Here is a 560,235-nt window from a genome sequence, read left to right on the forward strand (position 1 = left end):
GCGACTAATATAAAAGTTACATCTATGTATGGGCACAGTAATAATTGAATGTTTGGGCCCACGAAGGCAAAGGTTCGCTCTCTGTCGAGGCTTGTACACAGTTCACGCCTATCCTGCGACGCGTGACATGGAGGTTACCTCAACTCATCAATAATAATAGTAGCTTTAGCTAGTTGTGTAGCAGGAGTTCATGCTTGTCCTGCGGCGCGTAGTAGTGCGCGGCGAGGTCGAGCAGCTCGCGGCGGAGCGCGAGCGCGCGCGCCCGCAGCGCCTGCTCGCGCGCGCGGAGCGCGCCGTACTGCTCCTCGCGCTGCTCCGTCGACTGCGGGATCGACCAGCGCAGGTACAGTTCTGTACACCAAATATATCATTGAGGCTATCAAATATCAACATTTATTCAGCAAATAGGCCACAAGGGCACTTTTACACGTCAATATGGAATTTACATACAGCAAAAAAAAACACATCAATAATTATAAAATACAACTAAGCCGTAAATATCAAATCAAACTAACATAGAGATGTATAAAGCCTCTAAATGTCGAATTACAAAAAACGCAATAACAATAGTATTGAATGAAAAAAAAAACAAAGATACAAAAACTATAATCTAAAATTATTTAGAGATGTAAATGTCTCTAAGTGTCATCATAACTAAATCATAAACAGATCGACATAAGCCGGTTTTCATTAAGAGCCAACAGGAGTGGTCATTTCTCCATACAAACGTACTCGACTGTTACCTCCGTGGGTTTTGAAGCTAGAGCAATGACTTTTTCAACACAGATTAATATTGTCAATATCTGTGTCGGGCCGTTTTGCTTTTTTTGATTTGTGTTTTTTAAGGCGCTAGAGCCCTTCAAAAATGGCCAAAATGGCCTAATTGACTATGCCGCAATGAGAGGCGTGGTATTCAAAACTGATATCAATTAGCCAAAAAAGCAAAACGGTCCGACATACATAATTTCATTAAAATTTAGATCTCAAAATTTCGTCACATTTGGTTAAGTTTTGGGGGAGGAAACAGTCGAGTACGAAACCTCGTTTTTTGAGATTATTATGCGGGGTTTTTCGCCTTGTCCTTATCGCACTAGTTTTAGGAGCCGCTTCCATTAGCGAGACGGGTATGTTTACCTAAAATATTTAAATCTCAGCTCCCGTATCCTCTTAAATATGTTGTCCTCACCCTCCCATATGACGAAGCTCATGGGCGCCACGGAGGGCCAGATGACGGAAGGCGTGGGGTCGTAGAGCGGGTTGATGTAGGCGCAGAGCTCGTCCGGCTGGTTGACCCACGACCACACGCTGGTCGTCTGCTCGCTCACGCCGCGGTAATCGCGCTCCTGCTCACTGTCGCATAGGAAGGTCCCTGTAACGTAACGCCACAATAGGGATGATGACACAAGTTCAATTTTATAACAAAATCTAGTAAAATAGATATAGCAAATGAGCAATTTATCACAATATTGTGGATATTAAAAAAATATATGGAAATAATACAACAATACGGCACCTGAAAGTTGCAAAATTTAAGTTTCTTTATTAACTTCCAATAACGAAATAAGTAAGGATACCATTCGATTTCTCACATTTTATCCAAAAAAAGATCGTATGGCAACTATATACATAAACGCAATAATTCACCGACAAAATCGCAGTTTTCTTGTTTTATTCATACTTCAAGATGGACTCTGACGTCACGGTCACATATCGTTTTGTTCGGGGCGTTTCGCGAGTGAAGTACGACAGTCGGACTTTGACTATAATTTCTGACTTTTGTATTGCTTTATGCAATGGGTCCCATATACATATTGATACCATAAATGAGAATTAGTCTGTCTATCATATGAATAACCCACGGGGGTTCATCGCTTTAAATTAAGCGGAATAAGTAAACAAATCATTTTTTACTCTTAACTCCAGAGTGCTCGCACTATGAGCATGTCTGCCTGTGATTACTTGAACACTGTACATTTGTCGTAGTGGTTTCTTTACTAATTGGTACTTTATATTTTTTACTTATTTTATACCATAAAAACAGGCCAAGTGCGAGTCGGACTTGCCCACGTACACACGTACAAATTTACCTTCTTTGAAATTTAATTAATTTATAGTTTTTAGGTTAATCCCTGTACTTGTAGTGTAAGAGAATTATACTGTTATTCAAGTTAATCTACTTTTCTTTTTTTTTGATATTTATTTACATCATTACATCATTACATCATTATTATCATCATAATTATTTTAATACATTATAAAGAGGATATTCACAGCCATTTAGTATAAAATTTGGAATAATCCATTCAGTCATTTTAAATTCAGAGTATTTTCTAATCATTTGTTAGATCAAGTAGTGAAAATGTTATAGTACGGCTCTTCTGAGGTGAACTTTTCGCTTCAAACCGTAATCTTTCAAACAAAAGCCATTGTCTCTATTATCGCAAAAGCGCTTGCTCCCGACTTGGCAATTTTTAACACCACACTAAGTATCAAAATAATATGAGTGCCGTATCGCTTCGGGGCGGTCTATCGTCCTACACTACCAAAACGTAATATATGGAATATCAGTGACATTAAATTTGAACCTTAATACTATGACGATACCGGTTGTTTTTCAATATGAATGTTGTACTGGCACGTGCCAAGCCGGGAGCAAGCGCTTTTGCGATAATAGAGACAATGGCCTTTGTTTGAAAGATTACGGTTTGAAGCGAAAAGTTCACCTCAGAAGTGCCGTACTATATATATGTATTTGTAATCTACTCACAAACCCTTTTTATTGCATATCCGACATAGTAGGTTTGTTTAAAAGAAAATAATAATAAAAACTTTGTACCGTCGACTTTATGTCGTCACGGTTACTACCTCCACCATGTTTGCACTTATTATCTCATATATTTGTGTTCAGGACATCATATTGAATATACCTATATCCGAGTTGGCTAAGTAAGCCAAAACCTGATTTGCTTCCCTACTATAAGGGCTTAGTGTAAGGGTCGGTTGCACTAAGGCCCTTCTCTCACGAGACTATTTAAAAGCTACGCGACTGAGACGCAAACCATGATCGCCTACTGGTATGCTACTCATTTCCGCACACGGTGCTACACAAATGAGACTATTTTGTATCATTTGCGGAACAACATTCGTACGACGATGTCTAGTGACTCCAGCGATGAAGACAATCTTCTTCTCTATTCTCAATTCTTTATTCGTCCAATTGTTGTGTATACATTTAATTGCATTAATTGAAATAAAAATATAATTCCTGACCTGTCAAATTGATTTTTTTCCAATCTCAAGCCACGCCTTTTCTGTCACATCTTTTCTTACATAATCACTATAATCAGGCAGCTTATAATTATATAAACATGGATACTTTTCCACCTCTTGAACGAAATTTATATTAAAAACTTGTTCCGCCGCCATCTTGAGTATACAACGCGTATACGACTCGAGTCGCGTGCGACCAGCAAGACAGTAGCGTGCGACTGTTCGCTACATTTTATTGTGATCAGTCCATAAATTGTGTTTGGTGCAAATGGCCTTCATTCAATTAATTGCATAACTTAACAATCCGTTCCTTAGGTTAAGAGGTCGGTCTTTAGGAAACGAGGTGGCTCTTACCGCGCGGTCACGTGCAGTTAGCTTCAGTAGGACACTCACCGAACTGACTCGCGTACGAGTGCTCGAACAGCGTGATGAGGAAGGACTGGCGGTACTCGAAGCTGCAGGGGTACTGCTCGAGGAACTGGCGCACGCAGTCGAGCAGCAGCAGGAAGGTGGGCGCGGCGCGGGGCGCGGCCGAGTAGGGCCCGCAGCGGTGGCGCGCGCCGAACGGGTGCCCCGCCGCCAGCCACTCGCGCTCCACCAGCGCCTGCAAACTATACCACACGGTGGATTTCATGGCTCTTGGGTTACGCGCTAGCGGCACAAAATAGATACAGTACAGAAGTCAATCACATGTATGTACTTCACTTTTCATACCTACGCTCGGCGGTCGCTCTAGGGTTGTCAACTATGATTTATGCACAAAAAACTATCGTAGTAACGTGATAGTGGCACTCGTATCTAGTAGTGGCCGGGGCGGGGTGCATAGGTACCTACCTACCTAACTGTTCTGTTTAACGTTAAAACGAACCATCCAAATACAAGCAGATACTTACTTACTTACGTCGCTGAAGAAATTTTGAAGACAAATGTGGCGGCATGTACAGAAATCTTCAAATTTTCATATGTCACTCCGAACACTGTTCTTAAGACTTTTAGGTCATTAAATTTAAAGAAAACAGAAGATCTTTGGGGCCTGTCAGTCAAAGTATTACATTCCATTATTGAATCGATTACACCATACTTGGCTGAGATTTTCAACAGATGCATTGATGCTGGTATTTTTCCAGATATTATGAAACATAGTAAAATCATCCCGCTGTTTAAATCAGGAACGAAAACAGATCCAGCGAACTTTAGACCAATTTCAATACTACCGGCATTAAGCAAAGTGTTCGAGAAACTTATTCTGAATCAACTATTGTCACATTTCAACAGAAATAAACTGCTGGATAGCAATCAATTTGGTTTTACCAGAGGTCGATCTACTACTGACGCCGGTGCGGTACTTCTAAAACACATCTTTGACGCTTGGGAAAAAGCTCAAGATGCTGTGGGAATTTTCTGTGATCTGTCAAAGGCATTTGATTGCGTTGATCACGAAAATTTAAAGAGAAAATTAAGCCGCTATGGGATAAAGGCTAGTGCCCTTGACCTAGTCTCATCGTACCTTTCGGATAGAACTCAGCGAGTAGTTATTAATGGAGCTCAATCAGCGGGGTCCCCGGTAGCCCTCGGAGTGCCTCAAGGTTCAATTCTTGGTCCCTTCCTGTTTTTGGTATACATTAATGATTTACCAAAAGTTGTGCAAGATAGACATGATATAGTGTTATTCGCAGATGACACTTCCCTTATATTTAAAGTGGACAGAAAGGAAAATAGCTTCGATAGCATTAATGAAGCGCTATCTACCGTAGTAAACTGGTTTACGGCAAACAATTTGCTTTTGAACGCCAAGAAAACCAAATGCATCAAGTTTACGCTACCTAACGTCAAGCAGGTAACTAACAGCAAGATTAAAATAAAAGGTGATACGCTGGAATTTGAAGATCGAACTGTTTTCCTGGGAGTCACTTTAGACTCAAAACTGCAATGGCATGCACATATAGCCACTCTAGCCGGCAAACTCAGTTCAGCAGCCTATGCAGTGAGGAGAATCAGACAGCTAACAAACGTAGAGACGGCCAGGCTGGTATACTTTAGTTATTTCCATAGTGTTATGTCGTATGGAATTCTGTTGTGGGGAAAAGCGGCAGACATTCAGACAATATTTGTGCTGCAAAAACGAGCTGTACGTTCCATCTATGGACTGGGCGCTCGAGTATCTCTGAGAGAGAAATTCAAAGAGGTTAACATTCTTACCATTGCATCTCAATACATACTTGAGAATATTATGTATGTTCGGAAAAACATCCACGAATTCAAGCTTAACAGTGACATCCATAACTATAACACTAGAAACAAACATAAACTTGCTGTGCCCGCCCACCGCCTCCGTAAGGTTAGTACGTCTTTCGTCGGGAACTGTACACGTTTTTATAACAAAGTCCCTACTGACATAGCGAATTTACCACTTACCAAATTTAAGTCACACATTAAGCGCTCCTTGTTAAGTAAGGCGTACTACACTGTAAATGATTTTATACACGATAGAGATGCCTTTAAGCCTGTAGCTTGATTTCGATAGTATGATAAGAGTTCAATAAATATTGTTTTTTCATTGTAAATTAAATATGCTAGTGTCCAGTAGAATTGACACATGAGACAATCATGTTCTCGCTTGATTATATTGTTTAATTTAATTTTAGTTTTGGACACTTGGAGACCATATACATCTCTAAGTAATTATTTATTTTATTTTTAATGATTCTGACACTTGGAGACCTTTACATCCCTAAGTATTTATTCATTTTATTATTTTTATTTTATTGTACATACTTATATTTTTAATGATTCGGACACTTAGAGACCTTTACATCTCTAAGTCAATTTAGGCTAGTAATTATGTGAAGCTATACCGTCTTTTATGTAACATACGAGCACAAAATGCTGTGTCTCACAGCTAAGTGTTATCACTATTTTAATATTAATATAGGCCGGTAGCTTGAACATGTCATGCTCGCTTAAAAGTCTTTGCTTACGGTGGCGTCGTTGATCGGGTCGCCACTTTCCCGAATGAAGGTTGAGGGAGGCGATGGCTGAGATACGCGTCGTACTCGTGAACGGGTGCTGTTTGTGGAGACGGGTCTGTTTAAGCTAACACGAATATATTTAGTAACTTTATTTTTTAATTTAATTGCAGTGAGACGCCTCATTCGGTTCTCGTATGTTTTTTTTTTTTCTCGTAATGTGTTAATCATACAGGATTGTGACTCTTGGAGACCCTATACATCTCTAAGGATAATTTGATAAACTATGTTATTTTTTAGTTCTGACACTTAGAGACATTTACACCTCTAAATAAGTTTAGATTTTTTTTCCATGTATCTGTTTTGTTTTTATTTTAATATTATTATTATAGTTTTTTTATGTAATTCGACATTAAGAGACCTTATACATCTCTAAGTAATTGTATTACGTTAGTTTGATTTGGTAGTTGTAGTTGTATTTAATAATTGTTGATGTATAATTATTATTATTTTGCTTTTATGTAAATTCAATGTTGACGTGTAAAAGTGCCCTTGTGGCCTATTTGCTGAATAAATGTTGAAGTTGAAGTTGAAGTTGAAGTTACCTCTCTGAAACCACTGGTAGCTTAAAAAACGACAATTCATCGTTTTATGTTGAATTCAAACAACCGTCCACTGAACAGTTATAATAACTTTTGTTTGTTTCTCCATTATTGCACAAAAAAGTTCACGGACGCGTGTCTCAAGCGGATGGCACTCGCGCTCGCACTGGTCCCAACCGGTCCGAGATATCGTGTCCGTGAGCAGTGTCTATGTGTGCGTTGCTCGAGCGCACTTTGTATGTAGATTGATTTCTGTACTGTATCTATTTTGTGCTAGCGGCGACATTGCGCGACTAATGCTCTATAAGACTTTCCGGTCGGTGCTACATCTATTGTCAAGTAGCAGTAGTGATAATTCCGCTACTCGATGCTAGATGTCGACACTGATAATAGTAGTCTTTTTGGTACCAAAACTGATGTATGGAGTGAGCACTCTTGTCTTACTATATTTCTTTATGCTTCGGCTAAGGCGACAACCATAGGTTGGAGGGAGACACAGCGATCGGACCTTTCGTTCCCACCTATGGTTTCCGCCTTAGCCGAAGCCAGTCGCGCAATGTCATGGCCAGGCCGTTAGGAAACTTAGGAAGCAAAGGCACCATAATGTCTATACAAATGTAGTCCTCATTTTCCTCCCTGGATATTAACATTTCAGTAAATCTTTTTTCTGCCCTCTGGCCCGAAAACGTCAACATTCGGCCCGCTGCGCTAAACGAAGTTGCCGGCTCCGTCGAGCAGAAAAATTGTACACCTACAAACACAGTACCTACAGAAAGACATTTCTTACTTTACGGAATTTGATTATCGCTCCCTTTGAAGGATTATGGGGACAATCACAGGCGCACTCTAAAGAGCTGTCATTGGTACCAGTAGCTAAAGAACCAGGACACACAAGAAAACATAACAGATTTTTTAATTATTTTAAAATCGGAGTACATCTCTGAGCACTCCAAAACATTGAAAACGTCACTTATTATATCATTGGCACTGCTAGAGGTCTGTGCAAATTAACGACAAAGAACCATCAGTTAAATTTAACGTTTCAAAATAATTACATCTTCATATAACAGTTTTCATAGCGCAATTTACAATCAGCACTTCAGTGGGCTGTTGACCTCGAGCTTGACCATTTCAATTTATTTTAAAACTGAATCACCAAAAAGTATCAATATAATTTACAAACCTGCTCTAAAATTACACGAGAGCCGGTTTAGAAACGCGAGCTGGCCGGCTAGCTGATTATTGCTCAGGCTTGAACGGAGACGCTTCACTCTCGGTGTTTCTGTAGTGACTAGTCCCTGGTATTACGTACCCGCGTATAGTCCTGCAGTCGGGATTAAGTATAATCTGCACTAGTGAGCAGACGAGCAGCGTGGCGTCCTCGCCGCGCGTGCCGTGCACCAGCACCGGCTCTGCCTTCTGTTCACGACATAACACTACATTACTACAAAGGGAATAGGGAAGTGCCGTGCCGCATAGCGGGCGAGCAAGCTAGGCTAGGCTGGCATTCCTACTACAACTGAGGGATATTCAGGAAGACCATTAACCTTTGTTTATCTTTACCTGCTTCTTCGACTATTTCAACCTGATTTTAATAGCTGTATTGATAAGAAACTTTGCATGTTTAATACAGATCGCAATATAATCATTTTCGAGCTGATCTAATAATGGAGTCAGAAGAAGGATAGTAGAACTTTTCGGTGGCTACTAGCAAACCCATCGAGATTGAGCTTATAGAGCGTTTTGATAAGTCCGACACTTTGGGGCTATAAAGTCAATAAAAATTAAATTATTTTCAGAAACTTGTTATTGCGCAAGTAGGGCACAATAGTAAGGCTGCCTTTCTACTGACGCGGGGTTGAACGAAGATGAGAGGAGGCGTGCGTGTTCAACCAAATAGCATTGATTGTAATCCAGCAGAGCGGAGATGAGATGTGAATTACAATCAATGCTATTGACTGATTCCCATACGTCTCGTCTCATCTCCGGCTCTGTGTAACAGGCACCCTTAGTAAATACAACCTGGTGTATGTGCTGCGCGACGATGCAGGCGGTGTGCAGCGCGTTGCGGACGCTCTCCGGCCAGCCGCACGACTCCAGCCGCGATATCCACTTGTCGCTCGATATCTCGCGGTCGTTACACGCTGCCAAATTATAAACAATCATTCAAGTAATCAACATCCCTCAGAAAACAGTGTAAAATACCACTTCATCAACAGGAACGGTCACACACGTTGAATTTTATAACAAATTCTAGTTAAATATACAGAAATGAGCAATTTAAAAAATATACGATCTCAGTTTTCATTTTTTTAGCTTCCAGAATAATCTAAAAATGGTACCATTATAAATAAGTACGAACGACAAATTTGCTATTTTATTTCACCATCAAAATAGCAATTTTCTCGTTCGTACTTATATGTATACATATTTCAAGACGGCTTCGTCATGATAGTGATCGTAATCACGTTTAGTAAGGGCCGTTTTGTGCGTTGTGTACGATTGTCAAAATTTGATTGTCGTTTCCGAATTTTGAATTGCTTTAATGCAATGGAATATACCTTTGCTCCTCAAAACAAACTGGAGCGACCGATACCATAAAAAAAACTTGTCATGTAGCATCTTGCCTTGTGTTTCAAAATAATCAATATCTTATCACCTTCAATAAGTTTGGCGTAACTATCCAGGAGCTGTTGCTGGTTGTCGACGTCGTCCATCGACCTGTTGTAGATCTTCCACTGGGAGTAGTTGGAGTTGCTCTCAGTGCCGCCGCCTGAACACAAATTAAAAACACATATCAAAGAAATTATCATTATTTATAATTTACTTTTTTTGTGGGATTTGTTATTAAAATGAAGCATGAACTGCGGTATTTTCGGACCGTTACGACCTTTAAACATTCAAGAAAATTATGTACTCCCATCTTAGATGCCAGCAGCACTTACACTCCCTCTGGTGTTGCGGGTCTCTATAGGTGAAGGTAATTACTTAGTATCAGACTTTTCGTCTGCTTATTTGCCTCCTATATTATTTAAAAAAATGGCGACAGTTGCCTGCAAGGACTTGACAACATTTGCTTTAGATAAATTCATTGCGCACATGGAACGAATTTATGACATTTTGTATTAAGTGTCACTTGACTCTACGAACGTATAATTGCCGGTATCAAATAGTTAATATATGTCTAAGAATAAAGCGCTGTAACGTGCCATATTTGTTGTAGATACTAAATTGTCAAACATCCATGTTTGAGGCATCATTACTACGTACATTACAACACCTGACAAATTCCGAAGGAGAGATTGGCCTTAGATTATTTTACAAAATTGGTCACAATCACATATTATACAGATCAACCTAGCCCCAAACTGAGCAAAGCAGGAATCTTTGCCAGTATTTTAGTACTTGTACCCCGACTACTATTGCCTATAATCCGTTGTGTGATTTGTGACCTTTACTCTGCTGCTGTGAAATGGCATTGTTGCTCCTCAGATCGTAGATGATGCCCTTCATGCCCGGGCCCACGACCGCGTTGAGGATGGCCTCGTCGGGCCGGCAGCGCCGGTGCTTCGGCCCGTACAGCGGCTGCCCTGCCCGCACCAACACTGCCTGAAACATATACGAGCCATACTTAAACTCCTAAATTCCATAAGGTAGGGTTCCGTTTTTGAATTTGAAACCTTAAAACTCAATAAAAATTCAGAACTAAATTTACAGTATAGCTTTTTTATACCAAGTCGGTGGCAAACAAGCATACGGTCCACCTGATGGTAAGCAGTCACCGTAGCCTATGAACGCCTGCAACACCTGATGTTACATGCGCGTTGCCGACCATCAGGAAAACCTCGGCAGGGAGCTCATTCCGCGGGAGGAAATTCCTCTTAAGCCGCACAGTACGCGACCAATTATGTTCTAGAGTGTGTGGATGAACACCCTGCCGACGGCGAGCGGTGCGGTGATAGAAAGCGGCCGTCGGCATCATGTCAAACAATTATTCATAGCACAGCCCATTGTATAAGCGATAGAGGAGGCAAAGTCTAATACAATAGGTATAATAATGTACACAGAGTCTGGACTGATAAGTTTAAACAAAGCAAACCAATATATGTGTATTCATTATTCATATGGAGTGATAATAGTGTTCAGTAGGAATTTACACTTTAAAACATATCGGCTAGGGTACCTACGTCAAAATGTATGTATGTTTAGAAAAATATGTTAAGTTGGCTTTAACGCAGGAACAGATAGATGTCACTTGTTCAGTTCATTTCGCATTGCAAGCTTTGATAGGCTGACTCATTACTATAATTGCAATACAAAATAAAAGGCGGCGGCGGCGGTGCGGAGTCGGCGCGGAGGCGGTGCGGTGTCGGCGCGGAGGCGGGCTTTACGCGTCTCGTGTACATTAACGCGGAGGTGCGGCGGCGGTGCGGTGTCGGCGCGGAGGCGGCACCGTGTACTCGCGCCCTAATAATAATCTACAAGGCAGAGCTTTTTATGTGCCAAATTTTATTACAATCAGTTCAGCAAATTAGCTGTGCAACAGACAATATTACGTTCGCATTTATATCATCAAGTGTAAGTAATATTAGTGTAATAAATTGATGCACTTCCAATGATTTGTTAGCTGGACGTCCAATACGCAGTTCGTCCAAATCGCATTTCGTCCATTCGTCTACTACGCAGTTTGTCCATAAGTGATGCGTCCATTTCGTGATTCGTCAATACGCAGTTCGTCCATTTCGCGATTCATCATTACGGAGTTCGTCCATTTCGTGATTCGTCTATTAAGAGGATATGGGAAATGAGAAAATGGTCAATAATATCAGCTACGCCGATGATATGGTACTACTGGAACCCACTGTCGGTGCCGTTAAAATCGAGTTGTTAGGGCCCGGCCACATATCCACGGTGCGGCGCCGGCCACCGTGTAACGGCACGGCGCCGTGCGGCGGCACGGTGCCGCCACACCGGCGGACGGCGCACCGCTCGGTAGTTATTGTTTTGCTGTTATTGTTTAGCCAGCCGTGTGTTCCAAGTTGATTGGAAGAACTTCGCTTCGCTCGCTCGTTCTACAATCAATGAATCTTTGTTTCCATTCCAATAACCCCTTCTAAATACGTCAACTGACGCGTGTGGCTACAGCCCAAAGCCCAATGTCAACCTTCGTGCCTTCCTACAAGGTTCACGAAAACGCGCCCCTCACGCACAGGCGTACGTAATAACTCAGACAAACGGTGGCTGCAGTAATGAGAGACGCATAATTATATATTACTTGACGAGACTTCTACATTGGACGGAATGCCTACTGGACAAAATGTGTGTTGGACTAAATCCATGTTGGACGACATGTTGTTGGACGAAATACGTGTTGACATAATACGCGTTGGGCGAAATGCTGTTGGACGAAATGCATGTTGGACCAAATACGTGTTGGACGAAATGCGAATTGAAATAACATTTGGACGAACTGCGTATTGGACGTACAGCTAACAAATCCTTCCAATACATATAAAACAATTAAATCTGGGCTGGATTGTTAGTCATTCGTGACTCACATCATAACAATTGTGGCACTTAGCTGCTATACACAGTGCTATACAGTATTATCTCAATGTCTGCCAGATAATGTAATAATCGCTCCACTCGTGTTACATATACCAGGTATATATGTATATATTATACAGATATACATTGCAATGCAACATTCTCATCGCGTGCGCAAAAAAATAATGATAAAATATAGCGTGGTGCACTTTCACTCCAGCTTCTTCCTGAGTACTAATAAAATAGGTTTTAGCGATGTCAGTGTGCCTAATGCCTATCTCAAATAGTGAAATAAATAGGTTTAGTAAAGCACCAGACCCAGACCAAATTCATATAAGGCATAAATTATACACAGACGCAATATGAACTTAGACAAGAAATAATAAATTAATATAGCTCAACTACTGCAAAGCACCTTCTGAGATGACATACCAATATAGTGTGATGTTATTTATTATAAAATTCCTTTTTTTTTTTTTTTTTTTTATCTAATTTTTATTGAGGCTTTGAACACTCTAGGTGAACATGTCAGCCTCATGGGTGCTTACATAGTTCCCTACTCAAGGGAGAGATCAATAAAGTGGTATACACTGATTGCTTTGTCAGATAAAGGCTCTGCCAACCAACAATTGATGTGTCCATTGTGCATGGAGCCCAAACTACCAAAAAATCTTTTTCTCAAGTCCGTGTTCCGGACGCACTCCAACAACACGTGATACACGTCATCAGTCTTCTGGCAGTCTAGACACAGTGGTGACGGTTTAACACCCATCGTACACAGAAACTTGTTTGTAGGAATGTGTCCGGACCGGACTCGGAAAGCCGAGACTAACACTTTTCTAGCAAGGTTGGCAGAATCAAACCAGGGTATCCACAAGGGCCTAGCTTGGATTGTTCTGTACCAGATTCCTACACCCCTTGATAAAGCTTTTTCTCCGAAATGGTATTCCCATTTTTGTAAACATCTTTTTTTAATTCTGGGAATTACTTCACTCGAATATGGTATAGAATCTACTACAGAGCCATCCATTACAGCGGTTTTGGCAAGCTTATCTACTGCCTCGTTTCCTGCCAACCCTACGTGGGAAGGAACCCACTGTATTTTGACAACCTTTTCATCACAAATAAACTCATGAATCAACTGGAGAGCTTCATATGCGACAGGCATGCCTCTTTGTCCATAAACACAACTATTAAGGTGTTGAAGTGCACTCTTTGAGTCAGATAATATTACAACTGGAGCATTATTAGCTAGATTCTTTGCATAACACAAAGCTTCTTTAATAGCTACAAGTTCAGCTCGCATAACGCACGCGTTATCATGCAGCTTCCACATGAGTGAAACATTGCACTGAGGATCAAACAGAGCTGCTCCAACACCTTGTACACTCTTCGAACCATCAGTGTATAATTTATAAAATTGGATATACTGCTCAGTAAGCACTCTCAATGTAGAATTTCTCAACGCCTCATTCTGTTGATGCCGCTTAGGGACATCAATATATTCAATGCTATCCAATATACATGACCTGGTGTCGACTGAGGACACCCAAGTGTTCAAAGAGTACATATCCAATTTGTCACAGTGATGCACAGGTAAATCTTTCCATTCATCATAAATGTTAGCTAACAAAGGAAAATTTTTATCAGAAAATAGATTACGCTTAGCCAAAATGCTCTGTAACGCGGAAACAATGGGGCTGTTTGATCTTGATCTTACTCTTAGTAAAAATCTACAACCCAGCCAATAACGACGCACAACCAGAGGAGGAATGGAGAGTTCACTTTCCATAGCTATAACAGGAGTGCTGCGTATGAAGCCTCCGCACACACGCAGAGCTCTATTTTGTAAAATATCTAATTTCTTTAAATGAGAAATAGCACAACTTCCATAAATAAAACTACCATAGTCCAGGCGACTTCTTAAGAGAGATATATAGAGGCGCCTGAGATGTTTAGGATGAACTCCCCAAGACCTTCCCGCTAGAACCTTTAAAATATTAATATGTTTGTAATTTCTTTCACACAGCTCTTTTATATGGAGCCCCCATATCAAGGATGAATCCAACCATAATCCTAAATACTTAACTCTACGAACCACCTCGAGAGACTTGCCACTAACAACTATATTAACATTAACATCTTTTCGTGATCTTTTAAAAACACATACTTTTGATTTATTCTCGGACAGATACAAGCCAACTCTCTCTAGACATCCAATCAAACAGTCAATAGAGAGTTGAAGATCACTAACTGTATCTGAAGTGCGCCCTCTTTCCACAGTTTTATACAACACGAAATCATCGGCATATTGTGAGATACAAACATTATTAATACTATTACCTATTTCCAAGGTTGCGATATTAAATAAAAGAGGAGAAATGGGATCTCCTTGGGCTAATCCTCGGTGTGTATGTCTAATTAAAGGGTTACCTCCACCATTCAGAATAATTCTACAACGCCTATTAGAAAGGAAATTCCATAGATATTTACATATCTTATTACCTATGCTTATGTTTTGTAAAATGTTGATTAATGAGCTAATATTTATGTTATTATATGCATTATCGATGTCAAGAAAACAAGCCACAGTAGGTTGTTTTTTACCAAATCCTTGCTGAATATCAGATGTAAGTAAAGCTAAATTATCCAAACAAGACTGACAACGTCTGAAGCCAGTCGATGAGCTGGGAAGGAGACCCCGACTTTCCACAAACCATTCAATTCTCTTCATAAGAATCAAGTGTAGAATTTTACATGGACAAGACATTAAAGAAATCGGACGTAAAGAAGATGGTAAGCCGGGGTCCCTCCCCGGCTTAAGTATAGGAACTATTTGGACATCTCTCCACTGATCCGGAACAACCCCGGTCTGAATTATCAGATTAAATATTTTTAACAGCATTAATTTACCATTGTTTGAAAGATTAAAAATCATAGAGTAAGATATATTATCAACTCCTGGAGAAGTATCCTTCTTTTTTAAACAATTAAGTAATTCAGGGAGAGTAATTGGGATTTCTAACACAGAAGATTGTACACTAGAAAAGGACGGGTCCGGTTCAGCAACACTATCCGGGGTCAACGAGTGAAGCAGACTCCTGGCGTTGTCGGGATCAACTCCAGCACGCCCTCCCGAGGTTCCCTTCATCCATCTCATTTTCCTCCACATGATAGTAGCTGATGACTCATGGTCAATACTCGTACAGAAATCTTTCCACGCTTTCGAGCTAGCCCTTTTTATTAGTTCATTTGCTTTTGACACCCTGGTTTGCCAGCAAGAAAGGTTTGATGGAGTAGGATTACGTCGCACCTTTGCCAGGGCTAGACGTCTTTCTGCTACAGCTTTGGATATTTCTGAATTCCAATAATGTTTAGGTCGAAATTTTGATGCAGGGTCTTCACTTGTTTTGATCCAGGGGATGTGTTTATCAGCTAATGATTGGATGTTTTTCATAAATATATCATAACTAGTTTGAACGTCCACGTCATCACTCACTGAAACATCAAACACTGTATCTGCTTCTTTATTGTACTCTGCCCAGTTAGCCTCTTTATAATTCCTCTTCTTGGTAAACATTTTAGATCGAATATAACCACAGTTCATTTTTACTATCACATGGTCACTACCTAAATTTTCATTACAAGCCTGCCAGCTAACATTGGTAGCAATGTCCGTTGAAGCGAATGAGATGTCAGGTGAAGATGTCTGCAGGCTGCCATTAACCCATTTAATGCGTGTGTGTGAACCATCGTTTAGACACACGAAATCATTTTCAAACATAGCCTTGTACACCGCCTCTCCTCTCCGACCGGATTTACATGACCATAGGGCGTGATGAGCATTCATATCACCTAATATTAGACACTCTAATTTAACAGAACTGAAGATTGAGTCCCAATCATGCTGATTAGTGGTTACGGAGGGAGGGCAATATATCGATATAATATGTTTAAGGCCAGGAATATTAAATATTTCTATAATCATAACTTGCATTTGAGAATTAGTCACATTGTAAGGTCTATGTGAAAATTTTATTGATCTGTGTATGATGGCGCACAGGCCACCATAAGAATCGGACCTGTCTGCTCTTACTACGTTATATCCATTAAATTTATGAGTAGTTTCAGTAGACAGCCAAGTCTCACTCACAAATGCCATATGGATTTTATCTTGTAGTAATAATAGTTCAAAGTTTCGAGCTTTAGGTTTTAAACTGTTTGCATTCCATTGGTAGATACTTATCAAATCCTTTTTTATTGTGTTACTGTCCATTATTGTAATTTCCAAATAGCTTTAACAACATCTCCATAGTAAAATATTTCTGAACAAAATTCTTAACCTCACTCCAGATAAATTCCATAAATACCTTAATTTTATTTTCAAGATCTCCCTCGCATGACATTGCTTCCTTTATCTTGTCTAAAAACCTATCTATTAAGGACTTTCTTTCTTGACGAGTTCTTCGAGATTGCTGAACGGGGACTACTTCAATTGGAGGACCTGGAGGACGGGTACTTTCTGTTTCGGATGATTCATCGGCACTCATATTATGTTTCTTTCTTCTCCTCGATTCTCGGCGCCTTTTGTCACTTTGCTTTTTATTTTTGCTTGCCATATTTTTAGTTTGAGGTTCACTTTCTTCTAATTCGCTTTCAGGATGCTGTTCTTGGGTATTAAAATTACTAACTGAAGCTCCAACACATATATCTCTATAAGCAGGCTTCGAGGTTTCCCCGGTTGACAATACTGGAGGATTCGGATTCAGTAGCAGAGTTTCTCTCGCCTGGAAGCCACTGCTTACATCAATATTCTGTTTTTTTTCGTCATTAATTTTCTTTAATGCTACTTTATATGTGCAATTATTTTGCCCCATGAATATGCGAATGGATCTCTCTTTTAGAAACGCGGGACATAAACTTTTCATCAAGGATAAATGGTTCCCTTTGCAGTTCACGCATTGGAATTTCTTTGTTTCACAATTTTCATGTTTTTCTCCGCATTTAGGACAGATTTGTACCTTGGATGGACAAAAATTACTGACATGGCCAAATCGCCAACATTTCGAACATTGCGTGACTGGGTACTTATACGATTCTACCGCCATACGACATCCATACGCCTTTACATAATTGGGCATGATTGACCCTCGAAAACAAATACGTACGGTTTCACACTTTACCCACTTACCCTGCTCATCTCTTTTGTTTAAACGTTTGACGGATAAAATCTCTGTATCTGTATCACACACAAAAATTTCTTTTAGGTCCTTTTCATCAACATCAAAATCTATATCTCTGACTACCCCGTAACAGAATGGCAACTCGTTAGTATTTCTACAAATCCACTCATATTTCTTCACAACTTCACTGTCCAAGAAACTGTTTGCGTTAGTATTGGTATTAAATCTGATCAGTAATTTGAAAGGACTCCTATATTTTACTCTTAAGACGCCCTGCACATTATGACTCAACAATATCTTTGCAAATCCCAATTGTTTTGGAAGAACGTTTTTGGAGCTAACTGAAACCTCATAGATAATTTCGTCAAAATCGTCAGACTTCGGTAGAGGACTAGTCGAAGGGGGGGAGGGACGTACATCTCTACGTTTATGCCTATTTACGACCGTAAACCCATCATCATCAACAGCTTCCTCCCCCTCTAACCGTCGCTTATCGCCTCGTTGCTCGTCTAGCTCGGGCTCCGCGACGCGTTGTTTACCGACATTCATATCTCCGTCATCCCATTGCAAGTCCATTGCACCTTCTTCTTGAGGAGAGGAGCCCTCGGAGCCCATGATAACCTTCCTAATTGATTCTGGGGACATCTCGGGACCCGAGGCCGGCTGCGGGGCCGACTCCTCACCCGAATCACTCATAATCACAAATTGAGGGTAGATCGACAAAACCACTTATTTGTGTTTACTCGAAGAAACTAATAATTAACTTAGTTTTCCACGTATTATCACTACTAAAGTCATTATAATCAGTTTAAACACACTCCAAATTATAATCCTCTCAGCAAAACACAAAAAATCGGTATTACAAAAATGTAAACAAAGGAACGCGTCTTAACGTAACCGTTGCGCACGCCAGACTGTATAAAATTCCTTTGTAAACCGTTTCACACATATTATAGAAATGTAACATTATACTTCGGTAACTGGGAAGAGAGAAACAAAAGAATAAGCATTGCTGCATTGCAGAAAGAAGTTTACTTAGGCCAAAGAGAAATAAGTACCTCAGCTTAGAGTGCGTAATCCACACATGGTTAAAAATCCACTTATAATATGTTTTAAACAAACTGCGCAAACTTGTGTAGGTATAGTAAAATTTAAGTGTATTAACATAAGCGTCACTTGCATCATTCCACGAACCCTGGGTTAACCAGTTAAACCTGGAGTTACCATGGTTACCAGTATTGAGTTAACGTTAGTGGGATGGTGCAAGTGGCCCTAAGAATTTAAAACTTATTCATAGGTTTACATTACCTCCCACACATCTTATTATTTTATATGTAAGGGTAGCCATGTATAGAGTGAAATGCTTAGGCTATCTTTGATTGTTACAAAAATACAAATTTCAACTTACCCCATTGTTGTGCCTATAGGAGAGCACAGGGAATCGGCCACCTTGTCTGAATGTTGCAGCCAGAGCTAACATGTCGTCATCTACACTTTTGGGGACCACCACTGCCTTCGGGTACGCCGGGCACACAGTGTAGTTTTGGTTCACTCGAGATATCCTCCACTCCTCTGTTGCCAACACTTTTGTGAATTCACCCTCTATACTGGAAAAAATATATGTAAATAAAGCCTTTTTGTTGCCTACTATTGATTGCAGATTATCTATGAGTACTTAAGACACATATGTTTAGACATCAAATGTCATAGGCTTTATTCAATGAATAAATTATATTGAAAATAGATATTGATTAAAATACAAAGATATGGAATATTAGCTTTAAATGTTGCTTCTCTTTCAGGTAAGAGTTTTAGTTATTATTATTTCAGTCTGTATTATTATTTAAATATCATTGTTTGTAATAAATTTTCCTCTTTCAGAGCAACACAATTTAGTTTTTATTTCGTCGTGTCCCAACGGACACTATAACATATTATATATATAATAAATATAAATATGTACTAATAATATTATTTAAAAAAATTACATTTAGAACTTTTTCTGTTAAAAATGAGTAAATCAACTTACCACACTTGATGCCACTCTTAAAAACCTGAATTTATGGTAATAAAAATTTGGTAACCAGGAAACATGCATTTTTTTAAATAGTTATAACTGTTATAAGCCCTTTCCACAATAGAACACCTACTAATCATGTACAGATGTAAATAGTGCATAATTGTTCTCCATCGTATTTTCTCGGAAACGTTCGTATTAGTCATGCTCCATCAGTCTACCTCAGTATTTTTGTACCGAGACTGACTGAAATAGCAAGACACGTTCGTACGTTTCCGTGAAAATACGATGGAAAATAATTATATGCATTACATCTGTAGTAGAATGTGGTATAACCAGTTTTTTCTAAAAAACTCCTTTTGTCCCCAATCCGATGTACGCCTTGTGTAAAACATTTTGCACAGTCAGCATAACAGCACAGTACAAATATGTGTGCAGGAGTGATAAGCTAATTAATAGTATACGTAAAATAATATTTAGTTAAATAATAGAAGCTTCCTAAAAACAAAAGTTTTGCTTCTGGATGTCAGCTCAAACATCCTCCCTAATGCAATAAAATTATTATGATTATTTAAATAAAACTAATTTTGAAGCAGACAGTATACTGATGATTAATGGGAGGACGACGGATGCAATATATGTCAAAGTCATGTTGTCTTATTTAAACCAATTTTAATTACGTATATCGATTGACATGATTTTGACGTATATTGCATCCGTCGTCCGCCCATTACTGATGATGGTTGTTAATAAAACAGCTTACCTATATAATGTATGCCCATTTTCCATAATTGGGTGCATATGTCTATAAAAAAATGGATAGAAGAGGCTGGGATCTTGTAGTCCAGAGAGGTTTTCCAGGGTTTGAGCCAGCATGTTCAACTCTGCGCTGGAGCTGATGTCGAGCTGGAATATCCGCAGGTCTTTGCACTTCAAGAACAAGGAACCACCCTGCATGACGCCATTGACTGGCTTGTTTTCTTTCTTCTCAATGCTATCTATGTTTCTATGAAGAAGCTGGAAAACCAATAGTCTGTTCCATTAATCCAGGGAAAAGTTGATATAAGAAATATAAAACAATAGCCTCTGCCCGCGACTTTGTCTGCGTGGAATGATGATGATGATGATGATTAATAAAAAATATTATATGTCCTTTCCCGAGCCTCAAACTATATCCTTACCAAATTTCATCTAAATTGGCTCGGCGGATTAAGCATAAAGAGGTAACAGACAGACGTCAGTTGCTTTCACATTTATAATATTAGTAGGGATATTAAGGAGGCCACTCCTTTAAAGTAGTGTTGAAATTATAAACACAATAATCATTATGGATAAACATTAGTTCTACGGGGAGCTTCATCCATAAGGAATAGTAGCACTTATAAATACCATACTCGTAATTAAATGAGTTTTTTAAAGCAAAAGATAACTTATTGTCATTTGTCAATAATGTAATAAATAATGCTATAAAAATTATCCTTATCAATCACTAACAACTGGTTCTCCTTGTAACTTCATTATGTACTAGCTTTTGCCCGCGACTTCGTCTGTGTGGAATTAGTTCCAGCAGTTACAGTAAGTATAACGCCTGGTTAAAACTAATGGCAATATTTTGGAGCATAATATGCTTAATTGCTTACACCAATTAACAGGCATTTCATTGATTTTCTCATTTCCACCTTCTTTAGGGATGACTTCTGACATAAATACTATCCTATGTCCTTCCCCGGGATTCACACTATCTCTATGCCAAATTTAAACTAAATCCGTTCAGCGGTTTAAGCGTGAAGAGGTAACAGACAGACAGGCAGACACACTTTCGCATTTATAATATTAAGTATGGATAATGTCCATTATGTTCAATAAAATAATGGCCGCTACTGTAGTATGTACCTAAAAAGAGTTTATATTGGAGCTTAGCACCATATTGTAGTGCTGTAATCTGCATATACTTGTAATATGAACTTACCCATAGTTCGCGAACGTCTTGTTTTCGTGAACTCAAAATGAGGTGATGTCCAGTAATACACACCGTTCCGTCAACGTTATCCTGGTGAGGATATTTTAAAATAACACCATCCAGTTTATTTATTAATATAAGCTCTATAAATTCCATTATACTATAACAAAAACTTGTTGAACTCGCTTTGTTAAAGTCGTTAACGATCGGCACTTTGTGACGGCAATAGGTAATACTATAGAACCCCTAAAAGTGATTAAAACTAATTATAAAACTAGATTAAAATTTGTATTTGTTTGCTTTTAACTACGATAAAAAAAAGGCTTAATCGATTATCTTATCTTATTCCATTTTGACGTATTTGAGTATTTGACGTGATTTTGACAAATTTGACAGTGCGTAGAGCGAAAATCGAAGTATTCGAATGGGTAAACGTTCAAAAATCACCACAAGTTGCGTCGCTCAATTTATATTTAAAGCCATAACAGACTGCCGATCGAAGAGATATCTCTTTCACGCTCTCACTTATGGGTACGGCGCACCAAAGTTGCGGTGCGGTAGTTTGTTATGGCTTTTATACCAAAAACAACCTATATTTAGTTGGTCAAACCAAATTGTCAGTAAATAAGAACAAGAAAAACTATTGTCATCCTTTTCTTTCGGGTGCTAGTACTAGTGTAAGACAAAGATAGTATGATTCTCTGTGTCTACCGTTTGTCCGTTTTGCTTACTTAGGACTTTTTTTAAAGTAGGCAAATTTGAAAAGTAAGACTATGACAAGGACAAACAATAACAGAGCTTTCCCTGCTCCTATTGAGAATTCCATAAGTCCATCTCGTTCGGTCATCTCCCCTCCCCTGTTACGTTTAAAGTATAATATCTGGGTGACCGAGCTTCGCTCGGAAAACATATAAAAACTCGAAAATGCGCGTTTTCCCAGAGATAAGACCTAGCTAGATCGATTTTTCGCCCCCAAAAACCCCCGTATAGCAAATTTCATCGAAATCGTTAGAGCCGTTTTCGAGATCCCCGAAATATATATATATATATATAGCTGGTCAACCAAATCTTGTCAGTAAAAAAAGGCGCGAAATTCAAATTTTCTATGGGACGATATCCCTTTGCGCCTACACTTTTCAAATTTGCCGCCTTTTTCTACTGACAAGATCTGGTTGACCAAGTATATATAAATAAATAAATAAACAAGAATTGCTCGTTTAAAGGTATTAGATAGATAGATAGATTAGATAGATTAGATAGATAGATAGATTAGATAGATAGATTAGATAGATAGATAGATTAGATAGATAGATAGATAGATAGATAGATAGATTAGATAGATAGATAGATGGTCAACCAAATCTTGTCAATAAAAAAAGGCGCGAAATTCAAATTTTCTATGGGACGACATCCCTTCGCCCCTACATTTTTCAAATTTGCCGCCTTTTTCTACTGTCAAGATCTGGTTGACCAAGTATAATATCTATATATATATAAATAAATAAATAAACAAGAATTGCTCGTTTAAATGTATTAGATAGATTAGATAGATAGATAGATTAGATAGATAGATAGATTAGATAGATAGATAGATAGATACATTAGATAGATAGATAGATTAGATAGATAGATAGATTAGATAGATAGATAGATGGTCAACCACATCTTGTCAGTAAAAAAAGGCGCGAAATTCAAATTTTCTATGGGACGACATCCCTTCGCCCCTACATTTTTCAAATTTGCCGCCTTTTTCTACTGTCAAGATCTGGTTGACCAAGTATAGAGTCTGTGCGGAAAGAGAAGAGTCGTGGATTGTATTGGGCCCCATACATTCCACGACTCTTCTCTTTCCGCACAGACTCTAGTATCTATTGTTCCTCTGACACTGGGATGGACGATGGATTTAAGTTTAAGTAGTTTTCAGCAAAGTTTGAGCAAATCCTGAAAATAAACCATGTATACTTGGTCAAGCAGATCTTGTCACTAGAAAAAGGCGGCAAAAAATGTAGGCGCGAAGGGATATCGTCTCATAGAAAATTTGAATTTCGCACCTTTTTTACTAAGTAGTAAAGACCGCCTCCTAGCCTAGTCGTTAGAGACAATAGAGACCCTGCTTACGAGGTAGGAGGTCCCGGGTTCAAATCCTGGTAAGAACATAGAATAGGTATATCTAATCACAGACTAACAGAAGATATTTACTTCTACTCTTCATACGTATAGCATAGCATAATACGTACATATGCTGGTCAACCAAATCTTGTCAGTAAAAAAAGGCGCGAAATTCAAATTTTCTATGGGACGATATCCCTTCGCTACTTTTTTCAAATTTGCCGCCTTTTTCTACTGTCAAGATCTGGTTGACCAAGTATAGCAACCATGTCACGAGTTATCATTAAAACCAAGTCGAATTCGCTCCGTACCTACTGACTAATGGTTAAAGTCTTCATCGTGTTGGGTTGTGCTTGTGCAGAGCTTGCCAAGGAGTGAGGGGGCGCGGTACGCGGGGCGCGGCAGGGGCAGCGCCCGCACAGCGTAATGATGCGGTTGTTGTGATGGAGACGCTTTATTCGTTTTTCCCATAGTTGCAGTTATAATATGTACATATATACTTACATCAGTTACTGCGACCACTTTCACTCCATTTGTTAATAAATTGTGTGGACTGTTGGCATCATTTCTCACATAACATTTAATATACTTACTTATAAAATTATCACCGTACTGCTAGCATGTGGAGTTACATAATTATAGGAATAGGAGCTCATTTTGTTCAAAATGTAAAAGAAGACGAAAAACATCGAATAGGTACGAATTATTTAATAATCTTAGGTACATCTCGTTACTAAACCGTCGTTGTCGGAAAACTTCGTAGAAAAAATCCTGGAAAATCGCAAAATTCTGGGTTTCAAAGAACCACCAATATTTAGTATTCTTCGGGAAACTAGAAGTCCCGCTCAAGAGCCGCCTGCGGCTCATCTTTCATCTCTGCTTAACGCTTTAAACTTAGATACGCTTAGGCCCAACTTAGGGCCAGAAGATGCGTCTTCGTAGGCCGCTTTGAAAATTTAATATTTCATTTCCCCTATTTTTCTTTATTATACGAGTATGTAATGTATGTACCGAACATTTTTATATTTACCAATTTAAGAACCTATACTAGAAACAACTAACAGTGGTTAATGGTACTTATCACGCACCTTCTATGGTTTAAAAATGAAAGGATTTTCAATTCCAACGGTATTTCAACGGAAGTCAAAGTTCGCAGGCACCGTCTGTCTAAATTGTAAGTATTAAGTACTTAGATACATGAGATCTAGCGGAGCGCGGTGAACTGGCTGCGTATTGTTATTTATACTGGAGCACAGGCGAGACGAACGTCTATATACACCAGGATACTTGTAGCCGTGCGATCCAAAACATCTATGTGATACCGGAGTGCTCACTTGTATTGGTTACCCTCAACTTTCGATTTGCCTGACCTCGGTAAGTTGTGTAAATCACACCCCTGAACGTCATTGAGCCACAAGCAATGCTTTCTCCACGAGAAGGCAGCACGATCAAGGCGTAAGGAACTATTTTGTGCACGACTGTCTGCCCCAATTACTGGTGTTATGATCGGTTTGCCATCGCAATGTAAAAGTATGGTAAAAGTATAGGTAGGTAGGTACTAGATAGAGACGCAGCTGTGACGGGCGTATCTATAATGCTGCCCGATATCGGATCGGACACGGATACATGTCTGTATACTGTATGCTTAGATCTTTAAAACTACGCAAAGGATTTTTATGCGGTTTTTTTAAATAAATAGAGTGATTCAAGAGGAAGGTTTGTGTATAATTTGTTAACCCGTGCGAAGCCGGGGCGGGTCGCTAGTTATTTATAATTTAAAACGTAGTGTTTATGTATTCTCTTTGCAAGGTAGGTAATAGTTTATGAAAAACGTATTCTAAGTTCTGAAACCTACCGACCTATTGAAATTACAATATTGTACATATATATTATCATCAATCAGCCCGCAGTGTCAATCGAGCAGCATATGTATAGTAATTTAATTAAAGAATACTCAATCGCACGGAGCGCGACCACCGGCGCAGCTTCTCGTATTGCACTCATCAGATTTCGCGAACATCCCAAAATACGATATAGCGATTTCGAAATCAACTCCGGTTACAAACTCCTGCAGGAAAAGTATGAATTGTGCTAATATAAATGAGATAAGTACTTAATTTTATCAAGAAATTTAGAACTAATTCCGTAACAAACGTACCTACTTACCTAAACTGCCAAAAAATGTATTACTTAAGAAATAAATTCTAGCACACTTGCTCGAAAAAGATCTTATTTCATGCAGGTGTAGGGTGTAGGTACCTACTAAAGGACAAAGACCTATAATGTTCCCGCGGGAGTTATGGATTACGAAAAAAAGGAGAGTCCCCTAGAGTTTTTTTTTTAATTATGTCATTAATTCATACGAAAAAGTAGGTATTCATATGAGAAAAACAAAATAACATTTGTTTGAGGCGAGGCCTATGAGGGTGACGCTGACGGTTAATAGATCTTGATGTAAGTACCTAAGCTTGTAAATTCTTCATTTTATTGCATGTGAGATAATCTGATTTATTAGCGATGCTCATCAAAGGGATGATCGCGTGACAACATAAAGCTGTCAGGCGAGCTCAAGAAATTTGAGCCCATCACTCGCGTCCATTCGATTCGTATTTAACGTTCAAGTAATGTAACAAAATAAAGAGAGGGGTCATTGCCCCAAGGAAGACGCAAACGCAGTACAACCACGCCAGTTCACCGCACAAAAGAAATAGTTAATATTAGAGCTCGCTGCTACGAGAGCCATTAAGTACGTAGCAGCTCAAAGCTTCGGAGTCATTCCACGCTCTTACTATTTGTCAGTAGGCAAAAAGTGCCTTGTCCACAATAATTACGGGACCGGCTTTCGAGAGCGCTTATAATTCGTCATTTTCTGGTCGGCCGCGTCGTTACTGAACGCATCCATAATTTGACGTTTCCCCCTAGTGGTCATGTCATGTCATGTCATGGACGAACCATCAAGCGCGGGAAAATCTCAGGTTTCCACTCGTTGTAGAAACAATTCCAGAGTATTTTGGTCTAACAATCTTAGCAGCAGCACTAGAATGACTCGGTTCTATTTAGATTTAAAGACTGTGACTGACTGTGATCAACTGATCACTGATCAAGGTTTCGGCGGTGTCTGCGCCGGTCCGTCACCGTAAACGCAAGCTCCTGATGACACTTCTCGGTACGAAGTGAAACATGTCGAGCGTTTTTCGACTTAAAATACGTGAGTGACCCGTTTTTAATATATTTACTATGTCTTTGTCTCACGGAAGTTTTGTTATTAAAATTTCGGCGGTAGAATAAATCGGTCGCCATTTAGTAGTGAACCAAGGAAGAAGGGTTCACTAACCGCTATCCCAGCCTGGTTTTGTGAAGTCAATATCTGGGAGACCAAGCTTTACCCAGTCAGAAAACATAAAAACTCAAAAATGCGTGTTTTTCCGGAGATAAGAACTAGCTAGATCGATTTTTCGCCGCCTTTTCTGAGATTCCTGAAATATAATATACAGGCTGGCCCATTTAGATCGGTCAGTATGGGAAAGTCTGAAACTATAAGACATACGAAGATCTGTTCTTAGGAACCATGTCATCGATAATAACAACAAAAAAAATTGCATTCATACATAAAAAAACCTGTACTCTAAATAATAAAAAGGCGGTGGTCATTTCGAACACTTACTAAAATAAATTTAAGAATATGAAAACAATGCATTTTAATCATTTTAGACATCATGTTTCATAGTAAAATTTACTGCTTAAGACCTACACAATCGATATCTAAATAGAAATAGTTTTAGTTTTATTTTTCAAAACGTCCGGGTTCGATTCCCGAGCTGAGTACAGGTTTTTTTTAATGTATGAATGCAGTTTTTCTTGTATTAAAATCGATGACATGGTTCCTAAGAACAGATCTTCGTATGTCTTATAGTTTTAGACTTTCCCATACTGACCGATTTAAATGGGCCACCCGTACCTATCTATATCCATATATGTGCGTATACAACATATACAAGAATTGCTCGTTTAAAGGTAGGTATAAGATGTAGCTTGTACATTGTCCTTTTGGTACGAGTATGAGAACTAGGCGTCTATAAAATTCTGAATCACAAAGTACAAGTTCACTAAAATGGCTATAACGATTTCAATGTAGAAGCTTACGACCACTTACTACCGAAGAAGAATGAACGACAAAAATTTTTGCTCTATTTTTGCGCAAAAAACCCGACAGCAATACTTATTTTAAACACGATATGTACCTACGTCGAACTTCTAGATTTAATTTATTCGACAGTAAAAATAAATAGGTATCTGGGGGCACGGCAGTGCCCCCGCCAAGTCGAGCAAAACAAAGAGGCACGGCCGTACCATCCTTTTCTGGAAGCGATTCAGGCCATTTTCGACGTCCTGTAATTTTGTGCTGGCTGAAGCTAGAACCCTGAATTTTCAGTGACATATACAGTCACGTTTTAAAGATCTAAGAACTGCATAAGTAAGTTTGTAATCCTATATAAATATATGATATTACAAAGTTACTGTTGCAGTTCCTACAAATAGTAGGTAAAGGTACACAACGATGTACGATGTGAGTATGAATGAAGATGTGTTTAAATATGATATGTGTATACATAGTATAGGTATGAGTACCCGAAAAGAAGGACTATCTACAAAAAGAGATGACGCGAGCGTAGCGACTTGCGTGCGGTGTAGTGCAGACGTGTTACAATTTTGTGCAAAGAATTAATATAATACACCGTTGTTATATTGTGGACCTTATCACGAACAACTTAAAACTTAAATCACAGTTACTAACAGTGCATTCCTTATCGCGTCCAAGCCGCGTAGTCTGCACTTTGATCGCTCAAGCGCCACGGAGCTATAATTTTTATTTTTTATTATTTTTGTTTTATTAAATCTGTTTATTTCAGATAATAATAGAATTACAATTTCTAAAACCTAGTTACAATCTTTAATATTTAAGATTTTATTAACTAGGTAGAGCGGGGACTTATTCCCTAGTCTTAAGTTCTAATAATATTTATTATAATTATGTATTTATATATGTTTATGTGTATATGTATTATATCTATGTGCTTACTTATTTATTAATTATTCTACACTACTAATGTCTACACTACAATCATCAAATGGAGGCGGTATTAGTGGCACCCGTGAACTCAGCGGATCACAACCAAACCTCGCAGCAGGTGCTGAACCAGACTTACAAAGACCGAGTTTTCGTAACAAACGTAAACTGTCTGATTCTTCTAGTGACATTTTAACGGAAATGGCAGATTTAAAAAAGCAGATGGCTGAAATGATGACCCTACTAAAATCTTCAAATTTATATTTATGGGTTGTTTATAAACCTGAGCGCACCAACTCTGCTCAATTCCTTGAAGAATACTCCAGGCAACTACAGAAAAGAGACAGGATTCTGGTCTTTGGCGAACTACGACCTGATAAAGCCAAATTCGGTCACCAAAGAATACAAGCAAACACTTAAGGAGAATGGTATAAGGATACTAAATAAAATTGACCCAGCGTACTCCACTCGTCAGACTTCAACAACCAATACCATCTTGGACCACGTTTGTTCCAATATAAAACAGAATGATTTTTACCTCGCTATTATCGACTCTGAACTCTCTGATCACAAGCAAATATATTGTGAGGTCAAGAATTACCAACCAGCCACAAGAAGAAAAATAGAATACACAGCTACAGACTATACTAAATTCTATAAAAATGTTGAGGAAAGTAAAGATGAGAACGATGACTACGAGCGCCTTGCAACGAGACTTACCAAATGCCTTATAAACAGTAGAATCACTAAATATAAAATACTTAACTCACCCAAACAGGAGTGGATAAATAAAGAAATTATAAAAGATATAGATAAGAGAAACAAACTTTGGCAAGACCTAAAATCCATCAATGAGGATCCAAAACTTAACGAGGAATTTGTTACCCAAAAAAAACTGGTGTCCACGAATATACAGCAAGCAAAGAAAGCCTATTACTACAAATGTTTTAAAGAATGCATGAAGAAACCGCAAAAAATGTGGTCGCTAATTAATGACCTCACAAACAACAAAACTAAGGACATGGCACCACTGGCGAAACTGGAAATCAATTCTACTACTTACACTGATACGACGGAGATCTGCGAGCAATTCAACGCCTATTTTTCTACAATTGGATCGTCACTAGCTGAAAAAATTCAACCAGTCCACCAAAACTCGGCTACTACCTGCGCTTCACTAGCTGAATCACATTCATACGAGAATCTAAGTCAGTTGAAACCCGTGACTACCGACGAAATAAATAAAATCATAATAGAGTTGAAATCAAACACTAGTTCTGGCTTGGATGGTCTTACCGCGAAATTACTAAAATCTGTAAAAAATGTCATAACTAACGAACTAAAACTATGTATTAATAAATGCATGGAGCAAGGTGTCTTTCCCGACAGCTTGAAAACTGCTAAGGTAACGCCTATATATAAATCAGGATGCAAAACAGATCCCGGAAATTACCGTCCAATTTCAGTGCTCCCTATAGTCTCTAAAATTTTCGAAAAAGTCATACATGATCGCATAAACAAATTTTTAACGCTTAACAATATTTTATCAGACAAACAATACGGTTTTTGACAAAAATGTAACACTCTATCAGCCACAGTTGACCTAGTCACAACACTTAAAGTTAAAATTGACCAAAAACAGATAGCGGTAGGGATCTTTATTGACCTCAAGAAGGCGTTCGATACAGTCAGTCACGAGAACTTACTAAATAAATTACAGCACATAGGGATAACGGGAAAAGCGCACGAAATGCTTAAATCTTATTTACATAACCGACACCAAGCGGTGAAAGTTGACAAATGCCAGAGTAGCCAAAGAATTATCACATATGGCGTGCCACAAGGTTCAATTCTTGGGCCGCTTCTTTTCCTCGTTTATACTAACGATATCAAAGACTTAGGGCTCAAGGGTGAACTGACACTCTATGCCGACAATACATGCCTCTTTTACTATGACCGTAAAATCGATCATATTCTCATAGATATCCAAACAGATCTCGATCTTCTAAACACATGGCTCCGACTAAACTTGCTAACCATAAATATTGATAAAACTAATTACGTCATTTTCGCGGCAATAAATAAAAAAATTGAAAGTTACACGCCACCATCAATAAACAATAAAAATATAAATTTGAAAACTAGTGAAAAGTACCTAGGCTTAATCATTGACAGCCACTTAACCTGGAAACCTCACATACAAAAAATTAAATCAAAACTTATCTCTCTCACGGGCGCTATTCACGCTGCTTCCACAAGAAGTAAAATATCTAATATATAATTCCTTGATAAAACCGCACATTGATTATCTAGTTGAAATATGGGGAGCAGCAGCTATTAGTAATCTAACGGACCTTCAAAGAGCGCAAAACAAGCTAATAAAAACATTATTTAACTACAGTTAGGGTAACAGCACCAGTGGCCAGCCAGGTACCAGTAGTCAGCCCTTTGAGGGCTTTGAGTCGTTTATTGGTCATAAATATCTGGTATATTCGTTTAAACAAATCACGAGTACTCAAATAGGATCTTTGATTCCTTATTGGTTAATACGTCACACGACAGGTGCGGTGAGGGAACGGGGGGAAAAAATATACTCGTTCATACAGGTGCTGTTTGTCGACGAGTGCAATAGTGTCATGTTCGCCATATTTTTTTACTGCACGTGGTGTTCTCTTAACAGGCAAGAAAAACTATGTTTTAATGTTAAAAGTTATTGTTTTTGTTAATGATTGGATTATTTATTAGTTTATCTATTAAATTGCATTATATTTGAATGAAAATATCGATATTTCACTTATAAATTGAGGGGGCTGGCCACTGGATAACACTTTTTTCCAAAGAATCCAGTGCCCAGCCCCCCACGGCTGACCTTTGGGTTATTCGTTTATTTTATTATTTTCGAGCCAATCTGACCGTTAGGACCGTTAAATTTACATTTTCAAATTTAGTTAGGCATGCCCTAGTCAATTTAAAGTAAAACCCAGTAGTCAGCCGCATTTGAAATAACGTTTTAATGCGGCTGACCACTGGGTTTCGCTGATCCAGTACTCAGCCATTGACCTTGCTTGGTACGTCGCCGCCAAAAATATGTCCACATTTTAAAACCCTATCTCATTGAAATAAGGTTCAAAAGTGTATACATATTTTTGACGTTAACTATACATAACTATCATTTTGCTTTTTCCTGGTCGGTATAATATGACTTTGTTTATTAATGATAAAATAATAATTACATCTGAATAGACTCGTTTAATTATTTTTTACCGAATACCTACTAGGAACATAGTTATATATGTATTAGGATTTACCTCGTTAATTTTTGACGGATTAATTAATAGAAAATAAATATTGCGATTCTTAGTTTGCAAGAATAGTGTTAGTTAAATAGGTACCTATGGCCAACAAATTTCGTGTCATAACTCATAAGAATTGTATGTACCTATAAGAACTTTTTTTTTATTAAATAAGTAAACAAGTAAGTAATACATATAAGCAAAAAAATAATAAACTAAAATTAAAAACTACAACTAACTACAATAACAATAACTAAAATTATAAATAAAAAATAGATATTATAACATCGTTGATTTTGATACATGCAAAAAGTTATAAACTAAAATTAAAAACTACAACTAACTACAATAACAATAACAAAAATTATAAAGAATTATTATGAATAGTTTATATAGGCTGAGTACTGGGTACACAGAGGCTGCTTACTGGATTTTGGAGGCTGACTACTGGAGAAAAGTGCCACTTTTTGTTTAAACTTAATTAGAGATATTATAAAGAGGATTGTTATTTTTTTAAATATTTTGTTTTAAAACTACGATAAACAATTGATCTAACCATGTCATTTGTTTAATTATCCGACTAATCCTGTAGAAATGCCGAACGTTCAAACTTAAAAAAGTCGTTATAAGGCTGACTACTGGTGCCTTTACCCTATTTAACACCAACTCGAAAGATCTATAAAGACCTAAAAATACTGAATATTACTCAATCATATGTGTATTATACGTGTCTATTGGTCCGCAAAATTCTTCATAAGACTATACACTCACATATAGGCTTTACACAAAAACATCACGTACAAAGAATTAAATTACGAAACGCTGATCACCTAATCTTACGGCCAGCAAGGACAAAATATGGTAAAAGAAGTATAATTTATGAAGGTGCCCAACTTTATAACAAGTTACCAAAAGATATCAAGGAATCTAAATCCATAGCTAGCTTTAAAAAACATCTAAAATTCTATGTAATAAATAATGTAATAATTAAATAAGTTTGTGCATGAATATTTGTTAAGCAAATAATATGCACGTATAATCAAATTAAATGAAATTCGATCAAAACAAAAAAAATATTTGCTAAAATTTAAATATTTTGAAATGTACAATATGTATCCGTAAAAAAAAAATCACGCACGTAATCTTAATATCTAATAAACTATAATTATTGCATAAAACAACCAAATCTTATTATGTATGTCTAATAAACTTATAATTGCAAAATATTCATAGTTAATACTAATACAAACTATACTACTAAACAATATACCAAAATAAACATAAAGAACAATAAACTAAAATTTTAAATGCGATAATCTTATTTACTTATTTTTTTTTGCATAACAACATATCAAAATAAATATAAATAACAACAAACTAAAATTATAAATGCAATAACCTTAATCTCTGATTTGTTAATTGCATAAAATTTTATAAAAATAATCTACATACTTATATCAATAAAAGAACAATGTATAAAAAAATATATAAATGTATTTACATATAAATAAAATAAAATAATAATTAAAAACGATAATAAATAAAATATTGCAAATAATTGTAATCTGTTAAGCTATTTCTAACAAATACTAATACTCTGTGACTTGCGCCCAATTGACTTCTCCACGCCAATTGCTTCGTAGCTCGCCGACATTCTTCAGGCGACGAGTTCCCTTTGACCCGTTGACGGACGCATGATTGGTAAACCAGTATAAAGCGACTCACTATTCCGAATAATTGCGCTAAATCGGAAGTCACACTTATATTTGATGGCGTAAACTCGCATGCGCTTGGTAAGCGTCGGGAATGCACCATATTTAACTGCACGAGTTAAGCTATCCGAGCCGGTTAGTAACGTATTTCTACCCACTTTGTAACGAATGTTTTGTACTTAATGATTACTTATTTATTTGACTTTGTCTGCACGTTAGTCCTAAGATATATTATAAAATTGTATTCTCAAGTAAGCGAATTTTGTAAATTCTTTTTGAGAATAAAGTTCTTAAACCATAAACCAAGTCGGTTATTTTAATCAGTGCCAGGGGGTGTTAAAACCATGGACCTAGAATATTATAGGTTCATGGTTAAAACCGTATCAATAAGATATCTTTAATTTGTAATACATATAATGACTTGGCAATCGCACATAATGCTTTACTCGTACCGTACTCGTAAATATGTGTAATGCTCAAACTGCAATTAGCGCTAGCGTTATGTTCAATTAGAATTATTTTTAATAGGTGTCGATGATCCTTATGTCATTATGCAGCCGTGCGATGGCCAAGTCATTATACGTAATACGTATTACAAATTAAAGATATCTTATTGATACGGTTTTAACACCCCCTGGCATTGATTAAAATAACCGACTTGGTTTCACATTATATCTCAAAACTTTGTAGTAAAAGCGGTGCGAGACTGGCACCTTTTTACATGTAATGTTTTTGATGGGATATATTGTACGAGCTGGTGTTGGGACGTTGGGAGAAATCTATCTCATTCATATTAAACTTATAGAAATCTAGAGCAATGGGGGTTTTCGCCCCAAATAAACGAGTTAGGGGTTGATAGCGTGTCCGTGAGTGAGTACGATGTTTTCGTATAAAGCGAATACCCGCAGATATCGTCACGTGCCGCCATGCGGGCCGGCGCTTGCGCACGCGTTCACTTCATTCAGCCCTAATTAATCAATAAAGCATCTACTAAGTACTTTTTGTAATCAGTCTTCTAATAGGTAGGTACACTAGGTAAGTACAGCCTGACAACCAGACAACAGAATTGAACAGCCAGAGAACAGAATAAGTAAATTTGGAGTAGACGTACTCATCAAGAAAAGACTTGCCCTAAAATTGCAGTTTCAGTAACTCTAGTAGGTACCTAACCTAATAAGGTAGGTACATACATCCCACATGAATACTAAAATGACAATTTGACTGTCCTAATGTCTCTTAGTAACCGTAGCCAATTTCAGACCATTTCTATAATTTTAATCGTACCTACGTGGTACCTACGTATGATAAACTTTAAGTGGTATATATTTGTAGGCTTAACTCTTTCTATTAATAACTGAATTAGTTGGATCAACCTAAAATTATCAGCAAACATTTTATGCGCATAAAATTAAATAACATTACATAATAACGACCTTGAAAGGTCGATTAAAAAACAGTGAAACGACCAAAAACCGTATTGCGACTATTGCAAAGCATTATGTTTAGCGGTGGCGCTGAATGCTTAACTAATAAAAAGTGATTTAGTATCTTGTTCTACTCTACACATCAGCAAACCGGACCACAACTCTGCGTAAAAACAAGCAAATGAATATGTTAAACCAAATTATGAAGAGCTTCGGATATATGTGGGCATTGTGTTCGAACGTGATTCTACGAGGAGATGGAGCTCCCAGGCGGGGTCGCTTTAATTCGGTTAGTTTGCTGCGATGGAAAATAGACGAAGACGAACTATGGTATCTGCACGTGGAGCTCGGTAGGTACTGCGGGCTATCACAGAACCGGTTCTGTAGTAACTTACCCGGCGTAGGGCACTCGCTGCTTTTACGTTGAGGTACCTACGTAATTTACTTTGGTAAATAGTTTATGTATAAACTCATTTGCAGTGTTTTAATTTAAAACTCTTAAAATATTTAGATCAATTTATGCGTAGGTACAGGCATAAAAAATAATTTAGAATAATATATTATTAACTTATAACATAAGAAGCATAACAATCCATAGTGATCGAGTCCTTCTGATTCTTTTATTGAAATGCTATATTTATTACGTGAAGCAATATTAATTTTTCATTTTTACTAAAGTTACCTACAAATCGACGTCGATGCAACAATGAAAGAGCAGAGGAATCCGTTAAGTCACGCCAGGTACTACTACTCGTAGACCCTCGCAGTAACAACCGAAAACATCCGTAGCAAATCATTTACCAATTAAAAAAAAATATATAGATACCAACGTAACCAACGATAGGAGCTTTTCAAATTCTCTCCAGATTAAAAATAATAAATAGTAATGGACATAGGTATTAGCAAAGATAATTAAATCACTACGTTGGTTACATAAATACAATACATAGTTACATAAAACCGGCCAAGTGCGAGTCGGACTTGCGCACGGAGGGTTCCGCACCATCAACAAAAAATAGAGCAAAACAAGCAAAAAACGGTCACCCATCCAAGTACTGACCCCGCCCGACGTTGCTTAACTTCGGTCAAAAATCACGTTTGTTGTATGGGAGCCCCACTTAAATATTTATTTTATTTTATTTTTAGTATTTGTTGTTATAGCGGCAACAGAGATACATCAATTGTGAAAATTTCAACTGTCTAGCTATCGCGGTTCATGAGATACAGCCTGGTGACAGACGGACGGACGGACGGACGGACGGACGGACGGACAGTGAAGTCTTAGTAATAGGGTCCCGTTTTTTACCCTTTGGGTACGGAACCCTAAAAAGCCGTTACAAGTTTGCACGCGACTGGCTCATACGAAATTTGGCAACGCAACGCTACCCGGATCTGTGCGCAGGACGTGCCTAAAAACTTACGAGCAGCTAAGATCATTTTCTTATTATCACTCTATACTTGGTGTCTAGTTATCAATTCACGGGATTTAGGCCTAGCTACCTATGTCTAACCTAACCTAATGTTCGCAAATTTCTTGAGGGCGGTTAAATAGTTGAAAAAACATGACAATTCATGGGGTCAAGATTTTGCAGTGGGACCCTGGAGAAATGAATTAACGTTTCAAAACGAAAGCGACCAAATCAATTGCGTAATTCGGGTATATTTTATATTTTATCTACTTACCTAGTTACTTATAGATAATTAAAAACATAATTTACTACAGTGGAAGTAGTGGAACTGCTGATTGTAGACTAGAAACCGCTATTTTGTTACTTATCTGTAATGTAAGGGGAGGTTACGATACCGAATGTGCCTATAACTGGAATATTAATTTGATCAAGTACACACAGTAGACAGGCGGGTAGGCAGGTATCGATTGAGCCCGCACCGATGCACCGCGCGCGCACCCTCCACACGACGTTTGTACCGTTTCAATATTTGGTAGTAGAAATTTATGTTGTGAACTGATTACCTACACACTACTTGTACATACGAGTATTATTATTATTCAGGCTTCCCTGATTCTCATATTTGACCGACCTAAACTAAAACAGGAGAGGTCTGCTTTATTGGTTATGTGACATGAATGTCAGGTACATATATACATTTTATGTATATAATGTTCTGTTAGGTAATAAGCTCAAAATAAACTACTTAAAACGCAAGTAAAAATAATAATGATTTGTTAATGCATTTGTTATAACGTTTTTGGGTGTAGTCTGTACTTGAAGGCCTTGCATTAATTAATTTGGAAGACTAACATTTAAAAGTAACGTACTTACTTCGTAGTGGTTGCGTTTTTGGCTCAATTAAATAAAAGCAGCAATTGAAACACCAGCCAACGACTCTACGTCATGTGTTATGATGTGACCAAATATTTTCCATCTCACTTTTGGCCATCAATATTAGATTCTCATGAACCAAAAACTATGGTAATTTATTTTGTACTTCCTTAAAAGAAGCGGATTAACGTTCGTTACTTTTGTCGTAAATACAAATATGAGTAAAATACCAAGGCACTACCTAATAGGCTAATTAGCTTCTTTTTTCCGACTCTGCAGTAAATATTGGTTGAATACCGGGGCAGTTTTCTCGTATACCTCCTAGTTTCTTGCGACCGATTCTGCTGTAATGTGGGTAGATTACTCAGCAGTTTTCTCTCGCACCTACTTGCTTCTTTTTTTTAGGAAAACTAACGACCAATCCCGCGTAGGTAGTAGGTACAAACAAATTTATAATCTGGCACAATTTCGTCTCGACTAGTCTCGAGAGCCCTTAAAACAGTATAAGGACAATATTAATTACAAACGATAAGAACTCGGTTATATCGTATAGTTGATCGTAATCACGTAGCGGATGGATATAATGCGAAGTTCTTGTGTGTTTTCTTAAGGCTGCTGCGATCTATCAAGTGGAGGCCGGATGCAAAATAGTTAACTGAGCTGGACTAGTCTGCGGCCGGTTTTTGTTGCTGGCGATGGCTTAACCATTTCCTGTCATCAGTGTACAATGCACCTACGTATCTATACCTCCTACTTAGGAATACATCGTTTAAATAAATCATTTGATTGAATAGCTGGGAACCATTAGAATAGCTACATTTGCAAATAGTTAAGTTGGCAGGAAATATGTACAAATGGTAGGTACGAGCAGGGCCGGATTAAGCATGTCTGGGCCCCTAGGCAGTGCAATGCTCGGGGCCCCCTTACAGTTAATTCTGCATACATAAGTTCAGTTGTTCAGTACAGGGAAGTAAGTTTGCGGTTTTAATTTCAATCTTCATGTGTCGGTGGAGCCGATCCGAACATGCCGAGCGATGTCTTTTTCGCTCTTGCGTGGACAAAGGTTTTTTATATTAGTTTTTGCCGATTCCTCCCTGCATCCAGTGTGGGGAGAGCTCTTTTTTTCTCAATAAGTAGTTAAATATTTTGCGAGGCTGAACAGCGATTGTCCGACCATACGAGTCACATAATTAAAATTAACCTAATAATAAATATTTTACATGTGTTTAAATGACTATTCATTAACCAGTGAAACTAGCATGTAAGTACAAGGTAAACCGGAAAAGTAATAAAAATCGCGAGCGCAGCGAGCGCGAAATTGTTTGTAAAAAAATTGCGAAAGCGTGTTAAAAAGGCCTAAAAATCCGAAGTTACCAAGTGAGGCGAGCTTTCATGCAATGTCAAAGCCGTGCTTCAGGATAAGCTCAGCTAGATCACAGACGCCAACCAATGTCCATTGTATTAAAAAGCGAGACCGCAGGCCGAGCTTGGCGCAGCGAGGCCAAAAAGGCTAAGCTGAAGAAGAGATTTGGTAGACGAATCAAAAATTAAGGTAAAAAGTGAGGCACATACTTAACAAGCCCGAAGCGTACTTATAACCAGCGAGGTGAGGTTTTCATGCAAGGCAAAAGGATAAGCTTCTGAAATCAATGTTTATATTTGTTAAAAAGCGACGCCGAAGATCGAGTTGTAAGAAAGCAGCGCTCTGATACGAACCAATCGTCAAATGTTACTGAACAATAATATATGTATCATACAAGAGTTACTTGGGGGGCCGAAGTTTCATTAATGAGGTTTTAGGCCCTTGGGAGCCTGAAATTCGAGCTCGATTTACAGACTTTAAAAGCTATAAAATAACATAATTTACATAATCATTTGATGATTGTGTGTCTGAGAAACTGATATTGGACATTAGGTATAAGTAGATACGATAAAAAAATATTTATGAATTTTGGCCATATGAAACACATTTTTTTTGGCGCGCGCGGGGCCGCCGGGGCCCCCTAGCCGAGGCGGGGCCCATAGGCAGTTGCCTACTCTGCCTTAGGGTTAATCCGGCCCTGGGTACGAGGGTAATTTGAGAAGTAACTTGTTTCGCCTACGTATAGATGGCGTTGGCGTCAACTCTGTATGTATTGATTTAGTTTAGTAATTAAACATATTTAATATGTGGCGTCATGTCATTTTTGGCAGGAATTTGACATTTGACAGTAGTTCAAACAAAACTGGTCTGAGTTACGCGGGAAAATGGAGAAAATTGGAATTCGTGGAGTTTTTCAGTTCTTTTTTTGGAAGGCAAAACTGTGAAACAAATCAATAAAAGGATTTTACCTACGTTGGGTAGTTCGTCTCCTTCCTAGGGAACGATTTGACTTTGCGTAAATGAGTTTAAGCGAGGCAGGACATGCATTAAAGATGCACCTCGCCCTGGAGTCCCGAAAACAGCACTTTTACCCGAAATCATCGATAAAATCCACGATTTAGTTTTAGCCGACCGAAGATTGAAAATACGCGAATTAGCTGAAGCCACAAACATCTCTTCTGAGCGGGTGCATTTTATTTTACACGACGATTTGCACAAGAAAAAGCTTTGTGTAAGGTAAGTGCCGCGATTACTGACTCCAGAACAAATGCGTATTCGCATGTGAACATCTGATGAAGATTTGCAGGTGTTTAAAAAAAATCCAACAGATTTTATTCGCCGTTTTGTTACTATGGATGGAACCTGGATCCATCACTACATCCCGGAGGCGAAACATCAGTCGAAACAATGGGCTGGTCATGGTGAGCCAACTCCAAAGAAAGCCATATGCATTCCGTCTGCTGGAAAGATGATGGCGTCTGTGTTTTGGGACGCAAAGGGATAGGGCGATTCTCAGAGATGACGTTCGGTGCCTGACTTCGGTGCCGAATTTTATTTTCTACTTATTTGATACACGACTTCATTTCCTAAAATCTAGCCTTAATATAAAAAATATTGGTAGTGGAGGCCTCCATTAGAACCTTATAGTTTTTTTGATATTTGAGATTTAAAAAACACCGAAATCATGTGCAGGCACTGAAATCAATTAGCCTCACCGAATTCAAAAATGCTTACACAGAAATCACACTTTAATTTTATATCTAAATTATATTATAATCTATTCATATTTTTCATTATTATTTGATGATAAGTGATGTAGCGAGGCTAATGATATCGCATAGCTTACATAAATTTAATAGATAGTACCTTTGTTTACTCCAGATTTTAAAATAACCAAGTTGCGGCTTATGAAACAACATCTCTAGAAGATATCCCACACTAATTGACTATCCTCATACAATAGGGCGAAGTAAGTATGGTCCCGAAACGAGTTCCAGACATGTCGACCACAAATTCGCACATACTTAAGTGCCATGAAGAAGAAAATGTTTGTTTCACACAATCCAACGGCACACTCATCAAAAAGAAACTTATGTTACCTACACCCGATAAACAAGATACTTTTGAGTGGTGTTCAATGCTCAAAAATATTTAATGCACTTATAAAACAATGTAAACAATACGGAAAACAAGTATTATTCTAGACCTTAAAATATGTAGTATTTTTGAATGACAGAGTTTTAAAGCGTGTATTCCCTCAATTTAAAACTATCTGAAGTTGTTGACTAATGCTTAAAGATCTAAAATCACCTATTCATTATGATCTCCTGCACCCTCAAACACTTGAGCTAAATTGTAACTCCGATATTTAGACATAAATACATCAGACATTGAGGATTGTTAAAACATTGGCTATGTTGAATTTGTGTTCATGGCTATGCTTTAGAAATATTTATCAGTAGGTACGTTCAGTGCCTTTGAAGCGATCTCGACATTAGAAGGTCACTTTACTTTTAATCCCTTGTTTTGTGGGTGCACCTTGCATAGTATGTAAATACACAAGTTATTTTAAACGAAGTGGGATCTAATTAACTACATTTATTTAAATTTGCTCAAGTTCAAGGTATCGTGGTGTAGGAGGGCCTCAAGTGATACAGAGGACAAGTTCACATAATATACTCCATTGGTTTGAAGAGAAATCAAGACAACAGCGGATAGAGAGAAAGAGACATTGGGTCTACGATTTTCAACATACGTCTTGTGAAAAAAAAAACTACTCATTGTAAACTAGTGATTTTGTTTACCTATACTATGACTTAATCTACGTACAAGCATAGTTTTACGTTTATCAAACGTATCTTGTACTTTTTAGGTGTGATAAGTTGGAAAATAAAGTACAACAAACTAGTTTACAAAGCAGAATTTGAATTCGGTGATCACTTTCTTGATGTCGGTGGTCAAAAAATCCACTGAAACCAAGGAAATCAACACCAGTGATGTCAAAATTAATCGCTTTTTAGCAATTACAGAAATAGTATGAATGATACAGAGGAGATGTAATAATGATGGGTTTACGTACTTTTGAGGCTTTCTTAATCACTTGCATAACGATAAGGACACTAAAACTGTGGGAGAAAATTGCACCACCGATCTCAAAAAAACATAGAACCAAACCCACCGAATGACAGAGAAACATTTAAAAAACTACCTTAGTATACTGTGACTGCACCTCTACTTTATTCAACGGTTAAGGCACAACTAAAGCATACTTTGTTTGAGCCACTGAGTTCCTGGTCTACAACTTTGTAAGAGTACCGACATGGTTTGTAAATTACACCGAAATCAGTCAGTAGCCCGGGACACATCGTAAATTTGGTTTTATTCAATGTGTTGAGCTAACACATTATTTTGATATAAAGAATATGATCAGTTAACTAATACCTTATGCGTGAATACCGATAATAACTCCGATATAATGCCCCATCTTGAGTAATAATTTTTTGTTTCAAAAAATCTGGGCGCGGGACACGCCCACCGAACATCATTTTTCGCATTTAGATATTTTTTTCATGTATTATATAAATAATAAATAATTAGTTTGATAGTGTCCCAGACAGAATATATGCTGAAGATCATGCCTGAATTAATTCAGATTTATTGAACAGTAAATTCAATAACTTTTTGTCCCGGACACGTAAAAATGGCCCTTCTGAGAAATGCCCGATACTTTTAATTGCCTACCTGGCCAAGGGAAAAACTATAACTGGAGCATACTACGCATCACTTTTGGATCAGTTACAGGTGGCAATAGCTGAAAAAGTCCAGGTTTGGCAAAAAATAATGTGATTTTTCACCATGACTACGCTCCGGTGCATTCAAGTCGTGTCGCTGCACAAAAATTGTCGGAGTTACGATTGGAACTTCTTCCACACCCTACTTATTCACCAGATTTGGCTTCGTCGGACTATCACCTCTTCCCGAAACTGAAAACATTTCTCTTAGGGCGAAATCTTAAGTCCGATGAGGAGGTTATATGGGAGGTCAATGCGTATTTTGAGGCCCTTGAAGAAACGCACTTCCGTGAAGGCATAGAGAAGTTGCAGACTCGTTGGGACCTACCCTGGTGCAGTTGGAGGAGAAAGAAAGAAAGGTGTCGATAAGTTGTTTGGGATATACTTAGTTAGAGAAGTCGGTTTTTTTCTATTAAAGATTATTAAGAATACATTTTAAATTTAAATAACCCCATAGATTTAAAAGTAAAAAGTACGAGTATGTACCACAACTCTTTTGTCAGTACCGTAAAACGGGGTGAGTAGGTTTCGCGGGGAGAGGTGGGTTATGAATGGGGAGAGAAGGTTTGAGAGGAGGGTGAGAAGGGATTTTAAGGCTATATACTGCTACAAAAATAATGTATTCCAATTTAAAATGGAGATATAGTAATACGCATAATAAAAAAAATCGATCCAACAATCTTCCAAAATCACCTTTGTATGAAAACCCCTCTCACCCCAAATACGAGGGACTACGGGGTGAGTTGGGTTTTCCTCTTTATCGTCAAAGTTATGAAATGGAACTACCCAAAATAAAATAAAAACTAAAATACAAACGTCCGGAACACTTATTATATACACCATTCAGTTTTCATATGTAAAAATAAAATGTTATCGAGGTTTGAATTTCAGTTTTGACCCTACTCACCCCATTTTACGGTATGACTCTTGTCAGCCTAAATCTAGTCAACTTAGCAAAAGAAAAGTATTTCCAAGCGTATCTAACGCCAAAAAGTTTCCTCAAACTCGTTTAGTTTTGGGTACCGTGGCAAGGCCGATTCGTCAGGGACAAGGGTTTTAACTTAGGGTCAGTTGCACCAACCACATTTAGTGGACTGATAAACGTCACTTAGCAGTGAACTTTGAAACTTACCGTTTCCCGTAGGTACCTATATACCATAAATTAACTTAGCGAATGCTTTAACGTTTTTTACACAGTTTGGTGCAACTGACCCGTAGTGTTGTCATTGTACTTACCTAATCATTGATTGAGTCTTGGTGCGAGACAGGAGGTTTTAATTAGGTAGCGTTTGATTTCTGTTGAGCACCGTAGTCCGTGAGGAACTGCGACTGCAGGTCTGTTACGCCTTACGCCGCGAGTAAACCCCTGAGGAGGGGTTAGCGAATGCAATCTTATTATCTTATTACTTGTACCTACTACGTACGTGCCGCTGCACGTAAATCTCGAGAGGAGTACCTTTTCACCGTCGTAGTAAATCCGCCATGATAGGTGCTGCCTGTAGATGGCGAATAGTTGACTAAATACCTCTGCATACATTTAAAAATCCCAGATGATATAAAATAGCGTCATCTACTGGCATTGAAACGTATCAAAGAACCATATTAGCTGGTGTTTACAAATCAGTCACATCACACCAAACTAAATCGGTCAGTATCCACTCTGGTTCGTTCCGTACTGAATCAAAAGGGTAGGTAGCATTTTATAAACCTGCGAGTCATATAATGTTACAGTTGTTTGCCTCTGAAAGGAACGAAAACAACTTTAATATGTAGTACCTAGGTACCTACCTATATCCAACAATAAGTAGTACCTTTTCCCGTTTTATTTCAAGTTGAGATGAAGGTATAGGTAGGTATGGGAATAAGTTAGTTAACCCAAAACAATGTTTTAAAATCTGAGTCTATATAAATGGAAGTGTTCTCAGAGGGATGGAGCGAGCGAGCGAGGCTATTTCTGATTCGCCGTAGTCAGGCTTATTATGGTGAGTCATGAAGAGCGTTGAACCTGCGCGTCCGCTGCTCCAACGTGCGGCTGCGGTGCCTTGCTAGGCAAAAAGGCTAAATAATATATACCTACAAAATAATAAACCTACTTTAAATACTTTTTCTAGATTTTGATGAAACCAGGCCAGTTTTAAGTAGATGGGTCATTCTCAGTTTAAGCATTCTCAGTTTGATTCTCAGACTAAATGCCACAATCCTTTTGACGTCTTGGTTATTTTTAAACAATTTGACCGAAAACGAAATTAATACAAATCAATAATCAATTCATAAAATAGTAAAAGCGGAACTATAGTTATTTTGAAATTGAATTGAAATTGTTTTTTTTTATTCCAGACATAATATCGTCCATATTATTGGTTAGTAACAAAAATCAAAACAAAACAAAGCAATTAAAAATAATGTTAGTATTACTTACGGCTAAAATACAAACTAATACCTAACTAAAAATAACTTACAACTACGCAGTTTTGCCCGCTGTCACCGGACATGTAATTTCAACCAGTGGTATTGGAACGGGCAATCCAGCCTGCTGGCCACCACACGTAGGAGGCTGTTGGGGCTGGCGCACACGCGTCGCATCAGGGATGCCGCACGTTTACGCATAATGGCGTGAAAGCCATCTGTCCTAGCCTCCGCGAACATACCCGAAGCACTGCAGTAGCGCGGCAGCCCCATCAGCATCCTAAATGCATTATTATATTGTACCCTCAGTGTATTGAGGGTACTAATAGAATGCCTCACCCACAGGCTGTACGTGTAGAAACTCTGACAATATGCCTTAAAAGAGTGACTTTTACCTGCTTCGTACATCGTGCAAACCTGCGGGCGAGCATGTTACAGCGTACCGCCATAATGGATCTCCTTTCTCTCTCTATATCCACGCCGTCTGACAGGTCTTCCGTCATCCAGTGCCCCAGGTATTTAAACTGCGAGGTTCGTTTAAGTTCCGTTCCATACAGGTACACCGTTGGAACCGTACCCACGGTGCCCCCCTTTGGCTTGAATACTAGGAACTCGCTTTTCTGTACATTATACCTGAGGCCATGGGTGACCGCATACCCTTCACAAATCCCGAGCAGCTTCCTAAGTGCACTAACTGATGGACTCAACAAGACCATATCGTCTGCGTAACTTGTACTATTGATAAAAGTACCATCAATCGAGCACCCAACTTTGGTCTTGCCGAGTTCACCAATCAGGCCATTACCGTAGAGACTGACAGCTTAGGCGATGTCAGCCCCCCCTGTCGCACCCCGCAATTCAGCCTAGGTATACGCATCAGAGCACTTACCTGCCCATCTCACGCTATTTGACTGGTTGTCATACCAATATTTAAAGGGTTACTTCATCCGGGAGATCCGTCTCACAACGCAACTTATGCCAAACATGTCGTATGAGACCATATCGAAGGCCTTCGTTAAGTCAAGAAAACACGCATAGACTGATGTTTTCCTGTCGGTATAGGTAGTACCGAACCGCATGCTTGAGGCATAACACAGCAGAACTGGGTATCATGGATGCTAATGTGTTTAGCTAATAGGCCATCAAGCACACCGTCCAGCACCTTTGCCACTACCGTGGCCAACGATATGGGTCTATAATGGCTTTTATTAGACACATTGACTTATTTGACTTATTTGGAACAACATTTCACGGTTGCGGATATTAGAAAATTGCCGCAGCCCTTTTTATTTCTTGGTTATTTTTAAGCAATTTTAGACCTTATAATACAGGTAGGTACCCTACATTAATGAAGAACAATTATCCAGACATTATAATCACATTACAAAACGCAATGGAAATATGTTATTGTAGGTTTTGAAAAAACTCTTCGTACGGTATACGTACGTAGTTATAGTTACAGTAGAGGCTCGCCAATCCGGTGATCACCGTAATCCGGCCGGACGGTCTCGATCTCGAGCTGAAGAAGGGGATCTTATTATATCTAGTCACGAAATTGTGAACGTTCGAAATAAAGTGCGAAAATGTAAACCACAAGGGTAGTGCTAGTCTTATACCTTAGCCTTAGTTTCATCCACGTTTCATCAAAGTAATAAGTTAATAATTTACATAACTTATTCTTTTTTTATTAAGTCATTTTTATAACACAGACAATAGGGATGTTGACAATTTTTTAGAACTATATTCATTTTATAGATAGACACGTAATTATTACAAAAAAAATATTTAAAATTTTTATTCATTGATTTTAAATACAAAATAAAGCTTAATTATAGTGTTTAAAGTTCGAGCCTAAACGCTCCAAGTTGTCACGTGATCTTGATGACGTCATAACAAACAAATATATACTTTTTTTACTCCCGTACTTTTATTTGTCATTTAATGGGTCGTGCACACACCTTTAAACCCCTACCTTATAGTTGTCAAGACAAGTCTTTAGTCTATTCCCCAAAAAAGAATTTGTGCATACACGCAGTATCTTTTTGGCGATTTTACGATACTTCGTGTAATGACCACTTAAAAAATATTGAATGAAATACAGTGTTGCCAACCTTATTTTAAATGTCATCTCTGACAAATAAGTGAACCATAGACATTTATTTTTTATTTCATTCATTCTTTTCCCGCCCGTGTCCTCCATTTTTGCTACTTCTTGAATTAAAAATATTTGTTAAATTCAAAATTTTATTTCAAAGTAAGTGCTTGGTCGTAGAAAAAGTATTGTATACAACGTTGTTTAACTGAGTCAAAAAATACTCGTGGCGTCTTTATTAACAATTTTCGGCATCGCCTCAAATTGTTACTCACGCCACTCGCCTTTTTTGACCTCTTTTAAACAACGGTTTCATAAAATACTATTATATCATGTATTAATATTTTTTGTACGTAATAAATGTCTAATGTCGAAATATAAAATATATACCTACAGAACATCCAAACTCTTTGGTGGTGTCGTATGGATTACGGTCAGGTTTGACGACTTGTCTATGGTGATTCCGATAATATGACGTCACGCGCTCCGATTGGCGTTTGTAGTCACGTGATACTGGGCATTATTTTAAATACTTTTGATTATTTTTAATTAATTTATTACGCATATTTACACTTGCAAAATATGATTTTCCGCGTTCTAATATTTCCTGCTATGGTAAAAAACATAGCATATTATATGTATATTCGTGATTCATGTCAACATCCCTATTGCAGACTATAATAAAATTAGGAAACCTCTGTAATGTAGTTGCAGAGTATGAGACGAGCACGTCAACCAGGTGTGCGCCGGCGCAGCGAGGTGACGCGGAAGCGGCGCGGCGGTTCCCACACGACACGTGATCATTAGCAGTTCCAAGGAAGAGCGGGCTAATGGGAACAAGGAAACACTCTTTATTGACACTAACTGTTCTGCACACTAGCAGTGCGTACATGGCTTAAGGCCCCGTAGGTTCATGTTCTTCTCTCACTCTCCCTGCCTGAGCATAAGCGTGAGCGAGAAATGGATGTGCACGCGATGGATTTAGATGATAATCTAATTTGGTGTTTTCTTGGCACTGTCCGTTAAAAGTAAAATTTAAAAAACTTTCAAAAATATTTAATTTAGTTTTTTGCTTGCATATTTCTCTTAATTAGTCTTAAATAAAACTCACGGTTTAATTTTAAAAATCCAAACATTTATTCCCTAATTAGAGACTACGGATTGCAATGACACACGAAAACGTAGGGTACGTAGTTATGGTTGGCCAGGATTATAAATAGATACAGGTACCTATGCGCAACATGTTCTGATAAAGATTGACCATGGCAGCTATATAACTTTGTGACTCTCGTCCGGTTTAAGTAGGTACACCGGGTCAACTAGTCGGCTATATTTTATATGCGTATGCTTGTTACAGTTTTTCCTCTATCATACGATATCAGATTTTTTTTATCTTTAGTCCAAACTTTCAGGAATAGTTCATTTCCCATAATTTCTCATCTGGGTTCCGATAATTTTAGTTTCCCTGATATTCCAGTTAAGATACTCGCTTCACTTCTGGCCCACCACGAAACAAACCGTAACAGACTTCCGAAAACCAGGGACCGCCCCTTTGCCCGATAAAACCCTTTCATTTTGCTTTTAAAGCGCTAATCCATACGATTAAGCGGTATCCACCCTTACAAAACCCTTATCATCCTCTCACCAATATAAGTTAAGCATATTATATGTATATGGTACCCTTTTAGCATATAAGCGTGCTAATTCAAACTATAGGTATTTGCCTTGTTCATAAAGCACACATTACTTCGCACTCGATAGCGAACGATCGTCTACTACCTATATGACGTACTCGGAATTCTTAGTGTCTATTTTACTAGTACCTAGTCCCTGGCGCACACGACAAAAAAGTGCGATTTACGGCAAATGATGATGATGGAATTTCCTTTTGCAGAGTTGCTCCTTTTGACTCACAGATTGATTTAGGAAGGGGAGCCAATCGAATTTTTGATGCAAATTTTTGACTTCAAGGGGGGTGCCCCCCGAAATTTGTAAAAAATAAAGTTTTGCTATTTGGTCAAGTTTGGTATCATTTTCGTGTAACTCAAGGATGCTAAATTCATTTCTGATATTTAATTTATATGGTTTCATATAAATAATTTGAAAAAAAATAAAAATAAAAATTTGCTATTTTATTTTTTTCCGAATAAATGCCAAAATTTTTCTGCAAAAGGAAATTCCATCATCATCATTTGCCGTATAATTAAGTCTGCACCAGGGACTATAGAGATTGTAAAAGGTTTCATATGACTGTATAAACTGTCAATCAATACTGGCCACTAAAATTATAAGGGAAAGTTAGGTATTTATTGTTTGGTAAGTTTTTTGGTCAGAGATATATTTGACTATAGTCATATGAATGGGCTAGCAGTTTGAACTAGTATATCTTTTTCTGGGTTAGACGTCTTAAAGGGACCATTGAAAGGCTTTTATCTGGGGAAAACCCGTTTAAATTTTTCGTGTTTAATTAATTGTGAATAAAAACGGTAAACCACTGAATGATTTTTTCCAATGACTGTTAGGGCCGGTACGGTACCTAGTGGGTACCTAATACAGAGGGGTTTGCATTGCAACCCGACAGCAATTTGTATGGTAGTCCGGTGGCCGGCTGCATTAAACACCTGACAAAAAAAACAAGTTTCATTCTATTTTTCGATGAGGTTTTATTGATTAATTTTTGTACAACTTTTTTGCCATTTGTACAAAATTTGCCAAGTTAAGCCGCAGCCGACCAAGAGCAGTGGAAGCTACTAAATATCAGCTACGTACACAGGGTAGGTATTTTCTATTTTTTTTAATCAGGTGTGTTTCATGCAGCCGGCCACCGGACTATGGGAACTGCACGCCAACTGCAACGTCGGCGTCACAGTTCCCATACAAATTGCAGTAGGTAGGGTTGCAGTCCGTCTATATCGGACCTTACTATTATTATGCGTGCCGGTTATCACGAAAAAGTTTAATTCTCGGTCGTGTATGGTATTGAAATTTTCAATTGTAGTTTATTTTATTTTAAGTCTAAAGTATAAATATTAACCTTATCTTATAGTTAGTGTATTCGTTCAGTTGTTCATTGTAAATAACTTAATTATTCGGCGGGTTTATTAGTTTTCTTCAAGGCTTGTAGTGCTTAGTCTCACTGTGGCCTTGGACCACTATAAGATATAATGATGTTATACGAGGTCATGATTGTTGAGCGGGATCCTGATCCGTCTACGATCTATAGGTAGGTACCATCCTTCGAATAACCTTGATGTCGTCGCGGTGTCTGTTTCTAAACAAAAACAGACGTGTTTCTTAGGTCATCGTCATAGTGTCCAAGTTCTGAACTGAATGCAATAAGTAAAATGCTTGCTCACAATAAAATAATGCTGAGCAAAATTCCGACATCATCATTAGATAACTAAACTAAGTGCCTGTGTAACATAATAAATAAAACGATTTCGCTGATTTTGTCGGTCGCTCCGGCGCCATGCCATGCCTCATCGCAGTTTTTGTTTGATTACAGAATCGGCTATACATACAACCAACCCTGCATGCATGACTGCTATTTTAAAAAAGCGGCCAAGTGCGAGTCGGACTCGCCCATGAAGGGTTCCGTATTTAGGCGATTTTGACGAATAAAAAAAAACTACTTACTAGATCTCGTTCAAACCAATTTTCGGTGGAAGTTTACATGGTAATGTACATCATATTTTTTTTTTTAGTTTTATCATTCTCTTATTTTAGAAGTTACGGGGGGGGGGGACACACATTTTACCACTTTGGAAGTGTCTCTCGCGCAAACTATTCAGTTTAAAAAAAATGATATTAGAAACCTCAATATCATTTTGTGAAGACCTATCCATAGATACCCCACACGTATGGGTTTGATGAAAAAAAAAATTTTGAGTTTCAGTTCGAAGTATGGGGAACCCCAAAAATTTATTGTTTTTTTTTCTATTTTTGTGTGAAACTCTTAATGCGGTTCACAGAATACATCTACTTACCAAGTTTCAACAGTATAGTTCTTATAGTTTCCGAGAAAAGTGGCTGTGACATACGGACGGACAGACAGACGGACAGACAGACAAACAGACAGACAGACAGACATGACGAATCTATAAGGGTTCCGTTTTTTGCCATTTGGCTACGGAACCCTAAAAACAGCTGAGCCGTTTTCCAAAAAAATGTACATTGTATTGTATTGTATTGTATTGTATTTATTTATTGCAATTCACATGTACATTACAGGTTTTCCAAGTACTTAAGAGTATAGGTAGGTACACAAATGACACATGAAACCCTGTTGGGCGCAGCAATCAGGTAGATATGTAAACAATACTAGTCGTTTCGAGCATAATTTCATCAATTGCAGGGTGGTTGAATAGTAAATATTCTAGAATTATACAAATAAGGTATGTAAATTTTTCTTTCGCACCGAGACCGTGGTACACACAAGTACGATTATGTAAAATGGATCAGCTATATTTACTCGCAAGTAGGTATCTAGAAGTTAGACCAGCGTACCTAATATTTATTTGCTGTTTACTCATTTTCATTAAAATACTCCTGTAAGCTGTAATGACATTTTTTGATTAAGTATTGTTTTAAAGTTTTATTAAATATTTTTTCCAATTCGATGTCTTTTATTTCGTTAGGTAAATTGTTATAAATTTTTATGGCCATATTTTGTGGGCTTGTGCTATGTAGTTTCAGATTTGAGTTTGTTGTCTGTATAAGGTTATTTTTATATCTCGATTCGTATCGTCTAGGTTGGTCAGCAATTTTTTTAAATAGAGACATTTCATTAATGTCTTCAAAATAATGACTTCTTGGGCTCATTTTACTCAGAATCATTTGTACATTGACGCCTCATACATGAAAACATACGAGTTCCGTACGAGTACCTACATACAATACAAAAAGCCATACAGGCAAATGACCGTATCTTCGGGGCACTTACGTCGTTTTAATAAAAAGATCAGTTTTTATAACTCCTTAATGGCTCAACCGATCATATTATTATCGAACGAGCGAGCGAAGCGAAGCGAAGTTCTTACATTCGACTTTGAACACGCGGCTGGCTAGCGGCACGTCTCGGCATTTCGATGTTTTTAAGCTGAACTGTCAGAAGATAGTTTGATACTCAATAACTTAAGTAAATTTGTTCTAATTTAAATGAAATTGGGTAAACGTGTAGTCGAGGGCATTATATTTTAGTCATTAAATTATGAGCAGGCCCGATCAAGAGGTTATTGAGCTAGAAGAGCTTAGAAGGCCAAAAAGCTGTTTGTGAGAGGTCTTGCTATTCTGGTCATTTTTTTGCAAGAAACATGGTCGAGTTTAGTATCAAATGAAAGTGCTCGACTTACACTTTTATAATATCGTTTTTAAATTTACCATTTTGAAATAATTAGCAACATAAAGATAAAATAGAATAAACATAATATATGTATTTGACATTTGACAGGAAATATTTCGGCTTAGCACAGATACAGTTTATTTTAATCTCTATGGTGGTGACTTAAATCCAGGGGAGGGGCAGCCGTATACGAAGCCCTTTATTCGAAAAAATAGCGCCATCTATATTACTTAACGCTAAACTTGTAAATGGCGCTTCAAAATTGATGCAAAAAAGCAAATCTTGTCAGTAGAAAAAGGCGCGAAACTCAAATTTTCTATGAGAGCATATCCCTTCGCGCCTAAATTTTTTCTACTGACAAGATCTGCTTGGCCAACTATATTATACATACTACTCTTTGCTTAAATCAATCAGTTAAAGGCTCCACAGACCTTGCAATAAATCCATCTTTGATCCATTGCCGCCTATAGAGCGACATAAAATAGTAGAAATTAAATAAAATGGAACTCAAAAATGTCCATACTAAATTGTTGCCATGTGTAATATGGTGGAGCGTCGTTGTATGGGAAAAAATAAAAATTTGATTATCAATGTGGAACCGGTACAAAAAGTTGCAGTTTGTCATGTAGATTATAGTGATTATATCAAGTTTCAAAATAAACACTACTTTTAGCCCTCTATCCAGCCGCTAAAGAAATTAATAAAGGTAAATTTTCATCAATTTATTTAAATATACTAATTTCACTAATATGTGTACATTTTATTGAAATTATATAATACTTAATAAGCGTATAATAAGTTATTACCAAAATTTTTGTGCCTTTTTCAATATTTATGAAATAATAAAATTTCAAACTTTCATATTAAACAGCAATTTCATGCAAAACAAGGAAAATGCTACAGTGTAAAAAAAATATATGAGTTATTTTTTTTAGACGTTCTTGTGGCAAAGTAACGGTGTTATTGATTACGAAAAGTATCATTTTACTGCAAAAATGGGTTATTTATATGTTTAAATGAGCGTTAAATTTTGCCCTTCGGCGTCGCTTACGCCCTTTTTGGGTCATGTTCACATGTATGTTAGGCATATATTTACTTTTACTAGTAGTATTTTTATTATCTTATCACGTTCAAAATAGTTTTCACGGTTCTGTAATTAGTTGTAAACTCCAATTTGTGCACAGTATCCGGGTTAAAGGGCCTTTTCCATAAAACCTCGATTTACATGGTTTTACCGTGTCATAAAAATATACGTTATAAACAAAAATAAGTATAGGAATCGAGTATATCTGTAACAAAAAGATGTTATTTAATGAATGATGTTGTTATAAAAAAAATAAGCATCAATTAAATTAATTAAAAATATGCATATATTGCTATATATAATCGAATAGTAGAGGGTTAAAAGTATATACCAATATTTTTTTTATTTTTTTTCCCTTAAATAATAAAAAATTAGACATCCTTTTAGAGGGGTTCCATTGCTATATTCAAGAATTTTGGATTTCGCTCCACCCTAATGTGTAAGCATTTTACGTCACAAATGTGACAGTTACGTAGAAAGTGGCGCCCTCATTTATTTTCTATTATTTTATGTCGCACTATACGAGTACCTAAGTAGGTTCAACAAAGTCAATAGCTATATAATTTTTGGTTAACCGCGAGTTCTCAGTTCGGGGCGAACTACTAGTTTAAATAATTTTCGTAAAAAGTATTTTTTAAGCTTTATTTTCGGGGTACCTGCTGCTGCCTAATAGGTACTTCCTTACGAGGCCGCGTTGATGTCGTTTGTTTCATGACTCTAATTGTGAATGATAATTGTATAATGAATGCTGAGGAGTAGTATAATGAAATATTCAGTTTTCAGTTAGTAGTCAATTGAGTAGGTATAATTTGATCTATAAAGCCTTACTTCATGGATTAAAATAGAAGATTTTTAAATTCTGTCCCTGAATAGATTCACACCTTTTTAACTCCTCCAATTTAATTATCAGTGTGGTGACAAATACATTATTGAATAGTGTTAGACATTTAATTCAGTTATGTCCTTCATATGTATTCACCACGCAAGGGAATTATATGAATAAACTTTATTCGATAGGTATTGTCTATTGGAGTGTCTCACGGGCGGGGATGTAATAAATACAATGTATTTGTCCAGACAGCGAATAACATTGAACAGTCTAGTTTATTTCATTTTATGGATAACACACAACTATACATACTGTGTGGCCTATAACGCGGCTACTCCTCAAACAATAAAACTTTTGTTCGACACGTTTTTGAAATTATGCAGTCTTAAAATTGTCCCTTTTTCAAACAAACTAAATAATATTTTCAATGTACTTTAAATTCCGTCTAATTGACATTGCCCGTCAGTCTTGTCACCGTACAGGCATAATCAATTTCGTAATACATTGCGTGTTCGATTAAATTTTAAAGTGTTTTAAAATACAAACCACAAGTTATTTTTAAAAGTCGCTGAACAAACATTGTCTAGTTTGAGGAGTAGAATCTACGTTTTAATTTTTCGCCCGCGTTATAGGCCACACACTGTATATAGTATAATGTTAACTACATTTCGTCGACCATTTAATATTAATATACTTATGCGTAGGTACGTAATAACCAATGACAGTATCCACGAATAGCCGTAATTCGATATAATAAAAAAACAGCCAAGAGCATGTCGGGCCATGCTTAGTGTAGGATTCCGTATTAGTTACTATATTGTCAAATAATGTAGTAGGTACCTAAGTGTCATGTACATTGTACATATTACCAGCATAAGGGCATCCCTTTATGCAGCGCTTTGTTCTTTTTACTAAGAAGAGAAGATTTTTTTCAATAACTCAAAAACGACTGGACCGATCATGTTTCCTATAGTTTTCATTGCAAGTATTTATTAAGCTTTTGTTTCACGATTTTTTCATATTTTTAGACCCATGGTATATTTTCTTTCCTTCGGAGCGAATATTTACGAAAATATTAATTTTATAAAAAAAATGGTTTTGGAGACTCTTATTTGTTTTGAAAGACCTAATCCAACGATACCCCGTCTATTGGGACAAAACAAAAAAATAAAATTAAAAAAACTATATTTTTGTACCTACCCTAATTTTTTTTAAAATAGGTACCTAGTTTTTATAAAACCAATGCATGCAATGCAAACGCAATGCATGATTATGCATCCATGCCAAATTGCAGCTTTCTAGCACTAACGATCACGGAGCAAAACCTCGGACAGACAGACAGACGGACATGGCGAAACTATATAAGGGTTTCTTTCTAGGTGACTACGAAACCCTTAAAATAATATACGAAGTGAAATAGCCTACGCCTTAAATAACGCGTTCGTAATTATTTAAGTTAGGTAGGTATTTATGTGCATTCATGCTGAGACATTATTTTTAATTCTAGACGGAGATACAAATGAAAACTTAAACTTAACATAGGTTGAATGTTTTAAAACCTAAACCATATTTTCAATTCAATTAGGGTTTTTAATAGAATCTAAAATTTAAAGAGATTAATCCAGCTTCGTGTAATATAAACATCAGTCAAAGGAAATGAAAATTTGGGGCCGGCTATAACTTTAAATAGTGTAATTATATTGAATTCTTTTATTATTAATTCTTCTGCATTACTTGACATTACTTCAAAATGAACCTATAGGTACTTAAATAGTATGAGAAGTAAAAAAATAATAGGTAATCACGAAAACCGGCCATAATCAACGTTATTATGTTGAAACCGGCTTTTTCAACAACAACTCACTCTACAAACTAGTAATAACAAAGAAGAGCAAAATCATGCTAATACTGTCATTCGATCCGAGCAAGCGAAAGATTCCAAAATTGAACCACAAGCGTAGCGAGTGGTTCGAAAAGTGGAATCTGGTTCGAAGAGTGTTGCGAGGCTCGAGAGTTAAACAAACTTTGCTCCCGAGTGAAACACAAAACTTTTCACCACATCAAAGCGAGGAAAATACTACCTTAACTACCTACCTAACTAGGCTCGAGAGTTAAACAAACTTTGCTCCCGAGTGAAACACAAAACTTTTCACCACATCAAAGCGAGGAAAATACTACCTTAACTACCTACCTAACTGTAAAACATTACATATCAAGTCCAAATGAACGTTACGATACATACTCATAACACAACATGAGCAAACTACTCAAAATTTGCATTAGATTAGGTACCTACTTTACCACACATGCGGATAAAATGTAACTTTCTTATCTGTTTTTGAAGTACGAGTAAATAAATCCTATACTAGATGCTCTCTGCAATAGTTCATTCTAAGGTGTAAGAAGACGGACAAAATGAAACATTATACATAGTAGTATAGTAGGTATTAGTATTCTAAATGTACGAGTACCGATTAAGTTTAGATGTCTCCATGATATAAATCCATATAAAATGCAAGCACATGGGCGCTTAATAGCGCCGGCTTTCATTGCGTACCGGTAGTATTATTCGCCTGCCAGCCTATTATGGATAGCTTTATCCATCTTTATCCACGTGATAAAATAACTGTCACTGTTTAACACCGTGGGAAAGAAAGTGACGGACACCGTTTTATCACGCTGTCACGTAGACAAGAACGACCATCATATCCGTACTGGCTTATTTTCCTTATCACTGTCACAATAAACATCGCCAGTAAAGTGAGTGAGTGGTTGTCGGTTCGCTTGCTCTCGTTCATCGACCTCTCGTGGCCTTGCCCTTGGCGGCCTCGCTGTATAAAGCCATTCTTCATACTGGCCCACCCGGCCGCTGACAGATGCGACCGTCTCCAACAGATTTACTGCCGGCGTAAGCCTCTGCAACTTGGCCGCGTTCGAACCATAATACTACGTAGCCATGAAATGCTACCAAACACCAAACTAACTGTGCCATAACTGACAATACCTTTTGTTTGGACCAACACTAACCAGTTCTTTTTGGGTTAAAAATTGTAAAATACTAAAAGGAAATTTAAGTTTAATTTATTTATCTAACTACACTTGTAATATTTCTACGACTTTTATATCTCATTGTAATTACATACCTACATACTCGTATTCGCACTCGGGTGTAGGTAGGTAATGTATTTTGCGTCATTTTACCGTTCATTCAATTTTGAGAAAAAATTCTATGACATAAGAAACACTTTCTTGAATGATAACATTGATAACGTAAAGCGCCATTAATTTATTCGTTTTATTATGGAGACGATTATTGTCAGTTTAACGTTAATTTTACTATGCCTCGCTGTATACTGTATTCATATGTATTATATGAATAAATAGTATTTTTGTTACCGGTTAAGTAATAAACAAGCCAGATCGCACTTTGAAAATCCACCCAACTAAGGCAAGGCGTGTACCTACGACTCGTAGGCTACGAGTATGCTAGTATATACTACTACACGTATACCTGGGCAGGTATACCTGACAGGTTTAAAATTACAGTGTTGTGTATGTCCACTTAATGTTTTCTCGATATTACTTCCAATGACAGTTGGCAAGCTAGAGAAATGATTGAAAATTCTCTTCCAAGAAGCGTGAAATGAGAGGAGGGTTGGTTAAGCCGCTCGGCGCCGATCGGGCGCGAGTGCAGCCAGCCCGTTGCATTGCAGAGCAATCATTCCCTCGCTAGTAACCGAGCGCATCTACAACCAGTGTCAACGTGATCTTGAGATCTTTTAACGACTATGCACGATGCGTAAGAAGAACTGAGTGACACATCGATGCTTCCTGCTGTTCCACCACCACCTGTGGAAGTGTGGACTTCCTCCTAAAACCTAAATGTTTGCAGTTTCAGAGGAAACACTCTGCAAAGTACTGAAAGGTCGCACATGTCACACACCTCTGCTATGCCAGTTTTTTTTTTCTTGCCAAAAGCCACAAAATGGTATTGGCAATATCGTAAATCATAAATTACCTAATACCTATTACAATTCATATTTTTAAACAGGAGTTATACCGAAACTAAATCTACGTAATGGATCGCAAGCGGCCCACGAACCCCATGTTGAGTCTAGAAGAACCTACCGCTTACCCCCAACCCCTAGGAAAGGTAGACAGGTTCACAATTAGACTGGTCCATCAGAGGCGACCCGCGAGGAGCGTTGGCAGCAAGAGCCCAGCATTCCTTTCAACCGCAGCCTGTGTTTAGAGCCACCGGCACCACTCGCTCCCGACTACTATTACCCACTATCCACATCTACATTGCCCCGAAATGAGATACTTAAAATATGCGAACATAATATTTACGCTGTATAATTTAAACTAAGGTAAGTAAGTAAGGTAGTAGTAGATGTGACAATACATAAACAAATGGTGTTTATGTCAACTACCATAAAACGGGGTGAGTAGATTTCGAGGGGAGAGGTGGGTTATGAATGGGGAGAGAAGGTTTGAGAGGGGGGTGAGAAGGGAATTTAAGGCTACTGTTACAAAAATAATGTATTCCAATTTAAAATGGAGCTATAGTAATACGCATAATAAAAAAAAATATTCAACAATCTTCCAAAATCACCTTTGTATGAAAATTGAAAACCCCTCTTACCCCAAATACGAGGCACTACAGGGTGAGGTGGGTTTTCCTCTTTATCGTCAAAGTTATGAAATGGAACTACCCAAAATAAAATAAAAACTAAAATACAAACGTCCGGAACACTTATTATATACACCATTCAGTTTTGATATGTAAAAATAAAATGTTATCGAGGTTTGAATTTCAGTTTTGACCCTACTCACCCCATTTTACGGTATTCGAAAAAAATCTTAAATTCCGATTTGGGTTCCTTGCGCTACTAACTCGTTCTCAACAGACTGCGTCCTCGGCACCTCTGGCAACCCTACATACATAGTTAGTACCTATGTACTTACGTTAGATACTTACTAGTAGTAGTACGTCTCGTCTAGTGCCTGTGTAATAACGGTATCGGCATCGAATTATTGAATGGTAAGTAGGTATCGAATTTTCAAATCCGGCAGACGGCAGCTTTCCCTAAATTACCGTCACTATAAAAGTGACATCAGTATCAGTATTGACTCAAGGCAAGGAAAACACCAATAAGTATAAATACATGATGGAGGACTTAAGGTAAGGACTGTACTTATGCTTATTCGCTTCTGACTTGTACGAGATATGTACATATTACATGATTTCGAATCTTTACTAGTTATTTGTACCTAGTATTTCTTTCATTATTTTTCCCAAGCCACAGCTAGATTAGCTTACTCACTCGTAATCAAATGACAACTAATTACAATGAATGAACGTCGCGGCACAGTCACAGGAAACCGGGCAGAAGTTGGACACACGCTATTACAATTAAAGTGGCCGACCACTCGCACAAGACACCGATCGCTACTGTAATTACCGTCACGCAACGCAACTGTGAACCGCCGCCCGGCCGTCCACCACGTTCGCTTCGTCATTTGTCCCACGAACCATGTTTTGATGAACCAACCCTTTGATGATTCTGTATCGCCGTATGATTGTAAGTGATTAGAGGCGTTCTTGCACATTTTATAACACCGGTCTTACTTATAGCGTTTCAACAGCAGTGAAATGCCAAATACTTCGTCACTTTGGGTAAATTAAACATCAAAATTTCATAGTTTTAAGTAGGTAGGTATGTATTCCGAAAATAAATTTGCTTACTTCGCGGTAGACATAAAAGCCTGGGGCCTTATTCGACAAGCGATGTTTGACGTATCGTGTTGAACTTCCGTTGGTTGAATCTGAACCACGGATTTAGAGTTAATAAACTGGATCGAGTACATTGACCAAAAAGTGTGTCCACATGAGAAGTCAAACTAGAGCCCTGCATCTCGTTCTAATTAGGGTGACCATAAGACATCTGTATGTGGGATATTAGGATAACATGAAATATATCAGTAGGGTGTGTCATTTTCTAAATAAAGTGAAATTTTAAGTAGTCGGGTTTTTTCTTTCATTTGTAGTCGGCCTCTTTAGGGAGCGTTCAAGTATTACGTAACGAATTTGGGGGGAGGGGGGGGTCTTGTAAAACGTTACGAGGCGTAACAGGGGAGGGGGGGCTGGGGGGTTTGAACTACGCGTTACGTAATATTGTTTTTTAACCTTTCAGAACTTTTCGCCACTTTACGGTAAGTACTTTACGCCACATAATTGTGGCCTTTAGGTAAAAAAATGGTCACTTGGTGGTTACGTAACGTTTTACTAGGGGGGAGGGGGGGTACAGAAAAACGTTACGGCGCGTTACATGGGGGGGAGGTGTCCAAAAATTGCGTTACATAATACTTGAACACTCCCTTAGCACTCACTCATGGTATGTTCATAAAGGTAGGCTTCCCTTTTGTCCACTTCAGCTTTTTTTAAGTGTAAGCGTCATTGAAGATCTGTTTAGCAAATATGACGTTTTTTTTAAAGTTGGTGCCTTTTTTCTATTGACGGAAATGTGTCCTACCTATAAAGAATCGATTGCATATATATAAACAGTTTGACACACCTTTTCCGTAACAAAATATTATGTATAAATGAGAGTCTGTAATGTTTAAGGAGTTAAGCACTTTGGTTTTTAATTTTGGCAATTGAAGGGATGTTTACAAAAACAACATAACTGACTACACTGGTTGACACCTGAAACGATTAACATATTCTTAAAAAAATGACAACCGCTCTAAGCAGTTATGTTGTTTTTGTAAACATTCCTTCAATTAGGTATTCTATAACAAATCTTAAATTAAACATGCCGAAATAAAGACATACCTATTAAGTTAAACTTACTTTTACATTACCTACGTTAATAATAAGAATTCTGTGAGACCGATTCACAACGTGCCGACATCATAGTCACCCTAATGAGTTTGACAATGTTGTCTTGTATTTTTATAGTAAAATGTAATCATTGTGGCTTTCTTGTGAAACAATATTCCACAATTAGCAATTATTTCACTCCAACAACCTTTAACACAACATTTCTTCACAATTTTTAAGAAATTTCGCATTCACGTGTTTTGAAGAAATGTCATCAAATTGGGGATACCAATTAATATTTAAAGTTAAAACAAATCCTACCATACTAAAATTTAGGTTTTTTTTGCTGTGTATGCGCTTGGTTTAATCAGTTAATAATATTGGCATCATAATTATTTACAAATTACTTAAAATATATCAGAACTGTAATCTGAATATAGCACTAAAATTGTATAAGAAGGTAATTAAATTCAGTAGTTTAATGATATAATTTCTACCACAGTGGTATCTTTTTAACATTGGCAACATGTGCGAGTGAGACACAGGGCTCGGGTTTTTCTATCTCAAGTGGACCGTTTTCTCTAGTCTGGTACGAACAACTTTCTGTCTCGGTGATAAGGTTCAAATTAGTATGGCAAAAAAAGTGACAACTCGCTCCAGTTTAAAAAATATAACTTCATGATCTGAACAATCCTGTGTCAAAATTTGACATTAGCAATCAACAGTTAGGTGACAACCAGACCAAACCATTATAAACCTTAAAGTAGTAATAAAACAAAGTTGATATTTGTTGCATTGTATAAGAAGTGTTGTATGTTGCATGTTCTACCAATAGTTATTAACCGCCTTCAAAAAAAAGGAGGTTATCAGTTTGACCCGTATGTATGTATGTATGTATGTATGTATATTTGTTCGCGATTATCACGCGTTTGGCTAAACCGATTTTAATGAGGTTTTAAGAAAAGTGTTTATTACATTCTGGAGAAGGTTTTAGTATACATAGATCTGAGCTGATGCTGAACCCTGGCTGTACCTAGTGGAACTCAGGTTTGGTGCAACATAGGCACACGCTGTTTTGGTCATCCATCACATCTTGATGAGCATTTGGGAGAGCAGTACCCAAGATAGAGCTGATGCTGAACCCTGGATGTACCTAGTGGAACTCAGGATGTACTTAGTGGAACTCAGGTTTGGTGCAACATAGGTACACGCTATTTTGGTCATCCGTCATATCTTGATGAGCACTTGGGAGAGCAGTACCCAAGATAAAGCTGATGCTGAACCCTGGCTGTACATAGTGGAACTCAGGTTTGGTGCAACATAGGCCCACGCTATTTTGGAAATCCGTCACATCTTGATGAGCACTTGGGAGAGCAGTACCCAAGATAGAGCTGATGCTGAACCCTGGCTGTACCTAGTGGAACTCAGGTTTGGTGCTACATAGGCCCACGCTATTTTGGAAATCCGTCACATCTTGATGAGCACTTGGGAGAGCAGTACCCAAGATAGAGCTGATGCTGAACCCTGGCTGTACCTAGTGGAACTCAGGTTTGGTGCAACATAGGCCCACGCTATTTTGGAAATCCGTCACATCTTGATGTGCACTTGGGAGAGCAGTACCCAAGATAGAGCTGATGCTGAACCCTGGCTGTACATAGTGGAACTCAGGTTTGGTGCAACATAGGCCCACGCTATTTTGGAAATCCGTCACATCTTGATGAGCACTTGGGAGAGCAGTACCCAAGATAGAGCTGATGCTGAACCCTGGCTGTACCTAGTGGAACTCAGGTTTGGTGCTACATAGGCCTACGCTATTTTGGAAATCCGTCACATCTTGATGAGCACTTGGGAGAGCAGTACCCAAGATAGAGCTGATGCTGAACCCTGGCTGTACCTAGTGGAACTCAGGTTTGGTGCAACATAGGCCCACGCTATTTTGGAAATCCGTCACATCTTGATGTGCACTTGGGAGAGCAGTACCCAAGATAGAGCTGATGCTGAACCCTGGCTGTACATAGTGGAACTCAGGTTTGGTGCAACATAGGCCCACGCTATTTTGGTCATCCGTCACATCTTGATGAGCACTTGGGAGAGCAGTACCCAAGATAGAGCTGATGCTGAACCCTGGCTGTACCTAGTGGAACTCAGGTTTGGTGCGACATAGGCACACTTTGTTTTCGTTAACCGACTTGTCGTCGTGTGCCTATGTTGCAGAGTTCCACTAGGTGGATCGATCAACTTTTTTCTAACCGCCTTTAAAAAAAGGAGGTTCTCAGTTTGACCCGTATGTTTGTTCGTGATTATCTCGCGTATGGCTGAACCGATTTTGATGCGGTTTTCAGAAGAGTGTTTGTTACATTCTGGAGAAGGTTTTAGTGTACAGTACATGGATTGTTTGAAAAACTAATTGGACCCGGTAGGTGGCGATGCTATCGGTATACCTACCTACCATGAAATTTAAGTTGCTGAAACTGATTTAGATAAAATAGTGGTGGGAGTCGGAGTCTGACTCGGACTGGGAATGGGAGTGGGACTGGGACTGGAAGTGGGAGTGGCAGTGGGAGTGGGAGCAATATAAATACAAATCGTTTAGCAACGAAACGTCATATTATGTTTTGTCACGATTATCATCGAGTTAGGCCATCACGAACATTAGTAGTTACTAGCCCAAAACTAAATGGAGAGCCTAACAAACTAGTATTTTACTTTACCCCAAAACCTAAAATAAATGAATTACCTATCACTAAATAGTAAAAAATAAAATAAAATGAATAAAAAAGAATAAAAAAATTAAAAATAAACAAATATAAAACCAAAACAAAATAACTTAATATAATTTCTTTTTGAAAAAAAGGGAACCGCCTTCAAAAAACCAACCCACTGAAAAACACAAAATAATTTTTATATGGCACCCCTATACGTGTCCAGTCCCTATCCCGTCTTAAAGCAAATTTCTACCAAAAAGTAATTAATACCTAATAATAAGAAAATTAATAATCATCCGGGTAATGACTTAGTTTTTGAAGGCGGTGCCAAACCAAAAAAAAATCTTTGCTGCCAATCAGAATGTCTTTTTTATGCAAGTAAGTACAGCGTTCTTCGTTGGCTAAAATATCGGTTCTCTAAAATTTGGTTTGGCACCGACTTCAAAAACTAAGTAATTACCCGGATGATTATTAATTTTCTTATTATTAGGTATTAATTACTTTTTGGTAGAAATTAGCTTTACGACGGGATAGGGACTGGACACGTATAGGGGTGCCATATAAAAATTATTTTGTGTTTTTCAGTGGGTTGGTTTTTTGAAGGCGGTTCCCTTTTTTTCAAAAAGGAATTATATTAAGTTATTTTGTTTTGGTTTTCTATTTGTTTATTTTTAATTTTTTTATTCTTTTTTATTCATTTTATTTTGTACAACAAGTGATCAAAGTTTGATATTTCTTCGAGTGCTTATTTTGAGTCCCGTGCAAGCGAAAGATTCTATAATAGATTCACGAGCGTATCGAATTTAGAATCTTGAGCGTAGTAAGGGACTCAAAAGCGCACGAGATGTAAATAACTTTGATCTCGTGTACATTTTTCACCGGAGCAGTGAGAACATACCTATTAGACAACTTGAAAAATGTAATCCTTCTTCATCACTTAATACCTGCACTCATGTTTTCTTAAGATATACAAACAATTAAGTTTAATTACCGCAATGGAACACAAAAACAAAACGTAATAATAAATTCCAGTAAAATAATATAGAAATAACAAACATTAACTGACACTTCAATCGACAACTTTTTTGTAAAAAAAATCTTTGTAAGATACGGTCCGAATTGCGGATACGTACTATTTGTCAACTATGGTAGAAATTCTTAAGAGTAAAATAATTAATTTTGCGTGAAGATCTGTATATTTTTTAGTTCATTATTTTAATTGTACAATAAAATACCTAAAATATAGTATTTTATCAGTTTTTATCAAATCTTAAACTTTATTTTTATTAATTAATTATTAAGAATTCATACTCGTACGTGGTTTGGAACGATGCGGTCTGAAGTTTTTCGGGGGTCTATTATAAACCGTGAATATACCGTTGAATGTCGTTTTAACTTTTTCTGTCTGTTTCTTTTTGCTAACAGTGTGAAAGGGACAGAGATAATAGAACCCAAGTATTTCGAACTTTTATTAGACCCCGCACGTTGAAATGCCATTTGACTATAAAGGTCACTTGAATGTCATTTTGTCTCACTCGGTGAGCAAAATGCGATTCTGCTCACTATTTTTAAGAATCAAAGTACCCTTGTTCGAGCTGCTGAGGTGAAAATGATATTATCCGCACTTGATGAACATGCGATTCATTCATCTGTTTAATTGAAGTGGACGCGAAATCTGACAGTTGTACATGTCGAATAGGGACCCTGGTATTATACTCACTATTCTAATTAACCTGTAAATTTGAATGCAACTAACTCCAGAGTTTGACAGAGTTGGACCATAATGGTATACATATATAGAGTAAGTACCGTAAAATGGGGTGAGTAGGGTCAAAACTGAAATTCAACCCTCGATAACATTTTATTTTTACATATAAAAACTGAATGGTGTATATAATAAGTGTTCCGGACGTTTGTATTTTAGTTTTTATTTTATTTTGGGTAGTTCCATTTCATAACTTTGACGATAAAGAGGAAAACCCACCTCACCCCGTAGTGCCTCGTATTTGGGGTGAGAGGGGTTTTCATAGAAAGGTGATTTTGGAAGATTGTTGGATCGTTTTTTTTTTATTATGCGTATTACTATAGCTCCATTTTAAATTGGAATACATTATTTTTGTAGCAGTAGCCTTAAAATCCCTTCTCACCCCCCTCTCAAACCTTCTCTCCCCATTCATAACCCACCTCTCCCCTCGAAACCTACTCACCCCGTTTTACGGTACCTTAGTAATATTTAAAGTTCCGGTTGTCATGCTTCGGGTAAGTAAACCTAGGTATACGTTTTTCCTATACTTACGCATATATATATGTATAGGTACAGCACCCAATCAATAGGTACCGTAAAGTACCACAACCTAATCTCAACCTGAATTTAGTTATCAATACTTACACACTAGTTTGGTAATTAATAGTAGGGTATTATAAATAGTTACCGGTCAAGTTATTTGCCTACTTTGTTTGACTATGCTCCACAAGTAGGTACATATCTAAGTACACACATGACTTAAAATGGCAGAGGTCTGTCTGATGATTGATTTGCGAGGTAGGTACTGTAGGTAGGGTAGGCGGATCGGCGGCGCAGCTGTGACGAGGTTCGCAATAAATAACTATCCTCGATTCTCGGAATTATCTGGTGCGCAATCACGGCGCTCTCCTCACAAATCGGTCGCGAATGACGCGATGTGTTTGTATGTGACGTATGCCATCCAGCACCCCGCGTGACGCTTGCTCTAGGGTAATACCTACCCTACCCCAGGTATGTAACTTCATACTTACACGTAGGTACTTAGTTTAAGTAATGTTTATATTTATTGGTACTCACTTCTGCACGCGACTTCTTGATTGATAAAAATAAATACTACTTACCCCTACGTCCTTCCCCGGGCCTTAATCTATCTCCAATCTATTGATCTAAATCTGTTCAGTGATGGTTTGAGCGTGAAAGGTAACAGAGACAGACAGAGTTACTTTCGCATTTATAATTATAATATACTATATTCTGCCCTCGACTTCGTCCTTTCCCGGGCCTTTTGGTTTTTGTGAAATTGAAAGTTGAAACACGGGTAACTACGGAATCCTACACTGATGAGCATGGTCCGACATACTCTTCGGGCGGTTTTTTAAGCTACATGCTTCAAAGTAAACTAATTATTACCATTAAATACCCTCGCGTTGAAATTAAACTTCACTATAGTAATCTTTAATGCAATAAATACTTGCTATGAGCATTTGTGAAGGTAGAGAGTGCTATAGAGACAAAAGCGCGCGTATTGCCCTCGAAACTAATAACGGATTGTGGGAGATCACACGCTCTAAAATAAATAACCAATCTCTTATTTAATCTAATTTTGTGGTTAAAGAATTTTATTGATCTCAAAAGAAATTTACATTTCACTTAATGAGATACATGCACTAATTTATTATATTATTCTATGTTAGTTTGCGCCCGTGAGCGACAATTTGATTCAATTTACAAAGTATATACAAGTATCGGAAGTAACAATAACAAATTACCAAAAGTTGTGTTAAGTCACAGTTCAGAGGGTAGAAGTAAGTTAAAATACATACTTAAGTTAAATTCATACGCGCACCGCTGCCCAACTGCACTGAGTTAGTGGTCAGCGGTAACTCGCCAGGGCCGTATTTAGGTTTGGATTATAGGGATGTTATTCACAATATAAGTTTTTAGGTTAGTTTTAAAAATGCTCATGGTGTGAGATTCTTTTATATGTTTTGGTATCTTATTATAGATCCGTGCCCCTTCAAACTTTATATTTTTGGTGCCAAAATTTTTAGTGCGGGGAAACTGTATATACTAGATGGTCTGCGTTGCGAAGTCTACATCGTCCTTTTTCTCTGTTAGTGAAAAATACAGTTTCACAGTGAATCTGTTTTTTAATTATCTTTCTTATTAACATGCATGTCTTAAAGTTATATATTTGATTAAGAGATAGGATCTTAGTTTCCGCATATACTTGTTTAGTAGGTGTCAGGAAATCGTAGTGGAAAAGTACCTTAATAATCTTATTTTGTATCACTTGAAGATCCTTTAGAGTCGTTCTCGCAGCGTGTCACCATAATTCAATTAAATGATCCAGATGAGATTTGACAAGTGAATTATAAATATTATATCTAATTTGGCGCGGAAGACATTTTACAATACCACGAAGTGATCCCAATAGGGATGATAACTTTGATCGCATTTTAGCAATGTGAGGTTTCCATGTGAGATTACTATCCAAAATCAATCCTAGATATTTTTCTTCAGAAGAATAATTTTGCCTTATTGTAATATATAGTTAGCCTGCATAGTGCCAAACAAGGTTCATATTCGGTAGGCATCGTATAAAAAGATGGGAGTGTATATGTATAAATGTATCAAAGCTAAGGTGTCACTGTCATACCAAATTATGCTTGTAGAGCTTGGGCGAGTTGATTACTTGGATGAACCTGATAAAGAAGTTTTGCTATCACGAGCGTGGTTTTACTGGTTTAAGGTTCACGTAGTCGGCTAAGAACTCAAGTCGCCTTTCGTTTGCAAAACCATTGATAATAAGAGTAGGTACATCAGGGGCTAAAGCTGAGGCAGGCGGCGGCGGGTTGACGTCCTCCGTCCGGCTGAATGAAACGCCGTGAACACGACAACGGCGATACGCACCATGGTTCGCAATTTATTGCCAACCCGCCGGTTCGGTTACGCAACGATAAAATTGTCGCTTATATGACTGCGATTACACGCCAGCCACTATATATCTACAGCCTGCCATTATATTGCGTTATAACAATTTCCTGAGATTTTACTGCATTGTGAAAACTTAGTCAGTCCTCCAGCACTCTTTGGTTAGGCATACCTTCCTTAAGTATTCTTTATAATGCATACGAATCTTCCACCAACTCTTACCTAGTTTAAAAAAAACAGGAAACATTAATATAACATAATTTACTTACCCAGAGAGAGGTAGCTATTAGTGCAGTTTTTAGAACATGAGTCAAAAAATTCTAAATATAATACAAGGCTAGAAAAAAAATTGATGTTTAAAATTTGTACTAAGTACATTACAAATTTAAACAGCCCTCTCTTCTTCACTGATCATTGATATTGTAATGTGTTCTTCTTGTGCTCTCCAAAATTCCAATGTTATATTCCAAATCATATTACTCCATCACATTGCAATCGAATTAAGGATCCAATTCATTTTGTAAATCATGCACTTGGGTATTACGTTGCACTAATACGTAGGTACGCAGTCAGTTACACGTGTTCACACACAATTACGTACCTACTGCATGTGCATGTAGCTGTACGTACTCCACTCTGTGTCTACCAATTAATCCGTTCAATTGAATACGTCAACCAATCGGCCTTTAACGCTTGTTCGATTAAAAATTAAGGACAACCGCTTTTAAAGGTATTTCAGTCAGTATAATTCTCGTTTAGACTGCTAGAGCGACAGACGTGCGCTAAATGCCTTTAGCATGGCTGATATGCTAAGATTGTGAATGTACTTGGGTGCCATACATTTGTTATAGGTAGTTACATATAAAAAAAACGCCACTAATCAATTAATACACTAAAATAGGCTCTCTCCCGCGGCATGGTACCGTAGAGATCTAGAGATGGAGATGTTGGCAGTCCCACTGTATTGCAATACGAGTTGAGACTGGAGCATGGCAACTTCCAGAAAGAAAACTCAAACTTTGGCTTTAAGAAGGATAGGTCCTTAAACTTTACTTTACTAAAGTATATTCATCAGTTACCAAAATCTGTTATCTCTCAAAACCAAAATAAGAAAGTAAATCTGAAAGTTAATATCAAACGTTAACTTCAGCGACCACAAACTTAATTGAGATCTAAATGAATGTCAAATACCTAGGTATATAGGCAGTTTTTCCTCGCTGCTGCGGGTCTAACTATGTTTAGATATTATAGATACGGAACGTGTGAGAAACACATCAGAAATATTATGTACAGTCATACGACTGAAGCAGAAGCACAATTTATTGACTCTAGCAGGAATTTATATTCTAGAAATACGTAAGTTCATTAGAAAAAATATTAGTATGATTAAAAAACGAGAAAAGGTTTTGTCTAGAGCTCACTCAGTTAGACACAGAATTCACAGAAACATGCTTATGCTGCCCTCATCAAATTTGAAAATGCATTAAAAAAGCACATACGTCATGGCAATAAAATTTTTCAATAAATTACCAGACGTACTTAGAAACGAAGAACTAGACTTTACCTTCATAAGACGTCTAAAACAATTACTTGTCTCAAAATGTTATTATACCATAACTGAGTATTTTGATGATAATTTAACAAACTATAACTGTAACGACTTGACATTTAACTATAGGTGAACCAGGATCTATTGAGGGTGCGCCATGTTGCGGAATTTCACTGGAACTATTTTTTTCATACTACACTGAATTGTCACCCTATACATGAGAATAACAGCGCCCTCTTGACAATTATCATATATTACTGGTCAGGCTATAATTTTATTATTATAATCTGGGGGCACGGCAGTGCCCCCGCCAAGTCGAGCGCAAAGCAAACACTGCCGTACCATCCTTTACTGGAACCATTTCGCCGCATTTTCAGGCCCCTATTTGAGAACCTCTGCATAAGACCAGAACGCAGAAATTTTCGTCATCCAGTAAGCTATAATCACATACTTAAAATCCAAAATTTCAAGTCTGTAGGTCATTTACCTAGTTCCGAAGTTAAGCGAAAGCAAAGTTTCGCATTTATGACACTCACTCACTCATGATCATCAGAATAGAACTAGTACTTCCCATAAACTCAGAGAGCTGAAATTTGGTACAGAGTTAGGGATTAATGGCCACATAAAGGGAAAACCTAAAAATATTGCAATATCAGTCACGTTTTAAAGATCTAAGAACTGCATAAGTAAGTTTGTAATCCCATATAAATATATGATATTACAAAGTTACTGTTGCAGTTCCTACAAATAGTAGGTAAATAAAGGTACACTACGATGTACGATGTGAGTATGAATGAAGATATGTTTAGTTATGATATGTGTATACATAGTATGGGTATGAGTACCCGAAAAGAAAGACTGCCTACAAAAAGAGATGAGATCCGATCAAAAACATTACATGTAAAAAGGTGCAAGTCTCGCAACGCTTTTACTACAAAAAAGTTTTGAGATGTAATGTGAAACCAAGTCGGTTATTTTAATCAGTGCCAGGGGGTGTTAAAACCGTATCAATAAGATATCTTTAATTTGTAATACATATAATGACTTGGCAATCGCACATAATGCTTTACTCGTACCGTACTCGTAAATATGTGTAATGCTCAAACTGCAATTAGCGCTAGTGTTATGTTCAATTAGAATTATTTTTAATAGACGAACACAAATAAGGAAAATATATTTGTTTTGTTATTTTTTTAGTGACGATGATCCTTTTGACATTATGCAACCGTGCGATGGCCAAGTCATTATACATATTACAAATAAAAGATATCTTATTGATACGGTTTTAACACCCCCTGTCACTGATTAAAATAACCGACTTGGTTTCACATTACATCTCAAAACTTTTTTGTAGTAAAAGCGTTGCGAGACTTGCACCTTTTTACATGTAATGTTTTTGATCGGATTCTAATCTACTATAATTATTTCTTGACGATAAATCACCAATATTCTATATTTATTATGAATTGTTTATTATTGTTATATTTCTACTACAACTACCAATTTTAAAAATGGTCGTGTTTTGTAGGTATAATTAAATTTCTTAGTTTTAAACTAGTTTTTAAGACAGTGCTACGCCCTTGCAGGGCGACCATGTACCAAATGTTTATGTAACACCTTATTATAACCATGGTTTTTGCATAAAATAAATGAAATGAAAGTTAGAAGAAACATTGAAACCGAACGGGTACGGGGGAATTGTGGTGCGTGTCGTGTTGCATTGCAACATCACAAGCTTTCTTCTAACGCTTTGAGAATAGAGGCGTGTTCAGATATTTGCGAACACTGTGTCCGCTCCGATATATCTGATGGCGAATGCAAATATTGTTCCTAGCTCTATTGCTAGGTCGCGTCATTGCATAAAAACGTTTGATGACAGTGGTTAGTTATTGCTTAAAGCAAAAAATGTTTTCCATTGCTATGACTCGTCTTGACCAAGGTCAATAAAAATTAGGCGGTTTGTTTTGAATAAAATCAGATTTAAAGTACTTACCTGCTCAAAGTGTTTTACTGCGAGCTGCAGAACGCGTACCTACTCGTATGATGCAGACAGGCTCGGGTTCGCCGTGCGCGCAGCGCGCAACGACCGGCCCGGGTAATAATGACAGCTCCGCCGCCATTAGCTCTCATTACCTCAGAGTCACGTACCGCAGAAATGGATTTGTCTTTGCAAAAATAATGATTGTAGATTGCAGACCGCCTTCAAAGAAAATTGGATTCGTATACGTGTAAACAGGATCCGAGATAGGTAGGTCTCGCTTCGCTCCTTCGGGGTGAAGGCGTTGCACTATTGCTGGGCGGCTCTTGAAATTCTTTGATTTGCTGACGCCGAACGGACACAGCAAATCTAAGTAATCAAGATGCTTGAATACGAGTATGTACCTATTTTCATTTCGCCGTTAAGGGGGTTCAGGCGGGGCTGGGTTCATCGCCAGAATCTGCAAGAGGGTAGCTGATGCATATTATTACAAACCGAACATACCTCTAGATACCCAGGACGGAACGGGTGGTCGTTGTAGGAACGCTTATTAGGGTCCGACTGAAAACCAGCGTTGCAGTTAATTTTACTGCAACATCATGCTGAGTCGAGCCCCTTTTTAACATCACGTTAAATTGTTTTGTTTATATGTAAACATAAACTTAATTTGTTTTTAAAAGTGTGGTACTATACAGCACGTCCACGGATGATTTTATTATTTCTTTTGCGGTACATATTCATGAAAAGAAATGTACTTTTATGTACTTATGTTTTTAAAAAATGTACTCGCACGGTTTTGGCATAGCGACATACAGGTCGTGGTCGTGCTGAGTAGATACTCCCTGGCACAACCACACTATATTTATGGTTAATTTAATGGTCAAATGAATACAAAACAAATGTACTCAAATTGTACTATCTACAAGCACATCAAAATGTGACAGTGGTACTGCAAAAATCGCTGTCATGATTAAAAAAGGTGAACCTAAGGGCTGATTTAGACGGCGCGCGAACTCGCATGCGACTTTCATTACATTGCGGGTTTTGATCGGCTGGTTGAAATGCACGTAACCAACAGTTCGCAATGTAACTAAAATCGCATGAGAGTTCGCGCGCGCGTGATGTCTAAATGTGGGATCACCTATGTAAAGGGACCTTATTGTCGATGGCGTTTACGCCGCACTGCGATGCGCAGCGTTGTATTGGTATCTGAGCATCGTTTATAATGGCGGAAGCGCCATCGACATTAAGGTCCCTTTTCATAGATAACGTCACAATTACAAAAGATTTGGGCGTTTCAAATCGTACTTTTATTGTTCATTACGATTGTTGTGCATTGTGCACATCAATAAAAGTACGATTTCAGCAGTGCGGCGTAAACGCCATCGACAATAAGGTCCCTTTACATAGATGATCCCACATTTAGACATCACGCGCGCGCGAACTCTCATGCGATTTTAGTTACATTGCGAACTGTTGGTTACGTGCATTTCAACCAGCCGATCAAAACCCGCAATGTAATGAAAGTCGCATGCGAGTTCGCGCGCCGTCTAAATCAGCCCTTAGGTTCACCTTTTTTAATCATGACAGCGATTTTTGCAGTACCACTGTCACATTTTGATGTGCTCGTAGATAGTACAATTTGAGTACATTTGTTTTGTATTAATTTGACCATTAAATTAACCATAAATATAGTGTGGTCGTGCCAGGGAGTATCTACTCAGCACGACCACGACCTGTATGTCGCTATGCCAAAACCGTGCGAGTACATTTTTTTAAAACATAAGTACATAAAAGTACATTTCTTTTAATGAATATGTACCGCAAAAGAAATAATAAAATCATCCGTGGACGTGCTGTATAGTACCACACTTTTAAAAGTGTCTAAGATTTTATGTTCAAATGCTTAGACTAAATAACATTATTAGATCTAAGTATGTTCAAATGTAGGTACCATATGTGATGTTAACTAAAGTTTTTCTATGCTTATGTCTATGTATGCTTGTATTGTACGCTTGTTACAAGAATAAAAGAAATAAAAATTATGTACTTTATTTTACATACTTAAATATGAATAAAAATAGAAAAGTTGTACCTAATCAGAAATTAGACAAACAAGGAACAAGGAACAATTAGAGAAACAAGGAATTACACTAGAATATAGGTAAATAATAAGCACTCACTGACATAAATCTATGGGTACTTAATAGATATTAAAACACAAGTAACAACAATATGATATAGGTTACCAAATACTGATGTAGATTTGGATTTTTTATAAACTAATACCTCCCATTTTGGACTATTATAGTGAATATTAGTCTTGAAAACTATCTACCTTACTGACCTCAATTAGAAATACCTACATGCAAGTCATTAAAACACGAGATTATAGGTACATTGCAATGTTAACTCGTAGGCGGAGTTATCTAAATGCTTTTGGAAGGCTGTTATCGCTGGTCCATGCGTATTGCCAGGACTTAGTAATTGAGTATACAATACCCATTTTAAATTATACTCCAACGGAAAATGCTGGGCGCCGCGATAGTTATACAAGGGGGCAAAATTGTTATTTAACCGCTCGTGCTAATATTGATACCCGAGCAAACGAAAGATTTCAATATTTAACCACGTACTTAGGGAGTGGTTTAAAAATTGGAATGTTGAGCGTTACAAGGGTTAAAAAAAATTGTGGCGGAGAATTCTAAGGGCATACTTACAGTAAATAAATACTAATTCTTTAATACAGAATTACCTAGATGAATAATGTTGAAAATACAATAGGCCTATCGATTTCTGCAATAACACTAGTACAATAATGCTACAAAGTGTACGATGTATGAATAGATATCTATCAACATACGATATCTACCTACACTAGAAATAAAACAAACTATGTAGCTATATGTTGAGTCAGTTAGTAAATCGTAATCGCACTCAATAGTCATCAATATAAAACCTGTGGTCGTCGGTAAAGGCCCGGCCTCGAAAGTTTTCACACATAAATCATGTTAACGCAGTCACAATCCAGCGCGGCTGTTCGAGCACAATTACAGCAGCGTTACCCGACCGCGGCCGGCGCAAGCGCAGGGTCGTTATTACAACTAATTGGCGACAATCAGCTACTGCCGTTGTATTGCAGAATTTTCTCGTAGCTACGCAATATTTTCAAAATAAAGTCGTGATGTTGTACGGCAATGTAGCGGTGTAATACCTACTGTTCGCTCGGTTTTTAATAAACAAAGGGAGGAGGTTACTCGGCTGATTGTTTTTTATGCCCTCTTTACATCGGAACTCTCGACATAATTTTAAACCGATTAAAAAAAATAGTTTAATAAAAAATACGAAGAAGTTGTCTTATTACAATGCTCCTGTTTTAATCAATTTTCAGTAGGTACTGATGACGGAATCCATGAGAAATCGATTGAAGTTCCAAGTCCCATAATTCATACAATCTTATAATATTGTATTTATATAAATATGTATATACTCACAATGTATGTCTCTTTGACCTGTTCCAGGTTCTGATCTGGGTGTTGGGCGCTGGGTCGAACTTCCATAAATATTATTTGGTGACTTTAAATGACTCTAACCTCCGTAGGTTAGGGTCATTTCTACGCATGCAAAGTAAGTAGTATAAATTAATATAAAATGTCGGACTACCCTCTTAAGTGTAAGTATATCATCACAGACATCTCACAAACAAATGCGCGTCTGAAAATGGGTGTCTGTTCTTTTTACATGCCACGACGCGCCGTTTCTTTAGGGTTCGATAATTATTTATTAAAACGCATTAGAATCCGTTAACGCATGCGGGTGCAGTCACGCGGTGGGAATGGGAGAGAAATGCTACTATAAAACAAAAGAAATTTACCATAGGTCGGCTGGTTCCCTCGACCCTCGGTTCGCACGGCCCAACGCGGAAACGCCCTGTTTACACGTTATGACAAAAAAGCGAAAATCATGCAGGCGCACGAGCATACAATACAATAGGTACCTACCTAATGTATGTAGCTACCTGGGAACGGTGGCCTCACTTACTTCTATTAAAACGTTTTACCAGGCAGATAACAATGTTATGAATTCTCATAAAGGGTAACCAGGTGACCGCTCACGTTTTGCTTTTGATTAATTTTAAAATAAACTGGATACCTAATAGTTAGATAGTTACCTAGCTGTAATAAGTCGTTAACTGTACCTACCTGCGTGGAGGGCCCTAAAAGGACGTGACTAGAGTGTAGAATTTATTTAGCGTGATATTATCGCTATCCAGAGCATCCAGAGGTACATTTTAAAATGCGAGTACTTAATACTTATTACCTGCTCCAACCGCCAAAACGTAAAATAGTCGTTGGTCAACTACCCACCTAAGTGTATTCATGCTCAGTAACATTATAATATTACGTGCATTTATGATTACCTAAAACACATTTAGGCACAGCTATATTATCACAAACCATGTAAAACATGACAGAAATGGCTGTTAACTTCACGGTTTGGGATTATTAAGCATTCCATGAATGCTATAAACACGTAATAAAATTTAACGCTAATTAGGAACCTAACACACACTTTGTTTCAGATATCTTTATTAATTCTTGAATGAGTAAGGAATGTATTACCTACCTAGGTTTTTTGACCTATATTTAGATGTTTTTTTCGTTAAGCTCAATAAAACAATAAACACTACATAACGTCGCGTTAAACAATGCTTTTCCTCTTTTCAAGTTTTGTACCTGGTACTTAGGTACCTGTTCCACTAAACCCACTACCCGGAACACTATTAAACTACTCTACGAGGCATAAAAAACGTGTAGAAATAACACACCGCCGTCTCTTGATGGACAGCACTTAATACTTATAATTTATTCTCGAGTCTTTTGTGATATTGCCGTGGTATTTTACTTGATTATACATTATACCTAGACATAATATTTAAAATTAATTAGAAAAATATAGGTAAAAATACATTTATGAAGTAAAATGTAGCTTTAACTTTTAAAGTAAAAAAGTACATAACATATTAATAGTTATTTGTTCTACAAGGGGGCAATCACGACTAACAGTTTGTCGAATAAAGGTATATATATAATATATGACCCGATTTTGTGGTCGTATAAAGGTCGAATATACCTTTATGCGACGCGATTTGGGCGTAAAAGGGTTGAGTAATGGTCGTATTCTACCTATTTAGTTGCAAAGTCGTCGCATATGCGTCGCCGATTCGAACCTTAGTCGTATAAATAGTTACTACAACGACACGTATTCGAGAGGAAGAGTAGTGGTGCGATGCGAAATACGATATTTATACAACTTTAAGTTGAGTTATCGACGCATAAAAGTCGTATAAATAGCTTATTTCTTCAACGCAAGTTCCACTTCATCGCGTGCGGTCAGAGGGCCTAAGTTGCGGGGTTCTTTCTCTTTTACTCCAATGAAGGCGTAATTAGAGTGACACAGAAAGATGCCCGCCATTTGCTGACTTCGAATTTATAGCCCAGGATCAAATTAATAACAGCAATATAAAAATGACAGAAGTGGTGTGAAATCGTTAGAGATGACATAGTTTTTGAAAGAAGGCAAGTTGCCATGAAATTGAAGCAGACAAAAGTGTAGTATCTATCTAAGTATCTAATCTAATACCTTTAAACGAGCAATTCTTGCATATTTATTTATTTATATATATACATACCTATATATATCGGGGATCTCGGAAAAGGCTCTAACGATTTCGATGAAATTTGGTATATTGGGGTTTTCGGGGGCAAAAAATCGATCTAGGTCGAAGTTAGGCTAAGTATTATCTCTGGACAAACGGTAATTTTTGAGATTTTATATGTTTTCTCCCAGATATTTTTTATTTATATCTGTAAACTACTGCGCAGTCAAACTTACTGATTATTGCTATCTAAGTTTATAGGTAAGTAATATTTAATGAGCTTTTAAAATTCTTAAGTACTTATTCAATTATTTAGAATATTTAGATCAACAAATTATTAAGCGGTTGTCTTATATGACCGTTATTCAACTTAAGGTTCTATAATATATATATACCTAATTATACATAGTAGATTGTTAACCAAGTAACGAAAGGCACTCACTGCTGCCGAGGTAGTTTATTGGCGCTCGAACGCAGTGAGAGCGCCAATACTCAGAGGCTGAAAGGATGCCTTTCACCCGAGTTAAAACTCTACTTTTCATTTCGAATACGAGGAAAGTAAAATGCATGTTTTTTTTAAACATAACTAAGTATAAAATGTTATATGTAGTAATTCTTGAAGGTACTTTCAATTAACAATGTAGGCAAAAGTTTCGTTATTTATGGAATGTGGATATGGTGTTAAATATCAAAATGGAAACTGTATATAACAAATCCATTTAAACCCAAATTTCAGTTGCTTATCGTAAAAAAATCATAAAATCATACTTGGAACGTAAAATGCTCTTTGATTTTCGAAATTATGCTACGTACCATTAAATTTGTATTACCTATTCAAAATCGTCACTTATTAGGGTTCCGTACAAAAAAGGTACAAAAGGAACCCTAATGGTGCGACTCTGTCAGTCTGTCACATTGCTAAATATCTCGAGGATTACTGAATGAAGCTAATTGATTTGAGATTTGGAATAGCTGTGAACATTGCTAACCCAACCACATTGGAATTGGATTTATTTTATTTTCTTTTTATTATTTATGGAAAATGCCCAATATAAAGAGGGGGCAAAATTTCAAAGTCTAATTACTAGGTCGAGTGGGATATCATTTGAAAGAGCTCGAATTGAACATTACAAAACCATTTTTAGTTTTTTCATACAGAAAAAAATCGACTTCTGAAAGAAAATTAACCTTACCTATGAACAATTATGAAATTTTTACATAAGAACTTTATCATAAATATTACAGGTAAAAATATAATCACACCTCTATCTTGAAAACTTATTTATTTATCAAAATAACATTTTCTAATTTTATTTGCAATTTAAGCCCCTTTGAGGCTGTTATTATACTTGAAATTGTTGAAATCGGTTCACACGATAAAGAATTATCACTGAAAAACCAACATACATACATACATACAAGTCGCGCAAAGTAGTTAGTCAATTTGCCGATAGATGACGCTGTACACAATTAGGTACGCTTAGTTTACTTCTCGTCAAAAGTCTTGCGTGATTATAGTTACATGGGAAAATTTAAACATACAGAACCCCCATTGCGCGAGTTAAACGAACTCGCACTTGACCGGTTTGTTATTAAATTAATTATACCAGCCAACATGAGTAATTAGGGTGACCCATCTGTCCAATTTCTTTGTCCAATGTGTATTTGCATTTCACATTTTGCTTAATGAGAGTGAGACGCAATGCACATTTGACAAACAAATTGGACAGGTGGAATACCAAGCAACTTAAAATTTGTATCAAATTACTTTCTTTTGCCACTCTTGTAGATAAAACGCAACTTTCTCATCAGTTTTTGAAGAATAAGAAGAGTTTTTACAAGCTGGTCTGGTGAAAAATACAGTATGTAACAGATCGAAAAGCAATTAAGTACCTACTCAAACCCGTTAATGTTTAGGCCATTCTGAGTAACTTTTACTATGGGATCAACCCCAACCCCGAAAGCGCGGAATTTTTTTTGGATGTTTCATACATTTTGCTGGTCTGATGTTGAAATTTCCTATGGGGGAGTCAATTTTTTTTTCGCGAATTCGAGGTTGGTCTCATAGTAAAAGTTGCTTAGTATGACCTAAACACTAACGGGTTTGAGTAATTGCTTTTCGTTCAGTTACATACTGTACGCTAATTATGGTAGGTACTTATGTTATGTGGCAGGTAGGTACCATAATGCGCGAGAGCGCAGTAGCTTTAGTTCTCCATCCTTGACTGTAGGCCTCTAAAACAATGACATTTCGCTAAAGAAGCATAGAAAAAGCATAAATGTACAGAACACACAAACACAGGAAAGCAGATGTATGTAGTACGGTACGGTCGAAGCGAGTCGGGGAGGGCTGAAGGTGGCGCCCCGGGTCGTGACCCCTGCACCGGCCGGCGCAGCGAACCCCGACGGACTTTCTCAAAAGAAGCGGGCAGACGTTACCGTAGTATGCGAAGAATCGCACCCTTCGCGCGGCGAGGCGCCGGGTGCGAGCAGCCATTTAGCTAAACTCTTCTCGTTCTCTTACAAACTCTTCGCTAAATACACAATTTATACAATGAACATCAACATACAAATAGTTTCTAAATGAACATAGCATGAGTCAATAAAAAGAGAAGAAAAAAACGTTCGTCTTCCGCAGCATCATAAAAAGTACAGCAAAAACCCAATAGGCTAGAAATAAACAACAGCTTAGCGTTGCGAAGCGTATCTAAAGGTGAATTTTGGGCGGCACGTCGCCGCCGCCAGGTAAGCGCGGCGTTACCTCCGGCGGCGTACCTGCCGATGACGGGTCTTCTTCGCAGGATCCGCCGCGCTACAGGCTCCCGACCCACTCTTCTTTCTTCGCTCTTTATAAGACGAATATCGCAACTTCCATTGATGAGTGTGGATCTAGTCATGATGTGAAAAAACATGCACTAAACCTCCACTCATCGAAAGAAATTTACTTCTTCAATAACCGCCGTAGTTTCGTTGCCGACGTCGAAGCACTTCACGCACTTTTCGTTAGCGAAGTCACGTAGTATCACCAAACCGAATGGAAATGAGCCGCAGCACGTTGCAAAGTATTTAACGAGACTTGTGACCCGACCCGCTCCCGGTAAGTGGCTGCGTCCGCACGCTCCGGTGACTCGATACGAAATAAACGGTCGAGATTTGAAATCTGAGAATCTAGACGCTGCGCGTCCGCCGCGAGTGGGGAAGCGGCGACCGCTGGGGACCAATAGCGTGCGAGCCCGCGCAAACTGGCCCGTAGGGGGGGCGCCCTGCTTCCCTCCACCACCGCACCGTGCACCGCCAGCGCGGCACCCGGGCTCCGCCAACTGCCGCCTGATATTATCTTTTCCATAACAACAAGAACATTATTTTCTTTCCTCCATACAACTGCCCATAAAATTAACATGGATTTAAAACCGTTGTTTCAAACACTAAATCTATTAGATACCTAGTCTACAACTCTACATTTAGTTGTTACTCACCTATCTGCCAATTTCGCAGATCTTAAATCAATTTGATATCTACCATTGAACGGAAAATATGTGCACTTGCATAAAACAAAGTAAAACTTCAAGTGATATAATAGAAAATGTATTTACATATTTGTGAGAATGATTTGCTCGATTCCATTTACACAGGTACAAGATTTAAACAATAGCCATCTAACACATTTCCGGGAGAACCCACCATGGACATTGATTAGAGATTACCTGCAACCGGCCGTAGTATAACTCGGATATAGCCGGTGTGTTGCACCTGTCTGATAATTACTAGTTATTGCTATAAGGCAAGCAACAACTATAACGGACTTATTTTGAAAGTAAAACCTTTAATATTAAACTACCCACTTGTCCCATTTATTCCAGAGTTTAATTGCAGTTCTATGCATTCAATTCACATTTAAATAGCGCTCGATTGCATTAACAAAGAGGTATTAATATTAGGTAATTTATAAAATAAATAGTATTTAACAACTTAATTACCACAACATCGAAAAATACGTTGTATAAGTTATTCGTATACCCACGTGGACTCCGGCCCCGTTATTCTCGTCATGAGCGAGAAAAAGTTTGTGATAGATGCCAAGTGTGTTGACATTTTCTATTATTTAATGTTTCCTGTTTGCTCCGGTACAATTTTTGGTGGTCAAACCCAATTATCAGAAGCAAAAGTGACAACTATTATATTGAACTACCCAAGTACCCGCTCGATTTGAAAGTAGGAATTTACAGAATGGTGATTCGTAACACAACTCATCCTTTTACATTAACAAGACCTTAAGTCCTCCAGTAATAAATATCACAACTCGAACAATATACCACACTTCTTCCTGTAAGTGTAACGAACTTATTTTTAAAGAGACAATAATTTTATGAAACTACCCACTTCTCATTTGCATTAGGAACGAATAGTCATGGGATTCAATTATTTCAAATAATATTTTTTAACAATAAAAGTACCGACTTCAGAAAAGAGTATCATCAGTTGAACACATTATGAAACCACTTTTAACTATTAGTTTTAGCAGGAGTTCTCAGTAAGATCTAGGTCCTAGTTTATCTATTTAAATGCTCTCTCTCCTCTTAGACATGTATTCGTTAAGAATGTTCATGTCGTATTAAAAAACCGGCCAAAGTGCGAGTCGGACTCGCGCACGGAGGGTTCCGCACCATCAACAAAAATAGAGCAAAAAAATCGTGTTTGTTGTATGGGAGCCCCCCTTAAATATTTATTTTATTTTATTTTTAGTATTTGTTGTTATAGCGGCAACAGAGATACATCATTTGTGAAAATTTCAACTGTCTAGCTATCGCGGTTCATGAGATACAGCCTGGTGACAGACGGACGGACGGACAGCGAAGTCTTAGTAATAGGGTCCCGTTTTTTACCCTTTGGGTACGGAACACTAAAAATTAAACAGCTGGTGCAGACGAGATAACCTTTGAAGATACTCCGACGGCGACGGAGTTCGTTAGTTGATGGTAATCCTCATTCAATTGACGGACACCCTAGAAATCAAGTTATTAAACCTACGGCAATGTGTACGTCACGGGTTAGGCTATTAATGATACAAACATTGACATATATCTCAGGACTGGCCTTACGTGCACTAAAAATGGTACTAGTTCAGCGGTGTTACTCACGAATTCGAGCCAATTGTGTAGTCTAACGCAACTAGTTGCGACCAATCGCGCGGCCGCGCGCGCGTAATGTGAACTCATCCACCAATCACGTTACAGCGTTTTCATATCGCTGTACTGGCCCCATTCATGCTCCATTCTTATTGCCCATAAGGCTAGGAAAATACTTAGCACAAATGAAAATTAGCCTGCCTGCTAGGCCTTTGTTTTTGAGTCATAATATACAATATCTGGGAGACCGAGCTTTGCTCGGAAACCATATAAAAACTCAAAAATTAGCGTTTTCCCAGAGATAAGACCTAGCTAGATCAATGTTTCGCCCCCGAAAACCCCCATATACCTAGCAAATTTCATCGAAATCGTTAGAGCCGTTTCCGAGGTCCCCGAAATATATATACATATATATATACAAATAAATAAATAAACAAGAATTGCTCGTTTTCCAATTTATTTCTCACATAGTAAACAGACATTCTTAAAGACGATAATTAGGTTGGCGTTTAGTTCATGTTGTTTAAAACAAAAGATAGGTAACTAATTAATCAATATTATGTATAACATGATACAGCACTGTCATTTGTCACGATTTTGACTATTCAGTTGCGGTGTTGGATCGCACGATATTATGAACCTTAATATTTAAAATATTTGTTGTTATAGCGGCAGTGTTTAGAAATACACAATACACATTGTTAAAATTTAAACCGTCTACCAAATTCATGAGACGTATGCCATAGTCAGATAGATCGTAGATAGAGAATATAGAGACTAACTTCTTGTGTAGAGGTAAAATAATAATAATAATATTAGTATACAGACATCACCCATATGTTTATATGCCAGAATTACATTCATATACGTCACGGCGATTATCGGCTGATTAGTTTATTTCTTTCGAGCTACATAATTTTGATGACATTTTTTTTGCATTCTTACGTGATTTAGGTTGTCATATTTATTTTGAAATATTGATTGATTTTGAGATAAGGATTTTGTGTAAGTATATCGCTAATAATTAAAATACACTTTTAACTTAAACATAACAAGTAATGATTTAAAAACTCATAGGTAACGCAAGAATAACTGCAGCGTAAATGTTTGTGTTTTGGCATCGTTAGAGTCCGTCTAAGCAAACTTTGTTCCAACAAAGTGTTTGAATAGATCAAAGTGAGGGAGTGTCATAATAAGCGTTATATTTTCTTATAAAACTTTGACATTAACGAAGACATTGCCACACTTTCTCATTACCAATGCCATGCAGCTAACTATAGATTCCTGTCTGTTGCTATACTACCTGTATCATATACATATAAAATATAACATTATTCGTGTCGCATATCAAGAATTTTCAAACCGACGCAAAACGGTATCTGAATTTCATTTATGGCCACAAAACACACGTCACAATCAATGTAACAAATATTATGGCTTTAGGTAGTTCGGCAATGTCAATAACCGCTAGGCATAAGTTTACAATAAGCTTCAAATGTACCTTAATTCATTCCGACCCGTATTAAGAGATATATTATAAAGAAATAGTCGAGACGGTTATAGAGTATGAATGAGTGGAGCGCACGACGGGCGCATGCGCATCAGGGGTCGCTGTTGGCCATGATGATGGCGCAGCCCAGGTCGGCGAGCTGCCAATAAGCTTCAAATGTACCTTAATTCATTCCGACCCGTATTAAGAGATATAAAAGAAATAGTCGAGACGGTTACAGAGTATGAATGAGTGGAGCGCACGGGGGGCGCATGCGCATCAGGGGTCGCTGTTGGCCATGATGATGGCGCAGCCCAGGTCGGCGAGCTGCCAATAAGCTTCAAATGTACCTTAATTCATTCCGACCCGTATTAAGAGATATAAAAGAAATAGTCGAGACGGTTACAGAGTATGAATGAGTGGAGCGCACGGGGGGCGCATGCGCATCAGGGGTCGTTGTTGGCCATGATGATGGCGCAGCCCAGGTCGGTGAGCTGCCAATAAGCTTCAAATGTACCTTAATTCATTCCGACCCGTATTAAGAGATATAAAAGAAATAGTCGAGACGGTTACAGAGTATGAATGAGTGGAGCGCACGACGGGCGCATGCGCATCAGGGGTCGTTGTTGGCCATGATGATGGCGCAGCCCAGGTCGGTGAGCTGCATGGCCTCGGCGCCGCCGTCCTGCAGGCGGTGCGCGCACCCCGCCAGCTTCTCGCTGATGCGCACCTTCTGCCGGTTGGTCAGGTGCCCGGCGCACACCACCGCCGCCGACGCCTGCTCGAGCAGCTGCGACGCCGAATACGCTTCCATTAGGAAACTGAAAAACATACATACAATCAGTACCTGTATAATCACAAGCAGCCTACGTCACACTGGGAAATACACCACGGGCCCACGTGGCGTATAATCCCACTGGGTCTGGGACACTTGGGTTTAGGCAAGAACCTTAACACACTTCGAAATTCTGATTCGTGTACTTCGAAATACTATTAGATATGAATTTCCGTCATGAGTCCTAAGTATCTAGGTTTGGACCTACTACATATTATACCTCAGCATTGGATTATGTTTTATAAGTAAAGTATTGCAACTATAACCCTAACATTATAAAGTGTTTTTTAAATGTTCGTTTATTAAATATGGAAAAGGAGCTGAAGATACTTTGCTACATTTTGGCACATAGATAGATTACAAACTTGATTAGATCACCCCTAAGGAGGTGGAATGGAACCTAAAGTTAGTGAGACAGTGTGGAAGGTAAGGGCGGGGTTACAGTCTTATCGCGGGCAGAGGCTAGTCATTTCATAAATAGAAGTGTGAATTGAAGACAAAATGACGGTTACTAACTTGTCAACAAACTGTTCCAGTTCCCCGTAGTTCTTGATAGCCAGGTACTCGTTGACTAGTTTCTCCGGTACCAAACCAGTCACCTGAAACAAGTAAAGTCACGTTATTTAGAAAGCAAAATCCATATAAAAACAAATTAACTGCCCTAAACTTAAGTCACAGTATAAACTTCAAAGTAGAATAATTGTGCCATTTTCAACCAAAAGGGTACTTTTAGTCGATTGTCGATAATTTGCTATTGTATTGTATTGTATTTCCACATAGCTTAAATTTTAAATCAACCTTATCGACATCGGACAATGTGGAACCTTTTGGTTAAACATGTCACAATTGGGTTAAATAAATCATACCTGACGTTTTTTAATAACACGCATTAACCAAAAACACCACGCCCTGGCATTTATAAACAGATTATTGCAAACATTTTATCGCTCTTGAGCCTTAAACTATTTATAGTTGAGGTACCTGGCGTGGCGTCTTCATAATAACAATGACATAATCTCAATTTGCTAGAACACCATAAAGTAATGCCTTAAGTGAATGAGTAATGCATAGTGGTTTTGTTGTGACATATTTATTATCATCACAAATAAATTATTCTCAGAGGACTACAAATAAGCTGTAATACATGAATAACCTTAGTATTTGTATAGAATTCATAAAGATTACACATTATTATGTGCATGTGTTAATTTCCACAGAACAAGACTTAAATAGAAATCAGTAGATAAGAACATTTCTATTGTTGAATTCTAGCAATACCATTATTAAATTGCAACAATAGAATGTGTTTAACTCAACCTAATGACTCGCATAATACCTATAATAGTTATGCGTTCTAAGATTTCTAGCTACCTAATTATATGACGATTGATGACTCACAATCTTTAAACGACGCACCACAACAATTACATGAGAAAATTGAATAATAAAATACATACTATTCATTAAAAAAATAATGTTAAATGATCTTGCTCGACGGTTGCTACTAGTGTAAAATAGACAAGCATTTACCAAAACGACATTATGTCAAATTTTGAGTTTTTGAGGTGATCTACCCCAAATGAACAGGATCCAAACTAGTGAGTGTGAAGTGAACTCACGAATGATTTAGGCAGGAATCAGTAAAAACCGGCTACCGCAGAACTGGTGGTCACCGTGAGAAAGGGCCCTTAACTGACCGCTGAAACGTTGTTGCGACAAATGGCTACTGAAAGTGATGGTCAGTCGTTGGTGTAAGTACCTCGACGAGCCCCTCGGCAGTGACCTCCCCGAGCAGGCGCTGGCAGCACTGCAGCGCGGTGAGCGCGCGGCGCAGGTCGCCCTCGCACGTGCCCACCGCCTGCTCCAGCACCGACCCGTCCCCGATCTCCACGCCCTCCGACGAGCAGATCTCTCGCAGCCTGGAACACCACATACATTACACTTACATACATTACGTCAAATCGGACTAGCCACACTATTTGTTACAGTTATACCGGAAAATTCGAATTCCCAATTTCCCATCCTCACAACCTTTTAGGGTTATTTGAGCATCGGCGTCTAGTCAGCGCTATGGAAAATAGCGTCGCTGCGCAGTTGCCCGAACGTTGCGTCGAGCAGCAGCCGTAGAGTTGACTAGACGCCGACGCTCGGCAGACGCTAGTGTGGGGTGGCCCTAACATAGAAGGAAATAAAGAACACAAGTTTCGAATAAATAATTTGTGTGATGAAGTGTAACCTAACAATTTTGACTATACGAGTATAGCTACCTCATTAAAACATTTTCTCTCGCCAGTGGCTTAAATCGGAACTTGGAGCAGCGACTCGTGATCGGCGGGATGATACGTGACACGTAGTTGCAGATTAGACAGAAGCGAGTAGTGCGCGTCTCGCGCTCCATGGTGCGGCGGAGCGCCGCCTGCGCCGCCGTGGTCATGGAGTCCGCCTCGTCCAGTATCACCAGCTTGTATGGAGGGCACGGCCTTCCACTGGAAAATCAAAACAAATTATCAACATAGCAGACACATGGCCGGTTGCAACAGATCTTCTATTGTACAGGTAATTGTTAGATCACTGCGAAATGAGTGCGAAACATGTCAGTCTGTTGATAGGGCTTGGTGACTCAAGATCTAATTCTGAGTCATGTCTACATGGTCATTATCCTTTTGCTAATTCAAAATAGATGATGAGATGACCGGTGTTGTATTGGATCCAACATAAAACCAAAATACAATGGTGTGTTGAAAAATGGTATATTAAGGGGTAAGCGAGTAATACACTTCCCTATTCCATCAATAACATTTCCGGTAATATGGTACCAATAAAAAAAATACTTTTTCTACATGTAAAGACTGGGGGAAGTTGGAACGGAAGTGGCAGGATAAGACCGATATAGTTTATAAAACCGTGTAACTGTATAATATACAGTTTAATGTATAATTTACACATTTACAGTTATATAATATGCAGTGTATATGAATGAAGTACGTTTTTGTTGATCAACAATAGATTAAATAGTGACTAATAATCATTAGTTGACCATTCAAACGATATTAACTCGAAATTGGTTGCCTTGTAAGACCTCCTTAAAATAAAGGAGATATTTAAAAAAATAAGTTACCCCAACACACTTTGTCATTATGCAAAGTCATTATGTTAACAAATTAAGCCCTAATACTTACAACTGTTGCAAAGATAAGAATCGAAAATTTGTTAACTAGTGCACCCAAGAGTATTTTTTACACTTGGGTTACATGTTATATATTAATCACTAAGAGTCAAGCCCCAGTCCCAAAAATATGCCCAAACGTCTGATGGATATTCAACTAACGATTTATTTTAAGTAAAAGCTTAGAATTAGATAAGATCTAGATCAGGGATCACCAATTACTATCTAAAATTATAGAAAACTAGCTTTTGCCCGCGGCTTCGCACGCGCAGGAGAGTTTTTTTAATTTTGGACCCCCATTTCACCCCTTTAGGGGATGAATTTTGAAAAATCCTTTTTAGTGGACCCCTAGACTTTATAAGGAACCTACTTGCCAAATTTGGACTTTCTAGTCCCAGAGGTTTGGTCTGTGCGTTGATTTAAGTCAGTCAGTCAGGTCATTCACGTTTATATATATAGATTATTTATATCAGAAGTCGTCTGTTACTTTTCTACATGTATACAAATCACGGAGCTAAAAGCATGGTTTTTGAGGGCTCAGGATTAATGTGGCCATGCCCAGGGTACCAAACAGGTACAATTGGTGTAAATTTTTGTCTGTTCTAATGTGTTAAGATATAATATAAGCAGCTTTGACTTAATCACAGTATGTTTCAGATAATAGTTGCTATAACTCGCCCAAATTTTAACTATCTATGTCAAACATCATTGGTAAATAAGCTTGCATCCAATTTACAATATTAAAGTGATCCCATAAGCGCACCATGGACAAAGCTTTGTATGGAGCACTAAAAATGATGAGAAATAACCAAACAAACAAACTGGATCATACACAGATTTTAAAACAGAAGTTGTTACTACTTTGAACATTAACTCCATGTTATCTTACAATCACTCATTTATACCCCTTTTCTTGGCATATTGTTTACTTTAAGTGTAGTAAGTAGGATATGAGATTGATACATTACAATGATATGTAAAAGCTATGTGTGCATACTAGAAACAATTTTCTTAATTACTGTGGATACCACCTTACATACTTAATATTTCAAATAATCCTTACTCTGGCCGGGTGCCGCTGACTGTGAGTTGTGCAAATGACTTGACCTTGTCCCGGATGACCTGTATGCCGCGCTCGTCGGACGCGTTCAGCTCCAGGACGCGGTCGCGCGAGATGTCGCCGAACAGCTGCCGCGCCGCCGCCAGGATGGCGCTCGTCTTGCCCGTGCCCGGCGGCCCGTAGAAGAGCAGGTGCGGCAGATCACCGCCCGACAAGCATTCTCTCAACACTTGAACTACCTCGCCCTGATCTACGATGTCCTCAATAGTTTTTGGACGGCTGAAGAAATACAAAATATTAGCATGTAGCAAATATCATAACAAATGGGCAGCACATTTTACTGTACATAGAGAAAACATTACTATTTCTCGACCCATGGTGCCGGCGGTTTCTTCTTTGTTGGTTTGGTGCCCGACGGCGTCGGCTTAGCTGATGCTGATATTTTCCCAGTTTTGAGAAAGGCCTGCATTTTTCTGTCAGATTGTTTTAGCAAATTATATTAAGATACTATAGCAAAACAACACAATCAAGAAAACGCGGCACTTTGCTTCACTTTACCGGGATTCAGTTGAAAACTTTGACACTGACAGTGACAGCTGTCAGTTGAAGGTATTATTTGATATGGCAATACTATAAGTTGGACAGGTTTTATTGCACAAAGTGCATTCGTTTGTCCATGTTTAAACTTTAGACCAACTTTAGACGCGAGCTACATGCACGAACGGGATTGCATTTTATAAAAAACTTGTATATAACTTGTTCCGGATCGCTCGTACTGACAAACCGCTGAATTCACAAACTTCTTTATTAGGATTATGTATTTACATGATGCATATAAAGGCCCCAGTACACAATGGGCCATCGCCGGCCACTCCAAGGAACGCATTTATGCGTTAGAGGGAGCAAGTGATATTGCTATCTCATTCTACCGCATGGCTGCGTCCCTTGGAGTGGCCGGCGATGGCCCATTGTGTACTGGGGCCTTTACGTGTGCAAGTCGGGCGCATTTTCTATGGCCCGGTATAAAGTCCCCTCCACACTCGTGCGCGAATTGCGGCACGAGGCCGCGAACGCAGAAACGATTTTCGCAGACGTTTTGAGTACTTCCGGTGGCACGTATTTTGAATTATCGAGCAGACGTTGCTATAGTTACTTAGTTTAATCTGGAAATTCAGAAACATTAGATTTGCTTATCGTTAAAACATAGAGTAACTCATATCAAATACTTAGTTTATTAATTCAAGTATACAAAGTAAAATCTATAAATATAAATAAAACTTTGCAAGATGGTTGAGAAGGATCCTCAGCTTAGTGCTTTAGAAATAGGCGAACTAGATATGTTCATTGACAGTATCGAACCATCCCGCATCGATAGCATAGGGAATCAAGTGTAAGTGTGTGTAATGCCATAGCGATAATTCGGATTGATTGACTAAATCACTTTATATAATAAATAAGCACCCAAGTTTCAATTCTTTCCACCCTTATGTATATCCTTGTTGAAACTTTAAGGTGGATCGACTGGCATATCCGACTTCAGAAACTCAACCAGCAAGCAGTGTTAGAAGCAACATCTATGCAAGAAGAACTTACTAAAGAGACATTGATTTCCTCTGGGAAGGTGTGCAGAGTTATTTGGATATTATACCTACCTTATTCAAAATCCCAGTCTTAGAAATTAAAATGAAATATATTAACAAATTTGTAATGTGGAATAACTAACCGATACATGACCGATACTTGAACATTTCAGCTACCAATTCTAGTCCACGAAGCGATTTGTATCCAAGTATGGCGGTATAAAGTTTACCCTCAAATACTGAAACTGGAACCAGCACCCTCGAGTACGTTTGGAATTTACATGGTGGTAAGTTATCAGGTTATCACTGCACTATAGTAACGTAGAATATTAAAGACTTCATCCGCATAGAAGTACACTCCCTCCCTCTTAGTACCTACTTAATAGTAAACCCTATATATTGCGCCCGGCCCACTTCGGGATAAAAAGTATCTACTTACGTTACAAATTGTCCAGCGGGAACTCCCGCAAATTGATATACCGCAGGTGACAACCATATTAATAGCTAAATAAGGTATATATATTTTTTGTATTTAGTGAGTTTTGGTTGTCACCTAACGATAATGATGTAAGAATGTAAAAACATGTGTATTTTGACTCCTGTTCTGGTGTAGCTGTACCATGAAGCAGCGTCCGTTGGGCTCCTAGAGACGGTGCTGTACCACGAGGACGGCGCCCGGTGCCTGAGCGACGTCATCGTCGACCTGCTGGGGTACGCCGTGGAGCAACTCACGGCGTTGCTGGCGCTACTCAAGTAAGACTTGTGACCGATTGATATGTATAGGTACTTCAAATAATAAGTGAGTCACCACTCACTAATATAGATCACAGGTGTGGTGGGTGGAATGATGATCGTTTAATATTACAAAAGGCGGCCAGGCCTTATGCTTGCAATTATCCAGTTCGAAATAAGTTTCAATAAAGAAGTAAGAAAACTATCAATAAATAACATGATACTAGTTATTTGTACAACAAGAGATCAAAGTTTGATATTTCTTCGAGTGCTTATTTTGAGTCCCGTGCAAGCGAAAGATCCTATAGTAGCTAAGTAATTTAGAATCTTGAGCGTAGTAAAAGGGACTCAAAAGCGCACCTGATTTAAATAAACTTGATCTCGTGTAGTACGAGTGTACGAGTACACACAACTTTTCACCTCAGCAGTGAGAACATATATTATTAGACAACCTGAAAAATATTTTTTTTTTATATTTTGACGAGCAAGTGAAAAGTTTTTGGCTCCACAGTAACGGATATTTGAAGCCCCAGAGCGCGAAGGAGCTGGAATGCGAAACTGCGCCGGAAGAGCTCGAGCGAAGGCAGCGGGACCTGCAGTTTGACATCAGCATGCGGTGCATCACTATCGTGCGGTCAGTGCCTAAAATGCCATATCATTGATATCATGTAGTAAACCATGTGTAGCGATGTACTAACCCATTACCCATCAGAATCTAGGTACCTACTTTAAATTTTAATACAAATTGTCACGACCTAAAACCGAGCCTAAAATTGAAATACAAATGTCAAAAACTCTCAAGTTACGTTTAAAGTAGCTAGTTGCCGATGGAATCGTTAACCTTTGGCAGTGCAAATTACTAATTTGAAATTAGGCACCGGTAGGTAGTGGTATGTATATCGGTATAAGAAACTGAAAGGATTACCTGGTAATGATAATGAACCTTTCACAAATAGAAGCACGACGCACGGCACGGCTAGCACCGTACCGTACGCCATAACAACTATTTATTCTTGCCGCTTTGTGCACCATTGCCCACAACGACTGTTGTTCTTGGCGTTCTAATAGCTCCTGTTAGGTTTGACTAGAAAATGTACGCATACCAGCACTCGCTGCATGTATTTACTTATTTAGTACATACATCATACCGTCGTTTTTACTCGTGGTTCTTGTAGATACATAGCAGAACACATGGAGGGAGCCGGAATAGGCGCCTCGATCGCGACGGGCCTCTACATGACCAACGACGTGCCCTCAATTCTAGCCCACTTGCTGCAGGAGGAACCGTGGCGCAAGACCACTGAGGCCGGCGAGCTTCAGACCTTTAACTGTAACTACTCTACATTATTTCAATTCGCTTAGGAAGCTATGTTTTTAGGGTTCCGTACTCTACTAGGGACTCTTATAGTTTCGCCATGTCCGTCTGTCCGCGGCTTTGCTCCGTGATCGTTAGTACTAGAAAGCTGCAATTTGGCATGGATACATGTCATGCATGGCGACAGAATGGTAAAATAAAAAGTACGACAAAAGAAGTTTTTTTTTTAATTTATCCACTTTAACCCAAAAAAATCTTTTCTTACTAAAAAGATGTACCTATAAAGTGCGACGAAGGTGCTCACTTATGCGTGTAAATTGTAATGTAAATACATATATGATACTAAAATAGGCAAAATAGCCGCGTTGAGCCCATTCTGGCAGAATGGTAACTACGGAACACTTCACTGAGCATGGCCCGCCATGCTCTTGGCCGATTATTTTTTGTTTTTGCCAATTTTTATATTGTAATCATGGCAGTTGAAAAAAAAAACAACGGGTTGCACTCCGGGAGTGCCGACAGAAGTGAAAACTCAATGACTAGTCCAAAATGTCTGCAGCACTATGTATAATTTACCCATCCTCCTATCTATTGAAAAACTTTAGTTCCGAAATTGCTGGTCAGTGAGCTTGTTTAAAATTCGAAATTCAAATTTGAAGCGTTAATTGTTTAAAATTCGAATAGAAATTGTAAAGTTACCTAGCAGACCTCGCATCTATAGTTATTTTCACCTCAGCAGCTCGAACAAGGGTACTTTGCTACTTAAAAACAGTGAGCAAAATCGCATTTTGCTCACGTGCACTCGAAGAAATATCAAACTTTGATCTCTTGTTGTACAATAGTTATTTGTACAAATAACTATTGTACAACAAGAGATCAAAGTTTGATATTTCTTCGAGTGCTTATTTTGAGTCCCGTGCAAGCGAAGGATTCTATACTAATTTAGAATCTTGAGCGTAGTAAGGGACTCAAAAGCGCACGAGATGTAAATAACTTTGATCTCGTGTAGTTCACAAAACTTTTCACCTCAGCAGTGAGAACATATTAGAGAACCCGAAAAATGTATTCCTTCTTCATTACTTACCTATTCACTCATGTTTTCTTAAGATATGCCAACAATTAAGTTTTCACCTCAGCAGCTCGAACAAGGGTACTTTGCTACTTAAAAACAGTGAGCAATATCGCATTTTGCTCACTGAGTGAGCAATGACATTCAAGTGACCTTAATATTCAAATGTCATTTCAACATGCGGGGTCTAATACAAATTCGAAATACTTGGATTTTATTATCTCTGTCCCTTTCACGTCGTTAGCAAAAAGAAAGAGACAAAAAAATTTTCAAACGACATTCAACGGTATATTGACGGTTTATAATAGACCCCCGAAAACCGTCAGAACGCATCGTTCCAAAACACATACAAGTATGAATTCTTAATATGTAATTAATGAAAATAAAGTTTCAGATTTGATAAAAACTGATAAAAACACTATATTTTACGTAATTTATTGTACGATTAAAATAATGAACTCAAAAAATACACAGTATATCACGTAAAATAAATAATTATACTTTTAAGGATCTCTACAATAGTTTACAAGTAGTAAGTATCCGTAATTCGGACCGTATCTTACAATGTTTTTTTTTTACAAAAAAAAGTTGCCGATTCAAATGTCAATCAATTGATGGTCGTTGTTTTCATATATTACCTATTTTACTGAAATTTACTACGTTTGTTTGTTTGTTATTGTGTTTGATTGTGGTAATTATACTTAATTGTTAGTATGTCTTAAGAAACATGACTAAATAGGTAAGTGATGAAGAAGGATTACATTTTTCGGGTTGTCTAAATGTTCTTACTGCTGAGGTGAAAAGTTTTATGAACTACACGAGATCAAAGTTATTTACATCTCGTGCGCTTTTGAGTCCCTTACTACGCTCAAGATTCTAAATTAGATTCACTCGCTACGCTCGTGAATCTACTATAGAATCTTTCGCTTGCACGGGACTCAAAATAAGCACTCGAAGAAATATCAAACTTTGATCTCTTGTTGTACAAATAACTATTGGTCATGATATTTTGAGTTTTATTCACCCGTACTAGAATTCACTTTTATTAGCGATTTCATCAAGATGTAGCTTTATTGAATTATGTCATTGAGTTTTTCTTTATTGATGGCATTTAGCCATCTAAATGAGTGGCCATCTAAACCTTACGGTCTCGTGATCGCCTTACGCTGTCTCGAGTTTATAATTTTTTCCCCACCTCAAAAAGTGCCCAGCGCCGCTAAAGAAGTTTTCACTTCGAAAACGTGAACCAACATCGGGCAGCGCGATGAGATTTTAAAAATGCCTTTTTCAGTCGGTCGCTGGGCAAAGCCGTCCAATGATGAGCGACTGCAGATGCACCGCACCGAGGTGCAGCTCTGGCTGTGCCTGCGCCAGCTGCTGCTGGAGCCACGGCTGGCGCACCAGTACCCCATCGACGAGTGCCGCCGCACCGCCTTCTGCCGGGTGAGACGGCTGACGGCGTGCTGCCTGCACAAGTGTTTAATATTTAAATTAATTTCTATTTCAATCAGAAACCGGAAAATGGGATAAATGTAACTTTCAATATATATTTATTTATTAGTACCCTACAGATAAACAAGGTCATACGAAAATAAATGAAGGCTTAGGTAAAATAGCAAGATTTAACTTATTAAGATTGCCTATGTGAGAATTCAGAGAACCGAGTATAATTAGTTTATTTTAACTTATTCTATCTTCCAGCTACAAGCTCGACTCACTGAGAATATGTTAGACCAAGTGCCGCCGCTGGGCGATCTCAAGCAGTTCCTGTGTCGTCTCTCCGTGGGCGATTACTCGAACATTAACGGCCGCACTAACGTGAAGAATCCGGGCTGCACGCTCATCGAGGTTGTGCCACAGGTATGATCTTAACTTAATAGGCAGTACTTAATTAAGACCTTTAAGACTGCGACCAAAATTGTTAAACTAAACGCCATACTTATTGCTCAATGTTATACCAGTGTCACTTATTGCCGCAATATTCGAACTCCGTCTCTTGATACGAGTAGGTATTATTATTTATTAGCACGGATACAATAGATGAATAGAGCAATGTTTTTGACACCTGTACTATGTATCAGTGGCGGCGCGTCAAAAATACCCATAGGCAAGTCGGGGCTAATTTGGCTTACATATTTTCTTTTACAACTCTACTCAAACGTCCAAAAACAGGCAAGCCGATGGGAATCGGCTTTTATGGACGCGCCGCCACTGCTATGTATAGCGGTGGCCCTGGCCCCGAACATTATTGTGATGGCAGGGATCTCCTTTTTATAAAAGGCGTTTCACATGCATCATGCATAGTGCAAATGTCTGACTATGGCTCTCATTTCTATTATTCCATGTGATCTTGAAAAAAATATTATAATTTCTAATGTCACGGTAGGATTTCAGCAGACATGTAAGATTACCTATGTCCTATTCATCTTTTTTCTTTTCCAGATAAAAGATTCATACGTGCGCCAAGTGCATAAACGCACCAAAACGCTAGCTAAGCAGCAGCTCCGTCTCTTCGACTTGGACGGCAGCGACGAGTCGCGCAAAATGGCCAAGCAACTCCTGGAGTCGTATACCAGCGACGCGGCACTGGCCATGGACGGCGGCGGCGCCAAATGTGCCAAGTGCGGTGAGGCCGCCAGCAAGAAGTGCTCGCGGTGCAAGACCGAGTGGTACTGCGGCCGGTAACTAATATCTATCCCTTTGAGGCGATATTTATTTAATTATTTATATAAATATCAGCTATTCATAAAGATTTTACACTAACACAATTCAATAAAAATAATCATAAGTTGCAAATGAAATTCTTGATACTGGGACCAGTACTACATGCCCTATACCTACAACATACATAGGGAATAGGGCGTACTTATACGGTGAAAATGGATGTATATATAGACGCATTTTTGTTATGAATAAGTATGCTTGTACCGCAGTGGTGGAATCCCGCCTTTAGGAAACTTATAACCTGTCAAGTACCTGAAGTACCTATTTGAAACTTGGGCTTAGGTACTTGTTTATTTATTTATACATTTTCTAGACACCAAATATTTGGTAATAGGTTAAACTCTTATTTTCCAGGGAATGTCAGGTGCAACAGTGGCCGAAGCACAAGGAGTTATGTGATCAATTCGCCAAATTGTGCATGTAGAGATGAAGTGTTTCCGAAGTTTAACTTATTTAATTGTATAGGTACATATGTGTGAACTTTCTTAATTTAATAAAGGGAATACAAATATTACGTTTGGATTTCTTGTATCATGTAGTTCGGCAGCTGACATCGGATTCTAGAATGTTAGGTATGTGCATGAGGTGTTGGTCGGCGGACTTTAGAGAAGCAGCTCAGCAAAGGGGTAGTAAAATCAATTGAAACATTAATTACCAGTCTCCAGTTACTTTAAGCACAATAAAAACAAACTAAAAATGTTATTTTTTTATTCAGTTATCGCAAGCTACTTTTTAGTAAAAAATGCTGATAGGGTTTTCGTACCACTCGCAGCTTTCTGTCGAGCCTTTTCTTTCGCAGTTAAGGGTTTCTGTTTGGTGACATTATTTGAAAGTGGTGATAGAGCAGTCACTATCTTACTTTCTTCAGTGTTTTCGCATTTTGCTCTTTTATTGTTACTTTCTACAACTTCGGATTTTCGCTTTTGTCCCAAAGATTCAATCATGTCAGGTTTAAAATCAAACTTCTTTTCCAATAATTCCACAAGGTCCTCTTCAAGATATTCAGCTATTATGCCTAGAGCATACTTCAAGAAAAAGTCTGAAACATTGACAGTTTAACAGTATGTTATTATAACCATTAGATAACTATCAACACTCAGAAACACACTCTTTATTTTTTGAAATCAGTGGACAATGTTACATTTATCCTCTAGAGTGCAAAATATTTTTTAGCTATCCGTATGGACTTGGAGGTGATGGTTTTGAATGATAGATATTAAATAGCATTAATTTGGATTAGATTTGTAATTTAGGTCCAATTTAATTTTGTAATTTAGATTAGTAATACTTTACACCATTTACTCGTACACCTATATATGGCTAGCATTTTCCTTGTGTTGGTGTGGTAAACAATTTGGTGTTTTGTACTCAATGATTAACATTTATAATAGCTGCAGTCTTTTTCTGGGAGTGATAATAAAGTCGCCGTCAGATATTGGAGCAGCCAAGGTGCTCAAAAATATCTGAACAAGCTCTTCAATGCCATAATTGACAATAGAGGCACATGATATCTGGTGGCGACTGTACTAGCATAAGAAAATAATATCTGTTGGGCAAATTTACATACCTTCATCCACAGTATCATCATTGGCAGTACTGGCTACAAATGTGGCCGAGGCAGCACCTGACCTAACGTGAATCCTCTTTACTCTCAATACTTTTGCTAATTTCTTCACCTTGTTTTCAAGCCATGTCAAAGTCTTACTTTCATTATACTTATAAGCTTTTAAATCATCAGGGCCCTGTCAACAAACAAAATAAAGATATACAGGCTGTTACATTTAAATCGGTCAGCATGGGAAAGTCTGAAACTATAAGACATACAAAGATCTGTTCTTAGGAACCATGTCATCGATTTTAGTAACAAGGAAAACAGCATTCATACATTTAAAAATAAACTTGTACTCAGCTCGGGAATTGATCCCATACGTTTGGAAAAATCGTCCTGGGCTAAAACAAGAGGTTCTATTACACTGGGTAGAATTCGTGGATCGTAAATTCATGGGGCAGGAAATCTGTTAAAAAAAAACCGGCCACGTGCGAGTCGGACTCGCGCACGAAGAGTTCCGTACCATTACGGAAAAGGGGGAAAAATCACTTTTGTTGTACGAGAGCCCCACTTATAGTTCGTTTTTTTTAGCATTAGAAATAAGGTAAACAATCTTGATGTGTCTTTTAATTGAAAAACACAATTTAAAAATAAGTTACGGCAAATATGTAACAACTATATATCTAATACGATCATTTATATTCTTCTGCTTTCATAAGTAATAGTTATTGATTTTTAAAAAGCGTTTTTCAATTAAAAGACATGTCAAGATCGCTTACCTTCTTGCAAGTTCTTTCTAATGCTAAAAAAACGAACTATAGTATTTGTTCTTATTGCGGAAACAGAAATAGATTATCTGTGAAAATTTCCACTGTCTAGCCTAACTATCACGGTTCATGAGATACAGCCTGGTGACAGACGGACGGACAGCGAAGTTTTTACCCTTTGGGTACGGAATCCTAAAAAGGGCAAGCCTATGTCATATCAAGAAACAAAAGTTGTAGTTATTCAGTCAAATAGACTTGTAGTGCATAATTGTTTTCCATCGTATTTTATCGGAAACGTTCGTAGTTGTCATGCTACTTCAGTCAACCTTTTGTACCGAGACTGACTGAAATAGCAAGACAGCTAGACACGTTCGTACGTTTCCGTAAAAACACGATGGAAAAATATTAAGCACTCCATCTGTACCTGCTACCAACTCAAGTATGTGGAAACAAAACAAAACTATCATAGTAATCAAATCAACATTGATTACTCAGTTTTTCAACAGGGTATAGTCCTGGGGCCCGTTTCTCAAAAGCTGGTAACTTGTAATACAAGCGGATGTCACTTTTTGACAGCTTTTGTTAGAAAGGGACTTCCACTTGTATTACAAGTTACAATCTTTTGAGAAACGGGCCCCTGGTACATACTAGGTATTAAATAAAGAAAACCTTTAGATCTGCAATATTGTCAACACCAGCAATGAAGTGGACGAGCTTGCTCAAGCCCTTTTCTGACAGCAAATCTTCAATGGGTATCGCTTTACTCTGGCATGTCTCCTTTATGTGAGGCAAGACTGCAAATAATATTTTTTATTGGAAATAACATAGTTGGTTTGTTTAACTTTACTATTAAGCTAAGTATAAAAAAAATTGTACATCACCATACAAGTGCGAAAAATAGTAAATTCGGAACGAGTGGTGATAAATTAAAACACAACCAAAGGGAGTGTTTAAATCAACATGAGTTGCGAATTATCTATTCGCACATGTATCGCACAACGTTTTACTGTACATATGGCATTTTAAATTTTCTAAATAGTTACATAATGTGCTTACTGTTGCACTAGTGCGGTTAAGTAGCACCAAGTAGCACCATATGTACCTATTGTAAAAGTAGGTATACAAAAATATTTTTGTTCCCTTAAAAAGTTTGTTTATTTATTTATTGTACCAGTATCAGGAAATGTCATGTCTCCGTAATAATTCATCAATATATGTGACATTTACAAGTAAAAAGCACCATCTCTGCACTACTTTGAAAATATCTTGAATCACACACTGCTAGTCAGAAAGGCAGTAACTCTGTATGCATCCCATACTATACGTATCTATGCCAAATTTTTCTTTGGATTGACAGAAGATGAGTTTTTTTTTTTCAAAGTAGTTCTGATATTGTTGTTTGCCATAAGGATGCTCTGACAGGTTATTTGTATAAAGATACAAGCAAATTTCGTTCTTACGGTAAGCAACAACTTTTGCTTGAAAACATCACATGTCACATATGGTCTCAAGTAAACACAGGATCATTCTTACTGTTGAGTCAATATCATAACTATGAGAAATACTTGATGGAAAAATATAATGGAATTAAATTTAAATCTTACCTAAAAATGTAGGATTTATGGGAGTCAACATAAACATGCTAGCATCAGACTTAACAGTTTGCCCTGTGAACCAACACCTATGGGGCTCACTAAATGTAACAACTTCATATACTTTCTTGTTATTTTCGTCCAAACAATACTTGCTAGGCTTCCTGCTTGCTGGGTTGGGAAGAGTTATGACAACAAACTCAGAATTCTGTAGTAATGAATCTGAAAAATACACGACAAGCTATTATAGCAGATACAGTGATCTAAACTAGGCCAAAACCCGTAACTCATTTTTACGTCAGTAGTTATTACATAAATATTTCGCAAATGGTACACTATCATGTTTGTTTGAGTCCCTACAATTACTAAACAATTCAGTTTTGTTCCCTAAAATGTATGCAGTTCCATAAAATGCATAGGTACAGTTTTTGTTCAATGGAAGTATGTATTGGCGATCATTCAAAAAAACATTTTATAAGTTTCCGATAGTTTATTTGCAATTACTAAGCTGTTTTGTTTTTAGATAATAGAAGCTTACCTTGAGCTAGCAGTAACCAGGAGTTTTCTACACGTTTTTTAGTTGACTGATTGTTAAAATCATCGGTAGTACTCGACGTGCTGTTTTTCTTCTGAGATCGTGTCATATTGAATGGTCGATTTGAGAAAACAAAAGTATTTTATGTCTTGCAAATGCGTTATTGAATTTATTTAATTAACAATCCCAGTCTTCCTTCAGCTTCCCGCTTCCTTCCCGCCGCCTATTGACGGCTGACGCAGGCAGCCGCAGCCCCAAAATCATAGAAGGTAGCATCCTATAGAAGTGGTCTACCCGTGCCTCCGTGAGGGACAAAACATATAAATTCGACCAATCATAGCGTCGCATTGCGCTGCTATGATTGGTCGAATTTATTTGTTATGGTGGGTAACAAATGAATTCGACCAATCACGATGGTCAATTTACGGTGGGGAATTAAACAAGATGTGAGACTGTGACAAGGACAAACAATAATAGCGCTTTCGCTGCTACTCCTACTGAAAGATACATAAGACTATCCCGTTCTGTCAGTTATCCCCACCACTCATGCCCAATCCAGTTATACTAGATTCATGCCCATAATTATCATGATTTTGACATTGACATTGCAATGGAATCCTGTAGTTTGGCCATATTATACTACTCTAAGTTTCGCTCGAAAAATTAATGGTGCTTACACACGGTGCCAGTCGCCAGATCACATGGGATCCATGCAAAGATTAAAGTATAGGCACAGTCGGGCATACTAAAATATTATTCTAGGCAACACTAACTCGGCGGCCATTGCTAATTGCCCATCCGCTGGATGCCTGAATCCGCTTTCCGGAATCCAAACCATCGTTAGGATTTTATTTTTACAGACAATATAAGCTCGTTATTGACTCTTGAGCACTTCAGGCTCTGTGTAGTGAAACTCATGTGATTTATTTTGATATTGTTGTGAGGAAAGACTACATAAGTGCTCGAAATAAGTAAAATCGTGGCCAATGTCAGCAGGCGTGTCAGATCAGGTATTTAGCGTTACGATATTTTCTCATTTAATTATTTACCACAATCATTATTAACATACTTATGTTTGTACATATCTTTTGTTTCATGTTACTCGTGTATAAAGCGGATGAAAGGCCAAGGGAATCAAGGTAAAGATAGTATCAGTATGACGTTGCATCTGTTTTCTCCGTAGGAGTCTCTCACACCGGTCGGCTTTGTGTCCGGTGTTCGTCATTGTGATCACGTCATTCGCGTCGTCATTTTGAGCTTTCACCTTATTTATTTGCAATTATATTTCATTATAATACATTATCATTCAGTACCTACTCAAAAATAGTGATTTTCTCCGTCATTGAAGACGTGTTGAAGACATACGGTATAAAAATCCAAATAATATTTTTATGTAACAATTTAACTACATAATCGTTGAAACTCTACATGCGATTTTCATGGTATTTATTAACCATCTAATATTGAAACTTCAGTACTTATTCAGTGCAGTTTGGTAGCCACTGAAATGCTGCATCTTTTTCCCTTTGCAATACTCAGAATGTTTTCAACACTTTGCCATATGAAATTAATTAAAATTAATAATAAATTAAATAATAATAATTAATTAAAGTATTTGAATAGTGATTACAAGTGTTTATTGTTATTTAAATTAAGGGGTAAAGTTAAGCTCTGTTGCTGATTAGAAATGACCATCAATTTTATAAGTCTCTAAAGGGCTTGTTTGACAGTACATATAATGTGTTAAAGACATTCTCTTCAAGACAGTAATGTATAAACTCATAAACTCTGTTCCTGGTGGATTGATATCTTACTCATTCTAGGTTAAAGCCAAAGCATAAAAATGCCATTGAGCATGTAGTAATGTAGGTAACACTAATACATACTCTCTAGCATTATCCTTAGTTTAGCTTAGTTCTTAGGTATATTAACCCGTGGAGCGCCCCAGAATTACCATAGTATGGAACTCCTATACTAGTTACCAGCACACGTGTCTTGGTAGGGCGCTCCACGGGTTAAATGTTGCTAGTTTTAACAACTATTTATTACTGCTATATTATTGTTTGTTTGTTTCAAGGCTTCAATGTTTACTTTCTATATTTAAGCATGCTAGGCATTGGCATCCAAAGCTCTCATTAGCGGTGTAGTAAGAAGTAGTTCTTTATGTCTTGCTATAATAGTGAGGAAAATACTAACTGTAAAACATTACAAATTCAATTCAAATTAAATCCTTTAAATATGTATTACCAAAATCATCACTTGAAAGTGAAACCTACTAAGTAATGTGAATAAACACTTTGCTCTCTTGTGGATACATAGCCATTTTGCCTACTGTTAAATAAAGAGAGTTTTGCTGGGCAAGACAGCTAATTAAAAAAGCATAAAACCTGTAGCATACAGTTGCATTATTGTCACAAATTAGACAAGCCAGTACAGGTCAAGTTCTATAGCTGTACTGCTGTTACTGCTAATTCAGTTTTTGTTAATCAGACTAACAAAGTAAATGATCGTGATGAATTATATCCATCAAATGTTTTAAACAAAAATATCAAAATAAAATAAACTTTTTCCGTTGTGGGTGACATAAACTGATCAATTTAAAAGTGGCATAAACTGAACAATATAAGTTGCTGAAAGGTATACTTTGGTGGTTGAATTTTCTAAGAGTTATTAATTGATGCATGAGAATCTACTTACCTGCTAGAACTAGTATGCTGCTGCCTGCTTATTGTCTAAAATTTTGTATGAAAAAATATTTTTCCAGTGCGTCACGTTCATACAAATAAAAAAAATATTCATACAAAAATGTGACGAACTGGAAACGAAATCTTGGGACACATTTTTTCATGTATGAGGTGTGAATGTACAAATGATTCTGAGTAAAATGAGCCCAAGAAGTCAATATTTTGAAGACTTGAATGAAATGTACATTTCTTTTGGAAAACGCTCAATTACTTATAAGTAATAATACAAAAGTACAAAAGTAGTAAATTTATATGCTGCATGAAGATGCAGTAAAGCTTGTAAAGAATGTAATATTATATTAGTGCTGTTGCGAATGTACATTAGGGTATAGGTTTTGGATTCTAAATTTTTGTAGGGGATAATAACCACAATAAATTTAGTACTCAGTCTTATTGAAGTACAGGATATACAGGTAGGCAAACAAATGGTCAGGTAGAGGTTATGCAATGCAACAGAAAATAAATATATTTGATGTAACAGTTACTGAATGTGAATATATTATTAATCCTTATTTTCTTGTGACTCTTGTGAGGTATAGGTATGGACACGAGAGTTGAAGTCATGCACACAACAATAGTTATTTGTTTTACAAGGGGGCAAAGTTGTTGTTTAACCGGTGCTAATATTGATGCCCGAGCAAGCGAAAGATTCCAAAATTGAACCACGAGCGTAGCGAGTGGTTCGAAAAATGGAATCTTAAGCATTGCGAGGGTTTCAAAGCACGAGGGTTAAACAAAATTTGCCCCTGAGTGAAACACAAAATTTTTCACCACACCAACCCGAAGCAAATATTAAATGTAAAATATCAAACAAAATCAAACCAAATCAAATTCAAATGAATGTTATTAAATATTTATCATCCAAAATCATCATTTAAAAGTCAGTTCTACCAGCAAACATAAGAAAACAACTCAAGATTAGCATTTGATTACTTTGCGTCACATGTGAATAAAATGCAACTTTGCTATCAGTTTTTGAAGTGCAAAGTAAGCCTTTCCGAGCTGGTGTGGTTAAAACTCATGTAATGCCAGATTTTGAAATCAGTCTTCTTTTTTCGTACCAATAGCAAGTTGAACCACCAACAGCAACATGGACGCAAAATAAATCAAGGGTTTTTTTGAGCTTATTGTGCGCCACATTTTGTCATTCATTCATTCAGAAAATTCTGTGTTTGTGATTAGTACTCTGTGTGCATCATTCACCTCAAATCTCCTGGCGATACCTATATGATTCATTTAAAAAATGATTGTTATTGTTTCTATAGTTCGTTTTTTTAGCATTAGAAAGAAGGTAAGCGATCTTGACATATCTTTTAATTAAAAAACGCTGTTTTAAAATCAGTAACTATTACTTATGAAAGCAGAAGAATATCAATGATCGTATTAGATTCATAATTGTTACATATTTGCCGTGACTTATTTTTAATACGTGTTTTTCTATAAAAAGACATCAAGATTGTTTACCTTATTTCAAATGCTAAAAAAAACGAACTATAGTATGAAAAAATTGGGTAGCTAAAGTTAGTCAAACCAAACTTTAATCAATAATTTTTTCATGTATCAGATTGATGCATAGATGAAGTTTAACTAACGATTAGGTTTCTGCTAGGCCCTGTTTCCTTCAATTATAACTTAGAAGCACTGACTTAATATAAAAGAAATAGACACACAAAGCAGAACAAAAACGTCAAGAAATGTGGATCCCAATGACGTTTCGCACCATTTGCATTGATGATAAAAACGCTTACGTAAATTTTGAGTCAAGATAAATGTTTCGTACAGAAAAGAGCTTAATGTCGTAAGCATTAAGTGTCAAATTTGCAAACATAAGTACCAACACTGTTAAAAAATTTAGTCCGATGGCACTAAACGTAACGTATTTACGTCAAACAACGTCAAACGAGAATAATGAACGAATGGAGTCACTTTGGTACACTTTAATATGTATTACTGTACAGGAAAATATTAAAATTGAAGTAATAAATAAAACAAATTTAATTTAATCGGGAGCTCAAATAAAATTAATTCGTGGTTCAAATTCAAACAAATTAAATTTTTAATTCGTAAGTATACGTCTTTAAATACTAATTTCCTTGAAATAAATTCTACTTATTAAATAACTTTGTATTTCAGATCTACATTTACTCATAGCACGGGTGCACGGGGACATTTAGATACTGATTGGATTTTTTTTTATAAAGTCTACCTATACTTTATAAAAAAAAATCCTGTGGTTGTCACTGTGTTCCGACAGGTTTAGCATTTACAGTTAGTTGATATAAGCCCTTATTGGTGGTGTATATGTCGGAAACAGGGAAATGGGCCAAACACACAAGTGCCGTTTTGCCTTGTTTAAAACTGCATCACCCCTATCTCTTGCTATAATTAAATAGCAGTCCACTTTGCACGTCGCATAGGTTTTCTTGGAAATCTTCAATTTAAACATAATATTATTTCTTATGAATTCCATATAAAAATATAAAAAAATATTGACCTCCATCGACTCAATAGAATTTTGTTCCTTGACATCCCTTCTTTGGTATTAACAAATTAATTTATTCAAAACCATAAAATTACCACCAGATTACATAAATTATGCAATGCTATCCAAAGAACTAACCGAAAGAAATACATTCCATCCTTTTTCCTTGTTTTATCATTGTTATTTTTACATATTTTAACGGCACATTTCGTAATTGTTGACAACTTCACATTTGAGCGTTTCAAACAAGACTAAACGAAAAAGTAATGCATGATCTGTTTTGACATCACTTTTGTGGGGCCATTTTTGGCGGCTGATTGGGTATCCAGTTCTTTATACTATATCAATGCTTAGAAGTATTTATTGTATTGATTGATACTATATTTTGCTATCTTTATTTTAGACACACCATGTTGGCAAATGCCAAGTTCACTTATTTTGGCAAAAGCGATTACTTAAACCTTAAACTAGCACAAAATTACAAATTATTCACTAGCTAAGTTAAGCCATTAAGTTCACTATTTTTATGTTTTCATTGGTGATGAAAGTTTGTATAAGTATGTTGTGTATTGCCAAGGTATTAAACATCGACACAGAAAAGTGCTAAAATATATACCTACAGAATACCTTAATCACCTTAATGTATGGTATGGGCAATTGGGCAATAAAGAGGAGAATAATAATAATCATTATTATTTATTTATTTACAAAACATTATATTACAGTGATCCAGTCACTGGATTGCTTTAAAAACTAGACACTCTGCTTCCGAAATAGGTATAACCTGTACTTTAGGGTAAACAGCGCTTTCCCCAGAATTTTAGTTGCAGGAGATGTTTTTTTTATACTATGGTTGTGTATATGTATGTACATGTTTTTGGCAATTGGTCCGTGTAGACATTTAATACCTTTACTGTCCTCAAAACTTCCTCTGGTTGTTGCATTACTTAATGCAAATCGTTTAACGTTATAGTGACAAATGCACCGAAAGAGCAACAGTTAGAATCTGGCGGCGACGAGCTGGCGGAGGTGTCATGGCGCCATCAGCAACAACCATCCTACGCACCACCCATCTCGTCAGCGGCCGACCACTACAGCGCGGCAGGTAGGTACATACTTTAATGCTATTAAGTCTTTTTATGCTACTTGCATATCTCTTTAAGGGTGAGCATGCATTACGATTGAGGGAGTGCAGCAGTTCATGAAGAAAATAAACGAATAGAAAAGTGCACATCAATGGGATCTTTGCACCATTTCATAACTTCGCACAACTCTCGTGGATGCTCACCGTAAGCCCTCAGTGATGGAGACGTAACGTCACAGTACTCACAGTTCCATGACTTATATGAAATCAGAACCTTAGGTTAAGCTGGCGTCCACTCCATAAAAATCATTGATGAGTATAATCCAAAAATGTTTTTGACCATTATCGGCGAAAGTGAACGGTAGATTGGGATAGGGAACTTAACAAAAAAAATCAAGCTGCAATCCTCTTAAAATTGATATTGAACGACCGTCTGGTTGAAGTCTCCTTAATAGCGGCTTTTACGTGGACTCTTTTTATTGCAAAATCGGCTTTTATTTACTGAGTTTATCTGTAGCATATAATTTTTAAGCCAAGGGATATCGATGTAATAGTAAATTGGCTTTCATTTCATCCAAAATTTCAATAATCTTAACTTCATAAAATTTCAATCGACATTTAGTATTGGTACATTTGACCATAAGCTGAAAAAAATTTCGCTTAGGTGCGAGCATAGAGAAATATGTAGGTAAGCATAGAGTGCTTACTACATACATCAGTTTTGGTACCAAAATGCTTATTATTTTCGTAGTCGACATCACGTCCGTCAAGTAGCGGATTTATCTGTACTGCTACTTGACAATAGATGTCACGACAAACGAAAAGTCTAATTCTCAACAATTTCAGCTACTATTACGAGATAACCGGATTAACCGGAACTCTATTTTCAACTCCTGCTTGTAATATTATTTTCGTTAGTCGCGATACTCGTGACATCTAGTGTCAAGCAGAGGTACTAATAAATCCGCTACTTGACGCTAGATGTCGACTACAAAAAATTTAAGCGTTTGGTAACAAAACTGATGTATGGAGTGAGCACTTGCTGATTTGTCTATGGTGCCAGTGACCATTGTGACCAATTTGACGCTTACAATAAAGGCTTCGTCACACAGGCGCGTTTTCCGGGCGCGGCGTGAGCGGGGCGCGCCGCTTTTACATATAAAATGCTCACGCCCCGCTCACGCCGCGCCCGGAAAACGCGCCTGTGTGACGAAGCCTTAAATGAATAGTTTACGACGCTCGTTATAATAGAAATTAACAGTAAAGTTGCTAAATTGATGTTAAACTAAAAATAAAATAATAATTTTTATTCGTAACAAGAAGAGATTATCCAAACTATGCACTTACAGGATGGAAAGTTATGGTTGTTACAGTCAGCTCCTGGTTGTCACTATGCACTAGTATCATTAGAAACTTTTTAAGCTACTTGAATATTTGCTGCTTTTATTGACCTATTTTAATTTTCCACCCTGTAAACATAGACTAGGTACTCAATCGACTAGAAACTCGGGTGGAGTGCTGAAATGACTTTTGTTATTTTCAGGTTATTATGGTACAACAGCTCTTCCTTATCAAGCTTTTGGAGTCGGGGATGGGACATGGTCTACCAATGGAACAGAACCGATGACTTTTCTTGGAGGATACAATCCTCACGATTCTTATGGAATGGATGGTAGCTAGTACCTATTCGATTTAGTCACCACTTAACATACATTATCATTTAAGTAGCATGTTTCAAAGCACCACTCTCATAATCATAATTGTCCCAATCCACAAGGTGTGTTAAAATAAAACATCTTGGCTATATACAGGGTGGTCCAAACCTTGACGTCCAAAAATTTTTTTTAGGTTCCTCTAGTCGTGGGCTATCAGAATATACCCCATGTATATTAGCCGATTTTTTGTAGTTTTCGAGTTATGAATTTTTGAAGTTTTTTTTGGTGAAAATTTTGGGGGTGAAGTAATTTACTCATTAAAAAAAACTATTAGATTTTTTTTAAATGTTTCTTCTTGTAACATACTCCTTAATAAATGACGTAATTATTAAAAAAAAATCAGCGACCTCACGTAGATACAAGTTGTAAAAAAACATGACAGAAATAATTTTTTTACGCTCAGGCATGTCAAGCTTAGATTTTGCGCTTAAATAAAAAAAAATACAAGCTGTTACAAGGACTTCTGCTGATTTTAAAAACTGATAGACCCTAAGTGTTTTAGAAAAAGGTAAAAAAAAGTGACACTTAATAGTCGAAATTTGTCAGAATCGGCACTCAAAGGAGCTGAGGTCGAAAGTTCCCAAATTAGTGAATCACAAAAAAATACGGTTTTATTATTCCTAACTTTAATAAAACACAGAAATGACCACGATGAGTCAATGTTGTGACATGCGATAAGCGAATCATCATTTGGGTAAGCTTAATCATTATCTTAACTGAACCCGTGTCGCGGCGGGTTGTTATCTACAAAGGGTTCATTTTTACCTGCTCCCACCCCGCCGACTACTGTCTCCATACACACTATTGTTTAATAAGTTCACTTCTTTACACACCCACACTCATACACACACCCACCCACCCACACACACACACACGTGCACGCATTAAAGTGTGTGTGTGTGTGTGTGTGTGGGTGTGTGTGGGTGTGGGTGTGTGTGGGTGTGTAAAGATTTGAAATTATTAAAGAATAGTGTGTATGGAGACAGTAGTCGGCGGGGTGGGAGTAGGTAAAAATGAACCCTTTGTAGATAACAACCCGCCGCGACACGGGTCCAGTTAAGATAATGATTAAGCTTACCCAAATGATGATTCGCTTATCGCATGTCACAACATTGACTCATGGTGGTCATTTCTGTGTTTTATTAAAGTTAGGAATAATAAAACCGTATTTTTTTGTGATTCACTAATTTGGGAACTTTCGACCTCAGCTCCTTTGAGTGCCGATTCTGACAAATTTCGACTATTAAGTGTCACTTTTTTTTACCTTTTTCTAAAACACTTAGGGTCTATCAGTTTTTAAAATCAGCAGAAGTCCTTGTAACAGCTTGTATTTTTTTTTATTTAAGCGCAAAATCTAAGCTTGACATGCCTGAGCGTAAAAAAATTATTTGTCATGTTTTTTTACAACTTGTATCAACGTGAGGACGCTGATTTTTTTTTTAAATAATTACGTCATTTATTAAGGAGTATGTTACAAGAAGAAACATTTTAAAAAAATCTAATAGGTTTTTTTTATGAGTAAATTACTTCACCCCCAAAATTTTTACCAAAAAAAACTTCAAAAAATCATAACTCGAAAACTACAAAAAATCGGCTAATATACATGGGGTATATTCTGATAGCCCACGACTAGAGGAATCTAAAAAAAATTTTTGGACGTCAAGGTTTGGACCACCCTGTATATAATAATATTCCTTAGTGCCACTTGCACCATTCACTAACCCGGGGTTAACCGGTTAAACTTAGAGTTACCATGGTTGCCAGTACAATTTGACACTGAGTTAACGGTTTAACCGCTTAACCCCGGGTTAGTGGGATGGCGCAAGTAGCGCTTAGTCTCAGCCTTGTCTACTCTGCAACGTAAATTTCAAACATAGGAACTAAATTATTTACTCGTTCTACCTCAAATCGTAGTTTAATTTTACATGGATTAATAATTATTTTGTAACCTATTGAACGCCAAAGTTGTTTAATCCTGCACATTTAGATGTCAACGTCGCATCACTTGTTTAACGCTTGCCGTTCAAAAGGTTAGCTAACTTATCTACAAATTTTACGGATATTTGTGTACAATTTCAGGCGTGTTTGGGCCCTCAACAACGCCATTCTCCACGGCTGCGTTCGGACAGCCCGCTTCCTCATTTAACTACTTTCATGGTAATGGTGATTACTCTACTTGGGGCCAAATAGGTCGTGCTAAACAATATGACGACTACTACAGAGCTGACGGCCTTTACGTGCCAGATGGCGTCAAGGCGGTGGAGTCGGGCGTGCAGACGCTGTCGCTCGGCGAGCACAAGGGGGACAAGGAGCGCGGGGTCGAGCTCAAGGACACGTCTGGAGGATCGCAACCCAAAAAGATGACATGGGCTTCAATCGCTAGCCAACCGGCTAAGCCTGCTCCGACTTCCCAGACCACGGGCCTCAAGAAGAAGGGCCCCGGTATGCCCCCACCGCCGATCATACCCGGCAAACACAACATGGACATTGGAACCTGGGATGCGGGCAAAACCGCCTCGGTCGTGACGGCACCGCCACCGCCGCCGCAGCAGGCGCCGGCTGGTCCTCCGTCGATGCCGATGCCGATGCCGGTGCCAGTGCCTGCGGTGCCCGCGGTCGCGCCTGCTCCGTCGTCGGCGCCCGCTCCGGTACCGGCCGCGGCGCCACTACAGCGGGGCCCCCCGCCCCAGCACCAGCCGCCGCCGGCGTGGGCACAGGCGCCCCGCGGCCCACCGCCGCCGCAGCACCAGGCTAGGCCCGCGATGTCTGTGCCTCCGGCCGCGCCTCCCGCTGCGCCTCAGACTGCGGTGATCCCGCATCCGGTTCTTGATGAGCTAAAGGTCAAGAATGACTACAATCCGAAGGAATTCGATCTGAGCGCACCTCAAGCCAGGTTTTTCGTAATTAAATCTTATTCGGAAGACGATATTCATCGCAGCATCAAATATGAGATATGGTGTAGTACGGAGCATGGCAACAAGCGCCTGGATTCTGCGTTCCGCGAGCGCGAACGGGAGGGTGGTACAGTGTACTTGTTTTTCTCGGTGAATGGTAGCGGTCATTTTTGTGGCATGGCGCGCATGATAAGCGCAGTCGACTATAATTCCAATTCTAACGTGTGGTCTCAAGACAAGTGGAAGGGGCAGTTTCGTGTCAGGTGGGTCTATGTTAAAGACGTTCCAAACGTGCAACTTCGGCATATCAAATTAGAAAATAATGAGAACAAGCCCGTGACGAACTCTCGCGACACCCAAGAGGTGCCTCACGCGAAAGGCTTGCAAGTACTGAGAATAATGCATAGCTATTGCCATTCGACGTCTATTTTTGATGACTTCATTCACTATGAAAGACGCCAAGAGGAAGAAGACTCGCGAAAGGTGCCGCTCCATCATAACAACCAAGAGAACACGCGCGATGAGCAAGAGGTCACCCGTGGGTTCCGCAGCTACCGCGAGTATGGCAGAGACGGTCGCGATCCTCGCGACGGACGTGACGGCCGAGAGGTTCGCGACCAAAGAGAAGTGCGCGACCATCGCGACCAGCGCGATCATCGAGAGCAACGCGATCCTCGCGATCATCGTGACCCGCGGGACCACCGCGATCATCGAGATCAACGCGATCACCGTGATCAGCGCGATCACCGGGATCATCGCGATCACCGTGATCACCGTGATCATCGCGATCACCGCGATCATCGCGAACCGAGGGATGACCGCGATGGAAGAGACAGTCGTGATCATGGTTTTCGTGACCGTGACGCGAACAATTACAGACCTCATCACAAGGTACGTTATAGTGTAGATATTCATACACATGTACTCGCATGTTACAGTCAATAGAGTGCGTGTTTAAGAGGGGGCGTGTTCCGTACTCCTCCTGTCATACCCTAACTCAGAACTGCAGACCGAGCCTGACCTGGCCAGGAGGGGGGTTGGGTCTTGTGTGTGTGTTTTCTGCACACGAAACGTTATTTCTTTTTACATATTGCCGAATAAAAAACAATTACGTTTTCGAACAGATTAATTTTGCGACTTTGCTTTAAAACTTAATGTAATTTTATCATTATATTATATAACATCTTCATACTCTTACTTCTCATACTCACAATCACCATAGTTCACCCTAGTGTACCTTTAAAGCCCCGTCTCCATATCGCGCGGCAAACTATCGAACATTGGCTCGCCGCCAATGCCAATGCCAAGCCAATGTTCGATAGCTTGCCGCGCGATATGGAAACGGGGCTTAATAGTAAGCACTGCAATAGTAACTTTATAATCGCTTATAATAATATATATTTCTACAGAATTTGTATAGGATTTCAAACCCACTTTTGCGTGCGAGTGAGTGCCATACGTAATTTGCTAGATCGTCTGGCAGGTAGAAAGTCCCACTAAAATGATGTCTGTTTGAGGATATGTTTTTAATATTGTAAATAATACTGGTCAAATAATTTGGCAAGCTCCAAGACATTTTTTTGCGCAAAAAAATGTCTTGGAGCAATCTTATTATCTTGGAGTCATTTATAATAAGTTAAAAAAGAATACCTATCTAGAGTCTAATACCAAATCATTAATCGACGCGTGCAAAGTTGTTTTGCAAAAATCCACAAAAATGTAGGTAATAGAGCCACTATTACCTACATTTTTGTGGATTTTTGCAAAACAACTTTGCACGCGTCTGGCAAGGTTAACGATTTGACCCGATTAATGATTTGGCATTAGACTCTAGATAGGTATTATTTTTTAACTTATTATAAATTACTCCAAGACAATAAGATTGCTCCAAGACATTTACTTGCGCAAAAAAATGTACGCCTTTAAATATATAAGGGTTGATTTAGACCCGCTACCCCACAGGCTAACCTGCAGTTCCGGTTAGGGTATGATAGGAGATGAGATGTACCAGACAAATTTTCAGCTGGCCTCTAATACTCGTAGCTACTCGAAAATGTCTGCCAGCTCTCGGTTCAATATCACGACCGCGCGGGTTTCAACGTTATACCACAATAACTCTGAAAGTATAATTCTGTTATCTACATACATATCATAAACCCTCAAATACGTTTTCAGAATCCACAAATAATAGTCTTTAAGGCAACAGACTCTAAGGAACTGATCCAGTTAAATAGAGTTGATCACGATAAGTCTGCAACGGGTTTGATAGCACACGCAGTCTAAGTGTTATACTGTGTTTCGCCATGTCCGTCTGTCTGTCCGAGGCTTTGCTCCGTGGTCGTCGATGCTAGAAAGCTGCAATTTGGCATGGTTGTGTAAAACAAAAAATCCGAAAAGGTCGTACGATTAAATCTAGTTTTTTTTATTAGGGTACCTCCACTACACGTAAAGTGGGGGTGATTTTTTTTTCGCTTGAACCCTACAGTGTGGGGTGTCGTTATATCTAACGATAACCTCTCGCGTCTTTCAAAACAAATAGGGGTCTAAATTTTTTAGTTTTCAAGTGAATATTAACTGATATAATCGCTCAGAAAGAAAAAAAAATGGTCCCCCCCTCTAACTTTTGAACCATGAGTCCAAAAAATATGAAAAAAGTATAAATAGAGCTTAAGAAAGACATCATCATCTTTCTCGCGTTGTCCCGGCATTTTGCCACGGCCCATGGGATCCTGGGGTCCGCTTGGCAACTAATCCCAGGAATTGACGTGGTCACTGGGCACTAGTTTTAACGAAAGCGACTGCTCTGACCTTTCAACCCAGAGGGTAAACTAGGCCCTTATTGGGATTAATCCGGTTTCCTCACGATGTTTTCCTTCACCGAAAAGCGACTGGTAAATATTAAATGATATTTCGTACACAAGCTCCGAAAAACTCATTGGTACGAGCCGGGGTTTGAACACTTTGAACCCGCGACCTACGGATTGCAAGTCGCACGCTCTTACCGCTAGGCCACCAGCGCTTCAGCTCAAGAAAGACATTAAATGAAAACTATAGCGAACATGATCACTTTAAGGCTTGGCCAAACACACGGCGCGACGCAGCGCCGCGTCCGCGCCGCGTGATGCCGATGCGATGCCTGTTCAAAGAGGGCGCGCGCGGATCGCGCCGGCCTCACGCTCTCAACACATCCTCATCGCGCGCGGGTGTTTGTTGTTCGAAACGACGCTACTATACGACAATGTCGAGTGAATCGGACGACTCTAACATTGAGGACACTCTTTTGTTACTGGCGGCCGCTTCTAGAAAGCGTACAAGAAAGTGGGTTCATCCAATTAATACTCATATATAACTTTATGATCTCTTACGAGATTAATTATTTTTTCTATATCCATAATTACAATCACAGAATAACTAATATTGCTACGCTCGCACTACGCACCGCTCGCTGCCTAACGTCCGATCCGACTGATGTGACCCAGCGCGACGCGGCGGGGCGCCGCGTCCGCGCGGCGTAGCGCTGCGCACGCGCCGCGTGGACGCAAGGGGCCGCGCGGCGCGGGGCGCGACAGAAGCGGGGCGTGATACCGGCAGGACGCAGTCTGTTTGACGTCGGTAACCTGTTAGCATGTGCCGCGGTCGCGCGGCGCGCCGTGTGTTTGGCCAGGCCTTTAGCCTTTGAGTTAGGTATTACAAAAAGTCTTCTCTTAATAGTACAAACCGCTGCGAAAGTACTTCCTTTGCTTGCTCAGTATTTACACGCCATAAATTCATAGAAGTTTGACGTTTAAAATGACACTTGCACTGCGTGGGCCATCAAAATCGCTGCACACTTTTCTCGGTCTGACTCTATGATGGTAACTACGGAACCCTACACTGAGCATGGGCCGACATGTTCTTGGCCAATTTTTTTACCCAAAGGGTAAAAACGGGACCCTATTACTAAGACTCCGCTGTCCGTCCGTCCGTCCGTCTGTCACCAGGCTGTATCTCACGAACCGTGATAGCTAGACAGTTGAAATTTTCACAGATGATGTATTTCTGTTGCCGCTATAACAACAAATACTAAAAACAGAATAAAATAAAGATTTAAGTGGGGCTCCCATACAACAAACGTGATTTTTGACCGAAGTTAAGCAACGTCGGGCGGGGTCAGTACTTGGATGGGTGACCGTTTTTTTGCTTGTTTTGCTCTATTTTTTGTTGATGGTGCGGAACCCTCCGTGCGCGAGTACGACTCGCACTTGGCCGGTTTTTTATTATGCTAAAAAAACGAACTATAGTAATAGACAAAACGCAATTCTACCGTCAAAGTTATAGGACCTATAGGTACAGTACAATACAATATTCTGTATTACCTCACGCATTAAAAATACATATGTACTTGTGTTTACAGTTCAGATACAGAAACACAATAAAGAAAATAGATTTGGGTAGAATTAAACAACCGGCGGTCTTATCCCTAAAGAGCATCTCTTTCAGATAATGGGTAGCGGAGATATTTTAGAGGTATGAGGAAGAAATAGTGGAAACCGTACGAGCCCAATTTCAAAGAAAAACCGCAAATCGATGTACAGTTTAGCCATTTGGCACACGCATACTAGAGGTCAAAACAATTTTTACAGTACATATGGGGTTACTTTTCCGCACTAGTGCGTAAAATAGCACTTTTCGTGCGTATGTCGAAACTTTAAAGTGCCATCATATGTACTGTAAAACGTTGTTCGATACACGTGCGAATTGGTAATTCGCAACTCGTGTCGATTTAAAACACTCCCATCGGTCGTGTTTTAATTTATCGCCACTCGTTTCGAATTTCCTCTTTTTCGCACTTGTATCGAAAATAACTATTATAACCCGCAGTTCCTAAAAAAATTCCCTTGGGAGGAGAAAGGGTGTAGCAGGATAGCCTTTGAAAAATTGCCCCCAGCTCTTTTGGTTCGAAACTATAACCAAATGATGCCCTTTAAGGAGATAATACTCTGCACAAAATTTCAACCCCCTCCGACCCCCTGGGGGTCCACAATACCCGATAAACCCCAAAACTATTTTTTTTTTTCCTCCAAATCTATGAGACGGACGGATCCCCAATTTTGCTCAAATATTATTGAAACTAAAGGCCATTGTTGGAAAAAATTACAGCTCTCTATCTCATGCGTTATAAAAAAAAAATTGTAACAGCCTGTATAATGACTTACAGTCTTGGCACAATAACCATATTTTTATTAAATATGTACTAATGTCTCATCTACGTCCTACGTCATATCCAAAATTCATCCACTTAGCAAGGGTGGAACACTGTGAAATAAATGTAAATGTACCATTTAGTACCTACTTTTACTATGTAACACAGGCGGCATTATGAGTTAAGTATTAGGTACCTAACGTACCTATGTGTAAAAAACAACTATAGGCCAGCCGAGATGCCCCTCGTGTTGGATTTCAGAATTCCGTGACGATTTCCGTGACGCCGAGTGTATTTTACGCGAACATTTTTTGGCCTTTGTATGGAGAGTTGGCTGACTTGGGTCTTAGACGGCCTGCCCCTTAGAAATAAAATCCTTTAAAAAAAATTTTTTTTCAACTTTTTCCTCCGAATATGCCCTTAAACGGATCCCCACCATTTTTTGGCCTTTGTATGGAGAGTTGGCTGACTTGGGTCTTAGACGGCCTGCCCCTTAGAAAAAAAAATCCTTTAAAAACATTTTCTTCAACTTTTTCCTCCGAATATGCCCTTAAACGGATCCCCACCATTTTGGTTCTATGGTAAAATATTATATTTTTTCGACTTTTTACTAATCAGTACACGATACTGATTATGTCCCTTAAATGGATCCCTACAATTTTTATTACACCTTGTATATGACTACAAACTGGAGGGTATGTTATGTCAAATGAAAAAATAGACTGTAACACTTACTCGTATAAATACCAATAGTTTCATTCATATTTATATAACACCACCATTGCGTTCTGAAATCCAACACGAGGGGCATCTCGGCTGGCCGATAGTTGTTTTTTACACATAGGTACGTTAGGTACCTAATACTTAACTCATAATGCCGCCTGTGTTACATAGTAAAAGTAGGTACTAAATGGTACATTTACATTTATTTCACAGTGTTCCACCCTTGCTAAGCGGATGAATTTTGGATATGACGTAGATGAGACGTTAGTACATATTTAAAAAAAATATGGTTATTGTGCCAAGACTGGAAGTCATTATACAGGGTGTTACAAAAAAAAAAAATTATAACGGAATGAGATAGAGAGCTGTAATTTTTTTCAACAATGGCCTTTAGTTCCAATAATAATTGAGCAAAATTGGAGATCCGTCCGTCTCATAGATTTGGAGGAAAAAAATAAAATAGTTTTGGGGTTTATCGGGTATTGTGGACCCCCAGGGGGTCGGAGGGGGTTGAAACTTTGTGCAGAGTATTATCTTCTTAAAGGGCATCGTTTGGTTATAGTTTCGAACCAAAAGCGCTGGGGGCAATTTTTCAAAGGCTATCCTGCTTACACCCTTTCCCTTAAAATAGGTACTGAAGTAGAACTGTCACTTTGTAATAATGAAAACTTAAAAAAAACTAAGTACATACCTATATGAAATTATTTTCAACATTGCTTTCTTGGGGTTAGATATGAGGATATCCCGTATCATTTGTGGTATATTGTATATTGTAAAAAAAAAATCAGCCATATCGTATCTGGAGGAACCCAAACTTAGTAAGTATGTTTAGAAAATTATTTTTATTGTAATATTTAAAAAAAAATGGCTGGGATGTGATGATATGGTATATATAGAATCGCCTCTAAAAGCCCTTTCAGATAATACCACACACGATAGGTTTCTAAAATAAAATAAAAAAATCCCATACAGTCGCCATCAAATATATCGTAGCGGCCAAGGTGCTCACAAATATCTGAGCACGCCTCTATTGTCAAGGCGTTCGAATGCTTGATCAGATATTGGGAAGTCCTTGGCCGCTCCGATATATCTGATGGCGACTGTACAAAAAATAAAATGACTGCAAGTCTGCACTACCCCTCTTAAGGGATTTTTAGGAACTGTGCGGGTCAAAAATGTTGTTTAGACCTCTAGTATGCGTGTGCCAAATGGCTAAACTGTACATCGATTTGCCGTTTTTGTATGCGTACGGCCTCCACTAAAGTTCTTGGTAAAAATAAGTTTTTGACAAAAATGAAATTTAAAATACAAGACGTAAAATAAAAGCGTTTATTGCCACGTGTAATTGACGCATTTGTTGTATGTTTCAGGAGCGCGACGGGTCCCGCGGCCGGGGACGCCCTCGCAACTGATCGTGTGTGATGTGCGAGAACACGTTGAGGACGGGCTTCTCCCCATACCTAGACAAGTAGTACTCGAGTTAATAATTGGTACCGCATTACACACCAGGTTTATGTATGTATCGTACGTGCATAAACGGGTATCAGGATTTTGACCTACTGAGACGTGACCGATTGTTGCATCGCAACCGGAACAGTTATATGTAATATATTGTATCAATTGTTTTAATACTTTAAACAGTGCTTCACTAAGAAAAACTTTCAACAAATTCAAATGTGCTAAATAATATTTTGAACTGGAAGAACGTTTAATTAATGTAACGCCTAGTGAACAGAACATAAACGAATACCAACTCGCCATGTTGCGGTCTCGCAAGATGTGGCGTGTAGTGAAAATGTGGACATTATTTCAAATTTGTGGACTGAATCTATGAGTAAATATATATTTTATATATAAAGAATTATGTGGTGTGAGGAGTTGATCCTTTTAATTAGGGAGTGGTGGAGTTATCTGACCGTGGTGGTATCTGAAGTGCAGTGACCAGGGCGGCCTTCTTCAACGACTCGCGGCGCGGCGGAGCGTTCACGTCTCTATTGCGATGTAACATTACATTTGTATCGCTAAAGAGATTGTAACAGTAAACAAGTGGACGTTTTGTATACGTTTTATTAAATATAGATATCAAGGGCAGTTTTTTAAGAGTTCTCTCGTGGCATTGAGTTCATATCATCAATTTTATTTATATACATGGTATAATAATATACTCCGCCTGGTACTCTCTTCCGAGATTCGCGAATGACCTAACTGTCACTTGCCTACGTCATCATGCTGTTTACAGGTTCTCAAACTTTAAAATGTGGGAGAATTTTAACCAACGGTGAAAATTATTTTAACGGCATTAATTTTAAGTTATTCATGTAGAAACATAGGAAAATAAAACAAATCTATACTGCCCTTTTCGCTCCTACTCTTACAGTTCCGAATAGAGCAGCCAACCATTTTCGTAACAAAACATTAACCCTTTGACCGCCGTTGGCATGTATACAAGACAACGATAGAACGATACACTGGCGCCGCTGTCTTGTATACAAGACAAAAATTCAACCGCTCGGTAAATGTGGAAAAAATATCAATTATATTTTTTTTACACTCATGTTAATGTTTTAGTTCCTTGTTTAAAAAAAATGCATTTATTGCAGCTATAGAAATCCATTCTTTTATAATAAAGCTCTCAAAAACATTGCTCCAGATTTCAACGTTTTTCTTGTTCCTCGTCGCCGTTGTCTTGTATACAAGACAGCTAGGGATGGGAATGTTAACTCGATATGAGAATATTCAAAATAAATATCAAATCGCAAATCTGGTTTTATTTAAGCATTTGACCACTTGTTAAATGCCAATTGGTGGTAACTAGTAACTAGAATACGTAAAACGAGACGAGAGAGACAGGCATTAACTATATAGTTCAGGCCGTTCAGGGAGCTTCTTCAGCTGTTGATAGTAGAGTCAGACAAGTAAATCTGTCCTTGTGGTTTATTTGCAGAACAAAAGATTCATTTTAAGATGATAGCGTAGTGGGGAGTGATACCCTAAAGTGACCGCTTCGCACAAGAATGGTACAGGCGGACGCTAGGACTATATAGTCAGTGTCGCCTAACTATGAGAATGTTATATATTTGAAATTGACGAAAAATTGTCATGGTAGGGAGGATGTAATACGGGAACTGAGAAGCTCATCTAAGGAACATGTCGAATGTGAAACATGCATTCCGGAACATTTCCGATCCCCACCCTTTTCGAATATTATTGTTCTTCACTCATTGACAATTCAATTAACCCACGTGCAATTTTCCCCAATGCAGTTCCGGAACTTACATTTATATTATCGACACACGATGCGCGGCTCTAACGTTACGCTTATAAAGTTTACGTACCGACAAGCGCTTACGCCGTTGACCTAGAGACTATTATTACTTAATCCGCGCGGAAACAGTCCTTGTCGGTCTGCACTGCGGACAGTCCATGCGCGCCATTGTCTTGTATAAACGACATCTTGTACAGCCTAGTGCGGTGATATTACGTCATGAATCGATATTGTTTAGTGGTTGTTTTTAATGACAAAGACCTTTATTTTTAACATTGTCGTGTGTAAAAAATATGTTAATTTTTGGCATTTTCGAAATAAATTAAAGTTGGATAAGAACAAAGCCAAATTGAGAAGATTTTTACCAAAAATTGTAAATATCGATATCACTATTTGCAATCCCTAAACTTTTTATTAGTTGTTTACTTAGAATTTGCTCTGGCGTGTGAGTAAGCGTCTTTGCGGACTAGGTCCGGCGGCCAAAAGGTTAATTACCAAGCTTACGACGTGAAAAGTTTGGAAAACACTGCGACTGCTGACACTGAGCGAGAAGGAAATAACAATTAACACGCGTTCGACAAGGATGACGGTCAGGGACAAAATGGCGGATTGTCAAATGCGACAGCGCTATCCTGTGTTGCCAGTAGTGTAAACAGAATTACCCTAACGTCGAAATTTCTTTCGTGAATCGGAAGATATTGCTAACGAATAATTAAAAATGACGTGTTATTGTAAAATTTAAGATAAAATACATATAAATGAAAATTATAAAATTATAAAGAAATAATGTACCCATGTAACATGTTATGTTGAAATAGTGGCAATGTTATTGTGACGTAGGCAAGTGACACTCTGGGAAGAGAAGACCATGTTTATATATTTTTTATGTGTAGAATGCATTTTTATGTATTAGCTGTTTGATGACGCAGTAATGGCTCATATGATTATGTACCAAGTTTTATTTGCATGAAAGAGAAGCACTATTTTAACATTTGGATCGGTTATAGTTGTCGCCGCTCGCGCGGCAGGGCTCCGATGGACGAGGAGTCGTTTTCCTGCTCGGATCTATGTACCTAAAAGCTACATGTATTGTTCAAGTGTATGACTAGCGAAACATACCTAGATGTAATTCGTTGATCTACAGATGAAATAATATAATAGATTCCAATAGAAATTTCTATAGTTGTAGCTAGATATGGACTGTTCTTTGTTGAATTTTTAACATGTGTACATATGTATTTTAATAAAATAAAATTACAAAACTTTACTATTTTAAGTGTAACTGAAGTGCGACGAGAGAAATTGACAACGGACCGAAGGATATATTAATTTTACCAATCATCTAATCATTGTATCACCCCACCTTATTTTTAAAGTGCCTTTTAAACATTTTTTAATTTAGATTTTCTATTTTGGTTTGACTAGGTATTTAGTGCTGACGGCATGATATTATATGTAATTCTATTTTAACAAGCTTTGTTTATATTTAATGATTTGCTGATGCATACTATTTTTTAGTTTTCATGCAGCCTAAGATAACCTAATGTATTTTAATGACAAATGATAACTCGATTGATTATAATTTGTAATCAGATTGTGTTTTACCCATATAAAGTTCTCTTTAAAATTTATACTGAATAAAAGCCTGTCATAGAATGATTTGTATTACTGATCCAATTCCTACATCCTTCACTAATATAGAATAGTGACTAAAGCTGGTCAAGCAGATCTTGTCAGTAGATAAAGGCGGCAAATTTGAAAAATGTAGGCGCGAAGGGCTATCGTCCTATAGAAAATTTGAATTTCGTTTGACCAGCTACATTTCAGTAGCCAGACTCTAATAATTATATTATAAAGCCTAATCTACTGACAAGATCTGCTTGACCAAGTATAAATTCGACCAATCATAGCGTCGCATTCATTGCGTATGTTTTGTCCCTCACGGAGGCACGCGTAGACCACTTCTATAGGATGCTACCTTCTATGCTGCTCACATAATTTCTAGAGTTCGACCAGTGAGTCGAGTCACAAGCTATTTTTTTAAATTCTTTATGGCAACTTTTTTTCCTATCAAATAAGCTGTCAGTTTCAAGCTGTCATTTAATTTCATAGTAATTTTATTGCCAGGTGCGGTTTGTACTGAAATTCCCCCGTTTTTTTGTGACACGACTCACTGGTCGGACTCTACCACTATGTAAAGTACAGTCAGCGACAAACACATATATGGGCCCCAGTGGCCCATGCCACGCCTTCGCCATTGTGTACAGGGGGCAATGGTATACATTGGCGGTCGACTGGCCCGTGGCCGTCAGTTGTCAGCCGTGGTGGGCAATCGGGAAGTTGTCGGTTTTTTTGGCACACTTCCAAGGAATCGTGGCGTACACACAGTCGCCATTGTTTGTTTAAAAAAAATTTGCTCGATGTTGTGTATATTGTATGTATAGCTGGTCAACCAAATCTTGTCCATATCTTGTCAGTAAAAAAAAGGTGCGAAATTAAAATTTTCTATGGGACGATATCCCTTCGCGCCTACATTTTTCAAATTTGCCGCCTTTTTCTACTGTCAAGATCTGGTTGACCAAGTATATATGTAAATGCACCATTGTGTGAACATCTACGTGATGTTGGCCTACAGTTGCGCATTGCGAAACATGGCTTGGTATGGACCATCCTTGACCACTGTGTACTGGAGCCTTTATGTCTTGGAGGATATAATCAAACGGAGACGCCATACCTGTAATTTTCTGTACAAAACCGTCTGCCGATTTTTGCGGGGGAGGGGAACGTCAAATGTATGCGTAACGTAAAAATAGCCATGTCAGATAAACGTCAGTCCATACATTGTGTATGACCGTTGGCCGCCTATTTTCGACAGAGGGGAAAGGCTGTTAATGGCTACTCCGTTTAGTTGTATCCTCCAAGCTTTATGTATGTATGATTAAAGGCCATAACACACTATCGCACCGCACCGCGACCTTGGAACGGTTCTAGGAATAGGTCGTACTGGCGTAGGCTTCCACAGCCACACTAAAAATTTTATAAACTTATTTTATCAGCAGTGTTACTAGCTGCGTGATATCGTGGACGGTCACAAGGTGTCGCTGCGTTCTAATAAAATAAATCAATTTTTAGGGTTCCGTAGCCAAATGGAAAAAAACGGAACCCTTATGGATTCGTCATGTCTGTCTGTCTGTCCGTCCGTCTGTCAGTCCGTATGTCACAGCCACTTTTTTCCGAAGCTATAAGAACTATACTGTTGAAACTTGGTAAGTATAGCTGGTCAACCAAATCTTGTCAGTAAAAAAAGGCGCGAAATTCAAATTTTCTATGAGACTATAACCCTTCGCGCCTACATTTTTCAAATTTGCCGCCTTTTTCTACTGTCAAGATCTGGTTGACCAAGTATAGATGTATTCTGTGAATCGCATTAAGATTTTCACACAAAAATAGAAAAAAAAACAATATATTTTGAAGATTCCCCATACTTGCAACTAAAACTAAAAAAAAAATTTTTTCATCAAAAAATAGTTTGCGCGAGAGACACTTCAAAAGGGGTAAAATGTGTGTGTCCCCTGTAACTTCTAAAATAAGAGAATGATAAAACTAAAAAAAATATATGATGTATATACATTACCATCTAAACTTCCACCGAAAATTGGTTTGAACGAGATCTAGTAAGTAGTTTTTTTTAATACGTCATAAATCCCCTAAATACGGAACCCTTCATGGGCGACTCCGACTCGCACTTGGCCGCTTTTTTATTATTGTTCTCAATGTAACTAAAATTAATATTTTTATTATTTTAAGTTACACTTACATTTTTTAAAGTGGCTACACTATTGAATAACGCGAATGATGAAGGACAACATTGTTCATCTCGCTTGGGACTTGGGCTCACTTTATAACAAAATATTCTATCCTGCTCTACCGCCTCGTTAAATCAACGACGAAAGGAGAAAACAACACCGTTCGGCTCGGTCCCCGGCGACTAGCAATCTGCGTGATAGTAGTGTGTGTGGTGTAGTGGTTTTTGTATTTGTATTCCACTGATCCATTCACTGTAGTGAACGAAACGAACAACGAACGGGTCGAACACTTCGAACAGTCATATCCAAAGAGCATATAATCACTACGTTCTAAGAGACGGAACTCCATAGTACGTAATTATTTGACAGTACTTGTCAAACGGTTTGGTTTGACGTTTATCGTCGGAGTTCCATTCATACCAACATAATGAAAAGTTTTTTTTCTGGGATTTTATGGCCTGGTTACGAGACCTTTAAGCCAAATGACAATTAGTTTATGGAAAGTAGTGCTGCGAAAAATCAATAATAGTGAGTTCTCGAAACGATAATAACCGACATGACAGAAAGTAGTGCTGCGAAAAATCGATAATAGTGACTTCCTAAACCGATAAAAACCGTCCGCTTGATAATCCTACTCCTCTCCTACTCATACATTTTTTTTATCGTAGAAAATAAAACACCAGTGAGTTTATAACAAAGTTTATTAATTTCTTAAGTTGATACTTGGTATATACATATTTGTTCTTATTGCACAATTTGAATACTGAATGTACAAATAATTATGCTGTACCTATATTTTTACACACTGAACTGTACAAAATATATTCAGGTAGAATTTAAAAACGGATACACTGTGCTCGTTACAAAATCAAATATTTTGGTCTAAAGATTTTTTACCCAATCTTAGAATTTAATATATTTAAATAGGATAAGGTAAACAAAAATATAACTGTAGGAGGGAAGTAGGAACTAACCGAATTATATATACCTAACACACTTAAGAATCGAAATTATATATGCCTAGGTAGGTAACTTTAAGCCGGATCTGCTGTGGACTGTGTGATGTGACCCTTATTAACCCCTGACACAGAATGGCTACATAAGTACAATCACCAAGTTAATACGAATAAAACAAAAGGCACGTATTTAACTGGTCAACTAATTAATCGAATTTGGGTAGGTAGGGCAAGCAATAAGAAGTTATAGAGGGAAAAGCTAGGAACACAATTTTTGACTCCGTAACTTTGTTTGGACTAGTTAGGAGGTGAACATATCAAAAGTCCCCGGCCGTAGCCGCGGTGCTGGGGGGGTAGAGGGGGCAAAAAAGGTCTCATTTTTCGGTTTTTCACTTATATCTTGGAAACTTTGCGTCTTAGCGAAATGACTACTAAGAAACACCAAAAGCTGATAAAATTTGTTACAAGTTTTATTCAGTCAAGTTTTTCGATATCTTGAATAGTTTTTGAGATATCCGCTCTTGAAAGTTTTTTCTTAGGAATGGTGGTGGACCACCCAACAAAAATAAAATTCAGCACCCCCGATTTATACGAAAATGATACCAAACATGGCCTAACAGCTTCACTGATGTAGATATCAAGATAAAATTAAAATCCCTGAATAAACTTTCAAGAGCGGGTATCTCAAAAACTATTCAAGATATCGAAAAACTTGACTGGATAAAGCTTGTAACTAATTTTACAAGCTTTCGGTTTGTCTTAGTATTCATGTCGCTAAGACGCAAAGTTTCCAAGACATTCCAAGATATCAATGAAAAATCGAAAAATCCGACCTTCTTACCCCCCTCTACCCCCCAGCACTGGGGCTACAGCCGGGGACTTTTGATATGTTCACCTCCTAACTAGTCCAAACAAAGTTACGGAGTCAAAAATTGTGTTCCTAGCATTTCCCTCTACAACGTTTTTTGAGCATTCATTTCCTGACCTACGTTTAAAACAATAGAAATGGGTACTAAAATTAATAGTTAGGCAACAAAAACGGAGCCTTAAAATATATAATATGAGACAACATTTTAATACCATTACAGCTTTTGTTTATTTTTAGGCAGGTACCAAATATTTATTTGCAACTGAATTATTATATTGGAGACTATTTATGAAGCACATTTTGAAAAGAAAACAGGATCGTGTAGTGACCAGACAAAATATTTTAAAAGAACTTAATTTTTTAATTAATAGATAGCCGTTTTCTTTTTAAAATGTGCTTCATAAATGGTCTCCAATATAATAATTCAGTTGCCAAATAAATATTTGGTACCTGCTTAAAAATAAACAAAAGCTGCAACGGCATTAAATGTTGTCTCATATTGATATATTTTAAGGCTCAGTTTTTGTTGCCAATCTATTAATTTTAGTACCCATTTCTATTTTTTTAAACTACTCAAATTCAATTAATTAGTTGACCGGTTAAATACGTGCCATGAATAAGTATTGTGATACAGCGAGGACTTATTACTTTAATGCTCATTGTTTTAGTTTAGATTATGTCACTGTTATTGTCTTGTGTTTTTTAAATAAATATATAAATATACCTATGTGACAATCTTTTTGTGAATAAAATGTACCTAATATCTTGACATGTAAAATATGTTCATTTTCAACAAGATACAAATAATCCTATAACTGTGTTCTAAGTAGTTTTCGTTATGGCAGTTATGAATTAGGCTTACTATTTATATCCTACTTCCCTCTGTACTCCTAGCTATGGTTTTAAGATGGCAAAAAGCTGAATAAAGTAAAGTCGATTACACTTTCTGGAGCTTCTTCAGCAATTCATTCTTCGTTGTAGTGTAATCTGTAACAAGTCCAAATTAATTTTAAAGAAACTCCGTAGAAATCTTTGGTCTCGTAAATGCATTATTCGTACAATGCAAACATAATACTACATCCGCGGAAAAATTAAAAGATGTATGAGAACCTTTTACCAAGTGGATGAAATTAGGTTTGTTTTAAGCAATGGTATGTATTATGCAGGCTAATATTAAAAAGTATTATTTGGTACCATTCCGCCGTATACATCCTTTAAACCGAAGATGAGATAATAATATGCTGTGCATAAATATGAACTTTGGAATTAATGCTTCAAACTACTGAGAGATAAACTTATTTTTAGGGTTCCGTACCCAAAGGGTAAAACGGGACCCTAGGGTTCCGTACCCAAAGGGTAAAACGGGACCCTAGGGTTCCGTACCCAAAGGGTAAAACGGCACCCTATATTACTAAGACTTCGCTGTCCGTCCGTCCGTCTGTCTGTCACCAGGCTGTATCTCACGAACCGTGATAGCTAGACAGTTGAAATTTTCACAGATGATGTATTTCTGTTGCCGCTATAACAACAAATATTAAAAACAGAATAAAATAAAGATTTAAATGGGGCAATAAAATTAAAGATTAAGTTGTATGGGACAACAAAGTTAAGCAACGTCGGACGTCGCGTGGTCAGTACTTGGATGGGTGACCGTTTTTTTTTGCTTTTTACCCTTCGTGCGCGAGTCCGACTCGCACTTGCCCGGTTTTTTAATATGAGTAACAAAACCGTATTGACTTACCAGCCTTTTCTTCGTTTTTCGATTATCAGAAGCAAGAACTAAGCTATTAGGGGTCATCCATTAATTACGTCACACATTTAGGGGGTGGGAGGTTTTGGAAGTAGGTAAGTAATTTTCGTTCCTAATTGGTTTTGTGTTATAAATTTACTAATATTTCTTTTACCAAAAATATTAAAAAAAAAAAACAATTATAGCGTGTGACAGGGACAGCACGCCCACGCGTGCGTTAGAAAGGGATATCGCGCCTTGTAAGCGTCTCCCCAAGAGAACCAATCGCGGTCGACCCCCGGCTCGCTTCTTAACAGATTAAGCCGCGGGTCAACTTATGGTGGGCGCGTGTGCCGCCATGTTGTATCGCGTGATCGCTGAGGGCGCTGCGCGCGAGTTAGTTCGGTAGCCGACACCTTTGTGTATAAACGTATGCGTGTATCCGACCCTACGACCGATCATAGCTTTGTTCAATTGTAACAGTTTTAGGGCCAGTTGCACCAACCACATTTGACAGACTGATCATCGTCAGCCGGCGCGCCCCGCGCCTTTACTATGAAACTTTCCATACATAAAAATTTAGCGAACTCTTTAACGTTCGTAACAGTTTGGTGCAACCGACCCTTAGTATTTTAATGTGTAGTGGACTGTGTTGTATCGTAATCCGTGTACTTTAAGTTTAATAAACTGCTTTTAACTTCAGTGCCGACTATTACTATACCCACGCCCGCTATACAATGCCGAGTTAGTATTGCCGATTTCGTTGAAAACAAAATTGCCTAAAATGTGACGTCACACCAGGTGGGGAGGGATTTGCAAAATGTGACCAAGTGTGACAAGGAGGGGGGAGGGGTCAAAAACCTAGAAATTCGTGTGACGTAATTAATGGATGATCCCATACCTAACCATTTCTTGTTCGGTGGACAAGTCGCATGCTCAATAGCATTTAATTGAGCCAATAACATTTTCATAATTCTACGCTTACCTTTATCCGGTTGAATTCTTAGGCATGTAGATTGAAGATCAGCTCGAATGGTAGTCGCAGACGTTGCGGTGTCAAACACTGGGGTTTGTGCTTTCGTCGACGTGTCTTCCTCATCATCATTATGTTTAAAATAATTGTGATCACGAAGAACATCTTGCACTGAAACAAAATTAATTTAAATTAATAGCATTAAAACCAATCGGGACAGAAGTAAAATTACATACCTACATTAAATTATCTAAAGAAATTTCACACGTTAAAATAAGTTTCAAAAAGAAATTACAATCATAGGTAGGTAGGTACATAATACATTAGTTAGTACCATCACTTATTTTTATTTGTCAGTCCTAGTAGGCGGAGGCGGTAAACCAAGTGTAAATATGTAGGTATGTACATTACTTTGAACTTATTCTTATCTGTTTTAGGCCCCCCCCACATCTAGCGTCCTTCGAGCGTCGGCGTCTGTCGGCGTCTGGTCAGCGCTATGGAAAATGACGTCGCTGCGCAGTTGCGTCGACGCTGCGTCGACGTTGCATCGAGCAGCGGCCATAGAATTGTAGAAGCCGACGCTCGAAAGACGCCAGATGTGGGGGGGCCCTTATACCGATCTATTTGACCTACTTATAGGGCCTGAAACTTTCCATACATAAAAATTTAGCGAACTCTTTAACGTTCGTAACAGTTTGGTGCAACCGACCCTTAGTATTTTAATGTGTAGTGGACTGTGTTGTATCGTAATCCGTGTACTTTAAGTTTAATAAACTGCTTTTAACTTCAGTGCCGACTATTACTATACCCACGCCCGCTATACAATGCCGAGTTAGTATTGCCGATTTCGTTGAAAACAAAATTGCCTAAAATGTGACGTCACACCAGGTGGGGAGGGATTTGCAAAATGTGACCAAGTGTGACAAGGAGGGGGGAGGGGTCAAAAACCTAGAAATTCGTGTGACGTAATTAATGGATGATCCCATACCTAACCATTTCTTGTTCGGTGGACAAGTCGCATGCTCAATAGCATTTAATTGAGCCAATAACATTTTCATAATTCTACGCTTACCTTTATCCGGTTGAATTCTTAGGCATGTAGATTGAAGATCAGCTCGAATGGTAGTCGCAGACGTTGCGGTGTCAAACACTGGGGTTTGTGCTTTCGTCGACGTGTCTTCCTCATCATCATTATGTTTAAAATAATTGTGATCACGAAGAACATCTTGCACTGAAACAAAATTAATTTAAATTAATAGCATTAAAACCAATCGGGACAGAAGTAAAATATAAAACAGATATATTATATGTATACCCATGTCTGTAGCTTTACTATCTCCGAGTACTTAAAGGTCACTGAGCTAAAAGCCACGCACAGACAAATAGATGAACGGACACGGCGAAACTGTAAGAGTTCCTGGTTGACTATACTTACATTTACAAAACCCTAAAAATCAAAACTCTATCACCCCATCCATTAAAATTTGTCACGCCCTGTCGAGCAAATCATACTTAAAACTAAAATACAAAGGTACTATTTTCATCGCACAACTAATTTAAATCTATAACGTCACATAATCATCGATATAATGGACTGATAAACATCACTCAGGAGAGTCAGGAGTGAACTATGAAACTTCCCAGACAATAAAACTTAGCGAACGTTTTAACGGTGACAGACTGTTTGGTGCAACCGACCCTAAATCTAGATGCCTAATTTTCTTGCCGCTTCGCAGACAATTAGCATACCTACTCATTAGGAAATAATTCTACCAGTAGGTACTTAGAGTTACACCAAGAAAAGTCTGCAGCGATTTTGATAGCCCACGCAGTGGAAGTGTTATTTATACGTCATAATTTCATGGAAGTTTGACGATTAAAATAACACTGGCACTGCGAGGGCTGTCAAATCGTTGCAGACTTTTCTTGGTGTAACTTCACCACCCTCATACTAGTAATACGCTTAATAGAAAAAAAGCGGCCAAGTGCGAGTCGGACTCGCCCATGAAGAGTTCCGTGACAGCAAGTAACATAATAAAATTGGGGTTTACGGTTTATGTTATGACGTATTAAAAAAAACTACTTACCAAATCTTGTTCAAACCAATTTTCGATGGAAATTTGCATGGTAATGTACATCATACATTTTTTTTAGGTTTATCATTCTCTTTATTTTAGAAGTTACAGGGGGGGACACACACATTTTACCACTTTGGAAGTGTCTCTCGCGCAAACTATTTAGAGTTTAGAAGAAAATGATATTAGAAACCTCAATCATTTTTGAAGACCTATCCATAGATACCCCACATGGTCGTATGGGTTTGATGAAAAAAAAAATTTTGGGTTTCAGTTCTATGTATGGGGAACCCTAAAAATTTAATGTCTTTTTTCTATTTTTGTATGAAAATCTTAATGCGGTTCACAGAATACATCTACTCACCAAGTTTCAACAGTATAGTGCTTATACTTTCGGAAAAAAGTGGCTGTGACATACGGACGGACAGACAGACAGACAGACATGAGGGGTCATCCATTAATTACGTCACACGTTTAGGGGGAGGGAGGGGGTCAAGAAAATGTGACATATTGTGACATGGGGGAGGGGGGGAGACAAACTTTGTGACGTCACTTTAACTTCATCAGTAACCGAAAATTGATGTAAATTATTTAGTTCGCTGTATATTTAAATAACAAGTTTTTAAAACGAAAATAGTTTTTAATCGTTTAATTTTCTTTCCTAAGCAGTTTTGGGTTATAAAATTACTAATATTTATATCGTCAGAAATATTTTGATAAAATATACTTGTTAACTCACATTATAGACGGGTCTAACGCGAATTATATTCAATTACCTTTATTTACCGACGTTTCGACACAGGTTTCACTGGTCCTGTGTGTGGTGGACCTGTGTCGAAACGTCGGTAAATAAAGGTAATTGAATATAATTCGCGTTAGACCCGTCTATAATGTGAGTTAATATGTATTCAAAACGCGAAAGTTTAAAATATACTTGGTCAAGCAGATCTTGTCAGTAGAAAAAGGCGCGAAATTCAAATTTTCTATGGGACGATATCCCTTCGCGCCTACATTTTTCAAATTTGCCGCCTTTTTCTACTGACAAGATCTGCTTGACCAAGTTAGTATATTAAAATAATACTTAGGTACTTACTTAATTCTATTTGGCGATTTCGTAGAAAAAATGTGACGTCACACTAGGGGTGGAGGGGTTTGCCAAATGTGACCAAGTGTGACAAGGGGGGGGGGAGTCAAAAAACATAGAAATTGGTGTGACGTAATTAATGGATGACCCCTGACGAATCTATAAGGGTTCCGTTTTTTTGCCATTTGACTACGGAACCCTAAAAAACACAACCGAATTGATAACCTCCTCCTTTTGAGATTTGAAAGTCGGTTAAAAAAGGTACCTTTATCCGGTTGAATGCCTAATAGTCCAGATTGCAGACAAGCTTGGCTAGTACTGGTAGATGCAGCAGCTGATGAAGTTTGTGCTGGAACCCAAAAAAATACATACCTACATTAAATTATCTAAAGAAATTTCACACGTTAAAATAAGTTTCAAAAAGAAATTACAATCATAGGTAGGTAGGTACATAATACATTAGTTAGTACCATCACTTATTTTTATTTGTCAGTCCTAGTAGGCGGAGGCGGTAAACCAAGTGTAAATATGTAGGTATGTACATTACTTTGAACTTATTCTTATCTGTTTTAGGCCCCCCCCACATCTAGCGTCCTTCGAGCGTCGGCGTCTGTCGGCGTCTGGTCAGCGCTATGGAAAATGACGTCGCTGCGCAGTTGCGTCGACGCTGCGTCGACGTTGCATCGAGCAGCGGCCATAGAATTGTAGAAGCCGACGCTCGAAAGACGCCAGATGTGGGGGGGCCCTTATACCGATCTATTTGACCTACTTATAGCTGATACTAATAACCTGCTTGAAGACATGCATATCGGCGTCCGCGTGAGAGCAAATCTCACTTATCTAGTAGGAGTAGTAGGTACCTAGTAAAGAGTCCTCAAGTAAACTATTACAAAGCAGTCAGAGCATGCGAAGACCATCAACTATGAGTTTCTCCAGACACGTCCTGCCTCGCACAGACAAACTGTGGAATGAACTGTCGCGTGTGGTATTTTCGGACCGTTACAACCTTCAAACTTTCAATAAAAGAGGCCTGCAATGAAATTACAACCCCTATGGTGTTGCGGGTATCCATGGACAACGGTAATCTCTTACCATCACGGTGACTCGTGTGCTCGTTTGCCTCCTATGTCATATAAAAACACATGTTCCAAATTTTATTAAAATACCCATAATCTTATAGTTTTGGAGTAAAATGACTGTGACATACGGACGAACAGACGGCCATGACGAAACTATGAGGGTTTCTTTTTTGCCATTTTGGCTACGGAACCCTAAAAATGTTCACAAATCGGAATATAGGTTTCGAATAGCAACGTGATCTTGAGATCTGTGTGAAAATACTTTTAAAACAAAACTAGCATATAATTACCATTTTCACTGGTATTAACAAAGTACAAAAAAATTCACTTCCACTTAACTTGTAGAGGAGATGTTCCTAGTTGACTACGGAATCCTAAAAAGGGTACAATACAATACCAAGTAACTAAAAAACCGGGCAAGTGCGAGTCGGATTCGCGCACGAAGGGTTCCGTACCATAATGCAAAAAAACGGCAAAAAAAAACGGTCACCCATCCAAGTACTGACCCCGCCCGACGCTGCTTTACTTCGGTCAAAAATCACGTTTGTTGTATGGGAGCCCCACTTAAATCTTTATTTTATTCTGTTTTTAGTATTTGTTGTTATAGCGGCAACAGAAATACACCATCTGTGAAAATTTCAACTGTCTAGCTATCACGGTTCGTGAGATACAGCCCGGTGACAGACGGACGGACGGACGGACGGACGGACAGCGAAGTCTTAGTAATATAGGATCCCGTTTTACCCTTTGGGTACGGAACCCTAAAAAGCGGCCAAGTGCGAGCCGGACTCGCGCATGAAGGGTTCCGTAACAGCAAGTAACATAATAAAATAGCGGTTCACGATCTATGACGATTAAACAAAAAACTACTTACTAGATCTCGTTCAAACCAATTTTCGGTGGAAGTTTGCATGGTAATGTACATCATATATTTGTTTTAGTTTTATCATTCTCTTTATTTTAGAAGTTACAGGGGGGGACCACTTTGGAAGTGTCTCTCGCGCATTCGCATTACATTAGAAACCTCAATATCATTTTTGAAGACCTATCCATAGATACCCCACACGTATGGGTTTGATGAAAATAAGTATGGGGGACCTCCAAAATTTATCGTTTTTTTTCTATTTTTGTGTAAAAATCTTAATGCGGTTCACATAATACATCTACTTACCAAGTTTCAACAGTATAGTTCTTATAGTTTCGGGAAAAAGTAGCTGTCACATACACGGACAGACAGACGGACAGACAGACGAACAGACAGACGGACAGCCAGACGGACAGACATGACGAATCCATAAGGGTTCCGTTTTTTGCCATTTGGCTACGGAACCCTAAAAAGATCTCTCCAAAACTCCATCACACCTTTACTTAAAAATGCCCAGTCGAGGAAATCAGCTATGTACTCTATTTTAATCTACGTCACTCAGTTTTATAGTAAGAAAACTATGAAACTTTCCATGCTTACTATAAAACTTTGCGAACGTTTTAATGATGACAGAATCTTTGGTGCAACCAAACCTAAATATGACTACCTAATTTTCTTGCCAGTTCGCAGACAATTCGCATATGTACTCAATAGGAAATAATAAACAAATAATTCAACAAGTAAATGAGGATGTTACTTAATATATAATACGCTTACCTTTATCCGGTTGAATGCCTAATAATCCAGATTGCAGACAAGCTTGGCTAGTACTGGTAGATGCAGCATCTGATGAAGTTTGTGCTGGAACCCAAAAAAATACATAACTACATTATCTAAAGACATTTCACATGTTATAAAAATAAAATAAAATTTGTTTATTGCAGACTTCTTCATAACGGTCCATACATGTTAGTACTTAATACTTACTATCTTAATAAGGAACTAAAATAAATTATTGTTATTAGAAATTATTCAACAAGTAACATCCTCATAATAATATGCTTACCTTTATCCGGTTGAATGCCTAATAGTCCAGATTGCAGACAAGCTTGGCTAGTACTGGTAGATGCAGCAGCTGATGAAGTTTGTGCTGGAACCAAAAAAAAAATACATAAATACATTATCTAAAGGCATTTCACATGATATAAAAATAAAATAAAATTTGTTTATTTCAGACTTCTTCATAACGGTCCATACATACGGTACTTAATACCTACTATCTTAATAAGGAACTAAAATAAATTATTGTTATTAGAAATAATTCAACAAGTAACATCCTCATAATAATATGCTTACCTTTATCCGGTTGAATGCCTAATAGTCCATATTGCAGACAAGCTTGGCTAGTACTGGTAGATGCAGCAGCTGATGAAGTTTGTGCTGGAACCCAAAAAAAATACATAACTACATTATCTAAAGACATTTCTCATGTTATAAAAATAATATAAAATTTGTTTATTGCAGACTTCTTCATAACGGTCCATACATGTTAGTACTTAATACTTACTATCTTAATAAGGAACTAAAATAAATTATTGTTATTAGAAATTATTCAACAAGTAACATCCTCATAATAATACGCTTACCTTTATCCGGTTGAATATTTTTATAAGTTATTAATTTTAATTTACAATATTATAATATATCTATTTGGCTGGAGCCAGGCATATACACTACTAATAATAACTACATACACCATTGAGTGTACCCTGGTCCGGTGCACGAGAAGCTGACTATCAAGCCTGTCAGCTATAACTGCCGGGAGACTGTTGCGGCTGTCCCGCAGGCGCCGCAGCACGTATAATAAGTTTAAAAAAGATATTACAAACATACCTGGTAGTGGTAAGTGAAAGGTACATATTACATTACCATCACTTATCACTTTTATTTGTCAGTTGTAGTCGGCTGTTAACCAAGTAGAGTATGTACCTATACTACTTCCATACTATAGCTGTAAAACTGTGGCCTTTTTCCAGTGATAGAAACATTTCTGTCACGTATATGGGACTCTTTTTATCACTAATATATATAAGTAGTCGCATATATGTGATAGAAATGAAATTTATTTGTTGCTGTGCTGGACCTATCCACTGTTTTAAAGGATAATTAATAAATATGTTAACTAATAAAAAGTTACCTCGTCTACTTGCTACATGTTGAGGGAATCCTCTTAATTGATGGTCTGTCAGTGGAGGTGCGGCAAGATTTAATTTTGGATATGCTCTTTTTTTTAGCTTATTTCCTGTCTTCCCAAAGTCTCTCCGGTCAAAGTGGTCACCACAAACATGACGTAGCTCATGCAACTTCTCTATGGGGACATGAATCAGATCTTCTTTTCCAACCAGTCTAAGCCAAGTTTTACACCTGTAAACCAATAATTTAAGTACTTTAGAAAGGTAGCTAAATATGAAAATGAATTACATCAAAGCTTTTGTAGTAGGTAAGTAATTAAACTTCATATAGGAACAGACTACGGTCTATGATGTCACCCTAGAAAGTCTAAACCAAAGTTCTATGGGCGAGCAGTACGTGCTTGCTCCTCCTATTTGAATCCCTTGCGGCATTACGGAGTGAAGGATTCGAACCGGCTTCTCAGTCGGCCTTCAGCTTACGCGGCTAACAAATCAAAATGTTTAATAAAGTAATTTGATTTATTCCCTAGTTGTATTTAGGAACTTGTTGACTTACCGCAGTTCATCCTTGGGAAATTTGGCAAAGAAGCCTCCTCTGAAAATTTCTCTCACGCCGCATATCTCACAATATCGGCTTTTTCCGACCATTTTCACACACACAACAATCCAATGTAGGATTTCAAATTTTTGCAAAATGGTCGACTGACACTCGTATGTACGCATTAATGTCAAGTTCCGGTTCCGGTCCGGTATGTTGTCGCCTTGCGAACTTTATCGCCACATATTTTTTGTCAATAAGGGAGTTTCCAGAGACTGGTCATATCAGCCAGTCAACAGCTAGTTCACGTTCGTCGGCTGATTGTGGACATCGATAGTAGTATTTAATCCTGCTTTAGTTTTAACCTATACCGCTTTTAGTTACGTGCATTTATGAACTTCTAATAAAATGCGTTTATCTTGAGTGTTATAGAAATCGAACTTATCAAGAATAATTTCAATTCAAGACTTCTACAATGTGAGGTTGACATTACATATTGTTATGATGTGATGAAACGCAAGTAAACTACGAAAGTCTTATGTGCTTCTTTAAGATATTTTCATAAAAATGAGACATGCATCCAACGGAAATGCAAAAAAGTGTGTCGGTGCAAGTAGACAGTGATTTTGCTTTGCTGCTGCCGAGTGGTGTCTACGAAATTAAGAAAATGGAGCCAAGATCGAAACTACGAAAAGTAATACTGTTCTGTTTACTACTCTCTCTGTTCGGAATGGTTGCTTTTGGATATTTCTGCCCAGATCAGGTAAGATATTTTGTTCTTACTTTCATTGTTGTTCATAAGAATCATAAGATTCAACTTTAGATAGCCGAATTATTAAGTTGGATACGCAGTATGAAACTTTATCGCTTTATAAACACTTGACGGTATGGTATTGGAAAGTGTGCCTAACAACAATATGTGTACAATGTATTGGATTGCTAGATTAAGCAAAGCCCCTTTTCTGATAAATAATGTGAATCAAATTACCCATTCGCTGATTTAAGAATGCCTCACAGCACACAATTTTCTGATTGCATTGCGACATGTGTTGTTGTTTACCTCTTTTTGGTTATTTCTTTTTATCAAAGGTTGTATTATTATTAACAAATTCTTTCCTTGCTATTGCAGTATATGCTATTGAGTAAAAATTACTACTATTTTAGAATCCTAATAGTCCATGTATACACTGTGTTACTTATGTTTGGATACTGACTTATTAAACAATAGGTACTCTCTCTCAAAATGGATATTAATTAAACAACCCAATACATTTGCAATACTTCGCAGCAAATCAAGGCATCTTGGCAAATCAATAAGTTACTGTTTCAATTTTTTTTACATACAAATGATAATTTTGATAACTCTGCTAGCGAATTAAATATTTCGTGTACTAAGATGATTGCACATTAATTTACCCTTTAAATTATGCAAACATCTTGCAGTAATCTGCAGAGGCCGGGAAAAAAGTGCTTGCCGGCTAATTAGGATAGTGATATAAGGCTGGCAAGCCCTTTTCACCCTGAAGCATAATACATTCAGTGCTTTTTCAAACATGCAATGAAATAAAGAAAAAGTACAATAAACTACAACAAATAGTGAAATCTAATTACCTATACAATGAAAAATTTTCAATTTATTCACCAAAATATTTTTTTTTGCGGACATGTTTTGTTTGTGCTGTTGATATCATGCTTGTAGTGAGTTTTAGTGCAATCACACACTAGCTAACATTAAGAAGGGATCTGAATTTCTATGGTTACTCAATGAATTCAGAGGATTATGATTATTATGAATATTGTCTAGGGCCTATAATTATATGTATATAAATACAGTATTCATAACTCTCTGAATCAATTCAGTTACTAATGTAACAATAGAGATTCAGTTACTTCATTTCAGCTAGTCTACAATGGCCCGTTCTGTGGATAATTTGGTCTATTAACCATCCCGCCATTAGAAAAATTACAGTCAGTAATGAAAATATGTGATTGCATGTTTCAGAAAAGATAATTGTATCACATACAGATATAGGGTTGGCTTTTTATTCTGGATCCGAAAAAACAAATGATAACCCTTGATAGTAATACACATGCCTAAAATTTTTAATATGCCCGAAAACAACTTTGTGGCTGGCTTTTGGGCAGTGACTACAAAAATTTGGCTCCTTTATAAAGTTTCAGGTACTACATATACCTAGGTATATTATTTTTATGACGAAATCTCTATTTCAAACTATAACAAAATGCTGGAAATGCTATTAATATTATGATTTAAAAAAACAGATAATTTAGTACTCAAGAATTAAATTCAATGGCAAAATTTAACCTCTATTGTCTCACAGTGCTAATACTAGAGACAAACCAAAGAAAGTCTGCAGCGCAATAATTTGACATCGAATTAAAAAACTACATATGGCAATGTTTTTTAAGCAGTCAGTAAACGTCATGCACTATGGTATCTGTTTGTCAAAATCGTTTAAATATTCATTGTGTTTTGTGATGAACGGAATAAACATGGTGAAACCTTACAAAACCGGCGTGCGGGAGTTACTTTTCCGCATGACGAATAATTTTACACTTGTAAAAAGTCAGCACGAGGCGATTCAAGCTGAAAAACGACAATGTTTACAAAATTTGGAGTTGATGACGGGTAAGTGGAATGAAACATCTTAATACTTCACCATATGTACCTACTTAGATAATATAATATTGGTTTAGACTAAGGTTTCACAGCAAATTGAACACACCTAATAGGTATAGGCATACTTATGAACTTCCTCTAACATTTCGAGAAACTCATTGGTACTAGCCGGGTTTTGAGCTCGAACCCACAACCTCCATGCTTATGCTCACGGCATGGGTACCTACTAGTTAAAGCTAAAATTAATTTTTAATATATGTTTATTGTTTTAATGGTTTATTTCGTTTTTCCGAAAACTTTACTTAGTTCGCAAATTGCGGGAAATTTCTCTGTCAATCTAATTACGCCTTAATGGGAGTAAAAGAGAAAGATGCTCGCATATTGAGAACTTCGGTGTTCGCGGTAGGCCGTCTGTACCTATTTACCGCCGTCGCGGATATTACAAAAGCTTATTAATTTTGATGAAGCCAAATGTCACATTCTCCCAATATTATTTATCAATATTAGTATATGTCTACATATTAATAGTGACATCTATTGTTGGAATGAAATTTATTTTACCATAAAAATTAAGCTGTGCGTACAGCTTAACTTTTTCATAGACGGTAAATATGGTAGAAATTTCACAAGTATCAAGACTATTTAATCCATTTTCTGTGGTGTGGTCGCATACTGATTTTTAAAAACTACTTTTAATCTAGCGCTGCAGACTTTCTTTGGTTTGTCTCTAGTACAAATGAGCTCTAATTCAATTTGAATCATTATTTAAATAGAACAGAGTTGCTTTTGTTTTATTTCCATGAATTTTAAAACAGAAAAATACAACAAATCAATTCTAATTTCTAATTTAATAGGTACTTGATTTAAATTTGATTGCCAATATTTTTTTGTATAGTGGGTTGCTAAATGTTAATAATATAGGACTCTATATTATCAACATTGAACAGACTTGTTCGGAAAGAAAAGAGTCGATTGGGCCACATACGTTCCGCACAGACTCTAACCTCACCATGGTTAGTCAAATGGTTTTACAGTATCACTATATGCCATTTTAATGTTGTCTTTATTGAATTTAAAAAAGGATATAAAAGCTTGCCTCTCTTTTTAAATATGTGTCTATACAAATGTTTGAATTATGAACATATATGTATTCTTATTTGTCATTCTGTCCTGTTTATCCTTTTTAGGGTGCCTTAGTTCAACTATTTACGGAACCCTTACAGTTGTGTGCAATATAATAGCAGTCAATAAGAAAATTAGGGGAAAACTATAACTTTTGATCAATTAATATTCGATCTATTTTTTTTATATTGCACATGCACACATCTGTATAGGTGTATAGTTTTGCCATGTCTGTCTGTCCGTCCATCTGTAGGTTAGCCCAGTGATCACTATTACTAGAAATACTAGAAAGCTGCTATTTGGCATCTGTAAGTATATTATATAATAATGACAGCGTTTTACACAAAAATAAAACGCTAATTAAATAACTTACCATATTCGGAACCTAAAGTAATATATTGAGAGTGGCAACACTGTAGTTAGTCGTATTGTCCTTTTCTAGCATATACGTCCATCTCTCTCCCACACCCCCACCACTTCAGGCAGTTGCGTTTGACAATTTTGACAGTTAGAAACAAACGCAAATTACCTCATTGTCTCAAAATTATACATATTTACACCAGGCAGGATTAAAACTTTAGGTTCCGAATATGGTAAGTTATTTAATTAGCGTTTTATTTTTGTGTAAAACGCTGTCATTAAACAACTGTACCGATATTCGGAACCTAAAGTAATATATTGAGACGTGTTTGTTATCGCCTGGTGGTGGGAAGACGCCAAGCCAATGTGATTATACATGTACTTACATATTATGTATATGTAATATTATTATATTAGGAGTGTTTAATTAATTAATTAATTATGTAGTACACCCTTTATTTTAATACATGTGAGGAGAGAGGTATTTAGTAAAGCATACAATTTTATATACCATTATATTATGATACTAACTTTCCATTTTATATACGTATTTAATGTAGGTACTTATAAATTTTCAACGAAAATAAGTGAGTCACCACAAGGGTGCTATAGTACTTAATTATATGTATGTGAGACTATGTAAAAGAAGATAAGTCAGTCTACTCTTCAGGGAGCATACAACATCTGTGATATGGAGTGATGTAATTAAAATATGAAAAGATAAAAATCATAAAGTACTCGAGTAGTTTTTATTTATAACTCCCAATTATTGACAAATTTGATAATAATTATCTAGTAAGGTAAGCAGTTGCAGGATATAACAAGGACAAGACCTTTCTTATTTCCAGAATCCCTCAGGATTAAGTAGACGAATATTTTAAATATTCGTTATATCACTATCACTACCCACAAAGTTAATATTGGGTAGGTACTTAATAAAATGTCATAGGGAATACTTTTAATGATTTTACTGAATTCTTTTAATGACTGTGAGCCAGTGTGAGCTATTTATTTGGTTATAGCTATAAAATGCATTTAATCGTTTGTACGCTTTACTAACGCGAACGCGAGCTAATGGACCTAAACAAACCTTACTTAAAATTGTGAAGGTTACTTTGAGAGCTTAAGCCATATCATAATACTCATGTGGGCACTAGTTACGACGCTTTTTGGTGCTCTTGGCGTTCAAATGGTAAATGTAGAATTGCCACAGAGCTTTATCAATGATATTTGTATAGGTGCAGCTCATTCTGCTTATATTCATGTTTAGCTATCATCAAGTGACCTTAATTGTACTCATTATTGTCTATATATGCAGTATGAGTAGTTTACCTTATCTGGTGCCTACTAGTAGACATAAACTTGATTGTTTCTGAACGCTAAAGTGGCTTAATTTATGTAAACCATTCATAGACATAGCTTAATTCTGAATATTCAGTCTTCTCTTTCCAGATTAAGAATAAGGTACTTAATTCGAAACCTTAGCTCATCGCATATGTGTTTTTAACCAAAATGAAAATTTGTGTTTATTTTGTGATTTTACATTATTTGCAATAACTGTGCGGAACCATGGGGTCCCCGACCTTTTGCCGGGCACCCGTGGGCCCAAAGCCAACAGCGCAGATGCCGTTTAAGAGGAACCTCTATTTTATCCAATGCTCTATTTTATCAACACTTTGTCGAATATATTTGATATTTATGTATATTTATCCTCCTTATGACCTAAGGGTAGGTAATTGTAACTTTTTGATATCAAATATACGCAGAATAGTCAATTATTTTGTATTCTGAAGTGCATATAATATTACTGGATTTGGGCCAGTGTGCTTTTGTATACTATATCTCTGGCCTACTATATAGGCTAGTCTATTAACATCCCGCCTCCTGGAAGGCAGTATACAGACTTCTTAGATATATTCACGGTAGTGCTAAGAGTGTGGACCTGGTTTTACGACACTTGACTGCATGAGATTATTTTTTCAGGTCTCGAGCAAGAAGGGTGCCTAGATAGGTTGAGGTCCTCAACTTGTGGATTTGGTAGGAGCAAGACACAGACGGGGTGTAAATTAGTTAATCCACCATGTTTCAAGAGATTCATGTGCATTCATGCCTTCAGGTTACACTGTAGAGACAGACTAACACTTTGGCAGAGTTTTGCTAACATATAATAAATGATTGCATTTGTTTGGGTGTACAATTACATGTTCCACACCAAAAACATAATTATTTATATATTTCAATCTATTTTTGAAAGGTTTGCGTTTCAAAATAGCTTCGCCTTTTCGCAAGGCGTGCTCCTGTTCCCCTATTTTATTGTGCAAAGCGAACAGTATCACAATGCTATAATTTTGTATAAATTGAGAACTAGAGGGTCATGCCCTAGACGTGACCGCCCAGAAACTGTGCTAGAACCGTTCGTGCAAACCATTCAGTCACTATTTTTAAAAACCTTTTGTAGTGGGTACATTCCACGGTCTTAAATTTATTAAACGTGTAGTATCAAACTATGACAAGTCATGATAAGTGAAATAAGTGATAACAGTATCTGGTCCGTGCATAGAAGCACTTGCCCTTGAGGTTAGGGCATGGGTAGTTTATTATAAACTTAATCCGTGCATAGGAGCACTTACGATACAGGTGGTTTAAAACTTCCAGGGTCACAATACAGACACAAGGGTGTAAAATACATAATTCATAAACGCCCGTTAGGCCAGTTTTGTATATTTTATTTCAAACATGCTTGTGCAGCACCGCCAGCACATGATAATTTTCCTAATATACCATGGCAGTCAGGGATATAATAATTATGTAAAAAGGTAGGTAACCTTGGTCATGTCGTGTACATAGGTAGGTACTCGTAAACATGTTAACTGAAAGACAAGTGCTCTCCAGCCAAATATAATTTATGCAACTGTGAGCTGCTCTTACATTGGGATCATATGTATTTATTTCTAGTCTGTCATATTGTAGCAGGCCTAGACTTCAAAGGTTTGTAGATGTTTATAGGGCCGTTAAACGGACCCTTTGTACACCTTGAGCAGGCTGTTTGTTTCACACCATGGGTAATATATATTGTAAACATAGCTTATTTCAGAATGGAATCGTAAGCTCTGTCGTGTCGTGAGCTTACCGAGCCTGATTTAATTAGAGTCCACAGATTGTATGGACCTTGGAGGATTGACCACTCCTTATTCTAATTATCAATATTCTGCCTGGGCTTATAGTCGAAATTAGGTGACTAAATCTCTTAGTATTATCTATGCCACCCAAGTTATGAGGCTTAGCGTCTCCAGACCACAATTTTATATTAGGGTGCAAAGATTTTTTCATCTTTAAAATAAAAATGAGTCGAGATAGGCCTGGAATCTTAGGTTTTTATTTTACCTATTATAATTTTAGAAATGTTATGTAAATGGAAAGCAGTTTTCACTTTTACCACAGTTAATTAGCCCAATTTCGGGTTTAGCCAATAGGGTGTTCGGGACCCTTGAAATAGATTGGTAAACAAAAATGAAAACTCTAATAACGAAGCCTATTTCGACTGATTTTTACCCAAAACATTATTTTAAACCATTTTTACTTTCTCTAAAAAGAGATATTTACAACTTAATCTTTGTAATATTTTTGTGATTGTGGTCTACTCGCACGCCTGTGTTATGACCATATCATTTATATTTCTGTGAATATGTCTGACGTGCCTTGCGCAGGCTTACATAGGTTATAATATCATCATCAATAACTTGACGTCAGTTTGTGAACGAATCAAAGATTCTTTTGGCACACCTTACGCAGGTGTAAACATGGCAGCCTTGCGCAGGTTTAGATAGGTACATAATATATTGGTTTCCTCACAAATAACTTGACGTTAGTTTGTGAACGAATCAAAGATTCTTTTGGCACACCTTACGCAGGTGTAAACATGGCAGCCTTGCGCAGGTTTAGATAGGTACATAATATATTGGTTTCATCACAAATAACTTGACGTTAGTTTGTGAACGAATAAAAGATTCTCTTAGGCGCACCTTAGCAGGTGGAACCATAACAGACGTAAGTTTAAGAATAAGTATCATTCAAATCAAATGTCAAAAAGTTTATGGGTAATATTCCCTAAGTTGCGGGTTCCTTGCTCGACAAGGTGAAAGGCTTTACGCCGGCTTTAACAGGCACTTTTAGAAAGTGTCATTCACGGTGACGCGCAGATTTGCCAAAAACTAAACTTTAACTCTACAGTTAACTAATATAATTTGACAATATGAACCAAACCATGCGTCTTCGTCAATGAATCAATCTAAAGATTCCCGTATCGTTAATGCCCTTCCATGTCACAGGCTTCCGATTTTATTTGAAACGTTTAATTTAAGTGTACTATTTATCTAGGTAGGTAAGTAGGCTTAAGAATTGACCCTCTTGTATGTAGTTACGTATAGAATTAATAATCAAGTTATTCAAATTCAAAATAACACAAGCACATATAGCACCTACATGCAAGAGTTCTTTTCCTTAACCTTTAAAGCTGTAAGTACCTGCTAAGTTATATATTTAAGTAGGTACCTACCTACATAAATCAAAGATCTAGTTGGAGAGATATAAGTTGATAGATACAGAGTGAAATACTTCACGAATTCGCATGTCATTCTTGCGCAGAGCCATGCTAATCTCTCTCTATGTCTAGTCAGATTTAAGTTTATGTACTGCCGAAGTACTCACTTTCCACAAAAATAAATGCAATGTTTGCGATGTAGGTTTGTTCGTTACCTTGTGTCCCTTAGAGCGGAAATATCGTCGACTCCTATTCGGGTACACGTTATTTATCAGCAAGTTTATTACCAAAAAATTAATTTTGCAATATTATATTAACCCGGAACGGGATAAAAAGATAAATTGCTGATAGATACTTGGACAGATAAAAAACCTACACGTCTATAAGCTTCTACCTTAATACGTAGGTTCTACGTAACACGTATTAACTATCCGATCCATTCGTATTCGAAAACACAAATCACTTGAAAGGGTATACCTCCACACATCACCATTTAAGTATTATATAATTTCAACCGTTATTATACACACACAAAGATTTAAACTAACAAGACTCGGAAGAGACTTAATAAAATTAAATTATAATGGTGACACGTGCACGCTTTACCAGCTCGATGTGTTTTCTACCATGTGTTTTAGTATTTTCATTGGCATAGCCACGGTGCGCGCAGGCAGCCTTTGAAAACACTTGCACATCACTATTCCGGATCATTTTTATTTGCTAGATAGTTTAACGGACAACTAAATTTAAATATTTATTTCGAACGGCAAAAGCCGTTAGAAACTGTTTTTCAATATAGTCAGCTAAACTGGGGTACAAATTCAAAAACTCACCAGCAGTTTAGCTTCACGACCTTCCAGATGGAAAAACAGCAAGCCAATGAGGTAATTTGCGTTTGTTTCTAACTGTCAAAATTGTCAAACGCAACTGCCTGAAGTGGTGGGGGTGTGGGAGAGAGATGGACGTATATGCTAGAAAAGGACAATACGACTAACTACAGTGTTGCCACTCTCAATATATTACTTTAGGTTCCGAATATCGGTACAGTTGTTTAATCACAATAACAATACCTTTTCCCGGTTTCCGATTGAGCTGAAATTTTGCATACACAGTCGGGTGACAATGCAATATTATGGTACCATCGAGCTGATCTGATGATGGAGACAGGAGGTGGCCATAGGAACTCTGTGATGAAACAACGCAACCTAATTGTGTTAGGGTTTTTTAGAATTGTCTCGATGAGTATTAGTTGTCTGTCGTAAGAAAAGTACAGTCAACAATAAAAGCTTGTACCAAAAAATATGAAATTTTTGCCAAAAACTTGTTAGGGTACCTTTCCTAACTTCGAATATACATACTTATTAGAATTGACCCAATCGCAGGTCGATTGTTCAAAGATGACCTTTGGTAGGTACTAGAATTGCATTATTAAGAATGTTCACATCAGACGTTTAACTTTTAGCAAATCGTGCTTGGTACTAAGTAGTGTAAGTCGACACCTACAACGAGTGGGTATGCGGAAAGTGTAACTTATAAGCTGATATATGTAATGGTATACGTACTTAATGCAAGACCGGTGAGAAAGTTAATTAGGTATAATTATTATGATGACATCAAGCTGATCTGATCAAGGAAACCGGAGGTGGCGATGGCAGTTTTGTGACCAACGCAACCTCGTTGAGTTTATAGAATCTGTACATGACGTTGAAAGAGAAGTAAAGCGATAAGTTTGATACACAAGCAAGCGAGCAGACTATGTTTTTTTTTTCACCACACCACCAGCTACTCGCCACGCTCGTGGTTCAAAATTTTGGTATTGTTCGCTTGCTCGGATGTCATTATTTAGCACGATACAATATTAGCGTGAAACAACAACTTTACCCTCTTGTAAATCAAATAACGATTATTTGACAACAAGACTTTTTAGCTGTTTACGTTTCAAAATTCTTACTGTACACATTGAATACTGATTACTGTGTGAATATGATATTAAAATAGCGAAACGCAAAGTGGGGTTGTCAGGGAACGACATTTATATTTTGTTCCAGTTTCTGCCCTCGTATGGACCTTAACTTGAAATTCCCCTTTCAAGCCTAATTTGGTTAGAAACTGCAATCACAAGCAAGCGAGCAGACTATGTTTTTTTTTTCACCACACCACCAGCTACTCGCCACGCTCGTGGTTCAAAATTTTGGTATCTTTCGCTTGCTCGGATGTCATTATTTAGCACGATACAATATTAGCGTGAAACAACAACTTTACCCTCTTGTAAATCAAATAACGATTATTTGACAACAAGACTTTTTAGCTGTTTACGTTTCAAAATTCTTACTGTACACATTGAATACTGATTACTGTGTGAATATGATATTAAAATAGCGAAACGCAAAGTGGGGTTGTCAGGGAACGACATTTATATTTTGTTCCAGTTTCTGCCCTCGTATGGACCTTAACTTGAAATTCCACTTTCAAGCCTAATTTGGTTAGCAACTGCAATGGTCGAGACAAAGAATAAGTTGCATCTTCTCACACAAGCGGCGCGGCGGCGGGCTGCAGTGCCCGTTGCCATGCCACATAAGGCGCAGCGGGTTGATCGGGCACGGCTCGTCAGCGGGTTGCGACTTGAATTGATAATGGACAGGATAACACCTGGCCAGGACCGCCTACAGTACCTATACTGAATAAGTTAAGTCTTCAATAACGCAAGATATCGTTTGGCACGTAGGTTATGTGGGTGGTGTTGCACATTCCTGGTGTTACCTGTGTCCGTCGAAATTCAAATTGTGCTAGACACTCTTATTCATGGATGGTAGATTGATACTATAGGTATCACTATTTAATTAAAGAAGCAGATAGGCGGATTCATGATAATGGGTAGGTTGGTATATGAAACAGAGATATAGTAATTATCGGGCTTGTGAAAGCAATAAATAAGTACATACTCGTAGGTATTAAGCCATAGGGACAGTTTTATACAGTTCGACCTAGGCGCAAACTAAGCAATCCTTGTTTACTATCCTCGTTATTCCCCGCGTGCTTATTCAAGTACTTTTATTATTCAAGCCTTTGAACTCTTATGTTAGAAATAATTGAAAGTTCCGCGTTCAAAATCGCAAAATTTGCCTGTGTCTGACTAGGCTATGCTATGGGTATAATAGACGCCGGCGATATACATGCATATATAGATGCTTTAGTACAGATGCTCTTAAATATCAGCCAGTATTCGTACCCGGGACCTCAGAGGGCCTACCGCGAACCACGTTCGACGTGTTGCCTCCCTGTCGCACTTGTAAATTCGTACGTAAGTGTGACAGGGAGGCAACACGTCGAACGTGGTTCGCGGTAGGCCCTCAGAGCGGAGCGGAGCGGATTGCGGAGATCGGCTGCAATTACTTATTTTATTCTAAATAGAGAACTATTTATGACAACTAATTCTTATTAATTCCTTCCTGATAGTTTGATAGTGTGATTTTATCACATCATGGTCTGAGGAAAAAAAAGATTCGTTCTAATGAATCTAATGATAGCTCGCAGCATAGCGATAGCGACCATAGGTATGGCCATTTGGCACATGGAGTACTAACTGCCACCGTATATCTTATACCTCAACCTTTAACTCTAAATGTACAAAGTTATTTTGATGGGTTCGAAATAAGTTACGGGGAATTATGACTCACATGTGGCTCAATTCTACCGTCGGAAAAGGACAATTTACGGATGTCACATCGCAATCGCACGTGAAAGGTAAATTCATTCTGATTTTAATCTTGACACACGTCAGTGGGGTTTTAGGTCGCCCACCCGAATTTAACCTTACTTTGTATGCAATCCCACTGCCTAACAATATCGATCTATGACTGCGGATGTTGTTCCGTAACTTATATTAGCACTTTCTCTGACGACTCTTTAGCGTTGATAAGTTTGCACGTCATCTACTTCGCGATCAATAAGATAATGACAATGATTATCATGAAATAGGTATATACAACTCCGAAATGTGACTCGACTCGATGTCGTGACTGTTCTCCTGACCTCTATCGTGACGCGAAACAATGTAGGTAGGTAGTAAATAGGTATAGGTACCTACCCATGTTATCTAGCAGGATATTCCCGAACAATAGTATACATACGAAGATGTGAGTTACAATAAAAAATTGTTTGCAAAAATCAACGTGTTCAAAATTCTATTAGACTAATAATAGGCAACTAATGCATCGCTTGTAATCAGATCGTACTGTAATCAGATCAGCGTCTTTCTAAACGCGTCTAAACTACGTCATCAGATGTACAGGTCCATCTGCATTTAATTGACTAGCTCTGTAATAAAACTAATAAGGTAAGTACTTATAGTCACACTGTTTAGTGCGGCAGACTTGCTCAGTCGCGAGACTTGACATGAAAAAGGGCATAAGTACATTAATTATTAAATTATTATATTAATTTGTTTTAGTTTGTATTTTGTTTAAATCAACTTTACTGTGATACGACAGATTTATTTTACATACATATTTACAAAACTGTCGAAGTGGAAGTGCTCTATCCATAGTTCGCGCAAGGCTGGCTGCCTCCTATTATGAATAACGCCCCTACCTACTTCATTAGTCGAACAAATAAGCGGGGATGAGGTTCAGGGGTTGAGGCCCTTTTATCTCGGCACCCTTGTAACGTCTATCCGCGCCAAAGCTTAAACTACTCATTTTAGACGTAGATACTAATGGAATTTGCAGAATTGTAGTTAATGTTTGTAATATGTTAAGAAAGGGTAACACCTAATAAACATTTATTAGGTGTGTTTTCACTTGTCTATACCCTAAGAGCACTAGGCGAGAAAAAACGCAAATAGGTCTCTGGGATTTGTACAAACAAACTGATCTACATATTTAATATGTCGATCTTACTAGAAAATAGAATCCAGCTATTAAGTGCAAGCCGGAGTAACTGAAATCAACTCACGCTTCATCTTATAAGTTTTTCTGTAATCTAACACAAAAGTGACCCTCATGTTCAAAAATTATGTAGTTACACTTTCGTCAGAATTAATGTTCAAGACACACACACGATCAAGTTATTTACAACGTGGCCAAGACATTGCGCAAAAAGAAGCAGGAAAGGGGTAAGCGTCTTGCACCATCCCACTAACCCGGGATTAACCGGTTAAACCTGAAGTTACCATGGTTACCATTACAATTTGACACTGGGTCAACGGGTTAACCCCGGGTTATTGGGCTGGTGCAAGTGGACATAAAATATCGACTAGGTATTCGGCGGCATTCGTCGAAAGGGTGTTAAGATCTGCCATTTTGCAACTAAACTTGGGAGTGATATATAAATATCTGTGAGCGATAAAAGCCGCGCGACTCAAAAATGAAATTGGTACGAAACGTGAGCGCGAAGTATGCATTGCGATTTGCGATCTAAGCTTCGAATGGTGGGGAAGATGTATTCCTGTTTATTGAAGTTCAGTCTAGTACAGCCTGTATTCACATGGTTGGCGAACCTAGTATCGTGGTGGTTTTCTAGTAAGTTGTAGTAGTGCTTAGTTTGGAATTGGAACTGAAAGAAACTGCCAAACAAGTCACGGGACCAAACTTTTAAACACAGCGGCCGCCTTGGGGGAAGGTAAACAGGGTAGTCGCCCGAGGGCCTCGCTCTTGCAGGCGCCTCGCGCTGTTCAACTTGAGTATTTTATTTTTATTAAATTATACAACGGGACTTAATCGCGTATCTAAGTTTTAAGATTTACCTCCGACGTTTCGAGGACGGCGTTGTCCCCGTGGTCTCGGAATAATAATTAATTATTGGTAATTTAATAATGTGTAAAAATCGTGAAAGTTTAAATCAGTGTTATTTTATTTTTATTTTGCACAAAAAATAAGGGTCTCGCAATGCCTAGTAATGGGTCAGTGCGGCGGCCTTAACCATACCCTTTTCTATTACTTTGCTCCGTTTACTGAAAACTTCTTACCGATCTCTTCTGAGATTAAGCGATAAACGTATAGTAGATAGAATGGAAGTTGATGTTGCTTAAGCCTGGTATATGTTTGGTGCAGGTGTGCGCCGTGACGGCCCGGGAGCGGGTGTCGGAGCCGGCCGCGCTCACGTACGCGGAGGCGCCCGGTCGGCCGCTCCCCGACGCTATGGCTCAGCGCGGCCTCTCCTACGACGAAGTGCTCCATGATGACTTTCGTTTCGACCTCAATGCGCACGACGTCATGGTCTTCCTGCACATACAGAAAACTGGTGGCACATCTTTCGGGAAACATCTGGTTATGGACCTGGATCTAAAGGTAAGTTCTGCAAAAATTCGGAGTTCATCAGAGTTCTAGGAAGAAAGGCAAATTTAACATGAACTTAAAACCGAGCAAAAAAGATACAATTTTTGCCGCACGTAGGCGACTTTCTGTAAAAGGAGTTAGAAAGGTATTTCTTATACTTTAGTTAGGTATAATAAAACATAAAAAACTCTTATTGTATGTTACATTATTAAGGCTTGAAATAAATTCAAGTCTCGCTCGCTAATTTATTTAGTGAAAAAATCTTTTAAGGTATCTGTATGTCGTGTACTATAATACATACAAAGAAAATACTTAAATAGAACGAATACAAGTTTTACATGTAAAACTTATACTCGGTTTATATTTTTGTATACTTAACAATTTTTAACAACGAAAGCTAGTAGCAGACAGATATACCTATGTTACGTACATGCTCATGCCAAGTTTCATGTAACTTAAGTATACATATTATTAATTTATCATTTTAAAATGAGAGCGACATTTTTGGCAAAGGGTTCGTGTCCCTCTTAAGCAATCCACATCTCTGGATCTCTGCAAAAAGTGAGAGATCTAATACAGTACCCCTAGTGTACATTTCATTCGATAGCGTGACGTGACGTACGCGTTTGCGTTAAGTGTCATTTTGTATGGGATTTTGAGTTTCCAGAACGTCCCGCTTAACGCGTTGTTCAAAATCCCATACAAAAATACACATAACGTAAACGCTCGTCAAGTCGTCACGCTATCGAAGGAAATTTTCACTAGGGGTTCTGAACTATACTCGTAGCTGTCTGATATATTTTTGAATTGTCCGTTGTCTCTTTCCGAAGGGTGGTGAGCAATTATGTCATAAGTCGGATTAGATTGTTGGGGCAAGGGGCCATGCCATAGAGCACGCCTTCGTTTTGTTTGTCATGTAGGTATGGAATTAAGGTTACATTGTGATTGCGCCTGCGGCGCTGATGCAGCGGGTAACGGGCGATGTCACTTTCAATTTACTTGATAAAAAAAGTAACGGATTAAAAAGTAATACGGTAACGACATTAATGCATTTAATATTTGTAGAGGAAATTGAAAAAAAAAAAATATATGACGCATCGTAACTTTTTTACCTAGATTAAGTGTGTACACGATAAAATCTTATCATGCATAATCTGGTACATTATTTTACATAGAACCGGTAACGAAATAATATCGAAGCAGAACTTTTGTAGTAGTATATGCATTTCACATCGAAAAGAATGTGCCTGAAGAATACGTGTGTTAACTGCAAACTTTGTACAATATAATTTCATTTTGTGGCTAGTCTTTATAATTTAAATACCACCAGATTATATTTCGTTCACAAAGATCATTATGTGCATATTGTGCATGCATGATGATTAATATATCTCGAACATTTGCGCTAAGTCTTTCACATTAGCCGCAAGAGCTATTAAACTCTAAGCATTTGGCAATGTGCGGACTGCAGAAGCAGCATTTTGATGCGAGATAAAGAAGGCACGGGTGGCCGACTTCAAACCTACCGCTCCGTCGTATGATAAAAAAATACTCTTTATAATCATTATACTATTTAATGATATCGGATAGCGGGGACAGACTCACTTATTCTAGTCGCTCTCATCAAAAAGTATAAAGTATAATTGTTGCCCGTGCCATTAATAGTGAGATAAGGATCTCTTCATATTTATTTATTCGTAGTAGACGTCACGTAGTCACAGGAATATGAATTACGTCTTTATTTAACTTCGTTACTACGATTAGCTACGTACATTTATTGTCCTTTCTATCTCTAGTATTGTTTTATAATCAATTGATTGATGGACGACATTTATATCGTAGACAAACAATCCCTTGTTCAATTCTAGAACTTCTTTAATTAATCTTCCTCCTCGTAATTTTAAGTAGCTCCTAAAATTATTTTAGTTAACTAAGTATATGTATGTATATTATAACACTAATAAATACGTACCTAATTAAATTTGGATATGAGAGTGATAACAAATACATATTTATCATAATACCATACTACCAATCTAACCATATGTGAGGTCGTGTATGGAAATTAATGCATTATGGAATTAAATGTTTTAATCTTAGGTATATTTGATTATATATTGATAATAAAAATGCCAAAATGTTTTATCTGCTAACAGAGACTAGTTTATAAAAAAACACAGACTTGCAACCCCCATACCTCGCAGCGAGAATCGACTATCTACAACATTGACGATTCTAATTACATTAAATATTATTATACATAAGTAGTCACCTACTGCTACTTTTTCCATTTTACAAATTTTATACTATAAATATAAAGCTAAAATAGAAAAACAGTAAAATAGGCACGCGAGGAACGCCGTGTTGTATGAAGTCTCGTCTCTCTTATTATGTGGTCTGCTACTGCAAAACACATAATAATTTTACGATATCCACATGACGACTATTGTATTTAAGTATTAGATTTATTTTCAATGGCCCTATACTTAATTAAGTAGTATCAAATGTGGCATCTCAGCAATATTTACACACGCCAGAAATGAGAGTCTAAGTCTAAGTGAACATGCAAGAGACACTTTCCTTAAGTTTTTTAATATGTGTTATATTATAGTTCCTATTCCGAGTATTATTTTATTTTGTTTAACATACCCGTATATCGTTCTACAAAATTACAAATGCGCACATAAAAAATGCGTTACTATTTAGTGTGTTGTATTACCTCTTTGATAACAACAAAATACACACCAAAATGGCTTATTGATAGGACTTTTAATTCTGTAATGCAATTATTCGACATTGACAAATCAATTATTTTAAGGCCCATAACCCTTACAAAATATGAAACTAACATACGTATACACAATTCATAAAAAATTAGAAGATAAAATACGTATAGTGATGTCCTTGACACAGTATTACGGTGTAGGGTAGGATTCGGTAGTCTGCCAGCGTCCGCGCTCGCGATGGTTACCACAAACGAACTAAAGTGTCTAATGGCGCAAACGCAGCTGGAACACTTTCAGCTCGAAACGGGTCTTCCTGCAAACATACCTCACTACATCGTCTGCCGTGGGCCACGCCACGGCCCGTGGCGGATTATCGTCACAGGGGATTCATTAGAGTTATGTATGTAATTAACTGATACCGCGGGTTTTAGGGCCATTAACAAACAAATTGTGTAAAACGGCTTCTAGTTTTCTGTAACGCGTGGTTAGAATTAGAATAAGCAGATTCGGTGCGGCGCGTACCTACTCTCGCCGCAATGTAAATATTTTAACATTCTGCCAGTTACAGCAGTCGCCGACGATATTGGAGCTTGGCTTTGACTATGTTAGTTTGATTTTTAACAAACCCGCTGAAACAGAACAGAACAGCGCCGAATTTTGATGTAACTATCACTGAAAGGGTAAATAGTTGAAAACTTAATTTACTCCGTTAAATCATTTTGCACAATACTCTTTACTCCGCATATGGCACTTTCTGTCGGAAACTGGTTGTATTGTAATAAGTTCCGTAAATGTGCACGAACATTGCCTTAATTGTCACAAATGTACCTACTTCCCTACATTCTACAAAAATAAAACGCAGAATACCTTTTCGGTCTGCCCTTTGTATGCAGTTCAGCCAAACCTCGACACATTTAGGGTCCCGTAGTTACTTAGTTGCTGAAAGGTGTTAGGAGTGCGCAAATTTGTTTTTACAAGCTACTTTTCCTGGTTTTATTTTTACTCTTCCAATATATTGTTTCTTTATTTCACTCTTGAGTTTGCTTATCCAACACCAAATCTCTATTTCGTTCTTTATTTATTACGTGTACAAAACAATGTAACATGATAAAACCATAATACATAATATATATTTAAAAAATATAATATATATATATATATATATATATATACGCTGTCTTACATAAACCGAAAAATGGGCATTTCTGATTCATATTTTAACTGATAGGTAAATATTTGTGAGTGTTGTAAAATTAGCTATTGTGATTAATTTCTAATGACTGTGTAACATGGCTGGGCTACATGGTTAGATGTGCACATTCGATTCAGGCATACGTCATCCTCTATGTTTCAAATGATGATGATGATGACGATGACTGGATGCGTCCGAAAGCGAAATACGATATTTCCAAGCTGATTGAGGATTAAGGCGATGGTCTGACATGTATGATATTGTACTTATACGACAAGGACCTTTTTTATTCACTCGTGCTTGAATTTAAAGTAACATTTTCTTTACAGAGGCCGTGTAACTGTCAGAGGGCGAGAAAACGATGCCATTGTTTTCGTCCGCACAGCAACGAAATATGGCTCTTTTCGAGATACTCTACAGGATGGAAGTGAGTACCAAAGACAATATAACTAGTGTCCGACCGAAACATGTTTTTTTGACGAAACCGAAACTGAAGGTTCGGCTTTGGCTCTAGTTTCGGCCGAAACCGAAACTTCTGTAGACTTATTAAAATGGTTGAAAAAATGTCATTAAACCGCTTTTATACACATATCAACACTGCGTCGACCGTCCAGTGGCGCCCTCATTAGGGGAATTGTGTTTTCTAATAAACCAATTAATTTCTGTATACATAAATATTGTTGTCCGACTTGCTCCCCAACTTTTGGTCTTTGTCACATAGTTTAGTTTCATAGTACGAAGTACCATTTTGTATGTTTCGGCCCGGCCGAAAGGTTCGATCGTTTTTTGGCGGAAACCGCGGAACATGATTTTATGGCCGAAACTGGCCGATTCGGTCGGACACTAAATATAACTACTACGTTTGTGAGTACCTTTTGCTACGGTCAGGAACCTCAGGACTCAATTTAAACTAATACGTCACTAAGTAGTATGCTCGGGGCATTAGGGCCTCTGGATTTAAAAACTTTTTTATACTGTATTTTTTTGTGTCAAGCTGTGTAAACGTTACTGCAACACGTGTTGCGTTGTTTGGTATGCAATACTTCACCCTTGGAGGCGGCGCAATCGCTATTACCAACGTTATAGCGTAGTTATTGAAAATGAATATGAGATATACTGTACAAGTGTACATTTGAGCTTTATATTTATTTACTAATTGAATTCATATGTGGTAAGAAGAAGTGTTGAGTACATTAAATTACATCACCGGTGGCGCCGACGCTCCGTCCTTGGGCTTGTCGTCTGCCAACTGTTTCGGGCATGCAAATGTACTCAATTTACTTACGTAGGTACCTACCCGACGAAATATCGTCCTGGGAGCATGCTAATCACCTCCTTGGCTATTGTTCTTCGCCCTTGGAAATTATTGGACTATGGTTTCTGCATACGTGGTCAGCATCAATAATCAATCATTCAAACAAGCACCTTAAATTTGAGATCGTTTAAAGTGACAATATTGAACAAGTGTAGACTTTAAAGTTACACTTAGGCTGTAATTTAGTTAAGGGAACTTTACACCGGGAACTATCAGATCAAAACTGCAAGCAATTTATTTGGCGTGGACACTTATTTATTTTATTACTTTAAGATCTTGTGTCGATCTTTCTCTTGTGGTTGATTTATGAAAATTATGAACGTTGTCTTTCAAGTGAACACGGGGACCTCCTTTTTAAGTCTTTACATTTGTAAACATAATTATATAGTAAGAAAAGCTGCATGCATTTCATTTGTTGTATACCCGTCGTGCCTAAAAACTCTCAAAGCTCAACATTCAACTAGAGTTGGGGGTCCGAAGGGATGTAATAATAAATTATTATTTCGTAGGCACCCAGCAAGTGCTGCTTGCTCATTGTCTATGATTGTATCAGTCCGTTAAGACTAATCACCTCATTGCTATGCTGAGTTGATAGATCATAAATTACTTCATATAATGCGCGAGCCTACCAAATGTAACTATTCCGGTGGTCTCTCATTATTAGAATTAGAATTTTCATTGTCTACCTCTTACACTGTGTAGAAGGTATATATGTAATGGTCAATAATGGAATTAAAAACCGGCCAAGTGCGAGTCGGACTCGCGCACGGAGGGTTCCGCACCATCAACAAAAAATAGAGCAAAACAAGCAAAAAAACGGTCACCCATCCAAGTACTGACCCCGCCCGACGTTGCTTAACTTCGGTCAAAAATCTCGTTTGTTGTATGGGAGTCCCACTTAAATCTTTATTTTATTCTGTTTTTAGTATTTGTTGTTATAGCGGCATATACATATATCACGGTTCGTGAGATACAGCCTGGTGACAGACGGACGGACGGACAGCGGAGTCTTAGTAATAGGGTCCCGTTTTTACCCTTTGGGTACGGAACCCTAAAAAATACATTATCTAATTACCTTAAAATATTCACAATTTTTGGGAGTATGTTTAGTCTAAGTACGAATGTTGGAAGGTTTTCTTTAGTCTGAGTAAGAGTTAATATCAAATGATAGATTAGCTAAATCGAATGAAATTTTCAAATTTTATAGGAACATATTAAACTTAGGTTCCCTAACTTCACTTCGTGTTTAAAGCATTAATATCTGGGAGACCGAGCTTTGCTCGGAAAACATAAAAAAACTCAAAAAATCGCGTTTTCCCAGAGATAAAACCTAGCTATATCGATTTTTCACCCCCGAAAAGCCCCATACATATAAATATTTAGATAAATAAATATACAAGAATTGCTCGTTTAAAGGTATTAGATAGATGTAATAGATGTGATATATTTTGTCATGATTAGTTTAATGCGACCGATAGAGGAGCCACCGTTGAATATCATTATCCATAGTATGTTGGAATTGTTGGACGACCATGAATAATTGAATATGTATGTCTATGTGTCTGTGTGGAATATACTACCGGTAGACAAAAATTGGTTGGCTACTTATAGTCCGGTGGCCGACTGCATGAAACCCTGCCTGATAAAAAAAAAATAGAAAATACCTACTTGCTTGTGCTCAATCAAAAGCAGCTGGCGTGTTTTAGGAGAACATAACTAATCCCCTAGAGATAAATTTTGTTTTAGGAAATAAAATGAATCTAGTGGTTTTCATTAAGCCGCAGCAATTTGGTCGCAACGGTTTGGTCACAGACTTAAATACTTTAATTTACTAAGTAGGTATACCACTCAGGAATGAATTGCTTAACTTGAACTTAAACTACTGACATTACTTTATATAGTTAGGTAGATAAAAAAAGAGTCTAAAATATGTCAATCGGCTCTTATATAAGACATAGGTAACGAAACGAACGCCAAGTTTGCTAGGTTTCTCTGTTCCTGGAAGGAGCCAAGCATAAAGCGCGAGATAATCGAGATACATAAAGCTACGTATTAATTTGGAAAGGCCATGCAGCGGCGGACCTCCCAAGTCGCGCGGACTTCGGTGAGCGCTCGCCCCCTTGCCTCTAAACCGACTACTTGGCCCTCTTTAAGTGAGATTAGCTTGATTGTGTTAAGAATCCCTTTATTCAAACACCTTAAATGTTAACGATATAAGCAAACATTAGCCTATACAAGGATCCCATTATTAACCACTAAATCATGTAAAACAATATATTATAAACGGTAGCGCATTAGTACCTTCCCTGTAAAGCTTTTTATTTTTTTTGAACCTTCTGTATTTTTAGTGATTTCATCTGTAGGTATATATGAAACTCATGTGTATTTAAATCTGCTTATTAACATAAAACAACAGTGTGAAATAGAACGGAACGAACATTGGAATTCCAATGAAAATAGCAATACCAGCTAGAGCAGTGAAATAATGACCAGCAATATTGTCAGCAGCTAATATTTATTAGATTACTACTAGTGGGTCTATAAACCATCGATTGTTTTGGGTTATTTGTTAGGGATGGAGAACAAAACTTAAAAAATGTTCATTAATATTAATTGCGTCATAAATATTCGTGATCAAACCTATCGTCAATCGGATAGGTATATGTAGGTATAGTGTATACGTATACAACTAATAATGAGGCGTAACATATTAGCACGGTCCATATACGTACCTAAGTATATAGGTAATAGTATTAATTGTGTACTTTATTATCGCAATCGATGGTAGTTTTAACGAGATACTCCCATCTAAGTATCTGCGGCCCGATCCATCACGCTCCAGTGATAAGCCTGCTCGGTTATCAGCCGCCTACTATCATAAATTAGCTCAAATTATCTATCCCGAACACTTATTCAACTTTAGGCGCAAAGAAAAATCGTTACTGTAGTCATTAAATGAGACTATAATATCAAAATCCGAGCTATATTTGGATATCTGATTGCGAGTTAATTTACCAGAAAAACATACTATGTATGTACATAATTACAAAAAATAACGTTTGTGATATGTGCGATATAGTCGGCTGTTTCGGTGACATCCTTTAGTTAGAAGAACGAGAGGCGTAATTGTCCATAGGTATATTTATACATAGGTACCTACTGGGGCCTATTGCATAATAAATTAATAAAATACAACATGGTCAGGTGGGAAAAAATAAAAAAAAAACGAGTAAAAATAAGACTTAGTTTTGAACACTCAAAAACGTATTCTATTCTATTTCATTCCTATTCCATTTAAAAGAAGCCTTGAGTGTAGAGTTCTATTAGTTATTTTTAAATAGAATATAAATGAAATAGAATAAGTTTTTGAGTGTTACAAACCTAGTCTTATTTTTACTCGTGTTTTATATTTACCCCACCTGTGACCTGACCCTAATAGTATTAGTTTGTATTATTTATTATACAAAAAGCCCCAGCATGTATATCGCAGAGCTTCCTGAAAGTGCGAAATAACACACTACAATCTCGGTGAAGTTAGGCCGATGCGGGCAGTGCCGACGCTAGGGTACCTACAAAACATTTTTTTTCGTAAACCTCATTGTTCTACGTTTTCTTTCACCGATTCATAATGGACAAACGACTTTTTGGTTGGAAACCATTATGTCATAAAAAGGTTATAGGTTATTTATACTTACTTACTAAAAACTTATATACATGATAACTGCTAAAATCTCTCCTCCTTCCATAGTCGGGTAAAAATAGCGAGCACTAAATAATATCGTTGACGAAGTATTTTGTCGCAGGACAAATCACTTTGATTGGGGGCATCGCTCATATTAAATATATATAATTCAGTGGCCAAGTCCTTATTAGTTAGATATCTGGAAATGTCGCGGTAATCAATCGGGCGTTGACTTGGACTCCGATGCTGCTGGTAGTAAATACATGGCCAACCCGCGGTGCATTCGCGTCTACAATTTTCCAATATACTTGTTATTATACGTAGGGGGGTAAATATTCAACTAATTGTATCGATTTGTTTCGGTAACTAACGAAGCAAGATATTCAGCAAGGAATAAGGTAATCAATCAGCAGTAAGACATAAGATAATCAGTGTAGGTACGAGTACACATTTGAACTTTCATGAAAGTATGACTGACACTGATACCATATGTAACATGGGATGGCTTCAGACATGACGGGTAGGTACCTGGCTTCGCCAGCTAATATCTGGGTGAATCAACTTTTTAGTGTTCACCATCACACGTACAGAGTCCCTGATCGATAATACAAATTTAAATAAAAGTAATGAGTTTTTTAGTATTCCGTTATGTTCCTGTTCCGTTATGTTCGTGTGTTTTATCTAACATTTTATTACAAAACATTTTATTTTGTTTACAATTTACCCGTTCTATATTGGTTGTCTAAAAGACCAAAAGTTGGTTTTCAATAGTAGGACAGACTGTCCCCGTGCAACGGTGCACCATAAAACTTTGTATCATAAAAAAATACTGTTGTGAAATTGGTATTTAAACACATAATCGTGTTTATATCCATCAAAATGACGGGTAGGCCTATCTGCTTACCAAAAATTTAAACTTGTTGTCAAGTCAAGTCAAGTCAATATCCATGTATAATTAATAAAACATACCGATTTATTATATTTGCGTTAGTTGGTTTATGAATAAATTGGCTTTTAATTTTGTCCCTTTAATTATCCAATATGGTTGTCCAGTTGACCCATGCAGGTTAATTATGAAAGGCAAATTAGTTATGAAATCTAAATATAGATAACGTAGTAAGATACTTGACAACAAGTTCAAATTTTTGGTAAGCAGATAGGCCTACCCGTCATTTTGATTACACGAAACTCGCGGCGTCAGTCGGTCGAGTACTGTTGGAGAGCGTGGGTGGCTTTATTGCATGTCCATCGGACCACTGGCACAAATACATAAATACTTAACATATTACAATAAATGACATTGTACCAGATACTATTTTATGTATATTTTACCGTAAGGGTGAAAAAAACACAAAAAATCCTTAATATTTATTATACGGCTGAAAGTTTTAGAAAAATCCCTCAGACAACTAGTCACTTGGACAACGGAAGTAGTTGTCCGTAGGACATTTTGGTTGTCCCTTGGACCAAAACGATGAGATAAGATTTTTTATAAGGTATGACACAAATTTAATTATCTATCAGAAAGCACTAACAAACATATATATATGTTATTGCTTTCTGATATTTTATTAAATTTGTTTCATTTAGTACCCTTTTTAAGATTTATTATTAATATTTCCATTGGACAACCAGATATGTCTATGGGACAACTAAGTTGTCCCTTAATTGAAAACCACATATCATTATTTTATTTCTTTTTAAATTCAAGATCAGTTCATAAATGCTTAAAGATACAATAACACAATATAAAAGAAAGTAGCAGGAGCAATTTTCTTACATTACTATAACTATTTCGCGTTTAAATTAAAAAGTTCCGATTTTGTTAAATAAGAGTTGTCCAGGGCACACTTTTAAGGGATATATTGTGAGATTTCGTGAGATATATGCCATATATAAAGATAACATATTAAACTGCATTGTTTAATTAATGTAAGTATAATAATTTTTAAACTATAATTAATATCTAGTTTGTTTAAAAATACTTTTGGAGAGTGGCCCAGAGGACAGGGCTGATCTGGGCTGGTGAACATTTTTAGCCAAATTCACTAAATTCTTAAAGAACCAGCTCTGCTGTATGTATTATCATAAACAAGAGAACATTATTTTTAGAATAAAATATATAAATATGGAAAATAAGAACTAAAAATAAAAATCCACAATTTCATCATGTGGACATTTAAAAGTTGATTCACCCATCTGCTTTAACGAGGGTACAACATTTACAAACTTAATCTATCTATCTAATACCTTTAAACGAGCAATTCTTGTATATTTATATATATATATATATATATATATATATATATATATATATATATATATATATATATTATATATATATATATATTTCGGAGATCTCGGAAACGGCTCTAACGATTTCGATGAAATTTGCGATGGGTTTTGGGGGGCGAAAAATTGTTCTAGCTAGGTCTTATCTTTGGGATAACGCGCATTTTCGAGTTTATATATATTTTCCGAGCAAAGCTCGGTCACCCAGATATTTTCGAGTTTAAGAACACTGATATGTTTCACACACACTATCACTTCAACCCACTCTCTAATTATAATATTAAAACACACCATACTTACCAGAAACAAGTTCATTCTTTAAACAAGTTCGTATTATTATTACAAATGCGAGTGGTATTAATCATTTCGGTCGTTCTGTTAAATATCTAGCAGATGAAGGGACATCTGTCAGAATTAATTGTCTTTGTTTCAATTAATGTCATGCCTGCTTGATGGCACCAAAGCGGACAATATCCGTGGAGTGGCGTAGCATCAGTGGCATCACAATGATTTAAGCCCCCGTTTCGCACGGAGCGCGGACACCAACGCTGTCGACGCGCAACAATAAATTAACGACAATTGCACTAATTGTGCAGCTAATGACTTTGCTCACACGCGCTTTGTCTAGCTTCACTGCCTAACTACTTAACTAGTGACTTCAAACTGCTCTAGCGTCAACGTTTTGCATTCATTGCTATGTCGGGTCTTTATTCATAACACAATACAATCCGGGGTAATTTTTCATAATACACAAAAATTCGCAAGCGTACTGCTGCTCTTATTACGGTTTGCGTCCTGAATATTGTATGTCAGTATTAAAAGTAATGGCTCTTCCGGGCGGTACTAACGAATCAATAAAATTATATTGTAAGCCTTATAATGGTATGTAAGAGATTCCCCGTCTAAGCTGCTCCTCGTATGCGGATGAAATAAGCGAGTGTAGGTGTCGGCTAGGTATGGATGTGTCGGCCGGGATTCGGCGGCGACGGCGTCGCTACTGTGCCCGAGACTGAAATTGCTTTCGCCTATAGAGTTCGCGTGAGGCGCGCCGCCAATCTACGACCGATATAAATCTACCGACCTGCCGAGTTTCCAATATATTGCTAACTATAAGGGTTCCTTCAGTTAGATCCCTTTTCAGGATTCCGAAGTTTAACTTTGCAAAAATTGCTCATAAAATCGTATAAGCGTTTTAGAAGGATGCGGTGAATAAAAACAATGAAATTTAGTAACAATAATGATTTGCCATTTTTTCATTGGGATCAACTACCACTTATGTACTATAAAAAACTTAAAAGAAGAAAAACCGACTTAAAAAAAGTGTAAAATAAAATATTATCCCTTTCATATGCGCTAGCAACTGATATTTAATGTTTGAAGTTGGTGCCAATGCCAAGCCAAAACTTAAAAGCGTCAACACAATGTCGAACCGAATGCCAACCCTGGTGCGGCTCGATAAGAAAGAAAGAACACTGTCCATTAGTTGGTTGGGGATATTATTGACCAATATTGTAACTATAACCAACTGTTTTTGGCACTGACTTCACACATATCAGTCGCTAGCGCATATGAAAGGGATAATATTTTGTTTTATACTTTTTGAAGTCGGTTTTTTATGTTTTTGAAAGTTAATATTATTTTTCCATTTTTAGCTTTATATTTTTGTTATAAGTTTTTGTTATGACTCGTTACTGTCTGGCCATTCAGGTCACTATTTCGCGCTTCAAGTACGTTTCGAGATTCAAGGCTGAAGCCATCATGATTTCAGGAGTTGTATCAATTCCATCATCAGAAGGGGACAGGTGGAGACGCTGCCTCAACCGCGAGCTCAAGGTTGAAGCAGCGTCTCCAGTTGCGCGGCCTCGGAGCGAGCTCAGAGCAGCCCGACCCGGGGCTGCCTCTAGCTAGTGGATACGCGTCTACTGCCATTTGTTTTGAGATGACCTTCATTTCATGACATCAACGTACACCTACTTAATTAACCTTTTTTGTTGACTCTAATAAATAACATATCTGTGGTCACGCGTAGGTACTTTTAAGAGTTTCCAATTTAATACAAAGCTGGTCGGTACATGTAGGTACAACCTATTCAATTCATGGTAGGCATATGGGGCGGCGTAGATAAGTGGACCAGTAAAATAGCAGCTCATTCCTGACCATATTTAGACACTAAAATAGATACTGCGATTGCTCTAGCTTCAGTGATCATTATTTATACGTAGCCGACTTAATTGGACTGCATGTTATTTTTTTATGTCGATACCTTAAAGATTCTAAGTTCCTTAAATGCCGTTCACATACTGAATCACTAACGGCATTCTTCTATAAAAATGTCTCATGGCATAATATGATAATATAAAGTTTAAGTCTAGATAATTATGTAGCTATTTGTAAGATGGTTTGTGAAGTTCTATTTAATTCAAAGATGAAGAGCCATTCGTTACGCTCTGATCTCTGAGGAGTGTCGACCAGTCACCCGAGTGAGCTCACCGGGCGCTTTGTGTAGAAGAGTAGAAAATACCTTATTGATTGCAGACATTGCGGTGCATCCCACTATGAGCTTTACTCCCTCACGAAGGCGAGACATAATTATGGACAGATGTAGTATTTCTCTTCATTGATTTTCATCGACAGATACGTATAACATAGGTATAATCAAGGCGACTAAGGCCTGTTGCGATACTTGCGATTGCGAAACTTACTTGAAAATAAAACTACTAGCTCGTTCTAAAGGATGGCTTTCCTGCAAATATATAAACCCTACTTATTTAATTTTTTATCGTGTCTTGACACTACTTCGTCATCGGAAAAGTACCGTAACGTAACAGTGTAAAATATTGCCCTTTAACATAATTTTGCCCACCGCGTCACAGTTCAAGTAAAAGCGAAATAACTTAAAAGTAGTTACAGATGTTACAGATACACTTTCTTCTTTTACGGTAGTGTAATAATATGTTATCTATGATACGAAGGCCCGATTTAACCGAACTGAAATTAAGTTTTGTGAATACACATTATTAAAAGTCGTAATCGCAGCAAAAACTGTACTTGCCTAAATTTTAAGAGGCTACTTATATTTAACACGGCAGAAAAAAATGCAAAGTGTTTCGTAGGTATAATAAGTACAATAGAAATGAAAAATTGTTGGACACAATTTACGTAACCCGGAACGGAACAAAAGAGAGTAGGTACCTACGGGTGGAGCGCGAAGTGCGGCGACGGCATGGTACTCGTACGGCAGTGGGCTAATTGTTTTCGTTCCCGCACAGACGGCTTGCAGACACATGTTCGTTATAGTCCGTGTAAGTACATCCCGCCTCCCGCTCGTAGGGCCGGCTCCTACTTGAGTATCTAACGCTAGTAGCAGCATTCGAGACCGATGGATCGATGCATATTGAATGCTGTAGCAGAGAGATAAACCTTCAATTTATTTACGATAGGTATTATACTCGTAGTATCATGAGTTGTTGATCGATCGTCACGCACACTCTTTCGCACTATGTCTTACTCGTACCTCAAGTTGTTATTTATTAATTCCTATACAATTTCAAACTACGTCTTAACGTTTCTCATTTTTGACCCCCGACATAAAAAGATGTGTGTTATATGTTCGACGCCAATGTCTGTCTGTCTGTGGCATCGTAGCCTCCGTTATTTTTAACGTGTAAGCGCTTTTCCTTGCGGTAGTTTTTAGCTATGTTTGATAGAAATTGATCCAGCATTTTGAAGTGTCAGCTCTTTTCCCAAATGATGTAAGGCATATGGCATAAAATGGATTTTTCTGGCATATAATAGGGTAGGCAATTTTTAAAATTTTGTACGTCGTCATAATTACATAGAAATTTGACGTTTAAAATAACATTTACACGTCTGATGTGCTATAAATATATGTATGGGGCGGAAGAATTAAAATGAGGTTAAATTGATTTAATGTAATAGTTGTACGAACTATAATCTTGAAATAACTTATATTCTCGTGTGATCTAATCAACACTAAGGAACCCTGCGTGCTCGACCTTCGTCGGGTAACACTCGTTTTTTATTTGATTTGAAGTAAGCAGACGCATAGAGTCGTGTGTGCCGGTGGCTCGCGGGGCGGGGATGACGGAGAATGTGCGCCCCATGCTGACATTGTTGGCCCAATGCTGGACAAAATATTGTACAGATGAGGTAAAAAATGTATATAGGTACTCGTACACTTTTTCGGGTAACATCGCTGGTTGAGATGAAGTTTTATACTTTCAGTACTCTACTTAAATATATATATACCCACCCATTTGGGTAGAGTCTGTGCGGAAAGAAAAGAGTCATGAAATGTATGGGCCCCATACATTCAGTTCCACGAGTCTTCTCTTTCCGCACAGACTCTATAAACGAGTAAATACGGGTATGTTGAGTAACTACTGAGTATTTGTACATCTCTAGCATTGATATGTTTTTGTAGAGTCTGTGCGGAAAGAGAAGAGTCGTGGAATGTATTGGTTCCCATACATTCCACGATTCTTCTCTTTCCCCACAGACTGTTAGGGCGACACTTATTTAGGTATATTCTACTAGCGGCTGAAGAAAATTTTCATCACTAAAATACTACCCACTTCCCTGCATTTTTATTTTACCCGCTCACAATTGATAAATGTCTGCCACTTAAAATGATTTCGGGTAATGTTTCCGGTTTCTCCGAACGGAAAAAGTCTTTGTTTGCGCGGATGCTTATTACGGCAGGTCCGGAAAATTCGCTTCGGCATGAAAGCGTGACCGTACTTAAGGGGATGGCTGCCATTGTGCGAATGTGCGCGTCGCTCGCGCCGCGCCGCGCCGCCGCGCCGTTGTATCTAGTGTTGGTAGGAACTTTGAGCCTGAATTTGACGAACTCAGCTCGTTTTTACTAGACTGCGCTTAAAAAACTTCTGAGTTATTTAAGTCCCGAGTCGAGTCCTTTATTGAGTCTTTTTAAGAGCAACTCAAAAGGACTCTAGCCTCCAAATGCGTGAACAGCCTAAATAACAGTAAAAAAAGTTAGGCGTTATTGTATGATTTGTGTACCTACGTAATCCACAAATTGTTTGTAAAAAATAGATAATTCTCTGAAAAGGACTCGAGGACTCTATCAATTTGAAAAGGTCGAGTTTAGACTTAATAAGAGCCTGAAAAATTGAGTTAACAGAGTCGAGTCTTGAAGCAGAGGACTCAAAGGACTCGAGTCCTATCCAATCCAACACTAGTTGTATCTCACTCACTACAATGTAAATCACTTTTTTGTTTTACTGCCACTTGCCTATTTGATAACGAAACTCGATATCTCCTGTGGAATTACTAGAGTTTGTAAACAATAAGTAATGTGCCGTTTGTTCAATTATGTTACCTAATTCATGCCTGAGCTAGAATAAGCGTTTTACTATACCTACTTATAGATAAATGAATACCCGGCACTAAACCAATCTGAAGAATGAACACAAATGTATTTATGTTTTTTTTTACTATCTAATAGTTTCGTTATGAGTATGTAATGTACTTATACTTATCTGATTTATTATTTGATAAAAATATCGGCATCATACATCAAATACCTCGTACAAGAGAATCGGTAGGTGCGAAGGGTAGTGTACCCGTACTACCCGTAGTTTTCTATAATCTTGTCGTGTACCAATGCAATAAAGCTAATCAAGCCTGCGCTCGCCGTTTCATTTCCCGCTGGCGCCGACAAATAGCCCAATCAACGCCGGGCCTGACCCTGACCATAATTCATGAAAGTCTAACCTTGCCAAGCATATCAATTTATCAGTCTCGTAAGTATATCTACGGAGCGAAACTTGACAAACCCCAGTGTATCTGTTTGTATTATTTGGTTTCTAAAATCCGTTGTGGGAGCCAATTGTTAAGAACGAGACCGACATGTTCACTATAATTCAGTTCATATCACTAGAAATATCCGATTTTTTTATGGTTCTCGACGTCAGGATTATAACGACTGAGTTAACCGGTCCTTAGTTAAAAATGAAGTTGTTCTGGGTTCCAGATGCGATCGGCACGCATCTGCCGGCGCGCGCCGACGCAATGAGTTCCCACGGCTCATTGGGAGTAACTGGTATTTACTCCATCTCGTCAATATATCACTGCGACGCCAATTAATAAAATGCTAACACTATACTCATTCGTTTCTTCGGTTTCTTTATATCCGACTTATTAATTACTTATTATGTAACTATGTTGTAGAGGTTAGAAATTTAATCTGATGTGAGCTGTCTAAATAATGTAAACAGTGCTTATATTTTATATTAATTTAATATCTTTCAGCGCTTATATCTTTATGTTATGTGAATGTATGTTACACAGGAATTACTCGAAAACGTTATCTTTGACTTACGTTATGTTAATAAAAATTACATTGGCTATACTTAATTTATTTTAGGATTAGAAGGAAAAGAACGCCGCACAAGCGTGACTTTCTAAGTCAGGCACTTTATCGTGTTATTCGTGCTAGTTCAGATTACTATTTTATTGTTATTTTTTATCTATACGGAATAAGTATCCTCATAATTTAATTTTGCGGAATTCTTCTAATGCTAAAAAAACGAAGTACGATAAATTACTTAGTTCCAGAAAATAATATAAATCAGACGATTCGATTTATGTTATATCGGCCTAACTAAATTAAATACATACATTTTTGAGAAAAAACATTTCTAAAAGAAAAATGCCCAAATTTATTTGCAATCTTTCAAATAAAAATAAACAATAATTTGTTTGATGAGATCTGAGACTTAGTAGGAATGTGTAGAGGCCCAGTATAAAGGTTTCTAGTCACGTTCTAGTAGGATACGTCGGCTCCGAGAGGGCGACGTCACGCGCCCTTCTTCCGGCGAGCGACATAGGTACTCCCGTCCCGACCCATCCTAGAGCTCGGGAATGTTTTCTCAAACATGCAAGGAAATATTGGCCTTAGGTTCCTTATCACAAGCTGCAATGCAAAGCATCGCGTTTCCGGCACAGTGACTCGAGGCGCTAGTATTTAATAAAATAACGTAAAGGTAGTAACAGCTGTAGGCCTTCCTAGTGATGAAGGAAAGCTTTTTAATTTCGGTTTCGTTCAAAAACGTTATATTTAACTAGTTTTTGGGGTTGTTTTACAAAAAAAAAATCGGATAATTCAATATAACACCATTAAACCAATAAATAAGTTTTTGCCAAAAATTTCATTTTTGTTACAAGCTTTTATCGCTAACTGTACTTTTCTTTCCACCGGCAACTAATACTCATCGACACAACTCTAAAAACCCCAAACACAATTAGGTTTCGTTGTTTTATCACAGAGTTCCTATAGCCACCTGCTGTCTCCATCATCAGATTAGCTGGATGGTACCATAATATTACATTGTCAACCGACTTATATATGTATGAAAATTTTCAGCTTAATCGGAAGTCGGGAAGTGGGTCAAATTTAACTTGCAAGATTTGCCCCGTACAAACATAATAATAATAATGTTCCTCACTCTGCGGCCCTGACCACCGGCAGCTTGGGCCCTGCCCCGCTGCCGGCGGCACCCTAGGTTAGGTTTTTTATAATGTGTTTATATATTTTTTGTAAGTGTTTTTATATTTTACTTTTATATTCACATTGTAAAACCCTAACCTAAGAGCCTAATTGAATAAAAGAATAATATAGCCATTTATTCCGAACGACATAAGTTACAATATACAAATGTTTTTTTTTATAATATATCTCTTAGTTCGGTGTGCCGTAAGGCATAGGCCTTTTTTTTTTTTAACATGGGGTATGCTTCTACGCATACCGCCGGGCCGGGGAGAAACCCGGACGGTTATGTGGGACTCAGGGCTGTAAAGAGGCCCCACTACCCACTAAACCCCATGGTGTCCTCTCGCCGCTATGGTTGCGGGGTTACGGGGAAGCTCGCGCAATGTGTCCGCGACCCCGCAGCGGCTATCCTGACTAGGATCCATACCCATTTTTTTTTATATCCGTCCCAGTGGAAGCGCTTCCGGGACACAAGGTCGTGCTTACCATCTCGGGAGCCAGCGTCATGGGCGGGGACGACCGTAAGGCATAGGCCTCCTCCAACTGTATCCATTGGGCTCTGTCTGCAGCAACCCTCATCCAGTATGGCCCCAGAGTCAGACGGATGTCGTCTTTCCATCTTGTGAATTGATGTGCTTGCTTTCTAGTACAGCCTCTAGGGTACCATAGAGTAACCTGTTTGCTCCATTTTTCGATTGGGCAGCGTAGCATGTGGCCTGTCCATCCCCACTATAGATGGTCAATGCGAGCAAGTATGTCGGTAATCTTTGTTTTCTTTCTTATTTCTGAGTTTCTGATCTTATCTGATAGTTTGATCCCTAACATACTACGCTCCATTGCCCTTTGACACCTTGCTAGTGTCTCGAGATGGTTTTCGGTAAGAGACCAGGTCTCACAGCCATACAAACATAGTTAACTACATACATACATACATACATAGGTAGATTGCAAGTTAAATAAAAGCTTGTAAAAAGCGGTCGCGAGTCCCAAAGCTCTTATTTACAATCTGGTGGCCGCTCGCTCCCCTACTTGTAGAATAAGCCGGTTAATTTGGGTTAGCAATTTTCAATTTTTCAAGTTTCAAGAATATTGTCATTTTCAAGAAAAGTTCGGACCGAAACCGAAATAAACCGGTATTAACCGGTTTAATCAAAACCGGGTTCGTGTCTTGCGTCCGGTATTTCTCTAAAACTACGACTAGAACTGCTGGTAACGGCGATATCTTAAACACAAATGTCAACATATATAACTATAATGATTTCTCTATTAGCATATATTTATTGTGACCCAGGTTGAAGAGTAATAAAACATAGAAATACATTTTGAGTAATCGATAAGGCAATTATTATTTATACCAATGTTATTATGGAAAACGGCGGACAGGCAAGTTTAATTTGCACAAATAGGTACAATGTAGAAAACCTTGGTCGGTCGCCGTCGTTGGCGGGATGCGTCTCTTTTGGAAACGGAAACTGTTTTACATTCCTCATATATAGTGGTGATCGCGTAGATGCCGTGCCGTCGAACGTGGACGCCCATCTAATATTCAAACCACGCTTAAAGTACGAGCTACGTCGTTAGGCTTTTTATAATATATTGAATTGATGAGGATGACAGTACCTACGTGTTAAAAATGCAATTCTGATAAAACGATAATCTTTTAAACTTGTTCTTCGTATGAAAAGTATTATTATGTATGCAAGATATCGCAACGGCATAAAATAGGTACCGACGTTTGTGTCGAATACTCACCAGCTAAAACACGGAGTAAGTGGTGCGAAATAAAATGACTTGCAATTCGCTTACCTACTGTGATTTGATTTAAGTGTCAATGTATGTAGATTGTAGTATGTAATGGATTCTAGGCATCTAGGAAAAAATCAACAAAACCTGATACTTCTGGAGTGGCATGGATTCACCACGTTGACCGTATACCACCAGGCAGGCCATATGCTTTTTAGGGTTCCGTAGCCAAATGGCAAAAAACGGAACCCTTATAGATTCGTCATGTCTGTCTGTCTGTCCGTCCGTATGTCACAGCCACTTTTTTTCGAAACTATAAGAACTATATTGTTGAAACTTGGTAAGTAGATGTATTCTGTGAACCGCATTAAGATTTTCACACAAAAATAGAACTAAAACAATAAATTTTGGGGGTTCCCCATACTTAGAACTGAAACTCAAAAATTTTTTTTTCATCAAACCCATACGTGTGGGGGGGGGGGGGGTATCTATGGATAGGTCTTCAAAAATGGTATTGAGGTTTCTAATATAATTTTTTTCTAAACTGAATAGTTTGCGCGAGAGACACTTCCAAAGTGGTAAAATGTGTGTGTGTCCCCCCTCCCCCTGTAACTTCTAAAATAAGAGAATGATAAAACTAAAAAAAATATATGATGTACATTACCATCATGCAAACTTCCACCGAAAATTGGTTTCAACGAGATCTAGTAAGTAGTTTTTTAGGGTTCCGTAGCCAAATGGCAAAAAACGGAACCCTTATAGATTCGTCATGTCTGTCTGTCTGTCCGTCTGTCCGTCCGTATGTCACAGCCAGTTTTCTCCGAAACTATAAGAACTATACTGTTGAAATTTGGTAAGTAGATGTATTCTGTGAACCGCATTAAGATTTTCACACAAAAATAGAAAAAAAACCAATAAATTTTTGGGGTTCCCCATACTTCGAACTGAAACTCAAAAATTTTTTTTTCATCAAACCCATACGTGTGGGGTATCTATGGATAGGTCTTCAAAAATGATATTGAGGTTTCTAATATCATTTTTATCTAAACTGAATAGTTTGCGCGAGAGACACTTCCAAAGTGGTAAAATGTGTGTGTCCCCCCCCCCCTGTAACTTCTAAAATAAGAGAATGATAAAACTAAAAAAAATATATGATGTACATTACCATGTAAACTTCCACCGAAAATTGGTTTGAACGAGATCTAGTAAGTAGTTTTTTTTTATACGTCATAAATCGCCTAAATACGGAACCCTTCATGGGCGAGTCCGACTCGCACTTGGCCGCTTTTTTTAATACGTTATAAATCGTAATCCGCAATTTTATTATGTTACTTGCTGCTACGGAACCCTTCATGGGCGAGTCCGACTCGCACTTGGCCGCTTTTTTTGTTTATACATTATAGTATACTTACTTGTAGTATACCTAAAATGAAGACTTTATTATGGTATTTTGGAAATACTTTTACAGTACATATGGGGCTACTTTTCCGCACTAGTGCGTAAAATAGCACTTTTCGTGCGTATGTCGAAACTTTAAAGTGCCATATGTACTGTAAAACATTGTTCGATACACGTGCGAATAGGTAATTCGCAACTCGTGTCGATTTAAAACACTCCCTTCGGTCGTGTTTTAATTTATCGCCACTCGTTTCGAATTTCCTCTTTTTCGCACTTGTATCGAATATAACTATTATATACTTGCCCATTTTTGTTCTGTTTGTTTGTAATCCTATGTCAAGTTCGAGGCAAATATAATATATATATATATTATAAATATAAGTATTTATAACACACGGATTAGGTACTCGTATGTGTATATGAATAAACAGGTACTGCTTTTCAGCATAATATTCACACGGTATATTTAAACTTAGAAGAACTTCTAAAATTAGAGAATAATGTGCAAAAAGAGAGCAGGGATCACTTGTTTTGTTTACTACTCGTTTGTAAGTATATATACAAGAGCATCCTACTGAAGCGATCGCCCGAAATACCCTGCATGCGCGTACGATCTTTCCAAATGGTATTTTTGTCCACCTCCATCGACAGGTACGCTTTTAACAATGGACGGCTCTCACAGAGCTTGCATTCATTATCACTCACAAATATTCCGTGTCTATGGCATTCGTGTGGAATGATTTTAACTTTGGTAATTTTTATACCTCGCGGAAATTGTAGGTTCCTTTCCTTACATACACACACATATACTTTCTTTCCTTACATAGTATACGCGTACAGCAAAATAAAATTGTTGTATAAATAGGTACATGTATATGAAAATACATAAATAGTTATTTAGCAGTAGCGCGTGCTCACAATTATGCAATTGTATTTGATCCGATGTTTGCGGCAGAGCCGAGTGTAAAATCGGCGCTGAAAGAGCATGCCGCTCCGGCGCTGTGGGCTAGGTACTTGTTCGGATTATCCGGATAATGCCGCAGGTTCCCTTTGATACCCTGAAGCCGCTCCGACATCATACCCACGAAAATACAATATCTACTTAGCGACGCTTCGCATGGTGCTTCAGTTCTACAACTTAGCCTAATAAAAAAATATAGCCTAAATCGGCTAATGTTTCGTTTAATGTACAAGTCCGAAAAGTAGCTAGGAAATTCAGAACGGCGCTCAGAGTGGCGGGCGCTCAATTAAAACACGGCCGAAGCATGCCGAAGGGAGTTGCGAATTTATACCTTCGCACATGTATCGTACAACGTTTTACAGTACAGTCAGCAGCAGAAGTTGCTAAGCGGGCGAGGTGTTCAAAATTACCTTGACACGCTCTTATTCTCTTAAGAATAAAGTTACGTTAAGATCATTTTGAACACCTGGCCCGCTTAGCATCTTCTGCTGCTGACTGTACAATTATGGCCCTTTTAAATTTTCGACATAGATTAAATTCTTAATGTCCTAATTATCGCACTAGTGCCGAATTTCCTACTTTTCGCACTTGTATCGTTATGTACTATTATGTATGTACACAGATACATACATAATAAAGGTAGGTACAGACCTACTAGCTAGAAAGACGCCTACTAATTTGAGTCGAGATGGACATTTCAACTGCCGTTTTGCTTACGGAACCCTAAAAAGTAGAGCCGTTGCGTGCAATGCTATGCGAGTGACAAGTGTTCAGCCACGCGCTCGCCGATGATTCCTGTCCCTGTCCCGTCGGCGCCGCCGAGCGCTTCTCAACTACTTTTGTTGCGTTGTTTTATTCATCTGCAGCGCAACTAAATGTCATCTTGTTAGTCACATAAGTAACGTAAATTGTTATACATAAGTACATAGATATATCGTAGGACAATAAAATTATGCAGTGTATGCAGATCATGTAGTTATACATAACTACAGTAACAGAAGGGATTACGTTTAGAGTGATCGTATTTTTTTTTCTAAAACAATTGCAGTAAGTAGATTGCTGTTGATAGTGGAACGTGATTTTTTTTACCAGTGGTTGACCTAGTTAAGAGCAATCTGTCAGTGCTAGTCACAAGTCGCACTTTTGAGTTATTTAGGAGAAAAAAATAAAATAAAAAATCTCTATTTATATGAATTACTCGGTAACCAGAGGGTAAATTCCAAAACTAAGAACTAGAAAATATGCGCCAAAGGCTTCTTTATCGAACTAGGTACATTGATTAAAAAGCGACTTCTTTATCAGATACTTTTGTAGAATTTATTTAGTAATTTTTCGATGTCAAGGTCATGAAATATAATTTATTTTTTATAAAAAAAAGTATTTGAAATAGACTTCTGGGTGTTCTAGTCTTGCATTTCAAATGCATTCCTTGATTGATTTATGCAATAAACAGCATAGGGAAATTTTTTGAGGGAAATCGAACACTGTGTGTTGTTGTCATTTATAATGTTCGTTTATTCAATTTATTTTAGGTATGCTAAGACTAGTTAGAAAAAGATTAGATGCCTAGATAGTAGATACAAATATAAGCTCGGCCCACTTTTAGTTCCTTGTACGTTGTATGAACAGTCAGCAGCAATAGTTGCTAAGCGGGCGAGGTGTTCAAAATGATCTTGACGCGACTTTATTGTTGTGAGAATCCAGGTAATTTTGAACACCTCGCCCGCTTAGCTACTTCTGCTGCTGACTGAACATTTACGACCCAAGTGTACAAAGTCGTCGGACTACGGGAAGTTGCAATATTCGTAATGGATTGAATAGACACCGTCGGACTCCAGTTTTCAATTAGTAAAGTTTAGTAGGTATCGAAGATACGTTAATATTCGGGCGACCGACTTTGTCGATTAGTTAGTTGCCAACAAGGTTGCTATGTTTATGCTCATGTTCATGAATCTAATTAAGTTTTTAGAATATTATGCACACCTACTGAGTACTGACTATCTATTTTCGGGTGCTCAAATCTCAAAAAAGATCTCGCGGCATAAACCAACTTTACACAAAACTTTAACCATATTATATTGGAGGCTTTATTACCTATCCTTTGTTTAAGAGATAATTAACTCTCCCTAACATACTGACCATTAATTTACAATATTATACGGGCTTGGCATTTGCGATTGTCTTCGAAATAATTTATGTGTAGGTAAACCGACGAACAGCGTATTGAAAAAAGCAGTGTATGGCAATGGCAGTGGCACCCGTCCGCCATAAATATTACAAAGCCGTGTCCACGGAACGTGGGTGGAGGTGAATTTTGCTCGCCATGGAAGATCGGCGACAGATAATTATGCCTCTATTCGAAAACACTCATTTGTCTTTTTTATAATTCGTGTTAATGTTTTTCTTGTATAACATCTGCGTATTTTGCGTTTTTTCGTCATGTGTTAACGTTTGTAATGTTTATGTATAACGTGAAGATGACATGCAATCTGCTCTGTATCTACATATAAATCAACCGCATTTAACTAAATAAATCCTACCCCTAGGCAAAAAATAGATGACCTAGCACAGCGGCCTCTCCGCCTCGAATTCAGGAGGTTGCAGAAATGTAACACAGATGTGCTTTTATTATTGGCCAGATCGGTTTTATAAATTGGGCTCTATTGCCCTATAAATATGATCTAGAAACCCGGTTCCTAGATTCTAGTAGATTACGGTAACAAAATGATGAATGGATTCGATGGAGTCTTCTTATTAGTATCGGTTATTAAAAGTGATCAGCTTAATCGCAAATGAAACATAGAAGACAAAAAAACACAAGAGAATATATAAAGTCCGTCAACCAAATCTTGTCAGTAGTAAAAGGCGGCAAATTTGAAAAATCGCGGGTTAGCAACACTGTGTTCAAATAATTCCAAAACGCGTGTCATCTGTGTTTTATCTGTGGAATGTGAATCGTGAATGACAGCCGTCACCTTATTTGTTTTCATTCGGAATCGTTTCTGTTTCAAGAGATATTTCTGCTGTCACCATTAAATACCAATACATTAAATAAGAATAAGCATAGCTAAGGGACCTACAATGTACAATCATGTTCGTTGTTGGTAAACATTACTAAAAATTGAGGTTACCTATGAGAAGTACTGGAAGAACTCTTTCGAACTTTTAAGATTATGTTCAGTTTTTTTGTTTTAGGGTTAAAAGGCATAAATAAAATTAAAACGTATGTCTAAATCTATCCAACAAGACCATAAATTGTGTCCTGGAAACCGTCCATAGGCCCACATGTCTAATATTTTCAGCAATCAGTTGTGACTATTTACAAAGGTAAACCTTTTAAACAGTATTAAGAGCCTTGATTATATCGCCGTTCTTTCGAAATATCTACCTAATCCATACATGTTTGTTGCAGGATTAAATCTTGCCCAATATAAGGCGTTCGTAGTAGGTAGTATCTCTTCAGACAATACTTACCTATGGCGGTTTATGTACGTGTACAACGCAACCAAGTCGAAAAGTGACCCTTATGTTATTTACCTTTAAATTAAATAAACACCCAAATATCAGTTGTTTTATTTTTAATATGTATATTGTAAAATATATACCACTCAAAAAATTACAAAGGTATGTCATATTCATCCAGAACAGTACACTAATTTACATTAACAAGTGGCATATTATAGATCCTAGATAGGGAACAAAGAGAATATAAGCACTACGATAGGGAGTTGTTTTTGATATCTTCAAATTTGTTGATCATTTTGATTTACATTGTTTTAACATCGCTTTTAAATTGTCCGTCCATGTTTCAATTCTTTTCAATAAACCGCGAGTGACAATTTGAATTGACGTACGCAGGGCGCGCTCAGCGGAAAAAAAAAATCTTTTGGTTCGATGTACATTGCTGCTTTTCTTAGCGCAATACTGCTCTTTGAGTGTTGCCCTACTTTAGTTTGCTTTACATTGCTACTGACAAGATTTGGTTGACGGACTATACTTTAAGTTTTCAAATTTCGAATAGTTACCGTAAGTACACATGCCAGTATTGTGTTTGACTCTTTGCAAGGAGTTTGTATACTTCATACTCACTTATTATTGAACGCTACTCGTAAAATACAGTGAGCATATATAGCCGATCAAACAACTTTGTCAGTAAATAAGGGTTCCGTTTTTTGCCATTTGGCTACGGAACCCTAAAAAGGTGCGAACATCCAATTTTCTTTGGGACGGTTACCCTTCGCCCTACAATTTTAAAATTGTCGCTTTTTTCTACTGACGGAAATGGCTTGACAGACTATACTTAGTTTATTAATAACGGATTAGTTAGTGGAACAAAACTTGAACCACTGAAAAAAAGTCCGATTAACTAAAACTTTGGGATGTGGAAGCCAACCGAGAGCTTTCTAAATGTGACGGTAGGTACCTACTGATAAAATAACAACATTATTTTCTCATAATTTGCCAATGAGAAACTGTACCAGCCTGCGCCACTGTACAAATCATGACCCTATAAATTAATTGAAGTACAGTCACCTGCAATAATATGTAACTCTTTGAATGTGACTCGCTTTTATGGCTCTACAAATAAGATCGTGTCAGATATTTTTGCGGCCTACGTTGTGTAACATTTATTTATTTATGCAGGTGAGTGTACTTGCGTAGTTTATTAGTTGGTAGTTTAGATTTGAATAAGTCAACACTATGTAGAGGAATGTAGGTACAGTCACCATCAGATATATCGGAGCGGCCAGGCGCTCACAAATATCTGAACAGGCCTCTATTGTCAGGGCGCTAGAGTGCGTGTTCAGATATTGTGAACACCTTGGCCGCTTCGATATTTCTGATGGCGACTGTACATTTACTGAAAACTTTCTTTTGTAGGTAGGTAAGTGTATAAATTGTCAGGCATGTGTTTTAAACAAGAGTGTGTCGAATGTGTCCAGAGCCTTTTGTGTGGCGCACGTGAAAGTGTCGAGTGAGCAACATCGGCGGCCCGCGGCGCGGCCGGAGTGCGTTTCCGTGGCCCCGTGCCAACTCGTGCGCTATCCGTCCGACGAGGGGTCCTTATCCTCCACATGCGCCTACACTCCCGTCCCGTCACCGTCACCCGCACTCTTCAAACTCTTAACTCGATAAAAAACCTTTTAGATCAAACAATATCCATCACGTCAGAATCCTGTTACACTTGACAGATCTAATTATCTGGTTCAACATTAATGGAGAGGGGACAGCGTTAGTTATGTATTTTATTATTCCTGGTTTTGCTCGGAACAATACAGTTTTCGTGTGGAATCTGTGGCTGCGTGCCAGATTAAAGACACTAACAAATCGGTGACAGGGTTCAAGTTCAAACTCAATAGTTCCCGCTTTGTAATGCCTAGACCTAACACTAATAACCTAAAACACTTTTTCTTATCGTACTTGTTATTTTATCTTTTGACGTTTGTATACCTATATAAATTAAGTACCTGTGTTTATACTTTATAGTTTGGGTAAGTACATTGTGCTATTGGTGTACCTTTTAGTACTTTTATGATTATGAGTATTATAATAATTAATGATTTTCCCTGCAATGAGTTTGTACACTTTTACCAGTGAGAGGTCATAGGCGCAAATCTTTTTCCTTCCCTTATGTATACGCCTTTGGGGTGGCGTAACGCGACATCTACCGAAAGACGATTACATCATTTAACGGCACTTGTGACCTGAGTCTCTAGTTGTATTGAGAATTCACCATTAACAATGTGTTAACCCATACTTAACCAATTTTTTACAATTTGTCACGTGGTCAGGTAACGGTAATTAATATTATCGTGGTCATACTAGTCGGTATTTGGATCGAAGTCTATGGTCGGTTCAGTCTCGACCAACCACCGGGCAAACAAGAAAGTGCCGCCAAACAGTCTAGGCGACCATCCGCTACTCTATAGGTATCTAACCAATTCGGTAAACATACCTACTTTATATTCATCAACAATATGCATACCTACTACATTTATAAACCAGATATTTTGCATACTAGACGTTTCAAGCAGGTTCCAGTCCAATAAAATTAGCATCTGGCCATACCATATAGGTATGTATGTTACACATAAATAGCTGGCTGACCTACGAGTATTAAACCAAAATGAAAAACTTTTAAAATACAAATAAGACGGATTTTATCATTATTGAAATAATAAACTATACCGTTGTCAACATTGACCAGATATAGTCACCAGCCTAAGTTAGAATGAATAATGCAGAGTAAGACCATTCTTAAAATGCACTCGCCTCCGTTTAGGGTTTATTATAGGCTTCTAATATATAGTACAGAAGATCTGGATCATGACCCGTATACATAGTTCCATACTGATCGGTCAGGATTCCAAAACCTAACCACGTTTAATCGACACATTTAGATGTGAACATAAAAACATTACCTACAGGAGTCCTTTTAAGATTGTTCGAACTCTAAAAGCAGAAGTAGGTACGTTTGCGAAGTAAATCCATGCATACCTATGTACGTAGTTGTAAGTAAGTACCAAGATTTATTAAATCGAATAATGAACGCTGGCACCTATACTTACTTTACTCTTTGACCAGCAGTCAGTTGTAATATTTCAGCTTGAGGTGTTCTTCCTCTCTAAAGTGGGGAGGTCTGATATACTTACAGGTTCTAAAGATTAACGTTACCATTCAAACATTTTCAGGTTAACTTACTAAAGAAAGCAGTACAGTGAATCTAATTTTTAGGGTTCCGTACCCAAAGGGTAAAAATGGGACCCTATTACTAAGACTCCGCTGTCCGTCCGTCCGTCCGTCCGTCCGTCACCAGGCTGTATCTCACGAACCGTGACAGCTAGACAGTTGAAATTTTCACAGATGATGTATTTCTGTTGCCGTTATAACAACAAATACTAAAAACAGAATAAAATAAAGATTTAAGTGGGGCTCCCATACAACAAACGTGATTTTTGACCGAAGTTAAGCAACGTCGGGCGGGGTCAGTACTTGGATAGGTGACCGTTTTTTTGCTTGTTTTGCTCTATTTTTTGTTGATGGTGCGGAACCCTCCGTGCGCGAATCCGACTCGCACTTGGCCGGTTTTTAAATAAGTATTCAATGTAGTCATGTCCCCTAGGTTATGTATTGTGGAAGCTACTGTAGCTGCAGTAGTTAGCTTGTACTGGGTAGTAGGTAGTTGTTATATACCTGTATTAATTATTGCTGAGCGGTAATTGCCCTTGCGTCGCTGCACCGGCGGCGCTGTTGTTTCTGCGGCCATCGATGCGCCAACACAATGTATATTATCACGCCTAATTAACTTGTTGTTGATACCTACGTACTGCAGATTGCTGATACAATTATGTGTTAACATGTCATGCCTATTAAAGCATACATACGCTACACACGCAGACCTCTTGTGTAATTATTATACGGGGTAAAAAAAATACCCTCTTTATTTTTAATTTCAATTAAATTTTTTGGAACATTTTATTTAGAAATAAGACATTTTTCTACATATGATTCTGAACTGCAATGTGCTTTTGACACCAACGAACTGGACCACTTGATTCATAGTGCCATGCCCGTAAGGCGTAAGGTCAGTCTTTACGAAGCACATAATATATAAGTCTATGCCCTTTTAGGTTATTGGTGGGGCAGGGTGCCTAGTGTCGCAAAGCTAAGTTAGCGCTTAAGAGCCAACAGGAGCTAAGATTTAAATATTTTAGGTAAATATACCCGTCTCGCTAACGGAAGCGGCTCCTAAAACTAGTACGATAAGGACAAGGCGAAACATCCTGCGTAAAAATACGTTTGTATGGAGAAATGACCACTCCTGTTGGCTCTTAATCGAATGTGTGTAGAAAATTGAGTCGAGCAAAGCTATTGGCAACTTGTTACAATGCATAATAACAATGATAATATGTAAATAAATAAAGGTTGAAGGAATTCTGGATCGGGGCTAATCGGTAACAATCGGATTATCGCATCGTCGCGTAGTGGATGGGCAACGAGACATGTGCAGTCGCTGGACTATCTGCCGCTTCACGCTCCGCTGCATCCCGTGCTTTCAATGAGCGCTACGGGAATTACCGAATTAGGACTCGCCCTTTTTACGATAAAATTGTACAGCTCCCTGCATCCCTTAGTGCGGGTTCTGTGGAGAGTTCCAGTCCAACAAAGCTATTCATTAGCACATGTCTATCGCGTGGGTATTTGTGTATGGCTGTATGACTCTTTTATATTATACGAGTTATGTATTTATCAATTACCAAAATTTGTAATGTAAGTTATAAAATCGGCGAACACAATAAGTGAAGGGTACTCGGAAAGAACATGTCTTTGTCTATAATCGCTGTAAGTTAAGAAGTCAATTTTGACAGTTGTGAATTGACCCTTAGGTATATTTACGCAGCTAACGGCCTACCGTTTAACTGATAGCCTTAGTGTCAAAGGGTGCAAAGGTCAATTCACAACTGTCACAATTGACTTCTTAGCTTCGTTAGCCTATATTTTAGTAACATTTTGAGTAATCGGCGTAATCGCGTTTTCAAAGTTTGGAACGATGTAAAAATTTACGTTCATTCTGAGACCAGGTTTTTTAAAGAAAAAAATATGTTTATATATATAATACAGTGATAACAAAAGATACCTACTTAGGTATTAAATATGTAATAGTTAATTAAGAGCTCTGTATTTTGAGATTAAAGTCTCATCGACTTTATAGGTTACATATGTCCGGGTACCCTTCGAGTTTAATATGATGGCGGGTTTGCGCACAGATGCGGGTTGCACGCAGACTTCACGGAGCTGACGGCGTGCGTCGGCAGCGAGCTGGACCGGCACGAGGGCTCGGCCGTGCACAGGAGATACTTCTACATCACCTTACTGCGGGAGCCAGTCTCTAGGTATCGTACTTTTTATATTTGGATTTTATACCTGAATGACGCAGGACAAAGGATAATCTTATCTCGTAATAGGTGCAATCTGTTCTAGGTGGGATGCGCTACGCTATTAGAGCTACTGCAACTTTAATATAGTCTACATTTTGACTAATAGCGACGTTGCATTTTTATACTTCCTATTTATATACTTACTTGTATAGGTTACAGTAAAAGCTTGGGGTAGTTGTAACCAGTTACTATTTGATGTAACTATTATTAAACTAATGCCCTTGGTCGGTTGTAAAAGAAGTAGGATGGGATTAGGAATGAGAAAAAGTAGGTACAATAAAATTAGTCAGTTGTACCTATCTAGAAAGTATGGGTATGTGAGAATGACGAATGCCTTACGCCAGCGTCGGCGATAAACGACATCGAGCCACGGGGTCACAACAAAACCAGCAGCTGACGTGACCAACCGCGTCCACTGTTCGTTAAAAGCCCATTATCTAAACGGAACAAAGCCCTTTTAAAGCTTTATTGCTAACTACCTTTCCAGGCTGTTTGATGAACGATTGATGACGAAATTTTTATTTGTGTCGGTCGTAAAAGCCCTTCCAACTAATAAAGCTATTGTTTACGTTACGTGTTAAATGCTCAATGTGTCTCTCATATCGCTAAAATATCATCATCATCATCTTCCTCGCGTTGTCCCGGCATTTTGCCACGGCTCATGGGAGCCTGGGGTCCGCTTGGCAACTAATCCCAGTAATTGGCGTGGGCGTAGTTTTACGAAAGCGACTGCCATCTGACCTTCCAACCCAGAGGGTAAACTAGGCCCGTATTGGGATTAGTCCGGTTTCCTCACGATGTTTTCCTTCACCGAAAAGCGACTGGTAAATATCAAATGATATTTCGTACATAAGTTCCGAAAAACTCATTGGTACGAGCCGGGGTTCGAACCCGCGACCTCTGGATTGCAAGTCGCACGCTCTTACCGCTAGGCCACCAGCGCTTTTGCGCTCATATCGCTAAAATATATAAATAGAAAATAAATAATATAAATATTTTGGGAACAATATCATTTTGTAGATGTTAACAGTTACAAGTTTGATAGAGTTTTGTTTGTCTGTAGATACCTATCGGAGTACCGTCACGTGAAGCGCGGCGCGACGTGGAAGGGCTCCCGGCATTGGTGCCAGGGGCGCACGGCCACGGGTAAGGACTTCTACCCTATCCATCTAATTTAAGTGCCACGTCACTGGGTACTTCTTATAAGTACATTTACACAAAGAAAACGTATCGACACGATCCCAAATAAATACACCCGTGGGGTAGATTAAAATCCCGACCCGCACTGTCAGCGTGCCCGCTCCCTGCAGTGGCAATAAAGTGGGAAGGGATCATTATTGCTTCTGTTTTTACACTTTGGACGGCATTTCGTACTAATCCGTTTATCAACACCTCTTACTCGCTGCTCTGCCACTACCACCCTTCGCGATTATGATTGAGGAGACCTAAGTCAAGACGCGTGACGTTGATCGATCTCTCCTGTTCATTATTACACTAGCCTAAGCCACCTGTTTAATATCCTTAATTCTAATTTCAAACTTTAGCGAATTGGAGGTTGTGGCTACAGTCGGGGTCGGCGGGAGTAGTATTGTAAATGTAACATAGAACACGTTCTAACTGTAGGTACATGTCCTAATCATGAAAATTATTTGATGCTTCATGTAAATGATTTAAACAACCTGATGTTATAAGACGCATTAAATTTGGTATTTCCTGTTAATGTTTACCACACGATTGATACATTTATGTTAGATTCAGGTGTTTGATTTTGTCTGAAATGCTTAACCATTAAATTATAAGTAGCTCGTTTGGGTTTTGGGATGATTATTAAGTGGAAATGAAACTAAGTATCTACTACAGGTTTATCCCTGATGGGTTATCCAAATGTCCAAACGTTTTAACCTTGAGAGTATCCGCTTCTTTTTCGCGGGCCGGATTGTATGGAATTAAATAAGCTCACGGGCCAGATCCGTAGTAGTTTGGAGACCCCTGTTTACGAATACCTACCTAATATCAGATGATAAACATAGTATCAGGTAAATAGTATTGAGTGTTGGTATGTGTGCGACAGCCCTGGAAGTGCCGGCATGCTACAGCGGCGAGACGTGGCGCGCGGTGACGCTGGAGCAGTTCGCCGCGTGCCCGTGGAACCTGGCCAACAACCGGCAGACGCGCATGCTGGCCGACCTGGCGCTCGTGGGCTGCTACAACGGCACGCTGCGCCACCGCACGCCCGACTCCGACCGCCTGCTGCTCGCCTCCGCCAAGAGGAACCTCGCCGCCATGGCCTACTTCGGTCTCACTGAGTTCCAGAAGGTAATTCTTACTAACCTCACTGAAATCCGACCAAATTATAAAAATCTATTGTATTTCTTTATAACTAAGTAGATATATAGCTCTAGATATACCTAGAAGTGCCTCCATTTCGCAATCATTATCTTTACGGCTACCGCGAGGTGCCAATTGGCATTTACGTTAGCGACATGCGTGAACTCGATCGCATTTCCTCTCTTTTGCACCAATACAACAGTGTGAGCGGGATGGACTGGGACCGAGTTTACTTCTACTTAGCGTGCACCTAACATTCATTGCTGTTTGTTTTACAGGTTTCTAGTAGCTTGTAAAATTTAATACACTCGTAAAACTAGCCATTCGTTTCCCTAACTAGTGTGTACCCCAGTGTATCAATTAAACGATGACCATAATATCAATATTATTATATCAAGATGTAAACAAAATTACTCTGATTAAATAATAACTATTTTAGTTCGCTCGATAGTGCTCACGTTAATTGGAAACCGGCTATAAGTGTTTAGCGTAGGCGACAGATGTAGGGCGCCGTTGGTGGCCCTGAACTGCATGCGAAACAGAGCCTCTTAACAATATTGAAATACTATTTAAGTTCAGCTGTCTAAAACTGTATGTAAGTCGAGAAAGGAACTGCAGTAACTTACAGATCGTAAAATATGACGGAAATATCGGCACCGATAACATGATTTATTGCTTGCGCTTTATGGATGTGGGTCGTATAGTGAAGAAGGACGCGAGGCTAAGCATGCACAATTACCTAGTCCACCTATTCTCGAGCACTGACCCCGGACGAAGATAAGCACTGGCATTATTTGCACTTGAATCATTGTTCCCGTATCTGTGGCGCCATTTGTTCCTTGTCGCTCGGGCTTAGGGTTGCCACATATCAACATCTAAAGAAAGCCCTGACTCCGTGGTTCTGAACTAAAGTCTTGATACATGTAGAGTTTTGGGTGCACAGATTGTGTAGGGTAGTATGTTCAAATCGCGGTCACCGCACATGCGCTTTTTGAGTTCTATTTCTGTGATCAGTAGTAGTAGTAACTAACTAATGGGTTGCACACGCGCTGTCGCAGATACCGTAGGAAGTGACACAATCCACCGCTTCACGGAACGTAGGTAAATCACAATCACATGTGGTCGTTCGGTACGGCTATGAGTACCTAAGTCTCGTCTACATAAAGTTTTCAACAAACTTAGTGAAAACTGAATTAAGGTGTATCTATTCGGGTAATTCCGAATACCTACTTCAAAATGTCGGCTGAATCTGAAAATCACCCTTAATCCCATCAAATTAGTTCTAACCGACAATTTTAAGAAGGCGTTATACCTTACCGGTAGAAACTGAGATTATTGGTGTGTAATTGTTCAAACAATTTATATACAACGATAGCCGTGTTAGTTCAGTTCTTTACCTACTTATTATGCTTCATTACACAATACACATGGCGTCGCGAGGCGCCTGAATTGGTGCAGGATTGTACAACATTTTTACTCTTTAAATATAGTTTCCAGTACATATTTCAAGTCCGCATATTTTCGTTACACTTTCGGTTTATAATAATATATGTATCTCCTACGGATAGATATAGTATTTATAAAGTTCAAGGGTAAAACATGTATTGATTGGCATCGAATTCGAGAGGGAGTGCTACGATTATTACCTGCGTATTAGGTCGTAAGTTCCAATAATTGGAGGGATGCCAACAATAGAAGTTTTATCTACGATGATCTATTATAGATACCTCAGTATAGAATAGATACAATGATAATATCCCGATGTACACGATTGATGGTGAATGAATAGTAGTATAGATAGTAAACCGTATGAAATTTATTAAAATACCCACCCGCATTAAGATGTTATTTAGCATGCACGTGTTTAAAGATGGTATTCTTTATACTTATAAAACAAGTTGAGATAGGTATACATAGATGGGAGTCCGGAAAATAGTAAGCGTGTTGTGTCGGTATTGTGTCAGATATCGCAGTACGTGTTCGAGGAGACGTTCAACCTGCGGTTCGCGGTGCCGTTCACGCAGCACAACGCGACGGTGTCGGGCGCCACGCTGGCCGCGCTCTCGCCCCAGCAGGTGCACCACATCAAGCACCTCAACGAGCTCGACCTACAGCTCTACGACTTCGCCAAGAACCTCATGTTCAAGAGGTACGCACCTTTTGTCTAACTACAGTAGGTCCTCGCACGCACACGACACTCGGTGTTATTTTACATTTTAAATTCTTAAGTATTTCTTTACTATATGTATATTTACTCGTGTGTGTTCCATTTACTCGTCATTCGCGCCTCTCTTATTGCGTTGCGAGTATTACATATATACTAGTTTATTGGCATACATTGCTTTGAACAAGTAACTTTTCACTGGGCAAATGATCAAGCTGTAAGGTAATGATAATCTTATCAGGTCTCCGATACAACTTTCTTGACACTTTTTCTCCTTTTAGGTGTATAGGTTTTCTGCACCTGAATCCCTGATATTTGTGTAATATGTATGCTTTCTTTGACCACATTGTAAAAACTAAAAAAAAAAAAATATTATTAAAGAAAAATTGTTTGCGCCAATATTATGAAATGATTTGAGATTTGGGAAAAATGGCAAAAATCCACAAGTTGTTCGAAATCACGCCATCATTTGTTCACTAATAGACATGACCTCCCTTTAAATGCATCTTAACTATTTTTACTGTTTGAATTCGGAAACCTGAAAAATACTTCCACTGGTATCTTAGGTACATAACATCAATGAAGATGTGGTTAGATTGTACCGATTGTATTATTCCTTCCTAAGATAACATGAATTGACAAAACGAAGAAAAAACCCCTTCCTCTTTTCCTAGTTAGGTACATAACGGAAAAGTTCCGGATATACTGACGGTACCGTGCAATAAAATACGTGACTGCATCCGGGCACAGGCAAACATGTTAGACCCTAGGTTATGTTAATACGAGTATCCAGGTAACATTAGATTGTAGGCTTAAGTAGCTCCCTCTGAAGCCCATACAGGAAAGAAAACATAATATTCAATTTAAACAAACTTGTAGGTATTGGTGTTAAATTAAATATGTGATGAATAGGTTCGAGGCCCTGAAGACACGGGACTCCGACTTCGAATACCGCTGGCGGCACCTGGGCGAGGTGGCCCCGCGCAGCGGCGTCACGGAGTTCGACTGGGACAGCAACCTCGAGGACGCCACCACGGACAAGTACCGCGGCCGGCGGTAAGCGCCCCACAACACAACACTAGTCAACCACCCCTACTAGGTACCTAACCTAGCCGCCGACACGTCATTCATATAAATGCGTTCGTAGTTACACCAGTTAATACTACATATAAACTCTAAATGTTAAAATAGGACTGTACAAATATTTACAAATATCATCAAGCAGAACTAGTGTTTTGCTAATGTTCTCTTTATAGATCTTCGTGAAATCCCTTTCTTAAGCTATCTTAAATATTATTTTATGATATGTTTCGTAGACGTTGGCATCTACACATTGTGCTATAATATAATTCCATCCCTTGTAAGTATAATGTCTAAATATAAATTATATTTTATCCCGTTATTGTATGAAAAGAATGTTAACGTTGAAACAGGGTAGGTAATGCATCTAGGATGAGCCCAAACGAAGTAGCCTTTAATGTAATTATCTGGGAAAATGATGAGTGACATGACTTTTAAGAGTTATAAGATACCTGATGACTAGTATTTGTTTTAGAACCAACTTTATTATGGATTATTTGAAATATAATGACCGACAAGAATATATATTTTAATTTATATTTTATATGTTTACGACGTATTGGATATTGTAATGGTTCTAAAAAATACTCTTTTTATGATTTAAATATTTTTTTATTAATTAGCCAAAGATCAAAAAATGGAAATAAGTCATACTCAAAATAATTGTAACGGATTTAAGTAAGTACGAAAATAAGGTTCACTTTTTAATGGTAGATGTAGGGCCTTCGTGTGGCTGAGTTAACCCTCGTTAAGACCCTTGAGCGTACTGTCCTTATATACTTCGCGCTTAGTTTGACTGCCACGTACGTGTGCCTAGTGTACTACTGCCCGTCTGGCTGAGGCGGTGCGCTGCCGATCCATAAATGAGGCCTAAGGCGACACCTACCTATAGTCACGGTGCTCCTCCTATAACAGGCGACAACAAGCGGCTTACACGCAACTTTACAATGCGCTCTAATGAACACTATAAGCCATTTATTTGCACAGGTGTAATAAACGTAGGAAATGTACTGAACAAATTATTAAGACATGATTTCCAAGAGTAAAAATAATTTTCTTTACAACCGGTTACTTAATCCGTCAGCCACACAATTGGGTCCTAAACATTGACGTCACTGTCAGCTTTATCAAACAAAAGTGTTCTATGTGTTGTTATTTAAATAATTTGGCCGACCGTTTTAGTTTCGTCCAATTATAATTTACATATCTTTATCAATTAGGTTAGAGAGTTAAGTATAAGTAGGTTATATTATTAAATCACTTAAGTGATCTCTCAAACCAAGCACACGGCAAGGCAGCGGCTAATAGAATAAGGTTTTAATTTGTAATTCGCGAACAAATTACTATTAGTATAGAGATGTCTAAAACACACACATACTGTTGTATTGTATAAAGCAATAGCTTTAACAAGTCGTCGCTTTCACTAATGGCATGTGCTGCGACGTTTCTAATTCCAAATAGCATTCAGCGTTCATACAAGCGTATTAATTAGTCGTTCAACTAATTCAGCCATTGGAAGTTACACTTTATTAATTACATGTGTACCTAACAGGTTATTACTATATCCAAAAACGTCCTATAAGAAAGATTTAATATCAAATGGTAAAGCAAATATTGTAATGTAAATATTATTGTTACTACGATATACTTCTGTTAATGGACAAGCCTTTTAGTTCCGGTTGAGCCACAGGGCTAATCAGTATTTTAAGACTTGTTCAACATTAATACTTATAGTCATTCATTGTGTTATTTATAATGAATAAGATTTCTAGGTCTGTAAAAAAAAAAAAAAAGTTTTATTTTCAGCTATTACTCAATCTGGCATTGGCACCCACCACCCACCATATTTGCAATCCAACGGATACTCAAATCCTGTGTTCAAATGTGGCTTTCCAACACAGAGGGGTCTTTATGCTTCAATCGCAATAAGGATTCACCTGAAATTCAAACATAAAGTCTGATAGAATGGTTCTTATTGCACATGAAGCATAAGAACCCTTCACTGGAAAGCCACAAATTTATTTTGTGACCCGACTCCTGATCTAATACGACTACGAGTATTACGCCCTTATACAAAAAGGTTGAGTATACCTGAGTCAGTCCGATTGTCGCCACCAGCATCAAGTTTTCAAAAAGCACTACCTACTAATTGAAATATTATATGTAAATATTTTTTGCTGAACAATATGGAATATTCTATTAGTATACTTATTCAGAAAATGTAATAAATAAATAATTACTATTATTAGACAATCTTACACGAATCGACCTAGTCCCACAGTAATAAGGCGTGTGTTGTGGATAATAGATCTAGAACTAGCATTTTTATTACTAAGCTATGGAATGTATTTATTAATTGTATTGTATACCTGGTATGAATCCATAAGAAGTATGAATCCACAGACGATTTTCATATAATACATAGGTATATACCATAATAGGCGGTTATCACACTGCTTCGCACGTCCGGTGCTGCGTTTTTAACTTTGTACCTACAGTAGAATCTCGATTTGTATGCAAAAACCGCATGGTATCACACATTGGCTCCACCTGTCCGTGCGAAGGTGCGAATCGCACGACGATTCGTTTGTCGGACGGAGATGCGGCGCGCGCCGCGGGGTCTGCCACACCGAGCTCCATTACCGTACGGATTTTTGTTCATAAATGCAATTCGTCGCGCATCGCAGTATCGGACGAAATTGCGGAGAGAACCGCACCATCGTACTGTCGTCGCCGCACTTCACACCGACATGCGCCGGCAGTATGATAAACGCCATAGAGCTGGGTCTGAAGCACTGCCATTATATATTATTATTTCTTTTCTGGCGTATAATTTTTGAAAACAATGTCGTTTCCCGAAACAGATGAATGATCATCGTACGATCACACTTTTATCGCAGCGCGCGGCGGAGAGGTCGATCTTTGACAATAAATTCGATAGGTACAACTTTTCTTGCGTTCATTTTGTCCGCTTTGCTTACCTACTTAGATGTTGCCTGTTGCTAGATAATATGATTCTTTAAAAGACATGTTTTGTATGTTACTCAAGCGTGTGAAACGTATTTTTTACTTATTTATCTATGTGTGGTGTAGTCATTGTTTTTCGTTTCTGATTGAAGTTGTTCGCTGACAAAATGTAAACGGTACTGGCTTTCAATGTAATTTTAGATTTAAATAAGATTAATGTTTATTATGATTATATGATACGAATATTTTTTCGGTGTGTAAAAAATATTACACTATGCCCTGTGATAAAATCTTTATGCACCCAATATTTCAAAATAATCGAGCGCATAATCCATAGCTTTATATTTTGTTCTCTGCTTACAATAAATTAACCCCGACACCCTCTCCCGTAAAAATGTTAAGTGACCAAATCGGTTACTAGGTATTTCGGATATTGGTCGGTAAAACAATATATGTAGTATATTTTAGGTCGCTTTATAATAATGATTATACCGACTTATAGTGACGATACCAGTTTAAGGCACGACACTTCATCGGTTGCGTTGTGAGCTGCTAATGTGCAAGTGGTCAACGATTGATCAGACAGAAGGGAAAGGGTGTCCAGGATCGTTGGCCGTAAGTAATGGGTGTAATTGCCATATATCGAGTTAGCCATTTATAGAGCACGTAAATATTATTCTTAACGATTGTTGTATTAGGTGTAACGAGTAACTTATCGAATGTGCGTCAAATAGCTGCACGTACCTACCCACTAGTGCGGATTGTGTGGTCTTGTACCAAATTTTAGGATTTAGTTTATTAAGTTCCAGACTGAACCAAATCATATGACGTCATGTTGTGTTAATAAACAATGAGTAAAATAAATAAATACAAAAATATCCTATGTTTTTATTTTTATTTTCCTTTGGTTGTTAAATAAATAGTACCTAGTTAGTGCCTACACAGTGAAGTTCGTTGCTACGTAAATTGTTATTACCGGTCTGAATCGCGACGGGAGTTTTTGGACAGCAACAAATGGTGGGGAACTTTATCATCGCTTACAATATTTTACGTAAAATTACTAAAAAATATAATATAAAAGTAACCTCTAACGGTCTAACGGATATAGTTAAAAAACATTATTTAGAGCCCGCGCTCACCATGAATCAAGTATGTACCTATATATGAAAATGTATCTTATTAATTGTAAATTTAATTATTTACAGGAACGAACAAACAAATTGGTCAAAAACGGACAGAACTATAAGAGCTACATACTTCATTTTGTTCTATTACCTATATAATATTTATAAACTTACTTATTAGCCTGACTAAATTATGAATATCCATTAGGTATCCAGCTCTGCATCCTGCATCATAATATTCATAATTATTGTGTTGCGCGTCAAAACTCAAAAGGATCGTCATTGAATGATGAATGAGCAGCACTTACGCCGCATTGGATGATATGAAGTATCCTCGCGAATTCGCATTGATGTGATTAGGCGCATCCGCTGCGCCCGCGGCGCGGCTGTCGAGGGGTCCCAGCCACTTACGCTCTCGCTCTCGGCAGCACTGCTCGAGTGCTCGCGATCAAATACAAGGCGTTGGGTTGCAAATAGCACGTATTGGTCGCACGTCGCGATTGCCAACCTATCTTTGCTAAGATAGATAAATAGGTAAGTTTGAACAATATGAAGGACCGACTTCACAAAACAGTTCATAATGCCTTTTTATTTTATAGTCTTCATCAGCAGCCCCACTTTACTATTTATTAAGAATGCTTTCAGAGACCAAATGCGCAAAACGTTCCAAACAGGTTTATGATTTTATTCACGAAATAACAAGTGATTTTATCTATGGTACCTATAGTAGGTACTATAAAAATGTCCCTATATAATATTTGAAGAGATTCCTCGTTTTCTACAGTACCCATCGTCAAGTCCTGAATTAATGATAATAAGACCAACTGTGAAGTAGGTAGGTATATTTGTCAAGTATGTAGGTGTAAAGTTTGTGGGCAACGAAACGGGGCAATAGCTGCCTGGCTATGGCCATTATGGCTAAGTTACCTAAACTAGCAATTTGTATCGAGGTCAGGACACTTGCACTGTCTGTGGTCTGAATTAACAAACGTGTAGCTACTGCATTTCGAGTGCAACGACTCGACCGCATTAATTGATGAATGGACAGAAATTAATTCAACCTGCGCCGTACCAGATTTATCAATAAATTAACGTGGTCTGCTCGCCAGCGATACAATGTCGAGGAGACGACAGAGTCGACAGACGCAGACATTCATTCAGTTCTGATTCCGCATCCAATATTGTCATAATCAGTTACCTAATTGTTACCACGGTTTTTAAATAGGCATTTGTTGGCAAATTACAGTCCTACTACTTACTTTGAAGTATACAGGGGTGTCGTGGTCGTGTTCAGTTCGGATCAAACGTAGGAGAGGACCTTATACGCTTAGTAAGGCAGTAGGTATACCTATGTCTTATTCACCGAAAACAGTGGCGGATTTGCAGGGTCGGCCGCCCTAGGCCCCAGGCCCTGTAGTAAGTACTAGCCGCCTCTTTATCAGCACCCACCATTATTGGTAGACTGCCGAGTGCCTCCCCTAATATCTCGCCGCTCTAGGCTACGAATACTTGCCCTTAGGGTAAATCCGCCACTGAACGGAAATGAAATGGTTTTGGAAAAATGAATGAAATTTAATTGGCCGTTTTCAGGACAATCTGAATAATATATGTACTTAGTAGATTCTGGGCTCCTGACCATTGTTTTGAGGGGGGACCTTCCGACTACATTCTAATACTTTTTGAAAAACGAAAGCAGTCAGATTCGCAATTTAGAAGAACACAAAATCGAAGATTTCTCCGAAGCTATTAATTGCGGACGGAGGGGGGCGGTGCGTGTCTTTTTTATATGCGTCAAACAGCTTTGTCAGTACAAAATGGCGCGAAATTCAAATGGTATTTGGGACCATAAGTAAGCCTTAATTCGCGCCCAATTTCGCGCCTACATTTTTTAAATTTGCCGCTTTTTTCTACTGACGGGAACGGCTTGACAGACTATACCTATATGTACGAGTATATGACACGAAAGATGAAGAAAACCATCCTATTAAAATGGTTTTATACTCGGCGGTTAGGTACATCTGTACCTAACGGTAGGAACTTTGTTACCTATTAGTATTTAGTGTACCTATTTATGTTATGTGGATTACACCACATCTCATGACCGTATTGTTTGGGTTGATGTAAAATTTCCAAGACCTTTACAATAACGCGGAGAACAAAGGCACCCCTATTTAAATAGGCCCGTTGGACCTGTGTAATAACTCTGCATTAATTTGGCCGATAGGCGATAAGTTGCACGCCGGATAAGAGGCACAATAGCCATTACAACAAACTGAACTGAAATACAAAGCGGTGATGTCTTAACTCAACTTGTTCTGAAAGCTTTTTAGATGAAATGCGGAGGCTTTACTTGTCCCCTTCGTTCAACTTCAGCCGCTTAAGTGTCTCCCAGAAAACAATAACGTTGTTTCATTTTGGCAGATACGATACCCTTTCATGTTCAGTGCTCCTTTAATTAACTCGATACAATGAATCCGGAAAGCATTGAATGGGCTACTTAGTGAGGTGGGTAGATGTAGGTATTGTACCTACATAGATGATGTCATCAATTCTAATGTCAAATCGGTTATATTTAGAATTTCCCGCCAACAATTTGTGTAATATTTCGGTAGCCAGTCTCTAGCAGATTATAGGTAGATGAACTTCTTGATAATCTTACTACAGCTATGCGCCTACAGTGGTAATCTGAAAAAAGTGTAAGTACAATTATCTGAAACAATTAAATTATTTAGTCGTTATAATTATTATCCATTTTCGCCCGACTGAATTACATTAGGTACACTAGGTACGCAGTTAATGCAGTCACAGCCTGCTGTAAAGGTAGGTCAGGTCAGGTACTTTGCTGGGGTAGTGTGCGGGCACGATGGAGCTGCCCACTCCACTCCACACTCACTGCACACGCACCGAGCACAGGAATAAAAGTGCACTCTTGACACATCAGTGGAGAGTCTGCGCCATGCGTGAATGAATGCAACTGTGTTGGGTTGGAACTCGGAGGTGACTTGGTTTTACATATTTCAGGATGTAAATTAAAATCAATAATATGTTACCTATACTAAGTACCTAACTAACTAATCAAGAACAAAACAGAATTACGACTATGTACCTATAATAAAAGTAAGTATAAGTGGGTATAAGTAGATAGATAAAAAGAACAGTAAGTCAGCTGTAACCTAGTGAAGTTCGATTTGAATTATATGCTAGAGTTAGACCAAGCTAAGTTGGCACATATTTTTTGATAGCACAGACGTTACCGTGCAAGTGTTATTGAAATGTCATAATTTCATAGATGTTTGACGTTTAAAATAACACTTGCACTATCAAAATCGCTGCCAACTTAGCTTGGTCTAACTTTAATACTTTAAGATGCCTAACGGTATGCATAATGCATATACTTACATGCAATATCGGTAACGTGAAATAATATGTATAAAACCTACTTGATAGAACGTTTGCGATCACGATAAAAGCACGACCATCATAGGATTCATAGGCCCCAGGCTAGTATATACCTACCCGAATTTATCGATAAGATTTCATATTCACAAAGTGTATATCTAAGTTTATGATTATGTTTGTATGCATGCAAAGAAAACGATGGATAGGATGGGTACTTACACGTTAGCATGGGCGGCGGCGGCGGCGGCGGCGGGCCGGCGAGCGCGCTCGTTAGCGCTCGCGCCGCTCATGTTTCACGCACTGCTGCCACGGAGCCGCGCCGCGCCGCGCCGGCGGCGAGCTGCCCTCTGTAAACAATGCTCTTTTGTTCCCCATTATTTCCGAACGATGCATAGGATTAATTTACGCCATAACGTTGGCCTGCTAATACGTTGCCTGCCACATGTGAATTCCGTTATATGCTCAAATATTTGCTACATTACAAAAGCTTACCCACGCTATTTTAATGTTGTCTATTGTTTGTTAGGGTTAGGAGTACCTACGTACGAGTACATGCATCCTATCAGTTTTATTGCAATAGGGATATGTTCGAAAAAAAAAAGATCGTTGATCCAAATCAGATGGATGATAGATACCTAATATTTACATGATTATACGTAGCGGTAGATTTGATTTGTAATGGACAATGGTTTCTAGGTAAAAGGTAGGTGTCTACAATGTGTAAGTATCATCGAATAGGAAGAATCAGCAGGCAGAAGTTTCTATGCCACGTTCCGGTCGCTTGTCTTAGGAGTGGTAAACGAAGCTAAAGTAAATACTTGATGGGATTCGAGTGGCGGCTGCAAGCTGCGAACGGCGGCTAAAGCTAGACACCCGCGGCCATGGCGCGTGCCTGCTGTGCTGACGGAAAATTATCCCACTCGAGTGCAACGTGAAGAGAGGTGATGGGTTTGCCCCGCCAATCGATGCCCACCTTTAATAATGTTTGTAGAATTTGGTATAAATTTCCCTCATGGTTATTTCACTTATTTCAATATTTGTTAAAATCTGGAATCGGCCTTCGGGCTTAATAGCCATCGGGCTAAGGCGATCTACGGGGGGAGATCCAAAAGCCCGCGGAATGGCGGGGACGGGGTGGAGATGAGCATAATTTCTAGTACAGTACTATCCCAATAAAAACATAGGTAAATGTGAAATGAGAACCAAGTGCAATATGAAGTATGACTTCGCCGCTTTCGGCGGCGCCGCCGTCAACAACAACGCATAAGATAAGAGTATAAGTCGTATTGAACTTGGCTCTTATGTTTTTGATATGATATCATTACTTTTTGTACAGAAAATATTAGTAAGTATCCATTAGGAATAAACTGATATTTGTAAAATTAACTACTACAATGATTCACCAATACTTTCATACTTAAGTTTGTTTTTACTTTGTTGATACTTAAGCTTAATACTTAATTATCAATAATTTTCAGTTTTATGATTTTTTCCTCTATAAACACCTAATATTGTTATTGACCGAAGCGTAGCGAAGGTCTACGTTTTGACTCGGGCATTTTGCTTTTGTATGTCCGGATGTTCTCCTCTACAGGTCACAATTCTCAACCGATTCTTGTGAAATTTTGTGACCAGATTCTATGAGTAAATAATTTTTTTTTGTCGATCCCGTTTTTGGAAATTTTCAAAAATGGAGGAGTTGTGATACCTCGCGCTTAAACAAATAGTCGTATCGATATCATAAGAGTATTTTCTTTTTGAGACATATTTACATAGTAAATGGCAAAAAATACAGAAAAATTGTATTGCTGGTTTAGGCGGTATTTAGATATTTAGTTTGTGTTCGAGAATGAGTAGCCAAATTTCGTCAGCTTAGCTAAGAACTATCATGGCGCATTTTGCAAACAATCCCTTTTTAGGGTTCCGTAGCCAAAAGGCAAAAAACGGAACCCTTATGGATTCGTCATGTCTGTCTGTCTGTCCGTCTGTCTGTCCGTCCGTATGTCACAGCCACTTTTTTCCGAAACTATAAGAACTATACTGTTGAAACTTGGTAAGTAGATGTATTCTGTGAACCGCATTAAGATTATCACACAAAAATAGAAAAAAAAATAATTTTGGGGGCTCCCCATACTTAAAACTGAAAGTCAAAAAATTTTTTTTTCATCAAACCCATACGTGTGGGGTATCTATGGATAGGTCTTCAATGATATTGAGGTTTCTAATATCATTTTTTTCTAAACTGAATAGTTTGCGCGAGAGACACTTCCAAAGTGGTAAAATGTGTGTCCCCCCCCCCCCCCCCCTGTAACTTCTAAAATAAGAGAATGATAAAACTAAAAAAAATATATGATGTACATTACCATGCAAACTTCCACCGAAAATTGGTTTGAACGAGATCTAGTAAGTAGTTTTTTTTTAATACGTCATAAATCCCCTAAATACGGAACCCTTCATGGGCGAGTCCGACTCGCACTTGGCCGCTTTTTTTTGTTTGCACACAGAAAGTCTGGGTTCGATCCCCAGTAAGACATAACTTTTTTCTATTTTTTTTTCACGTAAACTTTTTTTTTTTATTAAATTAAAATCTTTGTATTGTTGATTGATCAAACCGCTGTGTGGCGCTGTCATCGTGCACGGTCCCAATAAGCTATGCTCGCGAGGTCTACAGCTCACAGAGCCACTAGTTTATTTGTGCTGCCCGGTTAATCAAGTTGCCCAAATGCCAAATGTCAAGTTTCTAGGTCATCTGGAAGTGGGTCAGGATTTTGACCTACCTATTGGTCTTAACATCAGGTACATGACCTTAATACGTACACTACACTGAAATAAGAATACTTAATGGTGGTATTTTATAGCTCTGCAGTTTTTGTTTTTCATTACCAAGGAAAGAGTCTCGAACTCGAACATTTGGACAAATAAGGCGAAATGACTTGCCGCCATGAGCGCAACGCTAGGAAGATCCTTAATGGGTGTGATTAAATAGTAAGCTGGCAATTATGTAGCTGGTATTCCCCGCGGAGGTGTTTCTGCGCCGGCAGCTCATGCCGTGCCAGAGCGTGACGCGGGTTCTCCATTTATCGCATTTGCATTATTTTTAACGTCTTGCATTATAGTGGGCCGAACATACAAGACAGTTTTAATTGCTATTTGACCTATAAAGTTGCCTGGATGGATTCAGCATTACATTAAATTGCTTTGAAAATTAAATGTTTCAATAGGATCACATTCTAATACAAGAATTATAATGGCCATTAATTCTCCCCTCTCTCTCAGTCTTAAGACGGGCGGACGGGTGTGTCGAAAAATATCAAAGTATCTAATTATTAACGTAAAAAAAAAAGAATTAATGGATCGCGCTTAAACAAATAGTCGTATCGATATCATAAGAGTATTTTCTTTTTGAGACATATTTACATAGTAAATGGCAAAAAATACAGAAAAATTGTATTGCTGGTTTAGGCGGTATTTAGATATTTAGTTTGTGTTCGAGAATGAGTAGCCAAATTTCGTCAGCTTAGCTAAGAACTATCATGGCGCATTTTGCAAACAATCCCTTTTTAGGGTTCCGTAGCCAAAAGGCAAAAAACGGAACCCTTATGGATTCGTCATGTCTGTCTGTCTGTCCGTCTGTCTGTCCGTCCGTATGTCACAGCCACTTTTTTCCGAAACTATAAGAACTATACTGTTGAAACTTGGTAAGTAGATGTATTCTGTGAACCGCATTAAGATTATCACACAAAAATAGAAAAAAAAATAATTTTGGGGGCTCCCCATACTTAAAACTGAAAGTCAAAAAATTTTTTTTTCATCAAACCCATACGTGTGGGGTATCTATGGATAGGTCTTCAATGATATTGAGGTTTCTAATATCATTTTTTTCTAAACTGAATAGTTTGCGCGAGAGACACTTCCAAAGTGGTAAAATGTGTGTCGTCCCCCCCCCCCCCTGTAACTTCTAAAATAAGAGAATGATAAAACTAAAAAAAATATATGATGTACATTACCATGCAAACTTCCACCGAAAATTGGTTTGAACGAGATCTAGTAAGTAGTTTTTTTTTAATACGTCATAAATCCCCTAAATACGGAACCCTTCATGGGCGAGTCCGACTCGCACTTGGCCGCTTTTTTTTGTTTGCACACAGAAAGTCTGGGTTCGATCCCCAGTAAGACATAACTTTTTTCTATTTTTTTTTCACGTAAACTTTTTTTTTTTATTAAATTAAAATCTTTGTATTGTTGATTGATCAAACCGCTGTGTGGCGCTGTCATCGTGCACGGTCCCAATAAGCTATGCTCGCGAGGTCTACAGCTCACAGAGCCACTAGTTTATTTGTGCTGCCCGGTTAATCAAGTTGCCCAAATGCCAAATGTCAAGTTTCTAGGTCATCTGGAAGTGGGTCAGGATTTTGACCTACCTATTGGTCTTAACATCAGGTACATGACCTTAATACGTACACTACACTGAAATAAGAATACTTAATGGTGGTATTTTATAGCTCTGCAGTTTTTGTTTTTCATTACCAAGGAAAGAGTCTCGAACTCGAACATTTGGACAAATAAGGCGAAATGACTTGCCGCCATGAGCGCAACGCTAGGAAGATCCTTAATGGGTGTGATTAAATAGTAAGCTGGCAATTATGTAGCTGGTATTCCCCGCGGAGGTGTTTCTGCGCCGGCAGCTCATGCCGTGCCAGAGCGTGACGCGGGTTCTCCATTTATCGCATTTGCATTATTTTTAACGTCTTGCATTATAGTGGGCCGAACATACAAGACAGTTTTAATTGCTATTTGACCTATAAAGTTGCCTGGATGGATTCAGCATTACATTAAATTACTTTGAAAATTAAATGTTTCAATAGGATCACATTCTAATACAAGAATTATAATGGCCATTAATTCTCCCCTCTCTCTCAGTCTTAAGACGGGCGGACGGGTGTGTCGAAAAATATCAAAGTATCTAATTATTAGCGTTAAAAAAAAAGAATTAATGGATCGCGCACGTCGTTGGCTTTTTGGGTGGCACACGCGCGTTGCCGAACGCTTTAAATGTAGGTACACATTGTTAACTCATTGTGTCTTCAGGAACTCTAGTACCCTTAAACACCAGAAGAATATATTAACTATTAGAGTCTGTGCGGAAAGAGAAGAGTCGTGGAAAGTATGGGGCCCAATACATACACACACACATATACATACACATACTCATATAAATATACTCTAATAGACACGCCTTCGGGATTAAGCTGAGAATTACTTCATAATAAAATACAAGCTCATAAGATTAGTGATTTTGTATGAAAATCACTAATAATATTCGCTTGTATTTCATTATGCAACCGGCCCACATAACGCCCACCTTTTACGACCAGGCATTATCGCAACACCTCGGTCGTACTCCCGAGTTGCTATCGGCATGGCAATTGGCAAGCAAGCGTTGCAAGTGGATAAGTATCTACACACACACCGAGTCAACGACAACGTGAGGTTGTCACGACGGTCGTGACAACCACCTTTCAATTTATTTAGTGCGTCTATAGTCCCGTGAATTGACCGTTCAATCTGGAACAATAACGACGAACTGGGTCAAAAACTTTTTTCACACCTATTCGGAAAAGAGCTTTTTCTTCCCTGCTGGAGGGATCAAAGTGGCACTTTTCCTCCCTGCTAGGAGGGATCGAGTCACTTTTCTGTTCAAGCACACTATTTTTACATTTTTTTGCTTAAATAATCTGTTTAAGCATCAGATTGTGTCAACACTAAGATTTTTATTTTCCTCATAGTTGATGTGAAAAGCAGTATGTGTCACACGATATCAAAATTATTTCGTCTTGGGCGTTAACACTTGAATCCCTCATTACGCTTAGGATTCAATGTACGCCCTTGACGGAAATATATCATTTTGATCCCTTGTAACACAAACTACTATTGTTTAAGTATTAAAAGGTTATTAACCCTTTAACCGCCAGAGTCTGATATACAGGTTGGTCCAAACCTTGACGTCCAAAAATTTTTTTTAGATTCCTCACATCGTGGGCTATCAGAATATACCCCATGTATGTTAACCGATTTTTCGTAGTTTTCGAGTTATGATTTTTTAAACTTTTAACTTTTGTTATGAAATTCCGGGGTTCCCATACAGGGCGGCTAAAAAATAATTGCATTCCCGTTGCCAGGGAGGTTTTGGGTTTATACTGAGCAAATTTTACTATGGGACCAACCCCGAAATCGCGAAAAAAAAATTGACCCTTCCATAGAAAATGGACAACAGCCAAAATGTATGAAAGCCAAATTTTTTTTTTCGCGATTTCGGGGTTGGTCCCATAGTAAAATGTGCTCAGTATAATCCCAAAACCTCCCTGGCAACGGGAATGCAGTTATTTTTAAGCCACCCTGTATGGGAACCCCGGAATTTCATAACAAAAGTTAAAATGTTAATTGCTAATGCTAAAAAGTTAATTGCTTTACTGTGTAATTAAGTTAGTTAGCTGTAGCCTTAGCATAGTTGTAGTTTTCGCTCCATTATGTTTTCATGAATCTGTTTTGTGTGCCTAATAAATAAAAAGTTTAAAAAATCATAACTCGAAAACTACAAAAAATCGGCTAACATACATGGGGTATATTCTGATAGCCCACGACTGTAAAAAAAATTTTTGGACGTCAAGGTTTGGACCACCCTGTATAAGACATTACATATCCAGCTCATTTCGCCACAGTTTGATAACTAAGACAAAGATCTGATTTGGTTTTTACAGCACATTTATAATTCCCGTAACTATGCCAACCTTACTCTGCGTGGTACACAATTACTGTCGGTGACGACACGAGCACGCTCGATCAAAAATTGCTGGCGGTTAAAAGGTTAATAATAAATCTTGAGTGAGAAAATTACACTTCCAATTTCCTTCTATTTTTGAACTGTCCCAAACGTTTAAGTACCTATTGTATTTCCACAGGAAAGACGCCCGTCATCCGACGTTGGACGTTTTTGATCCAGCTAAGTAAAAGTCAAAATGAGGCTAGTATTAAATAATAATAGTACCTACTAAAAGACACAAGACCTTTTGTGTCTTTGATTTCGGGTATCTGATCAGTCTAATCACAATCGGAGGGGGCGGCTAATTGACACGCAAACAGAGTACCTAACTGTTACTGTCAGAGGGCGTACCGCGAACACCGGTTCGCAAATTGCAGGCATCTTTCTCTTTTATTCCAAGGCGTCATTAGAGTTCGCGCCTTCGCGGTAGGCCCTCAGATACCCCGGTGCATCTGATCTGTTACATTGTTCTGAGGAGTAACAGTACCGTACTAACAATATAATTACCTATGTACCTATTTATTATATTTACAAAAATCTAGACTAGTAAAATTAAGGCCAGAAAATATATAATTATACATAGTTTAGTAAACTACCTACAATACGAGGCGGTTAAGCAGTGCTTTAAAAAACAATAAAATTATAGTGTTCCAGTCTAGAAACATTTTCGCCTTTTAATGATTATAACATTGTTGGTTAGACAAAATAACTGAAATAAAATAGAAATATAGTAACAATTTACCCCAAAAAATATATTCCTAACATTCTAAATTTGTTTAGGTTTTAGGATCTTACCGATAGAGTATTAAATAATTCAAAGTGCATCATGCATACATTTGCTGCCTGTGGAGCTGGTAGCGTTCTAGACTCGAAGCATCTCACTGGAAGTTTTTATATCGGCGGTAAATTTTTATTTTACCTACCTCTAAAGCTTTCTTTATGTAGGGAGCACTCGGGCTGACTACTCGTCGAATATAAATTTGACGAGCATTTAACCGCCGACATTGAAGGCCACATCCTCTAAAATTCGCTTCCAGAATTTAAACGCCTGAATAAATTTTTAAAAATTAAAGACTTTGTCACTCAATTCGTATTTTAACTCATAGAAAATAGGTAAAGTAACTATCATATTGCATTTAACTGTGTCCTAGATATTAAGTAATAAACTTACAAACTTACTTCACACTACACTTCAGCCAGTATAGTGTCTTAAATAAAAATACATATCTGAAAAACAGAGCTTTGCTCGGAAAACATACAAACTCAAAAATGCGCGTTTTCCCAGAGAGAAGACCTAGCTAGATCGATTTTTCGCCCCCGAAACCCCCATATACCAAATTTTATCGTAATCGTTCGAGCCGTTTCGGAGATCCCCGAAATATATATATGTATACTATGTGTATGTAAATATATATATATATATATGTATGTATATACAAGAATTGCTCGTTTAAAGGTATTAGATAGATAATACGATAAGATACTTACGTACCAATATGTACGTGTACCGTCAAATGAGAATAAACAAGCTCTCTACTGCAATTATTATTGCTGATTGTAACTATTGTAAGTATGTAGGTACTTATATGCGAGTAGACGATTCGCGAATTAGTGATGTGCGCAGCGACAACCTCTTTTAATGAAGTAACAAACGGCAGACAATCCCTCATAAAGAAGCCAGCGGCGACAGCGTGACAGCAACGGATGCGTCCGGGATGCACCCGTGCGTTGGTACGCGCCGCACGACCCGCTCATTTGCACCTCATAACATTTGCATTTTTGCCTCGTGGGAGCGGGGACGCGCGCAAATATCTGACTACCTACTACTACTTCCCGTGACGTCGCTTGTAAAATACAACAAAAACCGGCCAAGAGCATGTCGGGCCATGCATGTAGGGTTCCGTAGTTACCCTTCCGTCACAATAGGTTAAACTGGAGCTATTGGTATAGAAGATTGTTAACAAAGGGGTGAAATGATGGTTGGTGTTGGTGCTTTTCACCGGAGTTAAACAATCTGCTTTTCCTATCGAGTATGAGGAAACCAAAAAGACATGTAAGGCTTTGCATCATCAGTGGGTACCTACTTCGTTAAAGTAATTCAAGTAATAGACATATTTTTAGGGTTCCGTACCCAAAGGGTAAAAACGGGACCCTATTACTAAGAATCCGCTGTCCGTCCGTCCGTCCGTCTGTCACCAGGCTATATCTCACGAACCGTGATAGCTAGACAGTTGAAATTTTCACAGATGATGTATTTCTGTTGCCGCTATAACAACAAAAACTAAAAACAGAATAAAATAAAGATTTAAGTGGGGCTCCCATACAACAAACGTGATTTTAGACCGAAGTTAAGCAACGTCGGGCGGGGTGAGTACTTGGATGGGTGACCGTTTTTTTGCTTGTTTTGCTCTATTTTTTGTTGATGGTGCGGAACCCTCCGTGCGCGAGTCCGACTCGCACTTGTTGTTCTTAGAACTTACTTTTTTCAATCGGAGACTGCATGTCTGGTCTTAATAATCCATTTCTTTTGGAGCGATTATTTCAGAAAATATTTACTTTATCAAAAAATGTATGTTGAAAGACACCTATTCGTTTTGAAAGACCTATCCAACGATACTCCACACTGTAGGGTTGAATAAAAATAAATTACTCCCCCATGCACTTTACGTATAGGGGACGAGGTACCCTACTAGGTACATGGCGAAACTATAAGGGTATCTAGTTGCAGGTACCTACCTCAGTAAGTTACAACTGAAAAAAATTCGCTATTGATATTTGAAAACATAAAATATATGTCTCATCAATCAAAATCTACGACACCGCCTTATTTTGCCACTTGGGTTGGGTTGGACAGTCAATGTTTTTCAGGTTATCTAATTATTCAGAGTATGGCTAAAGTTTGAAAACCATCCCGTATGTAGGTAGTAGACCATGGCGACATTAGTGATATTGATCCGTGTGGTGCCGTTCGCGAAGTCACCGGGAATCCCGTAACGCGCGCCGCCCGTCGCCTAACTCTTACCTACCTACTCATCGAGACAATTCTAACAACCACAAAAACAATTAGTTTGCGTTGTTTTATCACAGAGTTCCCATGACTACCTCCTGCTTCCATCATCAGATCAGCTTCATATCATCATAATATTGCATAGTCATCAGATTTACATGTGTAAAAAGTATGTATGTATATAAGTATGTTATAAGTATGCAAAATTTCACTACTTTTGAAGCGAAGTCTGATCCACTACTTTTTATGCTGACTCTACTTACTTAATAATATTATAAGCATACATTAACATTAAAGGCAAAATCATTCATTTGTCAGATGTAAGACTAAATTAGGTACCTATTACTTTAACTACGTTTCGCCAATGGAGTAACATAAGTAAGTATCTACGAATTACTTTTTACTGCTTCTAGAATTATGTATGTACTCATGTACTCGTACTTAGGGTGCCTGCTATTAAAGTATTATTCGTTCTTTAAATTGTGCCTATCTATGAAAACTATCAAGTAGACGAATATCCTGTAGTTTATCATTCTTCCACAATGCCTCGTTCACAACAGAAAATGTGCAATGGACATGAAGTGTTTTGAGTAGGTATTTACAACCACGGCACAAACGCTACGCGAGTTCGTGCGAGGCACAACTTCGACAAAAACGGAATAACCTCTATCTAAAACTAAGGAGGAAAACAATCACTATCCATCACGGTACTTTATAAACTTTACGAGGCGCCCTGAAAACAATTATTTCAGCTGATGCACACCGATGGATAAAACAATTGTCTTTGGTGGACAGGCTCCTAACTACGTACTTTACTTAGGTACAAGTATTTGTTAGGTTATTACGAGTATAAAGCTCTGTTTTCTTAGGATAGCAGTGGCGTCATACATAGGACAACAATATTTATTACTCTACTACTTACTTAGTGAATTAATTTGATTGCTATACCTCGGTTAACCACTTCCATGATTAAGTATCTGTGTGGTGTCAGCAGTTAGCACACGGAAGGCGTTGGTTACGATTATTATGAGTGAAATGGGTCGTGAGCGTCACTGCGGTTGAACCCGCAGCTGGCCACTCATCGGCACTAGGCGGTCCTAGCCACCGATGGCCGCAATTAACCGTTTGTTTACAACACTGCCCGACGGCTCGTAAACTCAGGGCTATGCGGAAGCATTCTGAAACTCCTTAAGGCGGGATTCCACTAGTGTGCCGCACAAGCATTTTTGTACCTACTGAATATGCTTGTGCCGCACACTTGTGTAATCCCGCCGCCTTTACTTTCGGCCATTCACTAACGGTAATTACACCAAACCATACTCGATCAACTATTATTAGTAGAATTTAAAAAGAGAAAAATCCTTATTTTTTAATTAATGCTTTTTGTTTCAAAATTGTAAGTAAACAGTAAGTGCCGGGACGATCGCGTGCGAGTGGCGTGTACCGGGCGCGCTCATCCGGAAATCACGCATTACTGCGACATATCCAATATATCCATCTCGTTATTAAATATTAAACCTCTATCGGACCTCTATCACTTTCCCGTGAGAACTTACCGCCATCCCGATATGTTATCTAAACAATTTATCTTGCTATGGAAATCGAAATTAATTTAACTTCACTAACTTCGCTTTTCTAATATTTTGTGTTAAATTCAACTTACCTATTATAGGTAAGTATTGAAAGTATTGAAACGTTATCATAATATTGTACATATTTATGCCTCATGATGTTGATGGATGTTCGATTTCAAATGTAAAATTGAATTAGGTAGGTACTTACCTACCTACTTTTGGCTCAGTTTAACATTAACATTTAGTAACTTCATAGGCCCTCACGCAGCTACCCTCCAGGACCACAAAGTTGAATTCCTAAAATGTTGAAATCCCAAAATGTTGTCTTTCCCAGAATGTTGTTTTTTTTTTAGTTTCGCAAAATGTTGAATTCTTATAACGTTGAAATATTAAAAAGTCGAATTCTCAAAATGTATACTTTCAACATACTGAGAAAGTCAACATTTCGGGATTTCAACATTTTAGGAATTCAAATAGGATCTGTTCCTGGACGCTTTTTTTTAACATGGGTATTTTTTTATATGATTTCTACTCAGAATCGCGAGCTCTTTCGATCGTAATAGGAGAAAAAAATTGTCCAAAGATTTCCATATATTTTTCAGACTGTCCATCCCATTACCGCTATAACTATGAAAAATGGCATGGAAAACAAATCTTGGGACACTTCCTTTCTCCTATCAGGATCGAAAGAGCCCGCGATTCTAAGAAATCACATTAAATGACCAAATAAAAAAAGTGGGGGGAGAACTTAAAAAAATGGCCCAAATAGGTACCTACTAATTTAATGATCCAAGACACTTTCTCACTTTCACAAAAACACAACTAAGTATAGTTTGTATATCTTCCTATACTATACTATTTATGATGACTAAAGATGAACAAGAAGTACTGCAAATTTTTTTTTCCTTGTATGGAACTGCTGATCGAAAATGCACCTATCTCCATACAAAGTGACTTTTCTTTTCGAATTTAGAATTTTTTCCACTTGCATCGCACTTAGGGTCATTGACCCTATCAGCTGTTAAAGTATCGCTCGGGAAGTCGGGACCCTTGCTACACCCTGTAGGTACCGCAAATTCAATCTTATTTGTTTATTTATTTATTTTATTCGTTTTAGTTAATTTATTTAGTTTATACTTAATTTTAATAATAGTTTATAAGTTTTGTTTATACAATAAATATAATTCATTTTTTTTAAATAACTGTAAACAAGTAGATCTCAATCTTATGCAAATTCAACATTTTGGGATTCAACATACCGCAAAATCAACTTTCTGCAAATTCAACATTTTAGGATTCAACAAGCTGCAAATTCAACTTTATGCAATTTGGACTTATAGAGAATTCAACTGTATGCAAATTCAACATGCTGCAAATTCAACTTTTTGCAAATCCAACATTTTAGGAATTCAACTTTGTGGTCCTGGAGGGCAGCTACGCCTACACTGAATATGGTTAGTTGATACAAATTCTAGTCAGTCAAGATATCAACTTTTATAAAAACATACAGTCGAAGTCGAACTGATAACCTACTAGGTATTACCTACTGCATTTTTTAAAGAAAGTTGGTAATATAGTATATGTATGTTGGTACCTTTTATGGTCAATTATGGTCTTATGATGAAAACGGGGGCATTGTGCATATGTCGTAAGCTGGACGTGGAGGGTGATGAACTGATGGTTGAGATGATATCTTGCGAGTATATATATGTATCGGCTGTGATTGTGGCCGCCACGTTCTGGTGGTAAGGATTGAAGACAATAAGGTAAGACAAGGCTAGGTTTAGGTACCTACTATTAGCATGCTTTATTTATTGAGCCATATCTAAAGCGGCCTTTAATTATAGGTACGTTACGAGCGAGACTTGAGTGCACGGTTAATTAATCATAGGTTGTACTGTTTAGCATAGTAGCATACTGTATCGGTACCTATAGCTACAGCTTAGTACCTAAATATAAAATAAAGTATCTTAAGTACATATGCATTGTATTATATTCTCAAGTTTTATGAAATTCTAAGGGTAAAAATTGTACTCGTGTCATAATACTTAAGTGAACATACAACAACGAATTATGTTTAATATTTGATATCTATTTTTTAGTCTGGACTAAGTAATTTAGTTTTCGTCCGTATTAGTTAAATATAGTTCAAACTTTATTTGTCAGTAAATAAGAACAAAAAAACGGCTTAGTATTAACCGGGCAACTAAAATATTAAACAGGAACTTTCATTGGGCATATAATAATAATAATTTGGCTGTGCTTTAATATTTTAGCGCCAATAAATATATATTAGCCTCAAATATAAGCATCATATTATTAAAAAAACTGGCAGCAAAATCAAGCCACCCAAAATAATTATAGGGAGCTTAAAGTGATAGGTTGGTGTCTAAAATAATAAATTGGCAACTAATATTGTAAAGCGATCATAAAATTTAGTTGTCATCTAGTTGTTCACACCTAAGTAATCAACTAATCATAACTGAGCATATCGTTTCAGCTAGGTAGTATTTTAACACGAAAGCAGTTAAATTTAATGAATATTGGTCACTTTTTACACAAAACACCTCAAATGAATTTACCAATACGCAATTTTCAGTATACTTATAGTCGAAATTTCTAATCATGAAACGCCTAATGGCTATTATACCATTAGATCTTTAAATTTTTAATTACTAATTTCAATAGTTACCACTGTGTTCTGCTAGAGTCAACAGATAGGTGCGACGACGAGCGAAGCGAAGAGGAGCGTGTTAGGTTGACCGTGTAATGACCAAAAAAATATTTTAAAAGAACTTCATTTTTTAATTAATAGATAGCCGTTTTCTTTTTAAAATGTGCTTCATAAATGGTCTCCAATATATTAATTCAGTTGCCAAATAAATACTTGGTACCTGCCTAAAAATAATCAAAAGCTGTAACAGCGTTAAAATACAAGTCATATTGATTTATTTTAAGACTCCATTTTTGTTGCCAAACTATTAATTTTAGTAGCCATTTCTATTTTTTTTAACTACCCAAATTCGATTAATTAGTCGACCGGTTAAATACGTTCCAAAAAAAACTATAATATAGTTTATATATTATATACTCATCCTTTTCTTTTGGGTGATAGTACTAGTGTAAGACAAAGATAGTATGATTCTCTCTGTTTATGTTTGAAATGAGACAGTCCTTTGATAAACTATACATACGTTTTGTTCTAATATTGCCATATGTAATTAGTAAAAAATAGCGACGCCAGTGTTATTCGAAACCAAAACTCAGCTCAATTTTATTATGACCTCTCCGTAACACCGAAATGCACAAAGGAAAGCTAACTGGATTAACTGTATGTTATCGCCAAAGGCCAACGGAACCCGGCAAACAGGACGTCGATAAATTGGCTATTGGTTCCTGATATATGCGTTAATAGAGGGTATAGTGGGCTGGGGTTGCGGCGACGGCTTCTGCCCGGCCCGCATATCTGTGCGGGGCCACAGCCTCACCTGGCCTCCACTAACGCAACTAGTCCAATTATTCATTCCCACAGGGAAATGGATTTGCTACATACACATACATAGATAAATACATATGTACATTAAGAGAACAGTGCTAAAATAAAGGTACAAGGTTAACGTTCTGGCCACGACGGCCAGCGCGTAAAGGAAGAGGGCCTGGGGGAAAGTACGAGTAGGTTATTAAGTGGGTCCTACTTTCTCTCTTTGTTTAAAATTGCACTGAGACTTGAACAGAAACGTAAAAAAAAATTATCCAAGAAAATAAGGGTAGGAAGCCTTCTTACTTAATGTGGCAACACTGTGCACCTATCTACGGCTCACTTGGAGGATACAACTAAACGGAGTAGCCATTAACAGGCTTTCCTCTCTGTCGAAAATAGGCGGCCAACGGTCATACACAATGTATGGACTGACGTTTATCTGACATGGCTATTTTTACGTTACGCATACATTTGACGTTCCCCTCCCCCGCAAAAATCGGCAGACTGTTTTGTACAGAAAATTACAGACATGGCGTCTCCGTTTGATTATATCCTCCACGACGGCGGCTCAGACTGAAACTTAACAAATGCTGCTCTTGTTAGGCTTTGTGCTATCCGACACGCGTTTCGTCTGTGTGCGAATTAAAATAAATAGGATAGGTAGGAAAGGACATAGCCACACGGTAAGCACAATACACTATATAAGTAGGAGTAGGTTAACAGTATTTCATGTAATTGTAACTTTGGTAACACATTATTACGTATAATTGTTACAAAATAATAGCTTAGCTACGTCTCAATTTGTAATTAAGTATTAGGTACGTCGGGGTACGACCCTCGTTATTATGTAGCTACTTATTTTTATGTAAGTACAGGCAATTTACCTATATAAGTAAAAGCAACAATTCCAATACCTACTCATTCCTGACAAACAATGATTTATATCTGAACAATAGGCAGTTTAATTAATTTTGGCGAAGAGCAATCAGGGAGTTTTATTGAGGGAAATTGGAGGATGTGTAAGTTTGGCACTCAGAGGGGGTGTTGTAAGAAGTTCCCTCATTACTCACGGACAGCGAGCGAGGCCGCCGAGCCCGTATAAAACGAATTAAAATATCAAGTAACTCCGCTCTGTCTTTACACCTTTTAAATACCTACTTGTTTCTTACTACTAGGTTTTGTTTATAAGTAGCTGAATATACTGCAAATTAACCTGCGTTACTGGCACGAGTAATTTCTAAAAATTGGCAGATTTTATGCTCCCAAAACTTAGTCTCGTGGAAGATAACAAGTGTCTCCCCAGGGACAGTAAGTTAATGGTAACGGCGCCAAGGAGCCGGTGCGTTTTTGCCGAGTGCCGCACCGTCTGATCAGCGCTGTCACGTTGACGCCGGGACCTAATGATGTCCCGAGGGATGCTATGCTACCCAAGGGGACGCGCCCGCTTTTTCACTTACGTGTAGGCATTTAACCGGATGAGCTTAAAGTACGAGTAAAAAGTTAAGAACCCGCCTTCGATACATTATTTATGTTTCGATTAGCGTTTTTTATCAACGTCAAATAGTCATCTTATTATTGACTAGGCATCTTGGATATAACCTTCCTTCTGGCTTTGCCAAAGTCGGGTAAACAAGCGGACCTCCACCTCGGGCCCATTGTAACAACAGGGATGATGACATTGATGAGACATGTTGAATTTTTATAACAAAATCTAGTAAAATAGATAGCAAATTAGTAATTTATCAGAATAATGTATGTATAATATATGGAAATAATAAAAAATACAGGACCGAAAATTTAAAAACATTTAAGGTTTAGGTACTTAACTTCTTAAAAGAAATAAAGTAAGGGTTACCTATATCTACCATTCGATTACTACATTTTATCAAAAAAAATTGTATAGCAACTATATGTACATACCTATACATAAACGCAATACTTCACCGACAAAATTGCAATATTCGTGTTTTACATACTTCAAGATAATACTTCTCAGTGACCGTGACGTCACGATTACTTATCGTTTTGTTAGGAGCGTTTAGCGAGTGCACGGACTGTGACTATCATTTCTGACTTTTATATTGCTTTAATGCAATGAATTCCATATAGAATATATATATTTGATCCTAAAAACAAACCAGATCGATTGATTCCAATTCTAAAATTCGTCATCTATCCTATTTATTTTACAACTCACAATACAGAGATTACAGAGGGCCCAGAGCGAAGCTTTATTTCAAGTCCCTTTATTAGAAAGCAACTTCCGCTTGTAGGTAGGTACGTAGTACGTATACTGGTTTGAATTTCAAACTTCCATCCCCTAATTTAAAGTATGGGGGGTGATGTAGGTATGTACTAAAAATGCTGAAATATGGATTTTATTATTTACTAGCGACCCGCCCCGGCTTCGCACGGGTTAACAAATTACATTATACATAAACCTTCCTCTTGAATCACTCTATCCATTAAAAAAAAACCGCATAAAAATCCGCTGCGTAGTACATACAGACAGACAGACAGACAGCGGGAAGCGACTTTGTTTTATACTATGTAGTGATAACAAGGAGTCCTAGGTACATCAATTTTAGACCTCGGGTCGACAAAATCTGGTTTATTTTTTTAGATATCAATAAATTCTAAAGTATAAAGTATAAGAGCTATGCAATTTAAACTTTATGTTTAATAATACCACTATTGAATCCCGATAATTTTGTTTACTTATTTCGTGTTATAATCCAAACTCAAGTTTCATGAGTTCAAAAAAAGCGGCCAAGTGCGAGTCGGACTCGCCCATGAAGGGTTCCGTATTTAGGCGATTTAAGACGTATAAAAAAAAAACTACTTACTAGATCTCGTTCAAACCAATTTTCGGTGGAAGTTTACATGGTAATGTACATCATATATTTTTTTTAGTTTTATCATTCTCTTATTTTAGAAATTACAGGGGGGGGGACACACATTTTACCACTTTGGAAGTGTCTCTCGCGCAAACTATTCAGTTTAGAAAAAAATGATATTAGAAACCTCAATATCATTTTTGAAGACCTATCCATAGATACCCCACACGTATGGGTTTGATGAAAAAAAAAATTTTGAGTTTCGGTTCGAAGTATGGGGAACCCCAAAAATTTATTATTTTTTTTCTATTTTTGTGTGAAAATCTTAATGCGGTTCACAGAATACATCTACTTACCAAGTTTCAACAGTATAGTTCTTATAGTTTCGGAGAAAAGTGGCTGTGACATACGGACGGACAGACAGACGGACAGACGGACAGACGGACAGACGGACAGACAGACAGACATGACGAATCTATAAGGGTTCCGTTTTTTGCCATTTGGCTACGGAACCCTAAAAACGTATATTGTAATCGAATCCTTATCTGCAATATCTGTATACAATGCTACTATTAACTATTAAGCAGCTGTTAACGAACTACAATTAAAACTGTTGTACGTTACAGATGTGGCAACATTTTTTACCCTACGAACATTTATTTTAAAATCTGGATACGATCTCAAATACAAATACAATACAAATAACTTTATTTTGCATGAAATATGGTACAAAGCAAACAAACTATACAAAGCCCCGGGGCCAGATGGAATCTACCCCATACTACTACAAGAGGGCGCCAATGTACTAATACCGCACTTAGGTAGATTGTACAGAGCGTGTATAGCCTTCGGACACGTGCCGCGTGTATGGAGGATTTTAAAAGTAACGTATTTGTCTAAACCAGGCAAAGCAGATTACACAGAAGCCAAATCATACAGGCCGATAAGTCTGTCATCGTTTTTCCTCAAAACACTGGAGAAACTGGTAGACAGACACATAAGGGATGGTCCTCTTAAGAGGCATCCGCTGCACCAATTGCAGTAAATCGCCGGGTAAATCGACTGAAACGGCACTACACCTGGTGACAACCAGAGCGGAACAGGCGATAGAAAACAAAGAACTGTCTGGCCACTTTTCTAGACGTGGAGGGGGCATTTGACCGCACCACGTATAAGGCAATCAGTATTGCAGCATCTAAACATGGCATAGAGCCGACAATCTGTAGATGGATTGGTACTATGCTAAATAGCCGACTAATGAAATCCTCCCTTATGGGAGACGAAATATTAGCTACGGCCACGAAAGGTTGCCCACAGGGTGGGGTTCTCTCACCAACTCTCTGGAGTCTGGTAGTTAACTCACTGTCGGAAGAACTAAACAAAGGCCCAATACATACGGTAGGGTATGCAGATGATTTAGTGATTCTTGTAAACGGAAAATTCCCGGGAACAGTATCGGAAATCATGAATAAAGCACTGAAGCAAGTGGAGAGATGGTGCAACTGTCATCAACTCTCCAACAACCCAGGCAAAACAGTGGTAATACCGTTTACCAGGAAAAAGACCCTTAATGGCATGAAGCAGCTGAAGCTTTATGGAAGGGTCCTGGAAATGTCCAATGAAGTGAAATATCTAGGCGTAACACTAGATAAAGAACTGAACTGGAGAAAGCATGTCGAACTCACAATCACCAAGGCACTTAGAGTGTTTGGAATGTGTAGATCGGCTTATGGCAAAACGTGGAGTCTAAACCCCAAGGTACTAAGATGGATCTATACCATGATGGTAAGACCAATCATCTTGTACGGATGCCTGGCATGGTGGCCAAGGACACTAAAGAGCACATGCAGGGATGCCCTTATGAAAATACAAAGAACGGCATGCATGACTATTACTGGTGCGTTTAGAACGACGCCAACCGCGGCGATGGAGGTACTGCTAGACCTTCCGCCGTTACACCTAGTGATACAATCTGAGGCGCGGAAATCGTTACACAGGTTGGCCCTAACAGGCCTCTGGAGCGATAGCAAGCCAAAGACCAAACACACAAACATGGAATGTGACAATTTCGTGAAAAGGATTACGAACATGGGCTGCGATAAGATGCAACCCAAGTTTGTGTTCCATAAGAATTTTAACGTTAAAATTCCAACAAGGGCTGAATGGACCGAAGGTCTTGAAGCACCAATCCCTGATGAAAACGACATCATATGGTATACAGATGGGTCTAAGACAGAATCTGGTACGGGAGCAGGCATTTATGCAAATGACTTTAGTAGTAGTATAAGCGTGGGCAATTACGCCACTGTCTTCCAAACTGAGACATACGCTATAATTGCCTGTGTGCATGAGAATATAGTTAGGCAAACACAAGGGAAGAATATCTATATACTCAGCGACAGTCAGGCTGCACTCAAAGCGCTTGAATCGCACAGAGTGGACTCTAGACTGGTATATAATGGCGTCCAAGCTCTGAACCAGCTTGCAAGGCAAAACAGAGTGCAACTGGTATGGATCCCAGGGCACGAGGGATTCATAGGCAATGAAAATGCAGATGAACTTGCCAGAACCGGATCTGAAAGTAACCTTATAGGTCCGGAACCATTCGTGGGGCTCTCACAGGGAACTATCACAACGGCTATTAAAGACCATGCCAAGACCAAACATCAGGAAGAATGGAACAGTCTGACGGGTCTAAAGCAAAGCTCTTCATGCAAGGAGTAGACTCCGGCTGGAGCAAAAAGCTTTGGAAACTTAGCAAAAGACAACTCCAAATCATAACGGGGGTGTTCACTGGCTATTACGGGGTTAAAGGAATTCTGGCCAAGATGGGACACTCTGACAACACCGATTGTCGTATGTGTGGCGAAGAGGAAGAGACAGTGAAACACTTAATGTGTGAATGTCACGCCCTTAGCCAGACAAAGAATGAAGGACTTTGGAGCAGGATATCTGGAACCAAAGGACTTTAAATCTCCATCATCCGACACATGGATATGGTGGGAAAAGCTCTTGAGTAGCTGACGGATCTTCTCCAGGGGGTAATTGCACAAAAGATCCCTATGGGTCGAAGTGTATCCGTAAGGGCCCCCGAAAATAATAAGATAAGATAAGCAAACTAACGCTACCAGGATTGAATAAAGCAAAAACATTGAAATACTTATCTGCTTTTATTTTTTAACTACTGTACATAGTGTACATGTTTGGTATACCTAAGTGATGATATTTGGGTTGCTCAGAGTTCCGTGTGGCGGGCGGGCGGCGGCGGTGGAGGCGGCGCGGGCGCGCGGTAGTGCTTCGCGTAGATATCGTCCCAGAACTTACGGCGCGCCTCTAGGAGTGATCCACGCACCTGTCAGGTATACAAGAGTTAATTACACTAATGCCATTTTATCAACACTTGCGGTCGTCACACAAACTTAGATGTGTTTTAATTGAATAATGGAATCTGGCTATGTCAATGACACGGCCGTTTGTTTTACGTGAATGCTATAAGCATATTTTCTTCTAAACCGGTATATTTTCTTCAAGCGTGTTTATGTAGGTACATATGGCATACAAAGGTGTTATTACAATCCAATTTCAGCGCCAACCACCGCGACCAATTATGAAATATTGACATCAAGCTGAGTGGAAACCTTTTCAGTGTCGTTCTTAGCCCTTTTTGTGACATGTTTTTGTAAAATGTTGTTGTATAAGCGTCCTGAATAAATTTTATTCTATTCTATAAATAAATATATATATCAGTCCACTCTAAGGTCTCTTAACAACGAGCGTCTCTAACGTTCTAATAATAATGAATGAACTTTATACTGTACTATTATCGTCTATAAGTTAATAAGTATACATATACTTAGGTACTTACAATGTTGAAATAATATAATATACAAAACAAATGTTATACACTAAATAAGCGTTAGGCGCTTCGTTTAGGTATATTTATTGTAAGGAATAGGAGAAACATGAGATGTTGTTCGCTGCATGCAGCGAAATGTGAACGGAGATGTACTAAAAAGTACCTACCTATATACCTAGAATATGTAATTGAGGAGTATACATATATGGTTACCTCCATGCGCTCGCCTAGAGATGCGTGCGGCGAGCAGTTGTCGCCCGCCGGCGCCCACGACTCCAAGCCCGGCACCGCTGTTGCGCCTGCGCCCACTGGCTTACTGTAGGTAATCATAACAACAACATAATAATGCTCATCATGTGAAATATAAGTAATATTTTTTAATTAACATCCAAAAATCGCGAACCGATTAGAATTGGACCTACCCATAAATATTAAATGTCAATATTGTGTGGAATTTAATCTTAAGCAGTAGTATCCTACATAAATAGGTATATATTAGTATGCGCGGGAAGTAAATCAGTTTGAAGCAACTAAATAAAAATAAATTAATATGAGTATGTTTATGAAAATTTACAAAAATATTACTGAAAATAATCACCCGGTAGTTATAAAGTTCAACCACAGCTCCTTCATAAGCTCCTTGTGTTTTCGGTAGGCTTCAGGTTCCTCATTTTTCATGTCTACGTGCAGAGAGCACTCGAATACGGCATCCGTCTGAGCTGTGTGGCGCGCTCCGCGGATCTTGGACATGTATTCTGGAACTTCACCAGGTGGCTTAAAGTAAGACGCAAAAACCTCAACGGGGTAAGAATATTCATATAAATATATAGACTTGCTTCCTGACGCCACCTGCAAACTCACTGACCTCAGCGCTGGGTACGCAAAGATCACATCTGAGAAGTAGTCTATAAAATGCATCACGGTTTCTTTTTCCACAGCTTTATTACCGAAGTAAAATTTCTTGGCGGCCTTCGCAATTTGTGCCCTTTGTTGCTCAGATTCAAATTGCAGATCAGAAGGTAAAAACAGAGTAAAATTCGAATTCATTTCATTTTGCCAATTTTCAAATTGAAGTAAACGCAGCAGGCCCTCCATATTTGCAAATCCATACAGGACGGGGATCTTTCGGTATTTACCCTGTTTTATAATGTTTACAGGAGAATCGCTGAGAAATACTTCAGTTCCCGTGTCTCGCTCAACGCATGGCCCGAAACCAAAAGTAGAATCTTTTCTATCCAAAAACAAATTATAGAATAGTGAGTCATACGGGGCATTTTTGTAAAACTCCTCTAAAGCATAGACGTCGTCGTTTCTAAAGCCAATGCCATTAGCATAATCTATCGCATTTTTATGGGGATCAATTTGAACGCTCCATCCAGCTACATTAGAGCCACTTTCAGGAATGACTTTATTGAAAAGCCCCTTGGCCATATCTGACAACATCAATAAATCTACTGAAGATCCTCCAGCACTCGAACCGGTGATGGTGACATCATCAGGATTTCCGCCAAATTTTTTAATGTTCTTTTTAACCCACCTCAAGAGAGCCACTTGATCTTTCATGCCGGCGTTACCTGGGGCATCTTTTGTGCCAAGACACAAGAACCCATGTACTCCAAGCCGATAGTTGAATGTCACTGCAATCACTTTTTTACTTTTCATTAAGCCTCGTGGGGTCATAAAATTACCAAACCCAACTTGATAACCTCCCCCGTGAACTATGACAAGCACTGGAAGATTTTTATTGTCCGTATCAGGAACGTAAATGTTGACAATAAGACAGTCTTCTTGCATTACTTTATTTGGTGCTATTTGTTTCATTAAATTATGTTGCGGACATATGATGGAGTCGTTAACTGCATCCAATGTCTCCAGCCATACCGGTGCAGGAAGAGGTTCCTAAAACATTGTCATAGGTAGGTACTTTAGCTAATTTGAACACTTAAATAAACTTAGATTAACGCTTAGAACTAAAAAACAAACAGTAAAACACTTGAGTTTGTTTTAATTTTTCAAGATAGGTACAAACTAAGCAATGCTTGGTCTATTCTAAAGTACCTATCTACTAAAGTTAAGACTCAAGCCAAGCGCCATTACTCAGCCTATTGGTCGCACCTTGAAACGATGTGGTCCTGTAGGCGCAGTCGCATATGGAATGCCGAAGAACTCATAGTGGTCTTGCTGAGCGGCGCGGTAGCCTCGTACGGGGCCCTGGGCCGTGGCCACCAGCCGCGCCTCCCGCTCGGGCGCCTGCGCCTGCGCCAGGGTAGCGACGCACGCCGCACTCAACACGCACCACAAGCCCCACAACATTATGCTCATGTAGACATACGCTCGCGCCGAATGTAATACTCCAACTAAATGTATTATGGCACTTGTTTACACCGGACCGGACATATCTACTCGTACACCTACTTACTTACTTACATGGTTATCTGTCTTATCAACAAAAGTTTATCATATAGTCCTAATTGAACAAATTACATCTAACACATTGATAATGATAACAAACGAAATTGATTTGGAATCATTTGATAGGTAAGTCCCAATGTCAAAATTAGGTACCTACATACAATTGATTTTAAATGTTCATCAACCATAAGCAAACTTTTTCTCTTACTCGTTAGGTACATTACCAGTTGTATGAACCTGCACGATAGATTGACAGTCATATAGTGTGGCAAATTATCCAGTTAATTATCTACTGTATAGTAGATAGGTACCTACTGACTGAAAAATCGTGGCTTTAACACGTTCTCAACAACATAATAAATCTTAATTGTCATTCTGTCCCTCAATAGATCATCCGTCATACGCATCGTTGGCGCGCTGTTCCTCCGGGGCTACATTGATAAAATGTCCTTGTATGTCAACCTAACACTCCCGCTCCCAATGCAACCGAGGCGATGTTAGGGCTTGATGAGGGTCGCCTTTCTCTCGAGAATCATTCCACATACAAATACGTATTTTTTGCATTGCCTTACAATTGTTATCTCAAAAGGAAGAAAAAGAGCTAAAGCTACTAAATAAACAAAAGTTTCCATGGTGAGAACGCAGAGCTCAACTCTAGTTAAACTTAAAGCTTGCCCTCCACACTGTACAGTAAAAACTTTTATACTCGTACATTAAACAAAACCACTTTCGAACAAGGAATTTTATTAAACGATGATGCTCGTGGAAATAAACACCACAACCATTTCGTATTTACGACTGTAAATTTTAAGTATGCATTAACCATGCATTAACGCACGACCCCTAATTTCTAAAAATAAAGCAGTACTTGTCATCTAAAGTTATTGCTGACAGCGGCCATGCATGGTAGTAGGTACTTATTTACGTTTACAGCGTCATGACGCGTCATGTGGGGTGTGGGGGATTCCAGTAGTGCGGGTGCAGGACATACCTACCATTACTTACCTGCAGTTTAGAAAGAAGCGAATATTTAGAAGTGATTATTAGTGAAAAACTAATTTTTGTGTTCGTGGCCTCTCCATAGTGCAAGTTACTACTATACCAACATAACCTCATTGATTGGTGAAATATACACTTTTACACTTACTAATAAGCATAGTGCGAACTTTACTAATAGATCAACTCGATGGTATACTCGTAGGTACATGTAATATATGATATTATTGCATTATAACACGACTTACATCTAAAAGTAATGCAAATTTTTAGGTTCATCGGAAACCGGGAAGTGGATCAAATGTAACTTGCAAGATTTCATTACAGACAGGTGAAACTAAATAAAAACTTCTAAAAAAATGTGGAAATTCAAGATGGCTGCCGTTTTTGAAGTGAAAACTTCTTTAGCGGCGCTGGGCACTTTTTGAGGTGGGGAAAAAATTATAAACTCGAGCGTACCGTAAGGTTTAGATGGCCACTCATTTAGATGGCATTTAAATCAATAAAGAAAAACTCAATGACATAATTCAATAAAGCTACATCTTGATGAAATCGCTAATAAAAGTGAACTCTAGTAGGTACTGGTGAATAAAACTCAAAATATCATGACCAAATATATTTAGATGCGAGGTCTGCAAGGTAAGTTTATTTCACTTCTGTCGGCACTCCCGGAGTGCAACCCGTTGTTTTTAGGGTTCCGTAGCCAAATGGCAAAAAACGGAACCCTTATAGATTCGTCATGTCTGTCTGTCTGTCCGTCTGTCCGTCTGTCCGTCCGTATGTCACAGCCACTTTTCTCCGAAACTATAAGAACTATACTGTTGAAACTCGGTAAGTAGATGTATTCTGTGAACCGCATTAAGATTTTCACACAAAAATAGAAAAAAAACAATAAATTTTTGGGGTTCCCCATACTTCGAACTGAAACTCAAAAATTTTTTTTTCATCAAACCCATACGTGTGGGGTATCTATGGATAGGTCTTCAAAAATGATATTGAGGTTTCTAATATCATTTTTTTCTAAACTGAATAGTTTGCGCGAGAGACACTTCCAAAGTGGTAAAATGTGTGTCCCCCCCCCTGTAACTTCTAAAATAAGAGAATGATAAAACTAAAAAAAATATATGATGTACATTACCATGTAAACTTCCACCGAAAATTGGTTTGAACGAGATCTAGTAAGTAGTTTTTTTTTATACGTCATAAATCGCCTAAATACGGAACCCTTCATGGGCGAGTCCGACTCGCACTTGGCCGCTTTTTTTTATAATGTCGACTACCTACGGATTTATGTTAAGGTACTCACCTACAATAGGTGCGAATCGGCTTACATATACAGTGTTATGAGTGTTATCAGACGAGTTACTTTACAATTTACGCACGAAGTTTGTCTCACGTCGATGTAGGTATACAGTTTATATATCAACGTACCGACCCCTAGTCATCCCCTAGATGTCCCCTAGTAAATACCCGTTGTCACAGCCGTTGTTGAATATTTGACAGCTACATATACTACATCTCATTAAACCCATTACGAGTAGGTATATTTAGTTAAACTACTATAAGATATTTAGAATTTAGTTCAATCGTGAAAGTAACGGGACATCGGCATCTTTACCGTCGATTTAAAATAACCAATCACCATTTAAAATACGGAATCAGGGAATATACCTACTACATACCTATACGGATATGTACATATCTTAGTAAACGCTGATACCTACGTGAATAAAATTAAGTTTTTGATGAGAAAGTGATTTTATTACGGTGGGTATTGCAGCGCCGGTAATATATTTTAGACAAGCCACAATCCGTCGGCGTAACAAATCAAGTTTGTAAGTAGTAGTTGTGAAGTAGGAACAAAATAACACTCGTGGCCGCTCATGCCCTAGAAACCGTACAAAGCCGCTTAGATAGCTCTCCTGATTGAAGGTTTCTATAAACAATTTTAGATCAAGTACAGTTTTGAACGGAAATAATATCTAATTTAAAAAAATAGACTGACGCCATAGCTTTCTTCCATTCTCTTACTTTCTCATAACATATTGTATCTATATACGTACTTAAAATGTTTTAGAGGTAAGTATCGATTAGCAAGGATTTAGTCGGTCCAGCGGGCGGTGTAATGCGACGACGCCGCGGGTCGCGGCTGCAGCTGATCGCCGCTTTTCCAATTTTCCGCGTGTCCGCCGCATTCGTCACGGCTTCCACGGCCCGCACAATGAAAGATTGCCGGAACAAACCAACCCGGAGAAATATGGCGACGCGCGGTGCGGAACAGAAAACTATTGAAATGAACTGTCCAACTGCAATGCTAATTCTGCAGCGGCCGCTTTCAAGATATACTAGAGCAAAGTTATTTAAAACGGATTTTACCAAAGTACAATTAGTAAAGAAGAAAATTAACCGAGAAAAAATATTGTTATGCTGATATTATTTATCCGTTTTTCTACCGAATGTAAATGTTTGTTCCACATGAGGTCGTTATTTCGTGCACCAAGGCTCTCCATTCTGTAAAAATGTGTAGGCTCATAAAGTAAATTATGCAAGTTACGTAGATTTTTGAAGTTAGATGGTTAATGATTTTTGAGCTATTATTTTACTGTTTACATTTATACTATCGCGTCTCATAATCAGCAACTCTGCCATAATTAGCTAGGTATGTTGCGTTACTTGCATTATTCTCACAATAAAGTCGCGTCAAGATCATTTTGAGCACCTCGCCCGCTTAGTTATTGCTGCTGACTGTACCTATTTAAAAGTAGTTAACGTCAATAGGCTATTCTACATTTTAACATTGAAAATGTTTATCAGAACGTTTTCGTGGGGGAGTGTAATTCGGCTATATTTCCAAAACCGGCCAAGTGCGAGTCGGACTCGCGCACGGAGGGTTCCGCACCATCAACAAAAAATAGAGCAAAACAAGCAAAAAAACGGTCACCCATCCAAGTTCTGAGTGTTCTGACCCCGCCCGACGTTGCTTAACTTCGGTCAAAAATCACGTTTGTTGTATGGGAGCCCCACTTAAATCTTTATTTTATTCTGTTTTAGTATTTGTTGTTATAGCGGCAACAGAAATACATCATCTGTGAAAATTTCAACTGTCTAGCTATCATGGTTCCTGAGATACAGCCTGGTGACAGACGGACGGACGGACGGACAGACGGACGGACGGACGGACGGACGGACGGACAGCGGAGTCTTAGTAATATGGTCCCGTTTTTACCCTTTGGGTACGGAACCCTAAAAATTACCAAGACAGCTTAGACAGCACACTTGTGAAACTCATAAAGATTACTTATCAAAAAACTATTAATTAATTAATTATTTTAAACGTAACGTTTGTAACGTTAATTATTTTATTAATTAGCAAAGTTTGTCAAAAATATTGTTGAGTTAGTCAAAAATACTGTAGGTAGGTAGTGATCTGATCCGTGCTAGGGCGGCCCGGCCGCCGGCGGCGCGGCGCGGCGCTCTAGTTACCCAACGGACTGTGAGACTCTGCCCTGCCTTACCGTTGTATTTTCGATACTCACTGACCAACTATTCGACGATAGCTGAAAGAGTAAGCTTCTGTTAAAGCGTCTTATATTGTACATAATTGTACATACCTACGCGTGTGACGATAAAACGTGTATTTTTACGCTGCAGGTGTCCATGGACAACAGTAAAAGAGCTTCATATTGTCCAAAATCATGTACATTTTTTTAAGTACCTATATAGTAAGAGACGAGTAACCAAGGATGACTTTAACTTTTTAAATACTTACCACGGTCATGCGTGTCTCACTCCGCGATTTCGTCGCTTTGCTACAGGTAGCTAAAAGTACATCCGTTCGGCCCCAATTTTGGGGAAAGCCATAAGCCGCGCGTGGCGCTGTCGCCACCTAGCGGCAATATCTGTGCTGATCGTAACAGACGCGTTTTGTTAGAGAGTGAGTCTTCTGTACTTAGTACTATTATTTATTATGTGCCACGGTGCCCTGCATGTTTGTGTCGACACTCCAAATAATTAGTCGGGGTCACGCAATAAAGTAAAGCACTTTTTGCGACATTGACATAAAAACTAATTGCAACAAATATATGTTGTTTGTAGTAGCCTTTACGTGTGTACCTACCTATCTATTGTACATAATAATATCGTAAAGGAGTCTGGCCAGTCTCGAGATAATAGTGAGTGAATCTTGTAAGTAAATCAAAAGCATTTGTAATGATGTCAGTACATAATACATTTATTTTTTTATTGTGTTTTCTTAATAAATTAATTACATACAATTATGCGTACAATTATTTGCTTTCGAATATGACAATCGGTTGGCCGTGAGACCTCATTGAAGCTAAAAATAATTATTATAATAGGATACCTAATGGTGATTATTTGCTGTCAGTAATTTTTAATTGATTTCGATACAATACCTACCTGCTCCCTACACCGCTTCAAACAGCCTCGCACCAGAGCGTCAGAACATGCTTACCTGTATTTGTTATTACAGTACAGTAGTAATAAGTTGACTTCATTTCATTGACCTGTTACAACCTACTGGGCAGGCCGGTAATATATTCGTTCAAAACACCTACTATGGGCCAAATGATCTCAAATAAAAGCAATGATAATAAACATGTCTCTATTTATGAGAACGACGAAGTTCTTTCTAAGTCATAATCATAACTACTCATATTCTTATACATAAAAATATATTAGATAAGTAGGTATTTTTATCCTTGTACAACCTGCAAAGCTTAAAACAAAGCTACATATTTGCATGCAGGGGTGCTAAGCTAATAGTTTTGCTGACTGTGCCCCAGTTGGTCTTTTGGACAACGTTAGTAGGTATTGCGGTACGAAATATGCATAAGTACAGTTGATGTAAGTGTTAAATTTTGGTAACAAACTGAACTAGTATAACATTAAATGATCAGAATTTCTAACGAATCCAATTTACGCAGGCAGGGGGTTGATTCACGAAAGCTGGAATGATGGAATGAACGAAACTTTCATTGTATGAGTGACACCTGTATCTGTATACAGTCAGAGCCACCGTTTTATTGGTTAATGTGATACACACATAGATATTTTAATTCACTCGATCATTTATTCCTTTCGTGCCAGCTCTTGTGAATCGACATGTACATGATGCCATTATCGACAATTTACTGACAACTGCCCTCTCATCGACACAATTGGCTATATGATAGCACAGAAACTTTCATATATTACAACCTCATCAAATGAATTTAAGAATTTCTAATTATTTCATCACATACAAATGTTAAGCTAAGTTTAAAGCACACACGAATTATGATTTCTATATCCCTCCAGTTACCATAGCCAGTCGTCGTTTTGTCCCTCGTGCCGCTAGCAATACGCTTATCTATGCATAGTAAATTCATATTCATACATTCACCATTCACATAATTAATACCTCAGCACGTCATATTATGACAAGTAGATATCGTAATGTAATAATACTAATAATAGCTATACGCGACTATGATTAAATACATTAAAATTTCACTAAAATACTACATTCATACAAAAATAGATTTTGTTTCATAGTTTGAAGTAGGTAATATATAGGTCAGTTATTTATAGGGTTAACCAATAAGCATATAAAGAAGAGTGTAGCAATATTACTTATTGGACTTTGCAATTTAGAAATAGGCGAATGGAAAGAATGTCGAATGAACGGCATTCATTTAACGCATCTAGTCACAAGTTATCATACTATGCAAACATTTGACCGCTAACTTCACACCGGTATGGAGATAAGACTTCTTAAAAGCAATTCAGCCGATTGGCGGATGCCTACATCCACCATCTTCCTTCGGGCTCTTCTATGGGCTCTGATTATTGTCTATGATTTCAGATCATATTATGTTGTAACGAAATCTGTATTTAATACTTGAGATATTTCCGAAACAATGCAATAAGCCGAGTCCGGAGACATTTAGATCTTAACACGTTCACTGTCCCGTGCCCCACATATGGGTCACGGCAAGCCTCTATTACTCCACGGCCACGGCAACTCCCGTAGCCAATACTCATATCCAAATAACTAAGAACATAATATAACATTAGATTAGCGATTCAAGCATATTTATACAAAAAGACACGAAGCCACGTATCTATACTATAAATATGTATAAACCGTATCTGTGATTCGTAAAAAGTTCAAGTTTTATTTTATATCAAAACACAGAAATACAGACTCTAATTTTTTCTCTATGCTCGCACCATACGTCAGTTTACTCTTTCTTGTTTTCAATGTCCGCCCTAGAATACCTTCACTGCAATAAGTCTAAGCCAGTAGATAATAACTAGCCAAACTGTTAGAAATTACTAGATTAAAAATAATTATTGTTACATAAGGAACAAATAACTTTTAACAGAGATCAGATCAAACAATACACGAAATACTCGTATCTTGTAAGTATACAAAGTGGAAGACATTATTGGGTCGCAGGGCCTTCATCCTATAAGCTTATAACTTTTTATTATAATCTCACTAGCGACCCGGTTAACGTTTTGTGTAACGTTTAGCTTCGCACGGGTTACACTAAACCTTAACAATAACCTAAACCTTCCTCAATAAGCACTCTATTGATATGTGAAAACCGCATGAAAATCCGTTCAGTAGTTTTTGAGTTGATCGCGAACATACAAACACACAAACAGACAGACGCGCCGGGGGACTTTGTTTTATAAAGTGTAGAGAAGTATTGTTTCTTAAGAGGAATAGCTGCATTTAATGTAATTTTTGTGCAAAACTATACGAAATGGGACAGTAGATAATAACGGTCATTCTGTGTCTGGGATATAAAATCTTGCTCAATTCAAATTTTACATGGAAATCAATTGCCATAAAATAGTTATTTTCGATACAAGTGCGAAAAAGAGGAAATTCGAAACGAGTGGCGATAAATTAAAACACGACCGAAGGGTGTGTTTTAAATCGACACCAGTTGCGAATTACCTATTCGCACGTGTATCGAACAACGTTTTACAGTACATATGGCACTTTCAAGTTTCGACATACGCACGAAAAGTGCTATTTTACGCACTAGTGCGGAAAAGTAGCCCCATATGTACTGTAAACATCTTTTAATTTTTTTTTCTACTCCCGTACTTTTATTTGTCATTTAAAAGGTCGTACACACACCTTTAAACCCCTATGTTATAGTTGTCAAGACAAGTCTTTGGTCTATTCCCCAAAAAAGTATTTGTGCATACACGCAGTATCTTTTTGGTACTTTTACGATACTTCGTGTAATCACCACTTAAAAAAATATTGTATGAAATACATTGTTGCCAACCTAATTTTAATTGTCATCTCCGACAGATGAGTACTAACTAGTAGAAACAATAAAATTGCTTCAGAAGTCAGAAACGCGCATGTGATACCCGTAATATAGCAAGATCCATAGACTACGAACACCGCTTAGCGTTGCTTGTTAGTCTCCATAGGCTACTGTGGCCAAAATCGAGAAAAAAACTGTCCAAAATTGTAATTTAACTAAGAGCAAGTACCAGGGCCTCATGAGTTACAACAAGGTGTCGCTGACCAACCGGCCGGGGGCGCGGGGCGCGGTGGCCGGGTCGCGTATCTTAGCTGTATACTTTTGGTTTGTTTACCTACATATATGTCCTATATGATTCCACTTGTTTAAAGTATTATTTTTGTTGAATGAAAAATATTTGTTAAATTTACAATTTTTTTTTCAAAGTAAGTGCTTGGTCGTAGAAAAAGTATTGTATGCAACGTTGTTTAACTGAGTCAAAAAATACTCGTGGCGTCTTTATTAACAATTTTCGGCTTCGCCTCAAATTGTTACTCACGCCACTCGCCTTTTTTGACCCCTCTTAAACAACGGTTGCATAAAATACTATTAACCTACTTAAATAAAAGAAAATGAGCGATTTAATCGATTTAGGGTAGTTTTCTATGTTCCCCACGTTGGGCGAGATCAATAAATTCTTCCACGCTGTATATTTTATCGTCTACGTCTTACAAGTCTAAATGTATGCGATATTAAATAATACGAATAGATTATTCTACTCGTCTAGCGTTTTCTCATTCTAATGACACAAGTATTATTACAATATTAAGTTGTTTATATCAGTTTTTGTTATTTGAGGTATGCAATACAGAGTTACACAATATGTATATATATATATATATATATATAATGTATTTATATCAGTAGAACAAAGTTAAACGAAGCGCTGTCCACTGACTTCATTAGAGATTTAAAGAAATCTAAGTCAACACAAATAAAGTTTATATTTGCAAATCTTATTGCGATATTAGCAATCCTTCTTCGCCTGTATTTAGAGCTATGGTGGAGCAATGTATTTTTCGAGTCTTAACGTTACAATAGGGTATTTGACTGTTTTTAATATACATTATTTCACTCCATGCATGAAATAAAGCACCAGATAATTATTAGAAAAACATAGATAGAAGTTATTTTTAAACTTAGCAATGTTTCTTGGTAAGATAATATATATGGCTTCGCCAGTAGGTGTACCTATCCAGTGGCGTAGCTAGGCATCGGCGAATGGCGCCTTAGCCCACGGCCTCGCACTTAGGGGGGTCTCGCAAACCCAACCTTTTTATTACCTTGGGAAAACACATTGAATAGGGCCTCGCAGATGTGGTTTTCGCCCACGGCTAGATTGGTTCACGCTACGCCACTGGGTGTATCAAACAGCGGCTTTTTCGAGTAGGTGGTGAATCCTCAGGAGAAATCAATTGCGATTACGTTTAATTTACTTTTTACAATCGATGTATGTATTAAAATATTCTGTCTAGTCGCTAGTTAGGCTCTAAGCTTGGTCTGCTTAATAAGGTTTATACTAACGTGGTAGCAGTACATGATGGTAATGTTATTTGGCGCGTACCTTTCCTGTTGAGCTGTAGGTTAAATAAAGACGCCGCTGCACAGCGCCACACACTTCAGTACAGTAAGCGTGTATAGAGGGCGCGGGTCGCGAACCGCTCGCGCGCACTCTCGAGTGTCCATGCACACTTTCCTCGTCTCTTCTGTTAGAGTAGGGATTGCTCCACCATGATTTTTTCGTATCCCGTCGGGGGAGGGTACAAGAAGTTGTCCAGTATAATGTCCAATATCGCGCCGTCGTCAACTGTAATTAAAACAGACAATAATTAAGAGGAAAGGGGACGACCATTTCTCCATACAAACGTAGTCCCCATTGTCCTCTCTGGATATTGACATCATGGAAAATATTCTTACATAATTGGATGTAAGTATATAAACCATAGCTACGCCCCTACGTTCGACTTTTTTATTATAATAAAAATTAGGAGCGAAAATCAGATATCATACAAATTTTTAAATGCTTCTAACTCTTATGATAACTAAAAAATCTAAAAAAATCTAACGTAGGGGCACAGCTGTGGTTGATGTACAACAAATTGTGTCACTATATTTTCAATAATGTTAATATCCAGAGAGGTAAATGAGCACTATGTTTCATCTTAAGAACCGGCAGCAGATGTAAAAGCTCTATTGCTTTTTTTCTGTCATCTCACGTGACTGGTGGGAATGGTTTTATTCCCACCTGTTCCCGCTTCCGCCACGTTCCATCGGTTTAGTTTTTGTTTAATTGATTTGATTTTGTTAGAGTGTACCTCACCACTACCAATATCATTTACTCGTAGTTCTACATATACGTACATTGTTGGGCTCATGGCATGGATATCATTTTTGCAGTTTGTGGTTGAGCTCTTAGTATTAGTATAAATAAATAGTTGTCATAGAACAGATCGTATAAAGATCAGTATTTTTCATCTTTTTTCATGCCGCGACCCCCTTGACATGAACAATATTGCGCAGGTTGAAAAAAACTCGTATAAAATAGAAAAATATATATCAGGCCAGGGATGTTGCGGTAGGTCAGGCCAGGTAGCTACGATCCCACCCACAAACCGCAAGGTTTTTCGGCACCGAGACGGGAATGGTGCCAACTAAATAGACTCTGCACTGAAAGCGGGCGTTGCGGAGAATTTATGTTTAAGTGTGGGTGGCGAGATACTCCGAAGTACGACTGCGGAGCACCTGTACAGTCCATTTCCCACATTCTCCACGAGTGCCCAAAAAGAAAGTATCTGGGAGATCCTCTGGACTTACTTAAGTTAAGCGAAAACGCAGCCCATTGGGTGAAGAACCTAGATATTAATTTGTAAAAGCGACTATGAATTTTATTAATGCCATACGACTAAATAAATAGGTTTTTTTTGGCTAATGACTAAATTACCTAGCAGTCTCGCAAATACGCCGATGCTAAGACGACTTGTACCGACCTGTTCCACATTCGCATCCGCATTAAACTCCGCATCGATTTTATGCGGATGCGGATGTTGAAAATAACGCGGAAGTTCCGCGGTTGCGGATGCGGATATTCGCAACATCCCTGATATATACCTACACCATAAGCATACTAACATAGAAAACTATAAATCATCTTAAAGCTTACTCACCATATAAAGCGGGATAAATCGTCCCCCTTATATTCCTAACAGGTATCTCCATGTTTTTTCCATTTACGAAGAAATTGAGCTCAACATGGTCGTAGGCGAGTCCGATGGTGTCGCCCTCGAGCGGCATGACGGCGAAGGGGTTGGCGTCGTCGCGGGGCTCGGGCTCGGGCGCGTCCGTGGCCACCAGCAGCTCGGCCGTGGGCGAGTCCCGCGGCGCCGGGGACAGGTGGTACAGCTCCTCGTTCCCGTGCCGCACCGTGCCGTCGCTGTTCAGGCACCACGACTCTTTGTCCACTCCCCCTGCAATGGTAACACGACGTGCTTATGAAACACTGAGAACGGCACGTGCAAACGCGGCCTAAGTATGACCCGAGGTTTCTCGTGCCATGGCTAGGCGGTGGCCAGCGCCATTTAACTTAACTTCTCGTCTTGGTTGGGAATCAGAGAATTACATGTAGTGTCCAACCGAAACATGTTTTTTTTTGCTGAAACCGAAACTTTAGTTGACCTGTTAAAATCGTTGAAAAAATTTCTACACATATTATTATTAAGACTGCGTCCGACCGTCCAGTGGCGCCCTGGTTAGGGAATTGTGTTTTCTAATAAACCAATTCATTTCTGTATAGTTAAATAAATCAGTACATTAATATTGTTGTCCTGCTTGTTCCTCAACTAATTGTCACATAGTTAAGTTTCAGTACGAAGTACCATATCGTAGGTGTCGACCGTTTTGTGGCAGAAACCGAAACTAGGGCCGAAACATGATTTTTGGGCCGAAACTGACCGAAACCGAATTTTCGGTCGGACACTAAAAATATGTAACACATAACGTTATGGGACATGCGTTCGCATCGACGGCCGGAACCAACTGAGGCGCGCGCAGGCGGCGCGCACGTATTTACGCAACGGTTGGAGCGAGATGGAAGACCGGGCGTGCTACTCTCGAAAGCAACATTCTCTGCGGTAGTTCTGATTTGCTGCATTTTCTACTACCCACTTCATGCAACCGGCGATTGTGAGCGGGATAGAAGATATGCCATCGCACTCGTGAGAGGCGCGATTTACGTAAAAGGGTAGATTATATTCTGCAGTTCTAAGATACCTATCTTTCTGTTTTTCGTAGGTTTAGGAATAGTATATAAGACGACGATGCATTTCAATAAATGTTCATTATTTAACTGATTATACTGCTGTTTACACTGCTCCTCCTGCCTGGACTCCCATAACGTCATTTAAATAAAGTTGTTTAAGAGGCCGGTATCGATTTTAGCAGCAAAAATGTAAAATTGATAGATTTAGTCGATGATATTGTACACCTTTTGTTACGTAATAGAAATAACAAGTACTGGTATCTATTAGCACGTCTTCTTATCTTGCACTTGTACAGATCATTTTTTTGAAAACAGACTCACTAAATTAGTAATGATTTTTTTTCTGATGGACGTTTAGGTAAACGCGCGCAAAGCACTGATTTAGTCGATCTTATTTGGAAATTTCGTAAAGTTTGGACTACTAAAAATGGTAATTTTGTATTACACATATCCTGTACTCCAACTTTCATAGACTACATTTTTGTTATATGATATTGAATAAGAGTAAATGAAAGTTAGACGAAATCAATTTTCACCAGAAATTACTTCAAAACAAGTGATTTTTTTTCGTGAAAATCGACTTAATTTCAACGTAATTTTGATACTTAAACAATCTATAACATTTCCTGAAACTGTTCTGATACATCATTTTGTATAATTTACCATTATAATTTTTTGATGAATTTTTAAAAACTGCCCCTTCTCGTCATATATTGCCGGTGACGCACGCTCGAGACCTCATTATTAAAAGGCAAGATGAGAAGACGTGCTAAAAGAAACCAATACTTGTTATTTAGATATTACGCAACAAAATGTGTACAATTTCAACAACGAAATCTATCAATTTTACATTTTGACTCTAAAATCGTTAACGGAGCCTTAATAGATTTTATTTCCCCATAGTGGGTGACCCCTTAAGCTTAAGACTGAGTCGACCGTCCAGTGGTCATTAGGGGAATTGTGTTTTCTAACAATCTACAATCTACATCGGAAGGAATGGGCTTAAAAAAATCTGCTGCAAAATCATGTTCTGACAAATAATTTAACTTCCTTTTAGAAACTTCAAAACAAACAGTAGGTTTTAAAAAAGCTAGGGCAAATAAACATGGTATTCACCATATTCAACACCATATGATGTCATAGGAAACTTTCGCTTAACATGCGGCTAACCAGTTTAATGGCGAATTTGCTACAGTTATGGTAAATAGGTACTTGCCAACTTTCGCTCAGGCAAACAAAAGACTGTCGCTTAGCATCACCAATATTTTCAGCTTAGTAAAAATGTTAACGTTTTGCATGGATGTAATACAAAGGTATGTATTACAGCAGCTGTTTAGTAATTTATTTAATTATAATTGAAAAATGATATAGCCTTCCACTGTTAAAATTAGCATTCAGCCTGAGCCATGACCTTCGAAGAAATCAGTGTCATAATATTATTGGCTCCGTCATGGCGGCAGCACAACATAGTGTGTACATTATTCAGCATGGTAATTCATGCTGAGGCAATATTGCACCTTACATGGACGTGGTATTGTATAAGCCACCTCCAGGGCAGTACTACTCATTTCTGCTAACTTAAATTGTGCAACACAAACACAATTCTTGTTATGCCGGAACCACACTTCGCTATGCGTTATTTGTCATGCGCGTTATTCGGCCGCATACGACGAAGTGTGGAGGGTTCATTCGTCTATATTTGCTATATTTGCCCGCATAACGCATAAGCGCGAATAGCAAATACGCCTATCCGTCCACCTGTCGGTTTTTTGACACACTTCAAAGGACACGAATAAGCCGAATATGCGTCTCGACTGCCCACACTTCGTTCACTCATTCACTCGCTTACGCTTTTCAAAGTCAAAACGCACCACATATGTTTGGCACACCGGCACCAAGTTTGGCACACCGGCACGAAGTGTGGATGCCGTGTTTGTTGTTCGCTCACATAACAAATATTTTAGCGAATACAGCGTAGTCGCATAACAAATAACGCATAGCGAAGTGTGGTTCCGGCATTAGATAAGAATCTCTGACATATATTTTACCCAAACCCTAAGTCAAAAGAAAGGGTTATGATTGTGGCAGTGCGGATGAAGAAGTTTGTATCATGCATTCCACTATTTGATGAAAAGGTGCTTTTGTCTAACCTGAACATTTAAAAAAAGGAGAATGTTGTAAGCATTCAATGCTGAACTTGCTTTGCTTTAAATATTTCAAATATTCAACCCCAATTATGGAAAGGCAAACTTATTTCCTAAAAATGCATATTGTGTAGTATGTTTAAAAAACCAGCAGAAGAATGTTGCATCAGTTTACTAAACTATATGATGAAGTTTCACCTATTAAACATAAGGTTGAAGTTTAAAATCACAGAAGATGTTTTAAAGAATACCTAATAAGTTTATGTTTACAGAATATTATTTGAGGGATGCATGATTTTTATATAAGTTGATAATCCAAGTTTGGTAAGCTGAAAAATGTAATGCAATGCTTATAAAAAATAAATTACCATGTACTTTATTGAGGTCAGTGTCCCTTGTGGCCAGGCCCACCGCCCACACGCCACCCTGCTGCAGCTTCACCTCAAAGTATGCCTTGTTCTGCACCAGCGGTGCGTTGCCCAGCGCGCAGCCCGACCCACACACTCGCTGCCCTCCTTTCACCACTACCACTTCATGTCCTATAATTATACAATTAGAATGTAATGCTTGACGACTGGTCTGGCGTAGTGGGTAGTGAACCTGCCTGTGAAGCGGTCCTGGGTTCGAGTCCCGGTAAGGGCATTTATTTGTGTGATGAGCATATTTGTTCCTGAGTCTTGGGTGTTTTCTATGTATTTGTATATTATATATATTGTTGTTGACCCTCAATACTAGTCTTCTTGAGCTTACTGTGGGACTTAGTCAATCTGTGTAAGAATGTCCTATAATATTTATTTATACAATATTTCTTAAGAGTTGAGATGCACAGTACCATTTTAATCTAACTAAATTTGCTCGTGTAGCTACATTGTTATATTTATCACCTTATTTCATTGAAAACAGAACAATATTATGAATAGATGTGTTTTTGCCATTTTAATTTTTTTAAGCAGAAACATCTGCAAACAATGCTGTAATAAGTTTAGAATAAATTTAAAAGTGGTGTGGAATTTTGCCATGTTGTAAGTAAGTCTTTGAAGTCCCCAAACCGCATTGAACCAGCGTAGGGACTATAGCCCATGCCCTGTGCAGCAGTGAGACGTAAATACTATTTAGTTCAGGCTATTTACTAAATGGGCTGAACTATTAATACTATTATGTCTTTACCCATCACAGAGCAGTTCCGGATATATGGTAGATGTGCGCGGAGTCAACACATAGAGAGCCTTTTGACGTATACTAATGAAATGTAAGGGTGTACACCGAGCGGATGCTGCCCGTGTCATAATACTCATAATATTCATAGTAAGCGATAACCGATGTAAACTACTCCGCGCACTCTTGTTCCAGGCACATACAAACACTGCATTGACAACTAATATATTTTATACATTCCAGGAACACAAAACATGTTCTAGTTAACGAAAATATGAAATACCCATGTGTAAAGTATCCAGCTGAACGGGATTCTCCTTGATACGAATAGGAACAGATGGTGTCAGGTTAAACCCGTTGAGACACCCCTTTAGGCAACAAAACATTATTAATTCAAATACTAAAAGGGTCTTGAACCGAATGAATTCAGTTTTGTATTACACTTTAACAATATTGTTAAACAATCGTCATTTTTTGACAACCCACGCAAGGCAAGATCGATGACAGCTAAAATTGGCGATTGGATATGACGTTGTAAGAAGCGTTCAGATTCCAACGTATATACTTAAATTCGCAACTTTCCAAGTTCTATCGAAAATGTGTTGAAAGTTGAAACTATTATATTGTAAAGTCCCTATTTATCCCTATTTTTCTTTGAAGCATTTTGAAGTTTGAGGACTAGTACATAACCGCGAAAATCAAAGTTCGCAAATTGCGTGCATTTTTCTCTAATTACGCCTTCATTGGAGTGAAAGAGAAAGATCCCTGCAATTTGCGTATTTCGGTTTTCGCCATGATGCCATGAATCTAGTATTTTAACTGGATTACGCATGATGGGTGGGGGTAATGAGCGAACGGGATAGTCTTATGTATCTTTCAGTAGGAGTAGCAGCGAAAGCGCTATTATTGTTTGTCCTTGTCACAGTCTCACATTTTTTTTTATTCCCCAACTTAAATTAAGCTTTGGATTCCTCCGAAAACGGTGCCGTCATATTACGGCCGCTATATAGCGTTGACTGACGTCACTAGAACGTTGTCTATGTAAACAAGATGGCGCGGTTTCCTAGACGGCGTTACGTTACGTTGATTGTCAACGTAACGTAAGATGACGGCCGTCATGACCTTGTCGATAGTTTCGTGAACGTTTTATTAGATAGCGGTGACGCCATTTTGAATAAATGACACGAGATTTGAATAAATGATTCCGTACTACGATTATTTTCCTCTTCTTGTCAGTAGGAAAAGGCGCGAAATTCAAATTTTATATGGGACGATATCCCTTCGCGCCTACTATTTTCAAATTTGCCGCTTTGACCTTGGTGGATGACGGTGTGTTATGACGCCGTGGTACTTTCCACATGTCGCCACCGTAAAGACGGCCGTCTTTTGCTGCCGCTATATGACGGCCGTCATATGACGGCACCGTTTTCGGAGGAAACCAAAGCTTTAGTATGGGTTGGGTTATAGTGGGCAACAAATAAATTCGACCAATCATAGTGTCGCATTGCGTATGTTTTGTCCCTCACGGAGGCACGCATATACCACTTCTATAGGATCCTACCCTCTATAGCGCACGTAGCTCATAGAGTCTGTCTAAAGCCCCCTACACACTCGAGGTTGTTTTGTAAAAATATTTGTATAGTGTGTCAAAGGTCTGTTTGATTTCAAACATAGAGAGAATCATACTATCTTTGTCTTGTCTAACACTAGTACTAGCACCCAAAAGAAAAGGATGCGTATAGTTTTTTTGTTCCTATTTACTGACAAGATTTGGTTGACCCTGTGGTTGACCCAGTATAACAAGGTACTGGAAAACTGCCACTGCCGGGGTTTCTGTAGGTCTGGCCAAATACTAAAATAATTTATTTGTTAGGTACTCTTTTCCGCGCTGACCACCCATCGGGGCTCCACCACTTGACTGGTTTTGCGCAAATCCGCGGCGCCACTTGACTAGAGTCTGTTCGGAAAGAGAAGAGTCGTGGAATGTATTGGGCCCTATACATTCCACGACTCTTCTCTTTCCGCACAGAGTCTACTTTTGGGGTCATCCATTAATTACGTCACACGTTTAGGGGGAGGGAGGGAGTCAAGAAAATGTGACATGTTGTGACATGGGGGAGGGGAGTCACAAACATTGTGATGTCACTTTAACTTCATCAGTAACCGAAAATTAATTTATATTTTTTTATTCGCTGTACAGTTAAATAATGAGATTTTGGATGTAACTTTCGTTGTGTTATAAAATTACTAATATTTATATATCAAAAATATTTTTTTATAAAAAAAATAATGCCGAGTGTGGCGTGACACCAGGGGGGGAGGGGTTTACAAAATGTGACCAAGTGTGACAAGGAGGGGGGAGGGGTAAAAAAACCTAGAAATTCGTGTGACGTAATTAATGGATGATCCCTTTCGCGTTTTCGCTACCGCCACTTGGAGGGTTAACAACTGACTGATCAATCTTTACATGATCAACAATCAAACACGTCTTGTTAGGTATTGACAGGGCCGGATCTAGGGTAGAGCGAGTGGAGCGGCCGCTCTAGGCGCCGGATGGCAAGGGGGGCGCCAAAATGGCAAATGAGAAAAAAAGTTTAAAAGACGCGAGTGTGGTGGTAGGGGGTGGAAAATACACTTGAAAACTTCAACGATTTCGCTCTACCCTGATTAAGGGCTCGGGCCGACACTGGGTATTGATCAGTTGATCAGCAATACCAATATGGGGACAATAATAGTAGACTAATTATCTAATGATAAAGAATTATAATATTCAGAAAATATAGTGTAATAAATGTAATAATGTAGATATTGTATTGTATAGTAGATACCTACATATACTGGGTCAACCAAATCTTGTCAGTAAATAGGAACAAAAAAACTATACTCATCCTTTTCTTTTGGGTGCTAGTGTTAGTGTAAGACAAAGATAGTATGATTCTCTGTGTCTATGTTTGAAATCAAACAGACCTTTGACACATACTTCAAATTATTACCACTTAAGTATTAAGTATTCAAATGATACTTTATATTGCTTACCCGAATAGGGGTAAGTATTTATTTATAAAAAATCAAATATGTTGCAAATTATACTTAACCCATCGTATGTCTAAGCACTGATCAGTGATCAGCCCATTGTTTAATACAAAAGGTTTAAATTCGTTCGCACTGATCAGTGGTAATACATACGAAGGGTTAAATATAAAACTATAAATTAAAGGTATTAGGTACTTATAGTCCTCTGATGGTAGATGGTAGGTATGATGTCTAAAGTTAATTCCTAGTAAGTAGAGTCTGTTCGGAAAGAGAAGACTCGTGGAATGTATTGGGCCCCATACATTCCACGACTCTTCTCTTTCCGCACATACTCTAGTAATTAATAAGTCTCGTGAACCATCCTGTATAAAATTAAGAACTACTTAAGTACTTGTTTAAATCAAAAAATGTTTTGTCATTCCATTTATAGAGTGCCCATCACTAGAATTGGAAGTAAGTACATATTGACTCAGTGTTAATGTTCAAATATTGTTATTGGTTCGGCGGTCGATTTCCATATTTACCTATTGTCTTAATTAATTGGATTATGCAACACAGAATATACGAATGATTATATTGCCTGTTGAATTGAGCCAGACAAAAAAGTTTACGTGTTTTTTTTTCCGTTCCATTAAATACTAACCCCCTTAACTTATAAAACTTTACGAGCCTGAATTAGTTCAATTATGTATGTTTTATCCCATTCTTACAAATACAAAAGTCAAAATGAGAGATAAAGACAAATGATTCATAGCAATTAAATTTTTCATAAATGTATTAATACCTGTTAATATTTAATTAGGCAAAGATGACAATTGACGCTACTTTTGAAACATTATGAATACCTAAGTATACTTGGTCAACCAAATCTTGTCAGTTAAAAAAGGCGCGAAATTCAAATTTTCTATAGGACGATATCGCTTCGCGCCTACATTTTTTAAATTTGCCGCCTTTTTCTACTGTCAAGATCTAGTTGACCAAGTATACAATCATTGTGTTTAGTCAGAAAAATAAGTGGAAGTAGATCTATAAAGTTTTAAGTTGCTTATGCGGTGTGCACTCTATATATTTAAGTCCTCTTAAAACGTCATTTCCTAGAAGTATTTACTTTAGATTTTTTTTATTACCATTTAATAGAAGATTGTTAACAAAGGGATGTAATGATTGGGCAATTCAGAATTAATATGGCCAAGGAAATAATGTTGCCGACATAATCTTCCCCGTTGTCACGGTTCATTTGCTACGGCTCACTAAGGAAGCTTGGGTTCAACATAAAAAATTTTTTTTATTGGTTTTTGTACAAGTATTGCTACAATATAGGTAGACTTCTTTTCAGCAACAGAAAACATGGCGACCCAAATCTCAAGAATTGGTCCAGCCGATTGGCTTAAAGGTCTCGTAACCAGGCCATAAAATCCAAAAAAAAAAAAAAAAAATTGGTCCAGCCGATAAGTTTTGTAAAAGCTTGCCATCAGGGGGGCCGATTTTTGAATTTCGAGCGGTCGATTTCGTCACTCGAAAATTTGTGGAAAACGGCGAAATGCAATTTTTTTAAATACGAGCCAAAGAGAATATAATCACTACGTTTACGAGCGATGGAAATTGGGAATCTAGTGGTATTGACCATTCGTTTTCAATTCTATTAGTAGAATTTAAATGCCTATTAGTGGAGATATTATTGAACGAAATACACGAAATCGAGCGGTCGAATTTCAAAAATCGGCCCCCCGATCTGATATTTTAAGTCAGCGAGAAAGAAAACAAAATCTTATTGGGTAACCCAGACAACACATTATGGTAGGCATACTATCGTGGGGATGGATTTTTTGTAATGGAGCACTGACGGCAGCCACCTGATCCCCTGCTGCTACCTACGCCAAAATGATCTTAGGAGACCTGCCCTACCCACCTCAAAAAAAGGAGAATGTTATAAATTCGACCGTTTCTAAAAAAAATTGTATGTCATGTTCCACGCGTTGTCCTAGCCTTTTGCCACGGGTCATGGGAGCCTGGGTCCGCTTAGCAACTAATCCCGAATTGGCGTGGGCACGAGTTTTTACGAAAGCGACTGCCATCTGACCTTCCAACCTCTGGGGTAAACTAAGGCCCTTATTTGGATTTTTCCGGTTTCCTCACGATGTTTTCCTTCACCGAAAAGCGACTGGTAAATATCAAATGATATTTCGTACATGTTCCGAAAAACTCAATTGTACCTACGAGCCGGGGTTTGAACCCTATCTCCGGATTGCAAGTCGCGTGTATGTAGTTTTAAGTCAGTTCTGACTCTGACCACGGGATCTCATAGCTGCCCTAAAAAATATACCCTGTATTCTTATATATTACCTACTACTGTCCTCTATTCTTAATTACTTATGTCTCAATTTAGACATATAGACTATAGTGTCTATAGTAGCCATATTATAGCAGCTACGAGCTTTAAACCAATAATAATAGGACAATCAAATATGTACCCATCTGTAGGTACCCGGAAGGCGGACACTATGATTTGTACGAAATCAATGCGACTCGTTATTGAGCGAATCGGTTTGATACATGTTATGGCGTGGTGAATTTCCGTTTGCTAGTGTTTAGGGAAGTTAAATTGTATTAGGGGCTATTCATAAATTACGTCATTTCAAATTGGGTCTGGACATTGGATGATGGTAGCATGACGTAGGAGGAAACGGGGTCATTCGGAGCATGATTTTTGGATTATTTTGGGGATAGGGGGGAGGGGGGGGGGTTAATCTTAGCCAGGCCTCCAGAGATTGGATTTTTTCGTATATCTATCGAGTTCCAATCAGGGACAGTTTCCCCTCCCGTCCCATAAAAAGTAGTGTTGTACCAATTTTTGAAATTATAGCTTGATGAGCTGTATCAAACTAAAAGACTATTTAACTCGTGTGGAACTCTATTTAATGTGTTGATTTAACCACCCACCTGTAGTCCAGTAGGTACTACAACTATGGTTGTTAAGTTCTAGACGTAAGTATTTAATCGATCATAATATCGCAAAAGAGTCGTTAGCATCTTCGGCCAAGTCATTAATACATATTTAAATTTAAATTTCCCTACAAAGTTTCAGTCGCAGTATGATAAGGTACCTACTTTATGACTTTCATTGACCAACAATGACAAACATATTGCAGTCAGAGTCAGCTGCAGAAAAAAAAAACAACGGGTTGCACTCCGGGAGTGCCGACAGAAGTAAAAACTCAATGCCTAGTCCAAAGTGTCTGCAGCACTACAATAGGTATAGCTGGTCAACCAAATCCTGTCAGTAAAAAAAGGCGCGAAATTCAAATTTTCTATGGGACGATATCCCTTCGCGCCTACATTTTTCAAATTTGCCGCCTTTTTCTACTGTCAAGATCTGGTTGACCAAGTATACTTGGTCAACCAGATCTTGACAGTAGAAAAAGGCGGCGACGGGATATCGTCCCATAGAAAATTTGAATTTCGCGCCTTTCAATGAAAGTCATAAAGTAGGTACCTTATCATACTGCGACTGAAACTTTGTAGGGAAATTTAAATTTAAATATGTATTAATGACTTGGCCGAAGATGCTAATGACTCTTTTGCGATATTATGATCGATTAAATACTTACGTCTAGAACTTAACAACCATAGTTGTAGTACCTACTGGACTACAGGTGGGTGGTTAAATCAACACATTAAATAGAGTTCCACACGAGTTAAATAGTCTTTTAGTTTGATACAGCTCATCAAGCTATAATTTCAAAAATTGGTACAACACTACTTTTTATGGGACGGGAGGGGAAACTGTCCCTGATTGGAACTCGATAGATATACGAAAAAATCCAATCTCTGGAGGCCTGGCTAAGATTAACCCCCCCCCCCTCCCCCCTATCCCCAAAATAATCCAAAAATCATGCTCCGAATGACCCCGTTTCCTCCTACGTCATGCTACCATCATCCAATGTCCAGACCCAATTTGAAATGACGTAATTTATGAATAGCCCCTAATACAATTTAACTTCCCTAAACACTAGCAAACGGAAATTCACCACGCCATAACATGTATCAAACCGATTCGCTCAATAACGAGTCGCATTGATTTCGTACAAATCATAGTGTCCGCCTTCCGGGTACCTACAGATGGGTACATATTTGATTGTCCTATTATTATTGGTTTAAAGCTCGTAGCTGCTATAATATGGCTACTATAGACACTATAGTATATATGTCTAAATTGAGACATAAGTAATTAAGAATAGAGGACAGTAGTAGGTAATATATAAGAATACAGGGTATATTTTTTAGGGCAGCTATGAGATCCCGTGGTCAGAGTCAGAACTGACTTAAAACTACATACACGCGACTTGCAATCCGGAGATAGGGTTCAAACCCCGGCTCGTAGGTACAATTGAGTTTTTCGGAACATGTACGAAATATCATTTGATATTTACCAGTCGCTTTTCGGTGAAGGAAAACATCGTGAGGAAACCGGAAAAATCCAAATAAGGGCCTTAGTTTACCCCAGAGGTTGGAAGGTCAGATGGCAGTCGCTTTCGTAAAAACTCGTGCCCACGCCAATTCGGGATTAGTTGCTAAGCGGACCCAGGCTCCCATGACCCGTGGCAAAAGGCTAGGACAACGCGTGGAACATGACATACAATTTTTTTTAGAAAAGGTCGAATTTATAACATTCTCCTTTTTTTGAGGTGGGTAGGGCAGGTCTCCTAAGATCATTTTGGCGTAGGTAGCAGCAGGGGATCAGGTGGCTGCCGTCAGTGCTCCATTACAAAAAATCCATCCCCACGATAGTATGCCTACCATAATGTGTTGTCTGGGTTACCCAATAAGATTTTGTTTTCTTTCTCGCTGACTTAAAATATCAGATCGGGGGGCCGATTTTTGAAATTCGACCGCTCGATTTCGTGTATTTCGTTCAATAATATCTCCACTAATAGGCATTTAAATTCTACTAATAGAATTGAAAACGAATGGTCAATACCACTAGATTCCCAATTTCCATCGCTCGTAAACGTAGTGATTATATTCTCTTTGGCTCGTATTTAAAAAAATTGCATTTCGCCGTTTTCCACAAATTTTCGAGTGACGAAATCGACCGCTCGAAATTCAAAAATCGGCCCCCCTGATGGCAAGCTTTTACAAAACTTATCGGCTGGACATGTTATGGCGTGGTGAATTTCCGTTTGCTAGTGTTTAGGGAAGTTAAATTGTATTAGGGGCTATTCATAAATTACGTCATTTCAAATTGGGTCTGGACATTGGATGATGGTAGCATGACGTAGGAGGAAACGGGGTCATTCGGAGCATGATTTTTGGATTATTTTGGGGGTAGGGGGGAGGGGGGGGGGGGTTAATCTTAGCCAGGCCTCCAGAGATTGGATTTTTTCGTATATCTATCGAGTTCCAATCAGGGACAGTTTCCCCTCCCGTCCCATAAAAAGTAGTGTTGTACCAATTTTTGAAATTATAGCTTGATGAGCTGTATCAAACTAAAAGACTATTTAACTCGTGTGGAACTCTATTTAATGTGTTGATTTAACCACCCACCTGTAGTCCAGTAGGTACTACAACTATGGTTGTTAAGTTCTAGACGTAAGTATTTAATCGATCATAATATCGCAAAAGAGTCGTTAGCATCTTCGGCCAAGTCATTAATACATATTTAAATTTAAATTTCCCTACAAAGTTTCAGTCGCAGTATGATAAGGTACCTACTTTATGACTTTCATTGACCAACAATGACAAACATATTGCAGTCAGAGTCAGCTGCAGAAAAAAAAACAACGGGTTGCACTCCGGGAGACGGGACGGGACGATATCCCGTCGCCGCCTTTTTCTACTGTCAAGATCTGGTTGACCAAGTATACTTGGTCAACCAGATCTTGACAGTAGAAAAAGGCGGCAAATTTGAAAAATGTAGGCGCGAAGGGATATCGTCCCATAGAAAATTTGAATTTCGCGCCTTTTTTTACTGACATGATTTGGTTGACCAGCTTTATATATTGTATAATTGACACATCCTCCTTTCTATTGAAAAACTTTAGTTCCGAAATTGCTGGCCAGTGAGCTTGTTTAAAATTCGAAATTCAAATTTGTAGCGTTAATTGTTTAAAATTCGAATAGAAATGGTAAAGTTACCTTGCCAACCTCGCATCTAAATACTTAAAATAAAACTCAAAATATCATGACCAGATGTCATGATATTTTGAGTTTTATTCACCAGTACTAGAGTTCAATTTTATTAGCGATTTCATCAAGATATAGCTTTATTGAATTATATTTGAGTGCTATAAAGCCTATAAAGTTAGAATGTATTTGTCGCAGTCGGATCACATAATCCGCCGTATTACATTACGGCTAGCCGTTTTACAAAACAGGGGCGTTTTGAAATGCGGCGGTTCGACGATTAGCCGGATTGAATGCGGCTGAATGAAAATCCGCCGGAATGTATTCGGCGCCATACGTTCTTCAACACCGCTTTGACAGTTTTTAGTTCCCATTTTTAACACTCGTGGCGCTGCCTGACATAACAACAACAAACTATGAAAAACGCTGGGGTGTCCATCAAATCTGGAGTTCGTCGGACTGTTTCTTTTCAAAAAACATTTCCTTCGCAACTTAACTAGACGGAGCCCCGCTTCGCGGGGCTCCTATTTCTGAGCGGTTTGCCCTTCGGGCATCTGAAGCTACCTAACGAACCTAACCTACCTACCTATTGATTTAGTGAGACGTCCGTGAAAACATTATACTTTGGGGAGAAAAGCGTAGGTAGGTAAGTAGGTTAGGTTCGTTAGGTAGCTTCAGATGCCCGAAGGGCAAACCGCCCAGAAATAGGAGCCCCGCAAGCGGGGCTCCGTCTATTTAAGTTGTGAAGGAAATGTTTTGGAAAAGAAACACATGTAGTGCGGTGGGACCATGGTAAAAATAAATTAAATTGCAAACATTGTCAAACTCCGGTTACGTAGGCGACCGAAAGAACTGGTCACTCTACAATCTAAATAGTAGATACGATGCGGCTAAACGTAAGCCGCCTTATTGAAGAACGTATCGCAATGACAATCCGGCTAATCGTCGAACCGCCACATTTCAAAACGCCCCTGTTTTGTAAAACGGCTAGCCGTAATGTAATAAGGCGGATTATACGATCTGACTACGACATATTAACTGTGAGATCCTCGTATTTCAGCCCGTACAAGATTAGAACCTTTTTCATGTAATGTCATTGAGTTTTTCTTTATTGATTTAAATGCCATCTAAATGAGTGGCCATCTAAACCTTACGGTCACGTGATCGCCTTACGCTGTCTCGAGTTTATCATTTTTTCCCCACCTCAAAAACTGCCCAGCGCCGCTAAAAAAGTTTTCACTTCAAAAGTACCCCCTCTGCATATAAGCTTCTATCTAAAGGTGCTAAGTAGGCGAATAGTATTGCTGACTGTACCTAACTTGGTAATGACAACAGAAGGAAACAAGCAACAACTGTTGCACTCCGGGAGTGCCGATAGAAGTGAAAACTCACCTCACTATGTTACCAACGCCCGGTAACACGATACATAGGTACGTTTAGCGAAGGTATTCTATTTATTTATTATAAATTATTATCATTCTCAAATAAGATCACACTTTTTCATTGACATGTTTATTTATATACTGCCATGACAACGTCAAATTATTTGAACTCTTTACCTAAAAGAGTCTTGAAAAGGAGTCCGCAACATAAATGTCAAATAACATTGAGTTTTTCTTTATTGATTTAAATGCCATCTAAATTATGAGTGGCCATCTAAACCTTACGCCCCTTACGGTCACGTGATCGTCTTACGCTGTCTCGAGTTTATCATTTTTTCCCCACCTCAAAAATTGCCCAGCGCCGCTAAAGAAGTTTTCACTTTAAAAATAATTCTCGAATTATATTAATAAAGCTGTACTCTGATTGCATGATTATGCATGCCATACGATTCAATAAATTAATAAAATAAATAACCTAGGTCATAAGTGCATGCAAATTTTTTAATTATGTCTTTGAAAAAAGTATTGGTCAATAGGTTGAAAGAGCTTTTGTTCTCCTCGTCCGCGTAGGTACTCCTAACCTAACGTAATCCGTGGTTTGCGAAAAATTGAGAGCAGATATTCGCGGCCTCGGCTCGACACAAATATTAGGCGTAGGTATTCGTAATTTCGTACAACCGAGAGGCCGAGAAAAACATTTGTGCGTTTATGTTAGTACTTAGATGTCCAGAAGTTTTCATGTGTCGTGGCGAAGCGAGGGTGCGCGCAAGGCGCTGTTTACGCATATTTCCACCATATAAAACGTGCGCGCGGCACTCTCGCAGCAGTTTGTGACAGGTACCCGACGCAGGCGCTACCTCCACGGTGAGTGCTCCAAGCTTACCATACTCTTACGATAACAGCTTAATTTCAGTTGTTAGACTTGATCATAATAATTATAAAGTTATTTTCAATATCCTTTCGTATGTGTGCGGTGGTCTAAAATCGTGTCCAAGCCTCGGTGGTGCCTGATAGAGGAGCAAAAAATAGTTCCCGAAAAAACAGAAATAGATGACTGAAAAATTCGGTCAAGCCCCTTATTAAACATAGAGAAAAGGTTAATGAAGTACCTACATAGATCACATCCGACAGTTTTTTTTCTTTTTAATTAATTGCCACACTTTCCTATTTTGTTTCCATGATACTTACGGGCAGCATGATGATAACGTTAATGGATTTATTTCGATTGATTGGGGTAGGGTAGGTAGGCTGTCAATTTATTGAAAATTAACTCGTCCGCTTAATAAATAGTGCTGTTCAAAAGTATCGCGATCCATTCTAAACAAGTTACTGTAGGTAGGTACCAAACCTTGGTACAAAAACACCGGGTCTATAAAAAATGGTGAAAAATGGGACCGCTTTTTTGATGCCTATTATGTCATTTTATTACTGTTTTATATTCTTTCTGCTATTTATCTAACAGCTTTGCCGTTTTATTATACCTATTGCTGCGAAGGTTTTTTAATTAACTTGTAGAGCGAGTAATCTTTTGATTTAATTCTACCTTTATCGAGTGTCGTTTAGTTGAATATGGTTGCGAGCCCAAAGGTCACGGGAGGAACGCCCTCCTCCAGGGCAAGGTCGCTTTCTAATCCTCCAGGGACCGGTCCGGGTCCCGGCTGCCGCTGCCAGCATATTTTCAAAGAAAGTGGAAACGGCTCCGCAGTGCGCCCCTCACAATACTGCGAGTATCCCTCTGTCCAGTACTTAAGAGGCTGGTGTCAATTTTAGTCGCAGAAATGTAAAATTCATAGATTTAGTCGATGAAACTGTACACCATTTGTTACGTAATAGAAATAACAAGTACTGGTATCTATTTATCTTGCACTTTTACAGATATTTTTTTTGAAACAGACTCTTTAAGTTGTAATGATTTTTTTTCTGATGGAGGTTTAGGTAAACGCACGTAAAGCACTGATTTTATCGATCTTATTTGTAAATTACGTAAAAATTTTACGGCTAAAAATGATAATTTTGTATTACACATATCCTGTACTCCACCTTTAATAGATTACATTTTTGTTATATGATATTGAACAAGAGTAAATGAAAGTTAGACGAAATCAATTTTCACCAGAAATTACTTCAAAACAAAAGTGAAAATTTTCCGTGAAAATCGACTTAATTTCAACGTAATTTTGATACTTAAACAATCTACAACATTTCCTGAAACTGTTCTTATACATCATTTTGATAATTTGGAGTCAGACCAAGAATAGTCTGCAGAGGATTTGATAGCCCACGCATTGCAAGTGTTATTTTAAACGTCAAACTTCTATGAAATTATGACGTAAAAATGACACTTGCACTGCGTGGGCTATCAAATCCGCTGCAGACTTTGTTTGGTACGACTCTACCACTATAATTTTTTGATGAATATTTAAAAACTGCCCTTTCTTGTCATATATTGCCGGTGACGCACGCTCGGGATCTCATTATTAAAAGGCAAGATGAGAAGACGTGCTAATAGAAACCAATACTTGTTATTTAGATTTTAGATATTACGTAACAAAAGGTGTACAATTTCAACGACTAAATCTATCAATGTTACATTTTGGTCTAAAATCGTTAATGGGCTCTTAAGTAGAGTCGGACCAAGAAAAGTCTGCAGCGGATTTGATAGCCCACGCAGTGCAAGTGTCATTTATACTATACGTAATAATTTCATAGAAGTTTGACGTTTAAAATAACACTTGCACTGCGTGGGCTATCAAATCCTCTGCAGACTATTCTTGGTCTGACTCTAAGTACGTGGGTACTTACCCACCCATAAAACAATTTTATTTTAAGTGAATTTAGTATTTATTTACCTACCTAAATGTACATCGACCATATCATTAAATTCTTAATTTTAAATTAAAAGTAAAGCTAGAAATATTTTGCTACATACCTACATATTTTAAAATCATAAATATTAATGATCTCATTTCGTCCAGCCGTTGTCTATAAAATAACTTGTTTTCTACACGTCCACTATGACAGATAGTAAGTAGTCGCTAGACGTGACACGTGACGTAGCTAGGTAGCTCATAGGGCAATCAAGCTTTTACCAAAGATAATGGAGTGTATAGATAGAGGATTATTATTATATTGGGCTTATTATCACAATAAATTTTGTAGTCACGGTAAATTTACTGCCATCTTTCGACACAAGATTAAAAATTTAAATGAATAATAATTTTTTTTTTGGACCCTACATGGATAAATGAGTTTTATTATTACTTTATTATTTTTAGAACGCTATATGATTTTGACCCGTGTTCTTTCACTGTTCAAATTGTTAAATATCTACAAGAGTATCTAGGCCAAATGTAGCCGCCATCCATTGGAGTATATTTTTTTCTTAATTTTCCGAGATACGTTTTTTTCTTAAATAGACTACTTATGTATATATATATGTAATTGCTTTTACCTACTTCACGTCACGCGCAGTGAGAATGTAGTACATAGTTTATTGGGTGTGTGTAGGCGATTTACTAAGATACTTAATTTAATTTCTTACCTACACGTCTAAAAATACTACTAGGTACATATTAAATCCCAACATAATTGGTGTTTGCTCCCAGCAAGAGTAGAGTTTACCTTCTAAGGCACGAGGCGTTAATAACTTTGATCTCGTGTGGTACATAAGTACCTACAACTTTTTACTTCAGTAGCTAGGACATTAGAAGTAAAATATTATGAATTAAGTCACATTATTAATATGTATATCACTAATAAGCTGGGCGACCCGAGGAAACTTTTCTGTACCACGCGCAGTTAGCGAAATGCCCAACCAATTAATAACCCGTACTTAAATTGTATTTTGAGGGTGGAAAGGGGAGAGGGGGGAGGGGGAGCGCACCTACTAAATTCCAAAGAAAATTGAAGCCTAATATAGGTAACTACATTAGTTAATACATTTCAATTCTAACAGAAACCATCCCCGACCGCATGAACTTAATAACCAATGCCGCCTTTAGCAGAGCCGAGTTGTTTGAATTCCTTTTGACATTAGGTAATAATATACCTACTTGTATTAGTTTGCTTTGACCTCGAAATAAATCGATTTTAAGTAGAGGAGTAATAAAGTAAGTGGGTAGAGCCTAAGTTAAGACAAAAAAGCGTTTTGTTAGCTAGTTTAATTGTTTCAGAAAATGCATCTATTGGCAGCAGCACTAGTGGCGCTTGTTGCGGCGGCGCAAGCGCAGTTCCTCAACGGACGCATCCTGGAGCCGCCGGTGCCCTCGCAGTGCGTGCAGCGCGTCATCCACGAACGATATGCTGACAGTGAGTCATTATTAGTTAAAATACTTTAAGTAGGTACATTACATACATACCAGCAGCACTATCCCCTACTTTATAAGTACGTGTAGGTATATTTTACGAAAATAAATAATTTTAATTTAATACCCCGTTCGCCTTCTACCGTCGCGGACTGGGGATCCGAAGTACACAGCCTTATCCAATGCAGGTGAGCGAGCGCTTTCCCCTCGACCTCAAGTGCAGTAGGTACCTATGTTTAATTATTACTATTATTAGATACGACTTACTCGTAGTTCATTATGTACATAGGTCATAGGTATCTTTGAAATGCCTCTTCATCAAATACTAGCAGTTTTCCTTATCTGGTAAAATAAGTAGGTATCGACAGTACGGCTAACCCCGAAAGGCTGTTTATGACGTAAAGCTTTTGCTAATATGTAGGTGTATGACCATTGATTACGTATAAATACGAATACTTATTCTTAACTTAGGGGTCGATGTCAAGAGAACAAAGTTAAGTCTCGCGAATCAGTAGACACTTTGAAGAAATGTTCTATCTCTACCTGGAAAGGAAATTACCGAAATATTTTGATAACAACTCACAAAGTAAACATCCCTTTTCCCGGAAATATTAGATAAGTCTTTAACGAGATAACTACATGCTTAATTAGTAAAACAAACTGGATCGTTATCCTTCCTCGGCCAGCGTAGGTACCTATTAGCTAATTGACTGTTTAGATTAGAGAGGTTAGGGTTCCAGTCCAGAGCCTCTTTATTATTTTTAGTTTTTTTTTCTGCGACAAATATGTACCTACATATTATCCGCGCTAACGCCTTCGCAGCATATGTATTACAGAGGGCCTGCCGCTAACATCGACGAGCCGAAAACTCGTTGTGTGCCTCTATCACTCGAAAAGGCAAGAGCGACAGGTAGAGGGCAGGGGGCCAATTTTTGAATTTCGAGCGGTCGATTTCGTCACTCGAAAATGTGTGGAAAACGGCGAAATGCAATTTTTTTAAATACGAGCGATGGAAATTGGGAATCTAGTGGTATTGACCATTCGTTTTCAATTAGTGGAGATATTATTGAACGAAATACACGAAATCGAGCGGTCGAATTTCAAAAATCGGCCCCCAGATTACGATTATCGATTTTTCGATGTTGGCGCATATTACGAAGCGATTTCGCTGTCAGATTTTTTAATTTACTGATATCTAAGCTGCGCCTTGCTACCTTTTATAATCTTCAGTTCCGTAGCAAAGGTGTCCGAGTTTGCATGAAAACTTTGAGGCGCATAATATAGGTCGTACAAACGGATCAGGATGTTCTTATTCTTCGTAAATATTGCTTTTTATTAAAAAATAATATTAGGTTTCCTTTATCACTGTAAATCTCTGGTAAATGGTATTTAACGGTAGATAATTAATAATAATAATCAATAATGTACCTAAATACTGCAAACACGTACGTGTTTAAAAATATTGCATAAAAAATGACATAGGTAGGTACCATACCTATTTCTTAACTCTAACAATTAGCTACATAAACAATAGACATATCACGAATGCACTTCAAAGTTTCATCTTTCTTTTACAATGTATCGAAAGCAGTCAGTTTCTAATATGTATTTCTTTCCCGTAACACTTCTCACGCCTATGCAGTTGTTTTGTACCTATGCAGCTGTGCATCGTTAGAGACTTTGAAATGAATAGCCAATAGGAATTGTGCACTTTTCAATCAAGAGGGAGGAGATCAAATACAAATCAACATTATCTGGCATCAACCAACAAAACGACAGGGTCACAATCATCGTACCTACTCATCGTGTCATAGCTCTATATATATACTCTACTACTACTAGGCAATAAATTACTAAATAGGTACTGAATACTTTAATAGTTGCTAGAACAGTATTGTAACTAAGCCAAATTGGACTAATCCCACAGACAAAGGGTATTTCTTCTCTTGGAGAGAGCCAGCGCTGCGGGGCGTGGAGGAGGACTGGCTGAGCGCGCGCAACTACTGCCGCCAGCGGTGCATGGACCTCGTGTCCCTGGAGACGAGCAACGAGAACGAGTGGGTTAAGGCCCGCATAGTGCAGGACAAGGTGACCATTACCACTTTTAACAGATTTTTACCACGTCATTGTATCCTCGTACATTGCATACGCCAGTCATCAGTACCTAGATATGGCACTTGGCACCGGGACTCTTGGTAGCGTCCTAATCAATTCATCCTCGTGGATCCTTGACACGCATAGTCCCCTTCGGTGACGCCGATCCTCGCCAACTCGGACAATTAGCAAACCGTTCACGCTTGTCATGTGTTCTGAATAGCACAAACCTCATCGTGACCGCGACTCGGAATATCATTCAAAGTTAAACGATAAAGAAATAGAAAGTGACTCATTAGAAGTCAGGATTTCATAAAAAAAACGTTTTGTTTTCCGTAACGTCGTCGTGTGGTTTCGAAAGAATGTCGGCCTATTCTTTTATGGCATGCGTGTGAAAGTGACTGATATCCTAGATGAAATAATTGTATTTTTGAAAGTACCTATAGATTTAGTAGTGTGACAGTTTCCATTATATTTAAGGTTTCCTATTCAAAAAGGCAAAATGGCACAAAAAAAGTAAAACTTACGAATGCACTCTAGAGTTACAGCCGGTAAAATCCTAAGTTCCTTAAACGTTATGATGCGACTGGACAAGCTCACGGCGGCAAATATTAATATGTATCTAGTATGGCAGGCAGCAGGTCAGGAAAAATGCTATGGGCCCCTGTTCGAGGACCGAGAGAGAGTATTTAAGCACAGGAAGTTTCTATCTTTCATTGCAAATTGAATTTATGTTATGAAGATGTTATTATTTTAAACATCAAGAGGTAACAGACAGATACTTTCGCATTTATATTATTAGTAGAGATTTGCCTTAATAGTGGTTGTGTAGCGGCTATAAGACTTTTTATTAGGTATACTTTTTTGTTACTTACATACTTTGTAATATTTCACCTGTCCGCGCGTCGTGTGTCTACAAATCATGCAAGTTAAATTTGACCCACTTCTCCGTGTGAACGGAGTGTGTGTCCATGCAATGTTATTGTATCATCGATTTGATCTGGTGATGGATACAAAAGGTCTGTAATTAAACAAGGCAGTGTGATTGAGTTAGTACTCATCAGAATCGACTATAAAGGTATGTAGTAGATGACCGATTAAAAAAAAAAGTAGGTACCTACAGCTGGGCCAGTCCACCATATCTCTACCTGCCTACCCGTCACTTCAACAGCACGCGCATACATTATATGTCTAACTAACAACACATCGCCCACATCGCAAAAAACGATTGATATTATGAAACCGTTGAGAACAGTCAGAAATACGTGACGCTGGACGTGTCCTCAGTTTTAAGCTAGCTACTTATTTACATACTTACTCTACACTACCCATTACATGTACGTATGAGACATACCCGAGCAGACTTTCACAACATACTTACCTACCTAAATGAAAGTTAATTTAAAATATGAACCCAAACCTTTAAGACAAAAGGGGACGACAGCTTCTCCATACAAACGTAGTCCCCATTTTCCTCTCTGGACATGAATACTACAGAAAATATTTTTACGCGATTTCACATTAAATTAACCATAGCTAGTATATTAGTTAGGAGCATTTCAAAATTTGTATGGAATTTGTTTTTCGCTCCAAACTTTTATAGTTATTAATCGAAAAATGCTAAGAAACAAGGTCAATATACAATTCATTGTGTAGAAATATTTTCCATAAAGTCAATATCCAGAAATGAAACGGCGTCCTCTATCCTCACCAACTATTCAGGTTAGTAAATACCTACCTACGCAATCTGTAAGACAATAATAACTTTATTTGTAGAGATCAGTAGACAATGGTATATAAATTACCTATGACTAAAAGGAGTAAAAGGCAGGTACCTAACTACTTGTCCTGTTGTAATTGAGAAAAATTGCCGTCCTATATGTGCTACTTTCCGTTATACCATTGTTGGAAGACTCGTCATTTATTTATTCACGTAACAGACGGGTATTTATGCAAAGTAAACGATTCGATTGTGTCGGTGCCAAATTGGCGATTGCTCCGTCGCCATCGTAGGTATTGTTATGATAATAAGAAGGCGACACGCAGAGACCTCCGCACTGCACCTGGGTGTCCGCCGTAGATTTGCCGTTGTAGGTTGAGATGACCACAGTTTTATAAATGTTATCGATATGTTTATTTAGACCCTACGCTTGTTTAATATTCATCAGCAGTTGTTAATGTTGTGTAATATTGTAGGTCAAGTACATCTGGACATCGGGTCGCATGTGTGACTTCAAAGGCTGCAACCGGCCCGATTTGCTTCCCAACGAGGTGAACGGGTGGTTCTGGACCGCGGAGCTGCAGAAGCTGGCGCCCACCACCAACCGGCAGCAGAACGACTGGTCCGAGGGCGGCGGCATCGGCAAGCCTCAACCCGACAATAGGGTACGTGTTACAGTTTCCTGCTCGCATACTTACTTGCACAGTGCGCACTGCACATAGTCTCCCCATAGCGATTTGTGTAATTAGTAGGTAACTCACAATAATGACATTACAACATCAACTGTTCCTTATGAAGTTCGTGATGCAACGGAACCGATTCCATGAGCTGTTAAGTAATGCTTGTCATAAAACATTTACTTATGCGGAGACGCTTTCGTACCTACTATACCTATACATATATTTTGTGGATGTCATCCACAGAGGACAATTCAAAAATGTCAAGAGAATTCCGGCCTCCCTCATGCAATGAAAACGAAAGTGTCGTGAATATTTATGGGTATGCGAAATATTCGCCGAAGGGCGTACCCGCATGTGCCTACGCTCCAGGCGGCTCCACTTTCTACAAACAAGAGGTTGCAAGCTCAAAAAGAGCTCATCGTTATTCGGAATGCGTCGGCGCGGCGTGCGAGTACTGTTTGTGCGTTACTTTCCCCGTGCTCGCTGCGCCCGCGCAACCTGTGGAACCGCGAAATAAACAAACAATAACGTAATCCGCTGCGGTCGCGGCAGTCTCGCCTCATCCGCATCCGCTTTGTAGCTTCCCCACGACATCCAAGGTTGCATTATGGCATTACGTGATTTTACTACCTACAGCCTTCACCGTAATAATGGGAAGAGAGCGAGATAAACGATTTACAAATCTTGCAAATTTAATGAATGTATGTTCACCTATTCATAAACTACACTTGCAAGCAATTTCATTGTGTGACTGAACTCTTAGGTCGCTAATTCAGATGATAACACAGCTTAGTAGATGTCGTAATGGATTGCCTAGTATCTCCGACCGTGGCCTCCCCGAGGTTCAAGATCCTGCGCGTTATATTAATGATAGGTACCTACTGGAGCCACGGGTAGTTTAAATTAAATACACGTACATAAAACCAAAAAAAAACTTAATTCTAATGTTGGTTGCCTATAATTAAAGCATGGTCTTTCTTTAATATAAAGTAACGAAGAACAACTTTTTACACGACTGCCCAAACAAAAAGAGTGTATTGTTTTCAGCGTTCATGTTTGTATGTATATATTTATTTATTTATTTTAGTTAAGGGGACGGTATATGACGTTTTCGATTTAGAGCTCACTTTGTGCAATCAATTTGTTCAAGAAATGTTTAATAACTGCATTAAATTATACGTAAATTTGTTCACGAAGAAGCCGTGTACCGGCTCTTCACGGCATAATATTTTTTATTTGCTGTAATTCTCTACAAATCGACACTAAAAGTATCCAAAAATCAAAATATGGAGTTCCGTTTGAGCAACACGCATTACAGTTTTGCCTTTAACAGTAATTGAGTTGTTGTGTGATTTTGAAAGCTAGATAACTAAACTAGCAAATTATTATCTACTTATATTTTTACTCACAAATACAACACAGAAATTCAATCCCAAATGTAAACTTTCGTACAATTTCCATACATTGACGACATCACTCAAAATTCTTCTTCGAGTCAGATGGCCGCTGGCCTTGGATCGAAGCAGACGTGTACTTCGTCGTAGCTCGTTTTTGACATTATTTAGACATTTCATCATATACGCATACGAAAATGTATACCAGTAGATAAATTGTATTTCAAAAAACAGGGTAAATAAATTTATTTAAAATTTGATTTGTTGTTATTTACAGGTCGTAACGATCGAAAACAGCAGTAAACTATCCTAAAACAATACGATTACAATTGAATTTAAGTAACTTGTTCCTTCAAAACCCGCTTAAAATGAAAAAAGTTTAAAGACTCTTTTTACTGATTGGGATTGATTTTCATTATGCTGGTATCAATTTTGCGTCATTAAAAAAAAGTATACGACTTCTGTACGTCAATGACATTTGATGTCAATTGTAATCTTGTATTTACGTTAGAGAATATTATATATTCATTTAAATATTACTTACCTATTAATACGAAGCGTAATTCGTTTAATACCTGAAAGTCTTAGTGTCTACACCTACTTTGTTGCCGTTCGTTCCGTCTATATGTGTGCGATTACGTGCTGTTCTCAATAATCAAGAAACAAGCCATAATCTTCAAGAATAAAATAACAGCAAGACCAGCATTTAGTACTAACTAGTTTTTGCGGATTTGGAGACAAGAGATGAAGCTTACAGGCTAATACCGCTGCGGTCTGGTTATTGTTATGTGTATATATCGAGTATAATATAAATTTACTATAAAATAACAATGTTTTATTTCAATGACATTATGTGCGTAGGTATGTATGTTTCGGTGATTATAAGAATTTTGTCCACACAATAATTGTGCAAAGCAGAGACTGCATCATGCTTTCTTTACGGTATAAGCGGTATGGTACCGTTATTATTTATCAATACCGGTTCGTTTTGAAGGTAAAACTATACCGGTTGAAATACAAAGTACGGTACCGGTATAAAATTACAGCAGGGACAACCATTTTTATAGGTGTACAGTCAGCTGCAGAGAAAAGGTACGACCAGATAGATAATTGTATGCAGGGGTGGTACCTTTTCTCTGCAGCTAGCTGTACCTAAACCATCATTGACCGAGCGTTGGCGAAGGTCTCCGTTTCAAATTGGGCAAAAATGCTTTCGTATGTCCGAATTCTTCTCCTTTGCATATCACATTTCTCAACTGATTCTCGTGAAAATTCGGTAGTCCGATATAATTATTCGGTTTCTTTTTTTTTTGAACAATTTTAAATAGGCAGAAATTGTCATAAAGGACTTAAGCGCCAGTAGGGTCTGTGACACTTAAGACCACTGCGATTATTAGGTACTTACTGGCCCCTATTTCACTACGACCACGGTGACAGGTGCGACAGTTGTCGACATCACTGTTGCTGACGTCACAGGCCTCCATAGGCTACGGTAACCGCTTACCATCGGACGGGCGATGTGCTTGTTTGCCACCAACATTTTAATAAATAAATAAACTCCATTATATTGCCACTAAAAAATTCTTATTTTGCGAAGCTAATGACAATTGTCACAAGAAACACGGCAACTGTATCGAAATTGCGACACAGAACTCATTTCCTGTCAAGACTTACCGAAAATTCTTTGAAAAATCTTGTGACAATTGTCACAAGATTTTTTCGCGAGAGAAATGTCTGTTTTATCCGATATAATAAAGTTTTTTTTTAATAATAGGTACAATGACGGTGGCAAACACGAATACGGCCCGCCCGATGGTAAGCGGTAACTGTATTATTAAATTGTACAACGTACAACGGGACTTAATCGCGTATCTAAGTTTTAAGATTTACCTCCGACGTTTCGAGGACGGCGTTGTCCCCGTGGTCTCGGAGAAGACTGGCTTAAGTTGATATCAGCATCTTCTAACCGCGCGAGTTTTTCGAACTACACGCACTTGGTCTTGTTTATCCGCTTGAACGTTTTGCGGTTCCGTTGTACAATTTAATAATGTGTAAAAATCGTGAAAGTTTAAATCAGTGTTAGCGGTAACTGTAGTCCATGGATGCCTATGGCGTCAATAACAGTGATGTTTTTGTCGTACCTGTCACCGTGGTGAAATAGGGGCCAGATTACGCCGCGCCGCGTGGAACGTGAGGTGCATTGGGGTAAATGCATACCATTCACTCAAGGAAAATAATCTCCCTTATAAGATCACTCGTGTGTCTGCCATTTTGTTAAAGCCAATTTTCACCTTAAACTACTGGACTAGTTCAATTAAAATTACTACACATATGTCAAGTAAGGAAGTAGTAAGTCGGTGATCCGAAGATGAGTAACGTAAATAAATGAACTTTTAACTTTGCGGCGATTTTTGGTATCAGGTTTGGTATCTCACATATCAGATATAATACATAACTATAAGTAGGTGAGCAAAAATGTACCATAACCTAACTCAGAATTGTATTACATAAATACATATACAAAAAATAGTTTAACGCCAAAAGATTAATGGAAGACCTATGTCCTATAATAGGTGAGTTGGTCTTAAACAAAAAATATGCAATAAAAATGTGTAACTGTGGAACCCATGGTGAATCCTACTCGTACATGATCGGTTTTTATATTATGTACCTATAAGATATTTTCTACTTTATACTTTATAAGTGTACCTACATAATATTTACTTATAAGCAGTTGTCACGTAAAATATTTGTAGATTTTTTTGGAAGTATGTGTCACATCATCATCATCTTCCTCGCGTTGTCCCGGCATTTTGACACGGCTCATGGGAGCCTGGGGTCCGCTTGGCAATGAATCCCATAAATTGGCGTGGGCACTAATTTTTATGAAAGCGACTGCCATCTGACCTTCCAACCCATAGGGGGTAAACTAGGCTCTTATTGGGTTTAGTCCGGTTTTCTCACGATGTTTTCCTTCACCGAAAAGCAACTGGTAAATATCAAATGATATTTCGTACATAAGTTCCGAAAAACTCATTGGTACGAGCCGGAATTGCAATTCGCACGCTCTTACCGCTAGGCCTCCAGCGATTTTTTTGAAGTATGTATAGCACAAAAAAAATATTTAGAAATGTAACATTTAAGGTAGGTAATTAAAATACGGTATAAACATTATTGGAGAAGACTTGGAGGAAGTGTCATAGGGATCTACATTCGATGCGTGGAAAACAAGTTCTTTTGTCTAATTATAATCCATCGGCAATCACGCGAGCGCATAAAACGAAAATCATTTTTTTTTTCACTCCCTAAAACTCCCTTAACCTAATAACAGTAAAACAAAAAATAAAATATAGAGGGTTACCAACCAGCCAAAGAATTATAAGTAGATATATGCACTTATCCCAACGCACCTCACGTTCTACTCTGCACGGGGTTCATTGCCGCTCCTACCGCCGTAAGTAACTATCAACACCTACATTATCAAGGCTACGATCGAAGATAATCGCTTCAGCACTGAAATAATACCGGTGGAATACCGGTATAATATTTTTTATTTTAATTGTATTAATTTAATAGTAAGTAGTGTAAGATATTAGGGGTACATTAGCCAACACTGTTTCCATATATTTTCAAATTTTATTTTGTCCGCCTTAATTAAATTTTGCACCCTGCCGGAACTTTATTTATTTAAATTCTCATTTAATTGATTTTGAGCCTTATGAAAAGTCGTATAGAGTAGTAAATAAAATTTTACATCTGACTTAATGACATCTGGTTTTATTCGGTTTAACTTTAGAAAACGCGTATCTCGACAAAGCCATAATGTAGAAAATTGTCAACAACCAAATGAATTATTAGAATTTAAATACGTCACGTGTGACATGAACAGACAAGGAAAGCAAGATTAAATGTATTGTTTCTCTTTCTTCTTTCAATGGAACGCTTTTCCTAAAAGGAGGCCACTAAACTCAAAACGCTATCTTAAAAAAAAACTTGATGGGTCAGTGACCTGTCCCAGTAAAGTGAGGTAGTGTGCGTGAAGTGCGCTTGTGTGTGAAATGGGGTAAATTGACAGAATCTGAAAATTTACCCACCTCTACCGTCACCTTAAGTAAATCAGATGAAGTCGGCCTTATAAGTTTAAAAAGTTACAGCGGTTCAGAACCTTCATCGTGACTTAGGTCTTCGTTTTTTTAAGAATAGCTAGAATATAATTTATTATCCAAAACATCAGGTTAAAAATAAAAGGCTGTCAGTAAACAAGACCGGTGTAGGTTACTGTGTAGGTTACACCGGTAGGTACGTCCATGTTGGTTAATGGTTGGGCTGCCCGTGTGTTTTCCTATTCCTACACATATCTACCTACTTTCAATTAATCCCTAAGAGGCCTGCATTGGGTTTACTTTTCTACTCTTATCTTTTAATTATTTACTGTAATTATGTACTGTATGACTTTTACGATTTTAACAATTAAATTTAGATTAATATGAAAGTTTCTTTTTTTCCACTGTGTAATTTAATTACCAACGCAGCACACTTGTATCACAAAATGTACCTATATACTATTATTACCCTATTGTAAAGTCGGTGTAAATAATATTTCTTCAATTATACGTACAATTGCTATCATATAATCTTACCTTCGATGGGATCTCAAGCTCCATCGTGTTGGTTGTTTCAGGAGCTGATCCAGGGCGGCGCGGCCGAGCACTGCATCGCCATCCTCAACAACTTCTACAACGACGGCGTGCACTGGCACGACGTGGCGTGCCACCACCGCAAGCCCTTCGTCTGTGAGGAAAACGACGCACTGCTCAAATACGTCCGCTACACCAACCCCAACCTCAGGGTCTAGACTAATACCCCTTCTCCCCTTCCTCCTCAAATCTCGACACTACTTTTCAGATGTGATAAATTATGAAACAAGAAATCAAAGACCTAAAATAAGCTAAGGTAGCCCTCGTATTTCGACTCTGTGTCGAGACTATTGAGCGTTAAGAATCTCGTTTGTATAGAAACAGCTTCAAAGTTACCTCGTTATCAATCAGTGGAAACCAAACATTTATTTTAAAATGCAGTAATCATATAAAGCTGATATCTACGCCTAGAAACTGTGCTATGTTTTATTAGGTACCTATGAGACCCATTTTTCTTGAAGTAAATAGTTTTATTTATATTTATTTCAGTATTTTTAATTAACGAGTAATCACTATTGCGGCAGTTAAATGTTTTACATTATAAGTATTCACTACTTTAAATAAAGACTGCTATAATTTATACATAAATAATGTCTTTTTCTTTTATTTCCCTTTATGATGAACGGGCTCTGCACGGGTATCGACGAGCAAATGTAATTGGAGGTTTTTAGGGGGAGGGGGGGAGAGACTTTACTCAGAACAAACAGGCGTTTGGATGCTTGCATCATATTTATTAATACCATTCATGACGGAGTAACAAGTTTTAAATCCAAAAGTGAAAAAGTGAGGGACATGGTAATGGGCGAAGCTTTCTTTGTAATTACGAACCAGAAACAAACATTGCAGAAGTAGAAGAGTGTCAGCAGCATGGTTACTTGCGAGCATGGCACAGCCGCTGAAAACTCGCCTTCAGAGAACTGGAACAAAATACTTTGACTCTTATTTTATGATACGGCTAAGTAAAATGGTATAGATTTTAGCCTGTTGTAAGTATTTGCTTATTCTTTCGTGATCAATTGTATATCTTACGGTATGAACCACATATACAATTATTTGGAAGAGAAACAGGCTGCTTGCATGACCCTATCTAAGCCTAAGAATTTGATCATACTGCTTTTACGATAGCTAAAAACTCTTTGTGACATTGCTAAGGCATTTTATGCGTACGTATAACGTTTTAAGAGCCAACAGGAGCTAAGATTTAAATATTTTAGGTAAATATACCCGTCTCGCTAACGAAAGCGGCTCCTAAAACTAGTGTGATAAGGACAGGGCGAAAAATCCTGCGTAAAAATCTCAAAAATCGAGGTTTCGTACTCGACTGTTTCCTCCTCCAAAACTTAACCAATCGTAACCAAATTTGGAAATCTAAATGATAATGACATTATCTGTGTCGGACCGTTTTGCTTTTTTGACTAATTGATATCAGTTTTGAATAGCACGCCTCTCATTGCGGCATAGTCAATTAGGCCATTTTGGCCATTTTTGAAGGGCTCTAGCGCCTTAAAAAACAAAAATATCAAAAAAAGCAAAACGGTCCGACACAGATATTGACAATATTAATCTGTGTTGAAAAAATCATTCCTCTAGCTTCAAAACCCACGGAGGAAACAGTCGAGTACGTTTGTATGGAGAAATGACCACTCCTGTTGGCTCTTAAACTAAAGGAAAATTTCACCGCTTCGGAAAGACTTTGCATTTATCGCTTGCAGACGTTTCTAATTTAAAAAAATAGTTTTAGTTAAACGTTCCTCAAATCTCAAAAAACATTATTAGAATAAAACGTATGAAATCCAGGAAATCCTATCTAGCTCATCTTTTGGGCTACTGCCGAAAGATACATTATTACTGGGCCGACAATAAATTACATATAATACAACGTACCAACATGCTTATTTATTAACAAAATGGAATTAAACATCAATTTTACGAAAACAGATTACTTACTCTGTATCAGAAAACTCTTCTAAGTTATTTGAATCGTCCGAGACATCATCAGATCTAGGAGCCTCGGGGAGTACGATATAGTCTTCGTCAAATTGCTCCTGCAAGCAGCATATCCTTTCCATAACTAACAATAAAAGCATCGCCCAAAAGTACTCGAATCCCAAAACCATGTCACTCATTTTTTTCCTTCTACCATAATGATGTGGTACCCAAATTTAGTTTTTATGGGAGGGTCAGTGTAGACGGGGTTAGCGACGGTCGAGACGGGCAAGGCGAAGGCAGCATCCTGGAAGGGGCCCACCATAGCGCCGCGCGTCTGCCAGCCGAGGTCGCCGCCCGACCGAGCTTTGTCCTCGCTATATGCTGCTGCTACTTCAGGAAACTTCTGACCCGCTTTAATTTTTTCTAAAGCTTCCAAACATTTCGACTGTTTCTCACACAATATATGCCTGACTTTGACAGCTGTCCCACCTTTTTTCTCTTTCGCGCCAGTTTCTGTATTCAAAAGATAAAAGTTTTAGATAAGGAGAAATAGGTATAGGTGTCTATATGGTGTCTATACACCATGCCAGTCGTCGAGTACCTATGTAATAGTATGTACTCGACGAGTGGCATGGGAAGTAGGGAGAGACGTAGTGTGGCCGCGCTACTCGTCATGCCCACCACTCCCTATTTTGTCCGTTTTTTGGCGCGAGTTAAAGGGAAGGTATGGAGCGTCCCGATTAATCAGTGTGTGGCCTGAGCGGGCAACATCGCGGCAGCGCGTAAAGCAGAGCGGGGAGCAGCGCGATGAGCATAAATCAGCATAAATAGTCTGGCCGAGATATAATAATTGAATTTATGTACGATTTTCGGAACTATCCGACATTTTACCGTATCTATCTAAAGTTTCATTTTGCACGGCGGGAGACCTTACAATATGCGATACATTGCTAACTACAGAGTACAATGAACTCAGTCGTTAGACCAAGTATCGCAATGTATTGAAAATCTCATGCAAGTTTTTGATCCGTCTAAATGGGGCCGCGCATTGTCGAGAGAGCCAAAAATCCTGCCTTTTAAAATGGCCACGTTTAGATAGCTCACCAATTATCACAATGGGGAGGAGGGTCTTTCAAAAGCATAGATTTTGCAAGTACCAATAGTAAATGAATAAAAATTTAAAATTGAAATTCTTAACACATAATTAACAGTCAAGTTTTCGTACGAGCTTCAGCAGCAACTTTATACAACCACGAACCTTTAAAATTGTCTTACAAAAATGTAGCAATTAAGGGTACCCGCTTATCCTAGCCTTCATTGAGCGCAAGATAGCGTTTAACTATATTATAGTTCGTTTTTTTTTAGCATTAGAAATAAGGTAAACAATCTTGATGTGTCTTTTAATTGAAAAACACATTTTAAAAATAAGTTACGGTAAATATGTAACAACTAGCTGTTGCCCGCGACTTCGTACGCGTGGATTTGTATATTGGTGGTTATATATTCTACATTAGCTTAGAACATTATGCAGCAAAAGATAGCAGTAGGGACGGATAATTAAGTATTATACGACTTAATTATTAGATTTGTCTTTCACAACCTGGCTACGAAGTTTCAAGCCCCAAACTGAATAAAATTGTTCTCGATATAATCCCTCTCAATCCCCAGAAGATTTTCAAGTCCACTATGTAATAAAACCTACTACGTATGTAACTACCTATTTACGAAGCTTGAAGTTCCTAATTTTAAATAAAATTTGAACCCTCTACCAACTTTCAACCCCTTTTTAAACCGTTTAGGGGATGATTTTTTAAAAACGCTGAAATCACTTTTCTTGTATTCTAATAATATTCCTTTATACAACGCGATTCAAGTCCCGCACTCAAATAAATGTTTGACCTCCAAACAAATTTTCAACCCCTTGTTCACCACCTTGGGGGATGAATTATCAAAAATTCTGAAATTAGTTTTCTTTTCTTTTTATAAAATACCTTTTTACGAAGTTTCAAGTTCCTAGCTTTAAATAAAATTTGAACCCTATACAAACTTTCAACCGTTTTTAACCGTTTTAAGGGATGAATCTTTATAAACGCTGAAATTACTTTTCTTGTATTCAATAATATGGCTTTGTACAAAGACTCAAGTCCAGCACTCTCAAAAATATTTGATTTCCATACAAACTTTCAACCCCCTTTTCACCACCTCAGGGGATGAATTTTAAAAAACGCTGAAAAGTAGTTTTCTTCTCTTTTAATGAAATAACTTTTCATGAAGTTTCAAGTTCCTAGCTTTAAATAAAATTTGAACCCTATACAAACTTTCATCCCCTATTGGACCCTTTTAGGGGATTAATTTTTAAAAACGCTGAAAACACTCTTCTTGTATTCTAAAAATATGTCATTATACAAAGATTCAAGTCCCGTACTTAAAAAAATGTTTGACCTCCATACAAATTTTCAACCCCTTTTTCACCACCGTAAAGGATGAATTTTGAAAAACGCTGAAATTAGTTTTCTTCTCATTTAATGAAATAACTTTTTATGAAATTACAAATTCGTAGCTTAAAATAAAATTTAAACCCTTTACAATCTTTCAACCCCTTTTTAAACCTTTTAAGGGACGAATTTAAAAAAACGCTGAAATTACTTTTCTTAAGTTCTAATAATATGGCTTTATACAAAGATTCAAGTCCCGCACTCTCAAAAATATTTGATCTCCATACAAACTTTCAACCCATTTTTCACCACCTTGCAGGATGAATTTTTAAAAACGCTGAAAGAATTTTTCTTGAGTTCTAATAATATGGCTTTATACAAAGATTCAAGTCCTGCACTCTCAAAAACATTTGATCTTCATACAAACTTTCAACCCCTTTTTCACCACCTTGGGGGATGAATTTTTAAAAACGCTGAAATTATTTTTCTTGAGTTCTAATAATATGGCTTTGTACAAAGATTCAAGTCCTGCACTCTCAAAAATATTTGATCTCCATACAAACTTTCAACCCCTTTTTCACCACCTTGGGGGATGCAATTTTTAAAAACGCTGAAATTATTTTTCTTGAGTTCTAATAATACGGCTAGATTCAAGTCCCGCACTCTCAAAAATATTTGATCTCCATACAAACTTTCAACCCCTTTTTCACCACCTTTTGGGATGACTTTTTAAAAACGCTGAAATTATTTTTCTTGAGTTCTAATAAAATGGCTTTATACAAAGATTCAAGTCAAGCACTCTCAAAAATATTTGATCTCCATACAAACTTTCAACCCATTTTTCACTACCTTGCCGGATGAATTTTTAAAAACGCTGAAAGTATTTTTCTTTAGTTCTAATAGTATGGCTTTATACAAAGATTCAAGTCCCGCACTCTCAAAAACATTTGATCTTCATACAAACTTTCAACCCCTTTTTCACCACCTTGGGGGATGAATTTTTAAAAACGCTGAAATTATTTTTCTTGAGTTCTAATAATATGGCTTGGTACAAAGATTCAAGTCCTGCACTATCAAAAATATTTGATCTCCATACAAACTTTCAACCCCTTTTTCACCACCTTGGGGGATGAATTTTTAAAAACGCTGAAATTATTTTTCTTGAGTTCTAATAATATGGCTTTATACAAAGATTCAAGTCCCGCACTCTCAAAAATATTTGATCTCCATACAAACTTTCAACCCCTTTTTCACCACCTTGGGGGATGAATTTTTAAAAACGCTGAAATTATTTTTCTTGAGTTCTAATAATACGGCTTTATACAAAGATTCAAGTCCCGCACTCTCAAAAATATTTGATCTCCAGACAAACTTTCAACCCCTTTTTCACCACCTTAGGGGGCGAATTTTTAAAAATGCTGAAATTAGTTTTCTTGTTTTATAATTTAATACCTTTTCACAAAGTTTCAAGGTCCTAGCTTAAAATAAAATGTGCACCCCAAGACAAACTTTCATCCCCTTTTTAACCCCCTTAGGGGTTGAAATTTTAATAACATTCAAATAATGTTATTTTGCTATCTTATGTTATGCCTTTATAAGAAGTTTTAAAGAATTTGTAATGGATTCCATCGTTCAACCCCTTTTTAACCCTGTTAGGGGATGAATTTTTAAAAACGCTAAAATTACTTTTCTTAATTTCTAATAATATGGCTTTGTACAAAGATTAAAGTCCCGTACTCAAAAAAATGTTTGATATCCATACAAACTTTCAACCCCTTTTTCACCACCTTAGGGGATGAATTTTCAAAAACGCTGAAATTAGTTTTCGTGTATTTTAATAATATATCTTTTTACGAAGTTTCAATTTCCTAGCTCAAAATAAAACTTGAACCCCATACAAACTTTCATCCCCTTTTTAACCCCCTTAGGGGTTGAATTTCTCAAAATCGCTTCTTAGCTCTTATACATTTTATAAATGCAACCTAGTGTCCAAATTTCAACTTTCTAGCGTTTGTAGTTTCGGCTCTGCGTTGATGAGTCAGTCAGTCAGTCAGTCAATCAGTCAGGACACGTGCATTTATATATATAGATATATAGATAGAAGATAGATTATGAATCTAATACGATCTTTTATAGTCTTCTGCTTTCATAAGTAATAGTTATTGATTTTTAAAATGTGTTTTTCAGTTAAATGGCAAGTCAAAATCGCTTACCTTCTTTCAAGTTTTTTCTAATGCTAAAAAAACGAACTATAGAGTAAAGTAAGACAGTAAGTCGATGAAAGGTATACCTATAATAAAAACTCTAATTAATTTCGACCCGATTATATCACCTGATGAAACAATAGAGAAAGAACTAGAGAGAAGAATAGTGAATGAGTGGAAAAGGTACTGGTCCCTGAAAGAAGTCTTCAAAGATAAACAACTCCACTCTAAGACAAAGGGTAAACTATTCAACACATGTGTTCTTCCCGTCCTAATCTATGGTAGCCAAAACTGGGCCCTGACAAAAGCTACTACATCCCAGCTAGCATGCTGCCAGCGCGCCATGGAAAGGAGAATGATAGGTGTACGCAAGACTGACCGGCTACGAAACACCCCAATTAGGAATAGGACGCAAGTCCAAAACATTGCCACAAAAATTAAAAGACTCAAATGGAAGTGGGCTGGCCATATCATCCGAGACACAGACAAATGAAGCAAGCGAGTCACCCAATGGTACCCAAGAGGGGAAAAAAGAAAGGCGAAGAAACCTCTAATGAGATGGGACGATGACATCGCGCAGGTAGCTGGCCGTACCTGGAGTAGAGAGGCAATAGATCGGAGAGAGTGGAGAAGGTTGGAGGAGGCCTTTGCCGAAGGGTAAGCAGACAAAGAATACAAAAGATGGGCGATAATAGAGAGATACTTAATGTGCAATTGTTCTTTGTTCTGTAAATAAAAGCTATTTTTTTTTATTAATTTCGACCCAAAATGCTACTGCGTATCTCCCCTACAGAAGGTAATCACAATCAGGCAAAGAGATACAATATCACCAAGGCTCTATACTCTATCTTTATGTGGACTGAAAATGGGCATGATTAATGGAAAATAGAATACCAATCTGAAGTTTACTAAAAATCCAAATCCCAAGTTCAGAACCTCGAGAATATGATGACGCTCCAAAAGTTGAAAAGCCTGAAATTGATCAAAAGGAATACAAAATTCATCAATTTCCAGGAGAAAAAGAGACTGAATTTACGAATTTGGGATCTACTATACATTGGGAAAAAAAGAGCACACAGCGTGAATATATGTAGATACACTTCGCGACGAGTCCTTGAATGGAGAACGCAGACAAAATTCGACGAGACGGTTGGGGCAATCAGAAGTGGAAAAAGACTACGTATGCAATAATGAAAAAATGTATCTACACAACAACAAAAGCTAAAAACCGTTCAAACCGAAGTCCACTAAGCCGGTTTGAGAAAGAAATACATGGTAAAAAAGCGGCCAAGTGCGAGTCGGACTCGCCCGTGAAGGGTTCCGTATTTAGGGGTATTAAAAAAACTACTTACTAGATCTCGTTCAAACCAATTTTCGGTGGAAGTTTGCATGGTAATCTACATCATATATTTTTTTAGTTTTATCATTCTCTTATTTTAGAAGTTACAGGGGGGTGGACACACACACATTTTACCACTTTTGAAGTAGTCTCTCGCGCAAACTATTCAGTTTAGAAAAAAATGATTAGAAACCTCAATATCATTTTTGAAGACCTATCCATAGATACGTATGGGTTTGATGAAAAAAAATTTTTTGAGTTTCAGTTCCAAAAAAATTTTTTTTTTCTATTTTTGTGTGAAAATCTTAATGAACATCTACTTACATAGTTTCAACAGTATAGGTCTTGCAAACTTCCACCGAAAATTGGTTTGAATGAGATCTAGTAAGTAGTTTTTTTTAATATGTCATAAATCCCCTAAATACGGCACCCTTCATAGGCGAGTCCGATTCGCACTTGGCCGCTTTTTTTTTCTTAAACATCCTTTATCTGTGCATAACTGCATACCTACTTTGTGAATCAATTACCATATTGTATATATTTTTATATATTTGATAGTATAATGGTATTACATAAAATGTATATCAAGCATAGCAAATGAAATAAGACTTGAAGCTGGTTTAAACTACATGATGACTATACATATTCATATATAAATCATTTAATTGACATTCCTACATGCCATGATCATTCAGAACATCATGAGACAAAATAAATAAAAAACCAAAGCAATAAGTTAACGACTAGATTGAAAATGTGGTCAGCATACAAATAAATAAAAATAAAATAAAACTATTTAATTCAGTAAACCAAGCTCTTCCATTATAATGTAGCTTTATAGGTAGAAGGGGAGTTTATATTTGGTTTATATACAAATAACATAATCTACAAACAATAAGAAAATGGTTTTAAAATGTATCACGAACCTATAATTATTTTTTGGTTTATTCTTAGGAGTTTAGAGAGTTTCTCTATCATATCCATGTGATGACGCCGGAATGTCCCGAAGGGAGCAATTTAGGAAAGTCAAATAATCACAGATTAGAAAATCAAATTGTATATAAGTCCCTATTCGACCTCATGCGTCGAAATATTTTTGTACTAACCTTTTGCATCACCCCCAGATTTCCCTCCCTTGCTTGCTTTTTCGGGCTGCTTTTTGGGTGGCATTATCAATTATTTTTTGTGATAAATAGTTTTGCTTAACCTTAAAAATTATTTTCATTTGTTATTGTTAATTTTGACAGTTGGCAATTTTTTTTTTATTATTATAGTCGATTTAGACTCTCGCGCGAGCCACGAGACGAGCCGCGAGCCGCGCCACGAGACGCGAGTCCACCGACGATATATCATCGCGCCTACATTTTTCAAATTTGCCGCCTTTTTCTACTGACAAGATCTGCTTGACCAGCTATAGTATAACTGGATTGGGCATGAGTGGTGGGGAAAATTGACAGAAAGGGATAGTCTTATGTATCTTTCAGTAGGAGTAGCAGCGAAAGCGCTATTATTGTTTAACCTTGTCACAGTCTCACATCTTGTTTTATTCCCCACCGTAAATTGACCACCGTGATTGGTCGAATTCATTTGTTGCCCACCATAACAAATAAAAATTTATTTGTTATGGTGGGCAACAAATGAATGAATGTCAAATGACCAATCATTGCGTCGCATTGCGTATGTTTTGTCCCTCACGGAGGCACGCGTAGACCACTTCTATAGGATGCTATTTTATCTACCTTCTATGGTATAGACAGTCTTAAAGTGATAACACACTATCGCACCGAACCGCGACCTTGTGCGTCGCCCCTGTAAGTGAGAGCGAGAAAGATATATCTTTTTCTCGCTCTCACTTATGGGTGCGGCGCACCAAGGTCGCGATGCGGTAGAATAGTGTGTTAGGGCTTTAACAGAACATCAAGCATTATCGGCGTCCTAAAATATATTATCTGTGGTTTGTTCTTATTTTTTGCACGGATTTAGAGTTAATAAACTGGATCGAGTACATTGACCAAAAAGTGTGTCCACATGAGAAGTCAAACTAGAGCCCTGCATCTCGTTCTAATTAGGGTGACCATAAGATATCTGTATGTGGGATATTAGGATAACATGGAATATATCAGTAGGGTGTGTCATTTTCTAAATAAAGTGAAATTTTAAGTGGTCAGGTTTTTTTTTCATTTGTAGTCGGCCTCTTTCGCACTCACTCATGGTATGTTCATAAAGGTAAATAGGCTTCCCTTTTGTCCACTTCAGTTTTTTTTAAGTATAAGCGTCATTGAAGATCTGTTTAACAAATATGACGTTTTTTTTAAAGTTGGTGCCTTTTTTCTATTGACGGAAATGTGTCCTACCTATAAAGAATCTAACACACATATAAAGAGTTTAACACACCTAACAAAATATTATGTATAAATGAGAGTCTGTAATGTTTAAGGAGTTAAGCACTTTGGTTTTAAATTTTGGCAATTGAAGGGATGTTTACAAAAACAACATACCTGACTACACTGGTTGACACCTGAAACGATTAACAATGTTCTTAAAAAAGTGTCAACCGGTCTAAGCAGTTATGTTGTTTTTGTAAACATCCCTTCAATTATTCTACAACAAATCTTAAATTAAACATGCCGAAATAAAGACATAAGGTACCTATTATGTTAAACTTACTTTTACATTACCTACGTTAATAATAACTAATAAGAATTCTGTGAGACCGATTCAAAACGTGCCGACATCATAGACACCCTAATGAGTTTGACAATGTTGTCTTGTATTTTTATAGTAAAATGTAATAATTGTGGCTTTCTTGTGAAACAATATTCCACAATTAGCAATTATTTCACTCCAACAACCTTTAACACAACATTTCTTCACAATTTTTAAGAAATTTCGCATTCACGTGTTTTGAAGAAATGTCATCAAGTTGGGGATACCAATTAATATTTAAAGTTACTACAACTTCTACCATACTAAAATTTAGTTTTTTTTTGCTGTGTATGCGCTTGGTTTAATCAGTTAATAATATTGGCATCATAATTATTTACAAATTACTTAAAAGATATCAGAACTGTAGTCTGAATATAGCACTAAAATTGTATAAGAAGGTAATTAAATTCAGTAGTTTATTGATATAATTTCTACCATAATGGTATCTTTATAACATTGGCAACATGTGCGAGTGAGACACAGGGCTCGGGTTTTTCTATCTCAAGTGGACCGTTTTCTCTAGTCTGGTACGAACAACTTTCTGTCTCGGTGATAAGGTTCAAATTAGTATGGCAAAAAAAGTGACAACTCGCTCCAGTTTAAAAAATATAACTTCATGATTTTTTGTGGCTACTCTTCTTTATCTGTGGAAGATACGATCGAGGCTATTGACGGGAGATGTAATTTACGTTTGTCTTTTCGCTTTAGTTTTTTTAGATATTGTTATTGAAAAATGTGACACTATTTTTACAATAAGGACCTTATTTTGTTATTGTATATTTGTAGTGGACGGCGAGTTAGGTTACTATAATGATATCATGTAAAAAGTAACTCAATTTAAATGAAAGGTAAGCTACTGCAAGCTCATACATTTTGCCTTGCTAGCATATTCACTTTTGTATTATTACACACTATACAATAATTATTATGATTTAATTTGCAGACCAATCACTGTATCCTGACACTATGGGGATCATGTACGAGAAACGACCTCTCAAGAGGCCTCGATTAGGCCCGCCCGACGTGTATCCGCAAGAACCTCGACAAAAAGAAGATGAACTCACTTCTACTAACGTAAAGCAGGGCTTTTCTACAACCCCGCATTCTAGTGACGAGTTTGGCACCGCTAGGAATTTTAACTATTCTGCATCTAAGGTATGCAAAAGATATTAATCAGATAGAACATGCTTCCACAATAGTTTTCACTTAATATTGACATATGTATTCTATTTACAGATAGGGCAATTTTTCTCCGGAATTTTGTCAAAAAAGGAAGAACTTAATACCCTTCCCGACTGTGGCAGGAAAAGACAACAAGTAAATCCTAAAGATAACTTCTGGCCAGCCACGGCTAGGACCAAAGCCCAAATTGAAGCATGGTTTAAGGATTTAGCAGGTACTTCATTATTTTTATTTTATATCAACCAGTACTGTAGTTAATGGAAAATATTTATATTATAAATGGGCTTACTCATGGCCACAGACTAGCCGAGGCGAAGATATGACCTACGATGGAGTGAGCCTGCCCAAAAGGTGCCTGTTCACCCTTGATAATTGATATTTTTCATAATTGTTTTATTCTGTTTATTTAGGAAGTAAACCACTGTCCCAGCTATCCAAAAAGGCACCAAATTTTAATAAAAAGGAAGAAATATTTATAACACTAACAGAATACCAAGTGTCAATGCCACGAGCAGCATGGTTCATTAAACTTAGCTCCGCATACACTGTGGCCGTTTCGGAAGCCAAGATCAAGAAGAGGCAGCTCCCAGATCCTACAACAGGTAACGACTGCCGCACAACTCCAAGATATATTGACAATGTTGTACATTTATATGTTATATGTTATATTTTACATATTAATGTAATAATAAACTAAAGCCTAAGTAAAATATATTTATGAATCATAGTATTGTATGTAGTAACATATATGTACATATAGCATGCTCAAATTATTGACTAAGACCAAACAATTTTTTTTGCTGTTATACACAGATATTCACAAAGTTACTATACATTTGTTATCATTAGTCTGCATATTTATGGTATTATATTGGTGGTATATTTCTGTAAATATGTAATCTCAAATAATAGATAGAGACAGAAAAATCATTCAAGGTGTAGACAATGCCATGTAGTCAGCCATAAAAACGCCAAACACTTCATTATTGCAGTGTCCCAGGTGACAGTTTATTTTATCTCAGGACTTTTTATCATGTTTATTCATATTTTTATTGTAGCATTTCATTAAAAAAATATTAACAGAACTGGTGCACTTTTGGGCGTTGGATCCCCAATGTTCCGAAATGGAAGCGTCAGAGGAATCGCTAAGTAAATAGTAGTCAGTTTACGAGTTAGCCTAACAATATGTTTAGATGCACTACCGTGGCCCCAGTACCACTGGAAGCGCTCTCTGTAGCTGCGGCTGCGCCACTGACTATAGTGTCTGTTCTTGTCCGTCCATAGGCGTCATATTATTTATTCACTTGGTCATCAAAGTTTTTTATTTCATACATGTGCTTACATAGAGTAGGTATTCACACCTTACAGATAATAGTATTTGCACTATGTGATTGTCATTTAAGTATCACAAACCATACTTATTGTGACAAAGCCTCGTGTATGCTAGCTGCTATGTCACCCAATGCACTTTGCCTAATATTTCAGTGCATTTAGTCGAGTTTATACTTGAGGTTTTACCTGTTCTATTTTTACCTTAGTGCAGCAATCCTAAAATCTGATAAGAATATAATGCTATGTATATACATTGCTTTATTAGGTTTTGAGATAAAAAATCAAATAATTAAATTTCTAATCTATGCATAAAAATAATCTATGATATATTGACTGAAATGTTACATGTTTGAATAGCTGCAGTCAGTTACGAAATGTTTAACAGTAAGCGTGTAATGTGTAGAGTTTTATACATATAAGTAAATAAATTATTTATAGGTCATTATTACACAAATTTACTAAATCACACAGTAAGCTCAATAAGTCTTGAAGCGTTATAGGAATATACATTATAGTGTGCATTAATCAATATTTAGTACAAAAAAATATATGCATATTGCGCATTTCAATTATTATGCCACTAATTGATTATTAAATGATCACTTATTAAGAATAATACTGGTAAATTAAATCTTAGCGAACCCTTTTCCCTACAATTACTCAATGACTTTGCTTGTAGTTTGACCATGGCACATTGAATTTAAAGTTCTCTATTGAACACATACATTACCTATAATATTATAGTTACTAATGTGTACACTCATTTGTGACAGTTGCTTAACTTTCTGAGTATCTCTTACAGAATGGACCTCTACTCTGATTAAATTCCTCAAAGATCAAATACCAAAGCTAGCAGAACACTACCAGTGCGCAGCCTCGGGCAGCGTGTCCGACAAGACGCCGCCGTCTCAGTCAGGTGATTATCCCGACAACTGTACACTAACAAAGTCTAATTATATCGTTTCTAATCCACTTTTTTATTATTACAGGACAAGGCACGCCCAGTCATAATTCCTCTGGCAACCCGCCTGGTAGCTCAACTCCTAATAGTTCAAGTATACCTAATTCTATGCACTCTCCAGGGAATACGAGCAGTATGTACATTTTTTTATACATTCTGGATAGCATCAGTAGTTTTATTAATTTGTTTGGGCCATAGATTCTAAACCAAATAGCTCATCACTAATTTCGAAGTAAACTGAAGCCTAATTTGCTGTCTGTGACTGCTGTGAGGAAACTTGTGACTTTTTAATGTTCCCATTTTCCAATATTCAAGGTTTGCATATGCATACACAAACTAGAAACCTAAACAATAAATGTTTAACACATGCACATTGCTATCAAATTGAGTAAAATAATTTAATTGTGTCAAATAGGTTAAACTGTCTATGTTGGAATTGTTTCAGCTCTGGGGTCCTCTACGCCGAGCTCCTCAGAAGGCACGGACTGGCGGCAAGCCCTGAAACTGTGGAACTACTGCTGCCGGCTCGCCAAGTACCTTCTCGACGAGGGCTTGTTAGACCGACACGACTTCCTCACATGGATCATTGACTTGCTTGATAAGAGAGCAGCTGATGATGGTCTATTGAGGTGAGCTTTTCTTTAAAGCATATTATCAAATCCTTAAACACATACTACCTTTCAGTTACTCGTAAAAGTAAATCACAGAAATGCAAAATTTATTTTCCAACTATTATTTTGTAGGCTTTTTCTTCCATTGGCATTACAACACATGAGCGAGTTCGTGTTCTGCGAAGGCCTGTCGAGGCGGCTGGCGACCACTTGTGCCAAGAAAGCGGCCGCCATCTGTTCCGTGTTGTCTGATAGCACGATACGCACACTCAACCAACCTTTGGCTTTTTCGAAAAACACAGACAGATCAGGAGGTAAGGTTTTAATATAATTGTAGTACATTTTAGGCGGTCTAGTTTCATTATATACGTATTACCTATGTACTTTACTCTATAAATTAATTTCAGATCCACTCAGATCAATGTCTCCGGCCACAGAACAAGGCATTAACGAACTGAAACCAATGTTATCACAAATGAAGCGTTCGGGAACGCCGGCGGAACACAGCCAGGGTTCTCTTAGTACCAATCACTCCTCGTTGGGGACACCCAACCCTCACTCACTGGGTACACCCAATCCTTTAGGCACGCCCAATCCGACGCAGGGAATTGACGTCAAAGAAGAATACAATAGGCCCATAAAGGAGGAATACAATAGACCTATAAAAGAAGAATACAACAGACCTATAAAGGAGGAATATAGTAGACCTATAAAGGAAGAAAACGGCTCGCCTATACGAGATACGAAAACCACTCTAACGGCGGTCATCACCGCAGCGCTCAACCCGATCCAAGTGGGGTTCGGCGAGGTCATGACCTGCCCGTACCACAGGGACGTCATCATTCAACTCGCGGCGATCTTACAGGTACACGCTTTTGCTAGGTACCTGTACTTATACCTAACAATACACAGAGTAAGCTAATGCTAATTTAATTGAGTTTTGCAGATAATTTGCGTAGAATGTCCCACGGCTATGGTATGGTCGGGCTGTGGTTCATCCCTGCAGGGGTCGCCCCTGGACTTGCTGCCGCTGCCGCCGTCCGCTCTGCCTATGCCCCATATGGACTCTGAAATTACTGAAGACCACAGGAAAATGGTATCTACAAACGGATGTTTATTACTTAATGTGTCCTGTATCTTTTACTCTTTAATATGATTGCTTTTTATTTTGCCTTAAAGGTTTATGAAGCTGAACAGAAAATTGCCGCAAGAAGCAAAAAGGCAGAAAGCAAATGGTGTACTGATAAATGGCAAACCAGCTCTCAAGGTATTTTCAGAACATAAACTTTTTGCTTTGATAGATGTTATTGTACCGTGTTATTAATGTGCATCGGTCGTGATCTGTAGCGCGCGTGCTGGCCGTGCTGGAGGCCTTGGACCGGCACTGCTTCGACCGCGTGGACCCCAACAATAATCTGGACACGCTCTACAAGGAGGTGTTCGCTCATTGCACGCCGCCCTCCAAGGACACTGACATCAAGGACCCAGTAAGTTTACCTGAATACAGTTTAAACCTTATAATCGCTTCAACTAGTTTTTGTAACACGCAATAGTAAACCTTATTGGTATGGATGGTTCATTTAAACCCATACCTATCTAGTAAAATACCGTAGCAAGCCATAATAATTTAAATAGCACCTACAAGGCTAGAGCTCATCACACATAGGTGCTCTCGACCCAACTAGTTTCTCTGTCTACTCTATCTGCTTGCAACAGACGGGCTAGTCTGAAAGGTGTCCTGTGATGTGCAGGAGTGGGCGTGTTCGTACGCGGTGGTGCGCGTGCTGTGCGAGTGGGCCGTGTGCGGCGCGCGCTGGGGCGAGCACCGCGCCATGGCCGCCGCCGCGCTGCTCGACAAGCGGCAGCAGCAGCTGCTGCATCAGCACCACGACCATCATGCACACGCCACCGGTCAGTTGCCACGTATATGGTCAAGCAAATCTTGTTAGTAGAAAAAGGCACGAAATTCAAATTTTCTATGGGACGATATCCCTTCGCGCTTACAAATTTTCAAATTTGCCGCCTTTTTCTACTGACAAGATTTGCTTGACCATCTGTACATATACGTTTAGCCAAACGCAAAACTTACTATTACAAAGCGTATCGTGGAGTCAATTTTACAGCTGACCTAAGCAAGGTGATTCTTGAAGTAGGTCAGCTGTAAAAAAATCTCTCTGATCTTCATTTTATATTTAAATTAAACCAACTTTTTAATACTTAAGGCAACCATTACAGTTACATTATATATAAACAAAGCTTTCTTTTGATATAATACATAAATAAATAACAAAAAAAGGTAAAAATATATTACTGTCCGTACGCAATTTAACTAAATGTGTCAATGTGAATATTATCTATCATTTATTTCGTATCTTAAATAAATAACAGATGAGGGTATATATTTCTTATAACGTATCTTAGACATTGATGTAGCATAAAGAACTGGATACCCAATCAGCCGCCAAAAATGGACCCACAAAAGTAATGTCAATACAGATCATGCATTACTTTTTCGTTTAGTCTTGTTTGAAACGCTCAAATGTGAAGTTGTCAACAATTACGAAATGTACCGTTAAAATATGTAAAAATAACAATGATAAAACAAGGAAAAAGGATGGAATGTATTTCTTTCGGTTAGTTCTTTGGATAGCATTACATAATTTATGTAATCTGGTGGTAATTTTATGGTTTTGAATAAATGAATTTGTTAGTACCAAAGAAGGGATGTCAAGGAACAAAAATCTAATGAGTCGATGTGAGGTCAATATTTTTTTTATTTTATATGGAATTTATAAGGAATAATATTATGTTTAAATTCAAGATTTCCAAGAAAACCTATACGTGCAAAGTGGACTGCTATTTAATTATAGCAAGAGATAGGGGTGATGCAGTTTTAAACAAGGCAAAACGGCACTTGTGTGTTCGGCCCATTTCCCTGTTTCCGACATATACACCACCAATAAGGGCTTATATCGACTAACTGTAAATGCTAAACCTGTCTGAACACAGTGACAACCACAGGATTTTTTTTATACTTTTAGACTTTATAAAAAAAATCCAATCAGTACCTAAATGTCCCCGTGCACCCGTGCTATGAGTAAATGTAGATCTTAAATACACAGTTATTTAATAAGTAGAATTTATTTCAAGGAAATTAGTATTTAAAAATTTGTTTGAATTTGAACCACGAATTAATTTTATTTGAGCTCCCGATTAAATTAAATTTGTTTTATTTATTACTTCAATTGGTTTTCCTGTACAGTAATACATATTAAAGTGTACCAAAGTGACTCCATTCGCTCATTATTCTCGTTTGACGTTGTTTGACGTAAATACGTTACGTTTAGTGCCATCGGACTAAAATTTTTAACAGTGTTGGTACTTATCTTTGCAAATTTGACACTTAATGCTTACGACATTAAGCTCTTTTCTGTACGAAACATTTATCTTGACTCAAAATTTACGTAAGCGTTTTTATCATCAATGCAAATGGTGCGAAACGTCATTGGGATTCACATTTCTTGACGTTTTTGTTCTGCTTTGTGTGTCTATTTCTTTTATATTAAGTCAGTGATCTTAGACCATAACGCCAGTGTCTCCACACAAGGTCATCAGAGTGCGGTGCAATTTATGTTAAATGAGGAATTATAGATTTTGTATTTATCATGATTCATGTACATATTTGCGAATGTCATTTGAGACTCTAAATATGACCGTTATTATTATTTTGCGCATTTGCGAGCAAGCGAATGAATATGCCAATTATTTTATGTTAAGCAGGATGCTATGCGAATTTATTATAGGCACTAACAATTGCCTGCTTTACGATGCAACATATGTATACATATCCATGTTAATCTTCTGTCTGCGAATTATTTACCAATCTTTATAATCTCGTCACAAAATAGATAGAGACTGTTACTGACTGACTGTTGTATTAGAACAAATTAAATTATTTTCAAAAAATATTTTAATTTGTTTTTGTTTCAAGTAGAAACACTACTTTATAAATTATATAATATTTATAAACTACACTAATTATAAACTGAAATAAATTTCATATACTAAGAATAAGTAACTAAGGCCTCCAGTGCTCTTGGTGACTTTTTCTTAGTATGTATATGACAATTATTTTAGTAGATAGACTGAACAAGTAGCTCTCTGTCAATTTTTTTTACACTTTTATTGCTGACTGTACTTCCTCTGCTATGCATCTTTATCAAGTACTCTTCACAAGGGCGTCGCCGTCGCCAGCTGATGGACTAGGGGGGGTGGGGGGGCACTTTATATGACAAGGGGAGGGGCATACATTTAGTTAATTCCCAGTGCATCATCAGATCATTTCCATGTATATTAGCGTAATTATTGCATTGTCATCAATATTAAGAAGAAGTTATATCAAAAATAATAGTCATAGGCAACATAGGTAATTACAAATGAATACAGGGGTGACCGGGAGAAATCCGAAAGTCTATGTAAGCATTCACGAGGCTAATGGAAGAGCCCATGGAGTCGATTTGTCACTTATTAGATAATATCTATATTATTAAGTATCTATAAGTATGCCAAGAATGCGTTTTTATGCGTCAGTGTGCGCATTCATTGCTATTCATTGATTTAAGTTAGGATTTAGTTGCTACAGCGAATTAATCATGCTTTGTAAGACAATACAATTATAATCATTACAAAGTTTTTGGTCTAAGCAGATTTTTTTAAAGAATCATATCAACATATATGTTTCTTTGAAAAATGTTTTTCTATAATTCTTTGTTAGTGTCATCATGCCTTTTTTACTATGGACGATGTTAATATGACCGAATTACTTGCCACATGCCTTATAATATATCCTGTACATTAAGATTTGAGCACACGAATGTTCACGCGAATGAAATCGTGGGTAGAAGCTATCTAAATGATGCTCCTACATACCTGCCGTACACTGCATGAAAACATTCACACAAACTAAGCTTAAAAGTTTCATAAATCCTATACGCTGTGGAACACTTACTTGATGAATTGTATTTTTTATCTGCTTGGCTGCGCAGTGAATAAACATCACGTCATAATTATGTCATATTGCACTTGCTCGTAACCTCTGTCATGATATTCAACAGTTACTGAACTCTATTATGGTTTTGCCAGCGTAGGCCAACTTTCTTGTGTGACGATCCATTGCCCTTGCAATCCATATGCTAAAATGCCCCTAACATCACGTTTTGGAGTCTGTTATCACGAATGTATGATTTGAGATATCTTTCAAAATCGTTCACTCACTTTGTTTATATATATATATATATATATATATATATATATATATTAGGGAACATCTTATACACAGATCAACCTAGCCCCAAACTAAGCAAAGCTTCTACTATAGGTGCTAGGGGACGATATAAATACTTATAATTAATAGGAGACCTCCATGACTCAGGAATAAATATTTGTGTTCATCACACAAATAAATTTCCTAACCGGATTCGAACCCGGGACCATCGGCTTCACAGGCAGGGTCACTACTCAATAGACCAGACCGGTCGTCAATTTAAAAAAAAACATACTATATACGCTCTACTCTACAGGAAGGTTGTTTTAAAAATAAATGATTCAGTTTATGCAGCTAATATGCGAAAATGATCCTAAATTACTAAGAAATATCTGGGAGACCGATATTCGCTCGGAAAACATATAAAAACTAAAAAATTAGCGTTTACCCAGAGATAAGACCTAGCTAGATCGATTTTTCGCCCCCGAAAACCTCCATATACCAAATCGTTACAGCCGTTTCCGAGATCATTGAAATAAATATATAAATAAATAAATAAGCAAGAATTGCTCGTTTAAAGGTATTAGATTTATGACAATCGGCATATACAGTCAACAGCAGAAGTAGCTAAGCAGAATAACACGTTCAGAATAATCTACACAGAACCTTATTCTCTTGACAGTAGAGTCCGTGTGTAGATCATTTTGAGCACTAGGCCCGCGTAGCTACTTCTGCTGCTGACTATATATTTAAATTGTAATGATAGCAAAAAATCGCAGTGTTTCATGAAACAAATAATGATTAATCGTATATCTTTCTATCAAATCTGTGCAGCATAAAGTGAATTGAATCTAATTATGTATGTAATATTAGTTTTTCTTAAATGTATGTAGATATGTTAAATACTGCAGAAACAAAAATTAAGCTAATTTATTCACTGAAAAAGCTTGAAACAAATGAGAGTATTCCTAAAGTTCTTAAATATATTTTTATAAAACTAGATTTAAATGAAAATTTTGTATCAAATGAAAAAAGTTTATTGTATAAATTTAGACATACAGTAAATCACGTCCCTGTGTCCTGATCTAGGAAACCCTGTGTTACAGGACCCAAAATCAAAGTTTTTTAGTTATCTCGTGGACAACACAGATATCACCAGCCTCATATTTCTATCCGTCTTAAACAACTTTCCCGGCTGACCCTGGCATCTGTAATGATGTACTATTCATGAATTCTTATATACTATTAGAAGATAAATGAAATATTGTTGTGTCAGTTATTAACATCTGTTGTCGTGTTTCAGGGTCCGACGACAAGGAGTCCGTTACGTCGGGCAATGGCCTTTACAACGGGCCTCCAATATTCCAAACGCTTTTATTACGATTCCTAGACTGCGACGCGCCTGTACTAGGTATCTAAATTACGTCTATATTGGGTCGCATAATAATTGATTGTCCTAATGTAATGTTACGCATAAAACTCATTTCGCATAATTGTTATTGTGCTAAAACTACCTACCCTACCCTGTTCTACACAACCTATGAAAAATATTTTCAAAAATACTTTCTCGCCAAAACGTCTATATTGGGTCGCATAATAATTGATTGTCCTAATGTAATGTTACGCATAAAACTCATTTCGCATAATTGTTATTGTGCTGAAACTACCTACCCTACCCTGTTCTACACAACCTATGCAAAATATTTTCGAAAATACTTTGTTTCAGCTGGAGAAAAATTATGCGAAAAGAAATTTATGCGTAACATTACATTAGGACAATCAATTATTATGCGACGAAATACGACCTCATCTAAATTATCTAAATAATTTCACTTTAATTATTTTATAATTTTGAAGTGTATACAAATTTGGCGAATGCGTGCCTAGCGCGCAATTTGCCAATCGCTCGCCCACTTCATGCGCGCTGCTAGTCATACTTTGCCATGCTTGCGAGCGGGATCATTCGCTTTTTACAAACTTGCGCATTATTGATGCGTTCGCCACACCTAGCCGCATGTTACTGTCGTTCAACTATATAATCTGTTGTTTTATTAGCCTGTGCCTTAAAATGTCGATGCTTTGCAGACGACAGTCCGAACGCGCCGCCGAGCAACCGGCAACAGTTCGCCAACCTGGTGCACCTGTTCGGCGAGCTTATTCGCCGCGACGTGTTCTCACACGACGCTTACATGTGCACGCTCATCTCGAGAGGTAACCTGACACTATGGGCACTTTGCCAGCATCATCCATCATGCCCGTAAACTATCATGTCAGGACAATAAGCTAGTTGACCGAATGATATGGAATTTTAAATGAAGTATGAAACAAGTTTGCCAAAACGATTCAAACACATTGTAAACATAATGCGCAATGTTTAACTTGTTGATTATTTAATGTACCTACACTTAAGAGCAATGCAAGAGTTATTTGTAAGTAAATTCGCAAAAAACAACCTTTTTACACAAGGTTTACGGCCACCAACATTTACGGTGTACAGTAAAGCCAAGCATTGTATTTTGATTATTCAAGCCGTTGTATGATTGGCGTGTGCATATGGTATACATATATACACTGTTTTTTTTTATATGTCCGTTAATGTCAAGCGTGCATTCCTGAGCTTAAATTAAGTAACTTTCTCAAAGACACCGGTATTATTCGAAATAACTCCATTTCGGAGATATTTAATAAATTATTTTTATCTGATAAGGCCCCTACGAGAGTGTACTCTTGCCTTAGGGCCTGTTTACATATTGATAAGTGTTTAATACGAGTTTATACATTTGCTGCTAAACGTAAGTACATACTCGTACTATCTCGGACGATCGATATTCGAAATGTCATTGATATTACAAACTTTTCAATTGTTTAGTAGAATAAATATAATGTGTTACAACCAGGGATGTTGCGAATATCCGCATCCGCATCCGCAACCGCGGAACTTCTGCATTATTTTCAACATCCGCATCTGCATCCGCATCCGCATAAATACGATGCGGATTTAATGCGGATGCGGATGTGGAACAGGGCGGTACAGGAACGTCTTAGCATCGGCGTAAGTGCTAGACTGCTAGGTAATTTAGTCATTAGCCAAAAAAACCTGTTAGAAATTAGCAGTCAAGCGTGAGTGGGACTTAATGTACGGAACCCTTGGAACGCGAGTCCGACTCGCACATGTCCGGTTTTTTGAAATAAAAATTACTAAAATGTAATATTTGACGTTTTTTATGTACCTATCTTGACATCCGCATCCGCGGATGTGAGCCTCTAAAAATCCGCATCCGCGGATGTCAAAAAATCGGCATCCGCAACATCGCTGGTTACAACAGCGCTCAATTACTTATTACGAACAAAAATTAAAATTAACTATGCCATTCAGTTTCCTTAAATGTAGGCAGTTTCCTTAGCAGTACTTCAAAGTTAACGGAGTTAAAAACGACCCCTTGTATATAAAGATGTATGTATGTATGGCAGGCGACCTGATCTCCCCGACGGAGCCCACGTCCTCGGGCAGCAGCAGCAGCGGCGGCACCGCGGCGCCCGCCACCGGCGGCAGCGCCTCGCACAACATGGACGACGACACATTCGAGGGCATCGACCTCAAGCCCAAGATGGAGGTACCCACACCACACACCACACGGGATCGTTACGCCATTTAGGGTCCTAGCTCAATAGGGATGATGACACATGTTGAATTTTATAACAAAATCTAGTTAAATAGATAGCAAACGAGCTATTTATCACAATAATGTGGATATTAAAACAAAATATTGAAAAATTACAAAAATACAGGACCTGAAAGTTTCAAAATTATAGTTTTTTTTAACTTCCAAAAACGATAAAAGTAAGGGTACCATTCGATTCATTACATTTCATCCAAAAAAATATTGTATTGCAACTATATACATAAACGCAATATTTCACCGACAAAACCGCAATTTTCTTGTTTTGTCCATACTAGAAGATGGGCTCCCAGAGAGCTTAACGTCACGGCCCTTTATCGTTTTGTATGAAGCGTTCCGCGAGTGAAGTGCGACTGTCGGACTTTGACTACAATTTGTGACTTTTGTGTTACTTTAATGCAATGGGACCCATATAGACATTTGATCCTAAAAACAAACCCGATCGATTGATACCATAAATGAAAATTAGTCATGTAGCCTATTGGTTGTTACATACTTATGCTATGAGTGGCCAATTTAGCTAGGACCCTAAATGGCGTACGGAGCGTGACTGTACTTCTACTCGTGTCATAAGTATAAGTACAGGCTGGATGACAGAGTGATTTACGTTTTGACTTGCACTGCTCAGGAAAATAATACATTACCGTCTTAGCAAATATTATTACTAGGAATAAATATCACTGATCACTCGTTATTTTATTACCTGATATTACACATAACAATTAAGTATGACTTTATTTAACGGTTCAATCTTGATATTCAGCCTCCAGGTATCTTCTCTTTTTTAGTGTAAAATGTAGGTTTGGCTTTCACATTTTATCCAATCCGCTCGGAATCGAAGGACGTTCTTTAAAGAAAATTAAATCGATATCGGTGTCGCCGATAGCGAAGGTAGTGTGTTGGATTTCGCCTCCGATGTATCGTACCGGAGAATGTAAAACAGCTAGATTCGGACCACGCTAAGTTTTTCTTCCTAGTGTCACGTCATGTATGCCGTTTCTATGAGATATACATATAATATGAATTTGCTTCCAAGTCACTGCAAGTTATCGTGGTCGGAGTGTAAAGGGACCCACTGATTAACAGTCCGCCGGACGATATCGGCCTGTCAGTTAGAACAAAAAGTTGACAGTTCCGAACAACTGACAAGCCGATATCGTCCGGCGGACTGGTTATCAGGCAGTGGGTATCAGGCAGTATTCAGTGGGCCCCTTAACACTGTACAGCTCTGCCTGCCGTACAATACTTCTCTTGGTCTCGACATTAATTACAGTAATCTTATTTAGATCATTTGTAGTAATCGTCGTTATATATGAGCGTGTCACGCGATTTCTTCAGCTGAAGTTTTCATACAATTACCTTTAACAATAATTTCCTTTCCTCTCCAGGAACAGGCGCGAATGGATATGGACGGTTCGAAAATAGACGACGAACTCCATATGCTGCTGCAAAATATCAAAGAAGATCAACAAAATTCCATGGATGCGCCTGACAGTCCCAAGGATCCCGGAGAGTCGTCACACAGGTTCGCTTTTATTTATTTGCGCTATCTGATAATGCAGTTTGTTTTAATAAAACTTGACCACCGGTCTGGCCTAGTCGGTAGTGACTCTGCCTATGAAGCCGATGGTCCAGTGTTCGAATCCTGGTAAGAGCTTTTATTTGTGTTATGAGCACAGATATTTCTTCCTGAGTCATGGGTGTTTTCTGTTTAATTAAGTACATGTTTATGTATTATTTATATCGTTTGTCTGAGTAGGTACGTAGTTGTGTTGTGGACAAGCCTGCTCGAGTTTACTTACTTACTTAGTCATTTGTGTAAAAATGTCCTAATATTTATTTATAATGTGATATTAATATATTGCGATTTTCACAGCGTAAACTCTCCCATGATGGGCTCGAGCAGCATGAGCATACCTGGCATGAACTCGATGGGAATGGGTCCCATGTCCGTGTCAGGTAATTTATTTGTATTTTTTTAAGAATAGTGACCTGCCTGGTTAACGTATTGTAAATTAACTTCAATACTAAATAGTTGTTTTTTTTATATGGTAGCAATCACATACCTTTCTAAGTGGATCGTCTAATCGAACTTACATTGCCGGCCGACGCTACTACACACCAATTTTTAAAATATGTCGCAATAAACAAACTAAATCGAATCGAATCATGCTTACAGATAATATTAATACGTAATACGTTATACGCAGCGATTTATTCGCTGGTTACGCGTCATAACGTCCCTCAGACATCGTTGGTATTCTTATGAATCGCGTTTCTGTGACGTGTATTTAGATAATATGTGCGTGGTTGCGCGACGTTGAGAGCCGCAGTACAGTTGTGATGTCGGTCAGGCATGCGCACGGGGTCGGCGGGCGAGTCGTCCGGCAGCACGGCGCCGGCGGCGGCGTCGCGGCACTACAGCTACACCATGCACTTCCCGCTGCCGCCCGCCGAGCCCGACCACACGCCGCACGACGCCAACCAGCGCCACATCCTGCTGCACGGCGTCGGCCGCCAGCGCGACGACGCCAAGCATCTAGTCAAGAAGATGACCAAAGGTAACGACATACATTTCATTACTGATCACTGCAATAACATTTTTATGGCCGTTTACTATATAATAAAACACACACTAATAATAAGAGGCTGATCCCTTTACACATTAACGAGACACATTCTTGTTTCAGAAATATGCAAATTATTTTCAAAGAAATTCTCAATCGACGTGGCCGAGGGCGGCAAAGTGAAGAAACACGCTCGGAGCGAGTTCAACTTCGAAGCCGTTACACAAAAATTTCAAGTTCGTATATTTTCCTAAAGTCCTGTCGATATCAACACTTGACAGTAATTAGTGACCAATTCGTGCGATGACAGGTCTTACAATGCCACGATTGGGGCTGCTCGCGCGAAGACGATTCCAGCGTATGTTGCAAAACTTGCTTACTATTTCTACGTTTCGTTCTTCGCTGTCCTTTAATGGTGTTGCTATTTACTCGAAATGATATTAATTATATGGTTGTTCCTCGTTATCCCCGCATAAATACGAGCCTCCGACACCGCCTTTACGAGGTATAACTTACGCCTCCGGTGTCAGGTGGGTCACAATTTCCTCTATTGGATTTCCGCTTGTAAATGTTGTGACGGCAAAGGCGTCCGGGCCGGGTCGGTGTAAGAGACGGGTGTGTTGTAGGCGATGTCGATGTACGAGCAAGGCGCGGTGTCGTGGGCGGTGGGCGGCGCGGTGTGCGAGGCGCTGGCGGCCTACGCCGCGGGCGCCACCACCTACCTGCCGCAGCCCGAGCACGTCGCCTTCGCTCTCGACCTCATGGAGATAGCGCTTAATGTGCATGGTCTTATTGAGACCTGTATACAGGTAACATTATCATTTATGGCGGTATCAGCTGCGCCGCTCGATACCTGTTATTATCAAATTAGATTGCCTTGTGGTTCATTTAGTAAGCGTTCCTGTGTATGTGTCAGATTTTGAAAGAGCTGTCAGAGGTGGAAGGTGCGCTGATAGCACGCGGCGCGCCGAGCACCGGGCTCGCGGCGCCGCGGGCGTACACCTCGGCGCTGGCGCTGTACACGGTCGGCGCTCTCCGGAGATACCACTCCTGCTTGCTGTGTGAGTGCCTTTAAATATGGCGTAAAAATACAAGTTATAAAATGAACCTGCCCGTGATGATGTGTGTCGTTATGCAGTGTGCGTAGAGCAGACGTCGGCGGTGTTCGAGCAGCTGTGCCGGCTGGTGAAGTGCGTGGTGAACCCGGGCGACTGCGGCTCCGCGGAGCGCTGCGTGCTGGCGCAGCTGCACGACCTGTACAAGGCGGCCGCGCACCTCTGCCACGCGCCGCACGCCGACACCTTCGCCAACGCCTACCCCAAGATCAAGTCAGTATCCGGCACCTAATTATAACATCAAAAGAGATTGTAGGGAATGCTAGTCTTAAAACCCCGTTTCCCTTATGTAGTTTTGTTGAGGGACTCGGGGCGATGGTATTGCCATATGTCAAGGTTTATCGCATAACGACTTTTTGATTAATTAATCATTCGTGTCGATATGTTTTAGGCAAGCACTGTACTCGCCGCTGCAACCGACTCCCTCGAGCTACGTCTACAACCCACAGTTCCTCAGCGAGTTCTTCGCCAACCCACGCAAGGGTACGCACGAACCTTTTTTCACACACCTTTTGTTAGATGACTATACTATGATTGAAAAAAAAACAACTTTCAGGTAAACTAGAAATGTGTTGGGCGCGGCAAGTGGGTGAGTCGGCGGCCAACAGGTATAGCTTCGTGTGCTCGGCCATGCTGGCTGTGTGCCGCGAAGTTGACAACGACAGGTGAGCTGAGCGTTATTCTCATTTTCTTCCGTGTTTGCTGAGAATAAACATGATTTACACTTTGAAAGTACCTATCCTTAAATTTATTAACGAATGTATAAATGTGACTAAAATACCTCAAAATCTTTAAATATGATTTTCATTGGGGGGTTAAGTACGGTCGAGTAAATTGAAAGTTGTCCTTCCGTTTCCGCCCCTCCTCACCAACTTAAACTCCATTGCAGTGCGTAAGGTCACGTTAGTTACGTACGTACACTCGCCTGTGTCATTCTAAGTACGTACGCCTACTTTAAACCGCCGTGCTAATTCGGCAACCATCCAACATGTTTGAATTTTGCTCGTCGGCCGCCTCGGCTCGTACGTCTATCACCCCCTTTACATGTGTGCAGAGTGAACGAGCTGGGCGTGCTATGCGCGGAGATGACGGCGTGGTGCAGCGGGCTGGCGGCCGAGTGGGTGGGCGCGCTGGTGGCGCTGTGCGGCGCGCAGCACTACCCCGCCGCGCCGCACGCCGCGCCGCCGCCGCTCTACCCCGACCTGCTGCACCACCGCGACCTGCACGACGCCGCCGCGCACGATGCGCTCGCCGTCTTCACCTGCATATTAGTCGGTCAGTATCACGACCTTGTGGCTTGTACACACGTCCGTGCCATATTTTTTATGCTTGGGCCACGAAACGTACGCTCCTTAGGTGGACCGTGGACGCTCGATGCTGACGCCGACCGCCATACATTTATTTTGGGCTCTGTTCTAAGGCGCTCAAAGGCTCTCCTAAGCTCAAAATTTACCCAACGTGTATTGTGCCGCGCAGCACTCAACTGTACAGCGCTCACTTTGACAAGTCAATTATTGTAATGCCGAACAAGAGATTTGACATACTATTGAATTCTGCTTTAGCAAATTTCTATACATCAGCAGTAAGATTGCGGTGTAATACTACTATTTTCCTGCTGCTTCATCTTCCTCGCTTTTCCCGGCATTTTGCCACGGCTCATTCCGAGCCTGAGGTCCGCTTGGCAACCAATCCCAGTAATTGGCGTGGGCACTAGTTTTTACGAAAGCGACTGCCATCTGACCTTCCAAGCCAGAGAGTAAACTAGGCCCGTATTGGGATTAGTCCGGCTTCCTCGCGATGTTTTCCTTCACCGAAAAGCGACTGGTAAATATCAAATGATATTTCGCACATAAGTTCCGAAAAACTCATTGGTACGAGCCGGGGTTCGAACCCGCGACCTCCGGATTGCAAGTCACACGCTCTTACCGTTAGGCCACCAGCGCTTTTTTAATTATTTTCCTGCTGCTTGCACATGTAAAATTTTTTTTGTCGTAGTTATTTGTATAAAATTGAATAAGGATATAGAGATTACATTTGATTGCAGCGCGGCACTGTTTCTCCCTGGAGGATTTCGTGCGGCACGCGGCCCTGCCGTCGCTGGTGAAGGCGTGCGGCGGCGGCGCGGCCGGCAACCCCGCCAACGCGCCCTCGCCCGACACCGGCGCGCGCCTCACCTGCCACCTGCTGCTGCGACTCTTCAAGACCATCGACACGCCTCAGCCAGGTGACGAGCCCCTTCACAGACGTTGCAGAAATCAAGCTCTTGGGAAGAACGTGTTATCTGATCGAAGGATTACCACGTATGCGTTGGAGACTTTGCCACATGTCTTCACGTTCAAACTTTACGCCAAGAAGCGGAAGTATCTCATGCTGCGTACAATTCATGCCCGCCAAGAATAGTAGATTACTACAAAGGTCGTGAAGTAAGAGTTTGCCGACCGAATAGAATAGATACCGGATAATTATGATGCCGGCAACTCCTTACTTCACGGCCTCTGTAGTAATGTACTATTATAGGCGTAGTGGCAGAATGTCAGTACGAACCATAAAGCAAATACTGCCTATAGTTTTATTTTGATGGGACTAATCCCAATAAGGCCTATAGTTTACCCTCTGGGTTGGAAGGTCACATATTATTATAGTTATTAGTTACATATTATGTATTAGCAGTCAGTTACCTTAAGTCAGTCGGATTATCATTCATTACCTAACAAGTGCTATAATATAATGAATGAATGCTTAAGTTATCTCATATAGACTCGTATCGTACTAACCTGTATACTTGTCCATGTTGTATCTCCAATCCACTCTATGTATAGGTATAGACATGTTTGATTGTGTTGTTAACCACACACTTCCCTATTATAATATAGGGGTGGTTGTAGTAGACCCGGCCTACTCACCGTAAGTGTAAGGCCTGAGTGGACGCTCGAAGCGGAGCGTTCAGCGGGGCGTGCAGCGTGGCGTCGGGCTCACAAGTCATTTGAGCAGCGTGCACTAAGGCCGCTTCTATACGCTTGCATTTGTTTAACATGCACGCCGCACGCCCCGCCCCGCTGCACGCCCAACTCGAGCGTCCACTCAGGCCTTACACTAAGATGGCATGTGTCGTGGCAGGGTTGTACTCTGTGTCGACGTCGCCGGGGCCGGGCGGCGGCGCGGCGGGCGTGCGGCTCTCCTGCGACCGGCACCTGCTGGCCGCCGCGCACAAGAACATCGGCGTGGGGCCCGTGCTCGCCACTCTCAAGGCTATACTCAGTAAGTGCATGAAACCTCATTTAAACACCTCTATTTTTTTTTATGGTATAATGTAACCTAATTGAAATGCATAAGTGTCTATTAGAACATCTAAACCGTATCGCATTTTTTGGGTTTAGAAAAGTAAATGAGAGTTAAATCTATCTAAGCTCCACTAACCCGAGGTTAACCGGTTAAACCTGAAGTTACCATGGTTACCATTAGAATTTGACAGTGGGTTAACTGTTTAACCGGTTAACCCCGGGTTAGTGGGATGGAATTGGATGGAATTAATATTGCGAATTTTTAAACTTCATGCCTATGTGAACCTTTAACGGAATAAAAATTGCGTAAATATTCCTGGAACCTTAATTTTAGGCATGTAACGATACCGATACGATATATCAGCCGATATAATCGGCAGGCCGATTTAAATACTCCCGATATCATAACAAAATGTAAACAACCCACAGTAAGGTATTTTATTGGGCAAGAATATTCTTCACCTCAATTTTAACTTGATGTGTCAAAACTTACGTAAGTTTTACTACGATATATTACTTACTCAATGTAACAGTGAAGCTGCTATAATCGTGCTATTTTGCTAATAGGAATATATTTTTCTTTATTTTTATTTTTCAGTTTTTACACTTCTTAAAATCGAGTGTCTATTAAACATAAGTATGTTTTATGCATATAAAGGATATAATTCTTTATTTATTTGATTTATTAACTAACTACCAGGCTATCGATATCGGTATCGGTATCGCCGATTATTTACTTTAAATATCGGTATCTGTATCGTATCGGCAAAATCATGTATCGTTACATCCCTACAGTTAATTTTAAAATATGTAGAACTTGAATTTCGCTTTATGTAAAAAAGGAATCTGTAAATACAAATGCATGTATGTTAGTGGTGGGCGATTCAACGGCGCGTGACAACGGCAAGTCGGGCGGCAAGAAGTCGTGCGAGCTCTCGCACATACTGGGCACGAGCGACGCGGCGCCCGCCGACGCGCAACTCGACCTCATATCGTAAGTCAACACTCACACACTCTACTAGTCTACTACACTATACTAATACATCAACTCGTTACGTTACATACGTACCATTTTCAATATTGTATTTCTTACGTGCTGTCAAAGATTCACTGATTATGTAAGATGTAAAGTCTAAAGTCAATTTCGTTCTTCGAATTTGGTAGCAATACGGGATGACGCTGTACGCAAATTTATTTGTGTTCGTTACATATATACATTATGCGGTAACTTTCGTTGACACTCGACAATTCAGTAACCACAAAACATATGGCACAGTACACCACCATCTGTTTCGGCTGTCAAACAAGACGCACGTTTTTTCCTAAATCGGTTCAGCTGTTTAAGCGTGAAGAGGTAACAACAGACAGAGATACGTTCTCAATCAAAAGGTACCACATTGTCGCTTGCCATAAGGATGCTCTGACAGGTTTTTTGTACAAACCAAGATACAAGCAAATTTCGTCTTTATGGTAAGCGACAAAGTGGTACCTTTTGATAGAGAACGTCACGTCACATGCATATTTAAGTACGTATACGTTTTAAACAAACACGTTTATATCTCCAGATATAACCGTGTCGACTTTTTTCTAAGAGTTAAGTCATTAAATTAGTAGGTTGTTAATTTCCGAAGGAAGCAAAATGGCACATTGAATCCTAAGCGATGCTAAGGATTCTACAATAACGACAGATGGCATTTCGGCGCGTTTGGCCATTGATAGTGTGGCACTAATTGACACTTAGATAAATTTTGTCATCACAATCAACGATCCGCGCCGCAATCAAATGTAAGAAATATTCTAAACCATTATATCCTAGCCTCAAATATGTTGACGTAAACATAAAGTAAAAGTAACCTATGTTCCATGTAAACTCGATAAAAATGTAGTGTTACATCTTATGTTTATATGATACATTTTTGATTAAATTTTGCTTTAAATATTTGTGGCCAGGACTTCCTAGGTCAACTTAAAAGTATGTCCGTTCCGTAGTTTGTATTCAAAATATTTAAGTTGTTTTTATTAAAATCAACCGTCAAAGATGTTTTCCTATGTGTTAACACATTTACAGGGTCTGAAGCATACTGCTGAAATAATGATATTCAGAAAAAGTAGCCATATATCAAAATTAAGTATAAAAGAGTATTTCGACTTCAAGGGAAAAGGGTTTGGCTCAGATTAAAGCAGTTTCTCACGATGCTTTTTCTCACCTACGACCCACGGTACGGTTACCGGCATGGACATTGACTTATTTTGCAGTAGGTACATACCTTGATACCTAAAACAATCAAAATAATAACCCAAGGAAAGGATGATAAAACACTTAAAATAATTTAATTTTTAATTTATTAAAATTACGGAAGGGAATTTAATCACGCTTGCAAAATCAGAGCAACTCGTTTGCGAATTGCAATAAATACATAAACTATAACTATGTATATGTAATATTGACAAGCAATTATTTTTCATCCTTAGGATAGACTCAGAGATGAGTGGGGGCCATAGAACTCCTAGGTTTGTTTTTGATTTAATATTGAGTTTCACGGTTGCACTCCCTAACGGTCCGACTGGCTTCACTCGACTCGACCGTTATTCGGCTCACTCACCTCATCATGATCCTTCCCCATTTTGCACGTACTGATGACATTCCTATTCACTTAATATTATTGCACGTATAGCATTACAATATTTTATTTAAAAAAACATACAATCCACGGGTAACAATCAGTATTAAGTCGATATTAAATAAGATTTATAAATGTAATTAAAAGAGCCAATAATAGGGTATTTGACACATGTTGAATTTTATAACTAAATCTAGTTAAATAGATAGAAAATGAGCAATTTACCACAATACATTGGACATTTAAAAAATATATGGGTATAATAAAAAAAATACAAGGCCTTAAAATTTCAAAAATATTGTATAGCAGCCATAGCCATACATAAACGCAATATTTCACCGACAAAATCGCAATTTCCTTGTTTTCCATACATCGAAACAGCTTCTAACGTTACATGATGACGTCACGATGTATTGCCATTTTCTATGAAGCGTTTCGTCAGTAAAGTGCGGGTGCCAGACTTTGACCATCATTTGTGACGTTTGTATTGCTTTAAGATAATGGGTCCCATACAGACATTTGATGCTCAAAACAAACCTGATCGACTGATACCATTCATAAAAAATTGTCAAATACCCTATTGTGAGTTGTTCTCGGCGCGCTAAAAGAAAAATGATCAGTACGTGCAAAGGTTTCTATCCATCACGCTTTGCTTATATGTTTTGTTAGCCCGAGTTCACGATCCTCATGTTTCACGGGACCCCGACCCGCCACACAGTCGCTTGTTCTCATGTACAGACCGGTTAGCATGACTTGCGTTGTCGCGCGCAACTCCATACATGAAGTCGCCCTTGACATAATATGGAGTCGCGCACCAAGACATCGTAAGTCGTCGTCGGTCAGGTTAGCGGGCTAGCAGCTCCGTGTAAAATGAACTGTAACATTGCCTATACGTATGTACTAATAAACCGCACTGTCACCGTTTATAGATACCAACTGGGCAAACTATTCTGTATCGGTTCATTAACCTTGGTGTCATTCTATCCTATAGCCTCTCTAACTGTGTCAGTCCATGTCTACCGCTTCTGAAGTCTGTCACTACATGTTGTGTCTAATACTATGGAATGTGAGATCAAATTGCTCCGTGTTATTTTGACCCTTGCTTGAACTGTGTGCTACAGAGGGAAGGGCGAAAATCGCTGTGGTAATCAAACATGAACGATTGATAACACAGAACTAGCAATCATATAAACTTTTACAACTTTTGATTCCCGGAGCGCTGTAGATGTTTCTGTCGATCATTATTATAAACTCAAACAAACTTACAAATAAATTGACCTAATGTGGCTCTACCGCGCTCCGCTTGACCGAATTGTGCTTTAAATGTTTAAAAAAAACCTAACACTTTGGTCAAATCAATGTTCGTGTAACGTGAACGCTCTAGTGAGGCCTCTGAAAAATGTTCGATTGGTGTGCAGGGGTAGCGGCGGCGTCGGGTCCACGTTATTAGATTCGTCGCAGTCGCTGTCCTCGCTGGCGAGGCACGTGCTGCAGGAGATCTGCTCCGAAGAGTGGGTGCTGCAGAAATGTCTCCAGAACCCGGACGAGCTGTACCAGCCCGACATGCTCCTCGACTCCATGCTCACGCCGCGCCAGGCGCAAAGGTCAGATCTACAAACGACACTTTTGTGACTTTCCATGTGCTCGGTATACTTTTCTAGTAATTTATATTTGCCTTATTCAGACTGCTACATATGATCTGTTACCCGGACTCGGCCAGCCACACGCAGCCCGATCTCGACCAGAAGACCATGGTCACTCGTCTGCTAGAGGTAATCAATCAGTTACTTTTGCACATTTGCGGTATCAATATGTTTTTGAAACTATTTATTTTACTGAATCTTATTGGACGTGGACTGACTTGAAAGCGAGGAAGAATATATTTTATAAAGTGTATAATGATTGTATATTTATGCTTAGGTGTAGTATTAATGATTAGTGTTGTGCAGAACCTGGAGCAGTGGTCGCTGCGCATGTCGTGGCTGGACCTGCAGCTGATGTTCAAGCAGTTCGCGAGCGGGTCGTCGGAGCTGAACGCGTGGCTGGACATGGTGGCGCGCGCCGTGGTGGCCGTGTTCCAGCAGCCCGCGCCGCCGCCGCCCGACAAGGACAGGCGAGTAGCGCGTCACATAGCTGACGCACATTGAATAGTAGTTTATGTGACTGCTACATAATGAGAGGCATTAAAATACGAGTGTGGGTTTAAGAAACGAACGTTAGTGAGTTTCTTAAAAGGATCACACGAGTATTTTAATGCCTAATTATGTACAGTTACATACACTACTTTATCTAAACACATACTTAAAACTAACTAAAAGATAAACTGTACGTCAAATGGCGGTGAATGAAAACTTTTTTCACGCATGTCACACATCCGTAGTTTTTTTAAATTCCTAGACAAAATAATGAAGTCCCTATTCTCATGTCACTCGAGATCAAATATCGTACGGTTTATATTAAAAAAATATACTAAATTGACGTTTCGTATCGATAACTGTTTTATTATCTATGGATACTAGAATAGAGACCCACTTGAGTTTTGACTGATATTCCAAATTTAAACTCATAACCTTACAAAAATCTATAACGTTACCTATGTACTCGTACATTAAAGTACAAATTTTCCTACTACCACAGATAAGAAAGTTCTCATAGTAAAATTGGTTGTAATAAAGCTTGTCATTTCCTACGGTTTCTGAACGCATTATAGAGCACTAATGACATGTGTGTAGATAAACGAGGTTTCCAAGGTTAATGGTTCCCGTAGAATTGTATATTATAGAAGGTTTCGCTTGTGGCAGGACGGGCACGGACCGCGGCGTGGTGAGCACGAGCAAGTGGTCGGAGTCGGTGTGGCTGGTGGCGCCGCTGGTGGCCAAGCTGCCCGCCGCCGTGCAGGGCCGCGTGCTGAAGCAGGCTGGACAGGTGACTGATCATTTACTACTACATATTATTAACAACTGTGTGTATATAAATCGTGTTCGCAAAGCCGGATTGTTGTATATGCATGCATAGGTAGATGTAAGTACGTACGGTGGCTGCGCCCACCGCGTTATAATCCAGGTAACGGGTTAAATAAATCAGTTCGCTAACAGCTACGCTGTGTATCACTTGTGCGCCTTCCCGTCCCCATATCTATCACGGACCAAAATCCTAACCTAGAAAACTTAATAAAACGACATCTTAAATGAATGTGCTGACTTAGTTATCATCTCGGTTGCAGATTTTAGAGAGCGGTTGGGGCACCGGGTGTAACGGCGGTTGCAACAACGGTGGCGGCGGCGGCGCCAGCTCGCATCGTGACTGCAAAAGCCACCAGAGCCCCAGCTACAAGGGGTGAGTTCGATAACATTGGGTAAATATATGACCCAAATCAGTAAAACACTTTCAATGGCCGTCCCTTTAAGACGGCTAACTCAGAAAAAGAATTACCAGTTGGAACTGCTACCCCATTATTTTGACTATCCCTGACCAAAAAACTTATTAACAAACAATAAAGCTAGCCCTTCATAAGGGCTACCCTAACAATATATGTAGCGCTTTTTATAAAGCTTTCCCTTATTGTTTATGTCTACTTTTGTAAGTACTGGCCCAGTATTGATTTAGATTTATATACATATGCGCAGAATAAATGCTTGTTCTTTTTGAGCAGTAAATAGTTTGTAACGCGATGAAATCGTGTTGGCAGATCGTCAAGCAGCAACAGCGGTGGCAAGCGTGGCGTGAGCGGCACCAGCTGCTCCGGCAACAGCTGCTCGTGCGGCAGCGGCAGCGCCGTGCGGCTCGCCAACGAGCCGCTGCTGTCGCTCGTGCTCACCTGCCTGCGCCACCAGGACGACCAGAAGGTACGACCACGCCCCTGACAACACGGCAACGGCGGCGGGAGCGGGACCAGCTGCTCCGGCAACAGCTACCAGCGTGTCATGGGAAGTCACACAACAATTAAGTAGCAACGGACGCCAGGCAATCCGTCAGGCACTCAATGTTCTAATCATCATCATTCATCATTTTAGCCTTCAGTCGCCCACTGCTGAGCATAGGCCTCTCTTCTCAAATCAATGTTTTATTTATATGTTAGGAGAGCTTGCTGAGCTCCATCCACGCACAACTGCAGCACTACCTGACCCACGCGCGCGAGCACGAGCGCGGCGCGGCGTGCGGCGACGCGTGGCAGGAGGAGGCGGCGCCCGAGGCGCTGCAGCTGCGCTTCTCGCTCGCCGGCGGCATGTTCGACGCCGTGCGCCGCTCCTACCAGCTCACCTCCGACTGGGCCGTGCTGCTGGCGCAGCTGCTCACCAACCAGCTGGTCGACGCCTACAACAACAGGTGACTACACCGCACACGCTGCCCTGCGGGACCGGCACCCCCACCCATCTGGGACGGTATATCACGCTTGAAACGTCATGAGCCAATTTCAAATTCAAACACAACTAAGTCCCGATTTAGTTGATAACACACTACCTGGTCTCCTCTGGCCTACTCTGGAGAATACCTCAAGTATATAGGCTTAGCTCGTCGAAATGTCGTTTGTCGATAATACATTTGTATCATCATGGTTAGTATAATCTCACCAGCGTGTGATAATACAAAGAGAGTGAACTTCATTTATTTCGTATCACGACGCAAAAGTACAACTGGTTACTGGTGTTCCTAAACATTAACTTTTAAACTTCTTTAATTTGGTCCTAAACCTTAATCATACTCATGCGTTGGCGTACATTGTTAAACGTTCAAGATACAAAGAAGTAATCGTTATTGTAATGTGTAACAGCGATCTATTCACGACGCTGATCGACATGCTGGCGACGCTGATCCACTCGACGCTGGCGGAGGGCTGCGACGACAACAACCGCAAGCACTACCAGAATCTGATGAAGAAGCTGAAGAAGGAGATCGGCGACCGGCACGGCGGCGCCGTGCAGAGCGTGCGCCAGCTGCTGCCGCTCTCCAAGAACACCATCGTCGAGGTGATCGCCTGCGAGCCGCTAGGGCTCGTCATCGATCAGAAGGGCAATAAGATCACCGGCTTTGATAACGATAAGAAACAGGTAACTTTACTTTTGTATTATTGACGCGCAGGAAATACCAATAGATATGCTATGATCGATTTGACTATGATTGTTTCGGCGGCAGGGCCTGCGCCTGACGGACAAGCAGCGCGTGTCGGGCTGGGAGCTGGTGGAGGGCGGGCGCAACCCCGCGCCGCTGTCCTGGGCCTGGTTCGCCGCCACCAAGGTGGAGCGCAAGCCGCTCACCTACGAGACCGCGCACAGGTGCGTACCCGCCGCATGCCCGCCGGCCTCGGAGACGATGCTCTTGTCGCGAGTGTGACGTGTGACAAGTGTGACGATCGATGTTTCCAGGTTGCTGAAGTACCACACGCACAGCCTGGTGAAGCCGCTCAGCTACTACCTGGAGCCGCTGCCGCTGCCGCCCGAGGACCTGGACAACAACGACAGTAAACAGGTAATGCCGCCGTGTGTTCGTTTGTTTATTTTCCTTGCTCTACCCGTTCTCCCTGTCTTCTTGGCGTCGGGTCTGTTTAGTTTCATTTTCTGCTTTAAGTTATTCTATTTCCGTTTGAATCCATTCTTTTTTTGTGTCTCATAAATCTGTATGAATACAGGACTGTGGAAGCTTCGATTCAAGTCCAACTGGTTCTGGAAAAGGTCGCAAGTTACCTTGTAGTAAGAAAATTATTAATAAGAAACCAAAAGTTACTACACCGGTAAGTTATATTTCTAATTCAGTAGAGCCGTTCCATTTTAACCTGCTTTTGAAAGTTTGCTTCCGGCGAAACCGGGTCTGAGTAGTCGAGCTCAGATTGGTTATTGCATTGAAGCATTCCCATGTAACGACACCCTCACTCCGTCCGTCTGTCTATGATCCTCTAAGAATTCATTTAAAGCATGTCATATTATACTAGTGTCTGTATTTATTTTCCTCAATTGGTATAAATGTCACATCATGTTAGCTATGTCAGCCTGTTTTTTATGACACTGTTGTGACGTTTTTATCGGCAGGCAGGTAGTTAAGTACGCCAACTACGGTCGAACGTGCTATAAAGTTCTAATCGAACTTCATACTTATTACAAGAACTTACATTTGCCTTAATGTGTGCCACCGTTTGGCGTAGTGGAACTACTCTCCTCTGCCCATTAATTGTTTATAACGACACATTGTGAAAGAGGTGTCACTATAGTATTTTGTCCTCAAGTTAATAAATATGTTGTCCAGTCGGCTAACAGCCTGCCTCCTGTTCTGCAAACAAGACTAATCTAACTGACAAAATTGATATTCAACTGACCAAGTCAAGTCCAGAGTCGGTTATTGTCTACATTACAGTTGACAATACTTTGACGCACATTTTTCATTCTATCATTAATTGTTTCTGACTCCTCTGTCACCAAATCTATCTTATACCAAATTATTTAAAGTAAATACGGTGATATTTTAAGCCTCTATTTGTTAAGTATTTAGTATGAGAAAAATTAACACAAAACACCATTTTCATATATGTACTTTGTGAAAAAAAAAACAAGACAACGCAAATGATTTGGTGCCATAGTCGTTTCATAGAGCAGGCTCGGAATTCTGCCAATTTCTACGTATTGGGATGCCACAGTTACACGCCGCGACTGTTACATTCCATATTTTTTTACCAATCAAATAGATTATAGAAAAAAATTATACGCACCTCACGTGGAGTATTATATTATTGACAAGGGACTACACCAATATGTTAGTGTATTCACTTCATTTGGAGTCCAATTCAGCACTATGAGTATTTGAAATGAGTCTTATACGCGGTTTTCCCCTCACCTTGCCCTATCGTTCCTAAAGTATTGAAAATGTTGCATTCACTTATTACGCTTTTTGTGAGGTGTAAAGGTCGTACACTCATTTAGTTGCAACAATATTTGGCCTGTAAATAAATGTTGTAGCAGGAGGACTCAAATGAATTTGATTTCTACACGGATTGGATCTCCAGACGTGTGATCAAAACGCTGTGTGCTTGCAGAAAGTACTCTTCCGAAATAAATAAAAAAACACATTAAATTTAAATAAGTAATGTATACTCGCTCATGATACGGGCATGTTGTTCCTAAGTGTGTATTCGGCCTGGCAAGCGTTTTTCGTAGTAATCGAGTGAATTGGCCCTTAGATTAGTATTAGGTGTGGGTGTGCTAGTTGCGACGTAAAGTGCTGGTTGTACGTAGACGAACGGGCAGGGCGCCGTGGCGGGCGCGGGGCTGGCGCCGGCGCCGGCGCAGCAACCGCAGTTCATGCAGCAGCAGCAGCAGTGGTTCCCGCCGCACTCGCAGAACTACTACAACCCGCAAGGTACCAACACCACACCTTTACTACACCCTAAGTGGACGCTCGGAGCGGAGCGTTCAGCGGGGCGTGCAGCGTGGCATCGGGCTCACAAGTAATTTGAGCAGCGTGCACTAAGGCCGCTTCTATACGCTTGCATTTGTTTAACATGCACGCCGCGCGCCCCGCCCCGCTGCACGCCCAACTCGAGCTTCCACTCAGGCCTTACACTAAACCCCACCGACATATGCAACCGGTTTAATAGCACTTGGATACTAATATACGACATTGAACTTCCCTCATAAAATCCCTAATGATAGCCTGTAACTTGTAATACAAAAAAAAACGTGCCCCTTAGTTTGACATCCAAAACAGATGGCGCTGTACTGCGCCATATGTTTTGCGGTCATTGAATTGTCAAACGTCAACTTTTGACAATCAGAGTTACCGCAAAATGCATGGAGCTGTACAGCACCATCTCGTTTACCTGCCAAATTCGAAATTTCGAAGCACGAAATTGTCTCAGATTTTACGCATCTTACTCAGTCAATATATCTTTGCTAATAGGTAATTACTGATGGTGCATATATTATGTATTTATTTGCGTGTCTTAACTGTAGTGGGAGCCAATTCACGCGGCGTGGCGCCGCCCGCCAACACGCAGTCCAAGCAGGCGCTGAGCCACATGCTGCGCCAGCGCGTGCCCTACAACCAGATGTCGCAGATGCAGGTGTGTGTGTGTGTGTGTGTGTGTGTGTGTGTTTTTTTTCCCACGCCCCTAGGGGATCATGCTGCGTATTAATGATTGTAAGTAAATAAATGAAAATGAATGAATACTCGCAGCACCGTATCCACGGCCGGACCACGACAGATTGTGTATCGTTGCATTGTTTGCAGGGAGGCGGTTATCCCGGAGCTCCGCATGCGCGAGGGCCCTTCCCGCGGCAGGGCATGCGCCAGATGCAGCCTAACCAAATGGGGCAAATGGGGCCATCTAAGTAAGTAACATTTACCTTACTGTTTTAGAAGGAAACTCGGTAGTGTAATACATACTACTTTAACCATATTGTTACTTACAGTCAAATGAATACAATTGGCGCAATGGGAGGGATGGGCCCGATGGGCCAAATGGGCGGAGTCCAGATGGGTCCCGGACAGATGGGTGCCGGTCAAATGGGAGCTGGGCAGATGGGCGCCGGGCAGATGGGTGCCGGCCAGATGGGCGCCGGCCAGATGGGCGCGGGTCAGATGGGCGCGGGCCAGATGGGCGCGGGCCAGATGGGAGGCGGACAAATGGGCAACATGGGCGGCCAGATGTTCGGCGGGCAGTACGGCGGCATGCAGCAGGGCTACGCGGGCTACGGCCAGCAGATGATGCAAGCCGGGCAGCAGCAGATGATGAATCAGGTACCTCTTGCCCTAACTTCCCTTCCTAAATCATATTCTTACCCCCGAACTATCCTTAACATACTTGAATTCTACAGGGTATGGGGCAAGGTGTCAGTCAAATGGGCCAACAAGTAAACCCAATGAACCAAGGGGTCGGCTCCATTGCCCAGAACGTCGGGCAGATGGGTCAGGGCGTCGGGCAGTCGGGCCAGCTCGGCCAGGGCATGGGCCAGATGGGCCAGGGCATGGGGCAGATGGGACAACCGATGGGGCAGATGGGCCAGATGGGCCAGGGCGGAGGAATGGCCTCCATGCCCACCCAAGCCAACACTATGGGACCGCAAGCCAGCAACACTATGAGTGGCTTCCCTGGTCAACAAACGTTCCAACAGGTGTGTGCTGTCAATAGTAACTTATTTCTATATAGCATTATTTTTAAGATAATATCATTATTTGTGTGTAATCGATGTAGTTAGCCACTTACTTTCTACTTTCCATAGAATATGATGGGAGGCCGATCCAGTCAAGAAGCACAATACCTAGCGCAGAGGCAAAATGCGCGACCTCAGTACATGCAGGTACTCTCTCCATTACTTTACACCCCACACCAGACCTTATGGATATCTTAATTCATATTCATCGTCGCGGGTTCGAACCCCGGCTCGTACCAATGAGTTTGTCGGAACTTATGTACGAAATATCATTTGATATTTACCAGTTCGCTTTTCGGTGAAGGAAAACATCGTGAGGAAACCGGACTAATCCCAATACGGGCCTAGTTTACCCTCTGGGTTGGAAGGTCAGATGGCAGTCGCTTCCGTAAAAACTAGTGCCCACGCCAATTACTGGGATTAGTTGCCAAGCGGACCCCAGGCTCCCATGAGCCGTGGCAAAAATGCCGGGACAACGCGAGGAAGATGACACACTATATACCTAGCAAACCATTTTTTTATGTTGGAAAATGTTAAAGAGGGATTATCACAATACACCGAGATACTCAATATCAATATATTTTATTCCTTACTTTTACATAGGAGATTAATTTAGGTACAAAATGCGGTGTGGTACATTGCTATACATATAGATATATTTTTACTTGTTTAGTACCACAGAGCGGCAGACATAGAAACCATGTTTACCTTTTTTCTAATACTAAAATGCGAACTATAGTTATGTAGCAGAACCTTCAAATCTTATTAGTAGGTACTTTACTCTGACAGTGGGCAGCTTTTACATCTCCAAATGTAATGTTTTATTGACCATTGTTTTATTGAAGATTTTATTGACCATGAATGTCGTTGCATTTTATAATTATTGATGTGTATTTGATGATGTTAAAATGCTGCTTGCTTGTAAAAATGATTCAATTAAATTCGATTCGATTAAAGATAATTATGAAGATTAGACATTTCTGTTATAGTGTAGTAATTATTTATTTTATAATTATTGTAATCAGTGTTCGGCAAGCTTGGTGCCACTCGGGGTTAATGACCTCAATCATTATGATAATACGGATATGCCGTGGGAATTCCGGGATTTGTGTTGTATTACTTCCTTCTACAATGTTTCCAATTTTAATAAGTTAATGAAGTAAAACTATATAATAAATATAATAATGAACAGGGGTGATGGTTTTACAATACCTAGTTAAACACTAAGCAAATAAACTTTAAATCACAACATGCGAACTTAATGGTCCGAGGAATATAAATCAACATATTTTCTACTTGAAATGGGTTCTCAACCAATTCCTTATCATTAAACTAGAAAAGGATAGAATTACCTAATAAAAGGACACTGTTTGCCGTCTCTTTCGTCCTAGTTTAGTTTAGACGCAAACAATAGAAAATCTAACTGTGACCTTCGACAAGCCAGGTAGTCGGGTAAATGGTTGTTTATTACTTTAGATACTCGTAAGTATATTTTAACACGGGTGCAAAAAATAAGAAGTATGACTTATAATTTATACAGGAAATTGAAATAATACTCGGTTAAATTGTATCAATGTATTTAAATAATAATGATACAATGTATGCATTTATTCAGTGTTTAAACGTCTATTTATAAATAAATAACACTTAATATTCTAACACTCACATTACTTTTTCGACCAAGATCGCGGCGTTTGTGTCATGTCCATATTAAGATTTCTAGTAGGAATCCCGCGGCGTGGCACCAAGTTTGCCGAACACTGATTATAACGTAGTATTTACCCTGGCATTGGCTGTTGTATTTATTAATGTTGTTATGTATTATCCATGTCACTGTATGATGTATCTGGAAATATTGTATTGACATGTGAAAGAGCTCTTGATGCCTTTTTACAGAAAAAAATATATTTAAAAGTCACGTAAAGCGAAACGTATGTCAGCGTCAATACCCTTGAACATGTCCACTCACTCATGTTTCACTCATATACGTAGATATAAAAAGTATACATTACAATAAATACATTTATCAACTGATCAATAAGGAGAGACATCTATATATTTTTATCTATGTGCAAAAAATCATAGTCGTATGATATGAATTAATGATATAGCACTGGCGGTTCACGAAAAAACGCTGCAAATGGTGTTATAGGTATGAAAATCGGTACGATTGATCTTTAGGACATCTGAAACAATTTAACCCGAAGCACCAACAAATAAAAAGAAACATTATACTCGTATTGAGTAATTCGGCAGGAGTATTATTACACTTTGTAAAATTGAAAAATTAAAAAAAAATACTAAATGTAAATATTTTCAAAATTGCTTTATTAGAGTTAGATATGAGGATATCAGCTATAATTTGAGGTATGTTTTACAAAAAAATATTGAACGGTATTGTATCTGGAAAAGCCCAAACTTGGTAAGTTTTGAAAATAATTTTTAAGTCTTTAACACCATTTGCAGCATTTTACTGATTTTCGCCGTGTACCGCCAGTGCTAATAGTGATGTATTTGTCGGACGGACAGGCGCCAAACGTTACGATGGGCGGCATGGGCGGGCCGGCGCCGCCGTACCCGCGCGGCATGCAGCCGCAGAACTCGGCGCAGTACCAGCAGATGACGCAGCAGCAGCAGCGCATGCGCCAGCAGATGCTCGCCATGCAGCAGCAGCAGCAGCAGCAGGGCCCGCTCGTGCAGCACCTGCAGCGCAACCAGTACCAGCCGCCCTACTGACTGCCGCGACACTAGCCTCCACCACCACCTCATCATAGTTATAGCGACAATATTACCCAGTATCTCTTGATCTGGCGGGTTACTACTGTTCCTGATAAAATGTTCACATGAATACTAAAATATCCGTGAGGACATACAACGTAGCCGCTTATAAAAGTGGTACTACAATCAGCAACGTAAATAGCCACCCAAAAGAACGTGCTTAGAATGATCTGTAGAAGTGCTTCTTGACTAGAAAAGCAATGGAATCTGTTTATAAAGTTACACTAAGGGCCATGTATCACGGGGACCCCACGGCGGCGCAACCACCACCGTTGGGACTTGTTGCGCCGCGCCGCCGTGATGTCCCGGTGAGATTGGCCCTTAGGGCGCATTCACATCAGACGCACACGCAGCAACGCCGAACATACCTGTCGCAGCTCGCAGCGTGACGTTCTTTAGTAAACGCGAACTGATTGCTCTCATGGAACCGCCTGATATTAATCAGGCTCGCCCGGTTTTAATTCAATGTTTAAATCAATCCAATAGCATAATAGATACTACTCGTATTTCTAAGTTATAAAACAATTTAGCTTAGCCTATGTGTTATGTGTATGTTGGTCTGAAAACGATTTCCCTATGAATGGATCAGATAGTTTTAGTATTTATACTCGCGAAGCTTAGGATACGAACGACACCAATTTTGTATAATATATATGCACTGCCACAAAGAAGTGTCTTAGAGTTGATCGAAGGCCAAGAGCACACGACATGAGAACGCTCGTGTGAGGCGGTCTCGGGCGCTGCCGCGGGCTATGCAATAAAGCGCGTTCTCATCTCACTTCCTTCCCGACCCGACTGACGTTTGTTTGGCGCTCTGCACACTTATCTCTACATTTTAATTATTTTCAAACTAATTTGTAATTATCGTAATCACTGGATAAATAAGTACCGTAAGGAGTACGCACTTAAAACATGAAGTGTCAATGCACTTCATAATAGTAGTTTGTCTATCTACTAGTAGGTTTATACTCTATACATGGACAAATGGACGTCCATCTGGAAGGGTGTGATATAAATGTAATATAATGACTATGGCGCTTATATATAGATGGCAGTATTAGTACCTGTTACTTTTAATCTTATTGTTTGACCTTGTCTTTGAAAACTTTTTTATTTAGCAGATCGCCTGATTATGTAACCGAAATTAAATTTATTTTGCATCAGATTTGTTGCATTTTTGATGATAGTGTGATAACATTTTATGATTTAATTCATTCATTGGCTAATGCCGTACGTAGGCGGAGTACCTCTTCATAATCATTCAAGTCAAGACATAGTGTACGTGTTGAAACTTCAAAGGCTGATATAACAGGCAAGGCGTTCCTTTAACTGCTTATGGGACATATTTTACAGCTCATAAGTATTTACTGACTGCAGCTTGTGAATACCATTTCATTTCGATTGATATCCTTGTATTGTATTATTTTATTATATAATTTATTAATATGTAATATGTAATTTCAATTAGATATTTAAAACTTAACATTGTTCCGAATTATTTAATTAACCAGTTTCAAATTGTATCCTAGTTTATAATTAATTAATATCATTAACGGGTTTAACGCGATAAAATTTCAATATTTTACCTTTTTTCCGACGTTTCAGCCAGGTTGCATTAGCTGTGGGCACGGAAGACTGACGTCCCAGCAAAATTAAATTAATTAATTAGACCCGTTAATGACATTCATTAATGTCATAATTTATAATTGTTTTTGCGCTTGCCAAGACAATCACAATCACCAAACAATTTTTATTACAAAAACAGATAAACAACGGCTACGGTTTTAGCGTCAAAGAATACATTTATTTAGTACTTAGATATTGTTATGTCTTTATCTTTATTATTGTACATATACAAATGAACTAAAGCTGATCCCTGAACTGTAGATATAACAAAAGGGTAAACACATCTAGTAGACGTTGTGCCTTGTGGCCCCTCGCACTCGCATGTAGTCGTCGAGTGCCGCGGTGAGCACTAGGGACGGGACGGGAGCGCACGAGGGAGAGGTCACGCACGCACCCTGTATTATCAATTTATCAATTCTATTATTTGACATGCCTGTTCTATTCATAATCATAACCATGACCTAGCGAATTTCGTCTTTATTTATAGTAATATTTACACCGTGTTCTAATAGCGGATACCGAAAATATTTATGGATATGGATACAAGTTAATTATTTAAGATTTATCAACGATCTATGTACTAATGTTCTCGTTGATAAGCTAGTGTGATTATTTTGACGATTGTCTTTTATTCATGTGAATAGATTAAAGTGCATGTTGTATGCTTGTGTATGTTGTATGTACCTAAGTATTAAGGATGAATAAAACAATATACATAATTAAGGCCTTGTGTTCCATTACAATATGCCATTGTCATATATACCCCGCAACGGAGCTAGCTAAACCGTAGCATATGACAGTTTTGTGTCAGGGTTGGCGATTATGTTGAACCATTTTGCTTTAACTTTATTGTATGTAAGATTAATAAAATTGATCGAGAACCTTGATGACCCGGTTTAGTTTACTGTCAAATAATATAAATGAACAGGTCAATGTCAATATTAGATGCGTTTCAATGTATCTGTTATTTTGTTTATAAACCTTCAAGAAAAGAGCGTACTCCCATCTTAAAGGCCGGCAACGCACTAACAACCCTTCTGGTGTAGCGGGTGTCCATGGGCGGCGGTAATAGCTTACCATCAGGTGATCCGTCTGCTCGTTTGCCTCCTATATCATAAAAAAACACGTTTTTTTCGCATTTCTTTCCAATATTATTTCAAATAATATATTATTAACATGGAATTTTCATTGCTTGAAAATATTGGTGTGTTTGAAAACAAAAGTAAAATATTTTTTGTACTTTAGTTCACTGCTACGCATAAACTAAAGTACAAAAAATATTTTACCTTTTCAAACACACACCCTGACGTACAACTACTACAGATTTGCTAGCTCGGTTGCGAGGTATGGCATTGTCACGTAACGAAATTACATCATGTAACGAAAATTGCTCATCTAAGCGAATTGACCCATCTTCGTTGCGTTACTCAGGTGAATCTGTTAACTTGTTGACGTATTAAGGTTTCATTAGGGCCTTAATTACTTGTTTGATTTTTTTTATTCATCCGTGTAAGTCTTAACATTTGACTAGGTAAGGTAAACCAGGAACATTGTTGTTACTACAGTGAAATTCAGAAGTAGATATCGGCAGTAGTCACTTTTCCAGGCAATTTTAATGAGATTACCGCGTAATGGTATAAATGAAATTTTTTTTATTAAAAATATGTACCTGAATCACAAAATATAATTTCAAAACTGCTATCAACTTTTATCTATGTAATTCTGAATATTACTTTAGTTAAGTAAAAACAAACGCAGTTTAACATTCGGTAAAAAAAGGCGTTACGAACGACTTCTATAAACGGAGATTTAATTGGGATGGATCGACAATCTTTTTTATTAGTCACCGAAGACGCAACACAGGAACTCCGTTGTCTCAGATGACCAAATGCCGCCGTTAATATCATCATTCCGAGACGGAAACATTAAAGTTGTAACCGAAAAAAGTATATAATAAGTACAATAAAAAACGTTTCGTTGAAAGTGTCTGTGAATCACAATCAGCAAACACAAACACCAAGATTGCGTTTGTTTTTCCTTTTTACTTGAAATAAGTATCGGACGTGTTCTAATACCTAGAGTAAATCTTTAATGGTCGAGGAGCATTCGAGGACATGTTAATTTTGCCCGTAGATATTTAAACAAATTAATTACTGATACATATTTGACCAACCCCGAAGAGACTATGCAGGATTCAGCTATGTATATGTACATCGTCGACGTCCAGGGGGTCGTCGGGTTTCGTGGACACATTCTACTGATTAAAGCAGAAAGTGTTCGACGAAAAGGTAGATGTCATAAGCTATTTAACAACGTACACTCTCCTTTGGTTGGCCCTAAATGTGAATGGGGCTTAAGAATGCCTCCTCTTTTGTTACTCCCTTTTGCTTCTTCAGACCGGAGTTGTAAATACTGGCAACATACCATTCCAAACATTGAGATGGTTTTAAATATTTACTACCTACCTAGTATAGTGGACTTAATTAAACAAACGTTTATTATTTTATTTTTATAATATTCGTTTTAGAAAAGATTACCTATAGGTACCTACTGTTAAGTCACCAAGGATGTCTTACGTTTTGTCATAGAAATCATGGCATATATTTACGGTACAGTCGTTATAGGCATATATGTAAATATCGATTTAAGAAATACAATTTACAATAAATTTAAAATATCTCTTATTTTATTCCTTAGCCTCTTGGAGTTCAATGTCCTTATTGTAGTACAAAATCCAATGAAGTTTAAATCTTAATTAAATGGAACAGAGTTTCTTTTGTTTTGTATAGTTCGATTTTAAAACTAAAACAAAAACAAACATTTTCGAATATCTTGATTCAAATTCGATTGCCAATTTTCGTTGTAAGGTGGGCCGCTAGAGGCTAAATTAATAAAGAATTTAATTACGTTTACAGACATTTTATTGGACTATTAACCGCGAGAATCGAAGTACGCAAATTACGGGCATTTTTCTCTTTCACTCTAATTACGCCTTCATTGGAATTATAGAGAAAGATCTCCGCAATAGAAAAGGGCTGTAGAAAAAGGGGCAACCTATGATGGCGCCATCTATGCAAACTTTTGACAGTTGCCTTTGAGATATCTGAGGGGCTACCGCGAACCACGTTCGACGTGTTACCTCTCTGTCGCACGTGTAAATTCGTACGTAAGTGTGACAGGGAGGTAGCATTTCGAACGTGGTTCGCGGTAGACCCTCTGTTTCTCGCTCTCACTTATGGGTGCGACGCACCAAGGTACAACAGTCTGTTATAACTTTAAAAAGGCACTTTTTGCTTCTTTGTAGTCGTATCTGATATCGAATCGTTAATGTGTAAACGCTCTTATGCTTTACTTTTTTTTTGTTCGATTTTGACAAGACAATGACAGCATCAAATAAACAAAGAAGTTTGGTTAGGTTATGTTTTCATGTTTTGATCAATGCAATCAACTCGCTTTACAAAGTAAACCTTTACTAGTAGTTAAACTTGTTGCTACTTAAAAATGTTGAATTCTCGGAGGATAATTAATTACTGTTATTCAAAATCGATATTAAATGCTATTAATAATTCTCATGGAAAACGTACATTTCATAGTGTCGAGTTAAATGATATTCCTAAGATAACTGTGACGGATATTCGAAAGTTATTGAGGCAAAAAGGGTTTCCTGTACAAGATGGCTTTACGTCTCTTACAACTAAATGTACAATATGTGCCGGCCAGAGTACGTGTGGCGAGAGTAAAGTATACATTAATAAGATCACTGGTATGTGTCTAGCAAGTAGGTTTTTTCACAGATATCTTAAATCATGGTGTTACATGTTGATAAATCGATATTACCCTTTTAGGATATTTTGTATGCCCCTCGTGTAACGTGCACGGCAGCTGGAGCGTGCTAGAGAAGCACGTGCGGAAGTGTAAGACGGCCCAGGCCCCGCGGGAGCACATTGACCGGTGCCTGCAACAGAATGCTCGTTTCCAGTTGGACTGGCAACAACGCGTTAGTGAAACGACGTCTTTAGCTGACCTGGCTGTACCACAACTAGAGGACTTATCCAACTTGTTTGAATTTACTACATCTTTAACAAACTGCAATGCCGGCAAGGTTTTGTCACACGTCAGAGTGTCTGAAGACCGGACTACACTATATTTTCCTTTAAGAAACTCTATGGACAATGTTGTGGGTTATCGTAAAATGCAGGCCGGCAAGGAAGAGGAAGATGAAATTCATGGCTTAGCTTCTGCTGGCCTGTTCTGGTGCAGACCTACTAAAGTGAGCCGCGGTGATCAAGCAGTAATAGTTACTAGCATTAATGACATCTTGCATTTATCTGCTCAAAAGGTGCCAGGTATGTACAACTGCATTGCATGTGCATATACAGTCACCACACAGGATTGTTACGCCATTTAGGGTCCTAGCTAAATTGGTTGTTCCATATTACGCTATGGAAGGTACAGTTTAGCTAGAACCCTAAATGGTGTAACAATCATGGAGTGTTACTGTACCTCTGATAAGTCATGCTGCTTCCTTGTTAGGGTTCCGTAGCCAAATGGCAAAAAACGGAACCCTTATAGATTCGTCATGTCTGTCTGTCTGTCCGTCTGTCCGTCTGTCTGTCCGTCCGTATGTCACAGCCACTTTTCTCCGAAACTATAAGAACTATACTGTTGAAACTTGGTAAGTAGATGTATTCTGTGAACCGCATTAAGATTTTCACACAAAAATAGAAAAAAAACAATAAATTTTTGGGGTTCCCCATACTTCGAACTGAAACTCAAAAAATTTTTTTTCATCAAACCCATACGTGTGGGGTATTTATGGATAGGTCTTCAAAAATGATATTGAGGTTTCTAATATCATTTTTTTCTAAACTGAATAGTTTGCGCGAGAGACACTTCCAAAGTGGTAAAATCTGTGTCCCCCCCCCTGTAACTTCTAAAATAAGAGAATGATAATACTAAAAAAAATATATGATGTACATTACCATGTAAACTTCCACCGAAAATTGGTTTGAACGAGATCTAGTAAGTAGTTTTTTTAACCGCCTAAATACGGAACCCTTCATGGGCGAGTCCGACTCGCACTTGGCCGCTTTTTTTTATTATCAATCAACTGCCATATACAACTGCACTATACAATGATGTGTGTTGCTTTTTACACACAGGCACACATATATGGTTGAACAGCAGTAGCCTGCCTCCAACATTGCTTCCAGTCCTTGAAGGCTACCAAAAGCTCTGTCTTTGGGGAGACTGGGAGAACATGCGGGACATTGCTACCAAGTTAGGTGAAGACAGGTGCCGTTTTGTAAGGTTAGTCTCACCTCTAACAATAAGGTGCCAAAGTTCATTAAAAAAAATTGGGCTAGAATAGTTCATGCTAAAGCTAAAGTAGAGCTGGATCAAGAAAATGTGACATATTGTGACAAGGCCCAAGGAGGAGGAGGGAGACTCACTAACTTTGTGACATCACAATTTTCGTTCCTATACTTCGTTTTTTTAGCATTAGAAATAAGGTAAACAATCTTGATGTGTCTTTTAATTGAAAAACACATTTTTAAAATAAGTTACGGCAAATATGTAACAATTATAAATCGAATACGATCATTTATATTCTTCTGCATTAGACGTGTGCGCCGATATAAAAATGATCGGCGGCGGCGTTTGCCAAAAAATCGGCGGCGGCGGCGTGTTTTCGGCGTGAAATCGGCGTGACCTTGACTTTCAGGTTTCTTAAGTAAAATCATTAATTTGTTGTTTTCCTTGACAAATTGATCAATCTAGGTTGCTGGTCAGTGAACTACGTATAGTTTTGAACAGCCTGTGAGTGAAATAGGATTTGTAAATGAATATACTTCAATATAGGATAGGCATGATAACTTGATTTCCCTAGTAACTGGCTTGCATTAAGGGGTTACCTGGTCCCAATGACCTTCGATCCTATCTGTAACTCTGCATTTTCTCATGATTTCTATGGCTTGTCGTATCAAAAATGACGAACTTTAACAAAACAGAACTCCAAATATCCAAATAGTGGACTGCTATGGTTTCCTTTTAACGGTTCTCTTGTCGTACAAGCACCAGGCTTACTGAGACGGATCTTCTTTCTCGTTTTCTCATTGCTGAGGATCGCGACCACATGTAATTTGTCTCCATTTCGCCCGGTCATAAGCTGTGTGCACGCAGCACACTGCCGCAAGCCGACCTCTTCATAGCGTTCGACCATCTCACACATGCTCCAAGTCGAGCACGTTTGCCATTCATTCGGCCTAATTTCATGTGTTTCTCTACATCATGCATTGGAAACCGCATAATATGTCCGAAGAATCTAAGGGCTCACCATGGCATATTGTGAAGAGCTGAGTGGCAAGCTCAGATCTCAATAGATCTGAGCTCTCTGAGAATGGAGGGGCTTGTTCTTCTAGCTTTCCAAGGTATAAGTCTTCGTTAACACCACATCTTAAAAGCGCCTACCTTTACCACTTTGCACTTTTTGAGGCTTAAATATGTACGAGTATTCTTTTTAATCAGAGGCCTCCAGGAAAACGATATCATCACTAATTACTGTTGAATATTTTATGTTAATTGTTTCCATTCGCCCACTCTACTCGTCGGGAAGAATGGTGAAGCTATCGATCCCACATTACGCACAAACAAACATACGTTTCAGCACATACTGGAATATTGAAAACACGACAGCTCGTACCAAGCGCACTTTAGTTGCATTCGAATACCTCTGTTCTTCCAGATTTTGTCGAGGCCATGCCAGCTTTTCGGCGTTTCTAGGCGGTGCAACTACCGGCACTGGTTACCAACCCAAGATATACAAACTAGCTCGCTTATTCGTAATCGCCGAGTGCGTCGTGCGTCGGTAAATGGGAGTGCGTTTGCCCTGTCTACGTGTCTACTACCATTACTATTACTTTGGTTTTGAAATGGTTGATCTTAAGACCTCCTAGAACTTTCATCTTCAATTTTCTTCACAAGAGCCGCCATTTCGATGTATTTCTTGTTGTTACACCACCTTGAGGTCTTATGGTAAATGAGCCCTGTGATTTCGTTGCGTAGTCAATTGTAAAGCCTACTCCATATATCGCTCCCTCATCTTTCTTGACGTTGAATATTGAGGATTACTCAATTACATTAATGCAGCGGTCGGCAACCCGCAGCCCGCGGGCCGCATGCGACCTGTCACTTGCGGCCCGCGAGCCTCCCTGGCTATTTTGTATGTAATATTGACAAGCGACAATGTCTAGTCTAGTCATAAATATTAACAAAGTGCGGCCCGCGTCAACTTCGTTACCTACTATGTGGCCCTTGGCTGCTAAAAGGTTGCCGACCGCTGCATTAATGGGTGTGTCAAAATTGATGTATATTTGACCACTGTAACATATATAATTCCAAATAATCCATATTGTAATCAAAATACCAACTTGCAATAGCTAATTAACAACACTCAAGGTGACGCCGATTTCACGCCGATCATTTATCGGCGGCGGCGGCGTGGCAAAAAAGCCCGGCGGCGGCGGCGCGCCGGCTTGGCGCACACGTCTATTCTGCATTCATAAGTAATAGTTTTTGATTTTTAAAAAGCGTTTTTCAATAAAAGACATGTCAAGATCGCTTACCTTCTTGCAAGTTATTTCTAATGATAAAAAAAAACGAACTATAATTGGTTTTGGTTAAAAATGTATTAATATTTCTTTGATCAAAAATATTTTTTTATTAAAAAAATAATACCTATTTAGTATTGCCGATTTCGTTGAAAACAAAATCGTCAAGAATGTGACGTCACACCAGGCCAGCCAGAGTGTGTGGCCAGGGGGGAGAGGGGTTCGCAAAATGTGACCAAGTGTGACAGAAAGTGGGGGAGGGGTAAAAAACCTAGAAATTCGTGTGACGTAATTAATGGATGACCCCTTGCAGTTACCGGTTAAAGAACTGTTCTATTGAGATACCAGTTTATGACAAATTCGTTCGCCGTACGTTCTTGTGGAACGAAATATACCAGTTAAATTGAAAATATCTAAGCGAGATAGAACTAGTAAGTATTATTGTCTCTTTCACGTACAACGAATTTAACCGAATGCCGAGAGAAAATTCACAATTTAATGGTAACATAATATTTTGCTTGCATCTTACTCCTGCATACATCTTACTGTTACTATTGTTGTCCTACTCTAATTATTCATTAGTCATATCAACTGTACATGGCTCTGTATGCATTATATGATTCGTCCATATAATATGCCATTTGTTTGTTGTGGTATTGTATGCCAGTATATAATCCACAATAAGAGTATGTTTGAGCCAGGCCGACAGACGGACTGGTGACCGCGTCGGAGGCGGCGCGGGCGCACCTTTCGCTGCGCGCGCTGGTGGCCGACGCCAAACCCGCAGCGCACCGCGCCATCACCACCTTCGCCGCGCTCCGGGACGATGTCTATGCCGAGCTCTCCAACATCGACAAGGTGTATTTGTATTACCCCATTTCTTTCATAAAAACGTTGTCGTATCAATGTAGATATTATAATGTAACATTATTTTCAAAAAGCGCCAGAATGTAAAATTTGTACAACCCAATACTTGCTATCAGCAGAGTGAGTTCATTAAGGTTAGTGTTTGCACCCAGGTGCGCGGCGTGAAGTGGCGGCGGTTTCCGGCGCTGACGCGGCTGCTGGGCGGGCACCGGCGCGGCGAGCTCACCGTGCTCACCGGCCCCACGGGCTGCGGCAAGACCACCCTCTGCGCAGAGATGTCGCTCGACCTCGCGCAGCAGGGGGTAACTACATATCATTCTTATAAAGCTTTTATAGGGTTCCGCGATATAAACTCACTCGCCCTCTTATTTACCTACCTCCAGGTGACGACATTGTGGGGCAGCTTCGAGATCCGCAACTCGCGGCTGGCGCGCACCATGCTGCACCAGTTCGCGGGCGTGCCGCTCGAGCACAACCTCGACCGCTTCCCCGCCTTCGCCGACGACTTCCAGAAGCTGCCCATCTACTACCTGGCCTTCCACGGCCAGCAGCCCATCAAGGTTGTTATGGAGGTATGTGTTTAGTTAGTGTCAATAAATAATAAAGTCCACATTTAATTACAATTTAATTTTATGTATTTAAAGATCACCAAGGGATAATAAATTGTTGACAAAGTCTTGTGCATGAAATCATAGTCAGTATTCGCCAGTCATAGACAAAGGGAATGAGGATGGGATAAACCGAAGATTTCAAAAGCAAAGACAGGGCCGGTCATATAATTCCGAGCGAAAATGTGTGCACCAACGAACATGTGCAAACCCGATTTGTGCACCGTAGTGCCCGTCTAATTGAAGGGATGTTTACAAAAACAACATAACTGACTACACTTGTTGACACCTGAAACGATTAACAATGTTCTTAAAAAAGTGTCAACCGCTCTAAGCAGCCTATGTTGTTTTTGTAAACATCCCTTCAATTATATATTTTACTAAGTAATATATAATTTAATGGGATACACGCGCAAAGCTCAACGCAGATGACGTTGAAATCGTTTAAAAAAAAGTCTTTAGATAGGTACGCCAAATCTAAACAAACATACACCACCAACTAGGTTAACGGTTGGAAGTACCTAATTGTTGTTGTTTATGTGTTAGGCAGTGGAGCACGCGCGCTATATGCACGACATCAGCCACGTGGTGGTGGACAACGTGCAGTTCATGCTGGGCGTGGGCGAGGCCGAGGGCGACCGCTACGCGCGCCAGGACGCCGTCGTGGCCGCCTTCCGCACCTTCGCCACCGCGCGACACACGCACGTCACGCTCGTCATGCACCCCAGAAAGGTGACACATGGCTTTTTTCTCTTTCTCTCAGGTGGTTAAAATCTTTCGTTATAGAGTGTGCGGAAAGAAAAGAGTCGTGAAATGTATGGGGCCCAATACATTCCACTACTCTTCATTATAAACAAAACTTTGAACGGCTGTTAAGTAATCTTATAATAACTCTGTTTTAATGTACTTTGCCTACAGGAACGGGAATCGGAAGATCTTTCTACTAGTTCAATATTTGGTAGCGCCAAGGCGTCTCAAGAGGCAGACAATGTTCTTATTATTCAGGTAAGCATGGTATAGGGTACATGCTCCCTTGTCCAAATAGGTACCAAAAGGAACATTTCCCAGGGCAGGCAAGTTCCAGCCACCGCCAGGGGCACAAGACAAGTAGCATAATATTACATTTAGCTGATATAAGTCACAGTCAAAATTAGGCTCAAATATTGTGTTTTCAGGACAAACGTTTAACAGCAGTGCGCGGCAAAAAATACCTTCAAGTCGCAAAAAATCGGTACAGCGGCGACCTTGGCATCGTACCGCTGGAGTTCGACAAGGACGCGCTCAGTTACCAGGCCAAGAAGAAGAGCCAGGCCAAGTCGGACGAGCCCGATGCACTGCTCCAGCAGTGCTTCGACGAGTTAGCGGTGGAGCCGCGAGGCGGAGCGGTGCAACCGCGAGGCGGAGCGGCCCGACCTTATCAGCCCGTCGACTCCTACTTGAGCGACATTCTTAACCTCAATAGGACACGATAGTGCACCGATAGGCTTCTGCAACTCTCCTCGGTCTGACTGTGGAGCCGTCTAGGTCATAGATTAGTAAATGTTATTACTGGTCTAGGTGCCGAGGCAATGATAAACACATGCGGGCCTTGCGCGAGGATTAAAATTATTCCTGATAAATTCATTACTCTCGTGTAGTCACCATTCATTTTGTCAAATTAGAAATGTAAGCATATCGATAGTAAAATAATGAACGATGGCACATGAACTAATAACAATTTTTTATGTGAGGGAAGTGTGTGTTTCGTTAACGGTCTTGTAGGTTAACGGTTCTATTAAACAAACTATAGAAGTGGCATTTACTCCACAGCAAGTAATACAGTATTTATTTAACCGCCGTAATTTGTCACGTTACACATTAGTCATGTACCTACTTAAATCATTTTTACCGGATCATTTAAGGATAAGAATTTAACATTGTAAATATTTATTAAGGATTACATGTATATGATGTACCTTCTAAACATAATTGTTTTATTGTAAATATCCTTCAGAAGGTTTCTATTTTGCCTATTATCCTAATTCTACTTACTTCTCTTTTATTCCTGTATACACCGTGGGCTCAAATAACCCGACAGATATTAAAGGTGTTCTTGACCGCATTTAGATACTAAAAAGTCATACAAAGTTTTCGGAAATCGGTCCTGTTTTAGAGACGAAGACAATTCTTGTGAAAATTTGTTTCTGTAATAACTCTGTGAAAAACGCCTTTTGAACTACGACGCTGCCACTTGGTCTTGGTGGTAGACATACCTACTGACAGGCATTAAGTTTTAAAGGAAACAAGCAAAATTTATCTGGAAATAATAAAAAATACCTACCAATTCGTTGTAATATTTTTTTTCCCCAAGATAAAAAGAAATAACGTGTCGTGTGCAGAAAACACACAAAAATGGTTTTTTTTGCCGAATTTGATCATAAGTCGTAACATTTTTTTGCTCCTTACGGTGTCAGGATTGCGTACGTGGTTATAATCTGTCGGGTTAGGGCCTCCCCAGATATATCGACGCGCATTTGGCAAAAACCGATAGGAAAAGCTTTATGTGCGCGCAATAAGAGCGAAAAAGCCGTCGACGCGTCGGCAGGCGCCGGCCGATGAGAGCCCAGGGGCCCGATTTTTGAAATTCGACCGCTCGATTTCGTGTATTTCGTTCAGTAATATCTCTACTACTAGGCATGTAAATTCTACTAATAGAATTGAAATCGAGTGGTCAATACCACTAGATTGCCAATTTCTATCGCTCGTATTTCAAAAATCAGCATTTCGCCGTTTTCCACCGATTTTCGAGTGACGAAATCGAGCGATCGAAAGTCAAAAATCGGCCCCCAGCCAAACGACGACTTTTTCGCTCTTATTGTACAGACAAAGATTATGCCAATTCCGCGTCGACATATGTGGGGGAAGAGCTTACTTTACTCGAGCCCACGGTGTATGATGTGCTATACGATACATTATCATGATGAAGGTAAAAGCTAGAGTGTAAACGGGTACACCAGTAAAAAAATAATAGTAAATCTTTTAAAATACAAGTTTTATTGACAAAATATAATGATGCTTAAAATAATCTGTTTACATGTTATTAATAGACAGCAAAATTTATTATACATTTAAAATACATAAATAATTAAGTAAATCTGAACGATATGCTTTGCTTAGCTGCTATGCCCATGCATTTTTCTTTTTTCTAAATGATCTTTGCAGTCCCTAGAGAGCGTTATGTACCACCGCCCGGGCTGATAACGGGCAATTGGTAAACCTTATTGCCAAGACAAGCTGCACCGATGCCCAGTTGGGGTTTGCTGTCAACTTACAAACAAAACTGTCCTTTAATACCTATCTAGAACAGATTACCATTACCTTCATTAAACTTTTTCAACATTGCCTACCACGTCAAACAAGTGGCCGTTAACTTCGAGAGCGCGGTAATTTTAAAAACGGCTAATATCTATAAAACCAAATGCACTTTAATATAATTTAGCAACACTTACGCTACCGCAACGCTTGCCAAGGCATCTTTCTTACTGTTTCTACAATAGAATAGAAAGTGCTTAGTTTTAGTAGATGTTTGCCATTTTCAAAATTACCCCGTTTTTGAAGTTACCCCAATGCACCTTACCTTTTGCAATGATTATGTATGAAATATAATATCAGAATATAGTGGAAAAAACTATGCTGACGTTGATAATTTATTTTTCACCTCAGCAGCTCGAACAAGGGTACTTTGCTACTTAAAAACAGTGAGCAAAATCGCATTTTGCTCACCGAGTGAGACAAAATAAGCAAAACGCGATTTTGCTCACTCAGTGAGCAAAATCGCGCAGTGAAGAAGGAGAACATTTTTCGATTTCTCTAATATGTTCTCACTGCTGAGGTGAAAAGTTTTGTGAACTACACGAGATCAAAGTTATTTACATCTCGTGTGCTTTTGAGTCCCTTACTACGCTCAAGATTCTAAATTAGATTCACTCGCTACGCTCGTGAATCTAGTATAGAATCTTTCGCTTGCACGGGACTCAAAATAAGCACTCGAAGAAATATCAAACTTTGATCTCTTGTTGTACAAATAACTATATCAATATTCTTTTTAGTACTTATTATTACACCGTGTGTTTTTTTTTCCGTTAATTTCTATTCAGAGGGGGCACGAGTGGTGAAACTGCTGGCAGGGGATCGATCGTGCCAACTGGGCAGTCTGAGAGTAAATGGAGACTTAGTCACGGAACCAGAGGAGGTACTAAGCGTCATGCTGAAATCACACTTTCCGGACTGCAAAGAGGTGACAGAAATGGAGGAACAGGAAGGTCGGGAGGAGTCTGACTGGGCGGCGGCATTGGAGGTGGTTGAGGAGGAGAGGGTAGAATGGGCGATCAGCTCCTTTGCGCCCTTCAAGGCCGCGGGCCCTGACGGAGTCCTGCCGGCACTACTGCAGAAAGGATATAGATACATAAAAGAGGACTTAGTGGAACTATATAGGGCAAGTATTGCACTTACATTCCAAGGGTATGGAGAGAGGTGAGGGCGGTTTTCCTGCCGAAACCGGGTAAGAAATCATACCAAGAAGCGAAGTCATTCAGGAGCATAAGTCTGTCGTCTTTCGTACTAAAGACTTTAGAAAAAGTGATAGATAAACATATAAGAGAAAAAGTGGAAAGCAGCGGAGAGGAATCAGCATGCTTACATGGCAGGAAAGTCAACGGAGACAGCTCTACACAACCTAACGGTAAGGGTGGAAAGGGCACTAGAAAAGAAACAGTATGCATTAGACTGCTTCTTCGACGTGGAGGGGGCTTTTGACAAAGCAACCTTCGAGGCCGTAGAGGAAAGTCTGAAGATAGGGCATCCGACCGACAATAGCGGAATGGATAGGGAGCATGTTAAAGGGCAGATCCATTACGGCGGAGCTGGGAGGAGTAACAAAGACGATTAGTCCAAGAAGAGGGTTCCCACAAGGGGGATGTCTGTCCCCCCTGATGTGGTGCCTACTTCTAGACTCAATGGTAAAAGAGCTCAACAGAGGAGGCATGTACATGCAGGCTTACTCTGATGACGGAGTGCTGCTAGTGAGAGGAATGGTTCTTACCGTGATGAGAGACATAATGATAAGAGGCCTCAGACAGGTATTGGGGTGGTGTAGAGGAGAGGGTTGGATCTCAATCCATCGATAACAAAGCTAGTGTTATTCACTAACAGAAGAGTAAAAGAGATGAAACCTATAAAGGTACAAGGTATAGAACTAGACATGGTAGATGAGTTGAAATATCTGGGCGTTATTTTAGACAGTACACTCAGGTACAAAACTCACATCAAGGAGCAGACGGCAAAAGCTATAAGAACACTGTTCCAATGCAAAAGGGCAGTCGGAAAGAACTGGGGACTGAAGCCAGGAATGATTCACTGGATCTACAAGGCGATAATACTACCCAGGGTGCTATATGGAACTGTAACATGGTGGCATAGAGCACATATTAAAGAAAACCAAAGAGACCTAACCAAAGTTCAGAGACTAGCGTGCCTCATGATGACGGGGGCTATGAGAACGACCCCGACACACGCAATGGAGGTAATGCTAGGTTTGAAGCCACTCTGGATTGAGGTTGAGAAAAGAGCCACCGAACAGTGGTACAGAATGTAAGCATGCAAGGAATGGAGAGGAAGCTGCGAGAACAAGAGACATGCGCTGATACAAAGAGAGGCACTATCAAAACTTGAGATGTTGATGGCCAATAATGACCTTATAAAGAGGCAGGAGATATTTGACAAGAAATATAGAATACACATAGGAGACAGAGACAACTGGAAGGTGGAAGCCGGTCACCCGACGACCATTTGCTTCACGGATGGCTCAAGAAGAAGCTCGACTAAACTGGCAGGAGCGGGCATAGTGATCCCCAAACTAGGGGAGAAAATATCAGTACCACTGGGCAGATATGCTAGCGTGTTCCAAGCAGAGGTATGTGCAATGGCGCGCTGCGCAAGCAATCAAGAAGAGTAAAGCAAGAGGGCGCTGTCGTAATATACACAGATAGCCAGGCAGCACTAAAGGCACTAAAGAAAATATCAGTCACCTCCTCTCTCGTGAGAGAATGTCGAGAGGAGCTCAACTTGATAGGCAAGCAAAGAAGTGTCACGGTGGCATGGGTACCAGGACACCAGGGAGTAACGGGAGATGAGAAAGCAGACGAGCTGGCGAGGATAGGGGCGGAGACGGAATATATAGGTCCGGAACCGGCTCTGCCTATGTCAGCGGATGTCACGAAGGGAGTAATAGAGAAGGTAAAAGAGATGGAAGCACAGAGAGAACGGAAAGAAGAGACTGGGTAGACAGTCGAAGATGATGATCAAAGGGTTAGACCACAGGAGAACCAGGTATCTTTTGAAACTAGGTAAGAGCAGTCTGAGACTACTGACAGGTATCATTACGGGTCACAATACTCTCAACAGACACCTTAAGATAATGGAAATTAGTAGAGACGCCTCCTGCCCACACTGTGGTAAGGAGGAGACTAGCTTACATTTACTAGCAGAATGTACTATGTACGCGGCACCGCGATATAATACATTCGGTAGAGACACACTGAAAGAACGCGAACTAAAGGACGTCGAACTCAAAGATGTCCTTCTGTTCTGCAGGAAAACAAGAAGATTCGAGGAGAATAGTGTGGGAATGCCGCCGGGACAGTAACCTGCAGCTCCAACTCCAGGGAACAGGGCTGAATGAATGCGACACGCGATCGACAGCCCGCCTGCATCCGGCCGGGCGTCCCTACACTACATCTACACCGTGTGTTTTTATTCCGTTAATTAAAAATTAACTCCATTTTGGAGATAATTAATATAATAAATCTGATAAGGCCCCAACGAGCGTGTACACTTGCGTTAGAGCCTTTTTACATATTGATTACCTACTGTTCTGCAACATATTTTAATTACTTTTTATAATATATGTATATGTCACCGTAAAATTGTAAACACTCGTCATATTATAATCTCGCTAGTTACATTATAAACTGACGGTAGGGAGATTATAATCTAACCTAACCTACGTTAGATTATAAACTAACGGGTTCACAAACTTACGGTGTCATATATTATATATATTAACGCCGAATGAATGAAATGAGACATACCTACTGTATGCAAGTATACTAACTCCCTAATGATTACCGATTACCTAGGTATCCACAGTGAACTAAATGTACTGTCAACTACATCAAGCTAGCTCGGCAGCTAACTATACACTTAAAGTACGGCCATAGATAAAATAGATGGACACATAATCATCAGCTACCTAATAGAATTTAATTATATTTTAATCCTGATTTGGATACTTTGGACCTCGCTTAGAGCCTACATAATTCGAATAATTTACTTAAATAGTCAAATAGCACTTACCTATGTTGTGACACAATACAATTCTATATATATTAGTTGGTAATAGTATTGATGAAAATATGTCACTTTTGGTGCAATTTGCTTTACAAAATGGCCCATTTACATTGCTCTTTAGTAGACTACCTAAATATAAAAAGTAAGTTAAAAGTATCTAAGGACTTTCATTGGTTTTCTATAAATTATATCAATTAATATAAGTTTAGTTTACTAATTATGCAAGGGCATTTCTATAGATTTAATTAAACTTTTATAAAATTTACTCACTATAATAAAATTAAAGTGGGACTTAAATGCGTTTTGTTAAACTATGCTAATATATTAAGTGTGTTGTACAAATATTCAGATTTTTAACATAGAAATAGATTTAAAGTATTTTATGTATTTATTATATGGGCTTTTAATTGTAAACTAGGTAGCATTGCTATCTCCTATTTCCACAGCAAACCAAATAATAAAACTAAAATATTTTTATAAATGAGGCGGAAAAATTTAGCAATATGTAGTAGTATTACTTTATATGGATAAAATATTATTTAAATTAAAACAAGGTCGTCATTCATTTAAACTAGGTATAGGAACAGTTTAGCTAGGTCAGCTCATATTCAAGTGCGCGTGCACCGCGATATGAGCTGACTAGCCAAAAGCTTAGGTATAGCTTTAAGGAACTCGGGACGCCAGTCCCGCTCGAACCTTTGTACGATCAACTTGATTGTTTTAATATACGGAGTTAATAATTCTTAAAGTGATTATCATTCCATACCAAATAGGTCACCCAGCTATTATATATAGAAGTAGAACAACTACTTCTAAACTGGTGACCTTCCGACGTGTGATAGATTGAACTAAAAAGTGAAAGTTATACAAAGACAATTTGATTTAGACTTGTAGACTTTATCGTGCAAAGTGTAGTGACCAACAATGGGTGGAGCCGACGAGACGAAAACCGACGCGGCCGAGTTAACAGCGCCAGCAACTGAGGTCATGGCGATCTCGGTGTCGAGCCGTATTCCAGACTTCTGGGTCGATCAGCCCAGAGTATGGTTTATACGCACGGAGGCCGTTTTGACGCCACAGAAGATAGGCGACGACGCAAAATTCGACATGGTAGTCTCAAAACTACCAAAGGAAGTTATTTTGCGTCTGACGGACTTCCTCACCAAACCACCCGAGACGAATAAGTACCAGGCCTTGAAGAGCAAGCTGCTAACGACATTAGAGGACTCCAAGAACAGGCAGATTGAGAAGGTACTTAGTGAAATGGATTTAGGGGACCAGAAACCATCACACCTGTTAGTTAAGATGCGAAACCTAGCGAAGGGTAGTTTCCCAGACGACACTCTACGCATAATGTGGCAGAACCATCTACCCACAACAGTGCGGGCGGTATTAGTTGCTTCCAGAGAGACAGACCTAGACACATTAGCTAACATAGCTGACGAGGTAGCAGAAGCAACCAAGACCCACGTTGCGGTGGTAGAGACACCTACACATAGCGCAGCACGCAGAACTTCGCCAAGGGGTTCCGGAGCAGGCGACACAGCTGTGATACTGGCAGAGATTGCCAAGTTAAGCGTTAGAATGATGGACCTTGAACGGTCAAGGCCAAGGATCCGCAACTTCGGAAGGAGAGGCCGTGGAGGCCGGTCAGCATCCAGGCCAAGGAGCATTTCGCGCCATCACAGCAAGGCCAGAAAACCAGATTGGCTTTGTTACTACCACTTCCGCTTCGGGACCGCCGCCACCAAGTGTCGTCAACCTTGCGCATGGACCGAGAGGCAGTCGGAAAACCAGTAGGGATAGTACAGAGCGCAACAAAGACGGAGATCTGTACTATCACACCAAGCCGTCGTTTATGTGTAACAGACTTGAACAGTGGACTACGATTTTTGGTGGACACAGGTGCTGACATTTCACTACTACCAGCTCATAACAAACATCGCGCGGGTGAGTGCTCTGATCTTAAACTGTTTGCAGCAAACGGCTCGGAGATTAGAACATATGGTGTGAAAGTTTTAACTTTAGATCTAAAATTACGTAGGCCATATCGATGGGAATTTGTCGTAGCCGATGTTAGACAGCCAATACTAGGAGCCGATTTTCTGAGTTATCATAAATTAGTAGTAAATTTATCAGAACATAAATTGCATGACCTTGTGACATTTCTTAATATAACTGCACCCACCGTGCGTAGCAATCAACCGACTATTAACACTGTCAACGGTAATCATCCGTATTGTGATTTGTTATTGCGGTTTCCTAGCATAACTAAGCCACCGACATACAAGGAAACGCCCACGCATAGTGTTGTGCACCATATCGAAACGACCGGTTCACCAACATTTGCCCGGTCTAGACCACTGCCACCTGACAGGTATAAAAAAGTCAAGGAGGAATTTCGTCGTATGCAGGAATTAGGCATTTGCAGGCCTAGCAAAAGTCAATGGGCCAGTCCTTTAACAGTAGTGACTAAGAAAAACGGCGAAATTCGCCCTTGCGGGGATTACCGTGCGTTAAATGCACAAACAAAACCTGACAGATACCCGATACCTAGATTGCATGATTTTACATTTATATTGGCAGGCAAAAAAATATTTTCCAAATTAGACATAAATAGGGCGTACCACTGCATCCCAGTAGCTAAGCAGGATGTTGAGAAAACCGCCATAATTACCCCTTTCGGGTTATTCGAATTTCCGGTTATGTCATTTGGTCTTCGTTGTGCTGCACAAACATTCCAGCGGTTCATGAACAGTTCAGTCCTGGAAGGTCTCGACTTCTTGTTTAACTACTTAGATGACATTCTTATCGCGAGCGATAATGAGGCGCAGCATAGGGATCATCTTAGACTAGTTTTCGAGCGTTTCAACAAATACGGCATAACGATTAATTTAGCCAAGTGTAGTTTTGGGCAATCGAAACTAGAGTTCCTTGGACATGAAGTAACTACCACGGGCATTAGGCCCTTAGAAGAAAAAGTACAAGCTATAGCCGACTACCCAAAACCACAAAACGTAGAACAATTACGTAGGTTTTTGGGAATGCTTAACTTTTATCGCTCTCACGTCCCTGGAGCAGCGACAATGCAGGCTAAACTCGACCAATACTTAGTCAACACAAAAAAGCGAGATAGGACACCTATAATTTGGACAAGCGAGACCGAAGAGGCGTTCGAACAGTGTAAAGTGGGCCTTAAAAAAGCCGTTACGCTGTCCCACCCTAGGTCTGACGCAGTTTTAGCTTTAATGTCCGACGCGTCATCTAACTGTGCGGGTTCTGCGTTACATCAGTTAGTACATGGAAAATGGGAACCGTTAGGATTCTTTTCAAAAAAACTAACGAAGGCCCAGAAAAGTTATTCCGCATATGACTTAGAACTGTTAGGCATTTATTTATCAATGAAACATTTTCGCAAGTCATTCGAGGGCAGGCCACTGATAGTTTATACAGACCACAAACCTTTGTGTCATGCGTTCGAAAATATAGGGAAAAGTAGTAGTGAAACGCCGCGACGTACGAGACATTTAATGTTCATCAGCGAGTTCACTACGGATATTCGTCACATAAGCGGGAAGGATAACGTTGTGGCGGATACGCTATCCCGCATAGAGACCATTGTTTGCCCAACCGCTATCAATTACACGGAACTCGCCGACGAGCAAGCACTAGACGACTACCTAGCGAGCATGACGCAATCAGACCGGCGCGACGGAAACGATACTATAAACATAAAATTACTCGCAATACCGAATTGTCAAAAGGCTGTATATTGCGAAATATCGTCGAAGGAAGTAAGGCCGTATTTGCCCGAAAAGTTTAGACGCACCGCGTTCGAAAGCGTCCATTGTCTAAGTCACCCTGGAGTACGCACTACTCGCAAAATGGTGTGTCGAAAGTTCTTTTGGCCTGGCATGAATAAAGACGTAAGTCGTTGGGCCAGAGCGTGTATACCTTGTCAAAAGGCGAAAGTCACCCGACACACTGTTTCTGAGTTGGGTACCTTTGAAAACGCTGATAGGCTGTCGCATATCCATGTAGACCTGGTCGGGCCGCTCCCGACATCTCCACATGGAAATCGTTACCTAGTGACAATAATAGATAGGCGTACTAGCTGGCCGGAAGCTTTTCCAATAGCGGACATGACAGCCGAAGTAGTAGCTAAGACGGTGTTTAGCGGGTGGATCGCGCGTTACGGTTGTCCGTCACAGCTCACAACAGATCAAGGACGTCAATTTGAAAGTAACCTATTTAGAGAGCTATCGAATTTGTTAGGTATAAATAGAGTTAGAACCACCCCTTTCCACCCTCAGAGCAATTCGAAGGTAGAGCGTTTCCACAGGAGTTTGAAAGCAGCACTAATGGCCAGAATGAACAATACCTCGTGGGAGGACGAATTGCCGACCGTCATGCTAGGCCTGCGCGCGGCAGGACGAAGCGATAATGACGTAAGTGCTGCAGAGATGTTGTTCGGACGTACGCTACGTTTACCTGGGGATTTCTTTGACACAAGCCCCACGGAACCCAGCGATCCGGGTAATTTAGTAGATAAAATCCGAGAAACAATATCTCAGTACAAACCGGTATCTGCGGGATCACGTAACAACCGCATTTTATTTGTACATAAGGAATTAGCATCATGTCGATACGTTTTCGTCAGGGATGACACCGTGAGGAGATCTTTACAACCACCCTATACGGGACCCTACAAAGTTTTAGAAAGAAACGATAAAGTATTTCTCATCCAATTTCCAAACAGGCAAGCTCGCATTTCAATTGATAGGTTGAAGCCAGCTTACGTATGGAACAATAACGCCGACGATACCGCGAATACTAATACTAAAGTAGGCGACTCCACTACAGCGCAAAGCGAAAGCGAAGCTAACACGAGACCGCGCACCACTAGAAGTGGCAGAGTTATTAATAGGCCGGTCAGATTTTTAATAGACGAATAGATTCGCAGATTAGCTGGATATACTTAGTTCGCGTAGGACACATCTTTGTTGTGTGTCATAGTTATGAGATTTCTAGGAAAACATGAAATACGGGTTCGCTACCTTGCTTAATTTAGTATCTCCTGGAAGGAGCCTGGACCCCGGGGGTAGAAACTTTCTGCTTCCGAAAAGTAGCATCAGTAGTCATTTCACAAAGGGTGGAAGACTACATTCAAAGTTATTAACTAATATAATCAGTTTAAAGCCGGACTCTGAAACATGATGTTCCGCACCCTAGTTAGGTATCATATACTTTTAAGTCGTAAAATGCGTTATAATGGCGAAATTTTACATTATTAACGAGGTTTACACATTTATTTATTCTTCGGTCGAAACAAGCATTATTTTTCTTATCTATCATGGTAGGTCAATGATGCAATGTTTATAGTACAACATCGCTAAGCGATAATCGCAACGGTACTGGCTGACTAACATTAGCGATAGAAATTGCTGATATACAAATTGTAAAAATGTACTTTAGACTATAAGAAATCTGTTGATGCAATTTTTTTTACTAATTATCGTGTCATGAATTTAATGTTTTATAAGACCATCATTTGTCATTTATTATGCAATATTGAGAATCTTGACTTTGTGTGCAGTCAACACGCAGCGCGTGTCATATACATTTTTTTACTTATTTAATTGTCTAACTGGTCATCACACTAACTACAATGGGCTACGGACAGAGCAAGGAGGACAAGTCCCACAATAACATCGCAATTGCAGAGGTCCATAGTGTCACTGGACAGGTTGACGCAAAGCTCAACTACTTCGGAATTATCCTCCTCGTTATCTCCGTTGTATTAGTGCTGTTTTTGATACATTTCATATACACTAAGTGTCGACAATGCATTCGAAGTTGGCTACAGAAAGCGGTTGCTAAAGTGCAACCAACAACCGTCGTTGTACACCGGGAGCCGGCCCAGCCCCAACCTAAACAACAACCTGTAATTTATTGAGTGAAGTGAAGTGTTCTTAAATAAAACAAATAATGTGTTTATCAAATCCATATAGTGTATTTCGGTATGTCAAACTAACATGTTCGTTTAAATATTCCAGAGTTTTTGTAATAAATTCAATTCTTATATCTAATTATAAATGTAAAGCATTAACATTGTATTCCGATACCGTAGGTACTCGTGTCACACAGTTACGCGTAGCGCTATGTCAGCGAAACGCGCGCCTGTGCGATATCAGAGAAGCCATAACATTGTAAGGTTAGGAACACACAGGATGTAAGTATTATCAGATCCCAAAAGAGAGATCATTGTATTAATTAATTTAATTTTTTTTTTTCCCTTAAGGGGGGAAGTAATATAGGAACAGTTTAGCTAGGTCAGCTCATATTCAAGTGCGCGTGCACCGCGATATGAGCTGACTAGCCAAAAGCTTAGGTATAGCTTTAAGGAACTCGGGACGCCAGTCCCGCTCGAACCTTTGTACGATCAACTTGATTGTTTTAATATACGGAGTTAATAATTCTTAAAGTGATTATCATTCCATACCAAATAGGTCACCCAGCTATTATATAATAGAAGTAGAACAACTACTTCTAAATAGGTTAGATTCATTTGTGCGACTTTGTTTTCGTTTACATTTTGGACATGGCATATTTGCATTGAAACATTTGATATGAAATACACTTGAGCACTCGTCACAACGATATGTGGTGCTTGTTTCAAATGGATACAATACTTTAGGATCTCGGCAAACTTCACATATAAACCCTTTCTGGCTACAAAACCAACAATCTAGCACATGAGTCTTTGCAAAGTTGACAACTTTCTCTAACTGCAATAACAAGAATCCGCTTGGTATCTGCACCAGGTCTGATATAGTGTACAAGTGCACATGGTCATATAGGTATTCCCTCGGCCAGACTCGTTTCTGCAATTCTTCAATAACAGGTTCTCTACATGAGAATATGTATGCTCTTAGGAAGTTAAGTTGTATTCTTAATTCTTGTAACTGCGCCATATCAGACACCCCACTATATATTTTTGGATTAAGCTTTTTCATATGGATCCAGGGATGATGCTGGAACTCTAATAAGAATATAGCTGATTTTTTGGAGACTGGGTATCTCTTAAAGTCCCAGTTGTGTATCACCCGAGCCGGAATTATAAAGAAGTTGGCATCCATGCAATTGGAACAATAGTATTCCCCAGTATAAGCACACACTTTAGCTTTGGAAATGGTGCTGCCCAACAAGTCTTGACATCCCTTGCACTGATAATTTTGATGATCCAGACCATGTTCCCGGGAGAGGCTCCCCAGCTGCTGAATCATCTTCTGAAGTTCTGTGACGGTGAACGAGCCAGTTACTGAATTGGACACAATTTCAAAGCCCAACCCTTGGAGCATGGGGTCCTCAGGTGTAGCAACTTCTGACTTCAACTCAACAACTTCTGGTTCATCTGTATTTAACTTTAGCTCCTTATGGATATCTTTCATGATGTCTCGCAAATTAGGAGTATTGACACATTTTTCTGTCACATTATTTGCTGTATCCAGCAGAGATGACAAACTTTTTAACTCTGGTGTTTTTATGAGGCTGCTGCCATGTGATGAGTTGGAATTAATAGAACAATTCATTTCATCATTTTTATCAGTGGACCATCCTTTACCACACAAAGAGTTTCCAGTAATTACAACATCATTAGCGGCATCCAATGGATCAGCATCTGCATCTTCTTGTAGACTATTGTTAAGAACATCTTGGTTCTGACTTGTAGATGGCTGATCTAAAGATAGAACATTACTTTCATTCTCAGTCACAGGATTTTTATCGTCAACGTCATCCTTTCTTTCTGGTCCAATTTGAGGTTGTGTTCCCGTGATGGTAATGTCATTAGATACAGAGAGGATAAAATCTAATGCTTCATCTTCATTTAGAGCCAGCCTGCCCAAACCAGTTATTCCAGATATGTGGGTTGGAGTGGCCACATCTTTAGGCTTGACCTCTTCATCACACATGGTGCTGGCCACGTCAAGGCCTGCACTGATGGGCGCCGCTCGCATTGTCGGCACCCACAGGCCTGCCAGCATCAGCACTGGTTCAGGCCAGTGATTAAGTAAACTTGAATTAGTAGGCAAGTTAAACTGAATGCATGTCTCTAATCCTTCTATGAGTTTTTGGGCAACTTCTAAAATTTCGGAATCACACACAAAGGCAGACTTATTATAGAAAGGTCTAACAGCAGATATGTTTTTCAGAAGAGTTGCCATGTAAGAGGATAGAAGACATTCATTGAGGGCAATCCGCAGCCAAGCCCTGCATTGTCCAATTTCAGTGTTGATCTGCAGCAATGAGGAGATCTCGTCGATATTCTGGCGATGAGAGAGCACTAGTACTAGTGGCCAAAAGTTCGGCTGGGGTCGGAGGTCTGGATCACCTGACAGTACATTTTTCGCCTTTCGTAGAAATGTGTCCTTCAAACCATGTAGAAATACTGCTTCAAGAGCCGTACACAAGGTGTTAGTAGAATCCGTCGACCCAAGAACGCTGTGGAAGTTTTCTTCGAACTGATTATTGTATTGTATGTCTTTTACGCATTCAGATAAGTTATTTATTAGAGATTCTTTCAAAACCGTATCACGACTACGGATGGTGAAACTGGACGCTACATTCTTGAAAAAGGACATGACTAATTATTATAAATTACACGGCTTGTAGTACTTTTAAAAATTGATTTGCAAATATGTATGCCACAAAGGATTTTATCAGTAAACAACTAATAGGTATCGTATCGTACATCACTGTACAGTAGATCAACTACATTTATAAACGTCATTTTTTTTTTCATAGGAGGCATATTTCTGTGTGCGTTCAAGAAGAAGACAACACACGAAAATCGAAAATGTGGTATCCAGACCAGACGTGACTGATCAAATCAGTCGATTTGATCAGGAAAATAATTGGCCAATCTCATTAGCGTCCACACGTACAAAAATTAAATCACCAATTTGCATTCCATAAAGTTTATAAAGTCCGTCAACCAAATCTTGTCAGTAGTAAAAGGCGGCAAATTTGAAAAATCGCGGGTTAGCAACACTGTGTTCAAATAATTCCAAAACGCGTGTCATCTGTGTTTTATCTGTGGAATGTGGATCGTGAATGACAGCCGTCACCTTATTTGTTTTCATTTGGTTTTCATTCTGAATCGTTTCTGTTTCAAGAGATATTTCTGCTGTCACCATTAAATACCAACATTAAATAAGAATAAGCAAAGCTAAGGGGCCTACAATGTACAATCATGCTCGTTGATGGTAAACATTACTAAAAATTGAGGTTATGACAAGTATTGGAAGAACTCTTTCGAACTTTTAAGATTATGTTCAGTTTTTTTGTTTTAGGGTTAAAAGGCATAAATAAAATTAAAACGTATGCCTAAATCTATCCAACAAGACCATAAATTGTGTCCTGGAAACCGTCCATAGGCCCACATGTCTAATATTTTCAGCAATCAGTTGTGACTATTTACAAAGGTAAACCTTTTAAACAGTATTAAGAGCCTTGATTATATCGCCGTTCTTTCGCAATATCTACCTAATCCATACATGTTTGTTGCAGGATTAAATCTTGCCCAATATAAGGCGTTCGTAGTAGGTAGTATCTTTTCAGACAATACTTACCTATGGCGGTTTATGTACGTGTACAACGCAACCAAGTCGAAAAGTGACCCTTATCTTATTTACCTTTAAATTAAATAAACACCCAAATATCAGTTGTTTTATTTTTAATATGTATATTGTACAATATATACCAATAAAAAAAATTACACAGGTATGTCATTTTCATCCAGAACAGTACACTAATTTACATTAACAAGTGGCATATTATATTGTAAATAACAAATATATGCACTATCTAATTATCTGCATTTTGATATGATTTTATTTTAGTAAACTTAGAAGACATAGATAGGGAACAAAGAGAATATAAGCACTACGATAGGGAGTTGTTTTTGATATCTTCAAATTTGTTCATCATTTTGATTAACATTGTTTTAACATCGCTTTTAAATTGTCCGTCCATGTTTCAATTTTTTTCAATAAACCGCGAGTGACAATTTGAATTGACGTACGCAGGGCGCGCTCAGCGGAAAAAAAAAACTGTTGGTTCGATGTACATTGCTGCTTTTCTTAGCGCAATACTGCTCTTTGAGTGTTGCCCTACTTTAGTTTGCTTTACATTGCTACTGACAAGATTTGGTTGACGGACTTTAGTAATTGTTTATGGCATAAACAATTACTATGAAAATTGGCATTTTTGTGTCCGCACCTGCTGATTTGATCGGGGAATCAAATTGGTATTTGCGTCCGCACGGCCTGATTCGATCGGAGAATTTCATCAGATTGGCGAAAAATTGTCCCGTCTGGATACTACTTTTCGTTATAGTTTGGCAAAGGACGGTCTCATTTCAAACATAACAGAGAGCATCACACTTTGTTTTACACTAGTTTTATAGCTGGTCAACCAAATCTTGTTAGTAAAAAAAGGCGCTAAATTCAAATTTTCTATGGGACGATATCCCTTCGCGCCTTTTTCTACTGTCAAGAACTGGTTGACCAAGATAGATAGCACCTAAAAGAGAAGGATGGGTATAGTTTTCCTGGTTCTTACTGACTGACGAATTGGTTTTACCAACTGTAACTGCCTCTTTGTCGCTCGAAAATTAGGCCCAAAGTGATAACAGACAATGGCACCGCACCGTGACCTTGGAGCGTCGCACCCATAAGTGAGAGCGAGAAAGAGATATTTGTTTCTCGCTCTCACTTATGGGTGCGACGACCTTGGTCAAGGTCGCGGTGCGGTGCGATAGTCTGTTATGGCCTTTAAGTGAGAGCGCGAAACAGATATCTCTTTCTCGCTTTCTCTTATGGGTCCGACGCACCAAGGTCGCGGTGCGGTGTAATAGTGTGTTATCACTTTTAAGAATTATACAGTTTGTCAAAGAACGGTCTCATTTAACATAGACAGAGAGAATCACAGCACCTATTATCTTACTAGCACCCAAAAGAAAAGGATGAGTATAGTTTTCCTGGCTCTTTACTTACTTTACTCTTTGGTTACCAACTATAGCCAATTATACTATACTTGGTCAACCAGATCTTGTCAGCAGAAAAGGGCGGTAAATTTGAAAATGTAGGCGCGAAGGGATTTCGTTTTTTTTTTGTTTAGTATGCAGTTTGGTCGACCTTGTGACCAGGGACTGCTTTTGTTGGGAGAATATTGGTGACGTGGCCGGAAGGGCCACGTCACCACCAAAAACCGGCCAAGTGCGAGTCGGACTCGCGCACGGAGGGTTCCGCACCATCAACAAAAAATAGAGCAAAACAAGCAAAAAAACGGTCACCCATCCAAGTACTGACCCCGCCCGATGTTGCTTAACTTCGGTCAAAAATCACGTTTGTTGAATGGGAGCCCCACTTAAATCTTTATTTTATTCTGTTTTTAGTATTTGTTGTTATAGCGGCAACAGAAATACATCATCTGTGAAAATTTCAACTGTCTAGCTGTCACGGTTCGTGAGGTACAGCCTGGTGACAGACGGACGGACGGACGGACGGACAGCGGAGTCTTAGTAATAGGGTCCCGTTTTTACCCTTTGGGTACGGAACCCTAAAAACGAAATGGAAAGGAAATTCACAGAAGTAAGAAAAGAGAAAAGCAAGAATAGAGAAGAGAAGAGAAGTTAATTTGCAACAAAAACAATAACGCCAGGTGAAGGGGTATCGTCTCAATTTGAATTTCGCGCCTTTTTCTACTGACAAGATTTGGTTGACCATCTATATGATTATACTACTCTTTGGCGTATGCTATCAAAATTGTGGGAAATGGGGGCCTTTATAAGTTTGACACTGACATTACCCATTAGTGACGTTTAAATGCATAGAAGGTAGCATCCTATAGAAGTGGTCTACGCGTGCCTCCGTGAGGGACAAAACATATAAATTCGACCAATCATAGCGTCGCATTATGGCGGGCAACAAATGAATTCGACCAATCACGGTGGTCAATTTACGGTGGGGAATAAAACAAGATGTGAGACTGTGACAAGGACAAACAATAATAGCGCTTTCGCTGCTACTCCTACTGAAAGATACATAAGACTATCCCGTTCTGTCAGTTATCCCCACCACTCATGCCCAATCCAGTTATACTAGATTCATGTTTAAATGACATGATCCTTGGTGTTATTTTTATTTGCACGTTTTACCAACAATAATAATATTGTGATATTTATATATATACCCAAAATTATCTATAATAATAATAATATACCGTCATTGAAAATTTTAATTGTCAAACAGAATATAAATATATCAATGTTGTGTATATTTGTAGCCTATATCGAGAAGCTGTAATAATATCATAATATTCATAATCAATCAAATTTAATTCGGTTTTTTGTAAGTTAAGTGAAGCCGGTAATACGAAAGGAGTTATACTGTTTTTTGTTTATGTAATATTTTTCTAAACCCAGACATGGTAAAGTTCACATATTCAATTATAATTATTTATGGGTCACAAATGTTGTTAACTCTTGCCGAACAATCCGCAAAATCGGAGGAAAATCGACAAGGTCGGTCGACATCTTGTTGGTCATATACAATATTATGAATTTATACTGGAATGATATATTCCAATACACTAATGGCGTTATTCATAAACGGCTACTAACATAATCAGTTGATGATCGTCCTTTGTCCCTATCTGTCGTTATGCCTAGAGAGGGACAAACGATGATCATCAGCTGATTAACTTAGCAGACGTTTATGAAAAAGGCTGTAAATGTGCAAAATTCTATATAGTTGTTGATTTTTGGTCTATAAATCCAATGACTTTTGTTACAGAACTCCTGCTATGCCGCAAGTGTGGAGCTGACGTGGCCGACTCTTATTACTTGTTTAATCAGCAAAGTCCTGGAGCTCGTAAAAGTGAATGGAGAAAATTGTTTGGCAAAAATAATGTAACTGTGCAAACATTAGTAAATCCATTTGGTGTTCAGTTTGAGATTGTTACTACAGAAAAGGCCAGATGCCATAATATAGGCAATGTAAGTTACCAATATGTTTATACTAGCTTTTGCCGGCAACTTCGTATGCATGGAGTTAGTAATTAGGGTAGCTTGTTTTTACCCAATCTGCTTTTTATCGATTTCCCATACAAATTTCCACCCCCCTTCTCACTCCCTTAAAGGGTGATTTTTGGGATAAAAACTACCCTATGTCCTCCCCGGGACTCAAACGATCTCCATACCAAATTACAACTAAATCGGTTCAGCAGTTTAAGCGTGAAAAGGTAACAGATAGACAGCCACACTTTCGCATTTATAATATTAGTATGGATAAGTGAAAATATCATGTTGAATGCAATTAAACACATTATATTTTAGCCACAGGGTGCAGACTCATGGTTCCCTGGTTACTCGTGGCGGATCTGCACATGTCCCCACTGTGGAGCACATATTGGCTGGACATTTGAGAACTCTTCATTAGGAGTCACTGACAAATCTACTCCAGCTAACACATTTCATGGATTAATCTTGAGCAACATTTTGGGAGAAAATTGTAAGTATTTAATGGTTTCCTTGTCAGTCTCAGTCACTCACTCGCTACTTGTTTTAGATATTAGTTAGTTCTCGTATTTTAATAGGGAAAAGAAAATGATCTAATTATTTAAGTAAAGTCAATGTGGGGAAGAATAAAACCTGACCTTGCCTAACTAGGTATATATTATATTATAATGTAAGCCTTTGACAAAATAGATATTATATTAAAATATTTGATGAAAACTTGATTTTTCGGCTTCATTTTCTTGATGTATGAAGGTGGCAAATTATTTTTATAATGTAGATATATTTATTTCTTTTTCACCACATCAGCTGGTAAATGCTCTCTATTCAAAAACTGACAAAGTTGCATTTTTTTCACATGTGAGGCAAAGTAATTAAAGGCAAATTTTGAGTTGTTTTCTTATGTTTGCTGACAGAATTGACTTTTAAATGATGATTTTAAATGATAATTATTTAGTAACATTCATTTTGAATTGTTTAATGTTGTTTGATATTTTACAGTTGGTATTTTTCTTGTGTTGGTGTGGTGAAAAATTTTGTGTTTCACTAGGTGGCAATATTTGTGTGACCCTCATGCCTTGAAACCCTCGCAACGCTCAAGATTCCATTTTTCGACCACTCGCTACGCTCGTGAATCAATTTAGGAGTCTGGCTTGCTTGGGTATCAATATTAGCATGAGAGGTTAAACTGCAACTTTGCCCCCTTGTAAAACAAACAACTATTAATTCATTTGAGTTAATTGTTTCTATTTTTAGTTACAGATTCCCTGATAATGATGCCAAATATTTACAAAATGCAATGACTAATGAGCAATAAATTTTGTGAGTATAGGTAGGTATACCAAAATTATTAAATTTAAATAATCAATCTATAATGTTGCACTAAATTACATCAAAATTTCTTACTGTTTGAATGAGCACCTGTTTAAGTAAATATAAATTTTATTATAAAATATGATGTGTGTTTTTGTTATAGTATCAAATTAAGGAGAGTTAAGAAGGGTCCAAGTGGAAATGTTATTTTTGATCTATCTATTTTATAGTTATTAAATTTTTTTATCTGATCTGAGCTCAATGAATTTGGTGATAAAGGTGCCAGTGTGGCGTACAGTATAGACTCTTGTCGGTCTTTTGTAAGGTTGAGGTTAGTGGTAAAAGTTTGTAAGGTCAGAATCCTCAGAGACCTAAAAGCGGTAAAAGTATTGGAATGATGGCTACGATTTTAAAATTAACATAAATTGTAAGTACCTACATATTCCAAAATGTTCAATATCCAGACTGACATCCTGACATTTGCACCCTACTGGGTAATTGTGCTCTATTAAGTGAAGTCCGGACGAGACAATTTTTCGCCAATCTGATGAAATTGTCCGATCGAATCGGGCCGTGCGGACGCAAACGCCAATTTGATTCCCCGATCAAATCAGCAGGTGCGGACACAAAAATGCCAATTTTCGAAGTTAGTATCTGTGGAATTCAAATTTGTGATTAAATTTGTGTACGTGTGGACGCTAGATGAGATTGGTGCCAATTATTTTCTTGATCAAATCGGTCGATTTGCCCACCTCGTCTGGACTCTACTTTAGCTTTTATATATGAAAACTATATATATCACAACCTCATTTAAGCAGTCAGCAGTTTGCCCCGGAACCTCTGAAACACGACTCCCTTCGGCCAGAAGTCGGCGCACTAGAGTGTCCCCTGCAGCGGTCGCGGCACGCGCACCACAATAGAGTTGAACTGCACGTAGTGGCGCGATCGAAGCTGGAACACCCTCGGCGTGACGCCGGTCTTTCTGGTTCATTGTTCTATCGCACCCGGCATATGCTTTCGAGGAGCTAAGACATTTGAAACGTAGCTAACGGTTCTTAAACCGGCTATTTAGACTCTCGCGCGAGCCACGAGAGGAGCCGCGAGCCGCGCCACGAGACGCGAGTGTAAGCGGTGGGCTCGCGGCTCGTCTCGTGGCTCGCAAGCTCGTCGAGCTAATATAATTTAAACACTAACGGCACGGCATAAGGTTTATAACCGAATGACAAGCCGAACGCGAGTGTAAGCGGTGGACTCGCGTCTCGTGGCGCAGCTCGCGGCTCGTCTCGTGGCTCGCGCGAGAGTCTAATCCGCGTATAAGACGTACTCTACAACATGTTACTAAAGTGGTTAGTTTTGCAGATTTAAACTACTACTGAAATGGCTAAATAAATCCATTAATTGTGCTATTACTTATCTATGAAAAGGGACCTTATTGCCGATGGCGCTTACGACACTGACATCGATAAGCAAAAACCGTAGTAGTTTAAAATTGGGGATTCTGGCACTTTTTTTAGTTGTTTTGATTCCCAATTTAGCAATTAAGTTTCTTTGAATACTGGAACATTCAATGTTGCTGTTTATCCAATGCGGAGGTCAATTTTATTCACACAAATTAAGTAAACCAAAAAACATTATATCTGAAAATTTACTTGGATTGTGTGAATAATAAATAGAATCCTTTTTAATATAGTATAGACGGTTCGCCCTATTATGTACTTTTTAGCAGGGGGGTAAAAATATGGCTGTGTGATATTATTCATTATTTCCTTAGATTTTCGTAAGTAATTTGTGGGTGGATCTTATTGACCATAGTGGCGATACAAAAATTTATCAGACCTAGTACCTATATAGACTATTGTTTACCTTTAGGACAAACAATTCCTCAGTTTCTTCTCCCTATTTCCTACTTTGTAAGTTCTAAGTAATCCAACTACGATATGCGAAAATGCTACTTCGTCACACGGGCCATATGCACAAGTCCGGAAAATATAGGTACATAATACCTATATAATAAAATAAAATCTACAGGTCAAATAAAGTCAGTTTTATTATCTCTTAAAAATAATTGTTAGCTATTACGGAAACAAAACAATATCAAAATCTCCCAATAAATGTATGTGTCATTGTGTAAAATGACCAACAAAATGTTGGTAAAAGCTACTGCGCCGCACCGCTCTATTTATAATCTGGTAGGTACCTAGGCACAGAATAAATAATAGTACACCTAGGTATTATTAGTGTAGGTCTGTACTTGTTAACCCGTGATTGCGTTCACGACATATTGACTTTTTAAAGCCGATGACGTGATTCTTGCCCAAGTCAGGTTTGTAATTAAATGGCATTTATGTGTTAAAATAAACGAATCAGAAAACGTAGATACATAGATATAAAAAACAGACACGTGTGAATTGGAGTCGCTAAGCGAGGGTTCCGTACAAATGTTGACTTATTATTTAATTTTAGTTTTCAGATTTTTCCCTAAATACTTCTAGTACCTATAAGACGAGATATGACTTGCCAAATTTCAGTCAACGGAAAGTCCCTATAAATTTTTATTCTTTTGAGAGTATCGAAATACAGGTTGTTTTCTTTTCACCTGCAATAAGTTACGGGGTGAATATATAGGGCATACTGAGCAACTTTTACTATGGGACAACCCTTTAATCGACAAAAAATTGTCTCTCCCATACAAAATATGTATCAATCAGACCAGCCAACATGTATGAAACCCTTTTTTTTCGCGATTCGCTATTATATTCACCTCGTAAATTATTGCAGCAGGCGTGGCTTACTTCGCGATTTCGTCGCTTTGCTACAGGGAGCTAAAAGTACATCCGTTCCACACCAATTATGGTGGCTAGCTATAAGCCGCGCGTGGCGCTGTCGCCACCTAGCGGCCATATCTGTGCTGATCGTAACAGACGCGTTTTGTTAGAGAGTGAATCTTCTGTACCTAGTACTATTATTTATTCTGTGATTGCAGGTGACTAAAAACCCCCTGTATACGTTTTTTGCGGCATAAATGTCCGTATCTTTTTTTTACGTAACTTAGAAGTTTGATTTTTTCACAGCTTCAAGGGACTGTAGACCTGAGTGGTTTTAGTTTTGAACTCAATACCTCCACATGACCACAGAACTAACATACATAATTATATTTGTCTTATCATATTTACTGTACAAATACATATCAGGGATGTTGCGGATGCAGATTTTTTGACATCCGCGGATGCGGATGCGGATTTTTAAAGGCTCACATCCGCGGATGCGGATGTCAGGATTAGGTACTTAGAAAACGTCAAATATTACATTTTTAGTATTTTTTTATTTAAAAAAACCAAACGTTTAGTATTTGAGCAAGAATATAGGTGCGTTATATTTAATAAACAGTAACTTCGCCGACTTTTCTGGATCTAGACGATTTCGTTATAGGTAATGACGAAATTACCTAGCACTTACGCCGCCGCTAAGACGTTCCTGTACCGACTTGTTCGACATCCGCATCCGCATAAGCTCCGCATCGATTTTATGCGGATGCGGATGCGGATGTTCCGCGGTTGCGGATGCGGATGCGGATGTTCGCAACATCCCTGATACATATCAAGAAGCCCTAATATACTTATTGTAACAATCGATTGCAATCGGATATTATTCAGAGAAAAAAAGTAAAAATCAAATGGAAATAGATATCAGTGGCAGCCATGGCAACAGCGTTATTCCTAAAATATGGCAATTTGCCTTCTGATCAATCACACGGTATACGGCAGCAGTTCCATTCCGTTGCCGTATGCCGTTACTCGTTCCCGCAATTTTACGCCACACTTTTGTTTTATAAGATTGTCTCGTTAAGCACGCAAGCAGGAAGAACACTGCATAGCAATGACCTAGGGCCGCTGCTGTACCTACTTCATTTTTATCAAGAAGTACATTTATTACTAATGGGCAAAAATATTCACAACGAATATTAATTTAGTAGCTAGTGAATAGATGATCTGTTCAATGAAATCGGCAACATAGGGCAAAAACAATTGGTTCTTTACTTACACAATACACATGGGTACACAACACTATCTTTTTTAAGTCTTAGCAATAATGAAAGCTAAACATTTATGAACTAGCAAACCTTTGATGCAAGGTTTGCGTAGTGCTTGCCGGTGTAGGAGTAAAGTGTATTCCTACCGGCGCTTCACTCGAATTGCCGTTCGATGCTTTTCCTTGAATAGCAGCAATTTCTTTCTGCAGTTTGCTATTGAGGACTTGTTTATTAACGAAGTTACGGCTGACTCCCCGACCGCGGCCGCGCCCGCGCCCGCGTCCGCGGCCGCGGCCCCGAGAGCGGCCCGAGCGCGCGCTGGCGTTGGAGCGGTTCGATCTATTAGACTGGGTTGATCGGTTGGACCCCACGGAGTAGACGCTCCCGGGCCCACGCCGCTGTTTATATCCACCTAGTTGATTATTCAGCTGAACGAGGCTCTGTTTATTTAAGTAATTAGAATTGCCAACGCTATTGCGTCGACGTCGCTTTGCTAGATCATTAGCCACGCTGACAGTCAACTGAGATGCCGAGGTGAAGGAATTGTGCCTAGATCGAGAATTACTCCGAGACAGTGAATTATTCCTTGATAATGAATTATTTCTCGATCTTGATCTCGACCTGGACCGAGTAAATGTTTGAGATCGAATGATATTATCCCGGAATAGCAAATTTTGCGCTTTCTTATTAAGTTGTTCTTTTAGTATTTGATCAGATCTCAATCCCACCGAAGTGTATTTGTTGCGTGTGGTCAGGCCCCGGCCGCGCTTGGCGATGCCTCTCTTGGCGACGGCGAGCGGGCGGCGCGCGCGGCCCGCGAGCGCGCCGCGCGTCACGCCGAGCCGGCTGCGTACGTCGCCGCGCACATTGGAAGTAGAACGGGTGCGGCTGACACGATTTTGACCACTTCCTGCAAAAAATATTAGTATATTGTTACCTAAGATTGACAAGAGACCTACTGCACCTGAGATATTATGGCGATCGAAAAAGAGAGCGCCACTAGTTCGAAGGTGAAATGCGTGTTTTCGCTCTTCTTTTTTTTTCATTTCAACTTTGAATAAAGTAATAAACATAAGTAGGTACATATTATTAAACCGCATATTCTTAAAAATATTTAACCTCTCGTATGCCAAACGGGGAATATGCAGTAAGTATTAAATTCTAATTAATTTTTAATTAGACATCAATACCTACTAACCAAGTTCCGCATATAAAATGACCAAATTTATAAACTTGTGGTAGGTTTTATTGAACAATGAACGTAAGAGAATATAATATATGGAGGACCATCAAAACATACCTCTAAATTTGCCTATTCTGCTTTGTAGTGGTACGTTTTGAGTTTCTAATTCTGCTCTTCCCCTCGGCGTCAGTCCTCTCTGCTGTGAGCGCGAGCGAGACGCCGATCTAGCCCGGGAAGTGGAGCGCCGCTGCTGACGAGATCGGGACTGCGAGCGTCCGCGGCCTCGGCCTCGGCCCCGGCCGCGGGGGCGCACCTGCGACCGCGACCGCGAGCGGGATCTAGACCGCGCGCCCGCGGCCCCGGGGGTCTCCGCGCGAGTCGCTGACCGCCCCCGCCTGACCGCACCGCGGCCGCGCCCACCTCCGCGTCCTCGCCCGCGTATGTTCGTGCCACCTCTACCACGCGACCTACCAGCTCGTATGATGTCATCTGTAAACAATACACATTACATGGTTTTAAATATGTACACAATAAGTGCATATTTAACATTGCGCTAGCAAGCAAGTCTATATTACTTCAGTTTTTTCATCACATTTCTAAGCAATATATACCTGCATTTTAATAAAAACAGAAAATAGTGTAAGAGCAATTAAGCCATAAAGCTTCCGGAGGTAGATACTGAATTTGAAAAGCTACAACTAACTTAACTATTGTATTTTAAGCCGTCGTATCGGCCGGTAACCGGAGCGCGGATCCGCGTATGAGGAAAATATTAGAAAAAAATAATCACGGCACACGAGAGGTTAAATAAAATACCACACTTTATTGACTTTTATAATTTGCTTCCTTTTTCTCTATGGCTACTATGAGCAGCACTGTTTTATTTATATATATATACAGATGTTGTATTTCGTATTTATATATTTTTATATGTGTACATATTTATTTGTATTGTATATTGTCTTGTTATGTGTGAGAGGACAAGGATTGTTTACCCTACCTCTACTTAAAATTGCTGTTGGTCTTTTGTTATTGAGGTGTGGAAAGTGTATTTCTATTGTACTGTATACAATGTAATGCCAACACAAAAACAAACTCCCCATTAATCAACAAAAAAATAAATGCTCCTCAAATTATAAATGTAAATGTACAGCGCCATCAGATATATTGGAGCGACCAACATGCTCAAAAATATCTGAACACAGACACACCTTGACAATAGAGGCGTGTACAGATATTTGTGACCACCTTATTGAAATAGTAACAAGGATACACCTTTAAACCCACGATACCTTTGAAACTGCTAGAAAATAATACTATTTAGGTGTAGTTAATAAAATATACTACAATAAATAAAATAAACTTAAGGTAATTTTCCCCGAGTGGAAATTAAACTCTGATAATAACACTTGATAATAATTTAATATATGATTTTACGGTTTAATAATATGTAAACAACACTAGTGCATATTTACTCAGATTTAATTTTGGAGGAAAGGAGTTACCACTGCTTTTAAGTTTATAAAATTACTAATCTGAAAAAAAATGTAAAAAGCGGCCAAGTGCGAGTCGGACTCGCCCATGAAGGGTTCCGTATTTAGGCGATTTATGACGTATAAAAAAAAAACTACTTACTAGATCTCGTTCAAACCAATTTTCGGTGGAAGTTTACATGGTAATGTACATCATATATTTTTTTTAGTTTTATCATTCTCTTATTTTAGAAGTTACAGGGGGGGGGACACACATTTTACCACTTTGGAAGTGTCTCTCGCGCAAACTATTCAGTTTAGAAAAAAATGATATTAGAAACCTCAATATCATTTTTGAAGACATATCCATAGATACCCCACACGTATGGGTTTGATGAAAAAAAATTTTTTGAGTTTCAGTTCGAAGTATGGGGAACCCCAAAAATTTATTGTTTTTTTTCTATTTTTGTATGAAAATCTTAATGCGGTTCACAGAATACATCTACTTACCAAGTTTCAACAGTATAGTTCTTATAGTTTCGGAGAAAAGTGGCTGTGACATACGGACGGACAGACAGACGGACAGACAGACAGACAGACAGACAGACAGACAGACAGACATGACGAATCTATAAGGGTTCCGTTTTTTGCCATTTGGCTACGGAACCCTAAAAATGGACTATAACACTAGCTAGATTGCAACAGTCTTTTATTTTGCCGCAAAAATTCTAGGCTCTGCATATTATACTTGTAAATAGTACTTGATGTTAAATTTGTTAAGGTTCTGTTAGTTTGTGCTCTTCTTTCATTCTCACTAAACGTAAGCGGGATGGAAGTGCATGCCCGGGATCGCGGATATCATGTTTTTTTTTACTATTTGTTTGTTTAAATATATAAAAAAGTAATCAATATGTTCCCTCAAACATGATATTGCTATTTTTAGAAGCAACTTTCATATTTTTAATGTATTTTAGACCTACTAAAATGACATTTCATAGTATGAAATGACACATGATGTTCATACTATGAAATGTCATTTTAGTCTACCAAACACAGACTTGTAATTGTCGCTCGCGCTCGAATAAAAAAATAGACTTTTATGTATGTATTTTATATGTTCGTGATTTTTTCTATCCAGGGAAATCCAAGTCCAGACAAATCTCAGGATTCTAATTGATACAGAGCTTCGAAAAAGGCCTCAAGATTGCTAATTAAATCTATGGCAGCCGTATTGTGATTCAAAAACGTGCTACGACCGCTACGACTTATCAGTGTTAAGCTATTTTTTTTTATTATGTGAACATTTCTATTGTTATGGCACTATGGTTATGAACCATCGACAGGTTAGGTTGACATTTAGTAATTGTAACTATTATAAACTTTAAGATTGATATGAGCTGTTGGTGATTGGTGAAAGACTACAGAGATTACTACGCACGCTAAGCTGATACAGCGTTTATATTTTTATCAAAGAGTTCGACTACACAAGGCCGGCAGTTTAAAAAATGGTGTAACATACTGTTGAAAACCATTAATTAAAACATCTCCTTCTAATCTAATATATCAGTTATATTTCGTGTATACGTAAACATTCGTCATTGAAATAAAGCTTTATAACAATCTGAAAATAGATCGGATGCAACGATGAATTTAGAACTTACCTAATGACATATTTGTAGAGTCCGCCATAGTAGAAAGCTTGTGGAGCGTGTTAAATAAACAAGACTCGTTTTAAACAATTGTGGATACTAACGTCATAAAAAATAGTTTACTTTAAGGCCAATAAAGTATTAAGTAGCAAGCATCGAGCATTACAGGTTAATTTTATTTTAGTAAACGCCAAGCAATTTTTTTAAATATATGTGGCTATCACTGCAAAGGCATCCAAGAAATCTGCCAAAATGGCGTCAGAGTGCTTGCATACCAGAGCAAAGAATATAAAGCCCCCCATTCACACTCCTACATTGTAGTCCGCCTCAATGGTTGGATTGTGTAATGGGGTCGCGGACTATGTGCCGTCCTACAACACCCAAGAACTTGGAGGATACAACTAAACGGAGTAGCCATTAACAGGCTTTCCCCTCTGTCGAAAATAGGCGGCCAACGGTCATACACAATGTATGGACTGACGTTTATCTGACATGGCTATTTTTACGTTACGCATACATTTGACGTTCCCCTCCCCCGCAAAAATCGGCAGACTGTTTTGTACAGAAAATTACAGACATGGTGTCTCCGTTTGATTATATCCTCCAAGCCCAAGAAGGATGCCTCTTGGGTCCTACAAATCCTGCAAGCCCCGACCACCGATGTAGTCCGCCGCGCAGGATTGTGTGTGGGTTGTCGTCCTACGTTGCGGACTGCCGTGTTTGACGTATGACAACAGTGCGCGCCATTTTTTCGAAATTTATAAAGAAAATCACTGTTTGCCGGACCAAAAATCACCCAATCACTCCAACAAACAATGGAGGAATAGGCATTGCAACAATTATTACCAATACTTAAGAAATATGACCTTCTCTGGCGAATTTTTAGCAGTTTCTTTCCCACACTCTTTTTAGGGTTCCGTAGCCAAATGGCAAAAAACGGAACCCTTATGGATTCGTCATGTCTGTCTGTCTGTCCGTCCGTATGTCACAGCCACTTTTTTCCGAAACTATAAGAACTAAGTATACTGTTGAAACTTGGTACGTAGATGTATTCTGTGAACCGCATTAAGATTTTCACACGAAAATAGAAAAACCGGCCAAGTGCGAGTCGGACTCGCGCACGGAGGGTTCCGCACCATCTACAAAAAATAGAGCAAAACAACGGTCACCCATCCAAGTACTGACCCCGCCCGATGTTGCTTAACTTCGGTCAAAAATCACGTTTGTTGTAAGGGAGCCCCACTTAAAAATTCTTTATTTTATTCTGTTTTTAGTATTTGTTGTTATAGCGGCAACAGAAATACATCATCTGTGAAAATTTCAACTGTCTAGCTATCACGGTTCGTGAGATACAGCCTGGTGACAGACGGACGGACGGACGGACAGACGGACAGCGGAGTCTTAGTAATAGGGTCCCGTTTTTACCCTTTATGTCCACGCAATAAGAGCGAAAAAGACATCGCTCGGCAAGTTCGGATCGGCTCAACTGACACCTGAAGGTTGAAATTAAAATCGCAAACTTACATTCTTGCTTGTACTGAACAACTGAACATTATGTATGTAGAATTGACTGTAAGGGGGCCCCGAGCATTGCACTGCCTAGGGGCCCCGACATGCTTAATTCGGCCCTGAGCGTCTATAATCTTTCCGATTTATTTGTGGTTTTCGATATATGACTGTAATAAAAAAATATGGACGTTAAGTGGAGTTTTTATTTAACAGAATGAAAATAGGTGAAATAAATAACATAATATATTTTTGTGAAATATTAATTTGTACATTACTTTATTTCTTCATAGTTAAATCAAAGTATACCTCCATAAACAGAGGCCTACAAGGCACATAACATACAAATGAGTTTCATTGATAAAACGAAAACCGTGTTTCATAAACTAAATGTAATCGTTCAACAGAACAGACTATCATTAATATTCTTTAATAAATTGCTACAAATAAAACTACTAATGTGCATTTTTTCAATAATATTGACATTAAAAATCTATCAATTGACCGTCATAATAGTTACGTACAACACAAACCTAACAAGTGAATTCGAAAAAGTCAGTCAATAGTTAGAATGGCCAAGAATGGCGTACTCCTATCTCGAATCACAAGGCCGTACTGTTAGGCATAATGTAAGGCCAGACTTACACGAGTTTAGAATAGTTCACATTGCAATGCATGTTATATATTAAGCCACATCGATCCTTAAGTACACAGGCTAATAGTAAAGCAAAACATGAAATAGTATATTGCTTGAAACAATTGACAAGATCACAATGCAATTGTGAGTTCATAAGATCTCTATTCCGCTACATACGAATGCCATAACTGAATACAGCACTCTGCAGCCGACGCGACGCTTCCACCCCTCCGACAACAGCGACAGTCCTTGTACTCAAATATCCGTGCTATGCGGCAAGTGGGGTTTACTTGTGTGTCATTTATACACATATTATTTCATTGCATTCGTTGGCAAATAAGTCAAACAAAAATACATATATTTGAAGTATTGTGAATAAAACATATAACATTCAATATTTCTAATTCAAGACTAATATGTTACAAATTACAAGCGATAAAGACGCTATACGTATATGTATAACATAACTAAGTCTTATACAACAACATTAAGATTTCCACTTATTATTGTGCTACAGGAATGAGAGTTGAATGCGCCGGCGACGTCATACAACACTTGGCACCTTTTGAGTATTAATGCTATCATTTAGACTTAACCATACCAGTATTCTTTCAGAAAACTACATACTAGAGGAGGCACACGCTTCAGGTCGACGAAAAGGAGTTCAAAAAATATCATAGAAATAAATACATCTCTAGCCTACCATTAACTTTACAATAGAACCGTATCGATCGCATCCTTTATCACGAGGAGCGACAGTGCGCACGCGAGAGCAGTAGAGGAGCCGCGCGGGGCCTAGAGCCGGATGTCGCTGGTGGCGGCGGCCAGCAGCGGGCCGTGCTGGTGCGCGGCGGGGCGCCACGCCGCGTCGGGCAAGTCCAGCGCCTCGCTCGCGCCCCCCCCCGGCGGCGCGCCCGCCGCCGCCGCAGGCGAGGCGCTCGCGGGCGGCTCGCGCGTCGCTCCGCTTGGGGCCGGCAGCTCTGCTTCGTCGCTACGGACGAACGTGCGGCACTGCACGTCATCCTGAGCACCGTACCGGTGCAGACTAAGAAACTTGAGATTTGCCACTATTGATGAGTTTATCGGTCTCGTTGGAAGATTAACAGTAGTGGCGGAGCGCTCGATGCGTTTCGTGCGCGTCTCGGAGGGCGCAAGCTCTAGTGATTGCCCGCGCCCGTACAGCCGTGACTGTCCAAATCGCGGCGTCAGGCGACCGATTAGGTTATCCTCCTTTCGCGAAGATTTGTTCGTACTTTGTATATCTTCCGGCGGTTTCGACTTTTTCTTCAGGAAAAAAGGCGTCAGCCGCTCCGCAAACGGTCGAGAGGAATTAGATCCAGTATCATGAACGTTCGAGGTGGAACTTGACGTTTTTAGTGGTTTCATGGGATTCGATTGGGTTTTTATAGGGTTAGACTTTCGCTGGATACTAATTCTAGAAAATATTCCATAATCTTCTTTCTCTTTCCGATCCGGTTCTTCTGTAATTTCACTGGAATCGTTCCCGGACTCGTCCTCGCACACCTTGAGCACGCAGTAGGCGTCCCGCTGAAGTTCGTCGAGCAAGCTGTCGTCATTAGACAGCGTATCCAGTTTACTGGCGGGCCGCGGCTCCGCGGGTTGCGAGTCGGGGTCGGGCAGGCTGCCGGCCGAGCCGCGGCGCGGCGCGGCGGGTGCGCGCTCCGGCTTGGGGTGCAACCGCGCGCGCTGCGTCGCGTGCCCCCGCGGAGGTACGGCAGGCGGCGCCTCCTCGCCCGCAGGTGAGGCCGCATGGCTCATGAAATTCGCCATCAACTCGTACTCTTTGCAGCGATAGGACGGGTCGGAGTCCTGCCGTTTCGGCGAGTTGGCGTCGGACTTGGGCCTCCGCTCGGGCGGCTTCAACTCGACGTCGACGTACTCGCTGAGCGGCGGCCAATCGGCGGCGTGGGACGCGAGCGTGGCGCGCGAGGGCGAGAGTCGCGCAGGTTTGGGCGGTCGCGCAGGTTTACCGGCCGAGTTGTCGCTGTCCTCGGAGGGCTCCTGCTTGAGGCAAGACATAGTCAAATAGCCGCTCCCCGTGGACTTGTTGGACTTGCCGGAAGACCGCTCGTCGATGTGCCGCGACAGCTTGAGCGACTCGGTGCTGGACGCGACGTCGAGCGAGCCGTGGAGCGGCGCCGGCGGCGCGGCGGCGTCGGGGCTGGGCTCGCTGCGCCACGCGCGCCACAGGAAGGCGCCGCCTTCGCCGCCGCCCATGCCCGACATACCCGACCCGGCGCCCGCAAGGTGAAGGTAATTGTCGTCACCGATGGGAGCTTGCCTACAAAATTTATACATGATGATTAAAATGCAACAAGGTTTAAGTAATTACTGTGTATTCAATATGTGTAAATGTTAATACATATTAAGATATTGGAGATAGTTTTGACCGTTATGTATGTACGGCCGACCGGCTGGCGTCGGGCCGCGCCGGAGTGCATTTTCAATATGCCTATACATTATGTATGGCAGAAGCGATGGAATCCGTTCCGTCCAGATCCTTTCGCGTCCGCGGGGAGCCGACCGGGTTGCGGCCAAACAAATGTGAAATGCGCGCCGACTCCCGCGCCCGCTTGGTGGGAATGGTAGTTTACGTTTAACGTTTGTTGGCTTACTTGCTGCCGTATTTGGTCTCGCGCGCGAGCGAGCGGTGGTAGACGCGGTGGCGGTGCTCCAGGTCGAACATGGCCTCCTGCAGCTCGCGCAGCGTGGCCGCCTCCGCGTCGCGCTCTTCCGACGGTGGCCCTTCTGTTAATTACAACACACAATATCTTTTATAATACATATGTCACTCACTGTAAACGCCCCAACTACGGTCAGTCCTATGAGGTAATCCTCTTACGGTAGATGTCGCTAGGCGCCCCCCTAAGGCACATATAGAGGAAATGGTGGAAATATTGAGTATGTCAGTTGGTAAAGCGGCGGGCTGTTTTACCAGAGTCGAGAGGTCTAGTCTCGTCCGAGCCAGTGAGTTATTCTCTCAATTTTGTAAGCATTGTGGTATCGTTGGCACACGTTTCTGCTTAATACAACATTAATTTAGACAGTCTCGTATCATAAAACTAACTCGTCCATCTATTAGTCACTTTTTAGCCTCTTCGATAATGTATAACAATTAACGTGAAATTAATATCTGGGAGATCGAGCTTTGCTCGTTAATCATACAAACTAAAAAATGTGAGTTTTCCCGGAGATAAGACCTAGCTAGATCGATTTTCGGCATTTCCGCCCCCGAAAACCCCCATTTAGCAAATTTCAAACCCCGAAATATATAAGTATATATACTTACAAGAATTGCTCGTTAAACGGTATAAGATATTTATTATTTAAATGTTACATTTTCAAACTTCCAAAACATTTAAAGTGACAGGTAGTCCATATAAAAGTGAACTGTCATAGGGCTTATAATTGGAGGCTCAGGTGAAGTATGCAGTGTCTTAGAGGGAGTAGGTACCTTGTAACGCTAGGGCGCGCGCGTCGATGGGCGCGGCGTGCGCCACGAGCAGCGCGTGCAGGCGCTGCAGGTCGCGCGCGGGGTCGAGCCGCAGCGCCAGCGCCGCCGGCCCGCGCAGCGTCTCGCGCTCGCCCGCCTCCGTGGCCTCGCACCCGCCGCACCCCTCCGCCTCCGCCTCGCGACGACCGCAGCTGACACACACAACAGATGATAACTGATCAAACATCATGTTTGTCAGCTCACTAATGTACTACAAAAAATTATGCATTCTTATCACGTAAATACGTACGAAAAGCCTAGTGAAAGAATTCCCAAGCCTTTTAGTACACACAGCGACAGACTGATACCTAAATTATGAAGAAATAAAAACTACAGTTTGTAGTAAAGTAAAGCCCAATATTTCTATATTCGGAATCACCCCATATTTATTTATTTAACCCCTTAGAAGCCGAGGTTTAGTTGAAGTATGTTTTTATCAAAGTGTTACTTCATAGTTACTCGTAATAACATTCACTACCTTTTTTGTACTTAATGCTCTATACGTATAGTTATTGAGCTGAACTAGTGAACTCTCCTCGCGATACGTAGATATGGCATCAAAGTGGATTGTGAGTGAGGCGACACGTACCACGTCCACTCGGTGTCGGCGTAGTAGCCCTTGTGCGGCGGCGAGGCGGGCGAGTGCCGGCACAGCGCCGTCAGCAGCCGCACCCACTCGGCGCGCTCCACGCAGTTGCTCGCCTGCACGAACAGCACGCGCTCGCGGTGCACTGCACGTACCACACGATTATGTCATTCAAATACATACGAGGCGAGTTACTCATTATTGATAAAATCAACTTTTTCTTGTTATTTACTGCCATTGTAAGCATAATGTCACTCGATTGCTTGGAACAGTCATTGAAAGCACGAGTCAGAAAGGGAAAGCGTCATCTGCGCCATGCATTGGGGAGGAACGACGTTAACCGTGAGTGTTCGACGTCAAGCATCGTTTTTACTAGACAATGACAATTCTGTACTTAACACTACCTATTTAAAGCAATATATTTATAAGACTAATGTTCACTAAATATCAATTTTTATGCTCGTGCGGAATGGGCATTGAGGCCCATCTAATATAAATAAGCGGTGTTCGCTGACTAACAGGACTAAATAAAAACAAGAAACGACAACCAATTTAATGTATGTTCACTCAATATGGTTTATGAAATATAGCGCCGTGTGAAGCTGCTATTTTCTCCTTCCGTTTAATAAATGTTTGATCCCGAGCCATGAGAAAACTCTCGTACTCAGGGACGCCGGTAGGTTTCAGTGAAAACAAATGTAGGCACCTATTTGGAAAATGTTGTTGGCACCGAGCGGCGCGCCGGCAGTGGGGCAGTCGACGGGCGCCACGGCCAGCACGCCCGCCAGCGGCAGCCGGTGCGCCGCGGCCTTCGCGCCGCACCGCGACCACGTCAGCTCGCCGCTGCAAACACAACACCATCATGTACATGCACGAAGCACGAGCTCGCACCCGCCGTGCCACCGCGAGCTGGTTGCATAACATTTACAATATTGTAATATGATACTCGCAAACAAATACTTAATAATGGATAAGGCCGGCTTAATAATGGCTAGCTAACAGTACCTACACGCTCCAACTGTAGACTGTCATGAAGACTCGTTTGGTCATTATTCGTTCACAATAGGGATGATGACACATGTTGAGTCTTATAACAAAATCTAGTAAAAAAATAGATAGCAAATGAGCAATTTATTACAATAAAGTGGAGTGGAGTGTATTAAAATAATATATGGAACTAAAACAAAAATATAGGACCTGAAAGCATCAAAATGTAAGTTAGTTTTTAACTTCCAAAAAGGACAAAGTAAGGGTACCAAACGATTACTTACTTACATTTTATCAAAAAAAAAGATTGTATAGCAACTTCATAAACGCAACATTTCACCGACAAAAACGCAATTTTCTTGTTTTGACCATAGATCAAGGTGGGCTCTCAGCGACCGTGACGTCACGTTCACTTATCGTTTTGTTAGGAGCGTTTCGCGAGTGAAGTACGACTGTCGGGCTTTGTCTATCATTTCTGACTTTTGTATTGAAGAGGACGGACAGACATGAGCAACTGCTTTATACAGCCCCGATCATGGCGACTCTCATGGCCTATCTACTCTTGGAGAAAATCTATGGTAAGCAGATTTTCTGCAAGAGTAGATAGGCAGCGCTGTGCTTGTGTGAGTGCTATTTTTCAGCACGATACTATAAAGTAAAGCTCGATAGTAGGTCTGACAGGTGATTCGGTCGTGGTTGAGTGAAGTGGATACCTGGTGAGGCGGAAGTGGCGCCGCTTGGCGTGCGCCTGCGCCGCGCGCGCCCAGCGCCGCCGCGGCGACCCCACGCCGCCGCGCACTCCCTCCGACCGCTTGATCATCGTCCTACGAACACAAACCCGCAACGCTGTAGCAAGCCCGCAAACGAACACAAACTCACACAACATATTTCACCTCTACCTTTACACAATATAACACCTCTACCTACGCCACTCGTCCCGGTCCGAGAATCTCGGGTACACATTAAATGGTTAAGTGCTTATTTTTGGGTTCATTCAAGATTTGTATAAGTACTGTAAGTGTTTATTTGACAACACTAGATTGTGTTTATTGTAGATATATAAATAACTATTTACGATTATAGGATCAACAGCGAATATTCAAACCACACGTTTATATCAAGGACATTATTACACCGACGTCACGAACTGCAGTAAAATGAAAGCAGAGGAGAGTGCAATACTTATACTACAATGATCCGATCCTTTTGTAAAATCTATTCACACTAAATATATTAAATAATTATTCACGTATTAACAATTGGATAAAGCAATGTTCTTGAATATGTCTTATTTACATAGAATATAGGGGTTTAATAGGCCCTTTAATAGTATTTCGCATCAATGTCATAATAATGTTACTCGTAATATAACACTAGTAAAAAAATATGTGGCATCGTTAAATACCAAGGTGCAACTTCTAATATTTACAAATCAAAGGCAAACACATTATCTATGAACAGCATTTGTAAGCTTTAAACACAAATAAAGTACAATCGTATGCGCTGTAAGAACCGTCAGGGCAACTCTTAAAGTGGTGGCCTTTTCCTATTGAATCCCGGGACACAAAGTGCTCTTTAATATGCATATAACTGTACCGTTATTACTGTTATTAGTAATTAGACTAGATGCCAACGGTGGCCCAATAAGCCGAATTTAGTCTTGATCAAGAATAGTGAATACTAAAAGAAAAATATAGACACAAAATGTTACCCTACGCGGACTAAAGTTTTGCGTTATATTCCCTATGCCACGGACTAGATTGACAGATAAAATTATGAATAAAATAGCGTTGCGACGATATTTCCTTTTCTTGTTACGTTAATATTACCTATAAAAACTCCCCTTTAAGTGCTTTATGTCTATGATGACAGACGCGTGACTACGGAACCCTACACTGAGCAAGGCCCTACATGCTTTTGGCCAGTTTTTACTAATACCAATCGTGGGTCTAACTAAGGGTTCAACTTATTTTTATACATCGTATTATGCACCACTATTTACTGCACATTTATTTAATGATAATATATTTATCCTATATCTTTGTCAATATTACTGTAATACTGCACTATTTTCAAAATGACTACTAAAATACGTTAAATCCCATAAGAAATGTACTTACTGAAAATGGCATTAGAACCGACCGCGCGTCAGCTTCGACCCTAGCGGTGAATTCTCACGGTAATCTCCATTGCAAACTTTGTATTAATATCGATATGAACAAGACTTTCCAAACTGTGGCAACATTTGTGCATATTAACTTATTGTTTAAAAAATTGTTGTATAAAATGTATCGCGGATGGAGTATCGAGACAAACCTACTGGTTTAACGATACTTTTGTAATTAAGTTTAGATATTGTGTTGTAATTACCTGAATGACAGATTACAGTAAAGCTTTCGATCGTATTGATCACGATATCATAATATCTAAGCTCTATTTGATTGGTATTAGAGGGGATCTTTTAAGATGGTTTAAGTCGTACATAAAAAATCGGTGTCAGTCAATGGTGATTAATAATTACATGTCGAGCTGGGCATCTATACCAAGTGGAGTCCCCCAAGGGTCTATATTGGGCCCACTTCTATTTAACATTTTTGTTAATGACATAAGTACTTGTTTCCAGTTCTCTAAGTTGCTCAGCTTTGCTGACGACATGAACATTTTTGCTAAAATTGCCTCACCGGTTGATGTATACGCGCTACAATCTGATCTAAGAAGACTCGATACCTATTGTATCACAAATTAGATTTAAACCCCTCTAAATGTTTTACAGTAACCTTCTCTCGTAAATCAAATCATATTTGTACCCCATATTCATTAAATTCTTCAGCGAGTAGCAAGCATGAGAGATGTAGGTATTATTCATGACTCCAAACTTATTTTTAGTGAGCATATTGATAGTATAGTAGGTAAAGCTTCTAGGTCACTTGGTTTTCTAACCTATCGAATCCCACGATATGACGTCACCATAAGCGTTCTGGCTCATATATGAGCCGTGGGAGCTGACAGATTGCGTAATTCAGTTTGTTTTACCCGTCCCAAAACTCTAAAATTTTATATTGCGCTTACGTAAGAAGCAAACTAGAATACGCATCTCAGATATGGAATCCTCAATATCAAATTTATGTTGATAGGGTTGAGAGATTGCAGTTAAAATTCGTCAAATTTCTTTGTTCCAAAATGCGAATTAATTATAGTTCTACCAACTACTTCAAGCTGTGTAAGAAACATCATTTGATCCCACTTGTTAAGCGCCGTGAAATTGCAGATATAGTGTACTTAGTAAATATTATAAAAGGTAATGTAGATTGTCCAAATTTGCTGATTAAGATCTTTTTTAATGTTCCGTCAAGGAGGCTTAGGCATTTTCGCCCCATTAGTAGTAATTACCAAGCTGCTACTAGATATAGAAAAAACAGTTTCATATGCAGGGCAGGCATGAGTTTAAATAAAGTTCTTATAAATTGTGATATTGACATATATAGTGATAGCATGCCAGTAATAAAAAATAAATTAATTAGATACTTCATTGGTGACAATAATTCTGGCGCAGGTCAGGGCTCGGTGCATTATTGAATGTATATTACTCGCAAAAGGCTTTTTCTTTTTTCTTCTCTTCATTTATGTTTGTAAACATAGATCATCTGTTCTTATGCTTTGTGAACTTGTATGTGTAACTAAGTTGAGCAAAAACTTTTTACAATTTATTGTATTTCTATAAGTGAGAACCTATAATTGGCTCTGTGATTCTATTGTAATTTCTGAACATATGTAGCGCTGTTGGTTTTCCATGTACTAAAATAAAATAAAATGAATAAAAAAATAATTTATCAATCTAGTCCCTAGAATTATAGAGTCAACTTTAGTCAGGTCACTATTCTGTAAGAATAGTATTATTTTTTACTTTAGTGCTTTGTATAAGTTTCATTGTTTGAACTAGAAGATAGAAAGCTGGTAAGTAAATAAGAGGAGTAAGGTAGTATTCACTTTATTTAGGCATAATTAATGTGTCTAGATTTATAGATTAGGTTAATATCGCCTTAGTAAAAATAAATTTAGATTAGTATGTATGTCAGTTTATTTGAAATAGATAATTAGGCACAGATACAGTATTATGCATAAATTCTTCCATTATATTATAAGCATATCCATGTCACATGTGTAAATGTAAAAATATCCAGTGTTTTCACATCGTACCCGTCGTTTTATACCCTGGTTGATGCAAATAATTGATACCATGAGAAGATGAAAACAAACTAAAAGGCTGTGCAATTGTTAATACCAAAAAGCGTTTATTGTATCTAGACATATTTAATGTATGTAATGAATATTGTGAATCATACCCATATCTGTTCCGCGTGAGGCACAAACAAAGAAACATGTAGTTAGAAGGATTGTAGACAGAAAGGATGGTATAAAGTGAAAGAGTTGTGTACCATGTGTAGTGTAGTGTGGGTGCTGGGGCGTGCGCGCCGCGCGCGTGACTTACCCCTCCTTGAGCAGCACGGGCGACTCCTGCACACTGCTGCTCTGCGTGTCTGTACTCGTCGAGATTATCTCCAGGAATTGTTTTATTGCTTGCACCTGCCAGGGAAAAATTGCCTTTCAACAATTGTTCGGTAGTGTTTATGTAAATAAACGAAACCACGTGGCTCGATCAATAGGCCAAAGATATTATCATTACAAAGATATATAAAAAAACATAGTAAATTATAACGGCAAGTCACTTGGACGTGTTCTTCAGTCTCCATCAGTTAAAAAAAGAAATATTCATTTGAAACGTCCAACTTCTATGAAATTATGACGTATAAATAACACTTGCACTGCGTGTGCTATAAAAATAGTTGCAGACGTATTTTGGTCTAACTGTATGAGTTTAGCGGTTGATATAGATATGAGCACCAAACGACTATAATATCTGATAAGTGTCATACGTGTCGGGGAGTGCAGAAGCTGCGGTAGAGCTCGGCCATGTACTCCTCCTTGCAGACCTGCTGCGCCGAGCGGCTGCTGACCAGGTTGCCCAGCGACTGGATCGTCTTAGAGATCAGCGTCAGCGTCCGGTTCGTTTGCGGGTCCTGCCACAGGCAAACCATTATATTTATTTATTTATTGAGGAGATAACACAGAAAACATACATAGGATGAACAAAAAAGTTAAAATAGCATAAATGTCCTTAAATACAGATGCTTCCATATACGTATTTCACAGAGATATATATACATACCACTTATCTAATACTTAACTAACATGTGGTTCATGACATTGCAAGTGTTAAGAGAGACTGAGTACCTATACAGGGTGGATTTTCTTTTTGGGTCAGTGAGGGCAGCTACCAGATCCCGTGCTGCTACGAGAAAACGGTCTTAGAAGATCGTCCCTCGATTTCAAATTGTTTTTATTTTCAATAGATACATAACATGGTGAACCCTAAATAAGTAGTGTTTACAGAATTCTTTGAGTTTTTTTGACCAGTTTAGGACATTTTTAATTACTTTGTATAATCTCGATCTCGAAAGTGTGACGGTCGAGATCTCGAAACACCCTATCTCGATTCAGATTTTTCGTGCGAGATCTCGAATCGCCAATCTTGGTGCGAGATTGCATTCCCTAGTATGTATGTATTAAGCGCGTTCAAATAATTAGAGCACGCGTTGTGACATATTGTGTTTGTGGATATCGCTCAACTTCAAGGAGTTCAGGGAAGATCATGACTAATGTGTAATTTCGAGAAAAAGAAACCACTAAAAAAAGGAATTAATTAATCTAATTTTTTAAGTGCTACCTAAATGCCACGAGTTACCGATGTGTAATCATGACATTATATTTTATTTGTGGCTTTCCATACCTTTCTATAGAATTTATTTAAAAGGGCCTTATTTCACGAAGCATAGGGACTTTTTGTAATGGAAAGCCACATTAGCCATTAAAGGGTGGCTACTCTCTATCGCTCGCGTATCATCGCGCACGCCCGGAGCATGCGTTCCGTGGCCGGGGCGTGAGGACAGGTAATTTACTGTATAATTTTAAACTAAAATAAAAAAATTCAGCCCATTTGGGCACGTCAAGAACCTTGTTAATTTATGATGCTAATTTCCTTTTTATTGAAATAAACAGTATAATATATATTATTTTACGTAATGATAGTACTAGTTGGAGTAGTTGTAGATATAGGTAACGTATGAGACTTACAATTTGTTCGGTGGTAAGGTCGAAGAGCCTCGGGCCGAGTATGGCGGGCGCGAAGAAGCGCAGGAAGATGAACCCGGAGACGACCGAGTAGCGCACCTCCGCGTTGTGCGGGAAGTGCCGCGCGGCGCTCTGCCGGAGCGCCTCGAACAGGCGGCACATCACCGCCGGGCACATCGCGTACGAGGACGTTATCGAGTCGAACACCTGATACAATACTCAATACTGATATCGTTGGGGACAACCTTACCAATAGGTACATACAGACCTAGCTCCCAACTAAGCAATAGTACATTATTGTCGAGGTTCGGAAGTAGCTACTTGCTGGCTGAGGATTCGTTTTAAACGGACGACCTTGGGAGTCCGTTTAATTGAATCCGAAGCCAGCAAGTAGCCTTCCAGCCGAGTCATATATAGTGCTTTTCTCAAAAATGGTGCAAGAAATATAAATATTTTACAGAAGCAACGTTCTAATTTTCACAGAAAAAAGAAAAACCATTAAAAAGATTTGTTTGCCGCCTTAAAAAAAAAGTGTATTTTTCTGCTGAAAATACGCCAACGTATTTGAGACACCTTAATAGTCGCGGTACCAACATTATAATAATAAGTGCTGATCATCTGTTTGGCTGTTTAATGGACCTATGCCTTCATTTGATATGGCCATTTAAAGTTTTAAAAAGTTTGGAACTGAGTATAGGTATATGATAAATCCTACTATCATCCGAAAGGTACACCTATTTGTGATACACCTATGATAGAGTTTTTAAATATAAAATAATTACAAACCCCAAAAAAACATCCAAAATCACATATAAATTTATATAAAAAATCGGAAAACGGATTAGTTTTACTTTGAAATAATATATAAATAGACATAATATAGGTTTTTCTAATTATGTATAAAATTAGATGTTTTTTGTGTAGGCTGCATCCTACACTATGCATTTAAGGGTTAAAGGTCCTTACCCTCTGTACGTAGTGGTTGAGGTTGGCGAGGTTGGGCTGCACGGCGGCTGCGGGCTTGACGCGCGCGGGGTCGATCTCGCAGGGCCGCCGGTCGGCCAGCACGGCGGCCAGCGTCGGCCGCAGCACCGAGCGCAGGTACGCGGCGCCGCTCAGCCGCATGGCTTCGTCCATCATCTTGGACACCAGCGTGTTGCCACGGAATATCGTCGTCGCGTCCCTGCACACACGCAACAATACATATACATATACCCCGTTACGAGGGCAACGGAACGCACGCTTCGAGCGTGGACGTTCAGTGGCCGCAGCAATAATATAAGAAAGAAGGGTTGTTCAAACACTACTCTGCTCGGTTGTTTGGTTGCTTAGAATTTATCTATATTCTGTTCTTTATTATGTATAGGGAGCATGAATATAACTCACGTAAGCACAGATATCTCCGCGTCGGCGAGTTCCCGAACGACGGGCACGATGAGGTCGTGGTGCGTGAACAGCCGCACCAGCGGCTGCGCCGCGTCCGTCTTACTCGCCACGATCTCCCCCAAGATGTACACCGCCGACGTGGTTATGGGCTGCCAATAAACATTGCCATTTAGCCATGTAATAACAACTTGGCCGAGATGTTCCGTGTGCCGCGGGTGACTCAGCCGAAATTGCTCCCAGTAGTCAAATAACTAAACCCCTCTACCCTGGGTAGAGGTTTGTAACAGGAAACTCGGCGCTTTCGGTATAGGGATTGTTTCAAGGTGAGTATTAGTCGGTAGTAGGGTGGGGGGGGTGGGTGGGTAGGGTACCAACCTTCTGTGTGACACTCATAAGGAAGAGCTCCTCGAGGCGGCGGTAGTGTTGTATGGGGAAGACGTGGTCGACGGTGTACTGCAGCAGCAGGCGCAGCGAGCCGAGCGCGGCGCCGCCCGCCGCCGACAGCCGCGTGCCCGGCGGCGTGGCGCCGCGCGACGCCGCGCCGCCCGCGCGCGCGCTCAAGAAGAACCTGCACACAACTCGCAACTTTACATTCCTGTCACACCATCACCATCACCGCTATGAACCGCTTACATACGGCAATCATGTGCGTACCCTCATGTACCAGTCATGCCAATTGATGTCAACGACCCATTTCTAAACATTGTTTATTGGAATGCTACGCAATCCTTCGTCTTTTTATTACTCTCTGAATATTTTTTTGCATTATATCAAATTATATTTTTCTTATTGTTTACATCGTTCACATTCGATGCCATTCAACATCTGTTATCAGAGTATTTCTTGCCAGTAAAATAAATGAGTACCACTGACAAACCGCACCGTGGCGAAGGCCACATAATATGGTGTCAGGCTTTACAAGCTTTTATTTATATTGACCTATCCCGGGGCCTGTAATCAAACCGAGCAAGTCAATTAGACCCACTTTCCCTATGCTAATTGAGCGTAGGTACCAAACGACTAACTTCTATGTCCTTAATAACTTTGTAATGATACTATGTACTCAACCCCGTTATGTCTGGGCTCGTACAATCACCTTGACGACCATATGCCAAATAACAGAAAATTGTCATTTAAACTTGACGTACAAAACTCTGATTACAGGTATTGGTAAGGTATTTTTGAGGTAATATTGGTTAGGTATGATTGGTATATTTTGGGGGGTAGTGAGTGTAGTGTTATTTAAGTAAGAGTAGGAATAGTATGTGGTGTAGTTACCAGGCCCTCGGCGCCGGAGCCGGCTGCCGCAGCTGCAGCCGCACCTCGCCCAGGAACACCGGCGTGGCCGCGTCGTGCCACACCGACACGCGCGCCTCGCTCGCCACGCCCGCCTGCCATATTATAACTATGAACATCTCTAATATTGCCTGTCCTATTTATTCAGACTAATTGAACAATTAACATTCAAATTAATAAAACTTGGTAGTGCTTTTGTGGGGTATCATTCTGAATCCCTAACAACGTTTGTCCTAAAGTCACTTGCCCTAACTGGTTTATCCTAATGGGCACATGCCATAACGATCAATTGTCATAACGATTATTTTCCATAATGTAAGGTTCTGAAAAATGGTTAGGATTTAGTACTTGCTGCCACAAAAGTGTGTTAGGTTAGGGTTCAACTGCGACCCTCGCAAAAAAGAAAATATGCATAATAACATTAGAACAAGTAATCAATATTAGGATAACCAAAATTAGGGTTTTTAGTGTTAGGACAACTGATCATTATGACAAACAATATTAGGGAATGCATCGATAGGAGAAAAGACTTTAGGGATTTAGATATAGATCCGCTTTTGGGTACGGGGGCATTCCACGAGAATATCGTATACGGCAGCTGCTATATTAGCAGACCTTATTGACTTTGGCTAACAAATTGGCAGTATATTATAGAGCTAATACGTAGTCGATTGACGTAGGTAGCTGCCATACAAGGCAAAAGAATTTCGTAAGCGACGTTCTAGTAGAATGCCCCTACACCGCGTGATAGAACGGTATTTATAAGCGTTGGGTTCTTGCGTTTGATTGTCTCCTCGGTTATGATGCCGCACGACCGCCACATGACACCTCAACTAGTAGCTCGCTGCTCCGAAAGTTGTTGGCTCCTTATTTATACCATTGTAAGGGATCAGTTAGTACTTATTGAAATGGTGTCAATAAATTTTTAGAAAATGCTTATTATTTTATTTCGACGTGTCAAAGCCTAACCAACAGTCATTATGATCAATTGATCAGTAATTGAGACTCCATATGTGTAATCATTTTTTAAATATGTAGTACTTGTTTAAAAAAATTAAGTTTTTTTGGGTGCTGCTAATTGCGAATCTCGACCGTATTTAAGTAGAAATCGTTGTGATTGAGTAAACATAATTATGATTTAATAGTTGCTTAGAGCGTTTAATAACCGGAATCGTCTTTAAGAGTTTATTCCTCTGCCGAAAACTTTGCACAATTGTGCAAACTTTAGTATAAACTGACATTTACCTGACATGGCTATTTGTACGTTACGTACAGTGGGCCAAGAAAGTGGTGTACCAGTTTTGACAAAAGTTTCTGCGAGATCTAATGATCGCTAAGGTTGACAATTGTCACTGACATAATATTAAATCGACCTTGTTGTCTTATGACGTTCAAACGAACCTCAACCGTAGTGTGGTAGACCACATTTTTGGCCGACTGTACAAACAGCCTTTCCTTTGACGTGCCTCTCCCCCGGCTCCCCCGCAGAAAGAGTTGTACAGAAAATGACGGGCGTCTCCAGTTACTAAATGCTCTAAGAATGGTTTCAACAAGTAATTTCATCGTACGAGAAATATTAGATATAATAAAAAAAAAATGTGCCTCAACCTATAGAAATACTTATCAATTGGAAATAGCAGAAGGAAGCACATAATTAGTTCGGGACTAATTATGTGCTAACACACTTAGACACTTAAGAGACATTTAATTACACCTCTAAATAATTTTAGATTATAGTTTTTGTATCTTTGTGTTTTTTTTAATACTATTATTATAGTTTTTATTGTAATTCGACATTTAGAGACTTTATACATCTCTATGTAATACTTTAGTTTGATTTGATATTGGCGGCTTAGTTGTATTTTATAATTGTTGATGTGTTTTTTTTTGCTTGTATGTAAATTCCATGTTGACGTGTAAAAGTGCCCTTGTGGCCTATTTGCTGGATAAATGTTAATGTTTGTTTGTTTGATAAATTTAAGTTATATTTTCAAAGATATAAGATATTCAATACGAAATTAATTTATCATTTATATCTCCATACAAAATAGCTTATAGTAAAAATATGTAAATAAAACCTATTCGCTATAGTTTAAAAAAAACATGACCAGAATTAGCGTTGAAATATCCCTAACAATGGTATTCTAATTAATATTGTCATCGCATGAGTGTAGCCGGAGCAGCTAACAACTTTTGGACCAGCCTTCGTATGTCCGTATGTACCCACCGTCGTATGTACCCACCGATTGCGAGCCATCCTTGTCTTTCGGGTCCGCCTCCAAAACGAGATCGAAGCAGAATATTTCATCAAACTGAGGATTAACAGTTTTCTTTTTAGGTTTAGTGCGTCTTTCGACTCTTCGTCCGTTCGAATAAAGTATGGTGACGAGAGCGAAGGGATCGCACTGTCCGTTTTTCGTGGTGAGCTCTGAGCATTCGAGCACCCGCAGGCGGATGGTGTCGGGCCCTTGTCGCGCGGCGCAGTGCCGCTCGGGGTCCGACCAGTAGTCGGCGGCGGTCGGCGAGGGCGACGTGTCCGACTCGGACATGGCGTGCATAGGCGGCTTGGCCCGCACCGCCCACTGCGCCCGGTCCTTCAGGCTCTCCGAACGCGAGAGCGACATAGCAGGTTCAGTCGCAACGGCGCTCAGGAGCTTTTTGCTAGTCGAACTCGAACACGAGCCGAATCGCATGCTCTCCTTACAGTACTCCGAAAGCCTCCCGAGATTCTTTCCTTTGTTCGCTTTGGACGGGCAGTTATCCGCGCCGGGGTCGGGGTCCGGCGGCTTGGGCTCCATGCGCAGCCGCTTTCTCGAGTCCTCCAGCGACAGATCGATGTAGGCCTTGCCCTGCACCTCCGAGTCCGCGTCCACTGGCCGCAGCGCGAACCAGTGGTCCTTGTTGTTGTACCGGTGCAAGTCTTCCCTTTTGATGGCCACTTTGCCGAGCACTCGATCCTGCTTGAGGTGCTTATCCCGATCGAACACGTATATGGAAAGGTATCGAAATCTACGTGGCACTTCGAACTGGAACTCCTCGCCGAAAAAGGGACTGAAACAACAACATTCGTATGTTATACTCGGAGGCGGTAACCATACACTTGTCTGCTCTATCGGCAATAAAATAATCTACTTAACAATAAAGACACACTTATATTAATGTACCCGGTGGTACCTAGATAAACATAAACAGTCGCCAGTCTAAATACTTGCTACATAATCATAACAATCGCAATAGCAACAATTTTTTTATTTTTTATTATTATATATTTTTTTCTTTATTTATTTATGACAAGGAATTCCAATAGCTATGAATGATACATTAGACTTTTTAGATATCATTACAGAGCCAATTATAGGAACTCACAAATAGAAACTGATTATATGATACGTTACACAGTGACATTAGTTATTCAAGATCTCGCATAGGTAGTGTACAGGCAAGCAAGGTCAATTAACGATTATTATGTTAGAAAATTAGTCAACAATAATTACGAAGAGTTATACATTGCTGTTGCCGATTTCAAGGTAGTCGGTGCTTCGCGCGATGACTCATTAATATTTAGAATTCGCTCAAATTACAACTCGCGTGCAAGAGGTAACACATAACTCGCCTCGGTATTTAAACACAACCAGTAAAACAGAGTAAGGTAAACCTTACATTTATTACCTACATATTCAACACGCAGTTGCAATAAACGAAATGAAATTGTGGATTAGTGTTTTTGCAGTATACAACTACAATTCGGCAAAATTATAATTTCGTTGTGTTATTGGATATGCCGAAAGTGAATACATACTACAAATTGAGCAAATAAGTCGCCGGTATTGATCATACCTATGTACAATGTATTTTAAGTTGAAAAGGCATTCGATTCTCGACCCAAGGAATCGTAAGATTTTTTATATTAAAGGAAAAAATTGAAAACGTTACGCTTCCGGCAGGACTTGAACCCGCATCCTCCACAATCCGTGTGTTGCTCTTAACCAATTGAGCTATTACGGAAGCCTACCAGGCCTTTGGAATATCGCTCGCAGACGTATCTACTTGTTAAAAAAAATTGAATCATAAGATGACGCATACTTTATTCATTACATAATACGCTAGAATGTAAGTAAAAATTAAAGCATATTGTATTTTATATACAATATGCTTTAATTTTTACTTGGAATGTAAGTATACTATGTAAACATCTTTTATAAGAACAATACAAACATGCAGTTTATTCCCTAAAAGAATATTAGAGCAGTTACATTTTATACTGACCCCCACACTATAAAAAGACACACTAGAAAAATAAAAAGTATAATAAGGAAATTCAAATTAATAAAGCTTGATTAAGTAGTAATAGAAAGCCTAATTTTAATTGAGTGCTAACATGTTATGTGTGTGTGTGTGTGTGTGTGTGTGGTGTGTATGATGTTAGGATGTTATCTTAATAATGTTTTCTGTGTCTAAAAAGGATAAGTTCATCATATTAACTGTTAAGAGCTTTTTTTGTTTCGAAGACCGAGTATTCTCTAAAATTATACAAACTATCTAAACGCTTGTAGATTCGGGGGTGCAGAAAGACTGAAAAACTATGTAAAAAATTGCAAATGTGATTTTGACGGCAGTCGTAGAAATTTTAAATATTCGATTTATAAGTAACTTATTGTAGTTTGATGAGTTGAAAACCTTTTGTGTACCGACAGAGCCACCCTCAGAAGATAGAGCTTTGGAACACTGAGTACTTGAGCGTCATTGTACATGTACAGGACCTTCGTAGGATACCTAATTGATTTCTTCAACGCTACCTTCAGCACCGCTCTTAGGGCTCTTTCTGATTTCAGAAGGACAGCCGAGGTTGTACCTCCCCAGGCAAGTATGCAGTAATTGAAATACGACGCTAAACGTGGTAAATATGAAATATACATGTCGCAGACCGTCTATTATGATTTATGACGGCTGCGTTTGATGGAATGTCAAGTATTGAAATAGTCTATGCTTGAGTGTGTTTGACTGCGATACAGTGACTTTTATTTGAATGACCTGAACAGCTTCTTTAATGGATTGGTTCCTGGCTGATTCTGCGGACAGCCCGAAATGAGATGGCATCCTGAGTGGAACCGTCAGTCAGATTTGAATTGGAAAAGTGTCGCAGTCAACCTCACTACATTCCTATAATTAATATTTTATGAAATCTATCGTTTTACCTATGCCGTACATTGAGCCTCTCTAATTAACATGATCGTTTATCTCTCCTCGTCATCAGAAGTGGTCAGAAAAAGGTGGAGGTGTACTTCCAAAATGCTACGATTTTCCGACCTCTCCCTTTGCCCTATTCCCACAGAAGAAAATAAGCTGAAGCAAATAATTTCATGCACAAGCAATTACATAGTGGTGGTAAGCCCACAAGTAAAGGTATTTTATGAAAAAAACGTCTGGTGAGTTCAAACAGTTATGGATAAGTAAATTGAGTGTAGGTATTTAATCCCTTCCCATGGGTATTATTGCTTATGCCAATGTTTAACACAAAATAATTTTGATTCCCGTTACGTTTGCGAACTGTAGTTTATTATTAAACGATATGAAGCTTAAATTCATACTCTGCTGCTTATGTATCTCAGATTTACAACCGTGTTTATACGTCTTTAGAGCATAAGAACACATAACTTCAAAGGTTTATTATAATTCATAAATGTCGATATAGTAATAGAAAGCAATGGGCAATCCTATTACTCAATTATAGTTCGTCAAAGGACTGTCTCATTTCAAACATAGACAGAGAGAATCATACTGTCTTTGTCTTACACTAGTACTAGCACCCAAAAGTAAAGGATGAGTATAGTTTGTTTTGTTCTTATTTACTGACAATTTGGTTTGACCAACTATAGTACAGAATCGGGTCTATCACTATTAAAGAGGTTACCTATTTGCGTACTTTCTCTACCTTTTCCTACAAATTACATAGTTGCCTAGCAACTGTTATTTACAATTTTTGTAAATATGTCAGATAAGCAGAGAAATTAGCTTTCGCTATTAATTTTAATGTTCAGGTATTTAACCCAATATACGTGCATGTGCTTATACTCTAAATGTGTGCTACGCATATAAAATTTACGTTACAGGTGTAAAGTGATCTATCTCTTAAAGTGATATTCGCCTGCTGCCCGTACTGGATCTACCTACCTTGTAACGGACGAACGCGACCCACGGACACCACAGCAACGTGTATACCTATGCTGGATACCTCCATGCTCTGGCAGTGCAACCTATGCAACTAAAATACAAGGACAGGTTTCGTTCCAATTTCATAAATTTAGACCGATATTGACTGCTAAACTTAGCAAGGAATTGCGGCTACTATATTTGATACTCTTCCTATACATAAGGAATTGACGTAGCTATACCGATAGTGGTAGTAAACATAGCAAGAAACTACGGTCACAACACCCAACAATTTGCTACTACGGTACAAATTAGTTGTCATTCTACTTCTAATGACTTGATATAAGTTGGTAAAAAAAAAGATAATTACGTTCGTTTATCCACAACTAACGCACGCATTAATAGTGTTTATGTTAAATCTGCTTATTGGAATCCATGCCATTTCACTTGCTTTTGCTTGCTTACAATTCATGGCTTACAAATAACGATTCCAGGAAATCCTGCTTTACAAAACAGAAGCCTGTCTAGCCTGCTGCTGCTGCCTACTAATTTCGTGTCCGGCTGGTGTGGTGGCGCCGAGCAGAAGGATCGCTCCTGCTCTCGATATCGCAGTTGACATTGACAGACTTTGTTTATTTGGTGAGCAGTTCTCATTTTATTTTGATTAACAAGACCACCACAGTTAGAATGCTGCCAATGTGTGGCAAAAGTCTGTTTTGTGATGATCTTGTTATGTAAGCATCGAATGAAGTAAAACAAAAACGTTATTTAGAGTTTAGTCACAATTAATGACATTGATTTATATGTTGAGCAATGTACCAAAACTGCTTAATTTGTGTGGTTTCAAAGGTATGGTATGGTTACGAAACTATAAACTGAAAAGGACTTAACATAAGTACGTAGGCATACGATTACCGAGGCCTCCGTTGCCCGGGGCTAGGAACGAATCTGCGTCTTCTGCATTTGCGGCGGACGCCAAAGCCACTGGCCTTCCGGGTCACGGTGGTACCGGTCGAATTTCTTGAGACTTCATATTATGTTTTCCTTTATTTAGGGGCTCTTTGGCCCACATTTGATACAGCCAAAATGAACACACAACTACTCAAACCAATGTTTTAATTATGCAAATATGAGTCTCGCTTAAGGCTCGAAAGCATGAAGGTTCCTTCGACGGCGGGCGCAATGACACTTAATGAGCGTTCTTGGCGACATAGACACGACAACTTAAAACGTCATACACGGTTTGGAATACAATATGTACTATTTTTATAGCATGAATACCCGATGGAGATAAACCAATGTTTAATTAGTAGCGCATAGCGAGATATAAGCTGTTCAAGCTTTGCAACGATTAAAAACAGTAAAAATCTGTAGTTTATTTACGTATATTGATGCACAAACGTTATCTGACAAATTCTAATACACCTACCCACCACCTACCTATTGTTCTCGTGACAAATTTTAATTGATCTTGCAATGTACGAGTCAAATATTACAAATTCGATGTGACTTGCTTCCCGGTTTCCGATGGAACTGAGAATTTGCACACATATGTAAATTGGATGACAATTTAATGCCATATTCTTATGACGTAGAGCTGATTCAGATCAGCTCCACATCAGTGATGGAGTTGAATGGGACGACGTACCTAGCTTGGTTGTGTTTAGTATTGTTGGAATTGTCTCGATGAGTATTGGTTGCCTGTTGGAGGGCAGGTACAGTCGGCGATGGAGGCTTTTGATGAAAATGATATAAAATAAAAATAAAAACACTTCTTTTAATCGTTCAGTAATCAAGCACGCATTTTAAGATTGTGTTAATTAATTAAATTATTTATTTTGAACGACAACGACCGCTAGAATACTTACAACAAACTGTCACTGTGGTCCTCTGAACAGCGGGATAGAGTGGCAACAAAATAACTTTGATCCACCCTTAAATCTAAAAACTATTATGTATGTAAAAACGATTAAGTTGTTAACAATACGACAAGTCATGTTGGTAACATAATGGATAATGTAAATGTTACATACAGATTTGACATAATTATTTGAATGGTAATACAAATGGGCATTTTCATTTTAACATGTAGGTACTCTAGAAAGCGACTAAGTCGTGATTCAGTAACGTCAACTCGTCGTCGTCTGCCCAATGGACTAGGTACTGAAATTTGCTTTCAATTAACTTGAGGCGTACCTACCGACCGGGTCATTATTTTAATTTGATTTTAATTTTGATATGGAGACATTATGGACACATTGTGAGTGTAAGACTAGTAAGACTACACACATTCCCGAAGTTATATTGCTTTGAAGCAATTAGTTATACAAAGACTGCCTTTATTTGTTTTTTTTTTCCCAGGGGTAGGATGGATCAAGAAAGTAATATGTTTGTCAAATTGTAATTAATTTGATTTTATTAAAATTAGAAATTTAATATCTATTGGTGTCCGGATGAAACACGCTTCACGCTTTTCATTTTCATAAGACATTTAAGGCATACGTTGCATGTGGTATATAAGTGACATGAAAGTGAAACACCTATCTCCGTGCTTTGAAGTTGAAGTAGGTAGTGTTTCGATGATTTAGCATAACGATCTTGTTTTTAAAATCAAACAAAGCCCGAGTTTATTTATTTATGTTAGTTATTTATTTATGCATAATATTTTCATGACAGTAGGCCAACATAAGTTGTTTCGTACGATTGTTTTCTTTTCGTTAATGGTTATAAAAATAAAGAACGGTGAATGGAATGGTGAGGTGAGGCGATGTACTAGTCGTCGCGAAACCGATTTTATTTCATGTATGATAAGGACCGAGGATGTAAGAAGATAAGGACCGACTGAGCAATTAAATTCCTTTTCGTGTGTCATGTTGCGCGTTACACCGTGTCTTCTGTAAGTCCTGGTCACCTGGAAGGTGGTGAAAGGAGATAGATACACATCGAAACAATGCTCATACCTACAAGTATGCTCACGATTGGTTAGAGAAAATAGGTAAGTGCCAAAACCTTTACATCCAAATAATCTAGACGATGATAATGCAGAGTCTGGAGCAAGTTCGCAATGATGACTTCTGATCATTAATAAATCATTCATTCATAACATCACTATGCTCTAAGTTGATGAAATGTTTAACATTCTCATGCGAATGATACTAGTAGTATACTGTGGTTTTTCATTGGTGGTTTAGCCAATGATGCAGATTGCGGGTTACGCAATGAGTTGTGGTTTTTCATTGGTGGTTTAGCCAATGATGCAGATTGCGGGTTACGCAATGAGTTGTGGTTTTTCATTGGTGGTTTAGCCAATGATGCAGATTGCGGGTTACGCAATGAGTTGTGGTTTTTCATTGGTGGTTTAGCCAATGATGCAGATTGCGGGTTACGCAATGAGTTGTGGTTTTTCATTGGTGGTTTAGCCAATGATGCAGATTGCGGGTTACGCAATGAGTTGTGGTTTTTCATTGGTGGTTTAGCCAATGATGCAGATTGCGGGTTACGCAATGAGTTGTGGTTTTTCATTGGTGGTTTAGCCAATGATGCAGATTGCGGGTTACGCAATGAGTACTGTGGTTTTTCATTGGTGGTTAGCCAATGATGCAGATTGCGGGTTACGCAATAAGGACAGAGCAAAAAAAAAAAAGATTATACCCTATAAATAAAAGGAGTTTGGCCAATGATGTGGATTGCGGGTTACGCAATTATGGATGTACAGAATACTACTAGTCTAACAACCTGTTCCATTTTTGCTGATAATAAAGCTCTAATCAAATAAGGTTATTGCGAACTTGCACTTGAACTTGCACTTGAACTTGGACTTGTACTTGCACTTGAACATTGCGGCTTTGAAATTCTTATATTCCTAAATAAAATTCGATTGAACTTGATCGAGCGAACTTATGTAAAGTCTGTTTGCACTTATGATTGTGATCAGGATAGCCGAGTGGACTTGTTGTTCCTGTGGAGTTTTGACTTGCATAGTACTCTTCCCACGAGGACGTGTGAAAGGTCAGAATGGCCGTGTCGCAGACCGTCTATTATGATTTATGACGGCTGCGTTTGATGGAATGTCAAGTATTGAAATAGTCTATGCTTGAGTGTGTTTGACTGCGATACAGTGACTTTTATTTGAATGACCTGAACAGCTTCTTTAATGGATTGGTTCCTGGCTGATTCTGCGGACAGCCCGAAATGAGATGGCATCCTGAGTGGAACCGTCAGTCAGATTTGAATTGGAAAAGTGTCGCAGTCAACCTCACTACATTCCTATAATTAATATTTTATGAAATCTATCGTTTTACCTATGCCGTACATTGAGCCTCTCTAATTAACATGATCGTTTATCTCTCCTCGTCATACATGTACCATCATAATATAATATGATTTCACAGAAGAGTGTGCCAATTCACATTATGCACACAAGCAATCGATGCAATGGCATTATTTAATACGATAGTGTCAACTGTCAAAAGCATCAAGAGGCAATATTTATTTACGATGACTAGTAAGAGTTAAACAATCGTTATCGGGTTCCGAGTGACAAGATATTTATTGCGGAGTCGTAGTTGCGGACGCGTGGGGCGCCGCCCGCGCCGCCGCCGCACCGCCCACCGCGCTAACTTACTATTGCAAAATTAGCTGCTCTGCAGACACGTGCTTTCCTTTCGTTATTCCTTCTTGGCAGAAACGAATGCTAATGAGATTGCATTCATAAAGCCAATTTTTAACTGCTTTCTAAACGAGGTCGTTTTACAAATGTCAATGTGTGTATGTGTGCATAGCTACAGCTCAAGGCAATGGTTGGATAGTAATTAGGTATCCACCACCACCACCACGGCACAAGACACCCTTAAACTGTACCTCAGATGGGCCAGAGCAGGCGGCACCACCCGGCCCACCTGGTCTGGCCCACTTGCTGCGGAAGTGTCGCCGCCTCAGCAGTGAGCAGCAGCCCGGCTGTCAAAGCGCCCATGTTTGCCTCATTGTGAATACAATCAGTAGGACTACGCGTGGGCTGTTCGCGATTATTGTGAAAGCTTGAACGACCGACTTATTTATTATGCGTGAGTTTTACTTCCTTTAGGTACCCTGTTTTATCAGATAACATAAATAACATCAATAATGGGTCGCGATTGTAATAATACATTTATTCATTATCCGATGATATATTCAAAACTATTTAGGTGAGTGAGTACGTATAGTTTTGTGCACTTTTTCGTCACGTCAATCGACCCCGTTTTTTGCGAAGATCAATTGTCTCGATGGGAATGAAAACTATATAATGAGTCAATCCTTCGCACAAACTATGAGATCTCGGGCTTGGAAGACGCAAAAAATGCATGGCTGTGTGCGTGTCCCGGTCAAGACATCCCTGAACATCCAGAGTCACAAAGAAATTGGGACGACCCAGTTTACAAATTGGCTTTAGATACCCTTCTCGACCAGTGCGGCGGCGCTGCGGAAAGTGCTAGACTCTTGGCAGTAGGCACTAGAGAGGCTGGGCACTGGCTTCGCGCGCATCCTTCTCCTAAAATCGGAACTTTTTTAGAGCCCAACACGCTCCGGCTCTCGATTTGCCTCCGTTTAGGTATCCCGGTGTGTGTCCCTCATCGTTGCCCCTGCGGTGCGGACGTAGACCAGTTAGGTCACCACGGTCTCTCCTGCCAGAGGAGCGCGGGCCCCTTCTCCAGGCATGCTGCCCTTAACGACATCATCCGTCGGTCTCTTGCATCGGTCAATGTGCCTGCTTTATTAGAGCATGCATATTGAGAAGTGACGGCAAGAGACCTGACGGGATGTCTTTGATTCCGTGGAGTATGGGACGGGTGCTAGTGTGGGATGCAACCTGCGTAGACACGCTGGCCCCGTCACATCTCCACGGAACCTCTGTGAGGGCGGCAGCTGCTGCAGAGGCGGCCGAAAATGCAAAGGTGGGGAAATATCGCGGTCTCGGTGCCGAATACAGGTTTATTCCTTTCGGCGTCGAGACCCTGGGTCCGTGGGGTCCTGGCGCTCTGAGTCTCTTTGGAGACCTTTCAAAGAGACTCAGGGACGCAACTGGGGACCCAAGAGCTGGCAGTTACCTCGCTCAACGCTTCAGTCTGGCAGTTCAGCGGGGTAACGCAGCCAGCATCTTGGGGACCTTGCCGCAGGGGCCTTTTTTAGATTTAGGTTAGTTTTATTTTAGAATAGTTTTTAGTTTGTATTTAGTTTAATTGTAATTTTGTTGTTTTTATTTATTGGTTTTTTTTTGTCATGTTTGTCATGTTTTTGTTCAATAAATGACTATGTTGTCACATGGTTGCAAAATAGATTATTTTTATCGAGCCTTCAAAGCGCTTCATAAGTTCATACTAATAATGGACGTGGATTGTGATGACATCAACCTCGTTAGTGGTACTAATTGTATGGAAAACATGTTATGTAATTGCAATTTTTTCGTGACATTGAAATGTATAAGTATGTATGTGTTTTACAGTCAGCATCAAATAGATATGACGGCCAAAGTCGCCAAATGCCTTCAACAACAATTCTGTTTATAAATAAAAACTGGAGATTAGGATGATCAAGTACATTTGGCTAACAAAACAATAAGTAGAAGTAGTTATCATATATATATTATCAACGGAGTATTCTGGGATTCAGCATCAGCAACCGTCAGCAGCAGTCACCGCTCCAAAAACTGTACACGTAAAATTAGGAAAAGTTGTGGAGTGCAGAGATGTGTGAGTGCAAGTGTCGTGTGGGTGTGGGAGTGCGCTCGCGCAGGGCCCGCGCATCCGGCGCCAGACCGGTATTTATAAACCGGAGGCGGAACCAGCTCGCGCAGGGAACCCCAGCCAATATATGCGCTCTTATTATTAACCACATACAGCACCGAATTGTACAAAGTTTGCATACACGTTTCTATTACGTTGAATTATTATATCAAATTGTAAAGCATTATATTTACTTTATAAAATGGAAATCCCTATATGGCACATAGTTCAAATGCTGCTACTAGTAGTTTGATACGGAAGGACGGTCCTTAGTCTCATGCAGTGATTTATGTTATTAAATTTGTTAGGTACTTACGTACATACTTCATTATATTTTACATTCGTGTTTGACCTGACCTAATGTCGTGTGCTCGAGTGGTCAATAAGGTATGATATTTTGAATGAAACTAGTACCTAAATAAATTCGGCCACACCTATAGCGTGCGGCGGGAGGCGCGCGGCGGGCGATGGGCTAGCGCACTTAAGACGGCCGGAGATGCCGGCGCACGCACCGCACATGCGATGATCATTTTACGCGCTGCTATGTTCCGGGACCAATTTATCACTTAAAAGCTTCCGCTTCGAGCAGCACGACACAGTTAATTTTTTTATAACGTTACTAAGACGGGAGCGATTTGTAGTCTTATATAATAAACTTTAAGAGATATGTATATCTGTATCTGTATTAGAAACTAAAATATCTACGTCAGCTCAGCACCCAAAGTAAGAAAACGCACGAACATAGGTACCTTAATCGTTAATTTAAAAGTACTTGAGTCTCCTTAACAAGTCTGTTTGTCAAATATGTCTCAGTCTCTAGTAAGATAGGCTCAGAAAAGTCCGATTCAGATTCTTTGAACGAACACATGCCTGTATGATATGACCAATTAAAGCAAAATTAGTCAGCAGCAAAAGTTGCTAAGCGGGCGTCGTGTTTAAAAATTACCTTGACGCGGTCTTATTCTCTTAACAATAAAGTCGCGTCAAGATCATTTTGAACACCTTTCCCGCTTATAGCATAGCAACTATTGCTGCTGACTGTAACTAAATAATTTTGCTTTAATTGGTCATACCAAATAGATCGTTTTGTGTTCCGGACTTCTTCATTCCTATTATTGACGTTAAATTCATTTGTCTAAATATCGAATAAAACCTAAGTTAGTATCTACGTACCAGGGATGATGCGGATGCCGATTTTTTGACATCCGCGGATGCGGATGCGTATGCGGATTTTTAAAGGCTCACATCCGCGGATGCGGATGCGGATGTCAAGATAGTACCATAAAAAACGTCAAATATTACATTTTAGTAATTTTTATTTCAAAAAACCGGCCAAGTGCGAGTCGGACTCTTGTTCCAAGAGTTCCGTACATTAAGTCCCACTCACGCTTGACTGCTCATTTCTAATAGGTTTTTTTGGTTAATGACTAAATTACCTAGCAGTCTAGCACTTACGCCGATGCTAAGACGTTCCTGTACCGACCTGTTCCACATCCGCATTAAATCCGCATCGATTTTATGCGGATGCGGATGTTAAAAATAATGCGGAAGTTCCGCGGTTGCGGATGCGGATATTCGCAACATCCCTGCTACGTACCTTTACAAAACTTGGAAGTATTATCATGACAAACCAAGCCTAATAACCAATTAACTACTTACGCAAGCAATGACAATCCGAACAACGTATAAAGACAGCGTAATGAGATACCTCCATAGTTATTATCAATTGGTATGATCATATATGTGGACATTATGCCAGCAAATAATGCAACAATGTACCGCCAGTAAGCGGCGCAGCGATGCTGATAAGGTATCGCAAGACAAAGAACCTATTAACGCGACGAGACGTGACATTTCCTTTGATATCATGCCTGGAGTGTCCTGCCGACTCCAATCGTGGGTCACAGAGGTCACTAATCAATTATCGCGCTTCCGTTACTATACTACCTCTTCCTATCAATCCAACTTGTCATAGGTATTTGTAAAGACCGGATTAAACATTGTAACATGAATAAATGAACACCTACTTGCTAGGGGATTTTATTTTTAAAATAAGGCTGACGTGAGGTAACCGCGGTGTCCGCTGTTACAAAAGGATACGGAAACATGTGGAGCTAAAGTTTCCGGTCTCTTCTAAAGTTAAAGGATAACTAGATGTCGAACAAAGGTATACGATTCATACATATTTTGGCTAAGAAGGGGCGTAAAGCCAGGAAAATACAACGGAACAAAAGATATGCGCGTCACGCGAAACTTGCGACGGAAGATATGACCATCGCACGGGTTTGACGTTTTACCTCAATAATAATATCTGTTTCAAATTTTGCTCGTAACGTCCTCCGGCTATGTGTATTATTATACTAAAATAATACTGCTGTGGTATGCAGGGTATAATTGAAATGAAATAAAATTAGATACGTTTTTTATCGAACCAACTTTAACCTAGTAAGGTTTTGGTTGGAGTCTGCCATTGCAAATATAATCTATACTTGGTCAACCAGATCTTGACAGTAGAAAAAGGCGGCAAAGTTGAAAAATGTAGGAGCGAAGGGATCGCGTCCTATAGAAAATTTGAATTTCGCGCTTTTTTTTACTGACAAGATTTGGTTGACCAGCTATAGTTTCAGTGTAATGTACTAAATAAATATTTTAAACAATTCAATATAAACTATATACTCTGTAGAGCACACCTAAAAACAATAAAATAATACAAAAAAAAAATACCTACATCAACTCAAATAGGGAGATTTCATCGATTCGTATTCTAGTATTTTCTTGATAATTAGTATGTACTTGTGATGAATAAGTCACTTTGTCGAAGAAGCTATGATAGTGTTTTAGAAGTGTTAGTGGCGGGTCGGGTCGGGGGTGGAGTGAGACGTCACGCGCGGGATCACGGAGGACGGAAACGCATCCGGGACGTGGGTCGCCGCCGCCCCTCGCTCGCCGCGCTGCGCCCGCGCCCGCGCCTGCGCCCGCCGTCCGCGCGTCACCGTGCAACCGCGCTCTGCACCACCGACCATCTACTGATAGTCTCAAACCGACTATCATAAATCTACAGGGACGCTAATATAACCAATTTATCGTATCAATAAATCCTTTCAAAAACATGTACTGTATTTGAACTGCTAGTTAGTCTAAACTAGTGTAATGGGATAAAGAACGTGCAATATTTATTTATCTTTAAGGTAGATTAGTAGACAGATTTTATAATGTCATTTTTTTGTAAATAGGACAGGTCAATTATTTCTTTGATGTACTAAATTAAGTAAACACTGCTTTCAGCAATTGTCAGAATACATTCGGAAGAGGGTAAACAAAATCCTGATGCCGCCAATTGATAGTTATACTACAATATAACAAACACAACAACAATATAATATACAATTATTTTATTAAATTGTATACATTGGGACTAAATCGCGTATTTAAGTTTTAATATTTACCTCCGATGCAGACACAACGCCGTCCACAAAACGTCGGAGGTACCTAAATCTTAAATACGCGATTAAGTCCCGTTGTACAATTTAATTATGTGTAAAAATCGTGAAAATTTAAACCAGTAATTTACAATTATTTTGCTTATTACATTTTATTGAAAAAACGACGAAGCATTTGCATTTGTGGCCACCTGACGAAGCCTGCATTGTCGATACTTTATATATAAACTGGATAGTTATTCAGTTTTTATTTGAGCAATAATAAATATATTTTAGTATAAACATATACAAAAAAAAATATTACTTATGTATATTCTTACAAATTTAAACCGGAAAGTGAGCTAAAGTCGTCACGAGATTTAGTGAAGTACTCCAGAATGTTTTCACTATTAATATTTAAAGTAGCAGTAATTATATCAAGTCATTAGAATGTCGGGCAGAACAGGGTGCCTAAAGTCTGTTTTTTATTCGGTTGACTAAAATGACATTTCATAGTATGAACATAAAATATCATTTCATACTATGAAATGTCATTTTAGACTACCGAATAAAAAAATAGACTTTAGCCAACGTGCAAATCGTTAACGCTCCGTGGCGTAACGTAGTCATTTCTCTCTATCACTCGTCCATGCTAATGCGCCGGAGACAGTTGCGTTTCGTTCGCTACGGAGCGTAAGCGATTTGCACGTTGGCTAATACGCGGCCAGAGGGGCCAAAAATGCCCGCAAGTTGCTAACTTCGATTTTCGCGGTTATAGCCCAGGACTGCGCAAACGAAAGCACCCGACTCAGGCTTTTTACAAGGACACTATTAGGAACTCCAGCAACTCAAAAACAAGTTTTATTGTATTGTGTCATACAGGAGTCTTACATGAAGTAGTGCCCGTATAGTAAATTAATGCCCAAATACATATATACGACTAAAACAAGGTAAAGTCGTACCTACCTACCGTTTACATCACTTCACATGTAATATTGTAATGGGTAGGTTACATGACGTATTTCAACATGTAACATGTAAACGGACTGGAACTACAAACAAACACAACAGTGAGTAGCGTCAATTACACTTCATTACCGTAGTAGCGAATCATCGCATTCCCATTTTATAACGAGCGGCGACCATCAGCATAGTAAGTTAGCCAACCTTGACCCAGTAAATACATTTGCCCTCCCTTAAAACGTCGTGCGGCGGCGGCGCGGCGGTCCCCAGTCGGCGATAACGCCGGATGCCAGCCCAGGCCAGGACACGGGAGCCGTTATTGTGTCCTTTTATATTTTCGAACACACTAACGAAAACGTCGCTTTTAATAATAGAGGCGATAGGGGCTCGACAGGAACTTATAAATAGCGCTCACGCGGCGCTATCGCGAACTGATGGAAATACCTCCTTGGCCCATTCCCATATACAACCTACGATGGTCTAATTATCAACAATAAGCACACATTTGCATGGTTATTATCTGGATGGAATAAATAAAAGCTCACCACAAAATAAAATAAGTGTAATCACTATTTATGATTAGTTAGCTACCTTTTGTCCCAGAGTGCTAGAAACATAGTGCAGTCAGTAGCAATAGTTGCTACGCGGGCTGGGTTATGGTATGTACATATTAAAAATAACTAAACATATATGTTTATGGCAGTCATTTGCCCTATCAATAACTGGTCATCTCATCATTAACTGTTAATATCTGGGAGACCGAGCTTTGCTCGGAAAACATATAAAAACTCAAAAACCAGCGTTTTCCCAGAGATAAGACTTAGCTAGATCGATTTTTCGCCCCCGAAAACCCCCATATACCAAATTTCATCGAAATCGTTACAGCCGTTTCCGAGATCGCCGAAATATATATATATATATAAATAAATAAATAAATAAACAAGAATTGCTCGTTTAAAGGTATAAGATTGTCAATGTTCTATTTTTTTAATGTAACTGATCTGTAAGTGGTATGTACATATGTAGTATAGTTGATTATAGATAAATAAATAAAATCATATTGATCAATCAATCGTCCCATCTATCGTCATACTTAGCATAACATTTCTTCTACGAAACTGTCACTATTGTCGCCTGGAAAACATAATTGAAACTATCTTCCATAATATGCAAAAAAAAGTAGGCAGTCTTACCTACTTTTATAGTACCTATACCTATAACCACACTGCAAAATAGAGAGATATCATATTGGATAATAGTTCTATCATTTGTAAGGGTAGGTATATTAGACTTAATGCCAACTACAACTTGCCACAACGGGCAATTATGGTAAGTTATTTTGGTTTATAGCAGTGGTTCCTAACCTTTTCAGTCCGGTCACCCCTATGATGCCCTTATGACTAACTAGGGAACCTGATTTTACTCCTCCTCCCAATGGTAATAAAAAATAAAACGTGTACGTTTGTTGTATTGTTATATTAGGTTAGCTTATGTACCCCCGTAAAATACCAGGTTTACCCCCCCCCCCCTCACGGGGGTAATTACCCCCCAAGTTAGGAACCACTGGTTTATAGTATACCAACTATCCAAATCAAAACAATAGTATACTCGTATTACTGTTAGACACTACAATATGAGATGCGGCACATCCATTGTAATAACATTTAGACGTTACTGTTATGCTGTCAAATGTCAATACTAACTACCTATTACATTACCTACTGAAGCGACCCACAGTTAGCTTTCAAATGTAGTCGCTCTTCTAGACAGTATATTCAAACTATGTACAATCATTGATTCCAATATATTCAACACAAGAATAATTCATTTATTACGTATATTAGGAATCGTAGAGCTTTACTTTAAAAACTCAATGAATTCTCAAGAGATTCTATAAAGTAATTAACTTTCGCAACTGAAACGGTCAATATGAAAAATCAAGGGTGCATTCCCATTTGTCCCCACCGGGCACAGATGGGAACGGGTTGCTTGAAGTGGTCGGATTAGACAGATTCTAATCGCTTGGTAGGACTAAAAAGTAGTCGTGATAATATGTGTAGGTAGGTACTTACTTAAGAGTCCTCTCCATTGTGGAGGTGCGGAAGATCTCCTCCTGGTCGAGTGACAGCACGCAGTAGATGTCCCGGTGGCACGCTGCGCCATGGCTGCGCGCCGGCAAGTTCTTGGCTTCACCTGCGCACAAACAAAGCGTCTCTTATCTTATAATGTTACCGCCCGTATACATATTGCCGCCCGTAACGTCACTAGTTAGGAATACACTTGTAAGAACGAATCAACATCCAGGATACGAAACTACTTCGTGGCTTTTTACTTACATTTAAAAACATTGCAGTTAAACAGTCTATGTACGGCTGACATAAATGAAGTCACTCCTATTTAGTGGTTCCAGACTGATATCTTTAATTTATAAGATTTAGGTCATAAAAATATGTTTCCTCAAAAGAAAAAAAAATAGTTTTTACAAAAAAAATATTTTTGGTACAAGCTTTATTGCTGGCTGTACGTTTCACAGGCAAGGCAACTAAAACTCATCTAAACAATTCTAACCAGCCCAAACACAATTACGCTGCACAATTGTGCTGTTTTATTACAGGATTTCCATAGCCACCTCCTGTCTCCATCATCAGATCAGCTCCATTATCGTCATCATAATATTGCATTGTCTACCGATTTACATATGTATGAAAAATTTCAGCTCAATCGGAAATCGGGAAGTGGGTAAAATTTAGCTTCCAAGATTGGACCTACACTAACACAATGATATTATATAACCATAGATAGGTTATACTCATACTTGAGGTGCACAAAAAATACTTCCATATTTATTTCTGTGCCTACGAAGAAATCTGTTATTTTTGATTAATTTTCTCATTCCATCCATCTTTGTCACACTCGTTGTTAAACATAAGGTCGTCTCTTTCTCTTTCGGTGTGCGGGAGCTCGTTAGCACGTGCACATTTCTCGCTTGTCCAGCTGCGACTAAAGGCAACTTGTCCAATTTGTCACAAGGTAAGCGCTTCAATTTTGGAACGCCTATAACCTATCTTGAGTTATAAATCATTGCACTAACATACACATACTAACAGGGCAAGTTAAAAGCCTGTCGTTTTTGCGTAACTTGTTCAAAACACAGTGGTTTAATCTTTCTGGTGGTGGAATAGCAAAAAAAGTACTGGGATTTTACGTCTTCTGGTAAAACGTCTTAAGAGAAGCTCTTAAAGAAACGGAAATGAATACGAAGAATTGAGCTTACTAAGTTGCGTAATCCGCCGTGCCGGCCGACCTCGTAAGATATCACCATAATGGGAGAGCCAAGGTGAGGCAACCAACGACCCATACGCAGAGCCCTGCCACCGCCTCGGCTTGCAGTGGTGGACAAACATCGATTACTCTTTATTACAACCCTGACCAAAAGATTTTTTGGGTCGTAGTTGCAACAACCAGTCGCCTAACTTTTGGTAAACCGATTGGAAAACAGTACACACACATACTCGTATCGTATATAATCACTTTATCTACATCCATATCATAACCTCCCTATAATATATTCAGAATCGATAAGCTAACGGCCTATATTAACAAACCTGTATCTGTGGGTGCATTGATATTTTAACTTAACATTATCGATAACCGATACCTTAATTACATTCAAATTTAGAACATCTCTGAGAATCAAAGAAATTTGATTATCCTCCATTCTAATACCAGTCGAGATGAAGTTTTATTCGAAATGAAGTGACCGAAGTGGTTAAAATCTATCGGGTTACTCGAGCCCACGGTGTATAAGACCTAATGAGGAACCGATACCCGTTTAACTTTGGATTCCATTAAATACTTCTACTTAGCCTTGCAAATTTAGTACACCTACCATAAATACTACAAGCCGGCGTACCGTATCTGTGCAAACACAGGAAATATCCTCGGTTGTCGTAAACAATTCATAGCATAAGCATAACTATACCTACTCGTACAGTTATTCCAGTACCTACTTTACGCACTAAGCCTATAATATAAGCTTCTGCACTTACAGTAATAATATAGTATCACTACATCACTATCACTACATAGTATAAAACGAAGTCGCTTCCCGCTGTCTGTCTGTCTGTATGCTTAGATCTCTGTAAGGTTAACCTTTTAACCGCCAGCAATTTTTGATCGAGCGTGCTCGTGTCGCCACCGACAGTAATTGTACCACGCAGAGTAAGGTTGGCATAGTTACGGAAGTTATAAACGGATTGTAACTACGCAACGGATTTTGATGCGGTTTTTTTAGGGTTCCGTACCCAAAGGGTAAAAACGGGACCCTATTACTAAGACTCCGCTGTCCGTCCATCCGTCCGTCCGTCCGTCCGTCTGTCACCAGGCTGTATCTCACGAACCGTGATAGCTAGACAGTTAAAATTTTCACAGATGATGTATTTTTGTTGCCGCTATAACAACAAATACTAAAAACAGAATAAAATAAAGATTTAAGTGGGGCTCCCATACAACAAACGTGATTTTTGACCGAAGTTAAGCAACGTCGGGCGGGGTCAGTACTTGGATGGGTGACCGTTTTTTTGCTTGTTTTGCTCTATTTTTTGTTGATGGTGCGGAACCCTCCGTGCGCGAGTCCGACTCGCACTTGGCTGGTTTTTTTAATAGATAAGTAGTGATTCAAGAGGAAGGTTTATGTATAATTTGTTAACCCGTGCGAAGCCGGGGTGGGTCGCTAGTACAGTAATAATATAGTAAATACCTGGCTCAAGCAGCGTACAAGTAATAGTAGTTTATGCAACAGTGATATAATAAGGGTTCTTAAAATTCAAGGGTCGAAGTTACAAAACGAGACGTAGTCGAGTTTTGTAAAAAAAGACCCGAGAATTTTAAGAACCAATTATGAGCTGTTGCATACATTACTTTTTCTATGACAGCTGCAGCAAAAAAAAAAATTAAAAAAAAGAGTTATTATTAAAAAAAAGGAGTTATTATTTAAAAAAAATTGAGTTATTATTTAAAAAAAAAAAGAGTTATTATTGTAAATGAAAACATACCTCTTTCAATCAAGATGATCGGAACTTGTATCTTTAAAAAAAATAAAGCAGTTGTATTATACTCATAAGATGACTGCTAGCAGTCATCTTATGAGCCTATAGACAAAGCATTCAAATGACATTGCTTTAGATATCACTGTCAGTCATTTAATTGACACATTTAAGTGCTGGAGTAGAAAAAAGTATATTTTAATTGTGTAACCAACGAAATTATAAAACTATTGTCATTATGGCATTTTTGTATAATAATAACTGTTGAATAATCTTTTATAAACGGCGGAAACCTCTTAACGAGTTTAAAATTACGAATAGAATCGCAATGTAGGGCGGACTAAAAGTGGCATTATTTTGTATAATTAGTAAAGGTTGTATTGCGGCTGGCAAGATTGCTGCCGCGATTGGCAGGGCGGACAAACAAAGGAGATGCCTTCCTACGGCCGGAGACTCCCACAAATTCGTCATAATTGGTCTGCGAGAGAAACTTGTATATAATTGCTGATGCAAAAACAAGCATCATCATCATCATGTCAGTAACACACGGCATAACTGGATCGTGGGAGAGAAACGGGAACTTCTAAATAGTAACACTGGTTCTAGTGTAAATGTAACATGCACTGCTATTTAGCTACAATGGCAATCATTAACGCGTTTCTCCATCGCGCGTAAAACGGTTATGGTGAAACCGAGAGTAGGTACGTACGAGTAGATTAAGGTCTAACCTAACCTTACCTGACCTTAACAATTTCGTATACATAGACTTAGGTTGTATTGTACCTAAGTCATAGCCTGAATATTTTAACCAATTACAAGCTTCCTAATAGGCCGATTTCCAAATGAAATAAACGGAATTGGCGAATACTAATTCTTCTTAAATTAAGATTAAAGTTGAGTTGGGCCTTGGGAGCCCATACATGACAAGTACCCAATTACAGTTTGGTATACGAAATCTTAATTCAACCATTACAGTCGACATTTCGACAAGTAGAAAATAGTAGATTGTTAACCAAGGGTGGAAATATCGATACTTATTCATATTCATATATTTTATTGCGATCATGTTCATTACAGAGGATGTAGTTATACAAAATTATGTAGTAGGTACATGTACCCCGTTAGGGCATTGCAATAGTCTTTTTCTACTCCAGCACTTAAATGTGTCAATTAAATGACTGACAGTGATATCTAAAGCAATGTCATTTGAATGCTTTGTCTATAGGCTCATAAGATGACTGCTAGCAGTCATCTTATGAGTATAATACAACTGCTTTATTTTTTTTAAAGATACAAGTTCCGATCATCTTGATTGAAAGAGGTATGTTTTCATTTACAATAATAACTCTTTTTTTTTTAAATAATAACTCTTTTTTTTAATAATAACTCTTTTTTTTATAATAACTTTTTTTTTTTTTTTTTTTTTTTTTTTTTTTTTGCTGCAGCTGTCATAGAAAAAGTAATGTATGCAACAGCTCATAATTGGTTCTTAAATTTCTCGGGTCTTTTTTTACAAAACTCGACTACGTCTCGTTTTGTAACTTCGACCCTTGAATTTTAAGAACCCTTATTATATCACTGTTGCATAAACTACTATAATACTACATACTTAATGTTAACTATTTACAAATTATACATTATTAAACTTAAGAATTGCTACTGAAAATGTCTGAAAATGCGGAAGCTAATATGAGATCTTTTAAATGAATAATATGTTATATGTGGCTGTTAGCCGTTGCTCGAACTACAAATTAAAAAAAACACCTAGGATGGGAAATGCAATTTTCCATCCGGCTATCAGCATATGAAAGGCGAACTTTCCGAATAGGTAAAATGAAAAAAATACTATACCTACCCCTAATACTATTGGATCGTTGCGTTGTGCTAAAGTTTTACTTTAAGTTTACATAATTGTCCAATTTAATAAAATTATGATAATCAACGAAACTTATTTTTTCTACTCCAGCACTTAAATGTGTCAATTAAATGACTGACAGTGATATCTAAAGCAATGTCATTTGAATGCTTTGTCTATAGGCTCATAAGATGACTGCTAGCAGTCATCTTATGAGTATAATACAACTGCTTTATTTTTTTTAAAGATACAAGTTCCGATCATCTTGATTGAAAGAGGTATGTTTTCATTTACAATAATAACTCTTTTTTTTAAATAATAACTCAATTTTTTTTAAATAATAACTCTTTTTTTTAATAATAACTCTTTTTTTTTTTGCTGCAGCTGTCATAGAAAAAGTAATGTACGCAACAGCTCATAATTGGTTCTTAAAATTCTCGGGTCTTTTTTTACAAAACTCGACTACGTCTCGTTTTGTAACTTCGACCCTTGAATTTTAAGAACCCTTATTATATCACTGTTGCATAAACTACTATATCGATACTAAACATGGCATGTTAAACGGTGATAAATCCTTGATACTACTAGTTTGATATGTTTTTGAAGTGAAAACTTCTTTAGCGGCGCTGTGCACTTTTTGAGGTGGGGAAAAAATGTTAAACTCGAGACAGCGTAAGGCGTAACCATCTCTTTCTACCGCGTGGCGAAAATGTATGCCTGAGCCTGCTGTTTCGGTAAATTATTTAAAACTGGACTTTTATATTAAGCAATAAAGCTCAATGTTCTAATCTTGTACGGGCTGAAGTACGAGCTGAGTACGAGGATCTCACAGTTACATTCTAACTTTATATCACTCCAATATAATTCAATAAAGCTACATGAAATCTTGATGAAATCGCTAATAAAAGTGAACTCTAGTACTGGTGAATAAAACTCAAAATATAATGACCAAATATATTTGTATAGATGCGAGGTCTGCAAGGTAACTTTACAATTTCTATTCGAATTTTAAACAATTAACGCTACGAATTTAAGCTCACTGGCCAGCAATTTCGGAACTAAAGTTTTTCAATAGAAAGGAGGATGGGTCAATTATACATAGTGCAGAGTGCTGCAGATATTTTGGACTAGTCATTGAGTTTTCACTTCTGTCGGCACTCCCGGAGTGCAACCCGTTGTTTTTTATTAATTAATAATATTTATAGAAAGAACACACGCACAGCACGGCTCCGGTTTCCTATGTAAACTTGCGCATGCATATTTTCTGTATAAAGAAGTACATATTTTCAACAATTCGATGTTTTGCAACGGCGTCGCTAAAAACGAGGTGAGCGAATGAATGCGGACGATTAGTGACTCGCATGTCGAATTACAACCAAGCGTGTTGTCTTTGGTAATGCATACCAATGTAGAACAATGAACAATGCAAAAAATTAAATGGCGAGTATCATAGGTTTTTTTTTAAATTCTTAACCTTTATAGAGGGAGTATCACAGGTTGCCGTAGTTTTTGTAATCGTTTCATAAAACGGTACTAAGTAGTGTGGGGGGTGAGACAGCGTTTCTCAGCGCAAGTAGCTAGCACAATAGATGCTGCGTGCGGCTTGCGACCCACGGGCGGCGGAATCGCACGCACCGTGCGAATGCGAACACCCACACGCAATCACTAAATGACACCATTACCCGCTATAATATGATACACAATTTCGGACTCATTTTGAAGTAGATTCGGTATAATTATTTGCTTGCAGCTAAAACTTTTGGATTAAACTATATCAATAAGGAAAAGGAATTGACTATAATATATTCATATACATATGTATGTATATAAAAGATTTCTATTTCTACTATACGTTCCCTGATGAACTTATGTGATCATGATCAATCTAGTTACCGCCACGGTTTTTATAGGCGTTACATTATAATCACATGTAGTCTTAAGGATAATTACCATACCCTACCAGGGTGCCATGTGATCTGTTTCTATTGTAACATCTATTATATTGTACCATGGTTTGCAATAAACGATATACTATACTATTTATTGGTAAAACCAATACAACGTTTTTACACGTCATACATTTAGCAGGTACATAATTTACATACCTATTGGATTACATTGTTCATAATTATTATTTTTTAATTAAAAATAATTTTAAAATATAAATAATGTAATACTTTTAAACGAGCAATTCTTGTTTATTTATTTATATATATTATTTCGGGGATCTCGGAAACAGCTCTAACGATTTCGATGAAATATGGTATATGGGGGTTTTCGGCGGCGAAAAATCGATCTAGCTATGTTTATAAATGTTTTCCTCCCAGATATTAATGTATTATGCTGTGATCGCAAATTCACCAGTAATTAAATCTAATCCATTCTATAAAGAATCTTCCCTATGACAATGACAAGGGACGCGTAATACAGCTTAAACACATACAGCGTAATGATAATGAGATTAATGAGTAATACGAATCACGTAGGAATAATATATGTATGTATGTATATAAATCAAATGTTTTCAAACTATCCTTTCACCTGCCCTTCACAAAGGACTATATTTATTAATTAAATGAACGAGGAAGCTCCTTACAAAATATAATTATTTTCCTTAATTCATAATAAAATATTATCTCTGATATACACGCTAGCAACTGATATGTTTGAAGTCGGTGCCAAGCCTAATCTTAAAAGCGACACCACAGTGTCAAACCGAATGCCAACCCTGGTGCGGGTCGATAAGAAATAAAGTAGCTAAGCTGTCGAATAGTTGTTTGGGGGTTTTATTTGTAGATAAAAATACAAAAATGGCTGTATGTAGTATATGTCTTGTATGCCTATAAGATTTTAGGAGTTTCCTCGATTCCTCATGGATCCCATTATCAGAACTGGATTTAACAAAAGCGGCCAAGTGCGAGTCGGACTCGCCAATGAAGGGTTCCGTATTTAAAGGATTTTACCACTTTGGAAGTGTCTCTCGCGCAAACTATTCAGTTTAGAAAAAAATGATATTAGAAACCTCAATATCATTTTTGAAGACCTATCCATAGATACCCCACACGTATGGGTTTGATGATAGTATGGGGAACCCCCAAAATTTATTGTTTTTTTTTTCTTTTTTTGTGTGAAAATTGCGGTTCACAGAATACATCTACTTACCAAGTTTCAACAGTATAGTTCTTATAGTTTCGGAAAAAAGTGGCTGTGACATACGGACGGACGGACAGACAGACAAACAGACATGACGAATCCATAAGGGTTCCGTTTTTTGCCATTTGGCTACGGAACCCTAAAAATGGGACCAATTTGGAATTATATCTCCTATTTAACTAAAGAGAGTCTTCCGGATCGGGGCGTTAGTTCAAACCATCTCGTTCGGTTCCGAGACATACAACATACAAAATATAATTTGACAAATTACGAGCCGCTTTTCGTTTCCCTGCGAAAATTATCAAAGGTGTATGTGGAGCCCTCAATCCGCATTGGGCTAGCCGGGAGACTAGGGCCCAAAGCGTTACAATGAGAGGCCTGGGGCCCGTTTCTCAAAAGCTTGTAACTTGTAATACAAGCGGATGTCACTTTTTGACAGCTTTTGTTAAAAGGGTCTACCACTTGTATTACAAGTTATAACTGTTATAAGCTTTTGAGAAACGGGCCCCTGCTGCCCGCAATGGGACGTAAAACCTGTAGGTTTATCTATTGATATTGATATTTATTGAACTAAAATTTATAAATTTTATGTTTCCGTAAGTGGTATTATTAAACCGTGATAAGCATGGGATTGAGCACATACGAGTATAATTACTCGTTGGTATGTCGTTTATGTACTACCTAATTACATGATATGACAATGTAAATGGTAGAGCAATATGCAGACAAATGAATAGATTAGTAATTTAGAAAGGTACATCGTACACGTGGTTACATGAATTAGTTACAAATCAGTAAACGTCAGTGTATTGGATGTCATTAACCCCTTGCTACGGCTCTAACGCGTTCTGCTTTAGATATTGTAATACAGTAAGTATACCATCTCATCAAAACAGGTATAATATTATTAAACAATAAGATTGCGTACGTCAATGGACGCAACCCAGAGATTTGTTTTATCGGATAGACTACGCTACGTAATCTTATCTATTAGGTACATATTGTCTGTACAGACGACGAGGGAGTATAGTTTCAATGAGCTCACCATTTGTGAGTGAACACACGTGGAGGCATCGATAACGGTGACGATAAACAAGAAGCTCGTTTTTCATTAACGGGGCGTCGAGTTTCCATGAATGGGTGCACTGAATGAAAAACGCCAGTAAGTACCTACGTCTCATTCACTGGAGCGCTCGCTCGATGCCGTGCCGCTGCCAGCCAGGTAGATAACTTTATTCACCGTACATTAGCGCACATCGAATTCACTATTGAAAAACTATTACGTGCGGATATAGGAGTGATATTATGTTTGTATTTTATTCTACTTTTCATTTCATCTGGAAGCATTAAGAACGTTATAAATAAATATGTAATCAATGAGACTCGTCTTATTTAACCTCCAAAGACCCAGACGCATTTGTTTTGTTGTTGAATTTAGAACCTTTTGTTACGAGTAATATATGAAAGTTCAGAATACATCGTGGAATATGTACAAAAAAGTGTACCGTCTAGATACTAGTGGATACTACTACTTAGCTATTCTACTTTTGAAATAGAAATACATTTTTTTCTTCATATTTTATGTGTTTTTACTTCGGAATGGTCATTATGATATTCGGCATCCCCGATTTATACGAAAACGATACCAAACTTGGCCTAGTAGCTTAAATGATATAGATACCAACTATCAAGATAAAGTTAAGGAAGGAAGGAAATCTTTTATTCACGCAACGCCGTATTTTGGGACCTGCGCCTCCGACTATACACATTTTAGGTTATCCGTTATTAGCTAGTCGACATTTAACGTGAAATTAACGTAGGTAGAAGGTATAAAATTACAAAAGTACCTTTTCTAAATGACACATCACACCTTGTTCCATACACTAAGATTTTTTTTCCTCATAGTTGATGTGAAAAGCAGTATGTGTCACACGGTATCAAAATTATTTCGTCTTGGGCGTTAACACTTGAATCCCTCATTACGCTCAGGATTCTACTTTAGAACGCTTCATTTAGGATTCAATGTACGCCCTTGACGGAAATATATCATGATGATCTCTTGTAATGTAACAGAAACTACTATTTTCGTAACTAGATAGCTGTAAAGGATCTTACATACGGAAACTACATTTTTGGGTTTGTCTTTGACGTCTCGAAAAACGTGTCAAGGATTTTAATTTTAAACTAATTAACACAAAAGTTATGGCTAGAAAACCAGTTTTGTGGCCTAAAATTGTTCAACTTTGATGCCAAATATCTCGAAGACAATGAACTTTGAAGTAAATATGGGATACTATATTGCTTAAGGCCGTTGCTGTTAATATGGTAAGCTACAAAAATCATTAGAAAACTAAGGGATTCAGATCGAAGGTCATTGGCGTGGGGGAGCCCTTTAAGTGCGGATGGTGCAACTGGCACTTAGTAAAGTAGTAAATAATGGTGAGGAAAATAAATGGTGGAGGTTATAGTAGTCTGTGAATACAACGTGAGTGTGGCAGGATCTTGTCGTCGGGCCGATAGCGCGCGGCGGACAGAGGCGGGCGCGGGCTCGCAGCGGGTCGCGCCCCGGAAGGCGTACTGCACCCTTATCGCGCCAGACACACTTCGCGTTATCACGGATTTATGCGTTCGCGCCACCACGGAGTGCCAATCGTCTTGTTATTGCTAATTGTACGGTATCTTTACGACAACTATATCATTTCAAAAGACCTCCAAAAAGCCTGAAATATTGCAACTATGTAATTCTAAAACACCCAACAAACTCTAAACAGAGTCTGATCCGTGGTTACCACGTGTGAACACCTCTACGGTTATAGTTTAGCGTCTAACATTGGCTCGATGCAACTGCAAATCAGTCATAACAAACAAAGTCGGGTTTGTTGATTCTTAAATAAAATATGAAAGATATCTCATGTTCAAAACTTTCCAGATTTGTAAACACTGGGTCCATAGATACACATGGTCTGGGCCTATTTGTAACTAGGACAAGCATTAAGCTTCCAGGATGACTAATTTTAACTATCACAATAATTGGAACATGGTCTCGTACAAAAGAAGAGTGCGGCGAAGTCTCGACTCGACCAACACCTTGAGAGACTCTCGCTAGGTAGCTGGATCAAGGGTCTGGACACTCTGGACTATGGCTGCCCAGAATAGTGGTTTTGGCCGAATACCGAATATTCAGCCCCTCTCTCGGCCGAAGCGCCGAATATTCGGCAGGACATGCGAACATTTTGAGTCACAATTATTATGAAAACTGTTCGCCAACAAAGTACGTTTGCGAAGATATATTTTTCGTTGAACGTAATTCATGAATGTAATTAAAGTCAATCAAATCAGACCCATGATAAAAATAAAATATTTTGTAATCAACAAATGATCAAAAAAAGATCTTTGTATTTAACAATTTTCCAAGAATACATTTTAAATATTATTCCTAGTTTTTGGTTAGGTATTTGTATTGTGTAATTATTCTTTTTCTGTAGGTGCAACAGATATTCGGTATTCGGCCGAATACCGAATATTCGGCTAAGTGGCCGAATACCGAATAGTTGCCGAATATTCGTGGCATCTCTAGTCTGGTCGGTCAGATGCAGAAGGCGCCAGTCTTGGTCACGGCGCGGATATTACATAAGTATGAAAAGGGATAAATAATTATGTAAGTAATCACAGGCCGACTTATCGTAAAACAGCGATCTGTTCTAGACAACCTTCAGATAGTGAAATGGCAAACATAGTCAAGTCAATGGGTGGTGCTAAATTAAAATAAATGAATACAAATAAAATGCATAATACACAACAAACAAGGAAATACATAATACAAACAACAAAGAAGAAATATTCTAAATTAAGATAAAATGATCTTTTAGGAATTAATGTACAATACAATTATGAAAAGTGTACAATTAAATACTCTAAAAATATTAAGGATCAAAAAGCCTCTTTGAGACTAACCAATGTCAGAACGCTAGAATAGTCACAAATAAAATAAAATGTCTCCATACAATTATTTATCAACATAAGAAGTTTGATTGTAAATTGTCCTACTTCTGGTTTTAAGAAATGAAACTTTTCTCATTGTCTCTAAATTATTTCAACTATAATTTGTGAAGGTAGAGTCAGAATAAGAAATAGCTCAGCAAGTCATGGGTATAAAATTATCTGCATCCACACACTGTGTTCTCTCAAAGTTGTGCTCAGCTCAAGTAGTCGGTCAAAAATGACTGAAAATTAATTAAATTTTTCCTGGTTACATGGGTTTAGATTTTTAGACGTAGAGCTTTGATTGGAAATAATGGACAAGACACTCAATTAAAATAAACGTACACAATTGTTTTTTTTTTTTCATAGGGTTTTCCATATTTATAAGAATTGCCGCTAGTTGGTAGAAAAGCTTGTTTTCATGATTATTATTTTATTACTTCCAATCTTATTTAAGTAAAGGTTACAGTTAATTTAATTTTGAAATAATGTTAAGAATGTCTGCATTACTAGAATATTAAAAAAAATCCAATATAATCTGAAGCCGCCCACACACAAAGCTAGGAGAGTGAGAGGAGACCTCATCGAGTGTTTTAAGATTGTTACCCACTGTTACAGCCTCCCTGACATTCACGAAATAATCAATAAGAGAACTATCAGCCGCGAGACCCGAGGTCACAGCCTAAGAATTGTTCTCACTCCCACTACTAGGGTGTGCTCCCGGTACTGGTTTTCTATACAAATACAGTACCAGAACCGGAACCTGCATATCATTCATTGTCCAACCGTGTTGTGGCATCTTGAAACTGTTTACCGGATAGTGTTGTGACTGCTGCTTTGGTCAATGTGTTTAAAAACAGATTGCAAAAGCGGCTTTTAATCAATAAGTTAGACTGATGTTACTAGTGATGTGATATGACTTTCATCTACCCATCTTGTTTTTCCAAGATAATCAAAAACAAGATGGGTAGATGAAATCCGCTTAACCCTGGGGCCTTACTGGTCCAGAGATGCAGAGGACAGAGTACAGTGGAGAAGGTTGGAGGAGGCCTATGCCAAGAGGCACACCGAACGGCAGGACATATTGTAATAAAAATAATAAAATCGACTTAATAATCGTTGTACCCAAGGATCGGAATAAAAGGCTATATAGATAGATAGATATGACTTTACAAACTTTGAACTATATAACACTGGACACTCACTGTGTGACATAGGCTCATCAGCGAAATAACTGCGCGCCTATAATTACATATAATAATAATAATCGATTTCAAGTAATATAGTTTTCCCCTAATTTTTATTTTGTTATTGACACCTATTATATTGCACACAACTGTATATGCGCCACATAATTAGATAGGCCTGACTTGCCAGTATTTTTAATTGCTCTTGGAATGGTTATTGGGTATTGCAAAGAGTGTGGTGGAAAAATCATAAGCCCAATGCATAATTCAGGTTTAGTCACAGCATTTTCTTAGGTTTCACCCATGTGTAGCAAAAATATGTTTTATATATAATAAATTTAACAAAAGAAAATCTTGTGTATTATTTTAAACCTTCAAATCTGCTTGCATTGTTTGCATTGTCTTGTTTGTAACTGCATAATCCATACATTTGGATACTTTTGTGACATGGAAACGAGATGATGGAAAGTGAGTTCTTAGCAGATAGTGAACACTATAAACTTTATGCAGTATTTTAGTGTGCCGGACAAAACTTTGATCGCGGTACACTTATGGGATCACTTCGGTTTTGTTTTAATGGTTAGTAATTCATAAACAACATATACTACACACACGGAAAAATGTTAACAATTTAACTGTGTTCAAATTTAAAGCAATTTTAGATGGAACAACTCATTTAATACCCCGTGTTGTAGTAGCTGACAATAAACTAGCGTAAGCCTAAACTTGGCGTAAAGGTAGTGAAGGGAAATAATCTCGATTTTGGTGATTCATGCGTTGGTTAGTTACTTACATCGAGCCCTTCTTACGAACTCTGGAATACTGGTTTATACATTACAGGAAACATAAAAGCTTTGTTGTTAACCGTCTGCATGGTTGATATAGAAACCAACAAATACATGCCATCTCTAAACACGATAATATATTCGTTGTATGAGGCAAGACCAATTCATTCATAAACTGCGCCAACTGTCAAACCACCAGTTGCAAACAAAGAACATGCGTGTAATTATATTACTGCGGCAGTGTCCTATCTCCTAGGCCAGCATTAATAATCGCATATCTATTTAAATGATTCCTTTAATATAATATTCATTCATGTAGGGCACTAGAAACAAAGTTTCCTGATACCACCTGTTCGCTATGATGACAACAACATCGGGAGAGTTCGATTTAAACACAGAGGAGGAAAACTTTAATAATACCATTTTCCGTCTTCAATTATAACAAACATACAATGAAATTTACTTACCGATCTTTATTTTTAATCGTTCTTCGACTCGCACTTTACGCATATCGTCCGCCATGTTAAATCCATTACTGTTTATCTCTTTCATCCGCTGTTATCTCTTTCGGAACGAGCCTGAGCCTGTCCCGCCACTTCCGGAGTGTCGTAATGTTCTGTTCAAGTCTTTCTTCGGATGTATTTACTGAGCGCTTGAAATCCATTCGTACAAAAACACTATGTTAGTCTCATTTATCCACATTTTCCAACACGGTTTATCATCACACACACACAGATGGATGTTGCCGCTTGCATTGCGCATGTGCGCAACTAATGCATTATTTTATCAATGAATGCACTCTAAAGTTTAACTCTTATAAATGTACATTTTTGAAGATAATTATTATGCGTAGAACGCGAATACTAATTGGGCTTTGCTTTAGTTAACTTGTACACCTCTTCAAAGTATCTCAAAATAAAGTTCATCAAATTATTGAATGAACAAAAATTATGAATGGACAATTACGTCACGTCACTACAAAGCGCCTGCGCGGATGTGTACTAATACTAATCGTTACAAAGCGTGGCAATATTGCAAACCATTTTATTATTTATTGCCAGTAGCAAAAAAGTTTATTTTCTATACTTGGTCAACCAGATCTTGACAGTAGAAAAAGGCGGGAAATTTGAAAAATGTAGGCGCGAAGGGATATCGTCCCATAGAAAATTTAAATTTCGCGCCTTTTTTTACTGACAAGATTTGGTTGACCAGCATATAAGGAAACCAAATAAATAAACAGAATAAATAATAGTACTAGGTACAGAAGACTCACTCTCTAATACGATCAGGACAGATATGGCCGCTAGGTGGCGACAGCGCCACGCGCGGCTTATGGCTAGCCACCAAAATTGGTGTGGAACGGATGTACTTGTTGCAAAGCGACGAAATTATAATATTTATTTTTCTCATATTCTAAAAGCTTTAATTTTCCTGGAACAGTCTTGTATTCACAGTCTTGCCAGAGTATAAAAAAATGAAATAAAGGGATACAAATATTATATATCTATGGGATACAATGACACTGACGTTGACGTGACAAGCAGCAGCAGCAGCAGCTTCTTGCTCTTGCCTTCTTTGAGTTCTTTGATTGGGCTTTGGTTTTAGGTTAGGTTTGTGAATTACGTCTTTATTTATTTTACAACTACATGCTATCAAAAACTGTTATTTATATTTTTAAGTGTCTCAGTTTACACACGTCTATTTAGCAAATATATATTGGTAGAAATGAATGACAAATATATGCACTCTGATAGCAATATAATATATGTCGAAGAAAACATACCAGGGCCATTTGAGGACAGTGTTGAATACAATAATATAGTATGTCATTTTAATTCCCGGTTAATAAATAACTGCAAATGCGATTCAATATGTACAACAGGATCCTGCCAATGCTTGATGAAATCTGGAGATGCTAATTACCAAATGGAGGGGTATAGATTAAACTTCCACAAAGATTATGGTAATTTATCTTATCCAATTATAGAATGCAACAGTTTATGTACTTGTTCGGAGAGCTGTGGAAACCGTGTGGTTCAGAAAGGACCTATTAATTGTTTAGAAGTAAAAACCTGTAGTAACATATCCAAGGGTAAAGGACTGTTCACTACTCAATTCATTCCTAGAGGTACGTTTATATGTGAATATGCTGGTGAGATTATAACTCCTCAACAAGCTAAGCAGCGGCATAAATTAAATGACACACTCAAAAAAATGAACTATATATTTTGCCTCAATGAATATTGTGACGGAACACAATTGCAGATGATAGTAGATCCAAGTGAGCTCGGCAATATTGGTCGCTACATCAACCATAGCTGCGATCCTAACTGTGTTATTGTACCTGTCAGAGTTGATAATCCTTTACCCAAATTGGCTATATTCTCTCAAGTAGATATACATCCAGGTTCTGAAATAACATATAATTATGGCTCAAACAGTTTTGTTAATTCACAAGAAGTAGAAAATAGGAAAATATGTTTATGCGGCAGTAACAACTGCTTTGGCCTGATGCCTTCTGACAAATATTGAGATGTTATGTGTGTTAAATGATGCTGCTGTAACTATTGAAAAACAGGTTTGATGTTTTTAATAATTCTTAGAAAATAAACCTTATCTTATGATGTATGTAGTAGCTTTTTGTAGTTTTAACTTATTTTCTTACACAAATGCTCTATCGTCTTATCAAACTTATCACCAACCTGACCACACATGGTATAATACAGTGAAATGTTATGACACTTTTATTATGGTTCCGTACCCAAAGAGTAAAAACGGGACCCTATTACTAAGACTCCGCTGTTCATCTGTCTGTCCATCTGTCTGTCACCAGGCTGTATCTCATGAACCGTGATAGCTAGGCAGTTGCAAATTTCACAGATGATGTATTTCTGTTGCTGCTATAACAACAAATACTAAAAACAATAAAATAAAATAAATAAATAAGTCTGACTCACATTTGGCCGGTTTTTTTTATTTGGTCACAACTACTGGCATTATTAAAGTTGCCAATGCAATGGTGTAGCTGGAATTAACTTTGAGAACTCACTGTCATTAATTAAGTAGATAACATTTGTTTTTAGCAAAAACAATTGAATTACAATGGTGTCTGAGATAATTTTCCTTTATTTTTGTGTGTAACGTTTTGATCGTCTCTCTTGCTTTGCTAGCACAGCTACATATCTAATACCTTTAAACAAGCAATTCTTGCATATTTATTTATTTATTTATTTATATGTATATATATTTCGGGAATCTCGGGAACGGCTCTAACGATTTCGATGAAATTTGCTATATGGGGGTTTTTGGGGGCGAAAAATCGATATAGCTAGGTTTTATCTCTGGGAAAACGAGCATTTTCGAGTTTTTATGTGTTTCCGAGCAAAGCTCGGTCTCCCAGACATTATTTCTGAAATGACCTTGGACCTTGGCATAAAAATAATTAAATGAAAACAAGTCTTAACTTGTCTTTAATAGCAATTTAAATGAGAGTATTACTAGAATAAGTCTAAAAAAACTTGAGTCAAAATTTTGACCTTTACATTACATTTACCTAGTTAACCATTACATTTACTCCATCAAAATTTAGACTGTAAGATCTATAGATAAGTGTAATCAAATAGGATTAGTCTAGATTCTAACAATATCATATCATGTGTGTCAATAAAACCACTTTATTGTACAGTCAAAGAATTTAATTATTGACCCATTTTGTACCATGTCACAGTGACAATAGGATGAGGTCACTAGTGACTTTCATAAAGATTGTCACAGTGACAATAGGATGAGGTCACTAGTGACTTTCATAAAGATTGTCACTGTGACAAGGTACAAAATGGGTCGGAAATTAATTTCAGTGACTGTACATGATAATCGATAACAATTTATATAATTTAACCGAGGGCAGGTTCTACTTGCCTGTTTATTAAGTGTTTTTTTCTTCTTCTTAAGAGCTACTTACTTCTAGTTTGTACATGAAGCACAATTTTGTTTGCTTCTCTGCATTTTATCTAAAGAAAAAATAAAAAGATCAAGTCACTTATATGTATTGGGAATACAATTATGACCTATATAATATATTGTTACATTTGATATATACATAGCTATTTGGTAGGAAAAAATTGAAACCCCTAGGCTCCCTTCAGGAATGGAACCTGTAAAATACAATCCAGGCACAAGGCTTGGTAACATTCTAAGGTGATATGGTCTGAAATTTACTATCAGATGTGCTTTTGAGTAAAAAAAAAAGAAAACAGGCTATCATCCAAATTACTGAATCTTGTAGATGTAGTGTAGGGACGCCCGGCCGGATGCAGGCGGGCTGTCGATCGCGTGTCGCGTTCATTCAGCCCTGTTCCCTGGAGTTGGAGCTGCAGGTTACTGTCCCGGCGGCATTCCCACACTATTCTCCTCGAATCTTCTTGTTTTCCTGCAGAACAGAAGGACATCTTTGAGTTCGACGTCCTTTAGTTCGTGTTCTTTCAGTGTGTCTCTACCGAATGTATTATATCGCGGTGCCGCGTACATAGTACATTCTGCTAGTAAATGTAAGCTAGTCTCCTCCTTACCACAGTGTGGGAAAACTGAATCTTACTCCATATTATTCCTATCCAAAGTAATTTTCTATAAAAAATATGTAAGTATCTAATTAATAAAGTCATGTTCTTTGTTACTTTGATACGAAGTTTCATGTATCGTTCGAAGATTCCATTAACTTATGAACCACTTTATTGTCCACAGAACAACAAAACTCATAGGGGCAGAGTTTCATGCATGTGTTGCCAAGTGGGAGGCCACGTCAACTATACGTGCTGCCGGCGCACATTGAATCAGCTGGATCATTAACACCAGTGGTTAATCATTAAAAAAGGTATATATTTTAAAATTACTATTAAGGTCTCTGCCCACTACACCGTATCATACCATGACCGTGCTATGAACGTGACAGGCACGGAATGTAACGCGACACGGACTACTATGCCCACTACACCGTGTCCACATCGTTTCATATCCGTGCATAACGGGTTTAGTGACCGTAGTAACTGCGTATCATCCCCATAGCATCCGCCTATAATCCCCATAGCAACCGCGTTTTATCCCCTTAGTACCCGCGTTTTATTCGCGAGAGCCAGAGGGCCTACCGCGAACCGTACGAATTTACAAGTGCGACTGAGAGGCAACACGTCGAACGTGGTTCGCGGTAGGCCCTCAGACTCATCAGAAAGAGTGAGCGAATAGTTATCATACTGGCAAGAGCGAGCAACAGATACGTCAACGCGTTTATACCGGGCTTAAAACGGTCACCATACACGGTCTTAACCCGTATACTCACCGTTTCGCCGCCTGCATGCACCGTTCCGGCAGCGCTGCGTACCGTGCACGGAACGTTTCGGCACCGGCAAAATATCCTCGCCGATAATTTTTGACGGTCCGTGCATGGCACGCTACGGGTATGGTCGGTGACGGAACGGGCTAGTGGGCATAGTCTCATACTTTTTAATACAAAGAATATTTTTTTGCCTGACACGTTCCTACTACGTTCCATACGGTATAGTGGGCAGAGACCTTTATCTTAAATTCTTAGAGCATTTAGTAACTGGAGACGCCTCGTCTGGCATTTTTTTTACAAAACAGTCTGCCGATTTTTGCGGGGGAGGGGCACGTCAGATAAACGTCAGTCCATACAAAAGTTGCACAAATGTGCAAGGTTTTCGGTAGAGGGGCTGAGGGGTAAGCTCTCAAAGGCGACTCCGGTTATTCAATGTTGTAAGCTTAAATTATGCATACCCTTCTTATATGGAACCCTTAAAGCCGTGTCTAGACGAGCTGGGAAAATCGACCGATTTGATCAGGAAAATAATGGCGCCAATCTCATCTAGCGTCCACATGTACACAATTTAATCACCAATTTTAAAACCCCGGCTGCTAACTATAATTGGCATTTTTGTGTCCGCACCTGCTGATTTGATCGGGGAATTTCATCAGATTGGCGAAAAATTGTCTCGTCTGGACTCCACTTAATAGTACATGGAATTGGTCTGTTCTGTAAAGGCCCCAGTACACAATGGGTCATCGCCGGCCACTCCAAGGGACGCATTTATGCGTTAGAGGGCACCTTAGTGTGTAACGGTTGTATTTGTAAACACTCACTAGTAATTTATTCCACTTTTAGCCGCAAATGATCGAATATTTCTTGGTAAAGACGACTTATCAGTCTGTTGACACTGGCTGATGATTACTTAATTAGGACTGAGTAACCGAAAACAAGGATAACAGTATCGAACAAAATTTGTTTTAAACGATATGGATAGGATAAGGAAAATATTATGCTATTTGCGCTCAGTCTGCTAAATGAACATTTTCTTATGTTTTGGTGTTTTGTTATAAGATATTTTTATTGTTGTATTTAAAGTCTACTGCGGAATGGAGTATCGACAGATCGACACACCCTACCTTACTGGTTTAACGATACTTTTGTAATTTAGAAATAGGTATCTATTGTGGTGTAATTACCTGAATAAATAAATAAATAATGCGGAACTACACAGGTAATTGCATTCATTGGATTGGTAGCCCGCAGCCCTAACTCGTACCCTTTAGCGAAGGTTGCATTATGTTTCGCAGAATTGTACGAATTCCTGTGGGGCAGGCGCGGAATCTGCATCTACCACAAAGCCGAGCCGACTCAAAACTAGAAATCCTATCCTATCGGTGGGTCCTCAGGCCGTAGTTTGATTTAAGTACTTATACTAAACATGCATTACTCAGTGGTTAAATATTACATCAGAAGTAACTGATATTTTATGAGATAATCAGCGATCGTTAATTTTCCAGCAATTTATTTCTAGGGAGAGGATTGGTTAAGGTTAATATTACTGTTATTAACCCTAATTATCTATTCCACCTAGAGTAGGGCATACAGTTGCTTTTAACCAACAATGCTGCACCAAAATTGCTGGAAATTTAACGATCACTGGAGATAATTTAGTAAAGGTAATTAATTAAGTATTGCATAGTGAAGATACGCCTCACAAAACAACAACAGTCGTGTTCTCGATAGGTATAAAACTATAAGTATAATTTCAATTTTTTAATTCTTATCTATCATATATTTTTTATCTGTGTGTTATCTCTTTCCAAACCAATTTTTTCTTAAAATACAAGCGGGTGTCAGTTTTTAACAGCTTTTGTTAGAAAGGGGCTTCCACTTGTATTACAAGTTACAATAAGCTTTTGAGAAACGGGCCCCAGGTAGTGTAAACTTTGCGCCTGGATTATTACTGTTAGCAAAACATAACATTTGAAACATATTGATTACAATGATTACTCTAATGCATACTCAGCATCAGCAGCATTTATAAGACTGGGAACTGGGCTATAACCGCGAAAATGGAAGTTCGCAAATTACGGGCATCTTTCGCTGACACTCACCTTCATTTGATTAAAAGAGAAAGATCCTCACAATTTTCGAAATTACGGTTTTCGCGGTAGGGCCTCGGGGCCCTCGGGCCTCCAAAAAACGAGAAGGGACTTCACCTTTCAGACCACAGTATAAATACATAATTATGATTAACATTAACTTTACTCTTCCGCAAGTAGAAGCGGTCCTACCGGTGGCAGTCGATGTCCGACAAGCGCATTCATTTCTCGCATTACATTACAGTTTGCTAGTGACGAAATAATGCTTTGGCACCGATATAAAAGTGCATGGTTAACGGCCACTGTAACCCGGCTCGATACCATAGGACGATTAGGAGGATATAAGGTCACTTTTGGTCATAGGATGGACATAGAAGCAATATCGGGTTCTCGACATTCAATGGATCATCATATATGTAGTATATACTTATACAATGTCGGCTGCTATGCTGTTATTGTCAAGTTACAAAACACATGTTTATGCGTACATTCATATTTAACTAACCGAGTCACGTAATGCATTGCTTCTTTATGTCGTTTTTAGGATTCCGTAGTCAACTAGGCTACTAACTTATAGTTTCGTCATGTTCGTCTGTCTGTCTGTCCGTCCGTGATCGTTAGTGCTAGAAAGTTGCAATTTGGCATGGATACATAAATCATGCATTTCGACGGAACGGTAAAATCAACACTACATTTTTTTATAGGGTACGTCCCAGGCTCCCATACAAACGGTTTTTTTTTTAATCGCTTTGAGCCAATGGTGTGGGGTATCGTTGGATAGGTCTTTCAAAATGAATAAGGGTCTCCAAAACAATTTTTGATACAGTGAATATTTTCGGAATGCTTAATAAATACTTTCAATGAAAACTATAGCGAACATGATCGGTCCAGCTGTTTATGAGTTATTGCAAAAAGTCTTTTCTTCATAGTAATGATGTACAAAACGCTGCAAAGGTATAGGTACTGCTTTATGCTTGTAATGTACATGATACGTGCTAATAGCCCCCGTTTAGCCTAATCTGACAGAATAGTAATACCCTACACTGAGCATGGCCCTACATGCTCTTGGCGGAATTTTCGGGTTCCGTACCTAAAAGGAAAAAACGGAACCATTATTTATAGGATCACTCGTGCGTCTGTCTGTCTGTCTGTCCGTCTGTCACTACTAGACCATATAAGTTGACATTTGGTACATTATGTAAGTTCGTGACCCAAAGACGGACAACATATGACAATATGCGTCTACAATTTAAAAAAAAATACCCTAAATAGTTTTTAAATTATAGGCGACAGGAAAACCTATTTAGAAATGTGCAGTGAAGCGTGAGTCGAACTTAAGAGTCCCCCCCCCGGCAAGCTGGGCCGAATTTCATCTTCCCGTACAAACCGAGTTTCGTTCTCATTTTTAACCGACCCCATAGTAAAAGTTGTTCAAAATCATGAAAAGATTCAGGTTTGATTATCTTGTATCACGTTTTAGATTACACCCTGTATATATACGGACCAGAGTATCAATTCTGTGAAATGGAGTTACTGGGAAGTCCCTACCCGTGTTTTGTAACTGCAGTAGTGGGTTTCTGCATGTGTTGTCAAAACACTGTATGGAAAAACCTGCCCTATCGGAACCGGCCCGAGACGCAGCGCCGAGACCCTGCACAAGAATGTAGATATGTACCTATAAACGTCGAACCCGAGCGGGCCGGCCGCGGCCGAGCGATAATATATGTAATATAAGTTGTCTGGTGGGCAGCGGAGCCGCGAGTTGCGTGGCGGCCCACGGCGACTGAACACGTAGTCGGGCATTCGGCAGCATCTACCTTCGCCTAGCGAGGAACGTGCCAGAATTTGACGGCCAATTGGACCAATCATCTCGTTGAGAGTAAACAAACCGGTGCGTATGACTTTATGTAATATTGGCCTCTTGCATGCCGTGCCGGTAGCGAATCTAACTCTATCCTATCTTATAATGTTTTGTTTTCATATAGTTTTCCTCGTCTATCTTTTAGATATATACTGACTTGATAGATTCAACAACAACTTAAATGTAGGTATGACATCTGTATTTATATACTGTTATTAGATGTTTCTTATTATTTACTCCGTAAAAATAAATCTCAATTCAAGAATATGAATCAATCAATATCTAATGGTACTCAAATTAAATTCCTTGACCGTACCTATGACTTACTTGATGTTATTTTGTATTATACCGTGTTGTTTATTTGTAGTAACAATAATACGATTAGGCGCATACTTAGATACATATTTTATTTACATATATAGCATACGTTGGTATACGTAAACAAGAAAGTTTGTAGGAATATTAATATAGGTACATTTTAGTTTTCTGCAGCTAGGTGTAATAATGTGACTTTGTGGATTGTAATTAAGGCAATATTTACATTACCTACCACTATATCTCTAATTGGCCGTTGACAAAATTACTCGAGAGTTAAACACGTTCGATCATTTAATTATTTTCTATCAAGTTCAAGATTTGTTGTTTATCAGGTTCTTAAATGTTATGGTTGAGGGTACTATATATGCATGTACATATATATCAGTAAAACACTTTGTAGCACAAACGGCTAATGTGAAATTGATCAGACTTAAAAATAGGTATACGTTTATAATTAATATCTGGGAGACCGAGCTTTGCTCGGAAAACATAAAAACTCAAAAAAGCGCGTTTTCCCGTAGATAAGACCTAGCTAGATCGATTTTTCGCCCCCGAAAACCCCTATATAGCAAATTTCATCGAAATCGTTAGAGCCGTTTCCGAGATCCCCGAAATATCATAAGATCATCATAAGAATCGGAACCTGCTACACAAGTACACAGAAGCTCTGAAAACTGACCGTGTGCTTTTTTGTAACCATTGGCGCAGATTTCTAAGCCACGATATTCTTCTTCCCCCGAAACTTCTTTTACTATGAATCTTCCCTATCTATACTTTTGACTTCTCAAAATAATATGAATATTCTTAATAGCACACTTCAATAAAAAACAACTCGGTAGACGTAAACAACACAGGCGTTCTTTACGCTAAAAAGCTATCGCTTCCAGATATAACTTGTTTATTGTTGTTTATCTTAAATGAATATTGAGTTGTTTGTTACTGACCTATTTCATCGAATATTTGACGCCTGGTAATAGCCTATGCATGTACCTACTCTAAAGCGGCAAGTACGCGCGTACGGAAGTCGGAAAGTGAAGAGAAACGATCCACTTTAAGTACCCACTGTTCTATTCAATTCGCAGTGCGCTAACGACGTCCGTTCTGGTCATACTGATCATGAAGCTCCCATTCCAATCATTGGATTGGATTGGGAGCGACCTACTGTAAATAAGTGATGGCGATAAATAGCAACCTGTCATAGTATGGTGACTAATATTTAATAGTCCTTCTACAATTTAATTATCTTCGACTTACATTCTCCACCACTTAATTACAGAATAAGCGTCTATCGTAGTTTTATAAGAATTTTAGCTGGCTATTTATGGGTTTTTTTTCCGCTTTTGAGGCAAATGAGGTACAAGTTTCCCGTAGGTACTTATTTAGTTTGTCATTTTAGTTTTTAAGTCGATTAGCCAAAACGAAATATTATGTCGTCTTTCAAACATGTTTTTTGTTTGTATGAGAATAATTTAGGAAAATGTCGAGTATCTTGACAATAGGTACTTACCTAAATGTTTTATGTCCACCAGCGGCGGTACCATGGTCGCATTTTATCACTTATCATGTCATGCGCGTTACTTTCGCACTTACATACTTGTTAGAACGCGACAGGCATGATGAGAGATGATAAAAAACGAACCATCATAGCCCCACAGATGATAGTATCATACATTTGAAAACTTAGATGCGGCGACGAGTGTTTCCGCATACCTACGAGTCATAATGTACTTACCTATTGCTATAGTAGTGGCCCTCCACTTATCGACGGCCTAGGTCTGACCAATCTTTCCTGAACGCATCCTAATCGTCTCGTGCCCGTATGCTATGCTACTTCTCCCGGGGCAGTGTTGGCCGAAATGTTAATGCAATTGAAAATGTTGGCCATTAACCATTATAAATTGAACCGTAAACTGTAATCGTCCGTTACGGTTTAAGGTTCAATTTATAATGGTTAATGGCCAACATTTTCAATTGCATTAACGTTTCGGCCAACACTGTCCCGGGGTCCGTCTCGCCGCTTCATTTGTTTATTTATAAATAGGTACATTGTCTGTATACGGACCAATAGTATCTTCGTTTGGTTTTCCTTGAACTTTTTTGATACTTTTTGTGTATATTTTATTATTTAAATAATGTAACTTTGATTGTGGTTAGGTAACTTTGAATGCGCGTGTGGTGTTTTTTTAATAAGATATACAGTTGATATCCAGAGTGGCTCATGACTCCGACATTAATTTACGATAAATAAATGTAAGGGAAACTTTAGCAATAATTGATATATAATAAAATTACAAATATTTGAAATAGGTATTCTTTATTGCTCACCAATAACAACCATTGTCTTCCTCGCGTCATCTCGGCATTTTGACATGGCTCATGGGAGCCCGGAGTTGTCAAGCTGTGACAACTAATCCCAAGAATTGACGTAGGCACTAGTTTTTACGACTTCCAACCCAGAGGAGAAACTAGATCTTATTAGGATTAGTACGCTTTCTTCACGATGTTTTCCCTAACCGAAAAGCGATTGGTAAATATCAAATGATATTTCTAACATGTTCCGAAAAACTTATTGGTACGAGCCGGGGTTTGAACCCGCAACTTCGGGATTAAAATCATTAAAAGTCGCACGCTCTTAACGCTTGGTCACCAGCGCGCCTCACTTCTGCTCACCAATAACAATATAATATTTATTATAAATCATTACTTTATACAATTTTAATGTCATCATCAACAAAATTAACATGATATTTTTGACCTGTCATAGTTCTTTAGTTATCCCATTACTTATATCATATATGTGATTCTCCACTCTGTAACCTATGTGTCAAAATTAAAAATTTCTCAAACAAGAATATGACTAAAATTGTATTAAGCTCGTTATATTTCATGTTAAAATTAGAAACTTAAAAAATGTAATCGTGCCTCCGTCTCTTAAAACACCTTGTATTGGCCTGGCTGGTGCTTCACCTACCTGCTGCTTGAACGCCAACTAGTTTAACCGGCTAAGGCAACAAATGATGCACACTGAAATCACGAACTCACGATCATCTACCTACAGTACCTACGTTACGTTATAGACAAGTATGAATATTTATAGTTAGACATGTTACCTACCAATGTTGTAATGTCTGGCTAACAAATAGTAGGTACCTATCTATATCCAAATAATGACCATGGAAAATTGCATACGTGTAGACATATGTATGGTCGTGAAATAAAAACTTGTTCGTCTTTTGTTATCATATTTGCTTCGCTGTTTGCGACCGTTTCGTGCATGCCAACAAGCATAGCGACAACTGTGATCGAGTCTCTTGAATCATACTTATGTATAAATATAATAAAATGAGATAAATAGGTATGTTTATGCCCGACTCGTTTTAAAGTTCTACATTAATTATACACTCAAAGGCTGAAAACACAATCACATAACTACTTTGTATAGAAACTTTGCGCAAAATGATCGTTTACAGTAGTACTACTTATAACTATTATATGTTACCTAAACAAAATAAAGGAATCCGTTTAAAAAGCTACGCATATTATAAGTAGGTACGCAGAGTATCGATTTTTGTTGCTCATAACATAAGGCATTCAAAATTAGACATAACGCGATAAAGGAGGATAATTAAACCAAATGAGCAACACATTATTTCACGTCTCTAAGTATGATAATAAAAATATCGTTAATGTTTGTGTGCAAAGCAAGTAGCCAGGGGTATTTCCCAAGAACGAAATGGTCGGACGAGCGGACCACGCGCTGTTGCTTGTTTTCTACATGCGGCTTCGTTACTTGGAACTCGCGCGAGCGAGATAACCTGTCATTCTGTTATCGAAAATGTTTTTAGGTAGGTACTTATGGTTATTGTAATAATGATCTCGTTTTGACCTCTGTTCTGAGAATATGTATCATATTTTTCCTCTATGTAACGAACCTACATTTTTTTTTACAAGTCATCATCATCTTCCTCGTGTTGTCCCGGTATTTTGCCACGGCTCACGGGACCCTGGGGTCCGCTTGGCAACTAATCACAAGAATTGGCATAGCTAGTTTTTACGAAAGCGACTGTCACTGTGATCTTTCAACCCAGAGGGTAAACTAAGCCTTATTGGGATAGTCCGGTTTACTCACGATGTTTTCCTTCATCGAAAAGCGACTGGTAAATATCAAATGATATTTCGTACATAAGTTCCGAAAAATTCATTGGTACGAGCCGGAGTTTAAATCCACGACCTCAGGATTGCAAGTCGCACGCGCTCTTACCGCTAGGCCACCACCACCAGCGCTTATTTTTTATTACAAATGTTGTCACTAAATGTAATTGGATAAACTAAGTATAGGCACTTACTTATATTTTATTGGACTTTGACAAACACACTCACTTCGGCATACGATAAGAGGGTTCATGCATGGGTCATGCTTATCAGAAAAATGATAAGTATGACCCATGCATGAACCCTCGTCCAACGACATAGGTAACTAAAAGTTCATAGCTGCACATATGTGATATTTATTTTTTGAGATTTGTTTTATATTTGTATCTATGGAAAAGTACCATTCATTTTACGACGAGTAAAAATACAATATACATACATATATGTGGCCACTACTGCCTTCTGACAGTGTTAAACATGATGAACAAAATGCGTTCTCGTCATATGCAGTGACTGCCCACTTTAACGGTTCGGGGAACCAGGTGATATACTGATATAACGGGAACTTTACTCTTTGACTTTAAACTTTAAGACGAAACAGTCGTCTAAAACTCGGACTAAACTACCGACGAATGGTGGCATCTTTCATGTATGGCTTTGGCTTATGATATGTATGACATCTATTTATTTCAGTTTATAATTTAATTTACATAGCAGTGTCATCCTTAAAAAAAGAATCTAAATATTTACTTTAATAATTAGTTACCTATGTCGTTGGACGAGGGTTCATGCATGGGTCATGCTTATCAGAAAAATGATAAGTATGACCCATGCATGAACCCTCGTCCAACGACATAGGTAACTAAAAGTTCATAGCTGCACATATGTGATATTTATTTTTTGAGATTTGTTTTATATTTGTATCTATGGAAAAGTACCATTCATTTTACGACGAGTAAAAATACAATATACATACATATATGTGGCCACTACTGCCTTCTGACAGTGTTAAACATGATGAACAAAATGCGTTCTCGTCATATGCAGTGACTGCCCACTTTAACGGTTCGGGGAACCAGGTGATATACTGATATAACGGGAACTTTACTCTTTGACTTTAAACTTTAAGACGAAACAGTCGTCTAAAACTCGGACTAAACTACCGACGAATGGTGGCATCTTTCATGTATGGCTTTGGCTTATGATATGTATGACATCTATTTATTTCAGTTTATAATTTAATTTACATAGCAGTGTCATCCTTAAAAAAAGAATCTAAATATTTACTTAATAAAAGAATTTGATTGATTCGCTAGTAATAATATTGATTTTTCATAAACTTTTTTTAAATATAAAATAAAATAATAACTTTTATTCCAAATCTTACATAACATGCAGTATTTTGTTGTAGTATTTTTACTTGCATTTACATTTTATATTTCTTTCAAACTAGCATGCATTTAAGAATAGTTTTATCGTGGTCTAAAATTATTGTTATTCCGATAAATTATTAATTTAATGACCTTCGTGTAGTTATATTATTATTCCATTGTTTATAAATTGTCCATATAATTCAGAAAATATTGTTTGTACAGTGAGAATAATAATGTCATATCATATTTTGAAACATAATTGTTTTCACCGAATGGCGTAATACGTAGGTATTGTCCACACCCAAAAAGTGTCCGAGGGACACTATAGTGAGTATCGCGAAGCCCGTTGGTTTCCATCTTCGGTCAAACCATTTCCAGAATTAATGAAGTAGTGACGTATACCTAAATATTGTTTTTGTTTCAGACGAGGATGGTACGGTGGACCTTGGTGGTGGCAGCGCTGTGCGCGGCGCACGCGACTGCCCTGCCCGCCAGCACGCACGACCCTCTAGTCGTGACCCGAGATGGAGATGAGGTAACTTCGTTCGTCGTAACATTACCCAAAAAACATTAAATTGATGTGTTATCTATGTTCTTCAATTTAGGTATATTACAACAATATTTTCAATTGGAAAGCCCGGTAATAACTAAACGTACTCGTAGATGGCTTTCTAGACGATGGTACTTTCTTTTATATGGAAATTGACAGCCGGTCAAAGCCAAGTGTAGATGGTGCTTGGTGGTGCTTTCGACGATAGTACATTTTTGTATCGGAATACGACAAATAGACAATCAAATTAAACAACGCCTTAAATGTTGTTTACCACTTAGCAGAGCACAAGCCCGACGCCGGCGCCGACGTCAACGCCGACGCCGACGACGAGCGGGCCCCCGCCGCCGCTGAAGGTGACGGAGATGGACGTGCGCTCCGACGTGACGATGCGCTACGCGCGCACGGCCGTGGTCACGCGCGTGCGCAACCCCGCGGACCGCGGCCAGGAGGCCGTCTTCAGGGTGCTCATACCGGAGACCGCCTTCATTAGCGGATTCCAAATGTAATTTTGCACACATTCCTCTTCATGATTTTCATGAATATATATATATATATATATATATATATATTTACTTACTCAAGGGCTATGAGAACGGGACACTTGGTAAGGATATTTCTTGATCTGACCGAAAGTAACACGTTCTTATTGTTCTTCAGTGTAGGTTGACCAATGAATTTGCATTTTAGTCACGCATTAACTTCAGTTTCTGTACGCTAGTGTTGTTACAAGTACTTATTTGTAAGTTACTTTTCTACTTACATTGAATTTGTATGTTCGTGATCAACACATAAAAATACTCTTATTATTTCCCAGGACCTTGGACGGTAAAACGTACAAAGCTTATGTAAAAGAAAAAGAAGAAGCTAAAAGGATATATGATCAAGCAGTCTCTCAAGGAATCAGTGCCGGTCATGTTGCGGCCAAGTAAGTTCTTTACAATTCGTATAAATTATTTAGGAAGAAATGTTTATAATCGTCCGCATCCGCAACAACCTATTAAATTGGTAAATATAAAAGAATTTACATGTAATTTGACATTTCAGAGCTCGAGACTCCAACGAGTTCATGGTGAATGTAAACGTGGGGCCAAACAGCTTGGGCATCTTCAACCTGACGTACGAGGAGCTGCTGGGGCGGCGGAACGGCGTGTACAACCACGACATCAACTTGCTGCCCGGCGCGCCCGTGCCCAAGCTCACGGTGACCGTGCACGTGCGCGAGGCGCAGCCCATCACCGCGCTGCGCGTGCCCGAGGTGCGCACCGGCAACGAGATCGACCCCACCGAGACCGACCCGAGTGAGTGCACTGCACACTGTGCCAGCACTAGCATCTATCTATACCTTGTACTAATGCTAACCTTGTCTTTTGTCTGTACCTTCTCGTATCCGACGACTGCGACTGCGACCATGATTACTTCATATGTATTTACAGTGAAACCTGGATAAGTGAGAAACCTCTATAGCTGGGACTCATGGTGCGGTCCCGACACTTTAGCACTGAATTACCTCTGTTAGTGAGATAAAACGAACCTCTATAACTGGGATTCGTTGTTGTGATTTTATAGACGCATTTACCTCTATAATTGAGACAGAGAGTGTATTTTACCTCTTTTACTGAGACTATATTTATAAGATTACATTTTCGTAATTGTTTTTTTAGAATTTTATAGGAATTGTCCTCTGTATCTTATGTAACGTCAATCTATGGCCTCTGTAACTTGGACTTTATTAATCAATTTCCGTATTCTTACTAACTCTTAGTCTATGCACAAATTCCGCATTTGCTTATTGTGTCTAAACGACTTCAAGTTTCATTTAGTTACTTTATGTAGTTAAAACTATCGAAACGAAAGCTGAAATTTTGATAAGTAACACGAATAAACAAATTTTCATTTAATACATTTCTAAGACGCAATGAAGTCCGTATCAAATTTAATTGAAAAAATTTCTCCTTTGGAGAACCATTCAAAATAAATTCAAAGAAATATTTAAACATACTTAAAAAATATTTAGGGACAAGGATTATTTTACCTTATTCATTTTTAAAGATAATTACAAAATACCACCTCTATAACTGAAATATATCCTCTATTCTCACCTCTATTAATGGGACCCTCTGTAAATGAGACAGAAATTTATTTGTACCTGGCTAACTGAGAGCCTGTGTAAGTGGAAAACCTCTTTAAGTGAGACAAATCTGCTCGTCCCTTGAAGTCTCACTTATCCAGGTTTCACTGTACATGCATGCCTCAAGTATATGCACTAGGCAACGTTAGTATTTCGAATTTAATGAACAGTTCCTTCGCCACCACCCCGGTCTTGAGGTTTTTGTGCCATTATGCGGAGTGCACGTTTTTGTAACTTAAATATTTTATCGCGATCTGCAGCAGTACTCCATAGGTCCACTTCATATATTAGTATGGAGTGGAAATGTCCAAAGTACGCTTTTTTTAGGTTCTCCTCAGAGAGGCTATGGGTCAATCTGGATAACGCATAACACGCCGAGGAGAACTTATTACAAGTATTTTCTATATGGGCTGACCATGATAGTCCTGAGTCTATAATAAATCCTAAGTACTTGACCTCGTTAACCTGCGGCACAGGAATGTCATTCATTCAATATATCAAGCTTATCTTTTGTGTTTTTTCTAAGTTGGAAGTGTACTACATTTGTTTTCTTGTCGCATGTCAATGTTTTATAATAATGCATATGTTTAATTACCTATAAAGTTATCAAAAAAGCAAAATAGCACAAATAAGATTATTTTGGTCGAGCCCAGGTAACGCGATAGCGGTTATCAAGAGGTCGGAGGACAAGCGCGAGGCCTCCATCACGTTCAAGCCTAACCTTGAGGAGCAAAAGAGACTCATGCAAGTCTATGAGGTTGGTGTTCGTGACACATATTACTTTTGACATTCCATTAGCTTCGATATGCGTCAATTATTATTCCTTGCCGCTAGAGTACACAGGGGCACAATGCACATCACTTGTTGAATAGTTTAAAATTACTTACTGCAAATTAGACTCAAAAATATAAGATCGGTTACATTACCCGTTATTTTCATTTAGGAGAAAAGCAAGGAATCCCAACAGTCTTCAAGGTGGTATCATACTGAGAAGACCCAACCGAAGGGGGTGCTCGGACAATTCGTAGTGCAGTACGACGTGGAACGTCCAAAGAATGGTGAAATTCTTGTAAGTATTCTAACTCTGTTTTTGGGGTTCTTACATCAACCTGCAGATTAAGATTTTCCGTGTCTCTACTATCTATAGTATTTATTTTATACAATCGTGATATAATGGGGAGCTTTACAGTCGAATACACTTTTTCTACGAGTCAACAAAAATAATACTGTAAACTAGTAGAATCGCATAGGTAAACAAACCAAAAGTATATTTATGCCTAAGATACCTTCATAGGGTGCGATACCGCAATGCGTTCAAATATTACGTAACGCAATTTTAGAAGGTTTTTTAAAGCATATTGAGTCGTAGTGAGTATTTTGAAGTATCCATTCGAATTTCTAAAATGCTGAGTTTCTTATAGGTGAACGATGGTTACTTCGTGCATTTCTTCGCGCCGGAGTCGCTGCCGCCGCTGACCAAGCTGGTGGTGTTCGTGCTGGACACGTCGGGCTCCATGTCCGACCGCAAGATCGTGCAGCTGCGCGAGGCCATGCAGGCCATCCTGTCCGAGCTGCACCCGGGCGACTACTTCAGCATCGTGGAGTTCAGCTCCAGCGTCAAGGTACCGTGGCTCGGCCGGTGCGGGCGGGGACATCCATGTTCTACCGCAAGATCGTGCAGCTGCGCGGGGCCATGCAGGCCATCCTGTCCGTACGTGCTAGTGCTTACCTATATGTCCGCAGGTTCTAGGCATGCCAGTGATTCCTGTTATTAAATAATAAATAAATAAAATAAATTTATTTCAGACAATTAAACAGTCCATATTTTTAAATTTTTAAATTAAATAAAATTAAAATTAAATTAAATTAAATTAAAATTAAAATTAAAATTAAATTAAAATTACAATTAAATTAAAGATTAAAATTTAAAATTTAACAAACAACAAAATTAAAATTAAAATATACCTCACTTTATATTATTATTTACATGTATTAGCATGCAGTGGTTCATGTAAGGGCAATCAAACCTGCTGGAGATCATGCTCAAGATGATGTTGGGGCTAGCACGCACTCTGCAGAGCAAGGACGCGCACCGCCTGCGCAGAGTGGTGAAGAAGCACGCGGTGCGCGCCTCCGCGAACATGCCCGATGCACTGCAGCGACGCGGCAACCTCAACATCACCCTGAACGCATCGTTATACTGGACGCGTAGGGCGCTGAGAGCTTTGCGCGTGTGATGAGCCCATAGAGTGCACGTATACAATGAGGTACAGTAAGCTCGGAATAGAGTCACTTTTACCTCTCTCGTGCACCACTCGGAAAAGAGTCACTTTTACCTCTCTCGTGTATTGAGTGATCCCTGGGTGGTCTGGGTGGACACGCCATACTATAGAAATCCTTTGCGTGCGTACTGCTGTACGCCATGTCGTGTGTAAGCTCCTTAGGGTAGTGAGTTGAAAATATTTTGGCGTAACCATAGCAACGTGGTACAAGAAAAAGTTATTTACTTAAAATTGACAAACTTCAATCCATACTTGCCACAATACACCGGCATTTTGAACTTTCCATCATAGCGTTGCTAACCGAACTATCAATAAACTGTCAGTCTGCTGCCCCGTGCCCCGGGGTGAGGTAAGTATATCGGCTCTACGTAGCCCTAAAATGCTATAATCAGTTTGAGACAGGAGATATGTTGATGGCAGGTCCACGACCTAAAAGAAGCGGACGAGCCGGCCGCGTCGCCGCCGAACGACTACTACTACAGCAACTGGAACAACGAGAACAGCCGCAAGGTGACCTTGCTGCCGCCCTCCAGCGCCACCAAGGACAACATCGACAAGGCCAAGGTCATCGTCAGCAGGCTGGTCGCGGTCGGAGGTCGGTCGCACCCTACACATCAATACCCCCACAAATTATAGCCTCTGGACATTAACGATTCGAATACACTTTGCTAAGGCTTTCATCGTACAGTTTTTAAGAAGTAAGAAGGTTTGAACATGTATTTAACGGTCCAGCAAGAAAGTTTGGCAAAGTCCATTATTGTGTGATATCCACAGGGAACACGCATAACGCTAACTCAACCTAGCCAAGTATTGGTCCACACAAATTATATTTTTCAGTGATATCGGAACCGAAACATGTGGTTATCGAATGTGTTACTTGCACAGGCACAAACATAGCCAGCGCCCTCGATGTTGCCATCGACATCGTCCGCAAAGGCGTGAGCAAGCTGGGACTCACGGGCGAGACGGGAGCCACGGGGGAGACGGGGGCCACGGGCGACACGGGCGCCGAGGACGCGCGCACCGAGGCTCCTGCCACGGAAACAACAGTTGTGGCGGCCACCACGGAGCAAACACAACAAGACGATGACGGTGAGACCAACAGCAACGTTTCACTTCGTCAGTTTGCCAAGATAATAGTCATAACGTATCGTGCGGCGCTAGAGTTGAGGTCACGCACACAACAACAAATCATGTATTTAATGACAGTGAGATTTGAAATACATGTTTTTTTTATCGTACCGATAGCAAGTTGAAAGTCAACAGCAAGATGGACCAAGTTTCCTTTTGTTTTTTACCCGACTACGGCAACGCAAAAGGAGGGTTATGATTTTGACCGGTATGTATGTGGGTATGTATGTATGTATACTCATCTGTTCCCTCATAACTTCTAAAGTACTCATTATAATTTTTAGGTACTTTTTTCATACAATTTCGATTTCGGGAGAAAACTGTTTCCACTAACTAAATCTTAACAAGTCACTTTGATTTTGATGCCAATCGTTTCAGCAGAATATATTCTAGGTTTATAGGTTTCGCTTAACAAAAAATGTTTTTATTTTTTATTTTGTATTGCAAATAAAAAAAAACGGCCAAGTGCGAGTCGGACTCACCCATGAAGGGTTCCGTATTTAGGCGATTTATGACGTATAAAAAAAACTACTTACTAGATCTCGTTCAAACCAATTTTCGGTGGAAGTTTACATGGTAATGTACATCATATATTTTTTTTAGTTTTATCATTCTCTTATTTTAGAAGTTACAGGGGGGGGGGACACATTTTACCACTTTGGAAGTGTCTCTCGCGCAAACTATTCAGTTTAGAAAAAAATGATATTAGAAACCTCAATATCATTTTTGAAGACCTATCCATAGATACCCCACACGTATGGGTTTGATGAAAAAAAAATTTTGAGTTTCAGTTCGAAATATGGGGAACCCCAAAAATGTATTGTTTTTTTTCTATTTTTGTGTGAAAATCTACTTACCAAGTTTCAACAGTATAGTTCTTATAGTTTCGGAGAAAAGTGGCTGTGACATACGGACGGACAGACAGACGGACAGACGGACAGACAGACAGACAGACAGACATGACGAATCTATAAGGGTTCCGTTTTTTGCCATTTGGCTACGGAACCCTAAAAAGATAACCTATAAACCTAGTTTTAAATAATTAGAAGTAGAAAAACATTTTCTCTATTTGTATGGACGAGTACTCGTATGTGATATACTTCCCACTTACCAATCGTGTTCTTAAGACACATTCACTTGTTTATTCAATACTGTTTTTGCGATCACTACTCTGTGCAGCTCAGTGTGTAATCAATCATTCACCTCAACTCTCCTGGCGATATCTATAATAGATTAAATGTATACAATCTTAGATACGAATAATGTCGTAGTTAATAGCTAAAATAGAAAACGGTGAAACTATTTGTTTTCAGAGAAACAGGAGCTGGAGTCCATCATTGTGTTCCTGACGGACGGCGAGCCGACGGTGGGCGAGACCGATCCGAAGCGCATCATCAGCCGCCTCTCCGAGAAGAACTCGGGACCGCGCAAGGCCTCCATTTTCTGCCTCGCTTTTGGTGCGTTAATTTAATACACAACACAACATAATCAGACAAATCGCCATCATACGTGCGCTCAAACATGCGTGCACATACACACATGTCGGACATCTTAGCAATATAACTTGATGAAGTGTTTGTATGTGTGCGCAGGCGAGGACGCGGACCGGTCGTTCCTGCGCAAGCTGTCGCTGCGCAACGACGGGTTCATGCGACACATCTACGAGGCGGCCGACGCGGCGCTGCAGCTGCGCGACTTCTACAAGCAGATCTCCTCGCCGCTGCTGGACGACGTCACCTTCATCTACCCGCCCGACCAGGTACGCCTTAACACCAACCTAACACTCGTTTACAGAGTCAATATCAATCTCAGCCTTAGAAACTTCTTTATTCATACAAGCTTTTATTTCATTTCATCTGTCCTGGGTCTGTATGTAATCAAATCTTGCAAGCTAAATTAGATCCACTTGACACACCTTATGTAAGTTGGGTGAGAATGCAATATTATGGTACCATCGAGCTGATCTGGTGATAGTGACCGGAGGTGGCCATAGGAACAGTGTATATAACGACGCAAACTCATTGTGTTTGGGTTTGTTAGAATTGTCGTGATAAAGGCTTGTATCATAAATTAAATTTTCGTCAAACAATTTATTTTTAAGTAACACTAGTATGTTGCGATAACCTACCGTTATAAAGCGGATAAAGACATTTAAGGCCGTGTAATATAAGGTGTTGTAAACGTGCAGGTGGCAGAGGGTTCGCTGACGAAGCACAGGTTCCGCACGTACTACGCGGGCTCGGAGGTGGTGGTGGCGGGGCGCGTGGCGCCCGGCGCCGCCGAGCTGGCGCCGCGCGTGGACGGCTTCTGCGGCGTCGAGGACGGCGTGGGCAAGGTACCGCCACTTCACGCCTCTTTCACATTTTATATACCTACATGTGTAATAGGTTATTTGTTTTACAAGGGGGCAAAGTTGTCGTTTAACCGCTCGTGCTAATATTGGTAAGCATTCCAAAAATCGTTGCGCGCTCGTGGCGATATTGTTGCGCGCTCGCGGAGAGGGCGTTGCGCGCTCGCCTCGCTTTCAACTCGCTCGCATATCGCCAGTGTGCCAGCGCCCTAAATGTGACTGACAAATGTCAGCAGTTTTTTTGATTTGACAGTCTGTCACCAATAAAGCGTTTTGTATTGGATGGAATTGTGTGGGAAGTTTCATAGCGCACTGCTGAGTAGTGGTGAGACTGGTGAGTGTCGTTGATCAGTCCACCTAATGTGGTCGGTGCAACTGGGCTGGTGCAAATGGTATTTGAATGTTGTGTTCAGAAACGCTACACGGTGTTCCCCCGCGTGCCGGTGGCGCGCGCCCGCGACGAGTACCTGCCGCTGGAGCGGCTGTGGGTGAGCCTCACCATCCGCCAGCTGCTGGACCGCAAGGACGCCGCCGACGGCCCCCCCCCGCCCGCCGGCCCGGACCCCGAGGCCAAGGCCAAGGAGCTGGCGCTCAAGGTACTGCTATAATACTGACCCGGGGCCACAAAACGATCGTATCCGTATTGAATAACACATTTATCACTTTGCCGACGCTCATGGGCATTATTCATAAATACATACATATAATCACGCCTATTTCCCGGAGGGGTAGGCAGAGACCACGGTTTTCCACTTGCTGCTATTCATAAATGACCGGTCATTATTTATACTGCCCGGTTAATCAAGTTGCCCGTAACATGTAGCACATCTTTAACTTTGATTTCAGTACGAGCTGGTGACCCCGCTGACCTCTCTTGTCGTAGTGAAGCCGAACGCCACCAACGCCGTTGACACTCAGTCAGTGGATGAACCCAGTGAGTACTCTGTTCTCACTCTAACTAAAAGATACATCAAACACTTCCAAAATTAGTATGCATAACGGATGTAAAGCAAGATTATATTTATGCTCTAACTCTACATATAATGACAGATGTATTATATTATTTTATAGTTGTTCCAGATCGGCCGAACTACGGTGGGCGTGAGTATAAGTAGTAGTTACTAGTGATGTGATGCGTGCGTGGTGTCGGGTGGTGGTTGTGACGTGGGGCTTGTTTCAGCAGTGGCCGCGCACAGCTTCGCGAGCTACCCTTCCCCGCTGCTGGTGGGGCATGCGGGGCTGTCTCTCCACACCCGTGAGTAATCACTACCCTAACATCGCTTTAAAGCATTGATCCGCTTCTTGTAAACATCATATTTATTTACTAGTGGCATCTTGATCATAAACTATGTACACTGGAGGCCATTTTATTAACAGAACAACCTGTACAAAACAAAAGTGGAACATAAGTTGCTATAAAATCTTCGGATACAAGATTCTTAGTGTTCTGTACTATTAATGAAAAAGGCCTTGGGTGTATCATCAGTACAGACTACATTAATAAATTGAACTAGATCTAGCAAGCACATCAAACTAATTAATACGAATGATGAATGACTTAATTAGGGCGGTTGATGAATTAAATACTACATGTTACATTTCACATCGCTCATTGCACATAGAACGCATCCAACAAAAACGCGTCTAGGCGGTGTTTAATGCATCGTATACACAAAAACGTACGAGCATTAGTTGCGTCTAGTTTAATATATGGTCTGTCTAGTTTAAGCTGGACTTCCGAGCAAAGCGGCTCTGTCGCAACGGCCGCTGCGTCAGGTAACTGATGCAGATATACTTCCGAGCGGCGCGACACCGGCGACAGTCGCAGTTGTTATTCCATACGGTGCAGACGTGTTGGTATATGATGAACCGATCAATTATGAAAATATTATTAGAAGAAGAGGAGGATGACGATCTTTTGCTTCGCTTTTATTATAGTATGGAGCGAAGCCTACCCAACTCAACTTTCAAAAGCAGAAGTGATGAAGGCACTAGCATCATGATAAATAAAAACTATTTAAACGAGAACAATGAAAAATTCAGGAGCTTTTGTCAGTTATTTTATCAATGATACATGAAGAACTTGCGCCAAAAACATCAAGAAACTACGAGCTATAGTAGCGACTGCGCGACAGTGCTTGCGCAGACATATCACGGCCGCTATCGCCGGGCGGTACTGACGCGGCGGCACTGTCGTTGCGACAGTGACGCTGCGCTCGGAAGTAAGTTCATACATTTCCATACTGCATAATACTATCGGTCTGTCCCCGCGTCAGTGTCGCTGCGTTAGTGACGCCGGAGCCGCTTTGCTCGGAAGTCTACCTTAAAATATTGGGTTGTGTCGGCATTTGTTTGGCGTTTGTTTTGCATAATCATGGAAATAACGGCTACTCTATGCCATTCGGATCTTGAATTATCGTTCAACAATTCAACATTTTGTAACTGTTTTTTTATTTTCATTTTTTAAATATTTGAATGGAATAGAATAGATAGACTATACAAATATCGTATTGTGGACATTATATTTATAACTAACTTGTGTGACATTACATTTTGTGCATGCAATACTGTCATGGGTTGAAATACCTACATGTGTCAAATAACTGCAACACAAAACACAAACACAATTTAAAAAGGTTCTAATAAAAACATTAACACGCTCAAGACTTAAAGCATCATTTAATTAGTAAAATAATGTGAACTGCTGCAGAGCTGCTTGTTAGAATTAATTTCGTGTATACAATTTAATTCATACTCCCAGGTTTCCCAACAAGCAAACCAATAATTTATTTATTTATTTTTAAACGTTATTGCCAAATATAAAATTTTACAAATGGCGGACCTAATGCCTTAAGGCATTCTCTACCAGTCAACCATTGGGTCAAACGGAAACTTGTAGTTAGTGCAGAATTGTAAATATTAGCGAGAAAAAATATGAAACACAAATCCAGTTACCTATGTAAAAGATAAAACATACATAGTTATACTTGTACACAATCGTTTGGCCTAAAACAGCTTCAGAGAAATTTCGAGCCAACTTTGGTCAATGCGCCGGGCGGGACGCGATGGTAAAAGCTCTTGTCTCTTCATGTCCCTGAGATTGGCCAGAGTTGGCCCAACACGTATGTACATCGGGCTTGGTGAAAACATGCCGGATACTTACCAGCGGAGGTGGAATGTGTGTAAACCGTGCTTACTGGCCGCTTGTTTTGTTCTAAAGAGGCATTCTTTGGCGCGCCTCTGCCTGTCGCGCACGACATCGTATCCGCCGACTATGAGGTCGACGGCGCGGAAGACGACGGGCTCGCCGATGGCGATCAACATCGAGGTTTGTCCGAAACACTGATCTCTAGTAATAAGGATATCTTTGTTGGACTAGGTATAAAACTGTGATGTGGAAGTCGTACAAAATATGGACGGCGCCATACGTTTGTTTAGTGGCAATTGTATTGTCAATTAAGGGCCAGTACAGACGGAGTGCAACCCGTCTGCAACTTGTGTGGGAACTGCACGCCAACTGCAACGTTGGGTTGGGTACAAATTGAGTCGGGTTGCAGTCCGTCTGTATCGGCCCTTATGCTTGGCACCAAGCACTAACATTGTCATCTAGTTCAGCTGTCTAAATTGCGGTAGCAACTTTGCACTACTTTACGCGCCTTGGTTTCCTTTATGGATACATAGGTTCTTGACAGTCTTTGCCAAGGTCTTATCCGATAACAGTTGGGTAAACAGTAGTAATAGTAGTATTATAGAAATCAAAAGATTTAAGTGCAAATAACGTTTTTGTGTCATTCAGTTAATGTGATAAGTGATTAATGTGAGTTAATATGTCATTCAGTTAGTTAACTTTGACTATTATTTGCATATAGATATTTATTTACCCGAGTAATATACATATACTACAACTATTGGAAAGCTCACTAATATATGTATAGCTTACACGTCACCTTTCTTATGGTACCTACATACATTATTGACTTTTAAAATGTCGTTAAACAATAGGTACTCAACAAGTGTGCAGTAAACTTATAATCGACAGCATGGTACTTGACAAGCAGCACGTTAATGAAACCCTTCATCCGTTTTGAAACACATACTTATTTCATCATTTTTTTGACGTGGTATGCCGGCTACACACGTTAACTATAAATCGTAGCGATTAATCTGTGCAGTCCGATTTGCGCAGTTTTATCTAACGTGTATGACAAATCGTTACGATAATCGACAACGATTTGTCATACACACGGTAGATAAAACTGCGCAAATCGGACTGCACAGATTAATCGCTACGATTTATAGTTAACGTGTGTAGCCGGGGGTAGGCTAGTTTTGGTATCGTTCATTAATCCATTAAAGGGGCGATAGAACTCATTCATGATACATCTCCCTGAGGGGCTACCGCGAAAACCGAAATTCGCAAATTGCCGGGATCTTTCTCTTTTACTCCAATGAAGGCGTAATTAGAGAGACAGAGACCACAGAAGCCCGCAATTTGCGAACTTAGATTTTCGGGGTTATAGCCCTGAACTGGTTTATAACTTTTTTGCGGTATCGTTATTGGCCCGGAGTAGGTGGTCCTAACTATAAAAATGTGTTGTTTGCTTGCGTCATTATTTCATGTATTGAGTGAAGACTGCATAAGTGTGTGTACGACTGCCTGTCTACGTCTAGCATGTGCATAAGCTTAAAAAGATTGTAAGCATGATTTCGAATTTACTTTAAAATAAACCCCCCTCTTATCCCTCATAGGGATAAGTTCTCCTTTGTACCTAAATTGTGTGTGAATTTCATGGGAACCTGTTTTTGTACAATAAAGTGAGTTACTACTACTACCTAGTCTACTACTAAAATAACTAAGAAACTACTCAAAGCGTGGAAAATATTATATATAATAATTTAAAATAAAGATAAGTCACTCTAGTAAAACGCACGCTCGGATATGTTGTACCCTGACTCCTGACAATAGTAATTAGTAAATGTGTACATTTCAGGAACGTCCCCATTGATGGCATATAGTGGCTATAGTTATTCCCGCCGTCGGTTCCACCAAGGTTATTCAGGTTTATCGTCATCAGGTAGGCTTGCCAAAGATATTTAAGAGACATGCTCATGTTGCATAGTCTGTTTTCACGTTCTACTTGTACTTACTTATTTACTTCCATACATATCTAACTAGAGCATTACCTATTTAATATTTAACGAGTGTACAGTGCACAGCTCATTCTACATGAGCCGTGTATGTACACTCGGATTAAGGGCCAAAAATATGTACCAACTTACAACCTCAATGTATGGGCAATTGGGCATGGGTCGTGTACACATTTTTGGTCGCTTTGTCCGTATCGTCGACATTAAATACATCGACTGTACGTTTCAGGGGATTCCATTGTAATTTTAGTTTGGCCTTTGTACAGTCAGCAGCAGAAGTTGCTAAGCGCGGGGAGCTGTTCAAAATTACCTTGACGCGCTCATATTCTCTTAATAATAAAGTCACGACAAGATCATTTTGAGCACCTCGCCGGCTTAGCAACTTCTGCTGCTGACAGTAGGTATATTACCTACTAATATTACAGGAAAATGTATAAAATAAAGTAAATCGGGAAATTAAGTATGTTACAAAAATAATTCTTGGGGCGTGATTTTGACTCGTTATTACTCGGTTTTTCTTTGTTCATTTGGGATCTCGTTATAACGATGATATTTGTTGGCGCTACTAAATAATCCCTTAATCGCCGAAATTCTTTCGTATCTTTCAGTAACAGTCATCTTATTATTACTTATATCTTAGGTATCCTTCCTGTATTGGTAGTCGGATAAAATCGTAGTTTGGGTTTCAATGTCATGATCAAATCAAAATGACAGCTTCTCTTGTTATCTTGTAATTATAAAAACATAAAACCCAACGGCTTAATAAAATAATTGAAAGAGGAAAACAAGTATCACAATTGAGTTAGAGCAAGAATAGTTTGCAAAATTGGATAGGGACTCGCAGTGCAGTGTTACTTATAGGTACGTCATAATTTCATAGATGTTTGACGTATAAAATAACATTTGCACTGCGTGTGCTATCAAAATCGTTGCAGAGTTATCTTGGTCTACCTATACGCTATACATATACAATAAAATCACTACATTTGTATATTAGTTAAACTAAATTTTAAGGTGCCGCATGCGGTGAGAAACATAGTCTTGGTAAACCTTTCTGTGCGGCCGTTTGGGCTGTAGGGCGTGCCAAAGAAATGGACTTACATACATACATGCGCTCGAAAAACATTAGAACATTACGCACATTCAGAAGCAGTCGGGTAAAAATCTTGGGATTCATATTAAATATATAGGTAGGTTCGTGAGTCATCTAAAAATGACTGGAGGTGATAAGAGACTTTTTCTTTTTTTGAATAAAAACATCAATCTTATTATGGGGCTAGGGGACAACTTGTAAGGAGCCTAGATACATATTCCAAAAGCCGATAATAAATACGCACACTAAATAAAAAAGTGTTATCGGGACTAAGTCTGACTTAATTTATTCAATCTCATAATCTCAAGCATAGGTAGGTACACTAGGAATCCTCTAGACGGAGTTTAGAGCAATTATTTCATGAAACCGATACTGCCAAAAATACGGGGGTGCGGGGGGACGAGGTGAGCGAATCCCGTGCCGTGATTGGTCCGTTCAAAGACACGGACCAATCACGGCACGGGATTGACTCGAAGATGGAGTAAAACTACCGTATAAGTGGCAGAGGGGGTAGCGTTACTAAATCTCAAGTAACATGCTGTCGATTTAAGTAAGTAATAACTTACTATCTACTTGAACAGTTACATGACAATATTTTTATTCTAAACATTATAATAACTTGTAATAATATAGCTAGCTATATGACTTATATGTTAATATTGCCGCCCATAGATCAATTTGCGAACACAAAATTAAATGCAGTATTGCTATGGATTTCATAATAAAGGTTTAAATACAATGGAATGGAAGGCCTCTGGGTGGCCAGAGATATATAATATTTATTTCATGTTCCGTAAACCTTGAAAGTGAATGAAGATATGTTTAAGGTCCAGCTGGAGTAGCACTGAGTGCGCCAGGAGCCGCGTACGGCTCCATCGCTCAGTCAATTGGGTTCCCAGCGCCCCCCAGGCCCGCGGCGCACGCGGGGCTCGCGCCGCCGTCCGACACCCGGGCGCCCGCGGAGCTCGCGCCGCCCTTGACCACCCGGGCGCCCGCCGCGGACCACAACAAGCCGGCGGCCAGCCCCCTGCAACCCTACCACTTGGAGCAGTTCGGCTGGACGCAACCCTTGCTCGATGCCAACTCGGACGCGCTCGTTTTACAAGTGAACGGGACCACAGTTAACCTTAAACTTACTAAGGATTATAATGTACGTTTGTTTACCAGTTATTGTTTTTTTAAAAGCCTAATTTATATTAAAAAATATTTGGGTGAATTGCAAAATGTTACGTACCTAGGCGTAGTAAAATCTACCTATAATTATTTTCAAGTTAAGTAATAACTGAAATAGAAACCGCTTAATTGGCGTAATATAATTGAATCTATAAACAAGACTAATTGGGGGATCCATAACTTTGCAATTCACCCATTTAACAATAACTGTTCTGACTCGTATTCGTCACTTCCCAGTTTACGATGTTTCACTATTTGTCGGTAGTTTTTTTCATTGCGTACGAAACTGTTACTAATGGTAGGGGAGCCCAAAGGGGGATTTTTGTAGTTACTATTTGGGTGGGGTTGATGGGCAATTAAAATAATCACATTGTAACCGTCATATTTCCTTTTGGGCTCCCCTACCATAAGAAATTCTCAACATGCGAGTGTAATCAAAAATATGTGCATATAATTTGAGCACGACCACAATTATGTGGAATAGTAGCTAAGAGTAAAAATCACCATCTATTCATTTCACCTTGTACAGTGTGGAATAAAATTATGGGCCCGGGAGGGAAAGGGCCTTAAAACCTTAAGTTAGCCCATTTTACTTAAAGGAAATATTCTTTTATTTTTTTTAAGAAACAAAACTGCATTCAAAGATTTTTAAAATTCGCTTGTCTCGCCCGGGAAGCGAACCGACTAAAAATTACAAAAACTAAACACTCGCTATTTTATTCTAGTTACTAGTCGATACCGTTAATGTTAATGTTATAACATCTCACCAAGAAACATTATTATAATGGGCAACTGTTATGCAGGCGCCCTTGGAGGCGAGCGACGTGGCGTGCGCGCGCGCCGCGGACGGCGGCGCCGGCGTCTGCGTCTACCTCACGCGCTGCGACTCTGCGCGCAACATCACGCAGCTGCTCTACCAGGACATCCACTGCACGGTGCATGCTTCCAACCAAGGGTAACTATGAACTGTGTATCTCATATTTTCGGTTTAAAGAGTATTTATTGTCTAAAGAAATTACAAAATTTCACTTAAAAGACAACAATTTATAACTATACATTAACAATAGGTACATATATTAGCAGTAAGCAAGCATGCAGACTTATTTGATAGGTTAGTTAGCTTTTTAATTATTAATATTAGCAAGTACAAATGATAAATGGAAAGGGATTCTGTATCAATTCAGAAGTTAGTTGATTAAATCTTTAGTATTAACACATAATTAGCTTAATAAGGAGGTCCTAGTGATTCTGAGTATGTGGGGCGATTTTAAATTAGGTACGGGTAACTAAAGTGTTATTATTGGATATTGTCTTTTATGTATGTTTTTAATAGCGATTTGAATTTGTTGAAACTTTTTGTATCTTTTATGGTTGTTGGTAGGCTATTATACAATTTTGCACCGTCATACATTATATTACAAGTTCCATATCGGGTTCTGGGAAAACGTAAGGATAGGCTTTCGGCATTTCTGAGTTTCATCTTTTGGAATTTACTCTTTTTGCTAAATTCAATATCCGATTGTATTTCGTTGTTTAATATTTTACGTATTTTATTCATTAGGTACTCCTGTAAATTATAAAATCGCTGAGAGTAAATAAAAGGGATGTAAAGCCAGTATAATAACTTCACAGTGCTAAAGTCAAACTTATATGTGACATTTCTGTTTGAAAGAAAGAGACAAAATTTAACAGAGGTTTTTAAGAGATTGCTAAGTTTTATGAATAATGGAGGTAGGGTCTGATGCACAAATTGGGAAAATTCATAGTTCACTGCTGATGACGTTGCTACTCGTAGGAGTCGTAGGCACATCAATCATGGCTGGTGCAACTGACCCTTAATGTTTTAATGTATAATCCCTCGAGTCCTTTAATGTTTATATTACGAACGATGTCGATAAGCACTTATTTATGATCAGCCATACAACAATGTTTAAAACGAACGAAGTAACTTCGCTGGTCAACAACGTGCCTCATTCAGTCGTGTTGTAATGTAATGTACCTACTTCTGTTTCCAGGTACGCAGGCGTGTGCTGCCCTAGCGCGAGCGTGGTCGCGCGGAGCCCGGCGCCTTGAGGTAGCACCCAGCTGCCACCATTCAGAACAATCTTGTTCGAACACTTACATATTATACTCTAAACATAATCGAAATGTTGTGAAAATGTGATTTTAATGTTTAAGTCCAGGCACTCATATAATAGTTAAACGTATAAGAATGTTATTGACGAAGTACAATCGATTATAAAGATTATAAACTATGTTGTTTACAAAAAGGAACTGTTCCATAAATTGATAATTCAGTAGGTAAACCATACATTGTTTGCTAATTTAACTAATTTAATTTCTTTTAATCTAATTTTTACATCTTCGTCGGTAACTTAACGTAAATGGAGCATGCCGCCGCAGTGCAATTATATAAAAAAATAAAGAGTGATATATCGCATTTATTGCTATCGTTTTATTTTCCGCTAGACATGGGTAACTCAGGAGTGATAGATAAAAAAGATATATATCTTTCTCGTTTCATGAATCACTCTTCTTGTCTTTACGAATCCGAATGTATCAGTATATCCGTACCTCTCACTCCCTCAGCAACGATTTACTAAAGCGAAAGCGATAAGCGATGTCTCGGTCGCGCGACTCGCGGGTCGACCGAAGTAACACGAACGAGCGACAGCGGTCGTTCGGGCGGATTCGGAGTTTCCGCGTCATTCGCTTCGCTATTCCGCGGGAACGAGAAGTCTGTCTCTCTCTCATTCATAAGATGACGCAAAGTCAGCAAGTACCTACCGATACAGTTGTGAGCGGGGCAACTGATACACACGGATATAAAGATATAAAAGAGTGATACATATCCCAGTGATAAAAAGATATATATCAATCTTTTCCCTCTACTGACACATTTCGCCCATGTCTATTTTCCGCCGTTCTTCAGCCATGTGTGGAGTTTCTTGAACCCACGCGACCGCAGGTCTATTGGAGCTATTCGTGGGCTAATATGATAATTAAAAATTTGTTATCTGCCTCTCTGTCGCTCTTCCATATTCGTGCAATAGAGAGGCAGATAACAAAATTCATAGAAGGTAGCATCCTATAGAAGTGGTCTACGCGTGCCTCCGTGAGAGACAAAACATACGCAATGCGACGCTATGATTGGTCGAATTTATTTGTTGCCCACCATAATCCATACTAATTTACGGTGGGGAATAAAAAAAAATGTGAGACTGACAAGGACAAACAATAATAGCGCTTTCGCTGCTACTTCTACTGAAAGATACATAAGACTATCCCGTTCTGTCAGTTATCCCCACCACTCATGCCCAATTAGTGCCCAATCCAGTTTAATACTAGATTCATGACAAAAATTCAATTTTCGCGGTAAACCCTCAGATTCTATCACATGCGAAATCTACTCCACACTCGCGTTTGCGGCTTCGCGCCGCGATTGACGCACATAGTCTGGAGCAAGTCTGGAGTGGGCTTTAAAAAACATTGATGACACGCCTGTTGTGCCATCCGCACAAAATATAGTGTGTCAAAGGTCTGTTTGATTTCAAACATAGACAGAGAGAATCATACTATCTTTGTCTTACTCTAGTACTAGCACCCAAAAGAAAAGGATGAGTATAGTTTTTTTGTTCCTATTTACTGACAAGATTTGGTTGACCCAGTATATATCAAAACATTCGAGATGATTTTAAGTAAAGCCCCCTCCACACTCGTGCTCGAATCGGGGCGCGAAGCCGCGAACACGAGTGTGGAGTCGATTTTCGTAGATAGCGAAATCGACTCCACACTCGCGCACAGATTATTAACTATAGCTGGTCAAGCAGATCATGTCAGTAGAAAAGGCAGCAAATTAGAAAAATTTAGGCACAAAGAGATATCGTCCCATAGAAAATTTAATTTTCCCGCCTTTTTTACTGTCAAGATTTGCTTGATCAGCTATAGCTACTTCCACTCGCGTTCGCAACTTCGCCCGTGATTCACGAATAGTCTGGAGGGGGCTTAAGGCAGTTTAGTTGTTTGCAAATAGTAGTATAATATAATATATGATTGTTTGTGCCAATAATGACGATTATCTATACTTACTTTACTCTTTGGGGCCTATGGCCTACCGCTAAAAACACACTACTGCACTGCACCGCGACCTTGGTGCGCCGCACCCATAAGTGAGAGCGAGAAAGAGATATCTGTTTTTCGCTCTCACTTATGGGTGCAGTGCGACGACGACGCACTATACGTTGACATTTCTTCGTATTGCTGCGTGTTAAAAAAGGCCGTACCACCAAGTACCAGCACCAAGGTCGCGTTGCGGTGCGGTAGTGTGTTTCGGCATAAGTGTAGATGTGTCAAGTTGACAAGTTTTACCTCAACCTCAAAATACGAATACGTTTTTATTGATCGGACTTCAGAAATTACCCATTCTATATATATTTTTTATAATATCAGTTGTAAATAAACAAAAGGTATGGTAAATTTGATGGATACTTTGATGATTAATACGGTGACGGACGGAGCTATGACTTTCTTGCGCCATATCGTAAGTTGTCAATCCATTCATTGTCGAATGATAAGGCAAAATAATTATCTAGTCGAACCCGTTTGACGTAAATGATTTGCATGTTCAATTTATTCTGTAATTGCGCAATCAGTTCACCGTGTTTTCCATTTGGCTTTTCAGGGCGTGTTTAAGTCCAAGACTGTAGAGGCTCCACCAGTAACCATTATAGTAAAGATGCCTCTGTGGGAGTTGGCGCAAGAAGCTGGGCCGTTCGTGCGGCTCGCCGGCCTGAGCGGAGCTTCCGCCGTAGTGCTGGGAGCTATGGGTGCCCATCGCACTTTCCCAGAAACTGATACCAAAGAAGATCTGAGGAAAATATTTGATACTGCTAATCGGTTCCATTTCCTGCACACTTTGGCACTAATGACAGTGCCTCTGTGCAAAAGACCTTACATTGTAAGTTTTTAAGCTAGTTATATAGCTATTTAAAAAACGTATTATTAAGAATGTGTGTAAATTATGTTTTATTGTTATTACAGGCTGGAGCATTCTTCATGGCAGGGATGGGGTTATTCTGTGGAACCTGTTACTACCATGCATTCACTGGAGACCGCAGTTTGCGTAGACTCACACCAATAGGGGGTTCATGCCTCATACTTGGCTGGATAGCAATGGTATTTTAAGAATAATGGAATGTATTATGTAATTATCAGTCATGTGTATTTTATCACTTCATTTATTTATATTAGTGTCAATTATATGACAAATGTTATTGATAGGTATGGTTTTATGGGCTCAGTGCTTGGTCCGACCCTCTACAACATATTTACCTATGACTTGCCCACTTCTGAGCACGTGACCGTTGCTACCTACGCAGATGATATTGCTTACCTCTCCTGCGACAAATCACCTGAAATAGCTAGTAAGCAGCTACAGCTTGTGCTGGATAATACTTATAGCTGGCTAACTAAATGGCGCGTAAGGGCAAGTGCTCATAAGTCAAACCATATCACCTTTAGCCTAAGAAGAGGAGATTGCCCTCCCGCCAAACTTGGAAATGATATCCTACCACATTGCGAGAGCATCAAGTAGCTAGGATTTCATCTGGATAGGCGCCTTACATGGAAAACCCACATAAAACATAAACGTAATGAAATGATCCTGAAATACAAAAATCTTCATTGGCTAATGGGACGCAACTCGGTCCTGTCAGTGGACAATAAATTACTCCTATACAACGCAATCATTAAACCCATTTGGACCTATGGGATCCAACTATGGGGAACTGCTAGCGACAGTAACATTATGTGTCTTCAAAGAGCACAGAACGCCATCCTTCGTGTGATTGCCAGTGCACCCTGGTTCACTCGAAACGATGAAGTACATGACTATCTCAATATGCCCACCATAAAGGAAGAGATCAAAAGATTCACTAAAAATTACATTGAGCGCCTGGAAAGGCATCCTAATCCACTGGCATCAAAATTACTGGACAAGACAGAAACAGTAAAAAGACTTAAAAGGAAGCACATTGTGCCATAAGAAAGCAGTGGTTAAGAGAGACGATGGTCTCCAAAACCCAAATTGTTTAATAACTATATACAGCAAAACTGATTATAGTTGTTACCGACTGATGGCAGTTCAAACCAGAACAGAACAAAAAAAAAAAGGTATGGTTTTATTAGAGAACTGTATGCATGTTTTCGGGAGATTTCTAGACCAAAATCATTTTTACTATTTAACTTCAACATTTATTTAGCAAAGAGGCACAAGCGCACTTTTCAACATTGAATTTACATACAAGCAAAAAAAACACAACAAATATAAATATGTTACGAGCTTAGCAATATATCTTATTTGAACCCTGTCTCTGTTCTTCCAGTTTGTGTCAGAGTGAAATAACGCATGTAGTAGATATTGTTTACTGGTTAAATAAGATAGAAGTGTTAATTTTACATTTATGTCTTATGTCCTACATATTTTTTTTGATTACTATATTCACTGCCGAAGCCGCAGCAAGAGAAGGATTGCGTATCAACTGTGCTAAAACGAAAGCTATGCGCCTGCACACCCTGAATGCAATGCCAATTATAATAAACGGGGAGCCGGTTGAACAAGTAACAAAATTCACATATCTGGGATCCCCTGGGCGGTGCACAAGAGGATGTTAAAGTTCGCATCAATAAAGCCCGCGCCGCATATGCGCAGTTGAAACCCGAATGGACTTCCACAGTCATCCCTCGCCGCACCAAGCTAAGGGTTTTTAACTCTTAACGTTAAGTCGGTCCTCCTGTATGGATGCAAGACATGGCCCATCAAATAAGACATAACCAGTAGACCAGTAGTGTTTGCGGCGAATCAAGGAGTCTACTGGCCACAGACCATCTTCAATATTAACCAGACAAAACCCTTTAGCTAAGTAACCGGACAAAACCCTTTAGCTAAGGAGATACTTCTGCGGAAATGGCGCTGGTAAGGATATGTTTTACGGAGGCCAAACAACCACCTATCCAAGCAAGGGCTGACTTGGAAAATTCCCGAAAAAGGGGACAAGTTCGTCCACTTACTACCTGGAGGCGCACAGTGGAAAAGGAGGCTGGCGAGTTGGCCTCGTCTGAGCGGGGCAGGAGGAGGCCGCGCTAGACAGCGAAAAATGGAAATCGCTTCTGAGAGCCCTGCATCTCCCTGATGTGATGAGGGATAAAGATAAAGATAGTTTAAATTCAAGTAGGCATAATTACAATATTTACAATGCGCTTATGAACGACAAATAAAGCTACATGCAGGGATAACAGGATACCATCATCATTATCATATTCCATCACTTTCTAGACTCACAAAATGTTTTCAGATATAGCAGCCATATTGTCTTTGTCTGATTGTATTTTTAAATATTTAAGAGATAAGATTTATTTAAGAGTTCCATCTGTAACACGATTCACTATTTTGCTGTCAAAAATAATAGGGACATAAGTAGGTAATTGTTAAAGTAAAAGTAGGTTCAAATATATTGTTGTCTACAAGAAATTGGGTTTTTTATTTTGTCGTTATTTTTTTTATTACATTAGTGTGTCTCTGTCGCTATACCGTAATCCCGTAAGGAAGTGCAAGCATTTACGGGTGGCCCTTTAGAGTTAGTTAAAGGCGCCTAGCCTTTCAAATACGTACTAGAGAATTAGGGACGGGTACCGCCGCGGTCGGGTGGTCTAGTGGTCAACACGCTAGCTCGCCTCCGCCATAGGAGACCTTAGTCACTTTTTACCCGTCTGCGCCAGAAGGAAGGTAATGTTTTATGTTTGGCCATTTCTTTGGCACGCCCTACAGCCCAAACGGCTGAACGGATTTTGACATATGAGGGGTTGTTAAACGGTCTGGCCGGAATCCTATAGTGAAACTGCCCCTGGCTGAAATGTATACCTTTCTTAGGTGCGTTTATTTGTCTTATTATAAGATACCGTTTTACCAAATTTAAAGCCTAGAATCCCCTTGGTTTAGCTAAAAAAATATATATATCGCCTTTATTTTTTTGTAGCTAAACTAGTTGTTCGATTTCTTTGAAATTTGAATGTTACATGCACCTAATAGTAATTAATTTTCAAAAAAAAAAAAGTTTCAAGGGTGGTTCACGTTTATATGGGAAAAATTCAAACTCGAGCTAGAATAAGCGGCACCCCCTTATTTGGTTACACTTATTATGCTGATAATGTACACCAAGTTTTGTAACTTTATCTCAACTACAAGGGGGTGCTCAACCACTTTGAAAATTTTCAACGTTTTATGAAATCCAAAAATAAATAAATAATTTGTTTTTAGATTTTTATATAAGTAGTTGTTTTCACATTATTTGTAAATGTGATTTATAAGTTTTACCTTTTTACAAAAAATATATTTTATGCAATAATATATTCGGGTTATTCCCACTAGTTACCACCAAGTTGTTACCAGTGGTAACTACTGGGAATTTTTTTCCCACCTTTTACCACTGGTAACTACTGGGAAAAATTATTCCCAGTAGTTACCACCAACTCGGTTTAGTGGTAACTACTGGGAATTTTTATTCCCAGTAGTTACCACCAAAATTTTGTTAGAGTTAAATACTAATAAAAACAGTATAAAAATAGTATAGTATAAATATATAGTGATTTTGAATTACCTAATAAAATCACTTGAAAAATAATCTAAATGGATTATTAAATTTATCTTACATATTTTATAGTTTTTGTACTAGTACCGGTTAAACTGTTTCAATATTCTTGGGCACGTTTAAGGCAGTTTACTAAAACACTAATCGACTTATAATTGTTTACTAAATCACTCTATATTTATACTATACTATTTTATAAAGTTTTTATTAGTATTTAACTCTAACAAAATGTTGGTGGTAACTACTGGGAATAAAAATTCCCAGTAGTTACCACTAAACCAACTTGGTAGTAACTACTGGGAATAATTTTTCCCAGTAGTTACCAGTGGTAAAAGGGGGGAAAAAAATTCCCAGTACCACCACTGGTAACTAGTGGGAATAACCCATATATTCTGCATTATACATATAAATAAAAATTGAGGTTGTCGCTATCTTCCAAACATAAAAAAAAATTTTTTTCATTAAAAAAATAATTAAGCCTTTATGAACAAGTTAGAACCTTGTTTTTTTTTTATGAATTACTATTAGGTGCATGTAACATCAAAATTTCAAAGAAATCGAACAACTAGTTTAGCTACAAAAAAATAAAAACCATATTTAAATTTCTTTTTTTAGCTACACCAAGGGGATTCTAGGCTTGAAATTTGGTAAAACGGTATCTTATAATAAGACAAATAAACGCACCTAAGAAAGGTATACATTTCAGCCAGGGGCAGTTTCACTATAGGATTCCGGCCAGACCCTTTGTCAGAATGAAAAACACCGGCCAAGTGCTAGTCGGACTCGCGTTCCAAGGGTTCCGTACATTAAATCCGACTCACGCTATTTCTAACAGGTTTTCCTGTCATCTATAGGTAAAGAACTATTTTGTGTATTTTTTTCAAAATGTTAGACCCATTCATTTCGGAGATAAGAGGGGTGGGGGAGAGAATGGTTATTTTACTAAATAACTTGTAACCTATTTATTTTAAAATTATAAAAAATATATATTTGAAATTCTCAAATAAACTTTATTTTTTACTTTCTCATTTACCCCCTGTTTAAAATTCATTTATGTATTTATGATACATGTCCGTCTTTGGGTCACTAATTTACATATGTGTAAGGTCAATGAGGGCATTTCCGTCATACTTTTTTATAAGTTCACTTTGTCTGGTCATAACTACGATGATATTTAATTTTTAATAAACCTGATGACTGTAATAAATTAAGCATTTATTTAGCTATATAAAGGTACTCATATTAAATTGCTAGTACTGCTGGTTATTTAAATATGATTTTTTTTAAAGACATGTCAGTTGACGGATTTTCCCTAGGATTTGGGGCATTTCCGTCAACCAACGATTTTTCTTGGATCGTGACGTATTACAAGCATATACGTCAAGTGAACAAATATCACTATACTCTTAATCGAAACTAAACCTTAGCGAACTCAATTTAAAGTTCATTTTAGATTTTATTGCCAAATATATTTTTTTGGGGCAATTCCGTCCTATTTTTAAATTCAGGGGTAATGAACATTTTTAAAAACTTTAAAAATAATATCTACTTTTTAATTTCAAATAATACAGCACAGATATAGGTTGATCTACGAAAGCTACGACGAATTTATATGATAAATTTTACAATTCAGTAAGAATATCGCATCACCTCTCATGAATATGAGTTACACTTAAGTGAGCCAAATCAAAAAAGGTTGGCAATAGGTATATGAAATAGGGAAATTCCGGCACATGACGATTTTTCCCTTTTCGTAATTGACGGATTTGTCCACTCGCTAATTTTGTAAACACAAATTTTAACCACCCATAGTTTCTCACCAATTGATTATAACGTAAAATGGATAAAGAGGCCGATAAATATGCATATCGAACCAATGATGGATTTGACCCGCTGACGGATTTGGCCACCCTGACCTTACCAAATTTCAACTGAATTGGTCCAGTAGCTTCCGAGAAGATAAGCTGTGACTGACGTAGACAGACAGACGCACGAGTGATCCTATAAAGGTTCCCATTTTTTCCTTTTGAGGTACCCTAAAAATCGGCCCAAAGCATGACGGGCCATGCTCAGTGTAGGGTCCCGTAGTTACCATTATGTCACAATTGGCTAAACGGGGGCTAATTATTAGTAAGTATCAAAGAAGTATCATGAGTACATAACAAGCATAAGGGAGTACCATCGCAGCGCTTTGTACAGTCGCCTGCAGTACACATACACACCGAAGGCCGCAAAATATCTGACACGATCTTATTTTTAGAGCCATAAGAGTGGGTCACATATTTTTGCGGCCTTCGAAGTGTAACATATTATTGTACGTCGCTATTAAAAGAATACGCAATATACTTCGCTCGAATACGCAGCAGTGATAGTGAGGCAGATAAAGAACTTTCTATTTTCGTGTTTCGCGGTAGGCCCGCTGTTTTTGCTAGTGGCGCCCCCTACGCAGAGTTTTTGCGTAATATTCTCCTCTGCTTGAAGTCTTGCAGTCGGTTAAAAACATTAACTATGGATTCACTCACAATGATATAATAGTAGTTTATGCAACAGTGATATAATAAGGGTTCTTAAAATTCAAGGGTCGAAGTTACAAAACGAGACGTAGTCGAGTTTTGTAAAAAAAGACCCGAGAATTTTAAGAACCAATTATGAGCTGTTGCATACATTACTTTTTCTATGACAGCTGCAGCAAAAAAAAAAAAAAGTTATTATTAAAAAAAAAAAGAGTTATTATTAAAAAAAAAGTTATTATTAAAAAAAAAGAGTTATTATTTAAAAAAAATTGAGTTATTTAAAAAAAAAAAGAGTTATTATTGTAAATGAAAACATACCTCTTTCAATCAAGATGATCGGAACTTGTATCTTTAAAAAAAATAAAGCAGGTGTATTATACTCATAAGATGACTGCTAGCAGTCATCTTATGAGCCTATAGACAAAGCATTCAAATGACATTGCTTTAGATATCACTGTCAGTCATTTAATTGACACATTTAAGTGCTGGAGTAGAAAAATAAATAAGTAGATGCAACACACGCCAATTTTGTTTTATATTCATAAGATGACTGCTAGAGTCTGTTCGGGTAGAGAAGAGTCGTGGAATATATTGGGCCCCATACATTCCACGACTCTTCTCTTTCCGCACCGAGTCTAAGCATTTGTATTACGTTATGATCCACTCGATAATCACCACCGCGCCCCACGCGCCGTGCTTCAAATGAAGTTGATTTAGATATCACTATCAGTCATTTAACTCATTCATTGCCACCCAGCCAAACTAGACATCCGCGCCAGGCCACAAAAATTTCGTCATATAAAGCTGTAGTACCACGATCCCGACCGAATATCGTGTCGTCCGGCCTGGGAACGAAATCATAAAATACCCGATAGTCGGGTTTTACGGCACTTAATGTGTTAATTGACAGATTGAAGAGCTAGAGTACAGTCGCCATCAGATATATCGGAGCGGCATAGGTGCTCAAAAGTATCTGAACACGCAATCTAGCGCCTTGACAATAGAAGCGTGTTCAAATATTTGTGAGCACCTTGGCCGCCCCGATATATGTGATGGCGACTATGCAAAAAAGCCACTTGGAACATTATCATGGAAATTCAATGTTTTAGACCATGAATTAATTTAACTAAATTAGTAATAACCTATGTCCTAAATAGTAAGGTATGCAAAACAGTAAAATTGCGGTTTGCGACAGCATAAATAAGACACCTGTTTGTTTCAATATGTTTACATGCTTTTATTGAAATCATTACATATTAAAATTTTGCACTTTTACTCTTTAATGAAACTTAAATGATAATGAAAACATACACCGTTTGGTAATAAATGCTATTTTAACTTTTGATTCTTGAAGGATAAATCCAGAGGAGAGGTCCTTCAAACATAGGTAATGGAGCTTATTATATTTATAACTATGATATAAGAGTGCGTCGGTACAGGCGACGCGGTCTCCGGCGAGGATGGCGGGCCCGGCGGCGCGGCGCGGCCTCTGCCGCGACACGTCACACGCATTCCGACAACTCGCCTCATAGCGAGTTGTCTCGCAGAATCACGTCACACACTTCCATATACTACTATGTCAAGAGTCGTTAGTCTCTCTATAGTGTTGATAAACAAATATACAAAGCTATCACATTACGTTAACACATAATATAGTATAATTATATCAATTGTAAAAAAAGAATTAAAAAGAAGAAAACAAAATGATAATAATAAATGTCCGCACAGCACTTTTAGTGTCTGTAACGAAAGGTAAATATAAATCACTCTGATTGCACAAAAACTATATGCCCTGAATCGGATTGCACGCGACGCACACACCGTTCCAATTAGTGGTACAAACACAGTAACACGCGAGCCACGCGTCGAACGGAGTCGAACGGACGGCGGCTTTGCTGAGTGTGGAGGGGTATCGGATCTCAGGCGAAACGTCGAGAGAGGAGGCGGACGTTTAGGACAAGTGGAAGGAGTGCTGGCCCTCGGAGGCGGCCAGCCGCAGCTTGGCGCGCATCACCTCGGCGTTGCTGTAGTCGGGCAGCTTCAGGTAGTTGACGCACGTCATCACCGACGGCAGGTACTCGTCCGGGTCCAGCGACGACTCCAGCGATTTGCGCACCACCGTCAGAGGCGGATTCAGGGCCTTGAAACCTGCACACACATACATTGGTTACATACCGCCTATCAAACTATTAATTAAATAGACAAAAGATTGCAAGTAGTACTCGGCTTACCTCCAGTGGGCAGACGGGGGCTGCCCGTGACGAACTGCAGGAACAGGCGCTGCTCGTCTCGGCTGTAGGAGGCGAGGATGTCGATGAGCATGCGGATGGCGCGCGACTCGGCCGTGTAGCCGTGGTCGGGCCGGATGCACTCGGCCAGCATGCGCGGCTCCCACCGCACCTCGCGACCGCCTGACACAATAAAACACCATCATTTTAATCCTTTATACGCATAATGCCAAAAACGCAAAACGCCATTTTGACGTTTCGCGTAATTAAAAAAAAAATACGCATAACGCCAAATACGCTTTATGACATAAACGCAGAATGCCAAAAAACGCATAATGCCAAAAACGCAGAAAGACAAAAACGCTTACATATAATTATATATGTTAACAGGAACTATATATAGTAATTAGGGCAGTATGGGCTTGCATGTTGCGGTAGGTACATGAAAAAACATTCGTTATTTATTTTTTAATCGAGGAAGGTGTGATGTAATACTCTGATAATGTGAAATTAATAGAATAACAAAAGTACAAAGTCCTGTATTCGACTTAGGTAGGTAACTATAGTTTGTCAAAGGACTGTCTAATTTCAAACATAGACAGAGAGAATCATACTACCTTGTACTAGCACCCAAAAAAAAGGATGAGTATAGTTTTTTTTTTGTTCTTAATGACTGACAATTTTGTTTGACCAACTATAGGTAATTATATAACACATTACATTTATGTAGGTATGGAAGGTTTTGGATGATATCAAATAATTTGTTGGGTGTCATTAGCTATTGGCATTATGCGTATTTCTTTTTTTTTTAATTTTTGGCTTTATGCGTATTTGGTTTTTATACAGCTTTGGCATTCCACGTGTTTGGCATTAACAGAATTTGGCAATACACGTCTTTGGCGTTTCGCGTATGATTGGCGTTTTGCGTTTTTGGCATTATGCGTCTAAAGGATTTTAATCTTTCAATTCCTTCATGGTTCCCTTCCCACGACCCAATAAGAATATCGAGAGTATTATTACTAAGGTCACGTGAACAAATATAATGAATCAATCATTATTAATGATATATTAAATTAATATCTAAAGAAGGGTCTTACCTGACGGGCTTCCGCAGAACACTTGTTCTAGCTCTTCTGGGTAGAATATTTTGAGATTACTTAACGGGAATACTGATTCGAATCCTTCTTTGAATGCATCCAGTTGACGAATCACGCCTGTAACACAAAAAAAATATGTTACATATTATTTTACTATTTAATATCAGAAAAAGTTTGTTATGTGAGTAGATATAGATATTTGTAGATATTTTATCTGTTAACTGCTATTCTGTTTAAGCTTACAGAGTGTGGAAATACCACCATAAGCGTCTAATTCCTATGTAAAAGAAGTGTGCCGCTCTCACACTTTGTCGGGGCCAAGTCTGTGAAGGGGGGATCAGTGTACGTTCGTGTTGACATAAAATAGATTAGTGAAGTGCGTAGTGCGTACCTTCATAGAGCAACCAGTGCGTGACGAGCGTGATGTAGTTGTGCAGGTTGTGCGCGGTGACGGGCAGGTCGCGGCCGCCGCGCCTCAGCTCCGTGCAGCCGTCGCCCGGCAGGATGAAGTCCAGCCCCAGCTCCTCGATCGGGCACCCGTCCAACTCCAAACTGCTGATCTGTAACGACGTCAATCACTCTACTACTGATCTGATGCTCAATACGTGTGCAATATCATTCAGTTATAGTGACACTGTTTCGGTACGCAATATTTACGCTTCACTGTATAATATCATGAAAACCCAATTCGAATGACAAAAACAAAACAATCTATGGATAACAAACTATAGTCTTTGCGATTTGTTCTATCTTACCCGCGGAGATTATCTTATATATAATGAAAGTCGCGAAAAGAGTAGAGCAGAAAATGTAAAAAGAGGCTAAATGAGAAGTATTTTTATGTCAGCAATGTTCATGCATCCACCTATGGTATCAATAGATGGACCGTACGTTTGTTTTGTCTCAAAAGGTTATTGTATATAATATTGATATGTATTCAGAAGAGTGTGTGTTACCAGGTGTTGTTTCTGTTCGGGCGTGTGCGAGTCGTCCTCGTTGATGAGCGTGGCGCGCTCGGCCACGCGGCGCAGGCGGCACAGCGAGCGCCATAGCTCGGGCGCCACGTGCCGCACGTCGCTCAGGCTCAGCCACCGCTCCTCGCCCACCACCCAGCGGTACATGGACACCGACAGAGGGATATCCACCTGCACCACGACACTCTACTTAGTACACTCCTCGGGACCATTTTGTGATTAAGGGCCGGTTGCACCAACCAGAGTAAACTAATGTGACTCTGCAGTCAACTATGAGACCTCCCTTGCAATTAAATTTAGGTTTACAAAATTATCAAGTTCGAAGAATCTCTTTGACTCGCTTACATTAAAACTTACAGGTAATATAATAGTTTTTATTTATTACGTCATACACAATTTTGTGGAATAGTAATTGAAGTGATAAATAGTAACGCAGGAAATAATAGAAGTGCGGGCCTTAAAATAAATTAGCTGAAACAACTTACCATTCGTGAATCCATTACAGCTTTAGCCATGAATTTGCCTAGAAAGCGGAATTTGGCCTTGACGCGGGAGAGATGCGATGCGCGCGCATTCCGGCCGATGGCCTGAGGGAAGAGGCCGCACGGCCACGAGACGAACGTCGCGTCGGGCGCCGGCGACGGGATCGACGTCTCCTTCTCCAGCTCCGAGGGCTCCGCCGACCGCTCCTCGTTCAGGCTGAGGGCGTCGCGCACGGAGGAGGCCAGGCGCGCCGCCACCTCCGCGGACGACCGGTCCGTCACCACAGGCGGTTGGCTCTTCACTATTTCACCGCCGAACGAGTGCGGTTTCTGCTTAAAGTTTTCGCTACCGTGCCAGAGATCAAGATCAGCGCGCTGGAGCTCTTGCGAGACGAGCGCGTAGAATTCGAGGGTCGGGCCGAGCCCGGTGCCCACTTCGTTTTCGTATTGAATTTCAAGCAGCGCTTTGGAGTGTGCGAACTCGTGCATAACGTGTTCGGCTTGGCGTAACACATTCTGCCGTTGCACGGTGCGCTTGCGGCGGTCGAGGCGCGGCGCCACGCGCTCCGTGTCGGCGCCCGCGCCGCCCGCCGCCGCCGCGCCGCCGCGCTCGCCGCCAGCTTCGATTAGCCTCTGCAGCGCGCGGTCGCGGTCGAATGACAACACGTAGAACAGTAAGTGACGACATTCGAACGGAAATATGAATGGACTGAAAATAAAAACAACATCTTAGTACCATGCCTTACTGTAAAATGTATACAATTAATATTATAAACTAGAAATTTATGCATGTCTGTGTATTTAGAGCTTGGAGAGGTTTTATTTAACCTTCGCCATTTGCGGATTTTCAGTGGTACTAATTTATTTTACGGGCATGGAGTACTTTTAGACAACAGACGTTGAATATCTATGAATGAAGTTTTCCGAAAAATATTCCCAAATATTTACTTTTACCAAATGTAAATTGTACGTACTGGCACTATCTCAGCCGGGCTAGCACATGATTGGCGCGACAGTATCTCGCGGCGAGATAGACTAGCCGTCCCTTTTTTTATTAAAAACATAGTTAGAAAAAGAAGGGTGCAGGGCTAAATATAAGTTAGTCAGGTTTTAAGCTTTGGATTCCTCCGAAAGCGGTTCCGTCATATAGGGGCCGCTATATAGCGGTGAATGACGTCATTAGAACGTTGACTATGTAAACAAGATGGCGCGGTTTCCTAGACGGCGTTGATTGTCAACGTAACGTAAAAAAGCGGTGCCGTCATGACGGTGTCGATAGTTTCGTGAACGTTTTATTAGATAGCGGTGAAGCTATTTTGAATAAATGACACGAGATTTGAATAAATGATCTTCCGTACTGCGATTATTTTTCTCTTCTGATGATATTTCATCCTCCAAGTAAATTATAGATGGTCAAGTAAATCTTGTCAGTAGAAAAAGGCGCGAAATTCAAATTTTCTATGGGACTTTATACCTTTGCGCCTACATTTTTCAAATTTGCCGCTTTGGCCTTGGTGGCTGACGGTGTGTTATGACAACGTGGTACTTTCCACATGTCGTCACCGTATAGACGGCCGTTTTTTGTGGCCGCTATATGACGGCACCGCTTTCGGAGGAATCCAAAGCTTTACGGAAGTCAATACTCACCATGCATATGCAATCTTTTTCAACCATGGTGGAAGGTTTCCGGTCATTATAACTAAGGGGTCTTGAAGTTGTCGGTTGGCTTTGGCAGCAAGCTAAAAAGAGAAAAAACATAACATGAAATTAAACTTTGAATAATATCATATGTTCCTAGTTTAACTAATACCAAAGAAAAGGATGTATGTTTGTTCGATAATGTAAGCTGATAGTGAATGAGCCCGTTATACCTTGGCATTGATGAAGTCAGCATTGGGCACTAGCGGCCGGTGGTCGGGCTGGCAGGCGGCGCGGTAGAGCGAGGGCCAGTGCCGCGACAGCGCGTGCAGCGCGCGCAGCAGCGCCAGCGCCGGCAGCGCCGCGTCCTTCACCTCGCGCTCGCCGCCGCTGCCGCCGCCGCCGCCGCCGCCGCCGCCGCCCGCCAGCAGCGGTGACCGCAGGATCATCACTAGTGGCGACTCGCGCGCTGCCACTACTCCATCTATATTTAATAATACATTATCAATTTCGTCTGGCTTTAGCAAAAAATATATTTTTTACAAAAATGAGACTGAGACTTGAGAGGTAGATCGATCTAATATACCTACATTGTATGTTTCGTTACAATAAAAAAAAAGCCAATGTAATGTAACATGTCAAATGTTGAGAAAATCATTGTGGTGTTCGTATTGTAACATTACAAACTCCGGTATCTAGTTATCATTGTTCCTTAATTGAGTGATCGGTATCGCATATCAGACTCATCAGAGACTTTTGTGGGTAATAGAGTATAGCAGGTACAAAGCCCAGCCCTCCCACTTAATTAACCTTTACACAGCTGTATTTCGTCCAATTGGGTCAGATAATAATATTAAAAGTGTCTACTGTGTGATAACATGAGGTTGTGGAGCTTACCGTTCCACAGAACGTCCGGCTTGCGGCGGGACGAGAGCTTGGTGGGCTGGCCCTTGCCCTTGCGCGAGGCGGCCGAGTCGACGCGCGGCGGCTCGCTGGCCTCCACCGCGCGGTAGTAGATCGTGTGCGTTTGCACCCAGATGCCCGCATTCGCTACATTACACCTTGTTTATTAGTGTGGGTTCCTCGAGCGAGGAGTAATAACAACACTATTTATTGCTTTTGTAATGATTCGTTAACATTTGTAAGAAGTATACTAAGACAAGTTAAATTATATTGCCGGAATATTGAAATCAGTTAAATAAAATAGAAGCAACAAAAGTGTACCGCAAATCTGTGCACTAAGGTTGGCAACGGTAGACTCGAGTGAGAAAGAGACGTGGTGATCAATGAAGGCAGACTCACCGAGCGGAGTTTCGGTGTCTGTGTCGGCGTCCGTCTGTTCGCCGAACTGCCGCACGGCCTGGTACACCGTCATGTTGTACGGCAGCACCGTGTCGCCGATCAGGAACTCCAGCTTGTGCTCCGTGCTGGAAAACATATCTCATTTCATTTCAGAGGACCACCGTGCAAAAACCGTCCAAATACCGCAGTAAGCTTCATGGGTACTAATGTGCATTCTGCAAGGTACGAAGTTTCCAAAAAGTTGGAGCCGATCTCAAAAGTTTCGCAAGAAATAAAATATGGGAATGGTGAAAGGGGAAATTTCGTTCCGTTAAGGAAATTATATGACGTTTTAAGAATTTCGTGCGCACATCAGATTGTGGATAATACTGCGTATAGATATAGACCAATGCTCTTGATTTTCAAAGGTTGAGTTACAACCATAAAGACATACCATTATGCGTATCAAGGCTATGCAAGACCTATTATTTTTGGTATTGTTGTACTTTTTGTGTTTATAGTTGTCAGTTATGAGCTGCAGTAGTGGATAGTTGGAAGTGTTTAAACAAGTAGGAGTAGTGTGTCGCGCACTCTGTGGGCTGGTGTACGGGCGGCGTGGCGAGCGAGTCCTCCACGTCGTCCTCGGAGCCGGCGTCGTCGTCCGACTGCGCGGCCGCCGTGGAGCCGTCGCGCGACCGCGCGCTCGCGTAGCCACGCTGTGCTAGATATCTGACAACGAACAAATACATGTCACACTAAACTGAAAGCAGCGGACCGGTGCCCCGTTTATCAAAAGCTACTGGGGACTTACACTTGTATTACAAGTTACAAGCTTTTGATAAACAGGGTACAGTTACAGAGCAAATGTCTACCGATAGGAACGTACAGGACAGTGGCCATATGGAAGATGTAAGGATTCATTTTGTCACTGCAGTCGCAGCCTAATCAGCTATGGGGATAAGCCAGGCACAGGGATAGGGATGTTAATTAGTATTGTCACATAATACGGTGACATTACAAACGATTGTGGTAAAGTAAATGGCAAATGTTTGGAATAATACAGCCACGAAGACAAGGTCGACATTTACAATAGTTAAAGGGTGTATGCATACGAAGGATTTGGGTCAGTGCAGTTGAGTGCCAGTGAATCTTACCTTTCTATCGCTTGAACTAAGGCAAGCGGATCTATCCGTACGACACCACCTTTCCATTGCTTGAGATTAGTACAACTTGGGTGGCGTTTGAGATCACACTGTAATAAAACAAAAATAAAATTTGAATCATAAAATAACTATTATTTATTAAAACATTTTCGCTTGGCCATATTATTCGATAATTATTATCTATCTATGTAGTCATATAAAAAACAAATAATATGTACTTCAGAAACTGGGAAATAGCACATTCAAAGACACGTAACGTATTTTAAAATCTGGGCTATATTTTTTAACCGGTTGTGCAAAGACTCTGAGCTTTGGGGTTGACTAATCAAGTTTTGATAGATGAATGATTAGCAGTCGCTCAAAGAGGACATATTCGGATGACAATATTAGGTATTGTAGTGAGCACTGACCATGAGCTGATGCGTATTGAAGAACTTGAGCGCGGAGGTGGCGGGGCGCGCGGGCAGGTCGTGCACGCGCACGGGGAACTGCTCCAGGTGAGACACGCACGCGTTCACCTTGGCCACCAGCGCGGCCAGCGCGCCGCCGCCGCCGCCGCCCAGCAGCGTGCCGCTGTCCGACCACTCGCTGATGCTGCTGTATATAAAATAACTATGTAGTCTATGTGTGGACTGTCTAATTACATTATTCATTTCATGTCCCAGAGGTTTGCTTTAAACCAATTTTGGTTCACAGATTAAAGAGTATCCGAATGGATGTTTAAAGTATGAAAATTCTAATGGTAAAGTAAACAATTTGATGCCGGTAAAGTCGATCGGCACCATTTTTGACTTAGTAAGTTTTTAATGTCAGAGTTTTACACTGACATCGGAGTTAGTGACCGTGAATGAATATACTCTAGCCGCACACGAATCAAAACTTGGACTTAAAAACACATATGCAATTTTGATTTAAAAAAAGATTGTAAATACGATGGAAGACGACATTTTTTTTAGAATATCCGTATTGTATGTGGTTGATCGTCTTACTCGGCCGCCAGCGGCATGTCGGCGAACACGTGCAGGAAGAGGCGCAGGCGCTCCTCGCAGGCGGCCACCTGGTCGGCGTCGCGGCCCTCGCCCTCGCCGTCGCGGTCGCGCGCGCCCGCCACCGTGGCGTCGTCCAGCCCCGTCAGGTACTGCAGCAGGGCGCCCAGCACGCCGGAGTGGTTCACCTGGACAACCAACAGATTATGTCGAGGCCTCAATCTCGTCCCGCTGTCTACTATTGTATAGGGTAAGTTGGGGAGTATATAGACGCTCTAATTTAAATGAGCGCAATTACATCTTAAAATAAATGAATAGTATGTTATTCTCTTATTATTTTTATATAACTCACTACTCACTTTTAACTCATAATAGCTGGCATGAACTTATTGATTATAGTATTTTCGGAAAGAGAAGAATGTTTTGGGCCCCATATATTCCACGACTATTCTCTTTTCGTACAAACTCTAGTTGTAAAACCGCTCCTTAAATTACTCCATAAAAAAATCAGATTAAATCTAATATAATGACATAATGAGGTTATATATTTCATACAATGTGTAACTGTGAAAATCCGTTATTAGTGAATATACGCCAACTGCGTAACCATATTTTTGAAAGAAGTTTGATAAAAAACAAAAAACATTTTAAAAATTCCATATAAACCTATTTATAAAAAGTTATAACAAAGCTTTGCGAAAACCTATTTGTAATAAGATAATAACTTTAATAAGTATTAAGGATTAAGCGAGTTTTAATCTTATTAGTACTTCGTATTGCCATACCTGCCAAACAACTTATTGTTATTAAGTAAGAAAACTCATATATGGAGTGAGCACTGTAATCTTACTTATTCCTCTATGGTATAAGTTGCCTGCAGTTGTAACTACGGGGTTGTAACATTGGAGCGGCGTGCGGATCTGCATCCAATTATATTGTTTGTAGTGCGTACCTCGAAGGGCGAGACGTCGTGCTGCATGAGCGTGTCGCGCAGCTGGTCGAGCGCGGCGCGGCACTGCGGCGCGGGCGCGTGCGGCAGCGCGCCGGCCAGCACGGCCAGCTGGTCGAGCGCGCCGCCGCCGCCGCCCAGCGCGCCCCACTCGCGCACCAGCCGCGCCGCCGTCCACTGGATCCACTCGCGGACTTTCTCTCTGAACAAACGATAGCGATCATACGACACTCTTGATTCAAGAACAACCGAGCAACAAGATGTCACGTAAAAGTCGGTGCAGAGTAAGTTTAGTTTGACTGTAGTTATCTTTCGCTCAAGAAACGCACGGTATGTGTAGTGAAAAATCGTTACTTATAGCGCGAGGAAATTCGTTTTAGTCTAGTTTAATGGGCAAATGGGGTTAGCCCATGAATCTAGTATTAAACTGGATTGGGCATGAGTGGTGAGGATAACTGACAGAACGGGATAGTCTTATGTATCTTGCAGTAGGAGTAGCAGCGAAAGCGCTATTATTGTTTGTCCTTGTCACAGTCTCACATTTTTTTTTATTCCCCACTATAAATTAGTATGGATTATGGTGGGCAACAAATAAATTCGACCAATCATAGCGTCGCATTGCGTATGTTTTGTCCCTCACGGAGGCACGCGCAGACCACTTCTATAGGATGCTACATGCTACCTTCTATGGGTTGGCCGGTCGAAGTATTTAGCAGATGGCGCCATCATAGCTTGCCCTGTCAATCCCTAGAATTATGTAATTTTTTTCCCCCAGCCCTTTAAGCCTAATCTCATAGAAGAAAGGGCAAGCTATGATGGCGCCACCTACGCAAACGTTCGACGGTTGTCAACCCCATTGGGATATCACGGTTATGAAAACCCTGAAGCTCATTTAAGTAGGTAATGTAATGTGAGCGTTTTATTTAAGCTTATGACGTATGAATTAATTATTACGTAGGCAGTAATTTAATACGCACTCATTAACTATGTATTTCACTGGATTTTGTATGACGTAAATAAATGTATTTTCTTTCTGTCTTTCAAACATAAATAGGCAATCGCGTAGCAAAATTTCTTATTAATGTACAATGTCGTAGTCAAACTACAAATACTAAAATTGTAATTGAGGAAAATAGCTTGAACATTTTGAAGAATTCGTGCTAAATTTATTTTAGATACAAAGTAAATAGACAAGGAATTGGTATTACAGCGCTCTTGCCAATAATAAGTAGGTAGGCTCTTGCAAATAAACAGATGTTACTACCATGATAATTACATAGTAATTCGACTTTTTATATGTTACAAACTTGTAATTTTTACAGTTAATCACCACGTTACAAAATGTTGATTTTTGAGGATAATATATGAGTAAAACATATTATCTTTTATTTTTTTAGTATTATATTTCTTTGTAATTAATAAAAACTGCGTTCTTAATTGTGTGGGGCTTATTGTTTTTAAATATTTAAATTAGTGTTTAAATGTGTACAACTTGGTTAACTGTAGAACACACCCCTGGTTAATACTGTCCTATAGGGTGGACTATTACTATTGGAGGGTACTATTAGCCGAATTCCATTTTTTTCTAACGGCACAATAATATCAAACCTAAAAGGAAAAAACAATCTTGAATGCAAATTTGTAGCCAATTAAATAGTCTATCGATGAATGTTCGCTATTATTTATTTTATTTGATAATTTGCGAGATATGACCGCTCGAAAAAAGGGTGGTTAACTGATGAACAACTCACCCTATTGAATAAATAAAATCAATTGCCAAAAGCAGACAACACTAAAATTAATAGGTGGAAATGCGTACGTGTATGTAACTAACATATTTTTAACATAAGAACATTGCAAGTTAAATAAAAGCGAGTAAAAAAAAACAGCCAAGTGCGAGTCGGACTCGCGCACGCAGGGTTCCGCACCATCAACAAAAAATAGAGCAAAAAAATCGTGTTTGTTGTATGGGAGCCCCCCTTAAATATTTATTTTATTTTATTTTTAGTATTTGTTGTTATAGCGGCAACAGGAATACACCATTTGTGAAAATTTCAACTGTCTAGCTATCGCGGTTCATGAGATACAGCCTGGTGACAGACAGACGGACGGACGGACGGACAGCGAAGTCTTAGTAATAGGGTCCCGTTTTTTACCCTTTGGGTACGGAACCCTAAAATCACAAATCAAAATACATAATTCAACGAGCCATGTAATAACAACACAACACAATATATACATATAATCAAATGATTTGGTGTCCCACGTAGTGATGATAAAGTGGGTCTCGTTGGTTCCTTATAAATAAACAAAATATTTACAAGCTTTGATTGGTTATTTTTAAACAATGAAATCAGGTAATTCATTGGAAAAAGCCAGTGTAATATTAAAATTAATATCTGGGAGACCGAGCTTTGGTCGGAAAACATAAAATCTCAAAAATGCGCAGTCCGGAGATGAGGCCTAGCTAGATCAATTTTTCACCCCGAAAACCCCCATATAGCAAATTTCATAGAAATTGTTACAGCCGTTTCCGAGATCCCCGAAATATATAAATATATATACAAGAATTGCTCGTTTAAAGGTATAAGATTCGCTTAGCAACAATGATAAATAATTTGATAGGTAGTTAATATTCAGTTTCCTTGTTTTCTTTAATAAATCTTAATAAAATAGACTTTATTGTTTATGGCATATCCTTGCATTGTGACAGTTTTGAATTCAAATAGAGCAACGTTTGATAACGAAGAAAGCTAATTAAAATAAGTACTAAATTTCAACACTGAGATTTTAAAATTAAATGCATAACAAAAAACATAAAATACATTTTCATGTTACATGTTCTTAGAACGGCTGTTTGACGTTCACGAAAACTTGTTACTTGTAACAAAATCAGGGGTTTTTTTTTCTTTGTATATAAAGGAACTTCCACTTATTTTACAAGCCACAGATTTCATGAAATGGGCCACTGTTAATTTTCATCTCGCATAAGGCATTTCACACAATAAGGTAAAATAGTAATGCAATACAAGTGGAATACACAATTCGCTTGGCTGCTGTTTAACATATTTTTTTTACAGTTATAATGTTTAAAAAATCTAGTTGGGTTTAGCTTTCAGTTCCAATTATACATAGCGCGCGCTGACTTCACTCGGAATCCACTCCTCTCCACTAGACACTTCATGCATAGCCAACACTTTTCCAAACAAAAGAAGAATATTACTATCAATCACTTAGTAGAAAACCACACACTACACTGAAAGCTCAGTCGCAAGTCATTATTATATATTTTCGCTAATGCATACAACCAAGAACTTTCTCAATATAGAAAACCTCATCCTTTACTAATTTCAAGTCTTATATTAGGTTTTTATAATATGCATATAAAAGTAAAGTATAAAGACACATACAAAAACAATACGAAATACACCTATATCGGTATATAGTCAATGCCACCATTTTATTGGTTAATGTGATACTCAGATATATATGTTCATGCACTCATTCAATCCATTCGTGCCAGCTCTTGTGAATCGACCTGGAATAAAATAGAATAACTTACTTGTTCTGAACGGTGAGGTTAGCGGAGGAGTGCGGCGAGGCGAGCAGGCCGGTGTCCTTGTGCGAGTGCGGCGTGCGGCCCCAGCGGGACGGGTTGAGCGACGACAGGAACGACGACGTCTTCGACGCGCCCACGCGGCTCGTGGTCCGCGACGTCGCTGCCGCGCTCGAGCCTGCATTCACAGAAGATAATCTACGCTCCATATCCCATCATTTTTTCAGTGTTTGTTGGATCGGCTAGCACATAATTAATTTAACCGCACAATAAGGCATATTTTTTTTACTTCGAGATATAATCTAAATACTTCTACTACTAATGTGACACACGCAAAATAGGCACAATTGTTGTCGACTTGAGGAAAATGCTCAGAAGCACTAACTAAAGTCTATTTTTTTATTCGGTAGACTGAAATGACAGTTCATAGTATGAACATAAAACGTCATTTCATACTATGAAGTGTCATTTTAGTCTACCGAATAAATAAATAGACTTTACATACCTACGACAACGCGCCGCCATTTGCGAAGCAAACAGCTCCGTGGCACAATATTTGTGGCGTCATAATAGGTACAGAGCTAGCTCGTCATCTGTTTATTATCAATAGCTGAGGCGCCTCTCCGTAAGTGCGTCTAAATTGAGTGTGAAGATCAAAAAAATTGATAGGCTCGAACAAAAATGTCAAGTGAGCCTAAATGGAGGACAATGCAGCATTTGTGGAAGAGTAGTGGAGGCCGGTAGTAGTATGTATGTTCAGTAAGGCGGTTCGTACTGTGGGCGGGCGCAGTGTGCTGATGATGCAGCTGGTGCGAGTGGTGCGGCGGCGCGGCGTGCGAGCTGTGCGCGGCGGCGTCGTCGCGGCGCCGGGCGTGCCGCGTGGGCGCGCCGCCCGACCGCTTCACGGCGCGCTTGCGCTTCAGCATCTCGGCCAGCTGCAGCGGGCTCGCAGACCTACACGACAAAACACTATCTATATCTAGTACACCGGCAATATTCGCTCCTTATTTGTTACGCGTTGCTATCACAGTTGCATCACTTCATCTACACAAACCATCATCTCAATGTCTCGTCCAGTCTCCCTTTCGTCGGGATTAAAAAGATCTAAGTCTGACATTAACAGTATTATTATCCATTGCATGCAATTACGACCTCCCCGGGTTCATGCGTATCGATATATTTTATTTGCGTGTTCATCATTTGTTTAGGTTACCGAATCCCAATGGCAATCCTAAATAAAAAATAAGTATGTACATATAGGGATGCAAAAGTGTGTAACTATTAATCACCTGTCGAATATTGTCGAGAAGGGCAACACAACTGACCTGTGCGTTGCGGCAGGCGCTTGCGGCTGCGCGGCGGACGCGGCGGTCCCGGGCTCGGGCCCGCTGCCCTCGTTGCCAAGGGGTGCTGCAAGATATGTAATTAAATTAACACGTTATGACTCGTTTTTGTTGACATAATAATCACGATGAGAAGATAAACATACTTTTAACGAATGTAGCAAAGGGTGTAGCAGGATAAGCCTTCAAAAATTGCCCCCAAAGCTTTGAGTTCAAAACTACTACCAGTTGATGCCCCGTCAAATGAAAATAATCCACACCAATTTTTAACCCTCTACTGCCGCCTGGAACCCCGTGACATTCATTTAACCCTAAAAAGTTTTTATTTTTTTTCTCAAAAAGTATAAAACGGACAATTATGAAATTTTTCATAAATGTTGATGTCATCTATACAAACTATCAAAAAAAAAACTAACTCTCTACTTACTTATTTTCCTAGAAAAAAACCTAAATAAAAAAATAAAACACCCTGTATATCAGTTCAAGCTCGTCGTACTATCACCATTTTTGTACTAATTATTAACCAACTACCTATCTACATAATATATAAGTTTCATGTAAATAACAAAGGTGGAACAGTGTGAAAATATAAGTATTGTTCAGTACGTACCATGTATGTAACACGCTTACCAAACGTTGACGACACTAGTAAAAGATATCGGCCCGCCAACCGGGAAGCCATCCGTAATCATTTTTTTTTTGTTAATTTGAAATGGAGGACAAATGAAACTCATTAATACTTATTCGAACAAGTGTTTCTGTTTATTTTACTTTATTGTTTTGTAAAAAGGTACTACGTAATTGAGTTACTTAGCATTTTATGTAAGTTCTTGAGTCCTGCAAGCGAAATAAATTAAAAAAAATGGCCCTCGGCCGTGATGCTGGCCGTGTTCGATTTTCAAATATTTTTTTCGTAATTCGGTCTTTGGCGTGAAGCATTGCTGCTGTTTTAAAAGAAAAAAATGTCTGCAAACTGCGATTTAAACTTAAAGAAAAGAAAATTAATTGCTAATATGTTCAAAAAACGAGTTAAGTCCTTATATGAGCTGGCATTTAACGAATGCTAGATATATATCTAGAATTATAAAGCCAGCAGAAATTCTCACAAATATATTTGATTGTTTTGTAGATAATCTGACTGTAATAAATGAAAACAGCGATGAAGACTAAATACAGGCTGTATTTTATGTTAGTAGTTAGCATCTTATAGTTAGTTTGTTGTCATGGAGTAACACTTATGTTACGTTACTAAAAATATATAAATAAAAATACTTGCACGAATAAGTATTAATGAGTTTCATTCATCCTCCTTTGCAAATTAAAAAAATCAATAACGAATGGCGTCCCGTTAGGCGGGCCGATATTTTTTTTTAAATATCGTCATCGTAAGTTAGGTAAGCGTGTTACATGCCTACATGCGTACCATGTAGGCATGAACAATACTTATATTTTCACACTGTTCCACCTTTGTTATTTACATGAAACTTATATATTATGTAGATAGGTAGTTGGTTAATAATTAGTACAAAAATGGTGATAGTACGACGAGCTTGAACTGATATACAGGGTGTTTTATTTTTTTATTTAGGTTTTTTTCTAGGAAAATAAGTAAGTAGAGAGTTAGTTTTTTTTTTGATAGTTTGTATAGATGACATCAACATTTATGAAAAATTTCATAATTGTCCGTTTTATACTTTTTGAGAAAAAAAATAAAAACTTTTTAGGGTTAAATGAATGTCACGGGGTTCCAGGCGGCAGTAGAGGGTTAAAAATTGGTGTGGATTATTTTCATTTGACGGGGCATCAACTGGTAGTAGTTTTGAACTCAAAGCTTTGGGGGCAATTTTTGAAGGCTTATCCTGCTACACCCTTTATAGTGCAATTTTCATCGTGAAATAAAGAAATCTAAATCTAATAATAAAAACTGAGGTGAGATTTATACGGATGATTAATGCGCCGATATTACGCTGCTAACACGTTGATGCTTATCTGCACGCCGGTCCGGTGTGTGAACGAGACAACGTGTAAACAACCGCCACAGGTGAACGAAGTAGTGTATTTGCGGTCTAACGTAACTCAGCATAACTAAAAAACTACCCATTTAATTAATTTATCTAAACATTATTACGATTGCAAACAGTTCGGTGCAGAGCCTGCTGGAGATTACCAAATAAGGAAACGTAATGGATTTAGTGTGATGAAGTACTACTATAGCTGGTCAACCAAATCTTGTCAGTAAAAAAAGGCGCGAAATTCCAATTTTCTATGAGACCGTATCCCTTCGCGCCTACATTTTTTAAATTTGCCGCCTTTTTCTACTGTCAAGATCTGGTTGACCAAGTATACTTACGCATGGATGAATTGATGAATGAGCCGGAAGCAGAGAAGGCCATCGACAGGTTGTGGTCTAGAGACGTGTGGGAGGAGGAGGCCGGCGGGGAGGCGCTGGAGCTGGCGCTGGAGCGCGCGCTCGCCGCCGGGGACTGTACACACAACCTCTGTTATATACATGTATATCATACGATAAAGTGATGGCTTTCAGTTTTTCAGATTCAGTTCATTCATAGTCTCTTGTTCGTAGCCGAAAAGTAATTATAGTGGGTTTTTTCACATAGCTTGGGTACGGTGACAGTGACAGGTGTCATTAGTCATTGCATTCGCTTAACCTTAAAACGCAGATTCGTTCCTGAGCTATGTTAAAAATACTGTAATTGTGGAAGCACATCTACATCAGTTGTCCAATTTGATGCATACATTTTCCTTCAACTTAACAACCCATCTACAATAACTTGTTAAATAATTTGTTAGGCATTCCATGGGCCTGATATTGCAACTGGGCGAGCATATGCCGGGACGTTATGGACATTCTCTTAGAAATATAACGAGAGCCGTCTAAGCGGGCGAAGGTTTTGGTGTCAGTTACCGGTTGTAATTTTAAACTATGAACAGCGTCAAATTGCATCAGTAGACAACAGCATTTCTATAGAACTCGACGCCGTAGGCAGAAGTCAGAGTTAATGTATATAAAACCCTTGTAAGTAAATAAGGTTGACCTTAAGCTTGGGCTGGCGGGCCTGGTTGGAGGCATTAGTGGGGGGCGTGCGTTCAGCCAGCTGCGCCACCTGGTGCAGCACGCCCTCGCGGCGGAACTGCGCGCCCATCTCCTCGGGCAGCCGCTGCATCAGGATCTCGGCCAGCTGCAGGGACCCCACCACGATGCGCAGGTCCGTCGACGCCATCATGCCCGCGATGTGCGATGATATCACCTACACAATAAAATAAATAATAAAAAATAAAATCATTTTATTTCGGATATAAATCCATAGTTGTTAGTTACATTTAAAATTAACTTATAAAATAGTGTTAGTAGAATAATTACAATGTAATCTTAACCTAAGTACTTAACTACTTATTTACTACAGTGTGGAGTTTTGTCCACTGCTGCAGCAGAGGGGAGTCCCACCTATCCAACAACGCTATCATGATACTGTACAATACCAAAGCGTATTTATTTAAAAGTTGAAAATGTGTTAAGTCTATAAGTTACCTTATAATGATTTCGCATCAGTATAGCATGGTTACTTATTTTCAAAAGTATGCAACAGTCTAGTATCACTAGTGGTAACAACTCAAAAGGCTTATTTGACATGGTTTAACAGACGGCGACCAAATTTTACCACCTTATATAAAAGTTAGGCGCATTTCCACATTAGGTAAAAAAAGTTTCCCGTTACTACCTACTGGTTTATTTAACAATTAACACAGAAAGACATTATGAGTAATACTCATAACTGAACGTAATGTAAGTGACGGCGTCCAAACACGGTAGATTTAGTTTGACATGAGTCCGTTGCAATGAAACATAGGAGAGAGACCAATACTGTCTTTTTCTGACGCTAATATTATAATCCAGGATAATGTATGTAAATCTAGTGCAGCTGCCAATATTGCCTGCCTATGTGTGATGTGAACCGACCTGCATCTTGAGCACTTGTCGGAGCAGCGTAGCGTCAGCGTAGTACACGCAGCGCAGGATGGCCTTGAGCGCCTGCGAGCGCACGGCGGGCCCCGCCGAGCTCCAGTACACCTCGTGCAACACCGCGAGCAGCGCGCGCGCCAGCCCTGGGTTGCAGCGCACCATGGCGATGCGGGGATCTACAATACGCACATACATAATAATGACTTTTCATAAACAGAGAAAGTGATCAACGCTATTTTCGCGTGTTTCTTTTCCTATGATATATGTACACAACTCTACGTGCTCTGTTTTGGTGTGCATCGTTAGTTCACAAATGTCAGAATGGCTGGCACTCTAAAATATGTTGACTTCTCTGTCATCTGATATGTTAAGAGAATATTATAGTCTCTTCCGAACCAAAGGTTCTCGAACTGTCAGTATTTCTGCGTCGGGTACATAAAAAAAGGGTAAAAGTTCTAGGTTTTCTAGCAAAAATGTGGGATTGATAAAATGAATATCGACATAACTGTTATCGATAAGCAAAGCAAGTAAAATATATAAAAGAAAATTATAATGAGTTGTACTCACCGAAATATAACACGATTAGAATACATATGTATATCAATATCAAATCGACGTATACATTTCCATTGTATACATTACCTGAATATAAAAACTGAAACTATTGTTTAAAGTAGTTATCCTAAAGTCATAAAAGATTTAACATTGATGTTAGTATTTTAAGAGGTGTCGATAACAGTCTATGTCGATATTGAATGTTGAGAAGAAGTATGTAGTTAGTGTTACCTGGCGCAGCGTTGGCGGGGTTGGCCTGATCGGGCTGCGCGGGCGCGGGCGCCACGCGCTGCACGGGCCGCGCCGTGCCCGTGTGGTCGTTGAGCTGCTGCATGGCCGTCAGGTCCACGGTGTACGAGCGGCCCAGCGTCGTCAGGCACACCTCCTCCTCGCCCGCCGTCGCACCCGCTTCCAGCGCGCGCGACTCGGCCCAAGAGTACGACCGCCATAAACCTGATTGCCGATCAAACTATCACATAATACCTAGTACCTACTTAGATCAAATTAAATATTGCATTTTGTTCGTTTTAGAGTTTGTCGCTAACATACAGACAGACGGACGTGGCGGGGGAGTTGTTTTATAAGGTGTAGGACATTGTTAGAGGAATGTGCGCTAGCATATATAATACCTCTGTCGTCGCGCCACTGCCAGTGCGCGGCGCGCTCGGTGGGCGCGGACCAGGGCCGGTCTAGGTGCTGGTCCACGGCGAAGATGCCGTCGGTGGGCAGGCGCGGCATCAGCTCGCCGATCAGGCACGTGATCTCGTACAGCTCCTGCGGCGAGCGCGGCAGCAGCTCCACTTGCTGCTCGACAACAACAACACTACGTTCAGGACGGGGTTACGGATTGGAACATCAAATATGCCTACTTTACAAACATTTACCACATTGGAAGGTGTAATCAAGTAAAGGTACAACTAAGCAAGGTTGTCTGAATCGTACAAAATCGTAACGAAATTGGTTTAGCAAAGTTTCGTTACTTTTGGATCAGTTTTAACACATTCAGTGCCAGCGCTTGCTACGAGCTACGAGCTTAAACCGAGTTGCTCTAGAGAAATTACAGAAAGTAGGTAGTTATTATTTAAAAAAAAACCTGGACTAAAGCTTATAACATGCACTGAACTGTGTTTTATGTGACATATGTATGACACATAAAATACTAATATAATGACAGCCAGGTAAGAAAAATGGAGGCAATGGAGCTGTCGTTCTAGTAGGTATCCGAAATACAAAAATAGGTTAACCGGAAAGTGTTGCGTATACAATTATTAGCATCTGGCACGATTTAAATAACAAAACAACTGAAAAGATCTCTAGGTTCAAGAGCTTCCGCTTGGTATATTAATGTATTTACAATATTTATATCTAAGGTAAACGTACTAGTGCTCGACATGCTAATGCCCAATAGATGACACCCTGCTGTCACCTCTATTGACAATTACTTAAGTTTCAAGATGACATGTACTGGGACCGCGTCGAGCACCAGTACGTTTACCTTACATGTCGACATATCTGGTTTATGTGTAATATTGTTCAGAATATTTGAAAAGATGTATAATATGTAAATACTATTGTGCATTTTCTGATGTCTCTTGCACCCATTGTCCGCGTTACAAGAGCACAGCGGCGCACATAAGCATACAATGAATCTCAATTCAACAACTGACGCTAGTAGATCGTTAATCTTTTGATCTGGTGAATCAATTTGGCATATTTTATAATATATCAAATCATAATTCGATTTTTCTCGAATGAAAGTTTTTTTATGCAATGGGCACGACACATGTTTCAATAATCTGAATGGTGAATCATTTTACAAGATAAGTTATTTTAATAATAGTTCATATCGGTCGCAGTTATGAGAACTGTGATGGTTGAATTAAAGAGGTATAGTACAAATAAAAGGCAACTAAAATAAACGACAATTTCTTGGAATATATATGTAGTTACAAATACACCCAAGGCCAAAAGTATGGAATCAAGGTTGTTTTCTTTGTTGTAGGTATATTTGAATACGAAATTTTACATTAGGCAGCCCTTAAAGAATAAAAAATACAGGATAAATATCAAAACATCCTAAACTATTAATTATTAAAAAGTAAATATGTAAATAGGAAAATGTTATAATACCCTTTTAATTAACAGATACATTTTAACAAAATGTTTAACTGGCTACTATCATAGCCAGCATTTGAGTATTTTACTTGTATAATGTTGTATTATTATTTTAACCATTTTTAGGGTTCCGTAGCCAAATGGCAAAAAACGGAACCCTTATAGATTCGTCATGTCTGTCTGTCTGTCCGTCTGTCCGTCTGTCCGTCCGTATGTCACAGCCACTTTTCTCCGAAACTATAAGAACTATACTGTTGAAACTTGGTAAGTAGATGTATTCTGTGAACCGCATTAAGATTTTCACACAAAAATAGAAAAAAAAACAATAAATTTTTGGGGTTCCCCATACTTCGAACTGAAACTCAAAAATTTTTTTTTCATCAAACCCATACGTGTGGGGTATCTATGGATAGGTCTTCAAAAATGATATTGAGGTTTCTAATATCATTTTTTTCTAAACTGAATACTTTGCGCGAGAGACACTTCCAAAGTGGTAAAATGTGTGTCCCCCCCCCCTGTAACTTCTAAAATAAGAGAATGATAAAACTAAAAAAAATATATGATGTACATTACCATGTAAACTTCCACCGAAAATTGGTTTGAACGAGATCTAGTAAGTAGTTTATTTTTTATACGTCATAAATCGCCTAAATACGGAACCCTTCATGGGCGAGTCCGACTCGCACTTGGCCGCTTTTTTTATTAAATTGTCAATGTGTAGTATACAACATTTTCAAAAAGAGTAGTTAAATGCGAGTTATTTTGCTTTTGTTTTTGTCATAATTTCGAAGCTCCTTGACACGTGCCAAAAAATTACCAACTACCTAATAAAAATATAATTAGAATTGTAGAATAATGTGAATTGTTGTAATGTATGTATGGATGTTGTAATGTATGGATCAGAATGCTGGGCGACGAAAGTGACGGATGAAAGAAGAGTGCACGCAGCGGAAATGAGAATGTTGAGATGGATGTGTGGAGTGACGGGAAAGGATCGGATAAAGAATGAGTATATAAGAGGAAGTTTGAAAGTAGCACCGGTAACGGAAAAGATGAGTAGTAGGTTAGCATGGTATGGGCATGTAATGAGGAGGGATGAATGTCATATAGGAAAAAGAATGTTAGGGATGAACGTTGATGGACAGAAAGCGGATGGAAGACCCAAAAAACGATGGATGAATTGTGTGAAAGAGGATATGAGAAAGAAAGGAGTGAGTGCTGAGGTGACGCAAAACAGAGGAGAATGGAAGAGAAAGACATGTTGTGCCGACCCCACATAACGTGGGATAAGGGCAGGAGGAAGAAGAAGAAGAATAATGTTAATGACAGCTACTCCATATAAAAATGAACTGTCATAGGTGATATGGACCTTCATTCGAGGCGACAGGCAGGTATAGTAGTAGTGTGTTTGTACCTCCTGGTGCAACGCCGAGCCGGTGAGCAGACACAGCAGCGTGTCGGCGATGGAGCGCTGGTGCAGCGCGAGCGCGAGCTGCGGGCACGCGGCGCACATCACCCACAGCAGGCGCAGCACCGTGATGAACGTGTTGCCCGAGATCAGCGCCGGCACCACCACCAGCTGCGTACACAGAACATTCTCGTCACATGCGGGTCTCACACTGACGCGGATCCATCCGCACGCTCTGCACTACCATGTGCGATCTAGAGAGCGGACCCGCATCCAATGTGAACACCGCTTAACACCTAATGTTCACCAGATTCTACTCGGTAAGGTAAAAGACGACGAAGGGCTTCGAGATGAGAAGTACAATATCTAGGTTAAGTCGCCATCCAAGTTCCACGTCAACGGCCCAACTATACCTATATATTGTCAATAACAAAAGTGCCAAGTCAAGAAATAGTATAAAAATGTATACTCAGTCACGTTTTATTTAAAAACACATGCATTATACTTCCCTCGTATCCGAAATGAAAAGAAGAGTGTTTAACTCGGCTGAAAGACATCATTTCATCCCTTGGTTAACAATCTACTATTTCAATTGTTATCTAGGGTATTCCACAATGCCAAAGATAATTGGTTTGTCAGTTCCTATCCCCATCGGGCAAACATGGTACAAATGAATACATCCGTAACCATAGACAAAGACGATCATAAGAAAGCGAACTGTTTCAGAGTCAAAGGCAACACATACTCGTATAAGACGATAGGTATGACTCACAAGTTGCTGCAGATTGGTGAGCAGCTCCGGCGTGGCGATCTCCTGCAGGCGCGCCGGGTCCTGCTGGAAGCTGTCCACCAGCCGCGAGAACGCGAGGCACACACATTCCACTGATTTCTTGTCTTGTTGGGTCAATCTGTTGCCGAACGATGCCACAACATTACACAATTGTAATCAACATTTTTGAAATAATTTTAACAATATCTATAGGCAAACTATTTGACTAAGGTCGTTGGTAAGAAGGTATTATGGTCATCTACGGCCTGGTTGCATAAAGCTAATTTGTACCATGTTAAGTATAAACGTAGGTAATTTAGTAACTAGTTTTAGTCCCACAACTTTATTAGAATATCACCACGCAACTTCTTTATCAACCACCTGAGAAAAGTGCCAGCTTAACCTACACATTGGACCAAAACGAGACTTGACTGATTCTAAGTGAATGGTTTACACTTCTGCATTAATCTTGAGGACGATACATTAAAATAAGAAAAAAAAATCCATTTGAAAAGGCTAAGAGGGAATATAAAGTCGAGATTATCATTGAACTCACCTGTTAGCCAGCAACTGCAGCGAATCCCTGACGAGGTGGAATTCGTCGGGGGTAAGATTCTGGCAGCAGTTGGCCGTGATGGAGAGCGCAGCTCGCTGCGCGTTGATAGAGAAGAAGTCCAGGTACGTCAGGCACGCCGAAACTCCGCGCTGCAATATTACATGATATTCGATGTCATTACATGCTTTGGAACACGTTTCCACTAGGATATGATGCAAAGCAAGCAGTGTAAAATGTCAAATTAATGTAAACAGGGCCCCTGTTTGCATAATCAAATACAGGCTAAAACTATTAGTGATGTTGTATGTAAAATTTACTTTTAAATGGGTCCCAGATCTCTGTCCACGTCAGTACGTACGCGCTCATGCTGCTTGCGCCGCTATGGTAATCAATAATCAAACGCCTGACGCAACATTGACAAAAACGTGTTAAAACTTGACGTATAATTGAGAAAGTAGTTTACCGCCTGCAGGATGGCCTTGGAGTGTCGGCGGGAGAGCATGTCGAGCGCGGTGAGGCTCTGCTCGGCCACGTCCATGCAGGTGATGGCCTGCAGCTTGTCCAGGAACGTGGGCACGGCCAGCGCCACGGCGCCGCTGCTGCGCGGGAGGGCCTCCAGCATGTACGTGAGCGCGCGGCACGCGTGGTTCATCTGAAACAACAAGTGTACATGCTATACATACTAGGGCCATACTCGAAGCAACCTCAAAGAAAGCTGTCAAGCTCTCAATACAAACATACTTTCAACGTTGCTGTTCTAGTATCAACACATACGTGTTTGAATGTTAGGAGAGAGGATGCTCAAAGAAGCAGCCAAGGACTGTCTATTTTTAGGAGAGTCTAGAGCCGTTACAATACAACACGAATACTCTTTAACTGTTAAAACATATTTAGATTAGAGTAAGATAAGAGTAAGCGACGCACCATGTCAAAGTTGTGTTCGGCAGCGAGCAGGTTGACTAGCGCGGGCACGACCTGGCGCACGGGGAAGCCGGCGAGCGTGTCCTCGTTGCCCATGACCAGCAGCTGGCACATCTCGATCACGGCCTGCAGCTGCTGCCCCTCGTCGCCGGTGGCCTGCAGCCCTGCGAGGAGCTGCGCCGCCTTCGAAGCCGCTGCACACAATAACAACACATTACTAAGAGACGGACAAACCGAAGAATTTCGGATAGTTTGAAGCTTAGAAACGCAAAGTTGCTGTTAAAATGTTCATTTTGTATTAAAAATTCAAGATGATCAAGCACTCTGTTGAAGGAAAATGATTCCTAGCGTACGCGCGCTTCATATATGTTTTGTAATAGCAAAGTCATAATGAGCTTACCTGAATTAGCGGTGACAGTCCTATGCAAGAGATGTTGCATGCGCGGCCCTAGCGCGCCGAGCAGATGCGGCGGCAGGCCGCGCGCCTCCAGCAGCGCCTGCAGGCGGCCCACCTCGCCCTCCTCGGAGGAGGACTCCTCGGCGGCCGCGGCCGCAGCGCCGCCGCTCGCCCCCGGCGCCCCGCCGCCGCCGACGCCGCCGCTCGCGCATTCTTCAGCTGAAGACGACGCTGCGTGACACATTGTTACGATTCGTTTTTTTTTTTCATTATCACGCCATTAGGCAGCCCAATCGGTAGTGTCACTAAAGCATTGCGAGAGGTGACTCTCGTCTCTGTTTGTGTGATCTTATACTGGCTAATGGCTGACTATTGACTAATATCTTTTACCCAAAATTCAGAAATCTTATAGGTATTGATCAAATTGATATACCTATTTTATTGCAAAATTCTGTTATCAATCGGATTTTAAACATTCACTTATTGTTCTTCATAACCATACTCGTAACTAAAAAACTAACGAGTTAACTGTAACACGAAACTTGATAAAATAAACAAGGAGACTATTTGGGTTACCTTTGCTTTTAGGTTTAGCATCGTCCGATGCGTTATTAGGCATCGAGGCCGCTGAAGCAGATGGCGGCGGCGTATTCGATGTGGATGCGACGGCACCCTGGATAGAAGACAACACGTTACTTACAACTTTCTTAACAATGGTTTTTACAACAACATTGTAAGTTTTCTTCGACGAAAATGTGTGCCTTACGTCAGTTAATACCATAATAATAATAAAATATACTTGTTTAAGTTTACACTCTTATTCAGAATTGGACTGACTTCATATTTCAGAACCATAATAAAATTATGGGTTGCACCACGAATAACAACGTAAGCAACCTATAAGTGACAATGAGTAATGTTGGACACGTCTCACGTTTATTAATTTTTCATGGTTTGAAATTAAACACGGACAAAATTCAGACATGATTAAATAAGTAGTAATATTAATATTAAAGCACTTTTTTAGATGTACCTACATAAATCACAAATTGCTCCTTTAAACAAAATCGTTATTATAACACTTTAAACTCTCGCGTTTTGTACACATATTTAATTACACGGGTCTACCGCGATATAATTTCATTGTTTTTACCATTAATTCCGACGTTTCAGCTGAGAGACTGACAGAAAGACTGACGTCCCAAGAAATGTCAACGGAGATATTAATAAAACACCACTGAACTACTCGAAAGATGTTCGGTATAATTCGGTAGATGTTCCCTATAAAAATGTTCGGGGTAGACAAAGAAATTGCAGCTACCCATCAAAGTTTAACGTTTATTGTCCACGGCACGACACGCAACACTCACAGTATCCACACACTGGTCCGAAGATATATCCGCTGGTTTCAACATTTGAATCACTGGTGCCCAAGTAGACGATAATTTGTACCCGTCCTCTCGATTGAAATTTTTAGGGTGTTTTTTAATTTCAATCGCCTCTCTCACGATCCGCGGATAATAGCGAACATTTTTATTAACTAATTTCGGGTAGTTTAGTGGTGTTTTATTAATATCTCCGTTGACATTTGTTGGGACGTCAGTCTTTCCGTGACCACAGCTGGTGCAACTCAGCTGATAAGATAAGATAAGATAAAAGATAGTTTATTCAAGTAGGCATAATTACAATGCGCTTATGAACGTCAAATAAAGCTAGGTAGACCGGCTCCAACCCTACACCTCTGCCCCGAGAAGATTTAAATCCCCCCTCAATTGGAGGAGGGTATCCCATTATGGGACCGGCAACAAACTCGGCGGGACACATCTTTTCAAAAATAATTACATCTTATAATTAACATGCATTACGAGAAAATAAGGAAAAAAAAATACAATTTAAATCACTAGAATTCATGCAATTATACACATAAGGTGTAATAGAAATTTGATTTAGAAAATATACATATGTACATGGAATCATACAAATTCGTAGTCATACAAGTTCTGAAACGTCGGAATTAAAGGTAAAAACAATGAAATTATATCACGGTAGACCCGTTTGTGTAATTAAATAAAATCGTTATTTACTGCATGATGTGCCACATTACAGTCGCAATGTTAACAGTACTTAGGTACTTGTAGGTACTTTCCTTTTAATGTGAAACATGTAAATAATAAAGTGTGTGTGTGCCGCAGGGGCTGGTACGTCTCGCCGACGTGTTAAGGCCGGGCTGAAGGTGATCGGTGGCGGACCAAGCTTACCGTGGTTAAGGGCTGCGGGTGGGAGCGGCTCGACGCACCACCGGTACTCGCGCAGGAACCCAGACTGCTTTTCCCTGTTAGCAAATATTAAAACATTAAATAGGGTTATTCAATGCCATCATTTTAACATATTTACTTCCAGTCAACTCTATAATAAATAAGCTTAATTTTGATATATTATCACTAGACCCCGGATTCTTGTCGCGATCACGTGACAAAAGGGTGATTTGGGGAGTAAATGGAACAGTACCTATTAATTAATACGGATTTATTAAGATAAGATAATACAAAAAAAAAAGATTAAAATGTCGACGTCGCTCTATTGTTAACGGACTCTCCGTAACAGATCAACAGTTGTTCTAAATGACTTGCGGTTAGGCTACGTCTTCTAGCAGAATATATCCACTTCAAAAAAGAAAAGCTTCTTTCCACTGGGACAGATGTTAACGGAGCATATTTGAAAAGTTTATTAGTTATCTTATAATTTAAGTATTATCTTGTTCTACCATACCATTTACTCCCCAAATCACCCTTTTGTCACGTGATCGCGACAAGAATCCGGGGTCTAAATTTATCACACGCGATGTCTATATAAAAGCGGATCACAAGCAGTGGTATAGTCGAGCTAATATTAATATCAGGTGAACTTGTTTCATATGTTTAAGGAAACAGCATAATCTATATTGTACTAGTTACATATATTCTATGTATCTATATTGGTCTTCACTTGCATGCTTCTGTTTTATCTCCTTGTAATAAAAATAAAACAAATCTACCAGCTCAAGCCCACTAGCTATATTAGCTCTATTAAATCATAACAATCAATTAATGATAGCTGTCTCTAGTTTTAGTCCATCAAATTCACATCAGCTGTGGTACAATGATCCATGAACGGTGATCAAACGAGCAACAATGTCACAGGCATCAGTAGGTTGGTTAGGTGGCAATGCCTTGGTGGTACCTCGCTTGTCTCGTCTCGTGGACGCCGGCTGCGGCTGTGGCATGTCGCGAGCCCGCGCCCGCCTGCTGCCCTCCGCGCTGCCGCCCGCGCCCTCGCTTCCCGGCACCTAACAAAATACAAGGATCAGTTACGCCCATACATACAACGTTACCTTATGGCTCGTCTACACTATCGGCGATGATAGACGATGACTACGAGGCATGAGTATGCCGAGTGGCAGTCCCCGCCAGTCATCGTCGTGCATTCAAATTAGTATGAGTGTGACGTCAATAATGACACGGAAAAAGATGCTGACTTGTATAAATTGAACGAGACATATTACTTTTTACAATTTTAACCTTTTACATCTTATAAATATAAAATAATTGCAAGCACAGGCTAGGCCAGCAAAACGTTGTCATGTTTTTTACTGCGGTATATTATAAGTTAAATCATTGTAAGTTCAAACAAATATTTGTTATTGTATTTTTGGTCCGCCTGTATAATACCCCTGTATACATTGTACAAAGAAATATTCAGTATTTATCTTATTTTTAAGAACTCCAATGTTTGTAGCAACAGACATTTCATATTAATATATAATACTTGAAAATGAAAAAAAGAATTAAAAAATATTTATTGGTTTTGTACAACTATTGCTGCAATATAGGTTGGGATCTTCTTTTAAGCAACAGATATGCTTGTGACAGAAAACCCCGCTCTTCCAACAAATGCAGGGTTTAAACCAATATGTTTGTGTATATAAAAATCACCAAATATACTTGAATAAACATTTCAAAATGATATTGGAGCACCAGTTGTATAAAATGTATAAATACATAGAGGAATGGACCTGTCTCTTGGCAGATGTGTCCTGCCTGTGGTGCTGAGAAGTGTTGCTCCTCTTCGTCAAGCACGCACCCAGGGTAGCGCCCGTTGCAGCTGCGATGCTCTGCCGAACATTCCAACACGTCAACAACAAACAACGAACCAAGCTTCATGCATGTATACTAGGTAACTAATGTATTACAGTGCGGTTGGGAGACCTTCTCGTCCGCGCCCGCCGTACTATCTCGCCACTCTTGACGTGATAAACACGCAAAGGATACCAACGCGATCACAGCTATCAAACAGGCCGAAATAACATATATATGTCGCAGTCGGATTGTATAATCCGCCGTATTACATTACGGCTAGCCGTTTTACAAAACAGGGGCGTTTTGAAATGCGGCGGTTCGACGATTAGCCGGATTGAATGCGGCTGAATGAAAATCCGTCGGAATGTATTCGGCTCCATACGTTCTTCAAGACGGCTAGCCGTAATGTAATACAGCGAGTCATTAGCCGCCGCTTTGACAGTTTTTAGTTCCCATTTTTAACACTCGTGGCGCTGCCTGACATAACAACAACAAACTATGAAAAACGCTGGGGTGTCCATCAAATCTGGAGTTCGTCGGACTGTTTCTTTTCAAAAAACATTTCCTTCGCAACTTAACTAGACGGAGCCCCGCTTTGCCCTTCGGGCATCTGAAGCTAACTAACGAACCTAACCTACCTAGCTATTGATTAAGTGAGACGTCCGTGAAAACATTACACTTTGGGGAAGAAAGCGTAGGTAGGTAAGTAGGTTAGGTTCGTTAGGTAGCTTCAGATGCCCGAAGGGCAAACCGCCCAGAAATAGGAGCCCCGCTTGCGGGGCTCCGTCTATTCAAGTTGTGAAGGAAATGTTTTGGAAAAGAAACACATGTAGTGCGGTGGGACCATGGTAAACATAAATTAAATTGCAAACATTGTCAACCTCCGGTTACGTAGGCGACCGAAACAATGGTCACTCTACAATCTAAATAGTAGATACGATGCGGCTAAACGTAGGCCGCCTTATTGAAGAACGTATCGCAATGACAATCCGGCTAATCGTCGAACCGCCGCATTTCAAAACGCCCCTGTTTTGTAAAACGGCTAGCCGTAATGTAATACGGCGGATTATACAATTTGACTACGACATATATATATAACACACAATTCTTCAGTCAATAATTTTGTTCTAATTACACTTAATTGATTTTCTATAGTTAAAATTCGAGGAACATAATTGAGCTGTATTTCTACGTTAAACGATCTTACTCCACTGGAAAATATAAATTTAAATTCGGGTAAAACACTAAACCAGTTATTGTAAATCTCACTCATTGTAATTATATTTGAGTAACTAGTGCGGGTACTTTAACAATTAACTGAAACAGCTGTCAAGAGTCGGCTCCAGAAACTCGCGAACTAAATTGACTTGAGACTGACAAATAAAATGATACCAGGAATAGCAAAGAAAAAATAGCCACGAGTATATGTCGATAAAATGATATCGATAACTTCGATTTTAAGATATTGCACTTACTACCCATGTGATAATTATAAAGGGGTCACAAACGATTTCGATTTATATGAATATGACGATAAAATTATAAGATTGTTACGTTACCGATCGAAACAGGAGGTGCGGACTGCGGATGCGAAATTGACAAAGGGTATAGCCGGGTAAGCATGGCAAAACTGCCCTTAGCGAAAAAAATAATTTCCTTTTACTGGATTATTAACCTATATATATGTAGTGATTTCGCCAAAAATTAAGCCTCAAATGCTTCAGGTTTAAAAAAAATGCAAAAAAAGAAAATACATTTTTATTTTATTGCAGCCAAAGTACCAATCCGATTTCTTTGTAATTTGGGTATGTTGTATATACAACTAAGGTAGCTTTCTGAAAAAATAAGTATTGAATTATCTCTTGAAAAAATAGTAAAAAACTGAGTTGAAAAATTTCAGAAAAATAAAAAAAATACTTTCGAGATTGCGACAGTTATCAAATTTACATATTTCATGTATAATTTAATAATGTTTAACATATGTATATTTTTTTCAAAAATTAAAATCGGGATTAACAGTGTGAAAAACTCGAATTTGTAACATGCCATATTACTTTCTCTTCATACAAGCAGACAATAAACAAATGAAGTATATTGTAAGAAAGGAGGCGGGGGGAGGGCGCGGGCGCGGGAGGCTCGCGGGCGGCGACACGGCTGGGCGGCGATATGGCTACGGCGTAAGCTAGAAAACCTACCTCAAATATATACCTATACCAACGTATAGGATAAGGATGCAAATGAATATTGTTAATTTGTTTTTTTTTTTTTACATATTTACATTATTCACTATTGTCCGTTGTGCTGCGTTATAGAACAGGTTTTCTAGGTTACGTGAAACCTATACCTATATTACCTATAACTATGTACTACATTATAAAATAGTATTTTATACAATCGTGATATAATGGAGATCTTCAGTCTTCTTCAGTCGAGTACCGTGTTACTCAGTAAGCTTCGTTGCGTAAGTAAGGTACGAGATTGAAATGAATATTATAGTCGAGTTGGGGTCCCATAGTGAAAAAAGTATGCAATTTCACTTTGGTATACGAAGTATTAATTCAAGCATTGCAGTCGACGAGTAGAAAAATAGAATTTTGTGTTGTGACGTAAGTACAAACTTACGATTGTGTTATCAGCCAGACATTACTTACCTACTTCTTGCTAAAGTCATATATTCGCTTACTAGGTCAACTGGTTTTTAAAATTCTGCTCTTTGTATGAAACATGCGGCATAAACGGCAGATTTTTTTTATTGCTTTTTTTATTGGGTGTCAAGTTTCGGCGGTTCCGCGGCCGGTTCCCTGACACTGCAAGGTTGCGTAATGCATCGCAATCATAATGTGTTTTTTAGTGTTTAGATATATTTTTATAATATGTATGCTAGTTTTAAGGTATTTATGTATAGGCCACTAGTTGCCTGAAATAAACGATTTCATTCATTCATTGCGTTCACTTAGTTTTTTTTTTTACATCTTAAAGCCTCCAACTAACCAAACAAAAAAAACTATGCCTAAAGCCTCTTTGCTATTTTATAGTCCTAGAAATTCTGCATAAGATCAAAAAAATGAAATAAATAAAATATTTTAGAGTGGTAATTTTTGCCTTAAAATATAGATTGCGATAAAGGGATAAAGTGATTGACCATACGAGTAGACCTGAAAAACGTAATCATTTCAATCCTCTGCCGCCTCTCATCTACATTTACTTCTTTATAACATTATAACCATGTCACAGAATGTCAAAGGAGGAGTGTAAACAAGTCGGTAAATTTTTTGGTAAATAAAATTTCCTCTCTAACACAGTCTATTTATCTTTCCTTTGGAGCTATCTCCGCTTGCTTACAGCCGGAGGGCTGTAAGCAAGCGGAGGCATTGGCACGTATATTGTATGTATATATAAACTCTTTATTATACAAAACACCAATTTATGGCACAGGATATAGGTAGTACAAAGGTATTCGCTTCGTGCAAAGCGGGTGGCAGGGGAAGCCGAAACGATCGCAGCGCTTGATGTGGCCAATAATGACAAGATTGGTAACAGTGCTTCTGTCAATTCCCATACTTCTCAGTTATTTTACCTTTATAATCATACTTACGATAAAAATTAGTCACGATAGTTATTGTGTGGTAAACTGCAATAATACTGGACGAAACAGTAATAGTAATTTTTATATATTTTCAACGCCGAGCTAGATATTAGCCTTTTATACCATATAGTACTATTCCAGACTTAAAGGTTACTAGTCCAGGTTAACAACGTAATGGCTAAACATTTTATCTAGTCTATGTCAACACAGAGTTTTTCTTGTATGTTAATAAAACAGTATGGCTAATACAGTGTACCAACATTAAGTGATTGTAATATTACTAATATTAGTTATTGAAAGCCCGTTAAAAGCACACTTTTGACACGCATAGGGTTATCCATCGTCTGTCACAAGTGTCACAACAGACATGGTGCCTATTAAGCGGGAGAACATAAATTTTTAACATAAAATGTGTTGATTAAAACCTGTGAAAAAGGTCAAAGTTTTTATAATTGGGAGCATCGTACATATCCCCAGGAAGAGGATCATTAAGTGAATCATCAAAACAGTGAAACGTAAATTTTTTCACTTAATTTGTAACGAAACAACAATGAAGGAAATTGACCAAATAATATAAAATACACAGATAATTCTTACTGTTTTCACTAAAGCAAAAACCAAGTGTATTTAACATTAAATACGAATAGATTCCGCATATTGTAAGTACATTATAGTAAATATTTTAAGGAATAATCTTTATTTTGTTGCACTCGTTATTTGACAGCGCCGACCACGTTGCGAACGCTAGGCGGCGCTGCCATCGTGCACGGTCCCAATACTACCTTGTTCTCGTTACATGACTTGTCAAGCCGCATCACACGCCCTGTTTCAGTTGGGTGGGTGACATTCGAAGAATACGAAGAGAGGCCTATGCTCAGCAGGGGGCGACTGGAAGCTAAAATGATGATGATGATAAAAAAAACACTTACCCTTCGGGCGTTAGTCTGCCGTAGATACGGAAGATCGCGAGGAACAATAAGAAGCTTGCTATCAGAGCTGCGTGTTTTTGATGTGCTTGCTTCTGTCGATCAAATCAATAGGGGTTTTCATAAATGTTGACACCAAACAATAATGTGAAATCTTAATTTGTGACCGGTTAACTATACTGGACATTTGGAGAGAACAAAAAGTTATTAAATAAAAAATATTTGTCGTGTGTGGTTAAATTTCTGGCATGATATTAAACAAATATTGTAGAATATAATAAATCACCTTGAAATTCCGCTGGGAGTGGAGGTGTCTGAGGTCGCTCACGAGTGTCTGTAGCGCTCTTTCGCTCAGTTACTTTGCACAACGTAACTGTGCTGGTAGCCCTCGGTGGTGGCGCTACAATCAAATTACATGTATGTTAATATGTATGTTCACTACCCTTATAAACAAAGAAAATAATTTATGTCACATACAAAATTTCATAATAACATTAATAAAAAACAGGTGCTAGTAGTTGCATCATTACCTAGTTGGTCGGATGAGCGAGGATTAGTATGTCTCAAGGAATATCGGCCGGCTGACTTTCTTAACAAGTATCCCTCTCTATCAGTGTATTTAGATTCCTCGGCAGCCTCCGTGGACTGATTGCCAGTCTTAGTACGTTTAGAGATCAGAAGACCACTGCTCTTCTTACTCGATGAAGACCTCTTCCTTTTCTTTCCTTTGCTGCGGCTCGCTTTTGGGCTATAAACTGAATAATCCGAGTCTAATATATCAGTAACAGTGGAAGAGCTAAATGGGGAATACGCAAAGTCTCTCTCGTCTAATGGCAATAAGCCACTGTCTGGATTATTTACAGGGGCCTGGGCATTAGCCTCAGTGGAATAACCAGTAGAACTCTGATTCAATGGGATTTGAGTCACCGATACTGGTTTCAAACTGTTCGGCGCCTGAGCACAAACACTGTCGCTCGGCTTCACGCCAGTCCGTGAGCGAGTACAATGTGCGATACACTCTTCAGAAGCACTGTTACTTAATCCCGAGTGGGTCTTCTGCTTCTTCCTCTCATGTGAAGACGGTCTGACGCGTTTGTTATGGCCGCTGGTGGATGGCTTGCCGGTGTCCTCTCCGGCTCTGAAGTCGGATGTGTTGTATCGTGTCTCGTATATGTCGGTTCCGTAGGACCACCGCTCAGTGAGGGAATAGTCAGACCTCGGAAGAGCGCTAACTAGCCGGGAGCTCCGGCGCAGCTCGCCGCGGACCTGGGAGTCGGCGTGGGAGGCGCGGCTCGACAAGTGTCGGCTAGGAGGGCGCGGCAGGGGCGACGTCACGCTGCGTCTCTGGGCCCGACGCTCTAGACGCAACGACCGACCGCCCACCACCCTGCTTTGAGAAGACCTGAACATGTAACGTATGTATCATTTATGACGGAATATACATGTCCTTATCTCTAGTGCAAAGATAACTTTTGTCAATCATCGTGAGCATCATCATTCCACGCACACGAAAGCTAATTTGCATTTGAATTGCGGGCAAAAGCTAGTTTGTCTATATTTTATAAAAAAAAAAAAATATTATGCATGTCATGTCTATCATGCATGTATGTCTTTTGATATCACAATTTGGTTAATCAAAATAGCACTAAGACATAGAATTAACACTGTCTTCTGAAATATATTGCTTGGAATTAATCCTTAACTTTCAGTATCACCTTCCATACCAAACTTTGTTTTTCCTTTCAGCGCCAGAGTGATGGTATAGGAGTATAATGAAGAGAAACCACAGTCACAGAATAAGTAATAATACTACCGCACAGAAAAGAAACTTCCTACAAAACCGAAGTTTGACAGCGGTCCAGGGGCGAATCATGCTGTCCCTTTCTAATGTATGGCACTATCCCTTTCGGCCAATTATGGTTGTCTAAATTCAAGTAATTATCTTATCTGTGGTTGTGAACGCAAAGGGACGTTAAGTTGTGCCAACCCTAATAATTGCTCGGAGCAATGCTGAGCCGAACGGAACCAAGAATGCCCGAACGCTCTATTTCCTACCCCTGCCACAATGCCCAAATGATGTACCTACATAATAATTATAATCAATTTAATCTCATGACAGTAGAAGAGTGTGCCTATATTTTTGCCATTCGCTGTACTAAGTTCAATTATTATGTATAGTGTATCCATCTAGACGCAAAGGCCTGTGATGATCCATCTAGACATAACATTAACTTGAATACACACTCCTCATATGTTTGGCTTATGATAGCAAAACACAATGTATAACATCCTTAACTGAACCCCAGGGCCAAACGTAACATGGTTATACATAGTTCGTTTTTTTTTAGCATTAGAAATAAGGTAAACAATCTTGATGTGTCTTTTAATTGAAAAACACATTTTAATAATAAGTTACGGCAAATATGTAACAATTATGAATCTAATACGATCATTTATATTCTTCTGTGTTCATAAGTAATAGTTTTTGATTTTTAAAAAGCGTTATTCAATTAAAAGACATGTCAAGAAAAACACGAACTATAGTTTATAAAATGGTGTTACCTAAACCTAGTGTCCAGATTGGTCATTCACTCACCAACCAAATAAATATCTTTATATTTCAGATTAGCTCATCGAATTTAAAAACCTACTAGAGTTCAGTTAAAATACTACTAAGAGTTGAGAAGTTGTCTTCTTTGTTGAACTTATTATTGTTGAGGTACTTACAATCTACAACTACCTTCAAGAGCATTGTTAAACTATCAACATTTTGTTAAGGCCCCGTAGGTTAGGTTCGTGTTCTTTTCTCACTCTCAATGAGCGTAAGCGTGATCGAGAAAGATGTGCGAGCCCGGGATCACGAATACCACGTTTTCGAACTTTTATTAACAAAAAAAGTAATCGATGAATTTACACAAATATAAAATTGCGTATTTTTATAAGCAATTTTCACATTGGATTGTCCATAAATTGTTACAAATTTTTTAAATGCGCTTAAGACCTATGTTCGTGATTTTTCTCTATCGAGCGAAAGTAAAAAAAAATTGGCAACCGTATTGTGACCAAATAAAGCGGTACGATTTTTCGAAAACTGTGTTCTCTGAACCTACGGCGTTCTCTGAGACAAAATTTTTCAAAGGCGCTTTTTTTTTACAAAATGACGTATAATATAAACGATATTATGGAAAAAAGACTGGTTTTAAGTATGCACTGCTATTTACATACTGAAATGAACGAAGTAGTTAAATCACCAATAAGCAAAAATTAATATTATTACAAAACGTATAAAACACAAAATAAAAACTGTGTTAGTTTTTATTATTTTATGGGATCTTTAATAAATAAAAAACTAATAGGGAAGTATTTAAATTAATGTTGTACTTAGCAGTCACGTCTGCTAAGTGAAACCAAAATGTTAGAAATAAATATGTAATATCAAACTAGGTACTTTTATTTCTTATCTAATTAAAGTAGGGCCGTCCCGTAAGGCGCGGTAGCTCAGGTCAGGGTAGGGCGAGTTTGACTCTCATCCGAGGCAGGGACTTCAAAAACGTTTCCTTTATTTCTTAAGATGATGTAGATACCTAGTTTTTAATATCTATAGAACATGCAGCTGCATTAATGAGTTTTTCATAATCTTGACATGGGAAGACATGTGAATATGTGTATAGAGTTGTCACTTAATACTTTGTTTAAAAATTACTAACTTCTGATAATATTTTATGCCGTTTGCACTTATATATATGAATGAGTATGATTTGAAGTTGAATGTTAACATCGGCTCTATCTCCATAACTCACTATAACCTTACTGTGCTATGTGCTATAGGAACTTCTAAACCTGGTCATAAAAAAATAAGCCCGTTGATCAAGAATAGTAAACAATTCAGTCCATAGACCTTTTTCAAGATGTCGTAATATGAATATCATTAAGACAACAACCATTATAGTTTGACTATTTAAGTGTTCATTGACTGTTGACTGGAACACTCATTTATTGCTCACATTAAGCCTTTAATTTCCTGTTTCCTACAATTTCTAACAAAGTTTGTAGATTTCATACCTAATTATCCTTTTTTGACTACAATTATGAAATGAGACCTGGCCCCTATTTCACCAAGCTGACAGGTACGACAATTGTCAAAAAAATGACAGACCTTTGTTTCACCACGCCGACATTTGTCAGTGACATATGTCGAGTGACAATTGTTATTTGACAGGTGATAATTTCGTAAATTGTTTTGTATAAAACTTCATATAAACATGACAGGTAGTTTGGTACAATTGTCCATCTTAAATTTAATGACAATTATTTTGTGAAACAAGGGTAATGTTTACTAGTCGACATATTTGTCAATTCTTCACAAGAGATCGTTAATTGCTTTCAATGTGCCGTGTTGTCATCACTAACATGATTGATTGAGATCCCATCTGTGTCCCGACCCCATCTAATGGAGCGTATACCTACATTATTTGTTGACAAGGCGTCAAAGCATTATTTTTTTGTTTGTTTTAATTATTTTTTTCTGCAAATGCAAAGTCAAAGACGTCAAAGTAGGAATCTATTCGTACTTTATATATTCCCTTGTATAAGAATATCACCACTATTGCTTTCGCGGAGATTCATTTTCTAACTAACCAAAACCCTAACTTTACTGTTAGTGCCCAACTTCGCCCAAGTAAATTATTAAAAAAAAATACCTACCTAAACATACCTAATTTCGCTACCGGTCCCCAACTTCGCATTATAATTTTTTTTTAAATTATGAAAACTATAGTGAGACTTATTCCAAGTCCTAAATGTTGAATTACTAAACGCCTTCATAGGCAACAATTACAATTTATAATGGAATTATGATTTAATGATAGTTAAGAAGAATTTAAAAGCGATTTAAAGCGAATTTTATTTGTACCCTAAAGGCGAATTTAGGGTACACAGTTTTACCAACGTTTATTTTCAATGAACTGCAATAATGATAACGGGGTTTGCTAACAACGAAAACACTACAATTGTCACCCAAGCCTGACACAGCTCCGATCTCATGTCAAGAATTACCGACAAATCGACAAATATGTCGACTTATAAAAACTACTCGTGTTTCACCAAATCATTGTCATTAAATGAAAGATGGACAATTGTAACTAAATGCCTGTCATGTTTATAAGCACTTCTATACAAAAACAGTTTACGAAGTTGTCACTTGTCACCTGTCACTTGACAATTGTCACTCGACATATGTCACTGACAAATGTCGGCGTGGTGAAATAGGGGCCTGATAATTAACAATGATAGAGCTAATGGAGTTACTAATAGTTAGATATGTATTTAATTAAATTCCTAATTACAATCATTATTTAAAAAAAGGTAATTAGAATTGATGTCATAATTTCATAGAAGTTTGACGTTTAAAATAACACTTGCACTGTCTGGGTTATCAAAATTGCTGCCAACTAAGCTTGGTCTACCTCTAGTGTTTAATGAATTTAAGCTTCAGAATTCATATTTACTCTTTTATTTTGCTATCATCTATGTGTAAATATTTTACTATTGTAAAGAAAACAGTGAACTTAACAACAGTAATACTGATTTGCTTTGCTTGATACCTATATTAGCAATAATAGTGAATTTAAATAATTTAGAGGATAAGGACACATACAGTCATACAATCACATTCTTATGTTACTCTGATACCTATCAAGCTTTTATTTGCCATACTTATCGAAAATATGTATACAGAATCAATATTTACATAAATTTATAAGCAAACATCTGTACAAAAAATGGGCATTAGGCATTATTATAAACTAGGCATATTTTAAGCTCTTAATATTGACACAAAAAATTATGTAAGGTAAACATTCTGGTACTTGACGTGGTCCCAGTACATGCCATTTTGAAACTTACATCATTGTCAATAAAGGTGACAGCAGGGTATCATCTATTGGGCATTAGCATGTCGAGCACTAGTATTTTTACCTTATAGTTACACCGCTCCACACCACACCCCCACAGGCCAAGTCCACTTTCCAAACAAAGGAAAGACCTATTGATAGCAAGCAGGAGAGACGTAGGCCTGGCCTGCAGTGACAGCAGCCATAAAAACTCATTGGCCCCCACACATTTATTGAAGGTGCAGTGTAGCCACTGAAGTAAATGTATAATCTTTAAGAAGACAGAGTTGTTTCCCTCAATATTTAGTTTCTAACACACTGTTTATAACCTACCGCAGACTTTAGTGCATATTTGGGTAAAAGGCATAATTATTATCGTTTGTGTTGGATGAGTATTGGTATGTTGTTTACCTTGTGGACTCTCTCGAGAGTGCAGAGTGTGACGACGACGGTGAGATGTGTTGCTCGGCCATAGACGACGCTGGGGAAACTCGCGGCTGCTGTTCTGGGCCTGCGCAGGCCGCCCGCGCGCGCTACCTGCCCGGCACCATACCCGAGCGAGCGCTACTCCGCTGCTTCCGCATCCACTGATGTGCCTTCCGCAGCTACTGACGCGACCGTTCCTAGCACCATAAACGCGTACAACCACACCTTACGACGCGTTCCGAATCACGCTGACTCACACTCAATGATACTCTCACACAATAATCTGTAACAAAGATAATACACACTCAGCAAGCCTAACAATGCAACGTTACATAAACATTTCAACTATGCCACTGAGCCCACCTACAGCTTCCTCTCAGTGTCCAATCGTCACTGCACAATAACAAACAGGGCGAATACTAGAACTCAACAGCACAAAATGTAGATTAGTGAATCCTACACGTTTCGTTGAAATTATTGTAATAATGGATGACACATCAAGGACGGCTACGCTACACTTTCCGAGATATTTTTCCAATACATTCCACACAGCTGGCTAGCTGTCAAACGGCAGTGTTGCCATTTAAGGCGACAAAATCTACTAAAACAGTGAGGGATATTGATTTTTAAAGAAATGTTTACCATTACATATATACTTGGTCAACCAGATCTTGACAGTAGAAAAAAGCGGTAAATTTGAAAAATGTAGGCGCGAAGGGATATCGTCCCATAGAAAATTTGAATTTCGCGCCTTTTTTTACTGATTTGGTTGACCAGCTATATGTATGCAAAAAAATGTGATTTTTATTTTAATGTATTTTTTAATAATATCGTTCTGTTTTTTTACATCCCTATATTTGTACTTGCATAATTAAGAGCTAAAGCTTTGGATTCCTCCGAAAGCGGTGCCGTCATATAGCGGCCGCAAAAGACGGCCGTCTTTACGGTGACGACATGTGGAAAGTACCACGGCGTCATAACACACTGTCAGCCACCAAGGTCAAAGCGGCAAATTTGAAAAAAGTAGGCGCGAAGGGATATCTTCCCATAGAAAATTTGAATTTCGCGCCTTTTCCTACTGACAAGATTTGCTTGATCATCTATAATTTACTTGGAGGATGAAATATCATCAGAAGAGGAAAATAATCGTAGTACGGAATCATTTATTCAAATCTCGTGTCATTTATTCAAAATGGCGTCACCGCTATCTAATAAAACGTTCACGAAACTATCGACACCGTCATGACGGCACCGCTTTTTTACGTTAAGCTTTGGATTCCTCCGAAAACGGTGCCGTAATATGACGGCCGCTATATAGCGTTGAATGACGTCACTAGAACGTTGTCTATGTAAACAAGATGGCGCGGTTTCCTAGACAGCGTTACGTTACGTTGACTGTCAACTTACGTTACGTTGCTGAGTTGCCTAAGTATGGTACGAGATTGAAAAACTTGAATTTATCACTATTGTATAGGTACAATACTTTTTTTACGAGTCATGTAAAATCATCATCATCTTCCTCGCGTTGTCCCGGCATTTTGCCACGGCTCATGGGAGCCTGGGGTCCGCTTGGCAACTAACCCCAGGAATTGGCGTGGCCACTAGTTTTTACGAAAGCAACTGCCATCTGACCTTCCAACCCATAGGGTAAACTAGGCCCTTATAGGGATTAGTCCGGTTTCCTCACGATGGTTTCCTTCACCGAAAAGCGACTGGTAAACATCAAATGATATTTCGTGCATAAGTTCCGAAAAACTCATTAGTACGAGCCGGGGTTTGAACCCGCGACCTCCGGATTGCATGTCGCACGTTCTTACCGCTAGGCCACCGGCGCTACGAGTCATCTAAAATAATACATTTTTACTATAAAACCTAAATAATTAATGGAAATTGGTAAGCATCTCACTCTCAGCAGCCTAAAGTATGTACAATAGACATAAACTCGCGGCTATTGTCGCCCGTTTAGTCTTTTCTATGGGAGCGCGGCGGCACGTGATTGGTCCATTTCTTATAGTTGCCTACAGCGTATAGCGTATCGAAATGTGCCTTTTCTCTGCTTATAATATTTTTACACAAATTTCATTCGTGGCTGAATGGCGAAGGTTCGATGCCTAACCTGTCAAGAAATTACAATATGGTTAAAGAGCATGAATCTAGTATTAAACTGGATTGGGCAGGAGTGGTGGGGATAACTGACAGAACGGGATAGTCTTATGTATCTTTCAGTAGGAGTAGCAGTGAAAGCGCTATTATTGCTTGTCCTTGTCACAGTCTCACATTTTTTTTATTCCCCACATAAATTAGTATGGATTATGGTGGGCAACAAATAAATTCGACCAATCATTGCGCATTGCGTATGTTTTGTCCCTCACGGAGGGACGCGTAGACCACTTCTATGTTTAAGAGATACAACTATACTCGGTCAACCAGATCTTGACAGTAGAAAAAGGCGGCAAATTTGAAAAATGTAGGCGCGAAGGGATATTGTCCCATAGAAAATTTGAATTTTGCGCCTTTTTTTACTGACAAGATTTGGTTAACCAGCTATAGTTAGTATAGAAAACTTCTCAGCCAGTAACACTAAACTCAAAAAATCTGAAATAGGAGGTATACTTGGTCAACCAGATCTTGACAGTAGAAAAAGGCGGCAAATTTGAAAATTGTTTGAGGCTAGGCTAGGTTTTGGCACTAGGCGCGAAGGAATATCGTCCCATAGAAAATTTGAATTTTGCGCCTTTTTTTACTGACAAGATTTGGTTGACCAGCTATATGTTATATGGCGGAGGGGGGGGGGGGGGGGGGGGGGGGAGACCGTTAGAAACGGGGAGGTGATCCGCCGCCGCGCTACGATTCGGCCGATCTCGTGCATAAGCATATTATGCAGTTCTATATTTAGGAGCGAGCAGTATAATTACCATAGAAGCTAGCATCCTATAGAAGTGGTATACGCGTGCCTCCGTGAGGGACAAAACATAGGCAATGCGACATTATGATTGGTCGAATTTATTTGTTGCCTTGTTGCATTATAATCCACTCTAAATTTACGGTGGGGAACAAAAAATATGTGAGACTGTGACAAGGACAAACAATAATAGCACTTTCGCTGCTACTCCTACTAAAAGATACATAAGACTATCCCGTTCTGTCAGTTATCCCCACCACTCATACCCAATCCAGTTTAATACTATAGCTAGTCAACCAAATCTTATAAAAAAAGGCGCGAAATTCAAATTTTCTATGGGACAATATCCCTTCGCGCCTACATTTTTCAAATTTGCCGCCTTTTTCTACTGTCAAGATCTGGTTGAACAAGTATAGATTCATGATATTAATTACCCATCCTCCTTTATATTGAAAAAACTTTAGTTCCGAAAGTGCTGGCCAGTGAGCTTAAATTTGTAGCGTTAATTGTTTAAAATTCGAATAGAAATTGTAAAGTTACCTTGCAGACCTCGCATCTAAATATATTTGGTCATGATATTTTGAGTTTTATTCACCAGTACTAGAGTTCACTTTTATTAGCGATTTCATCAAGATGTAGCTTTATTGAATTATATTTGAGTGATATAAAGTTACCCCCTTATTCATAAACGCGCTACAAACCTCAATTAGCTAATAATCGTTTCTCCTTATCTGTCATTTTGACTTATGTATTTGTATGAAAGGGATAAAACATAATTTAACTAAATCAGGCCCGTAAAGTTTTATGAATAAGGGGGTTAGCAGTGTTGGCATCAATCGAACTAAATCAATCCGGATTGATCAATCGAATTGACGCGTCAATCCGATTAAATCAATTGGAATTAACGCATCAATCCTCAATTCTGATTAAATCAATTCTCAATCTAGATTAACCATTGATCGTTGGCACTTTAAAACGATATCTGAGATTTTTAAAGGTTCCGTATCCGTAACATGTTTCCGAGGCAATACAGACGGTTTCCATTTTTTTGGACATTTATGGGACATTTCTTAAAATTAACCGATTGCGTTCAAAATCGATATCTGAGGTGCCCAAAGGTTTCGAAACTTGTTTCTGACGGCAATATCGAGAAATGACCTTTTTTGGGACATTTTAAGACGTTTCTAGAAATTAACCGATTGACAAGGGTTGAAGACCGAATGTCTTATCTCTACTGGACTCAAACTGGACACCACTAGAACAATAAAAGGATTAGAATCATGCTATCTCTTTCGCACTCGTACGTTCTTAGAACGCATCTTGTTATCAGCAGGGTGGCGTAATGCAGGTAGTAAAGTAAGTACGCGGCTAAAGTGTAGAATCTAAATATTGCCGATGAAACCATGTTTTGCACCTCAGATATCGATTTTGAATGCAAGCAGTCACTTTCAAAGAATGTCACTATAATGTCCCAAAACAGGACACCTTTCAATATTGCAGTTGAAAAGATGTTTAGAAACCTCTGGTTACCTCAGATATCGATTTTAAACGCAATCGGGTAATTTCTAGAAATGTCCCAAAAAGGACATCTCTCAATATTTCCCTCGGAAACAAGTTTCGAAACCTATGGGCACCTCAGATATCGATTTTGAACGCTATCGGTTAATTTCAAGGAAAGTCCCGAAAATGTTCCAAAAAGGACATCCTTCATATTGCCGTCGGAAACATGTTTCGGAACCTTTGGTAAACTCAGACACCGCTTTTGAACGCATTTGGTCAGTTTCGAAAAATAGCCTAAATAAAAAGGACACTAGGACATACAAAGCAGGGATGTTGCGAACATCCGCATCCGCATCAGCAACCGCGGAACTTCCGCATTATTTTCAACATCCGCATAAAATCGATGCGGAGCTTATGCGGATGCGGATGTCGAACAAGTCGGTACATGAACGTCTTAGCGGCGGCGTAAGTGCTAGGTAATTTCGTCATTACCTATAACGAAATCGTCTAGATCCAGAAAAGTCGGCGAAGTTACTGTTTATTAAATATAACGCACCTATTATAGGTATAATATAATATTCTTGCTCAAATACTAAACGTTTCGTTTTTTTTTAAATAAAAAAATACTAAAAATGTAATATTTGACGTTTTCTAAGTACCTAATCTTGACATCCGCATCCGCGGATGTGAGCCTTTAAATATCCGCATCCGCATCCGCGGATGTCAAAAATCTGCATCCGCAACATCCCTGATACAAAGTAATCGTCAATCCGAATTGATGATTGAGGATTGACCGATCAATTCGAATTAACGATTAGTAATCGTCAATCTTCAATCAGTAGATTTAGAATTAGTTTCGTCAATCGTCAATTCGAATTGATCGGTCAATCCTCAAGCGTCAATCGTCAATTCGAATTGATTTTTTGCCAACACTGGGGGGGTTAGAATGTAACTGTGAGATCCTCGTATTTCAGCCCGTACAAGATTAGAACCTTTTTCATGTAATGTCATTGAGTTTTTATTCTTTATTGATTTAAATGCCATCTAAACCTTACGGTCACCTGAGGGGCTACCGCGAACCACGTACGACGTGTTGCATCTCTGTCGCACTTGTAATTTCGTACGTAAGTGTGACAGGGAGGCAACACGTCGAACGTGGTTCGCGGTAGGCCTTCTGTTCGCATTACAGTCACGTGTTCGCCTTACGGTCACGTGATCGCCTTACGCTGTCTCGAGTTTATCATTTTTTCCCCACCTCAAAAAGTGCCCAGCGCCGCTAAAGAAGTTTTCACTTCAAAACTGCCTTCATTAGTCAGCTATCGTTCTGGCTTCAACCGATTTTATTTTGTCGTAAAATTTTTTAAACTACCCTAAATAAATATCTAAAGATGTCGTTTCGTTTTAGGTTCTTTACTAAGGCCATGTAATGATTATGATTATGTAAAAGCAAAATATTAAATGTAAATCACTATTGATTATTCAAATTATCCCGATATATTCCATTAGCAAAATAGCACAATTTTAGCAGATTCATTGTTACGTTAAGTATTAAAATTATTAACTTCTGTCAGTTTTGTCACAGTTAAAATTGACTTGAATATTCTTGTCGAATAAAATACCATGTTGATGTTGTGGTTTGTTTACATTTTGTTAAATGCCTAAAGAAATTAGAGATGCCACGAATATTTGGCAACTATTCGGTATTCGGCCTATTCGGCCTCTTTGCCGAATATTCGGTATTCGGCCGAATGTTGCCTACTATTAGGCCGAATACCGAATATCTGTTGCACCTACTTAAAAAGAAAAATTGCGCAATAAAAATAACCAAAAACTATGTAGGTATATATAGAATGTGTTCTTGGAAAGTTGTTAAATACGAAGACCCTTTTTTGAGCATTTTTTGTTTAAAAATATTTTATTTTTATCATGAGTCTGTTTTGTTTGACTCATTCATTAATGCTGCTCAATAAAAATATATTTTAGCTAACGTCATCTAACGTTGAGCTTTGTTAGCGATCAGTGTTCATAATAATTGTGAATCAAAATGTTCGCAATTTCGCATGTCATGCCGAATATTCGGTATTCGGCCAAAACCACTATTCGGGGCATCTCTAAAAGAAATACACTAAAGCATATCGCATCGCCGGCGCGCACGCCTGCACATATGTATATTGTTGAATTGTTGATTATCAAGTACAATAAATTATTAATGGTAACTAAAAATTTGCCATTTGTTTGATTATTGGTCTCACGACTCCTATGAGTCTGATTTGTAATAAATCAAACATTAAAAAATAATATGATTATGATGCTTTATTGTAACTTTTAAAATTTCTCGACATACTCGAGAAATCCTGGTCGTGAATTCCCGTGCCTCGAAAAAAAAAGGTCGAGAAACCAGAAGTTGACTAACCGTTCGTAAACTCTACCAATGACCCTACTGGAAAGACTTGTTGTTATACTTCGGATTTTTTAGCATTAGAAATAAGGTAAACAATCTTGATGTGTCTTTTAATTGAAAAACACATTTTAAAAATAAGTTACGGTAAATATGTAACAATTATGAATCGAATACGATCTTTTATAGTCTTCTGCTTTCATAAGTAATAGTTATTGATTTTTAAAAAGTGTTTTTCATTTAAAAGACATGTCAAAATCGCTTACCTTCTTTCAAGTTCTTTCTAATGCTAAAAAACCGGCCAAGTGCGAGTCGGACTCTCACCCTCAAAAAAATAGAGCAAAACAAGCAAGCAAAAAACGGTCATCCAAGTACTGACCCCGCCCGACTTGTTGTATGGGAGCCCCACTTAAATCTTTATTTTATTCTGTTTTTAGTATTTGTTGTTATAGCGGCAACAGAAATACATCATCTGTGAAAATTTCAACTGTCTAGCTATCACGGTTCGTGAGATACAGCCTGGTGACAGACGGACGGACGGACGGATGGACGGACAGCGGAGTCTTAGTAATAGGGTCCCGTTTTTACCCTTTGGGTACGGAACCCTAAAAAAACGAACTATAGTATGCAGTTACGAACCTACCTGTATATGTATTTTCTCAAACATGCAATGAAATGTCGTCGCTCCGGGCGTTATATCAGGCTTCGAAGTATCACGTTTAGGGCGGAGCAACTCCAGAGAACTGTAAAGGATTTTCATACAAAATTTAAGGCCTAGGCCGGGAAGTAATTTTTTTTTAAATTCTAATGTAAACCTGGGGTCTGTGTCCATGAACAGGCTAAACAGCCGAATTATATATATATATATATATATTAGTGAATGAATGGTTATCGGACCAAAATATCCGTGTTAACGCCTGTTATACACGAACGTACTGATATTAAGAATACGAATCTGTATGATTCAATGTGTTGATGAATAAATTTAAAATGTTGTCTATACGTAAGTCACCAGAGACCATAGACAATATTTAAAATCCTCTGCATTTATTTTATTTATAAAAATTGAGATTCTTATTATCAGATTGTGTATAATGGCCCTAATAAGGTCTATTCGAACTCTACACATGCGAAATTCGGACGACTTCCGTAAAAAAAAAACAATTATGGCGGGATTGGAAGGAAAATTAAAAAACTTTTGTTGTGAAGTTGGATTTTTATTATTAAGATTATAAACTTGTTTTTTTTAGTGGTGTTTATTTTTATTTCATTGCATGTTTGAGAAAAGCACTATACATGCCTAGCCGTGAAAAGGTCTTGCCGGCTTCGTATCACTATCCGGCCGACCAAAAATGGAGGGCAAAGTCGACGTTGCCGGTTAAAAAATAGGTCGCGAAGTGCGTAGTTTATGGTCATTCAAAAATTAAAAAGTTAAAAACATTGCAGTCTCGATTTCGGGACTGCAATGTTGCATACAAATTCCATTATTTAACGAGTTCCAAACTTTTTGAAACTTTAAATGGCAATATCAAATGAAGGCATAGGTCCACACAGATGATCAGCACTTACGAGGGGCGGCTGAAATATTCGCGGCCTAAGCTAGAAAAAAAAGAAAAAAAAAAAAAAAACTATGCTACTTTTTCCCCCGCCTCTTTGGCAGTTTAAATATTGCCACCATTTAAAAAAAAATATTCGTTTTTCGTTCTGTGCGCGGATATACTTAACAATGTCTGTCGAATGCGGAAATTTTGACAAATTTGAACACCGCGCGGTTATTAAGTATCTTGTAAAAAAAGGAAAATCGCCTAAAGAGATTTTTGATGATATGACGGATACTCTCCATCATTTAAGCCCTTCGTACACTACGATAAAAAAATGGGCTCGTTTATTTCAACAAGGACGAGAGAGCTGTGAAGATGACCCCCGCCATGGGCGGCCTGTCACGGTGGTCACTGACGAAAATGTTGAAAAAGTGGAGAAATGTGTTCTGGCTGACAGAAGAATTAAAATCTGGCAGATAGCGGAGGAACTACAAATTAGTAAAGAAAGGGTAGGACACATTTTACATGAACGTTTACACATGAAAAAAATTACTGCGCGCTGGGTACCAAAAATGCTGACACCGCTTGACAAAGAACGGCGACGTAAAAGTTGCAAAGAATTTTTGGATCTAGCTGAAGGGAATCTTGACGAAATTTGCAACCGAATCGTAACCGTAGATGAAACGTGGGTTCGCCAATACGATCCAGAATCAAAACAAGAGTCTATGCAATGGTTAAAAAAGTGCGAGAGAGCACCAAAGAAATTTAAAGTGGAAAAGTCAGCTTCAAAGCTTATGGCGACCGTGTTTTGGGACAGTGAAGGAGTTTTATTAGTTGATTATTTGCCAAAAGGGACCACAATGAACGGTCATTATTATGCAAATTTATTGATTCAAGCACATGACGCAGTCGTCCAGAAGCGACGTGGGAAACTTAGCCATGGAGTGTTGTTTTTACAGGACAACGCACCAGTTCACACTTCCCGTGTTGCAAGGCAGACACTAAAAGACACTGGTTTTAGAGAAATCAATCATCCACCCTACAGTCCAGACCTGGCTCCGAGCGACTATTTCCTTTTTTTAAATTTGAAAAAAGACTTACGTGGTCGCCGGTTTGCCGATGACAATCAGATCAAGGCTGCGGTAGAGAGCCATTTTGAAGCGAAGGAAAAAAATTATTTTTTCGGCGGTATTAAAGCATTGTTTGCTCGAAGCGAAAAGTGCTTATCACTCCATGGGGACTATATTGAAAAATAAAAACATTTATTTTAATACTCTCTTTCATTTTTTTTCTAAGGCCGCGAACTTTTCAGCCGCCCCTCGTATTATTATAATGTTGGTATCGCGACTATTTAGGTGTCTCAAATACGTTGGCATATTTTCAGCAGAAAAATACACGTCTTTTTTTTTAAGGCGGCAAGCAAATCTTTTTAATGGTTTTACTTTATTCTGTGAAAATTAGAACGTTGCTTCTGTAAAATATTTCTATTTCTTGCACCATTTTTGAGAAAAGCACTATATATGACTCAGCTGGAAGGCTACTTGCTGGCTTCGGATTCAATTAAACGGACTCCCAAGGTCGTCCGTTTAAAACGAATCCTCAGCCTGCAAGTAGCTACTTCCGAACCTCTACAATAATGTTAGTAGGTATATTTGGCATGAACAACATCCATCCAGTAGGAAAGGGCAGGCAGGTCAATAAATGATAATTATTGTGGCACTGTCGTTGTAACGAGTCGATTTGTTTGATAGCATATCAACAGCATATTCCTTTCAGTGTGTTAAATTCTTATACAAGTCTAGATGTATCTGTTTAGTACATGCATATCAACATATTCAACATTGCTCAAAGTCCACGCAAAATGGTGACACAAATTCATATGTGACAGAACTGAACAAATGTCAAATCACCAAATCAGTGGGACTTAGATAATGTCCCACTCACTCCCACATGCCCCGTAAAATTTTTATCAGATGATAAAAATTACTAACACTGTAAAATTACTGTGTAGTAGAAAAAATCTTACACTAAAGGTACGTAGGTGGGTCAATCAACTATTTCTCGTTGTTATTCTGTCCCATCAGCGAGGAGACAATAGTAGCATAGATTGTTAGATGAACTGCTGTACCATGTTCTACTAATATGCTCAGTAGATGTCCCATTATAGAAAGGTCATATAAGTACCATAAAATGCAAGTCTGGTTCATTTAAATACGAAAAACCTAGAGTTTTAAGAGTGACTCAATAGGAGACCGTAACCATAACAACTTGTGACAAGAAAAAGTTGATTGACCCAGGTACAGTCAGCAGTCAATAGGTATTATATGCTTAGCACCTTTGCATACAAACTTCTATGCAGGGGGAATCACTTTTCTCTGCAGCTGACTGTAAGTATTTTTTCTACAGCGACCAAACCTAACCTACGCCCTACCTAGCGCGTGTGAGCTATACGACGCGTTGCAGACGGGGAGTCGCTGACCAGTCGCGAGTGATCGCCGTGTCCGGTTCGCGGTGTACCCGGCCCGGACCCGCGGCGTTTCTACCTGGCCGTGGCCGTGTACTTCCATTCCATTGCTTACGTTCAGGTGCGCCGAACGCGCAGGAGAACCACTGTGGCTCATCATACGATTATTCGTAATAGGAGCGCGCGCATACATTAGTCTGCCTGACCGTTCGACTCTAGTCCTTTTGGTACCACTCCTGTGTTCTCTACTCACTTGAACGGGCGCGGTATGTTTCACAGCACGCAAAATCGTATTTTTTTTCGAGTGTTGTATAACATAATAAAAATAATGGCGTTCGATGAACATATTTTCCATACATATTTTCTCACGTTCGAATCTCCCAGTCGTTGAACCATGAAAGTGTGCAATAAATTAAAATAAGAACAAAGTAAAGTTAGCGTTGTGTGTATTTCCGCGCCCGCGCTACGTGAAAGTGAGTGCGGAGTGCGGAGCGAAGAGCGAACCTGCTGCCGTGCCGCCAGACCGAGGCGTAGGTACACAACAAAAACAACTCAAGCCGGAGTTGGTGATTTGCGATTTTATAATGACCTTCCTTGACTCCGGCCGCTTATCTCCTCCCACCCTTCCGATTCCGACCCATTGTTTTAATATCAAAGGTATAGTCATTATTTGTATATTTTACTAGTTTTCATGTACATCTACGAGTATGTTCATATTGGCATAATCTGTTCTATTGTGTAATGTATTATATTATAATCAAATTAATTCAGGTAACGAGACGGATCTTAACTCACATGTGACACTTTTAAACAAACTTCTCGGTAAAAAAATTAAGTGTATTTTAGGTATTTGGGACTTACGTTCCTCCAAAGCCACACATTATATTATTGGCGCCATTGGCGGATTGAAAAATAGTAACAAACTAGCGACCCACCCCGGCTTCGCACGGGTTACACAAACCCTTAACATATTACACCTAAACCATTCTCTAGAATCACTCTATTGATGGGTGAAAACCGCGTGAAAATCCGTTCAGTAGTTTATGCGTTTATCGCGAACATACAGACGCGGCGGGGGACATTGTTTTATAAGGTGTAGTGATAAATAGATTTTGTAATACTAATACTTCCACTTACTCACTAGTTGACAAAGATGGCCAACAGCACAACGGCGGCCAAGGTATTGAGCAGTAAAGCCGATTATGGTAGGTAGCCGATTAGGAAGTTCGTCGCGCCATTATTTGTAGAAAATTGCTAGTATTGTTATAACTGTTATAACTTATAAGATAAGTAGGCCTACTTATTGATTTTAACAAACCAAAACAATGTCGCAGGTGATATCTTTTTTTGAAAGCAATTTTATTGTGCAGGTAGGTACACAAGGCTTAATGAGCATACTGTGGGACTTAGTCAATTTGTTCGATAATATTTATTCATTCATTGTTTTATTAGTATTGTATTTAATATAAGCAAGGCAGAACCTGTTTCAATTAACTTTGCTTTATGTTAAGCATTTTAACTTATAAAAATACAAGTTGTAGAATATTCTTTTAGGGGGATTTGAATCTTAAGGGTGAAGTTTTATGGTGCATTGTAGTGGTGGAGGGCTTGGTGCGGGCCGGGGCTGCGACTTCGCCCCAAGGCCGCGGGTCGACAACCCGGTTGTGCTGCAGCGGCCACGTGCGAAACCCGCTTGCCTCGGCTACATCCAAATCCAACACGACTGCCGAAAGCACTCTCGCGACGGTCTAACTAACCTAATGAACCGAAGCCCTATTTGACAACGACTTAAGACAACACTAAATACATAATATGTATATAAATTATAAATGACCGGACATAAAACTAAACACAAAAAAATAAATATACTTGTATATTGCATTTTTATTTCTTGTAGCGTAGGCGTAGGCGTAGTCTACGCTACCGCTCGGAATTGAAACTATAGAATTATAGTCTTTTATTCACTAAGGAAACGTTCAAATGCTTGATATGCTAATTCATATCATCGTTAGCTGATTTAATACTTTCCTTGTTATGATTAAAGACTGTTATGTTATGATTGAAGGCGGCTAGTGTTAAGCACTGGGACATTTAGTTTACCTTCATTCCCGAATATTTTTGAGAGCTACTTTGTGAGCAAGTAATTATTTTTTAGTAAATAATTGGTTCAAAATATTGTGTTTTCTTTATTATTACTATATTATCAGAAAAATATTAATAACATCTGTAATCAGGATATAGGTACCTAGCATAATTAACTACCGTTTGATACATTTTTAAGCTTCGTAACAGTAAGCTATGCTGAAAACAGTTAACATGTGTATCGTGGCTGGTAACTAATACACCCCGAATTTGGAATAAAATAGTCTGAGCATGTCACTTACGACCCCCTACTAAACAAGATACACTAAATTATCAAAAAATGCATGGGTGCAAAGGAAATTCATAGTGTTTTTGACCAATTCTATAGGACATTAACTTCTTTCGTTTTTAATTTATACATATGATTGCTATAAATTCAGGTTAAAGAGACTAACATTTTCAGTACTTTTCTAATAGGTACACATCAAAATAACAGCTCCATAAACAAAAAATATATGTCAACGTTTTTTAATCTCTGTTTTTCCCGTCTCCTGAAAACTAGCATTTTGTCCTTTACGCCAATTGAACCCAAAGGTATCGAATATTGTATGGAAGGTCTCAGGTCCGCAATTCTTTTTTAATAGTTTTTTTCTACTCGTCGACTGCAATGCTTGAATTAAGACTTCGTATACCATAGTAAAATCGCATACTATTTTCACTATGGGACCCCAACTCAACTATAATATTCATTTCGATACAGTTTAGTCAACTATAATGAAATTGACCAATCAAAAGCTGTCTAAAAATTGAATTTAGTGCGGAGCAAGTACCAGGGCCTCATGAGTTACGAGAAGGTGTCGTTGACCAACCGGCCGGGGGGCGCGGGGCGCGGGGGCCGGGTCGCGTACGAGTATGAAGGTATCGCGGCTGCTCGCGCATCTTAGCTGTATACTTTTGGTTTTTTTACCTACATATATGATTCTTCTACTAGTTTTAAGTATTTTTTTGTTGACTCGTAGAAAATGTATTGTATACAATAGTGATATAATCAAGCTTTTCAATCTCGTACCTTCCTTAGGCAATTCAGCAAGCTTCGTTGCCTAAACACTGTACTCGACTATCGAAATATACAGGGTGGAAAGATAAGTCGGGCCCTGGAGGGAAACTACCTTAAATCCTTAAGCTGGCTCATTTTACTTAAAGGAGACATTCCTTTATTTTTAAAAAGAAACAAAACTGCATTCAAAGTATTTTTCTTTTTTTCTTCAATTTGGCTTGTCTAAAAAAATCTTGAGTACTAAATATTAGATTTTATGGATATTTTGTACGACAGACGAGTGTAAGACCTAATGTTTCTTGGAGAAATGTTATCATTAACATTAACTGTATCGACTAGTAGAATAAAATTGCGAGTTTTTTATTTTTTGGAAATTTTAGTCGGTTCAAGTCCCGGGTGAGGCAAGCGAGTTTTAGAAAATCTTTGAATGCAATTTTGTTTCTTTTTAAAAATAAAGGAATGTCTCCTTTAAGTAAAATGAGCCAGCTTAAGAATTTAAGGTAGTTTCCCTCCAGGGCCCGACTTATCTTTCCACCCTTATATTTAAACATCGTGTTTTCATATATTTTCTCAAACATGCAATGAAATATTGATGTTATGTTCCTTATAATAGGCTGCGAAGTATGACGTTTCAGGTGCGGCTAGAACAAGAGGTCGTTAATGGAATTTCATACAAATCTTGCAGGCCTAGGCCGGCAGAGTCCCTTTTTTAATTTCCATTTCACAGATATTTGTGACACAGCATCGTGGCATTCATCCATTTAAAAAAACTACAGACAGTATTTGCTTTATGGTTCGTAATGACACTCTGCCACTACGCCTATAAAATAAAAAAAACAATGTTTGCTATAATTTGCAGTTTTATTTGTATAAAATCAACATGAACATAATAAATAATACATTATTAACCAAATTCTATAATTTTAAATTACAATTTTAACTACGCAAATAAAAACATTTAAAATATTTCATCTAAACGTTAGCGGTAAAAAGGTCTACTCCAACACGCGTAGTTATTTTTTAAAATTGTTATGGAGGTTAACAGTCTGGCGAAAGTCTCTTTATAAAAATCGTTGTATGAACCTAACGCTAGCTGCTATGGCGGATATATATGTATATTTTGCTCTAACAGCGGCATCCCTTTCTCACTTACCTACACATCCGCCATTGTCCGCCATGATTTATGTTTACTGTTCGCGAGGTTTACATGGTAATGTACATCATATATTTTTTTTAGTTTTATCATTCTGTTATTTTAGAAGTTACAGGGGGGGGACGGGACACACATTTTACCACTTTGGAAGTGTCTCTCGCGCAAACTATTCAGTTTAGAAAAAAATGATATTATAAACCTCAATATCATTTTTGAAGACTTATCCATAGATACCCCACACGTATGGGTTTGATGAAAAAAAAAATTGAGTTTCAGTTCAAGTATGGGGAACCCCAAAAATTTATTGTTTTTTTTTTCTATTTTTGTGTGAAAATCTTAATGCGGTTCACAGAATACATCTACTTACCAAGTTTCAACAGTATAGTTCTTATAGTTTCGGAGAAAAGTGACTGTGACATACGGACGGACAGACGGACAGACAGACAGACATGACGAATCTATAAGGGTTCCGCTTTTTGCCATTTGGCTACGGAACCCTAAAAACTAAATGAAATTGTTGATTTCGTTGAAAACAAAATTGCCAAATATGTAACGTCACACCAGGAGGGGTAACCCAAATGTGACCAGGTGTGACAAGGAGGAGGGGAGGGGTCAAAAAATCTTCAAATTCGTGTGATGTAATTAATGGATGACCCCTAAATAGAGATGGGCGCCGACCCCTAAAATCGCGGCGGCGGCGCGCCGGCAAATAAAGGCCGGCGGCGGCGTGACCATGGATTTTGATGACCTTGGATACCTATAGAATTATAAGTATTAATTTTTGACATGTAAAGTTTGTAATTTTATCAATAAAGGAATATGAATATGGCTCCTTAAATAGTTATTTTCGATACAAGTGCGAAAAAAAGGAAATTCGACACGAGTTGCGAATTACCTATTCGCACGTGTATCGAACAACGTTTTACAGTACATATGGCACTTTAAAGTTTCGACATACGCACGAAAAGTGCTATTTTACGCACTAGTGCGGAAAAGTAGCCCCATATGTACTGTAAATCATTTTTTTTATGATATACGAGGCAAACGAGCAGACGTTACACCTAACGGTAAGCGATTACCGTCGCGAGTAAGTGCGTTGCCGGTCTTTAATATGAGAATACGCTCTTTTCTTGAAGGTTTGAAGGTCGTATCAGTCCGGAAATACCGCAGGTTTAATCCGCAATCTACATTTCACAGTTTAGCTGTGCGAGGCAGGAAGTTTCTGGAGAAACGCATAAGAACTGTCAACCATCTAAGAATCTAAGTGGTGAAGATAGAAGTCTTGTCTTGGCAGGGAAACAAATTCCTCGGAGCATTCCGTTGTACAAGTAGGTACATGCCAATGGAACTACATCTGTACGCAGCGCCAAGGAGTCAAGCCCATCTGAATTATTACGATGGCAACTGCCAATTCGTCACTCTTCGTTGGATGCAGCCCAGAGGGAGAAATTGGTACTGTGGTGCCCCTGCCCACTGATGAGAACAGTATTCCATGTGTGGGCAAACCCGTGCCTTATAAAGCTGTAGGAGGTAGGCCGGTGTGAAATACTATCTCGATCTGTTGAGCACACCGATGCATTTTGGAGACTAATTTGGCCTGACCCTCTAAAAGGCCGCAGAACTGAACTTCACTCGAGATGTCGTCGAAGTAAAGAAGTGATTTACGCACTGAGCTTTAATTGGTTGAACCCGACATCCGCTATCTATACAGCTCTCCCACTGCGATATATTAATTAGCTCGGCTTTCCCGTCATCCAGTGTCGAGTTGGACGCAAAGAGATTAACCAGAATATCGGCTTGTCCGACCGATGAATCATTTCCCATGTGCAGAGACGAAAAAGATGGCGTGCAGTAATTCCCCTGGATAGCTTTGACCCGAACGCATGAGTTCCCGAAGAAAGGGGCTCTAACTTCTCGCAAATCCTACCAACGTGCTGCGACTATGCTTTGGCAACTACCAACTCTTTTGAAGGACCTGGAGGTAAAGTTAAACTTGTTTTTTAACGCGCTAGTCTAATTATAAATATTAATAATGCGCTATTTGTCGAATTGTATCCACATATCTATCATAACTAGATATTATACTGAAATCTAATGCGCTCCGATAGCGACCCGTAACTATATAATCTGTGCGGTAACTCCCGTTAGTTGGCGCTGGAGTGCACGGCGTCACGCCGGGCTTTGGTCAGGCGGAGGCGGCGGCGCGCCGCGGTCAGACGTCGCGTGTATGAGATTATTGGAGATTGAAAATTAATAAAAATAAAAAGTTAAGTTTTCTTTAAAACTTTTAAAGGCACCATATACGTTATGGCACAGACAATCCAACCTCTAGACATAGCATAGTCGCGCTACCCCCTCTGCCACACATACGGTAGCGTTACTCCATCTTCGAGTCAATCCCGTGCCGTGATTGGTCCGTGTCTTTGAACGGACCAATCACGGCACGGGATTCGCTCACCTCATCCCCCCGCACCCCCGTATTTTTGGCAGCATCGGTTTCATGAAAGAATTGGCCTAAGCTCAGTCTAGAGGTTGGATTGTCAGTGCGTTATGGCTTCGCAATAAGGTTTACGAATTTTCAGTTAGCAGTGTGGACTCATCAGTTGTTTAGTCAACGTTTTAATATCGCCGAACGACAGGCTAGATATGAGCGCCGCGCCGGCGCGCCGCCGCCGCCGACAAAATTTTCGCGCCGCCGCCGCCGACGTTGCGCTATCGGCGTGGCATCGGCGTGACCTTGGTAGTTACTACTACTTTCAGAATCAGATAATATATTTTTAATCGAGTTGAGATCATTAACGGCGCCACTTCGAATAGTTTATAGGCATTGAAAAGGTATTGTAGGCCCATATAATTCAAAAATATCGAAGGCAAATGCAAACTTATCTGTCTAGTAACCGCGCTACTAGTCTTGGGGAAACGAAATTATTAAATATCAATTTTAACATCAATATGCTTGTAATAAACATACTGATTACCTTCCAGTTTTATTGTGGAACGTTCCACATTACAATTTATAGATTGTATATATACACTAGACATGTCAATCACAATGAAAAAATTTACTGTGATCAACTCTGGCTAACGTGAGACTCGAACCCACATCTTTGGATTACCGATCCAATGCATAACTAATTTTGCCAGCTAACCATCCGTCATTTACCGCGAATTTAACCATTGCAAGCATGGTTAAACGTCTTTAAAAGGTATAAAATGGGGTTAATTTTGAGATTTTAAGCGTTTTCACGTCCAAATGTCCGGGCCGTTGGCTTCACACGGAAGGGCGTCGGAATCGGGTCTCAATTAAACTTGGCCACTGTTGAAATTTCAAGCTTTGCTCTCTCGCAGCTCAATGCTCCAGGCGTTCAGCCGTCAGCCAAGCTTACACTTGGCGTTCGATTCTTAGCTGTATGCTTACTTGCAGCTCATCCTCTGGCCTCGCATTGGGAGGCGTCGAAATCAAGTCTTCGGTGTTATATGAAGCTCGGCATTGGGCCTTACTTTTTGACATAAATCGGTTTTGTTTGGTCGATATTGGTTAATGACGGAGCTCGTTTTTTTTTTACTGTCGACAAGACGTTTCCCTGATACAGTCAATCCGCAATTTTTAACTTAGTACAAAAGATAAGGGCCTCGCTAAGATCTTCCGGCCAAAGCCTCGCCATGATTAAGACCGCCTCTGATGCCGCGCGATACCGCTTATCCACAGTTTATACGATATCAATTTTTTTCGTACCATTATTCAATAAATTATCCTTGAAAATAAAAAATGCATTTGTTTCGTAACTTTCTTACAGCAAAAACATGTTTTTTCGGTAAAATTTTGGTTTGAATTCTTTTTTCATTAATCGAAGGTATTTCAAGGCCACGCCGCCGATTCGCCGCCGCCGCCGACCAATTTTGACCGGCGCGCCGCCGCCGGCTATATGCCTATCGGCGCTCATATCTACGACAGGCTAACATCGCGTTTTTCCTCGGATAATATTATGTTCTCGAAAATAAAATTGTTTCTAGGGTACGTTTGACACAAAAAGCGTCCGGAATCCGCGGGCTTTACCGGACGCCGCTAAGGGCGCCACCCGGAGAGGGACAAAACTAGGACAAATAGGGTTGAACTCTGACGAATGGCCTGCCAATCAGATATGCAATTATGATTTAGGAAAATCACATTATGATATATCGCGCGTTTGGTAGTATGCGCGATATATCATAATGTACGAGCCCCGCTGCATATGCATATGTTCTCGTCTAGTCAAACCATTTTTGAGGTTCTCCCGTTTGTACTAAAATAATGTTTCACTTAAAAATCACTAATGTTTAATGCACTTCTACTGCGAACTGCAAACTGCTAAGCGAAAGCAAGGCGGTCAGTTTCTTCCTGGTTCAAAGATGTGTTAAAGCGGCATATGAAGAGAGCTTATATAGAGCCAACAACATGGGAGACAATAGCTGGTAACCGTCCACAGTGAAGGCATGCTGTGCAGACGCACGTGCGTGAATTTGAAGCCAGGCGACGCTAAGAACTCGACACTAAGCGTGACGAGCTAAAGGCCAGAGCACCTGTGGCCATCACATATCATTACGTCAGAGGGGTGCTGACCTGCAGCGAGCGTGGCCGCACATTTGCTGCAAAGATTGGCTATGTCAGTCACCTGAGAGCGCACCAGCGACGCTCTCAGCGGTAGAAAGCAGTCGCTGTGGCCGAAAACGACTAGGTGATGATGATGAATGTTTAATGCTACTAATGTAGTTAATGTCTGGAATGGAAATATTCTACAATAACTAAATCCAAAGACAAAAAATATATAAGTAATATAACAGATGTAGAAAGGGATATTACCAATGAAAGTAACACGGCCCTGCCAACATACTGTCAATTATACTTCGAACACCTGCATGCAGGTGCTGTAGTAGAGGACAACATAATTTGGACGTTTTTTAAAAGTTATTTTTTGTCAACATAAAAAATATTTACATATTAAACATTACTATTATGGTTCTCATTAGTGAGTGGGTTGATCTACACATCTATACATATAATAAAGCTGAAGAGGGTCGAAAGTCTGTACATGGAAGATATTCGAAAAAAAGTTGGTTGGGGATACTTAGAATCGATAACAGAACACGTTCCAACAGTTTTTAGAATTTTTGTCTGTTTGTCTGTTTATCTGTTTGTCTGTTTATCTGTTTATTTGACCGCGCATCACGTGAAAACGGCTGAACGGATTTTGATGCAAACTTTACTAATCTGTCAAGAAAATCCCTGGCCCTATTTTAGGCTAGAAAAATTCAACCCCTAAAAGGGGGGGGTGGCCACTACACTCAATTAAGTTATGTTTGCACCTGAATCTTATGGCGCTAACTTAAGAAAGTGGTGCAAACTTTTTTTTTGTGTATGTACTTTGTAAAAAAACAAAAATTTTCTTAGTTAATGTCAAACGTCTTTTCAAATACATATTAAATCACATTTATAGACGGGTCTATCGCAGGTCCATTGACAATAATTAACATTATGTGAAGTGGGTGGTTTGAAAATATGATGTCTACCCCAAACTTTTTCATACACTTTTCGTCGGGTAGTTGCACAAATCTCTGTTTTGACATTTTGTTGGGACATCAGTTAGCCGCGACCACGACCAGTGAAACCTGTGTCGAAACGTCGGTAAATAACGGTAATAAAATACATTTCGAGATAGGCCCGTCTATATATAAATGTGAGTTAATATGTGTTCAAAACGCGAAAGTTTTTAAATTTTAAATAGGTATTATGTCTTTGTAAGTGTCAAACAATTTGGGACTTGCATTTTAAACGCGTCACCATACCTTTCCGAAAAAAAACAATTTTCTCGCGAAATTCTCGCAACGTATTGAGGTTACAAGGTAGCACGGTCTCAGGAATCTGAGGAAGAATCGGAGACGTTCACGCAGTGCGAAGAACGGTTGACCGCTCAGCGGATTCGCACGACAGACGTGCTCGACGGTAAGTACTGTGGTGTATCAGCGGGTACTGGAGAGAGTCGTACGTCTATACTTACCTACACATGCGCGGATATTGGCAGAAATCAAAAGTGAACAGGCAGTATATACCTAAATCCATTAACACTGTCTTGGATGAAGGCAACGCCACAACAGACCCTCTGGAGTTCCTAAACTCATTGAGTGCTTCAGGACTCCCAGCACACACATTAACCTACATTAATACTATTGTTCTGTGTTTAAGCACTGACAACCTGGACGCTTCGGGCCTTCCGCCCTACGCGGAGCTCGGCCTTCGGCCTTCGCACTTAGACACTTATACTATTGTTCTGTAATTAAGCACTGACATCCAGGACGCTTCGGGCCTTCGGCCCTACGCGGAGCTCGGCCTTCGGCTTTCGCATTAGATATCCACACCAAAATTCAACCATTGCGGCTGTGTCCCTGACATAATAGCCTCTCTCAATTTTTTCTATCAAAAAAATTCGCGCTCGCTACGCTCGCGTTTTTAACTTTTAAGGTTAAGCCTACTTTGATAAAGGTGGCATTCTGGGCACCCTACCGAGTGACTACTACTACGACTTAAGCATTGACATTCTGGACGCTTCGGGCCTTCGACTCTACATGAAGCTCGGCCTTCGGCCTTCGAATTTAGACACTTATACTATTGTTCTGTGTTTAAGCACTGACATCCTGGACGCTTCGGGCCTACGGCTTTCGCATTTAGACACTGATGCCATTGTTCTGTGATTAAGCACTGACATCCTGGACGCTTCGGGCCTTCGGCCCTACATGGAACTCGGCCTTCCAGATATCCACACCAAAATTTCACGTAAACCACTGCGGCTATATCCCTGACATAGCCTCTCTTCTTTCAAATCCTATTCTATCAAAAAAAAATTCGCGCTCGCTTCGCTCGCGTTTTTAATACGATTTTAAAGGTTAAGCCTCATTTGATAAAGGTGGCATTCTGATGGGCACCCTACTGAGCGACTACTACTACGACTTAAGCATTGACATCCTGGACGCTTCGAGCCTTCGGCCCTACGCGGAGCTCGGCCTTCGGCCTTCGCATTTAGACACTGATACCATTGTTCTGTGATTAAGCACTGACATCCTGGACGCTTCGGGCCTTCGACCCTACACGAAGCTCGGCCTTCGGCCTTCGTATTTAGACACTTATATACTATTGTTCTGTGCTTAAGCACTGACAGCCTGGACGCTTCGGGCCTTCGGCCCTACATGGAGCTCGGCCTTCGGCTTTTGCATTATTTAGATATCCACACCAACGTTTCACGTAAACCATTGCGGCTGTGTCCCTGACATAGCATCTCTCAATTTTTTTTCTATCAAAAAAATTTCGCGCTCGCTACGCTCGCGTTTTTAATACGATTTTAAGGGTTACGCCGTACTTTAATAAAGATGGCATTCTGGGCACCCTACCAAGCGACTACGACTTAGGCCAATTTTTTTTAATTTAAGTGTTATTTAATAAATAACACTTAAATTAAAAAGTTATAATTCAACATTTTTTTACACTGTTAAAAGTAATCCCCGGTACATTCATATATGTAGATATTTGATATCTATAATATTCTCCTTTCCTCTAATCTTACTTCTAACTAATATAATATTAGACCTAAATTCGAAAGTTTGTTAGGAAGTATGGATTTCTATGTGTATAATTCTTAATTTATCATGCTCAGAATGATTTGACTGGAGGACAGAATTGGATGATATTTGCCATGGACATGATTTGGATAGGTACAGTCAAGGACGTAAAAATACAAAAGTAGTACTGTATTGTCCGTTATACACCTACTACTCTGTGTCATTTAAATCACGTCTAATATTGGAATAAGGGCGAAAAAAACTATTGGTTTTGGAGTGTAGTTTTGTTTAGTGGTACCTACCTAATTGTAAAATATTTTATCTGGACTTCAGTCCGCTAATCGTATCCATCTGTCAACTTTACTTCAAGTTCCGCCTCCAGGGGAGAGAAAGAGAAATTAGAGATCAATTAGCTTACTGACACAGACCGAATTCCACGCGGGCGGAGCCGCGGGCACAGCTAGTTATAAAATATATTAGAAGTATTCGTAGAAGAGTCTTCGTGGCCTGATAAACCAAGGATATTTATGTCATACCTATTCACAAGTGTACTTTGATCATGCATTTGTGTCTAATAAGGCATTTACGTACCTATTTATAGTACCGTAGAAGTTTAAAACTTTGCCCTTTCAACATAACTTTGCCCACCGCGTCACATTTGATTAAAAGCGAAATAACTTAAAAGTATACACATTCTTTTAAAAATTTCAGTAGCCAACTTAGCTCATAAGCTAGAATTGTACAATATGTTTGTTATTACTTATGTCACTTAATTACTTTATATTGTCATGCTTGTGACACAGATATAGGATGATAAATAATAGGCATGGGCGATAGTACGGAATGTGTTGTTGTTGCGGTATTCAATAGGACACGACGCGTACAATATGTGGTGTAGTGTCTGATAAGACTACTAATACGTACATACTAGCCCACACATATAAACACCTACCTATATATGAAAACGTAGTTACCTACTCAATAAAACGACGGTAGGTACTTTCCCTATGAATATTTATGAAATCGTGTCAATCAATCAATAATGAAACTAAAATGCAAGTAGTGTTGTATTTTATAGCAATCTGCGAAGATATAATGAAGGATACAATCTGTTCCACGCGAACATTGAAATGTTATGTAAAATCAATGCCTAACAAACACGATCACTGAATAACTGACCTTCTCATATTACACTCATGTAGGTACTTTAGTTTATTATATAGCACAATCGGATTAGGACTAACTTCGAAATGTCTAGAACAGTCCTTGTTACTTGTTAATTACAGGTCTCTTTTTAATGTCCACACAATTTGACATTTGAGGACTTCGAGGAACCGCCGCCATTGTGGAAAATGTGTACCATCTTGGAGAAATTCTCTATGTCAATATGATGTAAGGCATTTAGGGGACATTCTCTTAATAGGAAAGTTGGAGGAATATGAATTCCGCTTTTGTCTACACATTTGAACATGATCTACCCAAATATCAACATTTTACTCGACTGTGATAAAACCAGCTATTTATAGAATTCCTCTTGTATTTTTTGAAGAGAAAACTTCTTTAGCGGCGCTGGGCACTTTTTGAAGTGGGGAAAAAATGATAAACTCGAGACAGCGTAAGGCGATCACGTGACCGTAAGGTTTAGATGGCTACTCATTTAGAATCAATAAAGAAAAACTCAATGATATTACAGTAGAACCCGCTTAAGACGATTCTGAGGGGACCTAGCCAAAAAAGCGTCTTAAACGGGAAATCGTATTAAACGTGAACAAAAAAAACTATAATAATGGATGATAATGAGCGAATGTGATCTTAAGTGTAGGTAGGTATAAGTTAAATAATCTAGGAACACTAACGATAGGCTCAACTAGAAAGTCTTGGAGAAACTGGCTGCAAATAAATCTGGGAGCGATAGCTTGCACTCCGTGCTCCATAACGGTCAAGCAGATGGCATCGCCTTCTCACGCCGATAAGGACCCGACAAAAGATATTAGACAAAACAAAAAACCTAAGGTAGGTAATAAACACATAAAATGTTGGCTAACGGCGTATTGCATAATAATACGACGGTTATGACAAAAACACAAACGTACAGATGGTACGTAATGTGACGGATAAGTAATATATAATTTTAGATGGCGTATTAAGCGGGACTCGAGTCGTATTAACCGTGAAAAAATGTATGAAAACGGGCCTAAAATTGCAGGGACCGGCGTAAAATGGCGTATTATGCGGGAAATCGTATTAAACGTGACCGTATTAAGCGGGTTTTACTGTACATGAAAAAGGTTCTAATCTTGTATGGGCTGAAATACGAGGATCTCACAGTTACATTCTAACTTTATACTCGTATCACTCAAATATAATTCAATAAAGCTACATCTTGATGAAATCGCTAATAAAAGTGAACTCTAGTACTGGTGAATAAAACTCAAAATATCATAACCAAATATATTTAGATGCGAGCTCTGCAAGGTAATTTTACAATTTCTATTCGAATTTTATAGTATTTTATGCAACCGTTGTTTAAAAGGGGTCAAAAAAGGCGAGTGGCGTGAGTAACAATTTGAGGCGAAGACGAAAATTTTTAATAAAGACGCCACGAGTATTTTTTGACTCAGTTAAACAACGTTGCATACAATACTTTTTCTACGACCAAGCATTTACTTTGAAATGCAATGAAATAATAATAAAAATGGATGATGATGATTGTTTCATGTCCTAATGTGATAGGTTGTTCAGTGCGTAGGATTCTTAAGGGGAACGAAAATTTTACTATTTTTGCGCTACGACGCACGGTATAGGTATAGGAGATACAACCCTATAAATATTTTTCTTACTTTTTTTTCTCTTTTTGTGTTTTTTAAATATTACTTAGGGATTCCTTAAAGGGGAACGAAAATTTGATTATTTTTGCACTAAGACGTACGGTTTAGGAGATACAGCATTATAAAGTTTTTTTTTGTTATTTTTATTTATTTATTTATTTTTTTTAATATTAATTAGGGGTTTCTTACAGAGGAATGAACATTTTATTATTTATCTACCCAAATATCATAAACCCTCCATGATGCGTCCAAGAACCACACATTATGACCACCATAAAAATATACTGTTTTGTTAGAACAAATTTCTTATCTGTAACAATGTTATTATTGCTAAATAATAACATCGATTTCGATAATATTATGCATTCAAATTTCGAACATCTTTGAAAAACAAAGAAATTTGATTTGACCTCTATTCTAATATCAGTCGAGATGACGTTTAGTTCGAAATGAATTGTTAATTTTCAAACAAATTTGACAAATGTCGCACGTAAGTAAGATATCGAACGATATGATACCCGTTTTCCAAATGTATTAATATCACGGGCCGAAAATATGTATACAATCGTTTTAAGCCATTTTTCAGAGGTGGGAAAATTTTAAAAAAAACAGCATTCTTTTGTTTTTTTCTCATTTGACAGCGATTCAGTGAAAGCGTGAACTTAAAATTGTGAAAATGGAGAAAGAGCAGTATCGGTCTGTAATTAGATTCTTGTTTTTGGAAGGAAAAACATGTGATGAAATAAAAGTAAGAATGCAAGCGGTTTACCATGAATGTGCTCCTTCTATGACAACCGTCAGATACTGGTTTAACGAGTTTAAGCGGGGGAGAACAACCGTCTTTGATGAGGATCGCCCAGGCCGCCCAATTGAGGTGACTACAGACGATATGGTTAAGAAAATTGAAAATATCGTTTTAGCCGACCGCCGAATTAAACTTCGAGAAATTGTTGATGCTGTAAATGTTCCAATCGAGCGGGTACAAAACATATTAGAAGAAAAATTGGGTATGAAGACAGTATCGGCGAGGTGGGTGCCGCGTTTACTCACGGAGGAGCAAAAACGGAACCGACTGACTACTTCGGAGCAGTGTTTGGCCGTGTTCAAACGTAACCCAAAGGAGTTTCTGCGTCGTTTCGTGACCGTGGACGAAACGTGGGTCACCACTACACCCCGGAAATAAAAGGGCAGTCGAAGCAGTGGATTTTACCGGGTGAACCTGCGCGAAAGATAGCAAAAATCGTTCCATCGGCTGGAAAGGTCATGGCGATCGTTTTTTGGGATACGCAGGGTATTATACATATTGAGTTCTTAGAAAAGGGGAAAACGATAACAGGGCAGTACTATGCCAATTTATTGGATGAATTTGACGCTGTGTTGAAGGACAAACGACCCCATTTAAAAAATAAAAAAGTACTGTTTCATCACGACAACGCACCAGCTCATTCGTCTAGAGTTGTGATGGCTAAATTAACACAATTACGCTATGCCCTATTGCCTCACCCCCCGTATTCTCCAGATTTGACCCCATGCGATTTATTTTTGTTTCCCAACCTGAAAAAATGGCTCGGTGGTAAGCGATTTGGATCAAATGACGAAGTCATTGCCGCCACAGAGGCCTATTTTAATGACTTTCCGAAATCATACTTTTTGGATGGTTTATTGAAGCTTCAATATAGGTGGAACAAGTGTAAGAAGTTACGAGGGGCGTTCAAAATATTCTCGGTATTGATATCTTACGACCTCTTCTAAAATTTCTTTCGTTACTGGCCGCTAAGGTTTATTCATTGACATTAAAAAAAAGTATAATTCGAACCGAGATGGTCTTTTGTTTTTCTGCAATTGCTGAACAAACATGAACATCATGTGCGAATTGACAATGTTAACTAAATTAGAACATCGATGCGTGATAAAATTCTTGACAAAACAGGGTAAAAATTAAAAAACCATAAAAGAGGAAATGGATTGTGTTTACCGTGAGTCTGCTCCTTCTTTATCTACCATTCAAAAGTAGTCAAGCGAGTTTAAACGCGGAAGGGAGAGTATTGAAGATGACCCTAGACCTGGCCGGCCTGTAGTAGCTACTTCACAAGAAAATATTGATAAAGTGGAAAAACTTATATTGGAAGATGGTCGAGTGAAGGTAAAATCTATAGCACAAGTAACCAATCTCTCTATTGGTACCGTACATGATATTATACATGACCATTTTAATATGTCAAAAGTAAGTGCAAGATGGGTTCCGCGAATGCTGACTCGGCTTCAAAAAGACATGCGTGTAGCTTGTTGTTCCGATTTTATTGACCTGTGCGGTGAAAATCCTGATGAGGTGCTGCAAAGACTAGTTACTGGAGATGAAACCTGGGTTCATCATTATGACCCAGAGAGTAAACAAGAGTCCATGCAGTGGCACATTAAGGGTTCAGCTCATCCCAAGAAGTTCAAGGTCATCCCTTCAGCTGGCAAGGTCATTGCCACGATATTTTGGGATTGTAAAGGAGTATTACTAATCGATTATAAAGAAAAAGGTGTAAATATCACAGGACAGTACTACGCTAACATTCTACGTCAATTAAAGGATGTAATTAAAGAAAAGAGGCCAGGAAAGTTAACCAAAGGTATTCTGCTTCTGCATGACAACGCCCCCGTCCATACTGCTCATATTGCCAAGGCAGCTATTGTTGAATGTGGGTTTAAAACTGTTACTCACCCACCGTATAGTCCGGACTTAGCCCCCAGCGACTTCTTTTTGCTCCCCAATCTTAAAAAGGACCTGCGTGGAAATAAATTTTCTGACGATGAAGCATTGAAGGCGGCAGTGGAGGAGCATTTTTACACGAAAGATAAAAAATATTTTTACGAGGGATTAAAAAAAATAATTGATCGATCTTTTAAGTGTATGAACATAGGGGGGGAGTATATTGAAAAATAAAAATATCAAACTTTTCGTACTTGTTTGTTTTCATTCTCATACCGAGAATATTTTGAACACCCCTCGTAAAAGGAGACTATGAAGAAAAATAAATGCATATAAACAAAAACAACTGATTATTTTTTTCATAAACGGGTACTTATCAAACAGCCCTCGTAGTTGGGGCCGACTCTAGTTTGTCTCTGAATTAAAAAAAAACTATGACAGCTGCCAGAAAACTTTTCAATACTGCCATTACAGGTTAAAATTTGTTTTGTTGCATAAAATTGTTCAATTTGTTGAATTTAAACCATAAAATGAGCGATCAAGGTGATATAGATATTTCGGCGACGCCTCCTGATATCCGTGACAAAGCAACTAACGTTATAAATGACTTATTACCAGCTAAGTCAAGGAAACAATACAAAGGAACATACTTCTGTCCGAGCTGGGCAAGTGAATTATAATAATTGCACCATCCAAACTGTAGGTAAATAATTATTATTCTTCTAAATCAATTTCTTCATTTTCGCATTTGTTTTCTGTTTTATTTTACTAATAATTATTGTTAGTGGCCCTGAACAACACCGCGATGCCGGTCATAATATGCGGCTCCTGAATGCATCATGAAGGCTTATGATATGTGGGTAGATAAAGTAGTGTATGTAACTGTACATAATTAGGCATTAAAACACTCGTGTGATCCTTTTAAGAAACTCACTTCGTTCGTTTCTTAAACCCACACTCGTGTTTAATGCCCTTCATTATGTACAGTCACATAAACTACTATTTTGCGCTACGACGCACGGTTTAGGAGATACAACCCATAAACATTTTTCTTTCTTTTTTTAAATTTTTGTTTTGTTTTTCGTGTTTTTTAAATATTACTTACGGGTTTCAAAGGGGAACGAAAATTTGATTATTTTTGCGCTACGACGCACGGTTTAGGAGATACAGCCTTATAAAGATGAAAATTGATGATGATGATGATGATGATTAACCAAAACATGTCTATGGTTCACTCATCTGTCAGAAATGGCAATTAAAATTAGGTTGGCAACAATGTATTTCCATACAATATTTTTTAAGTGGTGATTACACGAAGTATCGTAAAAGTGCCAAAAAGATACTGCGTGTATGCACAAATACTTTTTTGGGGAATAGACTAAAGACTTGTCTTGACAACTATAAGATAGGGGTTTAAAGGTGTGTGCACGACCCTTTAAATGACAAATAAAAGTACGGGAGTAGAAAAAACAATTAACGCTACAAATTTAAGCTCACTGGCCAGCAATTTCGGAACTATACATAGTGCTGCAGACAATTATACATAGTGCTGCAGACATTTGGACTAGTCATTGAGTTTTCACTTCTGTCGGCACTCCCGGAGTGCAACCCGTTGTTTTTTTTTTATTGGTTATGGGTTTAAGTACTGATGATTTAGTACACACGGTAGCTTAGTATACTGGATAGATTTTTTTAAATGACATATCGGTACATTTCTCTTGCCCTTCACAACCAGCTTTCACTTGTTTTATTAAAGAAAAATCAAAACAACCGCCTTGAGAGGACGCCGAATATTAAATCATATTTTTTCTTCTAGCGCCTAAACTATTGAGCGGATTTCAATAAAAAAGACATCAGTAGATCCATAATTGGTTGGTAGGTATTTAGGGCTAAATAATGTGACTGCAAAAAGCCAAAAACAGATTTTAGATCTTAAATGGGGTTCAACAGTAATCAAATTTGACACCAACAATCTCTAGGATCCCTGTTTACGTGTCTTAAAATTTGAGCTTCGGGGACCACGGCGATCAGACGAAGTTTAGTTTGAATAAAGCATTTTTGACTGTTTCTTATTATAGTAATCACTGTAATCAGGTTGTAGAACAGTAAAAAAGAAAAACCGGCCAAGTGCGAGTCGGACTCGCGTTCCAAGGGTTCCGTACATTCTCGGAATAATAAACCAACAGGAACCGCCATTAACAGGCGTTCCCCTCTGCCAAAAGTCGGCGGCCGCCGGTCAAGGAGGTTATATAAAACTAGTTGCCATACGTCATACGCCAATCAGCAAACGTCAGTCTAAGCGGAATGTTAGGAGCAGAAAATGCCGAATTGTAGCGTTTCCTCCTGTAAAAACCGATCGGAAACATCTAGCGTACTTAAAGGACACGTTTCTTTTCATATTTAAGTACTATTAGACTATTACATGTAAATATTATCAAATAGTGCACTAATTTAGCAAAAAACTAAAAAACATTGTCAAACTGAAAGTGATACCACTTCATGGTACTAGATCTAATTTAGGGTAATATTTAAAGAAGACTTTCTAAATATTCATTAGGTATACCTAACTTCTAATTTGCGTTCCTTATTATTATATAATTTATATAACACATTATTTTTCTATAACACCTTATTTTTATATCAACATAATCCATTCAATCAAATAAATAGTATAAATCATAAATAACGTGATATTACCGATATAGGGTCATTGTGCTAGTTTCCGTCCATGCTCTAGTTTTCGTCCACATGACAGATTAGCAAATAACATATTTGATATTTAATTTACTACTTGCCAAATACATTTTTTATGTAGATAGATATATTGTCTCGACATTAAGGATTGTATTAAGCCCAAATTTGTGCAGCAATGTAGATTTATATTCAATTTCGTCAAGTGGACGAAAACTAGAGCTAGACGAAAACTAACGCACCTACCCTACTACTGTTTGAAAATTAATTTTTCTCTTAGTTTCTATCGTATATTTTTTATTTGACATGTCCAATATTTGTATTGTATTTTATTTATTTAAAGGTATTTACTGCCGTCATTTTCCATAAATAGGCACTTTTAATTTATTACTCTGGTATCACTCTACCATAGTTAGTGATGGGACACCATAAAAACCAATATCGATAAAATCTATATGAACATTATATAGTTATTTGTAAAACAAGAGATCAAAGTTTGATATTTCTTCGAGTGCTTATTTTGAGTCCCGTGCAAGCGAAAGATTCTATAGTAGATTCACGAGCGTAGCGAGTGAATCTAATTTAGAATCTTGAGCGTAGTAAGGGACTCAAAAGCGCACGAGATGTAAATAACTTTGATCTCGTGTAGTTCATAAAACTTTTCACCTCAGCAGTAAGAACATTTAGACAACCCGAAAAATGTAATCCTTCTTCATCACTTACCTATTTAGTCATGTTTCTTAAGATATACTAACAATTAAGTATAATTACCGCAATCAAACACAAAAACAAACAAATAAACGTAGTAAATTTCAGTAAAATAGGTAATATATGAAAACAACGACCATCAATTGATTGACATTTGAATCGGCAACTTTTTTTTTGTAAAAAAAAACATTGTAAGATACGGTCCGAATTACGGATACTTACTATTTGTAAACTATTGTAGAGATTCTTAAAAGTATAATTATTGATTTTACGTGATATACTGTGTATTTTTTGAGTTCATGATTTTAATCGTACAATAAATTACGTAAAATATAGTGTTTTTATCAGTTTTTATCAAATCTGAAACTTTATTTTCATTAAATACATATTAAGAATTCATACTTGTATGTGTTTTGGAACGATGCGTTCTGACGGTTTTCGGGAGTCTATTATAAACCGTCAATATACCGTTGAATGTCGTTTGAAAAATTTTTTGTCTCTTTCTTTTTGCTAACGACGTGAAAGGGACAGAGATAATAAAATCCAAGTATTTCGAACTTGTATTAGACCCCGCATGTTGAAATGACATTTGAATATTAAGGTCACTTGAATGTCATTTTGTCTCACTCAGTGAGCAAAATGCGATTTTGCTCACTGTTTTTAAGTAGCAAAGTACCCTTGTTCGAGCTGCTGAGGTGAAATAGTTATTTGTACAACAAGTGATCAAAGTTTGATATTTCTTCGAGTGCTTATTTTGAGTCCCGTGCAAGCGAAAGATTCTATAATAGATTCACGAGCGTAGCGAGTGAATCTAATTTAGAATCTTGAGCGTAGTAAGGGACTCAAAAGCGCACGAGATGTAAATAACTTTGATCTCGTGTAGTACACAACATTTTTCACCTCAGCGCAGTGAGAACATACCTATTAGACAACTTGAAAAATGTAATCCTTCTTCATCACTTAATACCTGCACTCATGTTTTCTTAAGATATACAAACAATTAAGTTTAATTACCGCAATGGAACACGAAAACAAAACGTAATAATAAATTCCAGTAAAATAATATAGAAATAACCGAGGGCATGGCATGAGTGGTGGGGATAACTGACAGAACGGGATAGTCTTATGTATCTTTCACTAGAAGTAGCAGAGAAAGCGCTATTATTGTTTGTCTTTGTCACAGTCTCATATTTTTTTATTCCCCACCGTAGTTTATGGTGGGATACAAACAATTCGTAAACGTCAAATTGGTGTGAAACATATGAACAGTGCAAAGATTATCAGGAAAAATATTGAAATCAGTGTTTCGTGTGCATGTAGTAGGTACTTAACAATTCAACAAATATGGTGAATTGCTCAGTTTTGCGCTGTACAAGTGACTGCCGGCAAAAACAGGACAACGTAACATTTCACAGGTAAATACAGTATTTTATACATCGATCACATTATCATGCTTAGTAACAGCATCCTACAATCTATATCAATTAAAATCTGAGTAGACAAAGCATTTACAGTAAATAATAACTCGGGTAAAAAAATTAACCTATAAATATTTCCTGATAAATTAACCGACCAAATTACGTACGCATATTGACAGTAAGCCGTCACCCTTTTAATAACGTGTATTCAATTTAGTCGCATTGCTATTATTCGAGGGATACCAGCCCGTGATGCATACAATTACTCCAAAATTCGGGTATTTTGTATTTTAATAACATTTTTATAAATAATCTTGCTGCAGAACTGGACATATACGAACAATAAAATTGAACTGTGTTTAAATTAGAATGTAAATTATATTTATTTAAGCATTACGGATTCTTTCTAACGTTATAGGGGGTTTTGCCACGACTCAGAGAATCTAATTGATATGCTGCAGGCACTAATTCTTAATTTTGCAATAAGAGTGACAGATTACAAAATGAATATTTCGTTTATTACCTCCAGATTTCCACAAGATGCAGGCACGCGTGCTAAATGGATTTTAGCAACCGGAAGGAGAAACTGGGCACCGACGCAAAACTGCCGAATATGCTCAAAGCATATTACGAAAACCTACCTTTTCTATTTCTTCCTGTGGCACACAGTATGTTAAAAATTCTTTCTTTATACGTACTTGTAATATGTATAATGAATCGCTTAATGATATAGACATTTTTGATCATAGTTTGTCCGTTTTCAAGAACAAAGTTCGGCATATTTAGTTTACTAGTAATTGAAAAATTGTTTCAAGTAAATATTTTGCATTGTTTTCTTACTTTATTTGCGTGTTGTACTCACAACTATACCTACGGGTAATTTACAGAGATGTGAAAAATACTTTATAAAAAGTATTTAAATACAAAATACAAATACTTCCTTGGTATACTATTTCAAATGCAAAATACAAAATAGTTTTTGAATTTGTATTTAAAATACAAAATACGAAATAGGTATTTTCAAAATACTTTTTAAAAATACAAATACTTTGCGATAAAAGGTACTCTGAATAACGAATACCTAGTCTGAATTAAAAAGTATTACTCAGAATATCCGAATTGAAAAGACTCTTTATTCTTTGAAAACAGTGTGTCAATCATCCTCTATCTAAAGTGCAAATTTCTAGTTGTTTGCTCATAATAACCGGAAGGATGGATGGATGATGGTTTATAACGGACAATTTTTAAAAGCATTAATTTAGATTTGTAATGTTTTACAGCTAGTATAATGCCTCTCGTTAGTGTGATGAAAACGTCTCGTTGGTGTTTCATCAGGGCAGAAAAGTTTGTTCTCCTCTTGTACCTTGAAACCCTCGCAACACTTTCCACTTTTTTAACCACTCGCTACGCTTGTGGTCATGTGCGACGTTACTAAACAGATTCAACAGTTCCATGTTAAAAGAATGAGAGAGTTGCCAGGATTGTAACATCAGAAGAGATTGTAACTCTTACCTACATTACCTACTATAAAGTATTTTGTATTTTGAAAATAGAAAATAGGTCCCAAAAACTATTGCAAATAAAATACAAAATAGTTTTCTTCAAAAGGTATTTAAATACAAAATACAAACTAGGTATTTTGCATTTTGTATTTGCATTTTAAATACAAGTATTTCAAATAAGTCACATCTCTGGTAATTTATAATTAAGTAACCTATTTACTTTTCATTGTAATAGTCAACTTAGTAACGTATGAAACTTTAGGCCTATTTTTAGTAATTTTTGTAAGACTTATTTGTAAAAGGCTGTTTGTTTTCTAAATAAATAAAAAAAAAAAAAAGAAAATTGGCCCATTGATATTTTATTTATCGCTGCGTCTTACGTAGGCGAACAACTCGCGAACGTGATTAGAATTACCCAATATTTGATAATATTGGGGTAATTTTTAACTATATGGTTTCCCCGGGTTTGTGACGTCATCTATGTCTATCCCTTACGGGGGCACGCGGTAGGCCACATCTATAGAAATACTACCATCTATGGAAATAACAGACATTAACTGACACTTCAATCGCCAACTTTGACAACAAAAAAAATCTTTGTAAGATACGGTCCGAATTGCGGATACGTACTATTTGTCAACTATGGTAGAAATTCTTAAAAGTAAAATAATTAATTTTGCGTGATGATCTGTGTATTTTTTGAGTTCGTTATTTTAATTGTACAATAAAATACCTAAAATATAGTATTTTATCAGGTTTCATGAAATCTTAAACTTTATTTTTATTTATTAATTATTAAGAATTCATACTCGTACGTGGTTTGGAACGATGCGGTCTGAAGTTTTTCGGGGGTCTATTATAAACCGTGAATATACCGTTGAATGTCGTTTTAACTTTTTTTGTCTGTTTCTTTTTGCTAACAGTGTGAAAGGGACAGAGATAATAGAACCCAAGTATTTCGAACTTTTATTAGACCCCGCATGTTGAAATGACATTTGACAATAAAGGTCACTTGAATGTCATTTTGTCTCACTCAGTGAGCAAAATCGCATTTTGCTCACTGTTTTTAAGAATCAAAGTACCCTTGTTCGAGCTGCTGAGGTGAAAAATATATTGTTATTTTGATTTATTTTTTTAGATTTTCAAAAGATGCAATAAATTTTAAACATAAGTAGTTTTCGGCTTATCAAGCCATCCAAAACCTAAAAATATTGCAAGATCAGTCACGTTTTAAAGATCTAAGAACTGCATAAGTAAGTTTGTAATTCCATATAAATATATGCTATTACAGAGTTACTGTTGCAGTTCCTACAAATAGTAGGTAAAGTAAAGGTACACTACGATGTATGTACGATGTGAGTACGAATAAAGATGTGTTTAGTTATGATATGTGTATACACAGTATGGGTATGAGTACCCGAAAAAAAGGACTGTCTACAAAAAGAGATGAGATCCCATCAAAAACATTACATGTAAAAAGGTGCAAGTCTCGCAACGCTTCTACTACAAAAAAGTTTTGACATGTAATGCTAATGTGAAACCAAGTCGGTTATTTATGGCCAAGTCATTATACGTATTACAAATTAAAGATATCTTATTGATACGGTTTTAACACCCCCTGGCACTGATTAAAATAACCGACTTGGTTTCACATTACCATCACATCTCAAAACTTTTTTGTAGTAGAAGCGTTGCGATACTTGCACCTTTTTACATGTAGGTAATGTTTTTGATGGTTATAATTGACTAAAGCAGACAGTTATAATTCAGTCAATAAAATATCGACAATATTATCGACAAGTCCCTCGCACTTCTACGTTTATTAAAACTGACATCATGTCGTTCACGGACAGGGTTGTCTGTGTTTGTTCTTGTATTTGTGTGAATATAGTTTATGCTAGTGTTTGATAATTTTGTCGTGTGCGTGTGTAGCGACGCATGCAAAAAATGCATTAGTGTTTACATTATTTGTGTGCGTTCCTCGCCCCCGCGCCGAAAACGGCAGAATTTTTCACATAGAAATTAGTGCGTGTCACCACTCCATATTGGATTATTACTCCGAGGATTATTACTCCGAGCGTACATTACACAATTTTTAACAATGTATTTTTTATGTGAAACGTGAGTGAAATGTCTATTAAAAACCCGTAGGGGTCGGGATCAAAAACTAGCCCCCTTATTCATAAACGTTTACTAAAGTTAACAAGCCGATAATAATCGTTTGTCCCTTTCCGACGTATTAGTATGATGGAAAGGGACAAACGATTATTATCGGCTTGCTAATTTTAGTAAACGTTTATGAATACGGGGGTAAGTAATTAATTCCGACTCAAATTTTAGACCCAGTAGTTTCGGAGACAAAGGGGGGGGGGGCATTTTTTGCCTATTTTTTTGAATACCTGCTAAACTATTTATCCTAAAATTATAAAAAAAAAAATGTTTGAGATTATTACTATGAGCTCTTTCATTTGATATAGTTGAATATTTTTTTTAATAACACAATATAGTTGAATATTTTTTTTAATTTGCTCATTGACCCCCTAAAAGTGCCCTCGATCCTATAAAGGCTTGGCCAGACACAGAGCGCGACGCAGCGACGCGTCCGCGCCGCGCGACCGCGGCACATGCTAACAGGTTATCGACGTCAAACAGACTGCGTCCCGCCTAGTGATGTGCCGTTACCGTAATTTACGAGAACAGAGAGAATCGTCGGGTAACTTTCGCGGTAACGTTCTCCGTACGGGTAATTATCGAGAAAGTGGTCTAAGTTTAAATTTTTTTAAACTTTTTTTTACAGAATTGATTCTTATTTAGGTAATACAATCTGTATAGAAATTTTCAAAATAATCTGTCAAGAGGAACCAGTTTATTACCAAAATTACCGTAAATTACCGCCGTAAATTACGGGCAAACTTCCCCGCGAATGTTCTCGGGTAATTTTTCTAAGAGAAATTTTAACTTTTATCAATGAATTCAATGATGTATGTAATTAGATGTTAGAGATTAAATACACAATAATATTACATTATTTTACTAATGTTTAATAAGTTTCGTTTGATGTGCGATTTAAGTGTTTTTAATGAAAGTAGGTTGAATCAAACTTGCCTAACGAAAAATAAAGTGAGTTCTTTATTATTTTAGCTTAAATGTATAAAATTCATCTCATAGTTATGACAGTGATTTTAAATACCTAATTCAAAATGTTGTGTAATCTAAAAAAACATATCTGATACCTTTAAACGAGCAATTCTTATATATTTATTCATATATATTTCGGGGATCTCGGAAACGGTTCTAACGATTTTGATGAAATTTGCTATATGGGGGTTTTCAGGGGCGAAAAATCGATCTAGCTAGGTCTTATTTCTGGGAAAACGCTGATTTTTGAGCGTTTATATGTTTTCCGAGCAAAGCTGTTCGGTCTCCCAGATATTATATTTCAATGTCATATGTAAGCAAGCATTGATGTGTAAGGTAAAGTTTGGTTTGTAATGACTTCCATTACAACAAGTGTGTTTTAAGATATAATTTTATTACGTCGCGTGTTTATTTTAAGTTAAGTAGGCAACAGCCTACTACAGCGGGCATATAACAATATTGTAAACAGGTAAACGCTTATCAGCTGGGTTTGCAATGTACCCAGTTACCGCAGTAAAAATAAAACACGTGGAAAGTGCATTTTTGTACTGTGTGTACCCACACAGATTAAAATAGTTCCTGATGGCCCTCAAGATCCTGCATTTATAGCGTTCGACTTTTCTATGTCCTGTTACTTGTCTCGATAGCGCAATGAGCACGTGAGAGGATCTTTCAGAGTGGTCCTTTATTTATGACAAACTAAAAGAAGGCTTAGGATGGTCCGGTCCGGCCACATAAAACGTTTGATAGTTTGCCAGTTAAATCTCTTAAATATCCCCACAAAACACGAAGTCCACGCAGTCTGCAGCCATTCATGCCCTTCAGGGCATGCTAAACCTTCCATCGCTTCACTACACATACAGCAAGAGGCCACCCCCCTCAGCGGACATCCCCAAACAGACAGTGAGTCGGACTCTGGAACCTTCTCAGAAGAGGTTCAGGTGAACGTGTCCATTACCACTCCGCTAGGAGCCCATAACTCACTCATGCACTCAGCTTGGAATATGTTCCAAGCTGAGTGCATGGGCATCATCAATGCGGTGGCTGCCATTACTACAAGGAGGGTAGTAGGATCCTCCATCCACATGCTATCCGACAGTAGAGCACTCTTAATCGCCCTAAGCCATATAATTACATCAAAACGCATCAGGTGCGGAGGCGATTGGCCCGGAAACGATTCTCCCGATCCACTTTAGCAAGGTACGCTCACTGCTGCTAGAACGTACAAAGAAACAGCACACTGGCTAAACCAGGGTGGAGGCCGAAAGGCCATGCCTGGTATCAATGAAAGACTCACGAAGTCGCTCTTTCAGGATCCAGCAGGAGGAAGGGTGACCCTTCCTTTTGAGGGGTTGGGTTGGCTGGACTAGCCCCCACCCCCCGTCATGAAAAAAAAGGCGCCCGTCGTCGAGATCTCCCCGTGCTACAATACAGTACAATATCCTCACAACATTCCTGGGAAGACGAAGACCTCCCGGCACATGGTAGTTCAATATCAAGAGGGAGATGAAAGCCCAGAACCTAAACCCTATGGTAACATTGGTAACCCAGAATAAACCGGTTTGGCTCCGCCGCCGTACACAGAAGCCCAGATAGAGGTGGGACTACTCGTAATATAAGGAGAAATAAGACTAGTAGTCTTACTGGTTATGAAGCTTTTTTGCCCGAAAGCTGCATTTTGAGAGGAAAGCAAGCCGCTTTGCACGATGATAGTGGAGGCTCAATAAAACGATTTTTTTCGAAGAACCGGTAATTTCGTCCCTTAGGAGCCGAGGTGAAGCGAGGTCTGTTATAAACAGAAAAAAAATCCTACAAATTTTACAGATCATCCGATTTCGTTAAATTTGGTATCAATTGTAAGAAAATGACTTTCTTTATCGTAAAAAAAAATAAAACAAAATATGTCAATACAAAAATAATGTATAAAAAATTGAAAACTTATTTTTTCCTTTTACACTTTATTTTTGCAAATAGTGTGTTCCATATAGAAAAAAGTCTACAAAAAGCACTAAATGATAAAAGCAAACATATTTCTTATCGTATATTGAAAACCACATCAAAATCGGTTAAGCCGTTTATGAGATTCAAGTTTTCAAATTTGGCTAAGTTTTATTAAATGGCGATTTTTAGTACTGTCATATTCTTGAGTTGGGACTATTATTGGGCTTCTGTTAATGACCAAGTTTATGCGCTGTAGGTTGTTAGGATAAGCAAGGATACACATGTTGAAGTGTTTGTGTTTTGATGCCAGTGGAAGATGGCCCTTCGTGGACCAGAAGGTCTTCCAGGCGTTTTCGATGCGTCGATCGATTTCCTTGGACTGCATATTATCGAATGATTCTATCTGGCCCATGCAGGTGTATTCGTCAACAAAATTGTATATCCTGCCCATCTACCGTGACCCTACGTTTCACTCCATTGACCATTAACTGGGTTTTTGTCCTGTTCATTTCGAATCCGACTTCAAGACTTGCTGGTCTAAGGTCTAACATTTTCTCTAAATGAGGTGCAGTGTGGGGAAACAAGACTATGCCGTCGGAAGAACGCAGGTTTTTCAACCTTATTTCGCCGACGTCAATGCCCATTGTTTCCCTTTTAGCCACCAGCTTCTGGACGATTTCCTGTAGGCAAGAGGTAAACAGCTTTGGAGATAGTGGGTCGATCATCCTGTTCGACTCCTTTTTAGGGTTCCGTAGCCAAATGGCAAAAAACGGAACCCTTATAGATTCGTCATGTCTGTCTGTCTGTCTGTCTGTCCGTCTGTCTGTCCGTCTGTCTGTCCGTCCGTATGTCACAGCCACTTTTCTCCGAAACTATAAGAACTATACTGTTGAAACTTGGTAAGTAGATGTATTCTGTGAACCGCATTAAGATTTTCACACAAAAATAGAAAAAAAACAATAAATTTTTGGGGTTCCCCATACTTCGAACTGAAACTCAAAATTTTTTTTTTCATCAAACCCATACGTGTGGGGTATCTATGGATAGGTCTTCAAAAATGATATTGAGGTTTCTAATATCATTTTTTTCTAAACTGAATAGTTTGCGCGAGAGACACTTCCAAAGTGGTAAAATGTGTGTCCCCCCCCCCCCCTGTAACTTCTAAAATAAGAGAATGATAAAACTAAAAAAAATATATGATGTACATTATCATGTAAACTTCCACCGAAAATTGGTTTGAACGAGATCTAGTAAGTAGTTTTTTTTTTATACGTCATAAATCGCCTAAATACGGAACCCTTCATGGGCGAGTCCGACTCGCACTTGGCCGCTTTTTGGATGCAGAATTAGGGCCGGGAACTTGCAGTACTTTTGCGGTAGATGGTTCCGATGAGCTTGTGCCTATAACGCTGCTCGCGTTGCTTCGCTGTGTGGCTAACGACGTGTCTTACACTAAATATGCGTCGGACCTGGGGTCGCCCCTTTTTTCACGTAGGCATCATTGTCTTAACTTATTGATAGTTTTTTTTTGCCTCAGCACACTAAGAGCCGCTGGTCTCTACGGCTACTGGTACCTATGTACAAATTCGTAGGCAGGCTCCAAATTAGAATAAGAATATTTCGCTCGTTTAAGTTTTGCTGTATTTTCGGCGGCTGCTCCGACGCGCCCTGTGGTAGGTGTGAAGGGGCAAGTGTGCTTACACACGTCGCATCCCAAACGGGGCTGCGTTTTCAGCAGTGTCAAACAATCTGGCCTTTTTCCGTCAGCCCTATTTAGGCCCTGAGACTCCAACACGTCCAGCGTCCAGTAGCATTCTGAAGTACCTCCTGCCTTTATACCTAAGTAAGCTTATACCTAAGTAAGCTTATTTGGTTCCCTGGAAACCATTTTATTAAATTGTATTATGCACATGCAGAGCACAGAACGGTTTTTTACAGTACTTAAAGAACAAACTTGTAACTAACCTTCCCTCAACTCAAGCTGCACTTCACAAACATACGTTGCGTGCAGCGTACCAGGTGAGCTAAGTACGAATGAGGGCGAATAGACCTTTTCAGGGTTCCGTACTCAAAGGGTAAAAACGGGACCCTATTACTAAGACTCCGCTGTCTGTCCGTCCGTCTGTCCAAACGGAACAGAACTGGTAAACATCCGACTGTATCTCATGAACCGTGATAGCTAGGCAGTTGAAATTTTCACAGATGATGTATATCTGTTGCGCTATAACAACAAATACTAAAAATAGAATAAAATAAATATTTAAGTGGGGCTCCCATACAACAAACGTACATTTTTTGCCGTTTTTTGCGTAATGGTACGGAACCTTTCGTGCGCGAGTCCGACTAGCACTTGTCCAGTTTTTTGTGAATATATACACATATTTTTAAAATAAATAAAGTAAATACCCACAAAATACTTAAAATTTACTATGATTTACATGCTTCTTGGTCTATAAAATAAATAAATAAAACTAAGCCAACTTCTGAAACATGGATCTCATAAACTGCTCAACCGATTTTGATGCGGTTTTCAGTATATGATGAAAAATGTGTTTAATTTTATGGTACAGTACTTTTTTCTAAACATTATTCAATGTGGAAGACACTATTTGCACAAATAAACCGTAAAAGGAAAAAATAGGTTTTCAATCTTTTCACACTATTTTTCTTTAATAATATTTTGTTTTTATTTTTTTTATAATTAAGAATGTAATTTTCTTTCAATTGACACCAAATTTAACGAAATTGGATGATCCGTGAAACTTGTAGGATTTTTTTTTCTTTTTTTAACAGACCTCGTTTCACCTCGGCCTCTAAGGGACGAAATTACGGGTTCCTCGAAAAAAAATGTTTTAATGGGCCTCCACTATCATCGTGCAAAGCGGCTTGCTTTCCTCCAAAAGTGCAGCTTTTTTTTCATAACAAGCATGACTATAGAAATTATTATACCAATCAACCACGTGTCAGATAACATAAAAATAATAATAACACAGAATAATAATATTGTAAAAAACATTTAAATACTTTAAAAACACAAAACTTGTAAGCAAAATTCAATCCTAATTTAATATACTTCATGGGTAAGTTACCGTAAATTCTCGGTAATTTACGGTAATTTTCACTAATGAGAATTACGGTAAGTGCGTAATTTCTCGGCGGCACATCACTAGTCCCGCCGGTATCACGCCCCGCTTCTGTCGCGCCCCGCGCCGCGCGGCCCCTTGCGTCCGCGCAGCGCTGCGCAGCGCTGCGCCGCGCGGACTCGGCGGGACGCGGCGGGCCGCCGCGTTGCGCTGGGTCACATCAGTCGGATCGGACGTTAGGCAGCGAGCGGTGGCGCGTTCCCGCGCGGCCGCGCCGCGTTCGCGCGCGCGATGAGGGCGTGTTGAGAGCGCGGTCCGCGCGCGCCCTGTTTGAACAGTCATCGCGTCGGCATCACGCGGCGCTGCGTCGCGCTCTGTGTCTGGCCAAGCCTTTAAGGGTTCCGTTTTTCCTTTTGAGGTACGGAACCCTAAGAAAGGGTTCAAATCTGTTCTACGGAATAAAAAAATACCTTGAAACTCTGGAGGCGAGTTTCAAAGACTTAACTTATCTATTATATTTCTTTTTAACCGACTTCCAAATCTCAAAGAAGGAGGTTATCAATTCGGTTGTATGTTTTTTTTTATTTTATTTTTTTATGTTTGTTACTCCATATCTCCGTCATTACTGGACCGATTTTGAAAATTCTTTTTTACAGATTGGTTCCGTTTTTGTCAAAACCCAGTTCTGATGATGGGATCCATGAGGAATCGAGGGAACTCCTCAAATCTTAAAGGCATACATATAGTGATTTTTGTGTTTTTATCAACAAATCAAGCATATACATTCAGAAACGTGACATTTGATGAAGTGGAACTGCTGATGATGATCAGAACAGAACTCTTCAACGACGCATAGTTCACGTTTGGCGATTTGTCCTCTTCGTTATGTTTGTTAAGCAAGTTAAGTTTTTAAGCCACATTTTTGTCAAGCTCGAGTTCTGATGATGGGATCCATGAGGAATCGAGGGAACTCCTCAAATCTTAAAGGCGTGCGTATAGAGATTTTTGTATTTTCATCAGAAAATCAAGCATTTTTATTAAAAACTGTCGCATTTGATGAAGTGGAACTGCTGATGATGATCAGAGCAGAACTCTTCAACGACCCATAGTTCACGTTTGGCGATTTGTCCTCTTCGTTATGTTTGTTAAGCAAGTTTAGTTTTTAAGCCACATTTCTGTCAAGCTCGAGTTCTGATGATGAGATCCATAAGGAATCGAGGGAACTCCTCAAATCTTAAAGGCATACATATAGTGATTGTTGTGTTTTAATCAACAAATCAAGCATATACATTTTAAAAGTAACATTTCAGGAAGTGTAACTGCTGATGATGACCAGAACGAAACTCTTTAACGACGCATAGCTCGCGTTTGGCGATTTTTTCTTTTCGTTATGTTTGTTAAGCAAGTTAGGTTTTTAAGCCATATTTATGTCAAGCTCAAGTTCTGAACATGGGATCCATGAGAAATCGAGGGAACTCCTCAAATCTTAAAGGCACACGTATAGAATTTTCTGTATTTTCATCATAAAATAAAGCATTAACATTAAAAACTGTCGCATTTGATGAACTGGAACTGCTGATGATGATCAGAACAGAACTCTTCAACGACGCATAGTACATGTTTGGTGATTTCGAATTTCGACTTTGACTTGGACTGGGACCCGGACTCGGATCCAGATCCGGACTCGTACCCGGATCCGGTTCGGACCGGACCGGACCTGACCTGGACCCGACCCGGCCCCGGACCTGGACTCGGATTCGGACTCGGACCTGCACTAGACCCGGACTCGGACCCGGACTCGGACACAGACCCGGACCTTGACCCGGAAAACCACTATGATTACCTACCATAAAATGTAGGTATAAAGTATGATGAGGCCAAACCCCTCCCGCTCAAACCCCCGTACACCGCACCTCATGCGCCGTTAAGTGGGTTAGGTTAGGTTTGAACTGCTATCCTCACAGAATCGAACAAAAGTGGGTTAGGTTAGGTTAGAACTGCGAGCCTTACAGAAACGAAATGCTTCCTTTTCTACATAGCGCACCATCTACAATAATCTTTCACCGGGCCGCATAGAAGTCGGTTTTTTTTTTCTTAAAAATTATTCATTATGAAAACACAATTAACAAAAGAAAGTACGAGTAACAAGTGCTGTTTTGTATATAGCTTCTTCCATATACTTAACTCCTTCTACCCGTGGTTGCGAAATACAAGTTGCGGGATATTTGGAATCAGCATTGCTCGTCTGATTCTTTGTTTAGGGTTCCGTACCCAAAAGGTAAAAACGGGACCCTTTTTAAATCAACGAATTACAACATAACACGTTTGTGAAATTGTGACGTAACGTAAGATATGAAAAATATGTCAACTGCTTATATCAAAAAATTCAAACTCTTCGATGTTGTGTATAGATATTAGATAGTCATTTAATTGAGAAAAAAGCGGCCAAGTGCGAGTCGGACTCGCCTCATGGGGTTCCGTATTTAGGGGATTTATGATATTAAAAAAAAACTACTTACTATATCTCGTTCAAACCAATTTTCGGTGGAAGTTTGCATGGTAATCAAATGTACATCATAATTTTTTTTAGTTTTATCATTCTCTTATTTTAGAAGTTAGAGGGGGGACACATTTTACCACTTTGGAAGTGTCTCTCGCGCTAACTATTTAGTTTAGAAAAAAATGACATTAGAAACCTCAATATCGTTTTTGAAGACCTATCCATAGATACCCCACACGTATGGGTTTGATAAAAAAAAATTGAGTTTCAGTTCTAAGTATGGGGAACCCCCAAAATTTATTTTTTTATTTTCTATTTTTGTGTGAAAATCTTAATGCGGTTCACAGAATACATCTACTCACCAAGTTTCAACAGTATAGTTCTTATAGTTTCGGAAAAAAGTGGCTGTGACATACGGACGGACAGACAGACAGACATGACGAATCCATAAGGGTTCCGTTTTTTGCCATTTGGCTACGGAACCCTAAAAATGACAATTGGGTCTGTTAAAATGAATCCGCTATTTTTGACGGGGTGCAATACCCCAGTGGAGAGTCAACGACCGGCCTAGTGCAGTACGCTCGCCCCCGCTCGGAACCGGGACGACTTTGGAACCCTAGTGGTTCAACGACCCTTTGTCGACCCCTCGGTGCAGCCCCTGGCTAAATTGTAAACGCACCAACTAGTCAATCGAAATTTAGTAAATTTCTTGGAAATTTAAATCTCTGTCACTTATGGACTTGAACTCCATAAGACAACACCTATTAATATAACACTACTGTATGTAAAGTTGACGAAATATAAAGTGAGCCGATCTTGTTCAAACTTGTTCGAGAGATCGATCGGCTCACTTTATATTTCGTCAACTTTATGGCTCCTCTACACGATGGGCCAGCGCCGGCCACTCCAAGGGACGCATTTATGCGTTAGAGGGAGCAAGTGATATTGCTATCTCATTCTACCGCATGGCTGCGTCCCTTGGAGTGGCCGGCGCTGGATCATCGTGTAGAGGAGCCATTACAATCAGCATCTAATAGATAGTGACTCGGGATTGCAAATATTCTTTCAGATATTCGAATATTCGACTTTTTCTGACGACATATTCGAATAATTATTCGAATCATATAAAAAATAAGAAAAGGAACGAGAAATCGGTTTATTATCGTTTTATTCAAAAGCTTTTTTCACATATTGCTAAAACTAATGATATTTTGCAGAAATCCACTTAATTGAGTAGATTTTATCATCCTACTATGAGATGCCCACATTTATAAAAACAAGTAAAACGCGAAAATTAGACGTACCTATTCAATATTTCTAGATAAAACTTTTATTATAAATGCGTCGTTGCGTGAAATAATATAACTTTAACCATCCAAACACCTAGATATAGTCCGTCAACCAAATCTTGTCAGTAGCAATGTAAAGCAAACTAAAGTAGGGCAACACTCAAAGAGCAGTATTGCGCTAAGAAAAGAAGCAATGTACATCGAACCAAAAGATTTTTTTTTCCGCTGAGCGCGCCCTGCGTACGTCAATTCAAATTGTCACTCGCGGTTTATTGAAAAAATTTGAAACGGACAGACAATTTAAAAGCGATGTTAAAACAATGTTAATCAAAATGATGAACAAATTTGAAGATATCAAAAACAACTCCCTTTCGTAGTGCTTATATTCTCTTTGTTCCCTATCTATGTCTTCTAAGTTTACTAAAATAAAATCATATCAAAATGCAGATAATTAGATAGTGCATATATTTGTTATTTACAATATAATATGCCACTAGTTAATGTAAATTAGTGTACTATTCTCGATGAATATGACATACCTGTGTAATTTTTTGATTGGTATATATTGTACAATAGGATTACATATTAAAAATAAAACAACTGATATTTGGGCGTTTATTTAATTTAAAGTTAAATAAGATAAGGGTCACTTTAGCTTACACTATAATTCAGGTTATAAATTGAAAAAATATAATGAAGTTACCAATGTTACCGGGTCACTTCAACCAAGCATAATACTCTGTAGTATTCTATTGCATCTTTGCAAATAGTCACAACTGATTGCTGAAAATATTAGACATGTGGGCCTATGGACGGTTTCCAGGACACATATTATGGTCTTGTTGGATAGATTTAGGCATACGTTTTAATTTTATTTATGCCTTTTAACCCTAAAACAAAAAACTGAACATAATCTTAAAAGTTCGAAAGAGTTCTTCCAGTATGTACTTGTCATAACCTCAATTTTTAGTAATGTTTACCTTCAACGAGCATGATTGTACATTGTAGGTCCCTTAGCTTTGCTTATTCTTATTTAATGTATTGGTATTTAATGGTGACAGCAGAAATATCTCTTGAAACAGAAACGATTCAGAATGAAAACCAAATGAAAACAAATAAGGTGACGGCTGTCGTTCACGATCCACATTCCACAGATAAAACACAGATGACACGCATTTTGGAATTATTCGAACACAGTGTTGCTAACCCGCGATTTTTCAAATTTGCCGCCTTTTACTACTGACAAGATTTGGTTGACGGACTTTATGTAAGATATTATATTTTTAGTAGGCATTGATATAGTATAAAGAACTGGATACCCAATCAGCCGCCAAAAATGGCCCCACAAAAGTGATGTCAAAACAGATCATGCATTACTTTTTCGTTTAGTCTTGTTTGAAACGCTCAAATGTGAAGTTGTCAACAATTACGAAATGTGCCGTTAAAATATGTAAAAATAACAATGATAAAACAAGGAAAAAGGATGGAATGTATTTCTTTCGGTTAGTTCTTTGGATAGCATTGCATAATTTATGTAATCTGGTGGTAATTTTATGGTTTTGAATAAATTAATTTGTTAATACCAAAGAAGGGATGTCAAGGAACAAAATTCTATTGAGTCGATGGAGGTCAATATTTTTTTATATTTTTATATGGAATTCATAAGAAATAATATTATGTTTAAATTGAAGATTTCCAAGAAAACCTATGCGACGTGCAAAGTGGACTGCTATTTAATTATAGCAAGAGATAGGGGTGATGCAGTTTTAAACAAGGCAAAACGGCACTTGTGTGTTTGGCCCATTTCCCTGTTTCCGACATATACACCACCAATAAGGGCTTATATCAACTAACTGTAAATGCTAAACCTGTCGGAACACAGTGACAACCACAGGATTATTTTTATAAAGTATAGGTAGACTTTATAAAAAAAAATCCAATCAGTATCTAAATGTCCCCGTGCACCCGTGCTATGAGTAAATGTAGATCTGAAATACAAAGTTATTTAATAAGTAGAATTTATTTCAAGGAAATTAGTATTTAAAGACGTATACTTACGAATTAAAAATTTAATTTGTTTGAATTTGAACCACGAATTAATTTTATTTGAGCTCCCGATTAAATTAAATTTGTTTTATTTATTACTTCAATTTTAATATTTTCCTGTACAGTAATACATATTAAAGTGTACCAAAGTGACTCCATTCGTTCATTATTCTCGTTTGACGTTGTTTGACGTAAATACGTTACGTTTAGTGCCATCGGACTAAATTTTTTAACAGTGTTGGTACTTATGTTTGCAAATTTGACACTTAATGCTTACGACATTAAGCTCTTTTCTGTACGAAACATTTATCTTGACTCAAAATTTACGTAAGCGTTTTTATCATCAATGCAAATGGTGCGAAACGTCATTGGGATCCACATTTCTTGACGTTTTTGTTCTGCTTTGTGTGTCTATTTCTTTTATATTAAGTCAGTGTTAGTAGGTAATTATTTTCCGATTTAAATTAACTTGTAGTCACTCAGAGGCCTGTAAAAAGGCCTTTAATTCCATTGTATTTTGAAATTTTTTTGACTTTATTTGTTTTGGCAGGTTTTTATTCCTAATGGTCGGCTAATTATATAATATTGGAATGTTTAAGGGGACGGTATATGACGTTTTCGATTTAGACCTCACTTTGTGCAATCAATTTGTTCAATGAATGATTAATAACTGCATTAAATTATACGTAAATCTGTTCACGAAGAAGCCGTGTACCGGCTCTTCACGCCATATTTTTTTTTATTTCCTGTAATTCTCTACAAATCGACACTAAAAGTGTCCAAAAATCAAAATATGGAGTTCCGTTTGAGCAAGACGCATTACAGTTTTGTCTTTGACAGTAATTGAGTTGTTGTGGGATTTTGAAGGCTAGATAACTAAACTACCAGATTATTATCTACTTATATTTTTACTCACAAATACAACACAGAAATTCAATCCCAAATGTAAACTTTCGTATAATTTCCATACATTGACGACATCACTCAAAACTCTTCTTCGAGTCAGATGGCCGTTGGCCTTGCATCGAAGCAGACGTGTACGTCGTCATAGCTCGTTTTTGACATTAATAAAGACATTTCATCATATACGCATACGAAAATGTATACCAGTAGATAAATTGTATTTCATAAAATAGGGTAAATAAATATAATCACGTCGAGCTCCAGTCAAATTTTAAATGTGAGTTGTTGTTATTTACGGGTCGTAACGGTCGAAAACAGCAGTAAATTATCCTAAAACAATACGATTACAATCGAATTTAAGTAACTTGTTCCTTCAAAACCCGCTTAAAATGAAAAAAGTTTAAAGACTCGTTTTACTGATTGGGATTGATTTTCATTATGCTGGTATCAATTTTGCGTCATTATAAAAATGTATATGACTTCTGTACGTCAATGACTTTTGATGTCAATTAATTGTAATCTTGTATTTATGTTAGAGAATATTATATGTTCATTTAAATATTACTCATCTATTAATACGAAGCGTAATTCGTTTAATACCTAAAGACTTGCAGTGTCTACACCTACTTTGTTGACGTTCGTTCCGTCTATGTATGCGATTACGTAACGTGCTGTTCTGATAATCTTCAAGAATCAAGATAATTAATAACGGCAAGACCAGCATTTAGTACCAGCGAGTTTTGCGGATTTGGAGACCGAGATGAAGCTTACAGGCCAATATCGCTGCGGCCCGGCCTGCTTATTGTTATGTGTATAAATCGAATGTTATATTAATTTACTATAAAAAACAATGTTTTATTTCAATGACATTCTGTGCGTAGAGGTATGTATGTTTCGGTGATTATAAGAATTATGTCCACACAATAATCGTGCCAAGCAGAGACTGCATTATTTCTTTACGGTATAAGCGGTAAGGAAAAACTCATTGGTATCCTGGCTCGTACCAATGAGTTTTTCGGAACTTATGTACGAAATATCATTTGATATTTACCACTAGCTTTTCGGTGAAGGAGGAAACATCGTGAGGAAACCTGCATACTCGTAGTGCATACATTTGCGAAGAAATTCAAAGCTGTGTGTGAAGTCCCCAATCCGCATTGGGCTAGCGTTGAGATTATTGTCTATACAGGGTGGTCCAAACCGTGACGTCCAAAAATCGTGGGCTATCATAATGTAACCCATATGTAGGTATGTTAGCCGATTTTTCGTACTTTTCAAGTTATGATTTTTTAAGCTTTTAACTTTTCCTATGTAGGTAATATTCTCCGACCGTCCTTAGTCTGGGACCGGTCTGAAAACCAGCGCCGGGCACCTAGGCCCGGCACACGCTGAGACTGGAACCCTTTGCCTAATACAAAGATCTTCTCTAATAACAACTGTTTTATTTTATTATGTAAGTAATTCTAACTCTATTTTATGTTCATGTATGTGGCAATAAACAATTCTTATTCTTATTCCTATGAAATTCCGGGGTTCCCATACAGAGTGGCTGAAAAATAACTGCATTCCGTTGCCAGGGAGGTGTTGGGATTATACTGAGCAACTTTTATTATGGGACCAACCCCGAAATCGCGAAAAAAAAATTTGCTTTTTATACATTTTGGCTAGTCCATTTTCTATGGAAGGGTAATTTTTTTTCGCGGTTTCGGGGTTGGCCCCCATTGTAAAAGTTGCTCAGTATAATCCCAAAACCTCCCTGGCAACGGAAATGCAGTTATTTTTTAGCCACTCTGTATGGGAACCCCGGAATTTCATATGAAAAGTTAAAAGTAAAAAAAAATCATAACTCGATAACTACGAAAAATCGGCTAACATACATGGGGTATATTCTGATAGCCCACGACGTGAGGAATCTAAAAAAAAATTTTTGGACGTCAAGGTTTGGACCACCCTGTATATAGGCTGAATTATTATTATTATTTATAGACGGTACGGTACCGTTATTATTTATCAATACCGCTTCGTTTTGAAGGTACTATACCTGTTGAAATATAAAGTACGGTACCGGTATAAAATTGCAGCAGGTACAACAATTTTTTATAGGTGTACAGTCAGCTGCAGAGAAAAGGTACCACCCCTGCATACAATCTTCTATGCAGGGGTGACCTGCAGCTGACTGTACCTAAACCATCACTGACCGAGCGTAGGCGAAGGTCTCCGTTTCAGCTTGGGCAAAAATACTTTCGTTTGTTCGAATGTTCTCCTTTGCATATCACATTTCTCAAATATCTCGAGAAAATTTGTAAGCAGGTTCGGTAGTTGGATATAATTACTCGGTTTCTTTTTTTTATAAGTTCTAATAGGCAGAGATTGTCATAAAGGACTTAAGCGACAGTAGGGTCTGTGGTACTTAAGACCATTGTGATTATTCGTAGTGTCCGACCGAAGATTCGGTTTCGGTTTCGGTTTCGGCCAGTTTCGGCCATAAAATCATGTTTCGGTCGTAGTTTCGGTTTCGGCCAAAAAACGGCCGAATCTTTCGGCCTGGCCGAAACATACGAAATAGTACTTCGTATTATGAAACTAAACTATGTGACAAAGACCAAAAGTTGGGGAGCAAGTACGACAACAATATTTATATATACAGAAATTTGTGTTTCGGTCGGACACTAATTATTAGGTACTTACTGATTACGCTGCGCCGCGTGGAACGTGAGGTGCGTTGGGGTAAGTACATACAAATCATTCAAGAAAAAAATCCCTTTTAAGATCACTCGTGTGTCTGCCCCTAATAGACTAATTCAATTGAAATTTGGTACACATTTTTCACATATGACAAAGAGTCGGTGATCCAAAGATGGACTAGTAACGTAAATAAATAAACTTTTAACTTTGCGGCCATTTTTTTGTATCGTGTGATATATCAGATATTAACCTGTAAGATATTTACTAATAATAAGCATTGGTCACGTAAATTATTTTTAGTCTTTTTTTGCAAGTATGAATGATATCTATATGTTCTAACATTATTTCAATTATTTTTAAAATTAAGCCTATCCAAAGGCGACTTGGAAGATGTGTCATGGGGATCTATATTCGTTGGGTGAAAAACAAGTTTTTTTGTCTAATTATCGTTTAAAACACAATCGATCGGCAATAACGCGGGCACATAAAACAAAAAACTTCTTTTTTCACTCATAAAACTCCTTAAACCTAATAAGAGCTAAACAAAAACAAGTGCGAGTCGGACTCGCATTCTAAGGGTTCCGTATATTAAGTCCGTCTCACGCTTGACTGCACATTTCTTATAGATTTTCCTGACATATATAGGTAAAGAACTACTTTGTGTATTTTTTTCAAAATTTTAGATCCAGTTGTTTCGGAGAAAGTGGGCGGAGAATGATAATTTTTTGCCTATTTTCATGAATAACTGCTGAACTATTAATCCTAAAATTATAAAAAAAATATATCTTTGAGATTCTTACAATGAGCTCTTTTATTTGATATGTAACACTATATAGTTTAAAAAACATATTTTTTAATTTTTTCATTTACCACCCCCAAAAATGGCTACCGTATTTCAAATTCTCTAAAATACATTTTATTTACGTTACACGTTCATCTTTGGGTCACAAATTTACATTTGTGTGCCAAATTTACATATGTGTGCCAAATTTCAACTGAATTGGTCCAGTAGTTTCGGAGAAAATAGACTGTGACAGACGGACGGACAGACAGACAGACGCACGAAGAATTATATGTATATGCACTTATCCCAACGCACCTCTCGTTCTACGCTGCGCGGGGTTCATTGCCGCTCCTACCGCCGTAAGTGTAAGTACAACTACATCATCAAGGCTACGATCGAAGATAATCAGTTCAGCACTGAAATAATAGCGGTGGAATGCCAGTATAATATTTAATTATTTATTTTAATTTTATAAATTTAATAGCAAAATAAATAGCGAATATACGATACTCGTACAAGTAAATCTGTAAAGATCTTAGGGGTACATCAGCCGACATATATTATTAAATTTTATTTTGTCGGCCTTAATTAAATTTCCACCCTGCCGAAACTTTATTTATTTAAATTTTTAATTGAATTGATTTTTCGCCTTATGAATAACCGTATAGAGTAGTAAATAACATTTTACATCTGACTTAATGACATCTGGGTTTATTCGGTTTAACTTTACAAAACGCGTATCTCGACAAAGCCATAATATGCAGAAAATAGTTAACAATCAAATGAATTAAATTAGAATTTAAATACGTCACATGTGACATGAACAGACAAGGAGAGCAAGATTTAATGTATTGTTTCTCTTTCTTCTTTCAATGGAACGTTTTTACAGTTTCTGTTCCTCAAAAGAGGTCAGTGGTTAACACTAAACTCAAAACGCTATCTTAAAAAAACTTGATGGGTCAATGACCTGTCCCAGTAAAGTGAGGTAGTGTGCGTGAAGTGCGCTTGTGTGTGAAATGGGGTAAATTGACAGAATCTGAAAATTTACCCACCTCTACCGTCACCTTAAGGAAAAAAGTTAGTTGACTACTGGGTGGATTATTCTTCAGCTAAAGGTGCATGGTTAGATTACCTAGTTGGGCAGATTTGGTGTATGATCAAATTTGAGAATTGCGATAATTGGCAAGGTTTAGACTTCAAAAATTCGCTTAACGTACGCTTGTACTGAATAAACAGAATAACCCTAACTTATGATGCACCGTAAAAATAACATCCTTTTTGATTTCGTCTTCTTTGAAATTGAGTTAGGTTTCACTGTATTCACGAAGTCTATCGAGAGGAATACAGTACAACTAATATTTCCTTCGTGTTTGGGTACCTACCGTTCCTCATTCACTGTAAATACCCGGAAACACACAGAAACTGTAACTATAGCGGATGAAATAGATTTTTTATAGTAATAAAAAATATTCGAAACCTGAGCGGCCGAATATTTGAATATCAAAACAGGTCGAATATTCGACAAATTCGAATATTCGAGTTGCAAGCCCTAATAGTGACGGCTAATAAGGAAAAAATAAAACTGTATCCATCCTTATTTCTATTGTAATTGTAACAAAGGCGTGTTACGATATATTTGGCCACTTTGCTCGTTATCATCTTATCTTATACCATTAAACGAGCAATTCTGGTATATGTATTTATACATATTTCGGGGATCTCGGAAACGGCTCTAAAGATTTCGACGAAATTTACTATATGGGGGTTTTCGGGGGGGAAAAAAGCGATCTATGTAGGTCTTATCTCTGGTAAAACGAGCATTTTTAGTTTTTCGTTCTGAATGTACGTATACCTAATCTATTCAATGTAAAAAATATATAAAAACAATAATATATGACCCGATTTTATAGCACTAAAAAAGATTGACACAGATATTTTTTTTAATTTTTTACAAGCAGAAACGTCTACGACCGACGCTATTTGCAGATATTTTTGCCCGCATTCTTATTATTATTTATTTTATTTGTTAGGTAGCCTGTTGTGTCCCACTGCTGGGCAAAGGCCTCTCTTTCTTCGACGCGACTCGTTCTATGGCAGTATTAGGCCAGTCTATCCGAACGACGTCAAGATCGTGCCGCCATCTCCTTCGAGGTCTGCCGTGACGCCGCACAATGTTCGGTGTCCACTCGGTAGTTTTCTTGGCCCACAAGTCGTTTGGCATACGGCAGATGTGTCCGGCCCAGTCGGATACTTTGGTTTAGGAGCGCAAGAAGGAATTTCTGATTCTGTCAGTCAATTTGACACCAAGAATACTGCGCTCCATCGCTCTCTTAGTGTAAGATATTATTGCCGGTGACTGTTCCTGATGTATACGTACCTCACTGGCCGAATGACCCAACAAGTGCCTTTTTTTATTGTTTACATTCTTTAGGTCCATTGAGCATTGGCTATTAACAAAATTACTGCTGCTTAAAAAATAAGCTCGTTTATATTAATAGTACATATTGATAAAGCGTTTAGAAAATAAGAAGAAACTACCGTAAAACGGGGTGAGTAGGTTTCGCGGGGAGAGGTGGGTTATGAATGGGGAGAGAAGGTTTGAGAGGGGGGTGAGAAGGGATTTTAAGGCTACTGCTACAAAATGGAGCTATAGTAATACGCATAATAAAAAAAAATCGATCCAACTATCTTCCAAGATCACCTTTGTATGAAAACCCCTCTCACCCCAAATACGAGGCACTACGGGGTGAGGTGGGTTTTCCTCTTTATCGTCAAAGTTATGAAATGGAACTACCCAAAATAAAATAAAAACTAAAATACAAACGTCCGGAACACTTATTATATACACCATTCAGTTTTCATATGTAAAAATAAAATGTTATCGAGGTTTGAATTTCAGTTTTGACCCTACTCACCCCATTTTACGGTACATACATTCTAACATTTATAAAAAAAACTTCTTATAAAGCTGAGGTTCGAGCCCGAGCAAATGTGAAAAAAGCGGAAATCATTTTATTGCGGAAATTGATAGACTAGACTCTGGACTGTAAGGAACAGATGCATGTTAAATTAAATTTTGCTTGGGAATTTTAACTTCATTTCGCGAAAACTACAAAACATTAGTGTAGGGTTACGTAACTTACGTAGCCAAAATGGCATAAATGAACCCTTATAGTTACGTCTTGCCCGTCTGTCCGTCCGTCTGTTATTCCGTCCGCCTGTCAGTATGTCACAGCTAGGGCTTCCAAATACCGGACTTCTCACAATACCGGTATTAATACCGAAACTGTCTTCATCAATACCGGGATCCCGGGATCCCGGTATTGGATATGAATCGCTTAAAAATATATAGTTTTATTAAAAAGGGGAATTAGAAAGGCTCCCTGGAATACCAGATATGTCCTAAAAGCTATTACAACAATAAACAATCAATGCCGCCATCTGCAATAATTTTATTTCACACTCCAGGTTGGCAATAATTTTATCCAATTTGTTGACTTCACCTCACCAGTCACACTTGTAGTCCAACTTAACCAACCAGACAACATTTTTTCAAATTTCCGTCAAAATTGGTTTGCCATTATTACAGTTATCCTTGCTCTTTCGTTTTATTTTTTGATATTTCATATTTCATATATTTCATATTTCTTTATTCATAAAATTACAAACTTTATATGTCAAAAATGTATACTTATAATTAGTCAATTTCAATTCATTAATATAATATTCATGAGTTACAGTAAAATAAAACACTATTATAATAATCAACATAATTCAAATAAATAAAATAAATTAAAAAATTAAATTACAATTAAATCATTATTATTAATATTATTATATTCTGACATGTCATAAAAGGCATTTCTAGTGAGCCATTTTTTTAACTGAGAGTAGAATGTCAGGTCATTTTCAATATTTTTAATGTTAAAATACCCAATATGTATAAAATTATAAGAACTAATTATGTTAATGTTAATATTGTTAATGTCACTATCATCATATTCATCACTCACATAACTTCAGGATTCAACCACCACCAACCACCAAATATTTATCTGCCGCATTAGGCAATGATCTTGTTTCAATAATAAAATGCGGGTTAGAGACCAGTTAGAGTTAGACCAAGTAAAGTCTGCAACGATTTTGATAGCATACGCAGTACGCAGTGCAAGTGTTATTTGTACGTCATAATTTCATAGAAGTTTGACGTTTAATATAATACTTGCACTGCGCGTGCTGTCAAAATCGTTGCAGACTTTTCTTGGTCAACTCTAGATGCGTCTGACGTTTAGTAAGCTTTTTGATACAGCCGAATATAATGGATTTAAAGGGTTTATACTGCGCATTTCCCTCATTTTTTAAAATACCGGGATCCCGGTATTGCCTTTAAAAATACCGGTATTGAAAAATGCGTTTAAAACGACGGGATCCCGGGATCCCGAAATACCGGGATCCTGGTATTGGAAGCCCTAGTCACAGCCATTGAAAGCGCTTTGTGAATATTTTACAAATATAAAACAATAGTATAACATTTTCACTACTACGTATAACAATGTCAATGAATTGTAAAATTTACGGCGTTTTCTTATAATTTATAGGATTTGTAGGCGAAGTTACTCGCTTTCAAATTTTCAATAAAACAGAAACAATACGCGTCTCCCATCTTACAGTTCTTACAAACCATCGCCGATTAGTAAACAGACCATTCGTAAACCTTTAGGCTTGTGTCGGTCGCGAACTAAGAACTGTTAGGAATGAAATCCCGTGAAGGACTGAAAGGAACTAAATCTTTTTGCGCGCTCTTAATCGGTCTTTAGGTCCTTTAGTTCAGTGGGATTGGAGAGCGCTTGACTGAGTGAAACGAAAAACGGACGGAACGAAACGGTTCAAAATGTCGCTAGCACAAGTGCGAACGAGACAAAAAACGACGTGACACGCCAAAGGCCGAAAAGTATGATGGATTTTTTTATATATATATTTTAAGTTTTTTTTATTGAGTTAAGGTGTTTAATGTTTAATATCGACATAATCATATCATACAATTTGAATTTACCAAAGATTGGAAAAAAATCTAGTGTAAAACCGATTCCTATTCATTCCCGGCTCCCAACAAGTTCAACGACCGAACTGAACTAAAGGAACTAAAAGAGCGAACTAGTTCGTTTGACCGATTGACCGAGAGCGGAGCGCTCTCTGTAGTGAACGAGCAGGCACAAGCCTATAAACCTTGCATCAATATACGGTATACCAATGGTCAGCAAAGTGCCGCTGTAAGTACGTTTTCCAATTTTCCAAAAGTTCATTCTTTCCACGCTCGCTTTCTGTTAAGCCGAGTAGAGAGAGAAAGCTATGGTGTTGCAACGGCACCGCCACGGATGCAAAGGTTCGTGACGGCAGGTCGTGCTACTTGCATAATAGGCCGCCTTCGCCACGACACCAGATTAACGATCAATACAAAAGATCACATCATGGAGCTTCGTTAACATGAAACTGTTTTAACAGAGTTGTTACAGAAACCATCGCGAACACTGTTAACTGACTGTTCGTAAACCTTTTTACAAAAGGCATAAGGTCCACCGAATCCACCGATGGACAGAAGAGTGTTTCTACTCAAACGAGGCGAATTTGTAAACGATAAATAGTTTGGTGAAAACATTCCAAATTGAACGAAATTCAGCAAAAGTTATTGAAGAGACTCATAATTCTAAAAAACAAGCAAATCTAGCAAGTTACCGTCTATAGTTATTTGTACAACAAGAGATCAAAGTTTGATATTTCTTCGAGTGCTTATTTTAAGTCCCGTGCAAGCGAAAGATTCTATAATAGATTCACGAGCGTAGCGAGTGAATCTAATTTAGAATCTTGAGCGTAGTAAGGGACTCAAAAGCGCACGAGATGTAAATAACTTTGATCTCGTGTAGTACACAACATTTTTCACCTCAGCAGTGAGAACATATTAGAGAACCCGAAAAATGTATTCCTTCTTCATCACTTACCTCTATTCACTCATGTTTTCTTAAGATATACCAACAATTAAATTTTCACCTCAGCAGCTCGAACAAGGGTACTTTGCTACTTAAAAACAGTGAGCAAAATCGCATTTTGCTCATTTTGTCTCAAGTACACTTGTTCGAGCTGCTGAGGTGAAAAATATTTTTTAATACACATTTTTATTGCCGACTGTACTTTATCTTCTTTGCATGTCTACCAAGTATTTCTCGAGATCTTCCAAATGAGCCTTAAAAAAAACTAAACGAAAATCGGTTCATCCGTTTGGGAGCTACGATACCACAGACAGATACACAGACAGACACGTTAAACTTATAGCACGCCTCTCTTTGCGTCGGGGATTAAAAAAACCGATAGCGTAATAAATTATTTAAGTGATCCTTCAACACTGGGTCCTTCCTAGTGTTGGGTAGACCTCTCTAGATATACCTATACGGGTAAACGCCGAATACAAATTAAAGTTGATACAATTTTCGGACATTAGCCAAAAGGCTTGGGTAATACTAGGTTATACCCAGGTAAACTTAAGTTTACTTAACCTTCTAGTATTGTCCGTAACATATACGTACATTACGTACATAAATTAAAGCAAACCGTGATTTTTTTGCAAAGAGGGCATCTTAAGTAAGGACTGTGGTCTATAAAATTAAATTTAAAAAATGTGTTGACTTGGCTCAGAGTAAAAAAAACTGAGTCGAATCTAATTGCAAGCGGCAATCTTAAAATACAGCACCTACTCGCAGCGGGTGTCGAGGTAAAGTGTGCCAACGAAGTGAAGAAGGAGTCCAAGTCTACGCTCGTTTACGCAACTCGCGCAACTAGGCCGACGATATTGTAACACGTGACTATTTGCCTATCTGTCGGATAATGCTCACTTTGTCAGTAGCAGGTATCGATTCTATATAAAATATTAAATTGTAAATGCACATTAATAAATAATAATCTAACTTCGATATTTTACACTATCGTTTAAAAAAGAACAATAACATTTTTAGTCTAGAACTTCTGTTGTTTGAGCTAATATAATGCTTTTATTTTCGCAATTTGGAAGAGTTTGGGGAACAATAGACCTGCTAAGGTTTATTAGAAACATTTGAATCTCACGGATAGTGGAATCGATTGACATCTACCAAAAATTCATGCAAGTAGCTAATTACGTTCTAATTAAATAGACATGTTAGGTATAATAATAATAATAAAATACGGGTGGTTGGATCAAGGGTCAGATGCAGAAGGCGGTAATTTTGGAAACGGCGCGTATATTACGTCGGTTCCTCACTGCGGCCTTGACCACCGGCAGCTTGGGCCCTGCCCCGCTGCCGGCGGCACTCTAGGTTACGTTTTTTATAATGTGTGTATTTTTATAAAGTTTTGTATATTTTTGTAATGTTTTGTAAGTGTTTTGGTGTTGTACTTTTATACTCACATTGTAAAACCCTAACCTAAGACCCAAATGAAATAAAGATAATAAAATACAATAAGTAGTCACGTATATTTATTTGCTATATCAATTAGAAATCAGGTTCTCGACTACATGACTAACGATTTCGTTTAAAAATATCGACTTCGGGTCATTAGCTAACAAATTTTCTGAAAAGTACAATATTTGATATACAAATTATTATGTTTTATCGACCACTATAATTTTCTTAAGACAACGTTAATGTTATGTAGGTACAAACAATTCGGACTAGCCAAAATTGAATTAAATACCGTTTTGTTTATTAACAAAAATATTACCACAATATTCCACCGTTCGTTAATAAGGCTCGTTTTGTTGAATAAAATGTAGGTAGGTAGGTAATTAAAAAGCGAATTCCGAACATTATCACTGAAAAAGGTTTCAGCAGCAGCAGTGAGCGGATAGCCAATAGGGATGTTGACATGAATCGCGAATATATAACATGTTATGTTTTTACCATAGCAGGGAATATTAGAATGCGGAAAATCATATTTTGCAAGTGTAAATATGCGTAATAAATTAATTAAAAATAATCAAAAGTATTTAAAATAATACCCAGTATCACGTGACTGCAAACGCCAATCGGAGCGCGTGACGTCATAACATTCGGATCACCACAGACAGTCGTCAAACCTGACCGTAATCCATACGACACCACCAAAGAGTTTGGATGTTCAAAAACTGTATATATTTTTTATTTCGACATTAGACATTTATTACCTGGGTCGTCGCCTGAGTGAAAGGGGCCTTGACCCCCGCTCCGGGTTCTTCCTGATGCAAAGGTTGTCCATCGCAATACAACGCGGCAACGCAGCGAGCGTGATGGGCACCTTTGCGTCAGGGACAGCCCGGGACGGGTTTTAGTAAGTATTTATTTTTTATATTTTTAGTTTGTATTTATATTTAAGTTTTTGCAATAAATGTTCCTTAGTTTATTACCTACAAAAAATATTAATACATGATATAAAGTATATATTTGTTTGTTATTAAATAAATAAAATGTTATATAATACGATATTTCACTAAAAATCTTTTTAATTATTTGGCTGAATAGAACTATCATTGCCACGTTAACTGTAGGAAACAGAAAAAAAATATTAGTAAGTATATAACCGGCGACCGCTATTTGTACCCAAAATTTAGTTGTATCAAAATAATTCATCTTAAATTGTAACCAAAGTGTTTTCGTGTGAAATCAGTTATTGTGATTAATTATTGAAATGAATACCATCATCGCTGAACGTAATATGTATTGTATAGTGCGCAATTAACAATATCATTCAAGTCAAAATTCGTAATTGCAACGTAAGTGTCATGTAACAAATATTTGTTTTATACTCTACTCTAGGGTCTTGATTGTTGTTCTTTTACACATAGGCACTGCATAAGACATGTAAAACTTGTTATTCATTATTTTAGCTTATATATTTACGTAATACTTATCTATCTATCTAATACCTTTAAACGAGCAATTCTTGTTTATATATATATATATTTCGGGGATCTCGGAAACGGCTCTAACGATTTCGATGAAATTTGCTATATGGGGGTTTTTGGGGGCGAAAAATCGATCTAGCTAGGTCTTATCTCTGGGAAAACGCGCATTTTCGAGTTTTTTTATGTTTTCCGAGCGAAGCTCGGTCACCCAGATATTCTTTTAGAAAGAGAGATAAATTAAATACTACAGCTTTTGATCTACGCTAGGACTAGGGTTGCCAACTATTTTTTGGTAGAATATAGTATTTTCCAGAATAGGGCATCAAAAATATAGTACATTTCAAAAAAATATGGTACTTTTAGATAAAATACTAAACATAAGTGTAACATACGTTTAATCGGAAATATAGTATTATAGCGTACTATATATTTTTCCAAAAGTATATAGTACAGAGAGCCAAAATATAGTACAATACTATATAATATAGTACGGTTGGCAACCCTAGCTAGGACTGACATTTTGGCAGCAGTTTGTTTATTTTCGAGTTCGTGACGACATCAAGATCACGTGACAGCTTGGAGCGTTTAGGCTCGAACTTTAAACACTGAACTAATTAAGCTCTATTTTATATTTAAAATGAATGAATAAAATTTTGAATATTTTTTTTTTGTAATAATTACGTGTCTATCTATAAAATGAATACAGTTCTAAAAAAATGTCAACATCCCTATTGGAATAGTACATTATTGTCGAGACTCGGAAGTAGCTACTTGCTGGCTGAGGATTCGTTTTAAACGGACGACCTTGGGAGTCCCTTTAATTGAATCCGAAGCCAGCAAGTAGCCTTCGAGCCGAGTCATATATAGTGCTTTTCTCAAAAATGGTGCAAGAAATATAAATATTTTACAGAAGCAACGTTCTAATTTTCACAGAAAAAAGTAACACCATTAAAAAGATTTGCTTTGCCGCCTTTAAAAAAAAAGTGTATTTTTCTGCTGAAAATACGCCAACCTATTTGAGGCACGTAAATATAACCGGTCAACCAAATCTTGTCAGTAAAAAAAGGCGCGAAATTCAAATTTTCTATGGGACGATATCCCTTCGCGCCTACATTTTTCAAATTTGCCGCCTTTTTCTATTGTCTACTGCGACCGTATTTATGAGTTCCAATTAGGTAGTTTATTTTTAATAAATATCAATGATTAAAAGAAAAAGGAATAATATTTTTATTATGAAAAATTGTAACCGACTTAAAACTCTTAAAAGTTACAATTAGGTACAAGTTAAAAACATGTAAGTCGACTGAAAGTGGTGTACTAGTCATGACACACTCATTACAAAGTGATGGCATACATGTAATGGAAGCTGGACGATTGAGCTGAGCATGATTGGTTAGTTTAATATGGGTAGAGGTGGCGCTGGGCCGGCAGCCGCGGCAGGGCCGCGGGCGCGCGGGCCGCGGCCGGGCCGCCGCGCCGGTACCGTACCGGCGCGGCGGATCGATACAGACGCGAGCCTGCCCGATGCCCTACACTCTTGTACCCTTGCCAATTTAACATAGACCTCCGCACCGCCTGCACCTCTTTGTGGGCACTGTTGTTCAACGGATCCACGTTCTAAATCTATGGACCTCGGTAATATGGGTACATGCCCGATCATTAATACAATTTATTTGGGGTTTGAAGGTCCCATTTTTGAGTTTTTTTATTTATATCTCGAAAACTATGCGTCCTAGCGACATGATGATTCCTATAAAATTAAATTTTATTAAATTTGCTACAAGTTTTACTCATTAAGTTTTTCGATACCTCGTATAGTTTTCGAGATATCCGCTCTTGAATATCTGTAATAGGCCGTGGCAGGATAAGGGACCATCTTGTGGTTTAATAGTTTTACGACCTGATTTTTAGGGTTCCGTAGCCAAATGGCAAAAAACGGAACCCTTATGGATTCGTCATGTCTGTCTGTCTGTCTGTCCGTCTGTCCGTCCGTATGTCACAGTCACTTTTCTCCGAAACTATAAGAACTATACTGTTGAAACTTGGTAAGTAGATGTATTCTGTGAACCGCATTAAGATTTTCACACAAAAATAGAAAAAAAAATTTTTGGGGGTTTTTCGGGTTTCCCATACTTAGAACTGAAACTCGAATTTTTTTCATCAAACCCATACGTGTGGGGTATCTATGGATAGGTCTTCAAAAATGATATAGAAGTTTCTAATATCAGTTTTTTGTAAACTGAATAGTTTGCGCGAGAGACACTTCCAAAGTGGTAAAATGTGTCGTCGTCCCCCCCCCCCCCCCCGCCCCTGTAACTTCTTAAATAAGAGAATGATAAAACTAAAAAAAATATATGATGTACATTACCATGCAAACTTCCACCGAAAATTGGTTTGAACGAGATCTAGTAAGTAGTTTTTTTTTAATACGTCATAAATCCCCTAAATACGGAACCCTTCATGGGCGAGTCCGACTCGCACTTGGCCGCTTTTTATTTTTGTGATGATGTGCCACGTCATTAGTAAGGTCTATACTAAATTTCAGCTTTCACCTATTCTTATTTTTGAAGAAAAAAATAAAATGAAATAAAACAAAAATTCATGAATATTTTCGTTTCCATGGAACGAATTGTTTCGTGCTTTACACGTGGGATACACTTAATCGAGAGTAATCGAGACCCGCAATATGTCATTATAAACAAGTTAACACTTCATACAAAAAAAAATACATGCGTCAATATTTTTTTATATATTTTTCTATCTTGTTAAACTGAGACACCTCCAATTCTTTTACGAATAATATCCCTTTTAATGAACTATAACATATATTTAATTCAAGCTTTTAACAATGGTGCATCACGACGAAATAGTATTTTATGCAACCGTTGTTTAAGAGAGGTCAAAAAAGGCGAGTGGCGTGAGTAACAATTTGAGGCAAAGCCGAAAATTTTTAATACTTAAAGACGCCACGAGTATTTTTTGACTCGGTTAAACAACGTTGCATACAATACTTTTTCTACGACCAAGCACTTATTTTAGCTTACAATACTCTGCTAAACAACTGTACAGGTCCAGATCGCGCGAGGCTTTTGGCGGTCGGAACCCGGGAAGCCGGTTACTGGCTACATGCCCATCCTTCGCCCAATATTGGTACTTTCTTGGATCCGGCCTCCCTTAGACTGGCGACTGGTTTGCGACTTGGGGTTTCGGTATGTACGCCACACATATGCTCTTGTGGCACGGACGTGGACCGACTGGGACACCATGGATTATCTTGTCAAAAAAGTGCTGGAAGCTTTTCGAGACATGCGTCGCTTAATGATATAATCCGTCGACATCGTCTCTTGCCACCGTCAATGTGCCTGCTCTTCTTGAGCCGACTGGCATTTTCAGAGACGATGGCAAGAGGCCCGATGGGCTGTCCTTAGTTCCTTGGAGCTTGGGACGGATGTTAGTGTGGGATGCTACCTGCGTAGACACACTGGCACCGTCCCACCTCCAACGGACTAATGTAAAAGCGGGCGGGGCGGCGGAAAGCGCCGAAATTTTAAAACGTTACAAATATAAGAGCCTCGGTAGAGAGTACCATTTTGTACCATTTGGAGTTGAAACTCTAGGTCCATGGGGTCCCAGCGCGCATAAGTTGTTCGCAGAAATCGCGAAGCGTCTGGTTGACGTAACTGGTGACCGAAGAGCTGGCGACTACCTCGCACAACGTATCAGCATTGCGATACAGCGAGGAAATGTCGCCAGCATCCTTGGTACAATGCCTCAAGGGCCTATTTTAGATTTAAGCTAGTTTTTAATTTCTTTTAGTCATACACTGTATGTATCTTGTTTGTAAATAAATGATTATTTCCAAATAATAAAAAAAAGCACTTACTTTGAAATGAAATTGTAAATTTAACAAATATTTTTAATTTAAGAAGTAGCAAAAATAGCAGGTTGGCAACACTGTATTTCATTCAATATTTTTTAAGTGGTCATTACACGAAGTATCGTAAAATCGCCAAAAAGATACTGCGTGTATGCACAAATTCTTTTTTGGGGAATAGAATAAGAATAAGAATAAGAATAATTTATTTATAATAAAATAGGTAGGCAATCACAAAGGTGTCCGGTAAGCACCAAACTAGGCTGAGCCTGTATCTTGGGGCTTACAAAAGAGTAGGTAACATACGGTAACTAAACCTAATTAAAATGATGTGTGAAAGAGGGTGATAAGGTGTATGCTTTTAGGGTGTGTATATGTGTGTGTGTGTGTGTGTGTGTGTGTGTGTGTGTGTGTGTGTGAGTGTGTGTGTGTGAAAGGTGTAGGAGAGCGAGTAAGGACTAGATGATGACAGACCTAAACATAAGAACGTATTATATTTTCCGTATCATTGTAGGATAGGGTCACAAACCATTTTTTGAGTTTAGATTTAACATTTGATAAAGTACACGTTTTTAGATCGATAATTTTGCAAACAGAGTTATATATAAATGGGTGCATATGGGAAGCAAACCTCTTGGCGTGAGATGTATGGACAGCAGGTACCGGGACTCTATATATACGTCTGCTCATAATGAGGTCTCTTACCGGTAAATTTGTAATACTTTTATGAACTCTACACACTGCGCTGAAAATAAATAATTGTCTGACTCTGAGGATCCCCGTTTCATTATACAGCAAGTCGGTAGGAAATCTAAAAGGTTTTCTTAGCATGACTTTGATGACAGCACGTTGCGCACGTTCTAGTTCTAGGAGTGCCGTCTTACCTGCGCTGCCCCAGACTGCAATACAATATTGTATAACAGATTGGCACAGGGCATGGTAGACAACGCGAAGGACACTTAGAGGTGAACAGTCTCGCAGCCGTTTCACTAAATAAATCAGTTTTCTCACTTTTTTGGATAGACTAGTCAAGTGTTGTTTAAAAGAAAGGTGTTCATCAACGATAAGGCCCAGATACTTGACGGTGTAGCATCTACTTATGGACCCACATGAGCAGTTTAAGTTATTTGTGTCGCAGGAATGTAACTTTAAGTGGTATGTGAGCGGAGCAGAGGAGACTGATGTCTTTGAGAATGGGATGTGATAGCTTTTGTTCATATTTAGAGTGAGAAGATTGTGATCCAACCATTTCGATACTAATGATAGTCCTGTCTCAGCTGACAAGTATGTTTCCTCCCAAGTATTACCACTAAAAAGAGCTACGGTGTCATCAGCATAGCAGATGAATTCTGAGTTTGGAATAGTGGTTTGAAGAAGGTCATTAATGTATGTAATAAAAAGCGAGGGACCGAGGATACTGCCCTGTGGGACGCCGAAGTAGATGTGAGATCTGCAGCTTGTTGAATCTCCGATCTTAACCGATTGCTGTCTATTTGTTAGGTAGCTGGAAAACCAGTCGTGTGCAGAGCCTCGAATTCCGAGAGCTTCTAATTTCTTGAGAAGAATGGGAATTGAGACGGTGTCGAAGGCCTTCGCCAGGTCAAGGAATACCCCTATACAGCATTTACCGGCATCTAGATGACCAGAGATCATGTTTGTGAGAGTAAGCACGGCATCTTCAGTCGATTTGCCGCGTCTGAAACCAAACTGATGTTCTGACAACAATGAGTGTTTCTCTAAATAGTTCACGAGACGAATATTTACAATTTTTTCTAAGATTTTAGAGAAAACGCATAAGAGAGAGATGGGTCTATAGTTAGTGGGCAGATCTTTTGGGCCGGATTTGTGAATCGGGGAGACAATAGCTAATTTCCAACAGTCAGGGAAGTATCCTTTTTCTAGACTAAGGTTGCAGAGACAGACAAAAGGCTCAAGGATTACCTCTTTTATTTCCTTGATTAGTAAAGGTTTAATGCCATCGTATCCAGGAGCTTTGTCAGACTTGAGTTGCCTAATAAGGATCTCTACCTCAAAAGTATCGGTTGGCTGCATGAAAAATGAGTGTGGGGTGGTATGTGAGGGAACAAACTTGTCAGCTAGAGTATGTTGAGATTCCGCGAGTTTGGAAAGTATCTGATCAGCTAAATTACTACCTACCGTAGTAAAGTGAGTGTTACAACTATCAAGGGATTCTTGAGCGGAGTTTCCAGATTTGGCTAGGTGGGCGGCATCGTTTATATTGTTTGAGAATTGGCATATAGTCTTAATTGTTTTCCATAGTTTCTTAGGTTTATCTTTATTTTCTTGTATTTGCTTGTTATGAAATTCAGTCTTTAAATTGTATAATAAGTTGTTACAGAAGTTTCTGTAGCGGTTGTATATTATATGTGTGATCGGATTGTTAGGAGAGGCTCTTGAGTCCCTATGGAGTTAGACTAAAGACTTGTCTTGAAAACTACAAGGTAGGGTTTTAAAGGTGTGTGCACGACCCATCAGAGTAGGATCCTTATGTACATGCACCATAAGTACCCTTTTCTGATGGAAAGCCACAAATTATGATTTCAGAAACGATAGTATGAACCTGTCCATTATTGATACACATACGCAAGAAGGTTAAATATGACGGATTTAATTACATTTTAATTACATAAAGGGGAATCACCAAGTTTTTAATTTTTAGCAGGCATTACACCTTATTTGTCTTCTTTTGCTCGCTATTAAATATTATTCCAAATATTACGTGCATAATCAAATCAAGTGCAATTTCCTGGTCAATTTCCTGGAGCGATACTCCTTGCTCTCGGACTCTCAATATGGCTTCAGATGCCGCAAATCAACTGAAAATGCAGTTGATCACCTAACCAGGAAAGTGACCACTGCTTTAGATAATGGCTTAAAGTGTGTAGGAGTATTCCTCGACCTCGCCAAAGCGTTCGACACTGTGTCCGTGACGATACTTCTTAGGAAGTTGGAGCACTACGGTATCCGGGGACGTCCACTCCAATGGATCCGGAGCTATCTCACGGGCAGGTATCAAAGTGTTAAGATCGGAAACGATCTGAGTGACGACTTGCCAACTCTTTTCGGGGTTCCCCAGGGCAGCGTACTAGGCCCTACGTTATTCATCATCTACATGAACGACATTTTCTCAGTCAGTGCTTCTACAGGTGATCTCATATGTTACGCTGACGATACAGCGGCATTATACTATGGCTCTACATGGCAAGACGCCCTACAAAAAGCAGAAGCAGGAATGAATACCCTGAAAGACTGGCTAGACAACAATCTACTCTCCCTGAACATCAATAAAACAAAATACATCTGCTTCCATAAAACCAAGGCCTCTGAACCAAATCATCTAACGTCACTATATATTAACGGTTCATCTAACTCGCTGTCGACGGACCCATCAGTGAACTCGATTGGCCGCGTGGAGTGCGTGCGTTACTTAGGCGTGGATATCGATCAGCATTTCTCCTTTAAACACCATATAGCAACTCTCTCTAATCGTGTAAGGAAGCTCACGTATGTAATGCGCCTGCTCCGCAACTCTGCTGATCAGCGGGTCCTAACACTAGTGTATGTGACTTTATGTCAGTCTATCCTGGGATACTGTATATCGGTCTGGGGTGGGGCAGGTATTACAGCGATGCTTAGCATAGAAAGGGCACAAAGGTCAGTATTAAAAGTAATGCACAAGAAGCCCTTCCAATTCCCAACAAACCAACTGCTGTCCGAAACTAACACTCTCTCAGTCCGCCAGTTGTTTATTCTTAAGGTAGCCACGATAATGCATCGAAACACATTAAATTCTCCCGGTTTCGCATCGTTCCGCAGTAAAAGGATCTTCCGCGTCCCTCAAAATAAGACGAGAACGCCTTATGCAAGACGCTTCCCACAATTCCTCCATCCGTTTATTTATAACCATATATCAAAACTCTTCAATGTACAAGATATGACAGTTAAAGAATTTCAGACCATTGTTCGTATGTGGTTAATCTCTCTCTCGTACCAGGCAACAGAAGATACATTAAAGCCTTTGCAGTAAACACAACATCTCTCTTTCACGTACACACACACACACACACACACACACTCACACACACTCCCACGCTCGCACAGCTTATACCATAAGTTTATAATAATAATAAAAATATAGATTGTTTGTTAGTTTTTAAAAATAGTTTAATTTATATTAGCTCATTTATATTTGTAAACTCGTTTTTTTATCTGTATTTTTTTGTCGCATCATCTTATTGATAAATCTACTGGAATTTCCTAGAGTCCTCACGACACAGGCTTGACCTAGTGTGAGGGCTACTGCTAAGCAAATTGTAATATTTTTAAGTGAATCTGATTTGTATTATCCTATATGTTTCATATGCCTGGTAACGAAATAAAAATTTAAAATTTAATTTATTTAAAATTTTTAATAATCTTACATAAACCGACCCAGCCCCAGAGTAAACTTAATAAGACCACAGTCTAACTAAACAAGTCATTCGACGAAGCCGTCTAGACATGCCGGGCAATCGAGCGGGGTGCGAGGGGTGGTTCGCGCGCACCCGAGCTGCATACATCGCCATTGTTACTAGCTCGGTACTACTTTCCGGGCTAGCGTGTCTTATAGTAAGTCAAGTGTAAGTCTTGGGTAGTTGTGTAAAAGTCTGTGACAATCCTTCTGTGTTCTTGTGCGGCATTTACGCAAACATCAAAGGAATTGGTTTCATGGTGGTATCAAATGGGTTAGTGTACGGTAACCGATGGTCATCTGGCTTATAATCTCGTCTGCCAAGGTGTTTCGGCAGGAAAAGCCTTGGCAGACTTATATATTTCTGAAATGGGGGTTCATACCTACCGACTGGAATTGGTTTCATGGTGGTATCAGATGGGTTAATGTAGGATAACTGATGTACACCTTGCTAACATAATCTCGTCTGCCAAGGTGTTTCGGCAGGAAAAGCCTTGGCAGACTTATATATTCCTGAAATGAGGGTTCATACCTACCGACTGGAATTGGTTTCATGGTGGTATCAGATGGGTTAATGAACGGTAACCGATGGCCATCTTGCTTATAATCTCGTCTGCCAAGGTGTTTCGGCAGGAAAAACCTTGGCAGACTTATATATTCCTAAAATGGGGGTTCATACCTACCGACTGGAATTGGTTTCATGGTGGTATCAGATGGGTTAATTTAGGGGTCCCGATGGTCACCTTTGAGAGCGTCTGCCTAGCACTTCCAGCAAAAAAAATACTGGCAGACTTCGCTTTTCTGTGTCTACATGTAAATTTCTAACTGCTGCCATACCTAACTATTATTTCGGTATCAGATGGGTTACATCAGCCCCCTTTTTTCGCACCGGAAGTGGCTTTCTTTTTCGTACTTTCGGCAAGTTCCGCCGTGGCAGACTATCGAATTCGGACTTAGCATCACTTTTATGGGAAACCATTGTGCATTTCATCGTGGTATCAAGTCGGTTAGAAATTTTGCGGCCGGCTCTTCTACTATAGGTGCAACAGATATTCAGTATTCGGCCGAATACCGAATATTCGGCAAAGTGGCCGAATAGGCCGATTACCGAATAGTTGCCATTTATTCGTGGCATCTCTACTTGCTTCGCTACTTCTGCTGCTGACTGTACAATATAAACAGTAATATATTACAAGCGGTGGTGGTGGCCGAGTGGATATGACGTCCGACTTTCAATCCGGAGGTCGCGGGTTCAAATCCTGGCTCGTACCAATGAGTTTTTCGGAACTTATGTACGAAATATCATTATGATATTTCGTACATAAGCTTTTCGGTGAAGGAAAACATCGTGAGGAAACCTGCATACATCTGCGAAGAAATTCAAAAATGTATGTGAAGTCCCCAATCCGCATTGGGCTAGCGTGAGGACTATAGCCCAAGCCCTTTCGCGCATGAGAGGAGGCCTGTGCCCAGCAGTGGGACGTATATAGGCTCAAATCTAATACCTTTAAATGAGCAATTCTTGTTTGTTTATTTATATATATATTTCTGGGATCTCGGAAACGGCTCTAACAATTTCAATGAAATTTACTATATGGGAGTTTTCGGGGGCGAAAAATCGATCTAGCTAGGTCTTATCTCTGTGAAACCGCGCATTTTTGAGTTTTTACATGTTTTCCAAGCAAAGCTCGGTGTCCCAGATATTTATTAATTATTCCTTTATTTATTTATCTTCTCTAAGCTAGGGTTTTTTACAATATGAATATAAAAGTAAAATATAAAAACACTTACAAAACAATAAAAAATACATATAAACACATTATAAAAAAACCTAACCTAGGGTGCCGCCGGCAGCGGGGCAGGGCCCAAGCTACCGGTGGTCAGGGCCGCAGAGAGAGGAACCGGCGGACTATCCGCGCCGTGTCCAAGATCACCGCCTTCTGCATCTGGCCCTTGATCCAACCACCTAGCGAGAGTCTCTCAAGATGTTGGTCGAGACTCTTCGCTATTAGACCGTTCGCTGAAACAACTATCGGGACAATGATCGTCGAATCAACATCCCACATGGCGGTTATCTCGTGAGCCAAGTCTAGGTACTTACTGGACTTGTCCTTCTCGGCTTTCACGAGATTCTCATCATGAGGGATGGTGATGTCAACGAGCACGGCCCGGCGTTGCGCTCGATCTATTATCACAATGTCAGGCTTATTGGCTACAATAGTCCTGTCAGTGATGACAGATCGATCCCAATAGAGCGTGGCACGACCATTCTCGAGAACTTGCGCAGGTGAATACTTGTAGTACGGTACTTCGCGGTCCACAAGGCCGTATAGAAGAGCAAGCTGCTGGTGAATAATCCTGGCTACGAGATTATGTCTGTGCAAGTACTCGCCGTTAGCAAGATGAGAACAACCGGAAATGATATGCCTGAGTGACTCTCCGGGACGGCGGCATGCCCGACAAATGTCGACCGTACCGTCCTTCAGGATATATTTCCGATAGTTGTTCGTCATCATTACTTCGTCCGCAATTGCACAGGCAAAACCCTCGGTTTCTCCGAAGAGGTCCCCGAATCGTAACCAGTTCACCGACGCGAGCAGGTCCACATCGGGTCCCGTGAGGGCCTTGTAGAACCGCCCGTGTAGCACCTTACTCTCCCATGCCGCCTTGCGATCCGCAGTACTTAGTACCACAGGTTTGCGCCAGTTCTCGTTTGCCAAGGAGAGCGGCGTGAGGTTCCTGTCTACTGCCACCACATCACGATGCATCCCACACTCGTTGTTAAGGAAATAATTCCTGAGATTGTACACCTCGCGGTTGTGGAGATCCTTGGCGTTTAGGAAGCCTCGACCTCCACATTTCCGTGGGATGTACAATCTCATAACTGACGAGCGTGGATGTAGCATGCGATGTGCGGTGAGCAGTGATCGGACCCTCCGATCCAGGGCGTCCAGCTCGGTCTGAGTCCACCTTAGTATGCCAAAGGAGTATGTGAGTAGGGGCATTACCCAGGCGTTGAAGGCGCGCACTTTGTTGCCTCCTGACAAAAGACTGTTAAGGACTTTTGTGAGCCGACTGAAAAAGCGCTCCTTCACCGACCGTCTAATGCCCTCGTCCTCAATACCCAACGACTGTGACATACCAAGGTATTTGTAGGTTTCTGATTCAGAGATAGATCTGAAAGACATTGTCTCAGAAGGTTGTAAATTTGTTGAATTTACAACCCTCCCCCGCTGTACATGCATAACCGCACATTTATCGACACCAAACTCCATGTTGATGGCACTACTGAAGACTTCAGTGGTGTTCAGTAGCTCCTTCAAGTCTTGGTTATTTGGTGCAAATAGTTTGAGGTCATCCATGTACAGAAGGTGAGAAATGACTTCACCCTCTCTCCGAAGCCGGCAACCTAGACCCAAATCCTTCAGCAGGGTGCTGAGGGGATTCAGAGCTAGGCAGAACCATAGGGGACTCAGACTATCACCCTGAAATATTCCTCGCTCAATCCTTATGAAATCCTGCGGGCCAGGGCGGTCATCCCCGCCTCCTGGTTGACGAAGGACTGTGGTCCACTGCCTCATGCACGCGCTTAGAAAGGCTCTCAAAGCTGCATCAACTTTATACAGCTCTAAGACCCTCCCCAGCCATGAATGAGGCACCGAATCATAGGCCTTCTTATAGTCAATCCAAGCGGCTGAAAGGGCCTCCTTGTTCCGCCGGATTTGTTGGCAAATGGTCATGTCTATGAGGAGGAGCTCTTTAGTACCACGGGACCCAACCCTACATCCATTTTGAGCGGGGGCCAAAATATTGTTAGCGACAATGTGCGCGTTGATTTTTGTCCTCAAAATGGATGTAAGGAGCTTATAGAGTGTAGGTAAGCACGTGATGGGTCTGTAATTCTTCGCTTCCGTGGTACTACCGGACTTATAGAGCAGGAAGGTGACACCAGTTGTTAAGGAAGGTGGGAGAGAACCAAGCTCGAGGGCTTGTTGAAATTGTGCTGCCAAGCACGAGTGCGAGCATCGGAACCATTTTAGCCAGAAGTTGTGCAATCCATCCGGCCCAGGACTTTTCCAGTTCTGGGCCGTGCGGATGGCACAACTTACGTCATCGGGGGTGATAGTGACTACCCCCATAGGTTCGATGGACTCGCATTCACGCTCGACAACATTCATCCAACTCCCCTCGGTGTGTCCGACAGGCACCGACCAGATGCTACGCCAAAAGTCAGTCATGACAGTAGGATCCGGCGGCTGCGTGTCGGACCCACGAAGGTTAGTTTCCTCCCACTTTCGGTACACCTTCCTTTGGTCACTCTGGAAAAGACGATTCTGCTGGAATCGATCCACACGCTCTCTGTAGCGGCGAATACGGTTTGCCCATGCATAGACTTTCTGCTTAAGAAAGTCGATGCGCTCCGTGATATTGGCAATATAGTCGCGGGGCTCAATACCCGTCCCCACGAACGCCTGATTCACAAAGCGCATTACTCGGGGGCGGTTATTGCCCCCCCTAAAGCAGATCAGCTTTGCAATAAGAGTCCTAAAAGAGCTGATACGTCGCTCGATCCGTATTTGCCATGCGGGGGCACCTCCGTCGGTCCTAGGTGCACGTTCAGAGTCCGGAAGCTTGACTCGTGCAACACGGCACGCCGCGATGGCTCCGCAATACATGATCGCGTGCGTATCATCTAAATCTTTACTAGTCCGTAGATATGGCTCTAGTAAAGCGTTTAGGGCTCCCATTAGCGCTAGATTGCGTCTATTCATAGGCAAACGTGGTAATCGTGGCCTAGTGTTGGGAGTGGAGCGATACTGCGTAATCGCCTCATCCAGAGTCCTCCTCAATTGCTCATTGGCTGTACTACTCACACACTGCGCGATCTCCTCTTCGTCAGCGCTGAGATCCACCCGCGGTGCCCTCGGTGCCTGGTCGGGTGCCGGCACCGAATCCGGCAACGTCGCGGGCGGGTCCTGCGCCAAGGTGGAGGCCGCGCAAGCAGAGAGAGCCTCCAGGCGAAGCCGATCAAGTGTCGAGTCATCCAACCGCTTTAGCCGCTGAATGACGCGCACCTGATCCGATAATCGCTGCTCCGACACGGTGATGGTGGGTTATTAATTATTACTATTACATTAGGACCATTAGGTCATGTCATATAAAATATGATTTCATTAGCCTAAATTATTTTTTACTAATTAGTGAGTTCCTAGAGTGCATTTGTGAGATTGTAAACCAGCCTGATGGAGAGTTGGTACATGTTGATATTCAACACCCATGTACCTACCTTATAATAATAGGTTTAAATAGTATACCTAACACATGATTGCATTCTATGAATAAATATGTAAGGTAAAATGTATAATAATATATTATGTTGTCACAGCAAATATAAAAAAAAATAAACAATTTTGTCTTGTGTGGGTTTTGAGTTTAGGTCAAAGGGTAAAAAGTTTAAAATGGGACCCTATTACTAACACTCCACTATCTGTCTGTCACCAGGCTCTCATTAACTGTGATAGACAGTTAAAATTTTCACAGATGATGTATTTCTGTTGCCGCTATAACAACAAATACTAAAAACAGAATAAAATAAATATTTCAGTGGGGCTCCCACACAACTAACATGATTCTTTTGCCGTTTTTTGCGTAATGGTATGGTATGGCACCATTCATGCGCGATTCCGACTCGCACTTGCCCGGTTTTTTTACTTTTATTATCTTTATAACCCTGGGCTTTTAGCTACAATAAATTTAATATCCCACAACTTTTTTCTATACATAATTCCAACTCAGCAATATAAGAAAAGTTTCTTTGTGATGATCTTTTATGGTTTCAGTGTAAATACAAACTCATTGTTTTAGCAAACTTTTAAAATTATTCCCTAAATTCCCTAACAATATGTATAGATATCAGAAGTTTTTTTTTAATGGAAACTGTAATTTTTCTGGTATTTTATTAAATGCATAAATAAAAACCTTTTATATGCTTAAGGGTAAATAGGCACAGGATGCACATTCGCACAACCAGCACCGCTGTATAGTGTATAGGTATATACTGCTTCCTAAGTTAAGGGAAAGAGTACTACCATAACAAAGAGTTAACATAATTATCTCAGCATAGTTCTACAATGTACCAAGGAGAAAGTTATGAAAATATTTACTGATGAAAATATTCAACATCAAAATATGCCTACAGAAACAAAATAGGCGCGTCTACGACAAGCTGTGAGGAATAGCATCATAAGAAATATAAACCGTAATCACTGCAGAGTAGCGTGCAAGACGGGCATCCATTTATATTAAAATTCTACTGGCGCATAGGCTCTAGTTGCATGAATAAACAAGGATGGCGCATAATACCTTGCGTAGGTTGTCCACGACAACAAATAAATAATACGTGGATATATTTCGACACTGAGTTGCATCATCTTACTATAAACCTAACACTCGTTTTGTTTTATATCTTAACAATGTTTAATATCAATTTACTTACCGTTTATGTGTCCCCCGGATACAGAAGCAGCGATCTACTTTGGCCTCGCCTGTTGGCCTAATTTAAACACATCGCATGTACCATAAATAAGACGTAATAAATCGCAAAACGCAGTCCATATATCATTTGTGACAAATTCTCAGTCCCATTTACTTTACACCAATTTCGAAGTAAATTACATAATCACTGTTAGGAAATGGTCACTACCGAGATGTAATGAATGACACTATTTAATTTAGATCCATACTGATTTTACACGAACTCGATCGAGGAGAACAAAAACAGCTGGTATCTCATGTTTTTTCTCTCTACAAGTGCCAGCCACAGCATCGCAATGGTACGACAGACAAATGCATTATTTTTCTACCATTTCGTATTTTCTACTACCAACATAGCAGGTTCAATGATTACTTGTGGCAACATTCCCAGATCGACAAAGGTATCTACAGACGTTGCAACAAATCAAGAAATGGCATGCAACTTTAGATAGACTAATCGCATGTGATTCGCAATACATTGGAAGCATTTGTTCGATCGATAGTTGCTCCTACTTAGCCAGCAATTATCTAGACGCATGCCATTTGTTGCAATGTCTGTAGACGCCCTTAGTAAAACTTTGGACGTCAAGGCCCCTCCACACTCGTGTGCGAATCGCGGCGCGATGCCGCGAACGCGAGTGTGGAGTCGAGTTCGCAGATCTGCATACACATATAGGAAATGATACATGTAAAATAACACTTGCACTCTTCGAGGATATAATCAAACGGAGACGCCATGTCTGTAATTTTCTGTACAAAACAGTCTGCCGATTTTTGCGGGGGAGGGGAACGTCAAATGTATGCGTAACGTAAAAATAGCCATGTCAGATAAACGTCAGTCCATACATTGTGTATGACCGTTGGCCGCCTATTTTCGACAGAGGGGAAAGCCTGTTAATGGCTACTCCGTTTAGTTGTATCCTCCAAGACTGACAAGATTTGGTTGATGGACTTTATCTTCGTTGTGAAGGCTAGTGGATGCGGCAATGCCATGTAATCAACGAACTGTCGCCGCCACTAGTTTTATTACCCGCGCTGGATCAGTTGATCTTGTACCTAGGCAGAGGGGAAATAGTGCGAATGCCGCATCCCCAGTCATAAAACATCCTTGCTTCTAGATCTTGATCTAACTTTGGTCTAACTCTAATTCATATAGAGTTTGTGCGGAAAGAGAAGAGTCGTAGAATGTATTGGATTCCATAAATTTCACACGTCTTCTCTTTCCAGACAGACTACTACTCTTTGGTCTAACTCTACCCCAACTCTACCCACTTATTTATACTCGTACCAACCAATCAACCCTTGCTTGCTGAATAGGTAATTTAAATAGGTAGTATTTGCCATCTTTGCTACATAAACTTTATTCTTAATTTCTCTAGTACATATACCTCATTTTATACGTAATAGTAGCCATAGTAGGTAGCTATATAATAATATCAATAATATGTTATACTTACTTAATAATAATTAATTAATTATAATAAGATCATCACTGACAGGACTATTGTAGCCAATAAGCCTGACATTGTGATAATAGATGGATCGCAACGTCGGGCCGTGCTTGTTGACATCACCATCCCCCATGATGAGAATCTCGTGAAGGCCGAGAAGGACAAGTCCAGTAAGTACCTAGACTTGGCTCACGAGATAACCGCCATGTGGGATGTTGATTCGACGATCATTGTCCCGATAGTCGTTTCAGTGAACTGTCTAATAGCGAAGAGTCTCGACCAACATCTTGAGAGACTCGCTAGGTGGTTGGATCAAGGGCCAGATGCAGAAGGCGGTGATCTTGGACACGGCGCGGAAAGTCCGCCGGTTCCTCTCTCTGCGGCCCTGACAACCGGCAGCTTGGGCCTTGCCCCGCTGCTGGCGGCACCCTAGGTTAGGTTTTTTATAATGTGTTTATATGTATTTTTTATTGTTTTGAAGTGTTTTTATATTTTACTTTTATATTCATATATATATTATAAAGAACCTAACGTAAGACGTTAATGAAAGTAAATAAAGTGAATAATAATAATAACCCAGTCTCATAAGTTCACCCAAACTTCAATCCATAGACTGTTCTGTTCACTTTTTCTACAATAGTAATGCCT

At 38.8% G+C, this 560,235-nt stretch overlaps 21 protein-coding genes and 1 non-coding gene across 38 annotated transcripts in view; 11 read left to right on the forward strand and 11 right to left on the reverse strand.

Moving 5' to 3' along the window:
• The window catches only part of LOC134661675 (myotubularin-related protein 9), a 21,926-nt gene extending 88 nt beyond the window's left edge, over nt 1-21,838 (reverse strand). Inside the window, exons 1-10 of the mRNA XM_063517832.1 lie at nt 21,555-21,838; nt 20,349-20,602; nt 18,977-19,175; nt 10,291-10,447; nt 9,498-9,611; nt 8,861-8,982; nt 8,151-8,257; nt 3,664-3,881; nt 1,187-1,369; nt 1-351 (exon numbers count right to left, since the gene is read on the reverse strand). The exon at nt 1-351 is cut by the window's left edge and continues 88 nt beyond it. Coding sequence (XP_063373902.1) covers nt 170-351; nt 1,187-1,369; nt 3,664-3,881; nt 8,151-8,257; nt 8,861-8,982; nt 9,498-9,611; nt 10,291-10,447; nt 18,977-19,175; nt 20,349-20,602; nt 21,555-21,701 — 1,683 coding nt within the window. The 5' untranslated portion in view covers nt 21,702-21,838 and the 3' untranslated portion in view covers nt 1-169. The remainder of the gene's footprint in view (nt 352-1,186; nt 1,370-3,663; nt 3,882-8,150; nt 8,258-8,860; nt 8,983-9,497; nt 9,612-10,290; nt 10,448-18,976; nt 19,176-20,348; nt 20,603-21,554) is intronic.
• A 16,188-nt stretch (nt 21,839-38,026) lies between these two features.
• Nucleotides 38,027-398,988, reverse strand: LOC134661674 (GTPase-activating protein). Of its 2 annotated transcripts, XR_010097983.1 has the most exons (17): nt 398,439-398,988; nt 384,038-384,158; nt 366,919-367,726; nt 364,658-364,770; nt 363,755-363,947; nt 363,380-363,528; nt 362,960-363,176; nt 361,997-362,200; nt 360,739-360,882; nt 360,294-360,388; nt 356,518-356,628; nt 355,524-355,660; nt 354,821-354,962; nt 354,193-354,383; nt 353,354-353,486; nt 351,025-353,019; nt 38,027-38,038 (listed from the first exon to the last, which is right to left on the reverse strand). XR_010097983.1 is itself a non-coding variant. In XM_063517831.1 (16 exons), exons 1-16 carry the CDS (start codon nt 398,521-398,523, stop codon nt 351,513-351,515), a joined length of 4,350 nt encoding a protein of 1,449 aa, XP_063373901.1. In that variant the 5' UTR covers nt 398,524-398,988; the 3' UTR covers nt 350,761-351,512. The 2 variants fall into 2 exon arrangements, 1 of the variants encoding a protein (XP_063373901.1); XM_063517831.1 differs by lacking the exon at nt 38,027-38,038 and having other exon boundaries at nt 350,761-353,019.
• LOC134661677 (replication factor C subunit 4) lies at nt 84,906-89,974 on the reverse strand. Its single transcript, XM_063517834.1, has 6 exons — nt 89,773-89,974; nt 89,414-89,689; nt 87,452-87,670; nt 86,944-87,103; nt 85,701-85,783; nt 84,906-85,170 (listed from the first exon to the last, which is right to left on the reverse strand). Exons 1-6 carry the CDS (start codon nt 89,877-89,879, stop codon nt 84,963-84,965), a joined length of 1,053 nt encoding a protein of 350 aa, XP_063373904.1. The 5' UTR covers nt 89,880-89,974; the 3' UTR covers nt 84,906-84,962.
• LOC134660780 (zinc finger MYND domain-containing protein 10-like) lies at nt 90,686-97,298 on the forward strand. Its single transcript, XM_063516567.1, has 10 exons — nt 90,686-90,800; nt 90,923-91,031; nt 91,164-91,277; nt 91,604-91,743; nt 92,234-92,356; nt 92,898-93,052; nt 95,398-95,549; nt 95,808-95,966; nt 96,549-96,787; nt 97,185-97,298. The coding sequence occupies exons 1-10, from the start codon at nt 90,697-90,699 to the stop codon at nt 97,252-97,254; spliced, it is 1,365 nt and encodes a 454-aa protein (XP_063372637.1). The 5' UTR covers nt 90,686-90,696; the 3' UTR covers nt 97,255-97,298.
• LOC134661848 (ribonuclease H2 subunit B) lies at nt 97,534-101,456 on the reverse strand. Its single transcript, XM_063518057.1, has 5 exons — nt 101,277-101,456; nt 100,751-100,960; nt 99,816-99,940; nt 98,398-98,572; nt 97,534-97,869 (listed from the first exon to the last, which is right to left on the reverse strand). The coding sequence occupies exons 1-5, from the start codon at nt 101,380-101,382 to the stop codon at nt 97,556-97,558; spliced, it is 930 nt and encodes a 309-aa protein (XP_063374127.1). The 5' UTR covers nt 101,383-101,456; the 3' UTR covers nt 97,534-97,555.
• On the forward strand, nt 102,046-119,805 carry LOC134661056 (YTH domain-containing family protein 3). 3 transcript variants are annotated; one of them, XM_063516955.1, is made up of 6 exons: nt 102,046-102,283; nt 102,388-102,412; nt 107,473-107,604; nt 109,127-109,255; nt 111,378-113,083; nt 119,468-119,805. In XM_063516955.1, the coding sequence occupies exons 1-6, from the start codon at nt 102,260-102,262 to the stop codon at nt 119,507-119,509; spliced, it is 2,058 nt and encodes a 685-aa protein (XP_063373025.1). In that variant the 5' UTR covers nt 102,046-102,259; the 3' UTR covers nt 119,510-119,805. The 3 variants fall into 3 exon arrangements, with proteins under 3 accessions (XP_063373025.1, XP_063373024.1, XP_063373026.1); XM_063516954.1 differs by having other exon boundaries at nt 102,047-102,283; nt 109,127-109,258; XM_063516956.1 differs by lacking the exon at nt 109,127-109,255 and having other exon boundaries at nt 102,047-102,283.
• Nucleotides 137,811-190,554, forward strand: LOC134661918 (heparan-sulfate 6-O-sulfotransferase 2). The gene is made up of 8 exons (XM_063518166.1): nt 137,811-138,290; nt 152,241-152,477; nt 156,713-156,810; nt 184,077-184,202; nt 185,311-185,393; nt 186,319-186,563; nt 188,540-188,724; nt 189,652-190,554. Exons 1-8 carry the CDS (start codon nt 138,102-138,104, stop codon nt 189,797-189,799), a joined length of 1,311 nt encoding a protein of 436 aa, XP_063374236.1. The 5' UTR covers nt 137,811-138,101; the 3' UTR covers nt 189,800-190,554.
• LOC134661961 (U6 spliceosomal RNA) lies at nt 146,250-146,353 on the reverse strand. The gene has a single exon (XR_010098006.1). It is a non-coding gene; the product is annotated as a U6 spliceosomal RNA (small nuclear RNA).
• LOC134660617 (esterase E4-like) lies at nt 218,264-225,408 on the reverse strand. Its single transcript, XM_063516386.1, has 5 exons — nt 225,374-225,408; nt 221,000-221,168; nt 219,483-220,783; nt 219,098-219,200; nt 218,264-218,380 (listed from the first exon to the last, which is right to left on the reverse strand). The coding sequence occupies exons 1-5, from the start codon at nt 225,406-225,408 to the stop codon at nt 218,264-218,266; spliced, it is 1,725 nt and encodes a 574-aa protein (XP_063372456.1).
• LOC134661059 (SPRY domain-containing protein 7) lies at nt 231,049-237,611 on the reverse strand. Its single transcript, XM_063516958.1, has 4 exons — nt 237,467-237,611; nt 236,397-236,567; nt 232,794-233,093; nt 231,049-231,436 (listed from the first exon to the last, which is right to left on the reverse strand). The coding sequence occupies exons 1-4, from the start codon at nt 237,567-237,569 to the stop codon at nt 231,339-231,341; spliced, it is 672 nt and encodes a 223-aa protein (XP_063373028.1). The 5' UTR covers nt 237,570-237,611; the 3' UTR covers nt 231,049-231,338.
• LOC134661678 (uncharacterized) lies at nt 248,476-262,870 on the forward strand. The gene is made up of 5 exons (XM_063517835.1): nt 248,476-248,585; nt 251,894-252,029; nt 253,953-254,113; nt 256,316-256,504; nt 262,595-262,870. Exons 2-5 carry the CDS (start codon nt 251,897-251,899, stop codon nt 262,766-262,768), a joined length of 657 nt encoding a protein of 218 aa, XP_063373905.1. The 5' UTR covers nt 248,476-248,585; nt 251,894-251,896; the 3' UTR covers nt 262,769-262,870.
• LOC134661870 (peptidyl-prolyl cis-trans isomerase NIMA-interacting 4) lies at nt 264,536-271,766 on the reverse strand. Its single transcript, XM_063518088.1, has 2 exons — nt 271,624-271,766; nt 264,536-265,052 (listed from the first exon to the last, which is right to left on the reverse strand). Exons 1-2 carry the CDS (start codon nt 271,685-271,687, stop codon nt 264,733-264,735), a joined length of 384 nt encoding a protein of 127 aa, XP_063374158.1. The 5' UTR covers nt 271,688-271,766; the 3' UTR covers nt 264,536-264,732.
• LOC134661673 (mediator of RNA polymerase II transcription subunit 12-like) lies at nt 273,889-307,847 on the forward strand. 4 transcript variants are annotated; one of them, XM_063517826.1, is made up of 48 exons: nt 273,889-274,071; nt 274,167-274,378; nt 274,460-274,619; nt 274,816-275,007; nt 276,540-276,653; nt 276,727-276,831; nt 277,144-277,327; nt 277,442-277,623; nt 277,717-278,174; nt 278,256-278,405; nt 278,489-278,576; nt 278,657-278,796; nt 279,061-279,220; nt 283,876-283,983; nt 284,658-284,783; nt 286,044-286,186; nt 287,641-287,777; nt 288,129-288,211; nt 288,607-288,813; nt 288,943-289,055; nt 289,446-289,628; nt 289,736-289,880; nt 289,958-290,147; nt 290,326-290,417; nt 290,491-290,599; nt 290,989-291,209; nt 291,979-292,158; nt 293,052-293,192; nt 294,089-294,209; nt 295,688-295,726; nt 297,255-297,440; nt 297,521-297,608; nt 297,786-297,949; nt 298,638-298,761; nt 299,060-299,172; nt 299,525-299,681; nt 299,915-300,162; nt 300,608-300,884; nt 300,970-301,109; nt 301,200-301,302; nt 301,463-301,564; nt 303,057-303,180; nt 303,774-303,883; nt 304,051-304,151; nt 304,233-304,560; nt 304,638-304,934; nt 305,043-305,120; nt 307,503-307,847. In XM_063517826.1, the coding sequence occupies exons 1-48, from the start codon at nt 274,065-274,067 to the stop codon at nt 307,707-307,709; spliced, it is 7,437 nt and encodes a 2,478-aa protein (XP_063373896.1). In that variant the 5' UTR covers nt 273,889-274,064; the 3' UTR covers nt 307,710-307,847. The 4 variants fall into 4 exon arrangements, with proteins under 4 accessions (XP_063373896.1, XP_063373897.1, XP_063373900.1 ...); XM_063517827.1 differs by having other exon boundaries at nt 290,500-290,599; XM_063517830.1 differs by lacking the exon at nt 301,463-301,564.
• Nucleotides 312,790-319,934, forward strand: LOC134660657 (mitochondrial DNA helicase). The gene is made up of 9 exons (XM_063516433.1): nt 312,790-313,140; nt 313,223-313,723; nt 314,540-314,687; nt 317,689-317,845; nt 318,007-318,156; nt 318,238-318,426; nt 319,009-319,194; nt 319,381-319,467; nt 319,638-319,934. Exons 1-9 carry the CDS (start codon nt 312,879-312,881, stop codon nt 319,932-319,934), a joined length of 1,977 nt encoding a protein of 658 aa, XP_063372503.1. The 5' UTR covers nt 312,790-312,878.
• On the forward strand, nt 326,773-327,648 carry LOC134660658 (uncharacterized). The gene has a single exon (XM_063516434.1). The coding sequence runs from the start codon at nt 326,773-326,775 to the stop codon at nt 327,646-327,648; it is 876 nt and encodes a 291-aa protein (XP_063372504.1).
• On the reverse strand, nt 332,370-334,601 carry LOC134660659 (uncharacterized). The gene has a single exon (XM_063516435.1). The coding sequence runs from the start codon at nt 334,488-334,490 to the stop codon at nt 332,370-332,372; it is 2,121 nt and encodes a 706-aa protein (XP_063372505.1). The 5' UTR covers nt 334,491-334,601.
• Nucleotides 338,277-340,248, forward strand: LOC134661013 (protein cereblon-like). Of its 2 annotated transcripts, none has more exons than XM_063516911.1 (4): nt 338,277-338,434; nt 338,706-338,908; nt 339,248-339,422; nt 340,190-340,248. In XM_063516911.1, the coding sequence occupies exons 1-4, from the start codon at nt 338,338-338,340 to the stop codon at nt 340,228-340,230; spliced, it is 516 nt and encodes a 171-aa protein (XP_063372981.1). In that variant the 5' UTR covers nt 338,277-338,337; the 3' UTR covers nt 340,231-340,248. The 2 variants fall into 2 exon arrangements, with proteins under 2 accessions (XP_063372981.1, XP_063372978.1); XM_063516908.1 differs by having other exon boundaries at nt 338,278-338,434; nt 340,184-340,248.
• Nucleotides 344,321-348,714, reverse strand: LOC134661864 (serine/arginine-rich splicing factor 4-like). 2 transcript variants are annotated; one of them, XM_063518078.1, is made up of 3 exons: nt 348,587-348,714; nt 345,571-345,942; nt 344,321-345,180 (listed from the first exon to the last, which is right to left on the reverse strand). In XM_063518078.1, the coding sequence occupies exons 1-3, from the start codon at nt 348,612-348,614 to the stop codon at nt 344,345-344,347; spliced, it is 1,236 nt and encodes a 411-aa protein (XP_063374148.1). In that variant the 5' UTR covers nt 348,615-348,714; the 3' UTR covers nt 344,321-344,344. The 2 variants fall into 2 exon arrangements, with proteins under 2 accessions (XP_063374148.1, XP_063374147.1); XM_063518077.1 differs by having other exon boundaries at nt 344,321-345,176; nt 345,567-345,942.
• Nucleotides 398,989-399,570: 582 nt separating the features above from the next.
• On the forward strand, nt 399,571-400,543 carry LOC134660776 (probable histone-lysine N-methyltransferase set-23). The gene has a single exon (XM_063516564.1). It carries the CDS (start codon nt 399,697-399,699, stop codon nt 400,501-400,503), a length of 807 nt encoding a protein of 268 aa, XP_063372634.1. The 5' UTR covers nt 399,571-399,696; the 3' UTR covers nt 400,504-400,543.
• A 6,572-nt stretch (nt 400,544-407,115) lies between these two features.
• LOC134661378 (inter-alpha-trypsin inhibitor heavy chain H1-like) lies at nt 407,116-431,174 on the forward strand. Of its 4 annotated transcripts, none has more exons than XM_063517429.1 (21): nt 407,116-407,281; nt 413,519-413,629; nt 413,926-414,149; nt 414,462-414,572; nt 414,692-414,945; nt 416,429-416,532; nt 416,719-416,844; nt 417,197-417,397; nt 418,478-418,652; nt 418,943-419,149; nt 420,502-420,645; nt 420,781-420,947; nt 421,377-421,523; nt 421,952-422,134; nt 422,385-422,472; nt 422,619-422,639; nt 422,719-422,793; nt 424,759-424,866; nt 428,607-428,929; nt 429,756-429,907; nt 430,968-431,174. In XM_063517429.1, exons 2-21 carry the CDS (start codon nt 413,525-413,527, stop codon nt 431,023-431,025), a joined length of 2,973 nt encoding a protein of 990 aa, XP_063373499.1. In that variant the 5' UTR covers nt 407,116-407,281; nt 413,519-413,524; the 3' UTR covers nt 431,026-431,174. The 4 variants fall into 4 exon arrangements, with proteins under 4 accessions (XP_063373499.1, XP_063373501.1, XP_063373500.1 ...); XM_063517431.1 differs by lacking the exon at nt 424,759-424,866 and adding an exon at nt 426,530-426,613; XM_063517430.1 differs by having other exon boundaries at nt 413,929-414,149.
• Nucleotides 431,175-433,343: 2,169 nt separating this feature from the next.
• Nucleotides 433,344-434,167, forward strand: LOC134661899 (transmembrane protein 256 homolog). Of its 2 annotated transcripts, none has more exons than XM_063518140.1 (3): nt 433,344-433,492; nt 433,634-433,909; nt 433,993-434,167. In XM_063518140.1, exons 1-3 carry the CDS (start codon nt 433,421-433,423, stop codon nt 434,134-434,136), a joined length of 492 nt encoding a protein of 163 aa, XP_063374210.1. In that variant the 5' UTR covers nt 433,344-433,420; the 3' UTR covers nt 434,137-434,167. The 2 variants fall into 2 exon arrangements, with proteins under 2 accessions (XP_063374210.1, XP_063374211.1); XM_063518141.1 differs by having other exon boundaries at nt 433,344-433,418.
• A 7,155-nt stretch (nt 434,168-441,322) lies between these two features.
• On the reverse strand, nt 441,323-481,962 carry LOC134661372 (E3 ubiquitin-protein ligase TRIP12). 5 transcript variants are annotated; one of them, XM_063517417.1, is made up of 38 exons: nt 481,815-481,962; nt 481,437-481,734; nt 475,665-476,521; nt 475,421-475,534; nt 475,138-475,229; nt 470,559-470,657; nt 469,727-469,832; nt 468,766-468,839; nt 467,084-467,180; nt 466,511-466,738; nt 466,114-466,304; nt 465,653-465,841; nt 465,190-465,338; nt 464,637-464,772; nt 463,871-464,035; nt 460,971-461,145; nt 460,573-460,794; nt 459,784-459,962; nt 458,861-459,073; nt 458,158-458,290; nt 455,754-455,874; nt 455,240-455,418; nt 454,471-454,642; nt 450,912-451,110; nt 449,963-450,147; nt 449,384-449,567; nt 448,965-449,062; nt 448,402-448,539; nt 447,832-447,956; nt 447,427-447,579; nt 446,763-447,013; nt 446,539-446,630; nt 444,895-445,600; nt 444,392-444,580; nt 443,827-443,995; nt 443,436-443,552; nt 442,342-442,521; nt 441,323-442,258 (listed from the first exon to the last, which is right to left on the reverse strand). In XM_063517417.1, exons 2-38 carry the CDS (start codon nt 481,496-481,498, stop codon nt 442,062-442,064), a joined length of 6,936 nt encoding a protein of 2,311 aa, XP_063373487.1. In that variant the 5' UTR covers nt 481,499-481,734; nt 481,815-481,962; the 3' UTR covers nt 441,323-442,061. The 5 variants fall into 5 exon arrangements, with proteins under 5 accessions (XP_063373487.1, XP_063373486.1, XP_063373488.1 ...); XM_063517416.1 differs by having other exon boundaries at nt 475,665-476,524; XM_063517418.1 differs by having other exon boundaries at nt 455,790-455,874; nt 475,665-476,536.
• Nucleotides 481,963-560,235: the final 78,273 nt, after the last annotated feature.

Source organism: Cydia amplana, chromosome Z (assembly GCF_948474715.1).
Source record: "Cydia amplana chromosome Z, ilCydAmpl1.1, whole genome shotgun sequence".
Lineage (NCBI taxonomy): Eukaryota > Metazoa > Arthropoda > Insecta > Lepidoptera > Tortricidae > Cydia > Cydia amplana.

Excerpts from the sequence above, each read along its gene's own strand:
- LOC134661899 (XM_063518140.1), top strand. The coding sequence starts at position 433,421 with ATGGTAAATTTGATGGATACTTTGATGATTAATACGGTGACGGACGGA. Across the intron at positions 433,493-433,633 it reads TGACTTTCTTGCGCCATATC|GGCGTGTTTAAGTCCAAGAC; the intron begins GTAAGTTGTCAA and ends TTGGCTTTTCAG. Across the intron at positions 433,910-433,992 it reads TGTGCAAAAGACCTTACATT|GCTGGAGCATTCTTCATGGC; the intron begins GTAAGTTTTTAA and ends TTGTTATTACAG.
- LOC134660617 (XM_063516386.1), bottom strand. The coding sequence starts at position 225,408 with ATGATAGCTAGACAGTTGAAATTTTCACAGATGAT. Across the intron at positions 219,201-219,482 it reads TTGAACTTTATAACTACCGG|TAAGCCAGTGGGCGCAGGCG; the intron begins GTGATTATTTTC and ends GATTACCTACAG. Across the intron at positions 218,381-219,097 it reads CTCTAGGCGAGCGCATGGAG|GTGCGTGGATCACTCCTAGA; the intron begins GTAACCATATAT and ends TATACCTGACAG.
- LOC134661059 (XM_063516958.1), bottom strand. The coding sequence starts at position 237,569 with ATGTTTTGTTGCCTAAAGGGGTGTCTCAACGGGTTTAACCTGACACCA. Across the intron at positions 236,568-237,466 it reads GCTGGATACTTTACACATGG|GACATGAAGTGGTAGTGGTG; the intron begins GTATTTCATATT and ends GTATAATTATAG. Across the intron at positions 231,437-232,793 it reads GATTTATCCCGCTTTATATG|TTGACGACGGCGCGATATTG; the intron begins GTGAGTAAGCTT and ends TTTTAATTACAG.
- LOC134661677 (XM_063517834.1), bottom strand. The coding sequence starts at position 89,879 with ATGCAGGCCTTTCTCAAAACTGGGAAAATATCAGCATCAGCTAAGCCG. Across the intron at positions 87,671-89,413 it reads GTCAGCGGCACCCGGCCAGA|TGGAAGGCCGTGCCCTCCAT; the intron begins GTAAGGATTATT and ends TTGATTTTCCAG. Across the intron at positions 87,104-87,451 it reads AGAGAAAATGTTTTAATGAG|GCTGCGAGAGATCTGCTCGT; the intron begins GTAGCTATACTC and ends GTGGTGTTCCAG.
- LOC134660658 (XM_063516434.1), top strand. The coding sequence starts at position 326,773 with ATGGGTGGAGCCGACGAGACGAAAACCGACGCGGCCGAGTTAACAGCG.
- LOC134661013 (XM_063516908.1), top strand. The coding sequence starts at position 338,338 with ATGGTAAAGTTCACATATTCAATTATAATTATTTATGGGTCACAAATG. Across the intron at positions 338,435-338,705 it reads ATCGGAGGAAAATCGACAAG|AACTCCTGCTATGCCGCAAG; the intron begins GTCGGTCGACAT and ends CTTTTGTTACAG. Across the intron at positions 338,909-339,247 it reads GATGCCATAATATAGGCAAT|CCACAGGGTGCAGACTCATG; the intron begins GTAAGTTACCAA and ends ATTATATTTTAG.
- LOC134661372 (XM_063517414.1), bottom strand. The coding sequence starts at position 481,498 with ATGGCCGAGCAACACATCTCACCGTCGTCGTCACACTCTGCACTCTCG. Across the intron at positions 470,658-475,137 it reads GGCAGACTAACGCCCGAAGG|AGCATCGCAGCTGCAACGGG; the intron begins GTAAGTGTTTTT and ends AATGTTCGGCAG. Across the intron at positions 469,833-470,558 it reads ACACATCTGCCAAGAGACAG|GTGCCGGGAAGCGAGGGCGC; the intron begins GTCCATTCCTCT and ends GTATTTTGTTAG.
- LOC134661678 (XM_063517835.1), top strand. The coding sequence starts at position 251,897 with ATGCATCTATTGGCAGCAGCACTAGTGGCGCTTGTTGCGGCGGCGCAA. Across the intron at positions 254,114-256,315 it reads CCCGCATAGTGCAGGACAAG|GTCAAGTACATCTGGACATC; the intron begins GTGACCATTACC and ends GTAATATTGTAG. Across the intron at positions 256,505-262,594 it reads AGCCTCAACCCGACAATAGG|GAGCTGATCCAGGGCGGCGC; the intron begins GTACGTGTTACA and ends TGGTTGTTTCAG.
- LOC134660659 (XM_063516435.1), bottom strand. The coding sequence starts at position 334,490 with ATGTCCTTTTTCAAGAATGTAGCGTCCAGTTTCACCATCCGTAGTCGT.
- LOC134661864 (XM_063518078.1), bottom strand. The coding sequence starts at position 348,614 with ATGGCGGACTCTACAAATATGTCATTAG. Across the intron at positions 345,943-348,586 it reads CTCTACAAATATGTCATTAG|ATGACATCATACGAGCTGGT; the intron begins GTAAGTTCTAAA and ends TATTGTTTACAG. Across the intron at positions 345,181-345,570 it reads CAGAATAGGCAAATTTAGAG|GAAGTGGTCAAAATCGTGTC; the intron begins GTATGTTTTGAT and ends TATTTTTTGCAG.
- LOC134661918 (XM_063518166.1), top strand. The coding sequence starts at position 138,102 with ATGCATCCAACGGAAATGCAAAAAAGTGTGTCGGTGCAAGTAGACAGT. Across the intron at positions 186,564-188,539 it reads GTCTCACTGAGTTCCAGAAG|ATATCGCAGTACGTGTTCGA; the intron begins GTAATTCTTACT and ends GTATTGTGTCAG. Across the intron at positions 188,725-189,651 it reads AAGAACCTCATGTTCAAGAG|GTTCGAGGCCCTGAAGACAC; the intron begins GTACGCACCTTT and ends TGTGATGAATAG.
- LOC134661870 (XM_063518088.1), bottom strand. The coding sequence starts at position 271,687 with ATGCCACCCAAAAAGCAGCCCGAAAAAGCAAGCAAGGGAGGGAAATCT. Across the intron at positions 265,053-271,623 it reads ATCTGGGGGTGATGCAAAAG|AAACTGGCGCGAAAGAGAAA; the intron begins GTTAGTACAAAA and ends TTTTGAATACAG.
- LOC134660657 (XM_063516433.1), top strand. The coding sequence starts at position 312,879 with ATGTTGAATTCTCGGAGGATAATTAATTACTGTTATTCAAAATCGATA. Across the intron at positions 314,688-317,688 it reads GACAGGTGCCGTTTTGTAAG|GCCGACAGACGGACTGGTGA; the intron begins GTTAGTCTCACC and ends TGTTTGAGCCAG. Across the intron at positions 318,157-318,237 it reads TCGACCTCGCGCAGCAGGGG|GTGACGACATTGTGGGGCAG; the intron begins GTAACTACATAT and ends ACCTACCTCCAG.
- LOC134661848 (XM_063518057.1), bottom strand. The coding sequence starts at position 101,382 with ATGACACGATCTCAGAAGAAAAACAGCACGTCGAGTACTACCGATGAT. Across the intron at positions 99,941-100,750 it reads CATAAATCCTACATTTTTAG|TCTTGCCTCACATAAAGGAG; the intron begins GTAAGATTTAAA and ends TATTATTTGCAG. Across the intron at positions 97,870-98,397 it reads TGATGATACTGTGGATGAAG|ACTTTTTCTTGAAGTATGCT; the intron begins GTATGTAAATTT and ends TCAATGTTTCAG.
- LOC134661673 (XM_063517826.1), top strand. Across the intron at positions 300,885-300,969 it reads TTGATAACGATAAGAAACAG|GGCCTGCGCCTGACGGACAA; the intron begins GTAACTTTACTT and ends TTTCGGCGGCAG. Across the intron at positions 304,935-305,042 it reads GTCAACAAACGTTCCAACAG|AATATGATGGGAGGCCGATC; the intron begins GTGTGTGCTGTC and ends TACTTTCCATAG.
- LOC134661378 (XM_063517429.1), top strand. The coding sequence starts at position 413,525 with ATGGTACGGTGGACCTTGGTGGTGGCAGCGCTGTGCGCGGCGCACGCG. Across the intron at positions 422,473-422,618 it reads TCAGTCAGTGGATGAACCCA|ATCGGCCGAACTACGGTGGG; the intron begins GTGAGTACTCTG and ends TAGTTGTTCCAG. Across the intron at positions 428,930-429,755 it reads AACTTACTAAGGATTATAAT|GCGCCCTTGGAGGCGAGCGA; the intron begins GTACGTTTGTTT and ends ACTGTTATGCAG.
- LOC134660776 (XM_063516564.1), top strand. The coding sequence starts at position 399,697 with ATGAATGACAAATATATGCACTCTGATAGCAATATAATATATGTCGAA.
- LOC134660780 (XM_063516567.1), top strand. The coding sequence starts at position 90,697 with ATGGTTGAGAAGGATCCTCAGCTTAGTGCTTTAGAAATAGGCGAACTA. Across the intron at positions 91,032-91,163 it reads CATTGATTTCCTCTGGGAAG|CTACCAATTCTAGTCCACGA; the intron begins GTGTGCAGAGTT and ends TGAACATTTCAG. Across the intron at positions 95,550-95,807 it reads GCCGCACCGCCTTCTGCCGG|CTACAAGCTCGACTCACTGA; the intron begins GTGAGACGGCTG and ends TCTATCTTCCAG.
- LOC134661056 (XM_063516954.1), top strand. The coding sequence starts at position 102,260 with ATGTCAGCAGGCGTGTCAGATCAG. Across the intron at positions 109,259-111,377 it reads TTCTTATGGAATGGATGGTA|GCGTGTTTGGGCCCTCAACA; the intron begins GCTAGTACCTAT and ends GTACAATTTCAG. Across the intron at positions 113,084-119,467 it reads ATTACAGACCTCATCACAAG|GAGCGCGACGGGTCCCGCGG; the intron begins GTACGTTATAGT and ends TGTATGTTTCAG.
- LOC134661674 (XM_063517831.1), bottom strand. The coding sequence starts at position 398,523 with ATGAAAGAGATAAACAGTAATGGATTTAACATGGCGGACGATATGCGT. Across the intron at positions 363,529-363,754 it reads TTATGAGTGTCACACAGAAG|CCCATAACCACGTCGGCGGT; the intron begins GTTGGTACCCTA and ends GTTTATTGGCAG. Across the intron at positions 362,201-362,959 it reads TCAACCACTACGTACAGAGG|GTGTTCGACTCGATAACGTC; the intron begins GTAAGGACCTTT and ends GTATTGTATCAG.